This window comes from Macrosteles quadrilineatus, unplaced genomic scaffold, assembly GCF_028750875.1.
Source record: "Macrosteles quadrilineatus isolate MER2022 unplaced genomic scaffold, UCM_ALF_1.0 Scaffold_6__1_contigs__length_79288215, whole genome shotgun sequence".
In the NCBI taxonomy this organism is placed as follows: domain Eukaryota; kingdom Metazoa; phylum Arthropoda; class Insecta; order Hemiptera; family Cicadellidae; genus Macrosteles; species Macrosteles quadrilineatus.
The window spans coordinates 1,706,511-2,283,226 of record NW_026542599.1 but is presented as its reverse complement, the minus strand read 5'-3'; the positions used below and the strand labels follow the sequence as shown (position 1 = coordinate 2,283,226).

At 30.3% G+C, this 576,716-nt stretch overlaps 2 protein-coding genes and 1 non-coding gene across 3 annotated transcripts in view; 2 read left to right on the top strand and 1 right to left on the bottom strand.

Moving 5' to 3' along the window:
* The window catches only part of LOC128996521 (electron transfer flavoprotein beta subunit lysine methyltransferase-like), a 14,493-nt gene extending 11,419 nt beyond the window's left edge, over positions 1-3,074 (bottom strand). Inside the window, exon 1 of the mRNA XM_054421902.1 lies at positions 2,887-3,074. Within this exon, the coding sequence (XP_054277877.1) occupies positions 2,887-2,916 (30 nt within the window). The 5' untranslated portion in view covers positions 2,917-3,074. The remainder of the gene's footprint in view (positions 1-2,886) is intronic.
* A 115,280-nt stretch (positions 3,075-118,354) lies between these two features.
* On the top strand, positions 118,355-417,101 carry LOC128997151 (probable G-protein coupled receptor 158). The gene is made up of 14 exons (XM_054422735.1): positions 118,355-119,042; positions 399,682-399,855; positions 401,304-401,481; positions 403,351-403,534; positions 404,436-404,559; positions 407,058-407,201; positions 408,289-408,489; positions 409,526-409,594; positions 410,317-410,426; positions 411,581-411,795; positions 412,954-413,092; positions 413,653-413,758; positions 414,641-414,838; positions 415,858-417,101. The coding sequence occupies exons 1-14, from the start codon at positions 118,647-118,649 to the stop codon at positions 416,302-416,304; spliced, it is 2,685 nt and encodes an 894-aa protein (XP_054278710.1). The 5' UTR covers positions 118,355-118,646; the 3' UTR covers positions 416,305-417,101.
* LOC128997702 (U6 spliceosomal RNA) lies at positions 331,495-331,597 on the top strand. The gene has a single exon (XR_008491126.1). It is a non-coding gene; the product is annotated as a U6 spliceosomal RNA (small nuclear RNA).
* Positions 417,102-576,716: the final 159,615 nt, after the last annotated feature.

The following is a 576,716-nucleotide window of genomic DNA, read 5'->3' as shown; positions in this document are numbered from 1 at the left end:
GTGAGGGGGGCCCTAGACTAAGGTGTAATGCGATCCGTGCCAAGAGTCTTGTGGCACTGGGGGCCTAATATTCAGTGTCTTAACGGAGCCTTCTGGGAACCAGGGGTAACCCAGTCGTACACACCCCTTACCTCTCTAATCGGGTCACTGGGGAGGTGGACTTAAATACCTGGTATTCGTGAGAACAATGTAGACAGTCTGACCCAAATGGAGGAGGAAGGTCTACTGAAATCTGACGATGACGACAAGCTCGCAGAAACCGGAAAGGAACGAAAAACGACTTTCCAGGGGCGAGTTGCAAAGATGGAGGATAGCGGATGCTTTAGCCAAAGGCGAAAAGGTGCTATCCAGAAGTGAGAGGAGGCTGGTGTGGGCTGCCAAGCACCCTAACTCTGCTGCCTGCAAAGCCAGTTCCTCCGGGAACTAGGATGCTGGGAAAAAGCAGAGCAAGGGTGGTACCCCCAAAGCTGACTCTAATGAAGCCTCCAGGAAGAAAGGTGGAGGCTGTGCTGACGCAGCCACAAAGGATTGGCTGGTCAAGCAAGTTCAGGAGCTGAGACCTTTCAGGGAAATCTCGCTACGGCTTGCCCCAGCCAGAGACCTTGTGAAAGCTGTGAAGGTATATTTATGTGCCCAGCCCTACAAGGTCTGCGTATGAGATCCCTCGTACGAAAATCGACTTTCCAGGGGTGAGTTGCAAAGATGGAGGATAGCGGATGCTTTAGCCAAAGGCGAAAAGGTGCTATCCAGAAGTGAGAGGAGGCTGGTGTGGGCTGCCAAGCACCCTAACTCTGCTGCCTGTAAAGCCAGTTCCTCCGGGAACTAGGATGCTGGGAAAAAGCAGGTCAAGGGTGGTACCCCCAAAGCTGACTCTAATGAGGCCTCCAGGAAGAAAGGTGGAGGCTGTGCTGACGCAGCCACAAAGGATTGGCTGGTCAAGCAAGTTCAGGAGCTGAGTCCTTTCAGGGAAATCTCGCTACGGCTTGCCCCAGCCAGAGACCTTGTGAAAGCTGTGAAGGTATATTTAGTTGCCCAGCCCTACAAGGTCTGCGTATGAGATCCCTTGGCCTATTGATGGGAGACCAAAGGGAAGAACAGGTCACCATAGTCAAGAGGCTCTCACGGTTCACCAAGGACCTGGGATTTGACGGAGAATGAGGACCTGTGAACGAGGGTGCACAATAAGCTGTTCTAGCTGCGATGCAATCCCATGGTAACTTGTAAGCCTGGCCCTCTATTAAAAAAAAAAAAAAAAAAAAAAAAGTAGTAGAGGATGAAGTATTTCCAAATGCCGCTGGTCATAGAGTCTTATTTTTTGTGTAAGCTACATATTACTGAAATACTTTTCAATGAAATGGCGACCATACAAAGTAGGTATTTTCAATAAGGAGCAATAATGACATATTTTACGCTCGGCATAAAGATGCCGATATTTGAATAGCTTGGATACTTTTCAAAAGTATTTGAGTTTATCTCCTTACTTACTTGCATTAACACAACACTAAGTTGGATTTCCAACTTTGCTAACCATTCATACCTTAGGCCATATACAAGTAATATTACGTAACAAGTATTTCGTTACGTTTAAGGCCCCGTCCACCCCCTTTAACGCTGCATAACGCGAACCTAAACCAAACCACCACCACCCCTCCCCCCTCAATGTAACACTATCAGATATTTTCTTAAACAAGGTTGTGGGGTATGAAATCCAGGTTAAATTAAAGAGAGAGCCTACTGCAGCATCTTTGAGTTGATGGATGATAAGGAAATAGCAAACATGCGGTAGCCATCTTTTCCATCATCCCTGGAAGTCATTTTTAACTTGTATATATGTATATATATTGATTTTTATATCTAAACGGTTTTACACGTTGTGGACTTATTTTTCTTTTGTGCGTGTAAAAGAAATGTTTTATTTTTTTGTCGAGACGCAATCTATCCCTTTTTTGGGTAAAAGATGAAGAAGGAGTAAGTAAGTAAGTAAGTAAATTTTCTCCTGAGGTAAAAAAATAGTTTTTTTTAAAATGATACCTATATTTATTACAACAAACATTTCAAGAACAGACTTTGCAGTTTATTTTAACACGTAATATCTAAACCTACGTTATCAATAAACCCTTACATAAAAAATAAAAAAATCTGTAATTAATTATATTACTCGTGTGTTTAAGTTCAATAAATGTGAATGTTTTTTAAATAATTTTTATCATTTTGGTACTTTTAAAACAAGAAGATTTTCAGCAAGTTACCTTCTCCCTCCTCCTAATGTTAAGACGAGCCTCTCCCCCCACCCTTAAGCGTTACGGAATAGGAATATGTGGACGGCCCATAAATTTGTTACAACAATTTTCAACTTTTTAAAATTTGTTCTTATAAACTGGACTTTGGGCGGTATACTGATGTAGGTCCTACATTAAATATTTTGCCAGGTACATACAACAAATCAAAAAGATCAATGAGTACAAAAAAGTAAACATGGAAAACATATCCATATCATCACTCCCCACTAATTCTTTGTGTGATTGTTATACTCTTTTAAATTGTAAAAATAAAACTGTTTGGGTTAAAATTTTACCATCACCATTGAAATTTATACAATGATACTACTTACTTGAGGTATGGGTAAGTATAACAATTAATAAAGGTATCTTTTCCGTTAATTCACTAGCACTACTTTTTTATTTCAATTCTGATTTTCTAACAGTTAGCCTAGTCTATGAATATATCAATTATACAATTAAACTATTTTAAACTAACATAACCAACCAAGCTTGCTAATTATGAAAAAGTTCTTGTGGTGAATTGGAAAAGGACTTGATAGGGATTTGAAAGAGTTTTATAAACACTTTTGGATATAAATGAAAAATAAAAATGTTGATTACTTACCATAAGAATAAATAATACAATTGCTGACATGTTTACCTAAAAATTCAGTTAAAACTATATCTAAAAATGATTAACTACTAAGCTTTATCTTTCTTTCATTGACAATTTTTAACATTTTAAAAGCACATGTCAGTTAACAAGCTTACTGGAAATTCACATAGGGTATTTTCTTTACGATCAATATAAAACTAAACGTTTTAATCTGTATGACGGCTTGTGCTATCTTATCACTAGAATCAGCTGTTATGTTTACATCTAGCTGGCTGTTACAGTGTTTGCTGAACATAACCCAGTGTGGTTAATTTGATTTTTTATTGTTCTACAATAAATAGGTGAATTAATACTTATATTTTTCAAGCCTTAATTTGCTAGCTTACCATTTATGAAGAAATTTGATTCAAATGCATGAAATGTTAGAATATATTTTGTTTACCACAATCTAATTTCATTAAAAGGAGCTTATATAAAAGCCCATTTAAAGCGCAGCTTCAAAACCCTGATGTAAATTTCCAACCACGTAGATCCATTACGTTCAAACATGGCTGTTAATTGTAGTTCATCCCATGAATTCATAAACAACTCACTCAATACTGCTGCATCATGCTGTAGGCATATATTCCATGGTGATTGGTGATACAGTAGTTGCGGTTAACTGAAAATAATTTATTAGAATATATATACTAAATCACTGTAATAATTCGAGTTCATTATGTAGTTGGGTTTCATAAAAAAAGTTGTATTAGGTTTATGATTTACTACAGTATTTTTTTTTAATTCGAAATATATAGGATTGTTCTTGTGTATAATTTAAAGTCCTTTAGCTGGTTAGGTAGTTTTTTTAAGGAATGAGGTTCAGCAAGTGAAGTGGATGCTGAAGGTGTCACTATGTTGACAACATTAACAGCGAATAGAAACGTAAGAAGTTAAACATTGATATTTAGTTTTATTTGTTACAAGTACTGATGCAACATTTCTTTTATTGACTATTATTGTGTGATTTTCCCAGCCCCTAGTCATATGTGACAAGCAAATTCCATCGAATAAAGTCGACCAACTCTCAGAGCAGACTTTGTGAAGTCACCACTCTCTGAGAGATCATAAAGAAGAAAAATAGTCAATGTTACACGGAAAATGACAATAATAGAGAAGGCATTGGGAATTCATACATTTATCAAATTACTACATATCTACAGGCTGCTCCCTGGATTTGAGTAATATTGTCTGGATACAATCGTGTGAAGTTATTCACTACTGGAAATTAAGGCGCGCTCTGGTATAAAGAATAGGACTTACACGTTACTAAAAACCTATAAAGAATTTCTTGAGATATTCTGCAAGATAATAGCTAAGCGCAATCTTCACTGTACAAACCCACATTGTTATAAAGTAAAAAAAATATATTACGAATAATGTACCCTTAAACAAATTATTTACTGATATCATAGACTATTACACTAACCAAAACAAGGTATTTTTTTTATCTATGATGTCATTCAGCTGTAGTTCACACCTTACAGTGCTGTATTAAACGCAATAAATAAATAATTATTAATTTAGGAAACTCAATGGAGAAATCGATAAACAACTTTTATTTTGCATCAACTTTCACATTTCATGGTGTTTAATAAATTGCATAAATTAATTTTATAAATTTGATACATCAATGAAAATAAAAATTATTTAAGACAATTTGTATGTTAATTTACCGTGATTCATGGTAACCCAAAGTACTGAAATTGCTCAAATGCAATCAATTCTAACATCAGAAATATTTCAATCTTGGGATTTAGGGAGAGGTATGCGTTATTGAAAGCAAATATTTACTGTGTACACATTCGGTGGATTCAAGCCAAATATAATCAAAGTTTTGCATAATTTAACTTTACAACATGCTTGCCAATTATAAATTAATATTTGCATAGCATAGTTTAATGTGTACTCCCAATACTTATTTTGTATTGATAAATAGTGAAGATGGAGGAAACTTGTGTTTTCAACCGCATTCACTTTACCAAAAAATAAAAATAAACGTTAGCAGTAAAAATATTTATTTCATTAATTAGCTGCTACCCAAATATATATATATTTTTTTGTATACTAAAATTTAACTGAGCAATTACAAAAGGAATATGATCAGAATCTTAACATAATATTAAAATACTCCCGCTGCAGCAAACCTGCAGATGAAGCAAAACTCTATCAAGTTTATCCAGATATACAAATTCATACCAAATTTCATCAAAATCAGACAAAGATTACTTGGGTTATCGTGTTCACGGACGTATATTTGGCCTCTGGGGACATCAAAATTAAAAAGTATATCGGTCCCGGTTCTAGGTCTTACCGTGCCACCAAATGTTTAATCTATGGTAATTACCTTCTTCCTTATAGAAAAATGTGCTAAATAGAGCATTCTTCCCGACCTATTTGTAAAAATATCAGTCTAAAATAATTTAAATTTGGTGTAATTGTTAATAACATAGCAAATGTATTTAAAAGTTTTATCTAAATTAAAGTACGAGTACATTACTCACAATAATAGTATAGTACACACAAAATTAGAAACTGAATAAAATAAAATACATTGGATTTTAAGTTATGCTATTATTATTTCTGTATATTTTTTCGGTGATAGGACAATAGTCTCGATGAGTTATTTAATTATATGTATTATATCGATTAATATAGTATATTGTACAACAATCAAATGTATAAAGTTTATTGCTGAGTATAAACAATTTTGGCTTGTATGTAACCAAAAGCCGTTTTCTTACTAACCAAACAGCTGACTAGCAATTCATCTAATCACATGACATTAGTTTCTTGTTGGTTCATTGTTGTCTTGGATATGTTTTTGAACGGTACGATGTATTTTCATGTTTCTACGCGTAGTGTTCGTACGTGGTACGTACTTATCCATGTCGTGTTGTTTAGTGTTTGTGACTGTCTTTTATTAGAAATTTACGGATTAGTGTTAAGTGACTTTTTTAAGGAGATAGTTTTCCTGTGAAAACATGCATTTGTTTTAATTCTTTGCTGCAATATTCAGGTAAGTATATTAATTACTTTTCGTTGCTCACTGTTTAAAACATGTAAAACAATAGTTGATTATGCAATTCTAGTTGTTAACTTGTAATTTCCAAGTTCATCATACATTATGATTTCAAAATAATAGTTTAAATAATCATATAGCTTGGTCTCATCGATAAATTATTGTGTATTGGATTTATGTGGGTTTTCACTAAAATATTTTATCTTGTTAACGGTACTTCGAATCTAAAATTAGACATTTCATCTTTTGTAAGGTTAATTGTTACCTTTTACTCTTTTTCGGCGAAACATTATTTCTTTTGTGTTCTAATTTCGATAGTTTGATATTAAAAAATATAACAAACAACGAAATACAACAAATCATGCTAAATACCTCATACAATAAAACGATGCATAGGGATCGACTACCATGTGTATTTTGTTTTTAAATCCGTTTAATGTAATTATTATGGGAGAATATCGACGTTGAGGGCACCTCACACCCTAGGGAGTAAAAATTTTAAAATTGTAAAACATTGCAATACTAAAAATTAAGAGGAATTTTGTGACACCTCAAAGGATGAAATCGGGCCAAAATAAAGGGAGGAGTAGTGTTCACAGAAAAACTGCTTTACGTATTATAAATATTGATGATGATGATGATACTTTTGTCAATAAAATAATCATTAATAGTCACTGTTAGATGTGGGAGTGTTTATTTAATATATGGATAAATATTTGAAAATAACCAAGCAAAGGAACCTATTTTCAGCAGACCAGCATAGTGATATCAAATTGATTGCATGGGATCAGTCTACAAAATGTTAATACTTTAATGCTAAAATTGTTGGTACAATTTTTATATCAACGTTTTATCCGTGTATTACCTGATTCAACTGAAGTACAATGATAATTGAAATAAATGAGCAGAGCTACGGTTCTCCTAACCACGACAAACATTAATACTTCATACATATTTACGAAAGTAGGAAGACTGACTTTGTCATGCTCTTGATTGAACACACACTTATCTCAGCTGACGAAGCAAAAAGACTGTTGCGACCTGACTGTCAACAGATGATTGTTACGTCAGGCAGAGACTTGGCGGGCTGCAGCTGATTTTGTGCCGTGTTTGACATATCAAGGAACCGTTTCAAAAGATGAAATAGCTTCTTATTATTGATAGATATTATTTATTTGGTTTTCGAAATATTTTAAATTTGTTACGTAATCTTTTGTTGGTGAATAGGTATTTTTGTACGATATTCTCCTCCGTGCGTTCAAGTTACCACACAACCTACTATTTTTTAGGTATTATTTATTTTATTATTATTATTATTTTATTTTTAGCAATTAAGAACATGATTTGCACTTTAAGAATTCAGTTTTTGTTTAGAAAAAAACTATATTTATTAAACCGTTTAGGTCATAAATAATCATTTTCTGTTTGACTATGAAATAATAATGATTGATTGCCCCCCATAAAAAAAACATAGGACTGACATTGAGAGGACAAATTGTGTTTACCGACCATCCAAGGTGAACTAAAATTCATTTCACATTTATTCTGTTAGAAATCAATGGATACCAAACAATTGTCGTATAACTGTATTGAAAATTCGGAAATGCTTCAGGAATAAACGTCAATGCAACTATTTGAGCATGAACAAATTGAAAACATCTATGGTCCAACCCAAATAGATTGAAAGTAGTTCAACTATAGTTTACAGTATTATTTGTGTAATATTGAGAACAAAGTGTAATACAGTAAACAAAACCACGATTCGTTGGTTTGAAATTTTAAATTCATTCCCATACGTTTCATTAAAATTATACTGAATGCATATATCATGTAACATCAATATGATATAATGCTTTAAATGTTCCATAAATCGGATGGATTTTTAAATATTTTTATTAGAGTGATTTAATTATTAAAACAATCATTCTTGGAAAACAGAACATATATCGAACTTATTGGTTCGTTTAAGCAAGGATACATTTTTACAGACATGCCATTCAAAATCGATTACTGATTAATATTGATTAGGTAGATTTTTTTAAGAGGTTGGCGGCCTCTTTTAACCTGGCATTTTCCCAGTCCACATAGACTAACCGCTCGTCCGTGGATCGTATACAGCAAAGCAAGGGGTAAGCCGGTACAGTACAAAGGTTAACTGTACTGAAAAGAATGTTGTCGGAAGTGACCCTTGATATTATAAGTAATTAAACTTTACTATGATATTATTAACTAGTGTCAGAATACATTTTGAGACTTGATTTTCCCGTTTTAACATATACCTGCAAGTCATAGATAACTATAAAAAAAAAATATAGTGCCACTTGGTACCATGAGCTTTCCCTAAATGTAATAATAATATACATGGTGTCCCGAAACTCACTGGAACATTTGAGGCCTTCACATTTCACATTTTAAGCATGGTTTTCCGGTGACTAGTTTCCGTCTATTAGTCTGTATGTTTTTTATAAATTATTTTATAACTCAAGAATTATTGAAAAATAGAGACTTCACGTTAGATAGACTAAGAATGTGCACCTTAATAGGTGGAATAACATTTAGTTGCTGCAACTAAATCAATTTCTAAAAGTTAAATTCAACCTCTTATGTACCAAACATGTTTCATACATTTGTAGGAATAGTTAAATATAGGAATAACAAAAAAGTATGGACATAACAAAATAAACAAAAATAACAATTTTTGTGTAATAAAGATATAGAACAAGGAGGACTGTACTTTAGCTAAAGAGGAAAATGGTTAATATTGTTAATTGGTAGTTTCCCTTTGCTTTGGAAATCGCGATTTGTTAGTCCCAGTTACCTGAATATACTGAATTTCTATTAAATAAAGTATCAACATTTAATATCGACAAATTAATAAACTGAAATAAATGTTTTTTTATCGACTGATGGCGTTATCACCGTTGCGTTGCTTGTTAATTAGCAATTATTATAAGTGATTTTTGAAAAGAGATGCATTTGTAATTATGCACAAGTTGTTTAGTAAAAAACCATTTAATTTACTCTTGGGATTCAATAACATGGTCCGAACACGATTCTACAACTAAATGAATATAATATTTACTGTTGAATTATGATATGATTTTAAGAGTTTATTGGATATGTTTGGAAAATAAAATTTTTATGTTTGAGTAATTTATGTTACACATAAAATACTTATTAAAAATACCTACTATTTTAGGTATCTCAAAGTTCTAGCAAAGTTATAAAATGTAGAACACAGTATAGGCCTATCCAAATATTTATCTAATATATTGATTTGGAATTAATAGTAATAATAACAGCCAGATAATCAAACGACAAAAATGAGCATGAATCGTAATTGTTTGTGCATTATGTTGACTTAATGGGGAATGTGGTTCCTGTTCAAAAGTTTTTCTTTTGGAGCAATCACCGTTGTATTGTGTCTTAATGGTATTTGGCTCTCGAACTTATACTGTTTTAGTTGTTGTTTGTCAAATATAGTTAAGTAAGTAGAAAACAGAAATGAAGTAGAATATTATTAAGTGTTCCTTAAAATATTTATATAAAAATATCCTGTACTTTAATATTTTTCAATTTTAAAGTAACATTAAAGACGTCTTACAAAATTCCAAAACCATTTTGAGGCAGCTTTTTTGTCCTACGACGCTAGGCACGTGCCTGGGATTGTTTTTTTACGGAAAGTAAATAAAAGAAACGTCTTATAACACTTAGGGATTCGCCTATTGGGTCTGATGATGATTGGAGTGTCCAATCGAAATCGATCACCACTTAACATCTTTTTTGTATATTTACCGTCTTGTGAGTAACAGTATAAGCGTAAATATATGTTTTTAGTGTTATAAGACGTTTATTTTATTTTATTTCCGTATATATAATAAGAAGTACAATGCTGATCAAGAAGTTATTTATTGATTGTTTTTTGTTCAGAGAAACTTTTGTAGTATTATAAAAAACTCCCCTCCCTTATTTTGAGAGAGCTAGTTGTAGGCTGAAATAAAAACACAAATAACGCACGTATAAGGCTTCACTGTACTAAAAATACTATATGTATATGACTATATAATGTTTGAATATGAGATTGGGCGAAGAACCCACCGACACCGTACATTAGACACTATACGCGTTTTATTCCGTGAAGTTAGACAAGTCTTTATTGGTTAAAATATTCACAAATCGTGATGGAAGAAACGTGACACACTTCTCTCCCTCAGCTGTGATTACCTCCAGTTGGACCAGTAGGTAAAAACAACAGTTCAATATAAAAAATTATTTATTTGTTAAAGCTTTACAAAATGGTTAGAAAAATTATGAAATTTTGTGATATTAGTGTCAAAAATGGGAAAGATCTTTTTTACCCATGAGTAAAAGGTACCTAAACTATTTCTGTTTGAAAATGTTCAATCTAAGCCCGCCCCCGGGCCAATAGGATGCCGCGTTTGGTAATGGCGGCGTTTTTGGCGGCGGTGTCGGTGATGGTGACGTGCGCGCAGGTAATGCGATGGTGTTTTGTGATTTTATGCTTGATATGTTTGTAGATGAGTGTATGTTATGTTTTGTTAGTCTGAAATGTTTCGCACCCTTTAGGACAGGGTTTGGGACTGTCTGAGTGTCTGAAGGACACCCCCAGGTTAGAGTATTGTATAGTATAGATACTATCGTAGTATAGATAGTATAGTCCAGCGAAACTGGTTGTAGTATTATACCATGCAATACTCCCCTCCCTTATTTTGAGGGTGCGAGTTATAGGCTGAAATAAAAACAAAAAAATATGACACACACACTTTTACTTCACTAAAAACTATTTACAATCATCAGTATTTAAAAATCAACACATTAGGGGATGACCCTACTGACCCCGTACATTTTAGGCTGTACAGTTTGGACGTGTTTAGCTCACTTAAGTCTTTTGTATTTAGAATTTCCACAAATCGTGAAGGTAAAAATGTCACCCGCTTCTCTCCCTGCGCAGTGGTGATCTCTAGGAGAATAGCCGGCCGGTTGAATTTTGTCTGGACTTTACGTGCAGCGGTGTTTTGGCTGTATCTTGGATTTTTCTGGCGGCAATTTTTGGGATCTGTACTGCCACCTCACATGCGTTAAGCTTTGTTTGAAGATCCATCTGTAAGATACAGCGAAACTATAATTCATGGATAGGGTTTGTGGGTGTTGTGTAATATATGTAATGACATTGGGTGTTAACGTTTGTGTGTAATTGGTATGTAGTTTTTTTTCAATATGTGTTGGGAATCATGTTAGCCTAGTGGTTAGTGTCTTGGACTTTGGTGTGGGGGAGGCGGGTTCAATTCCCGGCATAGCCACCAAACATTATTCTCATGACTTGACCACATTAGAGAAAAATATTCCTTGTAAATGTGATCATGGGTGATGTCATTTTCGGATCATTTGACAAAATATGATTGATATTTATATTTTTAAAGGCAACAAAAAACATTATAATCAGGTTAATATGTTTTCAAATATTTTTTTTACCATGTGTGAATATAATTTTTTTTATAATGTGTGAATATTACGTGAGGTGTATAATACATTTTAGATGAGCATTGCGAGTAAGTTAACTTATTTTTAAAATGCTGTAAAAACATCAAGCTAACAATAATAGTTGTGTGCGTGTGTTTGTGTGTGTGTGTTGACAATCTGTTTTGAATAACATAGAACACTATTTTTTTCCAGTAGATTATCGATTGTAATATTTTTTTCCTTTTTGTACTAACAAGATGGTAGAGGTTAAAGCTAAATCAATTTAGGCGAACGAGCAGAAAATTATTCTAATAGCTTTGTGAATGGGTTAAACCCTATTCTAATGGGGTTTCTACTACGAGTTTAAACTAGATTATCAAGATAGTAGAGGTATAGTTTTACAAATAATAAATTCTCGTTTAATCAAAGGGAAGGGGAAAATAAATTATTTTCACTCAACTCAAAGTGCAGAAAATAATCTGATCATCAACTGGGTAAACACAAAATTAAAACATTATTAACTTTGTGTACAGGTTATATGAACACTATTCAAACGGGTTTTCTTGAGTTTAAACTAGATTAAATTTCAGCATTTCAGCATTTCAGCATTTAAAAAGATAGCTGAAGCCTAGTTAAAAAGAAATAAAATAAGGCAGTGAATACTAGGGGATTAACGATTATTAAAGCTGACCATCAATAAGATAAACAATGTGTGTGTGTTTGCTAAATTACTCAAATGTAAAGATAATTTACTATATTAACTGCTAAGGCCGGTATCCACAGTGCGAGGCTGCTCGCTGCAAATGTCTCGTGCCATCTGCCTCAGGGTGAGCTCTTCCACAAATGCTCACTGCGAGCACGCGAACCACCCGCATTGCTTTCCATTAACACTTCTCTAAATCTCTGATCATGTCATGACTATCCATGATGACGCACAGCTCAGAGTGAGGCACCTTTGAGCCTCAAAAACCAACAAGTACACGGCTCGCCTCACATTGTGCGACGCGAACGCCTCGTAGCGAGCAACCCCGGTATCTCCACAGTCCGAGGCAAAGCCAAGCATTCGCAACGAGACATTCGCAGCGAGCTGCCTCACACTGTGGATACCGGCCTCTAGACTGTACCTTGGTTTGAAGGAAGCGATGCTGCACAGTGCACAGTAGAGGGTGGATATAAGAGTGAGGTAAATCGGCTCCAAAGGTGCTCGCCCCACTCCAGCACGCGCCAAAAGTAGTGCGGCAGCTGTGGGTCAAGGCTCGTGCCAGTGGAGCTGAGGGGAAGGGATGGTTTTGCGCGCAAACACACACACACACACATATATATATATATATGTTGTATCCGCTAGTGGGTGGGGTGTCCAGAATAAATACTCGGGCGTGAACTTAATTGGGTTCATTTATTGAGCGGATAAGCAATGCATAAACATATTATAACATCTTACTAGCACATGATTACGCTAATATCACAGAGAAATTCCCCATTACTGAAGGGTAGAATTTAGAGGGCTACCTACTACTGAACCAAGGGTTGGGCAATGTAAATCTCCTAATAGCCTATCACATACCTGCCATAATGACCAGCTAGTTGTGATCTGGTGGAGTAGAAGATTGACTCTGAATGTAAGTTGGTGGTTCACAAGGACCGACCATATCTAACCTCAAGAGTGGTGGGGGCTTATGACGCAAATGCTGGTTTCCAGAATTACCTCAAACCATATTTGGTACTGGATATAATGTTACAAAATATCAAAATTGAAAACTATTAACTTTTGGCTGAGCTCCCTGCTCCAGATATAAACGGACTCAAACTGAAAACTAATAAATTAACCCACGTGAATACACAACATATATATATATATATATATATATATACATTAACACGCAAAATTTTTATGATAAATATTTCTTCTATCTAAAATTACTTTTCTACAAAACGGACATCTGATAACTCTTCGCGAACAATAGCCGCATAAAATATGCCCGCAGCATAATAATACTGTCGGCAAATTTTGTAAGCATACGCGACAATTGATCATTCTCTCCGGTGACAGCTCGTCATCACTACTCTCATTCCGTGGGACGTCCATCCGTTCCCCTGCTGAAATAAAAATCACCTCTAAAGTGCCTCTAATATCCTCCCAGACAGCTGGTACGATGTTGATGGAACTGGCCACGCCGACGGTTTCCAATAAGTAATTGGTTGGCCATAAAACACCCAGCAGAGTTCTAGTTTGCTGGACAACTGTCATAGCGTCCATCAAGTCGTACCCAGTCTGGTTACCCCTCCAACTCTGGCAAAAGAGAAATACTTTGACTATCGAAAAAGAGATTTGACAAATATTGTTATTGGAAATATTACAAAATCTTTAGGGGACAATCACAACTATTTTAACATCAATTTAAACTTTTTTAGGTACAGGGTGGAGCTACAGGGTTCGTACTGAGTTAAAAGACACAACTTTTTATGTTACCCAGGGTCTAAATTTTGAAATAATAAATTTAAGTAATCCAGTCTATAGTGATCGGCAATGCTTAATATAAGCAAAGCGGTTATTACCTGTAAAAACTCGTTGAGTCTATCTTCACGGATGCGTTGTCGGCTGGTCTCCAGATGACAAGGCACGCATCGTGTTGCAGATGTTTGACTCTGTAAAACACATTTGTATTAGAACCAGACTTACAGTTTCAAACGAAAATAAGAATATGTTTCCCATTTTATACATTACAAATTAATACTCAAACAATTGCAATAATTTAAAATGCTTCCCTATTAATACATTACAAGTTAGTACACAAATTATTATAAATATAAAAAGAACTGTGTTCGAATCCAAACGTCTCCAAAGACTATTTGTAAGAATTAATCTGTTTGGTCAATACACAGTATGTGAAAAAATTGTCTGTATGTTAGAAGATAAGTTCTCACCGTTACTCCAGATGTTGAGGGTTGGGGATGGGCTGAAAGCCACGCATCCGAGCTGGAGGGGGAGGGTGTTAGAGGAGTGACCTTTGAATGGTTCGGCACTCTGAACATCTGCGGATCTACGGTCGTCAATGTTGTAAAGTTGACAACCTCCTCGCCAAGTAAACTAGGTGATGTAGTAAAGTCCTCGTCGATGTCGGCATCAACCTACAAATGACGAGGTTTGAGCTTTAAGCTTCTTAAAAAAAAACTAGACTAAGAGTAATCAAAAGACAAACATTTATGGTTTAGTTTGTGAAGTCAAGCACTTTTCACGTGTTATTCCATATTTTTGATTATCCAACGGAAGTATATTGAGTAAATATGCTGACGATATTCTATCCCCAGAGTGTGTTGTGAGGGTTTGTGAAACCACTCTTTTGGTGGTCATTGTTCTAAGGGCAAAATCTTATCTGGAGTTGTTTATCTTGGAATTGTTATACTGAGTACAGCAATATTTACTGAAAATATTACTTTTTGTACCAGTGTACTAGTGCCTGAAGATGGAAACTTAGTTTCTGAAAGCACTGGTGAATGAAATAAAATTATTATATACTGGCCTTGTTGAATTTGTAAATTTAATTATACATTTCATTACTAAATGCCAATATTTCCAATATAAGTTATACTGAGTACACTCGAAGGAGGATACGAGCAGCAAAAGAAGAAAACTGCAAAACCTGAACTGAAAATTAATCGTTACACTGATGAAGTCGGGCGATGCACTTAATACTTATAAGATTCTGCATTCATTGGTTTTACTTTCAAGTGCTGGAGTGGCGTCATAAAATTGTGTTACAAGCTGGCAAAATACACCATAAGACCAATAGACGCAAGCTTTTTATAGAACAAAGAACGGAAACGAGAAAACACTTGGTATTGGGAATCATATAAAAGTACCGGGGGTTCTAGCCATGGCTCGGTATGTTTATTTCGATTTTAAAAGCAATAAAAGAAACTCGCGTTTTCTTTATAACTAATTTCGGCTTTTATTATTTAAGTTTCAGTGGAATATCAATAGTTTACCACGATGGAAATTATAACTTGGCAATCTAATACATTAATTTATTTAGATCTTACACATTTCTTAAGTTGTAAATTAATATTACAGTTTTAAAAGTATAAATGAAGTATTTTTTTATATCCGTTCCTATAGTAGGAATTGATATGCAATCACAGGTTAATACAGTAGCAATCAGCTACAATAGCATAGTACAGCGTATTTAAGGGATGTGATTTATTTCTTGGTACTAAAATAATTTTTTTTTTAGTATAAGTAAAACTTTAGCATGGACATACTCTATAAAATTATGACACTCTCGTATGATGGCTTAGCTGAAAACAGGTCAGATTCAAGCGTATATTGCTTACTATGAAGATGGTTGTAATACAACTAACTTTAATACTAATTCAACTGAATACAGCTGTCCAATTTATGTAAAAAATAAAAGAGTGAGTAAAAATCGTTAAATCTACCCTTAGGATGGCTTGTTGCAAACACATGTTACAAGTATTTTGTTTACTTTTTCCTGGTTATTTTGTTCAACAAACATAGTTACTTATCAACCCATAAGGCCAAAGTCAAGTTTTTAAAATTTCAAATGAGTTGTGTAGCGAAATACGAATTTTCCTGAGGTAGTGGCTGTCACCAATCACGTTTTTAGGACTATTAGTACCTAATTCCAAAATTAAGTCAAAATCCTTCCGTTGAATTTAGAGATATATATTACAGACAGACAAACAGACTTTTGTATTATAGTATAATAATAATATATATAATAAGTCAATAAGTCATTTATTGGGCCAAACTGACAATAACTTGCATTAGCCAAGTCAATACAAGAAAAAATATAGATAGATAGATAGATTTTGGAAGAATGTAAATAGTCAAATGTTAATTGAAGTCAGCTGTGAATACTTTTGACAGCTCAAAGAGCGAAGGTACAGGTTTAACTCCCGAGTTTCTAAAAGTTTTATATTAATTATCTATGGAATAATCTTTTTATATACATTTTCATGGAAACATAAGGCTCTTTAGAATGTATAGGATCCTACATGCTATGGAATAATTTTGATATGGTAGCATTTTGTTTGCAAATTTGAACTGATTAGTATATGTCTGAATTAGAATTTAAAATAGATATTTCTTTTTTTAATTTAGAGATAAATAAATATACATTTTTAAACATTTAAATGTCTCAATGTTAACATTATTATTTGCATTTGCATTCAATTTATTAAGTTTTAATTACTATACCACCATTTATTTTGGTCTGAGGTAGTTTATACTTATTTATTCTTACATTATTTACTTAGGATAGTAAAACTACTTGAGTCTACACTTTTTTTTCTTGAGTCTACATGTTTTTTTTATCTATAGCCTTTTTGAACTGTATTTCATGCGTTATTACGATAGAGTGCCCTGAAAATAAACTAATTATATTTCACATAACTTGTACATCACATTCAGCTTTGTTTACATTTAGAGAAAATGGACATGTTGGGTTTTCTACAAAACTGCTTTAATTTAACTATGGTTAACATCGAAAAACTAAGCTGTACGCAATTTAATTTTGCTTCTAAAATCAATTAACTGCAACTATGTTTCTTTACTCAATAATTATAGTGTACATTAATGTAAAATACATTGAACTATGAAACGAGTAAAAACGAGAACTGTTATGTATTATATGTTGTCGATTTCTTATTTAAATTGATGCAATTTGTATTCTATTAACAATAACAAATAAGGGTTGGCTTTCTAACAGAAGTTAATACAACTTTTCCATTATTTTATTTTTGTTTACTGTGATATTTAAATGATGAGCTGCAGGTTCAGTAGTTTGGGTAAAACAAAACATACTACCAATGTTATGTGAAATTAATATAAACAGTGTTTTACTTTACCAATTCACCCTATTTATGAGATTCATTTTTACCTATATGTAAGTTTCTTAACTAAATAAAAATGGAATTTTATGTGGGAATATAATTTGAAAATTAAATCTTATGAGTACTGTATTTTCATACATGCACCAGCACTTCATATAATTCGAACTAGGTAGCCTAGCTTTCGAGAAAGATATTTTTTTAAACTAAGAGGTCCAATTAAATTTTGTTTCTCAAACTAAAAATGTATGTGTAGCTATTTTATATAACAGATTTAAAAATCAAAATTTTCTCTTCAATGTCATTTCTGCTGTGAAGCACGGGTGTAGCAGTTAGTTAGCTAGTTTAAAATAAAATCCTGATATGCTATAACTACAGCTACTCTCCAAGAAATTATACACTTCTAAAGAATGCTTAGCTAAATATGAAAAAATTGTCATAAAATCATTTTATTCGCAGATTAAATGTACTATAGCTTTAATGACAACAAACTAGCTTTAAGCACTATATAAAATAAACGGTGAAAGCATTTTCTGACACATACTTTCTGTTAAGTGGTAAGCGGTGATATACTGTAGTCAAAAACCACAAAAGCTGCAATAACTTTTGAACCGTAATTGTTACAGCAATGGGGGTTGTACTATTGTTTTAGAATTATAAGGACCACAACCTATTAATTATGATCAAAACAGCTTTTCTCCAAAAATCCGCATTTTTTGTTATTTTATTGTTTTTATGGCAAAATAACAAAATTTACAATAACTTTTGAACAGTATTTTTTACGGAAATGGGATTTGTACCACTTTGTTAAGAATTTAAAGGAATATAACATACTAATTTTTTTTATCGTTCGGGCTATTTTCGAGAAAATCTGATTTTTCCGTTATTTTATGGGCTTTTATGAGAAAATCCCCATTAAAATCTAAATTTCGAAAAAATGAAAAAGAACGATCAAAATTTTAAGGACTTAAGTTTAAACAAAACAGGTTTTTCCCAAAATCCTATTTTTTATCATTATATGGGGTTTTTATTGGAAAATAAAATAATTTACAATAACTTTTGAACCGTAATTTTTACAGACATGGGAGTCATACTATTTTGTTCGGAAGTTAAAGGGCTACAATAACGTACTAAATTTTTATAAAAATCGTTTGGGCCTTTTTTGAGATAATCAGATTTTTCCTTATTTTATGACTTTTTATGAGAAAATCAACAATAAAAATCAAAATTTCAGTTTACCTTGTCGTTTAGATGTAGTATGTCTCTTGATAGCAGCATCAGCGGCAGGTAAAGTCGCAAGAGTAATAGAACTGAAAGTTTAAGTAGCACAACACAAATGAGACTACAAACTAGTCAACACAACAACACATCCGATATGTGAGTGGTGTAAGCTCATATGGGCTACAACCGGAGGAGAGTGACAAAAACTATGAGGGGCTGATGGGAACATTTCCGACACAGATCCTACACATGTTTAGATCTTTGTGTCTTCGGAAGTCATCAGTTACTGTCAGATGTCAGAAGATGTATTTTTTGCGTCCTCCTGCTTCCCCACATTGCATGCTGTTTATCTGGATTTGCTGTTTCAGAAGTGAAGCATAATCAAAGCCATATTCGTCTATGTTAGTTGAAATTAGATAATACTCCAGTATACTATGTTCGGTGAGCGAGCTCGGCTAGTGGTTAGAGCACGGGAGTTTGGTCCCTGACGTTCCGGGTTCAAATCCCACCAAATCACCAATGGATTTTATCTAAGTGATAATCCTACAACAGGTATATCTTGAAGTAATGTGAAAAACAATCCTGGGCTCGTGCCTAGCGTCTTAGGACAAAAAAAGAATAAAGTATACTACGTTTGGAGAGGTCCAAAAACTGGGCTATTATATTGCCATTTACGTTTTTAGGAATTTGTTTGTGTGGTGTTCAGAAATTCCACTAAAGCTCTAGTGTCCATAGCTTTAACACATTATAAAAAAATGTAGGTTTTAAACATTTTTAGCTAGAACCGTTAAACTATTTCATTTATCATGTGAACTAGGAATATGCAAACAATAATATGCAGTATTCATTTATGGTTTAGGGGTAACATGGTTATTATACTCATACCAACAAACTGTGGCTTTTTCGGTCCGTGTAAAATTAATAAGGTAATATCACGATACAGTACTTGATTTTCACAATGATCACCCAAAATGGTGTTTTAAGTGTTATTCTACACTATTCCAAAATGCATTAACACAACTAAATAATCTGTGGCCCAGATGTAGTCATTCATTAAGCAATGAGTCTTTCTAACAAAAGGTCAACGCCTTAACATTGGGCATGCCGTTAAATAGAAACGCCGGGAAATACTAATGACATTGATACACTTGCTTACTAACAATATTAAATTTTTTGTTCACAATCTTTAACAGAAAGTAAATAAAAGAAACATATTATAACTCTTAAACATAAATTTACGCTTATACTGTTACTCACAAGACGGTAAATATACATTTATTTACCGTCTTGTAAGTAACAGTATTCGTAAATATATGTTTAAAGTGTTATAAGACGTTTCTTTTATTTACTTTCCGTAAATTTAATAACACGAACAATGCGTATTCCTTAGACAGTTCAGTTTTTTTTTTTAAAAAACAGTCAAAACATTAGTTTAACAAGTTAACAGAAAATACTTACTTTGATTTTTACAAGTCCTAACATATTAGTGGTGGTGAACCCACAATATGACCCCACTTTCGGGTAACTCTAAATGTAACTCTAAATACATCACCATTAGCCCCAATCAATAGAATATCTTCCATTCTTTTAAATACATAGTTTTCTGGTATATATGGTCTATTATCTATATACTTAAATCCACTCAAAGATGTGGGGTCAGCAACTAATAAATCAGGATTATATTCCATCAAATTAAAATTTTTTTCTCCATATACAAATTTTGATCCATCAAATTGCATTTAGAAGTTTAGAGCTGCATGAACTTCCATCATATCCCAATACTACAAGACATACATGGTCAGTAAAGACATCTTCAAGTTTGGAGAAGCCTAGGTATATTATATTTGGTTTCCAAACAGCTAGGGATAATAGTGCACGAAAAAGAACTGATGAATTTGATCACTGTAAATTAAAAAATCTCAAAGTATTTCTAAACTCTGAATATTATCCTTATAGTGATTTAAATCTCGACTTTGAAAATGGAGATGTCTCTAAAGCGTATGAGATGTTTATGAGGTTTAGAGAGACTTACTATAATACTATCCCAGATCCTATGATTAGTAGGGCTGAGTTTATGAAGAAATATCCACTAATTGTAATAGACATTTCTAGACAGAACGAAACTGTGAAGGAAGGAATTGTTGATATTAAATTAGAGATTGAAACTGCAGAAAATGTACCAGCAAATACATCTGCATATTGTTTGATAATACATGATAAAGTGTTTGAGTACAATCCTTTGTCAAATGAGATAAATAAAATGTAAATAAAAGATGAAAAACATTCAACAAGAATTGGTTGACTCTGCAAATCAAATACGAGAGAAATATAGAGCTTTAAAACGTGGCAAGTTTCTAGAGGCTGAAGAGAGGTTTCAAACATTCCAACCTTTAATAGAGCCATTACAAGAATTAAAAAAAATTGCCAAAACAGAGAGGCCTCGAATGGAGATTCTCCCAATGACTCCATCTAGAATACCAATAATACCAAGATTGCAACCATTACAGCAATCCATCCCACAGAAATTAGATTTTGGTCTTTTAGCATCAGACTATTTAGGAAATTACCTCAGTAAAAGTAGTATGACAGACACTACATATGGTATTAGACGAGAAGCAAATAAATTTTTTATTGGAAATAAGGAAGTTGATATTGCCAATGATGATGTTACAATTGCAAATAAAACCTACAAGGGGACAAAAGGTTTGTGGCAATTGTTAACTTTAAAAGAACCTGAGGATTATACTCAGGCTGATTTGCAAAATTATAAAGAGATTTTGGAAGCTACAAATGGACATTTAAAGAGTTACAAAGATGGTGCACCAATTTCAAGTAATAGACATACTAAATATCTTAATATAATTAAACCTCTTTTTAAATCTGTTGGTGAAGGTTTGAGACAAGTGACTGGTAATAAAATAGACTATATTTATTGGGATGATCCTAATGAGCTTGTAGATAGGTTAAGACTTCTTTGGCTAAGTCGCCAAGCCGGTAACTCAGGAGTGGATAATGAAATAGATTCCATTATTGAGGAATTAAGAGAAAGTGGAATTATTTATTAAATAAAAATATGTTTATAGATAAATTTTATCGTTTATATAATCCATATAATAAGCCTGCAGAACCCAGGGCTAGTAGTGAACCTACTTTAAATTTACAAGACGATAGTTGGAATGGTTTAAACCGTAAAATTGGTAATGTTAAAGATGGGGAGTTTGTAGATGATGTATCAACTTTGGGACAGACATTAACTAGAAAAGGTGATGTCTTTTTACAAGGTAAAACTAAATATGAGTTTTTAGAATCTAAGAATAAAAATTGGAATGCTAAAAAACAGAAAATTACTAATGTGGGAAAGGGTGAAAGTTTAGATGATGTGCCCACTTTACAACAGACTTTAATACGAAAAAAAGATGGTACATTTGTACAAGACAATAATAATTATGAATTTTTAGAAACAGAGAATGGTGTTTGGAATGCTAAGAAACGGAAAATTACTAATGTAGAAAAGGGTGAAAGTTTAGATGATGTGCCCACTTTACAACAGACTTTAATACGAAAAGAAGATGGTAAATTTATACAAGACGATAATAATTATGAATTTTTAGAATCAGAGAATGGTGTTTGGAATGCAAAGAAACAGAAAATTAGTAATTTGATGGAAGGTACAGATAGTAAAGATGCTGTGAATGTTTCACAAGCTCCAAAAATGGAAGCAGGCTATTGGAATTTTAATAATAAAAGGTTAGTACGTGTTAAACCTGCCATTGATGACACTGACTGTGTTACAAAAGAACAGACTATAACTTATAATAAAAAACTATATTGTTGGGATGGCAAAAATCAATTTATAAGAAATCTACCAGAGGGGAAACATTTGGATGATATTTGTCTAATGTCACAAGCTATGCGTTATAATGGATCGAAATTTGTGTATGGAGAAAAAAATTTTAATTTGATGGAATACAATCCTGATTTATTAGTTGCTGACCCCACATCTTTGAGTGGATTTAAGTATATAGATAATAGACCATATATACCAGAAAACTATGTATTTAAAAGAATGGAAGATAATCTATTGATTGGGGCTAATGGTGATGTATTTAGAGTTACAGGAAAGGATGGTGTTATAAAAAATGAATGAAATTGCATACGAACTTCATAAACCTGCAAGAAAGAATTTCATAAGAAGGTCTTTCAAAGTATTAGGTATAAATGAAACCGTACAAATAGATTTAATTGATATGCAAAACTATGCTAGAGAAAATTCTGGCAATAAATATATTTTAACTTTAATAGATACATTTTCTAAAAAAGCTTATGCTGCTCCACTAAAGAATAAGACAGGGTTAGTGGTTACAGAAGCCATTAAAACCATTCTACCAAAGGGGTTTAAAAACATTCAATCTGACAATGGAAAAGAATTTTTTAATCAATATTTTAACAACCTAATGAAAAAATTAAATATTAATCACTATCACACATTTTCTACAACTAAGGCTGCAATTGTAGAGAGGTTTCAGAGAACTTTGAAGAATTGGTTATATAGGGAATTTAGTGCTCAGGGGAGTTATAAATGGTTAGATTTACTTCCAAAATTAATTCGAAAATATAATAATAAGGTGCATAGATCTATAGGAATGAAGCCTAACCAAGTGAATGTTAAGAATAGTAAATATGTGCATGAGAGGTTGACTTCTAAAGTAGAGCAAGTTAAAAAACCAAGATATAAGGTAGGCGATAGCATAAGGATTTCCAAGTATAAACATGTTTTTAGTAAAGGTTATACTCCGAATTGGACAGGGGAACTATTTACAATAGCAGAAGTTAAGAATACAAAGCCTGTGACTTATATCTTGAAAGATGAAAATGGCAATATAATCAGGGGAGGCTTCTATACAGAGGAGTTGTTAAAGACCAAGTATAAGGACATGTATTTGGTAGAGAAGGTAATTAGGAGAAAGGGTGATTCGTTGTATGTCAAATGGCTTGGGTTTCCAAGTAGCCAGAACTCATGGATTTCCACTAAGGATGTCCAAGGGAGCACATCATAAGCTGGGAGCACGCCCGAGTTCGCGTGCCGAGAGCCGGGTCTTTAAAAAAGTGGCCAAAAAAATGAGCCATATTCCAGACGTGTTTTTCAGTATTAAAAAAGTAGAAAATTTATATAGGGGTGTATAGGTCGAGAGCTGGGTCTTTAAAAAAGTAGCCAAAAAAAGCTTTTCCATTTTTTTCTCATTTTTCCCCTATAAAAAGTGCCCTAAAAGTGCCTCTAAAACGCCGAAAGTGAGGTCATATTGCTATATTATATCTACTCATATTAGAGCCATGACAACTGTTCAAAAGGATTATACAGTATATGTTGCTAATCTGGGTTTTTGATGTTTAGAGTTTCATAGAAATGTTTACATAGGCTACTGAAAATTTTTTTTTGGTTTGCAAAACATAGCAGGCTTCTATACCTTTCAAAAACTGCATAATATCTTGCCAATGATAATACCCACAATATGAACCATATAAACTATCATATGATCTTAGTTAGCCATGTAAAAACTAGACTTCAGATATTTAATAACTATAAATTCATATGATGTACATAACAAAGACAAATTAAAGCGGCAATGAAACAAGGAGCCCAATCTCATTATTTTCCAGCTGTATAATATTTACCTCAAGGTCTTTTTTCACCTTCAACGTCGTGCTGGTGAATATTTGTGACGAAATTTTCTCCGTATTCATACATTACATTCTTTTTTTATCTTTAACTTTACTCAACTCTAACTTTTCAGTTTATCAAAGTAAAACCAGAAAAGTGTTGTATTTCATAAGAATAATATTTATCTCTCAAATATCTCGCTTATCACTAAATTTGATATTTTCACTCACTTGATTTTACCTGATCATTTTGGTCGACTTATATTACTGAAACACATTATGTAACAGTTGAAACATAGCTCCATATACGTTTATTTTGAGTATACCAATAAACATTTCAATCCACTTAGATTTGGTTTAGTTGGTATTCATAAGAAAATCTGTTTGTGTACATTAATCTCAAAGTCAAGCACAAAGTCAAAGTGATAAAGGAACTAATTAAACAGCTAGATGAATCTTGTCATTTAATAAACGTCATTCTCATTTTAAGAACCTTTATACCTAAGTTACCAGTGTTGTCTAAAAAATGATTTTATCAACATAATACTAATTTAAGAAAAACGTAACTCCAATACAACCATTGTTTTCGAATAGTGGAGTAGACATCTAATCCAATAATTATTACAAGAAATAATTAAAAAAATAACATATAATCTTTAATTTTGTAAATAAAAAAGAAGATATTTGACAAAAATACTCTAACTAGCATTATTTGTAACAATAACTTATAAATCAAATTTGAAATTTTTATAATTGCTAGACCACATTGTCGTTAAATATCTAGTATCATTGTGCTCGGTACAAATAAAGTAGACTAAGAGAATATTGCAAAAATTGTGTATAAGATTTAATATAAACTTAAAATATATAAATGTACAGTAAATCGTAAATTAAATCTTACCAACATCCTGATAACTCATCAATTCTAACATCAAACAGGTTCAAATGTTGAGTTTGAGCGTGAAGCAGAAAGGTGACGATGCTTTATTGAAAGTCAACATTTACTCCGGAGAATATTGGATGGATTTAAGTCAAATATAATCAAAGCTTTGAATATTTCCAATTTAAAATTCATGAAACAGTTTAAGAAAGGCAATAAGGAAATGAGTTGCCTGATGTTTGTGGAAAGGAAATAAACATGCTTGTTCAATGTACACATGTGACTATGTACAATATATGTATTGGGTAGTATGTATTATGCAGTATGTATTATGCGGTATGTATTGTGATACTCCTGGATTTTTCAGACTTCTGGTTAGAAAAATTCCCACTCTGTTGGACAGAGATCTTGGATTGTTTGTCATGTTAATCTAATTCAAGTCAACGTGTGACCTACGCCCTTAGGGCTTACGCCGTTTTTGGCATTAAATTCTTTTAGTACCTAGGTCACATCCCGGTTTAAGGACTAACATTTTTGCGCGAAGAATGCCCTGAACGAACTGTGACACAGGTCCAACTGTCCTCACCGGTTCATCACCAGGATGACTGTGTCCACCAACAACAGTCCTACGTAGTGTTGAGCCTTCAGGCAGGGTCTTTCGCAACGCGGACAAAGGAAAAATGTTCCACGTCGTCGGGTGTACCCGGGTAGTAAACGCAATGTTTGACACGACTTTGACCAGTTAACCAAAGAGTCGATAACACCATAGTGTGTGTATGTTATTTATTTTTGTAGAAACTGATGATGACTCATTCACAAGAAAAAATTATGTGTTTAACATTTTGATTTGTGAAACAAGTTTTTTTGTTTTATTGTTTTGTTTTGTTTTAAGAGGTTGGCGGCCTCTTTTAACCTTGCATTTGCCCATCTAGAACGTATCCAGCAAAGCAAGGGGTGAGCCAGTACAGTACAAAGGTGAACTGTACTGATAAATGTTATCGGCAGAGACCAGTATCCGAACCCACGACATCGCTGCATTGGGCCCGAAGTCCCTGACGCTACTATACCGACTGAGCCACCGACTCACAAAAACAAATAGTTCAAAGTAATAAAATGTTTATAATATTTTAAACTGTCAATTTTAATTCAATATTTACTCAGTATATAGTGTGTTTCCAAGCGAAACCTTTAAAACCAAAATGTCTTTTGGTGGAAAACCTATAAGATCTGATTACATTAAAAAACAACCAGACAGTAAAAAAACATCTGCATACATTATTGGGCCACACTTTCAATTATAAATTCATCTATTCCTTTTGTTTGTCCCTGACACACACGAATGAAAACAAAGAGCTCTTTAACATTGCCATTCTCCTTAGTGCGGAACAGGATAAACCCTCTGAACACATGACGTCACAGCTTCAAACAGATGATGCCTATAAACACCTTCAATCATATCAACAGACTCATAGATCAATGGCTACTAAGTATAGATCATCTACCCAATAAACAACCAATATCAACCAATTACCGTGTTTACCACATACTAGCTAACTAATGCATAGAGGAAATATAATATAATACACCTTATTTATACAAGTTCTACAATAATAAAATGTAAACCATGATTTAATGGCAATGTATTCAGAAGTCGTCTTCTCTGGTTTGTTACTACTTGTAGCATCTATCATTAGTATCAGTAGTTCTGGGGAGTGAGCTGGTCTAGTGGTAGAGCGCGAAGCTTCGGTACCCGAGGTCTCAGGTTCAAATCCCTCCAATCACCAATGGATTTTATCTATGTGACGATGCTGTTACTTGTAGTTTTATTTGGAACCCCAATCAATGTATCCGCATTCATTTAATAAGTGACTAGTCAAAGTTCGATCTTAGGGTGCGTAGCGTACACAAAGAACGCCGGTTGCCGGCGCCGGCAAACCGGCAGCTTGCTCCTCGTGCTTATAAGCGCGGCAAAAGCTTGAAGCCGTACATAAAGAAAGCTGGTAACAAGCGCGACAAGTCAGTTCACTTTGAGCAGTGTCAAAGATGAGATGTCTTCGTCTAGTGATGATGTGTTTTTGGCGGAGAGTGTTCATGTAAAATTATTGCAAAGGAGGAAAGTCGGTGTTCATGTTATTAATAGACATAGGAAGAAACTTGGTGAATACCATCACTTGTTTCCGCAACTAAAAGGTGGCCCACAACGGTTCTACACATACACGAGAATTCAGTAGCTATCTCCATCCAACACTTATCTACATACACTCTGTTCGCGTGCAACTTCTCCCGTTCATCCCAAATCGCCTTCTTTAAATTAAATGATTTAAATTAAATCATCTGTATCAACCATCGCGCTATGACACCCACCAACTGCACAGTACAGAGACCACTCGCGGACTGAGCCGGTTGCCGGAACCGGCTTATAAGAATGTTCTCTTCATACTTGTTTGCCGGTTGACGCCGGCAGCTCGCGCTTGTTGCGCTTTTTGAGCCGGCACCGGCGTTTACTGTGTACGGGCACACTTGAAACCATGTTAAGTTCTTCTCGAGCCGGGACGCGCTTACAGCGGCCGGTTTGTCGGTGCCGGCAACCGGCGTTCTTTGTGTACGCACCCTCTGACTAAATTTTAGGATTTGGATCGAAACCATAACTCGAATAACCATGTATTACCATATTAATCAATATCTACCTAACTGGTTGCCTGTCCAAAGTTCTTAAGAGTGGATTACGATTGTGATTTGTTTAAACGCATTGTGATGTTCAAAATCAATTCCTGGAAAAAATCGGGAATGTTTTTACATTAACTTAATTAAATTATAAATACTGCAAATAGAAAGTACTTGTTAGTTACTAAAGAAACAAAAATACTAACAGGAGTGTTATGAAAATAGATATAATTTAGAGTCCCAGATTTAACTTTGGCTGGAGAAAAAAAACTGTTATTTATTGGTAATTTGTACTTTCTCTTTAACTAATAAATTATCAATTTCAAGATATAAGTTAAAAATATCTTGTAAATTATATGTTTATCAGTTTATGTATTTGTTCTGAATATTACTTTCCTTACAATAAGTTATCTGAATTAATGTGACTAGTAGTTATGTGAGTATTAGTTATCCTGGTTATTAGTTAACATTGTCTGTAAAGAAATCCGATAACTTTACTATGACAAAAAGATATTTTCCACTTAAAAATTATAGGCCTACCCAATAATACAGAAAATATACGTCATACCTATATGTATGACATTTTTTTATTTGTCCCATTTTAAAATAGTTTTGGGTAAAACTTGTTTCTTATTACATTATTATTATTTTGAATATATTTTTTTTAAATTTTCATTCTATGCGTTTATTAAGTTTTGTTTTAGAATTCACGCAAACACCCAATCATCTCGTATAATCTTTTTTTATACCCGGATAATTAGGTCAAAAGACAAAACAGTTGGTTTTAAAATTTAATTTTGGAGTTGCATTGCCAAACGAGTCTCTGTCGATAAAACGATTTTCATCTTCGAAGTAGGTCAATCATTTCGAATTGGCCGCAAGTTGATAGATGTTTTAATCTCACAGTGCTAACCACTTCAACAACTTTGGAGGTTAACTATTTTTATATCACAAGATTTAGTATCGTCGTATACTTAATAAAACTTCTTACTTAATGATTATAAATTAGTTGTTTGTAAAATAACAACGAACGATTATTGTGAGTTGGCAGTGCTCAAGTTGTAGATAGATGAAAAAATTAATATTTTCCTATCTTTTTTTTTACCCAGGGTAGTTGTATTAACTGTCTAATGCGAAAGATCTGGTAGATCCAGTTATGGGCCTTTAAATTGTTATTTTAAAATGATACGTTTACAGAAACGAAACAAATTCCTATATATGATTAGTTGAGCTCTGGGAATAGAACCCCACAGCTACCCTTGTTTGTATTTAACTATCACAAGCACATGAATTAGGGCTAAATATGTTTGAATGACTTAAATATAAAATTATAATTATGTATTGGAGGAATTTGGTTTCAAAATCCATACTTTTTAATTAGTCAGTGATCACTGTAATAGTAAGATAATATTAGTCTTAAATCCACTTATGCTCTAAATTCACTGATTCCATAAGTCTTAAGAAATTTAAATAAGTTGCCTTTTAGAAAAAAAATATGTTTAATTTCGTAACAGACTGGTTTGAACTATAAAGTTTTAAATGAATAAGTTTTGAATTTGACTAACTTATGGCCAAACCTTTTCCATTCGTTGCCAATCGTTTACCTTTTAAAATAACATATTGAACTACCACAAACTAATTATAATGGAAATTAAGTGGTTCATAAAACCACTCTAACCCATACGTCATATTTAAAATATATATATATATATCCTAGGCAAAGAGAGCCTTCTTTAAATGTGAGGACTTTCTTAGGAAACAACGAACAAAAAGTAATATTATAAAGGAATTTTTTTTTAAATATGAATATCCCCGATGAAAACGTGTTAACTGAAAACATCGGCCTACCATTGTAAAAAATACTGGTAGATTGAATTAAATGTCAAAAGCTTACTCTGCCTCAGTAATAAACCTTTTTACCGCTGAAGTATCACTATAATGTGGATATAATACATCCCTCTCCACAGGGTTGGAGTTTACCTCACTTTCTGTCATATCACATTAAGTAAATCTGGAAATTCAACACGTACACAAATATATCAAACTTCTCTATGGTATCAGACATTCTTTAAAGAGCTTTTTAGAAGATGAAAGGTAGGGATTAAAATAAAAAGTAGTCATATCCAATACACCTTTGTTGTTAGACAATATATAATGATTCAATATCATGAGTTTTCAATCAAATAAGGTTAAAAAGTTGATCAGGATGAAAATTGCCAACAAATATTTAATTTGAATTAGTAAGTTGTAAATTGTGCAGTGCTTGTTTAGGAAGTGAGGACATATGTTTATTAATAACCCTAATTCTAAAATATAATAGTGAACATTTACGGTATTACAACCCGATTTTATCTTAATGGCAATATGTTGTCTTATCACAGACAAAAATGGTTTCATGGTGCAAATTCTAGTAAAAAAACTTTACCATAAATGTGAGGATGTAGCCTTAGTCTAGCATATAGCCTGCATGAAATATTAACAACTTAATTATTCCTGTATTAACCAAATTGCCGTAACTTGCTTGTCCATTGTAGGTAATTCATCTTTACCCTAATTCCAGGAAAGTGAACAAAAATTATTAATCGGTCAACAGATACTCCTTTTGGTTTCGATATATTGTTATTAAACTTCTTGTCTTTTATTTTTTATCTAACGTGTATAGTAAAAACAAATTACATATTTTACTGTTCGTTGTTAACGGAAAAAAACTCTTCCAACTCTTTCTCCCCCTCGTACTATTAAATTTGTGGATGCCAAATCTTGTAGTTTTTTCACAATTTATACGTAACGAAGTGTAGGTTTGAAGAAAAGTTTTCTAAACTGTACCCTTATAAAACTCAATTAGTTACAAAATTTCAAAACCAGGAATAAACAACCACCAGAAATTCTTATCTAATATTGATCTTGATGACTTTTTTATATTAAAAGTGAAACGATCGTTCCCAACTTTACGTGACAGCTCAAATTACTCGATCTGTCTCAGTTGTCGTTCAGATCAAAGTTGGTTAATGCAATTTGTCTTAAAGCTCACCTCAATTTCCAATTTGTGCTTTAAGTTTTTCTTTAACTCTGTAGTTCTACTTGGTTTAACTGGAAACAAAATTAATTACTCATTAGAGGTTTTCTTATAGATGAAATGACAAACGACCAATTTATTTAGAAAACAACCAATAGCATTTTGGTTGCGTTGAAAAACACTCTGTATTACTTTATTCGATGTACATGCATTGCTCATAAAGGTAGTGCCACAGACATCGGGCCCAAGGCAGTGGTATTGTGGGTTCGGATCCTTGTCACTGCCGCTATACGTTATTTATCATTGCGCTAAGCTATACCACCAGTTCACCCTTGTACTGTACCAGCTCACCCCTTGCTTTACTGGATACGTCTCACTCATAGGCCTTATGTGGCCTATGTAGACGGGTGAATGCTAGATAAAAAGATGCCACCAACCCCTTTAATAAAAAAGAAAAAACTATTATGATTTTCAAGGGGTTTAAACTACCGTTCATCATATCAATGGACACTTTCCCTTTTTGTAGCACACAACTTTTGTCGGGACCACGTAAGTTTGCGGTTAAGGGAGGAGCCTATTTACCATTTGGTTTTGAATGAACCAATGAGAACCATGCGGTGTTGACAAATCTAATAATACCAGCTGATTTGAAAATACTGCTTAGTATATTTTAATTAGTGTTTTCAACGGGCAATGTGGCAACGTCGCACTAGCCTTGTCAAGACAAGGCATTGGCTGCAACCAACACAAGTGATTGGCTGCCACCAACTGCAAACTTACGTGGTCCCGACAAATTCCATTCTCATGTTAAAGTTGAAGCCAGGTTTTTAATAAAATTTGCCTTAGTTGATGGCACCTACAGATTGCGCTGATCTAAATTACTGATTTCTACCGATTACATTATGGTTTTTACCAAGTCAAACTGATGGAATAACTTATGAGCTATAGCAACTGTTGTGACCCAGCAACTATGTCAGTAACGAAAAATAACGTACAAAATAAAGTTTTAGACACTAGCGCAATCTGTGACTGGCTCACACAACTACATTCTTTTTTAGTAAAAAATTTGCGACAGCTGATCCATATAAATTGGATGATGGTAGCACGCAGTCATCACTATTATCACTGATATCATGTAAATAGAAGTTATTTTTGAAAAGCTTATATAATGCTAGTCTTGAGATATTTGTGTTTATTTTTGCTAAAGTCAATTTTGCTTTAAGTCCATTATTGATGCAGATTTATAACAACCTATTTTAAGTCTGCTAATTAGGTAAAATTACATAAGTTTACATTTTGTCATCTAACAAATATAACCAAGGATTGAAGCACTAGTCTACATTTATCCAAACAATAGCAAATATTAAATGTTGATTAATATTAAATTCAAAATTAATAATGATTTCCAAGACATTTCTCTCAGAGCAAAAGCCATTAATTCTAAAGTTAAGAAACCATTAGACTCAGAAATAGTTTAAGGTTTTTATGACAACATTCATCTCGCTTGAAGTTGTCAAACGTTTTTTTACTCAACGACCTCATTTAAAGTGGCCTAGTTTCTTTCTCCCCTCGTGTTTAAATGTGTTCATTTTTTACCGATTCCAATTTATGGTTTTGGATTACGTGTCTGAAAAATCACCTGCACAAGAATATTTTTAAACCTAAGCTAGGACCTTACGTGAATAAACGTAGCAGCTTTAAAATGTTTGTAATGAGTATGTTGTATTAGAAAATACAGCAAATATATTTCCTATACAATAAATTGGAGATATATGGGGAATAAATATGAATAGTTCCTAGATTTACCTAATGATCAAAACAAACCCCCCAGTGAGTGTTTTCGAAATAAATGTAGCAGTATTCAAATGCATAATCCACTATTTTAGCTAATCCACTATTTTTAGTGTAAAAGAAAAAAAAACAACTTTAGGCTTAGGAAAATATAATACATTTGATTTAACTTTCGTGAGAGCAATCTATGTTAGGAGTTAGTAAACTAGTAAACATCACGTATAAACTTCGTTGGTCAAACGGACAAGCTTAATCACTTTGGTCGAGAGGTAACAGTTCAGAATGACGTTTGAGGTTTTCACTTTCCAGAACTTTATCGAAAATTTTTTTAACATTTCAAAGTATACATATATTTTTTTCAAATTACATTAAATAAATATTTTCCCAATGTTTTTTTATCTTTTGGTTTTTCATAACTCTTGGAAAAATATTCGGGATTTAGTTTTTTACAGCCACACTATGCATTGGGGAAGAATGTAAAAACCATTGAAAATTTTTAGAAAAATAAAATCCTCTAGACTCTAGCACTTTATGTTTTCTTTTCAAATCTCAACCATCTGCTAAGGAACCCCTAAAGACGCTAAAATTCCATGTTAAATTTTAAACTATGAATTAACGTATTTATTTTAACTATATTTACTATTAATATCTTTGAAATACACGATTAACAGAAAGTTAAATGTTATTTAAAAATGTAAATGAATAATAAAACTACAATTGTTTGAAGTGTATCTTTTGTATGGATACAAGAAAAGCTGAAGTTGGGGAAATAAACATATGTAGGATCTGATATAAACAAATTGTTAGCTTTACGGTCTTATGCCATGTTAACATAGCGATTCATTCTTATTTGTAGCTCGAAATAGGGTTGAGAAAACGCACTTTTACTTCGTTCTTCTTCTTGTAGTAGAACACGCAAGCTGGATTCATGTTTAATGTGTTTTACCATGGTATTAAATTACGCAAATCTGCAAAAAAAAAAAAAAAAAAAAAAACTAAGTGGAATATTGCAAGTTGGTTAACTTGGATAGAAAGGGGAAAAAATGTGAATAACTATTTTAGTAAGTTTAGCAGTAAGAAATATAGTTTACTTTTATTTTATAATAGACAACAAATTATTAGCTATATACAAATAACAGGCTGTTGGGTGTTAAGAATCCATGCATTAAAACGATAAATTGTAGCATGTTTTGCTTTTAGATGTTAAAAGAAAGAGTTTATAGTTCGTAACAAATTAAATAAACCTTTTAACAATAACTCTCTTACAATGAACGCCAACCACCATATTTAACTGGCTTTCATCACCAATTTGAATGAATTTTAAGTAACAAATACATGAATACAAAAAGCATCAAAACGTCATGAGTAGAATGTGATAACTATGGAAGAGTTTAGCGATGATCCGTTTAATTAGAGTATCCACAGGTTTAATTAACGAATGAATATTCTATCTGGATAAACCGTTGACTGATTGAATCATTTCTGGTAGAATTGTTTGAAACTAAAAATGTTCATACACAGTTCCCTCTAATATGGCTCTAATAATGTTTGGTTGATAAAAATAAAATATTAAACGGTTTTAAACATCTGTGAAACACTGTCTAAAGTCAATTATTGAACCTACTGTGATTTTTGCACAAGTATAAAGAAATATTGAAGGTTTCAATTTATAATTTTTGGTTTAGTCACAACACGTGTTCCGTCCTGAATCTATTATCTATACTTGTTTAATACGGAAGCAGGTTTTTGTAACAATTACTCCTTAGATACTATTGAACCGATCGACATGTTTTTGGTGTCATTGGAAAGAGCGTAACGTGAAGTTGTGCAGGAAACTTTCTTTTTAGGGAAATAGTTAGAGAGTGAGGCCCTGTACTGAGGCCCTTTAAAATTTCGTATTTGTCCATAAGATTAACATGGGAAACAAACAGTGTTATGAAACTCTAGTTGTTGTCAGAAATTCTGTTCTGCTATTTAATTTTAATTTGTTTACAAGGAAACTAATTGTTTCTTGGTACCATGTGATCAATGAATTATACTTTTGCATATATTTTAAATGCAATACACTATATAAAATGATAGTGATACATTAAGTTATCTTCATTTAAATAATCAATAAACACGAATATTTTAAATGTAATACACTATATAAAATGATAGTGATACATTAAGAGATCTTCATTTAAATAATCAATAAGCACGATTGAGCCTATATGTTTCCTAGCCTAATGAGTGGAATATCTATTTTACAAGACACCTTCATAAGGGACCTTGTAAAAATTAATATAGTACAGCTAATATCAATATTATTAATTCAGTAAGCGAAAAAAAATCTAAATTGTGAGAGTTTGACAGCTTGCAGGTTGGTGGAAGAGGGCTCAAATTAAAGGTCTTGGTGGAAAAATAGCAGATATGTCAAAATGTACCAGAAAATAAGAAATACAGAAAAATATCTTGCATTTTAAAATGCATTGGGATAGAAAAATGTCTGCTTTGTTTACATTAAATATGTGATTACAAATGTATTATCATTTTTAGTCTACTTTAATTCTGTTGATAGATTGCGTGAAGTTTGCTTACTAATCTTTTACTAAAGTGATCTAAAAATAATTAGCTTACGGTTTTCAGAGCTGCTGCGTGAACGATCATTTGATTCTTAGTTTGTTTAAATAGAACAATAATTTGTCTACATTTGAGATTGTTAGGGACTTATGCCCTTACATTTCACTAGTTATTTTTTTAAACTTAATTTAAAAAAAAAATCTTATAACTAAATGACAATAAACTTTGACACCTTTCACAGTTGCCTTTCTTAAACTCGTTCAAGAATTTATTAATGCACTTTTTTCCATACGATACTTAGAAGTAAGGACTGCTTACTGCTTAACCCTTTGAGTATATACCCAAAAATGTAGAGTTAACAGTGCCTTTAAGTCATCGAGTCTCTTAACCACCGCGGTTCCGATCTGAAATTAATAACGACTAAATAGTTGATGAGTTTTAAACTGAAATAAATAAATTCTATTACTGTTAAATAATTCCTGGAAATACCTTCAAAAGGATGATTGAAATCGAAACATTCTTTTTGGAGGGGTTTTCAGACCCAAAGTTTTATTGAAAATTTTACTTTCCGGTAGCGGAAGTTTAATATTTCATCCTCGTTTCCCTAAGTGAGAAGAGTTCTGAAAACCCTTTGATCGAACGGTGTTGTTTCTGCATTCTTCTGTTTAAAAAAAAAAAAAAAAAAAAAAAAAAAAAAAAAAAAAAAAAAACAGCACTCCTCTCTCCAATTGGTTGTTGATCAATTTATATGGAGCAGTCAATTATATATTATCGACTCTTTGACTCAAACCTCACTTTAAAACAAACAACATTAAACAGATGATTATAAATCAGCTGATAGTATAAAAATGTACAGGCCTACATTATACAGCAGTCAGCTGGCATTATGAAACAACCACCTGATTATAGCTGGCCTCCGGGTATTAGACACTAATTGTTAACAAATTTGTATTTGCATTCTACTGAAACTAGGACGTATTGGATTAGAACTGATTATAATTTGAATGATAATTTACGGAATAAGACAGTTTAGTATTTATTTTGACAGTAAATAAGAAATAAATAAAGTCAATAAAATGTTGTGAAACATTTTTACGTTACATTTGTGTATGAGTTTATGGCAAGTTAGCAAACCGTTTATTCTATATAAAATAAATTAGAAAAAAGGTAAGAACTTCACTTGTATACGTGTGATTGTTTGATATGACTGACGGTTATAATTTAAACTAGAGATTATTTCATGCAATGTTGAATAATATGATAGAACTGTTTACTAATGCTTTTCAAACAATTGACAAATTGTAAAGATGTTGAAATTTTAATTTGAATTTTGCTGTATTATTTGCCTACTCAAAATTGTAAACTAGTTAGACAGAGTGTTGAAACTCCACACCGAGGGGATCTTAATAAATTGAGTTAGTTTATGCATTTAGTTTAAATGCAGTTAAATGAGTTAAATGTAGTTTATACATTTTTGTTTGTTTATGTTTAAAAATGACGCAATACAAATATTTTTCTGTTAGGTATAATATCTTTCTCTACTTAAATTTGATAGACGTCAACTAAATAGACCCCTCTGTAAGATACTTAAAAGTGTTACATCTCATACGAATATTTAAATATTATAAATTAATTGTTAGTAGTTTTCCCCTAAAATCCAGGAGATCAATATGTGTCTCGAGTTTTGAAACAAAATAGTTACCAAATGATTTAGGTTACATGTAAACTGTATTGGTCAAACGGACAGGTTTAATAACTTTAGTTGCCAGCTGAAAGTTTGGATTCTATCATGTGGTTTAGTATTTCCGTCTCATAATAGATGTGCTTCTTAAAAAGTTTTCTTACAAATATTTTTTTAATAAATAATTTACTCTCATAACGTGTAGTAATAAATATTAAAATGATTTGTTTTTTCCCTGGTATGCTATATGATATACAATGTGGTGAATTATGTGACAGTTAAATATGTATTAAAATTAAGAGAATCATTTCGTGATTATATACGTAAAAAATCCCACTGCAGAAAACCTGCAGACTAAATGAATTTCATTATATCTGATTGGATTTTAACTCAAATATTTCCATATACGAATCATCTTTATTTAAATTTTAAATAACATTTGGTGAGCGAGTACTTTAGTTTACTGCTACAGGGAAGGGGAACAGGTTATTTTATTACATGTTAATAGTAAAGCATGAAATAAATAGATTTGCCAAATTTGACAAATTACATTTACAAACAAGCAAACAACAATCATTTTCATTTTCTTCGCACACTTTACGTCAACTCAGCACACTTTGAGGGTGAATGTAAAAAAATTTAAAAAATCTTTTTTCTGACTAGAATTCAATTTTTAAGAGATGTACTTTTCAAAATAATCAATTATTCCAGTTTTTGACCATTAGGATTTAAACTATGTTAGTGACATTCGTTATGTTCTGAAAATAAAAACAATATTGATTAACTTCGTTTTATTAATTTTTTCAAATATTTTAAAGACTCAAGAATCGATAATTTAAAAGAGCGTTGATTGCGAATCAATTTCCATTTAAACCTCCTGATGCGTGGTTTCATTTCTGTGATCGAGATGAAATATCACAACATCAATTAGTAGGCCTACTCGTGTGTTTACCTTGTTAATAAAACTGATCGTACTCATTAAAAATACATTTTAATGGTGAACTAATAAGATCAACTCAAAATAGACTCTTCTATTGACATTGCCTTCCATTAACGAGGTTTTTATTTATAATAAAAGCTGTAAAAACGTGCATTGGAAAATATTTATTGAAAATAAAATAAGTCTTTTTTTCAATACATGGTACATATATTTGATACATTCTTGCAGTGTTTTACTTGTTTAAGATCATTGAATAAAGGTCTTGAACTATAAACATAGGCCACTGTGTGGGTCTTCTTATAGAAATAATCACAAAAAGTTAAAACGTTTGCAAAATAAAAGCATTGTTAATACTTTTTTATTAATTTGACGTCACGATAACATCATAAATTATTTCATAAAGCAGGGGAATGTTTAAAATCTGCTGAACATAAAATAATGAAAAACTGTACATAGCGTAAAGCATGCAAACAAAAGGAGAAAAATACTAACGGAAATTTATTAAAAGAGAAACCCTAGCTTAGGAGGAAAGCTGGTTTATTGATTTTTTAGTTATTTCGATTTGTAAATTGATATTGTCCACATTTCTCATCAACAAAAACAAATATTTGAACCATATTTATAAAAGTATTTTTTATCACTTTAGACACCCTAAATGAAATGTGTTGGCTTTATTTTTTGTAAATTATTAATTTTATTTAAGTATTCATTAAATATTGGTGATGTCTTTCTTTAAAATTGCTATAATTCCAATATTACCAGTTATTCTTGAATATTTATTTCTTGTTTTAAATATTTTCACGAGGCTAAGTGATATATTTAATTGTCGCGTTCTTGATACCTAATTTGAATAATTGATTGTAGTATAAAATGTTCAACCACAGTAATAGTTTGTCGCAAGTTCTCTAGTAAACAACCATCTCATCTAGTTTTGCAATACAATAAAATTGTCTCAAAACATGAACATGACCACTCTTTGCCATAGCTGTGATTACCATAATAGGTGCTTAAAAATTTTAAACCTATAAATATATAAGAAAATCAATCTTTGAAATGCTAAATTATTTATTTATGAGGCAAAAACCTCTAATTTCAACGAACTATTGTCAAAATGGAGCAACCTAGATGAAATTTAACCAGTATTTGACAAATTGAACTCTTTGCTCCCAATATTAATTATAGTTTAATTATCTTGAGCTGAAAAACGTGATCCTTTCCTCAAATAAATAACTAAAATGTTTTAATTCCACCATTCATATGCGTAGATTGTTCCCAAATCATGGGTTTACATTGTGTTATTACACTAAATGTATAGATATATCTAAGGTGTATAATACCACATACGTATTGTATTTGCTAAGCCATGTATTAGTAAGCTAGTGTATGGTCAACAAGGTATTATCTATGTGTTATCAGAGGCTGTGGGCGTAATGCCCCCGATCTAAACCACAATCTATTGATTTTAGACTCTGTTGATACAATAAATAAGTGTTAACTTAGGAATTATCTCTATTTTCATTAGTGCTGTCATGTGTTCATGAAGTTTTAATGTTACCAGTTTTAGACCTATAAGAGTGAACATAGCTTCAAAGACAAAACCTTTTATTTTTTTGTGTCAACAACGTTATTGACAGAAAGTTGGTTGGTTATACTGATAAGTGTTTGAATCTAGATGTAGATATTTAGCTTTTAGATTTTCTTAGTTTAAAATATATTATTAAAATACAAATTTTATATGGTAATCCCCTATAGGAATAAGAATCTACACCTGATGATCAAATAGTTATTTGTGCAACTAGTGAGAAAAGTGAGCAATTGACTCACTCGAGAGAAATCCTTACTCACGAGCCGTAGGCGAGTGACGAATGGTTTCTCGAGTGAGGCAATTGTACTTTGAACTCGAGTTGCACATTATTCTTTTCCTACAGTTACCATAAAACAAATAAATTTGTGAAGAAACATAACCTATTTTTACACAGAAGTGAACTTTTAATATAACATTTAATGTGAAGTGACAAATACAACAGTACAACAGCTGACCAGCTGATTTACAGCCAGTGCTGCCAACGTATTTCGCGTGCATACGACGTTGCCTGCATGTTACGCGTTCACTATTTCGTGCCTTCACGTTGCAAATCTGGAGTGAGACAAAGTAATTAGAGTGAGACAATGTTAACATTGTCTCACTGATGAGCGAATTGGCCACTTTGCTTTCTCAAATCAGTGAGAGAACATGTACATTGTTAGGTAACTGTAGGAAAACAGATTTTTCTACAGTATTTTTTTATGCAACCCAAAACCAATGCCTATTTAAAATATTCGAATTGTCAATACAACTGTCCATAAACTAAAACCATGGTGTATTGGAGTTTTTATAATCTTTTAACCTGGAATGGAAACGGGAAACAAATGAAACTCGTATTAATCCCTTCGCAGTTTGGCGTTATCATTTCTTTGTTAATCCCTATTAGACCATGCATGACCAGGCTTAAGGTTTATCAGTGTTAAAAAGAGAACGTGAACACAATTTTACAGTTAAATTCCGTCTCTGACTATTTTTGGCCAGTCATATCCGCTGGAGAACTTGAAAATAAGGTTTGTTTCAAAACCTATAGTAAAATTTCAAATAGTAGGTCGGATGAACGAGGAACGAGGAGGGAACTGGTCAATGAGTGGAACTCTTTTTGGCGTGGATCCAATGACCAGAGATCACCACCAGAAACGTAAAGATCGCCACTTCTTTTAGTGCATAAACGAGTTTCACCCTCTAAGATCTTCTTAAAAAAAAGAAGAAGGGAGTAGTGCAGATAATGGTAGCAAGATAGAGACAGATCTGGCTTTGCCAAAAACTACTTTGACGATCATGAATGATACAGAAAAAAGCTCCTTGTTTCCTAATCCTATATTGCAGTTTTTCGGTAGCAGTTTGGTGATGGGGGAAGGGGTTCCAAACAACATCGTTAACTGAATGAATTAGAGAATTTATATTAATTGCCAATACCTTTATATTTATCACGAATACACAATGGCAACAATCATTAAAACATCGATTAACACCAAGCAAATGAGGTGAACAAATACATTCATCAATCTGTTTATGTTTGATTTAATCCTAAAACACACTTAGGCTATTGGTTTTGCTAAGCATAATGTGTGATTTTTACAATTGTTTCCTTGGTTTTTGATGACACTGTGTATTGTAATAAAAATTTGGATAGTAACATTTACTAATGGTACGTACAAGCTTTTGAAAATACGGTGCGTTGCTGATGTGTATAACCATTTCGGATACTTCAGAACTAGACTGAATATATATTAGTAATTCAAACTCAAAATGGTAATGTACTGCAAAACTTGGTTCTAGAACTATACATAGATTAAATGCATTTTCATCGTAAATGTTATATGATGCAAAAACCTTCATTAATAATTGATTAGTGATCGATGATATAATTTTTTACCTTTTTGCAAGAACTCTTCAAAATATATAATTGATGGCCATTTAATTACGATTTAAACTCGTTAATGGCTTGGTTACAAGACTAATTTATAATCGATTATAAATGCCATAATGACTACCAATCAAACTCTAATTTCCAATGTGAACTTTGAATAAATATAAGAGCTAACTGAAAAATGATGGTAAGATAAAGTTATAAAACACTTTGATTGTATTTTACTAAGATTTATCCAATGTGAACAGTAAAAATATACGCTATTGATGAGCCTTTAGCGATTCTCTACTTATCAATGGTAAACTCTATTAATCAAAACAAATAAATTAAAATAAAAGTGAAAAATAAAATTTTTGTTTACCCTGAAAGTCAGTTATCGTTATAAATCGACAGCATAGTCACTTTTCGTTTTACTAGAGGTTTTTGAGCGCTATATATAATGGATGAGAATCATATTTACTGGGAAGATATTTGTAAAATGAATTCATTCCCATGAACGTCGTTAAAGTAATTGGTGACACAGTAAAACCGAACCAACGATGAGTTAATTTATAAATCTCCAGAAGCCCTGAATTTGAACCGGAATCAAATGAAATCTGAATAAATTATTTTTTACCTTGACTCTATAAGTATTTTTGCAGAATCTTAAAACCTCATATAACCGGTAGTAAATTTCTCATCTCGTAATGCATATACCATCTGTGAAATAAAGATTTATTGACATCTCACATTTATATTATTATATTTTCAGTCTAGAAAAATACAATGTATCTATAGTAAAATATTAAGCATTTTACAACATTGTAACATTTAACGCAATGTTGAAATATACATACGAACTTTCATACGACATATAATAAAGTAGTCTGATCATTTAACTAATTATGAAATTAAATAAGTTCTTAAGTGAAAGGTCTCTCTAAAATATTTAAGGTCTCAGGGCTGTTGATAAATAAGACGTTTATTAAAAGACTGCATCGACCACCCTTCCTCCAATCCGTCCAAATTAGTTCATCTATCACTTCGCCTTAGGGGTTGGCTTTGAGATTAAAGCAAACTGTCTTTTGATGAGTTTGAGCTGAAATTATTCCAAGTAGATTTCAATATGTATTGATAAACCTTAAATTGTGTGGATGAAGTGATAATTTTAATGTTTATTTAGTTATAACAGAAAGAAACTGTGTATCAAATCGTTATTTGCTATTAATCTAGAATATATTCCTGCTTCATGGACATGCTACAGATATAAGCATATTCACTTACGAGTAGGGAAGAAAGTATTGACTTTTTCACATAATGTTTCCGAAAAGCTGTAATATTTTCAATATAAATACGTTTACTTTAAATAAGTCCTAATTTGTCATATTATTCATAGCCATTTTTGCATCTGACATTTAAAAAATTTATAAATAATACAATTTTTAACAAACAACTTTCTGTAAAATATACAATGAACTTTAGAGATTTATGTTAAAAACTAAAATTAAATATGAATTTACGTCATTTAATGGTTTTGTAAATCGTAATGTTATTTAATAATCAACATATTAATGAACAGGGTGATTGATATAAGTGTGCCAGCCGTTTTATTCGAAAACCATAAGAGATTTTTTATTTAAAAAATTGTAGTCAAGTCGAAAAAAATATTTTAGTCGCCATTTTCCCAATATGGCCGCCAACTTTGATTTTTCATACAAAATACCCTGTATTTTATAATGTATTCCGGTAGAAAATGTAATTTTATTTTCGTAATTTTTTTCATAAACCTAACCGTTTTAAAGATAATAATGATTAGGTTTTGGAATTTCTGCATGAGAAAGAGTTTCGATGAAGGCCTAAGCAAGCATGCCAGCTGTTATATTAGAAAACTATTCGAAATTTCACAACTTAAACCATTATTATCATTGAAACGTCTAGGTTTATGAAAGAATTACAAGAATAAAATCGTCTTAAAATTACATTTTCTACCGGAATACATCATAAAATAAGTTCCATAAGAAAAATAAAAGTTGGTGGTCATATTGGAAAAATGGCAGCTAAAATAATTTTTTCGACTAGACTACAATTTTTTTAATAAAAACTCCAAGGCACTTACCATTTAACTTTTTTTTTTACATCTCTTATAGTTTTCGAATGAAACGGCTGGCACACTTATATCAATCACTCTGAATATAGGATGTTCAGTAGGGATGTGTCCTAAAGATGACTTCTAATAGTAACAAGTTTAATCGACTTTATTTAACTGAATAATATTATGAATGATATGATTTTAAACGATTTTTAGACCTTGTTTTGAGAAAGATTAAAACGCAGCTAAGATTTAAAATCAAACTATTTCATCCTGTATCCTATAGTAGAACAAGAAAGCTTTCAACTTGATGAAGTTTACTAGATATCTCTAGTTGTCAATGTTCATTTGTAGTTTGTCCAATAGTAGAGAGTATATCAATTACTATATTGTTTTGTACGAGTAAAGTAAGGTAGAAGGTACTTCACTTATAACTTCTGAGAAATATCGAAGTAAGCTAGAAGTTCAACTCTATAGGAATACAGATTAATGTAATTGAATAGAATCTCAGAAAATATAATAAATGAGGAGATAAATCAACAGTTTTAAAATAATTAAACCAATAATATTGTTTAATATTGTTTGAAACCTTTAAGCCCATTTAAAAAAATCTGTATTTTCTGGAAATTTGTATACGAAGCAGTTTATCATACAATATTTATATGGTAAAATATTAGTTGATGGAAACTGTGTTTTTAATATATAAACTGTATGAAAGTTTTGGTGATAATATATATATTATTGTTTTTGGTTTCCTTATCGCTATACTTTATGGTATGATCAAAAGTTTCAATATAGTTATTGAAGTCTAATACAAATATAGAAACCCAAAGATAAATTAAAACATACAATGAAAACAATGTATGCCTCTTAGATATCAGAAGTAACAATAACTCTTACAACTATCACCTAATAGGTTTTTATAAAAAAAAATAATTGTTCTTATTAATTAACCCTTACATAAATATCTTATTATGTTCCAAGCTACTTTGTTTCTTATATGAAGGCGTATAAAACCGAAAATTAATTATATGGCAAATAATAGTGGAAATCTCATGTTGCCATTACCTATATTTAAACAATCCATAGCATTCATAAAACACCAAAATACCGATTTAACGTACCGATAAACGGATGAAGTGGACAAACTAACATTCGTCAATTTGTTTACTGTTTTCATATCTCCTACATCAGATTTATGAGTTTGCAATGACATAAACCATGCAAGGGTTTGTAGATATACTGTAATGTATGCGTAGGCGTAAAAAGTTAATCACAGCAGTATTCATTGATGTTGATTCCAACTCGATAATTAACATCAAATAGTTGTTAAGTGTAAACAACTAAGTGTATTTGTGATTTGTCTTTTAGTATACATTATTTTAACCTTTATCATCGTGTAAAATATTAGTTATACTTTAAAACAATAACTAATTTATTGTAGTTTATAGTTAGGCCTATCTAGAATTTATTTTAATTCAATAGAACTATTCATAAATTGAAATCAAAGTAATCTAACTCAGTACTGAGTAAGGGGTTAATATTAGTGTATATTGTAATAGTATTGTAATGCTAAGATTATTGTTAAATGTTTTGCACAAAAAGGTGCATTAGAAGTTTATAAGAGCACATGTGCAAAAAACAACTAACTGCACCAAAAAAACATTTTATTTTAAATTTAATATTTTACTTTTTCCTTCTCAATGGCTCTCAAAATATGTTTTAGTCAAAATCGAGCTTCTACAGTTTACCAAATACAGTGCAGTTAGAAGAATAAGCATTAAAATAACTTTATTAACGTGTTCGTTATTCAGAATTTTAAAATAATAGTCAGTTAAATCCAAACTGTGATCGAAGATTAATTATTAAGCATCAATTATATAGCACTTATTAAGATTATTGCTTATTAGGGAACGCTAGCTAAAAAACAATTGAATTTAAATTACTATTTTATAATCACTTAGCTAATATTTCAGCAACACAAATAAATATTATTAAAATATCTAATTGTTATAAGATAAATAATCAAGAGACAAATACTTAAAAGTTGGTTTCAGAAGGTTGGTTTGTTTACTTATAAGAAATTGGCAAATGTTGGTTTAAAAATCAAAGGGACATGCCAATTAACAACATACAACTGTTTTCCGCTACAGTTCAGTTCAGTTAAGTGCGGTTCTCTGAATTTCACATTTTTCATTGAATTCCGGAGTTTGTTTTGCTTTTGTTACGCTCGTACCTTTACTCTTTGAGGAATTTTAATTTGATTTTTGTTTGTTATTGAAACATTTCTTTTAATTTTATTCAAATACCTCTAGACTTTGGAAGAGTTTGTTGATACTTTTTGTGCTTTTCACTTGCTGTTAATAGAGCGTATTTGTAGTGCTTTTATTTAATTAAATGTTATCATCAATCTTGCATGTACTTGTATTATTGTTAGTTGTTAGTATGAGTTACTAAACCAAAATCACAAATTAATTGTGGATATTTATAGCCATGCTCTGTGGCTGCGATGCTCCCTTGTGTGTATTAACGTCCGCACTAGTGAGTACTACGACTATTTGCAGTAGGCCTACAATCCTGATAATTAGACCAATTAATTAATTACGAGGAAAATGAGGTTTGGATTCCCTTATAAACTGTAGGTCCCATACAAAAATATAAAAATTATATAAAATAGCCCAATCAGTGTCTAAGCACGTCTAAGGCACATGTCGGCCTTAGACACTAACAAGAAAAGACTACAAGATCGTGCCACTCATCCTTTACTCATATTTGGGTTAAAATACGCACGTAGTGGCGTCCCCTTCTTAAATAATATATGATTCATATTGATTGATAATTGATATATATTTTGTAGGAAAAATTATAACTTGATGCAAAAACCTTTGAACCGAATATCTATACCACATTGGTGGTTGCACCATTAAGTTTAGAGTTAAAAAGACAATAACGCACTAAATGTCAATGAGGGACATTTTTGGTAATTTTTTGATCACCCGTTTTTGTGAAAATGTTATTCATATGTTTATTTTATGAGGTTTTAAGGAAAATCACGTTTAAAAAAAATACTTTTAAGAAATTATAAAATACCTAGAGACACCATTGATCAATGCCCACATACAAATTTTTATCAAAATCGGACCGCATGTGTAGTCTGTAGCTCTGTAAATATCCATACACATACAGACTTCACTTTGAATGCAACTTTTTTGGGTTCAGAGTTGCCAAAAACGGATAGTGCCACCCAAAACTCCAACTCAAAAGTTATTATGAAAACAATACTACTTCCATGTATTTCACACAGGAAGATAAAAAAAAACAAATGTAACTTTGAACACGTTAATCTCATCAGTAAATTTCAAATGTACCACTACATTATTGATTAGGCTTTAGTTGTTTACACAATATTTTCATTAGTTTGAAAATAAAATAAAATCATAAAAGGTTTTCCGCAAGTCATATAATGTGTGAAAAATTGGGGAAAGAAATTACTACTTTAAACGTAGAGGTGATGGTAGAATCAGTGCAAATAAAAATAAGCAAGATTTTGATTAAATTTAACTGCCCTCCATTCATTGAATAAATGTTTACTCTAAATAAGGCATCGTCACCTTTTCCCTTCGCGCTATATACAAATTTCAACATTTTTGATGATAATCAATAAAAAATCAGGACCTTGTGTAAATCAGAAGTTGCCATTTTATATAGTTAAATAATTGTGTGTTTTTTTTATGAAAATATTCACTATTGTCCCTTCCAATGTTGTCCGGCGTAGCTCATACACTAATGTTTTTATGTTTCCATTTGAATTGTACTTATAATTTATTATTTATTTATTATTTTTTATTACTCGATTGACTGATTGATTTTCGATTGACTGTCCTCACTTCACACAGAGTGAACATTTCATTTTCATTTCATTTTTCATTTCAATATCTTTATTCAATAATTGTACATTGTACATTGAATAGTGTCAAATTCCTAACCTAGTAAATAAAGTTATAAGCTAAAATTACAATTTATATAATACTAAGAAACTACCAATAAAATCAGGTTAATTGGGGAAACACATCTTTAATGGAGTAAAGAGCGATTTCTATGAGATAATTTTTTAATTTGTTTTTAAATTTTATTTTGCCAATGGGTTTTAAATGATTTGGAAGAAACCGTAAAAACCTTCTTCCGGCACAGGTGGGCTTTTTATTTGAAAATAAAAGATGGTTGCGACTATTTTCTCTTAGGGTTTTTCCTCTTGTATTGTAGCATAACTGTGCGTTATCTGATATACTTTCTTTCGCTATGAGAGCAAGTTAAAAAATATATTGGGCAAACACAATTAATATTTTAAAATTTGTGAAATTAATTTTAACACATTCATCATTTTTTAGTCCCATCATTTTTCTTAATGCCCTTTGCTGTAATTTTAAGATTCGATTAAGATTTTTCTTAGTTGTATCTACATATAAAGATATACCGTATGAAATGTGGCTATGGATAAGATAATGATATATTGTTTTCAAAGTATTGATATTACATAGATATGACATCTTTTTCAAAGCAAATATCCCTGAATTTAACAACTTTCATTAAGCCATTATTTGACTGTTAATTACGAATTGAAAACTTTTTATATATGTAAGAAAAAATTTGGTTATTTCAATCTTTCTTGTTATCATAAAACTATAACAAGATGATGATGATGTAATGAAAATGTAAAAGGTAAAGGTACAACCTTTTACATGAGAACGCATTTTTCATCATAGTTTAGTATTTGAATTTAAAACATACTATTACTACACTGTTAAGTCCTGATATTGAGACGAGTATATTCAGTTATTTTTAAGACTAAAAAAAATCGATGGCGACAAACTACAAAACGAGTTTTTGCGAGTTTCGTTGAATTCCGGCTTCCATTCCGAGGTTCAGGGATTAAAGGGTGAAATCCACGCACACTAGGATATTACTACGTGATCAATTTCTTTGTTTCATTTTGTTTTTAATCGTTTTCAGTTTTGTATGAAACTGAATATTAGTCAATAAAGCTCCTTACAGAAATAACATTAATCCTGATTGGATTTAGGTTGCCACTTTGAATTCCCACAAAACACTTAATGTAAGTCTATTGATTTGAAAATTAATTTACCTTCCCGTTTAATAATTGAGTACAAATTTAATGCAAGGTCAACTTATAATGTAGTTTGGATTAAATTAGTTTATTTCAAAATCTATTTTTAAACTTTGGAATACAATTTGTTGAACAACTCAAGATACAAGATATATCCAAGTCTATCTAACAAATATTTCCAAAAAATAACAAGTGTACAATGCATCACGTAGTTCTTTTAAGTAGACAATTACAAGAATTCCCATTTCTTTTGAGTTACCAAGGATCAAACACTCGTTAGCTCTAGCAATCTTATTTTTCTGTTTTAATCCTTTGCATATAATATCATTATAATATTATCACGATTTAACGTATCAATGTTTTCATAAAGACACATAAAAAGCGCAAATAGCTTTCAATGGCCTTTTCACTACAAAATGCATTTCCAAGCATTGCAGAGGGATGACAAATATATTTTACACAATGATGCTATAGGTTGATGGTAAAAGTTTGACCACCTACATATTTTCGTATTCACATGTGTTTTTAGAAAGCAATATCAAAATAAATTGAGGTAACATAAGGTTGAATAGTCACAAAAAGGCTTGCAGCAAAAGGTACTTTAGCAACACAAACAATATACAAAGTGCATTCAAAGTGTACATGCATTTGAACTTGTTCATTCTTTAGTATTCAATTTGTCAAAAACGTGTTTGACATCAGGTCAAAGGGAAATAATTATTAACAGTTTTCCTGTTCAGCCAAAGTTCACTTCTCTTTGTCCTTTTAATAATTTTCTGTTCTAGCGAATTTCCTTATAGGGAAGTAACTGTAGGTGAAATGGTAAGACCTAGGCCCGGGACCGATTTACTTTGATATCCTTAGAGGCCAACAACACAATTTGTTCAAATTTTATATATATGCGTCCTTGAACACGATAACTTGAGTAGTTTTTGTCCGATTTTGATGAAATTTAGTTTGAAGGTGTAAGGCAGGATAAACTTAAACTTGAATGAGTTCGCGAACCAGCATGATCTGACCATGGGAACGGGGTTTTATGGGGGGTTTAATGGGGTAAAAATATGGGTTTTCTCATTTTTGAACCTTAAAACATAAAATTTCCCAATTTCTCTTCGTAATTCTATAAGAGCTTGAAAACGAATGATTCAGTATATCAAAGTGTTTTTGTACGGTTACGGATAGAACTAAAAAAAATTAATAAAAAATTCCCATGTTATTCTTATGAAAAATATTGTAAAATGTTGTAGTTTGCTTGTTTGTGGAAATATTTTGATCAAACTTAGATAATATATTGATCTTATACTAAGCTATAATTATTTTCCTTAAAGCACACTTGATTAGTTTCCCAGTATAGTAGCAGCAAACCTAGGTACTCGTTAAACCTAATGTTATTTAAATAGATAATTGAAAATCATGTCAGGCAATTGGGAATTCGCTTATACGGCAGGTTTGCTGCGGCGGGGGTATTTTGTGCTAAGCTCATGCTTTTTCTGTACGTGCAATTTTTCGCTAAATTTTAACAGATTTTATACTACAACGTAAAAGAGAAAAAGTGAACTTAACTTGTCAACAAAGGATTAGATTAGTTTTCAGCTAATTGAAAACTTAATCTAATTACTTTTATAGGCTACAGACTTTATTTGCATTGTATGTAGAATGAAACTTGCATAATCGTGGCTTGGCGTCGAATTGTTGCCTTTTACAAATCTATGAGTTTGATTAATTCCTATATTGTTAACTCTACCACTTGTTTTGCTTAACATGTTCCACACAAAGGCCAGAAGCCAAAGTGGTCAGGTAATATAAAATCCCTAGTCTGATTTAAATTTGAAAACAATAATGACTCAGGAACAAATTTAGAAGATAATAAAATGCCTCAAAAAATGAAACCCCACAGAATGGTTTGGATTAAAATCACTCTGTGTTCATTGTTACCTAATTAGTGTATGTACAAGTATACATAATGCAAACACACCTCAATGATGTATCATATCATGTACATATTGTATTTGCTCTCAACTGCACTGTTTGGCTAGCTGATGGCCATCAAGAGATTATCTGTTGATTGTCAGAGCTTATAGATATACTCTGGGTAATATGTAACCATCTCTCACTGATACGTGAATCTGTTTATATCGCGGAACTTAATTTATATAAAATATCTCATTTTCCGCAATGTGTTCAAAGACTTTTTATTGTTTCCAATTACTTAGTGGGAACGTTAGAGGAATTACTAACATTTGTGTCAGAAAGATCCAAATGGGAATACGTGAGTGAGTTTATCGCATACTGGGCGACCCATATGTGATTATTTATTTACCTATCATGTGTTGTTACGTTATTAAATACTATAAGTTAACTACTAAACTACATTTTTTCAAGTTAAATTTTTTGCGTAGAATTTTATTATATCAAATCCCTCTTCATATCAAACCTGCCGACTAAGCGATTTTCCTTTGGCGAATTTTATTTACAGTAAAATATTTACTCTAAAATGTCTAATGTTTTTCCTCTTCCAAATAAAGTTAGTTTAATGAGTTATAAAGCTTGCTGCTATAGGTTGTGTAATAACATTTTTTCTTAGTAAAATATCATTGTATTAGTATGGAATTAATAAAATGCCCTATTTGATCAAAATAATATATCCATAAATAAGCAAAATACGACAGTTTACTTATTCTCCATAAGAATAACATAAAAACCTTTTCATATTTAAATTTGTTTGACATTTTTTCCGAAACCATTTAGCATACAACAGCGCTTCAATATACTAAATTTCTTTTGTTAAGATTTACAAAGTGATTTGAAAATTGCAATGCGTTACGTTTCAAAGATTAAAAATTGGAAACCCCCATTTTTATCCCATAAAACCCACTAAAACTCCCAGTTTCCATAGTCTGATCATGGCTTTTTCGCAAAATAATTTGATTAGACCTACAGAAATAACCTAATTGGGGAAATCACTGGTAAAAAGCTACTGGATGGTATTATTTTGAACTTTAACCTTCTTAATTTAATTTTGATTTTCAAGTATTTGTAGGGAAACGTTTACATTAATGACAAGTCTAAATTTTGTCTACGAAAGATTTTAGACAAACACGTGATTTAAAGATTTCGCTTATGCCTATGTCTGTTGTTGTTTTAATCTAAAAACTATGAACTGACATTCGTATAGTGTCATAGTGATTAATTTATCATGTGGTATACTATAACAAACAAAATGAAAAAGGTCCGAGGAAATCAGATTTTAAACTCACATTTTAGGTTTCGTTTTGATGTAAGTATGGAAAAAACAACAAAATTTACATACAATATCTACCAACGTATACTGTATGATATAACGTTTTAGATTTTATATTTAATTGTTACCTTTAAGTATAGACTTAATTTTATGTTTAGTGCTACCTATTGTTATTATTACCCAAAACTATGGCTAAATATGTGAAACCTCAACGTTTAATTTTATCAGAGGAAAAGAGAAACGATTAAACTTTGATTATATTGATCTTGAATTCATCCAATACGAACAGTAAACGTTTACTTTCAATAAGGCATTTTTACCTTTCTACTTTAAACCCAAACTCAACCTTTGAACATTTCTGATGTTAAAATTGATTAAAATACCAGGATCTTGGCTTGTCTTAATCTAACAGTGATCATAGTAGATTGTATAAAAATTGGTTTTCAATTGATTTTGTTTTTGGTACAAATAAATAAATTTTTGAAGCAAACAGTGCGGGAATCTAAAAAAAAATTAAATATATATTGGGAAATTATTATTGTATATATTAACATCTAATGCTTCTTCAAGACAAAGTCGTTGGTTGTTTTTAAAATATATTTATACTGGGTAGTAATACGCTGTGAAATTGGTATTAAATAAAATAAAAGTCATAGTTAAGACAAACTAGAAGAGAAAGCTGGTTCAGAATGTAAAACGACGTTGAAAAGTCTGTCACAATTATTCACTAGGACATTGAAGGGAATGTAATATTCTTTAGAATGATGAGCTCGAGATCATTCTTTCCTTCTTGCAGTGAAGTAGAAAATGGTTAACATTTTATAACGTTTAAATTGATACTGTATAGAGCAGCCCTATTTTATGACTATTGGATAGCAGGCTACACAAACAACGCACAAAACACTGCCGACTTCACACACACATACTTTACAGAAACACTGCATACTTTCTTCCAAAGCGCCCGATTTCACATCCGTTCACATTCAGCATTTCTGCGTTTAAGTGGATCGTTGTCGTCTTCAAAATGCAGAAATTTGTTGAATCTATGTAAAAAAATCTGGCAAAAATTACCATTATCTACCTTAAGTTCCATCGTGGGTGACCTAACCTAACCCTAGTGCCATAATTAATAGTTTCAGTCCAATGTAACGTGATAAACTGTTACCAATTGAAAAATCACTACAAAAACTAATGTAAATCTTGTCCATTATTGAATTAAATAAAGTCTGTAAAATAATGTTATTCTTAAAAAGTATGAACAAATTGTTTTATTAAACTTGAATATTTCAAAACTACCAATCGCATGCTCTAAATAACTTGAGTAATAAATATTTGAATGATTGCTTTAACTAACCATTTTGAAAGTGCACTACACTTTCAATAACCTTGATGGAATGGAAATCTAATTAATGTTTCAATTTCTTAGTCCAGGCTGTTGGATCTTCGTTATGAATAAAACAATCGAAATGTAGGCCTAGTCTAATATTTATGTTTTTAATTTTGATACATTACTAAGGTTTGATTGACTTTTCTTTTTTGTTTATATTCAATCAAATTTGTACGTTCCTAAAAATTCTGTATCGATGAAATATTAAAAAAAATATTGTTCCCCGAACCCTTTTTGTATTTTGAACTTGTGAAACACTCATAATTAAATATTTCCGAATTAAAAATCATAGGAATAATGTTTTAAGACGATAAAATTGTATTGCAGAACTATATGAGATATAATTTACTTGGTAACTTGTATGTGCAAAACTATAATTTTGATTTATGTTTCATAAAAAAATGAGTAACATTAATTATTGACAACACACGTTTGTCATTTAATCGTCTTGACAAAAATATAATGTAAGGCAAGTGCTTTATAAATAAGCTGTTTTATTTACAACGTTGTTTTAGAATAAGAATTGATCTGGTTACCTGAAACTGGCAAACATGAATTCCAAATCAAAGGAAATGCAACCAATGCACAATACACAAAAGTTTCCTCTCCAGCTAAAGTTCTTTGAAACATATTTTTCAATCCTATCATTGTACAGTCCAGTTAGTATTTTTGTCCCTTTTGTTTTACCTTTACTCTTTGAGAAATTTGCATCTGTTCGCCAGCTATTTCCACTCCACTTATGTTAAGCAACGTTTTTGAGTATAAACATTTTTTGACAAGAATAACAACTTATTTTCCTCCTCGGAAATAATTGTATTTAATTGCCATATATGGAATATTCTGGCAGTAAGCTATCTAAAATGAAGATGTTTAAAGCTAATAATTTAACACAAGACACTTCACAAAGTATTAGTGCATAGGGATTATCTTTAAATTGTATTGGTCCTTTATTGCTGCACAGAATCATTTGGATCACTGGTTCAAAGCCACTTTAAACTGTAGGTTGTTTAAAATAAGTTAAAATATCTATTAGGGACAAATATAACAACAACATTACCATACCATAAAATAGCCGTAAGATATTACTTCTTTATAACCCCATATCGTATGGTTTTTGGTGAAATTGCCTTAATTTACATAGCGTTCAAATATTGGCTCCCTTTATAATAGTCGATAGTAGAAAATGTATGCATTTATTAATGGTTTTAGCCTATATTGTATTAACACATATTATATTACATTGCACATGTGTTGCTTGGTTAGTCTACCAACAACTATGAATTAACTATGCATTATCACGGCCCTTAGGTATAGTATGATTAATATATACTTGGTGTTATCTAGTAAATATTGCAGTAAAGCAAAGCTATAAAAATCCTGAAGGAAAAATATTTATACTTTTCATTAATACATTGCAAACATGTTTTAATGTACATAATTTCCATTGGAACATTGTTCCCAAACCGTGGTTTACATTGTGTTATTATAGTACATGTATGCATGGTGTATCATACCATATACATATTGTAAGACATGTATTAGTTAGCAATGGTCAACAAGAGATTAACTATGTATTATCAGAGCCTGTAGGTATATTGTGGTTGATATTATCTTAGTAGCCATTGATCTATTGATACAACTAGTGGGTGTTATTATATTTGTGACATCGTTTATTTAGAGGATTTATCTTGTTATTGGATAACAGAATGTAAACGTTTTTCTCTAGTTTTTCTTCTTTGTTTCATAATATATATGATTCATTCGAGTGTCGTTTTAATACCAGTAAATAACACCCAATTATCTAGACATATTTTGGTTATAGCTTGTCCGGATTGATATCTGCCAGGGAATTTTTCAAATATGACAAATGAAACACAGATTTTTTTTTTTTAATAGATAAGTGCATTTTTTAGATGCACTTTTAAACCCTTTAATAGGTTTAAAACTCATTAACTAAAAACTACAATATACTTATAAATGTTTAGAAGATAGGCCCACATTTGTTTGAAATTTAAAGGTAGGGTTTTCGTGAGTACGAACACCTTCCAATAAAGAAATATACAATATTCCATCAAACAGCAAGATATTTGATTTCCATCAATGAAATAAATCTACACGCCAGATAATTGAAAAGCCTCGATACGCTGTTGTGCTTTTGAATGAATCTTACTCGAGTCCCAATGAATTGAAGCAAAACAATGAATTTTACCAGTTTTAATATGGTTAAAAGAAAGGTAAACTCATTAATTTTGGTATAATATATTTCAAAGAATTCCACTATTTTTTAAACATGGTTATTTAATTCGTGCCGAATTAATGTGCCACATTTTATACTGGAATGAACACAGTTATGTTTTATCTCAGCACACGGATATAATAATTATTTGAAAAATGTGTGGTGCATATTGGATTATTTGGTTAGTTTATAATAGTTTGAATGAGTTATTCCATAACCCCTTTTCTGGAAACCACTTCCTCTAAGCAACAAATGCCAAAACCGCATGACAGAAACTAAACTTTCACCTCTCGACTAAAGTGATTAAACCTGTTCGATTGACCAACAAAGTTTATATGTGACCTTTGACATGATCCTTAACTACGTAGCTTAAAACTCGTGAGAGATTGACCAGTTTTCGTTTGGGAACCCCATTTTCGATTTGTGAGGTTTAGAATTTAGGAAAACAATCCTTTATAGATTTGCCTGTGTTCTTAAGACATAACTCCATTGATATTACAGCTCTTTCGATTTGTGTACCGTACAGAATATTAGATTTTTACGTAAAAACTTATGAAAGTAAACCGACATATATTGATACAATAATATAATACATTAAATAAGCGTTGACTTTTTCATTATATATTTTATATATTTCTCATAAGCCCCATGCGTTTTCGTATACCACTGTCATGTAAATTTGTTTTATCATACTATCAGACTTCGAATCTTGGAAAATCTTAAAACAAAGAAAAAGTCAAAGGTTCAGTGAATTTTTCACGCTCATTCGGTCTTAGCATATTATTTTTTTGGCAATTTTTTTATAAATATTTTCTAAGTAAAACCAACATTTTTTACCAGTCTGAGCTGAAAGAGAATGTTGGATTATCCACTGAAGATCCTTCTTATCCCTTCCTAGTAACTTTTGGCTTTTTTGCCTTTTGTGTTTTTAAATATGATTTATATTTTTGCCTTAGCAACATATTTTATATTAATACTTGCCAAACATAATATACTTTTCAATGATATAAATAGTATGAATCAAACACAGAAAAGACAAACCTCAAAACCACACTTTGAACTGTTACCTCTCGACCAAAGTGATTAAACCTGTCCGTTTGACCAACAAACTTTATACGTGACGTTTACTAGTTCACGAACTCCTAAAATATATTGTTCTACTGTATTTCAAGGCAAATTTAACATATTTTACATGTTAATATTCATGTTGGGTCTGACCTTTTAAATGATAATTAATTTGTTGTATTAATTGTCTGCATATTATTTAATAATGCAGTTATAAATATTTAATTTTTCTATAAGCTTTGATGTGGGCTCTACACCACAATACCCACCCCACATAAAAACCACTTTATTAGGTTAATATCAATAGTCTATCTCGAATCAGCATACTTAGCAAAAATATGGTTATGAGCCATCGATTATAATATTAATTTCTTTCACAATTCACAACATAACTATTACCATAGATGAAGTAACTTCATCTACGCTATTACTACAAATTGGTTTCGGGTGACATAGAAAACTATTACAAATTAGGCCTATAAAACTAGGGATGGAAATCAGGCAATTTTAAATGAGGTCATAGAGTAGAAGAAACTTTTGACGACTTTTTGCGTGATTAATGTTGTCATAAAAACTGTTAACTATTTCTGAGGCTAATGGTTCCTTAACTTTTGATTAATGGTTTTCGTAGTAGGAGAAATGTCTCGGAAATAATTCACATTTAACCTAAATTAATCAGTATTAAACTATTTCATTTTAGAGACACATTTACAAAAAGGTCTGACATTATTTTACACCTGACGTGTTATCGTAAACATGTTATTTTCAGTCACAAAGTATTATAAACTGTAAAACCCTCAATAGTTCCATGGATTAATCGAAGTGAAAGAAATAATTCCTCTTAACATTAGACGTTTTATAGGTAATGCGAGTGTAAGAAAAAATTGCTATATTATAATGGGTAAGTTTCCCTATAAGTCTTTCTACCCCAGTATATTTCTAAACGTAAATAGATACGAAATACAAGAAACAAAAAGCCTGACAGCCTATTTTGTTAATCCTGTACTAATAAACATATATTAAACTGTAAGACGTAAGAGGCTTTAAGATATCTTATATAAAATTACCACATCTCAAAGAACGATTGGAAAACCACGCAGATGAATCAAAACCTTGCAAAGTAAAACTTTCATAAACCTGCAAATGAAGAAGTTGAGAGTTTTTAATACCATTAACGTTCATTCAACCTAGAACTGAAGTTCCATCAACTTAATTTTCTTTTCTGTTCAGACTTAAGTCTCAATAATCATACTTTAGTCTCATTCTGGTCAAGGGTTACTTATTAAGTTAATCATTACTAAACTAAACATACATACTTTAAAATCAGAAATAGTTTGTTTAAAGTACAGTTAAAATTGTATGATGAAATATTGCTAATTATAACAGAGTTTAAGATTGCATTAGTTACCACATATTACCATAATACGTAATGATTGAATTTGATTGGATTCAAAATTGTGCCTTTAAACCGAAGTCAACTGAGTCAAAACAAAAAACAAATACTAATTTCAACCAGATATTGTTTAACAAAACAAAGTATTTAGTATGTTTTTCCAATATAACTCTAAATTATTTTTCTGAATACTCGTAGTATACCAATATGTCATACAATCTTGAGGTACTATTTTAATCGTATTTTAATATTTTACTACTATTTTTTACTACTATTTTATAAACCACTTGGTTAAGTAGATATACATCGAATCCAAGAAATTCATAGTACAGCTAGCTTTAAACAGATTTATATATTATTGTTTGATTGAAAGAACTGATAAATGCAAGGCTGAGCTAACTCGTAAAATATGTAGACCAAACACATAATGGTTAGTTAATGTCACGTAGAATAATTTAACCTTGCCCTAAACATAAGGTTACTAAAAACTTAACTTGCTATGTAAAAGAAGTTCACGAGTTTTAGGCAAACTTTAGAGTGAGCATGCTTAAGTGATCTCGTCAATTTAAGTTGTTGAAAAATAATCTTTAATTCATTTATTGAAGTTGATTAGATACCACTGATAACAGTAATTTTTAAACAGGTCTTTTGAAGAATCTTTGTTTTTTTTTTTACCTCATGGTATTGCAGTGGAACCTTGATAAGAAGACCCTCGATAACAAGTCACCCTTGATAACAAGTGTCATTTTCAAATCCCCTTAAAATTATTTTAACCCTACTCACATGTTATTACAAACCTCATAAGAAGTCAACCTTGATAACAAGTCATATTTTATAATCCCCATGAGATTCTTGTTATCAAGGTTCTACTGTATATATTTCTGTACGTGCAATATTTCAAAATATTTTGAGCGCAAAGTGAAGCAAACTTTATATAACCCTGTAGAGAGGAGTGTATTATATCCAGATTTCCACGATATGTTAGCGGTAAAGTGGTTTATCACTGGGGAAAACTGATCCGCCTGTGGAACTTTGTTCATCCTACCGTATATTTTACAACCGCGGTATGCAACTGAATATTTTCATAGTTTACGATTTATTCTTAGAAATATGCAAAAAATCAATAGCAATTTCACCAATCTGTGAACATATTTTTATTTTCTACTCCTATACATTAAATTATTTCAAACAAATTTGTAAAAATATGCATAAGTTTGAGTCTGCCTGGCAATATATCTACTTTACCGGATATCTATAGCAGTGCATGCGAATTGTTAAAACAATTATGGTTTTAACAGTTAAAAGAGTAACCTTTTATGGAAACCATTGTATAATTTGTTGAAAGTGCTTCTTTGAAGAGGTTGAATAAGTGATTGTCACTTCGAAATTAACCATCCATCTCCATTACAGTAAATTGTAGCCAAAGTGGAAGGTTTGACTCGACCTGCTGAACTGATGAAACAATTATTCTTAACTACAACTCTTGCTGCAGTTTTACTTCACTCAGTTCCTAATCAGAGATCCTTGAAAAATCAATATTTATTTACACATGGTTGTAAAGCTACGAAAGTAACTATTCTTTTCGAACATTACGCGGAACTCTTGGTATGAAGGTGATAATTCAAATAATTAAAACAAGGAAAAAAAGTGTTATACAATTTGTGATGAAATAACTTGTTGTTAATGTTCGATAGGTATAGCACAGATTAACGAGAGTAGAGGTCTATCGCCTGTCATATCAGGTTATAGACAGATTTGTTTGTCCAAGTTGATTCCAAAAAAGCGATTTTCTACAACTCCCTTAGGCCTTAAGGTCTGAATATTTGCCCTGACGCAACGAAGAATAAATATGAGATCTTCAATATAAAACTACAAAAAAGTAAGGAGCTTATCATAAGTTAAAGGGTTAAGTATGTATGAGGCAAAGCCGAACACATAAATTTTTACTTGTCAGGTGATACCATGTATTTGAGAGTTATTTTCGCGTATGAGGAAAACCAAGGACATAAATAAGTAATTGGAGCAATTGACAGAAAATTACATTCGATTTAAGTAAGGAGATATAAGAAAAAAGCTTGTTGCAAAACTAGATAACGTTAAATATTGAAGTTCAAGTTCATGATTATGATTATTGTGCAGAAGACACACACTGCATGTCGTAAGCCTGTAGGACTAGCCTGAAGTAATGCATAAAGCAGTTCTGGGATAGAACTGTGTGAAGGTGGAAGATAAAAAATAATCAAAAAACTGTGTTAAAGGGTTAAGTACACGGATCACCACGGAGAATAGCTAATATTGAACATTAACGTGATATAATTATAGAGAAACTACGCAACAAACCGTAATCATGTATAATTCACGTGCACTTTAGAGTTATAAACGGTAGTTAGGCGCTGTGAATCATCAAGTATTGATTGCTAAACTTACTAATGCATTTCAACCTAGCTATGCATCTACTTCACTCGTGGCACCCAAGCATGTAGGAAACTTATAGTTTAACCCTTTGAATACTATTCATAAGGTGATGGAAGCTATTTGTGTATTAGGAGCGCAAAGTAGGCCTACGTCATTACTGCTCGAGAACTGAGGCTGGCTTGAAGCTTCAGCTGAGTGAGGCCATACATTTCCAGAGCGGCAATGTTTGTGCTCGTAATGCACAAAAGATTTTTTCCGCCCCACAATTAACTTATCCCACAAGAGATAAACTTTTTACATGTATCTAAAATTTCATTTAGCCTATGTTATTTGCTTACCGGTTGTACAAGTGTCTGATCTGCCAAAGTGATTGGTGAAGAAACATTGCGAATCAGCTGATTATTGAGTGGGAACGTTCCATTCCCACTATAAAGCGGGAATGAGCTATTTTGCGTACTGTTTACAGGTGTGGAAATGTGATCATCTCCATGCAGTGGTAGGAAAATAGATAACTAGTAATAAAAGTTTGTCCACCATTCTTTTATGAAATTGCTATTCCGTTCAAACCCACGAACGAACATTACCAACCACCAAAATCCACCTACTCGTTACAGCTGAGAATATGGTTTTGGTCTGTATGAGCTTATAACTTAAGTTATTGTTTTGAGTACAAGGTTTCTTTAAAAGATTAATACAATTTCATAATGCATTAATCATTACTTCTACTTTCAACCTATGGCGTTCCAGCTGTGCTTGTTGTAACAGACTCATTCTTAAATTTAATCTTACTCATAATTAATTGATGCCGAGTTAGTTCATGTAAATATTTATTGTAAACTAAAATTAAAGATTTTTATTAGTGATATTTCACTATACCTATTATAAAATGAGTGATTCATTAAGCAATAGATAATATCTATATAATATCTATACAGCAACAAAAATATTTTTAACCTAATAATCACTTATCAAGGTAGCACTAAATAAGTGATATTAACAATGTAGGATCACGAAAAACATTTAAAAAATATAAACCCTGTTAATAGACATGAATTGTATGACAATTTAAAGTATTCGTGCAACGTTATTCTCTAACCCTTCATTCTACTAACTACGTTCAGCAAAAATAATTGAACAATACACTTTACAAATTCAAACAATATATATCTTAAAGCTATTGTCAATTAATTAAGTTGTTTCCATCTAATAATGCTTCATCTAATACTTGAGATGGTACCTAAGCATTTACAAACTTCTCAATCATTCCGAATTATTCAAACTTTCCAAAACATTCTCGTAACCACGAGGAGGTTGAATTGCTCAAGAACATTGAGTTGTCATTTCGATCAAAGTTAGTAAATGCGATTTGTCTTTAAGTGTATCTTAACTTCAATGTTACATCAATATTTTGCCTTATCTTTACCTCGTCATTTTGCCTAAAGATGTATCTACTCAATGAATAAAATAAGCAACGACTTAAAGATGTCATACAAAATGATAAGTTGTACATTAAATTACATTTCATAAATATACTCTACATTGATAGCTCTGGAAAGAATTCAAAGTCTGTTCTATAATAGGCAAGTTCATAATTATTAAATAATCTACAGCTTGGATTTTGGTGTATAAAGTTTCTCAGTTTATTTATAAAAAAGCTGAACAATGAGAACTGTGAAATTTGGTATTCTAACTAAAATAATGTCAAACAATAATCTTCTAGTGCTTGTTGTATTTTTATTATAATGTACGACTTGGTGGAAATAAAAAAGTTTTTGCAAAAATGACTTGATTTTGTTGAAATTTTGTTTAATAAATAAAACGTAAACATAGATCTATCACTTCCCTTCACATACAAAGTATCAATCAAAAAGCCTAAACAAGCATCAACTAAAGTTTTACTTTAGAGTGTGCATATTTATGAAGCTGTAATTAACCCTCCGCTGTTATAACAAGGCTACAACACAAACCACTATAATGTATTTGAGCACTTAACTTTATTCCTATTGGGGTGGAACCCAGTGTCTTACCTTCATGTTGTAGTGAAACATGTTGTCAATGCTATTAAAGTTCAACTTACCAATTAAAGTACCTACATTCTAATAAAATATAGCAAAATGAGTTATAAAATAAAACTTAAAATCATCAAAGCCAGCATTAAATAATGTTATTAAAGCTACTGCTTCTTCTCGTAGTAGTATTCAGTTAACACCAAGTTTAACTGTGGAGTTATACTTTGAGTTAAAGCTGATTTAACCTGACAACCAACCATCCACAGTCACTAAACATCATGTAATTAATATTAGGCCTACATGTACGTAATAAACCACAACAATTTAAACCATAAGTTAAACAGCCTTCAGTAAAATCCTGTTCTAGTTGTGACCCTCAATCTCGCTAATAAACCTTAAATTATGTCTGTTTGAGTCATGATATATATGAAATGAGACATAACTCTAACAACTTCATCGACAGTGTCAATTGAGATACCAACTTTCTCAATTGATTGGAACACGTTATAAAAAATACGAGGGAATAATACATTTTTTCCACCAGCTCACCTTACTCTTTACCCTTTTACCTTTTAGTAAATTTATTAAACGTAACTGACAATAAAAGTATCCAACTTATGTAAAAAAGGAAATTAAATGAAATACGGAAGCGAATACCTCACGAGCAAAAGGTTAATATAGCACTTTCATATTGAAAACGATTGTCACTTTAGGGAAGAGAGGATGAAATATTCAAGTTTTCTTACTTTAAGATTGGAATTTTCGATCAAACTTTACAAAATTACAGATTGTAGATTTAAAACTTTTTCAAGTATTAAAGAAGTTGTAATAATATTAATTTAAATTTTAAAATTATTATTGTTTACATTATATAAAATATAGGTTATGCATAAAGTTTGTACCCATTTTTAACTTTTTTAACTGATTTGGTCTGAGCCAAAATTAGTTTTTATATTATATCGTATTTATTTAAATAATTTTTGATGACTTATTTGACATCTCACTGGTTATAGATGAATGCGGGTACGGATTCTATTGACTATTCTATAATCTTCACCGTTTGAGCACAACGGAGTACATATGGATTTTTTCAACAATTATTTCAAAGAATATTCATACTAAACTATATTTTAAGGTTAAAACGGCCTTTTTGAGAATAAGCCACAGTTTATAAATCCACCTTTCTTGTAGGGTATTTATTAGTTTGCGCCATGGTTATAAAGTACATTTTTATGAAACATGAAACGATTTCTAAAATAAATATTCCCATCAATGTCTGTTTAATGCTTTTTTATATCGCTATGAATATTTAAGGGTTGATTTTTTTAGACCTTACTTATCAAAATTTACTTATTTAATATTGATTAAGTTTTGCATTGCTAACATATTTAACACAAAATCTACTTCGTCTGTTATCCTAATTTTTGTAAGAATTATTTTTTTAGATATATTTTTTGTGGAAACAGTAATACAATACCCCCGCAGCAAAACTGCAGACTATGTGAATTTCCATTTGCCTGATTATATTTTAACAAAAATATCTCCTTATAAATGTTAGAAAATAAACATTCGACAGGTTTGGAACTATTGTGATAGATTTTCGTTTACAGTACAAACTACTCAACACGTTGTTTTGTTATGTACATTATATTAAAATCCACCATTGATTTTTAAGTCATTTAAAAGAACCAACATTGACTCGTTTGCACACTGACTCAGTTGCAAGGCATGGATATTGCTGCTAGTACACAATAGATTTCTAGTGCACACATGATGCACACGATGATGCATGTGAATCTTTCAGGTTTCGTTGCTCCAGCAACGTGTTGATCAGATGGAATATTCATAGGTTAATTAGCTCAGTTGATGCTATCACAAAGCGCATACTACCTTTTTTATACAATACCTATAAACAAGGGTGTTTAATATTCATTGGCAGTAATAAACATCATTGGTTCGAATAAGGAAGTGAACCTCCCATTGGCCTAGTTCGTTTAGCAGTTTGCGTTTGATTGGTAAGTAAATTAAAGTTTATTTTAGATAACGGTATATTCTTCTTTTGAAAGGGTCTGAGAGTGGAAAAAAAATATTTATATACAGTGTGTAAATTAAGTCTGGCCCACATTTTTTATCTTTTTTTCTATAGTAGATAGAAGCAATCAATTTGCGGGACTGATTATTAAAAAATGATAGGCACTTTTTACAAATTTTCAAAATAAAAATTCCCTTAAGACAAAGGGAGGTGGGGGGTAACTAAAAATGTTCAAATGACAACTCCCATATTGTGACCCCTCATTTTAAAGGTATTTGGAAGACAAATTTAACGATGTGTCCAAAAATGTTTTTAAGCACCCTGTCCAATATGGCGGCTTAAAATGTGCTTAGGGTTGAACAAGTAAATTAAGTCTGAAACACCCTTAGGGGGATTTTTTCAAATAAATAAAAAGGTGCCTAATTTTTGCTTAGTCCCACAAGTGGATAAGTCCTATCTATTAATGACAAAAAAGATAAAACTGTGTTCCAGACCCCACCCGTTTAACCCCAAGCACATTTAAAGCCGCCATCTTGGACAGGATGCAAAAAAAATTTCAGACACATCGTTAAATTTGTATTCCAAATACCTTTAAAATGAGGGGTCACAAGATTGGGGTTGTCATTTAAACATTTTTAGTTACCCAACCCCCACCTTATCCTTAAAGGATTTTTTTTTAATTATGAAAAAGTGCCAAACATTTGTTCTTACTCAGTCCCGCAAAATAATTCCTTCTATCTACAAAGAGTAAAAAAGAGAAGAAATGTGTGCCATACCTAATTTACCCGTTCAACCCTAAGTACATTTTAAACCGCCATCTTGGATAGGGTGCAAAAAAAAATTTCAGACACATCTTTAGATTTGTCTTCCAAATACCTTTAAAATGAGAGGTCACTAGATGGGGGTTGTCATTTGAAAATTTTTAGTTACCCCCCACCACCACTTGCTCTTAAGGGAATTTTTCTTTTCAAAATTTGTAAAAAGTGCCTAACATTTGTTATTAATTAGTCCCGCAAATAGATTTCTTCTATCTACTATAGAAAAAAAGATAAAAATGTGTGCCAGACTTAATTTACACACTGTATAATCTTTAAGCCTTAGATAAACACAACCTTCTTCGGTTTTTTCGATTATTTTCGTGACAAACACTTTTTTATAATTAAATCTTTGTTAACACAAAACAAATACGGGATTATTAAGTGAAATAATGTTAAGTGCTGTTGACAGAGAACTTTTAAAATGCGAATTTTCAAAAGTAAGTAATCAGGAACAGGGGAGAAGAATCAGTCGCTGCAACATAAATTGGAATGTCAAACGAAAATATGACGGAAGATTGCAGTCTATCTAGAATAATTTTACCTGACCTTCTTTGATCATTAATTCCATACATTTGATTATTTTAAACTGTATTTATTATTAGTCAACCGGAGTAAATAACATGTTTATCGTCATATTACAGGTAAAAAAGCATTCGCTTGTAATACATGCATGGCGGGTCTAATATTACTTTACTCCCTAGGGCTAACTGTTGTTCAGTGGTGTTGGGGATTCACCATTGAAAAAAATATTTTTTTTTGAAATACACAATAAAAATGTTTTAACTATTTTTATAGTGTCTAGTAAGCTAACCAAAAAATAAAAAAAAATTAAAACGGCCAATAATTTGTCACATGCAGGCTACAGCGAATAAAAACTGGTTTTTTCACGTTTTTAAGACCATATTTTAAAGTGATATATCTAAGAAACTATGGATCATATTGCACTGCTCATGGTCTAATTTAGAAAATAATGATGTAACCTAAATACTTAGGTAGAATTATCATGGTGGCATTAGTGGTTTATAAAAAATCGTAGTGTAAACTTTAGACTTTTTGTAAAAAAAGACATGTATATAATGTACAATTATGTTTCTAAGCAACATATTTACCTAAAAGTCTAATTCTACCTAATTATTTAGTAAAAGATCTACTAAATATGTGGTGAAAATATGAACTCGCTATCTCAATTGGTTCTCAAGATATATAGATCTTGTTGAAATTCAAACTTTCGGAAAACCCCGTTTGAAAGTAAAAATGTGAAATTTCGGACATTGGCGTGTATGCTAAAAATGTATTTTTTTTCATACTTAGGGTTAAGATATTAGGTCGTAGGGTACTATATTCTTGTTCAGTAGGTTCCAAATGAAATAATCAAGCAAAAAGACTTTTTAAAAATTTTATGATTTTTCACTTTTTTTAGGGGTGAATCCCCCGCATATACCGAAAAAAATTTATCACGATTAAATTACTTACGAAACAGCTGCATCGACAATATTAAAAACTAGTTGTATGTATTTTAATTTTGAAGAGGTTCTTAAAACTTTACACGACAAGTATTTTCTTTTTGTAACTAATTTGCTTGAATAATAGTAATGTATGGCGAAAAATATAGTTCATCACACGGGATAAAAAGGGAGTTTCAACCCTCGCTCATTTTCGTGGAACTTGGGTCGAAAAGAGTCACTTCATGCGTGAGTGATGAATACATTTCGAGTCACTGATTTGTTATTAATCCCAAAATATTGCAAAGTATTTTTTAAATCGTACCAATTTGTGAATTTTAAAATGTTAACAAGGTTCGCATTTTTATTTACAGATTAATACAACAACAGTTACATACCTTTAGTAAAGTATCTGTCGGATTCATATAAAATACAAATTATAACTATACTAAGTAAATTTTGAATTTAATTCTATACTCTTATAAAAAAGGTGATGGTGTCTGTTTGCGTGTGTTTAAAACTATTGTTGATACCTAACATTAATTTACGTGTGAAAAAAGTAATCCTTCTTAACAGGAATATTTTCACATTTATTTTTTTACCTGCGTAATTTTGCAAATAACATTTAGGTAATGAAAGTTTAATTTGAAAATCCAAGTGAAAGTTAAGACAAATCAGACAAACCATCTTTGATTTGAATGACAACTCTGAAAGATAATGTTACAACCTGTTCAGAGTTTTAATAATTATTGATAATTGAATTTTTTACTTATAAAATGGCAAACATTTCCATTAGGATTTACTGGTCGTTTTATAAAAATTGAAGTTTACCATTACTGTAAAACAAGTTGGCTTAGAAATCCTCTAAAGAACCTGTAGTTCGTTATAAAATAGTCTAAAAACACATTTCCTTGAAAACATTATTGTAGAAAGATTTATGGTTGCGATTCCACAAAAAACTTAGTTTAAATACAATTTTATTCGTTAGGGTTATTGCAAACATCCATAAAACCTTTAAACTATATGATTTTTATTTCATTTATGGCAATGAAAGTCTCTCAGTTCAGTAAGGTATGCTGTGTAACAACCAATGAGCAATTTTTTCCCGAGCAAAACTCGGTCCCCATGTACTGCCTATCGTTACTTTACTACGTTTGGCACAATCTGTGAATTTCACCGTAGGTTAATACAAACATAATTAATTACTAAACTAATTCTTGCATTCTGTACCAACATTAGTTGTAATTTATGTATTACATTCCTCCAAATTGTAATTGCTCTCTTCTTTAAATGACACATATGCATAGCAAGTTATAAGAAGTTGATACAATTTAGTTTGAATGTTCCTATATTTTCTACAAATTGTTAAGCTCATCTAGTAATATCAATTCGTCGGAAGGTAACTCAAAATTAATATATTTTTGAATCTATCTATAAGGGGTAAATATTGAAATACTTCTACTCACGTGAGAAAAATCACATGTTTAAGTTTTAATTGCCATAGTTATTTAAAATCGGGCTTAAACTTAATTTTCCAGAAACGTTTTTATAAAGCTAACAAGAAAAATGTGCAGAATGTAAACTGATTACTCAGTGTCACTTAGAATAATCTATTCTCGGAGCCTAAACAAGCCTTGGCTACCGTAAAGTTAGTGTATTAATCTTTTAAAACCGTAGAATAAGCAAATTTAAACACTTTTATAATTTTTGGAGACATTATTCTTTATTTTTTAAATATAGTTAATATAGTAAATATAGTTTTTTAATTAACATTTTTTTAATTTACATGGGTTGAAATACAAAGCCTTTTTTTAAGATTCCTTTTGAAAATTATTACTTGTATATGCGTGAGTCGTATTTCCAGATAAATTGAACGTAGGCTGACGTAGATTGAAGTTAACCTTATTTAATCCTGTAAAGGGGAGTGTATTATATCCAGATTGCAACGATGTGTCAGTGGTGAGGTGGCTTAACACTGGGTTAGGCTTATTCGACTGTGGAACTTCATCCTAAAGTATCTCCAACAATAGAATACTTCTATCCTAAAAAAAAAAAAAAAAAAAAAAAAAAACTGGACAGAGTACCATATATATTCGATTTAAAAAATAAATTATCTTTATATTAATAGGCAAGCATGTTTCTTTAAAACCTTTTTTCTCAGGTTGTGTGCATCGCAGGGAAAATATACATATACTGTTAGAAAGATATTTTCCTGTAGATTTGCAGAATACCTTTAAAAATTTAAATAGGCTAAAAAAAGCACAATTAATTAATAAAAATAAAATAACACTAATGAGAATAACACTTTTGTTCGGGTACTTCGTTAATTGAAGGTAACAGTTCAACTATTTTCATCACAATGATAATGTAATTCTTTTCCTAGAACGATAGGCACGAGCACGTCATTGTTTTTCACATTAATTCAGGCTAGACCTAGGGGTTGCGGCATTATCACATGGATAAAATCCATTGGTGATTTGGCGGGATTTTAACCCGGAACCTCTGGAACCGAAGTCCTGCGCTCTAACCAGTAGACTAGCTCGCTCCCCCCATGAAAATGTAATTTGAAGCAATGGCAATACATAGCTACAGAGCAATTAAACATACCTTTATTAGTTCCAAGGTCAACATTTCTTTTGGAAATAGAAATACTTGATGTAAAACATTTTTTTTTTTTTAGGAGAAGAAAGTTGAGAATAACGATTTTTTCGGGTACTTCGTTAAATAAAGTTGATAGCTCACCTAAGTTCATCACAAAACAATGACACTTAAGCTTTATTACCAGTCAACACATAAAGGTAAGGAAAAATAAAACTGGCAATAACACAAACATGACCTATTGCATCGAAAATATAAAAGAAAAATGTTTATTTCTGTTTTCTTTCAATTGTAATAGTCAGATGTTTTTATCACGACAAACGTTTTTTTAGTCCATCAGTTCAAAAGAAATGTTTGCTCTTCAGCTGTCAAGTTATGCCAAAATGAAACTGCTTGTTTTCCTCTCTTTGATCTTGTATGTATATTTTAAATGTTGGAATAAAACGGGATTCGAAAATCTTTTTAAAATACAGTCTTCTTCTGGTGTTTCAAACCAATTATATGTATTAAAATATCAACGTGAGTAGTATACTTAAACATTTAAAAAAGTACAGATAATAATCATACAAAAATAAAGAACAATGATGGTACAACGATTGTTAAGTAGTACAGCTATCGTTTTCTTATAATACACAAACATCAGAAGGCATCTTAATAGCACATTTTAAATCGCATACAATTACAGCTGGGATACGATTCATTAATAATAACAAAACGAAAACTATAGCAAAAACCAATAATTATTTTCTATGCAGCATACATTTAATTTATTTAAATTATATCCATTTTGAATATTAAGGTGCGCGTTTTAAGCTCATGTATCCTAAAATTACAAATACATATAATCCCTATATATGTAATTTATTTATAGAAGCAAAAGTGTAAAATTTACAAAAGTCCAAGACCAAACATTTCATAGAATGTAAACTAAATGAAAGTATCTCTTTCCAAGGATTCAACTGTATTTATTTGCCAGACATTTGTAAATAACACTGAATCTCGGCCCATCGTCATTAAATAATAATTTATTTACTTTTTGCGTCGATGTCAGTAAAAAAGTTCTCTGGTGATGCTGTATTGGCAGATAAATATATTTATAGACTAAAAATATAACTTTCAGAATACAAATAAACTTATAAATGGGAAACATTAAACTGCTTCTCAAGTCGTTCAGTTGGTTTACTTAACTTTTACTTTCGTCAGAACCGGAAGTTTAATTTACTCTTCTAAGAAACCCGTCTCAAATGCCATGTCACATTTTCACCTCAGAAAAGTTGGACTGTTTGATAAATGATTAAAAAACCTTTAAAAGTACTTTTCTATTATAAAACCGAATAATATAACCGGTATAATAATATATCTGTTGGTGTACTTTCAAAATTTGAAATTTTTTCCTAACTATTACTATGTGAAATGTATAATAAAGTACAAACTATATGAATTATATATTTTTTTATTCAATCATAACATCTTCTTGACAAATACTAAAAATCAAAGTAGTTTTAAACATATAAAATTCAAAAGTATTTCTAAAAAAAATACTATTTCCACTTGGACAACAAGATACTAGTTGGACACTATGACATGAAATGGACGCGCTAAATTATTTTCAAAATAACTTCACAACTGTTCTGATGTTACAAAGGTACTGACAAGAAAATATTCGATCTACAAAGTAGTTCAAGTCAAAATATCCAAATTCACTAAGATTCTCATAGACGTTATTGAATTAATCTACAAGTGACGACTTCAGTTTCATCAACTTGTTGCTGTGACCTCCTTATACAGCCATGACAGTGTAAAACTACCTAAAGATTCCCACTGAGAATAGTTTTGCTTTATTACATACAAAAAGTATAAATATTTTGGTTTGGTGGTTATTGTATTATGACCCAAGTAATTTAAATTAGATCCACGTTGAAAAAACGAGTTGTATACAAATTTGGGAACTATCCTGATTTTTTTCACGAAAATATAATTGACAGCCTCAATATTTCGATATCATTTTCAAGAATTTTAAAGCTTAAACATTATATAATAGTGAAAACTAAATATAAATCATAAAAAGCTGATCTTAAAATACAAATCATAGATGAAGGTGTAGTATAAAAATATTCAGTGGTAAAAGTTATGGAAGAATAAATCAAATTCCACAGGCGGATCAGTCTGTCCCCAGATAAACTACGTGTCCTCGGGCATAAGGTCGAGATCTGGTTATAATACATTCCCCTCTACAAGTTAGATAAATTCTAGTTCAACGTTTATCATTTAATATATCCTTATATAAAATTATCTGTTCAATTATTTACTAAAATAACCACCATGGAAAAAGGCTCTTTAAATTAGAGCCCATTAAAATGTAAATGTAAAATGTAAGCATTATCATTTAAATGGGGCAATTAAAACATGAATTAAAGCAGTGGTGATTGGTGGGATTTTAACCCGGGTCTTTGTTGATTGAAATCCCACTCTCTGTAGACTCCTTTGGTATACATGTAACTACCATTTGGTAAAGTGCCATACCGGAGCAAACCTGCATACTAAGCGAATTTGAATTCGTCAGATTTAATTTTTACTTAAATATTTCCAGAAACAAGACATATTTATTCTACATTCGAATAATATTTAGTTTAACGAGTACTTTGGTTAGCTGATATGGAAAATTGTTTTTTGACAAAGTGTTAATAGTACAGGATAAAATAAAAATAAAATGTTAAATTAGAACAACGTACATCCATAAACAAGCAAACTGAAACAGTTTTTCCCATAGGAATAATACAGATAAGAACATTTTTTAAATTTTCTTTGTAACCTTTAACTATACAAAAGTGGTTCAGTTTACAAAACCATCTGTTTTTAAAGCTCTAAACTTATAATTTAGAGCTTTAGAAACAGCTTAGAATGTAGTCACAGTGTAGTAAAGGAAAATCATTTTTCGCAAATTTTAAAACCACATAAGAAATTCTTTTACTACCCGATCCCTCTGGTTTGCGAAATTAAAGTTCCCGCTCTACCCCTTAAAGACAAGTTTAATTCAAATTAACAAATTTACTCAAGCTAACGGTAATTAATAAGCATCGAGTGTATTAATAACCGTACCAAATTCGGTAACAGCTAAATCAGGAAATAGTTATTTGTGCAACTATTGAGCAAAGTTTCTCGAGTGAGGCGATTGCACTTGGCACTCGAGTTGCACATTATATTTTTCCTACAGTTACCATAAAACAAATAAATTGGTAAAGAAACATGCCTTCACGTTGCAAATCTGGAGAGAGACAAAGTAATTAGAAAGAGACAATGTTAACATTGTCTCCCTGATGAGCGAATTGGCCACTTCTTTCTCAAATCAGTGAGAGAACATGTATATTGTTAGGTAACTGTAGGAAAAAGAACCTTTTTTACTTTAGGTCCGAAAATAAAATATCAAAAGGGAAAGATGTAAACTACATAGTTGCATGTTTTACATAATTTGACACGCGGAATATAAACCTTTCTGTTGAATTATTGAAATACTCGGAGACATTTTGACACAAACATTGAATATTAAAAATGCTGAAGACAAACAAATTTAAACATTCTTTAAAGTATAAATGTATTAAAGCATCCACAGTATTAATTTACTTACTTGTTTCAGCTTCAAACAATTTCTTTACTAGCATTTTTATCGTTCGCTGACTATTTGAAAATTGCTACTGCCCACTTACTAGAATCCTACGTCTTCGAAACAGCATTTATTGAAGTTGAGAACTTCTCAGAAATCTGTTCACCCGTAAGATGGAAAGCCGACTTAATACAGTCAGCAGTTCCGAAAATGCATCAGTAACTTTATTTAACGGATGAATATTTTAAACATTGATTAGTATCTTTCCATTACTTAATAATCTTTGTAGATAGATGATTGGAAGTTGAAGTAAATGTGATAATTAACATCTGCTGACTGTACTTTATGATTTCAAATTGTTATGTACTTTTAATATTTTGTTTATTTTTTTATACTTGTTAGTTGTACTACCGTTATATTTTCGTTGTAAGTTATTAATAATAAGTTTCTATTACTTACACCTACTTTTTGTTGCGCAATATTTCTTATTAGTAAGTCCATTTCAACATTTAGATTACCTAAATACATCATTTTGATTTCTATATAAATATACCTACAGTCATTCGAATGAAAATATCGATTGATAAATCGATTAATCGATTGTTTCATTAGATATATCGTTTGGTTACTTAGGTAAAGTTAACCTAACCTAACTAACAAAACGATATATCGAATGAAACAATCGAATAATCGATGTTTTTATTTGAATGAGTGTAGGACCTAAAGTAAAGTGCAGCCCATTCTCGATTTATTATAACGTATGGGTTCATATTGCGCACCAATGCGATATTAATTACATAAAATGCAGCCAAAATGAACTTATAAACTCCTTATAAACAATGTTTTACACTAACAATTTCTTAGTCAATGTTAGCAGTTTCGTTTGAAATTTTAAATACGTTCTTTACATTATATCTTAAGTTAACAATAACAACAACTAGTCATGCTCTGATAAACAATATAATTATTTATTCATAATTACGTTAAAACTTGAGCTAGTAATAATCATGAAAAATAATATAAATAAACAAAGCAAAAGTGTGTGTTTTTCTCAACATTCCTTGTGGAAACAAATAAGAACGAATAGCCTAGTTAAGATAAGCACGGTCCCCAAAAGCTGGCAATTTGTTTGTATTAGACTCCACATGTATTTGTATCTCCTTTGCTTATATTCAATCGATAACCTTATAAAGTAAAATCGACGTTGATAAATACCTCCGGTATACAGTTTTGGAATTCATTTTTTTTTAGATTCCACTATAATCTGTAGGTCCCTTAGTTGCCATTGACTGTTTGGGCTTAATTAATTAACTACTAATTAATTAACTTAATTAATTCAATTATTAATTAACAGTCCTTTCTAAGGAACATGTCGGTCTTAATCATTAACAAGACTACAAGATCATGCCACTCATTACTCATCCTACACTCATATCCATGCATACTTGGCTTACAATACCACCTTCGAATGGTCGCCATTTCAGTTGAAAGAAAAGAGAAAGGCATTGCAATTCACTGATAGTTTTGCATTGCATTTACTCTCTTTTGAATTTGAAAGTAATTGTATTGTAAATAGTTTCCATCCTCTTCTTTGAACGCTTCTTTAGCATAGTGAACCGATCTCTATTACTTACCTTTGTTCACGAATACGCGAGCAATTTAGTAAATTTCATTGCAAGAATGACAACGCTCTTCTTTGCATTTACATGCATTAGAGTAATGTATTTAATTTCTAAAATGACATTACCTATAAAACATTATATTTTATCAAATTTAATTAAAATTCAGAGTTATATTTCTATATTTCTAGCACCAAAAAGTTCTAATTTGGTTGGTAACGAAATAGTAAATAGATAGGGTTCTATTTCAATACCTTTATTAATAATGCTAGAAGACAAAGTGACTGAAAATTAATCTTGGTCACGGCAAAAATGTATTGACACTAGAACTGACACATCTATCTCGATGACAGTGAAATGCAGCCAATTAGAACGTTTCAATCGACCTACTTCTGAAATAAAAGTCATTCTCTTCACAATGACACATTTCCGATAATCTTTCTAAACTTATAACTTGTAACTATGGCTTCTTCTCGATGATTATCAATACTGTTTGTTTGTATTTATGTATCTATGAATTTATGAATACATATAAATATTAAAAATGTGTAAAATAGTTATTTGTGTAACTAGTGAGCAAAGTGAGCAAATGACTCACTCGAGAGAAATCCTTACTCACGAGCCATAGGCGAGTGAGGAATGGTTTCTTGAGTGAGGCAATTGCACTTTGCACTCGAGCTGCACATTATATTTTTCCTACAGTTACAATAAAACAAATAAATTAGTAAAGAAACGTGAAACATTTTTACACAGAAATGAACTTTTAATATGACATTTAATGATCAACAACAGTACAACAGCTGACCAGCTGATTTACAGCCAGTGCTGCCAACGTATTTCGCGCGCATACGACCTTGTCTGCATGTTACTCGCTCACTATTTCGTGCCTTCACGCTGCAAATCTGGAGTGAGACAAAGTAATTAGAGTGAGACAATGTTAACATTGTCTCACTGATGAGCGAATTGGTCACTTTGCTTTCTCAAATCAGTATGTACATTGTTAGGTAACTGTAGGAAAATTACGTTTTTAAATCATATTTTAGTTTTATTTCGTTAAAACCTCTAAATATAAACATATATTTTTATAGTTTTAAACACTACATATTTCTTAGGTTAATTAATTAAACCACAAATGCAAATTAAAGTTTTATAAATAAAGATAAAAAGTTATTAAAATAAACAAAGCAAATCGAACAATATACATCAATAATAAAAATATGAGTTAAGAATGGTGATTTATAATAGTAGAAACAAAATACAATATCAGTTATCTTTATGAAATGTCGTTCTTCTAAGAGTTTAAAGATCTTTAAGGTAGAATTTAGTAATCACTTCTAACTTTCAGCGGATTAAGTAACTTGAGGTCTTTGAGTTTGTCGTTTTGATCAAAGTTAGTTCATTTGTCTTTACGTTTACCTTAATATCTAAGTTTGGATTTTAGCTTTCCATTAAACTCATTTAGATGATTGCGTAAAGTAAATTTGAGTAGCCTAGAAATTTAAATAATTCACTTTCTAAAGAGTTGATCATAAGTTTTTACGTCATGTTATCGAATATTGCACATTAAATACACAAGACTTAAAGTACAAAAACAAGTAAAATAAAACTTGTATTTGTATATTTACATTTATACTGTTCACTTACAATAAATAAATACTTATACATCCATATAAATACATATAAAAGATGGTAACAGGTGATCGATTTTGATTGGACACTCCAATCATCATCAGACACAATAGGCGAATGACAAGAGTCTCAATGGCGTTCCTTGTATATTATTGGCTACCAGAACACCAATAGTATCCGGCTGGAAGTCATAAGTCATACGTCATTTATCAACCAAATCAACCAAATACAATTAGTGTTAGCCTTGTCAAAACAAACTAAAATAAACCGAAGTAGAACTAAAATACACAACTTCTTTGGTAGTAACATTTGTATGACTATTTATAGGTTGTGACTACTAGCAAACACATTCCGGACACTATTTTATACCTTATTTAAGAGCAACCTCTTCACTGCCCTTTTAAAAGTCTGGCGATCCTGCTCAGTCTTCAACCCCAGAGGGAGGCTGTTGTACATTGTACAGCTTTGTAGCGTTGTACTGAAAATTATGTTGGAAGAATGAAGTGGAGTGATTGGGGATGGGAATGTTGTAAGTGTTTCGGAGTGAATAATTGTGACAGATAGCAACATCAAACATGTCAAGATTCTTTTTAAGAAACGATAGTGTCTCCAAAATGTACAAAGAAGGAAAGGTTAAAATGTTGTTCTGCCTAAAGGATTTCCCTACACGATTTTTTTTTTTTTTTTTTTTTTTTTTTTTTTGAGGGAGAAGATTACTCTTAGTTCCAATTTTTGAGCCTAATAAAGGCTACTTTATCCCTATTATTATTCATTACGGAATAATACCTTGGCACATTTGGAGTATAAATCAAGTTACATGGACCGTTTTATGGATGCAAAAGTATCCTCAAGTAGGTGGTTCAATCTCGTAGATTATCCTGAATTTGAATCCTCAGTTGTCAGTATTTGAATAATTTTTCCTGTTCGATTAAATGTCGGAAAAAACATAAGTAACAAGTTCCAGACTGTATCATGTCAGAACAATAGTTTAATAATAAAATAGAAAAATATCCCTTCGAAAATAATTCTCTTAAACATTAGAAACGTAAACAGCTTGACGAGACGTGTAAGTCGGTGTACTTAACTTTCACTTTCGTCAAAACCGGAAGTTCAATTTACCCTTCTCTGAACCCATCTGGTGTGACGTTTTACTACGTTGCGAAACTTAACATTTTCAGATTTTACAGAACAACTGCGTTGTATATTACAAATTTTTTGTTGAAAATACGTTTTTGTAATTCGGTATTTAAAACCAAATTGAAGTATTTAAAAATGTTTTAAAACCTTTCGTAAAGGAAAAAAGTATGGTTTTTACTAATTTATAAAACCAATACCAGCTAAAATACTTTTTTCCTGAAATTTCTTTCATATTTCTGTTAAAAACCACAATTCAATTTTCTCATCAATGGATCAGGTTCTATATGTCTATTTGTTTACATTGTTGCCCAAATTAAGCTCAACTTAATTCGTCTAGTGAGATCTCCGAACGTAATGGAGTACTTAAATAAATAAACAATTATGTACAAGTACAAAAATACCAACAAGAAATGTAGAAAATGGTTTCGTGTACAGTATGTGTTGCTAATATATATTCCAATAATGTAAATGTGTTGTATAGGTAAATAATATACGAATATATATTCATTGTTGCCACAGTAACTTTAGAATCTTATTCTCAATTTATTCATGGAACAAATTAAGGAGAAGTATATTATTTAAGGGTAATTAGAAAATTTTACAAACTATTTCTAATTTTTTTGCCATAGAGTGCATTTCCACAGACAATACGTTTACAAATAATCAAAATGAATGAATTATAAACGTAAAAACTACGTTACTTACCTGAACCTAAAATAATAATAGCATTTTTTGGTTTGAATGTTTATTGACGGGTCCATTGTTTATAAATAAAAACATGTTTACATTCAGTTTATTAACGTAGCTATTACAAGATAACTATGAAATATAATTTGCTTATTAACTGCAAATATGTTTGGAGTAAACGCAGTCTCTCTTTAATCAAGTGAATGGAATCATGATTTCCACTGGCTTGAAGTAAGCCTTTGGGCACTAATTTGTCTGCATACAGTTCTTTAACCCTCATGTATACATCTCAATAAGGTGGAAATCAAGTTTTCGTCATACTGGAGCAAAAAAAGCCGTTTTAATGGATGCGCTGCGTGTCTAAAGTATCATTTTCACTCTTTAGGGAGTAAAAGTCGTTTTTAGCCCCTAGGGAATAAATATCAGCTGTTGTCAACTAAGTTGTAAATTTTGATTCTAAACCATGTCTTAAGTATGTAACGATTGTTTAAAAAATGTTAGTTAATTGTTGCCTTATTGAAAATCATTTCACAAATAACCAAATAAGTAGGTGTATAATCTACACCAACACAATCGTAATGGCCGAAAAAAATTAATAACGTACTTAACAAATTGAAAACAAATTAGACGTGGTTTTGAGAGATTATCTCCAAATAAAAATTATTTTATTTTTATAAAAAAATATTGAAATAATGGTGCAATATGTATAGTTCATTACACGAGAAAAACGTGTTTTTAACCCTAAATAATTTTCCGACCTATCGCCCCGATCCTGAAACTTTAGCTCGGATCGAAAAAAATTAGCATTAGGCCCAAGTGATAAAATATACTTTTTTGTAACAGAAAATAACACATCCAAATTAGCCACATTAGATGTTATCTCTAATTAATTTTGTAGTATTTTAGATTTATTTATGTGTCAAATTCATCCATAAAAGTGGTAATAGATTGCTTCTCTACACGGCATATTTGCTAAAACATATATGAAGTTTTGGTATCGAAACATTTAGTCGGTAAAAGACATGGTTGAATAAACTCCATCCCACAGGCGGATCAGCCTGAAAAACCACTTTACCACTCAAGTATCACTGAAATATGGATATTATGAAATTCTCCCCACATTGTTGGATATAATATATATGTAATTTATGTTAGGATATTTTAGTTATTTAATATGATTTTACGTTTTTATATTAGTCTATTAAGATGACATGTAATGCATACTTTTATTTGTTATCTAACCTTTCTTTATATGGAAATTGCAATGGAAATATCCTATTACTATTCATTTTTATGAATTTGAAAATATACATCCTGATTTGAAAGTACAGTAGTTTACTTACAACAATTAATTTTGATACATAAAAGGCTCGCAATAAGTTTGATTTGATACTTAAGTAAACATGAGAACACTTGATTAATACATTGTATTTTAGATTAAATTCAGCATGAATCAGTATTTGAAATAAGAGACCTTTTTTGTAGATTTTGGTGCAATCCTTTTAGCTTACTCATTTATGGTTTGCATTTTAAGAGGACCTTTGAATATGTGATCTGTAGTAGATCAAACTGTAGTGTTCAGAAAATGCCAGATTCACAAGGAGAAGTTCGTTTAACTCTACTCAAAGTCTTCAATAGTCATTTGAATTTTAGATTAGTTAGTCGCTTTTCATGGTCATTTTGCCATTTTAATAAGTTGGCTGGACACTCTAAAACGAAGGAAAACCCAATACTAATGATAAATAATAGTTCAATATAAAAATGTGTCATTGAAAGTAAGAACGTCACTCATTATTCCTAGCTAGGGAGAGTTCAAGTTACTTGAGCTCTTTAAGTCCTCATTCAGGTCAAAGTTTGTAAATGCGATTTGTCTTAACTTTCTCCTTGATTCTAAGGTACAACTTTTGCCTTAATTGTGTTTCAAAGATTATGTAGTAAAAGTAGCTGAAAATTTGTATTTACAAACTCACTTCGCAGATAAAATGATAACAATAAAAAAATAAATTAGTAAAGTTAAGAATCACGTTTATTTTGTGAGTGCAGTTAAACTCAATTCGTTTTGAAGGGAATTAACTAAATAATTAAACCATAATAAAATAAGTCATCAAATCCATATTTTTTCTAGGACGCTAGGCACGAGCCTGGGATTGTTTTTTACATTACTTCAGGCATCCTTAGTGGTTGCGGCATCATAACTTAGATAAAATCCATTGGTGACATGGCGGGGATCGAACCTGGGACCTCAGGGACTGAAGTCCCGCGCTCTAACCACTACGCCAGCTCACACCCCCAAATCCGTAACATAGGCTTCTAAAATATTACCATCTATTTACAAAAAAAATATTTTTGTTTTGAAATATTTTATTTGGAGACTTGTAAGTGCATTTGCGGCACTGTGATAAGAATTTAGGAAAACATGTTATTAGTCATCAAAAACAAAAATGTTCTTAATTATTTTTATATAAGAGAAGGTTCATACTATAAAATAGTAGATCTATTACATTCTAGTACCTGGAGTCTTCTAAAAACTAAAATATAAAATTATGTTGATATAATGAGTGAAATCGTACACTGTTCTTTATTAGTGCTTAGTGTTGATTAGTCCTTTACTAGGTGATACAATCGGAACCATTTAAAATATAAATGATTGATGAAAGAATAAAAATAATTATTTGCTAGTGGTTCTCTGACCCATAAACTTTCCTGAATAACAATTAGAACAGGTGGATCGCGATAGTCTTAATCAAAAATAAGAAAATACAAAATAGTTGTGAATAAAAGTGAAGGACGGTGAAATATGCAAAGTGTATTCTAAGTTTGTCAAACGACTGTAACAACAACTCAAAATATATTACGACATTTTCAAGGCACTGAATAATTCAAAAGATGGGTTTGCTTCTTCAGCTCTAGAATTACTACGAAATTCAATTGCATCTTTAGACAGCGGTACTTTCTTAAGTTACGAAAGATGTCTAATATTTATTTTTTGGATTAAATTGAAAAAGAAAAACCTTAAAGTTTGGAATACTATTAACTAGTAAAAGATTGTTTTTACTGCTAATAACAACGTATATCACAATCGCTTAGTTTTTCATATAGTTAAGGAATATGGAGCTATTTTCACATAAAAATTTTCATGATTTTATTTTAGCTGCTTAAATTATGTTGTCACTAACAGTCTATTGTGTTGTAAATATAGTAAAAAAACATCGCAGTCATTTTTAAATTCACACTTGCAAACTCCAAGGTTTTAAATAATTAAGGGTAAAATAAATAAAATAAATTATAATCAATATGTCTCAAATTAACTGCAGTCTTCCACCAGATGGATGTTTCAACACGGTTCGTTATTTTTTTTAGTTGTATTCATTGGCGTTTTTTACAACCCTATAAGAGTTTTAATTGGACAACTTACCCTAAATAGTAAGTTTAAAAAGTTTAATCACAGACACAGATAATGTATTAAAAATTACTAAACTCGCATGAAATACCTACTATTTTAAATTTATATTCTTCATATACATGACAAAGGGTTAATAAATATGCAATATAAAATTCACTGTTCTCTAATGGTGGCGGCCTCTTTTAACCTTGCATGTGCCTGTTCAAACAGGCCTCAGGCTGTGCGTGAAGCATATCAAGCAAACAGGGTTGATCCAAGGCTATAAAGAGCTCTGCTGATAAATTTTAATGTCGGTAACCGAGATTTTGCTGATATGAAAGCTACCGACTAAGCCCCTAACTCACCAAATGGTTTCTACGATATTTTCCAACTTTTCAACAGCTGCCCTAAGTGTTTGATAACGTGATAATAAAATAATAATGTTTTTACAACAACTAGAAACTGAACCAACTTTAGTATTATCCATTGCATAATTTATTCTTACTAAAAAGATCAGAATTTTTCATTACTAACGCTTTTCAATGAATAGTTCAATATACAGTTGGTGTTTCATGTTTTTAATGATTTAATATTTTAAATTTATAATTATGTTTTTTTACAGAAATCGTCAGATTAAGCCAACTTAAAATACACAACTTACTTCTTCAGTACACAAGTAAACAACTCTTATTTATTTATAAGAATTTTGTTTAGTTGGTAATTTGTAACGGAAATCTCTTATCAAGACTATATTTTAAATGAAACCCGATGGGAACAATCCTTAAGGCTCATCTGGCGATTTATACAGCCTATATTGACAGTATAATCAGCTTTCCTCCGTTGCTGGTGGTTCTCATCACATTTTTATAGTCACAGTGGTGGTAACCAATAAATAAATTGAAATCGTACTCAATTTCTATATAAATATTTGTTTGTTTTGAAAAATATAACACGCATACAAAATATATACACATAATAGTACAATACAACACATACAAAACAAATAATACAACATCCATCTCAATGAGCGGTTTTTAATAGACATAACAAAAGATTGTTGTTACTTTTTACTATCTTTTTTTATAAGTAAAATTTACCAATTCTGGTAGATTTCTCTCCGATTTAAATAGATTTTTAAAGTAAACCTAATAGAGAAAAGGAATTAGTGATTTCGTGTTCACTGTAGTGGTTATGATTCAAACCCATTCAATCTTTTTCCCCTACGTCAAAAGTATTATTAAAAACCACAACATTTTGAAAATATCATTTAAGGTTTTTTGTAACAAAACCTAAAGGTTTAGGCAAAATATAATAGTTGTATGACTAAAGACCATTTAAATTTGTGCATTAATAAAACTGCGCAATATCACTCCAAGGACTGAGGAGCAGGAAATATAACATGATAGATTTAGAAATTCAATTTTGAAATGACATCAACAGTAAACCACTGACAATGATGAGTTTGATCCGCAAAGTAGGTCGATTGAAATGTTCTAATTGGCTGCATTTCACTGTCTAGATAGATGACTTAATCTGTAGTGTCAGTTGCACTATCAACGTTTGTAGTTTCTTATACTACGTGAAAATCGATATTTTAAATAATATTGGTTTTTATTTCCCGAGTCGGTTTGGCTCTTCGACCCGACCAATTTTCATAATTTTGGTCTAAAATTATAGGCATGCACGCCTATAATCAAACGGATTTGCATATTTGCCATCAAACATCATCATTCATTTATATAATGTAGGCTACTACTCGACCAAAAAACATTAATTAGATTTTTTCAAATACATGCTACCGTGAAATATGTATTTCACCAGTTTTAAATACATTATCCTTTGTTTTGGTCTAAGAACCCTCAGTAATATACCAGCTTTCAGTTGAGCTATTGATTATTAAGCTATTACTGAATAACGCTGCTGAATCACGAATCAACAATAGTTATAATTATTGTAGGACTTATCTGCAGTCAATGATACGTTACTCTATTTTTTATTTTATATATATTGCTCATAAAATGGCCTTCATTTAATATTGATAGTTTGAATCAGTTAGTTGTTTGATACCGAACACCCTTTCTGACAAATTTAAGTCGTTTCCCTGTTCTTAATTTAAGGCCAAACTTAACTATTTACTTTAGAAATCGTATTTATTAACTTCATAGTTTTATTTATTGACTTAAATTCTCTTTTTAACCAGTTTTATCCGAAGAAAAAGGCATTTTAGGTATATTATGGTGTTTAGCTGTGGTCACATGTAGGTTATTGTTTAAGTTATTAGGATTTTATTATTGCGTTATTGAGTGTTGTATATTAATGAAATGAGTCAACGCTATTAAGCGTAAAAACATATTTTATGATTATTTTTTTTTAGTTTTTGTCAAAACTTGAAATATAACGGTAAATGTCGGAACCCTACCCTAAAAGAATAACATCTGACGCTCACATATTCTGTGGGTTAAACATAATAGCAAAGAGTTAATTAAAGTTTTTAAACGTACACACCCTAAAGTAAAACTTTAGATAGTGCTTGTTTAGGCAACTTGTTTAATCATTTCAACAGGGCAGTGAGTGATGGATCTATGTATATGTTTCCTTTTGTACAATATATTCATTAAATTACCTGATATTTTATCCAGAAATCTTGTCAGGGGAATAAGAAAGGTATATGTAAAAAGCTTTACATTCTAGATAAAAAACATTTACTTTAATCCAACGAAATGAATTCCGAGAACGAGTTTCAGAGATCTTTAGGTTGTTGAACTTTTCAAAAAGATCAGTATGTTTACGAAGAAATTATGTTTTAATCTTTAAAAGCTCAAAATAGTATCGATAAACGTTCATGATAATGCAATTAAGTCCTGAATTATTATTAAAATATACCAAGGCCCAAAAAAGTTAATACTGGTTATGCATATTAAGCAAATTTACTTTCATCATTATTCAGATTGTTTTTAGCCAAAAAAATAAATATCATACGATCCAACCCAAGATATAGAATTTTTAAATATTCAACTGTCATTTATAGAAGTTTATTTTAAATTTAATACTTTCCAGAGTTATCAATGTACAAATTACATAACTACATTCTATGAAAACTCTACGCTGATATTATTCAGATGAACCCATCTTGAGGCGAAATGATGAGGTAAAGATAAGTCAAAATACTATCGTAACTTGGAGGTTGAAATGAGCTGAAAGACAAATTTCATTAACTAACTTTGATCCAAATGACAACTCGAAGATGAGTAACTTAACTTCATCACTGTTAGGAAAATTATTTGGAAAGTTTTACATGAAAGATCTTAAGTTAAAGATAGAAAGTAAGCTTAAAAAAATATTGTTTCATTATTTTTGTAAAAACCATGAGTATTAGAATAAACTTTAGAAAAGAGTTAAGAATAATATTTTTTGTATTGGTTGATTTGTATAACTTCGAAACACTGTATTCTTCTTGAGTCCATCAACATGCAAAGGACTTCAAAGGCGTTTGATGACAAAGTACAAATAACAATATTCCCAGAACGTAATTCAAACTTAGCATGAGATTTTCTGGATTTTACACTGTGATTAACTGTCTTATAGGTGTGTTAGAACTAGTTACAATTATACTAGTAATGGATGAAGTAAGGAACACAACTTTGGTTTTAAATTCGAACTCGAGCTGTAAGAGCTCAATTAAGACTTTAATTTACGGATAACCTTCGTACTTATCCGTATATTTTAACGAAGCATTAAAACAGTAAAAACTGCTGTTGCTCACGGATCTTTACATACTTCCAACTAATGCTCGAAATTCACAGTTTGAGTAGTAAATTAATTGGTTTATCTCTAAGTTTCCTACATACTCGTATGCTACATTTGAAGTAGATGGGTTGAAATAGATTACAAAGTTCAGCGATCAATACTTCTTAATGATTCACAGCACTTAGGTACCGTTTATAGCACTAAAGTTCACCTGAATGATAAATTGTAACAGTTTGTTTCATAGTTCCTTTTAAACTGCTTAGTGTATGTATTTTTTATCTAAAGTTAATTGATGATTTAAAACAGTTTGACATTTTAAAATCAACATAGATATTGTTTGTAAGTTAAAGACGTTTTTGGGTTTATTCTTTGTGTTCTCGTGATGAGTTTGCAGCCTAATTTATATTGTTACAGCCTGAACTGCTGTAAACATGCTTTTCGTTCCAGCGATCTATACAAAGCCTAAATCAATGGACTGTTGTATAAGCAGAGTTAATTAACAGCAGTTTCATGACTAAATGGCTGTACAATCAGTGCTAACGCTAATATGAACGTTGGATATTAAGTGGTTACTAAAGTCGAATATTAAATAGAAGATACGACACTTCAAAGTAATTTTGTTGAATTGCATTGCACATGACAAAAACTTTACGTTATACAAAGCATATACAAAATACACTGAAAGAGAATACCATAAATGGTACCATAATATGTAACATTGATTATATTATATTCAAAGTGAATCATAGGCGAGAAATTCATTAATCAGAAAGCTGTTTTACATAAAAATTAATCAAATATTTATTTAAAAATGATTTTGAGCAGGTATTGTTTGGGATTTTGAATACACACCAAACATAAATAGTATCAGTTAATTTAGGGTACATGAAAAACAATACGCCTCAATAAAGAAGCCAACAATAAAGTCGAATTAATAGATTAACTATGCCTAATGATAAAAAACTTCAACCTTATTTACAAATTGTTCCCAGTAATTGTATGACAATTTATTTTAATCAAATTTAAAAATGTATTTAGACCAGCAAAAGGAAATCGACATTATTTTTAAACAAACATCAGTATTTCAAGGCGATGTAAGTGGAGGAATATATTTTGGTATGGTATTATTTGTTCACCATACAGTTCAGTTGAATTTCTACGCTTCAGGTTAACACGCAAGGAGCAAAACGCAAATTCCAATTGTTAGAGCGATACTTAATTTTTACCGCGAAACTTACGCACCAGGAGGCTTAGGCAGACATTGATTCACAAGCAAAGGATTTTGAACAATAGGTCATGAGCCTTTCAATAAATGGACATGGATAACACAGGTAACGCAATCAATGTGATTCGTATATTACAAAACATAAAGAATAATACGAACATATTTCATAAAAGAGGAAAAAGCTAAATTTATAATTTTGATAAATTGTTTTTTAAAATACATTTTTTTAGTAACCGTATTTTGCTAAAATATAATTTATAGTCATGCGTTCAACATACTTCTGAACACGTTTATGTTACTTAATACGCTTGTTTTGATTTATCGCATATGACATTTACATCATGCAGTTTTTATACAAATAATGATTGTAAATGCAAAGGTTGATGTTGATGGTTGATTGTTGATGTTAATGATTGTAAATGTTGATGTTGATGGTTGATTGTGGATTGTTGATTGTTGATGGTTGATGGTTGATGTTGATTGTTGATTGTTGATGGTTAATGTTGATTGTTGATTGTTTATGTTGATGGTTGATGTTGATTGTTGATTGTTGATTGTTGATGGTTGATGGTTGATGTTGATTGTTGATTGTTGATGGTTGATGTTGATTGTATATTATTGTGAGTGTTGATGGTTGATTGTTGATGTTGATGGTTGATGTTGATGTTGATGTTGATTGTTGATTGTTGATGTTGGTCGTTGATGTTGATTTTTGATGTTGATGTTGATGGTTGATTGTTAATGTTGATTGTTGATGGTTGATGTTGATTGTTTATTATTGTGAGCGTTGATGGTTGATTGTTGATTGTTGATGTTGATGGTTGAGTGTTGATTGTTGATGTTGATGGTTGAGTGTTGATTGTTGATGTTGATGGTTGAGTGTTGATTGTTGATGTTGATGGTTGAGTGTTGATTGTTGATGTTGATGGTTGAGTGTTGATTGTTGATGTTGATGGTTGAGTGTTGATTGTTGATGTTTGAGTGTTGATTGTTGATGTTGATGGTTGAGTGTTGATTGTTGATGTTGATGTTGATTTTTAATGTTCATTGTTGATTGTTGATTGTTGATGTTGATGGTTGATTGTTGATGTTGATGTTGATGGTTGATGTTGATTGTTGATGGTTGATTTTTGTTGTTTATTATTGTGAGTGTTGATGGTTGATGTTGATGGTCGATGTTGGTGGCTGATGTTGATTGTTGATTAGTTGATTGGGATTGTTGATGTTGATTGTTGATGTTGATTGTTGATTGTTGCTGTTGATTGTTGATAGTTGCTGTTGATTGTTGATGTTGATTGTTGATGTTGATGTTGATTGTTGATGTTGATGTTGATTGTTGATGTTGATTGTTAATGTTGATTGTTGATGTTGATGTCGATGTTGATGGTTGATGTTGATGGTGGATTGTTGATGTTGATTGTTGATGTTGATTGTTGATGTTGATTGTTGATGTTGATTGTTGATGTTGATTGTTTATGTTGATTGTTTATGTTGATGTTGATTGTTGATGGTTGCTGTTGATTGTTGATGGTTGATGTTGATTGTTGATGTTGATTGTTGATGGTTGATGTTGATTGTTGATGGTTGATGTTGGTTGTTTATTATTGTGAATGTTGATGGTTGATGTTGATGGATGATGTTGATGGTCGATGTTGGTGGCTGATGTTGATTGTTGATTAGTTGATTGTTGATTGGGATTGTTGATGTTGATTGTTGATGTTGATGTTGATGTTGATTGTTGATGGTTGCTGTTGATTGTTGATGTTGATTGTTGATGGTTGATGGTTGATGTTGAGTGTTTATTATTGTGAGTGTTGATGGTTGATGTTTGATTGTTGATTGTTGATAATGATGTTGATTGTTGATGGTTGCTCTTGATGGTTGATTGTTGATAGTTGATTGTTGATGTTGATTGTTGATGGTTGCTCTTGATTGTTGATGTTGATTGTTGATGGTTGCTGTTGATTGTTGATGTTGATTGTTTATTATTGTGAGCGTTGATGGTTGATGGTTGATTGTTAATGTTGATTGTTGATGTTGATTGTTGATGTTGATGGTTGATTGTTGATGTTTATGGTTGATTGTTGATGGTTGCTGTTGATTGTTGATGTTGATTGTTGATGGTTGCGGTTGGTTGTTGATGTTGATTGTTGATGGTTGCCGTCGGTTGTTGATGTTGATTGTTGATGTTGATGTTGATTGTTTATTGTTGATTGTTGATGTCGATTGTTGATGGTTGATTGTTGATGTCGATTGTTGATGGTTGATTGTTGATGGTTGATTGTTGATGTTGATTGATGATGGTTGATTGTTAATGTTGTTTTTTTATGGTTGCTGTTGATTGTTGATGTTGATCGTTTATTATTGTGAGTGTTGATGGTTGATTGTTGATGTTGATTGTTGATGTTGATTGTTGATGTTGATTGTTGATGTTGATGGTTGATGGTTGATTGTTGATTGTTTATTGTTGATGTTGATGTTGATGTTGATGGTTGATTGTTGATGTTTATGGTTGATTGTTGATGGTTGCTGTTGATTGTTGATGTTGATTGTTGATGGTTGCGGTTGGTTGTTGATGTTGATTGTTGATGGTTGCTGTCGGTTGTTGATGTTGATTGTTGATGTTGATGTTGATTGTTTATTGTTGATTGTTGATTGTTGATGTCGATTGTTGATGGTTGATTGTTGATGTCGATTGTTGATGGTTGATTGTTGATGTCGATTGTTGATGGTTGATTGTTGATGGTTGATTGTTGATGTTGATTGATGATGGTTGGTTGTTAATGTTGTTTTTTTATGGTTGCTGTTGATTGTTGATGTTGATCGTTTATTATTGTGAGTGTTGATGGTTGATTGTTGATGTTGATTGTTGATGTTGATTGTTGATGTTGATGGTTGATGGTTGATTGTTGATTGTTTATTGTTGATGTTGATGTTGATGTTGATGTTGATGTTGATTTTTGATGTTGGTGTTAATGTTGATTGTTGATGTTGATGGTTGATGTTGATTGTTGATGGTTGATTGTTGACGTTGATGTTGATTTTTGATGTTCATTGTTGATTGTTGATTGTTGATGTTGATTGTTGATTGTTTATTGTTGATGTTGATGTTGATGTTGATGTTGATGTTGATTTTTGATGTTGGTGTTAATGTTGATTGTTGATGTTGATGGTTGATTGTTGATGTTGATGGTTGATGTTGATTGTTGATGGTTGATTGTTGACGTTGATGTTGATTTTTGATGTTCATTGTTGATTGTTGATTGTTGATGTTGATGGTTGATTGTTGATGTTAATGGTTGCTGTTGATTGTTGATGTTTATTATTGTGAGCGTTGATGGTTGAGTGTTGATTGTTGATGTTGATGGTTGAGTGTTGATTGTTGATGTTGATGTTGATTTTTGATGTTCATTGTTGATTGTTGATTGTTGATGTTGATGGTTGATTGTTGATGTTGATGGTTGATGGTTGATTGTTGAATGTTGATGGTTGATGTTGATTGATGATGGTTGATTGTTAATGTTGTTTGTTTATGGTTGCTGTTGATTGTTGATGTTGATCGTTTATTATTGTGAGTGTTGATGGTTGATTGTTGATGTTGATGGTTGATGGTTGATTGTTGATTGTTGATGGTTGATGTTGATTGTTTATTATTATGAGCGTTGATGGTTGATTGTTTATTATTGTGAGCGTTGATGGTTGATTGTTGATTGTTGATGTTGATGGTTGATTGTTGATTGTTGATAATGATGGTTGAGTGTTGATTGTTGATGTTGATGGTTGAGTGTTGATTGTTGATGTTGATGTTGATTTTTGATGTTCATTGTTGATTGTTGATTGTTGATGTTGATTGTTGATGTTGATGTTGATTGTTGATGTTGATGGTTGATGTTGATTGTTGATGTTGATGTTGATGTTGATGTTGATTGTTAATGTTGATTGTTGATGGTTGATGTTGATGGTTGAGTGTTGATTGTTGATGTTGATGGTTGAGTGTTGATTGTTGATGTTGATGGTTGAGTGTTGATTGTTGATGTTGATGGTTGAGTGTTGATTGTTGATGTTGATGGTTGAGTGTTGATTGTTGATGTTGATGGTTGAGTGTTGATTGTTGATGTTGATGGTTGAGTGTTGATTGTTGATGTTGATGGTTGAGTGTTGATTGTTGATGTTGATGTTGATGTTGATTGTTGATGTTGATGTTGATGTTGATTGTTGATGTTGATTGTTGATGTTGATGTTGATTGTTGATGTTGATGTTGATGTTGATTGTTGATGGTTGATTGTTGATGTTGATTGTTGATGGTTGATGTTGATTGTTTTTTTATTGTGATTTTTGATGTTCATTGTTGATTGTTGATGTTGATGGTTGATAGTTGATGTTGATGGTTGATTGTTGATGTTGATTGTTGATGTTTATTGTTGATGTTGATTGTTGATGGTTGATAAAGATTGTTTATTATTGTGATTGTTGATTGTTGATGTCGATGGTTGAGTGTTGATTGTTGATGTTGATGTTGATTGTTTATGGTTGATTGTTGATTGTTGATGTTGATTGTTTATGGTTGATTGTTGATGTCGATTGTTGATGGTTGATTGTTGATGGTTGATTGTTGATGTTGATTTGATGATGGTTGATTGTTAATGTTGTTTGTTTATGGTTGCTGTTGATTGTTGATGTTGATCGTTTATTATTGTGAGTGTTGATGGTTGATTGTTGATGTTGATTGTTGATGTTGATGGTTGATGGTTGATTTTTGATTGTTAATGTTGATTGTTGATGGTTGATGTTGATGGTTGATTGTTGATGTTGATGGTTGAGTGTTGATTGTTTATGTTGATTGTTGATTGTTGATGATGATGGTTGAGTGTTGATTGTTGATGTTGATGGTTGAGTGTTGATTGTTGATGTTGATGTTGATTTTTGATGTTCATTGTTGATTGTTGATTGTTGATGTTGATGGTTGATTGTTGATGTTGATTGTTGATGTTGATAGTTGATTGTTGATGTTGATGGTTGATTGTTGATGTTGATGGTTGATGTTGATTGTTGATGGTTGATTGTTGACGTTGATTGTTGATGTTAATGGTTGCTGTTGATTGTTGATGTTGATTGTTTATTATTGTGAGTGTTGATTGTTGATGGTTGATGGTTGATTGTTGATGTTGATTTTTGATGTTGATGTTGATGTTGATGTTGATTGTTAATGTTGATTGTTGATGGTTGATGTTGATTTTTGATGTTGGTGTTAATGTTGATTGTTGATGGTTTATGTTGATTGTTTATTATTGTGAGCGTTGATGGTTGAGTGTTGATTGTTGATGTTGATGGTTGAGTGTTGATTGTTGATGTTGATGTTGATTTTTGATGTTCATTGTTGATTGTTGATTGTTGATGTTGATGGTTGATAGTTGATGTTGATGGTTGATCTCCCTAGAGTGGATGTGCTGCACATACACACCCACGGATAGGATGGGGTTGTGGCTTCAAGTGGTTGATCGGTCGAATTTACCGCTTGTTATTGGTTTTATCGATTGATTATCTAATTGATTACTGATTAATAGATTGACTGATAAGATATGGTACTAAAACTATTTAAAAGATGCTGAGTTTCCCTTTGTTTTAAACCTTTGTTCCTAACAAGTCTACTAAGATAAGGTTTATAATCTTAATCCAAGGTTATTTGTTCTACAAACTAAAGATAAATCATGAATACAGATAACTAGCAGCTATTTAAGTAGATGGAACATAAGTTCCAAATAGTGTTGAGTAATACGCAGAGTGTTATGTATAGAATTTCTTTAGTGAATAGGTTTTGGTTTTCCTAACATAATAATGTCACTTCACAAATCCGTACATTGTTTACATATAATGGCATTGTTACCAAGAGATTACGATCGTAGTGTTATTCCGGGTTACAGTGATACTGTTGATGGTATGCGTTTAGGATGTGGTTTTTCACTAAAAACATCGTCTGAGAAAACTTCTGCTTTGGAAGAAACATCCAAGAAATCCAAGAAAATGAGGATTGACTGCTACTTCAAGAAAGAAGACATCTATACACCAACCCAATCTACATCATCAAGAAATGATACTTCATCAACATCACAACAGGATGAAATGGATTCCAGTGAAAAGGACTTCTATACACCATGGAAGATAGTTGTCCTACATAAAGGTACTACAAATGATCATTGGCATTTTTTATATATAGCTTCACATCGAAAGTTTAAGACCAATTCCAAATTAGGTATTGATATTTCACATGTACAACATAAAATAAAGAATGTTGGTTGTATTCAATGTTTACAAAACTACCTTCATAGTGGAAATGGTAGAGAAGTCGTTACAGATTTTCTAACAGAAAAAGATAAATCATTAGTTTGTTGTAGTAAGCATAGTAAAAATAATCAATTTAGTTTTGAAGATTTTGATGAATGTGATAGTGATTTTGAAGGATCAACAAACAATGGAATTGTCATCACTAATGCTTACTTGATTGAGTTGTTTTTGAAAAATAAATGCTTTACCGAATCAACAGCAAAGATTTTGTTAACTGCTGAACCTAATGGACAAGAATTTTTGTTTAAAAAGTTTTCAAATGATAGAATCAAAATCGCTATTCAAACCAGTAAGATGATATCATTTGGGGAAACATCATTCCAGAGGTTACAAAGAGCCAAGCAATATTACGAAAAAATATCCAATGACATTAATTTTTCAGAGCAAATGGCCAAATTAACAAAATGGTTAGAAATGAATTCTATTGATGTTCATGAATTCGCTAACATAACCTACGACCATTTTCACAAAAAATCTGGTAAGAAAAATAATTTATTTTTTAAAGGACCACCGTCTACTGGTAAAAGCATGATCATTGAAAGCTTAATAAGTTGTCATTTCAATTATACCCGGTTGACAGGAATAAATGAAAATTCATCCTTCAATTTCTCCTCATTAGTACATTCTAATGCTTGTTTAATGGATGAAATAAAATTAACAGAGCCTTTATTTGAAGTATGTAAACTTCTAGCTGCAGGTCAGAACTTCTTAACTGATGTAAAATATCAAGAGAAGTGTGAGATTACAAATTGTGTATTATATACAGCTTCTAACTATGATATCGAATTATACTGCAAGGTTCCTTCAGCAAAAAGTGCTATAAAAGCTAGAACCTACACTTACTATATTAAACAGCCATGTTCTGAATACTTTAATGTTGCTCCCCATACTTGGGAAATGTTTTGGAATACATATAAATAGTACTGTATAACAACTTATCATATTGTAAATTCCTACAAATAAATAAAAATATTGATCCCTATTTTAATGTGTTATCTATTTCCTTTGTATTTGAATGACAACTAGTTTTTTAATTCTATATTAGAGACTATGGTTTTATGACATATGCTCAAGAGTATTGACTATACAAGTATTTGTTATTCCTTTAGGTTATTATCACATATTAAAAGTTATACTTGTAGCTAAGATGTCTTTGACACAAACCAGGACAAAAGAACCTGATTACATGCCTAAATGGATCAATTAACAATCTAAATGAACTAGGGCAACAGATATCACTTATCAGTTAATCAATCAATCGATACAACCAATAATAAACTAATCAGATAAAACCAATAATAAACGGTAAATTCGACCGATCAACCACCTAAGGCCACAACCCCATCCTATCCGTGGGTGTGTATGTGCAGCACATCCACTCTAGGGAGAAGAAGTTTATTGTTGATGTTGATTGTTGATGTTGATTGTTGATGGTTGATAAAGATTGTTTATTATTGTGATTGTTGATTGTTGATGTCGATGGTTGAGTGTTGATTGTTGATGTTGAGTGTTGATGTTGATGTTGATTGTTGATGTTGATGTTGATTGTTGATGTTGATTGTTGATGTTGATGTTGATTGTTGATGGTTGATTGTTGATGTTGATGTTGATGGTTGATGTTGATTGTTGATGTTGATTTTTGATGTTGATGTTGATGTTGATTGTTAATGTTGATTGTTGATGGTTGATGTTGATGGTTGATGGTTGATTGTTGATGTTGATGGTTGAGTGTTGATTGTTGATGTTGATGGTTGAGTGTTGATTGTTGATGTTGATGGTTGAGTGTTGATTGTTGATGTTGATGGTTGAGTGTTGATTGTTGATGTTGATGGTTGATAGTTGATGTTGATGGTTGATTGTTGATGTTGATTGTTGATGTTTATTGTTGATGTTGATTGTTGATGTTGATTGTTGATGGTTGATAAAGATTGTTTATTATTGTGATTGTTGATTGTTGATGTTGATGGTTGAGTGTTGATTGTTGATGTTGATGTTGATTTTTGATGTTCATTGTTGATTGTTGATTGTTGATGTTGATTGTTGATGTTGATGGTTGATTGTTGATGTTGATGGTTGATGTTGATTGTTGATGTTGATTTTTGATGTTGATTGATGATGGTTGATTGTTAATGTTGTTTTTTTATGGTTGCTGTTGATTGTTGATGTTGATCGTTTATTATTGTGAGTGTTGATGGTTGATTGTTGATGTTGATTGTTGATGTTGATTGTTGATGTTGATGGTTGATGGTTGATTGTTGATTGTTTATTGTTGATGTTGATGTTGATGTTGATTTTTGATGTTGGTGTTAATGTTGATTGTTGATGTTGATGGTTGATGTTGATTGTTGATGGTTGATTGTTGACGTTGATGTTGATTTTTGATGTTCATTGTTGATTGTTGATTGTTGATGTTGATTGTTGATTGTTGATGTTGATGTTGATGTTGATGTTGATGTTGATGTTGATTTTTGATGTTGGTGTTAATGTTGATTGTTGATGTTGATGGTTGATTGTTGATGTTGATGGTTGATGTTGATTGTTGATGGTTGATTGTTGACGTTGATGTTGATTTTTGATGTTCATTGTTGATTGTTGATTGTTGATGTTGATGGTTGATTGTTGACGTTGATGGTTGATGTTGATTGATGATGGTTGATTGTTAATGTTGTTTGTTTATGGTTGCTGTTGATTGTTGATGTTGATCGTTTATTATTGTGAGTGTTGATGGTTGATTGTTGATGTTGATGGTTGATGGTTGATTGTTGATTTATGATGGTTGATGTTGATTGTTTATTATTATGAGCGTTGATGGTTGATTGTTTATTATTGTGAGCGTTGATGGTTGATTGTTGATTGTTGATGTTGATGGTTGATTGTTGATTGTTGATAATGATGGTTGAGTGTTGATTTTTGATGTTCATTGTTGATTGTTGATTGTTGATGTTGATTGTTGATGTTGATGTTGATTGTTGATGTTGATGGTTGATGTTGATTGTTGATGTTGATTGTTGATGTTGATTGTTGATGTTGATGTTGATTGTTGATGTTGATGGTTGATGTTGATTTTTGATGTTGATGTTGATGTTGATTGTTAATGTTGATTGTTGATGGTTGATGTTGATGGTTGAGTGTTGATTGTTGATGTTGATGGTTGAGTGTTGATTGTTGATGTTGATGGTTGAGTGTTGATTGTTGATGTTGATGGTTGAGTGTTGATTGTTGATGTTGATGGTTGAGTGTTGATTGTTGATGTTGATTGTTGATGTTGATGGTTGAGTGTTGATTGTTGATGTTGATTGTTGATGTTGATTGTTGATGTTGATGTTGATTGTTGATGTTGATGTTGATTGTTGATGTTGATGTTGATTGTTGATGGTTGATTGTTGATGTTGATTGTTGATGGTTGATGTTGATTGTTTTTTTATTGTGATTTTTGATGTTCATTGTTGATTGTTGATGTTGATGGTTGATTGTTGATGTTGATGTTGATTGTTGATGGTTGATTGTTGATGTTGATTGTTGATGGTTGATGTTGATTGTTTTTTTATTGTGATTTTTGATGTTCATTGTTGATTGTTGATGTTGATGGTTGATTGTTGATGTTGATTGTTGATGTTTATTGTTGATGTTTATTGTTGATGGTTGATAAAGATTGTTTATTATTGTGATTGTTGATTGTTGATGTCGATGGTTGAGTGTTGATTGTTGATGTTGATGTTGATTGTTTATGGTTGATTGTTGATTGTTGATGTTGATTGTTTATGGTTGATTGTTGATGTCGATTGTTAATGGTTGATTGTTGATGGTTGATTGTTGATGTTGATTTGATGATGGTTGATTGTTAATGTTGTTTGTTTATGGTTGCTGTTGATTGTTGATGTTGATCGTTTATTATTGTGAGTGTTGATGGTTGATTGTTGATGTTGATTGTTGATGTTGATGCTTGATGGTTGATTGTTGATTGTTAATGTTGATTGTTGATGGTTGATGTTGATGGTTGATTGTTGATGTTGATGGTTGAGTGTTGATTGTTTATGTTGATTGTTGATTGTTGATGATGATGGTTGAGTGTTGATTGTTGATGTTGATGGTTGAGTGTTGATTGTTGATGTTGATGTTGATTTTTGATGTTCATTGTTGATTGTTGATTGTTGATGTTGATGGTTGATTGTTGATGTTGATTGTTGATGTTGATAGTTGATTGTTGATGTTGATGGTTGATTGTTGATGTTGATGGTTGATGTTGATTGTTGATGGTTGATTGTTGACGTTGATTGTTGATGTTAATGGTTGCTGTTGATTGTTGATGTTGATTGTTTATTATTGTGAGTGTTGATTGTTGATGGTTGATGGTTGATTGTTGATGTTGATTTTTGATGTTGATGTTGATGTTGATGTTGATTGTTAATGTTGATTGTTGATGGTTGATGTTGATTTTTGATGTTGGTGTTAATGTTGATTGTTGATGGTTTATGTTGATTGTTTATTATTGTGAGCGTTGATGGTTGAGTGTTGATTGTTGATGTTGATGGTTGAGTGTTGATTGTTGATGTTGATGTTGATTTTTGATGTTCATTGTTGATTGTTGATTGTTGATGTTGATGGTTGATAGTTGATGTTGATGGTTGATGTTGATTGTTGATGGTTGATTGTTGATGTTGATTGTTTATTATTGTGAGTGTTGATGGTTGATTGTTGATTGTTGATGTTGATTGTTGATGGTTGATAAAGATTGTTTATTATTGTGATTGTTGATTGTTGATGTCGATTGTTGATGGTTGATTGTTGATGGTTGATTGTTGATGTTGATTTGATGATGGTTGATTGTTAATGTTGTTTGTTTATGGTTGCTGTTGATTGTTGATGTTGATCGTTTATTATTGTGAGTGTTGATGGTTGATTGTTGATGTTGATTGTTGATGTTGATTGTTGATGTTGATGGTTGATGGTTGATTGTTGATTGTTAATGTTGATTGTTGATGGTTGATGTTGATGGTTGATTGTTGATGTTGATGGTTGAGTGTTGATTGTTTATGTTGATTGTTGATTGTTGATGATGATGGTTGAGTGTCGATTGTTGATGTTGATGGTTGAGTGTTGATTGTTGATGTTGATGTTGATTTTTGATGTTCATTGTTGATTGTTGATTGTTGATGTTGATGGTTGATTGTTGATGTTGATTGTTGATGTTGATAGTTGGATGTTGATGTTGATGGTTGATTGTTGATGTTGATGGTTGATGTTGATTGTTGATGGTTGATTGTTGACGTTGATTGTTGATGTTAATGGTTGCTGTTGATTGTTGATGTTGATTGTTTATTATTGTGAGTGTTGATTGTTGATGGTTGATGGTTGATTGTTGATGTTGATTTTTGATGTTGATGTTGATGTTGATGTTGATTGTTAATGTTGATTGTTGATGGTTGATGTTGATGGTTGATTGTTGATGTTGATGGTTGAGTGTTGATTGTTGATGTTGATTGTTGATTGTTGATGTTGATTGTTGATGTTGATGGTTGAGTGTTGATTTTTGATGTTCATTGTTGATTGTTGATGTTGATGGTTGATAGTTGATGTTGATAGTTGATGTTGATGGTTGATGTTGATTGTTGATGGTTGATTGTTGATGTTGATTGTTGATGTTTATGGTTGCTGTTGATTGTTGATGTTGATTGTTTATTATTGTGAGCGTTGATGGTTGATTGTTGATTGTTGATTGTTGATGTTGATTGTTGATGGTTGATGTTGATTGTTGATGTTGATGGTTGATTGTTGATGTTGATAGTTGATGTTGATTGTTGATGTTGATGGTTGATGTTGATAGTTGATGTTGATTGTTTATGTTGATTGTTGATTGTTTATGTTGATGTTGATGGTTGATGTTGATGGTTGATGTTGATGGTCGATGTTGGTGGCTGATGTTGATTGTTGATTAGTTGATTGTTGATGGTGATTGTTGATGATGATTGTTGATGTTGATGTTGATTGTTGATGGTTGATGTTGATTGTTGATGTTGATTGTTGATGGTTGATGTTGAGTGTTTATTATTGTGAGTGTTGATGGTTGATTGTTGATTTTTGATTTTTGATTGTTGCTGTTGATTGTTGATGTTGATTGTTTATTATTGTGAGTGTTGATGGTTGATTGTTGATTGTTGATGTTGATTGTTGATGGTTGATGGTTGCTGTTGATTGTTGATGGTTGATGTTGATGTTGATGTTGATGGTTGCTGTTGATTGTTGATTTTGATTGTTTATTATTGTGAGTGTTGATGGTTGATGGTTGATTGTTGATGTTGATGGTTGATTGTTGATGTTGATTGTTGATGGTTGCTGTTGGTTGTTGATGTTGATTGTTGATGGTTGCTGTTGGTTGTTGATGTTGATTGTTGATGGTTGCTGTTGGTTGTTGATGTGTATTGTTGATGGTTGATAATGATTGTTTATTATGGTTGAGTGTTGATTGTTGATGTTGATGGTTGAGTGTTGATTGTTGATGTTGATGTTGATTGTTGATGGTTGCTGTTGATTGTTGATGTTGATTGTTGGTGGTTGAGTGTTGATTGTTTATGTTGGTTGTTGATGTTGTTTGTTGATGTTTATTGTTGATGTTGATTGTTGATGTTGATTGTTGATGTTGATTGTTGATTGTTTATTATTGTGAGTGTTGATGGTTGATTGTTGATTGTTGATGTTGATTGTTTATAATTGTGAGTTTTGATGGTTGATGTTGATGGTTGATTTTTGATGTTGATTGTTGATTAGTTAATTGTTGATGTTGATTGTTTATAATTGTGAGTTTTGATGGTTGATGTTGATGGTTGATTTTTGATGTTGATTGTTGATTAGTTAATTGTTGATGTTGATTGTTGATGGTTGATGTTGATTGTTGATGAGTTAATTGTTGATGTTGATTATTGATGTTGGTTGTTGATGTTGATTGTTGATGGTTGGTTGTTGATGTTGATTGTTGATGGTTGGTTGTTGATGTTGATTATTGATTGTTTATTATTGTGAGTGTTGATGGTTGATGTTGATTGTTGATGTTGATTGTTGATGGTTGATTGTTGATGTTAATTGTTGATGTTGATTGTCAATGTTAATGTTAAAGTTGATGTTAATGTTAACGTGAACGTTAATGTGAATGTTAATGTTATTGTTAGTGTTAATGTAATTCTGATGATTATGTTGATGTTGATGTTGCTGTAGATACAGATGTAAATCGTTTATACCATTTACATCATGCCGTTTTTTCTATGCAAATAACCAAACAAATTTTACACGTGAATAAATTATGTGTCAAAACCATCGATCTCTATTACTACAACAAACACATATTTAAAGGAAACGTTTCTGAGACCCAGGTAAAACATCTATCAACATCATCTGCATCAATAATCCACACTAACATCAACAATCAATACGAACATCATCAATCCACATAAACCTTTAAAATCATCATTAATATCAACATCAATAATCAACAAACGACAGCAATATTAGCAAGCACAATCAACAATCCACAATCAACATATAAAATCAACATCAACATATGCAATCAATATTAAAATTAACAATCAACATAAGAATCGACATAACCAATCAACCACCAAAATCAAACATCAACATCAACCATCAACATCAACAATCAACAATAAACTATCAACTACAACAATCAACCATCAACCCTCAACCATCAACATAAGCCAACAACATAAATAATCAACATCAACAATCAACATCAACAATCAACCATAAACAAACAACATCAACAAACAACATCAACAATCAACCATCAACACTCACAATAATAAACAATCAACATCAACCATCAACAATCAACCATCAACATCAACAACAACAATCAACAATCAAAATCAACTACAACAATCCACAATCAACAATCAAAAATCAACATTAACAATCAACCATCAACACTCACAATAATAAACAATCAATATCAACATCAACCATCAACAATCAGCCATCAACACTCACAATAATAAACAATCAACATCAAGCATCAATAATCAACTATCAACATCAATATTCAACAATAAACATCAACAATCCACAATCAACATCTACAATCAACCATCAACATCAACAATCAACCTTCAACATCAACAATCAACCATCACCATCAACATCAACAATTAACCATCAACATCAAGCATCAACTAATCAACAATCAACAATCAACATCAACCATTAACATCAACAATCAACATCAACATCAACAATCAACCATCAACATCAACAATCAACCATCAACATCAAAAATCAACAATCAACATCAACATCAACAATCAAAAATCAACGACAACAACCAACAATCAACATCAACCATCACCATCAACCATCAACAATCAACTAATCAACAATCAACATCAACAATCAACTAATCGACATCCACCATCAACATCAACAAGCAACATCAACAATAAACCATCAACCATGAACATCAACCATCAACACTCACAATAATAAACAATCAACATCAACCATCAACAATCAACATCAACAATCAACAATCAACATCAACAATCAACCATCAACAATCAACATCAGCCACCAACATCAACCATTTTGTTGTTGATGGTTGATGTTCATTGTTGATGATTGATTGTTCATGGTTGATTGTTGATTGTGGATGTTGGTTGTTGATGTTGATGTTGGTGGTTGATGTTGATGGTTGGCTTGATGTTGATGTTTGATGTTAATGTTCATGTAGTTTGTTGATGTTGATATTAATGATGATTTTAAAGGTTTATGTGGATTGATGATGTTCGTGTTGATTGTTGATGTTAGTGTGGATTGTTGATGCAGATGATGTTGATAGATGTTTTACCTGGGTCTCAGAAACGTTTCCTTTAAATATGTGTTTGTTGTAGTAATAGAGATCGATGGTTTCGACACATAATTTATTCACGTGTAAAATTTGTTTGGTTATTTGCATAGAAAAAACGGCATGATGTAAATGGTATAAACGATTTACATCTGTATCTACAGCAACATCAACATCAACATCAGCATTACATTAACATTAACTTTAACATTAACATTGATCGTAAACATTTATCTTTGATTCACTAGCAAAATTTAAACTAAAAACTAAAACCCTCATCTTATTGGCTAACCCATGTATGTTTTTGGTAAGTGAAAACATGTTTACTTTGCTTAACAGTAAATTCATATAATTATGTTTGTTTCTTGTGAATTAACGATTAGAGTTGGTTTGAGATGTACATACGATTCATTAATTATATAACGATAAAATGGCGTAATTAATATTACGTTTATTGTACATACAATGTCCAATAACGGTTAAGTTGATACGATTATATGGTAAATAGGCTAAAAAAGTAAACAATGTATACAAATTATACATATCTTATTGAAAACTCCTGTTAGGCATTTTATTAAGAAGAAAATCTTGAAAATATGTTTATAATGAATATAATTTGTAATAAAAAAGCTGTATAGATATTCCGGAATAGTTAAACATGCCAAATGTGATTAGACTGCGGTTTATATAAGTGGAAAACTAATCATACATGGATAGGCAAAATACATTTAATACCTTTTAGATATCAGCTAATGAAATAACAACAATGTAAGCTTTCATTAAAACAATAGTGGAAACTTATTTTAAAGCTAACTTAAACAATGCTTAAACGATGTATTAAGCATATAATAAGAAGGAACTCTCCTTGTACTGTGTACAGTCAACTTAGTGCCCAAAGGCTTACTTTGAGTCTGATTCCTTTCAGCTGATTAAAGTGACTGCATCCCTCTAAGTGACTAGAGGTTTAAAACAAATAAGAAATTAAGTCTCCGATTCTATCTTCAAAAGCGTACGTTTTCTTGTATTGGCAAATGACAATGATCATAATGTATTTAGTTAATTATACATGCATTTAAATACCTTTAATGCATTGGTAAACTTTAATGTTTTCACTGAACATTTTATTAACTTACAAGCTGTAATGCAGATTTGAATTTAATTATCAGTTCTGATCACAAAACCAAATGATATTCATTTGGAATAGCAATACAAAGAATTCCGTACTCTATGGCTGCACACTAAGCAGTTTTCTAAGCAGTTTTCTATCTACTTTGAATGAAAACAACTATTGAACATTTACATTGTTTAACTTTGACTAGTTGAGTTTTCTAAAATTTTTTTGAGTAACGCTAATATAAATCTATTTGCAATTAAATACGAAAAAAGGTGTATGCAACTATGAACTGTTCTCTATTTTGACATAGCTAACGCTAATTGTATTCGGTTGATTTGGCTGAATAAATTACTTATAACCGGTCGTAAAAATTTTCTTTCGCCTAGGCTTCACAAAAATTGTAAAAGTCATTTCTTTAATAAATCTTTTTTTTATAACTATACCACATTCACTCCTATTTATTTTTTATAAAAATAAAAGATAGGGTATGACTGACAAATATATACTTTTATTTTCCCTACAAAAATATGTATATATATTTTTCGAAAATATGGAAAATAACAACACTTTCCAAAAATGCAAATTGACTATTTAAACATTGAATTCAAATGCGTGCGAAGTTAAGGTTAGAATTACCAGATGAAAGATATACCGGACAAGATATATAAAATTGTTCAAGTCACCAGCATGGAAAATGACACCCAACTACGGATGGTGTAGGGAAGAAGCTGGAGTAAATTAAACTTCCGGTCTGGGCGAAAGTGAAAGTTAAGTACGCAAATTTGCACGTCTCGTCAGGCATTCAACTTTTTCCATACTTCAAAAAGATTGTAACTTCAAGCCTTTATAAATTTATTGAATAAGAAATGCAAATTTAAATTTATCGTTTTCAGGCTACAAAACTTTGGTTTGCTCTTGTTATAGCACATTACAACTTTATGAATCAATTTCATATTTTTAATTATTCATTGTTGAGGATTTTAAACTATTCAAAGTATTGTAAAATTATCGTGTAGTATATCACCGCCCACCATTTTAATGGTTGATATAAATTAATATTGTGAGCAACAGACAAAAAAGTTGAGTGATTTAAAACTGAGTAAGTAAAATAAAAAAACAAAACAAAACATCAGTATATGGATCAATATACTTCACGGTAATATAACAATGCGGTAATATGTTTTTGATTAGACAATTAATGAGGCTAATACAGTAAATATTATAAAAATCTATTTATGTTGGTTAAATCAGAAGATTGTTTTAATGTAATACAATTTAAAATCACAAAGTCAAGTTTGTTTCAATGTCTTGCTTGATGTGAAAACATATTTTATTTGTTTGTATGACATTATGAATTCGTTCGAAATTCTAAATAGATTTAGATACCAAGGATACCTAGTTAGTGACATGTTGCCACAAGCCTCTACTTAAGACAAAATTTATAAAAAACACATATCTTTGAAACTTTTCATCAAATAAAATAATTTTAAAAGAGTATCTGAATGAATTCAACTATTTTAAAATGCTTGACAAATCATAATGTCAGCAGTTTTAGGTAAACTTTTATCAGTTATTATTATATACCAGTTTATATAACACGAGCAACATTTTAAATTCTTATACGAAATCTTTAAGGGCACTGGATGGGGTTACCACTATGGGGATATTTATTATATGGGAGTACGCAGAACCCCATTATCATCATTTTACTTTGGTTACTGAGTTTGATGCAACTGCATCAAACTCAGTAAAAAAGTTATCAAATGGATGAGATCTGTGTTTAAAGTAGGTCAGGTAAAATCATACTTGATTGACTACAATCTTCTTCATATTGACAAATAGCATGCCAAATTGAAGTTGTATTGACTAACTTAATATGATTGTGTTATTGTAGCTGCATATTTTTATGGTGCTTTAATTCAGGAACAACATTATTTTAACAAAATTTTCATAAATTGATTTTAGTATTTGTTTTCGCGTTACTAAAAGTTTGCATTGTGACAAAAAGGTTCAATGTAATATAATTGAGGTTTTTAAGAGCAAATAAATATAATTGAGGGTCATCTTTTAAACTTGTGTTAGCCCTCTCCTTAACTTTAACTTTAACTTGTGTTATAAAGGCCTAGGGCTAGAAATCTTGTAACACTTATCTTGCAAAGGGGAGCAGGTACAGTACAAGAATTAACTTTAATACATAATATCTGGTGCCCGTACCACGAAGACAATTGTATAGGATAGTCCATAGCTTAGGTACCCACTTAACTTAAGTTTTCCACGATACAATTATACTCCGACTATAGCTTAAAGTAGAATAAGTATATTCAGTTTAGTTACATTACTAAGTAAATAATCCAAAACACACTTTAATTAATTTGCCAACAAAAAGCAATCAACAAAACAAACAGGACTAATAGATGGACCACTTAAATATTTGTTTAAGCTTTGGATGTTCCTAAATAATGAAAAAATATTGTGTTGAACAATGTGATAGCATCCACACAGGTACTTAACCTATGCATTCTATTTGGTGCGATCGATTGTCATGTTGCTGTAGTACGGTGCAATTAGACCTAAACCGGGACATCCAAAAAAAAAGTTTCAAACCAGTGCCAAATTGTTGAGTACACTTCCCTCAATATGTAAAAAAAAGTTACACTGATTTGAGTGTCGGGTTTGGGGGGGAGGGGGTGAAAATGGGGTGAAAATAGGACTTTTTTTACTTTTTCGCAAATACCTCAAAAACGGTGCGTTTTTCATAGAATATAATGAATTACAAAAATAATCTACATTAAATTTCGAACAAAATGATACCATACAATACCTATCTAATATGAACGGTTCAGGTAATATTGAGGGGTAAATGTGATTTTATTCTTAAAATTCTAAGAAAAGTTGTTTTTTAAATGGAGGAAACCCATGGACACCCATAAAAAAAGTTTCTAACAAGTGCCAAATCGTTCAATAACCCTCCCTTAACATGTGTAAAAAAGTTACACTGATTTTCGTGCCGGTCTTGGGTAGGAGGGTGTGAAAACGGGGTTGGGAATTTTATTCATAAGTAATTTTGTAAATTTTGTTAAGTAACACTTTTTATTTTCCATTTTATCACAAATATAACTACAATATAAATAAATATGACTTACCTACCTAAAAAAGACAAACCTACCTAGATACGGGAACACGGTGAACTTTCTACCGTTTGAATTCTTAAGAAGATGGAATAAAAAATAACTGAAGTTACAACGATTTTTAGTTGTAAAATTATTGTGATTAAGGCTACGCTATTCAGGGTTGCCTCATTTTACAAATAAAAATCGTAATATTTATTTATTTTTTATTATTTTAAAAGCTAAATAAAAGTGTTACAGACATTTTTTCATAAAATTAGCCATTTCTAGCAATTTCAATTTTAAAAAATTAAATGGCCGCCATTTTAAAATTTTTATTGGATTAAGATATTTTTTTTCTAACGTGGGTCTATTTTACCTCAACATACATACCAAGTTTGTTAATGATCGGTTAAAAAATTCAGAGATGAAATAATGTTTTTGTGAAAAAACAAAATGGCAAATATTTTTGGAAAAAAATACTCTTGATTTTCTTTTTATTTTCACCCATAGAACCATTTCCTGGGGTTTGGCTGTTTACTTACAGGACTCCCTGTATACAGGATGTCTCACCTAAAGTGAACCGATAGCTAACTTTTTTATCATGGGTTATACAGTTAGTTGACTTCTTATGAGACACTCCCCTTTATTTTTTAGATGATTTGGAATGGTTCCCAATTTTAAAAATATGTTCGCCATTTTCCAATATGGCCGACAACTTTGTTATTTCTTATGGAACACCTTGTAGTTTATGATTTTTTTAGTATATAAATCCAATTTAAAAACATTTTTAATTTTGACATTTTCCCTTAAAAGCTACTCGTTTAGGAGTTACAGCATGTTACACTTATGGAAAAAAGGCTTGTTGTGTGTACATTCCGCATCCTGTAGCTCATAAACGAGTAAGTTAATAGAGAAAATGCAAAGAACAAAAACTTTTTTATGGGTATCCATGGTTTTCCTGCATTTAAAAAACAACTTTTTAGAATTAAAAAGAAAAATCACATTTACCCCTCAATATCTCCTAACACGTTCATGGTAGATAGGTATTGTATGGCATCATCTTGTTTGAAATTTAATATAGATTATTTTTGTAATCATTATATTTTAAGAAAAACGCACCGTTTTCGAGATATTTGGAAAATAGCAAAAAAAGTCCCATCCCCCCCCCCTTTCTTTTAACCCTCCTTCCCAAATCCGACACTCAAATCCGTGTAACTTTTTTATACATATTAAGGGAGGTTAATTGAACAATTTGGCACTCATTAGAAACTTTTTTTATGGGTGTCCATGGGTTTCCTCCATTTAATAAACAACTTTTTTTAGAATTTTAAGAAAAAAATCACATTTACCCCTCAATATTACCTGAACCGTTCATAGTAGATAGGTATTGTATGGTATCATTTTGTTCGAAATTTAATGTAGATTATATTTGTAATTTGTTATATTTAAAAAAAACGCACCGTTTTTGAGGTATTTGCAAAAAAGTAAAAAAAAGTCCCATCCACCCCCCCTTTTATTTTAACCCTCCTTCCCAAATCCGACACTCAAATCCGTGTAACCTTTTTATACATATTAAGGGAGGTTTATTGAACAATTTGGCACTCATTAGAAACTTTTTTATAGGTGTCCATGGGTTTCCTCCATTTAAAAAACAATTTTTTTAGAATTTTAAGAAAAAAATCACATTTACCCCTCAATATTACCTGAACCGTTCATAGTAGATAGGTATTGTATGGTATCATTTTGTTCGAAATTTAATGTAGATTATCTTTGTAATTCATTATATTTTAAGAAAAACGCACCGTTTTTGAGGTATTTGCGAAAAAGTAAAAAAAGTGCTATTTTCACCCCATTTTCACCCCCTCCCCCCCAAACCCGACACTCAAATCAGTGTAACTTTTTTTTACATATTGAGGGAAGTGTATTCAACAATTTGGCACTGGTTTGAAACTTTTTTTTTGGATGTCCCGGTTTGCTCTTTTTTTAAGCTAATTGCACTGTACTACTGGGACAATACTGCAAATCTAAAAGGTAATTTTCCTATGCCCACGTATGGTTTATTTAAATGATAGTAAAAATTAATTTAGACTATGAAAAAAATCACATGAATACAACTTATGTAAACGGTATGGATTATAAATTTCGAGAACTTAGGCTATAAAAAAATACATATTAAAACGACATTGTATATAATTCATATCAACTGAGGGGTTCACAGTGCAAAAAATATATCATTTTTTTAATACATGATCTTTATCTTTTCCTAATAGGCTTTTTTATCCATTAACCATAAATAACACTTAAAATATTTACAAAATAATGTTTTTTTTTACTGAGCTTAAAATAAAATGTTACCTTTGATGTAATGAACATAACAAACATATACATTTATTTGATGAAGCTTTTGATATTTCATCGTAATTTACAAAGCTTGGCCGAAAAGTATACACCTTACAGGAAAACTGTATATTAACACTGATAAATTAGTTAACAACTTTTACACTAAAACTGTAGTTTACAATGATCAAACCGAAAATGGGTGCGATAAAGAATGAAATCTCTTCTAGTTATATGTAAAGTTTATACATGTTAAATAGACAGGAACAATGAGTAATAACAACAATAACAATGACAATAACATAACAATAAGAACAATGGTTTTACACATTCATATACAGTATTAAGTTACTATTTATTTAATGATCAAAGTAACAATTTACATCTTATATTATCATTTAGAACAACGTGAATACATTTGAAATCTACCGTCTGAGTATTTTTATAAAGTTTGAATGAAAATTCCAATCTTCAGTAACGGAAGTCGAATATTTCATTCTCGCTTCCCTAAAGTGACAATCGCTTTCAATATGAAAGTGCTATATTGACCTTTTGCAGGCACAGTGTACGTTTCTGTATTTTATTTATTTCCATTTTATAAACCATCCAATAATGAAATACATGTTTGCCCTTCTACTTCTACTGTTTGACCCAATTCTTCTGCTCAAAATGTTTTTAGCTTAGTAAAAATACGAGAAAACTACTGTATGTGTTATTCAAATGGTTGGATAATTTATTTTTCACTCTGATAGTAGTTTTGGATTTGATACAACTGAACATGTTATTTTTAATGATGCACTACTATAGCTAATCTTTAAATGTATAAGTTATTTAATGTTTCTGGTGCGTTTACCTATATTGTTGTTGCATATAACAACAGTTATGTTTTCCATAACTATTGTAGCTAGAATAATAAACCTTGCAATAGAAAATGTGTTCAATTGTATACACAGATAACTCTCTTAATAATACCAACACATTACTAACATAAGTGATATGGTACTAGTTTAATAAGAATTGGGGATAACACCACTCCAATTAAAAATTGACATCGTTTTAGAAAAACTATGTTGATTTTTATTTACATACAATTACCAATAGCATTAAATGCCGCAGATAATAATACAAAAATGCATATCAGTTATAAAATAAAAATCAGGCCTGTCACCTTCCTTTTGAGCTTGCTTTGTTTGTACACAGTCTTAAGATAAACTTTTGCAAATTTATTGAAGAAAAGTATTTATTATTCATATTTAGGTACATTATAACTTGCAGTTTATTTTGAATAAAAAGTTGTATTCAAATAAAATAATAATAAAATAATGCAAATTATTTTGACAAAAAACAAATAATTTACATGTTTCTACAATACATATTTAAGTCTATCTATTTAAGTTTTAGAAAACACTGGTGAGTCTTACTGACAATAAATTCCTAATAACACTAAACCCTAAGTAGTTTAACAATGCAAATCAGCTGTTGTGAAGAACAGGAAGCAGTGCTGCCAACTTATGAGTTTGTTTTACCCAGCGACTGTCTATTCCGTTAATTTGATTTATAAAAAGAAAACTTATATAATCTGTCATAAAATAAATGGAGTAAAGTAAATGAAATTCACTAAGGAAAAGAATTTAAGAAAATGTGCGTTTTAAGTAATTAAGAATATTGTGGCAGTACACAAAGTAATACATTAAGCTAGGTTTCTAATCAATATATTTATTATGAAAGCATGGGGTTTTAATTGCACTTAGAATAATAAAAACATAAAATTTGATATTATCTTTTTCACCATGCCGTATAGAGAGATGCCTTTGAGCAATGTTGTAGATAGAGTGAAATATTTTTTATAATACAAAATTGTACATTCTCTCCTAAGTTGAAACATCCATTAAATTTATATACAACGATTTTTTTTTATGTAAAAAGCTGAGCGATAAAGAAGGTCGAAACATTTCTTTTCGTCGTCTTCTTGATAAAGGTTGCAATCAAGAAAGTTGTAGTCTCAATTGATTCTGTTGATGAAATCGCTGAAGTGATGTCTAATTTTCATGTATGTCTTGACTAGTCGTGCTATTAAGTTTACTAACAAGGTTGTTGATGGTTGATTGTTGATGGTTGATGTTGGTGGTTGATGTTGATTGTTGATTAGTTGATGGTTGATTGTTGATGGTTGATGGTTGATGTTAATGGTTGATGGTTGATGTTGATTGTTGTTGATTTTTGATTGTTTATGTTGATTGTTGATGTTGATTGTTAATGTTGATTAGTTGATTGTTGATGTTGATTGTTGATTAGTTGATGGTTGATTGTTGATGGTTGATGGTTGATGCTGATGGTTGATGGTTGATTGTTGATGGTTGATTGTTGATAGTTGATAGTTGATGTTAATTGTTGATTGTTGGTTGTTGTTGTTGATTGTTGATTTTTGATTGTTGATGTTGATTTTTGATGTTGATTGTTAATGTTGATTTTTGATGTTGATGGTTGATGTTGATTAGTTAGTTGTTGATTGTTGATTAGTTGATTGTTGATGTTGATGGTTGATTGTTGATGTTGATGGTGATGGTTAATTGTTGATGTTGATGGTGATGGTTGATTAGTTTATCGTTGATGTTGATGGTTGATGTTGATGTTGATGGTTGATTGTTGATGTTGATTGTTGATGGTTGATGTTGAGGGTTTATCATTGTGAGTGTTGATTAGTTGATTGTTGATGTTGATTGTTGATGGTTGATTGTTGATGGTTGATTGTTGATGGTTGATTTTTGATGTTTATGTTGATGTTGATGTTGATTGTTGATGGCTGATGGTTGATGTTGATGGATGATGGTTGATTGTTTATGTTTATGTTGATGGTTGATGTTGATGTTTGATGTTGGTGGCTGATGTTGATTGTTGATAGTTGATTGTTGATGTTGATTGTTTATTATTGTGAGTTTTGATGGTTGATGTTGATGGTTGATGGTTGATTAGTTGATTGTTGATGTTGATTGTTGATTAGTTGATTGTTGATTAGTTGATTTTGGATGTTGATGTTGATGGTTGATGTTGATTGTTGATATTGATTGGTGATGTTGATGTTGATTGTTTATTATTGTGATTGTTGATGGTTGATGTTGATGGTTGATTGTTGATGGTTGATGTTGATGGTTGATTGTTGATGTCGATGTTGATGGTTGATTGTTGATGTTGATGTTGATTGTTGATGGCTGATGGTTGATGTTGATGGTTGATGGTTGATTGTTAATGTTTATGTTGATGGTTGATGTTGATGTTTGATGTTGATTGTTGATGTTGATTGTTGATGGTTGATGTTGATTGTTTATTATTGTGAGTTTTGATGGTTGATGTTGATGGTTGATGAATGATTAGTTGATTGTTGATGTTGATTGTTGATTAGTTGATTGTTGATGTTGATGTTGATGGTTGATGTTGATGGTTGATTGTTGATTTGTTGATGGTTAATGTTGATTGTTGATTAGTTGATGGTTGATTGTTGATTGTTGATGGCTGATGGTTGATTGTTGATGGCTGATGGTTGATTGTTGATTGTTGATGGTTGATTGTTGATGTTGATGGTTGATTGTTGATGTTGATTGTTGATGGTTGATGTTGATTGTTTATCATTGTGAGTGTTGATTAGTTGATTGTTGATGGTTGATTGTTGATGTTCATTGTTGATGGTTGATTGTTGATGGTTGATTGTTGATGTTTATGTTGATGGTTGATGTTGATGTTGATTGTTGATGTTTATGTTGATGGTTGATGTTGATGTTGATTGTTGATATTGATTGTTGATGTTGATATTGATTGTTTATTATTGTGATTGTTGATGGTTGATGTTGATGGTTGATTGTTGATGGTTGATATTGATGGTTGATTGTTGATGTCGATGTTGATGGTTGATTGTTGATGTTGATGTTGATTGTTGATGGCTGATAGTTGATGTTGATGGTTGATGGTTGATTGTTTATGTTTATGGTTGATGTTGATGTTGATGGTTGATTGTTGATGTTGATGGTGATGGTTAATTGTTGATTTTGATGGTGATGGTTGATTAGTTAATTGTTGATGTTGATGGTTGATTAGTTGATGGTTGATGCTGATGGTTGATAGTTGATTGTTGATGGTTAATGTTGATTGTTTGTTATTGTGAGTTTTGATGTTTGATGTTGATGGTTGATGGTTGATTAGTTGATTGTTGATGTTGATTGTTGATGGTTGATGGTTGATGGTTGATGTTGATTGTTGTTGATTTTGATTGTTTATGTTGATTGTTGATGTTGATTGTTAATGTTGATTAGTTGATTGTTGATTAGTTGATGGTTGATGCTGATGGTTGATGGTTGATTGTTGATGGTTGATTGTTGATAGTTGATAGTTGATGTTGATTGTTGATTGTTGATTTTTGATGTTGATGGTTGATGTTGATTAGTTAATTGTTGATTGTTGATTAGTTGATTGTTGATGTTGATGGTGATGGTTAATTGTTGATGTTGATGGTGATGGTTGATTAGTTAATCGTTGATGTTGATGGTTGATTGTTGATGGTTGATTGTTGATGTTGATGTTGATGGTTGATTGTCAATGTTGATTGTTGATGGTTGATGTTGAGTGTTTATCATTGTGAGTGTTGATTAGTTGATTGTTGATGTTGATTGTTGATGGTTGATTGTTGATGTTAATGTTGATGGTTGATTGTTAATGTTGATTGTTGATGGTTGATGTTGAGTGTTTATCATTGTGAGTGTTGATTAGTTGATTGTTGATGTTGATTGTTGATGGTTGATTGTTGATGTTGATGTTGATGGTTGATTGTTGATGTTGATTGTTGATGGTTGATGTTGAGTGTTTATCATTGTGAGTGTTGGTTAGTTGATTGTTGATGGTTGATTGTTGATGGTTGATTGTTGATGTTGATTTTTGATGTTGATTGTTGATGTTGATTGTTGATTAATTGATGGTTGATTGTTGATTGTTGATGGTTGATGGTTGATTGTTGATTGTTGATGGTTGATGGTTGATGTTGATTGTTGATGGTTGATGTTGATGTTGATGGTTGATTGTTGATGTTGATGTTGATTGTTGATGGCTGATGGTTGATTGTTGATGGTTGATGGTTGATGTTGATGGTTGATGGTTGATGTTGATTGTTGATTGTTGTTGATTTTTGATTGTTTATGTTGATTGTTGATGTTGGTTGTTAATGTTGATTGTTGATTTTTGATGTTGATGTCGAATTGTTGATTGTTGATTAGTTGATCGTTGATGTTGATGTTGATTGTTGATGGTTGGTTGTTGATGGTTGATGTTGGTGGCTGATGTTGATTGTTGATTAGTTTATTGTTGTTGTTGATGGTTGATTAGTTGATGGTTGATTGTTGATTTTTGATGTTGATGGTTGTTTGTTGATGTTGATTGTTGATGTTGATGGTTGATGTTGATTAGTTAATTGTTGATTGTTAATTAGTTGATTGTTGATGTTGATGGTTGATTGTTGATGTTGATGGTGATGGTTAATTGTTGATGTTGATGGTGATGGTTGATGGTTCATTGTTGATGTTGATTGTTGATAATACATTAAGCTAGGTTTCTAATCAATATATTTATTATGAAAGCATGTGGTTTTAATTGCGCTAAGAATAATAAAAACATTAAATTTGATATTATCTTTTTCACCATGCCGTATAGAGAGATGCCTTTGAGCAATGTTGTAGATAGAGTGAAATATTTTTTATAATACAAAATTGTACATTCTCTCCTAAGTTGAAACATCCATTAAATTTATATACAACGATTTTTTTTATGTAAAAAGCTGAGCGATAAAGAAGGTCGAAACATTTCTTTTCGTCGTCTTCTTGATAAAGGTTGCAATCAAGAAAGTTGGAGCCTCAATTGATTCTGTTGATGAAATCGCTGAAGTGATGTCTAATTTTCATGTATGTCTTGACTAGTCGTGCTTTTAAGTTTACTAACAAGGTTAAGGTTATTATCTTTGAATTTAGTACTCTTTATTATTCTCTTAACTTTAACTTGTATATTAAAGTTAATGTTACTAATCTATTTCAATTTACCAACCACTTTAGAGTGAATAGCATTTGCATTTCAGTTATCTTATATTTTAGTAGGCTAATGTCCAAGAATGAAAAACGTAAAACCCATACTTATAATAAACTTTAAAAAAACTTTTAAATCCAACAACTTGATAGGAAAACTTAATAGTAACTTTTATTCCATATTCATAATAAAGATTTGGTGCTGTACTATAAATAGTTTTTACTTAAAAATAAACTGAAGTGAAATTTGAGGTAATAGATAGATTTCAAACATGAATTATGCGATTTGCTATTAGTCAAAATCTACAACAAATAGTCGAAAAAGTGATTTCAAATTTCGCTGATGTAGAGAAATGTATATGCACGTGACAGTTATTCGGCAGATACTACTTTTTTATTTTATAAGTGACCTTCAAGCAAATGGGTTTGAATATATATATATAAAAACTAGGTTTTAACTAAACACCAATGCATGTTATTTAATTGTTGAATTGTTGGTTCTATCTAGATCACCTTACTAATGAATATACAACAAACTATACATATGATCCAGAGAGTAAACGAATCACAAAGTTAAGAACCAAAATACTAATACAACCACCACAGTAAACCTGCAGACTAAGAGAATACTATCAAGTATAAAAGGGTTTTAAATCAAATATTTCCATAAACAAGTATATTTTTCCCGATTTAAGTAACATTAGATTTATCAAGTACTTAGGTTTGCTGCGATGGGAAAGGGGAATTAAATTTTAATACTAAATATTAATCACCAAATTATTAAAATACATCCACGACCTGAATAAATTCATATTTATAAAATATATCCATAAATACTAGGTTATTATGAAACCTAAAGTAAATTAGAACAGTCCCTCGTGGGACAGGGAGCATGAGGTGAAGTGAATAGGTAGATTACTGAAATCCCGTTACAGTATAAACCTAACAGTTTTGGAAGAAATTAAACCATGTAATAGTAAATAATACTTATTTATATTCAAACTACTTACTAATACAGAACTGATGTTCTGTTACTGTATATTAATTTTAATGTGTAATAATATTTAACCATACGAACATTAAGCAAGTACAACTAAATGTACAACTCAATACAGTAATATCCTCTTTTCTCTAGGGAGATTCACCAAAACAGACCCACCTTGGTTCACCAAAATCAAGAAACTGTGTACAGTAAACTTAGTGCTTAAAAGCTTACTTTGAGTCTCTTGAACCACAGATTCCTTTTACTTGATTAAATTGACTTTCACTTTAAGTACTTGAGGTCTCAAAATAAATAAGAAATCAACTCTTAAGGATGCCAACAATTGGCGAATGGGTCTGATGATGATTGGAGTGTCCAATCGAAATCGATCACCACTTACCATATTTTTTGTATATTTACCGTCTTTTGAGTAATAGTATAAGCATAAATATATGTTTTAAGTGTTATAAGACGTATCTTTCATTTACTTTCTGTAAATTTAATAACATGTACAATGCTGATCAAGAAGTTATTTGATGTCGAAAAGACAACTTTGAAATCAGATGATTTAGTGAGTGAAAATCATCCATTCCTTCTCTAGAGCGTCAATGAGCTGTTTTGCGTGCTGTGTACAGGTAAAGCAATGTGATTATTTCCATGCAGTGGTAGGAAGCATAAGAAAGCTTATATTAAAGTGTCGATTTCATACATTACGATTGCACAATAGAACCTCTAGTTGACCTTGTAACTGTATTATAAATATTTCATTTATTGCTTTGCAATGTAACCTTTCTATATATACCATAGGAAAATTTTTAACTACCTACATTTTCTCCATTTAATTTGTTTAATAATAGTGTTTAGTAATAGACTGATTATACTAAAGTAAAAGAAATTTTGTTTATTGATAGAGTTGTACAGGGTGTTTTCTTTAAACACACAACTTTGCATACAAGTTACTTTTTGCATTAAATGCGAAATCTTACCATGTTAAATTGAACATGGTCTAATGAAAGACGTACCGGAAAATATGTCTGAAATTGTTTAAGTCGCAAGCATGGGAAATAGCACCCAACTACAGCTGATGCAGGGAAGAAGCTGGAGAAAATTAAACTTCCGGCTTGGGAAAAAGTTAAAGTTAAGTAAGCAAATGTACTTAGGAATTCAACTTTTCAAATATTTCAAAACGATTCAATCTTTTCATTTATAATTAATTGAGGAATACTTATTAGAATAATAATTAGTCTTCCTGGCAATATGTCCAGAGAAACCAATTTACCTCGCCTTACAGCTTCCTAAATCAACAGATACCATTTGATAACAGATTTCATGAGTTCTGAAAGAAATATATGTATTTTAACTAAATAATGACACATGCTCCTAATTATTTTATGATATACCGTAAAATATGTAGAGGAATGAATAATTACAAGTAACTTGAATATCGTTGACTTTTGGACCTATTATTTTTTGAATATCTATACACGAGTAAATGGTATTGTAATACGTGAAAAAAATAGCTATGTGTTATAATGAAACATAAAATCAATAGAACTGTACTCTATATGGTAAAGAATACTCAAAATTAAAAAAAAACTAAAAAATAAAGTTAAATCTATACAGTTGACCTCTGTATTTTTTTTCATTTAATCATTTAAAAACCTTGATATAAACCTAAAATGAGCATTTGTTTTTGGCAACAAACTTTTTTATTTGGGGTATACTGAAATAGTTCAAATGGGATCCCTAGTATTTATTTGTGAAAACCATTAAAAAAATACTCCGTATAATGAACTTGACGAGAGAAAACCCACAAAAATCTTCGTGAATAAATAACAACTCGCCTAAAAGCATGTCGTTCAGAAACAGAGAGAAAACCTGTTATGAAACAATATTCTAAAAGTACATAATCCGTCCGTGTATAACGTTATGACAAAGTCAATTGTTTGACTGTGGCTAAAATGTAACAATGTAGGTTATTCCCTATCAGCCGCGGGAAACAAACTCTACTATGCTAATTATAATCAGTCTGCTGCATTAAGCATGTCCTAAGCTAGTTGAGGCAAAATATTCATTTAGTTGTATTGATTTTAACTTATAGTTGTTGAAATTGAATACTGATACAATACACATACTTAGCCTAAATGCCATTACATAAATGAAAAGAAAATTATTAACAATTACCAAGTAACACGAATCCATTTATAAATCCCGAAGTACTCATGAACTTTTGAGAAAGTACAAGTCACACCTCCATAAACCATATACTTAAAATGTTCGTCATGGCGAGAAACCTTGCGCAAAACTATCCATTATTTCATAGATTGTCCTTTAAGGTTGTTATTCCTATCTATAGGGAACTTTCCAAATAACTAATGTTAAAAATACCTCAGCTGTACTTATTTGTTTGTTATTATTTCAATTTATTACCTTATTCAGGTGTGATTATTTGTTTGTATTACTGTATTCTGTTTAGTTTATTTCAGCTTAACGTAACCAACCGATACTTATTAATGAATATGAATTCAAACGGGCTGAAGCCCGTGGGTAATATCTAGTTTCTTTTAAACAGTTAGTTACCAAATTAAATGAACTGCAAGAAGGTTGCAAGGATTATAAAAATGGAAAATGGCGTTAATAAACTGAAACCATACAAAATAACCTGTATTTAAATCTTACACAAATCATTTTTCATCTGACATATTTTATCAGAAGCAAGTCTCTTTCGTTGAATAACCGGCAAGCAAGTGTATTTCAAAGCCTTCAGTTCAGCAAATCCATTTCAATGGATGTATTTTATTCCTTATAACCGTCTTCTATACCACATGCAGAACAATACTTCGTACTTCCTTTGAAAGCTCAACTTATTTTTTCGTTTCTTGCTTTAGCAAGGAATTAGATTTTTTTATCACAAAGAAAAATTATAAATATGAAATCTCAACATAATGTAAATGTAAATACATTAATTAAACATTATATTTGAACATGGGTGCGAATTCTGTACATTATTTTTTTTTATAATGTTGCGTTATTTACATAGATGTTTCGATAATGACATTGTTTAATTCTAACTAAGAAAATGTATAAAATTCATCAAAACTACTTCATAAAAGAAAAGTATTCAAATGAAGGAATTTCATAACCCAAATAGATTCTCAAGTATTCCTTCTTAGGACGGGTATTTCAATAACGCCTCTGAAGGCTTTTACTCCAGATGTTTTTCACAAAGACTCATCCTTGTTGGATCTTAAAGTGCATTTTAACCGGAGAAATATAATGCACCAAGTATTCATTAATTAGAGATGTTATTGAATGGAGTGTAGTGCGTGTGCTTGTGCGTGCGCCAGGGTGGGTGTTGGGAGGGGGTGGCTAGGAGGGTTGGTGCTACGATCTGTAGGACGGCGAGGGAAGTTTAGTGTGTCCGCGTTATCCGGTGAGAGAGTGTGTCGGATAAACGTACTGAGTACGTAGTAAAACTTGTTATCACTAAGACATATCAGGATATAACAAACTTAGTTTTGGTTGTACAAAAAAGAAGTGCGATGATGAGTGATCGTGAGGAAATGGAAAAGTATTTCGAGTGAAATATATATAGTTTACGAATGTATAAATTACTATTTTTAGTTATATAAAGCGTGAGGTATTAATTATGTAATAAATAAATGTGTTGTTGACTAGATAAAGATTTTCCAAGATACAAAGTGTGCTGTTTAAAAGTGTGCTGACGACGCGCCATGAAGTGGTGATCGCTTATACCGATAGAGCACGGAGTTCTGACGAAGCTTTTCTCCAGTGTTACGCGATTGTGTAATCTCTGGGATCAAAGTGTAAAATGTAACGTTGACTACTATGACGTAATCACAATGATTTTGTCCATATTGACCCCATTGTTACTATGGGGGTTGGCACGCGGGGAGATGGTTAACATCAGGCATATACGTTCTCGGAGTCATTTGACCAGAGCGAACCACTTGGGGTTGAGTCACTTGGAGTTCGTTACCCTAGGAACTACATGGGATCCTCCGGAAGCTACCGAGGGAGTCATTCTAGGACTCCAGGGGGAGGACTCCAGACATCATCCGAAGGACGACGCCGAGGACCTCCTAGAACCCAGTGTTCCCCCGGAGTCCGTCGGGCCCATGGTGGACGTGGTGACTAGGTTCCTGAGGATCGTGGAGTCGCAACAACAGCTGGGAGAGAATTGCACCGCGGGCACAGGACTTAACCTCGGGGAGGGAGTCGTTGACCGATATGCACAGGTAAATGTGATAATTGGTCTACAAATTTGCTAGAGTTAGTTTGTAATGAATGCACTAGGTTACTTTATAGGTTGTAGTAAATGCTCTTTCCGATCAATATGAAATATTTAGTATTAGTTAATACACATTAATTTTATAGATTATACTACAAAAATGCATAACCTTGTTTTGACAAAATGAAAAACATTACATTTTTAATAGAACAATAAATCCAATCACGTATTTGCATTTGTATTTTATGTTTTTTTTAGTTCCCACAATATTTACTTATCATGACTTTCGTGTCCAAAAACGTAGATAAATATGGTACTATTTTATTGTAATGTTAATACTACTTATGGTAACCCTACATAACAAAGTTTGCTCCTAAGGTATTGCAAATATGGTTTCCATCAATACAGTGACAATGACCTTACCAGTAAACAAAAAGGATATAAATAGTAATAGTTGTTAATGTCTTAATTGATGATACCTTTTACCTGAGGTGTTTGATTGCCTGCTTAAATCATTGCGACATTATATTTATTAAGATGACTTAGATGTAATAAACATTATGTTAAAGGGAACTGGTATTCTTTTTTGATAACCCAAATCACGTATTTTAATTACACAACTAACCTTTGAAGAACTAACTATAATATACTTAAAAGTGTACTGCAATAATTTACCCCATGTATTTAATTTTCAAGATGCATATATTTCACCATACCTTGCTTGTTTTGGGTATTGGTTTATTGCCGAAGATCATCACGATTGTTGGCTACTACGTAATACCTAACAGAAAGATATGGCAAATATTGCATGCGACGCAAACGTATCCCATTAAATACAAGTAAATTAAACATTTACCTTAGTTGGACCTTGGCTTATTCACCGTAGCAATCATTCTTTCCAACCCAACTGTTTAGCACACAATTCTTTAGTACCTTCTTATTGATATTACAAATGAATGATTTCATTTCAAAAACAGGGGTAACTAAATAGCATGTATTTAATCAGATCTCTGCCATAAAAATTGTTAAAAACTGGATTAAAAAAGTTTTTTTTAATACTTATTTTTCCAAGTTAATTGCTTGCGCGAGTAAAGGAAAAAACGAAAAAAAATGCGGACATGGTTTACGGTTTAAAAGGGGCGTTTTCAAATTATTGGTTAGTTAAATAAAATACCATCAGTGAATGAAAGTAATTATGTTAGACGGGGGAAAGTTAATGAATTTACGTAATTAGGTTGTGGTAATGGATATTAATACAGTGACGTGAACGATGTATAGATAAATTACAATTACACTTGTAACATATTACCACTGCATATCGTGATCATTTAGAATGTAGTTTCACTCTTTCCATTAAATGATAAACTATATATTACGAAGTATATTTGGTACATCATCAAAATTTATTGTATTTATAGTTTTGATTTTACAGTTTGCCTGCTTATACAATTTTACATTTATATACATGGGAAGAAATTGTTAAAGTTGACAATGTACATATCCTTTTACCTTCACTTAGATTATGTTTTAAATGTTTGTATTCCATAGTCATAGCAAAAATTGTACGTAAGTGATATTTTACGAAAGTTCCGGTTATATATTTGTATACATTTATACAAATAGAACAAATAATAGGGCCAATGTTAGGCATAGCTTGGAACCATATATTATTTTTATAACATATGATACAATTTATCAGATTACGGTTTACAAGGTGAGTGAATTTTCTAACAATGTCTTTTCCAAATTTATATGGCGAACTTTTTTATTTACATTATTATCAATATAGCCATATTTACAAAACACTGTTAGTCGCGTTAAAAAAATTACGGTTTCGTACGTACGTAACGTAACATAGGCCAACTTTTGAAAGATTTTCTGACAACGATTTAAGTGATTTGTCGTTCGGTCCTCTAAACTTAGGATTCTTCATAAACCTGTCAAACTTGACTTTTGCTCTTGACAGCTTATTGGTAACAACTCGAGACTTAGAATTTAGGTCGACTTATAGCTATTTTCATCAAGTTTCTAGACATTTTGGTAATTCTCACTGTCATAAAGATGTTATTATCTTTGTATGATATATTTGATTTATCAATTATTAACAACTCTAAATATAGATTTATGGAATGATTTCAGTGGCTTAACTATCGCTTTGATTGTATCGTACTAAGTTCTAAGCCATGTTTTTATAACAAATGACCATGATACTGTACGTTGCAAAATTATTTATGCAAACGAAACATTCATTGTCGACACCATTGTCATTCATCATGTTTTTAATTAACAACAATCTAATCAAAGTCAAATAGCTGCTGTTCAAATTACACAGGGCTGCATTTAATGACAGTGCCATTACTTATTTATGTTGAGTTAATCTAACTTACAGTACATATTTGTTTTTAAATATATTATTATGTTTTTCTAAACAAACGATTGTTTACATTATTTTTCTCCCACTAAACGTTTTTACAAAAACATTTTTGCGCTTAAAAAATACATTGATGAAGCGTTAAAAATAACTACCAAACTTGCTATTAATTGTTCACTATACCAAATTTTTAAATGTCAATGTAAATCATTTAAATCACATAACTGTTTATATTGTTGAGAACAACTGATTGGGGGTCACGAGTAAACTAATTGTAGACCTAGTAATTTAAATCAATGATACCACACGTGCATCATATTAGTAGGCTTGTGGAATGTATGATTTAAATATACCAGCGGTTATTTATCATATAATCATAACAGAAAATGTTGACAAAACCTATTAAAAACTATTTTGGAGCATGCAATACATATTTAGTATAATTTTCCTTATTTTGGTTAAATAATTAATCTCCCTATTATTACCATTTAAATTACTGTAAAGTGATCTTTTTAAACGCAAATATTGGTTCAAATGTGTTCAATTGTAATTAAAATTAAAATTATAAGAATATAATTTTAGGCTCATGTGATTCAAATTTCAACCAGAGGTAATATTTTATCACGGGTAAAAGATTGATAATATTTGGTAAACATTTTAAGAGTTGAATAGTATTTAGGTAAAGATAAATGCTAAAAAAACCATCAGAGTATTTATAAGAAAAACAAAATTTTAAAAATAGCTATGAAAGAAATATAAAAAGTGTTTGAAACGTCTAAACTGCAGTAGAACAATCCGTTTAATCCGAATCTAATTCGCGGTGTTTATTTTGCCGTACAAATCCACAATCCACGCCAAACAAACCGAACGAGTATTTACGGAGATTAGGTCCGTTCTCAAATGGTTATTATTGCATTAAATTATCATATCTGTCGAACGATTTTGATATTAATGTTTCAAAATTGCTATGGACTGGAACGGTTTATGTTTACGCTTATTGGATAAATTGAAACGGATAGCTTTTGATAACAATATAAAATAGAAAACGTTTATAGTTTTCAAAGTTTGTTTATGTAAAACAATAAATATTCTTTTTCTAAAACAAAAACAACAACGAGTAAAGTGCAATCTTAAAAAAAAGGGAATTGAGGTAAACAAATTGTATCAATTTTATTTATACTTATTATAGGTCTACTCGTACGTTAGTACTTTTTCTCAACTTAAGTAATTGAAAATCATTGTTCATTTTTTACTCTTACTATTAACTATTGGCTACTGAAGTATTGATGAATGAATTGTATTAATAGTCAAAGCTCTTACCGAATACAGTCGAATAATTAAATTAGACAAAAATATTTACAAAATGGCTTTCTTTAGTAAAAAAAAAATCTTGTAGAACTTTTGCAATCTTATGCCAATTTAAAAACCCCGAATTTGAACATCAATTTACTTACTAAGTACTATTTTTCTGAACACTATACCTTTCTTCATTCCACAAAGTTTTAGTATACTTTTTCCGCTGTAAATTTCTGATCAAAACTCCATTAGTCTTTAAACGTAAGTTTTTTTGCCGAATAAGTTTTCTTTTTCAAATTCAAAAGTTCTCTGTGGCATTGGTCCACAAATCATTTTGTTCATTTCGTTATTCATTTTCATAACATTTCTTCCCAATTCTTTTGTAAGACTTTTTGATAGATTAATTTAGGATATCCTAAAAATGTGATATTTTTCATATCAAAGCACCAGGAAGTATATACATACCTGAGAATCTAAATTTAGTGCGTGCTAAAACCAAACTATTATGTCTAGCTTTATGAAAATCAAAGATAAATTAAAGCTTTTTATGATGAACTTAAAGCTATTTCTTCGGAAAGAGCGATTAAAATTGCGATTTAATCTTAAGTGTGCGGTTTATGATTCGAAATAAACTAAATATTTTTCAAGTAAAATTTAAAATTTAGTTACCAAAATGTAAATATCATTAATTTAAACTATCACTTGTCCATTGGTACTTTTAAATTAGAGAGAAACATTTAGTAAACACCAGTGCACTCAAACGTCAGCAACACGAAACACGCATAAAAAGAGTCTCCACATGTTACAACAATTATAGTATGTCTCTTTTCTCTATTTACAGTCAACGGTAAACCACATGTTTATAATATCCTATCACCACACAAACATCGATTTAGTAAAAAAAAAAATTGTGGATTTGATTATGTATTAAAAAGATGTATGTTTTTCATTTAATATATCAATGTAGAATTGCATGTTATGTTTTTTTTTTGTAATATAATGTTTTAGTATATATCAAGTTGTTACGTTGTAAATATGCCATTGATAACCGTTATCCATTTAGTTTATATAATTTTTATAATGGTTGATTCCACAGAAAGACCGTTAAGAAAGTAAACAATACACGCATTACGTAATTATTTCGCTTAAAGATATTCAAAAATATAATCATTAATGAATAAAAGGGTAATTTTGTGGAAACAACTAGTTATTCAAAACAAAACAATAATATAATAATATTAACCAATTAAAACACAATAATAAATAAATTAAAAAATAAATGATATTTAATGATACATTGCAGTACAATAATTAATAATTTGTTAAAACGGAATGTTAATATTTAATTGTTAAATATACTAAAAAAGAATACTTTTAATTTACAAGTTGAATTAAAATATTGCTAAATATTTATAAATAAATAATGATTAATTAAAATAACACGTTTATAATAGGTATTAATGACTTAAGTACACCATCATATGTTGCACATTTCAATACCAACTATTATCACAACAGTACGTATATGACCGTTGGTGTAAGTGAAAGCTCCACAGCTGTTAGTATAGGTATGACGATGCGTAGTGAGTGTAGAAGGCTGTGCGCCAACAGCTGATCGGTTCGCATTGTTGACTGTTTACATGACTTAGTTGCATGTTTCAACTGGAGTTCGAATGTTCGGGCGGTTTATTATAAATTACGCGTTAATATGTTCTTATTACTATCGCAGTTGTTATATATTGCATATATCTTTGATAAGTGTTCGCAAATCGCGAGTGATATTAAATATTAATACAATGTTTTCATCGCAATTTTACGTAAATTTCTGTGTTAAAGTGTTTGACGTATGTTGTATTATTACTCGGATAATTTAAGGAAAGAATCAAGGTAGGAAATAATTATTTTTACCACACAACATGTTTAAAGTCATTCTCCTTAATTTTAACGCTATATTTGTAGGATTTTAACCTTAACCTTTAGGTTGTTTAGTATTAGCCTAATCGATTGTAATGACTCTATATTCGCATAAGGTGTTTCACGAAGAGAACTAAATTGATAGGTAATTTCATAGCTTCCAGTTTTAACTTAATAGTGAAATACTTGTATAATAGTGTCGTTATAATTCATCATTATAATGATGTTAAACTCTTTTCAAACACTGTACAGTAGGTTCTTTAAAACATGAAACAGCACGATGATCATTTTAACTTCAGCTTATTAATTTTGTTTTATTATTTCGAGGATTAAGTAAAATTGCTCCTCTTTAGTATCAAATTACGTCTTACGATATTTAAGTTATTGTTAACCATTTCACAAGTACACACACATTTTGCAGAGCTCGAAAAAGGTAATAAATTTCGTATAATTAAAACGGTAACCTAAGCGTATGTAAGTTTTGGTATAGACATGCAAATTCTTTTATATTTAAAGTTTTTATGACGACCCATTGCCATTAACATATCTTTTTGGTTCTAAAACTGATTCAGGGTTATCCCATCCTACTCAATTATATCAACATTTGAACGAATAGTTTTTTTGCCAAGTCTAGGTCGTACCGTGCCGAATAAGAAATAATTTGTCCAATTGAGTATTAATTTTTTGACAGTTCACAATTTACATGAGGACAACGGTATTAAAAATAACTTTAACAATTTCAACTAGGATATTTTCCGTATGTATTGATCAAAATAATAAGAAAATAAAAATAAATGCACGAACTTAAATCAGCCTCTGAAATACCAGTTTATAAAACATTAACGCAGTAAAAGCTTCTTAGGTACAGATGCTGGTCTTAACGTCAGTTCTTAAGTCTTCAGCGTCTTAAGTAAAGCAACACGTTAATATACCTTTCACGCAAAGCTTTCAGGAAATACTAAACATCACATGAGGTCATGTTTGAGGTTTTATTTTTATTTTTAACTCTATAGTTTATATTTCAAATTTGTATAACGCCCCATTGTCATTGCCCTATTTTGTTGGTTCAAAACTCATTCAGGGATACCCCTTCCTAGACATTTTGCTGAATGTACACAATTACCTTATATAATATTTCTGCTACAATAACCGTTGATTTAAATTTGTTTTGTAGGTAGTTTTTTTTGTAAAATATTTTATGTGAAAGGTTTTGTTTAATATATTTTCATACGCATTACATAACTCGTTTAGTAGGACTGTTATGAAAGTATTTAACACCATTTTTGTAAAATTTTTAGTATTTATTTGCAGAACATCTTGGCATAGGTTAAATTCAAGGCACTATTAAAATACATCTTCTGTAAGGACAAAAAAATAAATATAAATTTTACTAGAAGGTCCGTCTTTAATTTTTTTTTATTATGTAGGAATCGTTATAATTATACCCTTAATCAAGGTAGCAGGTATATATAGGCCTACATTAAAGCACAGAAAACATTACAGTTAGTTAGCTTTTAAATGGATTAACACTGAAAATATGTCCAGTTTATGTCACTTGGCATAGTAATATTTTGGTGATTGTATGCGTAAAACATATTTTTTTCGTTGTATTTACTTTGTTGCTCAACAAAATAAGACTAGGAAACGAGCTGGTAATTAGGTAGAGTGGATAATGGTAGACTTAGGTCTCTAGTGACCCGGGTTCTAATCCCCCCGATCACCAATGAATTTTATCCAACTGATAATGCCACGAGTCCTTCTAGACTTAGTTTTAAGTAATGTGGAAAACGATTCTGGGCTAAGATCTAGTAGAAAATAATACTGTAGTGGAGTTACAAAGGCTAATATGTATAATCATGTCAGTGGAAATGTATTGGATAATAATACACATATTAGAGGCTGAAGAGCTCTCCATCATAATCAAAGTAGGTATTACTGTCTTTGAGATACAATGTTGATGTAGAATATACCGAAGTACCTGTAACTGTATGAAGGTAAATGTGTTTTTATTTTATGTAAAACGCTTTTGAAATCCCGAAAAAATATATAACTGAATCTGATACTGATAGAAATATATTTTTGCAATAAATTACCCTCTTAGTTAAAAAGCATATTAAAATATAAATAGCATATGTATATTTCAGCACACGTGAATCTTACAAGTCTAACAATGAATAAGTCAACCGTATGGAACATTAGATTTAAATCGTAACGTTAAAGTTATAGCTCTAAGTGTAGAAGACTCAACTTTGATAGCGTGTTATCTTTAACCCAAGCAATATACTGGTTTAATGAGATGTGAATGTTTAACACCGCACTAATACGGTATGATAATGTTCAATTATTATGAGCTGGTTAGTGTTTACAAATAAGATTTGTTTGACAATATACTGTATGAGGATAATCTTAAATATAAATATGAGTGGAGAAAATACTTTAAAGATCTTAAGCTACGGAATATAAAAAGGGATGCTCCTTAAAACTTTGCTTAACATTTTTATATAACAGAGGAGGATTTTGTATTGAGCAATGGCAACGTTCTTGAATTTACCAAACAAATTATTTTAGCTATTTTAAAGTGATAAAAAACATTTATGATATATTTTGCTATTTAAAAATATTAGCTAAATGAGTAAAATTTTGGTAGTGTTTTTCCCCAGTGGTGTCGCTATTTTAACGCTGGTACCGTAAAGTATGCGGTACAAATAATATTTAGCACCATAGAATCCTAAAATTTTTGAAATATTTTGGATTATTTAGGAAAGGGGGCTTGTGGCATTGAAAAATTTTGAATTTAATTCGAGCAAATTGCAGTACTAAGTAACTAACATTTACGTGACAAGGTTTTTGTGATTTTCTTCTAAAATTTGCCACCATCACGCGAGTCACGCAAGGTCACGTAAAATATCAAGTAACAGTCACGAATGTCGTAAGTAGATTTGATTACATTTCCAATAAAACTAAAGTATAAATGCAACTACAATTATAAACGTAAGGTCTTACTTTTGGCGTGACTTGAAGAAATGTTTGAAAGCATAGTTACAACACTAATTAAAACGATAACGAAAATACTTAGTCTAAGCAATAAAAGGTCACAATTTGTTTACAATTAGGAATGGTTTCCAATTATATACTTCCCTGTACTTGGTGTTGAATTAATAATTGTATGTATCTTAATTTAACGAGTCAAATGCAGCACTGAAACTTTAAATTATGTTTAAAATGCATTTTGGATGATCCTAGTATTATACTACATTTTCTTGGATTCCCATAATGTATTCTAGTATTTTTGTTAAAAATATGTTAATTATTAGACCGTGTAATAATTTCCAATGTTTTCTGTTTCTTTATTTTATCTACCACGATACCAAAAGTAGGAAGTCTATAATGAAGGTACGGAAGCAACATAATTGATGGCGGAAGGAGAACGAGGTTGGATACAAATCACATTAACAAGGCCTGATGAGGTTTTCGTCATACCCACTCTGTCTCTTTCATGTACACTGTTATGTAATACAGCTGTGTCTAATTAGTGGAGATAAAATATGTGTATGGAGTATCTTACGATGGATATTATTTTTAAATGTAACATAGTTTATTGTAAAATGTTAGTATTTAATTAATTTATGTATTTTATTTCTTTATTTTATTTTATTTCACTTCTAGCTCTTTAAAAGTTCCACTTTTGTTAAACAGTCCACCATCTTGTATGTATATAATCAAAATGTAAATAAAAATGCATGTACATGTACGTGAGCTACCGACAAAATGCGTTGATATAACTCACTGATATATGATGAACAAATAGGAGGGGTCAACAAAGTCAAACTGATAAGATGAAATTTTGTAAGCCACAGCATACAAAATTTATTATTATTATTATTATTATTATTTGTTGTCATGAGAGCCGAAGCCCCCTGACTGCTTACCCGGTACCTATCCTTCAGGACATACCCGGGCCCCATGATGTAGGCCGAAGATTACGCATCAACCTTTAGCACATCATGGGCGGATGACTTAAGGTCATCAGGCTCGCCGGCTGCCGAAGCAGACCCTTCGGAAAGAGGGTTGCCCCTCAATCCTAACCAGGGATTCCGGCTGCTTGTTTAAGCGTCACTCCACCTGGGTTCCACTAGGTCGGAACCTAGAGGTCCATAGTAGAGCGCCCCGACGCATTTAGTGCAAGCAACACTCGGGACCTATCTCATCCCTGACAGGCAGAACCCGCCATCAATAGCCAGGAGGAAGGGGACCATCAGCACGCTGACGGGGGCAACCCCAACCTCCCATTTACACCGCTGCCCGATCGAGGCCTTACCCATTGCTGGGAAACCAGAGATAACCAGAGCGATAGATCCCCAGATACCCCTGGCGGGCTCGGACCCAGCACCCGATCTACTTCGTTTGCCCGTCAGACCCAACATCACTGCCAGGCCATCAGGGTTTCCCAAAAGGAGGCAGGTATAGAAGTGGGACCCACCCGGATGAACCTATCCACCAGAGGTGGCGACACCCTTGACTCAATTGAGGTTCCGGGAAGAACCCCCCACACTCAAGATAACCATACCGTCCGTGCTCAGAGACAGGGATAGGTTTGCATAAGTACCTACAAACCGTTGCCCTCACACTGCGGAAAGTTACGTTGCCCTTGAGTGTCCCCGTGAGCTGCGGGTACTTGCCCGTTTTCACCTCCAGGAAAGGTTACTTCCAAAGTCGAGGATTTGCCCACTGAATGCTGGTCGCACACAACAAGCAGGCCGAAGCCCAAAAAACCACAGACACAGGTAGGTTAGAGATTATGATGTACTTCCATCTCTCCTAGAGCTAAACACCCCTCCATCCTGGATAAAGGAATGTCACTGGGACCCGATGCCCAGTCGACCATGTCTGTGGCCAACTTGAAAATGCCGATACCAACACGGAGCATTTACCTCCCCTCTGGGGGCTAGGTATTTCACCTCCCAGGACGAGGCTACTTCCAAAGTCGAGGATATGCCTCACAAAATGTCAGTCGAACACAACAGGTAGGACTCAGTCACAACCACAGTTACAGGTAGATGAGGAGAGGCGGAATTAACGGCGTCACTGAGAGCTAAACACCCCCCCCACCCTGAATGGAGGGAATGTCACTGGAGGCTCCCCCTAAGGGGCTGGCGCTTACCAGTCGTCCATAACTGTGGTCTACCTGAAGTGCCGGGTCTGACACCGGGCAGTTACCTCCCCTCTGGGAGAGCTAGGGTCCGCGTGGTCGCCCAGGCCACGAACCCACGCAAGCGTGAGCCCCCTGCGGTTAAGCATACAAAATGCTAGAAGTGGAAGAAGTAGAGAGAAAAAGTGTGTCTCGATACTGTAGGTTTAGAGTTAACAAAATGCACAAACTCTAATATAATGCCAAACAATTATTAACGTATAGATACACTGTACTAGGTATTTAGTATACAAGGGTTAATGTATATTAAAAGTTTGAATTTAATAAATGAATAAACACGAGAATAAAACTGGTGTTTAAACGTCTAAACCACACTGCATCAATCCGTATTAGTCTCCATTTAATTCGCAGTGTTTATTTTGTCGTTTAAATCCATCATCCCGGTCATATAACACCGAGTATTTGCAGTGATTGGATTAACAATAATAGTGATTATCATGTTGAATTATTATAGTTGTCAATTGATTTTAAGATTGATATTTTACAATAAATCAAACCGGAAGGTTTACATTTGCGCTTTTTGGGTTACAGATATTAAAATATTTATCCATCGTTGTCTCCAGGTTACATAACTACATTGGGTACTAACGAACGTAATGCTTATAACGTTTTTGAAGATTTTTTTCCTCATATTGATATAAACCTTTTATTTATCATTGAGAAAGTAGTAATAATTCCACGTAGGCGTCTTAAAAGATAATGTTAAAATAAAAGTTATCAATTAATCTATCAAATCAAATACATTAATTATAAATATGCCTGAATAACACTTTCCGTTTTTTTTACATTGCTAAACCTTACAGTGTAATAAAAGTAGGTTTTGAAGGTTAATGGTTTGTTACTTAGTAATTTAATTTTAAATAAGGTAAACATTTAATACGAAGAAAACTATGACATTTTAAATATGATATCATTGTCAACTACACAAGTTTATTATTTAAACTTATTACATATTATTTTAAGAGTTAGCATTTAAATTGACTCTAGCACGTTATGGACAAAGTAAACCTTACATACTAGTTTATAAAACATTAACGAAGTTAAAAGCTTCTTAGGTATAAAACAGATGCTGGTCTTAACGTCAGTTCTACTTAGTCTTAAGCGTCTTAAGTATAGCAACACGTTATAAAATCTTTCACGCCAAGCTTTCAGGTAATACTACATTTCTCATGAGAGGCTTTTAGTGGTTTTAACAAGTTTAATCATCCTTGAAACAAAGTTTTTTATTTAGTTACTAATCCATTGTTGTATTTTGAGCACCGATTGGACATTTTTTATCTACTACTTGTTCGTTAAACGAGGTGTAAATTGTAATTTTTCAACAGATATTTTTCTTACATTAACTGCACTATGACATTTTATTTTACGAATTATAGTCTTTCTTCAAATATTATGCTAATACAACTTTGAAACCCGTTCATCTAAATTTTAATGTAGAAATTGAATAGTCCAACTTTGATTCAGGCGACTAGTACATCATGTAGTTACGTTGCGAATATATTTGTATGGTAGGAAAGGGTGAAATATATTTAATATAATAGCATATTTTATGATCTTGAGATATTCCATGTAATTATTAGTCATGACTAAAAGACTAACTGATTTCTCACCCTGAATATAGTTTTTATATCTCTGCAATAAATTAATAATGTGTCTAGTATTTTCAATATTATATAAGGTCTCTTATAAACTCAATAATAAATTAGCTAGACACATATTTGAAACACGCATCACCATTTGAGTTGAAACTGCAATAGACACAACAATGAAAATATATGGCCCCTATAGTCCAGTCAAGATATGAAAAAACACCCCTTAACCTTAAAAAAATTGCTCTAAAAGGTTTTTTGATGGTTTTCATTTCCAAAAAGTATGTTAAATTACATACTAAAAGTCTAATAAAATCGGAGTCTCGGAAATTGGATTTTTCCAATATGGCGTCCAAAAATTTGAAAAAATAATAAACCTTACTATTTTCCCTGTAAATTTTCTTCTGAACCTCCAATTTAGACCGAATTTGGTACAAACCTTTGAAACTGTATTATCTATAAACTATTCATGATTTAAGATAAATAATATACAGTAAACGTGTTGTATGAGGTTGAAAATAGGTAAAAATCTGTCTTAAGTTGTTAGTAGTAAATAACTTATTTCATATTGGTCACTATAGGGAACAAAACTTTTTATCTCTAGTCTGTGCTATACCCATGTTGTAAATCCTAAAAAAATATATGCAATTTAGCATTTTTAATCATTAAATTATTTTACGTGGTGGTGGGATAGTTATAAAAAAACTATGTAATTCTTATGGAAATTCTGAAAATTACCATATCTTGATTGTTAATTGGTACGCTTGGATAACAATTCATCGTGGCCTGTATCGTCTCCACAGATACAAACACACACATATTTGTCATAAGCGAATTCTGTGTTGGGTCAAGTAATAGAATTTGTTTCAGTACTTATTTTTACGCTCATTCAATTCTTTTATTTTGTAATAGTTCACAAGTATTTTATAAAAGAAATTATATGTTTCATGTGTACAGGTTTATTTTGGCAATTCTGCTGTTAATCAGATGTTTTTTTGACTTCATATGATTCCAATCGTATTGTTGTTCATGTTTACAGTTATTTAGATCAAATTTAGTCCAGTCAAGATATGAAATAAAACCCCTTAACCTTAAAAAAATTGATTTAAAAGATTTTTTGATGGTTTACATTTCCAATAAGTATGTGAAACAATATACTAAAAGTCTAATAAAATCGGAGTATCGGAAATCGGGTTTTTCAATATGGCCAAAATTTCCAAATTTCACTAAAATATTTCCATAGACAAGCAAGTTTTTACACTTTATTTATTCTCCATAAGAATAACATGGTCATTTTAAATGTACACTTTTTTATTTTCTCCGTGACCGTTAGGCATACAACAACGATTCTGAATACGAAATTATTTGTTTTTATGATCTCTTCAAAATGGTTTGGAAATGAATTGCAACTTTTTACAGTGAAAAATGGGAAAATCCCATTTTTACCCCGTAAAAAATAGATCTTAAGCATACTCAATTTTTGGGCTTAACCTAGACACAAATCTTAAATATACACAAATCATAATACAACAACTTTCTTCAGGGTTATATGCTTTTAGGCCAGTGTCACTAATGTAACCTGGACATTCTAAAATAAAAATATTTTGTCTTATGGTCTGGCAATCTATGGAGGAACGCCCAAAAAATTTAGATTCAGTTCTGAAACTCTAAAAATGCTATAAGAATCATGCTATATTTACTTAGACAAACGATAACTGTCAAAAATCAATTTTCAAAACTACACATTTTGACTGTCTTATCAATAAATATGTACTATAACTAGTGGCCTGTAGGGGCCATAGCCCCTAATTTAGACTACAATAAAAAACCATATATAAAAAGACAAATATTCGAAATATGTTTTTAAAATTATCAATTTTATGTTACTTAAAATTAACAGTGTTTCTTTTTTATATCTTGGTTTTCCTTCCGTTGGAGTCGTATATTACTTGCTCCTGATGTGTCAATGAAATACAATTGTAAAATAAAGATTTAATCAATAACACAACATAACAAATGGAAACGTGCACACGGTTTGTCCATTCATATGAAACTAGAAATAACATTTATATAAATTTATCAATCTCAGCTTCTATGAAAAACTAAAAAAAGGAAACCTTCATGAGATCAAAATTTTTGAATCATTTTCCTACCAAATTAAAAAGTAAAATAAACCAAAATTATTTCATAAATCTAGTGAATCAACTGCTAAAAAAAGAAAAGAACTATTATTCATTTGAAGAGTTTTTCAATTAATGTAAAAAAATCATGTTGAGATGCTCTGCTGGAAAAAATAAACAATAAAAACGATTCGATGACCCAAAGTGCCGCACCAGAGATTCTTTTAAGATTTGTTCACTGCAACTACTCTACTAGCTGCAAGAATTTGCAATGCTCCTGCAACAAAGTATGGGTTACCTTGTACTACAGTTTGTGGACTTTACCAGCTTGGAGAACAATGTGACAGTTCGTAAAGTGATCAAAACAGTGTACAACATGATGAAAATTATGAATTATTATTTGTATGATGCTCTACTACTAACCACAAGAAAGTGTTACTATATTATACTCTTACTAATATTATAAATGTGACAGTTTGTTTATTTGAAGTTCAATCACGCATTAACTACTGGTCCGATTGGGCTGAAATGTGGCTTTATGATAGCTCAGATTCCCTATTAATACAAGCCTATTCTTATCTCAAAAAATCCTTTCGGGCTAAAAATTTATAGATATTTATTTAAGTAAATAAAATATGTATGTTGAATTTTAGCAAGCTTGTGATCTTTATTTTTAGACCTATTATTGCATTTTTCAAGCAAAAAATAGTCATAAATTAAAATACCCCCGCCGCAGCAAACCTGCACCCTAAGCGAATTTCAGTTTGCCTGATTGAATTTACACTCAAATATCACATTAAAAATATCACATTTATTCCCTATTTAAATATCACTACTTTAACTAGTACTTCGGTTTGCTGTGACAGGGAAGGGTAAAAAAGAGTTTTTAGTAAAATGTTAAATAGTTTAGTATAAAACAAATGCATTTTCCAAATTTGATAAAAATATATTCATATGCAGGCTAACTACAACAAGTTTTCTTATTCTCCGTAAAAATAACATAGGAATTTTAAATTTAATTTTTTTTTTAATTTTCTCCGTAACTAGGTATTTGGCCCATGACAACGCTTCATTGTACTAAATTGTTTTTTTTCTGAGCCCTAAAATGGTTTCAAAATAAATTGCTAAATTTTACGATTTTAGGGTCAAAATGGGGAAAACCAATTTTTACCCCATAAAACCCCCCATAAACCCCTGTTCCCATGGTCCGATCATGCTGGTTCGCGAACTCGTTCAAATAAATGTATGTTTACATGTTTGTACCAAATTTCATCGAATTCGGATCATTTTTGCTTGAGTTATTGTGCTAACGGACACATTTGACCAAAATATTGGACGCCATCTTGAATTTTGGACTTCCGAGACTCCGATTTCATTAGACTTTTTTTCCTGGAAAATACACATAATTCTAAGTCAAAATAACCAATAAAACAATTTAAAGCAATTTTTTTAGGGTTCTCGTACGGATTGACTCGACTACTAACAATAATCCGTATGTCAGTTTAAGTAACTCACTTAGTAATGGAACAAAATGATGAGTGGCCATCCAACAAAATATTTGGAAAAATTTGTAGTTTAATTTTATTTAGTTGCCTATTAGTCTTGTGTATGGATTAAACCTACAGATAATGAGTTGAACCCAGCAAATAAGTTGCATTTAGTCTAGTTTGTGTGATTCTTCATCTATTGTAAAACTGGCCGAATGTGACTGTCGTGCTCGTGGTCAAGCTAGGACAATTTTTATTTTTATTTTTTTTTGTGGTTGGCGGTTTTTTTGGACTTTGCATTTGCCCCTCCACATATACTACAGATCTGTGCGTGGAACGTATCCAGCAAAACAAGGGGTGAGCCGGTACAGTACGAAGGTGAACTGTACTGATAAATTTTAGTGGCATTGACCAGGATCCGAACCAATGACATCGCTGCCTTGGGCCTGAAGTCCGTGACGCTACTAACTGAACCACGGACTCACAAAAAATATATAATAATAATAAAATAATATTGGTCTTACATTCAAATTAATCATGAAAATAATCACCCTCAACGCTGTTTCTCACCTGTTTAATTTCCATGACCAATCTTGATAAAGTTCTGATTTTAATTTTGTTCCGTGCTTGCATGTCATTGTGGACTAATCAGAAAATTGCTTACATTAACGCAATTTCCCAAACATGAACCCCCTAGAAACGGAACATGCAATTGTTGCAACTTGGACAAAGGGGTTTTATACGTGTTTTTTATAGAAGAATAAATGTGCACTCTTTATTTAATCCAGTATATTTTCTTCACGCTACAATAATTCATGTATAATTTTAATTAGTAAATATTTTATTTAAGTAGAATAACTTTACATTATTAGAAAAAACAGCACAACGCCGCATATTGTCTTTAAAAAATACTTTCTTAAAACGAGCTTTAATACGCTTAGGACCCAGGTTAATTAGATATTCTCTAAGATAGCCATTTTTTTAGATATATGGCATTGACCCCAATTGGCATATATTAATGAATAGTTTTTTCTTCGACTTCTGGCGTGTTATATATCGCCCCGATACTTAAAACGCAACGTTGAATCTGCATTTTAAATAAGTAATATTCAAAATTATACATACAACTTTTTACTGTTCCAATAATTATAAAATTGCAAATATCGCTACGAAGATAAAGTAAAAGCATAACGTTGATTAAATTCTATAAAAGAATATTGAGTCATAAATACGAATGAGCAGATATATCAATTTAATGACACTACAAAATGAAATTGGTCAGTCTGTATTTGATATAAGATTTTGAATCATACCTTTGACTATTATTCCAATAGTAAATGATAAAATTACAATATACGTTTTTATTAAAAACCTTTTACGTATGCTGCGATGTTACAAGTTTATTTAGGTTTTATGAGGTAATCTTTTTGTATTATACGGAACAAGTTTGCATATAATAAAAATTGTTAAGCATTTTATAAAATTATTTGAAACAAACCGTTACTGTTTTAAACCACATTCCTACAAATGTATACGCTTTAAAATGCAAATTCATGATTGGCCTACGTTTCCTAGAATAATACCGATGGAATTAGTATCTCAGTACAATTAGCCAAACTTACTTATGCATGCCGATCTAAATTGGTAGCTGTAATTCTGCGAAAGACTCAATCTACAGTTAATTACTGATTTGAAGCTCTAGTGATTTAGTTTTGGTTGAATCAATCAAAACATGAAACATATAGTTTATACTGTATAAAATATTCAAGTCAGCATCATGGATTAATGTTGGAACATCACGGCTCAATATTTGAAAACCAATGTTCCACTGTTTGTATTAGTTAATTGCAATACTTTGGAAGTGAAATCATTTTACATTCATTAATGTACTGTAAATTGTTAGCGACATTTTGGACTACATTGAACTTAATAAGTCTTTATGTATATCAGGTCACAATATAGACTTATTAAATACGAAGCTTGTTTCCCAAAGGTAAATATGAGTGTGCAGAGGTATTTTGTTTGGTTTGTTTTGTTAACTGTTTTACCTATGACCGTTATTCGTTGAAGTTTTAAAAGCACTCGCCAAGGCTCGTACCTTAAACTTTCAACTCGTGTCGTAAAGTGCACCCTTACGCGATCGTTGCGTAAACTACTAGTATTTTCATGTAGTAACCTGTATTCGTTTTCGATATTTATGATTTGTATACAGTAGAATCTCGATAACAGGACTCTTCTTAGGATAGTAAATACGAATTATTATACAGGGTGACTTCCTATCGAGGTTTGTGACATGTGATTAAGGGTCAAATGAATTCAAGAGGATTTGAAAATGACTCTTGTTGTCAAAGGTAAATGTTTCACATTTTACTGTATTTGAAACATTTCAAAAGAGGGTTAGATACCTTTTAATTCAAAATTAAACATTTTATAGGCACTGTGTTTATTATAATCATAACGTTTTAATATTGGTGTTCTCTGTTTGACATGGTATACCTAACTTAATTTCACCAAATCAGATAAATAAACATTATAAATTGAAAATATATCATCACATAAAAACCAGGACGTACGGAATATTTATCTACATATTAATTTGCCTAATTGAAATCTACTAGTGTACCTGTTGCTCGAATTCGAGCAATGTTGTAGTATTACAGGCGTTATTTAAAAACGAATAACAGTCATAATTTCCGACGACTTAAAAGAGTCAAGCTCAAAGATAATGTTTATTTAATCACTTCACTCAAGTTATCAAAACTGAAAACAAACGTTCTTGTATTGTGTATTGTATATTGTGTTTACTAAGAACAGCTGTAATTCTTACAAATTATTCGTTTGTTTAAGTAAACTAAATCTTTTCTTCATAAGTAATACATTGGGAATTTTATGGCCTGTGGGACAAAGCCCGAAGACTTTTATTACAGAAATTGGTGAAAGGGGGCGTCTAAAAAATACTAAATTTTGACACATCGTTTTTAAAAATCCGTCCATTATTAACGGAGGAGTAGTGTTTCGTAGAAATTTCCTTCACGTATAGATAAGATAAAATATAAATATGCAGAACATATTTGACAATTCTCTATTGACACGTTACATCGTATGCATTTTTTTAAATCATTATTTACCACGAGACAAAAGGTAGGAAGTCTACAACGGTACGAGAGCACATAATGGATGACAGAAGCAAAATGAGGTTGGGAATGAATCACATTACAACGAGCTGATGAGGATTCCGTCATACTCAGGGCGTACTTTGTCTCTTTGACACACAATGTTGATGTGAAATACACTGTATTATCTATTTATAGTTGAGGTTATGATGTGTTTGTTATATTTTTCAACGTGAATTATTTTAGAATGTATTGCGTAAAGGTTCAGGTTAATGTATTTGTCATTTAAACCCATTCATCTGTGACTTAAGTTTTAAACTTATACAAGTACGGTACACATTTATATCAAAGCGTTCGGTGAAACTAAGAGATTACGATTCAATTAGAAATATTCAAACTAAAACGCAACCATTATAGTTGGAACTGTAGTAAACACAGCAATGATAACGTATCAGTTGTTACTACAAGCAATTTACTGGCTTAATGGGTTGTGGCTTTTAAGGTGCATTTTTATGATAGTAAAATAAAAAAAAATATATATTAGGTAAAACTGTTGTATACACGGGGTGGAAAAAAGGCACACACCATTTCAAGGCAATTAATTATTATTTATTAGTTGTAAAAATCCTTCTTAATCTTGAAACTAAGTGCTGTACATGTTTTCGACAATTTTTTATGAAATATTTCATTCGCATTTGCAAGTTTTCGAACGTTCCTGAACATAATTTTGGAGTGATGTTTATTAAAACGGAAGTTACAGAAGGCCATTACCACAAAGTATTCATGATCTTAAGAAGAACTTCAGTTTTAATGGACATCACTTCACAGCAATGTTCAGGAATGGTACAAACTTGCAAGGACGAATGGAATATGTAATAAACAATAGTGGAAACACGTAGAGCACTTAGTTTTAAGGTAAAGTTTGTGCACCTAAAAAAATAATAATTAGTTGCCTTGAAATGATGAGTACCTTTTTATAGGCCACTCTGTGTATTTAATATTTAATAATAAAATAATATAATATAGCCCTATTTATTACAGTACAGTACACACACAATTATGCTTAATCACTTAAAAAGGTAAACGTTAACCAACAAAGGTTATAAAATGGTTGAAAACAGAACGGTTAGTTTAAGACATAAAATTTATTTCCCAAAAATCTGTAATAATACTTATAATGTAGATACAGTATTGGGGCAGAATTGCCCCATATTTGTGTATTTAGCTGTAATCTTAATAGACAAAATGATATTTTTTTAATTTCCGTGGTGTGCGTGCATGGTAATGCTATGGCTATTTTTCGTTCTTTATATTTCCATTGCATTAATAAAACAGCGCTGTAAGAATAGGTACGAAAACTAATAAACCAACGGTGTTGGTAAAGCAGTAGAGGATAATACACATAATAGTGGCTGATGAGCTTTCCACGTACTCAAAAGATTACATTGTCTTTGAGATACGATGTTGATGTGGAACACACTGCTGAAACTGTGACTGGATGAACAAAACTATTTTACTCGTTTTTAAAGTAAGAAGCCTTTTACTGTCAAACAAATAGTTTTTAACCAGTAAAAATTGTTGTGTGGCTTTCATTTTAATTGTTCAAAAGATGTAGATGCTTAATCAGAAAACTAAAAGCTAATTGTATTTTTTGAAGTATTTCAAAACTATAAAACTGTGACGTTGAGGAAGAAATACCACGAAAACATAAATTATATTGAATATTATTTGTTTGGAGTTAACGGAAATCTTTATTCATTAAATGGCATTAGGTTACGATATGAATCGATTGTTAAATGTAAATATTGAAATGTTTGTAGTTTATTTAAATGTTATATAAAACACCAAGTGATATTTAATTACAAAAATAAAACCCTTTTACTTCAATGCTATAAGTAGAATAGTCAACTATCGTTTCAAAAAATGCATCAGCTAGGAAAGCAGAAATCATTTTCCTATTCAACAGCTAAAAAAATATGCCTAATCTATTAAAAAATGTAAACGTACGTGTATTTTTGTTGTAAGATTTGTCTTGTGGTGTTTTTATTTTACGAATACGATTTTATTATACAGTTTTAATAAATAGAGTTATATTAAATATTATTTTTAACAAAGAAAAACATTCTATTAAATATTATTTAATTATAGAGCTTTAAAAATAATTGTTATATATTCTTTACATTTTGGTGGTTAAAACTATGTTTAACCATTCAATTCAACCATAGAGATAACCTATGTTTGAAAAAAATTTCATAATATTTTTAGCAGAGAAAACTGATATTATGAAGGTTAAGACAATTAAAGTCGGAAAGAATTCAAATCACGTCTATCCTCTAGAGAATTACAGTCAATTATTAGACTTTAACTTTGTACGTGATCTACATGGTAAGTATAGACGAAAAAGAACCTACGTTGTTATATACGTTAAAATCACCGTTTGTTTTATAGAACTTTTTAATTTTAAATTTTTTTTTGTCTTAAAAATTTAATTCTGAAAAGAAAAATTATTTACTGTGATAGAAACAAACGAGTTTCAAGCTTTAGTAAAAAAAATCAATTAGTATCTTAAGAAAGCCCTCTAAAAATTTAAATTAAATTAACATTTTTTTACTTACGTGTAAACGTATATTTTATTTTTAAAGACATTAGTATAAAGTTCAAGAAGGTAAATATAGACATTTCCTTGTAATAAATAACTCATGACATAATCTTTCTTGTGACATACAAACTTTGCATAATATTTTATAATCTTGTATTATCCCTAGATTTTATCTCGTGTGTTTATATCATAAATCAAAATAACAAGTGAACCTAAATGTGGTTAAACCACTAAATGGGCTGAAAAATATAACTACTTTGAAAGAACTGTAGCTTCATCAATTATTAATTAGTAAAACATTTGTCCAAATGTGTAGTCTATTTTTGTCACAACATGCAATATGTGACGTGACGAGATTATAACGCAATTAATGTGGTAGTTACTAGCCTTGTATACATGGTGGGAGAGTAGTAATTATGATTTATTTTTTAAAAGTTACTTGTTTTTAAGTTGATGGTAATATCAAATCACATAGTTTGCTATTATATTTACAGCGATCCAACAAATTGTTAAGTTTCTTAAGTGGTTTACCGCCAATTACGGAAGCTATTTTTAACATTTAGTGCGCAGGGAAAATGACAACTATAATACGACAATTTTATAAAATAATGTTATAATGTTTTATATACTAAGAAATTTGTTTCCCATTCTGTTAAAAAAACCTTGACAATTCCTAAGTTAAGAAAATGTTATAAAAACATGCTGCGGAAAGGTTTCAGGATGTTCTTGTCAACCGCATCATGTAAAACTTTGTCCTCCTTTGACTTTTAAAATTATTTAGAAATTATATTTCTTTACTTTTTATGCAGCCTATCCAGATACTTTCATGCTATATGAGCCCACTTTATAGGTTCTATTTTTAGTTTTCAATTTGTGTTAGATATTAGCAATTTATATACAGGGTGTATTGCAACCAAACATTATCTTGTTATTCAGCATGCCAAAAGAAACAAAAAGGTATATAACATGTGTCCAATCTCATATGATTTTTACAAAAACATTCATCTCTATAACTCTTTGAGCTAAAGCGTTGAAATCATGTAAACATGTTTATCTTATTGACCACTATGCTTGTGCAAAAAATGAATAAGATTCTTGAACCATTAAAAGATTTCGGCTTTTATAATTTGTGTCACCAAATTCCATGAAAACCATCAATTTTACAACGTATTTGTAAAACATGTAGATATTAGTTAATTTCATACAGATTACAATATCTTTCAAGATTGGTTTGGACAAAGAATAAATGAGCAATTAACTTTTTTCTTGCCATACCTTAACTTTTTTTCATTTTAACAAAATTTTAAAATAGTTTGAGTAATTAAACATGTATAGGGATTAAAATATGTATACATTACTTTATGACAGCCTAATACAACCCTAGGGTATTCACACGATGATACAAAAAGTCTAATGTAAAGATACGAGAGCTAACATAATGATAGAAGGATAATGATATTGAGAAAGTATCACATTACAGGAGCGTGATGAGTTTTCCGTTATACTCCAGGTTTACTTTTCTCTAAACACAATGAGCTGGGAATTTCATTATAACTACGTATCACTAAAGATTTAACGTGTTTGTCATACCAACGTGAAGTCCTTTGAAATGTAAAACAACACATTACGGTGGCATAGGCAATATGCTTACGCTTACCTATGTAACTATTTGTAGCTAACGTGATTATTGACCTTTTTACTATTGCACTCTTTACTATACATAGTTTTATATAACGTACGAAAAATTCAGCTATAAATAATTAAAACAATTGTAAATATTGTTGTTAGAACTGCAATAAACACAGCACTGATAAAGCGTGGTCACCAACTGCAAGCACTAAACAAGTTTAATGAGCTGTGAGTGGTTGACACAGTGATTAAAATTGAATACAACTTAAAAATTATATTTGTTTGGTAACAAACATTTGTTTAGCTTTGTTCAATAGCACTTTAAAATGATAGTTTTGCATGTTAAAAACAGATATCGTCAAAATATATGTTACATTTTTTTATTACGATTACTAAATTATAATATTAAATGCTGAGGTCAACAATACTAATTTTTGGACAACACTAGAAAAAAAATTAAACACCAAAGAGGCGACGCACATGAAGAAAGTTGTCAAAAGTTAGACGTCAAAGACCAAGAAATGTAAGAGGATTAACGTTTGACAGAAGGCAATATTACTTCGGCAGCGTCATCAGCGTGGATTATGCGTTTCGAAAGATCTTTAATGATTTATCAAGTTAGGCTTTTGTACCATCTCTATTAGGATTTATTTTTGGCGGAGTTTATAAATAAGGACAATCAGAATCGTAGAATCAACCAGATCAACAATTGACATGATTAAGCATAAATTGTATGTTATCAATCACAACTTCTCTAGTTTTAAGAAAACTTTTGGATCCTTATTATGTTTTCTCTTTGTTTTGGATTTCTTTTAATTTTTGATTAAGGAAAATTAACCCAATGGATTTTATTGACATTCAATCCTTTTATGCACCACTACTCAAAACCCCGTTTGGGTTATTATAAGTGTCATTTTATTTCGTTGATATGGCCCTGTTCAATACTTTTATGGTGTTTTCCAGCTTAACATCTCAAATGATACCACCTATGTCTAAGTATCTATTCTTCATATATGTTATTCTAAATTATATAAATATACCCAACTATCACCTGAAGTTTTCGTTTAAAAAAAATATATGGAAAGGGGCGCATGTTTAATTAGTTGAATTTCTTCATCATATGTTAGCATAACTAGTTTATTACATGAATACTCATAGTCATTATCGTTATTTACATTACATCCATTTCAATGAGAAAATTTATATTTTTTGCTGCTCTCTTCTTGAAAAGACCCATCACGATAAGTAAATAATGTTTTATTTCATTTACTATCGAATGATATTAATGTGAAACAGTGGAACGATGGAGTTATAATGGAGCTGTAACTGATCAATTCCGTTCCAAATAACAGTTCGTTGTGATATTGTTATTGTTGCGATATTGGACAATAACAACACCAGTTTATTATCACTCCCGGTCGGTTACACTGCGCTTCAGTAACTGTAATGGAAAATGGTGCGTATAGTGTTCAGCAGATTAACGTTGTTGGGAATATAATAGATAGGGAAAACAACTTTTGCCACATTTCATTGAATGTGTAACTATTTAATGTACTATTTTATATTGATGCAATATTAAAAAAACTGTTTGGGTTATAATGCATTTTTCGATCTATTTCATTCAATTTCATTGACTACTTTTAACGCACGGCAAAAATAGATAAAATATATCACCGTACAGAGTTTCAAGAAATGCAGGAGGCACTGTTTTACAACTTTCGATATAATTTTTAGATTTCCCTCTAGTTTAGCCATAATCTTAGTTGGTAATTTTACAAAATTAAATAATAACTTAAATATCTTTGATTCTATTTTCATAAGACTTAGTATGCATTCAATTTTTGATGAAACTTGTAACAAAAAGTAATAAAACATATTTTCATTAAACTTTCAAAATGGCAAGTTATTAAAATATTCAAAGTAAAATTTTGTGGAAACTATCCAGTATATGATATTATACTACGTGTTAAATAAAAAAAATCACCATTTTAACACTTTATATACATTATCTGCATATTACTAAGAAAAACATAATATTAGTATAAAATTGAATCAGACTATCATTCATTTCATACATATTACACCTATAGTTTGTTATATAGAAAGTATGATTATTTATCGTGTTTAAGTATATGTTTTTGAACTTAATATATTTTGAATTCAAATGTTTTTGAATGTAGCTAAATAAATAAAGGTTATAGATTTAAATTATGCTTTTGTAGTTACCAACCGTAAACCAATTTAATTTGGGGCCGCAAACCTATTAAAGTAATCTCGGGGATTTTTAGTGTTGTTTTGGTTGTAATTATGGAATTAACGACAACTTTGATAGACACATAATATCTTGTTCATTTTTGTCCGTGTCTCATTAGGGTTTAATCACTTAGAAGCTCTTAGCTCAAAGTAGACACGTGGGATTAATGTCACTTTTACTCCGTCCTAAAACGCTTACGAGTCTTAAGTAAAGGAACCTGTTTCGTAAACCTGAAACGCAAAGTTTCCATCACTTCTTTCTAAACAATACAGAGAGAAGTAAAATAATATCAAACCAAATCAGAAATAACCTTTTGTTTGGGTAGCTAACATTTGGCAATGAATAGGGTCTATATTTTAAGCCTGTAATTATGTTTGAAAAGAGCTATTGTTGTATTCAGACATGATAGATTGATAAAACACCTCCCTGGTGATTATTGACGAACTGTTCACACTTTCACAAATGATTGAACATCTTTTATTCAAAAGCATTATTGTAGTCAAACATTTAGAGCCCGGTTACGTATCTTTTGTTTTGAGAAGTTTTATGAACTTTACTTCTATTTCTTTGAGTAATAAGTATTATACTAATAAAGCACTCCCACTGCAGAAAACCTTCAGTTTAAGTGGATTTTAATTTGCCTAATCGGAAAATATTTCCATTAACAAGCGATATTTGTTTTCTGTTTAAATAACATTAGATTTATCAAGTAACTTATGTTTGCTGTTATTGATGCTGTTATACATAGTAAAGGGGGTTTCTACCAAATGCTAATTAATATTTTAGGGTGAAATAAACAAACTGGCTAAGTGTTGAACAATAAATATCCATAAACAAACAAACTACAACAGTTACTCAAATTCCATATGACAACCATGGATGTTTTAAAATTAGATTTATTTTCTTCTTGACCAATAACCGTGCAAAAAAATTCCCCCAAAAAACCATGTTTCTTCGGCCATATCATGAAGGTTCACGAACTCATTCACGTTTAACCCAGATTTCAAGATAATCTGACCAAAACTAATTGAATTATCGTGCTAACGAAAACATATATATACATTTATATACATGAAAACAATTTTAACGAATAGTGTTTTTAGCCTCGGGGGACATCAAAATGAGAAAGGAAATCGGTCCTGTGCCTAAGTCTTACTATGACACCTACAGTAATAACTACTTCCCTGTAGGGAAATTCGCTAAAAGTGATTCACCCTTCTATTGCACAGACAAAGTATTTTTAAGACTGTCGGTTTCAAATTCAAATTCTGAGCTGAGATGATTTCATATTAATGTACAAATAGTGATTTGAAGCACACACTTTAAGTAGAGAAACATTTACAAGCACATTTTGTGAAAGATGTTAATAAAGCGATGCTAACATTGTGATAAACTACGTCTGGAAGATGAATGGGTAAACATAATCACATGAAACATAAAACTGTATGTTTAAACCAAAACTAAAGTTAAGCACAGACTATGCGGTCTTGCGGAGAACTCATTCATCTTATTTGCGTATGTTTTTTATATCCCCTTTTGTCACAGCTTAATGCTCAGTGTGAGTTATGAGAAGCCTTATAGTAGAAAAAAATTTAAAAAAATAGTTCTGTAAAATCGATCTTTTTTTAGATAAATAAATGTCAATAATAAAAATCACTTATGTGTAAAAAAAAACAAACATTTTATAATACTCAAAAGATAGTTATTGGAAACTAGAACGAGCAAATATGTTTTCAATTACTTTTAGTTAAAAACGATTTACACTATTTTGCAATTGTTTAACTGTAGTTGTTATGTGACAAATAAATAAAAAGCTGCTTTTGCACGCTATACGTATTTGCACACTGCTTTGACCTATCTGTTGTTATAGTTAAATAAAAATAGTTCATCTTGCAGCTTTAGTACGTAAAGTTTGAATATAATAAAAAATTACAATGAAAAGAAATATTAACCAGGTAAAACATTAATGGTTAAAAGGCTATATTTAAATTCCTTAAAACGAAAAATCCAACCTCTTAAGGCAAAAGGATCTTAACACAAGAAATAATTTAACAGTTTTTTATATGAATAATAATAATTGAAAGTTTGAATATATTAAATAAAAAATTACAATGAAGAGAAATATTAACCAAGTAAAACTGTAATGGTTAAATGGCTATCTTTAAATTCCTTAAAACGAAAAATCCAACCTCTTAAGGCCAAAGGATCTTAACACACGAAATAATTTAACAGTTTTTCATATGAATAATAATAACCTAAAGTTTAAATATATTAAATAAAAAATTACAATGAAGAGAAATATTAACCAAGTAAAACTGTAATGGTTAAATGGCTATCTTTAAATTCCTTAAAACGAAAAATCCAACCTCTTAAGGCCAAAGGATCTTAACACACGAAATAATTTAACAGTTTTTCATATGAATAATAATAACCTAAAGTTTGAATGTATTAAATAAAAAATGACGATGAAGAGAAATATTAACCAAGTACAACTGTAATGGTTAAATGGCTATCTTTAAATTCCTTAAAACGAAAAATCCAACCTCTTAAGGCAAAAGGATTTTAACACACGAAATAATTTAACAGTTTTTCATATGAATAATAATAACCTAAAGTTTAAATATATTAAATTAAAAAATTACAATGAAGAGAAATATTAACCAAGTAAAATTGTAATGGTTAAATGGCTATCTTTAAATTCCAAAACGAAAAATCCAACCTCTTAAGGCAAAAGGATCTTAACACACGAAATAATCTAACAGTTTTTCATATGAATAACAACAATTTATTCAACAATTCAATTTCATAATTGCATAGCTAAAACATCGACATATTTTTAGAAATAACATGAAGATGATATTTCTTAAAGTCTTAACATTAGGAGATTGCACTTTATAGCAACGCGAACGAAAAATTTATATAATATCTCAACCCGTAGGTACAAACCTAAGATGTGTGTATCACTAACAAACGGTAAAATATTAACAACACAGGCAATACAGTTATTCTGAATTATAGATTATAATGGTTATAAACATGTGCTCATGTTGATATTATTATACCTCCAAAAGCCAGGTGAATAACTCTAAGGATGGTAGCCTACATAAGGGAATTTTATCACCACAAAATTGGCTTATAGTGCAACATTATAGTGACGTTGCCTCGCAGTATTCCTTACTATATCATTGCACTAGAGTTAAACATAACACTTTTTCATTTGATGGAAATTCTAAATACCGTTCATTACGAATATTATATGTTAATGGATGTAAAGTGAAATTGCAATTGCAGCTAAATCAGAAATTACATGAGGACTGTTAAGTTTAGCTAAACTAATGACAAATGATTTCTTGGGGGTCAAAAAGTAGCTTTATTTCCAACAGAGAAGTGTCCGAAACATGTTTGTTAACAACCAAATCTGCCAGCTTTAGAATTTAAAAACACATTCGCCAATTCCTATTTTATTTTGTATCACTTCGAAAATCAATATAAACTTACATCATGTATGAAATCAAGCTACGTCACATTTAAACATCTTAATTTAGATTGGAAAATTCCAATTACAAGTCTTAAGCGATCTCTGTTTAATTTTCCCCTTGGAAAACTGAAAAGATTTCACCGAGATTGCGTTTCAGATATTAATTGAATACCTTGGTTAAAGAATCTGAAAGGTTAGTCAATAAGCCAACTAATAACTTTCAGCGAATAATTTAAAAAAAATACAATACAATAGGTACTATTCTTTTTTATCCTTGTGTGTTTGTAAAACCTTAAACTATGAAAATAGTTTTTTTCTATGGTTTTGTTTACTTATAAATAAAAGTTCATGAAAATCATCGATTATTAAGTTAATTCATTAACCTTTAGCCCATTATAGTTTTCAAAGGGGAAAATTAAACAGAGATCACTTAAGACGTGTATTTGGATTTTTAAATCTAAATTAAGATTTTTTTAAATTTGTCCTACAATTCAGCTATGTGGTAGATTAAAATAGAATATCTTTATTGACGTGTTAAGTTAATGATTTTTTTTGCAAATGTTGTGAATTCATTTAGTAGTACGGGCACCAACAATTATTTTTTGATTTGAGCTTTGATTAAAAACCTTGATGGTCTGTTATTTTTATGAAAGATCATTAGAGTCAGTGGGGTACGTAATTTATTTACTATTAATTCAGCAGTATTTGTATTTCCCAAAAGCACACGTGGTAATTATAGAGACATGTTCCAACGTGTAGGTGAAAACAGTTTTTAACATTTTCCATACTTCGGTCTCTATTGTTTCTATGTTTTGGCTCACCTTTACAGGATGCTATTTTACCATTTCTTTCGAGACCATTTTCTAGAGCTTAAAAAAACAAATAATTTTGTATATTAAAGCATTTTTGTAAAGAATACAGAGATAATAAAGAAAACATAATAATTCCCATGTTATTCTTAAGTATAGTAAATAAACAGTAGTTGTAGTTTGCTTGTTTATGGATTTATTTGAATCACATTTGGGAATTTCGTTTATTTCATCTTAACCTATCAACACAAAAAAAATCTAATTTCAATACCTTCCCTGAAGCATCAAACCTAAGTACTCATTAAAATTACTTGTATATAAATAGGAAAAAAATAATTACAAATTTGAAAATTTTAAGGGAATATGTTTGTAGAATTCCAGCCAGGTAATGGATGTTCGCTTAGTCTGCAGGTTTGCTTCGGCGGTGGTATTTTGACTCTACGTCATATTTAGATTATTTAATTTTTTTATCTTGTTATACCTTTAACAATTTTGAATCAAAAAAACCTTAGCCTATTAAACAATTTTCAACCGTCATGAAATGCTTAGTGATAAGTTTAAGTACAAGAGTAAACACGTTCTAGGGATGTTTCGAGATTCACAATGTCCCATTACGTAATCCTATAAAATCTCCTACAACATCCTCCGTATCCTGTCATGACGCTATAGAGAAATTTAGATCTTTTCATGCTTATTTATAAATTTCTTACTTTTTTCAGGTATGATCATAAATGGTCGGAGAGACAGAAGTCGTCTTTCAGATAGTAAGTATGGACTTCATTTTACCAGCACTCTTCAAAAGATAGTTGTTGGTAATGGGCGTTTCATAAGTATTAAATGTAGGATCCTTAATGACGTAATTACTTAATGGAGCATCAAAGGCCTTATGTCCTTAGCCTTATTTAGTGTTTTACAAAAGCTTTGCGCAATAATATTTTATGTAGTTTGACATAAATTTAGCATTTTTAAACCATATTACTTACCCCTAAACACGTTATAATCATTCAAAAAATTTATGACCAATTGTAAAACAACTAAAAAAACAGTTAATTATAGAGCTGTGATGAACAATACAAAGCATAATGCAAAGAATGTACAATATTTTCTGTACACAACGAATAATGAATTAAAAACTATTGACCAATTTGACTCGAAATTAATTAAATCACTCTTAATCTATTTAATTATTGAAAACCTCTCAAGCTTAAAGTAAAAAGAGGATCAACATCAGTTAAACTTCGTCCTAAACCGCTTAGGAGTCTTAAGTAAAGAAACGTGCTGTACAACCTGACACATAAAGTTGCCAGGGATTTCTATCAGGCTATTTCATGAATACGAGGTTTCTCGTTCTCAATTGAATATCAAACAGTTTTACTCCCCTTCGGCTTATAAAAAAAACAAAAAAAAAAAAAACAGTTGTATCTTAGAATCTAAATATAGTATTAGGTGTTGGAAGGTATAAAAGCTACAACGGAAATAGCGTTTGTTATTTTTCTCACTTTTATAAAACACAGTTATATTCCCTTTTGGCTTATTTATAATCAGGGATTACTAAAATATATTCTATAGGCTACTTACAAAAGAAAAACAAATACTACTGACTGACAGATGATAATGATATATCACCAAAAATATGACCTAGTGTTTTATCAAATTTGAAATGAGTAATGTAAATGTAAGTAAATTTGGCACTGTATGGTGCAGATGTGCAATAAGACGGGGTTTTACAAAATTCAAATTTTGAGGGTGGTTTAGGTGGAGGTGGTCTTTATATCAGGTGAAATTCAAATGAGTATGGCTTTATATTTTGATCTGTATAAGCCAAACCATTTTTGTCCTAGTACGCTAGGAATGAGCCCAACCGTTTTTCAAATTACTTAAGGCTAGACCTAGGGGTTACGGCATTGTGACTTAGATAAAATCCATTGGTGATTTAGTGAAATTTGAACCCGGGACCCCAGGAATCGAAGTCCTGCGCTCTAACCACTAGACCAGCTTGCTCCCCTAAATAAGCCAAACCAATGCTTTTATTTTCAATTTAATAAAAATCGTTAGGGCAAAATCAAATTATCTACAATGTTGTATTTATACTTATTTCCCATACCAAAATAATATCGAGTGAAGTCAGTTGGAAGTCAAAACTGTGAAAATTGAGCTTATCCTCGTGTTTGCGCCTCAAAACAAGACGTTCCCGTTTAAGCACGATTAAAAGACTTTCTTTTTTATACAAAAACAGTCTATTTAATAAAAAAAAAATACTCACTTTAATAAAAAGTGGTTATAAGTTTATTTTACATGTACAAGTGCTTAAAGTAAGCACTTTATTACATTTTTGGATTTATTGTCTCAAAAATACATTGGAAATTTTCTATTTTCTAAAACTTTGTAAAAAGTGATAGTTTTTGACAAACAAATATACAGGCCCACATATGAACAACAGGAAAGTGTCAGTTGAAGGATGCAATTTTTACAATTTTGTATATTATTTTGATTTTGGTTTATTTTGTTTAAAATGTACCAAAGATTGTTAAGTATTACAATATGATCCGTAATTCCATTTAGAAAACTCTACACTATTTCCCTAATAATCTAACGGTAAACCTGCAAACATATTATTTTCACTATAAACGAGTAGTCCAAATGTTGGAAAAGATGTCATCCATGGTCCCTAAATGGTGAAAAAATATTAACTTTAGTTGTTTTCTAGAGATTTATTAATCGAACTGGAATATTTTGCAAAATGTTTCATGTATACAATCATAAAAATAACGGGAGGGTTTCTACTCTGATGTCGTGAGAAAAGGTAGTTTGCCACTTGCATTTATAGTCTAATGGCTACTTTAGAGGTTAAATTGAATTCTAAATGATATTAAGTAATGTTAAAAAAGTAAATAAAAACCATAAAATGTAGTTTTTTTACAAATTTTCCATAATAATGATTGTTTATACAGGGGTGTATTTCATTTGAATCTACTTACCCTTTTTGAAATTCGTGACAAATTTATATTTTCTTATTTTCAACGGTTTACATACTATAGTGCAAATCATCAGTTAGTCATCCTTATTTTTACGGTGTTTCATGATGCGAAATGCAACATATTAGGTAACTCTTGTACCTTTTCAAAATATGAGGAAAGATTTGTGGATATATTCTTGACGTAAATGTGGCAATTTTCCCACAATAAAACGAGTAATGGTACCGTAGCCATAAATGTTGCTCGCCACTTAGTAAGTTTACTGAGGAAAAGCCGGCTCGTTGGTGTTTGAAAGAATAATGCATGTTTGTAGAGACAGGTATTACTAGTAGGTCTATCATCTTTTCCTTATGGCTGTGTGTTTTCTCAGAACAATATGATAAATATTACACTTTGTAATATGCAGCAAGCCATAAAAACATGGAACAGCAAATTGTTTATCAACCCTTAAAACTCGGTTATGAACCATGAACTTACTGGCGGGCCTTAAAAGCACATTTCATAACAACAATTCTTTCTTTCAAGATTCATATAGCAGTCTCAATTTTTCTGTGTAAAGATTTGTAAATAAATTTACAACCAACGTATGATAAAAGAGAACTTTTTTTACTGAGGCCAAGGAATTGGACGAAAAATGGCTACACCAGAGAACCAAATTAACTTCATTAACTTTTCGGTTGTATTGAATGTTTACTTTGTATTTATATAAGTTTACACAACGAAAAACATATTATGTGGTATGTGTATAACTTTCTTATATAAGATTTTCATATAACTGTAACAAATAAACATTCTACATAATTTAACAACAATTCAACACAGTGATATTTGATTATGTACCTATATTCATTTTTATTGTATAGCGTTGAGATTTAAGTAATAGAGTTGGGTTGTGTGCTGATATTGTAAAGAATAGCATAATATACTAATGTTTATATCAACCAAGTTTCAAATGCAATGATTTTTTTTTAATTTGAAATTAATTTCGACACTCGTTTAGTTTCTTGGTAGGATTTTATTCTATATGACGAATATTCGTGACAAGTTGTAGTTGAAATGTCAGGTAAATTAATCCCATCTTGCGTGTTGATATAATGAACTATAGAGCGCGAACCACAACATAAGCAATTTGCATGAAAGGGTTAAAGGTAAGCAGAGCATGAAAATCATGATGATAGGGAACATGACGTTGGTTGAACCATAACAAAACATGCGTTCATATTATAGTAAAGTTATAAATAGTATATTACGTTACTAGTCCTGAAAATAAGTGTTTACCAGACGAGTGTGATCGTTCCATACGAGCCCGGTAGACACATTTTGGACGAGCTTCGTACGATAGTTTACGCCATTCTACTAAATCTGTACAAATCCTTATATATTACCACCAACTAAAGGATTTGATATGGAGATTACCAATTTTTCTTCCTTATTAAGTGCGAAGAAAGTCAAGAGAGAATATATATTTCATTTTTCATCGAAAAGGACATCTATGATTCAGATGATTTTGTAATCAACGGGGTGGTAAGTAAAACTAAAAACAGTTACGGGTGTTCATATGTCAAGGATATTGTCATTGTTTTATTTTTGATTCTAAAGGAATGGTACATTATCTTAATATTTATAAACTGCATCAGTAGCTACAAATTTTCACGTATTATTTAACTGCCATATGGTTGAATTGCTGTTTACCTGAATCACCTCAACTCTTTTGTTAGATAACCTTTTAATAAGGCGTAAAAAGTAGTCAAAGTTGGTGAGAAACGATGTTTAGTTTTATAATTCACTTCAACCAGCTTTTTTTGCCAGGGTAATTTATTAATGCCCAAAGGTAACAACAGATAAAAGTCAGGAGGTTGTTCCGTTAAACAATTAACAATTCTATTAGCATACTTCAGGACCACATGGAAAAAAGCTTAGATTGTTATGCGAACAACTCAACCAATTAGCGATCCATATGTTTATTGTTACCTCGAACATAGTAATTGATTTTTAAATGTATGGTTCACTGGCTAAACGGGTTCTGAAAATATTTTATAATTACACTTTCTTACAAAGCTACTGTATCTATTTATTCAGGCAAAGCAATATTGGATTCTATATTAAGGTTAGGTAAATATAATAATTACATTTCCAACTCCAGATGTTGTTTACTAACTCCAGTATTAGAAAGTTTCAAAGCTTTCAGCGAGATTGCGTTTTACAGACTAATTAATTACCTTGAAAGATGAAACTTAGCGGTTGGTCAAACCAATATAATCAACGTCAATATCATGATTGCATTCAGTTAGACCAAGTATTTCAAGTACTGTTCTATTAGTTCATCTTGGCAAACAAATTAATTATAATATTATTGTATAGTTAAACATTCTTATTTTGTGACAATTATCTCACCTCTCCTGAACTTCAATTATTGCAAACCATTAAAACGTCTTTTGACGATGTGTTATGTTCTTGTTTTCTTTTTCGAAAAAGAATCCTAATGCTAGCCACAAGAAAAGAATAACTGGGTTTAATTTTACCATGGTTGTGTAATATTACATTTAGTGTATTCTATAACTATTACATAAAATACAGTTTAGGCTATACACGGAATGTAGAGAAGAGAGTAAACTACATTGTTTAGTTGACGAATTAAATGTAACTAAAATAAGTCTTATTGGTTTTTAGCCTACAGTGCACAAAATCTGCTGTTGACTCCTAGTGATCGGGTTTGAAATTTACTTCCCATTTTGAGAATATTAAATATGATATTTTTCCCCGTTCATACATAAAACAACCACATTTATCGATTCAAATCCTGTAAAATGTATAAACAAAGCAATACTAATGAACTATTGGTATTGTCATGTATTTATTTTTAAATATTTACCTGTAACGCTGAACTGTAGGTTGGTAATTATTTTAATTTTTTTACAAACATAGCCATTTAATACGGAATAAAAAAAAGTTTCTAAAACATCCATCATCAATTACTTAGAGTTATTTTATGGATGAATGGATAATAATTTTCATTAAACTTCCATTTACGGCTCTTATTGGCCCATAACCAATGGTTTGTAAATGGGAAGCACGGAATTATAACGGTTACGGATATGGGCGATTATGTGGTCTATTTATTTCTCTTTCCGCTTTGTCACACGATTTTATTTTAGGAAAATGGCAACTCGATATCATAATGCTGAACTATAAGTATTCAGTAACATATGAATGAAAAACTGTTGTATATTTAACGCTTGCAAAAATAATTGAATTTACAATTTATACGTTTAATGAATATAATGACGTTTGGCAATTTGTTTATGAAAATGTTGATTAAAATAATAACGTGTCCATATACAGGGGGTCCCACGAAGAGGTTTTCAACGGTTTATTTTATTTTTATTCCCCATTTATAGACTGAACATTTAGGAAATTTACACGATTGATATATTGTGTACTAACCTATATATAGTAGTAGGTATTAAACATTTTCTGGGAAAATGTCAGCTTCCTTACCCTTGTTGAAAAAAATGGTGGCATTTATCAATTTGCTGCGTATAACAATCTCTTGAGGTATTATCTGATTTGTTTACTTCGTTGCAGTTCTGACGTTCATAGTTGAAAAAACGGGTTGGTTGAAGAACATCGCTTGAGCCTTAAAAACTTAGCCTATCTTACAGTTTTACTACAACTGAAGAGTAAATGGCTTTTAACGTTGAATAAAACAAAATTTTTAATGATTTTAAAACATGATTTTTAAATGTGCCACAATTTTGTTTCTACAAGGGTAGGAGAGCTAAAATTTTCCTAGAATATTTTTAAAATCTACTAAAATAAATGCTGTATTGTTTCAAAATTTTCAGTGCATAAATGACCAAGTAATATAAAAATCAAACGATTAAACCTCTTTGTCACACCCTGTATATTAAACAAATATTTTTTATAATCTTACAATGATAAATCTCTTTTAATGTATGTTAAGCAACTTTAAACGACCAGTCGTCAGCTCTTTGCCAGATGTAGGGTTAACATAAGTAAGGATAGATTTATAATATAAAAACAGAATTTCAACTGTGAAATTTGTAACAAAATCAATAAACTGTAATTATATATTATATTTATGCTTAAAGAACCAAATGCCATCCATCTCTTGTGGTAACGAATAACAATAAACTATTTTACGACGTTTGCTCATCATTCACAGCGCTTCGGAACATAAAGGTAGGTTTACTTGATGTGTTTTCTTCACCTCAACAGAATGGCAATAATAAACTTAAATAATTTAATACATTTAGTACGATATTTCCCGTTACATATACCATTTTTATGTACTTAAACATCTTTACTGCTTATCTTTTTTATGTAGGGTCACAATATTTAACCGTAGACATGTTATATGGATTTTTTTAACCGGCAGAAATGTTTATAATTTTTAAGTGAACCCCAAAAGGTTTCTACAGAATAAGTTTTGATATTGTCTACTCTAAAACAACGTTGTGCTGATATACACACATTGAAACAATTACATTGAGAGTTTGTTATTTTATATAAGTTACATGTGCTGTATTTTGAATGAATGATATACAATTAGAAACTACTATTAAAAAAGCATATACGAATATTATATATACGTCTATTTCACCACCTTTAACCGGTTTTACAGATAAACCCCCTTAATTATAACATGACATTTTTTATACAGAGAATAAATCATTCAAATGTAAAGCGTTGAATAGCTTAAACCATAACACATTCATCAGTATTCAATGTCCGCCATAAAATGTATAAAATAATAATTGTTATAATCTACTTGCTCTTAATCAAAATACAAAACCGATGGACCATATGGTAATCCCACCCATGATGGACTTAAGCATCCTCAATAGTAAATTAATCTATTCTTATAATGAGTTGTGGGAACTTGAATATTACCATTGACTACTAATCAATAGTCAATGATATTGCATATTAGCTCATGTGCACGTGTACTACTCCTACCGCAGCAAACCTGCTAAGCGAAATTTCATTTACATGGTTGGAACTTTACAAAAATATTTCCTCAAAATTATCAGAATTTTATTTTCTATATGAACAAAATTAATTGTAATGAACACTTAGGTTTGCTGCTACAGGGAAGGTGTCAAAGTTTTCAACGATAAACTTTGTACAAAATAAACAAATTTTCCGAATGCAATCAAATTGTATCCTTAAACAAGGATACTACAATGGTTTAGTTTTTCTTCAATAGCTTGAAAATTTAAAATTTACGGTTTTTAAATTTTCACCAAATGTCCAAAAACGCTTATAGACAGAATTTTCCCTTACTGCTCTACAAACATATTTTAGGAAGACATTACAAAATATTATATTTTGGGATGCTTGAAATGGAGAAAATAATTTTAATATGGTGCTGCTGATCTCTGAAAGTTGATTTTCGTAAATCTCATGACGTTACTGTTGAAGGATTCTCCAGCAAATGAACAGATGAGTCTCAAGAGAGAACAAGCCAAACTGTGATTCACGTCACACGCCTTGAAGTGAGAAGGAGGCTTAAAAGAGGGATTGAATTGAAGGACTATATTTTTGGCAACAGTATTACTGTTAACGACGTACATTTAGTATGTATGTTTGGGACAAATATGACTGCGTTGATAAAGAAATTAACTTATCCGGTTATAGAATTCAAATAGTAAAATTAGAAATTTAGGTAGTTATTTAAAATAGGTTTTGGACGTTAGCTGGGAGAAATAATGGTGGAAAAGGGCGATATATTTAAACGTGCTATTGGTCGATATGTGACACTGGCACATAGTGTTTGGTAAAGTGTAGTTTGTGTGTTGGGTTGTTCCTATTTTTGAAGTCAGGAATATATATGTATTATATATGGCCCACTTGTGAAAATTACTGTAATTAGCTGTTATGGTACATTAAATAAAAAAAAAGAATAGTTTTAAGGGCTAAAAACGGTTTTAAACCGATTTATCTAAATTTATCACATGAAAATATGAAGTAAAATCAATATTTTAGCCCCTGAGCTGATCTTGTGACTAAATCAATAAATAAGTCAAAAACCCCCGTTTATGTTTATGTATGTGTACGTCGCGTGTGACAGTTTGTGTTTTTGTATATTAACGACGCCACTAAGGCTGAACGTCTGATGATGGCATGGATATGCTGAAACGGCCGTAACAATGTTTCAACTTCTATGAGCTGATTGACGAAGGTAACCTTATTTATTGATTTAGTTAAATATGAAGTCTACAACAGTTTCAGTGATTAAATGTTGATCCTATTCTAAAATGCAATATTACTAAGTATTTTGATATATTTCTGTAGCCAGTGAGGGGTATTTTTTTATCAGTGGGATCTTTTGTGTGCTTCAATATTGTTTGATATAAGGGAACAGGAACTCTTGGCGATAACATCTTTTATTAAATAATAACAGCTTGTTTGTGTTTACAAGGCTTGTTCGGAGCTTTCCAAATATTTCGTTGGGAGCTGATAATGTTAATCCAGGGATTAAATTTATTTTTAAAAGAATATTTTACAAAATAAATGGTTGAAAAAGTTATAAGAGCTTTAATCACACTTCCCTTTGAGTAAACGATATTAATATTACATAAATTAAAATCGTATCAAGTTTTTTTTAATATTGAGGGAAAAACATTAAATACTTGAAGTAAATTTTGTTTAAAAACAAAATATACCCGAAAGATATTTTTATACGATTTAGTTAGTGTTATGGAAACTGGTTAAAGTTTATGTAAAAGCAATATTGCTGTACAGCAATTAAACTCTCTCTGAATGTTCAGTCAGTCTTGGTGATTATTATGATTTTAAGGGAGCTTCAACATATATAGAGACTGACTCAGCATCCCATGATAGGTTTAGGTGGCTTCTTCCCCGGCTAGTGGACCTAGTAACTTAATGGGGTTTTCTCAGCTATAGGCCTGTTAAATATACGGATATATTATTACACCCCCAGTGCCCTGGTTTATTACAAGCTGAGGATCAAAATTAAATTATAGTCGTTGGTGTACTGAACACGATAGCGTCATGGAGTGAGAAGTCAAGCATGTTTGGACTAAGACACGAATGGGTTCTTTTAATTTATGCTTACTCTCAGTAGATTTCTTAGCTGCTTGTATATGGTGGCAAAAAGTTGAGTTTTTAAAGAAATAAATCTTGTTGCTAAAATTTTAAAAATGTAGCTTTAAACATCCTTAAATAACGTAGATGTAGGTATTAAAAACTACGGTTATAGCATTTAAAGTTGCTCTTCTCTTAAACTTCTAAAATATGCAAAAATATGCATCTTGCTTGAAAGATCTTTCCTTCTTTTTAGGATTGATTAGGCTTACGCTGAACTCAGAACCACCTTGTCCCAGCATTACTACATTCTTAAAAGTTTTTTTTAACCTAGTTGAACCCTGTTTGGCTGTAAATACATGCTCTATTAACGTTAAAATATGCAGCTGAGCGAGAAAAATACTACAAATAGTAATGTTGAATCAATATTCACGTTTAAATATACACTTTAAGGTTTTTCGTGTATATTAATTATTATATCGCTCGTTGCTATGACTGAAAGTATGGTTACCAAAAAGATAATACCTTGTCCTGTTGAAACAAAGAAAAAAAGTCTTTTTAAGCGTTATAGACTGGTCAGGGTGATGTTAACTGTAAGAATTGCCATCCCTTAAAATAAAAGGGCTTTTTCACTTTCTTGTAACCAGGGCTTTTGGAGAATACCTTTAGAGTACTTTCGAGAAAAAATTATATGTTTTTTTTATTTACATTACACAATATTTAATGAAGATCAACTTTATTGAAATTTAATTGTACTCACATTATCTGTTTCGTAAACAGTCAATCCAACGTTTGTTGTTAAAATCGATTTCATATAGAGGCAACAAAACAATTTTAAAGGGATGGTGGAAAAGTTTGACAGAATTGCCCGGAATATTTGTCAGTTGAGGTGAGTCCTACAACAGCGCTATTTGATTGTTTCAGTGGTCTGGGACATGAGTCGTGTCCAGTTTTATTTTACATATATTGAACTGTCAATCCCGGTTTGTAGCAAAATAAAAATAGCTTTACACAATCAATCATCCACCGTCACACCTAAAGGACTTAGTTATATTATAGTTTGATCCAAAACTTAAAATATTTAGGGTGTGGATTTATAAGGTTCTAATCTAGGAGTTAATCTAGAAGTGGCAATTATTGGGTCACATGAGTTGCTGTACTTAAATACGCTATATGCAAAACAATATCTAATTATAAATTAAAACTAGATTCGCTTTATTTAAAGACGGTTTGTTAACATTATACTATACTCTTTCATATACAGTTTAGTTTTTGATATGTTCAATAGTGTTATTTTGGGAGCTTAAAACAATAAACAATCTATAATAAATTTACTACGATGAATACCAAAAGAAAGTTGAAATTTAAATAAGATAAAACTGTATCAAGAATAAATATTCAAATGACCTGGAAAATAATGGACGTCTCGTAGTAAATAATGTGTTTCTGTAACCAATTTTATGTAAAGCTAAGTCTTGTTTAACCATTCGAATCTATGACCATACACTTTGAAACTCTATGCTCTGATTCCGCTACATAAGCAATTATTGATGCCTTAAATAATTAAATTTCTTTGACGTTTACAATAAAGTGTCTTGCTCAATTACGTTTGTAATAATATTTTTAAGAGTAGCTGTATTGTTAGGGTATTGTTGAGATGACCAACTCTAGTCCAGTACCTTTCAGCAATCAAATATACCGCAATATGACATGGTTACCGTACATTTTATTTTTCACGTTCAAGTAACCTAACATTTGTGACACCATGAGATATTTGTCAAGTAGGAAGGTTGGTGTTTATTTTCTCTTTTACATGAAATGTCACATACACGTCCCTTGAAAGAAGTGACGAGTTTTATAAATACTTCTTTGTATCCTTAAATATTTCATAATGACCCAGTAAACAAGAATAGTTTATTTTCGGGCAGCTAAGTTTAAAAGGAAACCTCGAAATTTAATCAATCTCAACATATTAGTTTGCCTATCTCAAACAATACTATTAATGTTTTCTAATGTTGTTTGCAAAATGGTGGACGTGGCTATCACATATCTAACAGGTCACTGAGTTGCATTTAATTAACATAATCAATTACAGGCTGCATGTACAGATTTTAATCTAAACCCCTTATACCATTGGCATCATTATAATTGCTCAAAGCTTCATAAGCTTTATTCGGTATTTCCTTTTGTACTTTTTTCACATCAAAATGTATTTCTCATTTTACTATTGTAAAGAGAAGATTTAATTATAAATAAAAGATTGCAATTAAAACATAGTATTTATTTATTATATTGAATGTTTTTTTCTATTTATAGACTACAACTGAAACATTGACCCATCTATAATCAATCCGTCTTAAAATTGAGTGTTAAACACACTTTACATCTCTGAGAGTTTTCATAGGATAACTATGACTAGCTTTAAAAGTTGTTGTTTGAAGATACATTTTGCTTACATTGGTGAGATATAAAGAACATTTTGTTTGTAAGAAGCTGGAAAGAGGATAAGAGATAGGAATTAGTCTCACGAACAAATCTGGACAAAGACACTCTTAGAAGATTTAAGGGATTTAGAAGTTTTCGCCTTACTTCTTATTGGCCCTGTCCTGAAACTATTGCAAGTATCTTTAAATATGTCAATACCCTGAAGCGCATGTTAAATTTATTTATTTTACAACTCATCCTAATGTAACACTTTGAGCTTTTAACTGATTTAAACTTGCAACTGGAAAACAATATTTACGCTCACTTAGGCTACCATTTTATGATAAAATTTCCTCTAATCAAGTGGGCTAATGCATTATAGGTTAAAGCACCGTTTATAAGATAATAGGTCTGTGTTCCCTATTAAAACTTATTTTATATGTGTTCGCGTCTACTGTAAATACATTTATCTCACTCTCTTGTATTAAAAAAGTTTGAAATGTGTATAAAATATATGTAAAAAAAAAAATAATTTTCGTATATATATTATTTATAATTGAAAACCCAGAAACTTTTTTGCACCTGACATGCCACAACCACCTACATCAGGTGTGTATGCAATTGATTGATTGTTTGACAACTTTTCTTGATTGAATAATCCAGAGCTATCAATCATAAAAGGCCTCACACCGTATTGTTAAAGCATGTTCGAAATATACTGTTGGGGTTTCCATCAATACTCTAAGGGGTTTTATATTGCCTACCTTAAATATAATATACTATTGTTACACTTGTGGGTTATTTCTATTCATAAGATATGACATGTATGTAATAAAAAAACTAGAATCATAATTGACACTAAAATACGCATACACATTGTAATATATTGATCAGGTTAACTATAAATTGTATATTACCAATGGTATTTTGCTAGACTTGTTTGTAGCTTCATGAAATTTTGTTAATCAGTTTTAAAATTCACATCATATGCAAACCAAATGTAATAATATGACTTAGTTAAGCAAAATACTTGTAAACCACTTATTACTTACAATTAATGTATATCTATTATACTTGTAAATCACTCTTAAAAATGTTGTTTAACTTTTACTTAATCTTCTAGGGAATAAAATCTAAGGACAATATTAATACCTTTAGAAAAGATTAATATTTGATTTCATAGTCTCTATAGTGTAATATAAGGTTTGTGACATATTAGGTGTAGCAATAAATCACAATTACCAACAAATACCAAATGTAGCAACAAATACCAGTTTATAATAATGATCTCGTTCAATTCTTTACGACATTCATGGACATTAACAATTATGTCACAATGGTTAGTGAGGTTGTTAAATAGCATCACTTCATATTTAAAACGAAAAAGTGTAATGGTTAATTTCTTCAATTGTCAAGTAACATATCATAGAAAATACGAATAAATTATGTCGTATTGATTTTCTTTCTTTAAATCTCTTTTAGGAATATTTAAATATTATTAAAACTTGTATCAGTTGAATAAGTAAAGGTATGTTGATGCATAATGCGTGTATAGTAACGTAAAGTTGAGATAACATGCTATTTAATTTAATTATTTTAGTCTTTTAAAGCAGTTCGATTCTATTTTTTTATATTTTTTTCAAAGAATTGTGTCATATTGAGAAGTCTTTTTCGTTTTAAAGTCTGAACACGTAAAAGTTTAACGTCGTTATAGCCTCTAATTTAATTCGCTAACGGAAGATGTCCTTTTTTCGCATTCTAAATTTAATATTTGCATTTATTCATTTTGATTAATAACTTAACACAATTATGAACTTATGAAACCTTTATAGAATAGAATAGAATAGAAAAGTGCTTTATTGACTACATACTACGTACAGTAGCAGTAGGCTACATGAAATGTGTGCGATACATGCACATACAACAATGTTCATACGACCGTCTGCTGGGTTGGCATTTAACCTTTATATTTATTATGTTATAAATTGGTTTTAAATTCAAACATAAATGACTTTTACGTGTATTTCTAAAAAAAAACTTAAAATGCACTTGTTGAATTTTGTATATGGCCGTAGAAATATATATTTTGTATGTAATTTAATCTATTTATTATAATTAAGAGTATTTTGAATTTATTAGTATTTTGTATAGTATATAGAATATATAAATAGTATAGAATTGAATATATTGAATATATATAGTATTTTGGTTGTGGAGTAAAAACGTAAGCGTTTAGTTATTTTTACAAGGGGAAAACTCCATTAGTGCACGAATTTAAATAGTAATAATTTGTAAATAAATAGTCCAAATAAATGCCTATACTTAGATATTAAAGCATGGGTTGTGTAGTATAACAGTTAATTTGGATAAAATATTTTGATGGAACATAATAATATAACACGGTTAGATTATGTAAATTTTAAAATTAACAGTTTCTCAAATCTTCGGTTTTATTTTGAAAACTACAAACAAACACCTAATTCGTGTATAAATGAAGAAGAAATCACATTATATTGTTACAATACAAGTACTACGGTGGTGGGAAATTATTGATTCTACCATTAGTGTCATTAAAAAGTAACAGACGATGTAATTTTCTAAAGCTATAATGCTTTATTAAGCTTAGAGCTTTATTAAATGACCTGGGCTGTTCTGCAGTACAATTCATGTATACAATTATAGAAATAGTGGACTGGCTTAAGCTTCGATGTCGTGAGAAAAGGTAGTTTGCCGCTCCCATTTAGAGTAAATCAGCTACTCGACTTGTCAAATTGAACTCGTAGTAATATTCACTAATGGAAAGTAAAACACATTAATTATTGTATAGCTATAAATAAAGTTTTTTTTTGTTACAATTACTCAGTACTAATAGAAGTTGTTAAAATGTAATGCCACAATAGTACAATGCAAATAATCCTCTTTATTCGCTAGGGAAATCTTATATTATAAATTTATTCCTTTAATAAGTTCTTACTTTACACAGGTTTATAACTAGGGTGCAAGGCATCAATTTTAACTTGCATATTTTTATGGTGATAAATATGAAAGTAGTGGAAGCCGGAGTATAGCAGAAACCAATCAGAATCGAGTATTTGATAAGCCACGCCCCTTTTAATGTATTGTATGTATTCAGGTGTATTTCCTCTATCCATAGAGACCGCCCCCGGGCCAATAGGAGGCCGCGTTTGGTAATGGCGGCGTTTTTGGTGGCGGTGTCGGTGATGGTGATGTGCGTGCAGGTAATGCGATGGTGTTTTGTGATTTTATGTTTGATATGTTTTTAGATGAGTGTATGTTACGTTTTGTTAGTCTGAAATGTTTCGCGCCCTTTAGGACAGGGTTTGGGACTGTCCGAGTGTCTGAAGGACACCCCCAGGTTAGAGTATTGTATAGTATAGATACTATAGTCCAGCGAAACTGGTTGTAGTATTATACTATGCAATACTCCCCTCCCTTATTTTGAGGGTGCGAGTTATAGGCTGAAATAAAAACACAAAAATATGACACACACACACACTTTTACTTTGATAAAATTATGTACAATGATTACTGTTTGAAAATTAACACATTAGGGGATGACCCTATAGATCCTGTACATTTTAAGCTATACATTTGAGATGAATTTAGTTCACTAATGTCTTTGGTGTTCAAAATTTCGACGAAACGAGAGGGTAGAAATGTTACCCGCTGCTCCCCCTGCGCAGTTGTGACTTCTAGCAGAATAGCCGGTCGATTGAATTTCGTCTGAACTTTTCTAGCAGCGGTGATTTTAGCCGGCTCTTTGATGTCTTTGACGGGGATTTTCGGGATTTGTACAGCGACCTCACAGGCATTGAGCTTAGTTTGTAGATCCATCTGCAAGATACAGCGAAACTATAATTCATAGATAGGGTTTGTGGGTGTTGTGTAATATATGTAATGGCATTTGGAATTTTTGGGATCTGTACTGCCACCTCACATGCGTTAAGCTTGGTTTCAAGATCTATCTGTAAGATACAGCAAAACTATAATTCATAGGTAGGGTTTGTGGGTGTTGTGTAATATATGTAATGACATTAGGTGTTAACGTTTGTGTGTAATTGGTATGTAGTTTTTTTCAATGTGTGTTGGGAATTATGTTAGCCTAGTGGTTAGTGTCTTGAACTTTGGTGCGTGAGAGACGGGTTCAATTCTCCGCATATCCACTAAACATTTATTCTTATGATCACATGTGTGAAAAATATTAGCTTTGTGAATGGGCACTATTCTAACAGAGTTTATATAACGAGATTAAAACTAGATTAACAAGATAGTGTAGGTGGAGTTAAAAAATGCTTGTTTAATCAGGGTGAAGAGAAAAATAAATTAATTTCACTAAACACTAAGTGTAGAACATCATCTGAGCATTAACCGGATAAAAACAAAATGCAAAAACTATTGACTTTGTGGTACAGGTTATACTATTCCAACAGTATTTCTTGAGTTTAAAGTAGATTAAAAAAACAGAAGTCTAGTTAAGAATAAAAAATAAATTAAATAGATCGGTAAATATTAGATGAAAAATGATTATTAAAGCTGACCATCAATAAGATAAACACTGTGTATGTGTGTGTGTGTGTGTGTGTGTGTGTGTGTGTGTGTGCAAGTGTGTGTTTGCTAAATTTCTCAAGTGTAAAGATAATTTACTACTGTATAGTAACTGCTAGACTGTACCTTGGTTTGAAGTAAGAAGTGGTGTTGCTTGTAGGAGGGTAGATACAAGAGTGAGGTAGATGGGTAGATCGGCTCCAAAGGTGCTCTCCCCACTCCAGCACGCGCCAAAAGTAGCGGCGCAGCTGTGGGTCGAAGCTCGTGCCAGAGGAGCTGAGGGGAAGGGATGGTTTTCGCGCGCAAACACACACACACACACACACACACACACACATATATATACATTGACACGCAAATTTTAATAATAAATATTTCGTCTTTCTAAAATTACTTTCCTGCAAAAAGGACATCTAACAACTCTTTCCGAACAATGGCCACATAAAACATGACCGCAGCCTAATAATACGGTCGGTAAATTTTCCAAACAAACGCGACAGTTAACCATTCTTCCAGGTGACAGCTCGGCATCACCACCCCCATTCCGTGGGACGCCCATCCGTTCCCCTGCTGCGACCAAAATCGCCTCTAAAGTCCCTCTTATATCTTCCCAGACAGCAGGTACGAGGTCAACAGAACTGGAGGTCACGCTGACGTCTTCCAATAAATAATTGGACAGCCACAAGACGTCCCGCAGCTCAGTTCTTGTCTGTTGGACAACTGTTAAGGTGTCCACCAGATCGTACCCGGTCTGGTTACCCCTCCAATGCTAGCAAAAAGAATAAATACTTTAACAAGGCAGAAATTGTACAAATATTTTGTCCTGAAAATATTAAGAAAATCTACAGAGAAAATTAATAAGGTTGTGTTAATTCTAAACTTTGTTAGGTATAGAAGCTACAGTGTTTGGTAGAAATCTCTATATTGAGGAGTGTTAAAACAATCTAGTCTACAGTGGTTAACAATATAAGATCAAAATCGATTATTACCTGTAAAAACTCGTCTAATCTAACTTCACGAATGCGTTGTCGATTAGCCTCTAGCTGACAATTGACACACCGTGATGTAGACGTTTGCCTCTGTAAAACACCTTTGTATTAGAACCCCGAATAACAGAAAAAACAATATTTTCGCCCATATATGTTAAAAATACACAAATGCAATCATTTATAATGTTTTCCCATACTCAATAAGTTACACACAGTTGCAAAAACAAATTCCAACCTCAATGAGTGTTTTTTGCTCCAGCTGACAAGCCGCACATCTTGATGCAGATGTTTGACTCTGTAAAACACTCCTGTACACGATTTCAGAGAATTATTTTTCTTACACAAAAGAATATAATTATTTAAATACAAACGTTTTAAATATTTTTAAGAATCAACCTTTTCTTTTTTACTGATCAGAATATATGAATAATTGCCCTTGTGAAATTCTCACCGTTACTCCAGATGATGTTGAGGGTTGGGGGTGAGCCGAAAGCCATTCGCTGGAGGGTGGTAGAGGTGTTACCCCCGAATAGTCCGGCACCCCATACACCTCTGGATCTGCAGTTGTTAAAGTTGTTAAATTGACTACTTCTTCGAAATTTACGACCTCCTCGCAAAGCAGACTTGGCGATGGAGTTGATCTGTCATCATTGATTTCTGGATCAACCTATAAATGACGACAAGGATTGAGCTGACGTTATTTTTTTTAAATAATTACATTGAGAGTGATCCAAAGATGAACATTTGTGTATATGGTTTAGTTTGTTAAGTAAAACACTTTTAACGGTTTCTTCTGTTTTTATAATTCTCCGACGGAAGTGTAATGAATCAATATATGTCAGCGATAGTCTATCTTCAAAATCTGAAAAGTAAAATGTAGTTGCGGGAGGGTTTGTGAAGCAAACCTTCTTGATGGAGGTCATTATTCTACTGACACTTACCTGGGGTTGTTCAGGTGGGGTACACTCGAAGGTGGATGCGAGGAGCAAAATCACAAAACTGCACACTCTGATTGAAGCCATGGCAAACTGATGATTGTGATACTATGTTGCACCCCACGTGCAGCACGTGTCTTAAATACGGATCTTGACGGTGGTCCACATGTGTTTTGCACTACTGTACTCTTTGTCTGACCCTCAGGCTATTTTAGCCTCCTTTGATTTGATCCAGTTTCCACACCACGTTAAGCCGTTAGGCTAGGACGTAGGATCACGGCGCGTTTTTTTTGTTAACCCAGAGTTTCACCAAGAGTCATAGTCTCTGGAAAAAACAGCCCCAAACCATCGCTGCTTTTGGTGATAGCCATTCCATAACAAATATGCTATCTCCCATATTTTTTAGTCCTTTGATAAATGTAAAGGGTTATTTACTCGGTGAAGCCTTTCAATTAACCCTTTTTGCCACTGACAAAGGATATTTTACTTTTATATGTTTTTTGTGTCGATCTGTTCATTGTAAAAGTCATCAGGCCATTTACTAGGCGTACCGTTCATTTTAGCCTACGACATTTTATTTACTAAGATCGACATTTTATTTATTTATTTTTTTTTTCAAATTAAGACCCCGAGGTGGAGTTGGGAGGACAACGCAATGTTTTACAATTTTTAGGTTAACCTCCTGCTAAGAGTATGAAAAGCAGCTCTTGCGGCCACCAATCAGAGAGCAGCATTTCACCCAAAGCACACACACACACACACAGGGAGGATTACGCAGTGTTTTAAGATTTTTAGGTCAACCTCCGTGCCAACCCCTGGACTTATGGGTTTTAAACCAGCCTGTTGGGCGAGCACATACTTACCCCAACAAACACACACATACACATCCTACCTCGAGGCCGTAATCTGTTTTTTTTTAATAAGGGACATTTTGGTCCAAATACATTACATGTCTATCTACAAAATCACTACTTACATCTTGATATAATATTACATTGTCCCAATCCACCTTCCCTGCATAGTCGTGGATGAAGGATTCGGACAACTTTTGATATTTACATACGATACCCCAACATCCTTCAAAGCTATCAGCCATTTCCCGAAGAAAATATTCGGGGAATTTTTGACGCTTTAAAATCGGAGCCCAATTCACTCTGTGAAAGTAAATTCTGAGCATATCAATTGAAAATTCATAATGGGATGATAAAATATTCCAGTCTAAAAATTTACTAAACTTTGTGACAAACTTGTCTGTTAGAACGCCTTCAGGCTCCTTGCTCTCCTGAGACAACAACGACCAAGCGTTCTCCATCTTCCAACTCATACTGACCATTTTTATGAAGTGATGAGTCTAAGTAGCTTTGTAGAGTGCAGGCTGCACGCAAAGCACACTTTTTATGGTAACCCATTATGCAATCTGCACTGGTTATATACAAATCAGAAATAGACGGTCCTGCTATCTCACGTACATTAGGATGGAATCCTCGTAAAAACTCTGCCTTTTCTCTCCCTTTGGTATAAATAACTTTAAACGGGATACAGAGTGCGGTAATTAAACTTTCGTTATATGGTATACAACCATCATCCCAACGGATACCGTGATGACGTGTTAGCCACCGGGCAGTTCTCCGCATTTTATCGTTTAAACTCGCTACACCATAAGGTGGTTTGAAAATAATTTGACAATTTAAAGAACCACCGACAACAGCCAACTCTTTAATTATAAATCTATTATCGTTATCTTGAAAAGCTTGAAATTCAACCACTGCAAACGCCATTAGGCCACCGTTTGTATAGCGCAATTTCCCCGGACAATCGTTCGGCTACTAGCGAAGGTAGCTGATCAGTACACTCTTCTACATCAGATAGGACTTGATCAATATACAATCGAATTAAATCTTCGCGGCAAAACAGTTCCCTCAGAGAAATGTAAATCAGAGGGAGGTTATTAATAAACATACACCATTCGTGTCGGTTAAGAGTGATAGAGTGTTCACCATCAGAGACGTAAGTGTACTGATGACCAAAAACCATGTTTACTCGTATATCCTCTCCTGTATCCACTTTGAACGAGTATTGAGTTTTACCATCGAGTGCTAGGGTGACGTCATTAAATTGTGTCGCAATCTGACAAAATGCGTCATAAGACCAATAGACGCAACCTTTTCTACCTTTAAATAGAATACCGAGTCTATTGTCTCTATTTTTAAATATACCCGTCACTACACATTTTGTTAGATCACTATCCAAATGATAGTCTGTTTTCAAAAACACACCGGTAAGTAGGTTTAGAGGTTCTTTACCCTTAGGTATAGGAGTAGCACTTACGTCTGCTTCCTGTGATGACATCGTGTAGACTAACACAAAACTCCCACTTCTTCGGTTACCTTTCCCCCTCTACACAGTTACTTTATTAACGGTACCGGTGAGCAATGAATATGTCATGTGGCTGTCATGTAGGAGTAAACAATATGCCGATGTATTTGCTGGAAAGGCTGAACCAGCTTCAAATTCCACCCGCACATCGACTGGACCGGCTTTTATAGAATCATTTTGTTTTGAACAGTCAATTACGTATAAGGGTGTTTTTTCTTTGTAGTTTATTTTGTCAACTGCCGGATAGCTATGTTTCCCATAGTATGAAGAATAGAAACGAAAAAACATTTCATAAAATATAGCTAAATCACCGTGAATATTATCGTATGGATAGTATTGCGAGTTTAAATAAACTTTAATATTTTTCAGATCGCAGTCATCAAAACAAGACATGTCTTTCTTTACATTGTTTTTACGACCCGTCTGAAAGCCCACTATTACGTAACGCGGCTTCTCCAGCTGGCTGGATGTTTTTACAGTCCAGGATTGTAAAGTAGTCTGAGGTAGAGCTGGATACTCGTGTAATTCCCAGGTTCTAAATGGTAAATGAACTTTTGTATCTTTTTCAATCATTTTCAGTAGTTTTAATCGATAAGGGTCAGATACGGTAACATGTGGTACTCTCCAGTACAGACCTGTAATTTCCAAAGTGTATTGCGTAGCATCTGTGCTATATATTGCGTTTGCGTCAGTCGAAGCCCGCAAGAGAATTAATTCTTGTCTGACATTAGCGACTACACGTTTGTAATCCTCAACAAACCCTAATAACATGTGCAGAGGAACACTAAATGAAAACTCTGTAGTTTTCTCTGTTTTCCCAGAACCTAACCAACAAGCATTCTTCAAAACGTCTAATTCACTTTGTTGTATCGATAATAGATTTTTAATCGTAGTTGTGATTCCCACATTTTTTATTCTATCAACTTCCACACCGCCAATCTCGTATCTAATATCATCAAAAAGAAATGCTGCCGCGTTATTTATAAGCTGAACCTCTGCGGGAGACCCATCCTGTTTTTTTCCGCTAAGCTTGCCGATTATGTGCAACGTACTGTCAAATGGTGCGGTAATGATATCCTGCTGACTAATAGGTATACGTATTTCATCGTTATTTTTAAACGTCGATGAAGCATACGGCTTGTGAGTGTGAAATTCAATACCTGTGATTACATCACTATATTCTGCACTATTTTCTATATCCAACATCTTGAACTTTAAAACCGAATGAGCGTAAAAACTTCTTATTGGTTGATGTTAACCGTACAGTGTCTTGACGCTTACTGACCGGCATAGATTTTGTGATCTCTCTAAATACGAGACCCATTTTTCTCTCTGATGTGTAACCTAATGGATATGTTTTCGTTCCTTAGGTTAATTTTTTCACCGTGTTGGTCCTGAAGAGTGACTGTTATGTTGTTTATCCTCTTAACGTTCAAAGGTAAATAGATGATTGTGTTTGGTGTTTCTACTATTTTATACCCTGGACCTACATTCGGGTAGAACTCATGAATGATATGATCTTCAGAACCGTTACTGTATGATCCTCGAACTATACTGCATACTATCCTTATTACGTTCACATTAATAATGCTTACCGTTCTATCCGATATATGTTTGACGCCCGGCTCTAAGATTCTATTGTCAAACCCAAGTAATGAAGCGAGTGTTTTGTCTTTTGTAAAATCAATAATACGACTACACTTGATTTCAGATTTTAGCGTATTATTATTGGCTTTTAACTCAAATTCCACATCTTTTCCTAGTTTTGTTTTTAAAGCAGTTTCTAGATCTTCAATCTCATAAGCTCCTTCGTCAATTTCAATCATTTTCCCTTGACCATAGTAAAACTTGTTATTTTTATTAGCTTCAATATTTGGAATAGAGTGAAATGTCATCAAATCAATTAAACCGATTTCCCACTCACCTTCGCTTATGTCAATGGGTGGGAAATAGTCTCTAGAAATATAAGAACCTCTACCACTCAAGCTAAGCATTGCTGAGAAACTGTAAGCACAAGTGCCCACAAACAACTGAATCGAAATTTTGCTTTCTCTCGTAGTTATAGTAGATGTTGCAACCGTCAAAATACTGTAAAAGTTCACGCGGGGGTTTTAGGTTTCCAAAACTATCAAAATAGTATACATTGTCTTTTATTTTTCTGAAGCATACCCAGTGAGTACCGTTGCCAAAACTAGTATCCAAGTTTACAATTGCTGACTCGTTTTGTTTTGGTGATCTAGGTAGATCGTCTCTCATATAAACTCCTCTAAAGTGCGGTATACGAAGTTCTTTAGCATAATACAGTAAATCATAATTAGTCAACGGCTTTATTGGGATCGAGCTTTTTTTTTACCACATCTTTTCTTTGTTTTCTTCTTACCACCCCCATGTTTTGGGTACGGTCTTAGATACAACCCCTTGCCCTTGGTAGACACTCTACGTTTCACCACTCGTCTCTTCTTTTTACCTCCCCCTAATTTGGTTTTAGCTCGCATGGCCGTTGTAACCGTCCAAGCCGCAGCTTTTTCACCTAAAGACGCGTCTGATGATTTAAATCTACGCCAAGCCCGTTCTGCCAACTCCTTATCAGCTTGGTGTCGATGCTCGTTGTCTTTATACTGTGAATACACAATGTCGTGCTGCTTGCACGCTTCGTCTAAACCGTTGATACCTTTATCACCTCTAGCAAGTCTTTTTTTAAGATTTGAACCAATGCCGCAGTAGTTATAACCGGGTAAATGTGCCTCAAAAGGTACCAAATCAATAGCTTTGTTCAAAATGGTTGATATCAAACCTCTTCCTTTGACGGACCGTCTACGTTTGAGGGATGTTTTCCTCTTAACTGCCATTTTACGACTGACCACTAACACTTGTTAGGTTGTTCTAAATAGATCATCCCAGCTGGATGTCCCGTGGACAATCCGTGTATTCCAATCTTCTAAATTAGGGAAACTAGCCCTTCCCTTATTCAATTGTTTGAACAGTGTATATGCTAATTCTGCGACAACTTCTTTGACATATTGTTTAGTCGCAGCATCGCTCAGTCCCTGTGGATTCCCTACATTGGTTAACCGTTTACCTCTAACATCCCAGTTTTTATCTTTGAATAAAATAGAATTATCCTGTAGATATTGTAAAGTAATTACATCGTGAACGTGAGATGGATCAGCAACCTGTCCTAACCGTTTATGCTTAAAATTCCATGCAAGTGTACCCTGTATTGGTAAACGATTGTCCATATATTGTTTGTTTACAGCATCTCCGCCTTTGATTGGAGGTGCTAAGTTTTGGATTACCGTGTTTTTAACGTCAAAAGCCCCGTTTTTATTTTTTTGTAAGGCGTTCTTATTGAAGTACTCGAGATTTACAGCATCGTTGTCACTTACCGGAGAAGCTACATTATGTATAACCTTCTGTTTTGCATCAAACAATCTATTTTCACCTAAAACTATCGCGTTTTCCTTAAGAAATGATAAATTAATAGCATCTCCGTCTCCTTTCGGCGAAGCAACATCCTGCAGTCTGTATTGATGGATTGAATATGCTGTTGCGTCAGAAAGTTTTAACGGAGTGTGCAGATCTACGTATTGTTTCGATACAGCATCATGAATGTCAATTGGTGCAGCCATATTGCATACACGTGAGTTTTGAGCATCAAAATGACCACTCTGCTTGGTCATACAATTCAAAAACGAATTTGAATGAGTTTTAAAGTTGATCGCATCTAGGCTATCGTATGGGTCTTCAACATTGCATAATCTTTTACCCTGAATATTAAAGTCCCCCGTTTCCGTTAATTCAAAGCCGATCCCTTTTGGCCCAGGGAGAGCCTTTTCCTTTTTTGTGTAACGTCCGAACTTGTCTATACCCATTGTGAAAGTGACTTAAATCTACTATTACCTGCTCCCCTTATATATCCGGCTTCGTGTAGCTCCTCTACAATATTAAGAATCTCATTACCATGTGAGGTGTTACCAGTTTCAGCTGATGCCACCAACAGTTTAAGTCTATCTACTAATTCGTTGGGATTATCCCAATGCACTATATCGCGAGACTTTGTACTTTTCCACGATATTCCTCTACCCTGTTTATTAATGGGAAACAGATCTTTGATCACGTGTCTATATTTTAAATTGTTGTCTCGTCTTATTTGATTGTGAAAGTCATAACCTTTTTTGTGAGCATTTGTCGCGATTAAAATACTCTTATATGTAGTTAGGTCGTCTTGTGTATACACATCACTGTTTGGTAGTCTTTTAAATAACAGTTCGTATATTCCCTCAGTAGGTGGATATCGTGTGTTGTTAATAATAATAGTGCCGTCAGTATCAAACTCTACCACCTTATCCCCAACCAACAACGTTTTTCCATTTTCACCCAACCGTGGACCATAGTCATGGTCTATAGTTCTATTTTTTCCGCCGACGTCTTTTATAAACTGTGTCATATACTTTTTAGTCAATGAGTTATGAAATTGTTCCTCGATGTATTTAGATGCGGTTTGAAATCCTGATGGAGACGAAACAACCTCTTCCAACTGACTAGTTTCAGCTCTAGGCGTTGATATGGCTTCTGGTTTAAATGGTCGACCAATATAATCATCGTCATCACTCTCATAATCCATCGGTTCATCTGTAGAAAGCTGTTCAACTTTGACTTCGGTTTTGGGTTCTACATTCTTTAGCTCTCTTATTAATGGTTTGTATTGCTTTTCTAATAATCTTTCACTCTCTACACTACCATCTTTAAACTGTCTAAACTTACGTCTAACAGCTTCTTTTAACTCTGCTATTTGCAGGGTCAGATGTTTATTCTTCCGCGTCATCTTTGATAATGAGCTCTACACACTGCGACTCTTAAGGTAATTCAACCTGTCGAAAAAATAATGCACGTTTTTTATAGTTACGCAAGTAGCGCACCACTTTTCTCAAAGATATACCAGAATTAATATCGATATCTCGGTAGTATCTTTTTGACACTGTATCAAATTGTGGAATAATATAATTTTTCGACCAATCACAAAAAACACATGTCCTTTTCCATCCGTCTCTCCATTGTGGTATTTCCGCAACGGTATACCGCTCAGTGTTGTCACTTTTTTCCATATATCTCTGTAAAAATGATATTGGTCGTTTCATCTTGTTGTGATGTAACAAAAACGAATTTAATAGCCAAAATTCACTAGGATTTGCACCTGTGAACTCGCGCCATTGATCAAACAGCTGACGGTTGGTTATCGTATATACACCGTTATTAAAGCTTATTCCAAAGTGTTTGCTATATTGTTGTAAAGTTGGTAACGCAGCCTTTGAAAATTCCGTTGTAAATAGTCCTTGACACAGATTATTTACACCAGCATAGGGCTTACCACGAGAGCCCGAAGGTATAGGTGGTACTGGACCATACGCAACATTATAACTCACATCAATATGGCATTTTGATACAATTGCAGTTCTGTATATTGTTAGAGGGGATCGTATAGGTAGAGACCGTTCAGTTAATACTATACATCTAGCTGCATGTGGAATGTTGCAACCATACTCAAGCATTCTTAGGTATATCTGTGTAAAGTTTATGCTACCGTGACGGTTGCGCAATGGTAAAACATTGCCAAACATATCAGGAAACGGGCGATATCTTGAAATCATATTATGAGATTCTCTAACCGTACAGTTAGTCATATCTTCGTGATAGATTACCAGTTCAAGGGGGACTTTTTTCTCTTCACATTTATTCAAAAACTTAATCCACATTTCACGGTTATACATACGTTCACTAGCAGATATCATTAGCAAGATAACTGGGGGTAATAATGCGCTTTGTGTGGGTACTTTGTGTCTCCAACACCTCCTATTGAATTTGTGTCCATGACGCCCTTTTCTACTACAATAATTCCCGCAAAACTTTTTCTTATTCGAATAGTAGTAGGTACACAAATTTGATTTGACATTATGCAGCTTTGTATTATAACCCCTGAGGTCGTTGTAAACATAGATGTTAACCATTATAACTCCTCAATAAAACTGTCAAATCCTATACGATATCTACCTTTATCGGGATCTCGAGTCTTGTCAATCACTAAGAACCCGTGGCTATCTTTCCACGCTAGCGCACACAACTGTTTAAACCTATCAAATGACATGTCGGTGGTAATGTGATCGTTATATATATGTCGCAAGTTCATATCATCCTGTTTGAAAAGTATTACAAAATTCGCATTGTCCCTGATCAACTGTTTGGGTATTGCACTATAAGTTTGACCTAAATAAAAAGTATCAATTTCGTTATGTCGACCCATTGTGAAATAATTTTTGATATTACCGTGTTTCTCGCACGAGATATCATCAAATATCATAATTGAATGTGGTTCAGCTTTGCTTGGGTGTAATACTAGCCCATTGTCATCATATGCAAAATATCCAATCTCCTTCGGTAATGCTTTGGGTAAAAACTTGTACTTTGGTTGGTAAAGAGATTTAGAAAATATATAAATGTTTTTATAAACTAGACCGTTTGGATCAAATAATAAATTAAACACTATATTCGTTTTGCCTGAGTTGCTAGGTCCTGAAAGAATAGCCCGGATTGATGGGGGGAATAACGGTCCGTGTTTAATTTTAGAACATGACCCCTCACCGAGATACTCATCATAGTTTCTTATTGCCAGAGGCGGTTTCTGTACTGCCACGCGCATTGCTGAAGAAAGACTAATTATGTTGCACATATGTTAACATTTATACATACCTCAGGCGGGAGACCACTGCTGATCTTGTTTCTTTTTCATCAACTCCAATTTGGTTTTCTGTTGATTGTAATACGTTTTACAGCAACATCTGCAATAGCCAAACGACCCACACGTGTGGCAGGCTAATCCATCAACATGGCATACTGGTGTTATAAAACATTTTAAGTCACAACAATATCTAATGTATTTGGGAAAAACCAGATTTTGCGACATGTTGCTTGAATGACGTCCAAAAGAAGACTGAGACCGTGTGTCTACAGTAAAATATCATTTTTACTGAGCCACGTGTCATTTTTTTATCAAAACCAAGCCAACGGACTTTTACTTTATCACCCTTACGTTGCAACACCTTTTCGACTAAATATACATCCCCAGTCTTTGATTTATTCAATTCTTGCGTATAAAAACCCCCCTTTAATATTTCACCATTGTGGTCTTGAAGGATATATGTTATAGGTTTCGTTGGTTTAATTGCGTAAATTTTAAAAACTTCGTTTGTCCAGTTTGGTAGATAACCTTTGGTAAAGACTTTTTTATGCTTACTTATCCGTACACTATCACCTAATTTAAACTTTTGTTTATTCGATACTGGCTTATTTTTATAAATTCGTTGTAATATAGTTTTCACGTGTTTTTGCCTAACATCTTTTGGCTTCATTCCGATTATACTATGCACTGTGTTGTTATAATTAGATACGATTTTTGGGAGTATATTTAACCATTCATATGTCCCTCTCGCGGTGAATTCCCGCCACATTCGTTCTTTTAAACTACGGTTCAATCTTTCAACAAAAACGCTTTTTAGCTCAGAAAACGTGTAATAGTGATTGATATTGTATTTTTTCATCAACGCACTAACATGCTTATTAAAAAATTCAGTTCCTTGATCGGTTTGAAAGTTTTTCATCTTATGTTTCATCAATATTGGATCAAGTGCTTTAGCAACTTCAGGACCTGACTTGTCTTTCAGTGGAACAGCAAACGCAAATTTTGATAAACAATTAATCATAGTCATTATATAACGGTGACCTTTGTTTAATTTTGCATATGGTTGCATCTCTACCAGATCTGCCTGATACAGATCATTTAACCCTTTAAGAGTGACTTTACGTCTAGGGAATTTTTTTCTAGCTGGCTTATGTAGCTCCTCAGCTATTGCACGTCTAACATCCATTGTTATAATGACACAAATAATACGCCGTCTTTTGATTTACCCCAAAGAAATGCTGCAGCCCCTCCACCGCTGCAGCTACGTGGCGGCCTCCGCAAAGCTAGTTGCCGCCTCCGTCCCCCTGGTATTGAGCTGAACAACTCAATACCCATACAGCCCCAACCTCGCTGTATGCTGTGGTAAGCAGACTGAAGGTCTCTTACCTCCCTTCCGACCCGGCTGTCGGGAATTACCTACAACACGCGTGTCCCCTGGTATGACGCGCAGAGAGAGACTTCCCTCACAATCACACTATCACACTATTATCTCACTAATAACGGTTTACGAGCTTTTTTTTCGGCTGCGCCAGGGACCTCATACACAGTGACACATGGGAGTACCTATAGGATTTAGCTCATTTTTCCTACAAGGTCTTACTCAATCAGCCTTAGTAGGTGGCGACCATGTGGTAACCGAGTACCTATAGGATTTATCTCAACCAACCTACCAGAGCTTACTAATGCTGCCTAATAGTGGGCCACTGTATCTCAAACACACACACACACACTCAATTTTGTGAGAGAAGAAACCTATGCAACGTCTATTTTAAAACGTATTTTGCTCGTGTGTTTGATAAAATATTTTGGATTTAAAAGTTACAAACCACAAGTGTACAGCCCCGGTTTAAACTTTTTTCACGACACTCAAGTAGCTAAAGAGTGGGGATAACATGTGCTAAACAGAAACGCTCCAGGGGACATGTGCGCGTCAGTTGCTAAAATGATCGCGTTCACATTAGTGCTAACTGAATTAATTAAAGATTATATATTATATCCTATATTTAATTATTTCGGAGATAGTGATTCGGATAGTGAGTTTGGGGATATTGATTGGTGGGGAGATGAATGGGAGATATTTCTAGTGGATGATGCGTCTACTGATTCTGGCATAGGAGGAGAATACTAGGTGAGTCTTTGTTTTTTGTACCCATATGGAAGAGTATCATAGTTGTCAGCATGTTTCCTTTTTGGACCTGTGATTTTAAATTTTTTGATTTCGCTAATGGTGATGATATCTCTGTCTTTTGTACGTCGTATTCTGTTTTCTTCAATCTCAATAGTTTTGGTAGCCTCACTAAGAACCATTTCTTTTAAACTCTCAAACCCCATCTTTTTTGACGTTTTCATATTTAATGTTAAACCTTTGATTTTGCAAACAGACACAAGAGCTTGTTTATTTGTAGACCAAACTAGATAAGCATATGTTTTTGGTCCTCCTGACACAAATTCGACGATATAAGAACCAGGTCCGTATTCAACCAACTCATTGGTCATTTCGCCGAGATAGTCACCTGTTGGCACACTATACAATCCACGTCGATATACAAAAAGCACAGAATCGGTGTCATAATATAAAACTTGTGTTCCCAGAGCTTCTAAATATTCATACAACTTAAGTCGGGCTTGCGCAGTCGTGAATCCCGCGATAATTACGTTTGTGTTTCTCATAGCTTCGCCAATCTCCTCAATATACTCCCAGCCGACCAAAACAACTTCCTCGCTTACTATCTGTATTCTAATTACATATATCTCTGGACTCGTTAACATTTGAAAAAGACGTTTGGCGTCCCTAACAATCATAGCTTTTGTCTGGTTTTCGCGTTGACCAAACTTTCCCCAGAATGAGTTTAACATCAATTTGGCCAGCGATCTAAGCCCTGCATTCTTTAAAATTTTATCCTTATCAAGTTGGACACCCTCCTTCTTGAAATATTCGTCGATATATTTTTGCTTATCCTCGTCTGTCTCACACCATTCTGGGTATCCCGAAGCTTCCTGCTTCATCTTGAGAAATTTATTTATAAAATCTGTAAATAAGCCCCCTTTTTCATATGTGGCCACCTCGTACTCCCAGAGCTCATACATATCGAGGATAGTATAACCTTTTTCTACTGCCTTTCTTATTTCATCCATCGTCCAAGTTCCGGTCAACGCCCTATCTCCGCTCTCGTGATTACACTCGCCTTGGTTTTGCGTTTCCCCACAAGTCGCACATAAAACAAACATTAGTTTACTATTCATTTTTGTAGGGAGCACTGGATGATAGAGTTCACGAGGCGGTAGAACTTTACATTTCAATAGTCCTTCGACATCAATACCTCTCTGTCTACACTCCCGATCTCCTACATATATAGTGGGGTGTCCAACTGGATATTTACCGTACTTGCACACATACGGGTAGAGAGAACAAACATCAACATACTGTATGGTCTCTCCCTCGCTGCACTTGTGGTAGGTTTTAACATTTCCAGTCCTCCCGCCAAAAAATGCCTGTCTCGGATTAAGCGGGAGATGATCGAGTATCGGTAACCTGTCGAGGTGTTTCAGATTTTCCGTCTTTTTAATTTTCCTAAATTCACATTCCCACATTTCCACTGTATTGTCTCCGAGTTTCTCCATTTTTGCTTTTGTACGTTCATAACGTAAGTTGAGATTATCTGACGGGTCATCCTTTAGCGGAACATCACGATCATACGGAAAGCATCGTAAACACCCATGCCAGAAACAACCATGGAATTCATAAATCTGTTCTCCGTCATACCCGTCTACCTTCATTCCTTTGACCACAATCTCTTTACCTCTACCCGCATGTTCTATTCTAATGCCACGTTTCTCTTCTTCCCACGATAGCCATTGAATTGCCACCATTGATTGGACATTCCTTAGTCTATACCCGTTCTTAGGAATAAGACCTATTTTGTTGGGTTGTAAAAACATTCGACGATAAGCTAGGTTACACGCACTAGCTATTGTGACAGCTTCAAAAAAAGGATCAACGTTGCATTCTTGTAGAAAAATCGATCTAAATTTTAAGCAGGCTTGTGCTAAAATTTCCACATCTGAGATACAATACTCGAGGATTTCTTTTCGAAAATCAAACAAATAGTTGCTTTCCACCTGCTCACCATACCAAATGTCAAAATCCCTGTACGATTTGGCAAACATCGTTTCGGGACAGTAAAACTCTCTGGGGGGCATAGGTCCTACATAATTTTGATTGTTCACAGTGTTGAAAAGATGTGGAAAATAACCCTTCTTTTTTTCCGGCGGGAGGTCAAATGCTTTTGGGAGTGCGGCCAAAGGCATAGGGAAATAGCTCAAAGAATCGACAAATCTAACATTGTCCATTTCCATTAGGATGATTTTTGTACCTCTCATAACCAATTTTGGTGTGAACCTAGTCTCTTCCAAAATGTATTTGAGCAAAAATTGAAAATCAAAACCTTGCCCATTATGAGCAATCACACATACATTTTTAAAGTTTTTACGAATGTTCATAACATAATCCATAAAATGCTCAACTGGGTTGGTGTTAAACACTTTTGTACGATAGTTACAAGTAACACAGCTTTCCCCATTGACACACTGATGACAAAACTGTTGCGAAACACACAAAGTTACTTTATGCACTTTTGAATCTGTGTTGGGAAGCGTTTCATCTTGGCGCGTTTCAAAATCAAAAAATATCAAAAGATAATCTGACGTTTTTGGCTTCCTAGTATCTGGTCTCATATAGCACTTGTGGTTAGGATCTTTATAACAATCACAAGTATTACAATACACTTCACCACACACATGCGGTACACTTCGTTCTCTAAGACGAACAAGTTTTCCACAATCTATACATTTTTTTACCAATTTACAATAGTCAACTTTGTGAGCGATGAAGCAGCCATGATTTTTTAATTTTAAATTGCATTCCGGACATACAATCCCTCCCTGTTCCTCAGTGCATGGTGGCGAGACTGTCCGACAGCTAGGACAGATGTTGCTACAGCTGTGTGCGCCCTTGTGATCATATGGAGAATGACAACCTTCACAATAATACGTACACACAAACGCCGCAGTTAAGCTTGTTATAACGTTATAATGTCCATTTAAAAACAATAAGTTTATTTTGAATTTTGGGTTTTCCACATTACCTTCAAAATACACATCCCGCCCTTTGCCACCATAATTGTAGACTGTGATTTTAAAATCTTTTAACAAATCTTGAAATTTCTCCAATTCGGGGATACCAGCCCCATCCTCAGACATGACGACTCTCGCTCGACGAACCAGTTCTTGAGCTCTTACAGTTTGTCTTTTTCCATCATCCTGTCTTATCGCCTTGTACATGGGATCTTTTGTCGCGTGAGCAATGCCAACCACTAACGATCGGGGTAGACACAAGTTGTCTTTATTTTTTATGACAACTATACCTCGACGCATCTTACATTCCTCTTCAAATGTATTAAAAAATCCAGAACGGACCCGTCCAGACCCTACAGGCAAATTAATTCTAGTGCACTCAACTGTAAACGTATCTGTGGACTTTACAGATTCCGAGTTTGACTGAACAATACCCCCAAATATCTCCCAGAGTATGTCCTCAGTGACTTCGTTGGCAGGACGAAAATTTACATAACCTGGTTCTTTAGATTTTAGGTTTAAGCTTTGCAGTGTAAATCCAAGCCGGTCGTTTTCAAAAGCCTGATCTTTCATATCTCTAACAATATTTGCCAATCCTTGTCTAATCCATTCGATTTCATTTGTGCCAGAAGGAGGGTTTGAAAATTTAAAAACAGTTTTAGTCCCGTAAATTCTAAACTTATTTACATACGTTTGGTCTGTGCTTATTAAGGTTACAGGTTCCAGACCATCATTTACATTAGATTCAGGACCGTTTACAAGCTCATCTTCGTTTTCAAAATCAAAGGCACTATCTACAAGTGAACATTCAGACAAATCATCAGAATCAAAAACACTATCTACATACGAACCCTCAGACAAATCATCTGAATCATATTCCATAGCACTTACAATTGATTACACAAAAAAACGCTCAATACTCTACAACCCTACAATATCCCACACCCTACAACTAAACACACAAAAAACTATAAAAATCACTGAAATCCCGATAAAGACACTGAAAAATATCCTACAATAATAAAAACAAAATGTATATTCTATATACACAATACAGCTCACACTACAATACTCTCCAATATAGTATCCAACAATAACCAACAATTTATGAGGCTAACAAAGACCCAGTGCTCACCAACCTACAGCAGAAACACGACTAACTCAACTAGTTACCTACCAATACACTTTACGCATGCGCACCTAACCGCAACTTTAATTAAACACATAATAATTACCTCCTACTCTCCTAACCCATTAACCGTCAAAACCACCACCCGCCATCATCAATAATAGCCAGCCACACGCGTCTCTAGAAAAACAGTCGTTATTCACTGTCGCCTTAATTACCGCGCGCGCCACCATCAACGACACCGCCGCCAAAAACGCCGCCATTACCAAACGCGGCCTCCTATTGGCCCGGGGGCGGTCTCTATGGATAGAGGAAATACACCTGAATACATACAATACATTAAAAGGGGCGTGGCTTATCAAATACTCGATTCTGATTGGTTTCTGCTATACTCCGGCTTCCACTACTTATGAATAACCGCACATTTTAGTGCATTCGTGCTCCTTCCTGAGCTACGAGAATAATGTTCTGAGGGTAAATGTGGCAATTTTCTCACAATAAAAAGAGTAATGATGCCGCAACCTCAAATATTTCTCACTATGTTTTGGACTTCGAAGTTTACTGAGCTAAAGTTTGTTTCGTTGGTGTGTGAAATATTAATGTATGTTTACAGTGAAAGTTATTATTAGTATGACTGTTTACCTTCCTTTGTCCATTAATTGTACGGTATAATATCGTAAATCTTTTTTTTTCTTATTTGACTTAGAACATCCAACATGAAAGCTTTGTTGAACTCCTAAAATATGGAAATTAAACACAACTAAAACTTGACATGAAATAGACTTGTGCCTCGAATATACATTAGTTACAGAAAATTTTTATTTTGAAACCTGTTGATTATTCTTACTGATTGATATGACGTTCTTTTTAATTTTTGTAATAGTAAGTAAATAAACCGAAAACCATTTGTTGTATACAGTAGTACCCCAAATCCTGATGTTTAGTACTAAGTCACAAGAATATAAATTAAAAATGGCTTAGCTACATTATAATTGTTTATGGATAGTAGCCTCCGAAAAGATATTCTAACTTAACTTTAAATAAATATCACCTTACATGTCTTTCAAAACATGAAAGTATGTGTAAAATAAAACAGTTTTACTTAAAAAAATTATAATAAACAAAATGCGTTTAGTAAAGATTTTACGCATTGCCATGATCATATATTAACATAAAATTAACTGATTAATATAACACTAGCATACAAGTAAAAAAAGATCGATGAATATTACTGTAGCTGTGTCGTAAATAATAGCCAACGAATCATGTATTCATTGCGAATTTCCATAGAATAGAATAAGTACGAATTTCGTATTTATATTATTACGCTTTATGGTAGTTTTAGAGTGAAATTAATTCTATTTGACAAATTTTCGTGACGGCGTGTAGTTGAAATGTCATGTAAATGAACATTGCCAGATTGCTTGTTGATTAAATGAACGATAGGGCGCAAAACTCCACATTAGCAAAGGTTACGAATGTGTAAAATGTAAGCTGAACATCAAAATTATGAGGCTATCGAACATAACATTGTTTAAATCTCAACAAATTATGAAATAAAATTATTTTTGTTTAATATTCAATTCGAAGTAATAAAAAACATTGCCTTTCTTCGTTTATGCATAAATACTAAAATTATTGCAATTTTGTTCTTCATAAAATGCCGAAAGAGAAAATTATAAATTCTCTATAAAGTTTAGTTGGGACTAATATTGTTAGTGGCGGGAGAGAAAGGCACAAATAATATTAATAATCATAACTACTATAACACATCACTGTTTCACTGCGTTACTCTGTTATTTTTATGTGATAACAACACTAAAAAGTAGGCACAGAGAATTTATTAACAGCTGTTTAAAAAATATAACAATTTTCACTTGCCATCGTCAACCGCACCTTCTCTCCATCATAGTTCATTTAAATGTATTCTTTTAGCACATCACCGCATATGACTTCATGAGAGGATAAAATGTTGAAATGTTCTATTTTTCCTGACGTCCATCCCAAACTGGTTCTCGATATTATAACACCTCAACGATCACATCAAATAAATTTTGGGAGTTGGGTAGATTCATTTTCAATCCTAATTGTTTTTTTTTTAGAATCGGAAACCAGTAGATTGTCAGGAAATCATTATAACACACTGATTTCAAGATTAATTATAATATCACGTTATAGTCATATAAAAAAAAATATAACTATATTCTGGCATATGTTGTTTTTTAAAGGTAAATCAAACCAAACCGCATTTTATATATTGTAGTTAGCTAGAGCTAATAAACAAATGCCCAACTCCAGAGCTTATTTGCCAACTCCAATATTTAGAAAGTTACAAAGCTTTCAGCGGGATTGCGTTTTACAGACTAATTAATTACCTTGAAAGATGAAACTTAGCGGTTGGTCAAACCAATATAATCAACGTCAATATCATGATTGCATTCCGTTAGACCAAGTGTTTCAAGTACAATTCCATTAGTTAGTTTTGAGTGGTGTTAAAAAAGGGTTGAACACTAAGGTGATTAAAGGTCAAGCCCCCCTCATTAACTCAAACAATCCACCTTTGAGATATTAATGTACCTTTACCAGACACAACTCATACTATACAACCCTAAAAATATTAGGCCCGATTTTGCTTTTAAGTTTTTTTTATGTCAAAGCCAAAAAATAAAAAATGACGTGAGAAATATTTTAACGACCGTGAAATTCGGAAAAATAAAACTGGATATAATTTATTTTCATAATATAGCCTTTTAGTTTTCCTAAATCAAGTTTTTATATCTAATAAGTGTAAAAGACCAAAATTAATTCTACAGACCAACCTCGTCCCTTGCTCTATATTCTATACTCTTAATCTTAAACGTAGATCCAGCCTTAACCCTATGAATCTGAACTTTGTAGGTCATGATAGACATTTTAAGCAGATATTTCACAAACTTAATGCTGTATTGGGTATTCATGAAAAATTACAAAATGTTTAGCAGCTATAGGAGAGGGTAGACGTTCCTGTTTAATTATTAAATTTAATGTTTAAACAGATATTTATTGTTGATACTCACACAAAATATACACAGTTAGCCACCGATCTCTATCCTTTCAGTTTTTTATTTCCGTTTTATTATTAAACCAGCCTATTGATCAATAAAGTTTCTAAGAGGTTAAATTTCAGAGTAAACATTTTTATGTTTATTCAACTTCTATATAATCCATATAAAAAGTATTAATAATCATATTTTAACAAATACTGTTTTTGACTTAAACGCATCACTGTATACAAATTCATTTGTGTTGGTATACATAAAGCACACTTCAGGTACCACTTCAGGTAGGGTTGTTAATGTTAGGCACTTTGCTACTACCAACAAATAAGTCACCTCATATAAGTCTTCTATAACAAAAATAGCCATTTAAATTGGAATATAAAAACATTATTTCCAAAACACCTACAGTAAATTAGTGTTTGTAATTTTATGCAAGAATGGATAATACGTCTCATTACATTTCCATTTACTGCTATTAGTGGTTTGTAAATAGCGGTTTCCACCGACAAAGCGAGGAATTATCGCGATTATTGGTATTACCCTTTCTGTGGATTATTTAGTCCAGGGTTGACGTAAACCGGCGTCATTTGAGATAGACAACTTCATTACATAATGTTTGACTAGACATGTTTAGTAACATAAAATGTTAACAATTCGATATTTGACAGTTTTTTTCTTGCACAAATGATATTTACATTAAATTGTAAATCATTTCAATAAAATGCGGACTTAAAACGTATGCTGAGTTTTAAACATAAGTTTTTAAGTCCAAATGCAGTAGATTAAAACTAATTCATCAATTTAATTATGTTTAGAAAATTTGTATTTTTTCGAAACAAATCGTAATTTGTTAGATTAAATCAATTATTCACTATATTGTATATTGTAGAAACAAAATTGAGTTTTACCCTCTAACTTTTACACTAAAAGCTACCAGATATTTGTTAAATAAATTACACAAATTTATAAATATGTGTATATTTTTGATTAGTCTTAAAAATTCAGTGTTTCACAGCAACTCGTTTTACATTAATTGAGGAAATAATCAGTTGTTAAAAGGGATAATATAAAAATGGATTATTATATGAAAGACGAATCCTCTAAAACATTTCCAACCCCTGAAGCCAAACCTAGTTTTGTTGATAATGTGTGAACAAATCAGATAAAATAAATCTTTCATATATATGCTTCTTTATATGAATAAAACATAACGCTCTGAACGCTTTCCATCTCGTGGTAAACGAATAACAATAAAATGTTCTATGACTGCCACATATACATGGGAATATGATTTACGCTGCCTTAGACCATAAAGGTTAAGTTTTCTTGACATTGTCTCTTCACTAAAAAAAGGTAATTTAAAACGTATAAATACATAGATCAATTATTAAACTTGTGTTACACCATTACAGAATTTTTTTTACAAAGCTATTTTAGTAGACGCATCAGGTCAAGGCCCCACTATAAAAACCGGTGGGGCACACGGAAGATTTGTCAGGTGCCGTTTGACGTCACTAACTACTACGTCTGAAGAAACAGAATTTTATAATTTTTCTATTATTAAATTAAACTGTCATAACCTAACCAAACTAACCAAACGTGCTGATAATGAAAAAATCTAATGAACTAATCTAAAAAATAGTTTTGTTTATAAAATAAAATCATAAATGCCTAAAATTCAATTTTATATACCAACCAAACTTGCTGATATGGAAAAAAATGTTTACAACAAGTTAATGCTACCAGCGGGATTCGAACCCGGTACATTGGGATTATCAGCCCGACACGCTGTCAGCTACACCACCTCGGCCGATGGTTCAATAACATATCGTTGCGGTAATGGTGTTCCCTCAAAGTGACGTCAGCAGTTAGTGCCGTCAAACGGCACCTGAGAAATCTTCCGTGTACCGTTTCGCTATAAAAAAAAACAGTCCATGATGCAGTAATAATGCCGTCACACTAGTTGATAAATTTACTGCCATATCACATCTGTTTTAGGTAATTAAAAATGGCTGTTTGTCAGGTTTTTACGGTAAGATTTTAGTACAACTATCCACTAATTTGACGTAGTGTTGCGCTGCCCGCGCAGCAGCATGGGTTGTTTTTCTAGTGGGGCCTTGATCAGATGCACTAATCTTTTTTACACACTGGATATTTTTTATTTGTAGTTAAATCCCAAAAATTACTCTATGTCATTTACTCTAAATACTATAGGGAGTACTCATGACATGGAACAACAAATGGTTGTATAAGTAGGAGTTCGTAGCTTTACACATAAACTACATGGAGAAAAGGTATGCAGTTAACATTTTAACCCTAAATTATTTTCTTTTTTACACTAATACTGTATAAAATAATATATTAACTATTGAACCATGTAGTTCTAGTATACTATAGTTTTTTATTTCTTTGATTCGCCTAATTAACATGGGAATATCTAGATTATAACACATTTTAATACAGAGATTAAGATTGTTTTAAAATAAAAAACTTTGTAGCTAATGCTGTAGCGAATAATCAATAATTGAGGTTTTATATTCGTATCGAGACATTCATTATACCCAGACTCCACGTCCTAACACTTACTTAAATATTACAGATGAATAAATCATATGGAAAGTAAAAATATAACTGATATCCAACTTATCATAAGAATTAGTGGTAGTTCTATTATTGGACAAAATATTACGTAGACATAGAGCAAGATTAAATGCCATTATGTATATTAGATGTTGGATGTGTTCAGATAGTATGGTCTTTTAACCCTGAGTCATCCTGTTAATTTCTAAAAGTTGTTTTTCATAAATCTCATGACGTCACTGTTGAAGGATTCTCCAGCAAATGAACAGATGAGTCTCAAGAGAGAACAAGACAAACTGTGATTGACGTCACACGCCTTCAAGTGAGAGAGAGGTTTAAAAGGAGGATTTAGTTGAAGGAAAGCATTTTCGGAAACAGTATTACTGTTAACAGCCTGTTGTTACTGTTATAAAGGACATCCTTGTTGGCTCATTTTTGGACATATTACATATAGGGATAAATCGTTTAACTGTTATAGAAAACTTAGTGGATGATTTGGTGATGATTTGGAAATTGGCTTTTTGGGGTTTAAGCTGGAGGATAGAATGATGGTATAATGTATAATGAATGTGGTATAATGTGTATAATGATAGTATATTATAAGGATACGAGCCTTATATTTACATTTTCTATCATTATATAAATATAAAAAAAACTTGTTTGTTGTGTATCATGTGCTTTTACAGTAATAAATTATTATAAATGTCCACTTATGAAAAGTACTGTATTGTGAAAAGCTATTATGTCATTGCCTTTTTTTTACTGATGGCATTATTTATTATTTTATTGGTTTTAGATTTAACAAAATGTTTCGCATTTAATGACTATCAAAAAAATGTTCAATGTAACTAACTGGATGTTAATCCTGTTATATAGTACAAAACTACGAAGTAGTTTTATATAATTTTATATTACAGCCAGTGGTGTTAGTAATAATGAATAATACAAATAATAGCTGCATAGTCTCTTTGAAATGTATGATATATTACAGTAATAAGATAATGGAAACATCAATTAATCATCCTACAAAAACCAGCTACCATATGATTTCCTGACGGCTGTCTTGACCTTAAATACCAAATAAAATTATAAATCTGTATACATTATACGGAGAAGGTTTTAATTTAAGATTTAACAACTATAATTTTTTTTGTTATACAGCAAATATACTACAACTTAAATGTATATTTTAAAATAAGATGCTAAAAATGCCTAGACATTAGATAATAATTAATTGTTATCTACGGTTGACAGACATATTACCTACAAATTTGTAGAGTGTTTGTTAGTAATCGATGAACATCATGATAGAAAATGAATAAACTATGTTGACAAGAAGAACTAAAAATGAATGCTTCGTATTACAACTTTATCAATTGTTATACAACGATCGGCTGTTGTTTATATTACTTATATGCAGGAAAAGGGAAAAATACCTTAACCACAAAAAAACTAGCAGCGTAATTTTCATTAGCCTCATTAGACCTTTACTTAAATGTTTTTTGTTAACTTTAGGTTCAATGAGTAACTAGGTTTGCTGCTACTAGAAGGGTATTAAAGTGTGTTTTTAGTAGCTAAATTTTAGCTAATTTGCTCGGGGAGCGAGCTGGTCCAGTGGTTATTGCGCGGGACTCCGGTTCCTGGGGTCCCGGGTTCAAATACCGCCAATTCACCAATGGATTTTATCTAAGTTATATTGCCGTAACCCCTAGGTCTAGCCTGAAGTAATGTGAAAAACTATTCCGGGCTCGTGCCTAGCGTCCTAGGAAAAAAATTCTAATTGGCTGCAAATAACTTTCATTTGATCACCTCGTTTAGCTTGCCTCGTATGGTGGCTTACTTGTTAGCTCCAAAATGTTGTATAAAAAGAACAATACAGACATAGAAAGCTTGAATATAGATTTACAATAAAATCATCATCAAACGCTTGGTGGAGGACAGGTCCTAAACAACACCAATATCTAAAACTTATCGGTAAGCTCTGCGTATATGATTGTAGTTTGCTCTAACTACTTAACGTGCACCCCAGTGAGAACAAATAACTAACTGATAATATTATTTTAATGCAAAAATATACATACTACAAGTTTTCAAACCCTAGGGGGCATGTCGCAAATAAAACTTGGACTAGTAATGATAGTTAAAAATTAAATAAAAATAGCTTGTCGTGTTGAAAAGAAAGAACTGTTCAAAGCGTAATAGATTGGTAAGAGTGACGTGGACTGAAGCAACACTATCCTTCAAAGTAATTGGCCCTTTCCGCCATCTTATTACTAGGGCTCGAAAGACTTTTGGAGGGTTGCCTTAAAGTCCTTAATTTACAGAAAAATTTGACGATTTTTATAATACATGATATCACACAGTGACAAATTTAGGCAATCGTTTTAAACGTTTTGATATAGTATTGTAAAATTCCAAATCTTTTGAACTGCATTATTCTCAAAACCTAAACATTCTTTATAGTTTTTATTTAAAATTCCATGCAAAAATAAGTATAAGCATTTACGTAGCATAAGGATTTAAACCTTTCCTGATAAAAAATTAAAATCGAAACGTTATGTTGTTTTTAAATAAATATTTTTACACATTTTATAAGTATTTTTGTATAAAACACATTTTATAATGGAAATATGTATAATGTGTTGAGTAAAATTACAATAATATTGTTCTATTTTACAACTATTGAGTGATTTATTGTAAAACGCATGTGATAAAAATATGTTTTGGAACTTCAGGGCAATATCTTAATATTAATTGCAATAAAATTAGACCGGTGTATCCTAATTTAACATATTATAAATTAAATGTAGAGGCGATGATCCGAATAAAATAAATAGTGGATGAATGTGACAGAATTGCCTGGAATATTCGTCAATTGAGGTGAGGCCTACAACAGCGCTATTTGATTGTTTCAGTGGTCTGGAACATGAGTCGTGTCGAGCATTTTACATATATTGTACTGTCAATCTCGGTTTTCCGAAAATATAATAAACTTACACAAATAATTTGTTTACCGTCATACCTGGCGCACGCACTGCTATTTAGGTTTATTATTTTTATATTAATTTTTTTCTTTCACCTAACTTTAGTATATGAATTTTTGATATATAGATATTGGAAGGTTCACACGGATGATTATCTTTATTCTTTAGATCTTTTTGGGATGCAACATCACACCGTAATGAGCTAATTACGTTCGGCTCATGTGAATGTAATACATGTTAAGTACTAGGCCTTGTTACCTGTTCAAATGTTTATCTTACTATAATATTATAGATGTGAAAGTTTGTGTGTTTGTTTGTTTGAAGTTCAATCACGCATTTATTACTGAACAGATTGGGCTGAAATTTGGCATGATGATAGCTCACATTCCCAATTAACATATAGGCATATTCTTATCTCAAAAATCCTTTCGGGCTCCGCCTCAGTGGCTCTAGAGTTTCCCATATTAACCTAATGATTACTTATAATTAAATGGAATTAAAGAATTTAGTCAACTGTTTCAACTGAAAAGGTTTGTTCTATGATATGCAAAAGCATAAAAGGTATAAGTTTTATTAACAGAGAGCAGTACTCAACTTTTAACAGCGACAGCTAATTTGAACCAAGCAGCAAAAAAAACTGTGATACACAATGAAAACTGTCTGTTTACAGTTATGTTTATGTTTTTAATTTCACGAATATTTTGTGAATCTGTAATATCTTTTTTATTGTTTTGGGTAAAGTGGTAGAACATTATGGCTATGGTAGATGTGTAATACTATAGTATACCATAAATTTAAAGAAGCAAATTTTATCATTCAGTGTCCACCCCATTGCAAACGCAAAGCTTGAGTATCACTGTACAAGCATTTTATACTTATATGCCAATCCCGTACGAAGGACGGGTAATCTGCTAGAGATACAATGTTTTCCAAATTTATTGTCGTTTTGATAGCTTTAAACAGTACAATATCTGCAATCTCATTGCTTTTTTGGATTAATTTGGATCAATTAGTCAGAAGAAACTGATGTCACCAAAAATTAGATATTTAACGAAACACACATATTGTAAACTATTTTGCGTTCAAATCTACGATTGTTAATTTAAAAACATCAGTGAACGGATCCTGCAAAGAATCTGCTCATTATCTTGTAGTGGTTGGAAAACAAAATAGTTTGTACCACCAAATTAAACTATATTGGACTATCTTTCTTGTGCGTGTAGTTCTTGAGTAAAAAAGATGTTTGATTAAAGTTCATTTAATATAATTCAAGTCCTTAGAACTGGGTTAAAAATCAAATCTTTGGTTGGTGTATATGCTAGATATTAATAAAATGATTTATGAATACACTTCTTCTATAATGTGTGCAATAAAATGTTATGCTTGGTTAAAGCAGCAATGGTATTTCTAAGCGTAGATTTACTGTTTATTACTTACCCAAAAACATCATCGTTTAGATCATTATAAGTAAGCTGTAAACTACAACTTCAAGAAGAAACGGTCACTGTTATGTTTTACTTGTCTCTTTCAAGTCACGTGCCATACCCAACGTATGTGACATCGCAAGACACGTTGTTACAACTGGGAGGGAAACTGTTATCGTTTTTCCTCCAAAATGGAGCAATCTTTACAATTTGTTCCTTACAATAGTTTCACTATTTAAATACACTTTTTACCGAATTATAATTTCAATACAGTAATTATGGCTGATACAATAAACTTATTAAACATTTATTATATATTTAGCATGGGGGTGTGAGCTGGTCTAGTGGTTAGAGCGAAGTACTTTGGTCTCTGAGGTCCCGGGTTCAAATCCCGCAAAACCACCAATGAATTTTATCTAGGTAATATTGCTATAACCGCTAGGTATAGCCAGTTGTGTGAAAAAACAGTCCATATTTGAGAGCTTTTTATAAACATAATTTGCTCTGAAAGGCTTTTTTTGTACAAAACCAATTTAAGCTTAAAAAATTAGTAATTATTATTACTATATCCTGATAATCCCATTTTATAGTAATACAATATTTTTGGAAATAAAATACTTTAAATCTTTTTCCAAAAAAATCACTGTCATGACAATATATACTTATACTTTATTTAAAAAAAAGGCGACGCCCTTTAACAAAATAGATTATCCAAAATACTACAGTTTTGTTCAAAACATATTTTAAAACAGGTACGAAACTAAAATCATTCCTCGTATGTCCATTTTTATTATACTCCACGTTAAAAGTACTTTATTTAAGGGGAAAATATCTTTCAATTAATTGGCCGTTGTCTAAAACATTGTGTTTAACAATAAAAAATCTAACAGGTCGTTGAGGTGCATTGAATTACAGGTTCCATATGCAAATTCAAATAAAAAAATCTTGTAAAATAGAGAAAAAAATATTTTAATTTTCTAATAATAGGCTACATTAGGTCCTGGGTAAATGCAGTTACGTCTCAAAACAAAAAAAAAATAATTTTTATATCTTCGACAATCGACATCTCTCTCGGTTGAAAAAAGTATACAAAAACCCTTGAAGGAAATTGGATTTTCAGGAAACACGATATTAACAAGCTCTTTGTTTAAAAGCACTTCATGGAAGACTGACGAAGCGTAAGAATTTAATATCCGTACGTGTGTTGGATATAACGGTTTACGAGTAAACGGTTTAAACGGCTGTAATTCAGTTAGCTACGTCTTCAAGCGTCAGAGATATAACATTTTCGTAACGAAAGAATTAAAGAATATGTGACAGTTTTTTTTTTTTTTACATTTTGTAGTTTTTTTGCCCAGAACTATTTAAATCTAAATTAGATTTATAGTAGAATATTTATATGGTTGTATATTTTCAAAATCACAATCTAAAATCTATATATTCAATTCTTATTTCTTCTAGACTTATATTTTGAATATAATTCTGACGAATGTAATAGCATGATATTCAGCAGGGTTTTCAGTTAAACAAATAATCTTGGCTTATGTGCTGACCAAATAAATGACAATAAACAATCTGTGACTCGTGCAAATATCCTAAAAATAAAATATTTCTGCATAAAAAGAAATAATGAACAAATATAGGGTGTCCCACGAAGGGGTTTAAACGTTTGATTTTATATTACGTGCCCATTCATGCACCGAACTTTTTGAAACTTTACACAGTTTACAAAGTAGGTTCTAAAAATATTCTGGAAAAAATTCAACTCCCTAACCTTAGTAGAAACAAAATGGTGGCATATTGAAAAACGATACTTTAAAAACATTAAAAAGGGTTTTTTTTTGTTTTATAAAACATTTTTATTGTTACTTTCCAGGGCAATATGACTTTTAAATAGAAAACTAGAACATAGCCTAATGGAAAACTAAAAATGAATCAAATATCTAATAAATAATAATAATAAATAAATAACTAATAATAAATAATGAAAGTAGTTTTTATAGAAAGCACATTGGTAAATTTGTCAATATTCCACCATTTTGTTTCTACTAAGGTAAGGGAGTTGAAATTTTTCCAGAATATTTTTAGAACCTACTTTGTAAACTGTGTAAAGTTTGAAAAAGTTCGGTGCATGAATGGGCACGTAATATAAAATCAAACGTTTAAACCCCTTCGTGGGACACCCCGTATAAAAAAATATTGGCATTACAATTTAAATTCAGGTAAAATAAAAACATACTACAGGTGTCGTGGTGTACACGAATATCCAAAATTGCTCCTTCTTTTTCATCAACATAAACATACCCTATATTAGATCTTAGTGACGTTTGCAGTATGTGCCGTACTTATCATTAAGGAGGAAATTGCCTCTTGTGATGACAAGGGTATATTAATTGTGATATGATGAGAACCTGTTGAAACTAATACGGTAGTTATCAACCTCGAGCTTGCATCAGATGTTAGTGACAGAATAAGGATAAAATAATTGCACAGTTGAGAACATTACAAACACTATTATGCTTAAAACACAACATTTATAAATCTACTGAAGTTTATCTATTTAAATAAAATCCAACGTATGTTTGTTTGTATGTTTGTTTGTATGTTTGTTTGTTTTTCCTTTATGAACTACGAAACCGCTCGACATATTGTAATGAAACTTTCAGGCATTATTGAGCATTATTCAAGGATGGTTGGCGTGGAGTTTGGTGCAGATCCGTCAAAAGGGCTCCGTCCCAGTGGCTCTGGAGTTTCCCATGTTAACCTTATGAGTACTCATATTTAAATGGAATAAAAGAATCTTAACAGCTGGTTCAAATAAACAATTTGATTCTGTGATGTTCAATAGCATTAAAAAGAGGTTTACCAACAGGGTGTAGTACTATTATTTTTGAAATTCAAGACAACAGCTAATTTGCAACCAAAAGGTGAGTGAGCGTAGCGAACGAACTTCAACCTGGAGGCGAGTTAGCGTAGCGAACGAGCTAACCTGAAGGCAAGTGAGCGCAGCGAACGAGCTCCAACCTAAAAGTGAATGAGCGCAGCAAACAAACTTCAACCAGGACGTGATTGAGCCCATCTTGAAAATGAACGAGCATTTTACCACAACATAAAACCATATTAGGACAGGACGACGTCCGTCGGGCCAGCTAGTAGTTTTATAAAAATAGAGTAACTTCATTCTTCGTTTCATCATGTACGTTTGGTTGTCACGTGCTTCAGAATGAATACGTGTTTCTAGAACAAGGAAACCTACATATTAGTTTACGTTTGTTAGTAGTTGTTTGTCTAGTCATACACTGTATGGAAACTACATTAGGAATAACAATGTACCTCGTTTGAGTTCTGCTTTTACTTCTAGACAATATTAGCAAAGTTTACAAACCTTAAATAAACTAACGTTTTATATTTTACAGGGTGTCCTGGAACTCTACTAATAGTTTAGGGCATTTTTCATCGCAAAGAAACATATCTAAATATCATATTTAAATATTCCGGAACTCCTTAGTTACTCACACGGTTTCCATTTTGTGTTTTTTACTTATATTTTTTTTCCTGGAAAGGGGCTTAAACATATGAAATTAAAACTTTGCACAAACATTTATGACAAATAGACAAAGCGACAAACAATTCCGAATTTGTAAAACAAAATGGTGGCCTTTTACAATTTTGTTTCTTAAATAGCTACCCGTTGATTTTACAAGATTAACTATTTAAGATATTTTTTTTTATCTATTGACAGCTTTTTTAAGATCGAACGAAAATTAACTGAGATATGGTAGATTTAATTATACGGAACCGCTGAGGGTTAGTTGCAGTGCAGGCTGAGTTTTGCGGTCACATATCACTAAAGCTGCCATATCTCAGTTACTATTCGTCCAGTCTTGAAAAATTAGGTATCAATCAATTTGTTATTAAACCGTCTTTAAAGATGCAATCATGAAAACTTTTGTAAAATTAATAATTTTTAAATTATATAATTTAGGCGCCGCCATTTTGTTTTTTAAATTTAGAAAATTGTCATAACTTTTTTGTAGCTTTGTCTAGTTGTCTTACATGTAAAGCAAAGGTGCAAAGGTTTAATTTCGTATGTTTAACCACCTTTTATAAACACGTGAATAAGTGAATAAAACAAAATTACAGCTTTGTAAGTAACTAAGGACTTCCGGACAGTTTAAGCATGATATTTAGATATGTTTCCTATCCAGAAGAATGCCCTAAACCGTTGGTAGAGAGTTCTCAGACAGCCTGTATATTATGTAAAATATTTACTTTAATATTTAAACAGGTTCACTGTACACAATAGCGTGTCATATAATCACTAAACTAAAATGTAGCTTAGATGCATTGAAAATTACCATAGGCAATAATAGGTTGCATGTACAAAATACAATCTAAATCTCATTATCGTTTACATGCTAAAGACTGCTGACGTTTAAGAGCTTTGTTTTGTATATTTTTATGCTTTGGTTTGTATTGATTTGCGTTTCTAGGTAGCCTATGAGTTTGCTTAAGAGAACTTTAACATTATTTTATCTCACATTACAAGTTATTACTGTAGTTAAAAAATAGCTTCAAAATCTAAAGAATCCGATTTGTCAATTTGATTTAATGATAATTAATTCTTTAGAAACCCGTGGACAGCTACTCCACAATGCTAACAAATCATTTTTGCTCTAAACGTTGAGCATTTCTATTTACTAAATTAATGTTTTAGGGTGTGTTAATTGGAATTAATTTCTTACTTCGCTATAATACTACATATATTTTTAAAAACTGTCCATTCTGTTAAAATGTTTTAATCTCACACGAAATAAAAAAAAAAACAGTTTCTACACATACTTTTACAAAAGATACTAAACAAAAGTTGTACAGTTAAGCAATACAAATATACTAGTGTACGTGTATTGAGAAACTAAAAGTGTAAAATTTACGTAAAAATTAAATGTCAAAATTAAATAATCGTTTTTACTATATTAAAAAATACAAAAATAACGAAGGTTATTTATTAGTGTGGTTACATTAATGGTTTGGGGTGTATGATTGAATAGTACTTAAAAATGAAAAACATCTTCTGAAAAACAAGTGTGATGAAAATTTCCCGAAATCTACCGATTCAGTTTATAAGTATTGGATTTAGATTTCCATTCATCGAAGAGGTACTTTGGCACTGCAAATTTTAACTGTAAATACAAGTTTTTGCCAAAGTTTTACCAAGAAATGTTAAGGTATTTCTTCGTGGTTGAAAGCGATTGTTTGAGTTAATATAGCGAAAATACAGTAAATAAGCATTATTGTCAATTATTTCAAAGATGAATCACAGGTAAATTCAAATAGTTAATTACCAAGATTTCACAATGATCATTTGATCCCTCGTTGTACTAACTAAAACCAAATAACATTGGGAAAAAAATTTATTCTTAAATTTTATAAGGGTCAATAGAACTTATGAAAATATAAATTGATTTTTAATGATTAAAACATATTTCGTTTAGCGTAAAAGTTTTTTGCAGCTCAGATTATAAAATAAAAGAAATATGTTTATTATATTTTTCAAACTTTTTTAGAATCTACTTCTTTAACCACACAGGGTAATTTTTAATTTAGTAAATGAGTCAGACTGAATACGGATGTGTTGGTTTTTATGTTAATCTAAAGACATAACATTTAAAAGTAGGTTTTTGTAAAAGAAAATTGGCTCTAGACACTCGCATATAGCTTATCCAACCTATTAAATAAGATTAGTCAAAAAAGAAAATAGGCATTGAGCTGAACAAATATTTCCGAGAGCTTTTAAAAATAATGTTTGTTTAAAACTAAAAAACATCCTTGTGTTGATTGTGTTTGGAAAGAACCCACACGTGTCCATAAGTGAATTATCTAAGAGTTCCTCAAACTCGCTTTTTTAGTAAAACTTCCTTTTCGCCTGGTGGAGTTGCATAAGTCTGTCAGCTGATTTCCATTATACACCATTATGAACTCGTATAAACGTCCCTTTCCTCATTGTTAATTTATTTATTTTATATACTTGTACTTAAATTGATTTCATATATTCTTTTATGTACGTACTAAATAAACAAAATATAAAATAAATACTGAACTAGCTGTAGTTTTATTTTTTTAGGTTAATATCTTTGACTGTTAATAAAACTATATTTTATCCCCATCTTAAAGTTGCCGAAGGTTTCAAATTCTTCTTAGTTGATGTGAATTATTACCAGATTGCACTGATTTGAATTACTGATTTATATGGAATACAAGAACTTTTTTACCAAGTTAAACTGATGGATCGATTTATTGTGGGATATGACCCATAAGCTATGTCGGAAAAAAATATAAGGTACGAAATATAATTTTAGACACTAGCATTTTCTGAGACTGGCTCAAACAAAAATATCTGTATTCAATCAAAAATTGGCATCAGCTGGTCCAACATGGTATGTCTACTTCAGTATCCAATAGTGAATGGTAATTTATTAAAGCAAAGTCGTAATAAAATTGCAAAATTGCTGATTACGTCATATTTAAAACTGTCCCCAACAGAATTCGCACATCATTAACATAGGTAATGCATCAACGTCATGACAATGATATATATACGGACTTGGTGCTCGTTACAATAATGTGTCATATGATAATCAGCTGTTTGCAATGTAAATGCTGGACATGCATAATCCTAGTGTATCTGATTTTATGCTTTTATGTGTTAACAATACCAATTTGTAGATGTGGGGGAATAATAATTTTTCTTAACCACCTATACACTACAGTTGTTTCTTTCTTTTTATTTTACTGGTAATAAGAAGTGTAAAAAAGTTAGGCTTAATTGTCTCGTAATATTTATTTTTACTAATTCATTGAATATAAATAAATAACGTATAATAATCTTTTGTTAACCATTAGCTAATGAGGTATATAATCTATTTGGAAACCTACACATTAATTGAGTAAAAATTGTAAAATGATCACAAAGAGTTGTATTTTTTTTAATTTTAATAATTTTTTTTAATAATTATCGTTTCTTGTCTGCTTCATTCCATTAAATACTATATATATGTGTTTTTTTGTTATTTGTATAGTTCTGTGTGTCAGCTAATAAAATGAATAACAGCCCTTTTTTGTTTAATTAAAATAAGATCTTGGATTTATTGGATGTCATGATAAATATTTAAGTGTGCAAATTATTTTAAAGTTAGAGCAAAAACTATTAAAATAAATACAAGAAGAACATTTTGGTTAACATGTATTGATAACTCAGTTTGCTTAGAAGAAAAAAAAAATTTAATTTAAATACAAGGTTATTAAAAAGGTTAAACATTAATTTTAAATCGAATAAAGTAATGTTCACGAGTGAAGGGGCTTTTTTTATACGTATCCAGAGAATTCCGAGAACTTGAAAACACAATCCTTTCATTAAAATGTTATTTCCATCTTCATTAATATGTTGTTTTTACCAGCCTTTGTAGAATCTCAGGAATCCTTTTAATTAACATCCGTATATTTTTATAACTAGTAAAAGTTTTGTTAAGAAAATATCTATAATGAAAAGTGTCATACTTTGTAGTTGGCTGACCAGGATTTGCTTTTAAATATTATAATACTTAAGTATTTCCGTCTTACCGTATAATCCAAATCCAGTATTGTACCTAGTGTAGAGCTGTTTCGGCTTTATAAAGCCATCTTCAGCACTTCTTCATAGATGTTATTTCGTAATAAATATACGAGGATGTTAGATATTTTATTACGAAATAGCCAAATTCAGGCAAGGCACCAGAATATATTTTATTAGACAACATATTCTACCATCACTCGATCTTCTGGAAAATTGGTAATGCTATATTCCTCTTATACTATAGTACTATTTTAAACGTGTTTTGCCAAAAAACAGAAAAACATTAATTTTCTTTTAAAAATCATAGTACACTCGTCATATAATAAAATTGGAATCTTACATTCCAGTGGACATAAAAAAAACCCAGAAAATATCCTTTTAAATCTTCAATTTATTGTTATAAACAAATAATAAACACTATACATCTACACACTAAACCTATTTATTCACTCGAGGGCTTCAAAGACCCGTAATAATCGACAAGGGTAATAGAGTAAACCTTCATCAATCACTCTCAAACGGGACGAAGATTATTAAACTTGAAAGTGATAAAACGATTGGCCAGAAGTTCCTTATACTCGATCTTCGTTGCCTACGTTTGTGACCATTCAAAGTTTATAGTCCATATACGAATTCAGTCTGGAAATTGCCATTAGTCTTATATAAAAAATTCTATACATTCGTTGTGTGTATTTCTATTTGTTCTGTTAGTATTAACTGAATAATACTATGAAATGTTTTTGAATAAAGCAGTTTTTAGTAAATACCATAACTTGCAGACTTTTAAAGACATTTCATTAGTAGTTTGAATTTACAAATTGTTGTGAATACCCTATACAAATGAAGCTTATAACACATTTCACGTATTTAATGAAGTTGATAGTTTTTTTCAGAACAAATTATTTCATTTTCTTCTTTAGAAAATACTTCTACAGGTAGCTTTTGTAGTCACGCACGTCAGAATGACATTTGTTCAACAGACAACGAAACTTGTATATTCTAATTCTAATTCTCATTTGAATATATATATATGTTTTCTTTGTTTTATTAATTGAATGTTTAGTTACAAAAATATGAAAAGTGAATTATAAGAAAATAAATTAAATTTCGATTGATATCTACTATTTCTTAAGTTATAAATTGCTGTGCACATTTAAAAATGAAGTTTTTATAATATTAGGTAAAACAATAATAATACCAAACATTGGACTGTTATAAAATATAAACTAACCCAATTCAATACACAGCAACCAAAAGTTTAAATTGTGTTTACTTAAATGTATTGCACAAAATAGCTTAAATTAGTATAAAAATTAACAAGTCATTCGCTGAATTGAACTACCATGGATATAACAGGTTGCATGTGCAAATTCCTATCTAAAGCTCTTTATCTTTATCATAGCTATGTCTGCTTAGGTTTTTGTGTATTAAATTTTTAATCCTCGTTTTTTATGTTTCCAAACCGTTTTTATGTGAAATAGATATTTTTAATAGGTTTTTTAATCGCGTTCATACTCTCAGACAATTTTACATAAGAAATTGAATATGTTAGCTACTAAAATAGTTTATGTCTTCGCACAGACATAACACGTCTTAGAGTAAAGGCGTAAAAGACCTGACTATGTAAGTAATAAAGTGAACTGACATCAATCACCTGGACCTTGGACGAAGATTAATAAACTTCAAAGCGGTAAAACGTTTGGCCTATAGGAAATCGTTGCTGTTAAATTTACATTTGTATGTTTTCCACCATTAACTCATAAAAACTAACCATTAATATTAATAATTATCTAAAATAGAGATTTAATGTTAATAATAATCTGCAAATAATCTAGATTTAATACTTTCGTAAATCAATCCAATGTGACCAATATATGAAAATAAAACAAATACAAGTAGGTGATTTAAGTTAACCTCATTTTTTTTCAATACATACTTATGCATATTGTGTGGTTTTCCAATTAATTAAAAGGTAAAATATTACCAAACAGCTGAGTAATAGTATATGTAAAAAATTAAAATAACAGTAATAGGAAGTTTATAAGATATTGTTTTAATTATTTTTACGTAAAGATTAGGTTTAGTGTATTACCTGATAAAAAAATACAATTTAACCGGTGGGCTATTAATTTAAACGTAAACATAAATAAAAAAAAGTATTATCACTGATGCTTAGTAAAAATTTACCATAAAAAATGGATACAACAATATAAATAAAAAACCTCCATCAATAAAATTTCAGGAAAACCTTATAAAGGAGTATTTCCTACAAGAAAAATTGTATAAGACAAGACATAACATTGTGTTGACAAGGAAATCTGTGACCAAGGAGAGATTCTAAGGTGATTAATGTGGTAGTAACTACCCTTGAGCTGCTACCCTAGCTCTCTTGTTATAGGTTGTAAGACCAACCCTAATTTACAGATAATGGTGGCGATAACGAGTACAAGATCATTTAACAGCTAGGGGTGTAATGTATCTTAAAAATACGTGTAATTAAATTCAATTGTATTTGAAAAATGAACATGGTGTGAACTAGTGTGAATAGTGTGAATTAGCTATGTACTGGTTAGTTGTTATTTGCAGTTTGGATAAGCAGTTTTTTTTTTGCCGAATTTGTCAAAACAAATTTTTTGCGTATAGTTCTGAAATAGTTTATCCAGATTTTAACTACTAAACGGTCACTATTATCACGAAATCGAACTGTCAACTTCCTATTTCAACAACTAAATACAACTCTGCTTCCTAGTTGCTTGGTAAAAATATTGTTTAACAATATAAATTTAATGTAAATTGTATTGTTTTGTGTTAAACACAGTTAAACATAACTGAAAACACCTATAAACAAACGTAAATATAAACATTATACCTATTTCGTCAGGATAAGTGATAACACAAGACTTAGGGTAAAACAAAATCAAAACCCCAAAATTCCAACTCCGCATTATTTGCCAACTAATATATTTAACTAGTATCGAATTTTCAGTGAGAACGTGTTTCAGGACATAATTGATTACCTTAAACGATAAAAATTATTGATTAGTTGACCAATATAATCAATAAGTTTCATTGTTAATATAATAGTGACTGAAAATAACTTTTTATATTATGTCTTCAGTTTCTCTGGATATGAAGAAAAAATGTATACAGTAGATACTCGTATATTATCCTTCTTTACTAGATTATACTTCTATTCACCCATAATGTTATACTGTAAGCAGCATGAAATTATATGATCGTTTTATTTTACAATAAAATAATTATCTTAATGCAGGTTTTACAGTTGTTCAACTTAAAAATTAATTATATTATTTAAACTGGTGTTTACATCTATACTACCAATGTGTATCTTGTTATGTGGAGTTTAATATACATACTCTAACTTTTAAAATGTATTTTACATAGGTATTTTAAATTTGTTTAATTTTGAATTGGGACAAGTACTAATCTTTATTGTAATAAAACATTATTGAATAGAATATAATATTTTGCTCAATAATACCACTGGCTCGTTTAGGATGTAAAGAAATAAGTTAGTTAAATAAAATAAAATGCATTATACCTAAATCCTATTTATTTCAGGTATGTCGTTTGGAGCACAACAGCGTAAAATTTGTAAGGTATGAACTTAAGTATAATTATTACGTAAAAATAAGTGTAAATGTCAATGATTCATGATTACAAGATATGAAAGTAATTAGTACAACCTAATTAGAGCCCAACTAGTATGTGGTAGACAAATTACGATGTGTTAGTAACTATCTTTATATTTAGAGAGTATTTAGTATTTAATGAGGTCTGTTCACACAAACATCTAAGGTAACCAATCTTTAGGTTAAAACATCAAATCTATTATGATTTTTCAATTTATTAGAAGTAGTAAGGTGAATTATTTTTCGTACTAAAGAACAAATATTATTCGTCATTCCGTTAGAAAATAAGCTGTATTAGTTACTACATTTCTTCTAACATTTTTATTTTTGTAACAAATCTTGACTGTAACACTATTTGTCCATGTTTCACGCTTGCGTGACGTCACGAACAACTAATGGGAAAATCTGCGTGTCTTTAGTTAATATCATTTGCTGGCCTTGGACCCTTTTGAAATAAACCCTACATTTAGTGTGATAACGTAATATGACTTACAATTACGTAAAATATTGCGGTTTTACTGATATTAAAATATGTTTGTGATTATTATTAGCCTATGCATAACGTACTCTTGTTTATGTTCACACTTGATTTAAGTTATATTAAACAGTTACATGTATATGTTAATTTTCTTTAATGGTAGACGTACGTTTAATCATAGACTAACCAACACAAGTACACTTCTCAACCCATTGTAAATTTTGAAGCTCGTTTTTCATGTCTAGTTCATGTACGCCACACTGGGCGCTTGTGTCGACGACATTTTGTTTCTATTATTTTAGGGTTAATTTCTTGATTTGTGCTTTACTGTTTGGTTATATAACTAGGGGACAATTTATCGTTTATGATTAGATCGTATTATTTGGTTAAACGAGGTTTTAAATGACTGTATTAACGGGAAACAAATTGTAAACAAAACACGACCTCTACATAAACCGTACAGAACTAACAATAAAATTGGCTTCAGCTGTTCCATTAGGATGAGAAATCTTCTAAGGGAGTATGTTTTATCTATGGTTTAATCTTATCATGGTAGTAAATAAGCAACCTAAGTAGATGAAGTGGTACTTTGCTGCACAAGAGGTAAATGTTTACGCACGAGCCGTAGGCGAGTGTGGAAAGTCTCTCGTGTGCAGCAAAGGCCTTTTTCACTCGTGTTACACATTATATTTTTCCTACAGTCATTATTAAGCATATAAATAATTAGTCTTTCAAACACTATACAACACGTTTTTAGGTTCAGCTGGCAACACAAATGGTGCCCTAGAGAAAGTAGTACCCGCGGTCCGTATCACTCCGCTATTTTTCCTCGGAAAGAAATGTGCAATGCGTTTTGAGAATATAGTTCCGTATGTTTTTTTTAATTTGAAGTGGTTTCCGCGCCTAAAAAAATGCTTTAAAGGTATTTTCTTGTTTATTAAGATCGTAGGAATGTTTTAAAAACATTTAAAAGAAAAGTCCAGAAAGTTCAGAAATACCGAAACTATAAACACGAAATGACAGGTTAAATCGTAGTTATAATAGTCAATCAGCTGCTCATAGTATTATGATCTTTGTGTTGCCAACCTATTTCCAAGCGTACACGAATTACGTGCATAATAGAACCACTCTGTTTTGTGTTGTTTCGTTGGAATCCTGATGTGCGGCAAAGTATAAACCGTACGACAAAGTATAAACCGTGCGGCAAAGTATAAATATGCAGCTTTCTGTACTATAAACAGTACAAGGAATCCATCTTTGTCGGGTGACTGTAGGAAAAAGTAAGTAAATTCAGCAGTTAGCTAATTTCTATAATATAATCAGTGCGAGGAAACCCGCTTTGTCAGGTGACTGTAGGAAAAATAATTTTTAATATAATATTTTATTGAATGAGAATATCTTGAGATTTACGAGCTACCCTGTATTTTTTTACAAATTCCTTGAGTTTAACACAACTCAATGAGCTTTCAAATAAAACTCTACCTTACAACCCTTATGAACAAATCCTAAAACTAAGCTTTGTTTAAGGATGTAACTAGCTTTCTAGGTTTAACAGTGGGGAATGAGTTTCAAAAAACCGTTAATTATGCAGTTACATTTCAACCCACTTTAATTACAAACCTAAATGCATGTCATAAAAACTCATAAAAATCAAAGTGTTCTGTTAACGGTACCGGCTAACAATGTCGTTTTATGGTTAACGAGGACCGTGAATGTAATCAATCCACCAGACCTCACCCTGCTATTGTTCCTACTAAGTCAGGTATAATGGCTAAAGTAGACAATTGTGAACCATTCATTGGTTACAATTGAATCTGGCTTTATTGGAACCAATGATAGTCGTTAAAGTTAAATTATTTATTGGTCATAGTAGCTTTACGGTAATTATTTTCTTTCATATTCAATCGTGCTTTAATTATGAAGAATAAATTACATTTGATAGTCAGGAATATTGAGTAAATATTTCATTACCTTTGATGACCTTTGTTTTAACCTGAAATTAAACACTTCTTATTGTTATATTTATTTTGAATACCATGGCTCGGGAAATGTACTGTACAGTAAATAATTTGCAATATATTTTTTTCTTGGTATTATTTAGTAAAATGTAAAATTTGAAAACCACTACAACACGTTCTTAAACAATACATTTAGTTACAATACTATTTACTCAAAGAAGTCTGCTATAAGAACGTATGTTTGCCCTCTTTAGCAATTAATTATAAAAAAGCTTAATTATTTACATTCTTACATTAAATTTTGGAAATATCTGTTAAGTTATATTTTATATGCCATTTATGGGTACGTACATTTAGTAACTTATACTCTACATTTTAGGTTGTTTTAACGGAAGAAAATGTGCTAAAACATTACCAAACGATAATATTCAACATTTTAATTTTTATGTACGAACAAAAATCTGATCCATTTCTTACATAGAAGGGTCTTACAATCTCATTTAGAGTAAATAGAGAGCTAAATGCAGGGATTTTTAAACTAATTATGGATGCAATTAAATAAATGAGCCTAAAGAAAAGTTTAACGTAAGGAAACTAATGTTTTGCATGTTAACACTTCTTTACATTGATGAGGCATAGGTGTATTTTTCATGTTTAGAATCACTTGAACACCGCCCTCCTTTGAAAACAAAACACTACTGTTTATCTTCCGTAAATTGTAATAGCAATGCTAAATTGTCCTTACTAATAATGTGTTTGACATTTGAGAGAAGAAAATGTTTAGTGTCGTAAACATGATACTTTTAGTCCTCCATAGCGGAATTCCTTTATAAAAGGCTAACAGAAAATCTGTGTTTTATTACTTTTTGATGGTTGTTACTTGCCCTAATAATAATTTATACGAGGAGTGTTTTTGAAGTGCTTCTGGTCGTCCATATGTCCACTTTTATTGTGTCATGGAAAGTTTTAATTACACGATATAACATGACAGAGCTTAATTGTTTCTACTTGATGGTTCCGATTGTGGTTTGAGGAATAAAACCACAATTACGTGCTTTAAGCTTAATAAAGTTTAACAAACTTTTCAAAAAAAATACCAATGTTAATATTTTATGTTAATATTTATGTTAATATTAATCTACAAACCAAAATTATTTGTTTTTACTAGTTAATTAGTATGAAAATCATAACTGAAAAAAACTAAGTTCAAAATAAGTTAAATTTATTGGAAATCCTCTTTATAAATTCTATGCATTGTCTATTCTGTAAATAATACTCTTAAACACACGTCAATTAGAGTGCAATTATTATCCGTACTATTAGTATAATTATGTCTTCCTTTAAAGAATTGTATTAACAAGATTCTAATAACAATAGAGTTACAAGTGGACTCTAACAATACAGTTTTATGATTACCGAGAACCACAAGCAGATAATCAATCCAATGAACCTCACCCTGCTATTTTCGTTACCAAGCGAGGCATAATGGCCAAGGTAGGCCATTGTGAACTATTGAATGCAAATAATTGAATTTGGTTGCAGTGTAACTTATTAAGTGTTACCGTCTAAACTAGTAACAATGATGTAACTTACCCATAATTACCATGCTATAACATTAGATACATAATAGAGCTTAGAATAGTTTTGTCCTCTTACTCGTCTCTAGGAATTCATTGTTTAGCTGTAATAATATGGAACGTCAAATCCAGCTTTTATATTTTACATTTATTAAATTAATGGGCAACGTATTTTGTGTGAAAGGGAGAGATATTTCTTTCTTTTAGGGGAGCACAAAATCACAAAAAATTGTACGTACTATAATTTCATTCTTTTTCAAATACCTTTTGTCATGTTGTATTTTTTCTTCTGTAATCATCCCAGAAATATTATATTTCACCAAATATATTTAAAGCAAATATGAAGTTTTCGCCGTTATTCAGTTTCTTATGCTTGTTATTGCAAGTATATTGCCGAAATCGTGTTATCTTGTTTACCATCCATGATAATGATTGAAAGTCATCTATTTTTGGCTTCATTACACACGTTACTCGTGTTATCATAATCCTCCGTATTCAAATTTCTCTCCACACTGATATATCCTGTAGGTCCACCTCATTTGTTTTTTTATATAATTTTAACACTACTAAACATGTACCAAGGCAAAAAAATACTATTTAAACTTGACATCTTAAGTGTATTTTGACTTATTAATCAATCAACCTCCATACATAAGATATCCCACGGGATATTCTTTAACAACTCGACTGCCTGTGCATCTCTAGGGAAGTCTCTTGTCGTTGACAGATCTGCTGAATATTAAAACATCTCGAATGTACCAGTCAGACTATCTAACTATCTTATTAACAGGATGTGTTCAACAATACTTCCATCGAATTATATTAAATTATGATATTATTTATGCTAACACAACTTTTTTTTGTTTAAATGATGATTATCGGTGATTGCACTAATTTTGAAATAGGGGTGCCATCCCTGAAGTTTCGTGTTTAAAACCCTCAAATCGGCCATGGAGTTTAACAATTAAGCTAAGCAAAATTCGAATAAGAAAATTATGACCAAATCCTTAGAGCTGACAGAAATAAAAAGAAGTTGTAGGCTTTGTTAAATACTAATAATCATATTGGGATAAAAGAAACTCCTTATTTAACATTCTACCCCAACAAAGATACAAATATAAACTCGTTCAGAGATGGTTCAAGTAATTCACCTGCGATACAGACTGCTCGACAGACGCATCAAATTTGAGTGGTTCTAATTAATTGCTGTTCCCCAAGATGGGGCAATATTCCTGGAGAGCTTCTGCAATAACGAAGATACTAAGTGATTTCTAATCAATTAGAAACTTCCACCGAGCCTCCTTTTAAGCTTAAATATTCAGTTTTTACAGGAATAAATATGTATAATGGTTAGTGTCCTTGAGCCCTTTCAAAATAAATCCTACGTTCGTTCAAAATAAATCCTACAACGTTCGGAATTGCGACAAAATGCGATTGAAATTCCTTATGTGATTGACCCCTATGAGCCACGTACATTTACGTTTTTACCTTTTAAATGTTACCAAACAAATACATGTAAAGAATACACGCGTTTTCAGTTTCCCCAAATTGATGGTGAATAACAATTCAATTTCAAGGGTTTTTGGTTCAAGCACTGTTAGTCATGTGATAATGCCACAGCCATTTAGTCCAAGTCTGTAGTGGTAGATAATAAGGTTTTAAGCTAAAACCACGGTCATATGATGTGAAGGTAGGATACACAAAATAATTGTACCAGGTAATCTCATGTTTGCATGAAACGTCCTACACATATGCCAGAGACCCACATGGACAAGCAGATGCATTGCTAAAAGAGACCGCTTAAAAATATCTCTGACTTCAGTTTATTTCGACCAAAATTAAACGTTTGAAAGTATTTATTTATCTTAGTGACAATGAAAAAATAAAGGAAAGAGCCTGATCGATAGCAATTTAACTGTAAACGATGTCTTTTGTCTTCTCATGGCGTTGGCGTCTGTTAAAAGACATTTCCTATTCTTTTATTCAATGAATTCATTAGACTACAGACAAATTTCATTAAGTCCACATGATTAATGTACATACTTTTTATTGCAGACTTTAAATATTTAATATTTATAATACTTCAATATTTCCTGTTTCATCGGTTGCTAATTATTACTATTTAACGTGGTTAAGTTTTTGGAAATCATTTTACATTTTAAAATGAACTCAAATCTCAGAATTTATAAATTTAGTTTTTGTTTCTCTGGTGACATTTTTATGCAATGAAGAATTATATTTGTCCATTTACTTTAAGCTTTTACGTTGGAGCATTTACTGTGCGTTTAAAGATGGTGCACATTGACATTATAAGATACAAAAAATTTTAATCTTTTAACGTTCTTGGCAATTTTTAATTTTGTCGCTGCACATTGTACATTTATTCTATTTGTCAATGATTATAGTGATTATTCATACACAATATTAGTATGCTGCAAATTATAGAATTGGCATTTTTGTTAAAAAATAACTTTTATTTAAAAATTATTATTTCACAATTAGACAAATATAACATGCTACTGTATCTTGCTTGAAACTCCTATAATCCGTCTTGATTGTGTAAAATCCAATAACAATGTTTTTGAAAGCCCACCTCAAACCCAAAACTAAATTTATTACAAAATTTTACTTTCCTTGAAACGTAAACATTATTCGCCTTCAGATTACTATAAATATTTACCGTAAACGAGTAAACGATTTATATAACTACAACCTTACCTTATGTTGCTATAGTAGAAGAGTATGTAACAAAAGTACTTAAAATGGTTTACAATACCTGCATATAGTAATCCTTTGTTGCTGTTTCAATTGTAAACCATTTTAAGTATAATACAGTAATCCGGAGGCTAAACAACTATTTTTATAACAAAAGTACCTTTGTCGGAGTAATAGTTTCGTGGTTTGTGTTCTGGATTTGGAATTGCTTAGTATGCAGTGCATGTATAAAGGACCATTTGATATTTTCATATAGAAGTGCACCAATGGTTAGACCAGTATATATTATTGATTGAAGTCAACATTACATATTCCTTTAGTGTCCAAACGTGTGAATGTTCGGGCTGCTCTAAAGTTCTATCATCTCTATACAGACATTGTCACAAAGATTTCAGTTAAAATATATTGAGATACTTGAGAAAATGAATAAATATAATTTTTAATTGATATCTTTATAGTTATCTTAAAACCTAATTTATAAACGTTTAAATAATTTCCTACAAAGCATTTTAATTTTTTGTATTTCTTACAGCCATACCACACGTTTTTCTAATTCACATTTGACCAGTTCAAATTTGACTAACGTATTATACACCTTTATTTATATTATTTTTCATGTAAATTACAGCTGTTTGCATTTCCTAACTAAACAAGACTCTAAGATAGTTGATTACATTACAGACTGCTGCCTCTTGAAGTTTCGGATACGTCAAAAGGATCAGCAAATGGAGAATTCCATTGAGTAAATACATCCCGTGTCATTGACTGTGATATTTTTTAAATTACTTGAGAAGTCAGTCAAATGCTTCGAGAAATAAGTATTTTTGATTCGAAAACAATCAAATGTATAGCGGGAATAAAGTATATTTGATCTTTGTTTTGAATTTATAAACTCAACATGTACATACTAATAATTGTGTTTAACGTTAGGAATGGGTTAAGGCTCAAACTCCATTTATGTTAACAGTGTTTTTAAAGTTTTCTACTAAGAGTATAAAAGCATTTTCTATACTGCACAAATATAATTGCTCCTCATTTATCATAAAAATTATGTTTATATCCAATTGTTACCACATCTGCTGTCACAAAGAACGTATTCTGTTTAACACATGGAGGACAACGAAAATTAAACGCCTAAAGATCAGTTGGTTTAAGGTAAACACTAGTGTATAACATAAGCATTTAATGTAAAATTGGATAACATTTTTAAAATAAATATAAGATTCAAAAATTCATAAAAAGGGTTAATAAGTAAATAATTTATGTAATGCACCCAAAATACTTAATAAACATTACAAAAAATACCCCCACCGCAGCAAACCTGCCGACTAAGCGAATTTGTGTTTTGAGGGTCAAAAGTGAGAAAACCCAATTTTTACCCCATAAAACCCCCCGTTAAGCCCAGTTCCCATGATCCGATCATGCTGGTTCGCGAACTCATTCAAGTTTATCCCGCTTTACACCTTTAAACAAAATTTCATCAAAATCGGACAAACATTACTCAAGTAATCGCGTTCACGGACGTGTATATATTATATATATATATATGTCTATATATATATATATATAAATTTGAACGAATCGTGTTTTTGGCCTCTGGGAACATCAAAATGAAAAAGTAAATCGGTCCCGGGTCTAGGTCTTACCGTGCCACCTACGGTAATAGCTACTTCCCTATAGGGAAATTCGCTAAACAATATAAAATAAAAATAATATGACCAATTAAGTTCTCTTTATCAAATACTGAGATTACCAGACCCACATAGTTACAAAAATCATTAATAACACCAATCGAACCCCGCTTAAGGGTCAAAACAAGCCAAACATGTTTTAAATTGCAGGTTTTCGTCATTATTTCACAATTTTTTTACAAAATCAAATATATTTTTTACAAAATCAAATATCTAACTACAAAAAATATAAGTGGAAAATGGAGACAGTTTAAATTTGATATCGGTTAAGGTGTTTTGTAAAAAAACTTTACGAAATTACTAAGCAATGTACTGATAACCATACGTAGCTCTGATTTAGGAATTAGATTAAAGTTTATTGACGATAAAAGAAATGCACCAAACAATATTTTAACCAACTAACATCCAATGCCAATATAATTTCTCAACTACTAAATATAAACAGCATCAAACAAACCAGAGCTAAAGCTAACAAGGAAAACCCGCTTCGAATTTCAGTCCCTGATCTGTAGGGATTGGTTGGATGTTACATGTAATGTATAAGCTAGTTTGGTAGTCTAACTGATACAGTCAAGATGTTTTAATATTCAGGAGATCTGTCTTTGGCAGGAGTCTTCCCTAGATATACTCAAGCAGTCGAGTTGCTGAAGAATCCCTCATGGGACAAACTATGCGTTAATGTTTGATTTCAACAGTTTGTGTGTTGAAACACGATTGAAAATTCAAGTAAAACAGCGCAGGGCTTCAATGCATTTCCCTTGTTAACAATTAGTTTGTACGAAGAAAAACAGTGGTAGACTTAAGAGACTTGGGACTTGTAATAGCCTAAAAAAACGTTGCGAAGAAATAAAAATGCGTTACTAAAAGTAAATTCCTCATATGATTTAACTTGTTTAAAGTGGATTAGAGTTTAGAAACATTATGTATACATGTATCTTTTTAATTTAGTTCAATAATGTAGTTTATTATTGTTATTTTTGGAGAGTTCAATTTATTTGATTATAAGTAAAGAGTTGTACTACTTACTGAACAAAAGAGGAAATCTTGATGGAATACATTATTTACCGAAGTAGGCTTTACCAAGATTGATGAGGCCTTTTCACAAACACTTTCGGCGTATTACATCGTTTGATTCAATGATTGAGATTCTCTGAATTTCCACTAAGTGAACAACCCATTTTACCACAATCCAATCTATTAAGCCTCAATGGCCTGAACAATATAAAATACAATTCGTAGGAATAAACGCATGTACAAGTGATATCCTGTATATCTATACATTCACTGTTATTTAGAAATTTAAATTCATTATATAGGTATATTTATATGAGTATATTTTTTTATAATTGATTTTTTACATTATACCATACGTACTTAAAGATTAAGCAATGTCCGTCTTACAAAGTCTTTTAGCCGATTTTATATATAGGGAATAACCTATTATGGCAGGTCTCAATACCTGGACCCATGAACGATTTTCTTTTTCGTTTTGATATCCACAGAGGCAAAAAAAAACTATCTGTTCAAACTCATTAGAAGCCCTGTATACAGTGATTCACAAGGCCTTAATCACACTCACTGTAAACCTAAATGATAGCGTTTCAATATGTATTTCTTCAAGCCAATAATGGTTGGTGGGTTTAGAACCAGAGACATGGGATCGTAGCTCCCAGCTCTACTAGCACAAGACTACGACATCTTATAAATTTTAGACCACTGTCTGTATCTCAATTACGTCGTTAAAGCATCGATGCGTGAAAATATGATTTCCGTTTCTGTATGTGAAATAAGTAACGGTAACATTACTTGACATTTGTAGCATTCAATTAATGTTTGATTGTGACTAAACAAAAACCATATGATTAAAGCATATACCATCTTTCACTATTTCTCATAATCAAAAATATTACAACACATGTTGTATTGAACGATAAAATAATATATTTCATAACCAAGGCAAAGTTAGATTTCCGACCCGAGTTAAAGTTTTAAGGAAAATAAGCATGGATTGAAATGTCACTTTTTTGCCCTGTGATGAAATATATTATTCGTCATACTGCATCATTGTTTTACAAACCAAGGTAGGAAATAAAAATACTATTCATGTAAATGTACCGTACTAAACCAACTTTAAACTTGTAATAGACAATATAATCAAGCCATTTACTAAACAGCTGCTTGGTGCTTATTTTCATGAACGAAAGTTCATGAAAATAAGCACCAAGCAGCTGTTTAGTAAATGGATTGATTATTTTGTCTATTACGGTTGCGTAAAAATTCGTTTATACTCCATGTGGAGAAATAACCTACTTAAGACCCGCAACGCATTCATTTTTTGCCACAGTATAACGAAAAGATGATTTTACTAATGGAAGCTTTACACATTTCAATAAACGCATAAAAGCTCGTAAGTATTCATAAAATAAAATAAATTAATCATTACTTGCATAACATGTATCTCTGTTTATATACAATAATACAAATTGGGTTTAGTTTGGATTTACAGACAACATAAGGCTTTAAATATACGACTAAACAAATATTAGCTTTCAAGAGAAATTAATTAAATTTAAATTACGGAATTTCGAGAATTATCTGAATAATGCATTAGTGGGTTACCACTATGAGTGTCCCAATTGGATTCAATGACGTGGCGTTTAATCATGATATTGAACAGATATCAATGGAAATGAAATTGGATCTGACATAAACATAAACAGTGTATTGATTAATGTTATCCAACATTTGCCTTTTAGCATTAACCTAATTGTTTGAGTTTATAATTTAGATGCCTACTTAACGGGAAATTTTAAAATAAAATATAGTAAAAGAAGTGGTTTTAATTTTATAGTTAAATATTCACACGAGTGAAATATTAATGGACCTACAAAAACAGTTTTAGTGGCACAAACCCTTCTGTTTTTGCTGGGTCCAGCATAGGTTTGAAATCAACAATCAACATTACAATGTACATTAAAACATTAGTTTACTAACATATTTTAAATCCATGAACAACACAACATAAAGGCAATTTGAGCTGTGCACTATATTAAGTACTTACCGGACTAGGGGCTTATCAACTATGTTTTTTATAACCTAGCTTGAAACGGTCCTGCTTAATGTATTTTAATAAATTTAATATTAAACAAAATAATGAAATATTGTGTATTTTTTTCTTCAATTCTTGGTGCAAACGTAATATATGAACCCTGAAACAAGCCAGAGAACGTCCAAACATTGTGCAATGAAGCACAAAAGAACCGCGTAACATTTCAATTGGAATCAATATAACCTATTGTCCTCTCTGAACCCAAGTGGTATTTTACGTTTGCTTTTACTTTATTCATGAATTATTACTATGAGCAGTAAATAAATATGTTTGTTTTAGTAGATTGTTTTTATATACAGTAAAACTGATATAATTGATTCATTTTTATTCTGTTTGACATAAAATATGTATTATCTTGGGTTTAACAGTATAAAAGAATTTTAAAATTATTACATCTATTTTAATACGATTCTAAACAGCACCAGATAAGGAAACATAGAAATGTCTCAATGGTTAGACAAAGTTCTGCTATTTTAGTTTACAAAGTCAATTATTCCTTTGGTATCAAATCGTATGACCACGGTATGCTAAAATATAATCACGCCATTCTTTGAAGAAATAAGCCAATATAAATTGATCTTTTGATCACAGATAGTTGAGTTAAAATAGTGGTTAGTATTATAACTAAAAAAATTGGAAAGTATTTTTTGGTATTTATTTATTTTACACAACAACATTCTTGACAACCATAGTAAATAATAAATATAGTAAAAGATCATCTTCCTGAAGAAATTGTAACGTTTAGTGAATACACTTACAACAATACAATAGATGACAATAATCAAATAAATATTGATGATAAATTTTAAGTATTTTGTTTTTGCTGTACTTATACTAAAAATTGTTTATTCTTGATCACACGTTGAATATTAAAAGAAATTTTTCTAATTGGCAAGGTTACATTAGTATGTGGCATTATGGGTGTATTGTACCTAAAACATAAACTTATGAGAATCGAATAGTCGAACTTAGATAGTTTACTATTTTAAAGGATGTTGGAGAAAAATGAATCTGTGGCATCTAACCAAAACTGGTATTTAAAAAGGCTTTCATTAATATTTCAAGGAAACTAACCCTTGATAAACTCTAATTTCCCTTGTATTAAAAGAGCAGTGATTTTAATGAATTTTCTTAATCGTGTGGTTACGAAACAATTTTATTAAATAGTAGATTTTAATTACGTAAATATCAACTCTATAAATTTCATTTACTTTCCAATTTCAATCCTTTTTATTTTTAATTACAAATTCCGTTGGTTTAAGAGCTTTGATATATAATTACAGATTTTTAAATCGGTGACATCTCTAATTGCTATGCAGGAAGTCCGATTGAACCAATCAAAACTTAAGCCCAACTTCAAATGTCCAATCAAAATGTTACCTAACGTTTGTGAAGCTACCATTAAATTACATGAATCGTTAGCTTTGTCAATTAAAATAGTGATTTTAATTACCTTTTTTATGTCTTAAACTAGACAAAAAGCATTGTGTTAACTATGTAAAATAACTGTGCTCTGAAAATAGAAACTATTATTTACGTTTAGACTAGAAATAAACTTCGACAGTAAAAGCTGTTTCCGATTTTGGATATCAAAGAAAATTTCAAAAATACGATTTGGATTTACGATAAGAAGAGGGACTTATCTAAACCAAGTTTAGTTTTTGATCGTTTACAAGGAACAATATTCCTAAAACAATATTTACCTTGAAACTACAGTCCATCCAGGATGGCATACTATTAAAACATACTTTTCGCACTTATAAAACAATTTTAAAATATTAATGCGAGGTAAAATTTACCGAAACCAAAAATTATTAGTTTTTTTTATATTAAAGATGAATAAAAATTATGTAATTTCAAAATTTGTAAATAATATTAAAGTCTAACTCTGGGTTGTTTAAATATAGTTTCCCTTAGTATAGTTAACAAAATAAATGAAATGTTATTTAAAGTTTTATCGAATTGTTATTGAAATTGAAATTTAAATTTCAATTTTATTGAAACAAAAATCAAATTACAACCATTTTATTAAAACATAAATCACCTCAAGCCGGATCACTGTTCCAAACATATTTCACGAAATAAATTAACTTTTTACATTGAGTAGTAATCTCTAGATTGACGTTAATACCCCTTAGGGTTTATTATAAAATAATTACCGACATAAACAAGAAACATTGCTCATGTTAATTTAGAACCAATACACTATAATTACACCCGTTTCATTAACATTATCCTAGATATTAAAGATAATGGAGAAAAGGCATGTTCCTACAGTTACCTGACAAAGTGGGCTTCCTTGCACTGATTATAGTACGCCAAGTAGCTAATTGATACATTTACTTAATTTTGCTGCACTAATTTTACTTTTTCCTCCCTTATTTTTTCCGCACTCTAGTATTCCAACCAAACAACACAAAACAGTTTACTTTTATTAGGCACGTAATACGTGTACGCTTAAAAAAAAGTTGGCAGCACTTAAAGATCCTACGACTGTGATCATCTGATGATAGATTAACCTAACCTATAAACGTGTTGTATAAGGTTTGAAAGAATGTCAAATTATTTATATGCTATATAGTAACTGTAGGAATAATATAATGTGTAACACGAGCGGAAATTGCCTTTGCTGCACTTTTCCACACTCGCCTGCGGCTCGTGCGTAAACAATTCTCTCATTTGCAGCAAAGTTCCAATTCGCACACTAGGTACCAATAAATAACTATTTTCCTCTCTTACCAAGAAACTTAACGTACAACTATTTTGTTTGGCAAATAAAATACTTTTCTTACATTGTTGATGTGTATTTCGTAAACCGCATTTTACCAATGTGTCTTTATAATAGCAAATCCATTAAACTAAAAAAATATTTACGACAAACACTCCTTCACACAAACAAATGATAAAATTATTTACTAGTGTTGTTTTTATAAGGCTACACGTCATATATGCAAATGGCTGCGTTGTTAATCTTGACGGGGATGTATTGTATTATTCCTCACACCCAAGGGGGTCTAGAGACAGCCTTCGGCCATCAGGATAAGGATCTGAACAAGCCTATGTTGTTAGTTTTGATGGTCCCAAGACACACAACCCTTGGACACACAAATTTCTAATCTTAATCAAATACCATAATATATTGAATATAAGTAAATTAAGCTAAGTAAATATAGCATAAAATAATTTCAATCTAGATTCAGCAGAGTGAAATATTGACATGGATTTTAGAGTTTGTCTATATTTAGGACTGTAGCAATACAATTTTGTCATTTAAGTGATGTAAGTAAATTCATTTAGTGAAATTTTTAGAGATTTTAAAATTAGGTTTGTGCAGATTTTTTTTACTGAATAATGCGTTGTGTTTCCCTATGTATATTTTATATTACAATAAATTGTGAACCATTGTAATTTTTTCTATGTACAGAGGTACCGTTAAGACTCTATACCTATGTTTCTACTGTTTAGTAACTTTTCAAAAAAGCTAGTTCATAATGAGATGCATTGTCATAATATAATATTATGCAATCGTAGAATCAACCCTTAAACAAACCAGGAAACGTCTAACCATTGTGCAATGAAGCACAAAAGAACCGCGTAACATTTCAATTGGAATCAATATAACCTATTGTCCTCTCTGAACCCAAGTGATATTTTACGTTCAATGCTTTCACTTTCACCATGAAATGTTATCATCCCCCTTTAAATAAAGTTATTGTTTGAATCAGAAACAATCAGATATCAATCTAGGAATAGCATGTGGAATGGACAAGATTTCCAGAGTAATAACTTAGGGGTTTATGGTCAAGGGGGATTATACATGCTTACATATGCAATACATGTATAAAGGATCGGTTTAAGTGTTCACATTAAGGTGTCCCAAAGGTTAGACAAGTCTATATTATTAAAGTCAACATAATATATTCCTTCAGTGTTCAATCGTATAAATGTTCTCTTCTCTAATATTCTAGCCACACTACCACTATTCTCACACTACCATTCTAGCAACATACAATCAAGTATAAAGGGTTTTTAATATTATCGTAATTAAGTAAGAATTAATACGGAAGTGTAATTAGATTTATCAAACATTCGCTAAATTGAATTAAAAAGGTCTTCTATACTTGAATAACTATTTTGATCACTTGTACTTTAAGTGCAAAGGAAAAATATTTGTGTATGTAAGAATATTTTAGAAAAATGTTATTCTGTATTAAAAAAATAGATAAACAAAATTTTCAATGATGACTAGTTCTAATATGTATTTATTTAAACACTTCTATTGACCGTGCAAGGAAAAGTAAACCTTCAAATGATAATAATAATTATACAGTTTTTTTATAACTGGAAAAGGGAAAAGATGATCACCTATTTTAACGTATTTAGGGTTACCAACATTTGTAAGATTGGCATTTTTATATTCTGATAAAAAAAGTTTAGTTATTGTTTTGATTTGATTAAGGCAATTATAATGATGACAATTATGATGATTTGAATGATGATGTTTACTATATGGCAACTATATCTATATTATTTCATCCCTATAATCCTGAAAGCGTAGATTCGTAACATTCGGAGATCAATGCCTCTAATTCAATGACGTCGTTTAAGCAGCTTAATGATGCATGGTAATTTAATTTCCGTGTATGTTCTGAGTGACGATAGGATGGTTTGACATTTAATTAACGTTGAACAGAGTTGTTTCCATATCAATTCTTGGGGATTATGTCAGCAGTAATTTTTTTACTTTGGTATGATTGGAAATTTAGCAAGGTTAGTTTGATAACATGTTGAAAAGTTAATCTGAGAGATACAATTATTTAATATTCAAAGTGAAATAAATGCATGTCAAATAAACAATTGGTACTTAGACAGGGATATACATTTTGTAGTGAATTATTCCAATCAGTTGTCAGTTCGTTTTATTGTGTATTTTATATTGACTTAGAGTAAAATCCGATTTAGATTCATTCCATTCAAATATCTAGCTTTATACAAAGAATATATTTAAACTTATATATGAACGTTTGAAATTTGTTCGCCTTTGTAAAGTACTTATAAAATAATATACAATTTAAAGTTTTACAAATTGTTTTTGTTACATTTTACTAAAACGTGTTATTAGCTTAATTTAATAAAAATAAATATAAATTAACATCAGTTAATTTTTTATATAACTATTTTAATAACCTTTTTTAATGAACAAAAAGTTTTACTGGTTTGTTTTTCTAATAGGTAAAGATAAGTTTCAATTGTACAAGGTGTAAGGAAGCCCACTTTGTTGGGTGACTGTAGGAAAAAAATGAAGTGTTAAAGAAATACACATATGCCCGGATTATTAAATATTAATAAAGTATTCAACTTATTATGATTTTGGATAGCATTTACATTATTTGGTTATATTCAAGCAAAAATAAATAAAGATGAATTAAATTTGGTAAATTTACATATATTAGATTATGCTTTTAAAATCTTTTATGTATTACATAATGTATATTACTGTCTTCTCTCTAACATAACAACTTCTAGTTGGCACGAAAAAAGAAAGTCCTTAATAATTTGCCAAAGAGAAAACCCACGAAAACCTACTAATATCGACTTGTTCAAAGGTGAGTGAAGTGAATTAATTGCGATACCAATTGCTCTACAGATTCACTGTATTTGAGTGGTTTTAATTAATTTATGTGCTCTAAGACGAGGCAATATTCTAGGAGAGTTTCTCAAATGAAGAAGTTTATGAGTGATTTTTAATCAATTACGAAGGGTTTTCTAGCTTCTTACGTAATAGGCTATGTTTTGCATAGATTAAATAGTTTTAATAGTTTACGCAGATTTTATTTGTAAAATAGCTTAAAGTTATTTTTAATTCAATAGTACCCAATAATACTCCTACTACCGATGATGAAACTACGAATACATGTTGTTTGATGGAATAGCGTGTTAATATTACGGCCAGAAAACAATACCCAATGTATGTCATACATTTTTTTCTTCATACTTTTACGTAACAGAGAAAAATATATTCCGTACATCTTGAAAAATAGATTAACAGAACAAAAAAGATACAGTGAAATCTTCATAAGCTAAAAAGACGCGTACATTAAAAATGTTTATACCAATGGAAATTTCTAAATTTATTATTTGCTTCAAACTCCAATTTTACTGTATATAGTTCATCGTTAACAGCACTGGTTACACCGTAATAGGCAATATCAAATAACATGTTATAAAGTTACGTTGTATTATGTTAATAATATAATATTCTGTTAATAATATAGTATTCTGTTTTGCCAAACCATTGTCGACATTAACTTTTGAAACCCAACTATGATTCAAATTCCTAAAACTATTTGGATTCTTATTATTTACGAGGAGTAAATAAAAATACGTCTGATAACACATGAAACATATATTTAAACTTATCCTGTTTGACCCTAAATGGTAAATATATACTGAATATCCCAAAAGTCCCGGACCGATTTAATGTTTAATTTAATTTAATTTACGAAGGGTTTTCTAGCTCCTTACGTAATAGGCTATGTTTTGAATTTTTTTGAATTTTTATTTATTTAATTAATTTTTTTTTCTGTACTTTTTCTTTTCAAAGAGTCAGATTCTTGAGCTACCTGACATTCGAGCAAATGTGAGTATATAAGCCTTTTTTGCGTGCTGTGTTTGCTTGGTTTTTCTTAGGTTAAGTTTTTGCATAATGATTGTATATATTGACAATTGTATTTTTTGTTGACGATGCCCATTGCATTTTGTACAATGCTTAAAGGAAAAAAAATTAAATTCATTTCATTTCAATGTTTTTTGAAATAATAAACATAGAGCTGCAAAACCTATCACAAAGTTACTGGACATAAAAACCTATTTTATCTCATATTAGTGATCCACTAGTTCCTCAGGGGGACAGCCCGCTAGGTAAGAATCTTCAGAAGAAAATCTTAAATGTAAGCGTAAAAGGTAGTAAATTTTGACTCCCATTGCACTTATAGAAATGTATTGGTCCGTTCGTTCGGTAGCCAATAGGATATAAGTAGGGACGCCATTCAATATTCTTGTCATTGACCTATTGGGTCTGATGATATTTGACTGTCCAATCGAAATCGATCACCATTACCATCTTTTATATTATTTAACGTCTTGTTTAAAACATCGTAAGTGTAAACATATGTTACAAGTGTTATTAGATGTATGTATATGCACTCTCCTTAAAATTAACACGTAATATTCTGATTAAGAAGTTATCTTACTAAAAATATCCTAAAATTTACCTTCTACGACACCAAAAAATCTTGTCATAATTTCACAAAATTAAAATTAAACAATTTGAAAGTTTGTTGAGGTAAGCAATAAGGCAACAGAGATGTCATCTAGTTGAAACAAACGGTATTAGAAATCCAATAAAGCTCCATTGTAACTCTTATTCCGGGTGTGTGTGGGGGGGGGGGTCCTTTGGGTCAGCGAATCTTTTTGATCCTAACCTTTGAAATCCATGTAGCTTACGCTTTTATTTGCCACTCAACTAAAGTTAAAACTGTAAAATCTTTTAACGTAAGCAGTAATACAAGTACAACTACGCTACCAATGGTGAAATTTAACGAGATTTCTTTTTATCGGTTCTTTGAAGGATGTTTGAATGCGAGGATTCCGTTGTAGCTAATCAAAACTCGAGGTAAGTCTAAAATGCTTAATTAATATTTGATTCAATAGAAACATTGCCTACGGTAAAGTTTCCCTGTTACGGAAAGGTGGTGATTTTAATTACTTTTCTCAATCGTGTTATTTCATAACTAGTATATAAATGGAAAAATCTGTTCAGTTTTAATAAAAAAAAAAAAAAACTCCCGATTGCTTTAGAGTTCTTAGGTTTTCGAATACAACAATTGTATATCAGGGGCGGATCTGGTTAGTATGCAGTGTGTCTGTTTGAACCAATCATAAGTTAAGCCTATATTCTGTGTCTAATCTAAACGTTACCAAATGTGTGTGTCTGTGCATGTTATGTGTGTGTGTGTGTGTGTGTGTATTAGTGTAAGAATTATCACTCTTTTGTTTCCATATTTAATAGCATCAGGCATGACATTTTATCAAAGGAGAATTCTACCCATAAATGTATAGTTTTAATTAATTTATATAATTGGTCTCTTATACACGTTGTGTATGTTTGGAGGAATAAAATCAAATAATATCGATATTTAAATTAAAAAAATTAGTATTATGGTTTGATGCTATCGTATTTCGGTGAAGATATTTGATAAACCTACCTTATTACCTCCTCCTTGGCTTGATACCAGCATAAGCTGGTTAGGCTGCGTCAACTATTTACAATTATAAAAATAAAAACTAATATTTACAATATTTACAGACTTAACCATGCACTTAACACCAGACTTAAACACGCATTAATATTTAGGTCTATTAAGATTAAGAGACAATTAGGCTAAACTACTTATTAACATACTATACAAGCACTGGCTAAACGTTATCACATGGAGTACGGAACCTTCAAACTTAAACAAATATGACATAATAATCTAGAAAAAAAAATGTGATAGCGAAACCAATCTCAATTAACTTCTTTCCATTTTAGGACTAGTTTGCGTTAAACGAACACTTTGCTTATAGGAATGCTTGGTACCTGATAATAAATGCCAGTAATAAATACCAAGGCTTCTTGATTTTTTCCAATATTAACTACAATTGGCACCGGAGGCATTTTCGCTCATGTTGAACGTGTTGTTTGCTGAAGGAACAGAATTCAATTACTGTACTGCAAACTTCATACAGATAGTTTTATTTCTGTTTTAACTCCACATCAGTAATTAACTTTTAACCTGTTTTTATAAAATGTTTCATTTATTATAATAGTTTTCGTCTTTTTCATATCTGTTATTGACTTCGTGGATGCATGGTTAAGGTTGATACAAGAAACACATTAATACTTGAATCAGCAGGTAAATTAAAATACTAAACATGTTCAGCTAATGAATAGAACTCGATTTCGTTAAAAGCTCAACTTGAAATAACATTCTGTTCAGAAACTCTCAGCAAATATAATCTTCTTTAAATGAACGGATATCTGAAGAAAATTTTACTTACAAATAAAAAATAACTAAACAAAATATAAATAGTTGTATACAGTATTAGTATTAGAATAAATACGCAAAAAAGTTGAATAAAAGACTATACAATTTAGGTACTAAGGGGTTTCAATTATTTAAATATGTTACACTATCTCAAATTATTTGGTTTTTTTTATAACATGGTCCGATTTTGAATACATATTTGAATATTTTTCTTATGAATAAAAACCATAACAAGATTTTAAAATCGTTAGATCTTAATCATTAACTAGAAAATTTATTATCACCTATTTAACCTTTATTCTTGGAAGAACTTCAAACATGAACTGTTTAGACAATTAAATTATTTGTTTTGTCACACAAACTAGTGAAACTAAAAAAGTTAAAAAACATATAAATCCACTATAACTGTTTTATCTTAGCGTGTTTATTAAATTAAGAATTTTTTTCAGTTACAGTTGAAATTAATTTTATTCCTACTTACATTGAACTAAACTATTCTGTTTTACAATAGTCTCTACAATTTTTGGGTATTTATTGTCATAATTACAGTCCTTTCGAGGTTATCTAAATTGCTTTTGTGATTGGTGTTACTGACAAAGGCTTTCAAACACTATTCAACTTCCTCATCGGTTTTGATTGCTTTTAATGTGTATTGGGCGACAATTTCCGATTATTTCCTGAAAAATGACGTTTAAGGGTCACATGACTTAATACATACGTTAACGATACAACTGGATTGTTTTCCTCCTTCATTGGATTCCAAAAACCTGCTTTACAACTTCCATATCAAGCCAGCATAAAGGAAATAAATATTTTACTTTATACCCTAATATTATTCTATCTTATTGTTATTAATATAATTTACTTAGAACAGTCAAACATAACCGGTTTATTTTAATAGTAAAAACTACTAAATTTGTATTAGTAACATATTAATTACTAATACAAATATATAAATTTGAATAAGTAAAATAACCAGTTAATTTTAATAGTGAAAATTACTAAATTTGTACTAGTATTGCAGAGCCAAAAATTAATTTCGTATTTTAAATACATACATACAACACAAACATACTTTAACTATCGAACTTTTAGATTAAACCCAAATCATTCTCGTTTTTTACGGTAAGCAAAAATTTTTATTTTAAGAATAAAATAACTTAATTTTACATATTCAAAATATAAGTTTTATCAGCATAAATTATTTAAGTATATATAATATTTCCTAGTATTTAAATCAACATAATTAGATCCAAAGTAAACATTTAAACAAATAAAACATTAACTTTATCTATAATTAATTATAAGAACACTTATGGACATTTTTGCACACGAATCAGAAGAACAACTAAATATATAGGAAAAAATATAGCTTTGTTAAATTATGTGTTCAGAGTAAACTTATAGGCCAACATAACATTTTATGAATGTTAAAAGTTTATTATGTTATAGAACTTCAACTTGAATAGCATATTTTGGACTTAACAAGTTAATGTTTTTAGGCATTGTGAATTATATTTTATATTCACTTGCGGCAGTTATAAAACACTTTATTGTTCAGTGCTACATGAGCTCGATGGTGTTGAAGGATATATTTTGTCACTCATGCCTTTATTAAAATATGGGATTTTACTTTTAAAAATTAAAAATTGACTTTGGTAACATCTTCTAATAACATTTTCAAATTTTTCCCCCATGACAATGTTCCAGAATAAGCAAATATTTTGAAAATTATTCATATGCAAAATTACTAATACGTATAAGACAGAAATTGAGAGTTCTCAAAAAAATGGATAATTGTTTGGCGTGTAAAATTTGGTATTATAAAATACGAGATGTCAATGTAAATGTATCTGTATCTTAAATGGTATTTTGTAACTTTATTTAGTTTTTTACGGAACTTTTGTAGTTGTAATGGTATAGTAAGATTGGTTGTTTTACTAGTATAGCCAACATATTTTATTACTATTTTCATGTTTAAATCAAACCAGAGCCTGAAAACAACAACCAGGGGCAACGAACGTAGTTGTCAGATACAGCAGGAGAATTCCATTAATTACATTTAAAATTTAAATTACTCTGCATATTCATGGTTTAGGTCTTGAATACTATTAATTTCGGTAAAAAAAACTGTATGATTTTTTTGAAAAGCATACGTAGGTACCTAATCTGAGATTTAGTAGTCCCCCTCTTTTATGGGATTCTTAACTCGGTACAATAGTCTGATACATGAGATAGAATCATTTGTATGTAATGTATTGTACGCTTTATAAATTATAAGGTAAATTTATTCCTTAAAAGGCCTTATTCCATGGTTGTGGACAGTTATATTTTATTTCTGTCACTCGCTTCAGACTGACGGAAGTTGAGTCACTTAGAAATCAGTCACCTCAACTCAATTAAGAAGCTCGCGCGGAATATTGAATCGTCTTAGAGTAAAGGGACTGATTATAACCACTCAAAAATAAAGCGTCACCGAAGACGGCATGAATGTTGCCACACTTTAATACGCATTTGAGGTGCTCAATACAAAAAGCTAATTTCAATTAGTTATTCATTTTCTATTTCTTTGTAAAAAGAAAATTCGTTGTCAGAATATAAGTTATGTGATCCATTTCGTATGTAAAATAGTACAAAAAAGTGTCAAAAGTATTATTCTGAGATAAAGTGATTCTTATGTGTAATGGAAAAAAACATCAATTCCAGTTAATGTGATTGTTTGATAAATTAACCCGTCATTATTTTTAAATCGATTACTTCGCTTGTGAAATCTAGTGAATAAAACAAAAAAGGGCGAATATCGCTTTATTATTAATCATTTACGAACCATCATTGTGTATCTATTTGACTCAAAATATTTTGTACTGAAAAACGTGTTAATAACTTAAACTTATTGTTATATCCGTATATCGGGTATCCATAAAGCCGGGTTTTCCTAGGCGCGGAGTCGGCCAGCGGAGAGAGGAACGCGGAGAGCGGAATTGAAATTAACATGGCATTCCGCTCCGCTTCTAGGAAAACAGTAACATTAAATTGCCTAAGACAAGTGGAGTCCGCTCTCCGCGTTCCTCTCTCCACTGGCCGACTCCGCGCCTAGGAAAACCCAGCTTAATGGTTTTAAAAAATCTTTAATTTATTTTACTTTTTAAGCTGCGAGTATTCATGTAACATAACTATGACGAACTTGAAGCCATAGTGCGAAGCATTTATCGTTTATAGCTTGTTGTTTGTTTAATAGCTGAATTATTAGGTTTTTCACTGTACGAGAAATGTATTTTTTGTACAAAAACCTGCACTACACAATTGTGAACTTTGATTGGTTATGTTACGCCTCTTTAGCAAAAACGATTTGGGCTTTGGATACTAATAGGCCCATGATACAAAAATTAAAATCAAGAACGAAATTTCCCGGATCAATAATTATTAATGGGTATAAGTTTCATAATTATAACTTACTTATTGTCAGACAAAAGAAAAAAAATTCCACATTTTGTTTAGAATCAATACGACAATGAATTCGAATAAAATTAGATGACTCGCTTTGAAATTGTTATTTGAGCTAAATGTTTCATTAAAATATAATGTCTTTGTTGTTTTCAGGTAAATTTGATAGCCATTATTGAGGCAGTGGCCAACACAAGTACAGTGAGTTTATGAAACCATTTATATATACAAGCGAATATAGTTTTGTTTAAGAGATATATGCTTTTTAAGTTAGTTAGATTGTCATTTTGTTATAAGTTAAAAAGAGAGTTGGTAAATTAATGTTAACTGTGAATTGATTGAAAAGTATTTCTTAATAGTTGGAGGGAAATGTAAAAAAAACCTTGATAAAAAAATAAAATAAACTATATTTTTAGATACATTTTGAGCTCAATATAATCATTATATCACTTTAATGGCCAGTTTTTATAACAGTTCGAAATTTTTTTTGTATATTAGTACGCATTATATTCAATTAGGGGACTTAAAGTCAATAAAAAAGGTAAATTCAACAGTAGATAAAAAAATTTAAGATATTATTTTAAAACATATATGTTATTACAAAATATGGAATAGTGCATAGTAAATTTTAAATATGAACCACTCTATGTATGTAACATAACTTGCTATACAAACTTAATAGAATAAAATACATTTTGTTGTTATTATAATCTTGGTCTTAACACAAAAGTTTTGTTGAAACACTTAGGGATTTTTAAATCACTATATAAAAGAAGGAATTTAATATTACCTCCAAGTGCAATATGTTCTCTAAAACGTTCTGATGCTCGTTTTAACAAGATTCTTGTAAGCGGAATTTGCTTAACCTAGAAAAATAATTAACGGCTTAGGCAAGTTTAGTTTTAATTATGTTTCAAGCTGTATTACTTCTTCGTAATTAAAATGTATACACATTTTTCACCTAGATAGTATAAAGTTGGTCGGATTTTTACAAGAAAATGAGGAAATATGATCAAATGTATTGCCTATAAAAACACACTCACTTCGATTAAAAAACCTAGTTAGAATTAAAATTAATTGTTGGCATTTCGTGAAAATCTCTCTATAAATCTAATGAGATGATTTTTTATATTTTTCTAATACTCACTTAATATTTAGAGCCACTTACACTGATGTCTCTGTAAATACTTAGTGAAAACCAAATACCAAATAACGCCAAATGCCGTCTTTAAAGTATTAAATTGAAATAAAAACAATCCAAATTTTATCGTACGTAGAACTTAAATAATAGAATAGTAGTTTAAGGTTGGAAACCTTTTACAACTAAATGTTCATTTGTACTAAAATAACAGGGAATGGCTTTCACTTGATTTCGTTTAACAGGACAAAAGACGTCGATTACAGTTAAGTTGGCGTTTGTTTGGCTTTTCATTCAATTCCTACTATCACCACCAAGATAATGTATTTTCAAATATTTAGCCACGTTGAATTTTTATAGAATAAATCTTAATCATTTCAATAAGATTGTTATGCTGGTTTTACTACACCACAAAAATTTTTTTTTAATCAGCCTGTTATTATTGTACTATCTTGTAATCATAGAGAATCAAGTATAAAAACAAACGTAATGGTAACTTGATTTATTTACGTAATTAACGTAACTAAACTATAAATTTGCGAGCATTTTACTATTATTTCAACTTAAAACACGATCAGAAGACAAAATCTAGCGCATGTTATTACAGAGGTTATTGGATTGTATACAAACCATTCAAATAAATACGATGTTTATATTGGCATAAATAGTGCAAGAGGTCGTTGGAAGCCTATCTGTATAAACTATATATTATACCTTAAACACTTGGTAGACCATTTAAGTTTTTTTTTTATTATTTATTTAACAAATTTAGGTCAAACAATAATTGTGGTTGGTTCTAAAATTTAGTTTTCAAGGATGTCTTTAGAGATAATGTAATTAAAATATTATTTACAATATTATAAATATTACTTACATGTAAAACGAATTGTTGGTTTGACATTCTATTTATATCCGTCCAACTTAGCTAGGCCGATTAAATATTTCAATTCAAACATATTTGTTTATCATGCAATGACATTTTCAACCATAATGTAAATTTGAAACACAAAAACAAATAATCAAGCCAGCAAACTGCATGCGAACTGCAAACAAACCTACTTGTATTTTAGTAGGGCTTCCTGAAACTTTTGGAATTGGTTGGATGATGCTGAAATGTAATGTATTAGCTGGTTAGATAGTCTGACTGGTATAGTCAAGATGTTTCGATATTCATGAGATCTGTCTTTGGCAGGAGTTCCCACTAGAGATACACAAGCAGTCGACTAGTTGAAAATCTCATGGGACAATCTATGTTTTGAGGTTGATTTGTATGTTGCAACTTAATAAACAAAATACGCAGAGAAATACTTATCAAGAACACTTTTGAACCCTGATTTTTCTGATAATTATTGTTAAGACAAAATTTGATGAAAAGATAAGGGGAAGTAGATTTGGGCCAAGAAGGATTTATTGACATTTTTATAAACAAGGTTTAACTAACGTAACCAACGTATTTGATTTTACTATAATATGCTAAAGTCATTTTAACTCTAAACATAATTATTTATGCTCATTACTGTAAAAATTATAGTCCAAAAGAAAATGATTTTCTCACTAAACACTAAAACATTTTAAAATTAAACAGCTCGTCGATATTTACTAAGTAGTAATATGTTATAATTATTTTAACTCTAAAAAATGGCTGAACTCTCATTGCTGTAAAAATAACAGTTCAAACGTTAATGCAACTTTTGTTATTTTTCCCTTAATAATTTTATAATTCATCGATTGAATTCATTCTTAATTCATTGATGATTTATTTAAGTCAAATATATCATAATTGCTTCCATTAAAACCCTAGCGCTGCTAGCGCACGTTGCACGATGAACGTTGCTCGTTGCAACGCGCGGTGGCCTAAGCACTGGCACTGCATGTGTACGCACTCATTTGGTTGCTGTGTTTCTACGACGCGCGTTGCAACGCTCCCATGTGTACAGGGTCTATGGAACTAAATACACAAATGACATGGATCTTTTTGTATAATATTTGTTCCTACAGTTACCTAACAATGTACATGTTCTCTCGCTGATTTGAGAAAGCAAAGTGGCCAATTCGCTCATCAGTGAGACAATGTTAACATTGTCTCACTCTAATTACTTTGTCTCACTCCAGATTTGCAACGTGAAGGCACGAAATAGTGAGCGCGTAACATGCAGGGCAACGTTGGCAGCACTGGCTGTAAATCAGCTGGTCAGCTGTTGTACTGTTGTATTTGTCACTTCACATTAAATGTTATATTAAAAGTTCACTTCTGTGTAAAAATAGGTTATGTTTTTTCACAAATTTATTTGTTTTATGGTAACTGTAGGAAAAGTATAATGTGCAACTCGAGTTTAAAGTACAATTGCCTCATTCGAGAAACCATTTCGTAAGGATTTCTCTCGAGTGAGTCAATTGCTCACTTTTCTCACTAGTTGCACAAATAACTATTGTTCTTTACTTTAATAAGGGTTGTTGACAAGCTATAGGGGGATTGTATTTGTCAGATTGTTGATGTAGTTTTTAATTAGCATACTTAATACACACAAGTATCAATAACCAATATGGATCGAACCTTATTAATTAAAACTTTAACTAAATACCACCCTTTTTTACATAATTGGTCATATATCTACATTAGTACTAGCTAATGATTGTCAGGGTATTTATGACACGGACGGGAAATATTTATCTATCGTCAATGTGTGAAAAGAACATGTCAAATAAACACTTTTATGTTCTGAAGCGCTGAGAATGATATTTGGTATTCTTACTCTGCAAACATAAAATAGTTTATTGCTTTTCAATACCACAGGAGTTTAAGGGCTTTTGCTGATCTATGCTTCGTTCTTAAGGAAAGTGTAGGTCATTGTAAAAATATATATATACAATTTGTTTTCTAATTACTTTAACCTAAAGGGGGTACTGTTACAAAATGGTGGTTTTTATAGTCAAATTGTATCAAAAGATTTTAGTGCAAACCAGAAAAATTCCGTTAATTTTTATCGAAACGATTGTAGATTATGAGCCCAATAATGTTTTGGGTTATCAATACATATACTCTACTTCACAACTTGGCAACTCAACTGTTTTTATATCTTAATAAATCAAAATAATACTATGTAGTATAAACACATACCACGTACACCCTTTTTGCTGTTAAAATATAACACGATTCGCAGTCAAATACTTCTTTTAATAATCTAAATGCTGATAAAGCAGATACATTTATAATTAATATTTAATGAAAACTCTGACCTTTATACGTAGGACAACTAAAGAACTACAGAATGGCAAATTATGGTTAAAGCAATATTTATTGTGCTACAGTGGTTTGAATAATCGTTATTTGGATTATAATTTATTTTATAACTATTATTAAAAAGATAACTAAAAATAAATCGTTAAACACCTTAATTTAAACTCAACCAAATCTTGGCAACTCCTAAAACCATGAAAGTTTCTTGATTTTTATTTGTAAAATACAAAAAATTCACCAGTTTTATGTATTCAAATTTAACGATGCTTAGTTTTATTGTGCTTATTTCAATAATAAATTTACGATTTGAAAACTACCATTGAAACAATTATGAGAAAGAAACAGTATCATTAAATTGGTCCAAGACTGTAGTAAGGTAGCCTCGACAACAGACTCACGAGGCTCTAATTAAAATGGGATATGAAAATGTAATTAGCATAAATAAAGAAAAAAAACTTAAGCTAAATGTTCCGTCTACTTTAAGCCAAATACTTATTGTTTAAACCAACTATTTTTAGGTTAAATATGTAGGTAAAATTTCAGTTTGAAACAGACAAATAAGCCACTTTGATATCTTAGTTAACCAACTGGGTACTATAAAACTTTTTTTTTTTATTAAATATTGTGTAGGATATTTGTATGTTAAATGTCGTATGAAATGCAATTTTATGTTTGAAATTTAATTAAGTTGCAGGTTTAGAACCATATAACATGCTTCTATGAAGACCTTGTCGCATAGCACTGTTGTTAATAATAACTGTAAAAATACACTGTAAAATATTCTATGAATACATTTTTACCACCGAATTAGATTTATTAGTAAACATTGGGCTGCACAATTGACACTATTATAAAGTTTTCAAAAAATAATTTCAATGTCAGCTGTAAATAGTATTTCCGAAAGGTAATACGTAATGCCTACTGTAAAAGCTGGGTTGTCTTACATTGTAATTTCTTGTTGGATTGGGGTGCACAATAGGGACTATAAATCAAAACCAAGTATTTCTTTGTAATAATACAATTTTATATTATTCGTTACACACAGCTTTATGGGACATTTTTGTTTCAGGAAAAGTAAAAAGGGTTAGAGCTTGACACTTTATACTAAATTATTCAAATATATTAAAACTGACGCGGATTAATTCCAGATTAATTTAATGTCAGAAATGCCAATTTACTCAGTTCACAGCCGTAAATGAAATTATCATGCGCCTTTAATTTGGGTGGTATAATTGGAATAAAACGTGGTTCTTCTTCTGATAAAAATAATTTTCTTATATTCCTATACCAACTACTCTATTCAACCTAGAACTTGTATGAAATAATTATACGAATACGTTCATTTCAATCAGTCAAAACAACTGCTTACTAAAATAATTTATGCATCACATTTAAAAATGCATAAGATTTTATAGATATAATCTACATATCATACTTATTTAATACGCAAGCAGGTTTTTTTGTGACAATTACTTCTCCGAAACTACTGCACCAATTGACACGTTTTTTGGTGTCATTTGAAAGAGAGTAACGTGAAGTTGTGCAGGGAACTTTCTTTTTAGGAAAATAATTAGAGAGTGAGGCCCTTTAAAGTTTCGTATTTCTCCATAAGATTAACATAGGAAACAAAAATTGTTATGGAACTCCAGCTGTTTTCAGAAATTAAAAGTGAGAAGCAGAACATATGTTAATTGTAAGCAGTCAATAAGTTTGCTACAACCATTTACTGACTTGGTTGAAATAAAATATTTACTGTCTGAATTTGGGTCGGCGTAAATATTACAATGGAAAAAAGCGAGAGAGCCTAGACGAATTGATATAATCTGTTATGTACATAATCTTGAGTAGTTCCATAATCTTTGAATCGAATCTTTTAAAGTCATCAGAAATTATGACTGTTATTCGTTTTAAAATAACGCATGTAATACTTCGAATTCGAGCAACAGAGACACTAGCACGAATACTAGAAAAATACCGGTATGGATCATAAACAAAAACAAATGACGTTTGTGGCCCAAAAATAAACATTATTTAACATTGCTTAAATGGAACTGCCGAAACATATGTTCAATGCTAATAGTATAGGATTCGGGCCAACAACATCATTTGTTTATGTTTCTGATCCATACCGGTATTTTTATAGTATTCGTGGACACTAGTAATCTTTAAATATCCTTTAGCCTTACCGGTACTTCATTTACCAATTTAGCTACATACATTTAAGTATGAACAATAATTTTAAACTTTTATTAGTCACTATTTTTTTAGTTGTTAAAAATATAATGAAACAGAAAGAGAGGAAGCCGAAATACTTTCTAGTTTGTAAAGGACAATAGGTTTATTGATTGGAGTTGAACTTCAGTCTGGTTCTTTTGTGTTCCCGTAATTGTTAGCGAACCAATGAATCGATCGAAAGCCAGCGTTTCATTATGTAAAACGAGTTTTTCTTTTTATCTACTTGTCTTCACTTAAAACTAAAACTATCGAAACTAGCCAGTTGTAGTGTGAGAAACTGTTAATAAATACAAAATTTAAGTGTTTTTTTAGTATTATTATTGTAAAGACAAATTGGTGTTCACATTGGTGTTGACAAATTTGGTGGTTGGACAAATTGGTGTTCTCAATAATTATTTTTTAAAGTATTTTTAATTCGTTTTGTACTTTATATATTTTATTTAACAAAGTATAATGCATAACATTAGGATGTCAATTATTTATTTTATATATTTTTAGAATTACAATTGTCTATAAAATGTAATTTGAACACTTCCGTACGTTAAACGTTAGATAATAACAATGTAGTGTTTGTTTAGGGATTGCGTCTTGAGACATTCAAAACTATCAACGCAGGCTTTTTTGTTCATTTATTCTGATGGTCTAAGGCACCTATAGAACCTCCCTTGGATAGGTGGTGGTGTAATATAAAAAAATGTTAAACAATAAAAGTATGACGAAGTGACAGACTTTGTATGGTTTTAGCAGCTGACCGATACTCATGACCAACCTTAAAAACCAAAACTTCAAAGACGACAAGGTCCAGCAGATAGTTTGAGTTTTAAGTTAAGCAACGAATACATCTGTTCAAAGTTTGCTATATTTTCAGTTCTGGTTCACCTATTGTTATTGTATGTCTACATTTAATCAAAGAGGCTTGCAATTCCAAACCAAACTAAGCTTAGCAATTGCTAATTAAACCACAGTCTTTCGAGTATCAGATATGTCAAAGAGATCCACAAAAGGTGATCCGTTTTCTAAAGTATCCTTTCGCAATGATTTAGTAGGGTTTTGTTGTTTATCTTGAAATAACTAAGCTTTTATGGTTTCAGACTGGTTATATTTTGGTGCAAAAAAAATTTTCATAAGCTGCAAATGTTTTCCTAATTTTTTTTATAAATAATTAGCTGAACGTAAAAAAAAAATCATTTAGGAGTCATTGACTCAGACATTTGCGTGATGGACATTAAAACCAAGGCAGCAATGCCGTATGTTTGCATTCAGTTTCCAGCTATAGTAATAAATCATTTGTAATGATAGAGTGATGATGTAATGATAGAGTTCTAAACTGTTTGAGAGAGCATTCATCGATTCTCCAAAAGTTGGTCAAACTAACCCCTTCTTCAAAATTAATTATAAGTTAGCTGATTGAAAAAAAAATTGGTATTTTTGTCTATATTATAGATGTCTTTTTCTAAATGACTTTCAAAGATAAGTTATAAACTACTAATAGCCGGATAATATTTTTACAGCAGTATTTATAAAGGAAGAGTTCGGAAAACTGTAAGTCGAGCATGTTACGTTATTATTATTTTTGGTAATTGTATTTTTTAATTATTTATGACCTGTAGAAGAGGTTATATCATGTACAAGCAGCCTTTGCAAGTTATTTGACAATCCGCGGACGTATTTCATTACAGAAAGAAGAAAAAATCATACTAAATTTTGAAAATTATAAAAGTGTAATTGCAGTTATTTTATGTATTTGGTGGGGTCATCAAAGTTTTAAATTGGTTTATTTAAACGTTAGTTTCCTTAATATTATAATGCTTTGCAATTATTAGCATAAATAATATTATAGTTATGCAATTGGCGGCAAGACTTTCTTATTATAAACGGCATAATAAAACCTTATAGACCTTAAAATACACATTTTTTCATTTTTGTTCTTTATACATTCAATATATAAGAAACATTTCTAATCAATAGGTATAGTGCAATCTTGGTAAAAGCACCAGATCGAATAGCATTTTGCTCAGAAGCTCTTGGCAAATATAATCTTCTTAGATAAACCGAATATGGTTTTTATCGTTCATTTACTTATAAAAATTCAAATGAATTAATCAGCTAAGTTATATACAACAATCAAACTGTTTATTAATTGGATATCAAAAAATAATAGTGCATTTTATTTGAATTCAAAGCTTTGTTTAAATCTATGACAAATATCGTTAGTAATAAAAATAAATAATTAATCGTTTGCCAAATTTAAGTTTTTTTATATAGTTAATTACCTTAGCTCTTAGTCAAGTAAAGATCAAAAGTAGTCTACATACAAAGACAGTAAGATATAACAAGGTGGTTACTCAGGAATCAATGCAAACCGCACCCCATCATTATAGTTTCCTAGGAATTGTGCTAACCTCGTTTATAGATAGAATTTTGTTAAACAGCTTAAGCTTGAGAGGTTCTCATTCCGTCAAGGTCATTAGTAACCAAATTTTTTTATGGACTAATATCACGATAATGTAGAAATAAATCGTATACGTATTTTTGGAACAGTAAAGGTTTATTGTTACACTTCTTATACATTCTCTGTTATTTTTATTTTTTAATTTATTTCTAATATAGAATCGTTAAATAAGTAAATTAATTTATTTTTGGGAGTTATTAAAAAAGGGCAATTATCGTTGCGTTAATTTCCTTTGCAAAAAAAAGTATTTTTTTATTACTGGTATTTGTTCCTCTGCTCATTCCTGTTAATTTGAGACATAAAACATTAAAATATATTCAAAAGAAATTGAGTTATTATTTTTTTTTTTTTATTTGATAACAAGTATGTTTCGCAGAAAATTTGGGCTTAAACGATGATTACCGAAAAACGGGGATTTTTCATATAAGGTACATTTTCTCAGCAACCAAAAGATATATCTTGTTATTTTTTGTATTGTTCCTTTTTTAAGTGCACATTAACAGACGGAGAGATATTTTAGGTTTTATTACCGCATAATAACAAATAAAATTATTTCATAAAAACATAGATTTAGTGATCGTATAAAAAAAAATAAAAACATAAAGGAATTTTAAAATCTTTCCGTTAAAGTTTTCCCAGCAAGTACCTTTTAAGTAAAACAGAAAAGAATTATTACAATATCTATAATTGTTTTTGAAAAATTTACATTGGATTTGCTTAATTTGACATAAAGAAGATAGGACCAACCAACTCAATTAGATTAACAATAATAGTACCTATTAGTAGTTAACAATAGTAGAAGTATTAGTGCAAAAACATTTTACTCCCACACATTTTAAACATACTAAATAAAATGATAGGTAAAGTTACAATGAATTAGTTATAAGAAATTAACGTTAATTAAAATAACACTTATGACTTGATTGTTTTACAAGTTTTTCAATTTTATCACTTTTTTAACATACTGTTATTACAATATCTACCAATACATTGAACTTATTATTTTATGCATGGTGCTTATTATCCACTAAAATTCAAGAATATAAACGCATAATATTTTAGGTCTAAACGCTTGATACTTTCCTTTTCTAATGCTCTTAGCGTCTTGAGTTAAGTAAAACACAAGATGCTGTGGGATCCAGACGTTGAGATTTAACTGGATTTGCCATTTGACGCATTACAAGCACAGTCATCTGATAATGACATTCTTGTATATGTTACCGGAAATGTATATAATCTATGCATCCTACACTGACTATGCATTCTATACAAATGGTTTCGCTCATTTATGGATGGACGTCGTCAGACCGTTGAACTCGTGATTGAAAAAAGTGGAATACTGAGAAAATGTGGCTCTGGTGTCAAATTGGTTATCGCAGGTGTACCCCAAGTCTCAGTTCTAGGCTCTTTATATTGGTATGCATAAATTATATTCCAAAACGTCTAAAGCTGGGATATTTTTGCTATTGCTTGAAAATGATGGCGAAAGTACATGGAGATTCAAGCGATTCTTCAGTCCAATGCCGTTCTTTTACGAGTACCTAGGTTAGCTGCTACAGGGACGGAAAGACATTGTTTTTTGACCAAAGGTTAATAGTCTAGAATTAAATAAATATATTTACCAAATTCGATCAACATACATGCATAATGAAGCAAACTAAAACAGTTTCTTTTTTTCCTTACGAACGTATTTCTTCTAGCGTCTTGTACAGTAAAATGTACAGTTTTTTGGTCATTTTCTCCTTAACGTTTAATTTTTACAACAACGCTTTATTACATTGTACTATTTTGTTTTTAAGCTGTACAAGATGGCTGCAATAAAAATTGGAAAATTTTCATTTTCAAGGATACAAATTTTAAAACCCTAATTTTAGAACATTTCAAACTCCCTATCTTGCTGGTAATTTAGGTTTATCCTAGTTAAAGTTAATATTTACCCATTGTATCTTGATATTACAACTAATAAGAAAATATATGTGACTTTTGAGATATCATTATATTTTGATACGCGCAAACGCTATGCATTTTTGATGGTAAATGGTTTTTTTTTAATTTTAATTTATAATATTTATAAATAGTTCGGGTGGATATCAATAAACATCCTTGGTTACATTCCAGCAATAATTATAGTTCAATATTAAAAATGACTCTTTTTTTAAATTAAGTATGATAAAACACTGAGTGTTAGAATATAAATCAAGAAGTATGTAGGTTAAGAATATTTTATATTTCGCTACACATAACAGCTATGAAACAATTGGCCAACCTTTAATGGCCAAGAGAGAACAATAAACCTCTAATGATATATTCAGTCATAAAAACTCTCCATGGTAAAATAAAAGCGGATGTACGGGCTGTTCAAAGCGCTTTTACGACTATCAATTTTTAAATATTCTGTCATCGTTTGCACTATTCAATTCAGATTCTAAAAAATACCAATAAAATAAAACAATAACCCTGCTTATGTAATAATATTATATCTTGGAGGACTGCCACTAACAAATGTATGAATTTATAATTTCTAAACAAGAACATCATTAGTTCGCAGGAAAGTTTGAATTTATGCTTAGTCTTGTAGCGTAAAATGTTTGATCTGCCTTTACGATTTGGTTGCTTACTACGAATCAAGTAAATTCAGATGCTTAATAATAATATAATAACTTTGCTACTTAAATCAGCTTTTTACCGGTCCATTTGCTTAAGTCAAAGTTCAATGTTTCTTAACAATACACTTTTTAACAGCGGGTTCGAATTAATTTAAATTATTTTACACCTTTTATTCAACATACAGCATGTCTTACAGAAGAGGTTCCTTGTTCTACAATTATTATAAGAAGCCGTAATTATTCAGAATTAATTTTCAAAAATCCATATGTCCAATTGAAACGTCACGTCGCGTTGTAAATGATTTTTCTTACTTTAATATTAAACATTCACACTTATTAGAAGCGTTTGAATTATTTTTATTTATTATAATTTGTGTGCACAACAATTTCATTAAAAATAACCACAATAAAAAAAAAATCTTTGAATACAAAGTGCAAGTTTATTGTGCTTCTGTATCTTATTATTAGGCAGTTTTTAGTTTTTTATAAATCGGTGTAAACTTATAACTGTAGGTATAGTTCAAGTGAAAGAAAAACATAATAACTTAGGTTTAAACTATTAAATACCTTATTTAACAGCATAGTACATGTTATTAAATTACCTGAAAGCACAAAAAATACGTCAAACAACACTTATAATAAACTATTTACACTTATAGTGTTTACTCACAAGATGGAAAATACATATAAATTACACATTGCATCTTATATATGTAGGTCTGTCACTGTCTTGTGAGTAAACAGAATAAGTGTAAATATATTATTTATAAGTGTTATTTGACGTATTGTTTGTGCTTCCAGGTTTAAGTTATTGTTACATAGTAAATGCCGTCATGGATTATTTCTATTGAAACTGAAATACAAGCATTAAAGCATTAGACTGTAAAAATCTTGTAAACTTTGCTTTAAGTTAATACAAGTTTGGAAGGAATGAATTATTTAACGGATGGCTAGCAATAATATTCAGCATCCTAAGCTAACTCAACTGTCATATCTACATAAACCAACATCTAGTTTGTTTAAAGAACAACAACTTATTTAGACATTTTGATTTTTTGTTTATTTATATAATACCCTACAATTATGTATTTCGAGGGGGTCTGGTTGCGAAAATTACGCATTTAAATAGGGTGCAAAATTTGTTCCCAAAGCAAAAATAATCTGGTGCTATACCATTTACTTTTTACATATTATATTTGTTGAGAACTGTTATTAATTTACAACAAAGGCTACTATTTTACAATAAAGTTGTTTATTTTAAATCCACATTATAGCGAGTTATTTACCTAACTCAATTAGGATACATTTGTCAAAACTGTAGCCTATTTGAAATTAATTGTATCTTATATTATATTTGGAATCCTGATTGGCAAATATATCAAACACTATGGATGTATTACTGTAGTTTACGAATCAGTTTTTAACGTTCACTACCATATTCGTAACCAGTCTACGTTTTAAACAAAGAACTACTAACCTATTGCAATACGAAAGTTAAAATAACCATATACAAGTAAACATCAAGTGATAAGTGATATGTTCAAAATATTAATATAATTTCAAAAAGCTTAATACTTTTCGTTTAAAAATTCAAAACGACACATAAAATAAATATAGTTTTTTTATGAGGTGCAAAAGATAATGTGGAGTATTCTTACATGGCAGTCATAAACACTTTATTACTTTTCAATACGGCAGTATACTCCTGTCTAGAAGTTTTACCTCTATGCATAATTCCTACCTGAAGAAATACGTGGTTAAAACTTGTGGGATATTATAAAATTTCACTTTTTTGTGTATATAAATAACTTATTTTTTTATCTTACATTTAGAATATTCTAAAACATTATTGTTTGTGTCCTATGTTTGTATTTTAACCAACACAAGACAACATTAGTGGATTAAATGGTAAATTTATTTTAAACATAAATGTGATGAACCATAAAATATGCTAGGAACTTTTATCAAAGAGAAATGGAAGTTCACGAGCTATGAATAATGTATACGGTTGTTAATAACAATATTCGTCATCACAAACCATCTTGACTATAATCTACATAATTGTACAAAATATACTGCACAAGAACAGTCGGAAAATTGTGTATTTTTTTTTTTTTTTACTGTATGATATATTAATTATTACTACTGTTATCAATATATCAGACACGTTATGATTATTGTAATTTCAAATATTTCTATATCAATTTAATTTCTTACTTCTTTTAAGTTGACGATCCAACATGTTCGTGTTGGAATCTAAATCTTACATTTTGTTAAGTAGCATAATGAATTAAAGTCAAATGATAAATAGTATCTGGTTCCACTTTCCAGTCTATCTACATCAAAACAGCAGTATTTAGATTTTTTAAGAAGGCGCTTTTGCTATTTTACTAACAATATAATATAAATCTTTTGATCCAATAGCGTACTAGATAACATTCTATCACATTACTTATAAACTAACTGTCCGTTGCTGTCGTATTCACACCAAAGGTAGGCTACTACATAAATTACTTTTGTAACATTTCTTCGGTGGAGTTCATAGCTAGTGTTCTAAAATTCAAATTGCTCTGAAATGACTGCAACTGCTGATCCCAGGTTAAGTTATCCCCAAATCGGTATCTAGGACTATTTACAAGAATGATGTAATAATTTATTTTGCTTTTTGTTATGTAAACTTACCAAAGGTAATCATTTATTGATACATCTTATCAATACCTTTGATTACCCTAAACTTATAGACATAACACGGAAAAGATTATAAAGTAAAAGAAACCTTATACATTAATCGAGACACAAACAAGTTGAACAAAATAATATTAATTCTCTTATTGTTATATTAAATTTATACAATAAGCATTTGTGTTGAAATAATAAAGCTATGAACAGATTATCTGAGCTTTAATCGACTCACCCAAAGTTGGTCAAACTCAACCCAAATTCGTCGTTCTGTGATTAATTATTAGTGGTTCGGTATTTAAAATGATAATAACCTGGAACTTGTTCAAGTTAAAATGATTTTAATTTATTGACTTTCAGACTTCTTTGACACGGGACTTTTTATCGTATACGCTTTCCTGTATTAATTTCTTAGGGAATAAAACATAATACCTAAGTAAATATTTAAGTAAATACTTGAGTATTTATATATAAAAAAAAAAAAGTTAATACTTATAATGGATATAGCAGTAAATATATTGTTGTGTACACGATATAAGATATCAAATCTTATTATTTCATTGTATATACTTTTAACTAGCTTTTTCATTAAGGAACAAGATGTTGTATGTCCGACCTTTACATCCTAGGACGCTATTTCGAGTCCGGGACTGTTTTTCAAATTACTACAGGCTTGTCCTAAATGCTTGTGGCATTACCAAATAAATAAAATTCATTGGTGTTTGGCAGGATATGATCCCGGAAGCTCAGGCAGCGGAGCCCGCTTTCCAACACTGGACCAACTCTGAAAAAACATGAATTGAAATTAGAAAATTATAGTTTTTAGATATATTGAGGGAAGATAAACCAACCAATCTTGTTTTTTTCAATACACAGGACATGTTCAAGCTCGTTTTTGAAGATGTTTTGCTTTACATATTTTACAAGCTACTATAAAAAAAAAAAATATATATATATATATATATACATACATATATTTCATCAAATTAAGGGACCATTGCTACCTCTGTGAATATTCAGGATTATACTGCGAAATCTTTTGATTATTTTATGTAGACCTATTATATAGAAGAGTATTTATAGTTTCACAAGCCTTGTCCGCTATCCTAATTATTATTTCGATTGTCATTCAATATATTTGACTGATAAAATATGCGTAGTGTAAAGCTATGTTCGGTTTAGGTTTATGTAAGTACATACCTGTACAGTCTAACTGTAACAAGCAAACTTTACAATACTACATATACAATAGAAGTAAAACAGAGCCTTGCAATTCAATATCACTAAAACAAGCAAATAAGCACCTTAGCGTGAGACGGTAAAATGCCACTGTTATTGGACATTAAGTTTGCATGTTGCCTTGAATTTGTAATGAAAGTGACTTGGAATATTGGAATACAAACAGTTTTGAAGTGAAAATATTTATGACTTCCTAACAACTACTTTTTTTTAACGAAATTATACGTAGTAAAGTGTGGAATGTAAAAGTGGGTTTTGACTAAATTATGAATAAACATATTATAGTTCAATAACTATAACGACTTTAATACATATTATATTGCATAATATTTTTCACAATTATGTATATTTTTCTCAAAAAGATTGAATTTTCCCTGATTTTGTGTAATACAGTCTTAGAACTTCCGTTGACATTCCGTATGTATGGTATGTACAGTACTGTACAGTATGGTACAGTTTTATTCTGGAACCCACTCGTACATTCACTATATTTTCGACTTCAAAAGAGTCTTTTATTATCGCAAATAATTTGATCCACCTGGTTCGCACTATTTTGATGATAAAATACAAGATGAACAAGATGGAGCAATTTACAACCACTTGCAATTTACTAGCAGTTTGAATTACACTGATTGAATTACATTAGTAACACAGTTAGTTGACGAATACATAATTATTAATACTTACGTATAAGTATTGACCTTTAACCAATATTAATGAGATCTTTACGCTTATTATGAACGATAGTATAATTTAGTAGACGCTCATTATTTATGCTGTTGTTTCATGTAATAGTACATACTGTATATTTTTGGATAGCTTCTATTGTAGCTATAATTTAAGTGTATGAAAAACATATTTTAATTTAATCTCAAATAAATAAGGTTTTAAGACATCAGAAACAATGAAATTTGAAATTCATATAATAATTAAGACTGCTGCTAGAAAACCTAAAAAAATCAACTATACGTAGGATAAACTATGCACACAACAACTATACTTACAACAAACAGCTACTATAGTGATTTGTTTTCTATAAAATATAATTAACTATTTATGATAATAATTGAGTGGATAACTTTTAACGTAATAGGTAGTAGTTTCAGTCATAGACAAGCAAAAATCTGTAAAACTTCCAGCAAAATGTTTACATTAAAATATGTAATGAATGAGTCAGGAATCATCAAAATATTACCTGATTTAACATCACAACAAAATTAATATTAACAAAAAATTATATTACGTTAAAAATTAATAAGTAAATCAATTTGAATATAAGTATTTGGAGACAACTTTCCAAAGTTTTTAGATAATGTGTTCATTTTTCGCTAAATGAAAGATATATTGAATCACCAAAAATAAAAATTACAAAACTAAATGATTTTTATATTTTTTAATCCATTGTGAGTCAGCTCAGGTTATAATTACTAACAATTGCATTATAAATGACCAGACATTTAGCCTTAGCAAAAATAATGAAGGAAATATTTTTTTTTACTTGAGTGAAATTTTTATTAATTATTCAAGCCAAAACTGAGAGTGTGAGTAATATTAAATCAGCCATCGGATTACAAACCCTAATACACAGTATGATCATTCGTTATTGCTTTAGATTAGGAATAGGTGACGTACTTATTCCATATGTTACTAAACTTTAGGGGTCACAGTTCTTTGTCAACACTTATAAAATATAAATCAACAAGTAGTTAAGTCGGAAAATTTCCTTCCAACAAAAGGGATTTTACCACCCAAAACTCAAACTCAATAATTTGGATGAAAACAATATTTTCTCCATATACCATGTAGGCTATAGGAGGAGAAAATTAAAATAAGTTCGTTGTCACATTTTGTCAATGTTATACAATATTGAAGTATTTTTGGAAGTATGTGATGTTAGATGCAGTGAAGCACTTCTTCTTCTTAAGCTATTTACCTATTGCTAACAAGTAAAGATAAAATGTCAAATAAACGTACATTTTATGTTTCCAGGCGCTGAGAGAGGTAATACATGTTCTTTCTCAGGAGTCATAAAATGTCTTATTGCTTTTCACAACCATAAGATGTCAGAACGTTCATTGGTATGCGTTTATTTCCTAAATAATTAAAAATATTGATTCTAAGATATCAAAACCATTTTAGATCAACCCTGTTACATAATTACCTACAATAATTTTTTTTCAAATACTCTTATTAGAAAAATTTATAAACCTTACAGTCATTTTATAGCGTCTTATAGATATATGAAGAATTATTTATTACTAAATTTACCAAAAACAAATCCAAAAGATTTTTGGGTGCCATTTTTAAACATACGAATGTGTTACATTTTTAAACGTTAATTCAAGATGAAAACGTTTAAAACTGTTGTGTTAATTCTGACGCTATGTTACAGTGAATTATGTGCTCATATTTTTGTACTATTTTTCCACAGAATAAAAATCTTTGTAAAAAGGTTTTTCCATGTTTTATAATACTAAATACAAAGTAAAATAGGCTAATCAAAAACTACAATCTTGAACAAACGATTGCTAGTATTATGATTGTAAAAAAGTGAAGTCGTATATGTCATTGCTACATTTAACATCTCTAAAGTTTAAATTTTTACGTAAAATTAAATCCAATTTTGAAGGCTGTAAAAATTCAGCAAATTTATTCAATGATAAATACATGTTCAGGAGCTATGAATAATGTATTGCTTGTTATTACAATATTCAGGTTCGCAAGCAAACTTGACTTTAAGAGTCTATAGAAACCAACAGCTATTTTTATCTCCTTAAAAAGAATAATTTGTTTAAATAAGGCGAGGCAACCCATGTGCAAATTGTGCCTTTAGGGTTCAAATCTCATTTTCATGGTAAAAAATAATAATGCAATGCCTTTTTACATTTTTAACCTAAATAAACACCATGAAGGTTTTATAGTAATGTATCTACCTCAATCATTTAGCGAAAATGTAATAATAATAAAAAATAAACAGTTTTTTTTTATTTTAAACTTTATTTTTATCAACTGTTTCGTATGTCTATTTTTTTCAATCTCACTGTGGTCAAACATTAAACTAAAGAATCAGTCGTGGGATTTCAATTCATATTTAAACGATTATAAGGAAGGTTGGTCAGAAACCCTGGATCTTTTACAGAGAACTCTAGAAATAGCATGTTAAAATTAAATAAATATATAATACCTTTGTTAGAAGTGGTCTTTAGACTGTTTTAAAGACAACTCAAGTCATAAGCAATACAGTTATATACAAAGCAAACTGTACAATATGTGGTAAGTAAAAAGATTTTGTCAAAAGATAAACTTACAATAACATTCTGTTTGACGACTCGGCAACTCCAAGCAAATATAATCTTCTCGAAATATACGAAAATGATATTGATCTTCCAATAATCAAAATAAATAATTAAAACAACACTTGTCATACATCGGTCCCAAATCCTTTTATTAAGTAAAATATGAAATTCAATGATATTGGGAAAATGTTATAGTGTATTAAATTTGTCAATTCATCTCTTATGAATGGTGGTGTTTTAAACTGTTCATCGATTTGTATTTACATTTCTCTCACATTATTTCACACTTTTAAACATTTTATCTATTGCCAAATAAAACCTAATTTTTAAAGGATATATAAGCCAGCTGTAATCTTTGTTAAGGATAACACTATATAATTGAATGAGATTATGGTGAACCAAGCAATTATATTGATGTTGATATTGTGTAAAGCCCCTTTATTATCTATATTTAGATACGCCACTGTTATTGAATTATCCCTAATTGATAGTTAATTCACGTTAAAACCATTATCAATCACAAATCTTTTTAAAATATTTAGTACGTTTACTTGATAAATGTTTAATAGTAATGTATTAATTTGTAAAATACCTTTGGTTGATTTAGAGTAATTTTTATTTAATAGGCCTACATTATTACGTCATACAAAATTTTCTACACAGTGTCATACTATTTTCCTTTGTTATGTTTTCTAATATTTTTTTATTTCTTTACCGTACAGCAGTTTAGAGCAAGCTATTACTAGTTTCAAACTTTTTTTTTTTGAGTTGAAATGCTAATCAACTAATCAATTAATAATCTAACTAATTAAAAAAAAAGTTTTTTTTTATTCCACTTTAAAACATAGAAACCTAGGCTTTTTAGCCCCAATGAGTACCACGAATTCGAAATTTTGACGGAAACTTATACCAACTGTTACACAATTTCTTTGTTTAGGATAGCGTAAATTAAAGCTATAAACATTGGAAAAATAAACATCTCTATCTTACTTACTACAGAAAATAGTATAAATGCTAGTTTTTGTGTGAAAACTACATATGCTATTTAAAAAACAACCATGATTGATTTGTAGCAAATGGATTGATGTTTGCCGCCGCAGTCCCGAGCCCGTTCAGCCGTGAGCACGGTGATAGTTGTATTTTAATGTTTTCGTCTTCGTCAGTGTCATGTTTTTGTGTTTTTATGTTTATGTGATCTGACTATGTTTCTCAATTTAAATTATTTGACGTGGTTGCTACACCAACAATGCAACTAAGTATGTAACAACCTAGTGCAACAGCGGAGCAGAAGATGACCTAAAGGTCGAAACGTGCGTCCTCCATTAATTTACTGAATTGATTGACGTAAGTTGTAATTATTAAAAAACTACGTCAGTTTCCCTTTTCCGAAAGTATCTAGTATGTCATAGGTTTTAATTGTAATACACTAAATTTTAATGCAAAGAGTATTTTTTCTTTGAATTCATTTTCTACTATTTTGTATTTGTAAAATTTGATTATTAAAACATATATGAATTTTAAACTTTATAAAACAATGAAACATTATCCACAATAATACACAGTGACCCTGAACTTAGATTGAACAATGATAACTGTAAAAACGTACTTTTCCGTTAGAATATTCCATAAAAAAGAAGTTTTATCACTGCTAAACCAATACACAAAGAGAGAAAACCTGTTTAGACTTTGCGTGTGGACAAGATTACTCAATTACAGCAACTTTGCATGAGACATGCACCCCTTGCACCCTTTAGGTGTTTAAGAATAGTTGAGTTTTGGTCAGCGCGTGCATAAAATAGAAAATTAAATTAAATGCTTAAACTTACAAACTATTCTATGCAGTTTATAAATTTTAACACGGTTTTGATACTATGGAAATATCCATATGTAGTTATGTCCAATTTGTTTAACATTCTTTAATAGCATGTTAAACTGTAAATGTTTTTCTTCCTCAATGATAAATTTGGTTGCTAAAGGAACAATTGTCTTTCTTTCATAAGTATCTTTCTTTTAATAACATCTATAAAATAATGAAAAAATGCATACCTTATTACTATGAAAAGCAAAATGTACGTTGGAAGCTTTTCTGCTTGATACTATTTGGAATGTGTAAAATAATTTACAAAGCTCAACCGCTCTCGTCGCATTGCGTTGTTGTACATTATACATTGGATGATTCCTTGATTTTCATTTTCACTGACCAATTAAAGTGACATTGGACCAGTGCAATGTCAAAGGCAATTACTAGGATTAAAAGAAGATTTCTTATTCAGCATGACGTTGTTCGAGCTATAATTGGCTTAGTGTTATTAGTTTATATGATTTGTTGCTTATTTAGTTTTTAGCATACAATTTTTTATATTGTAGAAATATAACATTACAGTGTATATCAATCAGCTATAGGTAGATTTATGCAAATAATTTAGGTAAAAATATGCATAGAAAGTTAATTTCATTCAATAAATGCATTGCGTTGCTTCTAAAAACCTCTGCAATATGTCCCCTGTATGTCCCCTGTTTTAATCGAACACAATTATCTAATGTGTTTAGTGTTTTAATTAGTCTAAACTTACTTAGTTTTCATGTTTCAAATAGAGAAAAATATTTTCCCAGTAAAAAAAATATTTTACCATGTTCCTACACTCAATAAAGGACAAAAATTAACTTAGATTTTTCCAAAGAGCAATATTATTTTATTACATATTTTTGGAAACAGCGTCCTATTAATAATTACATTTCCCCATATAATTGTCGATCTAAAGGGTGTGAATTAAACGTGACACATGTGGCCTGTAAAATGTTTAACTCTTAATAAGCATATTGTTTTAATTTTGTACAAAAAGGGGGAACATATAATTAATCAAAAATTATGCATTGGTTTTTAAAGTTACGTAACAAAATATTATTATTTATAGATTATACAGATTATACAGCAGTTTCTAAAATAAAAAAGTCAAAAGGTCATAATTCCTGATAAAGTACTTAGCACTTAGTTGATTATAGAATCCTCTGGAATATTCCTTCATCTCAGGAGAAGCATTTAATTAGAACAACTCAAATATGATGCGTCTCTCAAGTTATCGTGGTTGGGTAACTTAATATATGTTCAAGTTGATCATGTAAATGCATTTCCTATACTCTAAATTGTTGATTAAGTCTTTTAATTATCTAGCAAATTGGTTTAGTTTACAAGACTGTTGATAAACGCACTTTCATATTGAAAGTATAAGGATTTAATAAAAATAATAAGGTTGTTGAAAACTCTTTCTACTGCACTACAATGTAACATATTTTCTGGTTTGCAGGTATATAACGCAGTGATGTTAGATGCAGTCACAAAACACAATAACCGTAAGTAGGCCTTAATAGTACTTAAACCGTAAACTATAACTACTTAAAAACCATGATAGTACTTAGTATTTTAACGTATAAAAGCGTGACTTACTCTTTCCTCTTGAGTAAAAAAAAGAAAAGGTAACACAGATTCACTGAAACCTAAATACAAGAGATAGATAATTTTTTAAAATCCAATATTGGTTACATCAGGACTTTTGTGTAAATGTGTAAATATAATACATGGGAACCTAAAGAGAAAGGGAGCAAGAAAGAAAATAGAAATTTTAAAATAAATTAATTATTACACTTTATGAATAATTATAGAATAATCTTTAGATAAAATATATATGTATAACAACGACTATATTATGTTTTTAACAAATAACTTATCATCGTTAAGGGTTTACGCTGAACCATTTCTCTTTATAATATCTTTCTTCGGGGAATCTTAACATTAAAAAAGGCTGTTTTTAGAATGTTTGGGTATTTCAGAAAACTTAAAACAGTTTTTCTGTAGGTATTAAAGCAGTTATCAACAAATTATAAAATCAGTGCCCCTTGATATATCTGCATTAAAAACATAACACCAGAGGTGACTTAAAAGAGCTTTTAAACTAAAATACCCCCGCCGCAGCAAACCTGCAGACTAAGCGAATTTCCATTTCACTGATTGGATTTACACTGAAATGTCTACTTAAAAATATAACATTTATTCTTGATTTAAATAGAATTAGTTTAACAAGTACTTAGGTTTACTGCATCAGGGAGGGTAAAACTGTTTTTTTTTGTAAAATGTGAATAGTTAGTAAGAAATAAAAACATTTTCCAAATTTGGTCAAAATATGTTCACAAATAAGCAAACTACAACAGTTTACTTATTCTCCATAAGAATAACATGGGAATTTTAAATTTACAATTTTTTGGAGTTTTCTCCGTAACCATTAGGCGCATAATAACGCTTCAATATACTAAATTATTTGTTTTTTTAAGCTCTACAAAATGGTTCGGAAAGAAATTGCTAAATTTTATGTTTTATGGGTCAAAAATGGGAAAAACCTATTTTTACCCCATAAAACCCCCCGTAAACCCCCGTTCCCATGGTCCGATCATGCTGGATCGCGAACTCGTTCGAATAAACGTACGTTTACATGTTTGTACCAAATTTCATCAAAATCGGATCATTTTTGCTTGAGTTATCGTGCTGACGGACACATATATATATATATATATATATAAATATATAAATATATAAATATATAAATATATATATATATATATATGAATTTGAACGGATGGTGTTTTTGGCCTCTAGGGACCTCAAAACGAAAAAAAAAATCGGTCCCGCGTCCAGGTCTTACCATGAGTACTACGGTAATAGCTTATTCCCTATATGGGAAATTCGCTAATAAATTAAGAAAACGAATTAACATTACAAATACATATGTAATTTTATAATCCCTACATATTAGAAAAAATAAAAAAAACACTAAATAATAAGGGGTGGTGTTATGTTCTAATAATGAAAAGGACAAAAGATTTCTCGACTTTAATTAAATGTCAGAAATGTCAAACCGTCCTACCGTTACCGTTATTCAGTTAACATACGGAAATTCGATTTCACTCATCGTTAGGCCCATGTAATTACTTTATTAATTAATGTAAGGATATTACTTTAGATGCAATTCATATGACATATGTGCTTATTTCTCTGGATATTACGCATACAAATATATATTTTGTATTTAATATTGAATTTCACAGCTTTTGATTACTTTTAAATAATCATAATTCTGACTTTAATGAGAGTTAGAAATAAATTGTATTTCCAAATTGTTTAAGTCTATTGGTTTTATTAGTAAACTCAAAGTTAGAAACGTATGCATTTTATAACTATCTTGTAATTGTAGCTAGACAACAAAATAATTTTAAGTATATCCTATACACATTACTCTGTTTTATTGGCAAACTATTTGGGTAACAGCCTTCTTATTTATTAAAAAAATATTTAGACAAGTGTATTGCCTCAAGTTTATAAACATTTATGGAAATACAACCCTAATATTGTAAGTATAAAGGCTCAGTAGCCAGAAATGAAATTCAGTCTCGCTAACAGATTGTGAGGCTCTTCAGGGGACAGTGGGATGATTGTTTTTATAAAATTAATTATGATCATGTCATAAGTGCATCATATTTTTTCATCATAGATACCCTCATAATCTGAACACAGTGATAGCAAATTAACAATGATAGTGTAAGATAATATGATGACACGCCATTTTTAGACTTCTAGTGCAAGAGGTGCACCTCATCCCCTTGAACCTAAAAATGTTCAACATTTGAAGCTATAATGTTTTATAAATAATGTTTGTTTGTGTAAAGGTTGGTATGTTGTCTAAGTCTTTTTCAATGTTTTAGCGTGATTTGACTACCACGTTTCCAAATCATAAATCAATCAACCTCCCTACATTGGATGTCCCACGTGGTCTTACGACAACTCAACTGCTTGTATATCTCTAGGGAGACTCTTGTCACTGACAGATCTCCTGAATAATAACACATCTTGACTCTAACAGTAAGACTATCTAATCAGCTAACACATTTCATATCAGTAACATCAAACTAGTCCCAGAATCAATCTGGAATCAACTAGCAGTAATCGTGTGCTACAAGAGGATCATTTGCTAGCAGCTGTAATCATTAGTTATTTTTTTGCTATTATTATAGTCACTGTTTGAGATGGGGACGTCCCCATGTGCGTATTTCAACCCAACCATGGGTGATGGATGAGTATATAATGAAGTGTGATGATATGTGTAGCTTTGTTACTGGCTAAAATCAGCTGTTTCTTTAAGAACAGCTGGGTCTAGTTTCAAACTATCAAAAAGCTAATCAATTTTCCCAGGAGCAAACCAGTAACCTTTTGATTACAAGGGGAGCATTACTTATGTTACAACACCTGAGTTATAGTGTAATTTTTTAGGATAATAGTTAGACATATTTCTGGTAGTTGCCATGAAAATAAAATACCAACCACTCCGTTTCCATCACTAAATTATTGCACTGTTCCAAAAACTACAGATGCTCCAAAATTATAATGTTAAAGACGACAATAAAGGTTAAGACTGCCGATTTTGGATATGCACATACTTACGAGTAAATATATTATGTTCGCTAATTGATACCGTTTAGTGTAAACTATTTTTTGTTATCACACAGATACAAATTGAACACCTGAACCCAAAACGGGTTCACTCCTGAATAATGACACATCTTGACTCTAACAGTCAGACTATCTAACCAGCTAACACATTTCATATCAGTAACATCAAACTAGTCCCAGAATCAATCTGGAATCAACTAGCAGTAATCGTGTGCTACAAGAGGATCATTTGCTAGCAGCTGTAATCATTAGTTATTTTTTTGCTATTATTATAGTCACTGTTTGAGATGGGGACGTCCCCATGTGCGTATTTCAACCCAACCATGGGTGATGGATGAGTATATAATGAAGTGTGATGATATGTGTAGCTTTGTTACTGGCTAAAATCAGCTGTTTCTTTAAGAACAGCTGGGTCTAGTTTCAAACTATCAAAAAGCTAATCAATTTTCCCAGGAGCAAACCAGTAACCTTTTGATTACAAGGGGAGCATTACTTATGTTACAACACCTGAGTTATAGTGTAATTTTTTAGGATAATAGTTAGACATATTTCTGGTAGTTGCCATGAAAATAAAATACCAACCACTCCGTTTCCATCACTAAATTATTGCACTGTTCCAAAAACTACAGATGCTCCAAAATTATAATGTTAAAGACGACAATAAAGGTTAAGACTGCCGATTTTGGATATGCACATACTTACGAGTAAATATATTATGTTCGCTAATTGATACCGTTTAGTGTAAACTATTTTTTGTTATCACACAGATACAAATTGAACACCTGAACCCAAAACGGAGCAATCTAAACAGTTTATTGATTTACTATACTTCCACCCAAAGGCATTTATCATTTGTCAACCCCTTTGACCTATCAGACACCCGCTAGAGACCCTAGTCAGTGGTTTAATTAATTCTACTCCAGTGTGTTTGGTTTGGAAGTGTTAAACATGTGATTGACTTTGGTTCCTTGCACTCCTGTATCAGTAAAAGGTGACCCTAAAACCAGAAGTTTTAAAAAATAAGCTAACTTAATTTGTTTTTGTGTTAATTATTTATGTATAAAACTAGCGTGATTCTTTAAAACCTTTTTTCAGCTCGTGTGCATTGCAGGAAAAACCTTCGCATACTGTTGGAAAAATACTTTCCTTCAGATGTGCAGAACCCCTTTATAAATTAAAATAGAACAATAATTTACATAAAAATAAGCACAAAACATTATTTTAAAAATTTAATAAAAATATCAGAGGTATTACGGGTTGCCATGCAGGTGACAAAATTACAAAATGTTAACATAAAATGAGAAAATCTAAACAAATGGAAGAAATTCCAATCACACGTTGTATTTACAGCGTGGGGTGAAAATAAGAAGTCCATCCATATTTTTGGTCGAGTTTTTGACCATTAGACGATCTCAAGTAGTATTATTACATTAAAATGTCCACTACTTCTAGCCCTTTAAGAACACCATATTTACAAACACAGTTGGCTACTCTTTTCAGATGCCCTTCATATACTATACAAAATTATGTTTATTTTTAAAGTGAAAAACTAGAAACCACTGCGAAAAGTTCTATATAAGAGTTATACAGGTAAGTTTCCTAATATGTATTAAAATGAGCTAATTTTTATTCTACAAAATAATTTGGTGTAAAATAGTTTTGATTGTTATTGGGTTAAGACGTTTACGCTTTTATGCGTACGGTTCCTTGATTTAATTTAGTTAGTTAGTTGATTTGATTTAATTTGATTTGTTACTTTTCATACGTTTATGAATAGTTATTGTTACGAAATATTTAAATGGCTTGGTAACTAAAACAGGTTATTTACAATCAGCTAGTTTCCGGGGAAAATCATATAGGACAGTAGTACGTAAAAAAATCCTTTTCTATTACAGTGTATTGTTGTGAAAACATTTATTCAGAAAGAAAACGGGGTTTATTTATTAAAGTTAAATGTCTGACAGAATTTAATTCTGGTAGTTTTATAAAAAGTATCAGGAGAGAAAAGACAAAAGTTAATTTAAGTGAAAACTATATCTTTTGTTTTACTCGACGACTAATGAAAGTACTTGTTTATTCATTTTTTACAAACGAGTTAACTTAAATGTAAAATGCAATTAAAATATAAAATTTATTTTCAAATTGTATCAAATAGAGGGAGTCCGATTATGATATGTTATGTATCATGTATGTTTAAAATATTTTGTTCACATAGTTATTGTATGTAGAGTATTTGCAACAATAATCGTAATAAAACCCACTTTAAAAGCAACTAAAAAAAGGTAATATGCCACTTTTACGGATTTTTTTATAAACATAAATATTCTTCAATAATTTAAACTGATATAAATAAAATTAAGTTAAAATAAGGAATTAAATTTAATTCGCAAAATAAACAATACATATTTTAGAGTTCCATTCAAATACCTTTTTATTGCTACGACTGACCAAACCTGCCCTGCATTTACTGCGTATTTTGTAAAATTATAAGGCTGACTTATTTTACTGATAACAATGAAAACCGAAAACAGATGCTTCTATTTATTTTTGGTGAAAACCCCCATTCATATTGATACCACGTTATGATAATATTTTATAACGGAGAAAATATTTTAAAGTTCACCCTCAACGTTCCGCTATTTTTAAATGACGTGATTACTAAAAAGAAACTGCTTCTATAGCCAATGATTTTCTTTCTTTCTTTTTTTTTTGTAAATATATCAAATTGATTTCAGGCGATATATATAGGAAGGTTGCATTATTCAACAGCTCATATCTATTGCTGTCTTCACACTGAACAAGACACGCCTCTTAAATGTCGACAAGCAATGCTTTAAAATAGATATACAGTATCTTGCATGTAATGTAAAATCATTCAAATGAGAAAATATGCTTTAGCTTATCATTTCACGTAATAATGTATATAGTTTTTTTTACAATGACCAGAAACCTAATACTATCATTAGTAACTTTTCACAAGAAAAAAGAGACTTGAATATCATAGTATACAAAGATTACATACACTTTTTTTCAATCTTTCACTGACATATTTTTGAATAGGTAATAAAAAGGTATAAAAGCGTGAAAATTGCATGCATAATTGCATGCTCTGTTGATTTTGTTGGGGATGTGTTGTATTATTTCTCATCCCTATGTGGTTTCGATCTGGCCTTAGGCCAATAGGATAAGAGCAAACAAGCGTATGCTGTTAGTTGTGAAGGTCCCTAAACAATCAATTTATATAAACATTATGTTTTTATCGTAAAACATAATGCTGTTAATATTATTCAACTTATTTTCTTATGTAACCTGGTTACTGTGGCTGGAGTATTTTTTATTACCTTTTTCACCCTAGAGCGTATGAAGGTGATCATGATTTTATAATCTTAGTATAACCGATAACACCACAAATCACCTAATGGAAATGTAAGACTTTAATTTCTAACCAAAACTGGTTTATAAGCGCTGTAATATTCAATTTGAATATGTAAAACTCACGAAAGTTACAGCAGAAATGACACTAATTGGTAAAAGTTAACACTATTGACTTAATAACGAAGATAAATTACTTCGTTCTTTTGTTATTTTAATGTTACAGTTAATAGAAGTCTATTGATGATATCTTTATTGTCTCAAATATTTATAGACTTGCTATAAAAATAATTCGCACCTAATTTTACTAAATAATTATAAAATATGAGCTAACGTTCAAAATTTGTCCAAACCTTTTGCTTGACTTCTTGGTTAACAGTAGAGGCCCATAACATTATTTAGACTAAAATTATAATTTCCAATGGAGATAAACTAGTAAGAAAAATAAAGGAGAAACTGTTCTTAATCGTATCTTTTTTACCTCGTACATAATTAGGATTCAAAGTATATCATCTTTGTAAGGATACTGAGTTTTTCACACACATTAATTCAATATATTACAACATTTCATATTTAAATTCTGTAAAATAACAACTATTTAATATAAATATTTACATTCGTGTACCGAGTAAGAAATTATACCTAGCATTATACAATAATAACACACTTTAATACAGGGTAAGTAAGTTTTGTATATGTAAAACCGATAAACATCTTCGAAGAACACGTATAAAGAAATCGTATCAAAAATAAATATAAACTCTCTGAAAGGATTACTGACAAATAACTCACATGTCATGACATCAGTAGCATTTCGTTTTGCTTTGCTTTTCACATGTCATACAAAACATTTCTTAATCTCGATTCTACGAATTTCATGTAATATTACGTTCCGTATTTGAAATAGCTTGTGGAAAATCTTTATGACTTATAAGAAAATGTTATATAAATAACGCTTTCATTTCTTGGTAACCAAACGAACCTACCCTTTCTGAGGTTTAAAGGGTATTTGGAGAAAAAAATTGAAATAAACTCCTAGCCGAACGTAAAATGGAAAAAACATACCTCGATATAACAAAATAAAAGGAAAGTAAACATTTAAAACGTTATATCTACCCCACGTATGGATATTATATTCTCACGCTTCGTTAATCTTTTATAAAGAGCTTTTAGACAAAGCGCTTGTATATTTTGTGTTTTCTGAAACTTAAATATAAGTGATAGCATATTATATATATGAAATTAAATTAAAAGTGTTTTAATGGTTTCCGATAGGGTAACATAGTAAATAACCAATTAATAGTTGTGTTAAATAATCAACTAATCCTAAACGAACCCCTTTAAATGATTGGAATTTAATTACTTTATACTAAATTTTTATAAATAGTTTATTACTTTTAAATTTATAAAAACTGGATACTAAATTTCACTTAAAAAAACTATTTCAATTGTATAGATTCAACTTGTAATAAATATTTTTTAATTTATAATGCAACATTTTTTTACCAAGCATGGACCTGTTTATATACTTGGGCTGGTTATTATGTATGAAATCTCAATAAGTTTTTAATACATTTTGATTCAACCGCCATGGTACGATTAGAAAAATCCAAAAGGAAATAATTTTACTAAAATATTTGCTAGTATGCGTAAAAAATAAAAGTTTTATATCCAAATTCAAATAAATTTTTACCGTAATATACATGTACACTCTGAAAAAAGCCTTGTGACTGAATAATTCAGCAGCTAAAGTCCATTACGGTCCTCAGGCTGAACCAAGCACGCCTCTTCGCGGTCGACTAACAAGGCCTTGCATGAGATATTCAATCTCTTTGTATAATGTAAACACATGTCTCACGAACCGTTCTGGTAGTTTATGTTAGCCGGTTATTGGTATTTTGAAGTAATTTTAGGGTATTTTTAAGGGTTTCAAACTTATATTAATTACGTAAAATAAACATCATTTACTCGATTTTAACATCTAAAAAGTTTAGGTAAATACGTTAGTTTTGATTTTGACAAGACATAATGCGTTTAGAGTACGTGGCTATATTTTGAGTGGGGTGTAACAAAATAATATGGTATATAGTGTTTATATTTATTCATTTTAATTCCTTTATATCTAGATATTTAGAAATATATTTTTTTTAGATTTGCGGCCTCTTTTAACCATGCATTGGCTGGTCCACATAGGCTATGAGTGTGTGCGTGAAACGTATCCGGCAAAGCAAGGGGTGAGTCGTTACAGTACAAGGGTGAACTGTACTGATAAAAAGTTGCAGCAGTGACCAGGATCCGAACCCACGACATCGCTGCCTTGGGCCCGAAGTCCGTGACACTACCAACTGAGCCACCGACTTTTTGGACTGATCTGTAAAAAGAACTCTAACATTAAATTGAAATATAACTCACAACGTATGGCTTTTTAATCATATTAGAAAATAAAACATTTCTACATTCAACAAATTAAGCTCCCACTACACGATCCAATTGCTTTTTCAAAGATTCTTACGTACCAATTTACATTTTAATAACACTTCAATTCTATGAGTAACTGAATCTGGACCCAATTGTAATAAACGAGCATATAAACGGTAGTTCAATGCGTATACTACTTTACACTTCTGACGACCATTAGCATACGATACATCAATGTAACGACCACTACGTCAGCATACGTCATTGTTATGACGTAGACAAACTACCTGTGATAATGACCTGCATAGCTGGTGCTACAAATGTATAATGGCACATAAAAGAGCAGTTTTCTAAAAGCTTGGTGGTCTATATTAAGGTCCACATGGGTCCAATACCTGCGAATAGAAAGTATCCAGAAGGAGAGTATCAGAATCCGAACTATGACATTGCTGCCTTGGACCCGTAGTCTAGTGCGAACCTACTTCGCCGACTTTCCAACTCTTGTTGAACGTCGAATATAAGATTTAATTTTGGTTATAGCTACACACAAAAAGAAAGTTATGCTAAAACTCATGAATATAAAAGAAGTTTGGAGATGTATGACGTGCGAAATATAACAAACTAAATCGTGATATTTGGTATTGCTAAAGGCATAAGTAAAAAATGGCAATACCTTTTTTTACCTAAATCAACAAAACATGTTTGCCTTTATTTATATCGTTTACTTAATCACGAATAAACTTTGAAAATGTTATTTCGCACTAAAATTCATTAATACATATTTAAAAATGAGTTTTGAGTAACTTTTTCGATAAGGAAAAAGGGTAGATTTGTAAGTTCCACAACTAAAAGAGCAAAACATTGAAATTCATTAGATGTTTAAGAGGCTTTTAGTCCAATTTACTTAAGAGCACGTGTTATCTTTCCAAACTCAATCACCAACTTTTTTCTCGAGTTTAGAACAAACATAACATTTTAATCCAGGTAAATAAGGAAAAGGTTTAACGCTTAATTCTTTTAATTGCTTTAACATCTATTTGGTCATGATTATTTACGATGGTGCCGTTGTACTAAGCGATTTTAGTACAATTGCCCAACCGCGTTTAATATATGTTGGGGGGCGTTTATGTATTGGATTTAATACACCCTATTTCGGTAATAAACAAACACCCACACATTTTTAAGGAGATTATTTGATATTTGATTTACAACCAACTAAATTTTTAAGATGAGTAGCCTCCGGATAACCAAGATATACTATAAATGGTTTAGAATACCTGTATTATAATAGGTATTCCAATCATTGGTTGCTGTAGAAACTAGTTTCGGTTCACAATGGAGCTATCATCAGGAGTTACTTGGACAGGACACTTCTTCAGGAGATCGTCGTTTTTCACAAAAAAACCATGACAAGAGTATTTATTTTTTTGACGTGACCGGCGGGATTTTACGTCTAGACTGATGTCTGTTTGGTATTTTAAGTCACTTATAGTACGAATAACAATCTCATATGGATCCTTAGCGAAGATTTGCATTTAATATTACCATAAAATTGTAATTCAGCTCGTTCAGTTCTTAATTAAAAAAGAAAACAGAAGAATTTTTGTTAGAAGTATTAATAAAATGAAATGTTTATTGACGTATACGTATTGCAAAACTTATTGGCTAAATACAGACAATTGGTTACTTAAATAACCTAAAACAATCTAAAATAACTAAAAAAATAAATGATCAAAAAATAGTACAGAAATAGTAAAGTAAATCCAGTTTTACCTGTAAATATAGGCACATTTAAATAGTGAACACTTTCAGTTACCGTTTAGACACAATTTCGTTAAAAGCCCGACGTAAAACAACGTTTTGTTCGGGAACTCCGCAACTCCGGGCAAATATAATCTTCTCAAAATACACGGAAAATGTTTGTGTTCTGTTACATTCCTGTGCAACGTAAATTAAACGTATTTGATACGTAAAACTCAAATCCTTTTATTACGTAACCATTCATATTATTACGAGTAAAACAGTTTAAGGTGTTTGTATACATTTGTATTACAATTACCTTGTATCTAGTAAATAGATTAAAACTATTCCTTAGAAATGTAAACTTAGATATAATTATGTTTATTAATAATAGTTACTAGTTAAAAACCTACAGTTTAAAACAGTTATTAAATTGTAGATTTGTTATAATAGTAACTATTATTAATAGTCATAATTATATCAAAGTTTTTTTTTTCTAAGTGATAATTTGTATCTTTCACAGGAAAATATAAATTTATGTCCATAGCTAAAATTATACATACTGTATATGATATGGTCAATTTGTAGGATATTTAACAATGTGATTAGATAAGATTATGGAAAGCCGTACAATCCTATGGTTACCAATATTCTGTCGATTTGCTTTACTATTAATATTTAGATAATCTGCAGTAATTGGAGTGATTCGTGATATTAAGTGCTAATAAGTATAGCAACGAAATTGCAAAGTAAACTATGATGAAGAATATTGGAGTGTACACTTATCTTTCTAATAATATTAAATCAAATTTGTAGTTTTTTTTCGGAATGCATTTATTAACGGTGGTTTAATAATGACACGAAAATGATAATTGATTAATCACATAAAATTACCATACTGTAATATAATAGTCTTGCTTAGTATTTTTTTTTATCTTCTGTGAGTTACTTTTAATACTGTTAAGTCTTTTAATCAACGAACGACATAATGTTGATTAACCCTGTAGCCTAATGTTGTATTTCTTAAAAAATTGATTTCATTAAACTGTCTGCTTACATAACACCCAAAAAATCTCAGTGATATAATTTTTAACACTGTTAACAGACCTTTGTTGTTTTTTTGTTGTTGTTTTTTTTGTTGTTTTTCTTTAAGTAATTTTAATTTAAACATAAACGGAAATTTGCAAACCAATATTACTGAAGCTAGGAAATGATTGCTTTGGCGTCAGGTGGTTAAGTGGTACTGTTATTGAATGTTAAATTTGCATTTAACATTAATTTCTAATGCAAGCCGTAAGATACTTGGATGTAACGTTGTCTGTTTTTAACAGTTTGAGTTCTCAATAACTAAATCTAGAATACATACAGAAATTTAGTCATCTTAAATAAATATATTTATTTTGTAGCCGTTGCCTTCCGGATTTCTTAATATTACCAACGTAATCTTTAGCCTGTTGAATGTAAATCGGTTCCAAACGCCTTAAGTTATTATTGCCAAGCAATACTTGGGGTTGCCACTGTTAAGAGGTTATCGAAAAATGTCCAGAATATATACGAGACACGAACAAAAACCAACATTTTACTAATAACTCTGTATGACCATAAAACTGATGATCTTGGCACGGCTGTGGGTTCAGGGTGTAGGTCTGGACTAAAGGTGTAGGGTTCTATTTTTATTTATATAAGAATTAATTAATAAAAGCTTACGTAAAATGTATTAAAGTTAGCAGTAGGCTATCGTTAAAAAAATAAACTTAATCTTTTGTAATCTCACGAGAAAACATCAAGTATTCTGTCGAAAAATATGATTTTTTTTAAATGTGCAAAAAAGTTTATAGTTGAACATTTAAGAGGATTTTTGTCAATAAAAATGTATGAACATTATTTAAGACAATTGACATTTACGTTCCGTGACACGACAATATAATGGAACACGCTTCACTTAGCAGTGCAGGCTATGCGTGTCACATGCATAAGAAATTCAGTTGACAGCCCCGTCGCCTCGTACTGCATGATGACTTTGCTCCTGGTGTTATATTTAACTCGTTCTATTTTTACCTTCCCTCTAAAAATAGTATAATTGGTGACACTTGGTTATCAAAGTGAGAAAAAGAATATACTAACATTCAAATAAAACGCCATCGAAATTTTAAAATTGATTTTTTTTATTAAATCATTGATACGAACAAAAATACAATTGTGAAATCCCTACAATATAGACATAAATTAATACGAAGTTGTCAATGGTGTCGTTAAGGTATGATTGGAAAAGGACAAACAAGCTTCTAGACGTTAAATAAATGGCAGATGTGTCAAATCATTATACCACGATTCAGTTCACATATCGAAATTAATTCATCACTTTTTGTTAATCCACTTTTAATACTTAATTAATATAAGTATATTACTTTTAAGGTGATTCAGAATTGACGGTCCTCTAAAATATAACGGTAATGAAACTAAGTTCTTCTTTAGTTCCTATTCCATTCCTCATTATTTAATTATTTGAATGTAAACAGTAGGACAATTATATCAATAAGATAATCTTTTTAACTTACGGTTAAAGAAAATTTCATTTGGGGAAATGAACCAGAAAACATAACTTTAAAAAAATGCCTACTAATTTTACAAATAAAAAAATATAAAATCCATCGTATTATTAAATTCAGAAAACCCATCAGATATAATATAAAAAATTCAGTAATTTCACTAACTAATTTTTGTGCGTACAACAAATCATTTTAATATACAATTATTCTTATATTTTGTAAATTACAGTGCACTTTACGTAAGAGTTGTGTCATGAAAATATTGTAGGACTTCAGATTCAGTAGCTAGGAAGGAAATTTAATTTTGCTACCAGCTTTTGAGACATTCCCTAGAACAGTGGGAGGCTTGTTTTAACAAGATTGTTTTAAGTGGATTTTACTCAACCGAGGAAAATTATTAAAGTTAACACAAAGTGAAATTATTATTATGCTCAAAATGACATAATACTCTTACAATGGAGAATGAGCTTCTGCTTTATCTATTTAATTAAAAATTAAATTAGGCTGTGTTAAAAAACTAAAACAAAGTGCAATATAACAAAATGGCCTGGCATTTTCAACCTTCCAGAAAACGCATTAAATTGGCTTGAATGCTTAACTCCATTAATCAATCGAAGCTTATTTTTTTCAATTATGAAATTTCTAACTCTTTTCAATTCAAACACTTGTTTTTTTCTATTTCATATGCAGAGATTAAAGTCGCTTTATGTATATTATTTCCCAGGCTATAAGAACAAAGTCTATCCTGTTAAAAAACCCTAAGAATGTAGCAGATAACGTCATATCAAAACCTTTTATAACAACGCATAAAACCGTGAAAAACGTGAACGTTATTTGAGTTTCTAACTGTAATGAGTGTATTAGAAAGCAAGATGGTGTACTGGTAGAGTGTGGAACTCCGGCCCTGATGTCTCGGGTTCAAATCCGACAAATAACCAAGTAATTTAATCCAACTGATAGTGCCACGACTTTAGGAATAGCATGAAATAATGTGTAAAGCAATTCCGGGATCTATCCCGGAATAGATTCTAATCTATCTAACAAGGATTGGACAAAAAAATCTATAAAATTATATATACGTACATTGATATTTTTTATGGTTTTATTATGAACATTTGCTTAATGCTTACACCCAACAGATGAATGAGTCTACTGAGCTTACAAAATGTATCAATTATGACCAAAAAAAATCTAGGCAACAAAACCTTCTTCTTCTGATGCTTGATGATAAAAGTACAGCTTGATGCTTTGAAAATAAAATGTTTAGTACAAAGAAAAACTGGAAAATAGCACATAAACTACGTAATATGAAATTTGCAAACGTCTATTAAAAAAAAAAAAAAAACATTACAAAAACAGTACTATTTTTTGTTATTTCTACATGATCTAAAAAAAGTCATAATATAAAATCACAGTATGGTTTCACTTAAAAGTGTATTTAACCTATTTCAGATTTTTAAGATAACCGTTGCACGTTAGATAAGTGTTTTCAGCAAAGTTTAGAGCTTTAATGACAGGTTTCTTACAAGTTGTTCAAACTTCTTGATTGACGTTTAGATTAGTTCCACCGATACTTAAGCTAGTAATCTAGAGACTAAATATTTTGTTAGCTGAAATCTTATATCGTCTTCATAGCTATTATATCAGGTACTTTTGTTGCATTTGTGCACGTTGAAAGTCTAATTATCTCATGATTAGTAAATAAAAGGTCAATGGTTATGAAAATTCAAATGAGAGCAGCCTTGGTATTTCTTTCAGTCATATAGTGCGATATGGTGAGTGATTTAATTTTTTGCTGTTCCCCTTCAGATCGTTGCATGTTTTTGGCGCTATAAGATTGCAAATACCCCAGTGTCAAGGCATTATAATTTTGCTCTATATTATTTTGGTTTTTATCAACTAACCAAAACAAACTTAATAACAGTGCATACGAAAAATCCAAATATTTAAGTTGTCCATAAAAAATCTAAAACATTGATTAAAGGTTACCTTACGTATAAAATCTATCCTTTTACAAAAACGAGTGTTGTTAACAGTTGGTTTTGAATTTATTCGGTCCTTTAATGCCAAGCATAAAGCTATTTAAATTTTAAGCCCAAATAATTTTAATGTATATTTTAACATAGAATACAACAATTATGCATACGTAGACTGTATTCAATAACATATGAACTTGACTTATTGTGATTAAGATTGCAACCGGAGCATAATAGAACAAAAAATTGCAGAAAAGTGTAAAAACAATAGAAGTTCGAAGGCATCTGTTCATGCATCCGCTTTTATTACACCTTGGATAGTTTTAATGACTGATAGTTTTAATGATATCATTAAAAACTTCAATTGTTTTTCCCTGGCCGATCAAGGTTAGCTGATTGTTTCAATAAGAGAATAGTTTTTATTATGGATGAAGGTTTTTACTTTTGTGGACTTGTATGTCACTAAAATGTTTACATTTATTTTAAAAGATGTTAACATATCTGTAACGAAAAATAAGGAGAACTGCTCAATTTGCGTGCTATCTACCCTTAATGTACTTTAAGGTGGATGGAAGTTATTCTTTAGCCACCCTGTACAGGACTACACTGAAAAGCAGACTCACGACTGCATAATTTAGCAACTCAAGTCTATTATTGTCCTCAGGCTGAACCAAGCACACCCCTTCGCGGTCGACTAACATGGCTACGTGATATATTCAATACCTCTGTATAATATAAACTCATGTGACACGCACCAAAACATTGATGTAGGTTAGCTTTATTCATAGTAACATAAAGGGGATAATGTTTTTCATTCGTTTAAACTATAACATGAGTGTACTTTAAAAAAAAATATCAGACGAGTGGCAACATTTATAAAAAGTAAAGGCTTATAATAGAAATTGTATTACTCATTAACCATTGGGCTTACATTAACGTTTCAATCTAATTAGTTATTTGTTTCAAAATTTCAAAATATTGTAAAAAAATTGCCAATTTTCAGTTTTGGGGACCAAAGTAAAGCTTATAAAATATATATTATGTATTCCCTGAAATGAAAATTTAACGATTACATCTCACCGAAACAAGTAATACGATAGTTACTTTTTGAACTGCATGACAGGTTTCGTAATAACCACATTTATATTAAGGTAGAGTAAAATAGTATCGATGTGACTTGGGATCTGGGTGGTATTTGTAGTTTAAACGAATAAGAAGCTTAAATAAAACTTCTAAATCCGCTAAATCGTCTGAATCCCTTTGTCCAGCTTGGACTGTGAAACTAATTTTTATCTCTGTAACTTCTCTGCACCCACAAAATTATTTCAGATAAAGATTTTCAGATTTAGGCCTACCCAATACATTCAATATCCTTTGATATATAAAACAACTTGTATTTCTAGGAAATGAATAGTTTTGAGCACGACTTCTTAACTTTTTAATAGTATAATTTTTTACACACTTAAACCTTTCGGCAACTTCAGTTATAGTGTGTAAGGGTGGAAATGTGTTAACATTTCGTGATGTTTAATCGTCTGAGGTATCTAATTCTAAGTATGACATTTGTATGATTTAAATTAATAAAAAAAAATAATTGTCTTAAAAATATTCTTTTAAAGATAAAGGCAAGTACATGAGCATCTGCTGAAAATGGGAGAAATTTATATCAAAACATTTTTTTCTGTTCAGTAACCACCACACATTTGTTATTGTTATTTGCGTCCATTAATGTGTTCTTTGGTTGCTCACTACTCAAAAATCTTAATAACAATTAATGATGCAATAAAAACTATTCCAATTGACAATTGGCGTATAAAATAAATTGATACAATGGGTGACAGGGACACGTTTTTAGCAAATAAATAAAATAAATATTTACTTTTCCCGCACAATAGTAAACAAGTCTAATAAAATATTCTGTTTTTTTATTGGCAATAAACTAAAGCTTAAAAGTATGAATGAAAGCGGCACATTGAAGATTAAAAAATATACATGAATAATTATATTTCCTTCTGTTTAATGCATGTTTAAGGTTCACTTTACATGCTGATCTCTCGTTTTGTAAACATTACAAGTTTTTAAGTCAATATGACATTTTTATGACTCCTATTTTTACACTGATTCTGATAATTGTTGTGTAATTAACAAAGCGGACCAAAAACAGTGACTTGACCAACTTCTGGACCAAGTAGGAGAGCGACAAATAAGGATGTATACTTTAAAATATGTTATAAATATCAAAATATATCGTATATTACGTTTCTTGTTATTTAAACAGCATGAGTAAATAGCAAAGCAAAAACGTAACAAAGCTTAATCCGTTTAAACCAGTTCTTTTGCTGGTATTTGCTTTGAAATCCTCCCAGTTGCTTACTATCTTGATTGTAATATAATTAATAAAATAGCAGATATAAAATTACATCGGTCAGGAGAGGTGCGGCATTTGTGTGATTCACTTTCAGCGTTGCTTTGTTTTTCATACGGACAGAACTTCCTTATGAAGTAAAACCCGTGACTGAATAATTCAAAAGCTCAAGTCCATTACTGTCCTCAGGCTGAACCAAGCACGCCTCTTCGCGGTCGACTAACAAGGTCATACATATTTACTATCTTCTGTTTAATGTATACCTTTCAGTACTAAATTTTCTCATCAAATTATTGCAATTTGTGTAAAAAAAGAATTTTACTGGTAAAAAAGCATCACATTTTTTCTCATATCTATTCGTTTAAATGAACGCACACTATCATTGAATAAAACGTAAAATATTACATTCTTATAATATAAATATATATATTAAATAAATATAATTAAATATACTATAGTAAACGTTATTATTAAACAGTTTGCTTTATTTAATAATATGGAAAACATGAATCTTACAAATAAATAACAAATTAGAGTTAGTCTAGGTAGGAATATTATCTTGGAATGCAAATAGAGGGTACTACTTATAAATGATGCACATGCATAACTAGGAACAAATAAAATCGAATAAAAAATATATAATAAGTTAAATAATGTGATTACAAATTGTGTGCTAAAAGTTAATAATTTAGAAGCAAAGAATATTAAATCATGCATCATTAAAAAAAGACTGATAAAATGAATCATTAAAACACTTAATAATATGTAAAAATAAACAAAAACTTTTCGTATGGGTAATGTCTGCACGGTATTGGCATACGTAATACTTGGGGAAATTTTGTTTATGAATATAAAAAGTACACAAACCCTTAAAGGCACGTTTAATAACTGCTCCAAAATGTATTTAAGCTCGTTGTCCATCTTACTGACTCTAGCTTAGCATTTTGATAGTCTTATGGTAGAGTAAAGTTATATGACCATCTTAGGATGTTAAAAACATTACTTCAATAAGTACTTAACAATAATTATTTTCTATAAACATACAACGATTCTCTGATTAATTATCTAACACCATAGTTTTGGTATGCAAAAATAAAATACATATCAAACAACCCCATTTTAACGTCAACTCGTTTAATTTTAATTTAATAACGTAAAAATCTCTAGAATAAAATTATGTAATATTGTTTGCAAGTAAGCTACCAATATTCTTACAAAACAAACTATTTAAAGACGCACTGGGTTACCTACGATTCAAGAACATTGATATAATGAATCTTACCATAGTGGAAGTTTAATTTATACATGAGGAGTAAGAGAAAAACATACATAAGAAGATTGATGATTTACTTTAAAAATATATAGAAAACATAACAGATTTTCATCATGCTACAACAATACAAACAATAAATACAACGCAAGTCTTATTATTTATTAAACAAATGGTAATTATCTTAAAAATATAGACGATAAAAAATTAATTAAAGTATGGTAACGAACAATATTAAATAGGTATTGCTTTGCTGGCTATAATACATTATCTAGAATTAGAATGTCCCATTGTCTAATAGGAAAGTATATATTTATATAGCATTAGTTAAACATATTTACCTTTTTTATGACGCCATTATAAATTTGAACGCAATTGTTCAAGTAGTATGTATTTACTGCCGTTTACATACATTAATAATATAAAAAAACACATAATTTGTTTAACAAAAATATTCATTAATAATGCCGCTTTCAAATGGTTCCGTTGCGGCCTCTTTTGGTTGAAAACCCCCTCAATCTATATTGTTAACGAAAACAATGCCCTACAATTCAACACCCTATTTTGGTTATTATCTCTGACTTAGTAACAATAGCAGGCCGAGGTCTGGTAGATTGATTACATTTACGCGGCCCTTGTTAACTGTGAAACAGAATTGTTGGGCGGAATATTGTATAGCTTTTTATTTTTGCATTATTATTTTAAGATTTTGTGGGGAAAACAGTTGAAATTGGCATAACTGTTAATCAAAACAGTCAGGGATAGATTTACAGTAAAGAAATGCAATACTAAAGGAATTCACGTGTATATGGATGCAGAATTATAAAATTTTCTCTTTATTAAATATAATATTTTTTTAACAGGTTTGGTGGCAAATGATACCTTAACCTTAAAATATACAAATAGTAAGTAAATAGTAGTAAATAAAAAAATAACAGTACGATCTACTTAGATGTAACGGAATTCCAAACGTAATGGATTTAGTGTCTTGTATGAGATGCTTTTATATATGGTATGGTAAAACTCATCACTAAAGTACTTATTTAATTTGAAAATGGAACTTTTATATATTTTTCAGTTCTTGTTATGGTGCTTATTTATAAAAATTGTCGTTATACACAGCATGATGTTAAAAATAAGCGTATTTTACCATCTATATATGTAATCAGGAAACCTATTCTTGTTGTGAAATAGGGTGTTGAATTGTAGGGCATTGTTTTCATAAACAATATAGTTCGAGGGGAGTTTTCAACCAAAAGAGGCCGCTACGGAACCATTTGATAGCGCCATTATTAATGAATATATTTGTTAAACAAATTATGTGTTTTTTTTTAATATTATAAATGTATGTAAACGGCAATAATAACGGTAAGGTCTCATTCAATTTTTAATATTCAGTGAGACAGTTTAAATTATAAAATAATATAAATCTGATTATTGATCACTGAAATATCTCAACAAATTGATGGCAAACATTTAGGTTGTTGCAAAAACCGAAAGCGAATGTCCATCAAGGTCTGCATTTGTCGCATTGTTATCATCTGGTGATTTATTACAACCCTGATTGTTACTGAGCTCTGCGCTTGAGATCTGTATACATTGTTGTTGTTAATCTGAACTTACAATTTCATTGCGTTACAATTGAAAAAAAAAAATCCTATATTAAGTATTTTATAAGTTGATGGTGGGGAACAATACGAATTTTAATGTTTAACGTTTTTAAATATTCTGTTGTGAAATCGAGTCTTAGCTATGTTTTTATCTTAAAACTGTTAAGAAGTTTATTTTAGTTATTTTTGCTTCTTAAAAAACTAATTATTGGTGTCCACTCAAATTTTCAGTTATTTGCTGTGGATTACTTTCTATAATTTTGATATTCTTTTAAATTATGATAAAACTGTTGGAAATTTCGTAATGAGATCTTAAAGGATTGACTTGCTCTTCAGTCGGTGGACAGTTAAGGATATGAGTGACCTAAATATTTATTTGTTTGCTTTGCAAGGCACCTTTGACGATACAATATACAGACATATTGAAAAATTACGACTCTAAATTGTTATATTGAGTTATAAAAATATGAATCATAAAGTAAATTGTTACGTATGAGTGTATTTATTTAAAAATTGAATATTAAAAGTGATTATTCATAGGTAAGTTACGAAGGACCACCGCAAATTACATTGCGGAAAATAATAAGAAACTTGAAAACATGTACCTTTACAAACTCTAGTGCAGACGTAGGGGGAAGTGGGAAAGATGGCGTATTTGAACTTCAGATTAGTGTCGGCGCTGTGACGAACCCTTGGTAGTTGGATGTAGGATGAGACGATTTTCGCTCTTCTTTCTGCTTGAAGGCTTGATGTTCTCACGTAACGCTAAGTCTTTTATTGTTCGTGGCCACTTTAATTACACGGAAGTCGAGACACCGCACAGGACACTTTGATTACTTGATGGTGCATGATTCGTGAGTTAATAAAACGCAAATAAAAATACTACTTGTCACTAAAACAACAAAAATAACTTCAGAATAATATTGGGCAATATTAATTGCAATAAAAATGAAAACTGAGACAACTTGATGAAATAATGTAAATGGAAATGAGATTAAAAGAGGTGGCCGGTACTAGACCATATTAATAGGGCCGTGGACAGAGAGAGAATGACCAGGATACCTGTCTGAGGCGAACGACAAGCGATAAGGACAATGACATGAATAGAGCGATAAGATTGTTGTCTGAAGATAAAATGGACTTGGGTTCTGTGGCTTTGGTGTTTGGCATTACCATTTGTTTTTAATATAAAATAAATATTCTTCTTTTGAATTAATATAAAGTTAATAGTTCCTTTTTCCTTCTAAATACTTAACAGTAAATAATAACAATATTATATACCATATTTTTTTAGTATGGCATAATTTCCAAAGACAATGCTTGTAGTTTGAAACTTGTATCACATGATTGACGAAGAGAATAAAAAGATGGAATTTAACTATAATACTGCTTATGCCTATTTAATAATTATTAAATTTACCTTTTTTTTGTAAATATAGTTAGTTTTTTACACTAGTTTTTTTTTTTTTTTTAACCAAGCATAAGCCCTTACATAGCCTAATTTCTAAATATATATATGTAACATATAATTTCGTACCATAAATAGGGTTTTATTTATCTTTTGAAATAGTTAATATATTTATAAAAATATTTTACTATGTTTGTTTACATCGTGTTACATTCAACAGTTTATTTTAATACATAGAATTCGCTTTAAAACCATATTTACTTATATTATTAAGTCGACAAAAAATATTTTCAAAAAGAACAAAAAACATTTTAAGTTTTCTGATCAAAGAACAACAGATATAAATTAATCAAATTATGAGTTTGAAACCACTCATGTGAACTGGTCTGTGGAAGATAAAGCTTTATTTAGTCAACTTGGCTGAGAGCCTACATAAATAAAAATTATACTCAAAAGTTAAAACCAGAGTATTTCTGTTATGGGCAACATAATAAATATATTCAGTTAATATTATAATACCTCAATTTACACATAGTACATTAGAACATATACGTTTTGGAGGATAAAATACAGTTTATCCAGAAGAAATGATTTTTTTCATTCTTAGCAATCACCGACTACATTAAGGAATTTACTTTTTGAACAATATTAGCTACCATAATTTTTTTAGCTGTATATATATATTTGTTACACAAGCGTACTTATACAAATATATCTAGTAAAGTATATGAAGATAAGTAATAACATTTAAGGTAAGTTGGTGGCTAAGTCGGTAGCGTTACTTTAAACGAAGTCGTGCGTTCGGATCCGGGTTCCTGTCATTAAGGCACTTCACCCTTGTACTGTACTGGCTCACCCCTTGCTTTGCCAGATACTTTCAACACACAAGTCATTAGTATTTGGGACAGTTAAAAGACGAAACAAACCTCTTAAAATAACTGATTAAATTAAACTATGAATATACTTAAAAGGTAAGATGTGGGGAGCGTGCTGGTCTAGTGGTTAGAGCAAAGGACTCCGGTTCCTGGGGTCCCGGGTTCAAATCCCGCCAAATCACCAATGGATTTTACCTTAGTGATGATTCCGTAACCCCTAGGTCTAGCCTGTAATAATGTGAAAACAATTCCTGGCTCGTGCCTAGCGTCCTAGGACAAAAAAATGAAAAAATAGGTAAGCTGTAAATAGTAGCCCTATGAGTAACATTCACTTTTAAACAGAAATTAAAGAAAAAAAATTAAAACAGGCTGAATTGATTATTAATGAACAGTTGTCTTAGTTATCTTAAATGTGGTTGATACTTTATACATGGTTAGGATTTTTATTAGTAAAGGAAAGTACAAACACTTAATACGATTAAATTGATCTAATACTGCTTCTTTATCACGAAACTGTTAATAGTAAAATCCAGATTGGGTATTGAAAATAAAAATATTTTGCAGTCATAAACAGAAAACATGAATACCATGTTGATTCTGTGAAGAGTTGTAAGGTATGTTGTACTGGCGTCAATGTTATTTCCCTAAACAAAGCCAGAGAATTCTGCCAAGATGAAACACAATCCCTTCATTAAAATGCCGTTTTCACCTCCATTTTATACTTTTTGCCATAATTCGTTACTTTACACCAGTAAATTATATTAAAGTTTGTCTATTTGTTTGTGTGATAATGGTTGATGATATCAAAGATTAAAGTGTAAACACTTATTTAATTTATGGTGATTTTTAGTTCTTAGAATAATATAATTCTAAATTACTGTAAAATAAAATTTTTCAGAATTCAATGTTTACCTTTTTTATAATTTTTAACGTTTCAAATTTTCACATATTCTTTGATGATTTTTATAAAAGGTCAAAGTCTTTTCAGCTCCGTTGAACGTTCTAACTACATAGAAAAAGTAATATCTACAGACTGTGTCTTATGCAATAAATAATAAATAAACGCAAAAACTAATATTATTCCACTTAATTTAACTTAACTATTTTGGAGTGTATTAGGTGCCTTTTTAGTATTTTTAGAATAATAAGGCGATTACTACATTAATATATATATTTTAATATACAGTACTAAAGCATCATTATCGTAATCAAAATCTTGTTGTTTCTTTATGTTGAAACATAATTAAATAGCTTTTTTAATGAAATTATGAACTGTTTAAAACCAATTAAAATATATATTTTTAGATGTAAATAAACAAATTAATAACTATATTTTTAGGTTTTCTTTGGTAAAATAGAGAGAGAAAAATCGAGTGTTTTAAGCTAAAAGGAAAAATATAGGAATACATTACAAGTCCAAGCCCCTTTTAGCTCAATTTACTTAAGAGCACGTGTTATTTCTTTTCACAGAATTAACTGAGAAAGTTCCTTTTCGAGTTCAGAACGAAAATAAGCTTTTTCATTCGGTTACGTAAATAAAATAAATACATATTTTTAGTTCACGGAGTTCTGGAAAACACTTACGTGTTTGATAATCAACATTAATTATCACATTATTTTAACATTTCTTTTTATAAATTTTATTTTTAAAACTTTTTAAACTAATTATTTTCAGTATATTATTTCACTATCACTTTCATTCTTTATTGAATTTTGTATGAATATTACAAGGACTTACATAATTATACTCTTGTAGCAAGTCTAGTCAGCTGTTCTAAAATGTATTGCTAATTGGTAATAGCCACTGTTTACTTACAAGGTGAAAAATACATATAAAATATGGTAAGTGATTATTTATTCCAAACGGCGATACACCAATACAAATATGATAGCGTTGAAAACAATGTCCAGTTTCACGGTTTGATTTCGAATTGGAGCTTTTTTGAAGTGTTGATCGATTTCGATTGGAAACACCAATCATTATCTGACCTAATGGGCGAATGACAAGAATCTAAATGGCGTCCCTTATATACTTTTTTTTTACAGGAAGTATCTGAAAACAAGTAAAAAAAGTAATCCAACAACTATATACTTCGTTTAATTGCACCTCAGACAATTAACATTTTTTAATATTCTGTGTAACAACTGATAAAAGGTTGTGAGCTAAAAATGATTTTATCGCGTTCAATAAAACATAAAATTTGAATTTAAAACAAATTAAACAGCAAAGATTATTTGAATTCTGTAATGAATGGCAAGGTACAATCCTGGTGCGACTGTGTTTTTTTTTTGTAAACAAAGCAAGAGAATTCTCTGGAGATGAAAACCAACCCTTTCAATGAAATGCCGATTTCATTTCCACTTTGTAATTTTGGTCATTGTTTACTACTTTGCGTCAGAAAACTTATTATTGACTGTCTTTTGCTTGCAGTACAATCGCAGTTCTTGAGATAATGTAATAAAATATTATAATTTACGTGATTTTTGTGATTTTAAAATTTTTTACATGAGAAAGTTGCAGTTTGTGATGCTAGAGAAAATAATATATAGTATACGGATTCGTTATTAAATATTTCTTAGTTAGTTGTGTTACACTTTGATTCATGTTATATAGTAAAACACGAACAAAACTTTTATTTTGTAAACACATAATACAACAAAGTAACGAAGATTTAGTTACAATACAACGTTGTTGTAATGATTATAATCTGATGTATAGCTAAAATAAAAACGGAATACCTATCTATATAATCATGTTATCAAGCACGACATTTTTTTATATCATAGAACTAATCCACTAAATTAGCAAACGATCGCAGTAAGAGTAAATACGAAAATATAAATTATTGTACCATTGTGTTCACTATAAAACTAATCAAGCTTGCATAATCTGCATACACCCCACATGCATACGCTATCAACAAATATTATTCAACAATAACAATATAATATTCATTGAACACTGAGCAATGTTTTATATAAAACAATTATCTATAGTGTTCAATAAGAGACTCTATTAGTTTTGAATACAATTTATATTATGAATGGAGCTTTGGAAGGAACAATCGTCTAAGTGTTTAGTATTCTCTGATCATCGGTTCCATTGTAGCTCCTTTAATGAGTTCTTCGAAGAAGTTATCTGATAAGTTTCGTGACTTAATGTTATTGATATCGATTTGGTTTTGGTTGTAGTTAATCTACTCCCATTGATTGTACTTCCAAGACATTAGTGTCTTATAAGAAAAACAAAATGTTGAAACATTAAATTAATCCACGCTCTAAGTCGTGTATTGATTTACTATCTCCTTCTTTCAATAATGATACGTAAGGTTTGTTTGAGGGAAAGCAAGGTGGTAGGTGATTACGTTTCTTAACCGTAAAATAGTATATTACGTTACTAGTCCTGAAAATAAGTGTTTACCGGACGAGTGTGGTTCCCGTGCTAGACGAAGTCGAGTACGGGATTACCATACGAGTCCGGTACACACATTTTGGACGAGTTACGTACGATAGTTTACGCCATACTACTAAATCCGTACAAATCCTTATTTCCACCAACTAAAGGACTATTAGAGAGGTTATGTTTTTGTTTATAACTACTCACTGCCACCTAAATACAGTATAATCAGCTGATTGGTGTCCGGCAAAACTCATTGCAGCACAGTAGTACGCAATGAAACCCCATTTGAATAAGCTGGTGGCAAACAGCTGTTTTCTGGACTAATTCCTTGCGTGGGAAGTTCGTCAAAATAATGTAGTGTGGCGTAAAAATTGTTTTCTTTAAATTTATTCTAAAGTAGCTGGTCAAGTGGTAGAGCGTGGGACGTTGGTAACTGAAGTCCCGGGTTCTAATCCCACCAAATCACCAACGGATGTTGTCTTAGATTTAATGCCGCAACTCCTAGGTCTGTCCTTAAGAAATGCGAAAAACTATAAAGGGCTAGGGCTTGAGCGTAGCGTTATAGGATAGAAAACCTTATCTTTAGCTAGTTTACAACTACTTTCCCCTAACTGGTTCAATACAAAGCAACTTTACTCTTCTAAAAATTCATACAGAATATATATATATATTACTGTGTTATATTGATGGATCAAGGATTTCTTTGTGGTAATTACGTTGGGTGCCATTCAACATTTTTTTAATAATCAAATTATGCCACTTTTTCATTTTATATGGCATATGGTTTAATGCGTTCAACTCATTAACTAAACCCTTAAGAACTACACTTTCGTAAAGACAAACGTATATTAGGAATATTGAGAATATATGATGTAATATTTTGCAAATATTATAAATAAGCCTATATCTGCAATGGTTTAAATAATTAAAATACTCGATTTACCATAATGTATTACATGATTTAGCATAACATGATAAAGATAAGGTTTTATTTGCCAGGTCGTAAAATTCTATAAGTCAGACGACACTAAAAAATCTAAATTCTAAAAATAACGTTAATTACAGTTTTTTTTTTATTGAATTTAAAGGGAAGAATGTTCTTATTCAGCTAGAGAGAAATAGGAATAGAGGAGCTAAATATCATAGAAATACGATTTAGCTTAGTTTACTTCAGAGCACGTTAGATATCTCTTCAGTTTTATTAAAACTAAAAAGTATGTTTTAGTTCAGAAAAAACACAATTAACATCTTTTTTCTTGAATAAATAAATTTTACTTCTTACGCCAGTAATTTTCGTAAATACTAAATTAATAACATTAGTTAAAATTTACATAACAATTTACCTATTTTACTAGACCCTTAACCATGCGTATTTAATATTTAAACGTTTTAAGCCAAAAAATTTTTATCTTATTTATATTTTATTTTTATACACATTTTACCAGCTTTTAGTTTTTTTGTTTAGTCAGCTTTTCACATTTAGAAGTATTTTGGACTTGTATTGCATCCTGTGTTATGATGGTAATGAAATTATGACCGGTATCCCAGATATTAAAGAGAAAATCATTATGATATTAAATAACTGTGTATTATAGATACTGCCATACCGTACGTAATTGTAAAACTATACTAGGTGCAACGAAAATGTTTACTTAAATAATAATAACCAAACTATGATACTGTGATAACTATGATACTGTGTATAAACTAGTTATCTGTAAACAGATCAAGCATTTAAGCCTTTTAAGTGTTTTGGTCGAAATTATACTATGAAAATATAATAGAAGTTTCAAGACGTATAAACTTTTGTCATACAAAGGTCCTACATGCGGGAATGGAATTTCACTTACGATACGAAAGTTTTCCAACTCTCACAACCTAGAACTTTGCTTTAAATGAATTTTACTATGTCGTAAAGGCTTTGTGATAAAGTTAGAGCTTTTGAGGTAAAATTATAGAAAACCACACATCCTAACAAAAGTGTTTTGGTTGATGAATGAAATAAAATGTTTAGACATATGTTCTCTTTTATATGGGACAATACCAAAATTTATGACTGGAGAAAGGATTTTAATCGAAAATCTTATAAGATTTTAGGCTTTGTTTAGATATATATTTATATTTCAATAGAACATAACCGAATTTTTAGAAAAAACAAGATCCAAACGCTTTAGAAATTATAAATCCTGATTCCGCAATCTAACACAACAGTTACCTAACGTTTAAAGAAATGCATTTTATATAATTTTAGTCTATATGATTGGCACTGAGTAATACACTCAATCGCGAATGTATGGCAATTTTTGCTTAGATAGTTAGTATTTTATTATTTTAATAAAGTTACAAATGTTATAAATGTATTTAAAACTTACAACACTTTTTGAATGGCTTAGAAGTTATGTCCTATTATTTCTGCAACAACACAAGTTTAGTAAAAATTTACGTTTAATAATTTACAACTATGTTAGAATAAATGAGGCCCTGCAAACCGCCTGTTGTTATAACTAAGGATTTGATTATAATATTATTTTTATATCTTGGACTAGGAAAAAGGTAAAAAATCTCCTAAAAAAAGTTCTCTTAGTATATTGTCTGAGTATCTTTTCCCATCCCATATTGCTAACAAAATTCTTACCCCTGAATAATAAAATAATAAATGTGTTCTAACCGAATCCAGAGTATGAATATATAATGTTGGTAAGTCATGTACATACTTTGTTCATTACGTTAAGTATATAGATATATAAACAATGAATTTTTGCTTAATACATTTAAGTAACTATACGTTTTGTAACGTTAAGGGCCAAGAAGATTTTAATGACATTAAATTCGCAACTTGAGATTTCATTCATATGAATTACGTATCCTATGAAATAGTTATTCGTGTAACTAGTGGGCAAAGTGAATTTAAAAAGTATTTATTACAAATAAATTTAGAAATTAATTTATTGTAAATCCATTTTGACTAATTTATTGATTTTTGATCAATATAATTTAGGCATAGTTAAATGTCATTATGGTAAATGTACAAACGTTATTTGGTTTTCAGGGACATTTACGATTGCTATTTACATTCTGGGTGTATTTCTTCTCGAAAATATCCGAATTGAAAACAAAATGCTGGGTCTGTAAAAACCCGTCACAACGGATAAAGTTGTTGGGAGTCCATATTTTTATTCTGCTATTTGCCCTGCCAAGTTGAGTAAAGGAAAGTTTTATCTATTACAAACCAGTTCACTTGAGTGGTTTTAACTCATAATGTGATGGACTTTCGTAGTTTATTTGTTCACTATCTATCGACTGTTTTCTTTTAGCATAGCCTAATTTGTAGCTTCTCAGTATTATATGAAGATGCTTAGTGGAAAACGATTGCGGATGAATTTTACATGTAAAATTACTAATTTCAAAGTTCATCAGCAGTAAATATCCGTAAAGCTGTTTTATCCAAACTACGTTTTGACCAATAATGAACGTCAAAAAATTATAATTATTTTAATAAATAAAGATCTGAAAGGTTAAGGAGACCTAACGGGTAGGACCTTATTCGAATAGGATTTTATCATAAAATAATCAAGTGAGTTCTCAGTGTGTATATCTGAGGAGTTTTTGTTTAAAAGAATCAGATACGTTCAGGGGAAAGCGTCCAAAGTCATTTGTATTATTTTTATGCCAGTGATAAGATCTAGCCCTCTCATTCTACCACACAAGAAGCATACCACAAGGATTGCAAAACACCCCACCCCCTTCAAAATTAACTTAATTTGTTGCAAAAGATTTAAGTTATATCTTTAGTCTTAGAAATAGTTAGTTGGTGAATCCTCTTGAATAGTTAACAATGAAATTTAATCGGAAGAAATTAATCCCAAATATAACGTACTCCTATGGATTATATTGCAGATATTGCAGCTATCCTGTACTAATGATCTAGTTTGTGTACAACAAACAAAAGCCTATGTTACCCTGACGGCACTGATCATTGTGTCCCGTTGTGTAAAGAACAAAGCGAGGCCCTGAACTGTTGTAAAATCAGATATTTGATACTGTAAACAAGGCTGTACATAATATTGTTTACAAGTTACAATCATGATGGAAAAGGTCTGCTACAGTGTCCGTGATTTTGATGAACGTCTTGTATAAACAGTGGGTTGTGTGATACATCAAGTAAATAATTGTATTATGCTTATTTTATTTTTAATTTCGTTTTTAAGAAATGTAATTTTAGTTCAGAATTGGCCAATGCACATTTCTCAATCTTGCTTACTAAATGACTTTGACTTAACTTTATAATTACAAGTAAATATAGCTCATTTTTAAATCTTGCCTACCAAATTAATACAGAGTAAATAACTAAACATACGAAATAACAGTCGTGTACATATTTTGTAATGAATACCTTTAGCAATCTAAATTGTTTTGTGCTTTGTCATGTTCATCGTAAAATATAATTTTAAAATTGTATCGATGCAAATCTCATAATCATACTCTTGTGTCAAAAATAATGTATGCTAGGTTGCGTACTACATTCATTTGAGTAAAATTGTTTTAAAATGTAGTTTTCAGTGTTATGAACAATTGTAAACTTTTGTGTATAATTTTAATACAACACAATGTTTAAGTAAATAAAACTTGTATTTTAGAAGTATATCACAAAATCTAAGAGCGATAAGCAATCAATATTAATTACTTTTAATATTCTAATTCCCTAAGGATTTTAAATTGTTCTACCTCGTTAGTGTTTAATAAAAATGTTTAATACAAAGAGATGAATATTGCGTAACCAAAAATATGCGATCGCCTATTTATATTTTAAGGCATTTTGTTTTGATCCAATAAAAACAAACCATCGCTGTGCGTTGCAGTTTAATTTGTTAAATCAAGAGGTTTCATAATTTTTTTTCCGTACATTCCACATTTAAAAAGTATTTATTCTGTTGCCTGGTTCAGTTTATAGTTCATATCTTAATATAAGGGGTTTTTATCCTACAAAACGATCAACGAAACACCATTATGAAAAGCCACATGGAAATGGTGTATTGCCGTTTTAGAGCTAAGATTTTTTTGCTATATGGTAGCACAGCATTTTTTTCATTTACTGTATAGCAAGTAAATGCGAATTTATATGAAAAATTCGTAATAACATATTTATTGAACTGGATTTTTTCTGGAAATGGAAGTCTTTTAAGGTATTTCCAAAGGTTTGTTAAATCTATCTGTAATGACTCATATATCCTGGTTATATGTAGGCTTGAAATATTTAACAATAATTAAATAATCTGTAAAAGTGATAAAGCGTAGTTATTATTTGTATTTTACTTTAGTAAGTATGGAGGTATGCAATCACATCGTTACTACACAGTACACACTGATACAGTTATTATTTATAAAATGTTTCATTAAATCATTCATTAAAGAAATAATGTACCCAATATATTCTTTACTTTGCTCATTTACAGCATAACACTATACATCAAAGCAACAACCTCCATGTCTGCATACATCATGTTAACATCGTTGACAAACTGCAAATTCCGCTGCCAATGTGAATTTTATACATTTGTAGATTATTTAATATGTATTCTAGATGATAAGCTTCCACGGTCACTGCAGATTGTCAAATCTTGGTCTTCGGGTGTTGACCGCGTCGTTGAATAAGTTAAACTAGAGGCCGACGTTTCGGATGCATAGCAGCTATCCATCTTCGGGGCGAACTACTATTCAACTATGTTGAATAGTAGTTGAATAGTAGTTGGCCCCGAAGATGGATAGCTGCTACGCATCCGAAACGTCGGCCTCTAGTTTGACTTATTCAACGACGCGGTCAACACCTGAAGACCAAGATTTGACTATTTAATATGTAGTTTGCTTCAGTTTTTTTTCTTGATATTTATAAAGCCTTCAATGCAGTATCGTTTTCTGTTTGTATAACACAGAAATTTTAAAATTTAGAAATTTTAAAATTCCCCCCCCTTATCCAATAAGCCTACAACGACGCTATAACATACTAAAATATTTTTTAGGCTCCACTAAATGTTATTATGTGTCAGTAATTGAATAAATTTATTTACTAAGGGGGTAAAATTAGAGAACAAAATTACCACCCCATTAATCCTCATCCAAACAGCTCGATTATCCTGGGTTGTAAATTCGTTTAAATTAATAATATGCGTAATCGTTTGTACAATACCAACGATATTTACTTATTAATAATAAAGGAGATTCTTCAAAAAGGCAAATAATGTATGCTAAAAAAGTTTTCAACAAAGTTACCTACATAAATTTTAATAGACTAAAAATATACGCAAGTTCGTATACGTAAGTAAAAAACTTATTATTTTGCTGGAATATCTTTTACAATACCATTTTTTGCTATTTGAACGAATAAGTTACAAACTATGTTAGTGTGCTACCGTTTACTACGAATTGTGGAACTGTAGCCATTTGATAAAATTTTTAAGAATGACATTGCCTGTTAGTAGAATGTTTTTGTATAAATTTTCCGTTTAATCATTACATTTCCCAGCTTCTGATAAGATTTAACCTGAAACCGATTTAAATAAAGTTGAAGTGAAGTTCAAGAAATAGCGCCGAGGAATTTCTAAACTTTCAAGGCTTTGAAACTTTAGACATGTGCAAGGATCTTACCCGTTAAGACCCATTTCGCTCAAAAACTAAGGCGTTGTAAGGTTTAGTAGTTCCTAAGATGTTTCAAATTAAATTTTCAACCATAGGGTTTTTATATAGTTTTTATAAGATAATACATTAGCATACTAATTTTGCTTCCCTAATAAATAATACAACGCTTAACAGTTTTCAATGTCTTATCAAATAAAATAAAAAATTGTATATCCTAGAGTAATTTAAAAATTGGCTTGGCTCTATAACTCATGATATATTGTTATGAATAGCAATTTAACTGCTTTCTTGAGGTAGAAAATTTATAAAAACATCAGAACTCATAATTCTACTAACTAATGTAATGATATACAAACATTTGTCATAATAACAATTATTCTGGATTAATAAATTAGAAGAAACATTTTCTTGTTTTTATCTTTTGGATTAAACTTGTTATGCTTATTTTTTTACCAAATATAACCGAGGTGATAAATTTGAACACGGAAATTAAGGATCACTTTTTAAGAAATAAAATCCGATTTACTGTGTAAAATTAAACAATATAGTGAAACAAACTTTGTTACAACCTTATTCTTATCTTAGAGTTGGGAACTGTCGCCTTAAGAGCTCCCAAGATGCACTTTAAAATGTGCTTAATATGGTATGGTATCATTCTATAAAGGTATCGTTATGCAGTAATAACATTTATCGTAAGTAAAATGTTTTAGTAAAACGAAACTTTTATTACTTTATTTCAAGATAATAAACAAAACATTTTGTAAAGAAAAGTAGTTTATTTCCAACAAATTTCGGTAAAAAAACTTATATTTTAATAAGAAAAATTTTCTTAAATGTTTATTCTAGGATAACAGATTAGAAAGATAACCAGAGTCATGATTACAGTTAAGTTAAGTTTTCATTTTTCTGTTATATTTTAACAATGACAAATTAATCGAAACATTAAATTATAAACTTTCAATTTGAACTATACTTTAAAAGGAGGCTATTTGTAATTGCATATGGAGAGGACGTTTTAAAATGACTTCATTAAATTAGGATTTGGTGAAGGCTATTGATACGACTGTTCTAAACACTTAAGACTTTTGTGAACAGCTTCTACTTCGGACCAAGATGAAGCTTGAAGAAAACTTTCATGGTACTTAATCGGCCGACTGTCTTTTCTCAGCTTAGACTATGAAACTGATTCTTATGTTTTTATCTCTTCTTTTTCTTTTTTTCTTTTTTTTTTCTTTTCTTTAATTAGAATATAGTTTAAAATTATGATTTTATAAATTTAAGTAATTGTGTGTATATTTCAATTTGGTTATTTGACGGTGTCTTGAAAAAGGCATTGAATATTAACAAATTTAAGAACATTTAAGCGTGATGATAATATATATTTTAAAAAGATTACACAATTTAAAGAAAAAAAAAGAAATTTCATATCCTCTTTTATACATCCTATAAGTAATTGCATAACAATTATACAAGCAACTCACTTATCACATTCTTTACCACGATATAACATCCTTCAAGGCTCTAATATTTGTCCTAAATTTCACACTATTTTACACCAGCATCATATACATTAGACAGAACATTTACTAGATATTAATACCATGTTGATAGAGAGATATAAAGACGAATGTTATTTTGGTAAAAATTATGATAACTATTTCCATTGCATAACATTACCAAGACAGATACAGTAACGTTAAAGTATATTGTTTATTTAATTTTAAAGTTACGGGATTCTATTTCACAGTTTTAGAGGAGAATAAGGAGCTCCCGAACTTTCATAAGGGAGGATGTAACCCATAAAAAAAATATTAGTGATCCATTTCTGTTTTTAAAGCGATTTTTATTCTTTTTATTCTAGGCAAATAAATCATTCTAAACTGAGTTTTACTTTATCTGTTCCAGGTAAGCAATGGACATGAGTATTTAAATTGAGTGGTAAGTTTATTATATTTAGAAAAAATAACCAAAATCATATGTTTTTGTAAAATAACAATATTTAGCAGCTTAAAAAAAATGTATATAAAAATAAACTAAAGTTCTGAAATTCTAAGATATAAATGCAATATTTCATATTATTTTAATTTTGTTTAACTAAAAACAGTTCAGCTTGTACATAAAAATTTCAAATTTAAGGGATAGGTTAGTAAGTTTAAGGATAAAAAAGCATTAAATAATTTAAATATTGCTCCGATATCTAGGTAAATTTTTAGTAATCCACGATTTCGTTTGATCTATTAAATTAAAATCATGCTACAGGGATGCATTTGCTCTAGGGTGGTAATTTAGCATACAAATAAAACTGTGGTATTGATAAAAAAAATAATAAAGTCTTTATCGTAAGAAATAAATAATCCCCTATATTAAAAATAATAGATGTAGATAACAAATTTAAAATAATTAATTAATGGTGATTATGAAGTATTTTTAATAGTTCACCATTGTATGGCACTTTATCATTATTATTACAGTAAGCTGTTTGGTGCTGTTCAATCTTAATTCTAAACATTTGTCATACTTGTATGCTTACATAATACAGTCAGCTAACGTGATGTTTATCAAACAAATTAAATTGTTTTCCTGGTGCAGTATTTGTATTGTTCTCTACACAAGCAAACACTAACGACATACGTAGATTTATATGCAAGTTTCGTCGTATGCAGAATATATATTCTGGATCACGTGACTAATGAAATTTCTCCCTGAACTAAATGTGTATTTGTTTGAATGAGGATTTTGCTAAACCTTTATATTTCTAATAAAACTTGAACCTTTTTTTGACTAAACTACATTTAAACTAAAGTACAGTACTTGCAAAAGTAATTGTTCTAATCCTCATAAAAAAATGTTTGGACGTTTGTTTGAAAAAAAAGTCTATGTTTGACTAACTAGGCAAAGAAAATGTGTTATCGTAATTTAAGTTTTATGTGAGTGAAACTAGTAGTGACGTGTTATAGCGGAAAAACAAATTTTGAAGCCGCATGGCAATACAATTCTACAATATATAGCACCAAAATCTGAATTAATTAATTAGAGAATAACTTCAAAGAGCACGAAATCATACATGTTATCCAACACATGCTTATACCACAAATTAGTTGAAATAAATATAATTGAAAAGGTTGAAGAACATTGACATTCCGTGAGCAGTAGAAATTAATGTTTCAAGCGTGACAGTGTTCATTTGAAGCAAGAGAATTCTGGAAAGATGAAATACATTCCCTTCATTAAAATGCCGTTTTATTTCTACTTTGTACTTTTCGCATTTTTTTACATCCCAACAGGAAGTTTAATTAAAGCTGGTATTTACTTTGTATACCTTCAACTGACGCTATATTTATTTAGTTTAGGTACGCTTTGCATAATTGCACCTAAACATCGTCTGAAAATGAATATTTTTAAAAATCAAAAGAATTTAAAAATATTCTTAAAAAGAAAAGAAAATAAAAGTAAAAAGAAATATTCTTAAGAATTTAAAATCAATTAATTAGCATTTAAGGGTGAACTGTTTAATTAGCATTTTAACTGTTACTCAAAACAAAATGAATTTCTTAACTGCTACCACGTATATTCTATAAATGTAATTAACACTTAAAAACATTATATTTACATATATTCAATTTAATGAGATGGGAAATACATATAGCATATGGTATAAGTGGTCGATTTCGATTGGGCACTCCGATCATCATCATAGGCGAATGGCGACGTACATATTTTGTTTATGAAATAAATTGGATTGATCTTCACAGGAAACTTTCGTGGCTTTGGGCAGTAATGTACCATAAAAACGTAAAACTATATAAAAAAACACTCTTAAAATATTATCGATCAGGAATACCGCTCTATAAATAAATACTCTCAATGTAAATTCAAGGTTGTACATTGGTCACGTATTTTAGAATCAATCCATATTGGTTTGTTCCGCGGACTACAAGACTTGCATATTAATTTACTTGCTTTTGTTGTAAGAGTAGGAACGCTTCACTAACAAACAATAACCTTGATTCACATGGTTTTAAATGGTAGCCAAGCAATTTAATAACATAAAGGAATACAGGAAATAAGCTATACTTTAATGTAGTTAAGTAGGAGTGGTTTCGGTTATCAAAATAAAATATTCACTTATTCGCCGAATTGCTCAAATGAAATTCGTTCGTTTTATAGAAAAACTGTTGCGAAACATTTTGTGATTCTGATATCAATCATAGATAAATTGTATCGGCGAAATAACACAGGAATATATATCATTAGCCTGTCAACAATCCTTACGATGTGTAAATGTTGGGGTAACAAATACTTTACGGGTAAAATCTAAAAGGTTTCAATAACTTTTAAACTGTCTTTTACAGCGTCAGAAGATTGTTGGCAACTATACACAACTTTCATTATAATTGAAAAGTTCGCTTTGTATATTGCAACAATATGTTATGCAAATGCTTGGTGAAATCTATTTTAAATTATAAGTATTATTACTTTAAATAACAAAAACCATATGGGACCAATTTAAATCACAATAAATCATTTTTAAAGATAAATATTTCGTCCAATATCTGTAAAATACAAAGTTCGTAGAATAAATTCATACAGATATTCTAAATATAAAGTATGGAATGCAAAATGTAATTTAAAAGTATTTATAAAGGCCGTGAACCAGTTCATACAGCTGAGCTATTGGAGTAGCCCTTTTTAAACAATTTTACGCACAGTAAATAACCTAAGCTAATTAGAAGGTAAGATCGTTGAACGAATAAACATGGTTTATTTATTCTCCCCAGTTAAATTTCTCAGAACTTCTGTTGACTTTCAAAATACCGAGTCATAAAGATGAAAGTAAAAACCAACTCCGTTCCGTATTATTTATTTATCTTTGTTAATTAAGGTTTATTACGACATTGTAAAATGTTTTAATTTCTTTATAATAATACTAATGTCATAAATTGAAGTTAAATTAAAATACGTTAAATAATTAATAACGTTGTACATGATAAGATATAGTCTTCGTTAACCATCCATGTGAGTTAGCGTTTTTATACAAACATAATTTAAATACGGCCTCCTGGCCCAGTGACAATTAACGTTGGGCGTTGTATTATCTTCATACACAGTTTATTTAAGCTGTTATACGTGTCTAGAGTAAAATGGTAGATATGTCATAAATTGATAGAAGATTTTATCATTTCCTGTATGTTTATTGCAAGTGTATAATTTCTTAGTTTTTGACACGCTTTTAAAGTTTATTCTTCCGTTTTGATGTGTTTTTATTGAGTATAAGTAACCATTTCTTTTGTCCTAGGACGCTAGGCACGAGCCTGGGATTGGTTTTCACATTACTTCAGGCTAGACCTAGGGGTTGGGGCATTATCGCTTAAATAAAATCCATTGGCGACTTGGTGGGGGTCGAACCCGGGACCTCAGGGACTGAAGTCCTGCGCTCTAACCACTACACCAGCTCGCTCCCCTGAGTATAAGTAACAATGAAGGACGCAGAAATACACTGTGAAAATCTTCCCTTTCATAGTTCTGAACTGTTCGTTTCGATTTTTTTTGTGGAATTGGTTGTTTTATCGTACGATTGTTTGATAATAATATTCAATTTCGTAATTAATCTGCATTGGTTACAATGTAATATGGAACCCTTTTCGGTGCAATGTACATAGTTATGTACATGGGTGTCTACGTAAGGTGTCTTAAATTTATTACGAAAAATTGCCATACGTACAACGATGAGATAAAATAATTTTCTGGCTAAATTGACCGCAAGAAATAACGTAAACATATTTTTAACTTTTCGTTATACAGGGTGTGCCAATACTCAGGGTCACTAGTTTGAATCGCGGAATTTACAAATGTAAACATATGTCATATTGTACATAATTTTAAAGGTATTTAATTGACAAACATTTTGGTGGAAACAGAAATAAATTATTTTTTTAGTTTCAAAATGTTGGTTGAATTTTTGGAATAAATCAATACGTTTTTAATACCTACTCTGTGTTTCCTAGAAAAATTCACTTTGCCTTTTTAAGGTTGAATTATCTTACTCCGTTATGAAATTTTTAAATTGCATAACGAATGAACTGTGATATGCTACAAGTAAAGATTTTTTGAAATAATAAAAATTCCAAACAAATATATTTTTTAAAATTTGCAAATAGCAACATATATCAAGTGAGACATCATTTTATAGGATTTTTAAAATTTAACAGCTTTGTAATTTACACTTAGTTTGTACCTCTTTTAGTTATTGTGTAAATAACAAAAGAACTAATTTTCCTATATCAAATACATGTTATTTGGGTTTAACACTAACAGCACCATTTCATTTAGTGTTAAACCAAAACACCATGCATATGATATATTGATCAAATAAATAATTAAATTTAAATAATTAAATTTTTATCGCTCATTTGTTGTACGTGTTTGCTTACGACGTCCATTCAGCTAACATAATATTTCACTAACGAAGTACACTGTTTACCCTGATGTAGTTTTCATTGTTTAACACTACACAAGCGAACGCTAACAACATACGTTGGCCAATATGCAAGTTTCGCCGTCTCCAATGTACGTACATGTTTTGAAGCACGTGCCTAACCCACTTGCGGGAAGGTATGAATTTATTTAGTTAATGAATAATTTGTTTTATTTGTTAAAAAAATTATATATAAAGGGAAAATATTTTAAATAAAACTTGCATCGTACTTCTTTTAATCAAACTATATTTCGATCATGCTGTATTTGCTAACACAACCCTTCAAATACACGTAAAAAAAAAAAAAATTGAAATGGGATATTCTTTAAAAATTTGTTTTTTTTTATATTGATCCTCCAATGTCAGGAAATGAATTTTTCCCATGTATTGGTACGAAAATACTCTGCAGGTGTCGTAATTATCATTATGAGATGAGGACACATCCTAGGTGCGTATTTTAAGCCAAATATGAGTGTAGACTGGTGTAAAATTACCTATGTAGCTTTGTTAATTACTAAGATCAGACGTTTCATCAATCACGATCATTTGTTTAAAGCCTACTCTGGTGAGGGACAGTTGGGCCCAGTTTCAATCTTTCAAAAAGCTATGGATTTTTTCACAGGATCGAAAAATCTACCTTTTGATTGCTGAGCTAGCACTAAAACCACTCAGCTATTTGAACTGATGAATCAGTATTAAAGTATAGTTTTGAAGCTAAATGACAAAATATAAAAATACATATAAACTTAGGCTCGCTCTGGAGATACTAACTCTGGAGGTGAGCCGGTGGCTCAGTTGGTAGCGTGGATTCGGATCCTAGTCACTGCCACAAACATATTTATCAGCACAGTTCACCTGTGTACTGTACCTGCTCCCCCTTGCTTTGCTGGATACGTTCCACGCACAGATCTGTAGTCTATGTGGACGGACAAATGCAAGGTTAAAACAGGCTGCCAACTTCGTTTATAAAGAAAATCTGAATTCATTGGGAAAAGCTCCAACAAAGCACAGTAACACGCGTATTGAATAACGTGGTTTAAATTAAGAAAATATTGCAGACCAAAAAAAAAGGTTTCAATTCCGCCAGCAGTACTGAGATACGTGGTGTTACTGTGTTTGTATTGTATACAAAGCCAGAAAACTGTGGATGGATGAAATGCATTCCCTTAATTAAAATGCCGTTTACATCTCTCCTTGTAAATTTTCTCATTCTTTGTTGCATCGCACTTGCAAATTTAATTAAATTCTTTTTCTTTGCAAACCACTTTGGTAATGTTGTATTTCGTTTTTAAGTTATTAAGAACATATTTAACTCTACAAATGTCTGTAAATATATATATTCACTGACAAAGGGTGTCCCTATTTGAATTTTTATAAGTTTGAAATCAATTGAAACATTTTTTTCCGTTAGAAGGTAGAGAGTTTTATTTTAAAAATTTTTATGGAATAATTAACCAATTGAACTAAGAAACTTCAAAAGTTTTTTTATCTTAACAACGTTTATTAAATACGAAGATTATAGATGCGAGGGAGAAATTTTGATTAATCACCTTAAACGATGACCACAAATTTGACTTTGCCACTCATAAAGTAGTTTGAAAACGCAATAAATGTCTCATACTGTAAAGAATGTTTTATTATAAAATTAATTATCCCTAGCAATGTCATATTTGCATTGAAGAGTAAAAAATGTATTTGGAAGAATGCGGTCTTAGATAATTTAAGTCTGTAGATATGCTGGAGGCCAAATTAAGATCTATGTTGTTTTTTCGTGCTATTTAGATTACTATTTTCTCTAATAGGGAAGAGTTTTTACGGGGTGTATAATATTGATAAAATGAGATATTCCAGCTGTAGGCCGGTTATAGTGAAAAAAAACCCACTCAGTGTTTTTGTATCTTAAAAATTCTAAATCCTATTTCTTTAAAGCTTTTATGAGCCTTTCCCTATATGCATGCATAATAGTATTATACATTATCATTTTATCTTATGGTAAAGCGAATTAGTCTCAATAATAATCATATCATCAAAGATCGTTGTAAGATTAAATATTAGCATGTTAAATAATAAATATTCAATTCCCTATTATATTTTATTACTATAAACTGTTTAAAACATATAACATAAAATATAACAAAAGCAAACATTTAATGTTTCTCGTGTTAATATTCCTCACATCGATTAATTATTCGTAAGCTAAAGTAATGCGATTGTACACCTATATACAAGCTTCTCTAAAGGTTGGAAAACTACGATCATCAGGCATGTTTAAATAACCTTAATAAGCTATGTTTCTTATTAAAAAAAAAAATGCATGTATTTTAAACAAAGAATCTAATGCAGTAAATAATGAAAATCTTAAGAATGTTTAGACTTTGTAAGGCAATGAATGTTACCTCTCTAAAGGACTGTGTCATTTATCTAAACAAAGCCAAGGTATTCCGAGAAAATTTAATAGATTCTCTCATTAAAATTCCGTTTTATAACTTACCCTTTCTGTGTATTTCACTCTAAGTTAAATAAACATTGGTTAATTTAATTGCAGATAAAGGTTATTTTTGAAAATTGCTTCATTTAATTGTTTGTTTATTTAATAAACATTTAAACTTGTTTACCTAGTTGATACCGTCTTGTTTATACTGCTATTAATCAGTGCTTTTAACGAAATATGTATACTGTATATATTATATATAAACGTATTTTTTACTTATTTATATTAGTGTTAAACAAATTACCATAACGACCAGGAGAATAATTTTTCATTACAAATCTTAAACAAATTAAAAACACAATTTGTATAAAAGTCAAATTTAAGCATATCGTTTCTGAACACATAATGATTTAATTTGTCACTAAGCTATCGTATATTTATGCATTTATATAAAATAAATGTTGAAGTAAGATTGTAACTGGGTGTTTGACCCTTCCCATTCAAAATACTATAAAATAAAAATGGGATAAAAAACATTTTGTGCATACCGATAACTCCACGAAAAATTACAAACTAATTAATTGTTGTAAAAATATAATATAAAAAATGATTGCAAATCATTTTACTTTCTAGATAAAATATCTTAGTAATTCAGCACTTACCTATGATAAGTGTTGTAAACAAACTAATGGGACAAAGTATATGTCAGATTGCTAATACAGTTTATATTCTACTTATTTTAAGTTAACAACATACAGCTTTTAAATGGGGGATCGTAAGAGTTTTAGAAAAAACAAAAATTGTACTTTGATTACACGTCATAAACAAATAGTACCCATCATAATGAAAATAAATCACACCCATAGTCTAGTGGGGAAAAAACTATTAGAAATTACGGTCGTCAAAGGCTGAAAGAAAAATCAAAGGCTGGCGAAGTTGATTACACAGTTTTCTCATCCCACAGACACACTAATTACATGTTTCTTTGAACGTGGTCATTTTTACTTTAAGTCCGAAAGCTACTCACATGTAAGAATTCAGACCGTGTTTTATTTACAAGGAAAAATATTTTCTAAAATATGATAATACATTTTCTTGTACTGCTTTATTTAACATTGGACCTTGTAACTAGAAAAAAGTTTAATTAGATTTATAAGTCATATGTAAGTAATTATTTACACTTAAACAAGGTTGCAAAATTTACTTACATAAGACATGTAAAACGGTTGTCACTTCCTATAAGTCCCACTAGTTATCATTATGTTCAAAATTAAAAAGAAATAATTCAATTTTGGTTTTTGCTCAAACGACGTTGTATACTTGAAATTTGTAATTTAAAGACAGTCATTAAACAGAGATGTTTAAAATTCTCAAGATTTTTACAAGGTAAAAGGAATTGATTTAAATGTGTAACGCAAAACTGATTTGAATCACAAAGGTCGATACAGGTCGATACATATTTCTATTTCAATAAATTCGGTAGAAGGATTCCTATACGAATAATACATTAACATAAACGTTTTAAAGGCTGACCGGGAAATCTCGTGATGAAAATTTCTTAGACACTTAAATTGGCTATCTTTGATCAGCCTAACCTGTAAAACTAATGCTTTCAACATTACTTTTCACACATATTAAAGTGATATTACAAATAAATGCATGTTATTGTGCATAAGACTAAACTCAAGCAACTTTAAACTTTAATAAAAAGTTGGTTTTTAGTAAAGGAATACTATTAAAAAAATATAAATTTTATTTTTCATGTTTCAGCTAATCAGTGATTAAATATTGACACACATTTCTTACCCATTTGTTGTTAATCCTTCTCTTATTTGTTAGTGAGTATATAGCTTTAAGAACAATTGCATGTCATGTATTAAATTTTTTGTAAAAAATTATAGCAGTCAAACAAGATTAATTATATGTTAATCTTAAATACCCTGTGTATAACTATTATTGCTTTGTATATGTATGTTTAATATGGACTAATAACAATACCATTTTTTATTAAATGTAAAAGAATGCATGCATAACATACATGCATACATTCATTGGATATTGTATCGACTAGAAATTTGAATTGATTGTTTAGAGCATGATTGATCTTGTAGACTAATATGGTACTTTCAATATCTAAATATAAAATAATTGAGGCCTACACGAAGAGTAACTGCCTCGATTTATTTCAAAGCTCCAGTAACAGGGGGTCGGAAGATCCCTATTATTCTAAAGAATAGGATTACTTTAGCTGGGTTAACCCTAACCAACCCATCACTCTTCTTTAAGCCACGTCTTCCTTATAAAACCGGAAGATATTTTTATTTAATTTTTTATTCATCATTGCACAAAATATATATTTTTTTGTATTTAAAAATAAACTAGTCAATATTTTGTTTGCAAATATTCTAGTCGGAAACCATTAACGTAGTATAAATGAAGTAAGCCTATATCAATCATAGCGAAATCAAGTAAAAAGTAAATACACAGTTTTAAAAGGCTTAACAAAATACTGCCATATTGTTTTCTATTTAATGAGTCATATTCATACTGATAGTACTAACTATTTGTATTTTAACTATGATAAACTAAGAACCTGCGTTAAAGATGGTCGTATCGGATCATTACATTTATTTAATAAATTGTTTTAATAGAAGAAAATATCTATTTTGGAAATACATCGTTTAGTTAACTGTATTTTTTATATATCATGGAGAAATGCTCGATAATACTTTTATATGATTAGAAATAGTATTTGCTAAGTTACCTAATTGAAACTTAACAATTAAATTGTAAAAATTTGTACTCACTAGCTACATTGTATTACGTGAGTACATTTATATATTTTATTTTAAGGGCTGCGTAGGGTCAATTACAGTTTAATAGGTTGGTAATGTCCAAACCAAAAGGAACTGCAAAATTTATGTCCTTGGAAGCATGTTATTGCTGTAACATATTTCTTAATGTTTTCTACCTATCGCAAGAATAATTGGGGAGTTTAAATTATAGCTGAAAGTATATGGTATACTACATAGTTTTCCCTTGTAAATGTAGCTACCACAAAGAAATTCTATATTATTCAGAGCTTTATAAATTTAATAGATCATTGCAAAATTTGACAGATGGATTGTGTTTACTAAAATTATGAAATAATAATAAACTTCAATAAATTAGGTTATGTTTACGTTTCTCAAATTTATTTGATCTATAATTATATTTATTATAAATAAGTAATTGATATTAAAATAAATGTTAATGTTTTTGCTTACTGCTGGTAGCACTAAACATTTATTTCACAGGAAAGAATAACAGCATCGTTAAAAATTTCTTTTAAACCTTTATTAAAGCCCCTTTCTAGAGAGTTAAATGCTTTACTTCTTTGGTATCAGGACAATGTTTTCTTCTTAATTTGTTTTTAACATATTATAATTGCTTAAAATTGTTAAGACATAAACATAGCCTCTAAGCTTTATTTTAATTCATCCCTACACACATCTCCATACCACGTTAACCTCATAAATACACAGTTATTTATCGCAGGTGGGAATGACAACTAATCTAAATGAATTACAGCCTAAGCACGTTTGTCAATGTCGCCAAGGCTACGCATTACAAAAATGTACTACATTAGTGTTTTCCCCTCTTTTCCATGTCCCTCTGACCTTCATGTGACATGCCAAGTGTATTTACCTCACGTGATTGCAGTATAGTTATATGGCATTAGTCATATTGTAATAAATACAGAGCTTGAAATGATTACATCACATGTCAGTGTTTAGTCGTTAAGTGTAGACTAACTTTAATCAACGAAGTGGAATAACCCTTCATAATCCATCTTGCCTTAGATACTGGTTTTTGTTCAATCGAGTTTTGTTTATTTTGTACCACAATACAAACCTATTTGAAAACGTACGTTTAATAGTGGCTATTTAATCTATAACTGGTATGGTAAAATTTCTGTTGAATGCGTAAAATGTATATGATCCAAGCAATTATGTGTTTTTAAGCACTTGCGCAAATATTTACTATACCTGCTCAATTGCATTAGTAAACGTTTCAAATGATGTTATACTCCGTTCCGTCGGAGAAAATCCATGTTTGTACACGTACAAAAGCTAAGGCTATATTGTGTAGTTTCATATCAATAGATAAACCAAATGGTAATGATACAAACCTAAAACTGAATGTATGTATGAATGCATATCTTGTTCTTTTGTTAAGTCGTGCTACCAAACGGATTCAAATATGATGCAGTTTATGCAAACAAAATGTAAACAACTACCAAGCAAGCTGTTCCTTGTAGGACACACCTTGTCATTTTCATTATTTTATTTACTAAAACTAATTAAGGGAGAAAATGCATTTTCCAAAATGCAATTGAAGATCAATAAACGTATATCATTGACGTAAAACTTTTTGAAATTGCATTTCTTATCACATAAACGTTTAGTTTCAATTCCTCACTTAGATAGTGATAACTCATTATATTTATGTTAGTTTTCGTTTCAGTTTTTGCAATATTAAATACTGCGAACTAAATAGCTTTTTTCGGATGGATTATGCTTGAATCGAAAATGTTGTTGAGTTTACTTTTAATTTTAAACAAATTTAATAGAAAAACTCTTTCTAAATATGCAAATTAGTTGCATGGAATCAGCTTGAATGAAATCTTGTGTATCCAACATACGAAAAATGATTATATTAACATCCAGTTAATGTTATTGATAGAAATGTACTTACTTCTAGTATGTTTTCATTATCACTTGTTATTGTGCAATTTTCAAATACCAGTTTCAAAATAATCTTAGTATAGTTATTAGATGAAATAGTAATTTTTTTATCATTAAATACGTAAATTAATGTTATAATCATCGGAAATCATAATTTGAATTTAGGATCTATAATACAGTTTTATAAACTCGTACTAACCATGGCGTTTTACCTATCTTAAAATGCTATTCAATAGTTATTAATTTTAAAACATATTCCGATTAATAAAGGGCTATTTTATTGTTTTTTTTTATTAGAATGTAAAAAATAAATCTCCGCAAAAGATTTTGATACTGCTTGAGACTTTGGGAACATTTCAAGTTCTGATCAAGAGGAAGTTGGGAGAAAACTTGAGCCGAAGCCGTTTAATCTGCCCACTGTCTTTCCTCAGTTCCTTTACTGTTACTTTTGTACATTGTAATATTTATTATCTAAAAAAAATTCAAACCATTAATATTTTTAACTACAAAATATTTTAAGCCTATTACAGATCTTTTGTGAAACAATATTGAATAAAATGGTATTATTGTAAAGTTTCTTTTATTTATTATAAATATATATATATTGCCTAACACAAATAGGTATCATGTATACAATTACGGCAGGTGATATATATATCAAACACGAAATACCACTTGAAGAACATAGAAGGTAATAAAAATACAACCAACATTAGTCATGCTGACGATAAGGAGCTATGGGTAATACTTTGCCACATGCAAAGAGTGATTTAGTATGTAAATGATAAAAAGGAATGATTTGTTGGTTTTGTGAATTTCAGTCACGCCACATTTGACGGCAAGCATAATAAATATTTTCATTATTATTATTACAGTAAGACTGGTGTACTCTGTAGAAAACTCTTGATGCCATGAGAGCTACAACAAACCTGAAGAAATGTGATCTCCTACAATATAATATAAGTTTTAACTTTAAGTATTTTCAGTTATATCTTCTGATTTTAGTGTTAAAATAACTAATTTATATACTATAATATACCTACTCTACATATTGGATACCAGGATCGCCTAGAATTTATGTACCATAGTACTTTAAATTTAAAATACGATATTTTAAATAAAATAAACCGGCATTTTCTATCACATTACGACGTATAGATTATAAAAATTTTGGTACTTTAAGTTCGTTTGTATGTTTTTGTTTCTAGGATGTGCTGTGCACGTTGATTGGAATATTTTAATAACATATAACTGAAACTAGCATAAAGATTATACGTGTTCCAAAGAGCTTAGGAATAAAAAAATAAGTTAAAATATACCATCCTTGCTTAATTTAAAATACATGACTATGCTAGAATTTGTGTTCACAATTGTATTAAAATGGGAAAATACTAAGAAACCATTGAAAGAGTGTAATTGTGTTACATAACAAACAATGTGAAATTGGTAAACTGGTAAAAAAACACGACTATACCATATTTTTTATTAAAGGAAGAAAAATAAATAACTATTTACTGTGTATAGACTAACTTGAAACAACGAAGTGCCAGTAATATATGCTATTAGTTTATAAATAAATGCTATAAATAATAATAAATAATAACATAATATAATAAATAATAACACAATAAATGCTAGTGCTTCATAATTTTATTTTTCTATACAAAATTATTGTTAGTAGTCTTAGATATTTTTTTATAAACGGCTTCATCTACTGCATTTCCTGTTTAAAACACAAACTACAATTTAATCATAATATGGTAGTTTTTCGGATATTTCTTTTTCAGTTAATATTTCATGAAAAGCCACGACGTAAATTATCTTTAAAAAAATACTCCCTTACCTATCTATTTAGGACAAGTATACACTATATGAACATTTAATCAAACTATTCCAATACAATAGAACAAAGAATCACTTCAATCAAATATTTATAAAACTGTTTTCAACCCGATATTCTAAAATGGGGACGTAAAACTAAGTTTTCCTTTGCTGATCTATTTTAAGCACCTTATTCTACTATAACATTGTTCTACTACATAACACCTCAATATAATGCCAATCCTGTGACCCTATTCAGTTTACGAGATTAGGTGCCTGAAACGAGCTGACATCATTGCCGACAGTGATCATTTAGCTTTATAACACAACAGTAACATCACATGTAAAAGCCATCCTACAACGAATCCACATTATTTGGCAAAACACTCAAATATTTATTTTTTTTATTTTTTTACGTATTATTTTTTTATAATAATCTCATCATGTCTTAAAATTAAAGGGTGTTCGTATTTCCTTATCACATAAAGATATTTTGTTTGTTTAGTTCGTCAATAACTATTAAAAGACCAAGGTGGCGTATAATTTGTTTTATTTGTTTTTACATAAAAGTAGTTTAAAACATTTTGAGTTTAGGAATGCATTGCTTATGTAGATGCAGTGTCTAATTGTTTATATTATTCTTACCATTCAAATATATAAAGAAATCTTTAGTGCTGAGTATTTCAAGCGAAATGTATTTCTTCCCTTATAAAATTGTGTATAAAATAGAAATTGTGTGTTAGAAATTGTGTATAATTGTGTTTCTATCATAGACCATGAAAATAATTTATTTAAATTTATAAAGATTTAGCGGGATCCTACAAGCTTCTGATATTAATTGAAATAATAAAATATTTTTGGATTAACATCTTTGTTGCTCGAATACAAGTTGAGAAGGCTCTACTATATGATCTAATGTTTAACATGGTCCAAACAAAAACTATATTATGAGTGAGTTTTAAATTTGTTCAAACATCATTTGGATCACCCTGAATTCTATTAATATTTACGTAAAATACGTACCGAAAACGCAAATTGTATTCAATATTTATACTTATACACTCTGTGTATAGTTATCTTTTACATACTGCATTAAACTCAATTATTATTCTTTTTAGCTCTACCAAATGGTTTGGGGAAAAAGCAATATTTTTGGTTTTGGGGGTCAACAATAAAAACAAAACCTAATTTTTACCTAATAAACATCCTCCAAAAAAACGTCTATAATCCAATCATGGCACTTCTTTATCTCGTTGAAACTAATATAGGTTTGACTTAATAACATTGTTGTAACGTGTTTTAAAACAAAATCTTATTATTACAGACCTAATATACAGAGACATGTATGAGTACGTATAACAAACCAGGTGGTTCGTTAATATGAAGTACTTAGCTGTTTAAATTTAAGCTTTTTCAACACGACGCAGCACCACATTAACGTTAGAACTAGCACATAATGAAGACAATAAGTTTAATGATGACACCGAGATCGTTGTGTTTTAATGCTGACACCATGACGTTTATTTAGGCAGTTAGCAATCTTGATGACATGTAGCAGAACAGCTGTTTTGAGAAGTGCGCTGTCATCTACGTTATCCTCTGACAAATATTTTATGTTACACTTACATAGTAATTCTGCCATTGACTTAGATTACTGCTACTCTTTGTAAAATAAAAGCCGAGGTGTTTAACTGATTTTCCCTTAACTTTTAAGTTTGTTGTAGATAAATCCTATGTCAATTTCAGTGTTAATATTATATTTCGTACCTAGTGCCGAAAATGAGGTTTTGATCTTTCAGCCGTTTTAACCAAGAAACCAGGTTTGAAAAGTCGTAAAAAATAACAAAGTACCATAAATTACAGATTTTTGGGTAAATCAAATTAAATATAATCAAACATAACTTAAGATCTAACCTGAACTAACTTAACCTAACCTAATCTAACAGATGCTTAGGTTAGCAAAGTGAGAGAATTACAAATTTTGGGTAAACCAAGGTTAGGTTAGGTTAGGTTAGTAGGCTTTTAAGTTATTGACACTTATCGGTCAATTGGTCCGATGAATTATGTGATTTATAACCCTTTTCACGATTTTCAGGATGAATTAGGCGTTTTTCCCCAAAAGTGCCCAAAGGAAATTTTTTTAAAATAGCCTTATTTTGGTAGATGATGTAGAAAAATTGCAATATAAGTCGTATTACTCTTACATATTTCATGTTTGTTCATAAAGAGATTCTTTTATGTACATAATTAGTTAAATACTCTGTCCGTCTTTAATCTTTAAATTGTTATCTAGGTATTACTAGGTTTGTGTCATAAGACTCATTGTCAAATTTACATAAAATTAACTTTATATTAATCCACCATCAATCCTAACTAGTAATACATAGACTATTATTTAAGTACGAACAGAGGTACTTAACCTATCAAATTATTCGTACGATCAGTCTTGTTGTGATATTTCTATAATATTATTATCCAATTTGTTTAAACTTAAGATATGTTCCCTGTATGATATAAGATATGTTTTCATCATAACGCACCGCATAGGGGAAAGTAATAACGACAAAACATCCAGAAAATACCTCCCAAGTGAACACAATAGAGGTACGAATTTTATTTGACAAGATTAAATAAAGGTTCTGTATTTTAGTTTTTAGAAAATATAAAGGGGATAAATTTTGACCCTATGCCTCACAGCATGATCTGACCCAGAACTACTTAATTTTTTTATGTCTCTAGAGGAAAAAACATCAATTTGAATGCGTATAGCCGATATAATAAAAATATTATTCTATTCATTTGTGTGTGCCCGTTAGGCACCCCAACTCGAGTTACAAACATTTAATTTTGATACGATTTGATACCAATGCAATAAAGTACTTTTATTTGTACTAGTTTCGAACTTTACAACTTTGTTCACTTATATTTGTTCAAGTTCGCTTGTTTCAAAACTAGTTTTAGGGGAGAAGGGTTAGGGCCATGCACTTTAGAGCTAATTAATATTAATGATTTTATAAATTAAAGCTCTATTCTACACCAAATGTTTAGGGAGAAAATTCAGTTGAATGCGGGATTACCATACGAGATGCAAAATTTTAATTATCCTGTTATTTTTACAGAGTACATGTATACTGTTATATTTGGCTTGTTTATGGATGTATTTTGAGAGATTCATGAAAATTTTAGTTGAAGTTGAAATCAATTTAAGAACACTGCTAAGAGTTCGAAATTTTTTGCAAACGATATAACCTAAAATTGAGTTGTTTACAGCTTTTGCTGGGAAAGAGGTTCTCAACTTGAAAAGACCCTTGCGTAACCAGGGACATGGTATTGCTTTTTACGGCCAATATAATCTATTAGGTATATATATTCTACCACAGTGGGGTATGATGTAAAGCAAACTAAATAAACTGTTATAATATTTATAATATAATTTGTTTAGTAAATATTTATTTCTTTGCAATGGATACAGTGTTTAATTTTATCAAGAAATCCTTATTTGGTTGTTAGTTATAACACTTTACAAAAAAAATGGGATTTTATGAACTTATGCACTTTGTTTACGGCTTAAAAGCTGCAGATTTAATACCGTTTTTGCTAGGGTAAAATAGTATTTGTCGTCAAATCTTTATAATATCAAGGGTTTAGACTTTATTCATTTTTATTTAGAAAAAGTAATAGTATTTTTTTTGAAGGATTGAAAATAATAGACGCAGACATAGTTATTAGAAACGACTTTTTTATGTAACCTAACAAACTTTCAGGTTAAACATGGAACAGAACACAGTCCTGAAATAACACATCACCTAAGTACAAAGAAATGTGTAATTAGTGTGCTTGAAGAGAATGAGTGCAATCTACTTCTTCAATCCTTTTAATTTTTTTGCTCAAACGCTGCAAACAGTAATTTTACACGGACTGCTTTCCTTTCTTTTCAAAAAGTGAAATAACATTACCTTACAAGTTATGTTAGAGAAGTAGTTAATTACTATTCAAAAATTGAACTTACAGGTTAATTAATTTAAAGAAGATAAGCAGAGTAAATTTTAAGTATTTTATTTAACGATATTTTCGGGAGTTAGTGAATACTGTGTAGACCTTTTCTTAAATGTACATTATGCAATAATATTTCTCTGATAATAAAAACTATTGAAATGTAGTGATTGCATTTTTTTGTCTTAAGAAGTTTTTTTGATCATGATTTATTTAAATCATTGTTATTAGGGAGCCTGAATTAATAAAGCCTCTTTTAACAGTAAATTTCTTTCGCATTCTTGACATTAATCTGTTTTTTTATTTTAAAGTAACTACTTGCAAGACGAATAGACCTTTTCGTTACAAAAGTGTTCAAACGAGAACGTATTGTATTGAAACGAGCCGTGATTTGGAGAACAAATCGTCTGACACTAGCAATATCTTATGTTTATCTGTTTTATATTGAGCAATAATACTGAGTAATGCCTACATGTGTAACAATAGGCTTGTGAGACCCATCGATGGAGATTTATGTTAGGCTAACAAAAATTGTAAGTGTCATTCAAATTTGCCTTTCTTGAAATTGACTAATTTCCAAGATGGCTAAACATATCACTTTAATTTAAACAGAATAATAGTTAAAATTATGGGAAAGATTTCAAACAAAATATGTATGGGAAGAACGTAAAAACCTAACACCAATTGTTTAGGTTCATACAGAAATTTACAAAAAGCACCGTGTAGAGTATAGTTAAAATAATATTTGTGAGAAAACCTGGCTTAACCAAAAGTAGCTAGCTTTTTCAAGGTCGATCAGTATAACTAAACAAACATTCACGTTTTCATTGCATCTAAATAAAAAATGGTTCTAATATATTGAATCCTCTGAGCAGCCAAGGGGTTGCGATGCTTTCCTTAAAGAATGAAGGTCGATGGTTCGATTCCATGCGAGAACCAATTTGGCAATTACTTTTAATGTAATACTATCTATCAATATTTTACTAACAAACACGACTTAATATATTCACTGTAAACATTAGTCATCAAAAATTTAAATATGAAAATTTGAACATTTTAAGTATAAATCATGCTAGATAAATCCACTTTTCTTCAGGTTTTCTGCGACGGCGATGGTTTTTAAAATGTGGCATCTCCTTTTAACTTGTGTATGTTTTGTTTCAGGTAAATTAAGCGATCCAGGTTTACGGGTAAGTTTGTTAGATTATAAACAGTTTTTATTACCCATACCTATAGTGTAAGGAGAAATTAGTAGAAAACGGTATTAGGTATACATATAAATAACTTAATACTACTGCTTTCTACCAAAGTATATTAAAATATCAAAACAATATAACATTATTGAAAGGTTATAGGCTGCAGACATTTCCGTAAAAAATTAGATGGGGCAGATCTAATTGTACAAAATACAGCACCAGTTTTTGGAGTCCAATCAGTTTCCTGTATTAGGTGTAGTAAAAGGCCAATCAGAGATATTTCGCCTTATTGCTAACACTCCCAACCGGTATTATCTTGTAAGATTCCAACTAGAATGTATTTTTTCATTGCTATCACATAGTTTTTTTTTCTGTTTATGATGAGTTTTTTTTGCAATATCTTTATATTACCTTTGCACATTATTTTTACATTGGCTTTATACAATGTCTTTACATTTCCTTTGGGCAATGGCTTTTTGAAATATCCTTACATTAGCTTTGTAAACTTTCATTATTTAAACAAGTCATAGCTATTCTAGAGGCGTTTCTAGAGGTTCTAGAGCGTGACTTATTTCCTCTAGATCTCCTCTAATACATCAGCCAGTTTAAAAATTCTGACGTTGTTATAAATAAATTACTCCCCCTTCCTTTGACTATATACTGTACCATTGACTATTAAATACCAGGCTGTACATTTACACATAGTTTATAAAATGTCATCGATTGCGAAATTAGCAACTTTAGTTGTTGTCGTTGTATGAAACTAAAATTAAGTAAAGTCTAAAATCAATAAGTTCTAACACAAATGATTAGCTACAGATTCATCCATTGATTTTATGTTCTTTGATGTATGCTCCGCAATATACCAAGTTGCCACACAAATATTAAACATAAATTAGTATTTGTTAGCTAAACAGGAGTTTTTGTTTGTATATATAACGTGTCTATAACACAATTGACCTGGACAACCTGCAAATATACATTCTTCTAAATTGTAGTCAATAATAACACTAATTGACTTGTTTAGTTTTTTATATTGTATATTTTACCAATTATTTCTTCCAGTTCAATCCAGGAGGTTATAAATATATGAGGACCGTTTAAAAACCAAACGAATTTATAAGAAGGAACTTATAAAAATATGCCAACCATGCTTATTTTGAGTATTACGTTCCATTGCTCGCAAACCATATCCAATTTCACATAATAATTCCAATGAATATTGGAAACTCAATATTAATTTATAACTGAATAAGGTACTTAATTTTGATATTCGGCTCACTTCGTTTTATAAATGTGTTTAGGTTCTCAGATATGTGTTTGAACCAATGCCCAAAAACTAAAACTGAACATAAGTGAACTGTATTGAGGTTCATGTTATTCGAGAGTTCAACGTGAAAGAAGAGATTGTTCCATGGTTAATGCATTTATTTTACATTACATTGCATTTACTTTACTTATTAACATTTTGCCAGATCTACATAGCTTTACTGATATTTTTTTTAATTAATAACCAATAATGTATTTTGAGTGATTATTGATTTTTTATCATTTTACCAATTATTTTTATGTTCAGGGCTTTTGGAAAGGAAAGGAATCGGAATAAATCAGAAGATATTACGATTTATATGGCAGTAAAAAAAAAAAAAAAAAAAAAAAAAAAAAAAACGCTGACTCGTTAACTTGAGAATAAAAACTAAAGTGGTCTTCCATTAAAACTTGGTTTGTAAAAAATTAGTATATTACAAAATAACACTCAATAACGTGTATCAACAAATAATGAGGACTGCGGTAAATGTATTTATCTTGTTTACAATCTGCATCACATCTGTGACGTTTTTCATCCAGTAAACTGATGTGACGTGTCTTCAGAACAGCTGTATAAGCATTACATTACATTGGTTCTATAACGTTGGCAGCTCTACCCTCATGTAAGCAGTTGGCAGCACTGATGTGATGTGTCATCAGAACAGCTGTATAAGCATTACATTGGTTCTATAACGTTGGCAGCTCTACGCTGATGTAAGCAGTTGGCAGCAGTGATGTGACGTGTTATCAGAACAGCTGTTTAGGGAAGGCTGCCAGCTTAAACCAACATAACCATTATCCTCTCGCAAATATTGTCACCTAACCTAACCATTGTGAATTCACTAAAAATTTTTTCCAATAAATTACCGCAAAAACGTTCACTACTGTGCACTAACAGATTGTTTTTTTTTTTTTTTTTTTACTTACTTAAACGCCATTACAATGAAACATTTCTTTGTACTTTTTTTATTTAAATCTGCTTCTTGTACGTTATAGAGTAAAGTTTTGTGTTTGCCATCAGATTCTTCAGCTACTAAAACAAAAATACTAGTCTTTGTATATAAGAAAAAATATGAAAAATTTCGTCCATTCTGTTATCTAATAATGGATTTGTTATCGAAAAAGCAACAAATAAATAAACTGTATAAAAAAATGTTCCAGTCTATAAATACTTGGTTAGTTAAAATTAGTATAAAAATACAAAATAATACCCAATAAGGTGTATCCACAAATAATGAGGACTGCGGTAAATGTATTTATCTTGTTTACAATCTGCATCATATATATTTTTGAACGGTCCTTCAAATTGCTTTCGTAGTTGAGGTCGAAACAGACGGAAGCAATGACGACAAAACATTCACACAATGCCTTCCAGTGGAACACAATAGAGGTTGCGAAGCCTAGTGATGAGATTGAATAAATCCAATTAAATTTTTATTATCGCATGCTTACAACCCTGCAAAAGTCTGTTGTAGTTTTAGCTGACATCAATTTGTATGCAACTTAGCTGGGTAGATCAATGACTTTAGTTCTGGCCTGGTAATCAAAAGGACACCGGTTCGATTCTAAAAAGAGTGTTTAACTTTTTGACGGTTCAAAAATGGACTCAGCTGATCTTGATAAATGGGCTTTTAATAAATGGTCATGGCTCATAAAACAGCTGTTCACAGTCAGAAGAAAGCTACACAAGGCATCATACTGAATTCTATACATATTCTTCACTATTATTTGGGTTAGAATACGCATAACAATCTTACCAAATTGAATACAAAATATTGGCTCTCAAATTAAATTTAATATGTTAACTCAACCTGTAAAAGACAAGAGGATTTTACATTTTCATAAAAGAATATTTGCATAAAAATATATATTATTTTAAAGATCCTGTTTATTGTGATACAGTTTGTGTCTTTTTAAATGTATAACTCGTCTCAAAAGGAGAGTCTTAGCAATGCTCGTCTTTTCCTTGTCAAATTATCTCTAATGATCTCTTTGTATTAGCCACGCCAAGTCTGAAAGTCTTGGTAAATATAAATTAAGATTGTGAAATAAAGCTGAATTTTGTTTTCTCACTTATCTTCGTCGTTAATCGTAGTTGTTTAGTTGATACAAAAAATGATTATATGATTAAATCACAACATTGCTCTTATTTAATTCTTTAAGATTTGGTATGTATTAATTAAAAATTGCAAATAATAAAAAAATTAATTAGTATTTTTATCAACTGCAGTAAAATCTTAGTAGTAATTTAGTCAATAGACATTAATACAGTTTATTGAGAAAAAATACAGCAACAAAGATCTATTACGGCCTTTCATGCTTATTGCTATTTTACCTGCAATTTAGAAATTTAAAAATGCACTGGAAAAATATAAATACAAAAGTTGATTATATTAATGTATTGATTGTAGTATAAAGTTAAAAACGGGCGATACTATAACAGGTTTCTACAATTTTACAGTATGATTAAAAACGAAATAACTATGCCTAAACAAAAAACAGAAAGCCGTAAAATGTACTCCTTTTTGGCCATGTTATTAAATGAAATAAACATTTTATAGTAGGTCCTAAGTCATGTGATACCTTAATGCATTAGAAGTGCATAAGAAGTTCTATGCAAAAAAAAAAATCGTGCTTTAAAGAATAGATTTTAAGCTAATGGAACCCTACACAAACATAAACGTAATATTAGCTTTTAAGAATACATATTGAGTCAAAGCACTCAGCAAGTATCAAAACATGTTTGTTCTATATGTAATATTTATGTTTGTTGTTGAATAGTTACCTACCGTAGTTGGGATAAAAAATATATACTACAAAATGCCATAATATTATTATTAAGGTCAGTTTGGAAAAACATTTTGTTGACTAAAAAACATATTACCACCCCTATTAGGCCTAACCAATAGCAATGCCACCTTAAGAACGTATATCAACGAATAAAAAGAAATTATTATAGTCTGTACGATAATGTTGGTGATAATTTTATTGAAGTGGGTTTAAGAAAAGATTTAGCATCTAGCTTTTTACCTTAGGATCTCATATTTGTTTCATTTGCAAAAGAGTTAAAATGCATTCATTTTACAATAGTAGTTCACGAAACGATTGCGTATAGATAGTGTTAACAACATGAGTACCTTGGCGTGTGCCTTAAGACCTTCTACAAGTGCCGTAAATTCTATTTAAGCAAGTTGCGTACATTACTTTGCCTACCACAGTTTTAAATACAAACAATATTACCACTCGTAACTTCTAAGAGAGTTTATGTTTTAGTTTATAACCTCTCATTGCTACTGACAGTAATGCTATGAATCGATTTACCAAACACTAATTAATTGCACCACTCACTAACAATTAAATATGTCTGAACAGCTGATTAGTTGTCGAAGCATTACAATTTAACTTCTTCTCTCTCAATCCTTGAACTTCATTGGTCCGTTACCCGTGCTGTCAAGCAAAACAACAATGTTGTTAAGTAAGTTAACAATGGATCTATTCAATTCCAAGAAAATGAACAAAAATGGCTGGCTTAAAAAACGGTCGTAGGTAAACATGTTAAGCATTTCGTAGATTTGATATAAAGAGTCATACAGCCAGAATAAAACAAAGTCACTGGACTGTTAAATCATACACATTTTCCGTAAAAGGTAAAATAGAATATATTATTACGTATAAGAAAATACTGGCAACAAACTTACATGAAATCATAGCTCAGTCTAGTAAAGAATAATTTTATAAGTACCAAGAAAATTGTATTAGGTCGTCTGTTTCGTGTAGCGAAAAGTAATCTACTTATACAGATTATTAATCCCGAGAAAGGTATTATTTTATGTCCGTAAATTTATATGAAATTCGTTTGGGTATATTAAGGTAACACAAAATACGTCTATTAAAGTAAATTATGTATTTTAATCCAATTACAGAGTATCCAATAAACACTTCTAATCGTACGAAGCTGTACAAGAAATATGCAGTAATAAAAGTCACTTATTATTAAGTTTTTTTTATTTACATTTTGAATACTATCATAAATTCCAATTATAGAACACTCTAGCTGCATGTAAACCAACTATTATTTAATGAAGCTTCAATATTGAGTATACAAATAAAAACATAAAATTATGTTAGAAAGAGATGGATAGGATGCTGCAGTTCATCAAACAACTCAGGTTTGACGGGCTCTGACGCACCAAGTGGGCAGCACAAAAAAACATCTGCGGTTGACGTACATCAGGGCAAAGTCCGCCTAACTCAATAAACTAATCAATCAATATTATAAATAGTTTAAAATTATATTTCAATGTTTCTAAAATATGACGGGAGAAATTTTCAATTTTATAGCACTCGTTTTTGTAGTATATATTTCTGTAAACTTGCTTTACTAAACTAATTATAATTTATTCTAGTTAAACATTTTAATTACCTTAAACGTGCTGTGGTTTGACTAGCCAAGTAATTAAATTCTTATATATTCCTATTTTCGTAAAAAATACGTTGGGTGTCGTAAAATTATCAGAACTACACGGAACAAAATTTAAATTCAATATAACTATTGTTATCACTGTATTGTATCTACAAATGAAAAAAAATTAACATCCCACGCTGGGCAAAATAGATAAAACAATAGGATCTAAAAGTCACTCAACAAGATTATCTGTTCTAATATCCAAAAATCTAAGTAGGTGAAGTAGGTAGCCTTGGTAATATTACCATGTTATAAAAGATTTGAATGTTACTAAATTCTATTGTATTAAGTTTTACAGGTACTATGCAATAATGTTTCATCTAAACGATCAATAAGTGTATACAAGAGATGGAATCTTATATTTATTAAATTTAAAGGTTACCTATGTTTTTAATATAATGTTAAGCAAGTTTTTTGTGAGTGTTTCCTAGGAAAAGTTACTATGCAACATGTTACGAGCAACACATTGCATGCTGCTTAGCTACAAAGAATATCTAACAAGTCTCATGAAATATTGAAACATCCTCGTCAGCTTGTATTCTTGAGTGATTCTGGATGTTATAATTTTACACATTTGTTGTACTCGTGATTTACATAAGTCTATTCTGTAAATGAACATGTTTTTCATCATCAAAATAACCTATAAGTTCAATTTGTTTAACTAATTAGACGAAAAAAGAGAGCCAAAAGGGGTGTATAGAAGTAATAATGTGTAGCTGAAGTTTGTAACGTATAAACATTTGATTCGTGTAATTAAATTAAAACTTTAAGCCTAAATACTTTTTACGTGATGGCTTTTTAGATTCATAGCCAATCAATTTTATCCATTTAATTGATTAAAATCGAAAATGAACTATTATCACAACACGTATCAACAAGAGAAAAGGTATCACCACGAATTCCAGTAGTTAGTATTCTTGGGATTTACATAGTTTAGATTATAAAGAAAAAATACAGTAAACACAAATACAGGTTTAACAAAATTCTAAGTAACTTGTTATAAAACTGGGCGACATTCCAATCACTAATCGTCTTAACACTTACAACAATATATAAAATTACTTGAAACAAATATTAAAATATCGTACTTTTAAATAACAAATAATGTATTTCTAAATCAACAATCCTATGCGAAAATTACATCCTGGCAAATATTTCTTTCTCTGCTTGTTGTTCCTTACTTGATATAATTTGAAATAAATAGAAAATTATAATAAAAACAGATTTAATATAGTATTATTTTTTATTAAATTATAAAAATGGAGTATTATAACCAATAAATACATACACGTTAAAAGGCGAAACGAATAGATCATACAGCTTACATTAATAAAATTTCAAAACTTATTAACATATTTTACCCGAACATGCAATCAAAAGTTAAATAAACTAAGAGAACAACCGCTATAGAAGGCTCAGGCTACTCAAGTTTGACTTTAGGTGATTACTGAGTAACTGTCAACGATCACTAGGCCTATGTCAATGCTTACAGTTGGCAAGCTTGTCTTGGAAAGTGTCATTCAAACAGCTGTTGGACAGAAGCCAGCTGAGCCCTTTACTTTGTTGTCATTCATATTTAGGATCATATCGCAATGGATATCTATATTGTCAATAGATATTTTGGATTATATTGCAATGGATACATCTTTTGCTATTGCTATCGTTTCGGCGAATACAAAATCAATGGATTTAAAATGTATTTCTCAAATATACGTAATCTTATGACATATGTGTGTGGCAATATGAGCTACTACACTGTTCCCTATGTATTTTTTAATTTTTTTTGCCATACTCTCTACTATCGATTATTTTTTATTATGCTTGCATTGAGGGTTATTTCATATTTTGATGTTCGAAATATCAATAATATTCTTCCAGTAATACGATTTCTCGTGCAGCATATATTTAAATACAAGAAAGCGTACAATAAATAAGCATTATCTAAAACCTGTTTTAACTGTACAGAATGATTACTTTAATATTTTTATCAAATAAGATATTTTACCTCACTCTAAAAACAAAAGGTAATCTCCCTCGCATTGCCATTGAAGGAATTCACTTGTTAAAATTCAACCTATAACCAAATAAGGTATAAACTATTTGCAATTTTTATGCTAGTTTTATCATCCTTAGCGATATGTGCTTGCAGGGTAACTCAAGTCAAAGCGTTTTATACCTTCGTGCTTTTGGGAAATTACTTTTAAAATCTTTAATTTTTTTAGGTATTACAGTTTTAATTTACATATTTTAACCATGTTATTCCTATTAATGATTTTTTTACGTTTTATTTACTTTTTTGTATAGGATCCAGCTTCATAAACATCTTGATTCCTCATGTTTCCTGCGTACTATCATATAGCTATACATATGATCATTAATGATAAAACCAACAATTTCGAAGCAAGTATTTCGTTAAAGAGAGTGATACTGCGTTAAAACATTTTAAAATATAATTAAATACTCTGTCGCATGTATCTAATCAGCTGAATTTATCTAAATTATTATCTTAAATATAGTACTTGTTCGTTAAAGACTTAAATTATTTTAACTATCATTAACATTACTTTCTAGGTTACAATTTATTTGTTTATAGATAACATTTTATGGTTGGGGTTCTTTCAATAGCAAAGCAGGGGAGATTACGATTTGTTCAGGCTTTCATGAAAAGGCCAAGAGATTGGATGGTTTTGTTCGCTTCAACTTCCAATTGTTTCCAATTGAAAAAGCTCTACAGCTTCTATAAATCAGAAGTAAATGCCTTTTTATCCCACTTATATATAAATATATACTTGTATTTTTATGGGGATCTTCTTCACTTTTCATTAACTATTTATAACTCAAAATCGTTAAAAACACACATTAGTACTCAGCGTTACATATATCTACGTAACGTTTATGTTTTAGGTTTAACTTATTGAGTTTCTCATAAAGGGTAGAAAAAGGCTAGCTAATAGCATTGAGTATAAACCTACTCAATGCTAATAGGCTAGCTAGGTTCGCCCAATTTTACAACTAAAAATCGTAATATTTTATTTATTTCTTGATCGATCTTTTGAAACTTGGTATTGTTTGATAGGAAATTAAAAATAGTAAATAGAACTGTTGTTAGAATGTTTTCATAAAATCAGAAATTTTTTTTAAAATGTAAGTTCAAAAAATTAAAACTGCCACCATTTTGAAATCTTAAGATGAATCAAGAGAATTTGTTTACTAACATAGGCTTCCTCTACCTTATCATACATATGAAGTTTCATAAAGATCGGTTGAAAAAATTCAGAATGCAAATTAATGTTTATGTAAACAATAAAAATGGTGTATATCTGGTTAACAAAGCGATTTTGAAAAAAAATAAATATTCCTGATTTACTGTTTATTTTAACCCAAGAAATTGCTCCGTAAATTGTTTCCCCATCTTTTTTAATATCCAGTATGATTAAAAATACTTAGTCTAAATATATATCACGTAGATTCGACTGTTTTAAGCTTATTTTTACACATATGTTCATGGTTAATACGTATCATAAACAAGTGTCAAAAATAATATTTATGTATGGTTAATGCTTGGTTTTACACGAACCATTGAAAGAAGCAAACTGTAAATCTTTGGACAAACAGTTGGATTAAGAGACATGTCTGATACCGACAGACTGTAAGCGGTCGAGTAGATGTCTCTACTTTTAAGTTGTTTTTCGTCCCCAAAGCAACCTTTAGTACGGGTACATGTATTTGTACCTGCCCAGCCTTTAAATTACAGCTCGATATTTTATGATTGTATGTGTTTACTACTCAGGCATCAAAGAAACAAATTGTAAACCTAATTAATTTACAGATTGAGATGGATTGTTTATAAAGCAACACATATTCCTATCATGTATTTTTGCATTGTGACGACTCATGTTTTAAGTCCAAACAAGTTAATAGTCTAGGAAAGCCATATTTTTTTAAACAGATAAAATTTACTTTCAAAAATGGCTAACAATTGTTCTAGTTGAACTTTCTAAATTATTTATGAAAGTTATATCAGAGTTTTATGTTAATAATTTTATAGTTGTTTTTTTCGTCATACTGCAGCAAAGACCACCGTTTTAATATCTACGTCGTGGGTCTAAAGTAGCATTTTTTTCTTCAAAGGGAATAACAGTCAGCTGTTGTAAACTCTTAATTTCAAATCTCAATATTTATACAGCCGCATGGATCAAAACTATTGTTATATTCTAGCGTATTGTTGAATTCTTGTCAATGATTCGACATATTGGAATTATAATGTGCAGTAATACAATCGTAAGTGACGAAATAATAATCGAATCACAGCTGCTTATATACAGTGGCAGAATTGAAATGAGCTTTGAAAGTCGTTTTGAGAGGATATATGTACATGAAAAGTATTTTCGTTTCCTAGATTCGTTCGTAAGTAAATGATAAATATGACCAAAAATATAGGTCACCATGGTGTCTTTTCCACCCTCGCTAATAAAATAACTAAGCTAACTTGAGCTTGCATTGAATTCTTAACGCTTGAACCAATAAAGACAATTTTATTTATTTACTATTTATTAAAAGTACTACTTTATGCCCTAGTGGGATTACAATATTATTTTTTGGATATTTGTTTGCGTACGTGCATACAAGAAAAATACAACGTTTATTTAATAATAGAAAGAGTTTAAGCAAGGCTGCAGTAAAATCTTATACAAACTGTTTGTAGTGTTAATTGGTATAAAACCAAACGGTTTTAAATGTTTGGATTAACGTTTAGCATTAGCAAGTAATGAGACAACAGAGCTACGTTGCTTATTAAGGGAGAGAAGACAGCTGTGCGGAGGAATTTCCTTTTCACTGCTGCCTCCGGTTTTGCTCTTTATTGCAAACACATTTTATTCCATATACACACAACACATCTAAGAATAAGACATGTAATAACAAATTCTAAATATAATAATACAATTAAAGAACTGCATGAAGCCTGTAATTTAAGCTGGAAATGTATTTGTGTTAAGGGGGAAATAATAAATATTAGAAATTTCCTTTACCTAATCTCGTTGGTTCCCGGACTCAATCATGTTTATTTAGCTCAACATATTAGTGCCAAATTTCATCAAATACGTACTTATTTTATTTTATTTAGATTGCTATTGCTCGAAGATTTAAGTTGAATTCATAGACATTTTCATGTACTACCCTATTCGCTAGGTGACAGCCTTTTTTTCATAAAATACAATAATGGATTTCTCATACAGAGTAACAACGTGCGACATTTACTGCAGAGGTTATATCTCGTTTTTTGAAGTATATAAATGGTATTTGAGAGCAGTAAAGTTTACTTTAAATACTTATTTGTGCTAAAAAGTAAATTATCACTGTTACTTAAGCTATTAAAAGTAAGTCGGGTCAACTCTTAAAATGTATAGAGGGGAATTAGTATCATTTAGAGCTACGGGCACCAAGGCAGTTAGGTTAATTCCAATAATTTACACTCGTCTTTTAAAACTGACATTTGTATTCATTCAACATTTGTATTCATATTTACGTTTTACCAATGCAATAAACCATAGTTACCTTTTTAATACAACTTTTTACAATGCAATATCTGGCCCATATAATAATCAGATTGATTATATTATTATACACAAACAAATTATGCACATATTTAACAGCCAACACCCATGCCTCATTTTCACCTACGAACTTGAAGAAAGCGAAAAAATCTATTTCCAGGACCTAACACTGAAGAGAAAAAATGACAAGGTAGAATTTGAAAACTACAGGAAAAACGCAATTGGACACAAAGATTAGCAGAAATTCTATTCATCCAACAATCCACAAGACTGCAGCCTTCAGATCCATGTTTTATTGAGCATACGAAATCCCACTCAAGATACCAAAAGAATAAAGGTATTGAATGCCCTAAAGAGGATAGCACAAGTTAATGGGTATAAACTTCAAACAATGGAAGACATTGCAAGAATTACGAAACGAATAAAATAACCAGAAATATGTACTACATAACAGGACAACGTTGGAAAAAAATCAAAGTAGAATACACCAGATATGCTACATTTTGCTACACGGGAACCAAGACACAAATGATTGATAACAAATTCAAGAAATATGGAGGATCAATAGCCTTCAGGACTCAGAACAACTTGAGTAAAATACCACATCCACATATAGAACATTGTATCAAATGGTACTCTAAGGCATTTTCAAAATAAATAGTAACGATTGTGATCGTGCATTATTGGACAAACTTTAAACTTTGTAAAACGTTTGAAAAACTACACATCTACACGGAGAAACAACAAACCGGAAAGATCAAATTCCGCACAACACTTGTAACCAAACATCCACCCAGGGAAAATGGAAGACAATGTATGTATTGGAGAGAAATGTGAGAATGTAAATGTGATGAACGCTTGGGAAGAATTGTATATTTACAAGGAAAATTTTAAAAAGAGCATAAGGGACAAGTAAGCTTTGACTCTAGTTGTGCCTATTAAGGTTTTTAGTTAACCTCTTGGCCGTTATTTATATGGTAGCAAATGGTATAGAAGGGACCCCATATTGAGATTCATGCCATTCGCCTGCTGATGATGATTGGAAAGTCCCATCAATTTCGATCACCACTTGCTAGCTTTTATATAAATTTACCGACATGTGAGTCGACAGTATAAGTGTAAGTATTATACAGATATAAATATATAAGTGAATGACAAACCAAGAATAACATTGATAATAAATTATATCACGAAAAATACATACCGGAATGAATATATTATAACATGTGTTATTTTAGACGTATATTTTTCGGATGTTTTTCGAATTAAAATGTATTTAAATTTTTAACAAACCTGTTTTTTCCTCAACTAGACGTCCAAACATCTCAAAACGAGAAATCATTTATTTGTTGTATTAATAAAAATATAAATTGAGTTAAAAGATCATGGTAACTAAATATATATGATATGATTAAAACTAAATTGTAGTTGAAGTGTTCATAAAGTTTTATAGTCCTAATGGTATTGGAAATATTGCCTAAAGAATAATAGCGATCTTTAAAACTTTAACGAAAGACTAATGATGTTTTAGAGGAACGGAGTGTCTTAATGAGAGCAGAATAATGAATGGATATTTTTAATGAAGGTTAATTCTTACTTTTGTCTTTTTAACTTAAAACTTTACTCTGAAAATTTTCCTCAAAAGAGACAAAACCAAGTACTTTCGAATATATCATAAAATGGATTTCTTAGTTAGAAATACGCAATAATTGAGTGAATGAGTTCGTATATATCCGTAGTATCACTTGTGTTACCAAATTGTTGTTTATGATGTTTAGTGGAAAATATAATTTGAAAAAAAAATATTAGCCGTGTGTGTATATGAATCAAACTACGTACGTCAAAATTTACGTTATCACTAAGTAACAGCATGACATTATTATGAAAGTTTATTTTTATGAAACATATCCCGACCGAAGTAAAATCTGTGTAAGGATGTTGTTTGTTTTGAGCACTACAATTCTACCATCAAACATTATCGTCTAAGCCTTACTTTCTGTATATTTTAAGCTTAATAAATGCATATGATGCATATAATTAGTTAAAGTTTTTATTAAGTATTCGTATGTGATGTTTGGAGTGGATAAAACCTGTCACTAGTTATCTTTCCAGTGCAAAAAAATTCTTTTTATTTGACAAAACGCCTATCAAACCTTTATTCATGTATGTGTCTTTATATTGTAAAGTTTAAGTTACTTTTATCCTGGTCCATTCTTACGACGTAAGAATATTATCTGGTAAGTTAAATGGAATTAAATATAAATCCGTACGGTTCATCCCTTGAATTCTTGTGTTGTTTTATTGGCTGTATTCCAATAAGGCTTTCTTTACAGTTAATCTGGTATAAAATAATATATATAATAAAAACACTTTATATAAAAGCCTTAATATTAAGCCAAATAATGAATTAATGAATTATACAAACAATTACGATATAAAAGTATAGATAAGGTGTGTTGCTACAATCAATAAATGTTTGTGTATCAACAAAATGCAAGTTTCCAAAGTATAACACCAAGAAACAACTTCCGAATCAATAAAGAATAAACACCTTTAATCAAAATCTTAAATGAACTAATATAATTCTGAGCTACCTTATGTGAATATATAACCTAGTGTACACCACGCCATGTAAACTTACTACTGTAAAACCTATAATTTGCGCAAACTGCAACATTTACTTATAAATGAAACTCTACTTATGTTTGTATGACATGTGTCAAGCGTAGTCGTTTTTCATGCTGAAAAAAAATATCATAGATACCTTCTGGCATACCTTTGTAAGTAGATTTTCATCTATAATTGAATAGTAAAGGTTTCAAGGCTGTTCAATAAAAAATAAAAACATTTACATTTTGGGTCTTTTTGTTGAAGGGCATAATTGACAGGCAAAAGTGCCAAGGCAGCAACGCTCTAACGATGCTTGAGATCTTAAGAACACTTTTCATAAATTTCCCTGGAGATGGGTCTATTGGAGTAGGACTAATGTAAATTTGACTTATGTTTTAGAATGATTAGTTATGTAAATTTTGGGTGAAAGTGATTTAAATAAATAATACAATACACATTAATTAAACTTTAAATTTTAATTGAGTAAATTAGCCAGTATTACGTTGATAAGTAATTTTAGCCACAAAATGTTTAAAGATAAATCTTAGTTTTTCCCACGAGCCTGCAAGACCAGGAAATATCCAATCTGTTCATTCAAAACACCGAATGAACAAAAAATATTGTCACGAACATTATTTTATCGATTAAACTGTTAGCATGATAAATTTTATGGTAGGATTTTAGGGGGAAATGTCTTCTTGGTAGTCAGATGGCAGCACTTGCTAGGTGCCATAAAATAGTCAACAAAATAAAAATTTTATAAGCCACAACCTTTAACAAGCCAGGAAGTAAAAGAAAATATGTAAACTTTTTTCAATTTTTATAACCCAACAGATTCTACGCAAATTAAAAAGCTGAAAAAGCGATGTCTGAACTTAAAGTTTTAAATGTAATCAAAAGAATCAGTTTGCACACATAAATGAATATAATGAAGATCTTGTTCAGCAATCGTGTGGAGTTTCGTGATTAAGCAACAAAAAAGCGTGTTGTTTTAGTATCTAGCTAATTGCGTAGCTTTTTACGTGTTAAAATATACCATAAAACACAAGGGTGGTCCTGAAATAACACATCACCCGCGTACAAAGAAATATGTAATTAGTGTGTCCCCTTGGAGGCTAATGAGTATATTATAGTTCCTTAAACCTTACATTCTTTATTCTGTACCCATTGCAAAAATATCATGTTTTCACTGGCGTATCCATTATAATTTATATCCAGGGCAATTGATCTTCAATACCTGTAAAGAAATACTTGTGATACCAAAATAAATGTGTGCGATACATTTATTATGTGTGGTTTGCTGTAAAGAAGTTACATAAACTAACAAAGATAAAGCAATATTATCTTAATATGTAAACACAATATTATATTATAAATATTTAATTTTTGCTGTCTTACAAATAAAATAATCTGTACACAAAGAAAGTATGATAATTAGATTTAACAGTTGTGATACTCGTAATATACAATTTAAAAGTATTGTAATTTTGGTAGGCCCTAAAATATCATATATATATTTATGTTTTAGTTGGTTTGGGAATAAAAGCTGAAAGTATTTTAATTGATTACGTAACACCGAAAAGACTTACATGCACAAATAGATAAAAATTCAAATATAAGAAAATACTCGTATGCAATTTAAAAATAAGAATTTTTCGACTATTTTTTAGGTCTGTTTCCAGTCGATATCTAAAAAAATACCAATGACGTTAATAGACAAAACCAAATTATAACCATACATATCATAGCAGAGTTACCAACAATTTACGGAGCAAATAATAACTATCGTACTTAGTGAACCGACGGTGCACACCCTTACCATTGATATTCTCAATGTCCTTACTTAAAACACTAAAATCTACCTGTATACTTTAAATTTAAGACTTATTAGTGATACATTCTTGCTGAAAGAATCGACCTTTTCGTAACAAAGTGTTTAAACGAGAACGTATTGTATTGAAACGAGCCGTGATTTGGAGAACAAATCGTCTGACACTAGCAATATCTTATGTTCATCTGTTTTATATTGGGCAATAATACTGAGTAATGTCTACATGTGTACAACAATAGGCCTGTAAGAGATATTAATGGGGATTAACATTTAACAATAAAGCGGTTTTGTTATAATTATTTTTGTTGTGCTAAAATATTATAGAAAGAAAAATGATTATTGTTTAAAGTTAAATTCTAAGTAAGATAACCAAAATCAGCGGTTTTTCAAGCAAAAACTTCAAGTAAATCTTTTTGTCCCAGCTGACTGATTTGGTGACTGATTTATTTATCTCAACAATGTTACTAATTGGTGGAGATGGGTAAAGGTTTAAGGCCCTATGTCCTATTATGATTGATCCTAGTTTTATTTCAATATGTGTTTTAAACACTACACTGTTTATAAAAAATGTTTCGTTTATGATTAAATGACAAAATTAACCTTTTGATTTTTTTTCGGAGGAGACCTTAAACTTTTCCCACCAAACACTTGAAATATAACATTTCCTAGCCTAATAAAAATTGTATTGTTAGTACTGATGTTATTAAATATTTTATATTATTTATTGTTGTTCATTATACTATTGATAATTGTTCATTATAATATTGATATTCTAGAACGGCATGAAAATGTTAGTTGAAAAAATGACTTGTTTATAGTACTAAAAGTATTTTATGTGTTTTGGACAGAACAAAATTAACCTCCTTCTCGTCAACTCCTTTGCAACCAACATGTTTATTTTATTTTTATGATTACATTGGTCAAATGACTTCTCCAGGAAAGTGAAGGATTATAACGTGAAATCATTAGCAGTGAACCTAGAGAGCTTACAACAATTACGATGTTAATGTGCGTAGTTGGCAAGCCTGTTCTAGAAAGTGTCGCTCAAACAGCTGTTGGACTAATGCCAGCTGAGTCTTCATTGCTTGTTCGCGATAATCTAGGTAATTTTGTGAACTTTAAGCTCTAGTTTAGACTGCATTAACTGTTGCGTTAGCAAATTTAATTATCTACTGTATAACTAGTAGAACATAAAATTATATCAAAGTAAGCATTAAATAATCACACAATTAACTATGTCTACTTAACTGACTCAACTGAGGTTGATGGTACAATGTTATGTTTATAGAAATCTCAATAGTTTTGAAACAGTTGAACTGCAAACATAGTGGGTTCTAAACTAATCAATTAGGTTTTGTATGCTTTAGTGCAGAGAAAACTATTCTAGGCTATTAGATTGTATATAAATCAATATTTTATATGTCAAAGTCTCCAAGGCAACCGTGACGACATAATACACTAGCCTACATACATTTTTTCCCACCTTTTCCGTGTCACTCTGACCTTCATGTGACCTCTACTCGTACTCATGTGGCGTGATTGAAGAATAATTCTATGGAATTAGCTACAATGCAATAAATACAGAATACGGTCTGATGTTAGTTTATTATTAAATCAATGGGACACCGAACTGTTCTTTAACACTTTCTGTACTATATTTTGTAAAGAGGAATTGATTAGTGCAACTAATTGATGGTATCCCGTTTTATAATATTTGTTTTAGTGCTAGTTATGAATGTGTATTAAAAAAAAGTTTATTTCGTTTTCTATTTGATTTTTGTAAGTATAAGTATATTTAAAGTTGTCGTTTACCTATATTCAATAGAATTTAAAATAGTATATATATATAATTGTAATTTAAAGGTTTTAAATATTTTTATAGGTTTTTTTTAGTATGCTAGTTGTAAACCAAACTTATTTGTTCGAAGCCATAATTGTTATTTTCATTTCAATTATTTTCAATACAATTTAAATATTTAAGAAAACGTCTTATACTTATTCTAAGAGCTGTTTTGTTTTAAACGAGTTGTATAGTTATGGTGCGGAGGCTGAATTATTTATTTCAAACTAATACAATTTTTTTTTATCGTAGTACAAGATAAATATTACGGACACAGATGTTGTATACCTTCATATTAAGCCGTACAGTATCATGGGGGGCCAAGCCTTGCTCACTGAGAGGTTGATCGGCTTAAGTTGAAACTATATGATACAGGGTTTAAAACTCACACTTTAGACTAGATCAATTGATTAGGATTTCAATTTATTATATCATAATTTTATACAACATAGTTAAACTTTGCAGTAAAATTGGTATGAAACACGTCGATACGTTATTTGTTTAATAGAATTCTCCATCGAGAATATTTTAAGCATTACGATATTGGTTTCTATTACGTTGGCAGCTCTACGGTTATGTAAGCAGTTGGCAGCAGTGATGTGACGTGTCATCAGAACAGCTGTTTAGGGAAGGTTGCCAGCTGGATCCAGCATAACCATTATCCTCCCACAAACATTGTCACCTAACCTAACCCTTGTGAACCATGCAATATCTTTGCAACCTATATTTTATTAAAATTTAACTGTTTCAAAAACAGCTTAGCATGTATTAATAGTTCAATAATAAATGTTAAGGAAGATAATATATTGATTTATTATGTTTTTATTTAGTATAAATACCTATCCAAAATTTTCAATGTTTATTTTCTATATAAATTGTTGACGTATATATCAATATATGAAACATAAAATCATCAATAAATAGTATTATAAAAAAATTAGTAAGTTGTATTCGTAATTTATCAGACCTACTCAAGTTTCCACATTTTCCAATAAAAGCTTTTGTGAGGTAGCAGGTATAATGTGAAAGCGTACTAACTTGTAAAAAGAATACCTCCTGCTAAGTAAACAGATATTTTTTTACAAACGTGATGTTACGTTCTTTATTAGTAAATATTTTTTTCAGATTTACTATTTTGACTAAAAGCGGTGTAAAGTTTTTGTTGCTATAACATACACAGGTACTAAAACAAACCTACAAACTAAATTAAATTATTTTACGTCTAAAAGTCTTGATGTAAGTACGTACCTATATAAGTTTTAGTGTTCATTTAATTCGTACTTAAGCATACTAACGCAAACGTCTACGTTCAATCTCTGAAATCAAATTAAGCTATACCCTTTGCTAAAACTGTTTTATAATAAATCCACACAGCAGGAGCCGTTGTTTCACTTTGCACCGTATTAAATACCCTACGGATGGAAGCAACAACAAAACATTCACAAAATGCCTTCCAGTGTATCGCAATAGAGGTTGAGTTCTCCAGTGATGAAATTCAGCAAACACAATTATATTTTTATGATGTAACGGCTTTGTTACCTTGTTGTAATTTTAAGATATTTTAGCTGTCAGCAATATATTTGGTACAATATAACAATATACGGTAAAACCAACTTCCATCATATTGAATTTCATGAAAAAGAAACAAAAACTAGATATATTTCTACATTCATAACAATTAATTAGCAGAGTTTGTAAATTGTGAGTTCTACGTATTCTAGGTATATACATAATTAATTTCGTTAAACCATCAATATAATAATATTGTTACATTCCTCTAACACCTTAGACTGTAACAGTATTACTCGAATATTACTCTATATTACTCGAATTAAAGATAGGTTTACAGTTAATGCCTTAGAAACTTTAAGTATTAGAGCACCAAACCCACATCGGGACTCTAACAAGTCAAGGCTTGTTTAATTCCCCAATTAATAAACAATACCTACATGAAATAATTTGCAGCTGCCAATTTAACATTATTCTTTAAGCAGAAAACAATTCCGGACATCATTCTGTTCCCGAAAGCAATTTTTCATGTTGGCAAAAAAAGGGCCTGGGGCGGAGCCCCATGCGAACCTAAGGCGTAGAGTGATTATACTTACGGTTTTAGGCAATTTATTTTTATTAGATTGTAAGAATTAACACTTTATGAACAGTTTTATCATCAAACGTTGCAATTGTCAAACTGTATTATTTATCGTGTACTATATAGTTTAGAGAGTAACTATAAGTAAGGTATTTGTGGTTTTATTTGTTACAATATACAAGCATTTGCATTTCTTTTTGCTATTCGTGAGCCTCTTAATTATTTAGGTTGAAATGGTACGTAAATTCATTTTATTGAAAATATTAAGGGGCTTTAGTACAACCCATCAATGTAATTATTGATTCAGACACTGTAAAACAACTCTTGTAATATAATGTCGTGCAAATTTAACAGTAAATCGTAAAGTAAAATTATAAAGTTTTCGTTTCTTTTTGTATCAAAGGTATAAAAGTATTTACCATTCATGAAGGTAGAAAGACTAGTAATAACTAATGTACACGTAGAGTACAAAGAATTAGAAATTAGTGCGTGTGCTTTCTGTTGAAATTTTAATCTACTTCTTTTGCATTTTATCTCCAAAACTTTCATAAAACTGGTTATTCTAATAGATTTGCGATACGTATTGTATATTTGGATCAGGCTAATGGACTAAATGGCACTTATATGTCTTAATTTTTTTTCAAATAATATGCACCCAAACAGTTTTAAAATGGTCAAATAAAATTCTAGACATTATTTTTGTCTCTTTTCGGACACGGTTGTACGAGGTATGTTTTTGTTAATGTTTCACTTTAAATAAACGTATAACCAACTAAATAAAGCAATTATATCACAATCAAACGAGTGAATTACTTATTGTTTAATATATCTGTATTTTTGTTTCAACAGATTTTCTGTATGTCTTGTGAAAGAAAATAAATCTGTACAGTATAAACATTCGTTAATAAGTATGCAATTTTATGCAATTTTGCTTTGTTATCCATATTCAGTTATACTATAGGAAAAATTGTATACTTTCAAGCCAAAAATTTAAAAATATTCATCCAGGAGTTAAATTAAATTATTATACCTAATTTATTTAGATTTTCTTGAAAAGTCTGTTATTCTAAATCTTGTTACGGCCAACACATCGCATGCTGCTTAGCTACAAAGAATATCTAACAAGTCTCATGAAATATTAAAACATCCTCGTCAGCTTGTATTCTACCTTAATGCCTATGAAATGTTATAATCTACATAACTTCTTATACAAATGATTTTCATAAGGTTATTCTGATCGAGAAAAAATTGATATAAGAACAACTAACAAGAAATAATGCATTAGTATAAACACCTAATGATTTTAGAGTTTAGCTATTTAATTGAAGTGCACGTATGTAGTGAAATGTAAAAGTAATATTTAACGACTTAATATTAAATATATTCTAAAAACGTAATTGTTTGTATTCTAGGACTTAAGATTTTTAACGTGTTAACAATATTTTGATATTACAACAGAATTTATACGGTAAAATAAATGTCCAAATATCTGACCTTTGTTCGTTGCTTGGTAACCGTCAACGATAACAATGTTCGTGCTTACTTTATGCATCACATTCTAGGAATAGTTATGGAAACACATGTACAAGTCATACCAGTTGAAACCCCAGTTTTGTTTATTAATTTTTATTGAGAAATAATGGTTTCTTTCATAGTGGAGGCTAAATTAGATGACATATAGTTTAGCATGTTTAACGTACGTACTTTAAAGACAGTTATGTCACTTAACGACTTGTTTAAGCAATCACATGTCAAACAGCTATAATAAAATTAGCTATTGCCTTTGATCTTGAGTTATAGTTAGGATAATACCAATAACGCATTTAGCCAGCTTGCATGGCACCTCCAGGTCGTCGTTTAATGTTTTACGTGACCATCTCGGTCAGATCGAGTTTTAAAAGCAAACCTTAGATATTTAAATATATCCCGAATATTTAAAGTTTAAGATGATGATTGCTAACATGTATTGTAGGTGCTTTTAATGATTCAAATGTAACTGAATAATGTATGGTCGTTGGTGGAGGAAAAACTACATCTCATGAAATAGTCATTCATCTTATATACCGTTGCGAAGACTCGGTAATTCTTTATGTACAGGGTATTTTTTATCCATCCATTTCAACGAAACCCAACTATCACAAATATTTTAAAGTAGGCCTACGGTTTAGTGACCAGATAAACGTATTTTACGTTGATACTCCTGATTTGCCTACCTTATTGCTGATCAGTGAAATGTATTGTTGCATTTTCATCCATCACTGTACTTATAAATTGGGTGCGGTGAAAAACATACACTGTATATAAGCTAATTTAGCTAATTATCAATTCATCATTTCCTCAAATGATAAATACGATGATTTGAATAATTAAATATAGTTTTCTGAGATATACATACAAACTTTACATTTTCAGATATCAAAAGAAAATTTAATAGAATTGAAATAAATTGAAACAGTCATATGGTAGAAATAAGTTAGTAGAATTTTTAGGATTTAATTCACATCTTTATTTGTTTATTTTAATCTTAAATTTATATTACAAGGAAACCACTTAGTGTTAAAGTACTAAACAAATTAATAAAACAACATACTTCAAAAAAATACTTGCAATTTATTTATTTTAAATCTATAAATTCTGATAGTAAACTTAAACTTACTATATACTTAACGTATTTACAAAATTAAACGTGATCGCAGTAAAATAATTGAAAACCTTATTTTTATAATACAAATTTTAAGTTGTCAGCCTAAAAGAAATGAGGAATGTTATTTTTTTTATTTGATAAATAAAACTTTTGATTTGTACATTGCACACACGCTATCTCAAAAATTGAAATAAGGAAAAGGTCGGATGGATATTTTTAGAATGTTGCAAACGTATATTGCGTAAGATAACAGATATTTTACGAAGCAACAAAGTAAGAGCCATGCAGACTAACAACATCATATCTGATGTAAGGGGATGTTTGTAATAAATTGAGTTACATTTTTGTCGCTACAGCAAGTAATAGCAATATATTTGCAACATCAGTAAATCGTTTGTTATTTTACTTTTAGCGAATTCCCTACATAGGGCTATTACAGTAGATCTTATGGTTAGACCTAGAACCAGGACCCCTTTACTTTTTCGTGTAGATGTGCCCAGATACCATACACATCATCCGTTTGTGTGTCTATGTCCGTTAATTAAAAATAGTTATTTCATACCAAGCTCTTAACATTTAAATAAATAAACACAGTTTGTGACATTAACAATAACAGAAAACTTAAGTATATACTATTAATACTATTTAATAAAATATTATATTTTGTAGGAGGCATTTAATGATTTATACGAAGCTTTCGTTTGTAATAAAATATATGTTTCAATTAAACAACTTATCTTATTTACGTCAATTTTCTATGTAACATGTTTTATGAATAAGGATACCAGTATTTAATTATGTTTCAAAAGTTATTATAGTTTTCATAATATTTATTTCCTGAATGGTTTTATTAATTGGCCAGCGTTATGATACCAGAGTACATAGAAATGCAATTGCCATTCTAATTTCTTATTTTTTTATTATATTATTTACTAACCCTATATAATTCCTTCTATATTCTTGACACTACAAAATATTGCAATAGTTTTAAAAGGTTCATGAAGTAAATTGTATTCAAATGTATTCGAAAATAATGAAATACGTGTGCTAACTTTAAAATAACCATCATGTTTGTTAAGTTTACGATTAATTTTGCTTCAAACAAAAATACGACATTTATGATTTAACAGCATTGTAATTTTTTTCCACTTTCTTTCTCGTGGAATGATCTTTTAGTTGTTGTTAATTTAGTTTATAATAAAAAAATGTGTACCGGTATTTCAAAATATTGATTCGTAACTCAGCTACAGAAACTATCAATTTCATAAGAACCAGCTGTCTAAAGTCGAATAATGATACACATTATTAGATCTAGGTTACTATAGAATTCTAGAGTATTTTAAGATTGACCAATATAAAAGGTAGCTTTTAAAAATTGAAGTTAGCATTGTAGGAGTCACAGCCTAAGTTTTTCCTTGATAAATCCGATTTTCAAAGAAATATCTTCTAGCCTTAGACTTAAGACGTAAAAGAAATAAGGTTTATTGGGCAATCTTGCCTAAACCAATAATCTCTTGTGAGTTGACGTCCAAAGAATCACGTCAGTGACGTTATATTTTACTTTTGGATCGCAAGTATTAAACAAGAGTTGAAATATAGGTGCATTTTCAAAAAAAATGTTTTATAGTTTGACTTAATTATTACGGAACTTTTTAGTAGGCTGGCTATTGATGTTTTATAATTCAAGCAAATTAATAATTAATTATAACCAAAAACAACAAAAATATCAAAGGTACATGTATTTTATTTAGCCTACATTTAAGTAATTATCAATCAAAGAAAATAGTTTATATAACGTGCAACGACCACAGTGTTGGGAAATTATCATTTTGCATGCTTTTATCTATGTTTTAGTACATTCAACGACATTTATCAACTACCATAGTAAGTCTTTGTATTTTTATTTGTGTGTGTGATTATAATATCCATTGAGGAATTTCTGCACTTTGGCATTACAATGTTAGGCTATTTTTATTTCCACTAATATAACTCATAATAACTTATTTCTAGTTAGTGTTCAACGTGTTTTACAGCAAGATATCATTTTACATGTAAATTTAGAAACAATTACATAAATTCGTAATACATTTAATACCAACTACAAGTATTAAACTACGCATTTAATATGTATTATAAAGTATATATATAAAGTGTATATATTTCTGTATATATAAAGTGGGCCTCATTACTGCTAATTACGCCTCCCATATGGTAAAAGCTAGAATACAGGTCTAATATATTTTACTATAACCAAGAATAGTTACTAGTTTTAGGAATATCCACTTTCAAGTGTGTGTACGCGTCTTAATACACGGATCTTATGTTTCAGGTAAATTTTGACCATGGCAACCCGATATTGTAAGTACTCTTTTTTATTGAGGTAATTTATATATATTTTAGAGGCTGTAACAGTACTCACAAAACAATATACACTAAGATAGCATGAAATGAACTTACATACATCGTCACGTAATTTATTTATGCGTTAGGTATACACATCGTATTATGTACAATGTGTTGTTTATATCTTCTATACAGCAAAAACATGAATAACTTAGTTATACAACAACTTAAGTAAAATAGACAAAATAGATTAAAAACGTTTAAAGGGTAGTCAGAAAATGTTCACAAAAACTTGTTAGTGCTGTATTTAAAATCATGTAGTCAACTATGCAAACAATTCCAGATTTTGAAATAACCTCTCTAGTTTCTAACCTTGAGATTTTCCCTGTATTAAACATGTTTAGCGTATTATGCTTAAAGACTTGTGAAAAATACTGCAAATTAAAATACAAAACATTATTAGGATAATTATATACACGATAAGAAAAATAAGCCGGTTAATTATATATTTTAGAGTTAAAAAATATTTCATTAGAGCTTTTAAATGTGTTAGGTTGGCAATTCTTTATAAGATTACGATGCATCAAAAATTATCTTTTGCGTTTTTTTCTACAGATTCTTCGAACACCTATAACGATATGTAATATAACGGTCGACTACACTATGAAAAAAGAGTGTAATTTTCCTATGATTGTTTTATAAAATAAATCTGTTTTATTACTATTAGTAATTATGAAGGTTGTAAATGTTTATCAAAGTTTCTGGACCGTTCATCCAGTAAAGTACAAACACAGGTTTTCTCTATAATCTGTAGTACAAACAATAACTATTGCTTGTATTTCCTTTTAAATTATAAAGTTGTTTAACACAGATTGTGGAATTTAATATTTATATCACAAATAACAGTACAAACGAAATAATACAACTTAGTAACATATAGGTTTAGACTAAATATTAGATTACAGTAGAATATGTATGTACGTGTATAATAATTTGTAAATTATCATCTTTGCCACCTAATAAAGAAATACTTCTCGTGAGGGTGTTTTTAATAAATGAACTGCTAAGTACGTCAGGACAGTGACCGACGTATCAGTAGCATTACATTTTACTTTGTGAACAGTAATCTTCTAAAATTATACAAGGCCTTTTGTTCGTTTTATAATATTTTTACAGTTTACAATATGTTTTAACTTGATTTACTATTCACCAAATTATGACACATAATACAAATGGATAATAATATTACAATATAATAATATCACATAGTATCATAGTCGATATTTAATCCTTATAACAATAATTTACATGTCGAAACCAGGTTTTTATACTTATTATTATGATTGTTTTGTTTATTTTGGGTTCCATGCCATTTACCTGTAAATTTAGTTTTCAGGTTAATTTATGCGATCAACAAGTTGTTAAATAATAGTAATTTATAGCCTTATAAAAAATCTCAAGTCGCTAAATAACTATGCTTGCAATTAAACCAGAATTCGGATTTATATGCAAGCACTATAATAACCCGGGTATCAAAACTACTGTTCTATGCAATAATAAAAAAATCACATGTTAACTTCATATTACTGATTTATCCTCTCAAATTCCATATAGTGCCACTTTTATCCTGTTACTGTAATATAAGCTTGTATAAAATATATTTGTATGCAAAGGTGCATAGATTAGGATTTGTTTTAGGATTTATTATTTATGGTGCAACCATTGGATTAATCCTCCATTTTACAATAACCATTGGATGGATACTGATTTGTATATGGAGCGTTTGACGATAAGACAGTTTAAGAGACATGTCAGAGACTATCCGACTGTTAATTGACACGTAGGTATTTCTGATTTAAATTTTGTTCTCATCTCTACAGCAACTGTACGTAAGATGTTGGGTATTTTTATTATTATTAACTGTCAAAAGGGCTTTGAAATAATCCAAAGGTTTTTAAGCTTTACAAAAAAGAAAACTTCCAACTCAACGATGAATGGAAATGGTACTGCTTCTCCTTTGATCATATTAGATACTTGACACGTTAGTATATGTAATGTACAATTGATTTTTTGTTTAAAATGGTTTAGAAATGTTATGTTAACTAAAGTAAAAAGGTTCAGAAATGGCATACTTTTATATTTTTACAAATTGGTTTAAAAATATATTCCTCTCTGTATATTTTAAACTATTGATATGTTTTACTTTACTTTAACGGACGTAGCTGGACCCTTCTTAGTCTCTTTTTTGTATTGTGTATAGAAAAGAACAAAAAAAAAACTAGTAATACTAAAATACTACTATTAAAAATAGTTTCAAAACTTGTCTTGTTGATGTAATTAAATAGATTTGTTTATAACTTTATCAAAGCTAAGTACAATCGGGTAATAAGACGACAAAGCAACATTGCTTATTAAGGCACAGAAGGCAGCTGCGTTAATTAACTAAGAATTTCCGTGGAGTTTTGTTTTGGTGAAGAACCGAACAAAAAAACATCAAAGAACAAGTATCTTACAATTTGTTTGTGATTTATTCCTTTTCCAAGAACTTGGATCATATTAATCACCTTTTATTTGCTTTATGTACACTACAAGTACATGTTAAGACAGTATATTGGAACAATACAGGGCAGATTAGCATTGTTCATGTGCAAAGAAGACACTCAAAATCATAAAGCTATCAAACTGTTTTGGTGAATACAAACCTTCACCTCAAGAACGAATGCAAACAAAGTCATCAATATTTGACCATAATATTCCGTCTGTAGTAGCATAACATTCTAAATAACGAATCACTCGTGTCTTGAAACATAGTCAATTATGTAGGCTTTTCATAATAATTAATTAATACCAAAAACATAGTAAAACTGTTCAGTGTAGCCTACTTGTGGGTTGCATTGGATACAATTTTTTTTAATTTTTGGGTTTTTATTCGGTTGTCACTTTATTCGTTAGGTATAGGTTATCCAGACACATACTATCCAATTATAAAGTAGTACTAAATTTTGATGAAAGTTAAAACAAATTAAACGACAATTTACAGTTATTATTTTATTAATATTGTTATCATCAAAATTGTTATAGTATGAACGTGGGAAACCTTTTTTAACAAAGTTGCACTGAAGTTAGTACTGTACCAATTATTATTGTTGGGATCTTAGTATAACAAAAACTCACAGGTTAACAAACACTTCTAACTTTATTATATTTCATTTTGAACAGAATTGTGTCTATAAAAACTAAACCAAAACATTGGCTGATGACTGATTTAAATCATTTAAATAATCAGCTGACAAACACAAGTAAATACTATTTGAAATAAAGTCATTTAACCAACAATTTATATTCAACAAATATATTATAAAAATCCCATTCTAGGAATCTATAAACATGTTATTAAGTAAAAATTTCAAAAATTGTAAAAATCTGGAGAGTTAAGAGTTTACAAATACAAGACAAAATTTTAATATATTTTATATAAACCCGTTTATTATGTAATATTAATTGCAATATGTTTCTTTTCAAACAATTTGAATATAAACAATATTATATTGCTGATAATCTTAAGATTTCTTGTCAACACCATATAAAAAAAATATAATAAGATCCAAATGTTAGTATTTACACATGGACTTAATTATTTATGACAATAATGGGGTACAAAGTGTTTTATGAAAATTATAATATTGTTAGTTTTGTATTGAGTGCAGAAACCGATATAGTTTTAAGCCCGTATTATATTTTTACACAATTAATTATCTTATAGTTAAAAACAATCTCTAAGGTTTGGTTCAAAAAATGTGATCAGACATTTTCCAAACGGAAATTAATGACCATCAATACTTTAACGAAAGACTAATTGTGTTTAAGAGAAAAGGGACGTCTTAATGAGGTCAGAATAACAGATGGGATTTTTAATGAAAGGAGATAATTACTTTTTTCTTTTAACGAAGTTTTTGTACCATGAATAAATGAAAGCCTGTCAAAATCGAGAGCCATTAATATACCAGTACTAAAACCATAACAGCAACTATTGTATACATTTGTTTTTAAACCTGAACAGTTGGAAGAACAAAATTAGTTTTAGAAATCTAACATATAAATTCACTACACTATTTTAATCCCTCCCTGTCTCTATGCTGAAGCAGTGTTCTTTGAAACAAGATTATGGTAATGATATCTACAGAGTCAAGGAGCTTATCATTTTGTACCTGGACATTACAGTGTTTTACCTGTTTGTAACGAAACCACACGAAGAAAACAAATATTTAATTTAGAATATTTGTACTCTAAGAATGTTTAATTAGTTTTTAATCTTTCAATTTGATTGTGAAAGTTTGAAATTTTGTAAGTAGTGGTGTAAACACAACTGGATCGATTGCGCTGATTAAGCTTTGCAGTAATAGAACCATTATATTACTCTTATATAGGAATATTTTATTTTTAAACCTACCTCGGTCATTGTTTACCTAGCTTCCGAAGATACCATTCTTATTCATAATGCTTATATTAGAACTGTCTTAATATACCAGTTGTTTGGATATGTTTTGTTAATGTTTCATTCAAATTTTTCAAATTTTTGTGTTATTTCATTAGATGGTTATATTTGATAATACAAATGTAGAGAAACTTTTGTAGAATTATTTTTAAAAAATTTCTTATAAACTCATATAACCAGCTACAGGTGAAAATGATTAGCAAACATTAAAAGTTAAGGTAAGCATTGTTAAGTGACATCAATATCAAGATTTTATTGCTATCTCACAGTTTGTTAGAATTTTTTTATTATCAAATGACTTCAAATAAGCTATAATTAGACTTTGAAAAGTAGTAACCACTTATATTCAAGCGTATGATTTTAAATTAGATTTGTTCTTCTAATCTTTATCATAATCACTATTAAAGTAAAGTTACAATAACTTGCATTCGATCAACTTGTTATTATAATATTGAACCGCGTACCTGTAGTTTGTTAATGCTATTTTTCGAGAGGGGGATTTTCCCAATTTATGCAACTATTATTAGGGTATTTAACATACCTAAATCCACCATTAAGTCACTATGAGTTTACTTTGGATAAATTCATAATTAGTGAAGTTACGTTATGAATGAGGGCTCATTTCAAACCGGTATAAACTATATGAATTCGGTGATTTCAATAGAACTTTTGATAAGTTTATATATTCTTATCCTCAAGTGCCAATAGGTTTTATAGCTAAAGTCATGCTCTAGCAAAGTTAATTTTGGTAGTATAATCGTGAAACTTCATCCTCTTAACTTATAGTTTGGGTCATGAGTGATATGACTTCCAACCAAGACCACATTGTTGAGATTCATTATTTCAAGTGACATTTGAGAAATATATTTTATGAGAATTAAGCTGCAAATGAATACCTCATTCAACTTGATAGCCTTATTCAGCTTAGTAATTAGGGTTGTGCTTTGTTTCAATTTACTTTGTTACAATCCGCTCTCACAGATTAAAGTGTTGACGTTTGAGAGTAATTTGCACAAAGCTTGGCTTAACGTTTGTGATAACATTGGTGTTCTTTGAAAATCTATAGCATTGCTACAACTATAAATTTAAATTAATTAAAGTATACATTTAGAATAAAAACACCACAGTTCATGTTTCCTAGTTCATTTACACAATATTTACATTTCCATAACTTAAATAGTTAAAGTTACATGTCCAAAATGGTATATTTCTTTTATGGTTTTTTTTCAATGAAAGTACTGTAAAAAAATTGGTTTGCTATAAATTTTAATGTTTTTTTTTTACATTCAACGGTTAAAATTTCACAAAATATATGACAGTTTAAAAGCATACATACCCTAAAAAGCAATAATAAACTTTCTCTTTTGCTTCACATAGAGTTTTAAAAACTAATAAAAGCGTACACATAGACCATATCTACTAAAACACAAGTTATGTTTAAACTTAAAACCCATTTGACAAAGTGATATTAGTCTATATAATAGTAAATAATAACCAAGCTTTAAAAGTAATAAATCATGCATATTTATCTTGAATTTTCGTTTTTCTACAAGTAGTTCATTTCTTCTTAGTTAATATTTACTTACCATTTATAAATTATGTGGAATATCATCCGCCTTATAAACATTTTTGTTTATGATTATAATCAGGTTTATGAGAGCTCTAGACAATATCTGAAGGATTTTAGAGGGATATTGGCAAAGACTAAGATAAATGAAAGTAATTTTGGCCGTCCAAATGATCACGTGCTCAATCCATTATGCTGATCCTCTGAAATGAAAATCCAAAGAGAAAAAAAATATTAGTCATAACTGTAAAACATATATTTGTATTATTCTTTAAATAAATGAAAATTGTTTTCAAATGACACAGAAGCATCTGATAATTTTGATACTATAATAATACCTTTTTATGCGTTATCTAATGGTCAACATTCTATTAATTAATAATTGATGTTTTAATTCAAATATTTGTTAATCGTTTAGTGGTACGAATTACTATGTAAATAATCGGAATTGGCACTGCCTAACCAATTTTTATTGGAGTTTTGAGATTTAGGAAGATCTTAAATAAGATGCAAAGCTAATGGATGACAAATTTGCATGACCATGATTATATTCTAATTTGAAGACTAGGAGGAAAACTTAAAAATAAAAATAAAACAGTATATAGGTTAAATAGAGAATTATATTTGTGGAACTTGCATTTTTCTTCCCGTTCCACAATGTATGTCAAGGAGAAAGTTTCTACGGATACAAGGGTATTCAATACAAACTTTGCTATTGGCAAGGAAAGTTTTACATTGAGGGGTCCTCTGAGAACTGAGCTAAGATTGTGGAAATAATATATTCTTTGTAATCTTTCAGGATACCTTTACATATTGCCTCCTCTAGCTGTTCAAACATTAAACCTTCGAAACTCATTGTTTTACTTCTTTCGGCATTTAGTACTTATACGCTTTAGTACATATATGTGCTGTTCTTATCTATAGTAGATAACAAAGTGAACGCGTTTTAATTATATTTCTCAAGGGTTTCATGCTATGTTTAGCCTATTATTGTTAACAATGCATACGTATATGACGAGTCATTTAATCTTAATCTTTATACTTCGATTCAATTTTGAATTACGAATTCCCTAGGTTAATTTATATTCAAAAGAAGTAAACGAAATGTTAAGTCTAACGATTGGAAATTATATATTTGTTGTTTATATAAGGGAATAGCACTACCTTGCACTTTCAATGTAGTGTACCTTCATAATACTAACATTCATGTATGTATGATAGAAAATAATTATTCTAAGGTAAGACCCGAGTAACTCATTATACCAAGTGATAATAGGAAACAGAAGTCACATGAACTTTGTTTTGCAGTTGGTTAAAATTTTTGCATTAATTTGGCAAGTACAGCCCTTACAAAGATTTAATTCGTAAAATTGTATCACGTATCAAACGAATCAACGCATCAAATGATATATTTGTCGCTTGATTACCCCCATTCATTCACCATGTCTTTTTTTAACATACTGCATCGAAATTAGATCTTCAAGCTGTACAGGGTGTCCATAAAAACTTTTTCAGGACTGTAAGCAATAAACCCTCATACTAAAAGGAAGAAAACTGTTTAGGTGAGGGTATGTCCGAAAATGCATATTTACCCAGATATCCGCCATTTTGTTTTTATACAAAAATATTTTTTTCTGTTAGGTTTTTAATTCGATGATAATGAAATTTACTATGCATGAAAACATACTATTGAAAAAAAGAATTAAGTTGGTCCAATTTTAAATTTCAAAATGGTGGCCTTTTGAATTTTTATAACTTAACTAAAAAAAGTAAATAAATAAAAATAAAACATTCTAACCGTTAACATGCATTTACCTTTACATACACTTTTTTTCTTCTTTTTAGTGTAAGGATTCATATCCCAAATTCCTGAAAAGTCTTATACGGACACCCTGTTTAAAGTTCGAATTTAAACCATACAAAGTAGTCTTTACAAAGTACATTTGGACTGCTAATTTGCATGCAGAGCAACTACGGGAAATATTAAGAAATCTAAAAAATAATTCTGTCAACAAAAATACTTATTTTAAATATGAACAATTTAAACTCAAACAATTTAAACAAAAAAAAAACTGTCAAAAAATACTTATTTAAATATTAACAATTAAAGGTAGGCATATTATACAAAAAGGATTATGATATTACTGATGTTGCACAGCAGCTATACAAAGTACTTAGACATTACAAAATTAATATGCTATGGACATAGTTCTCACATACTCATTCACACCAATACTATTGAGTGCTAACAAGATTTTTTTCGAAATCATATTTTCACGTCTATTGCACAACATTATCCAAGGAAACTGTCGAGTATAATAACTTTACTGTGTTCAACCAACTTAAACCCCTATTTGAACCTAAAACTTAAAAGTATTATTTGAGTTTTAAACAAGGTGGTAAAAGCTTCCGCTGCGGGCAAAACTTTTAAGAATAAACTTTCAAGCTAATCATTGTCTCTTTACTGTTAGGGTCAACTTACTTCAGAGAAGAGAACAAGTTTTTGTTATGAAGATAAATTTTAGCAATTTAGATGTTGAACAAGTACTTATTATTTATGCAAAAGTGTTTTAGAAGATTATATACTTTGTACAACAAACTATGATAGTTTGATAATATTATGTCAATATTTAAGCTACGTAAAGGACATTTACACGTGTGAGGAAGCATTTAAGGTGTACTTTTTAAAGGTGAATTATTATTAGTCTATGCCTTATTAGTTTAACAGCCTGGAAAAGCTTTCCGTCACAACGGAATAAACTTGTCACAGTGGTTTCCAACTCATTCATCTTTTTAAAAGCTTACAAAACAACTGTTTTATTATTATATGTATTTCTCTAGAATATTTATATGTTGGTTCCTTTTTTTCATATGCTTATATTTCACTTAACATATAATATTGAGCACAAAAACGTAAAGTAAAATCAAAGTATTTTATAATTGATAAAATAAATGTAAAAGAGTTTGCAGTGTTAAGAAATGTGTACACAACTTTTGCCATTGTTTATTTCGAACTATTAAGTTATCCAATGCTACAAAGGTTATTGTTTACTAAAAAAATGTATGTATACAACAAAGTATAACATCGCTAAACTAGATATTTTAATTTACATTCTTGAGCAGCTGCAAATTCCTAAGGACACCCTAAAGTACAGTGAGCATATTTTAACTTATTCTTTTGTTGTGACAAAAAAATTCCCACCATCCAAAAATTTGTACGGTACTTTAAAAAATGTAAGTCATTAACTTCCTTGGAATACTTTTGCTGAACTCCAGTAAGGAAGGGAACTTCTATGAGTAGTTAGAATTGGCCAAAGTCTGGTGAGTTGAAAGAGGTCAAATTAAGTTAGCTGATCGGAATTAAGAAGTTGTTCAGCTTAACTTTTAGCCTTTTCTCTTATACAGTACTAATTACACTGTTGTTTAAACTAAATATACTAGAATAATCTATCATTATTAATACGCCATGAGATAATAATACTTATAACAAATAGTATTATTCGCTTTGTAACGAATTTGTCCATGTTTCGTGTTTAGCAGATTTATACAGTTTAGATGTCAATTTAATGCTCATTTTAATCCCAGGGATGAATTATTTAATTATTAAGTCCAGGAAAAAAAGTTACAGGAAATATGGTCTATGTAAGAAAATCACTTAAAGAAAACAAACTTTTTAAAACAGTTAAACCTATCATTATACATATTTTTGAGGAATTTTGAATGATAAAAGCACATTGCATTATATGCTGCAATGCATTGCTTTGTGAAAAAAAAATACAAATTTTAACAACTTATATAAAGTATTTAAGTACCTTTGTAAAGTGAAAAAGTGTGTATTAAACTTTTACTTTTTTTTTGTTATGTTATAGTATTCAATATTAAATAGTTTTTAAGGATACGTCAAAATGTGTATATTTTTTTTTGTCTAATATATGTTATTAATAATATAATATGTATAAGCAAAAAATAAATAATGCAACACAATACCATCAGAACAAAATGAAAACCCAAGGGGAGGCTGACAGTGTTTCGAGCTATGGTTATTCATTCAACCGGGTCAGACGACTGCGGTATTTTATTGTATTAGTGACCTGGGACATGGGTTGTTTTTGGTTTTATTTTGGTTTTATTAACCTGTCAATCTCAGTCTGTGTGGGAATAATACATGTTGTTGCACTCTTGGGAGAATCAATCTCAGTCAATATTGGTATTTGATAAACTTTTTTACTTCATTAATATGGTAGAATCTTAATAAGGTAGATAATCAAATATGAATTGTTATAAATGTTAAGGCCTTATTGATTGCACAAATATGCAACTAAATGTAATATATAAATCAAGTAAATTAAGGAATTTGTGCGTAATTTTAAATGACCAAAGTTCTTTATTAGAAATGATAAAACTACGTTCCCAATACTTAATAAAGAAAAACACATCTATCTATATATTAATAGGCAAGCATGTTTCTTTAAAACCTTTTTTCTCAGCTCGTGTGTATCGTAGGGAAAATCTACGCATACCGTTAGAAAGCTATTTTCCTGTAGGTGTGCAGAATCCCTTTATAAATTAAAATAGGCTCAAAAATAAGCACAAAAAATGAATTTGAAATTTTAAAAAATTAACATGGGTCATATGGGTTGCTATGGTGATGACAAAATAACAACAAAATATAAACAGAAAATCAAAACAAATGGAAGACATTTCAATCACATGTTTTATTTACAGTGTGGGGTGAAAATAGAGAAGTTTGCACAAAACATACTTTTGGTCGATTTTTCGACCACGGGGCGTACTCTCGTCTATATATTAATAGGCAAGCATGTTTCTTTAAAACCTTTTTTCTCAGCTCGTGTGCATCGCAGGGAAAATCTACGCATACTGTTGGAAAGATATTTTCCTGTAGATGTGCAGAATGCTTTTAAAAATTAAAATAGGCTAACAAATAAGAACAAAAAATGAATTTGAAAACTTCAAAAAATTAACATGGACCATATGGGTTGCCATGATGGTGACGAAATAACAACAAAATGTAAACAGAAAATCAAAACAAATGGAAGAAATTCCAATCACATGTTTTATTTACAGTGTGGGGAGAAAATAGAGAAGTCTGTACATTAATTATTTTTGGTCGAGTTTCGACCACGGGACGACCACTAGTTTTTATTATTTACCAGAATAATGTTTAGACTTGCATGTAGATAAATATTTGGTCAGCAAAATAAAATATAAGTTTCATAATTTTGCATGCGTTATTGTTAAGTTTGTATAAATATTCTATACCTTTTAAAAACTAATTCCTTAAAAGTGCTTTAGCAAAATGAGTTTCGTTTAGAGAACTTTAAATTTTTTTAATGATTTTTATTAAAGTCTCAAATTACATTTGGGAATATTTGCTACATTTTTACATGATCGAAAAGCTAACATACCCCACCTCTCTATAATTCAAAAATGCTTAGTTTAACATGCATAGTGTCAAATCGTCTTTCAACACAATCATTTTTAGGACGAAGATTTTTCTTAGGAATTTACAATAGACATACATTTTATCTACAAAGGTTTATCTTTTTTTACGAATTATAGAATGAAGTTCACTGCAAAGCTTCTAAAGATAGTTTAAAAGAGATGTCTGATACTGACATGCTGTTTCCGGTCGAGTAGATGTTTCCACTCTAGAGTTGCTTCTCGTTCCCGAAGCAATCTTCTGTGCGATTTTGAGGATTTTATTCTGCAAAAAAGAGCTTTGGATCACTAAACATGGTTTTAAGTTAATATTTTTTTTTTAATATAAACTTTAAACTCTTTACTATTGTATGATTGTTTGTTAATTATACTATAGGTACCTCAATTGCAATGTTTATAGTTTTTGTCCCAATGTAGCGATTACATTTTGCATGACCAAATGAGTAAAAGATTGTAACGGGTGGTCCATAATAACCGCTAACATTTTGTTTTGTGACAGTTAAGCTAATTCATGGGTTAGAGAGGTGATTTTTTCATTGCATGGTTCCTTAATTAATAGTATTTTTTTTATTATCAGTTGTTCAAACCATTCAATTTTTCTAATGGAGGTAGCGTGAAAATAAATAATGTATAGAAATCTATACAATGACGAATTATCGTCATCTCGCTATCACCCAGTTGCAGATCCCCAGCCTGATTTCAGGTTGTGGGGCAACTTTTAAGAGCAAGGTTTTCACCACAAGATCCCAAACTATTGCTAATCTGAAGAACAGCTTTAAAAAAAAAAATAATAAATAAATAAAAATAGAAATGATGAAATGAGGATGGTATTTGGATGTCAGTGGACATGAGGCATGTCATATTTCCAAAGTAACAATGGTTTAGCTGTGCAAAAATTTTGTATATATTTTTTTTAATTTAATAAACTGTAACTGCAATTTTACACGGCGTTGTTATTTTTATAACTTCACTTCCGCAAAGCAAACATTGCTTCGATTTCACACATTATTAAATGTTTATGCCCCCTGCATTAAAAAACGGATTAATAAAAAACGTTATAATTACAAAAATTGTATTAGTTAAGGGACCTTTCAACGAAAAAATCATCCATCTAACCCGTAAACTAGCTGAGCTGTCACATAACAAAATGTTAGCGGTTATTATATACCACCCTTTATTACAGCTTATATCATATTACAGTTTATTGTCATGGTTTACGAATAAAAAAAAACTTGAAATATTTTTGTGTATCTTTTTTTCATTTTCTTGTCAGTTGGTACGTATAAAATTATGAGTTACTTTCACAGGTTTTGCTTATCATAGTTATTTTTCATTATACTAATAAAAGTGTTGTACTTCGTAAACCTTAAAATGAAAACTATGAAAAAATATTGCTCAATGTAAATGGGGTTTTAATGGTGACTCTAATTAAAACAGGGTTATACTTGCATTAAAGTTAAGTATAAGCAGCTAATGAGACGACAAAGCCGCGTTGGTTATTAAAGAACTTAAGGCAGCTGCGTTAATTAACTAAGAATTTCCGTGTCGTTGTTTTCAGCTGGTTATAAGATCAAAAATAAGAACCATGCAATATTTCCATCCTACGATTAATTCAACTTCTTCATTAGAGATTAAGTCTGTAAAATACTTTTGATTTTTTTTTACCTATGCACACATTCATGTATTATTATAACCATAAATATGGAGTTACAAGACCATAGGATTAAATATGGAGATCGTATTTAATGTGGGGAGTTGTTGAAAAGGTCCTGATATTAAAAGTTTCTTGTTCTTTCAATATATATTACTTATTGCCTTTCAATATATATTTATACACAACCGAAAATATGAAAAGGATATTGCATGAAGAATTGGGTTAATTTGTTTGAACAAAGAAGTAATGGATAAATGTGATGAACTATTGGATTTCCAGAAAACTTGGACATAAAATATAGCGTAACGTTACATTCATAGTGAACAGATTGTTTAACATGCATTTTTCAATCATTTAGTGGTGAGAATAAATTATATTAGGATTTGTTTTGTCGTATATGAATATTATCTTACAGTATTAGGCTACTCTTTACTAATCATACAGTCATTACGAGACCATATAGCTTTTGTATAGTAGGCTTTGTTATTTAAAAGCTTTGATACTGTGTAGATTTAATACTGATGGTTAACACCTTTAAACTAAAACATACTCAATGTACAAATATGTATATTTGCACACTTAAATAACTAATATTTAACGATCATCTCTGGGTAGATCTGATTCATAAATCCTAAAATGTGATTCAGTTAAAATAAACAACGTTCCCGAATGCTCTGGAGAGGAAGCGCTGATGTAATTTTGATTTACGAGCAGCGTTATCGTTAGCTTAACACCATACTTTTATACCATTCTCTCACAGGCAAAGTCAGTGATGATTTCCTACTATATTCCAAAATCCAACATTAAACTTCATCAGCTTATTGATTAAAGTAAAATTTAATAATTTTTCTTTTTTATTGTAATGCACTATTTACTCCAACAATTGTAAAATTTCAAAAAATATATTTAAACATAACTTAATTTTTTTAAACCTTATTGAATTGAAACATATGGGTGAAAGCTATGATTAGGAAAATTACTAACGTAATAAAGAAAGAATCAACGTAAATCAAGAATAAAGAAGAAAAAATTTTAAGTTAAATAAATAATAGTAAAGTATTTTGATTTTAAAATATAATTGGAAATGTTGCCAAATCAAAAATAATGACTGTAGACTTTATAAAAAGATCAATTGGGTTTCAGAAAAAAATACAGGTGACAGAATTATTGATGGATATTTTTAATGAATGGCAATTCTTCCGATCGTCTTAAAAAAATACTTTCGGTTTAATTTTTTTTTTACAAAACCTAACCAAAGAAAGACTTTAATATAATCGAAACGCGAATGTTTCACTATAAACATAACGATAACTATTTTATCACATTTTAAATGTTTTAATATGATAGCTGAATTGTGTATTCTATACACATCGTATACATAGTGTAAACACAATATTGTGGGTAATATGAAATTGTGAATTTGTAATTTAATTAAACACTTAGTAAATTAAATATTTGCACTATTCCAAGATTATTTTTTTAAACGAATAGTTGGTTTCTTCTTAATAGTGGTAGCAGGATTTAATTGGAAATCAATATTAGTTACGCTCGTTGTTTTTAATTTACCAAGATTTTTGTGGTTTATGAAAGAGGAGTTATGTTGCTATTTCAAGTTTTGCAGTTTTTTATGCTTTGATGTTATTTATTAGGTGATTGATAATATTTATTATATGAAGTGTAAATCCATGATAATGATTGTTTTTGTGATATATTGCATAAACTGATGCTACAATATTCATGGATTTAAATTATTCGATGATATTCTAACAGGTTGACTGGAATTTATGTTCAGAAAGTATGTGAGCTCACCCCCCCCCCCCCTCCCCTTCGTGATATTATCACATGGAGGTTTTATCCAGCTCAGTAATTAGGATTGTGCTTTGTTTCAATTTACTTCGTTACAATCTGAGCGCAATCAGCTTTTGCGGATTAATGGGTTGACATTTAAAGTTAATTTGTACAAAGCTGGCTTCTACAAACAATTGTTTTTGAATTCCTTTATTTTCAAACCCCCTTTAAATAACTAAGAAATTTTTTTACTTAAATGTGGTATCGATGTTTTATGGAAAACCAATTCTGAACATCGTATTGTATTATTCATAATAACTATAACTGACCAACTAAATATTTCCTAAGTAAAGTACTATATTTGCCATAAAAAAGGGTCCCATAATTTTCCTTTTTTGCATGTATTAATTACAAATTCACTATTGCAACCAATAGTGGTCCAATTTGCTTTTTAATAGCTCCTTTTCTTCAGAAAAGCTTGCATTTGCTTTACCTTATAACCATTTGGTATGTGCTTGGAACGTTTACCCGAACAAGAGATGAGCGGGAATAGCTTAAGCTGGAACTAGATTAATAAATATTGGTAGCAGTACCAAGGCATGATACATCACTAACCATGATTGGTATTGCTTTACGTTAAAAGTGTCATAAAGTCTTTTTTCATATGTCAGTATGGAGTTTGTTGTTACCCTTAAAAATATGTTAATAAGATTAGTTGTTTTTTATTTTGTTATCTTTGGGACCTGCAATATATTATATTTGATTCACAGTAAATAGGTTAAGTAGATTATAGTATCATTGTATGATGAACAAACTACAAACCAACAATACTTATTTGAACAGCCGCAACTATTTACTGGATCACAGTTCCGGGTATATCCGGTGAATACATGTTCCGGTCATTAACGAGATTTTAATCATTTTCCCTCGTGAATTTTTGTGATGTTTTTTGCTGATAGATTAATTGCATAATACTATAATCCTATTAGAAATCATAAGTATATAAAGACATACTATAAGAAGAATTTAACTCTAAGTTAAAAAAAGAATGCGGCATTTTACTAAAGAAAAGATGTCCAATCTCTATTTTTTTTTTACGATTTTAGAATGTTTTTTTTTTATGTACTAGGGTGAACAACTTTGATGTGATAATATTAAACGAAGGATTTTGTGAAAAGGAATGAGGCTAATATAGTATTCAAATGTTAAATTATATGCGATCTTTACTGGTGCAATGACACGACACTTTACTGGTGTGATAACAGAAATCTTTCATTGCTTTGTTTAGGTATATTAAATTACGTTTTATTTTCAGTAACTACTAGAGAAAACGGAAAATATTTCGAAACTATTCATTACACTGTAGCTTACGAGCCTAATTCCCTTCTCGGGAAAAGCAGAAACTAAAGCTTAAACAGTCATTTACTGGTGCTTTGACCCTACTGCCAATCATAAATTATATAATATTCAGTACAGCCTATCTTAAATAGAATCCGTTTTTTTTTTTTTTAATATTCTTCTGATCAACTATTTCCAATATAAAAATGACCCTTACAATTAGGTAGTTTTAGCAACTAAGCAATTTAGCAAGCAATTTTAAAATTTTATGCTTAACAATATGTTATGGATAATGTAAATTACTACATCCTAGATTCGTAAGAAATCAAAATGTATTCTGTAATTGTTCACAGAGCAATAACCAATTAAAATTGCATTTGCATTGTCAATTATTTAATTATACCACTCTTTTGAACAAGCTAACAAGCCTCTGTGTTTGGAAGTCTGGAAATAACTTGTCACTGTGACCACAGACAGTAACCGCTTATTGTTTGTTGTACCGAGTTTGATATTACGAGATCTGATGTTGGTCCGTGTGTGCCAACTAGGTTTAATTAAATTACTGATACAGTTATATAAATGTAATAAATAATTACTATACAACTTAATAACATTAGTGATTTAAGAATAATCAATATCCCAACATATTGTTTGTTGAAACATTAAATAAACAACTATTCATTTATTTATTATTAGATCAATCCAGGTTTTGGTATAAAGGTTCTACATATATTTAATATTAGTTTATTAACCTTCTCATCAGCAGATTTGTGTTTTAATGACATTATGTACTCGTTTTAAAGGATATTCCTTTTGTGTGTTTTTTTTTTTACGTATGTTGACTAGTTTATTTTGTATTTTTACTTTCTCCCCCTGGCAGTAGGCTATATGAAGGAAGTATCGTTTAAGTACAAACAATTGTTCCATTTTGTTTTGTAAGAAATTTCTAATCTTTGTTTTTCTTAATCCAAAATGTGTTTTGTCTTTATGTGATTGGTAGGTTTTTTTCTTTATGCAGCTTAATGTATGTGGTTATTTATGTGTATGTGAGGTTAACCTAAAGACTTTAACTGTGACATAATTTTTACAATTTAGTACAAAGGTACTAATCCATAATATCACCAGGATTTTTAAATTCCTAATTGTAGTGTTAGTTCTTTTATAAAAAGAGGTTTTTTTTCCAAAACGACTCGAACGTTTTTCATTATATTTTAGTACTTAGTGATCATTTAGCCCCCAAAAATAGTAAATCCCTCAAAACTCTCAAAGCTGTTTGATTTCCATTTCATAAAACATTTAATTTTTTTAATTTTACCCATTAAATCTCATAGTTACTCCTACCACCCCATTATAAGGGTTGCTGAGAAACAAATTGGAGAAAGTAGGCGTCCGTTTGCCAAAATAGTTTATTTGGCAAATGCTATAATGGAGATATAATGGCAAAAGCTAATCTTGACGATTTATTTTCCAAGGATTATATTCATACATGCGTTTTTATAAACGAAAAGTACAACTCGAAGAATATCAAAGTTACATTGTTTGCAATAACATTCAGGGAAATAATGCTAAATAGTTACATTTAAAGTATTAACCATACACTGGTGCTTGCTTTTGTACGCAAATGAGAAATTAAGTGCACTTTACAATACCAAGTCTTAGTATTCTCCTACTAAATAATGTATGTAAAAATGTTGTTGTTCATGAAGTAAATTCCCTTTATACGTGCAAAATTATAAAAAAATCTTTAATAAGATTATTTTTGAAATAAAATATCTAATCCAATTATCTTTTAGCGAATTTCCCTATAGGGAAGTAGCTATTACCGTAGGTCTCATGGTAAGACTTAGGCCCGGGACCGATTTACTTTTTCATTTTAATATCCCCAGAGGCCAAAAACACCATTCGTTCAAATTTTTATATATGATATATATATATATATATATATATATATATATATATATATATATATATGTGTGTGTGTGTGTGTGTGTCCGTTAACACGATAACTTGAGTGATTTTTATCCGATATTGATGAAATTTGGCTTGAAGGTGTAAGGCGGGATAAACTTGAATGAGTTCGCGATCCAGCATGATCGGACCATGTGAACAGGGGTTTTATGGGGTAAAATATTGTTTTTCTCACTTCTTACCTTCAAAACACAAAATTTCCCAATTTTTCTCTAAACCTTCTTAAAGAGCTTAAAAAACAAACAATTCAGTATATCAAAGTGTTTTTGTACGGTTATTGGTTACGGAGGAAACTAAAAAAATGGTAAATTTAAAATTCCCATGTTATTCTTATGGAGAATATTGTAAAATGTTGTAGTTTGCTTGTTTATGGATACATTTTGATCAAACTTGGCAAATTTATTTATTTTATAGTAAGCTATCAATATTTTACTAAAAACACACTACTTTATTAGTTTTCTTGTAGCAGCAAACCTAGGTACTCGTTAAACCTAATGTTAATTAAATAGATCAATTGAAAATCAATTCGGCCAAATGGAAATTCGCTTAGACGGCAGGTTTGCTGCGGCGGGGGTATTTTAGAATATTGAGTATAACAAATAATATTTTTTTTATTAAAACGAGTATTATAACATAAAAGGAACTCGGTACATTTTATCTGCACACAATAAATACAAAAAGCGAATATCTTACAGATACATGACTAGTCAATACAAACTTTGCTATTGGAAGAGAAAGTTTTATACTGAGAGGCCCTTGAGGAACGGAGCTAAGATTGTGGAAATAATACATTTCTTTGAAAACTTTCATGATACCTTTACATAATGCCTTGTCTATCTGCCTAAACTTGAAACTTAATGGTTCTTTGTTTTGCTTCTTTCGATCTACATCACTTATTGTGTTTTACTGTTAAGGTTTAGTGTGCGCATTTGTAATAATTATGAAAAAATCGACAACTGTTGTGTTATTATTTGCAAAACGGATCATAACTACATGCAATTCACAGCTTTAAGGAAACGTTCTTCATATTATCAATTGGGTCCTTAAGATCCAATTTCTCGCCATATTAAATTATTAATTGCTGCATGCAGATATTGTTAACATTTAAAAATATGTTTGAATTCAATGTTTTTACAAAAGTATTGATTTGAATTTGAATTGTTTTTCTTATAAATAGGTTTGTTTTAACAGTTCATTTCTAATAATGTATTTTTAGATTAAAAGTTAAAGTATAAATGATGAAATTAAGGTTTAAAGAATTATATAATGGTTTGAAGAGCAGGAAAGCTACGCTTTCTATGTTTTAATAAATATAACTAATTTAAAATATAAGACTAAAATATAAGACATAAATAAGTTAATAAGTTAAGATAAAATTAAGAAGTTAAAGGGTAATCTTTGATTGATTATTGCATTTGTCAAGGGGACATAGATGTTTGTTACTAAGTGAGAAGTGGCGTGATAGTCCTTGAATTCTACACCAGCGACACAAAATGGTGGACAAAAGTGTATGGCAAAGAAGGCTGCAGCCTCTTAACAAATCGTAGGCCATATACTTACTTACATCCAGACCATTTATATTGGATGTATTTTGCCGCACTGAATGTGTATTGAATAATATATTGAGGACCAGAAGGCCACAAACAGCTAACATTATAATTAAGAACTGATTTGGCCAAAATGATAAGGAAACTGAAAAAGAATTACATCTTTTAAAATCGTACATGTAATGAACGAGCTTCTGTATTTAGTCATTTTATGTCCACTAAAAATGCATAAAAATTATTGATAGGATTACACCAAGTCACTAGAGATTTAAAATCGGAAATGGTGTTTAGTCTAGACTCTAGAGAGTATGCGTTTGATTGACTTTGGAAACCACCACAACTTTGGATGATATTTATGATGTACTCGTTTTACATACATTTTCTATAAATTGTCGTATTTATTTGTAATTGTTGTTGATTAAAAAATTGACTAAAATGTTGCATTGTATAACGTTTTTTTTCTTAATGATAACAATTGTTTAACATTTATTATTAGAACCCTGGGTACGTTACAACTATCAATATGTTTCTAAATAAAACTCATACGGACTACTATTTTCTATTCAAAACAGATCCCATTGACTGTAAACAGCTAATTTACGGATTTAACATTAACTCTCGAGGATTATCAAGAATTAAATTGACAGTTTTTGTCAAAAAGTTTGTAGAAACCTATCATAAGGAATTGAACTTGAAGATATGAGGAATTTATTTTCCAGTTTCTTTGTTTATGTAGTATTTTTAGAATGGTAGAAATCGGGTTGTAAGTTAAATGCGTTGTAATAATGTGTATGAAATTAAATCCATTTTTCTTTAGTAAAAGTTAAAATGTTTCTCTGGGACTCATTTTATTTCTATGCTTTGTTTAGTGAAGCTTATACAGGTAATTAAAACACACACACAATTATTTACGATTACAGATAAACTGATGGTAGTGAGATAACATTTTGTTTGTAATTCTTTGTCCCTTTTAGTAAGTAGAATAATTGGAAAAACTTTACGCGCGTAAAGTATCATAATAGAAACTCCCCTGTAGATTACAGGCCTAAAATTAATAACATTACAAATGGAAATCACTACACTTAGCTTATAAAACAAAATTAATTCCCGAGAGGAAACAGGCAGTGTTTCGGGCAACAGTTATCCATTAATCCGCGTTGGACAACTGTGGTATCTGATTGTTTTATTGGCCTGGGACGTGTATCTGGCCTAGTTTCATTTAGGCTTTAATGACGTATACGTTTTTATGCAAGAAAAATATACATTTATACTCCTCTAAAGATACTATAATACTAGTATTTTAGTTTTATGACTTAGCCAATGTGTTTGAATAAAATATTTTCACTGAATGAATATTTCAAAGAAATATTTTAATTATTATTAATCTAATAAATTAATGTGTATGCCTTACGTATTTTAGTTTACCTATTTTATTACAAATAATAGTTTGAAATCAATATATAAATGTTTAAAAAGATGCAAAGAAAAAACTCTTCAATTTAGACATTAGGGTTGCATTGACATAAAATAAAGATAATGATTACATGGAGTACATACCCTTATAATCTCAAAGTTTATTACGGTCAGATAGCAAACAAGATGAAACTATGCCAAATCAACATGCACACTCTAGCTTTGGCAGGCCGGTCCTGTCATAATTGTGGTGAAACTACTATCAGAGATTCAATCAATTAATTGAAATATGGCATTTTATATATACCATCTTTGCATACATTTTATAATATTATTTATTAAAAAATCATGTTTATTTTAATATAAAAAATAAAACATACAATATAAGTATGTGATCCAGTTTTCTCACTTGTGTATAATGATGGTGGTGACAGCTTGTTTATTTCGCTTTAAAAATTAAATAATTATTTTCAAGGTTAAATGATTTTTAATATAAAATGTAATACTCAAAGACACTCAAAACACTCAGAGGTTATTAATCGTACAAAAAAAAAATAGTTAGTTTTATTTATGTATTATATCTGAAAAAGGTTTGAAATTAAGTTCTCCTGTAAAAATCCAGTACCTAAAATAAATATTCATACAATTATCAAACATGGAAACCAGTTCTGTAGAAAACTAAAAACTAGACCTTAATACATAGCCTACTCTATTTGAGCTTGCAAAACACCATAATGAGTCTTAGTTGCAGTAAATTATAATAACATCAAACTTCAAGTTACATTTCCAACAATGATTCGGCAATAAACTAAAGGAAACGGAGATGACCGATTTCTTCGTTAAAAAGTGTCCGATAGTAGTTGTTAGGGCTGTAAATAAAAACAAAAAAACAACCAATAACTACTGTAACTACAGTAACTAGATAACAAATTAGAGCCGCAAAAATGTAGTTTTCAAATAACTTTGCATGTGCAGGAAATAAAGTTATGTAACATTCAAAGTTTTAAATTACATATTACATTAGTTTAACAGCGTGGAAAAAGCTTTCCATCACAACGGAATAAACTTGTCACAGTGGTTTCAAACTGGTTCATATTTTTAAAAGCCTGAATAAAAACTTTAATAGCATATTATGTTTTGAAGAGATTTTTTTTTATAATGTATTTAAGATATTGAAAATTTAAAGTAAAAATTATCCACTATACAATAACAAATAGAAATATAAGCTATTTGTCTATACATTAAAATATATATAGACGCACAAAAGCTTTTTAAATTTATATTTAAATTTTGTTAATTTTCTTTAAAATGACTTAGTTATATAAAAATATATTTTCAACTAGATTTTATTGAAATTAATATAATTATAATGAGTCTCACAAATAATAATCACGTAAAGAAGTATACTTGGTTCAGCTCGTAAATTAAATGATCAAACTATGCTGAACCTATGTTTTTAATAAAATAGCTTTTATTAGACAATACTTTTAAAATTTTTGGTAAAATTACTATTTTAATCTGAATCAAATACTTATCGTTGCTATCATGTGTGAACGCGTGTGACAACCCTCTTTTAGCAGATGTAGTATTATTTTTTCACTTTAAAGCTAAATTAAGAAAGATAGACCTTTCGTCTACTATAACCTAGTGTAATCAGGAGTATGGAGCTCCCACTTTCAATAATGATCACCCATAAAATATCAATTATCAATTATTTGAGATGGGGACTACCTCTGGGTACGTATTTGAACCCAAATATGAGTAAGGGTGAGTGTAGGATTGTGTTAGCTTTGTTACTGACTAAGATCAGCTGGTTCATCAGTCATTTATTTTAAACCCAATTATCGGGAACAGCTGGGCCCAGTTTCGAACAATCAAAAAGCTACACTGCCTTTTCTCAGGATCGAACTGGCAACCTTTTGATTGTTAGGCGAGTACTATACCCACCCCGCTACACAGCAGTATCTAGTTTAAACTAGTTTTAGGCTAGAACAATCCATACAATTGAAGTTTTTAATTAATAATGAAACTTTCATTTTAATTTTTTTACAATTATAATCATATGCCTTCAAAAATGATGTGTTTTCAAAGGACATATTCTGTTTAAGATTATGCTTTTTTGACAAAGTTAGTAGGCATTATATTGACCAAACATCACCTGAATTACTTAGTTTATTAGTTTTTTGAATAAGGATTCAACATAGGCAAGATCTGTTCAATCTTATTTTACCTAACAATATTAGATATTCCAATCAAATGTTTCAGCGCTATATTTTACAAATCAAAAATCCGCAAAAGCCAACAAAAGGTTTATGTATAAAAGAAGTGGTATTTATTCTTGGAACATAATTACTGATTTACTCATAGTGTCTTGGTTTTTGGTAAATTTATTCATGAATAAATTATAAATTCAACTAATGGAACCCACCCAAGCCTTGTGTCATCAGTTTAACAGTCCGGAAACACTTTACATCTCAGCAGAATACCCTCGGTATGGTTTTTATAATTTTATATTCATACAGTGGCCGAAATAATGTACTGAGAGAGGCCTTTTAAAAATGAATCCATTTTAACAAATTTATCCTGAAACTATTCTTAGGAACTGTTATTAAAATAGCGTTATACGTCATAGAACAATAATATTAGCGGTTAATGCAAATTTTATCAAATAATTTAAATTTGTATTGTTTTTCAGGTATGGCGATGGTTAACCCTTGGATAAAATACAAAATGTAGGTGAGTGTCAAAGCCTCAACATATTTTGTGATTTAGAATTCAAAATGATTTACTTTTCAACTACATCAATAGGCGATAGTTTTAATAAAAACAATCTACATTTTCGCTATTTCAATAATAATGCTTTGGATTTAGTTTTTCTTATATTTTATTTTAAGATATGTAATAGTCTAGTAAAAATTTAATTGTAAATACAATCTTTTCGATTTTATTAAATGCATAACACTTGTTGAGCTATTCCAAATGTTTGTAAACTTTTAAATTTTCTGTTTTATTCTGAACTAGCTGGCCCGACAGACGTCGTCCTGTCCTAATGTGGTCTTATGTCAAATGCTTGTTCGTTTTCAAGATGAGCTCGTTCGCATGGCTCAATCACGTCCTGGTTGAAGTTCGTCCACTATGCTCACTCACCTTTAGGTTGGAGCTCGTTCGCTGCGCTCACTTGCCTTCAGGTTAGCTCGTTCGCTACGCTAACTCACCTCCAGGTTCAAGTTTGTTCGCTACGCTCACTCACCTTTTGGTTGCGAATTAGCTGTTGTCATAAATTTAAAAAAAATAATAGTGCAGCGCCCTGTTGGTAAACCTATTGAATTTTAATGCTATTTAACATCACTGAATCAACTTCTTTAGTTGAACCAGCTGTTAAGATTCTTTAATTCCATTTAAATAGGAACTAGCGTCCCTGTTGCTCGAATTCGAGCAATTTCCAAGTATTAGAGGTGTTATTTTAAAAGGAATAACGTTCATAATTTCTGATGACTTTAAAAGATTCGACCCAAAGATTATGGAAATATTCCAGATGTACATAACAGAATATATAAATTTATCCAGGCTCTCTCGCTTTTTTCCATTGTAATATTTACGCCAACCCGAATTCAAATAGTAAATTTTTCATTTCAACCAAGTCAATGTTTGTAGCAAACTTATTGACTGTTTACAATTAACATATGTTCTTCTTCTCACTTTTAATTTCTGACAACAGCTGGAGTTGCATAATAATTTTTGTTTCCCATGTTAATCTTATGGAGGAATACGAAACTTTAAAGGGTCCTAGGGCCTCACTCTCTGATTATTTCCCTAAAAAGAAAGTTTCCTGCACAACTTCACGTTACGCTCTTTCCAATGACACCAAAAACATGTAAATCGGTTCAGTAGTTTCGGAGGAGTAATTGTCACAAAAAACATGCTTGCGTATTAAATAAGTATAGATACTAATAAGGTTAACATGGGAAACTCCAGAGCCACTGTGGCGGAGCCCTTTTGACGGATCTGCACCAAACCTCACACAAACCATCCTTGAATAATGCTTAATAATACCTAAAAGTTTCATTACAATCTGTCGAGCGGGTTTGGAGTCCATAAAGGACAAACAAACAAACAAACAAACATACAAACAAATATTCATTGGATGTTATATATATAGGTAATACACTAACCATAGACATTGTTGTCTCTATATCTATGTGTATTGTGTATTTATTTTAATCCAATAACTGTTAAAGTTTCAATCATTTAATATAATTATAATGTCAACATTACCTAAAATCATAAATTTTATGAAGAAATATATTCAAAGAACGGTTTTTTTTATTTTGGCAACAAGTGTTGTAAATCATTCTAATACAAGGCATATTTATATAGCTTATAGAAGGAAAAGTCATAATGCGTATTTATTCCCCTTACTTTTTAATATTTTTTAGAATACATTGACAGAAATATTTCTTTTTTATTGAGGTTCAATTCAAGTGGTAAGACATATTATAAATTAATGTAAATAACTTTGTTTATGTGATCTTTGATGCTGCGTTATGGTGACTAGTTTTTACTCAACACTGGGGTCATCTTCAGGCTAGTACGGATGTAAAATTGTCTCTTCAAATGTCTCTACTACACAAATATGACTCTAGTATTCAGTCTAAACTAGTAGCCTTAAACCAACATACTGTTAATACTGTTCTATGAAATGGTGACCATACAAAGTTGGTATTTTAAGCCAAGTATGAATGGAGATGAGTGTAGGATGAGTGGCGCGATCTTGTAGTCTTGTTAGTGACTAAGGCCGACATTCCTTAGACACACCTGTTAATTAAAAGCCCATACAGCTAATGGCAACTAAGTGACCTACAATTTATAGTGGAATCCCAACCACATTTTTGCCTTGGTATATACGAATTGGTCTAATTATCAGGATAGTACTGCGGGTAGTCGTAGTACTCACCCGTGCGGACGTTAATCCACACCAGGGAGTATCACATCCACAGTGCAAGCCTATAAATATCCATAATTCATCAAATACATCAAAAATGACACAAATGCAGGTATTTACATCAACGTATAGTATTAAAGTGTAATCAGGAGGGTAAAACCAAAAAAAGCAAGACATTATAACAGGTTATTAAAAAATAAATTGATATTTACATAATAAAATTAATTTTTAAAGAGTACTAAGTTTTCAATAATGTATTTATATATCAAAATAGTTGCCATAATGAATATAATTTTCACAATTAATCCATACATATATATTACATATACTGCTTACCTTAAGTGGTATATCAGTGCATAGTATTGTCTTGAGACAAGAGATATACAATGTTGAACATAGCTGTCCTTAGAGACACATTAAGCATGATAAGATGATAAGAAAGGTCTGCTTGAAAGAGGAAATATGTTCTTAGAGAGGAACCTTGACAGCTTATGTCCTACAAGTAATTTATTACTTGAGTCCATAATGCTTATACATATTTCTCCCCAAATAAAGCATAATGGTTTGTTCACTGTATCACTTATTGTAAAACATAACTAAACAAAGCTAAAACAAAGGTATCCTATCTCACTATTTATTGTGGTATTGATAACTAAAATAAATGTAAACAAAGTAAATAGCCTATATGTTATTATGATGACGTCACATATTATTAGACGTTTTGCTGTATTTGCTTGATTTATTTTCTTCTTAAATATCCGTTAGACATTTAAAACGCAATTAGGAGTAGTGTTAATAATTGCGTCTTGGTTGCAGTACCGTTGAATATTGCTACATTAGGAATTTTATTGCGATGTTGCAATATTTAAGGTTGCAATAGTGCTGTAATACAGTTTTTGCGGTTTGAGGGAAATATCTCCTACCATCTTTTTTGATCAATATTGCTGCTGATTGACGTTTTGGCAAACCTCAGCTGTTTAGCTATTGTTTTAAAGTTGGGATAAACTTGAGAGACTAGATTTTTCTTCTAAAACTATTTTAAAATCTTTTTATCGTAGGGTAGAAAAGCATTCACCATTATTTTCACTACCACGGTAATGGCGTTTTTATCCCATTATTTGTTTATTTTAATTTTAATTTATAATATTTTTTTATATTTTTCACTTTATTTATTTATTTGTTAGTGTATATATATATATGCCTCTAAACGTGATGATTTATTGACAATTTAGAAGGTAACAGGGACATAATTTTACGAATTTACAAGAACATTTATTTCTATTGTATGTTCAAACTAGTTAAAGATTTTGAATATATTTACGTAAAATAATAAATAATAACAATAGTCTTCTGTGAAAAAAATAGTCGAGTAATTTTTATTCAGCTTTTTGAGAATCTCCTTTTTCTCAGACTCTCATTTAGTCACTTATAAAAAATATATATATTTGTATAAAACAGAAAATACCAAATCTTTTTGTCTTTTTTTATTACAACCAAAATAAAAAAGCTCGAAATTAAAAATGTTTTTGGGCTGAATCCTTGTATTAATTGGAGTTTTAAGGGGGGATATTGGCAAGGGGCGAGATAAATTACAGTAATTCTGCCTGTCGAAATGATCGCGTACCCAATTTTATAGGCTGAGCTACTTATATTTCAAGCCATAGAAAATATTGAAAATTAATGCAATTATTTGATCCTTACTATGTTTTATTTAAATAATTATTTATTTTTTTAATTTATCTAATTATTCACTTATTATTATTATGTTTTGTAATGACGAATAATCAATAACATAGTACTTATACTGCACATTTCTGGCGGTGACAACCAGCTGGTCGAGCTCCGCAAAGGTGACAGGTTTGGAACAAAACACCAGGCGGGAACGCTTTTCCGGGGCTATCCCGTCCAGAATGACCTGAACCACCTCCTCCTCACTGAGGTCCAAACGCAACACACGGCTGGCACTGCGAACCTCCGTGCAATAGGCAGCGAGGCTTTCACGAAGCCCTTGCGACCTATAAAACATTTGCATTTTGAGGTCCTCACGCCATTCCCACGATAAACAGGAAGAACAAAGTCCTCACTGATGCAAGAGTGTTCAATACAAACTTTGCTATTGGAAGAGAAAGTTTTACACTGAGAGGCCCTTAAGGAACAGAGCTAAGATTGTGGAAATAATACATTACTTTTAAAACCTTCGCAATACCTTTACATATTGCCTTGTCTTCCTGCCTAAACTTAGAACTTAGTCGCTCTTTGTTTTACTTCTTTCGCCAACATATTTTATGCTTTACACTAAAATTGTACAATGCATTTTTTTACGTGTTTGGCTTATTTACTTAGATTTAAGATATATCCTGTATGCATTTATCAATATGATGCTATTAATGCGCATTGCTTAAATAAATGTACGTATTAAACATACTGAGCTCCGGATTGGTGTAGCTTGTGAGACAGACACTTCATCCATTTGGTTGAGATACATCATTCATATCATACCGTTGTACCATTTTAATTTTTATTTGAATGTCACTCATTGTCAATGTACCTTTTTTATCGCAACAATGTTCATGTTGATGTTTGTGTTCGTATTTATTTGTTCAATATGTGTATCGATGACCTCCGATGAACCGATTATGACATCCTTTGAACACCTGAATATGACTTTGTAAAATGTTTAAGGGAGTTGCATCATTGTAACAATTTGAATTACTAGAAAGCAGGTATTTACAAAAATTTTTGTTATTATTTTCGGTTTACTAAGAAATTCATCAATTATTTTATCTTAAACATTACACTTTCTCATTGTTGTTATTGTTTTGTCATTTTTCAATCGGGGAAAAGGAATACAGTTATAAATATCTGCTAACAAACATGAAAAACTCGAATTAACTATTTAGTTTTTCCTGTCAAACTAGCTGTTTATACAAATGGTCGTAAAAGATTATCCAAACAATGATTGTACGGTACAATAAATACAAAATACCAACAAATACAGTACAATAATATTCAATTTATTATAGTTCTTATTTTTTGTCTGTAACTTAGTGTATATTTTATTGTTTCTTCAACTGAATGGGCAAAGTAAAAACTTAAATGTAACGTATTGTAAATTATTATGCCCTTTTAATAAAGATGTTTTTTTTTGTGTTTCCTCCTTACAGCACAGCATTTTGGACACTGAAAATTAAAAGCTTTAAAAAAAAACAAAAAAAAAACTGAGTTTTGCAGGGATAAAGACGTCTAAAAGGTTTAATAAAACTCTCTAATTAAAAAGAACCCTCTTTTGTCTGCAAGCTTGAGAAGTTAAAGTTCATGGTATACATATTTTTGTGGACAATATTTTACTATTTATTTTTTTACAAAATAAGGAATTATATTTGCGTTTATTATCAAACACAAATTGTATTTAATTAGTAGACCTAATGGTTTGATTAAGAATTGGCGGGTTTCATTAATACTGTTTAATATAGGATGTCGTATTCAAAAAGTCATAAAGACCAATTTTTACACATATCACGCATGCACGTAATAATTTTTCGATGAATTTAATTTTACAAATTTAAGTTTAATTTACAACAAACAAAATATTGCATTTAATTCTATTTTTTATAACAAAAAATACATTTCAGCCCTATAATGAACAAAACCAATGAATACAAATCACAGCTTTCAGCTTATAAAACAAAATTAATACCCTGGGCGATACGGACAGTATATCGAGCAATAGTTATTCATTGAACCGGGTCGGACAACTGCGATATTTGATTGTTTTAGTGACCTGGGACATGGGTATTGTCTCGTTTTTTTTCACTAACCTCAAATTACAGTTTGTGTGGAAACAAAACACATTTAATTTGAACTCTAAAATTAATTATTGGTATAACATTTTTTACATTTGTTAACAAAGAGTTAGACGTGAATCTCTTTGTATGATGAGAAATGGTGTAACCTAATACTAACTTACTTTTTAATATTCCTCGCAATTGTAACCAGTCTTCTCAGATTCATTATATCCTTTATTAATAAAACCAAATGAAAGTCTTTAATGCAAATGAAAATTATTTTTTAAAGCTCCTTTTTGTAGGTTGTTGAGTTTACATTTATTATAAAAAATGAATGCGGACATTTTTATAACGAGTAGGGACAAACAAAGCTTTCCCTAAACAATTGGCATTTTACCAACCATAATGGCAATTTTGTGGTAATGCATTTTACGTTGAATGGTTCTTTGGCTTAAAAATACACGTAAATTACTCATTGGCTTCAAAATTATGATTGGGATAGTATAAATAGTAAGGGTAGCTGGTTATACTAGCAGTATTAAACTAAGTGATCTCCAAGATTACTAGGGTCAGATCATAAAGAAGAAGATCAAATCTTGCCGAATATATAGCATCAATCCACCAGCCTTAGTATGTAATGTAATAATTATGTGTTCGTGATATGTGTTTTGCGTTAATGTTCAAGACGAAGCGATAGCGGATCACCTGATGATGTCACTGTGTTGACGAAACGCGTCGTATGACTACACCATTTTGGAACGTTAGAAGGTAACATTATATTATTATTAAAACATTTTCGACATTATAACAAAACTATGAAAAGTAAATAAATATAATCATTAGCCTTTATTGTTTTACACTGTTAAATGTAATTTTACATGTTTATTATTTAAAAACACAATATTTCTAGCTTTTTAAATCTGTATTTTATGTTTCAGTTTTTCGGATAATTAAAGCTAGTATTCAATGGGAAATCACGATATTTAACGAGGTCAAACAATTGGATTTGTATGGATCGTGGCGGTTGGTTTCTTATACTACAGTATAAGAAATAGCTAAGTGAAAGCGTATCTTTGTCCACCTAACATTTAGATCGTTTAGTATGTATGAAATTTTAAAGAACGAGTAATCAAAGACAATAAATATTATGATAATAGAGAATACTATGATTATAATTTTTTTTTACTACACATTTATCTTGCATGTGTAAAGCAATACTGTAAGAAAAAAAAATTACACTTATACTGAAAGCCTTTTTGGTAATTTGATACAAATGGCGTTGGTCATTATCTCTTGATCTTAAAGCCTTGTGGCTAAATCACCTTCTGGTGTTGAAAGCTTGATTAATTGCAGTTGTGCAAACTGTTTATTGACAAATGATCAAATCTTTCGTATACCAGGATAAAGAGGTTGATTTGCGTAGCTATGTATTGTTACATTTCTGAAAAGAAATTCATTTGGCCTTAAACATGTTTAGCCTCTGGATCACGTATTTTATAATTTGTTTTTTATGAATATTTTATAATATTTTTACCCTAAAATGCCTAAATAGCCAAAGTTTTTAAAGATATAAGAAAATAATACCCCCTGTACAAACTTTGCTATGAAAAGAAAAGTGTTTCCTTCAAAGACTCTTGCAGGGACGTCTTCGAAAAAATACCTTTCTTTGAAAAGTTTCTCAGTATATTGTCCAATATTTTCTTAGAAAAGGTTACTCTTTTCTTAACTTTTTATAAAACGTTTCAGCGTGGTATTCTTCATATATAAGCGTATGTAAAAAATACGTAAGTGTTAGTTCTGCACGAATAATATTTTTTCAATTATAGTATACAACTAAATAACATACATATATATTTTCTAATTTTAAGTATTATTATATTATTGATTAAATTTTATTATCTCAGGCCAAAAATTTATCTTGTGTAAAAAAAATTTAAAACAAAAAATTTCACGGAAAATGCTTAATAAAGTAATTAACACAGTTAAAATGGAAACTAGTTATACATTTATTCTAATAAACCACGGATAATTTGTTAATATAAGTCCAGATAGCAATTAAATGGGCCATTGTATATCGTAAAATATTACACGATCGGATAGTAATCTTTTCATGTATTAGATAATAAAAACACTCGTATGCAATGTTACATACAACAATGTTAAAACGGTACACTTATACAATGAATGTTTAATATTTAAAGTTTAATGTGTAATTAATGTTTAAATGTTTAAATATTTAACCCTTTCATCGCCTAAGGTGAATAAACACAGATATAAAAATACATTAAATATAAATACACATTTAAAATAGTTATAATAATTAAAAATACAACATCGATTTCATTTAAGCTTGTAAAAATAATGGTTGTTTCAAATAATTTCGCAAAAAACAGAGGTATAATTTTAAAAGCGTTAAATTATGTATCCGGGCTCCATTAGTTTAACAGCCTGGAAAAAAGCTTTCCATCACAACGGAATAAACTTGTCACAGTGGTTTCCAACTCATTCATCATTCTAAAAGCATGCGTACAAAACCTTTTTATCATATTATGTTTTCTAGAACTTAGATTTGTGTAATTATTACATTATGTAAACATAAAATAAAATTAAACAAAGAAATTGGGTTTGTATTCATGCTTAAGTTAAAAGTTAAAATGTTTTATACAGCATATATCTGAAATTACAAATATACGTCAAATAATACTGGCAATAATATATTTACACTTATACTGTTTGCATAGAAGACGGTAGGTACATACAATGGTTGTTAAGTGGTGATCAATTTTGATTGGACACTCCAGTCATCATCGGACCCAATAGGCGAATTATAAGAATTTTAATGGCGTTTCTTACATACTATTGGCCAGCGAAAGTACCATCCAACAAGTTTCCATAAGTACAACTTGAGTCAACATTTATTTGTCCATTAATTGGCTTATTTCTATTTTTAATTTTAAATATGCGTTTGTGTTCAATCAATTATCACGTTTCCTTTCTTACAATTCTTGAAATATGTACATTTTCTTCAATTTCCCCTAATCATTTTCCAGTTTGTAACAAGTATTGCGCGACAATTGATATTTCTGGGTTGTTCTTTCTCCATGCAAACACATGGGTTTTGAAACGTTTAACAAACTTTACAGTTTTTTCCTACATAAAAATCACAATAGTTACAACTTATTTTGTAGATCCCTGAAGCGTTTAATTTGTTCAATTCTTTTTAGAAATTAAGCTGACAAACTAAGAGGTAAATTGGCTTAACAATGTAAATTTTCATAATTGTTTTTATTTTTATTTTGCATGGTATTGTTAACTTTTGATAGTTTTCATCGGATGTTACCATTGTTTTTCTTTTCATGGTTTATTTCATCACTGCGAGACGTGAATGTATGCTTATTAATATATTAGCTTTTCTTGATCGTATTTATAGGAGCTTGATTTTTACACAATATTTTGTGTCGTGTGAGAATTTGAATAGTTAGTACATTTTATTCTAAGAATGTTAATGTGTATTGGTTTTTTAGGTATGGTGATATTTAACCTTTATAAGCTGTAATAAGTTTAGGTGTAATTTGTTTAAGATGAAAATGTTAAGATTAGGTTTATTTAAGCTTCATCAGCCCCATGAACACATTTCGTTTGACGTATTCCACCAGAAAACATGATAATACCAATAACAATAAACTGTGTTTAAAAACTTTGTCTTTATTTTTGTTGATTTTAAAACGCGCAATACTATATTATGAATCTTATAGAGTAATATATAGTCTATCTTATAGCCAGTAATATTGAATATAATATTTCCCAACATCAAAGAATCTCCCTTAAAACCAAAATCCAATAACTTTTTTAACAATAAACATACTCATATATACTTAATATGCCAAATACTTACATATCAAAGGCAACAAAATTAAGAAGTGATACAAGGGAGCAAAACCGTTACGAGAAAAAAAAAACAAATACAGTTACTATTGTGTACATTTTTATACGGGTTTCACGTTGAAGAACATGGACGAGAGCATTTGCATTGTTACGATGACGACACAATCTATTAATATTTACCGTAAATGTAAACGTTTGTTCTATGATTATCAAACAGAGCTTTGTTTTTCCTGGTAAATTTAATCAGCATTTTTTTGTGTCCAAATATTTACAGCAGAGATACAGCTTATGTTCCCGGGTTTTTGCCACAAGCCTAACGCACCAGGGAGTTTTCCACTTGGCTGATTCAATATATTGAGGTTGCTGAAAAAGTTTTGGTGTGGTTTACAAATAAAAGCGATAAAAAACTTTTTGGACATTTACCGTGTAAATAAAATAATGTTAATTTGTATATGAAGTTGGAAACCTTATTTCCAATACTAAAACCATGACAAATACAAAAATTGTCTAAACATTTTTATCAATTCATAAATTATATGCAGTTGTCTAACCAATTTAATCAATCAGGTATTACTTATAGCGGTGAAACTTTACTAAGGGGTATATTGGTGTAAACTATATTGTGGTAGCAAAATATTTTAAACATAATGGCCCTGTGAGACACATTAGGTGTGAGGAAATGATAAGAAAAGCCTGCTTAGAGGAGGAAATGTAGTTCTTTGAGGAGGATCTTGACAGGGGCTGTCCCAAAATAAGACATATAGTTCTTTGGTCCATCGTCTACAGGCATTAAATAAATATATACCTGTAGTCAAATTGTTTATAAATAATATTAACAATATATGAAACACTACAATACAGTATATATTTTATTAAACCTTAATTTATATTCAGTTACTTGTCATATAAAGTAAGTAAGACGGTATTAGATGAGCTATAATTGAATAATTTCTAATACGTGTCTTGTTTAGATGATGATAACCATGATTCCAAACTATTTGGATCCAGAATAAAACCTTGAATTTATCAGTGATAGTATAGATAGTTAAAAAAATAGGTTATAGTCTATGGACAAATTTCAATTTATTCACCAAAGAAACGTAACATCCTGTAAGTATTTTATCTCAAATAATATTCTGTAATAATATTAATAAATCGGACTTTTCCTTATGTTCTTTTAAGACATTGAAATAGTTTTTCACCATTTTTCTCATTCATGAATTGTCATTATTTTCATATTTTACGGATAAATTGCTAGCTCAATGGAGCTGAAATGTGACCAAGTAATTCCATATAAACGATACAACAAGTAACCTTCTATAACGATACACAATGCTGTAGTTTTTGTGTCAGGGATGCTGGAAAGTCAGTCATTTGTATGCAACCAGCTTGGCAATAACGTTTCTCATCTCTTGACTTGCTTCTGTAGGCAATAAGGGTTTGAGTTTAGAATATAGCTTCAGAAAACCCTAATTGTTCAACTGTTTTATAATGTATGGACCATAGTATTAGATATTTATACTTGCAAACATTGCATTCTATTTTCTTCAGCTCATATAAAATTATTTAATTTAAACTTCGATTATATTTTTAGTTTATATTTCTAAAACATTTAAATCAAATAAAATCAAATCATCTTTATTTTTGCACAGAAAAAAACTGTATAATAGCGTCACAAGAATAGATAATAAAACTAAATTATAAATGCTGTTAGAACTAAAACGCAACTGAACAGTATCTTAATTCGATCGGTAACTTAAAAAATATTTCACAGTGTAGGGAGCTTGTTCCAAGAGTATGCGTTTGACCGCTCTCCCAAATTTGTCTTTGTCTTGCTCCACTTTCAGGGGTTCAGGCAACACATTGAAAAACCTGATACTATTATAAAATAGGTGTCTCTCAAAGAAACTTGTCCTGTGCTTAGGTAGCTTAATATTGTTTTTTTGTCTGAGAGTGTACTGCATTGAATGGAACTACTCATATTGTTACTGCATAAACTTCACTATAATATGATTACTTGTTATGTCTTCTGAATATATTTTTGCAACCAATATTAAGTATATACATTTTTAACCGTACATACGTAGGGAAGTCTATAAAAAAGATAAATGTGAAAGTAAACACAACATGATTGTAATGCCAGATGTCCTGTAGGCAGATACGCACTCTGACGTTTGTCCCTTACGTAACCAAGTGTGTTTTAGGAACATGTGGTTTTTTTATACCTACATTTTAACCTTGACTATTTAAACTAATTGTCGAGTTGCTAGACTTGTGGTTATCGTCTCGGAATTCGGTGCGGGAGGGACGGTTATTACGACTTCTTTTTTGCTAAGAAAAATGATCAAAAATCAATTACATAGTCGTACATTAGAAAAACATAAGAGGATTTTCAGGTTTAACATTCACGAATCGTTGTCACTTTCACCACAAAATTTTTTCGTCAAAGTTAAGTATACATTTTTTTCATTCATTTATCAATGATAAATTAAACTTAGGACTTTCAGTGAAGTTTTTACTCATTGTGACCAAATAGTGAACATAAAGGAGTATACAAGCCTTGTATTTTCCATTCAACCCTACTGCTCCATTGGACAAGTTGATAAGCACTGTGATTGTAACTACGGAAATAACTTGTCACTGTGACCACTGACAGTAACCGCTCATTGTTGTCACAGTTTCAGATTGGAGTTGTGTTGTTGGTTCTTGTGCATCTAATGTGTTTTAGACTACCTCTGTAAACTAAATTGAACTATAAAAGCTCAAATTTCTTTTTTTTTGCTAAACATGATCAAAACCCAGTTTTATCTAATATTTGGACATTTAAATAGATAATTTATACTAAATGGTATAAATTCACCCCTCCACAGCAAATATGCAAAGAAAGTGATTTGTTTGTATGATTGTATATTTTTTTATTTGATTTTATTAAAGATTTCATAAAACTTTAGCATAAGAATCTGTTGCTAGAAAAAAATTCATTTACATTTAGTACATCTTTCTCATTATTATTTCTTATATCCTTGAAAATAGGATAAGCTACACAAGGATAAAGCATAAGAAAGGAATATATACATTTATAAACAAAAACTGAACTATTAGCGTTTTGACGTAGGGGACATTAAAATTAAAAAAAGTCAATCAGCCCGGGGTACAGGTACTACTGTGCCACCTCTTATAGGGAACAGCCGTTCCCTTATGGGAATTTGTAAACAATGCAAAGCGGGTCAACAGCAAAGGAATTACTTATTATAAGGGGAATATTTACTATGTCGGATATTTTATGAAGGATAAAAAATAATGAGACAGTATTAGACTGCTTGTTAGGATGTTTTCACCCGCTGTCGACAAATTATCTCATGAGGGGGTTAGAAAAATTACCTCGTAGCTTTCATTTCTCGTTTTTACCAATGTTTTAAAAATAATTCCTTGACTGAAAAAAAATTTCTGTTAATTTTAAAAATAACAGTTAGTCAACGCTTTTTTATAGCCAGGCAATAGAAATCAAGAGGAGGTTGGTAATTACCCTCTTCGTCATATTGTACTGTTAAAACTTTGTCCAATACAATCTTGAACTAATATAAATCGAAAATTTGTTATTCAATAATATACGATTTAATTCTACTTAAAATCAATAAACAACTTCTACATTTAAGTACGATGTATTTAAAAAGTCTCCTTAAGCCTGTATTACATATACTATGGTATATTTGTACTTAATACAAGACAAACTTTTAAAGTGTTATTTTAACTAACAGAGGAAACATAAAATATTGTATAGGTTTAAATTAGTATACAGTCTAACTTTTTTGAAAAGTTGTAAAAAGCTCTGTAAGTTTTTCTACATTCTCATTGCATACGAAAAACGTAATGTTGACTTATAAACTTATAAAAACTGAAAACTAATCCCTTAAATATCTTTTTTATTATTATTTGTATTAAGTAACGATATTTTTATAAATTAACATTTTTAAAGTTCAATATATAAATTTATTCGTCAATTGAAAGTTATTTTTCATTGTGGCAGATTGAGTGTAGATAATTTAAAGGTACTTTGGTAAATTATCAAATATAAATATTAGGTATTTTTTTAATTTTCCTTTCTTCGTAGTTCTTATTAGTTATAGCTCTCCTTATCTATCAGGGATACTATTCGGAGATTACTCCATCGTCCGATGCGTAGTCATACACTAAATCAAATTACTACTTACTTTTTACAGGATTTTTTATGTTCATTTTGTTTAAGTTTACATTACAACACAAGACACAACACAAAATTATTAAAGCACGTGTACGGCTTAAACACTGACGTTTTTTTTTCAAATGGGAAGAATAGTCGACTTTCATATTTTTTTACAGGTTTTAATTAATGTCCCAAAGTAAAGATAAGGAAAAAATATCATCATTTGCTAAAGCCTAAACTGCATCATAATACTAAACAATGAACTTAATCCCTCTCAGGCCATGACCACGACATTATCGCTTTATCTTATTGCAAATCCTTATCCTTATTACAACGGTTATTATTATTTTATCTTACATTCCTTTTTTATATATTTATCTTCTTGTTATGGCAAGGCCCGATCATAAAATTCCCTAGAGTTTGTTGTTAAATTTAATTTGAAATAAATGCAATTAAAAATATTTCAAATAAGTATTTTTGTACGGCTTCCTTGAACTAAAATACACGATTGAGTTTAGCTGCTAAACACCTTAGAGAAGTAGCTGCTATCTTTTTGAGTTACGGACACCGTTATCGTTAGCTTAACATCCGCTTTTTGCACCAGTCTCTTGCGACCGAGATTAGTTAATGCCAAGGGAAAATTATGTTTTGAAAACGTAACCTATGTATTCTCAGAAGATTTATCATCCTCCAAAACAATTTTATATAAAATGTACTGTCTTTAAAGAGCTGCACCATGTGTCGTGTTCGCTTTTACAGTTCCTTACAGTTCCTTTGTATCATACAACTATATTTTTTTTAAATCACAATAATTGATGACACAAGTACAGTTTTATATCAACAGTCAATAGGAAACGTAAGGATAAACTAGTCTTGTCCTGTCTTACAAATAACCTATAAAATTAGTAATTTTTGAAGCACTGAATGTCTGTCGCATTCAGGAATCAATACTGTATTTTTTAATATTATATCTTATGGTTAAAGATATTACACATTAGAAATAAAAACAGTTTTACCAACACAGAGTCTATAAAGTTAGTTTAAGTTATATGTTTAACTGATCAAAAAAATAATTCTTTAATACATAAACACTGGTCTTTACGTAAAAACGTGTTTATAAGACTTCGATTAGTATTCAAGCTAAATTTCCAATTGGGAAGAACACTATTTTTATGTATTTATAAGTTTATAGACACGATAACGTAGAGTAGTCTAATGTAGGATTTGCAACAGAGCAAAATATGGGAACTGGAGCAGTTCGATCAAATATATTCTAAAACTTGGTATGCCCCATTTTCAGTAATATATTATGATACAATTTGTCACATTTATACTGTATTTTCCCTACTATACTATTACAGTTTTCTACCATAGAAATAACTATTTAGTCCTTCAAGAAATTTGTTAAATGGGTGATTTTAATTAGTACATGTAGTAAGTGTAGCCTACGTAAGTGTAAGTGATCAAACTTACGTGATGTATCAGTGTTAGGAATGCTGTTGGGACAGAAGATATACAATGTTAAACATAGCTATCCTTAGAGACACATTACGCGGGGAAGGATGATAAGAACGGTCTGCTTGGAGAAAATATGTTCTTGGAGGGGAGTATTGACAGCACTTGTAAATATTTAATTTACTAGGCAAATTAAGTACAACACTCCTTTTAGCAAACATCCCTTTATTAAAGAATGTGGCACGACAATACTTAAACCCAAGACCGATTTAAATTTTCATTTTTCATTTTGATGTTCCCAGAGGTCAAAAACACTATCGGATTATGAGAACCAATTATGTTTCCTAGAAATTTTTTTTCATATTCACCCTTCAAGCATAAAGTGCTTAACTTACACACAAAACCCATCATTTAGAGCTTTAAAAAACAAATACCCAATACTAAACCGTCATTGTGGGATTTAAGGTTACAAAGATGATAAAAAAAAACTTTACAAGTAAACCCGTTACTTTTACGGAGAGAAAGAAAGATGTTTCAGTTTGCTTGTTTATCGATATATATACATTGATTATATTTACCTTTAATTTTTTATTTAATCATACTCTATTAATTACCATTTGGTAAAAATACTGTTAACCTTCCCCGTAGCAGCTAACACAAGTACTCGTTAAATGTTCGAGCAAATGCTTCGGTAAATCTAACTATTTTAGCAAATGGTTAAAATAGGGAACAAGATTATTGAGAATAACCTAACCTATCCTAACCCAACCTTACCTAACCTAGCTAACCTAACCTAGGAATTTCAACGTGGTAAATAACAAATAAAAATATATTTTCAATGTTTTGAAATGTATCAATAAAGACCGTGTATTGTAATAAAGGATCACTACTACTCCAATGCTAAAATATATTGGACACACCCACGTAACAACTCCAATCTCAAACTGTGTACAACAATAAGTGGTTACTGTCTGTGGTCACAGTGACAAGCTATTTCCAGACTTCCAATCACAGAGGTTTTCAACTTGTCCTAGGTAGTGGTAGAGTTAAATTGACAATACAAAAGCAATTGTAATTATATTTATTTATTACGTCGTCGTTACGTTTCACAAACACCCAATAACAAAAGTTACGTATTACAAAACTGTAGTAGAAAATTATATTTTGTTTCCAGATATTAAACTACAGCAGATGTATTTACTTTCTCAGCAGAAATGTTTTAAAAACATTTCAAAACTATTAGAAAACTTATAAAATTAGTCTCTACAAGCTTATTACGGCATCGTATTCGAGTTTTGTCATCCTACTCATCGACTCGGTCGTAGAAAAAATATTAAAGTTCACTATTTAATAAAAAAAAATGGACATTAATAGCTAAAGTCTTATACAAGTTTATACTTTGTTGTGTATTTCTTGAATCATTTGGTAAAGTTGATAAATATTTAAAATATTTTCTTAAAATAAAAGTTAATTGCATGAAGACAGTAAAGGTTTAGCATGAACAATTAAACCACTTCCTAATCTTGATAGTAAAAAAATATATTATTTCCATTCATAAATTAGTTTAATTAAATTTCATATTGCTAAATTACATAAAACCAACATAAAATACTCCGGTATTTGTTATATGTAAATTATAATGCAAATAACCTCTGAAAATAAATTTTATTGGTTCAAAATGATTTAACATTAAAAAATTACACGATTATATGATAGTGAATAACGATTTTTTCCCATTGAGAACTAACGCCTCCCCGCAAATTTATTCACACAGTTGAAACTTTTCCCTGACAACACACTGAAATCAGACCAAAATGGTGGTTGTAACTACTCCAACCCTCAAACTGAAAAATACAGAATAATTTTTTTTTTTTTTTTTTGCTTGACAAGGCCAGATTTTACATAATATATCAATTGCATTGTTAAGTGTAATGGTAACATATGTACATTTAATATTTCTATCAAACAACATTTATTTTTGAGGTTTAAATAATTTTTATTTTTAATCCATATCTATAACTTAAGTCACGTGGCCATTGCCGCTATATTAATTTTTTTCGTGAAGATTTGTTTGCGTGATATTTTATAAGCTTACTATAAAATCAAGGTAACAACAATCTGTATTAGTCATGTTGATCATTCGATAATCTAATAATCGATAATTTTTTTAGCATTTTTCTCATTATATTGTTTCATATTAGTACTTGTTTATTACGGATAACTGTAATTGAATATTAAAGTTGGTTTGAATCGGTTTAAATGCTATTTTAGAAAACAAATGGTTTTCTTTTTTACGTTTACAACAAAAATAAGAGAGTAAATTATTGAACATAGCATTGTATAGATCTATATCTATGTAATATAACACAATTATTTAAAAAAATGTTCACTTAACCAAGTGGTTAGTGCTCGCCTACAAATCTAAAGGTCATTATTTCGATTCCAGGCGAGATCATTTCTAGACCCAGATGTCATTAGCCTAGACTATGATTTAGACTTCCTTTTTAACCTTAACAAATAATTAAGACAGATTTAATCATCGTTTACTTCTATGTCCATTTATGCAACAACTATTCAAAGCAAACCAAGTTTTAAACATATGCATTAGAGTTGTATAATATTCATCTTATTTTTCCATTGCAAATACCAGTTCTTATTTTATCATAATTAATTTTTTAATTTTTTTATATAATAAAATAAAAAATAATTGAAAAAAAAACACTTTACTTTAATATAACATTGTCTATATGTATCTACACAATGAACCATACAATAAGGACTAAAGTATAACGGTACACAAGGCTGTCATTTTGTGTCAGGGTTGCTGGGAAGGCAGTCACATTTGTATTCAACCAGCTTGGCAATAACGTTTCTCAGTTTCTCATCCCTCTATTTGCATTTGTAGGCCACGAAGTTCATGAGATTAGATACGGGACTTAAATAAACTAAATGGGTATAAGCTTTATAGGAAATAACATTTATTAACTATCACAAAAATTATTTTTGTAAATGTCATAATCTTTTTCGTTATATTTTAGGAGTATAAATTGTTGTGATGTGTTTAAAAATATATGTTTAGGTTAAGTAAACCGGAGTTTCTTAAATTTATAAAAAAAGTTATCGAGTAAACACTTTAAAATTTAAGTTCTATGCAAACCGATGTGAAAATATTGTTTATTGGTTAAGTGTAGAAGTAATCATAATAAGTAATAATTTAGCTATGGGTGATAGAGTTTCATCACTTTTTAGTTTGTTTATTTAAATGGAAGTTGATAGTAAAATGTTTCTTTGTCAACAAAAAAAGAATATCTGAATGTAGTCATTATGTATCTAATATATTCCTTAATATTATATTATGGACATAAACACAGACTCCACGATCCTGTGTAAACATAGTTACTAAATCGTGTTTTCAAAATAAAGGGTTTAACTCTAAACATGAAAATATTACATCCTGTTTTTCAAATACAAAATTTAATCCAACTCAAACTTAAATGGACATATGCAAACCCATCATGCTTATCTTTGATAACGAACACCCTACAGGCAGATACGGTTAAATCAACACTCTAACGTAGGTTAAACCCTTACGTGACTAAACATATCTTCGATGATCAGAATTTGTGCTTGCCAGGAAGACCTTGGGAAAATCCAACCTGTACCTACTTACACGAAGTTAATTTTTTCTAAGACTACCTTGGATCAATGAACGTAGAAACAAATTATTAGCAGTTGCTTTTGCGTGAGTTTTTATCATTAAGTGAATTGTAATTGTTTGATTGTAACAAATTGCTCGGAAAAATAAACAAATACTAAATAATAAAGTAGTATATGGAATTTCAACAGATAATAATTATGTTTTTTAATCACTTCTTTGATAGTCTCTAGAGATTTCCGTTAATATTAAGAGGCCAGTTATATTAGGGATGTTATCCTGTAAATATATTGGAGTACATTTTTCTTATTCGTAAACAAATATGTACGTGAAGAAATAGAAGAAGTATATTTCGTGAAATACAGGATTTTTGCTAACTTTTAATCATACATATGGAACATTTATTTATATTTATCCATGATAAATAGTAGTACAATTGCTTTTGTATTGCCAATTTAACTCTACCACTACCTTGGACAAGTTGACGCCTCTGTGATTGGAAGTCTGGAAATAACTTGTCACTGTGACCACAGACAGTAACCACTTATTGTTGTACACAGTTGGATATTGGAGTTGTTACGTGGGTGTGTCCAATATGTGTTAGCATTAAAGTAATAGTGCATGTTTATTATCTAGACGTTCTTCATTTACACTTTTCAAAATTGCGCATACATTTGTTAAGAAAATGTTTTTGGTTACTTCAATCACAATCAAACATGAAAAAACTATCATATTCTAAAAAAAGTTAATAAAAAATATATAATTGTAAGACACATTAGGAAAAGTGTTTAAAATTTGTCGTCTAAAACACTCAATAAATACATTTACTTGTTTAACTGTAACCAATGAAGATATTAAAACATAGTTGTATGTTTAAATGTTGTAAAACAATGAATTTAGATTAAAAATATGATATGTAGCGAATAAATAAAAATGTTTGCTCGAGATACCGTACTAACGGATAAATATATACAGTATATATTATAAACGTTTTATAAATTGATTTTTACAAATTGTGTTTTTTTTTCTCTGGGGACCTTAAAGAAAAATATAAATCTTTCCCGAGTCCACAAGACCTATGGTAATTTCCCATTCCCTTTAGCGGAAGTTTGCTGATAAAAGAATCTTTTGGAATAAAGCACGATTATAATTTTCTACATTTTTATTATATCAGGACAATGTATATGTCTTTTTGTATTTATATTAATCTAATTTAAAATTTTTATTTCTTTAATAATAATATTCTAAACACCTTCTATTCAAAAAGCTACACCAAATCATTTACCTTAAATAAACTAAATGTGTATATTCTTTAACAGGAAATAACATAATTATATTAACTATCACATAAATTATTTTTGTAAATAACATAATCTTTTTGTGTTATATTTTAGGAGTATAAATTGTTGTGATGTGTTTAAAAAATATATTTTTAGGTTAAGTAAACACAAGTTTCTTGAACTTATAAAAAGGTTATCGAGTATACACCTGGCTTAAAATTTAAGTTCTATCCAAACCGATGTGAATATATTGTTCATTGGTTAGGTTTATAAATATTCATAATAAGTAATAATTTAGCAATGGGTGGTCTAAAAATTAATCACTTATAGATTTTATTAGATATTTAGTTTTGAATTGAAGCGGAAGTTATTAGTAAAACGTTTTTTTCTTACATAATTCGTTTTATGTGTTATGTTTATTTATCAACAAAGAAAGTATATCTAAATGTAGTCATTATGTATCGTGTAATATTATAGTGTGGACATAAACACAGACTCCACGTTCCTGTGTAAACATAGTTACCAAAGTTTGTTTTCAAAATAAAGGGTTCAAATTTAAACATGCAAATATTACATCCTATTTTTCAAATACAAACTTTAATCGTAACCAAACTTAAATGGACACATGCAAACCCACCATGCTTATCTTTGAAACCGAACACCCTGTAGGCAGATACAGGTTAAATCAACACACTAACGTAGGTTAAACCCTTACGTGACTAAACTTATCTTTGATGATCAGAATTTGTGCTTGTCAGGAAGACCTTGGGAAAATCCAACCTGTACCTACTTACACGAAGTTAATTTTTTTCAAAGAAGATTAACTTGGATCAATGAAATTCGCAAAAGCTTATTACCAGTTATTTTTGCGTGAGTTTTTATCATTAAGTGAATTGAAATTGTTTGATTGTAACAAACCGTTGGGAAAAATAAACAAATACTAAATAATAAAGTAGTACATGGAATTTTAGTACAGAGAAGAATTATGTTTTTTCCAATCCCTTCTTTGATAGTCCCTAGAGCTTTCCGTTAATACGAGGCATGTTTTTTAAGTAAGTACCGTTTTTAAATTCCTCCGTTCTAGCACTGCGATTGGCATTTCGGACATTTGCGCTGTATATGTGCATCTATTGGCTAGCTCTAGCCGGAAATTTGACAAAAATCGACCCTGTTTACGTCCGGTTTCGAGCAATTCAAAATGGTGCCGCCAAATGAGACTGCCGCCGACTGTGAAGTGCGCGCTGTAATTAGATTTTTAAGAGCTAAAGGTGTGAAATCTATTGAAATTTATCGACAGATTAGTGACGTGTATGGTGAGAACATTATGAGTGACGGAATGGTACGCAAGTGGGTAAGGGCATCTAAAGACGGCACCACCAACGTTCATGATGAGCAACGCACTGGGTACTGGGGACATTGACGCCGCCCAGTGCGTTGCTCATGATGGACATTGGTGGGGCTGTCTTTAGATGCCCTTACCCAAATGCGTACCATTCCGTCACTCATAATGTTCTCGCCATACACCTCACTAATCTGTCGATAAATTTCAATGGCTATCACACCTTTAGCACTTAAAAATCTAATTACAGCGCGCACTTCACAGTCGGCGGCAGTCTCATTTGGCGGCACCATTTTGAATTGCTCGAAACCGGACGTAAACAGGGTCGATCTTTGTCAAATTTCCGGCTAGAGCTGGCCAATAGGTGCACATATACAGCGCAAATGTCTGAAATGCCAATCGCAGTGCTAGAACGGAGGAATTTAAAAACGGTACTTACTTAAAAAACATGCCTCGTATTAAGAGGCCAGTTATATTAGGGATGTTACCCTGTAATTTATTAAAATACATTTTTCTTGTTCGTAAACAAATATGTAAGTGAAGAGATGGACGAAGTATATTTCGTGAAATACAGGATTTTTGCGAACTTTTAATCATACACATGGAACATTTATTTATATTTATCCACGATGAATAGTAGTAAAATTGCTTTTGTATTGCCAATTTAACTCTACCACTACCTAGGACAAGTTGAACGCCTCTGTGATTGGAAGTCTGGAAATAGCTTGTCAGTGTGACCACAGACAGTAACCACTTATTGTTGAGCACAGTTTGTGATTGGAGTTGTTAGGTGAGAGTGTTTAATATGTTTTAGTATTAAAGTAATAGTGCATGTTTATTACCTAGACGTTCTTCATTTATACTTTTCAAAATTAGGCATACATTTATTAAGAAAGTTTTTTTGTTCCTTCAATCACAATCAAACATTGAATAACTATCGTATTCTAAAACAAGTTAATAAAAATATATATATAATTGTAAGACACATTAGGAAAAGTGTTTGCAATTTGTCGTCTAAAACACTCAATAAATACATGTACTTGTTTAACTGTAACCAATGAGGATATTATAACATAGTTATATGTTTAAATGTTTGAAAAAAGTGAATTTAGATTAACAATATGTAGCAAATAAATAACCTTTTTTTCTCGAGATGCCGTACTAACGGATAAATCTATACAGTATGTATAGACTTTTATACATTGAATTTTAAAAATTGTGTTTTTGGCCTCTGGGGACCTTAAACAAAAACTTAAATCGTTCCCGGGTCCACAAGACCTATGGTAATTTTCTATTCCCTTTAGTGGAAATTTGCTGATTAAATAATCTTTTTAAATAACACACTATTATAATTTCCCACATTTTTATTATATTAGGACAATGTATTTTCTTTTTGTATTTATAGAAAAAAGATTTATAGTTCATATTTATTAAACAATAATATACCAAACAGATACTATTCAAAAAGCTTAAATGTTTACTACACCAAATCATTTACCACAAACATAAAAAAAAACATTGGATCCTTTATGAGTAACAACACTTTGATTAAAGTAATTCATTTAAAAGTTGCCTAAGGTAACTGAACCCAAAGCTTTGACATACAGCTTACTTTCACATTAATTGCTACAACATACAGTGTTTTATAAATTGCTCATGACAAAGTCCTTTTATTTAAATTGATCTTCATTTATATCAGTTAGTTTTACTGTAATTAATGTATTTTTTTCAATGGGATTGTAAGGGTCTACATACAACATCATGGAGACGGCAAAAGTTATTAAATAATTTTTTTGTTTTGTAAAATATACACTTCAAACCTTATTTTAAAGTACAATTTTGGATAAAAGAAGTTTAAATTTTCGTTTTTTAGGCTGTTAAACATAACATGAAATACCTTCACCGGTTTAATTTTTTTTCAAATAATTTATGCATTATTAGCCAAAGTTTAATTCAACACTAAAAAAGGGAGGAATGACGTATGGTAGATTACAGAGTACGAAATAGTGCCACCAAGATTATGTATTTCTTTTATATTTGCAAATACAATACTTCGAACACAACATGTGCAGTAACAAATGCATCATAACACGTCATACTGACATTTTAACACTCAATAGATTGTTGTTGTTCTTTATTTCCCTTGTGGCCAAGTGGTCCATACAAAATCCAACTAAATAACTTCTATTGTCCTTTTTATTTTCCAATCCCAGTGTTGTGTTTGTTTGTTTATACATTACTACGTTAGCAATCACCCTTTATGTGTTCTATTTTTTCCTGTCGTTTTTTCACAATGACGGGGTTTATGTAATTATAATACCAATTAGCATATTATACGTCCATGTTATATCCATAAATGTAATGAAGACATGGCTAATTTCTTTATATGAAATTAAATGTAGGCATACAAAAAATTTTGTCATAGGCACTCATTTATTCAAGAAGGTAGTGTATAAAACAAAATATGCATATACGTTTAGTTCACTTTGACTTTTTTCTGTTGCTTAAAGAAGTATTATGAAATATATTAGGGACTTAGCTAAACATACAGGTAGAGGTTTTATAGTGCTATCCTACTAATATTATAAATGAGAAAGTTTGGATGTATGGATGTATGGATGGATGTATGGATGTATGGATGTATGTGTGTGACAAGTGAACGCGAAAAATACTGGTCGGATTGGGCTGAAATTTGGCATGATGATAGCTCACATTCCCGATTAACATATAGGCATATTCTTATTTCATAAATCCTTTCGGGCTCCGCCCCAGTGGCTCTGGAGTTTCCCATGTTAACCTTATGAGAAATGGAATTATTGAATCTTAACAGCTGTTTCAATTAAACAAGTTGGTTCTGTTCTATGATGTTCAATAGCATTAAAGTTACAAGGATTACCAACAGGGTGCAACACTATTATTTCTTGTACATTTATGACAACAGCTAATTTGCAACCAAAAGGTGAGTGAGCGTAGCGAACGAACTTCAACCTGGAGGCGAGTTAGCGTAGCGAACGAGCTAACCTGAAGGCAAGTGAGCGCAGCGAACGAGCTCCAACCTAAAGGTGAGTGAGCGTAGCGAACGAGCTCCAACCTAAAGGTGAGTGAGCGTAGCGAACAAACTTCAACCAGGACGTGATTGAGCCATGCGAACGAGATAATCTTGAAAATTAAGAAGTTAAACGGGGCAAAGCCCGCGGGTTACAGCTAGTCTTGCATAAACCAATGGTAGCTTGTGAATTTTATGAGCATAGAATAACGAGATGGCTGTTACATTTATCATTCTCTTAGCTGTAAATCTATATCTAATAGCTAAATTGCGTCCGACTTAAACCCTGCTCGATACGTCCCACGCTCACGTCCATAGCACTTTTGGATGGGCAAATGCAAGATTAAAAGAGGCCACTAACCTCTTTTATAAAAAAATATAAAAAAACTGTTATATGTTTTTAAACCTATTTTTGTTAGGGATATTGCTAAACCCCTTGGAGAGGAAGTTGCTATCATTTTGAGTTACGGACACCGTTATCGTTGTCTTAACATTAGTGTTTTGCTCCAGTCGCTTACTGTCCAGATTAGTTAATGCTAAGATAATTCTGTGTCTTGATAAGTTTTAACATTCTAAATTGTAGCTAAATTGACGGTTTTCAGAAAGAAATATAAAACAAAGTGTGTTTTCGCATCAGAATTTCATCAAATTCTACAACAAATGTTACAACTAGATAATTCCCAACAATTAAGTAGTTTTTGATGTAACTGAATTATAGTCGTATGATTGGATTTTGAGTTTTTTCTAATAGAAGAGGAAACGTAACGCCTTATATGATAAAAAATTAAAAAAATAAATATAGAATATTGCATCTTAGAATAAAAATGAATTAGTTTTACCTGCTTATACAAAATAAACTGGAATAATTAAAATATTTTTTTTTATCTAAAATAATATATTTTTATGAAATTATTATGCAATCATCAAATACACGTAGAAGCATAACAAAAAGATAAATCGGATGTTTCAAAGATATTAAACAATATTAGGAACCTTTAATGATTTTATTATAATTTGAAGATATGCATGAAAAGAGATGCACTGAATGATTTGGGTATATTGTTTATTGGATTAAGGTAAAAGAATAAAACGTAAAAATTCATGAAAAATAAAACAATGGAGGTCTCTGCGTAAAGTAATAACTATGTAACTTGATTAAATATATTATTTAAGAAATTCAATTACTCAGTTAAAGTTATCTTTACTTTTTTTGGATTGTGATTTCTATTCCCAAACAAATATCTTAAAGAAATTATTTTAAAACATTTTGAATTTATAATCGTGCCATTTATTCACATCCAAGCAAATCTATCTTTCACAACAAAAATACCTGCTTTTTCACATCTGCAATAAACTCCAGGTATCCATTTAAAAATACTGGTATATCACGGTACGATTTATATTATTAGTTCTATGTTGATATTCTAAATATTATTGACGCAATTGCTTTATATATTGTACAAAATGAATAAACGATCATTCGATTTGATTTGTTTGATTATAAGAGTGATTTGTTGTGCATCTCGATGTATAAACGAAACATTTCACTTAAAATTTAACTATTGCTTTTATTTGAATAATAATTTTCAAATTAATATGCTTTAAACTCTAATTTAGTGCGATTGACCACACAAAGTGTGTTAGGGCGTCTGCACTCACATTCTTTAAGTTTCCTTTTTCACAAGTTCAGGGTGCGTATAGTTCAGTACATAAATTAGGTTAGATATATTTGAACAGAACATACTAGACTCCCTAAAGGTTCCAGGGAAAATGTATCTAACAGCAGAATATCTTATTCTGTGATAACAAAGGCTACTACAACAACAAGGTGCCGTTTTAGGCCTACATAACCGTATGAAAATTTAAAATGTATTTATAAAAATGTATTTGTGAAAGGAAAACCTATAATAAATTAAATAGCATAGATTTAGTGAAAACATCAATAGTCTCATCACTAAGCTACAACTTTAAACTTCGCAATTTAGAAAATACTTTAAGCCAGAAGCGTAGACGCAGCAAAGCCCTAATGAGGCTTAAGAACACTCTGCCTCAGTTTTCTTGGAGATGGATGTAACTGAAAAATGACATTTTACCAAGAGAAAATAAATAACAATATATAAGATGTATTTTTACTTATGTATTTGTTTCAAACATAATATGTAAAATTTTTCCTGAAGTTCACCAATGTCAAGATACAATTCAAATGTTTTTGTTTAGTTATTTTACGTAAAATTATTTAACGTTTTAATAAAATATACAAATCTATAACCAAATATTTAATAAAAGAGTCAATTGCGAAATATATTTAGGTAAGAAAACCTTCACCTTTCTATAATTCAGCTGCTAACATCGAACTTGTATTTCTTGAAAAAGGTAAGTGGAAATCTGTCTTGTATTTTTCATAAATTTCCTGGAAATTACCAATGGTATTTTTAAAATTTATTTAAAATTATTTAAAATAAAAAGACATGTTGATCCACTTCCAAACTTTCAAAGTATACATTAACAATCTTAAATCAGAATTTAGCCCATACGAGCAACTAATTATTTTTGTCGTTGCAGTTAGGAAAATATATTTACAAATATATATATATGATTAAAACATGCACTTAATTAATTAAAATATGCACAAGGTTATCGAAATTTTTTTAAAATCTATTTTTTACATGTTAAAGCTAGTTTTATCCTAAATCAAGTTTGTACAAACAAATTTCCCGATCGAAGGTCAGTATTGACGGCTATGTCAGATGCTATTGACAGTTAAATTAGCCCAGTAATATAGATTGCCAAGGGAAGACCGGTAAAAAAATCCATTATGAAAAGGACACTGAACATTTTTATCAACGATCTAACTGTAGCTTTAAACATATTTCAATATCTCTGACACATAAACAACATTTTAATTTTAGATTTTGTTTTATAAATACCAGATTGTGTGTTTTGTTATTTCGTTTTAAATTAAATACATTTTCAACATACATAATTGTTGTAAGAACGTTATTAGCGACGCGAAGTAGTTAAAGTTAAATGAAATTTAAAGCAAATTATAAGAAGTAAATTAATAATATTTTGAACTCAATGTAATCATAATTGCATCCTAAGACGTTTATAAATATGTTTTACAGCTTCTGTTTTCATTTTAAACATTCATAGTAACTAACTGAGCAATATTCATTCAAATGTTTGTGTTTTTAATTACTACGTTTATAGAATGTGATTTAAATCTTCCAAAGAGGTGCATTTTACTATAATTTGAGAAGAGAAATCACTACAGTTAACGCATTTCATCTCGATCAAGACGAGTTTATTTTAGATTTTTAATATTTAAGTATTATACTTACCATACACAACCACTCTGAATATTAAAGCTATATACCTCCAAAACGACCTTACATACTAATAGAATGACTAATTACAGTTTTATTTTGTCATTAAAGGGAAACAGTATGTAAGGATTATGATACTGTTCCACCAACCGTTAGTGTGTACGTTCAATGTTTTATTAACAATGCAAATTAGATATTTCTAACACTTTCTCATATTGATAAATGTACCTGTATATTACGTAGGCTATTTTTAAAGACAAGACACAATTTTAACGTTTATTACTGACGTATGTCAGTTCACCAAATTTAACTTACAATAAAAAAACGCTTTCACAAAGTTATTTAACCAGTATTTATAGTATAATGTTTAAAATTTAGTAACTGTAGTGATTTTAGATTGTTTATATAGCAAATCGCATATATTGTTTTGTATTTACAAGAAATATGAATCAGTTTATTTTTAATATACTAATTTTCTAGCAAAAAAACATAATTTATTTATGTGTGAACATAATTCTTTCCAAAATAATGGATCTAATTTAAAAATACTTATAATTTATAAATGGCAGTTACTTCATTTATACAGGGTGTTGAAAATGTCTGGAACCAACATTATATCTGGTGAGTGGTTAGAGAAAAACAACTGATATTTTGTGTACGGATATACTATGGTTTTACCTATCTTTTGGTGCCTTATGAAATTTTTTACCACTTATAGGGAACGTCCTGTGGAGGATGCAGTAAAAAGTCTTAATGGAAGCCTATGGTAAATGATACATCATTTTAAAGGCCACTTTTTTCTGAGTAAGGAGCCACAAGTTTCATCTCAAAAGGACCACCCTAGCAAAAATGGCGACTGTTTGAAATTTAAAAACCCACTTATAGGGAACGTCCTGTGGAGGATGCAGTAAAAAGTTTTAATGGAAGCCTATGGTAAATGATACATCATTTTAAAGGCCACTTTTTTCCGAGTAAGGAGCCACAAGTTTCATCTCAAAAGGACCACCCTAGCAAAAATGGTGACTGTTTGAAATTTAAAAACATTGCTATCCGAACAGTCACCATTTTTGCTAGGGTGGTCCTTTTGAGATAAAACTTGTGGATCCTTACTCCTTACAGAAAATGTTCCCTCTTAGGTCCTTGAGGAACAGGGATATTTTGTTGAAATAATGCATCCTTTTAAAACCCTAGACATGATCCTTTTAATTCCTTACTTAACATAACCAATACTACAACTCTTACTACAATTTTCCTACTCTAACTTTTAGCTACTTTTGTCAGAACGTAAATTATCACAATAGTATTCGTGTGAAAAATATTTATTGAAATATATCTCCTTACTAAAACCTCTCAATAAAATTATTTATAAAAATGTTGATTCATGATTTTTAAATGAAACTTAAACTATTAAAGATTATTAAAGCTTTAGTAAATACAATACAAAACAGTACAAATTATAAACATCGTTAAACTACGATTAAGTAATAATTTTTTTAATATTATACTGTAAAGTGTGTTCACAAATATACTATTAAAAATAGCTTATTAGTATTTCAAAACCGAAAAATGATTAAACTGTATGTTAGAAAAGTTTTGAACCAGTTGGATATATATTTTAACTATTGCATATAAAACTAAATAAATTTGTATAAAGACAATACTCATAAAATCCACTTTTTTTTATTTAAACTTATTTTCATATGAGGGACTACCCACAAGGAGTATTTAGAACAACTATTAATTTAAGCATAGTTTTATATGGATTAAACTTTATAGGCCATTAGTAGAAAATGACGCAATATTGACCTCTAAAGTCATATTCAAAAGTAACTATTCAAAATCGTAACATCCATTTTTTCTTAATTTACAACTAGAAAAATATTGTTGTAAAATAGTTGACTAAATAGGATTAAATAATAGAAATTTAAAGTATCACTAGGAACATGGAACATACAAGAAAATTCTTACTTTGAATGCTTCGACAAATTGAATAGAGCTTTAAATACTTGCATACTTGTCATGTCTTTTATGTACATTAAAATATTTAATTTTTTTACTGAAATAACTATAAAAACTTATATTTACAACATATGGTTTGCACAGCTTTGAACCATTAACAAATATGATTCAATAATTTTTAACATTGGCATGGATAAGTTGTTAAATTACGAAATTAGATCGAATCGATAATCAATGCACAGTATATTTAATGAAAATTAGTTTTCGTCAAATACAAATATTAGCACAACAGAAAAATAATAACTAGTCTAATATTTTGTAGCTATTGAAAATATGTTTATGGTATTTTACATTTTGAAAAATAAAATATTTTTTTTCAGGTAAGAAGAAAATAAAAGATCAGGTAATACCCCTGCAGAATCTATGTAAGTAAAACATTAAATAGCAGTTAATGCTCATTAGAATTATACTGGTTATCATTCACTCAGTTTAATAAGCACTCTTATGTTGGTTGTGTATAAATGTGTATATCTGTCTCGTAGAACAATAAGAAACAAAATTTATCAGCCATGGTATTTTTTCGTACCTTAGTCATTTATAAATAATATTTAACTGTTTATTCAATGGACACTACTTTAAACTTTAAAATTAGAATTAATACAAAGTAAACCACATCTAATATATATTAATGCGTCTTACACTTATTTAATTATATAAATACTTTATATACAAAATCATAATCATAATTCAAAATAATAATCATAATCAATAAATAATTTCTACATAACAGTTTAAAATATACTTTAATATACATAAATTATTAAAAATCCGTTTTTCCGGCACGAGGAAAAACGGGAGGCACGAGGAGGCAAAAACTTTGTAAACAAAAGGAACAAACACGATATCTTATACAGAGCCTCTTCAAAGTTTTCATTTGTGTTGTGTTTTGGACGGCTTCGAAACTGTAATCCCAAGTTAGACTCTGTGAACACCCAATACACAATAGTTATTGTAATATGCAAAACATAATATACCTAGAAGTATTATGAATAAATATATCAAGTTAATTTTGCATGCTTGTAACTATGCGTTGTATACAAAATTTATGTAATAAAGTATTTGACAAGACTTCCCTTGTAACAAAATATTAACTAGATTTACTACCGAAATTAACAATGGTTGCGAAATTCATTAGTAAAACGAATATTAAATTTACAATTAAAATTATCTGGTAAATTTAATTTAACCACCTAACCAACCTAAGAACCTAAACCTAGGAACCTAGGAACCTAAGAATGTTCCCGTTTTATGCAATAATGTTTGTAGCTATGACACAATTGCGTATAGGTAGAGAGCGTGAAATCCCTTTGGGCTTTAAAAGTTATTGTTGGCTTAAAAGGTTTTTCATGTACAAAATATGTATTTTAAGGGTTAACTTAGCCATACTTGTATTTTATAAGGCTACGTAACCCGAAGAAGTAAATTATAAGCAGTTTCTTTGACCATAATAATAATGAATTTAAAGGCAAAATAATTTTTTCGTTATTAATTATTTTATATCTTAAAAACACTTAAGTAGATTGTTTTAATTTATTATTAATGAATTATTATGTTGCTACAAAAATATTATAACAACTTGAAGAAAATTGTCGGCTTTCCTTTTAAATTCCTCATGTTGTAATACTATTCAATTACCTTTGTGGGTTTAATAACGAGCAGGTAATATGTATTTACTTAGTGTCAATAATGAAATAAATGCCCCTCCAGTACAGTTTGATACCCTTATTGAATAGGAAAAGCGGTTGAGGATTGTGATTATTTTTAGCGTAAATGTTATAGGTCTACCTCTAAATTTTTTTGATAAATATTTGGAGTAATGAAAATTATTATTTTTTATATTTATTCATATTACGTTTTTAACTTGGCCCGTAAATATTAAAATATAAACAAATTTATATATAAGTATTTAGAACAGTGTTGTACTGTAGTTTTAATACATTATGTGAATTTGAATAACATTTATATATATATATTGGTTTTGATAGTAATTACAAATCGTATATAGCAAAACGTGTACCTAAGTATGTAAATTTCCTTTAATTCTTCGTATTTTAATGATTATATTAACTTAAAGTATAGGTAATAACGTCAATTGTTTATCATTAAAGATCTTATTGTGTATGTTATACTTTACATAACTTTTTTAGAAATGTACAGAGAAAGAATTAGCATAATAAAATATCCAACTCAATAGCTATATTAAGGGCTGTAGAGTAATAGTTTTAAAAATGTCACTAGGCCTACACCAATTGTGCCGTTAAAAATTAAATTTAAAATACTATGGTGATGGTATGATATTTAATTGTATTCATTGTAACAAAAACACCCAATCCCGATTTATTGTATTCTTTGTTGTTTGTTTCTTTGTTTGAATTTAAAGCTAACATTATTTCTTATAATATTTCAATATTTTTTTTAATATATTTCTAAACGTATGAGCTTTAGTTGATTTCAAAACTTACAGCAACGTAGGTTCTAATGTCGTAGTTAACATAGTGCCGCAGTACATAGCTAACACATTCCGTGTAGACTAAATTGAGAACAGATAAGTTTCACAAGGGCTAAGTTAGAAGAGCTTTACTTAAGTTGTACCAAGAAGCTTTGTGCCAAGTGCAAGAGAGTTGGGAGGAGTATATATTTATATTTTGATAAATATATAGTATTTATTTTTTACAATTATATTTCCAGTCGTATTTATATCCAAGTTTTACACATACGTTCTTTTTATTTTAGTATCTATTTTTGTAAAAAGTTAAGTCTTATGTTTGATAGTATAATATTAGTCCATCTTAATATTCGAAAAGTCTTCCAATTCTTTTGGCAGTTTTATTTAAACTACCGAGACATTTATGGTTCTTGAATGCAAAGCTTACGCTCTCTAGAAATGTGTATAGTATTGACAAAGTGTACAATTTTTACGTTGAGTAGACTTCTTACCTTTCTTAAACGTATTTGCTAAGGCGTGTTTAAATTTAAAATTTAATGAGACATAACTATATTTGAAACGAAAGTAAAATGTGTAACACGTTCTATAGAACGTCAATAAACATGTTACAACTTTACAAAGTAATCGTGCTCTGCAGTAAAATAATATGGTAAATTAGTTTCAGAGCTTTATTTTAATTGAATCAACTCCTTTGCTTCCTAAGGCAAGTAAAGGGATAAAGAACGTTATTGCTAAGCTAGTTGAATACAAATGACTGCCTTTACAGCAACCCTGACACAAGAACGTCAACCTTCCATATGTTATAGGGTATAATGACGATAAACTTACGTTTTCTAAATAATAAGCAAATGCACAGTTTGAAAGATTCCGTGTTATCTTAATCTTATACGATAGTTCTTGGAGGCCTTATCTACACAGTAAACCGATAAAAATATACATTTGTCGTACAAATGCTTATAATAAAAAATAATTAATGCATATCTCTTATAATCACATTTTTAAGACCAAAAGATATTAAAGTAATATTTCTAATATTAAATTTAATTTCCAGGTTACAAATGTTGTGTTGATTGTTGATTTTTTGAAATATTACGTATATTTACAATAAATATTATCCTAACACTTCTAGCTTACGTATATCAGCTTAATGCATTTGATTGAATGAAATATAAGATATGGAAGTTTACAAACGAATAACCTGTGGATGGAAAGTTCTTATGGTCTTTAAAACCGATAAAACATGCCGAGTGCATTTTAGTTATTCATCTTTTTATAATCGACAGTGTACGCACTAAATAAAAAAAAAAGTATATGTACGTATGTAAAAAAAACAGAGAATATATATATATTTTTTTAAATTTCTAAATTACGTTAGTTTGAAAAGTAGTATTTTTATCAACCATAATGAACTAATCAACATTTTCTAACTCTAGGTAATTTAAATAAAATTGTCTTCCATCATGTTACTTTTGTTGTTAATTTTACCATATAAATAAATAAACTTTTTAGATTGAATTGTGTAAACATAATATTTTTGGTTTCTAACATTACCTAAGGTTGTTCACAAACCAGCAAATAAATAGTAATAGCTAGACTTTACAAATTTTAACTTGTTTTTACATATCCATTTTTACTACTTTTATACATTACATGTTATACATTTTTTTATTCCTTTTTTACTTACTAAACATTAAATTTAAAAGTACCATTTTTGATATTCGTCACTAAAACAAACTCTTAATTGATATGCTATGAGTATATATTTTAACTTTAAAATTATTCTGACTGAAATCAGATTCTAGTGTACACGTGGCCTTTGCGATTGTTTTCGAAATATTGCAATGAAACAACATACTTTATATTACCGTAAAACATGACATAAAAGTCCTAAATGGAGGATATTGCATGTTCAGAAGCACTTGTATGGTAACAGCATCCTATGTGAGACCTGAAGTAACAAAGTTATTACATTTGCATCGTAATATTACACTTTGGTAACTTTAAAAACCCCACTGAGGTAAACCTTTTTAATACAACGAAAAGGGCAAATCACGAAGTATTTCTGTACAAATAAATACAAAGTAATACATAGTACACACCTTTTTTAAGATATTCTATTGACATCAATAGGAGATATTATTTACAATATTTTTAATAAAGCAGCTTGAAATTTAATTTAAAACTATAAAAATGCACTTTTATTATTATGTTGAAATTATTGTGTGTAAATATGATTGTGTATTTAATATATACCAATAGTTTTTTTATTGTCTGATGAACATTTTTCCCCTTTTTACGAACAAATATTGTCGAGTTTTAGTTTGGAGTTTAAAATCCTATTGAGGTCTTTGATTCTTCATTGACTAAAAGAAAATCAGATATTTGTAGAATAGATTTTATTTTTTATTTAAGGAATATTTTTTACGAATTCAATAAAACCACAACACTATGTACATACATAACTTCCGAAAACCCTTCATAGAAACTAAGAGATTAAAATAGCAACAAAGCAACAAAAAAATTTAAGTAAATCCTCCAACTTTCTTACACTCAACACAAAGTTTCTGGTACAACTGAAGTAAAGTTCGTCCTAACTTAGACTTTGTGTAAGTTATCTGTTCTCAATTTAGACTACACAGAATGCCTTAGCTTGTACTGCGGCTCTGTAGCAACTACATCTGAACTTTGGTTCATTACAAACACACAAAGCTTATGTCTCAAGAAAATTAATTAAGCATATTTGGGTTATTATAAAATTTTTAAGAAAAAACTTTAGGTAAAAATCAAAATTTCATGCTTATATTCAAAATTCTTGCTAATTAATAAAACACATTTTGATCAAACTAAAAAAAAAAATCCAAACAAACAACTGAAAATCTACCGAAAGCTACATCAAGCTTCAAAAAATTAAAAAATTAAGAAAAAGAGAAGGTTGTGTAAAAAATTGTATACAGTGTGAGTACCAAAATATGAAATAATGAGTAATAGGATTTAATTTAATTTAATTGGTGATTAAAAAAAAGGTTCCAACACAAGTAAATGATTGTCATACAAAATACATTTTTTTATCTTACCCTATTTAGCCTTAATATTTCCCTACGTCAGTCATATTTATATATTAAATTTCCTCCAACACAAAAATTAAAATATAGTTATTTTGTCAACTATTTTTATCAGAGTATTTTTTTTGTCTCCAATATTTGAAATGTATTTTTTCAATCGGTGCCAAACCACTTCAAAATCACAGTGAAATGTTTTAAACCAATCTGTGAACGAAGTTAAGCCTCCAGGGTGTCATCAATACCGATCACAACTCTCTCGTGACTATCTGTAAATGTAACAATCAGATTGACAACTTTTCGCATTGGAAACATAAAATAAGATATAGTATTGTTATTGTTAATCGATAACTTCGTACCTTTATCGAAAGATTATTGTAACAAAACTAATATTTTTTTTGCTACTGAAATGTTGAAGGTAACTGTAATACTATGTATCTTTGTGGAATAGTAATCATGGTAAAGATAAATAGTCTTACCTCAGTAAGACTATTTATTAAACACTCATTTATTAATCACTTAGTAAACAGGTTTACCTCAATGCGACGCGCGGCAAACAGCGTCAGAGATAAGCTTGAGGAGTACGATGCTATCATAACTAAGGTCGACAAGGGCAACTCGTTAATTGTCTTACACAAAGATGATTATGTTAGCAAAGTCAAAGACTTTATTATGAATAATAACATAGAATTATTGAACAAAGATCCCACACAAACCAATGCTAAATTAATAAACAAAGCTTTGTCTGAGAGTAAACATTTACTAACTAACAATGAAATAAACACATTGAAGGTGACGAATCCCCAGGCCCCAATCCTTAGAGGCCTTCCTAAGATCCATAAAATAAATGTGCCAATAAGACCACTGGTCAATTTCATACCCTCGCCAGCCTACAAAATAGCCAAAAAAATAGATAGAATCATCAGAAAAGAAATTGTTTTGGAGAATAACCATAGCATAAAAAATAGCCTAGACCTAATTAATAAAATTAAGGATCAAGCAATAAGTACTAATTATAAGCTAGCTTCTTTCGATATTGTAAATTTGTACACAAATGTGCCTATTCAGGAAACAATAGAACTCTTACACCAAAACCTTATTAAGAACTCGAAACTATCTAGAGAGGCAATTGAGGAACTGATCTCTCTTATAACCATTATCCTCAAGCAAAACTATTTCCGATTTCAAAATGAATTCTACATGCAGAAAGATGGGCTAGCTATGGGCTCCCCCCTCTCTGGAATATTGGCTGAAATTTTCTTAAACCATCTTGAAAATAAATATTTGTTCTCAGAAGTGAACCGGCACAGAAATAAAATTCTGTTTTATTATAGGTATGTGGATGATACCATAGTTTTATTTAAGGGTAATGACAGGCAATTATGTATGTTAAACACATATTTATGTAACATGCATAAAAACATCAACTTTACATTAGAGAAGGAGGAAAACAATAGATTAAATTTTCTGGACCACCATAACAAAAAACACCACTATAACAACATCACCATAACAAAAAACAATGGTACCTTACAATTTAAAATATACCGTAAACCTACTTATACCGACCAAACAATCCATGCTGAATCACACCATCCTCACACACAAAAATTAGCAGCATACAATAGTTTTGTCCACAGGTTATTAACAGTCCCCATGAATCAGAGTGACTATGAAGATGAAGTTAACATATTAAAATATATAGCCATCGCTAATGGGTACAGAAGCTCAATTATTGATAATCTGATTTACAAACATAGAAATAAAAACTCGAATGGAAACGAAACAAAAGCTCCCAAAACATTCTTATCAGCTAAATATGGTTATTTTCTAAGCAATAAATTTAAGAACCTTTTAGCCAAAGATAATATCACAGTTTCGTTCAGGACTACTAACAATCTTGGAACTTTATTGAAAGAGCGACCCCAAACTTCAACTCCAGAATATGAGAAAACTGGAGTTTACCGTCTTTCATGCACCGATTGTAAAAAGTACTATATCGGTCAGACTTCTCGCTCCTTTAAAAAGAGATTCAAGGAACATTTGCCCAAGAAAACCATAACCCAGACATCTGCTTTTGCTGACCACCTCGTTTTAAATAACCATAATTATTCAGATATACACAGAAATATGCATATTTTACACTCCTCAAAAGACAGATCCCAGACAAGCACATTAGAAGAATTTGAAATATATAAAGCTGTAAAATCGGATCATCAGAACGTCCTGAACGACAAGCTGTCATTTTCGTCTAATTATATTTATGACACTGCAATCAAGGTATTGAAGGGTGTGGATGGAGGGGGTGGGTAGACCTCAATGAAACAGCTGATAAGGATTGTACGACTGGATTCCACTGACCACCGGCAGTCTAGACTATACCTTCGCCGGGGATGAGTCGTAGCAATAATTTCGACCGTGTCTTCAATGTTAAATGTCCGTGTTTTGTGTTTGTGACTATATGTGCATGTTTTTTACGCCTTTTGACGACCTTCGCAAGAAGAGAGAAAATGTTTTGACATCCTGATCGGCCTGATGATGATCCCTATTGTGGATTGAAACCGGTTGCCGTGAGCAACATTGTGGATAACTTTTATGCAGGTATTTAAACCACTTTATTGAAATAGTCTTAGTAAAAAGGTGTAATTTAAGAACATATAATAACTTAAAATTATAGATTAACTTTTACTTGATATTACGTAAGAAAGATTTCATGGTTTATTGATATTTTAATTATAAAATATTTTCAGTAAACATGGTATAATATAATTAGTATGCGAGTGTATTATCTATTGCCAAGTCCAGCCAGCTCTTTGTTGTTTAATTAACCTCAGGGTGTGACAGGATGTTGCTTGACAGTGAAAAGCAGAGTACATGTAACGGGATTTATGGTGTAACATAGGGTCAGTATAATGCTGAACATTATGTTTAAACTGGGTTGGGGTTGTTTATCAAGTAAATCGATGAAATTAAACTTTGTTTTCTCTGATTAACATATAAAAAGCTATTTAGAGCTGTGATAATGCAGCATTTGTTTTTATTTTATCATAAGTGTACAATTATTTTTTCCTAGAGTCACCCAACAAAGTGGCGATACATGCACTGATTATAGCACAGAAAATTGATGCATCTACTTACTTTTTTGCCGCACACCAGTATTATAACCTAACAGCACAAAACAGCGTGTTTTTATTATACGCACGTAATATGTGTACGCTTGAAAATAATTTTGTAACACTTAATGATATTACGGCTACGATCAGCTGGTGCAGTGTTTCCCATTTAGTTCAATGTTTCGATTTAACCTAACCTAAAACTTGTTGTACATTGTTTGAAAGACTAATTATGTGCTTTATACTAACTGTATGAAAAATAGATGTGTAAAGATTATTCTTTAAGACATTGTTTTTAAATACAGTATAAGTATAAGTTTTCAGATATACAAACCAATATAAAATACAATTATGGCATATTGTGATACTGGAAATTTTACAACGATGTGTCGTACATGAAAATACTTTTAGGCCAGCAATAACGCTTGTAAACCCACAGGGACATCAAGTCCTCGAACTGTATGCTAATGTAATGTCATGGAAACAAACTCTACTGCATGAAACCAAAACGTTTCTAGGTTATTTCATAAAACTAATATAAATTATTTTATTTGCATACATTTACTAACTTTAAGAACGAATTCCTACCTGCTATGTTTACGAATCACTCATTACTTAAACATTAATTAATTTATATGAATATTAATGATTATGAGGTACATAATTTCCATTGTAAAGTTTGATTTTAAATCATATTTTGCCACAAGAGAGTTTATAAGGCCTACATATTTCGTTTTACAACGATGCCATTTTGAACAAATAATTACAAGCGTATGCGAAAAACCTTTCTATATATATTTATTAATTTCACTTCCAAGTGTATTATTTTTTATCTAATAAAATAAAACTGTGGAACTTGGGCTAGCAGATTTAATCCCGTCGAAACACAGCACAAACGAAAACTTTTAATATACCTTGTAAAAGATATCATGTTTGTGTCCTTTTACTAATTAAGCCTGATTATGAAATGTACTTATGAAATATATATTTATTCTTGTTATGTATTATTTTAAATTTACCTTAGAAAAGAGAGTGTTTTATTTTAAAATTTGGGCACAAAATTGCTTGCATCAATTAATTATAAATAATAAACTGACTTAAAAAAAAAATAAAACACAATCATTTAGTATTGTTTTTTTTTTTTTGTCCTACAACGTCTATACAGAACTGTCACAAATTCATATTTAGAGCTGATTTAACTGCAACAATTGTAATACAAATGTTGAATAAGGTTTAAAACTGTTGTTCTACATACAACTTTGATTCCCAAACCCTATACTCCGATTGACCACTGCTGGAAAAAAAACAAATATTTAAGGTTTTTAAATTCTAAAATTGTTTATATATGATTTGTCTTGAAACAGCTGTAAAAGCTGAGTAAAAGTATTAGACAGTATTTGTTTATTCTTTTTGTGATCATTTGCAAAGGATAAAAAAATTAAAATTCAATCAATCATAATATATTTATTAAAATCCGAATGCAATTGTATGTATTATGCTAAAAACTGTTTTTAAATATCTATATTTTTTCTTGTTCAAATAAACTGAACGTTTATGTTTCACCAAGTATTGCTTTATTGTAAATTGTGGTAAACAAAATCAGAAAATTATTTATTCATTTTAAAATAATTATTTACTATTGTCTCTATAACTAAAATAACCTTGAGGAACACTGCCCTTTTTTCCGAACATAGGTGATAAAAAAAAACTCATATCTAATTCTTTAACTTACATTACATTAACGTGTTGTATGAATTGTGAAGTAGTATAACATAAAACAATCATTTGCAGGATTTCAATAGTTTAACATCATCTATACTCATGCTATTCAATAATACCTAGTAATTGCCTGATGTGAATATCTTTGTGATGTCTATAATAGGAGATATATAAATAGGAGTGACTTAAATATAGGCAAAATAATACATTATGGTACGTACAGCTTAGTCAAGAATGTAGAGTAGAATGTCCACCAAAGTTCTTAAAAGATGTGCATTGTTTCCGCCATCTTATCCCTGTTCCTCAAGGACATTTCAGGGAAACTTTTTCAGCCCACAGCAAAGTTTGTACAGAATACTCGAGTCTATCTTGGCTCTTTTATTTATTTTAGGTTTATATAAAGATACTCTTTGATAGATTATGATTTTGTTTGGACATGGATTTATTTTCTGTGACTTTAGTAAAATGTACATCTTTCATAAGTGTAAGTTACTATATTTACAAAAAAAACATGTTTCTTTTAAACACGGTCGATTTTATGGATATTATTTTGTTGGGAATGTTTCAATGTTTAAATTGTATTTATTAACATCATTATACACGTTAAGATAATCACACATAATAATAATTACAAGTATGAGTTTTTTTGGTCCAATAATTTGTTAAGTATGATTATTTACTTGAGCTACTAGACGAAGTTGTTAGTTAATTTTTTTTACAATAAGAAAAGATGAATAATAATGTTTTGTTAAAATATATAAATAGCACAGCTTGTGTTTGGTTATCAAGTATAACAACAAACCACAATTAAATCTTATCTAAAGCAGATATTGTTGATGTTTTTCAAGCTGTAACCCTTGAACAATTTTTCAGTGTCCTTTTTGGATATTTGTTTTCGTTAAGGGTCTCCCTTGGCAATCTATAATACTTGGCTAATTTAACCGTCACTAGCATCTGGTGGTTCCGTCAATATTGATTTTAGACCAGAGAGTTTGTTTAACGAACATTTGAATACATTTAGCTTTACCACACGTTTAGAGTAAACAATAAAACATATGTATATACTATTTTCGATGCGGATAAATTCTTTAAATATACCAACAAAACTAATTGTATGGTTTTAAAACATTTATCTCCAAATAGCATTTAGTTCTAACAAAAAAATAAAAGTTCGACTTACGTTAGGGTTAAACAATCAATCATTTAAGACACATTCGTACACCTTTTGCTATGTTTAAATAAATAAATAGCTATTAACATTTATTTATATCTAGTAATTGCCGAATAAGTTTATAATAATAAATTAACACGTAAGGTATTTAAAAACTATTAATCAATTACTAAAAGTAGATTGCTGCTAGTGGAATAAAAAAAAAATACTATAACAATTACAAATAATTCCCTATGATGACATTAAAAGCATGTTTCTCAACTTCTAGTTTTACAGTTTATCTTGAGGCATTACCATACATTAATTCTGTTAACATTGTATATACGTAATGAATCCCTTTTTACAAATTAAAATGTCCTTTTGCTGCAACCGTCTCCAAGAAAACTAAGGTAAAGGGTTCTCAAGATCTCAAGCGTCATTAGGCGATGCTGTTTCGGCGCTTTTGGCTTGAGTATTTACTAAATTGCGAACAAAGTAGCAGCTTAACTGTAAACCTAATATAGATCTTCTTCGACGTATGTAACCATATACTTAAAAAAAATACATTTCAATCATCTTACTTTTTTCATAGTTAATAAAAGCTAAAATATAATAAAAAATTAATATCTTGCCGTAACTTCGATTTTTGAACTTATTTTTAGAACCACGCTAATATATATCTCACCGTAAAAATTGCAAGAACGTTTAAAATGGGAACTTTTACAAGATATTTGCACAAAATACTATATATAATTGGTTTTTGGACATTTAAACATATTTTTTTTTTATATTGTTCTTTTTAAGATACACGAACACTGTACATATCAAAACCAATAAATAATTGTATTGAAAAAAGAAAACACTCTAGATTTCTTTCGAATTAGAAACGGTCTTCTTCATTTAGTTATGTTATCATCATTAATGTAACATAATCATTAGATGTGACATTAATCATTAGATATCTAAATTGAATATTAGTTTCGTATTGTTTTACTTCAATGCAATTTGGAGAACGAGCTTGTCTAGTGCTTAAAGCGCGAGACTTTGGTTCCCGGGTTCAAATGCCACCAATCACAGATGAATTTTATCAATGTGATAATGACGCAACCTCTAGGTCGAGCCTGAAGTAATGTGAAAAAAAATTCAGGGCTCGTGCCTAGCGTCCTAAGAAAAAAAACGACAATGAATTTCGTATTTTCTTGAGGCTATTTAAACATATGATATATAGAAAATTTTAAACACAGTCCAAAAAATAAAAAACAAACACAAACAAACACAGAAAAATAAAGATACACAGTCCAAATAAATAACAATTGTATTTGAAAACACATTTATATTGTTAACTTATGGCTATTTTATGTGAATAAACCATTTTTTTTTGTAAAGTTAGAACTTTCCACGACTGACCAAGCTTATGTATAAATGGTTCATTTCAAAAAGTAAACACTTTTTCTCCTCCTTCGTATACTCTACCGGCTCACCACTTTATTGGATGGACCTAATTATGCAGAAGGATACGCAAGACGAAGTACGAAGATGAAAGGAGCTACTAACCTCTTGAAAGTAGAGGGAAATCATCAAAGGAACGCTAATTTAAATACTCATTTCAATATTTACTAAACAATTAGTTTCAAATTGAATGTAAATTAGAGCTAATATAGCAGTACACTTCAGAGATTCAATATTTTATGGCAATACGCAAATAGTTCACTAGCAAAGTGAACTTTTAAAATCAAAATACACAAATACATTGTATTCATAATCTAGTTTTAAAAGACGATTTAGTACAACTATGTCACAGAAACACACCGTGATTTTTATTTTTTCCAATACACATTACATGCCAGGATTACAAAACATCAGCCTGTAATTCTAAAAAGGAAATCATTTACGAATAAAAACACTAAATAATCTTAAAGTGAAATCTCAGGGGTTGAAGACTGGTACAAAAAGCTGATGTTGAGTTAACGATAACTGTGTCCGTAACTCAAAATGATAGCTTACTCTCTCAAATCTTCAGTATTTAAACTGAATCATGCTTCTCTGGATTATGAAGACAATGCTAGGAGAAAAAGGTTCTAAATGCATACCTGTATACATCTCATATTTACATTCAATCAATATTTAACAAACCGCTGAGTGTACACATTTGTTAGATGATGTATATTATCGATTAACTTCCTGGACAATGTTTTACAAACTATTTAATGCTAGTCATTTTTTTGTTTGTTTTATTGATTAACCAGATATTACATTAATAATCAAAGATGGGAGTAAAACTACAAATAATGAGACATCTTACAAAATACCTAGCAAAAGAACGCCAATTTTCCACTTTTTAAGCGTTTGTTAAAGTTTATAAAATTCAAAACATGTAATATTATAAGTAAATTATTGCCAACAAGTAGTTTAAATTAAAGTAATATCTCCATTATGGCGCTGAAGCTTCTGACAATCCTCTAAACATTGTTGTGGAGCTCACCGTGCCCCCTTCCAGAGAAATGTTATTGCCGGCTTAAAAGGATTTTCGTGTAGTAATTTTAAGGGATTATAACCCTTGAAGCATGTGTTAGAGTTTTATTTTGATGCATGTTTTCCTTCCCAAAGTTTATAATGCTTTCGCTAAAAACGTATTCTATTATTGAGCCTTAATACAATAGAAAAATTGGTACTTAAAAAGTTCCAATCTCCAAAGAAGATTTTAAGTTAATTTAAGTTGTCACATGACGTAATTATATTAAGTTATTTATAAAAGTATCGTATAAGATATTATTAAGTTTAATGCAAAGCTTTGGTCCATTGCATAAGGAAGTACTGTACTTTTAAAATAAAATATCTACTTCAAATTTTTTATACATAAATGATTAGACTTTTTGCTCTATAAACACTTGACACTAAAGGTGAAAGAGGTTGATAAGTCACGTTTGTAATTTCAACCGCTATTGTTTCGTAAAAATGATAAAACAATAATTTAAAAGAGAATACTGTTGTTGTTTATTCAAACTTTGGTCAAAAGTACAAAACTATAGTCTAATATCAACCTAATAACAACCAATAATTGGTAACAAGCAGATGAATAATTTTATCAAGCATATTCACATTTTGGATGTTTATAAATCTTATTACACTACGAATATTAGAATGAGATGACAATATAAGTTTTTTTACAGTCATCGAAAATCAACATGATGATTTAAAGATGCAAATTATCTAAAAATGAATTGTTGTAAATTTATCTTCGGAAATATAACATAAGATAATATATACCCAGATAGTGAGAGTGTCTTTAGAAAGGGTTGGATATAGAATCTCATTTGTATTCAGTCTCTTATCCAATATTGTTCCCCATTCGCATCTCTTTTGTAAACTATAAATCTACTGTATTTACATTTTACGTTCGTGAAAGAATAACAACTAAATATACTAATACATTATCTTACATTTTAGTTGTTTAAATTTAAATATAACTAAACTCAATGACAAAAATTATTGTATTTTAAGCATTATTGGTGGATCTTTAACAAAATAAATGTGCATACATGCATAATTTAGCGACAATGATTAAAATAAAGTATATTACAGTAATGACCATTAGATGTTGAAACAAGGAGGAAATATATAACTGTACACCAACAAGAGTCTTACAAGAGTCTTGGTGTGTGACTTACAAACGACACCTCTGACTCATTGTTAGAACAAGTAGTACATACAGGGTGTTTGAAAAGTCTGGGCACGGTCTAATATTTTACAAACCATAGCAGAAAGCATCTGTTAACTTTGCTCAGAGTCTAATGACAATGTAAACTATTTTTCCTTGCTAGACAACCATGAGGACGGCCCAAGGAGGAAGTCATAGAGATCTTAAATGTAAAGCACGGGACGAGTGATCCATCATTTCAAAGAGCTCAGTTAGTAGAGTTGAATGCTGCAAACCGCATCTCAAAAGATGTATCTAATCAGAAATGGCGGGTTGTTTTAGGCGAACATTGTGAAGTATATAATGCGCTGCCATTTCTAACTGGATCGTCGTATACAGATGTGGTAGGCAGTGTTTCACTCTACTAAAACTTCTACCATTGTTTTTGTTGGTGAGATTAGTTAACTTACCAATTTATTTCGGAATATTTTTTTAGTTTTTTTTTATCCAGCAGCAAGGGAAAATAGTTTATATTATGGATGTTTTCTGCTATGGATTGTAAAATATTAAGCCATACCCAGACTGTTCAAACACCCTTTATATAACTGTCACATCACAAGTGAAGCCTTAGGTACGGTCACGTTTTGTGTGTTATAATACTAATGATACCTCTTACAGTTGCTTATGGGTCAGGCAGTGCATTTTGCATTACTCTCTACATTATACTTAGTCTCACTTCTTGGGTGTATCATCAGAAACGACTTCCTTTACAGCCATTGAAATAACAAGTACTATAAATATAAAAAAATAGGTACAGTAACGTTATGTTTGTTAAGAGTTAACAAGCACTCCATGGATGAAATACTGCAGTTAGTGATAGTTATCAAATACAGTGCAGGGACCTGGTTTTCCTCTTTTTTTGAGTATGTGGGAGTTCAACGGTGTCACTGCTTATCTTAATCAGTTAAAGTAATCAGATATGCTACAAATCGTGAAATATCTTTTATAATGTTTTGTTTTCCTAATATACACGGTTATTAAAAATAATGGTGCAAAATTAAAAGGTTGGTACGTCTGTTTCCGTGATTTAAAACAGCTGATTGTCCCAACAATGGAAACGGCGTGTTTATAAGTTTGTTTTGACAAGCTTGTGTTTTGTTTCAGTTAACGAAGCCATACTGTAGTCATATTCTATTAATACTGATCTCAGTATTTATCATAGGCTAGACCTTTCAATTTTGTCTTTGATCTTTTTACTCTGGTTTGTACATAGTTATATCCTACAATAAAACTAAATAAATTTGTTTACTACACTATCCCTTTTTTTGGTAGATTGAAACCTCTGACCCAGCTTCCATGGTGGCGGTACACACCCTTGAACGGCAGTGATAGCGTTAAGCTTTCTGATTTCATATTCCACGAGGAACTTAATTTTAGGCACTTAAGTTCAGTTTGTAACAAGACTGTAAAACCTGAGTGTAACAACAAAGTGTCATATTACAGGAGAGGTTCCGGGTGGAGGCTGATGTGGCTGTTAACCGAGCCAACATGTTGACGAGGCTGTGGAAGTACGCTACTCCCGAGGTGATGGACTCGGAGTACCTACTCCACGCAGGAGTGTTCTCTATGGTGGAGTTTGACGATGACATCTTTGCCGCTGGGAACTGTTACGACCAGGTTAGATTTATGTAATTTACATCTTTACATTCCCATATTTTTCTATTCCTATTCAGATTACAGTCCTAATTACAACCGGTGACAACAGTGTAAATGTATACTGGTTAGTCAGTGGCTTATTTGGGCCAAATGCAGCGATGTCATGGGTTCGGATCCTGGTACCTGACAACTTTATCAGTGTAATTCGACCTTTTACAGTACCGGCTCACCCATTTATTATACACTCATGTTCACGGTGGATGTTGACGGGCAAATGCGTGGTCAAAAAAGTTCTGCCAACCTCTTAAGATATAAATAAATAGCTTATGAAACCAAAATATGTTTCCCATCGTGTAAAACTTCACAAAAACATTTATTAGACTTGTTCAGAACGGATTGTTTTTTGTCGTACAACCTTTTCTGTTCATGCACAAATAAACACCAAACCTTACCAATGCTCCTGGTAAATAAAATAATAAAGGCAAATTTTGTTTTACAAAACAACCAAAATTGGGAATTCAACAAAACAATGAATGACAGAAAACAACAAAACGGCAGGAAAACACTTCTTTGTTTTCAAGAGCAGAAAATAACTCCAGGCAATACTTCATCAACTCCACTAATTGGTCGTTGAACTGCCTTTCCGTGAACGAGTAGCTCATCAGAGAACCGAGTATCGAGTTGTTGATACTATCTACTGATCTTACTGACTGCGTAATGAATTTCCTACAAAATAAACGTTGCATTTTCTTATCCTTATGGCCATGGATGTCTATCTTAAACCATCAAAAAGGATCTTAAGATATTTTCCTAAGATAATATTGAAATATTTGCGTTCATAACAATAATTGAAACTTTGTTCAATACAATGTTCTGCCATGCTAACTGGTTTTACTTGAAAGGGTACCTGACATTTGTTTTAGAAAACTCCAATTTTTACAGAGTTTTGATGCAATGTTAGTAATACAATTAAATTAACAACTATGTTTAAGATATAAGTCTTGCATACTAAACAATTGTAATAAAAGAAATATTAAAACCAACAACGTAGTAAAATATAAGACTTATTTAACTGAGGGTTTAATGTTAGCAAATCGAAGAATAATATAACCTTCTTTATCAAATAAACTACATATTTGTACGTAGTAAATTTGAATTAAAAGCACTTATAACCCCATAGTAAAACTTAAATCAGTACGCTATCCATAAATATTAACAAAAATCTATTACTGAAATGTTAAGTTAATTATTTTAAACATATTATACAATATGTTAAACAATACACACAATATGTTATGTTTAGCAATATGTTAAACATATTGCTGTACAAATTTATTACCTTCTGAGGTTCTGTTAACTTTAGATGGTAATGTTTGGTAAGCCTGCTTCATTTTTTCAATCACTTATGTACTTCTTTCATCTTTAGGCAAACTACTATTGACTATGTTTCTTATTTGTTTTTTTTCTAGTTTCAATACAAGGACTACTGGTTGTTCTGCCCGTACGCATACCGCCTCCCAGAGGGTCCCATACTGGTGAAGGATCTAGCTGTGGAGTACAAGTATCTGAGCAATACCAGCGAGTGGTTCTACATAGCGAGAAAGAATGCGGAGAACGTAATCAACAACTATAACCAGTTCAGCAGAGGTTGGTATAGTATAACGATCCAGCGACATGCTTAACATTTACCACAGAGAAGTAATAAACAGAGGATACACGCGTGGTGTCTAGCGCTAAGAGCTAGTGTCCACCAATAAGAGCTGGTGTCCAACACTAAGAGCTGGTGTCCAACACTAAGAGCTGGTGTCTAGCGCTAAGAGCTGGTGTCTAGCGCTAAGAGCTGGTGTCCAACACTAAGAGCTGGTGTCTAGCACTAAGAGATGGTGTCCAGCCTTAAGAGCTGGTTTCTAGCACTAAGAGCTGGTGTCCATCATTAAGAGATGGTGTCTAGCACTAAGAGCTGGTGTATAGCACTAAGAGCTGGTGTCTAGCACTAAGAGATGGTGTTCATCATTAAGAGCTGGTGTCTAGCACTAAGAGCTGGTGTATAGCACTAAGAGCTGGTGTCTAGCACTAAGAGATGGTGTTCATCATTAAGAGCTGGTGTCTAGCACTAAGAGACGTTGTTCATCATTAAGAGCTGGTGTCTAGCACTAAGAGCTGGTGTATAGCACTAAGAGCTGGTGTCCAGCCTTAAGAGCTGGTGTCCATCATTAAGAGATGGTGTCTAGCACTAAAAGCTGGTGTCTAGCACTAAGAGCTGGTGTCTAGGGCAAAGTCCAACACCACCCCCTACGCCAACATGCACTACAACGCTCACGGTGGAGGAAGGCCTTGTGAGGTAGTATTTCCACACAAGGCTCTTCCTTGCTCGTTAAAACTATATTTTCGGCAAAAGATATACCTACACCACAGCTGTAAGTTATGGTTGTCCCATAGGGGTGTTTCCTCTGTGCATATAACTCTCTCCTTAACTCTCTGTGCATATAAACAATACTTGATTGTAATGTAATACAGAGCAACGTAATTTATAAAAATGGTATGTTTGTTTGCACGTCACTGGATTTCCAATAAAAGTGTTATAACTCAATTTTTTTCGAATTATTGTTTAATTAAACATCTTACAAAGCCTATAAATTGGTTGGTATATTTAAAACAATTAGTTTTTTATTTGATCCATAATTTTTGGTAAATTCGTTTACCATGTACATGGTAAAAATAAATCAAACAAAATATTGTATTACATTATAGCATCAACAGTTAAACGTCAACTGTTTTTTCGTTAGCAATAATAAATGAAAAAACTACATAACTTTTGAACTGTTAAGGGCTATTTTTGTAAACAAAATAAATAGTTGTTATTCACCCATAACAGAGAAGACAGTATTATATTACACCACATGTGAACAAGAATAAATCAACGATTTTGACAGCAGGTGGCTTGTAATAGAATACAGATTTGTTTACTCGTATAGTCGTTTCCACTATTTCTTAACACCCCCTCTCAACATGTAATACTTCGTATGCTAGGTATTTTCACTGTAATATATTTATTTCCAACCTTTGAGGTTACAATAATATCTTCATTGGCTGCTCTGATAAACCCTTTTATGTAGGAATCACATATTTTGGTTTTTGTACCTCAGTTTCTTTGATGATAATTCAACACAACATTTTACTTGACTTCTTTGTTAAATAACTTATTGCTTAAACCGTTTGGTGTGATTTCTTATCTATACTTTGTAACGATTATCTACTTGCAAACCACAAAAAAATCTTAATGACCTTACTTGAGAATTCATAATTTTTTTTTTACTTCCTACCAAAAATATATATATAAAGCTTTAAAACTTTTCCATACAAGGAAACTACACTCCAATCGTAAAACAAATATTTCAGTCTTGATTATTGATGAGCAATTTTTATATTTAAAACTAGTTCAATTGTTCTATCTCTATTTTGGATACATCTGAACTAGCCACAATATACTATTATTTGCTCAAATTGTATGTTCAGGGTACAACACGTACACCTACAACGAAACAGCGCACACGGAGCGAGTACCTGATGACATCCTCAGTGTGAGGTATGAGGACGGCAAGTGGAGCAAACCCTACTACGACTGTGGAGGGGGAAACATCTGGATGCTTACCTACACTGTGCCTTTCTTTGGATTCGCCAACAACAGCTACTTCTTTAAGTAAGTTTATTTCGTGTCTATGTACGTGTTTACATTTACAAAACTGAATGAAAAAACTTCTAAAATTACTCTTGAAATAAACAGATTGTCCAAAAAAGAAGAACTTTAGAATCTCTTCTCATACCAAAAGAAAGACAAAATTCATATCAAGGATTTCCGAAAAATGTATAGAATTTACCCAGATACATACCATTTCGTGTTTTATACATAAAAATTTTAACTTAGAAATTTTTCAGACAACCTTTTTAAAATTTGAAACTTATTTTGTAATTTAAGAGGTAAATTTACGATACAGTTGTAGATGGGTGATACTAAAAAAACCGTATGCAAAAATACGTATACAATCGACATATAATAACTATGGCGTGTGAAGTTTGACATAAACTATTCTATAACTCTCAAACTTGCAAAACTTAAATAGAACATGTTGTATGACGCTTTCCCATGGCGCTTTATGGGGTTTTACCAAAATCCGTTACCCATTATGTAGAAACACGTGTTAGTTTCAGAATTCAATTTTCAAAACTTTTACTACTTAGAACGATGGGAAGCTACATGCCAAACATCAGTCTTTAGATACTCTACATATATGTTAGTTACGGGTAAAAATAAACTAATAAAATGTATTTGAAATACTACGGTCCGGTACGGGATCACTCAATAAATAATCATTGCTTGGATGATAATATAGTCTTGGATCCTCTCTTTTACTCTTTGCTTTAACTATAAATTTGTTAGTTCATTTGCATATCCACCTGTATTGGAGAAGGAAATAACAAAATATTCAGGTAAATACGTATTTAACTTATTGTTTTTAATGTTCTAGAAATAAGGGCTAATAATGTCTAAAATATTGTGAGGAATATAGTATATTTATTACCAAAAGTGTGATTTTTTTCAGAGGCACCAGTGGTATTGATATTGATTTGAGAAGAGTTGACATAGACCAATGTCCCTTACCACAAGGCAGCACTCAACTCAACATTTTCGCAGCTTCTGATAAGTGTAAAAACCGAACAACTGAGGTAAGTTTTTAGTTTACCTTGTGACTACCTTCTCCTTAAGTTTGAAGAAAAGCTGGATTTAAGTTTATTAGAAGAGAAAGAACTGTTCTTGACACATCTAGGGTCTTGCTTATTTGGTATATTTGGTATTTTTATGTAACAAAGAAATTAAATCAATTCGCTTGTGATGTAATAAAACGTGAGCAATGAGCTCTTAGGCCTACCCAGAAATAAATCAAAAGATTGTTTTATATTAAATGAGATAACAAATAGTTAAATTTTATAATGATTGACTTCAGCTTCTATTATATTTAAAATAGATTTCCACCGACCTTGTAGCTGTAGAAAGGTGTTCACGGCTGGGGTACCCCACCTGCTGGCGTCATGTCGTCCTGTCCGGGATTGCACTGCACACTTTTTAAAGTCTTTAGAAATAGTTAGTTTATGTACACGAAAAATTAACTTAAAATTCACTTCTTGTTATAAAGCAAAACAAAAACGATCTTTTATGGCCTAATGAGGTTTGAATTTGATTTGTAATGAGATATTATTATTATTATTATTATTATTATTATTTGTTGTCATGAGAGCCGAAGCCCCCTGACTGCTTACCCGGTACCTATCCTACAGGACATACCCGGGCCCCATGATGTAGGCCGAAGCTTACGCATCAACCTTTAGCACATCATGGGCGGATGACTTAAGGTCATCAGGCTCGCCGGCTGCCGAAGCAGACCCTTCGGAAAGAGGGTTGCCCCTCAATCCTAACCAGGGATTCCGGCTGCTTGTTTAAGCGTCACTCCACCTGGGTTCCACTAGGTCGGAACCTAGAGGTCCATAGTAGAGCGCCCCGACGCATTTAGTGCAAGCAACACTCGGGACCTATCTCATCCCTGACAGGCAGAACCCGCCATCAATAGCCAGGAGGAAGGGGACCATCAGCACGCTGACGGGGGGAACCCCAACCTCCCATTTACACCGCTGCCCGATCGAGGCCTGACCCATTGCTGGGAACCAGAGATATCCAGAGCGATAGATCCCCAGATACCCCTGGCGGGCTCGGACCCAGCACCCGATCTACTTCGTTTGCCCGTCAGACCCAACATCACTGCCAGGCCATCAGGGTTTCCCAAAAGGAGGCAGGTATAGAAGTGGGACCCACCCGGATGAACCTATCCACCAGAGGTGGCGACACCCTTGACTCAATTGAGGTTCCGGGAAGAACCCCCCACACTCAAGATAACCATACCGTCCGTGCTCAGAGACAGGGATAGGTTTGCATAAGTACCTACAAACCGTTGCCCTCACACTGCGGAAAGTTACGTTGCCCTTGAGTGTCCCCGTGAGCTGCGGGTACTTGCCCGTTTTCACCTCCAGGAAAGGTTACTTCCAAAGTCGAGGATTTGCCCACTGAATGCTGGTCGCACACCACAAGCAGGCCGAAGCCCAAAGTACCACAGACACAGGTAGGTTAGAGATTATGATGTACTTCCATCTCTCCTAGAGCTAAACACCCCTCCATCCTGGATAAAGGAATGTCACTGGGACCCGATGCCCAGTCGACCATGTCTGTGGCCAACTTGAAATGCCGATACCAACACGGAGCATTTACCTCCCCTCTGGGGGCTAGGTATTTCACCTCCCAGGACGAGGCTACTTCCAAAGTCGAGGATATGCCTCACAAAATGTCAGTCGAACACAACAGGTAGGACTCAGTCACAACCACAGTTACAGGTAGTTGAGGAGAGGCGGAATTAACGGCGTCACTGAGAGCTAAACACCCCCCCCCACCCTGAATGGAGGGAATGTCACTGGAGGCTCCCCCTAAGGGGCTGGCGCTTACCAGTCGTCCATAACTGTGGTCTACCTGAAGTGCCGGGTCTGACACCGGGCAGTTACCTCCCCTCTGGGAGAGCTAGGGTCCGCGTGGTCGCCCAGGCCACGAACCCACGCAAGCGTGAGCCCCCTGCGGTTCAAAAAAAGCCCCCTGTGGTAATGAGATATATGATGAAACTGTTATAGCGGTGAGCGTATTGCTGCATGAAAAAATGACTTAATGTCGAGAGGAATAGTAGCGGACTGTGCCGCGGCCGGGCATCGTACGATGGAAAAGTACAAAGGTCGGGAAATTCCATTCTTATCGGCCGGACATGGGTAGAAAGATAAACGGTGAAACCAAAGCTCAGGGCAATGGAAAAATATGAGTTGAAATAAAAATAATATGCTACACTAAATGAAATTGATATCTAACATCGCTAACTTTGCTTTGTACAAGAGATAATTGCACAGCACAGTGCAGTAGGTAGAATACACTCCACTTTTGATTGAATACTAATAGGGTGAGAATCTAGTGTGGGTTTCTTTTTGTTTGGTATCATTTCACAGCAACATGGTCCTTAAATCAAGGTCTTTCTTTCATCCAATGAATCACAAAAGCCAATTTTCATCACCCCGTCAAGTTTATGTTGACAAGCTATTTTCTCAAACCATATTCTTTATGCATATTATTCCTGTTCCAGTGTGTAGCTCTTCCAGGCCTCGGCTTCCGCAGGGGTAGTTACAAGTGCGTATGCAAGAGAGGGTTCTACTTCCCCGACACTAAGGCTGTGCATCGCTACTATAACGGGACAGTCATAGAAGAGGAGTACGAGAAGCTTATGATGGTTGGTGGAAAAATATCTTTTGCTAATTTCAATGCAATGAGCTTTATTATGTTTTATTATTCCGTGGCTCAATCAGTAGAGTAAAGGAGATAGTTTGGGCCCAAGGCAAGCGATGTCTTGGGTCTAGATCCTGCTACCACTACTTTTTATCAGTAAACTTTACCCTTGTAATATACGGATGCGTTTTACACAGAGGTGCGGTGCGAATTTCGGTTGACAGGCGAATTTAAGGTTAACATAGGCCGCAAACGTTCTAAAAAAGGCATTATCTTCAAATATTAGTTCTGAACTAAAAATCAAAGCTTGAGTTTAGATTACTTATGTTTTTTAGGGCCTGTGACATTAAAGTAGATAATTTTTCTGAACGTAGGAGGTTGGGAAAGGTGTGCTTCGGAAAATGAAATAGTAAATATAACCTAATGTGTATTAATATAAAGTATATTTTTTTTGTTTCTGGCTACTCAGTTAATAAGGTTATACGGGCATACATCTGGGGACGATATATATTTTTTTTTATTTTAAGGGTTGTATAAAGGACTTTAACTTTTTCAGATTTTTTTTTTTCAATATTACTTTATAGAGTATTTTCTAATAATATCCTATATTTTTGTAGTGTATTCTCTCTAGAGTCATAAGTCATTAATGACTCTAGCCATTGTTATTGAGTTGAAACAATGTATAGTTGTCATTTCAAACAACTTATGGATTATTTTTGATCCTAGCTAATGTCACTGTATCATCGGTAAAGATGTTTACCCATATTTTTTATTTCTTAGGGACGCGAAAATTCTGCAGAAGCTATCTAAATAATTTTGATGTACCTTGTTTACTTCTGAATTTTTTCTCTCCAGTGTAACACGTTTATATCCTAATGCCCTAAATATTTTAGTAAAATGTATGAGTACCTTATTTTATCCATGTAATAACTAAGGTTAACATTAAATTACAAAATGAGGTTGGATATTACTGGTCTAAAGTTTACCAGATCCGAGTAATACCTAAAGTTAAACAATATGGCAACAATATTATCCATTTTAAGAGATAATTTACCATAAAATATACCTAGACTAACTAAGTTCGTTTCCAGGGCGAAGACAACCAGTACAACATCAGTGATACGTTTGTATGTCTGCAATGCGCCGAAGGCTGCGAAGCTTGTATAGACGCGAGCCCTTGTGTCGTGTCCTTGAACTGGGTGATGAGGACAGCAATATTGATAATGTCCTGTGTCTTCATCTGCTGTTTGCCCGTCGTGGTTCTGTTCACTTGGAAATACGGGAATGTAAAGGTAAAGGCTCTTCAAATAAATAACTAGAAGTAAATGTATGTAAAAACTAGAGCGTATTGTGTTTTGTTTGGCTTTTGTGTTTGTTTTAGATTTGTTTTTATGTACCCTATGTTCAGTTTTTATCGAGATCGTTAAGAACTGTTGTAAAGGCTGATATTTGTGTTAATGATTTATTTCATTGAATTGGTTTACAACAGATAAGGCTAAATTAGTGTTTTTGATTTCATTGGTGTTGTATGACCTTTAAATTTATTACAAAATCTTGTTGTGTAGTTGTTCAAGAACGGGTTTGTTTAGTTACATAAATTGTTATTGAAATGTGACACATTTGATTAATATGCTTAGTATAGTGGCTTATTAGCAACAAAGACAATGTTAACCGAAAGATGAACTTAGCTCATTGACGACTGATTTTATATGATTAATTCTTTTTTTCATTTATATTACTAAGTTGAGAAGAAAAATTGACACAGTAATGACTCGTAATGTGACTCAGAATGTGTCGTAAGGCTTTAAAATATTTGTGTTATATGTTTTTTTTTTATTGGCTTAAATGATTAGACAAGAACTTAATGAAAGTCCATCATATTAAAGCTAGTAAAATGTATGTGTCTTACTGTATCCGTGTCATAACTAAGGTAATCATTAAATCAAAAATCAGGTTGGATATCTGCGGTCTAAAATTTGCCAGATCCGAGTAATACCTGAAGTCCATCATAGTAAAGCTAGAGATTGCAGCACTATATAATGGTTAACTCGCCTTATGTTTAGTTGACTTTACTTCCTAATCATTGTTATGTCTTAAATAAAAATTAAATATCGAAAGTGCGAATTAAATACAAAAGTGTTTTTATCCAAAAAAGCTACAAACATATAGCGTCATAAATCTGAATAAACAATGAAGAATCAGATTAAAAAGTTTAGAAGGTTTTAAGGGCAAATTTACAATTTAAACAGATACAAGTTGGTTTGGCTATGAAAGTTTGTCTAATACATCTAGTTTTGAATGCAAATTCTAATCAATGTTTTACCTCAGGTTGTGAGAGCTGCCAGTCCAGTCCTGCTCAGAGTGATTACATTGGGCGCATTTTTTATTTATTGCACGGTAAGTGTTTTATTGATTCCCTTAATGGTACTCGGCACTTTGACAAGTGCAATGGCAGGTTGCGACGTAGATGAAGTTCCTTTTTCAATAAGTTTCGCCAGATCAATATTATAGCAATTTGTGTGGTTTTAGAATAGTTTGTTGTGTGGTTATGTCTGTCCATGATTTCCTTCACTAACTGGATGCAATTATAATAGAAAATAAAATATTTAGATTCCAAATATCTTACTGAAACTGCCTGGAAAAAAAGTTTATCTAAAATACCGTTATTTATGCATACATTAACAATTATTAAAAACTGTTGTTTTATAAAGGATAAAATCGTTATTAAAATATTTTTTGCATTTGGAATAGATCAAGTTTTAATTGTGTTTTCGATAGTGTTGTTTTTTACCTTAATGATTGTTTAGAAGACCATATGCCTGAAATAATACTGGAGAACACACATTTATTTATATTCGAATGAAACCATTTAGAAATAATTTTAGAATTCTTTAAAATGTATAATCATGTTAATTAATTTTACACAAGACTTTATAATTTTCTTACTATTCATAAGATACAAAAGAGTTAGCCTATACAATGCATTTTTTTAATACCGAAATAAAACGGCTATTATTTTAAATAGAACAAACCACCGTATAAAAACACATGTTGTTAACTCTTCTAATCACTGTCATAATTTTAAAACTTTATAAGAGTATTTATTTATTTTATTTCAGACTATTGTGATGTATCCACGACCAAATATAATAACTTGTACAATGAGAGTCTGGCTGAGAGAAATAGGATTTTCTCTTACTTATGGCGCTCTTATGCTCAAAACATGGAGGTAAGTATTGTATTTTTTTTCCAAATTCTCTCCTATCGAAAAAAACTTTACACATCAATAATAAGGCATGCATCTAAAAACTAAAAAAAAAGTTTTATTTAATTGATCTTAATGTTCAATGTAATCAAATAATGTTGGGAATAAAAGAAATTTAGCCCTATTTACAGTTATGTCAACTCTTTTGTTATGAGACAACTGTTGAATAATTTACAAAGCAAGCTTAAGATTTACGACACTTTCTACAGCCTTACAAATCCTCTTGTGCGATAAAATGGCGTTTCCAAACACAATAACATTTTAGTTTAATTAAATTTTCTATATTACTTCTACAATATAAATTTAAATAAGGACTGAAAATGGTTATAAGGTTAAATAGGTTTATAGCTAATGCTGTAAAATAACTAATAATATCTTTGACTTATTTTTAATGTGAAAAAAGTTGAGAGTCAACTAACATAACGTTTTGTCTGACTTTTTTTGTATAGTCCATCTTATATTAGATAATATCAAGATTATTTGTGCACGTTTTTGAAACACAGTAACTTTCTCAAGGGCGTACATATAACTCAAACTATGTTTTACTTTGCACACGACCACATTTGTTTAGGTTGATTATCAAGCCGTTTTAGTAGGCAGATATTTACGGAAATAGTTATTCTTTTCTTAATATAATATGTAAATTAGTTTAAGCTACTAAATAAAGCATCTCAAAAGGTACCGTACATTCATTTTATTAACGTTGTATCGTTTCTTGGTAAGGTTATTATAACTCCTACATTATAAAAAATTACCCGAATGGATTTTTGATCATCACTCCATTTACAGAAGTAGTGACACTCAACCTTGTTTGGAAATAATTAACAGTTTAAACTCTTCCACATCAAGAGTAGGATTTGTTTATTTTTTCTCAGCTTAGAACAAACACCTAAAAGTTAGGTAGATGGATGCTAAATGAGTTGTGTTACTTTCAGCTCAAAACTCACTTGATGGGTTGCCAATTACCTTTTAAATAATGTATCACCAGGGTATTTTGTGTCTAAGTCTAGACCAGACATTCTTAAAAAGTTATGTGGTTATGTTAATCTTATAAATATTATAATAAGTTATGTGGTACAAAATATGCACTGTTTACAAAAACTAATATTTTTCCGCAGGATATCTGTTATTTTCCGAGTGAGATCGGCTAAGGCAGTCAAGATCACAGACCTAGACCTCCTGAAGAGACTTGGTGTGATCGTCGCCATCTTCTCTGTGTTCCTGGTGATCCGCACCCTCGTGGCACCTCCCCACGTCATCATCGGCAGAACAGCTGATGACCTGAAGGCATACCTGTGTCACACTGATTGGTGGGACCATTCATTCTCCATGAGTAAGTTGATTTGCGAAACACATATCTAGAATGATTGAGTACAAATACGCATATAACTTTGAATCAACCTTACACAAGATTGTATAAACTTTGTACGCGATCATACAAAACAATATACAATACAATAGGATATAAATTTGTAAATTCACCCACGGAAAAAAGAAAAGGTATTGATCATAAACCTTTTCAAAATCCATCACTGTCCTGAAAGTATACATGTTATTATAAATATTTAAATGGAGGTGTCAAAAACGGGTATACCAGCTGTTACTGGCTATAATTTTAAACGATCAAGTCAGTGAAGATATTTTTTGGACCAATACGGTTTCTTTCACAAAAATTCGTATATACGTCAATTAAAAATCTGAGATTCCCTTAAGGAAGTAGGTATTTATATGGGTAAGTTTTTTATCAATTTATCCGTGGTAAACATTTTTGGAAAGTTGTTTTTGCATTCCCTTTTTGTGTGCATCCAATTTTTGATGGAGCAAGTTCCAAAAGGGGAAAGACTAGTTTCATTTATGGTATTTTTGGCAACTGTTTAACTAGATTAGGTTCTGTAGTTCTTTGTAGTTGTTTAAGGGAAACACGTAAAGATATCAGGAAACGTTAAAGAAGACAAATAATTCAAAATGTTTATCGAGAAATAATGATGTAAAACCCCTATATTATATAATATATCAAATATATATTATTCATAAACACTTCTATTTAATTACATCAAATTATCCATCAATATTTTACTGGTTATGACTCAATTAGTATAAAAAACTTAAAAAACCCTGATAGTTAAAATTAAATTTTAAAGTATTTTTTTCTTTTGAAGGAGGCTAAAGTGATATCATTTATAATGTTGTGCTCATTTCTAACAAGTATTCATCAAAGTGAAGTAGATTTATGGATGTGTTGGAAGGAAGCAGTGACAGACTCCGGTGGAAGGTTGCTTCTCTGGTTATTGAGTTCTCAGCCTTATTTCCGCCAAATCAGAGCGATGACGACAAATCTCTTTTCGAGTAAATTTTTGTCAAGAAATGCTCTTTCCGGAGATTTGTTAAGCATTTCTCTACTTAGTATGACATTGTCTTTGAAAAAAATATATAATATAGTGATAATTTTAACTTTGGTTTTGATTTTGATGAATGCATGTACATGTTTCAGTGGAGGTCTTATTCCTGGTGTGGGGAATTCGTCTTTGTATCGTAGTCAGAAAAGCTCCCTCAGAGTTCAACGAGAGCAAATTTATTTCCATGGCAATATACAATGAATTCCTACTGTCGTGTTTTCTGAATGTCTCTATGTGAGTAGCAATTTAGATCAATCTAACATTTCTCATGGACGTATTTCTTGTATTGTTTAGTTTCTAATGATATTTAATATTGTATTTGTTTGCATTTCAATAGGAAATAGCAATAAGAAACTGCAAATTGTTTCTGTTCGTTCTATAAATATGAATTTTTTTTAAAATAAATTACCAACTGTCAGATATTTATATTTTGAACGAAAGCCTACTGTTTACTTTCGATTGAATACACAATTGAACGATAGTACTTAATAATAAATTTGCTGATAAATAATACTAGAAATGATGGTTTAATTATTTAATTTCATTCACATAACTATATATTTTTAAGTTAAAACAATTAATTAATTACATCTTACAAAACCTAATATTTACAGTAAAATACCTACAATTTATAAAAAAAGTAAATCGTCGGTAGTTTGTAGTAGTTGACTGTAAAGAAAATAATGTAGGCAATTATATACATAACTATTCCTGAACAATACTCCAAAATAATAGATATGCACCTTATAAGCTAATTTCGGTTTCTATTAATGATTTTCTCTTATTTATTTCAGGTTGTTTCTGCAGTCCCCCGCTAACCCTGATCTTCTTTACATAATATTCTTCGCTCACACACAACTCACTGTTACCCTCCTTCTTTGTCTAATCTTCGGAAGTAAGGTACGTAAACATTTAAACTATTTTTTCATACTATATGAATTGTATTCTCTTTTTTTGCTGTCGTTTACTTGTATTATTTCAAGGAGATTTGCTTAAAATATAGTGAAAATGTGTAAGCGTTTTTTGGGGGACGTTTAGACTTAAAGAATGTATTTATTTTTACTATCAATAATGCGATTTCATACATTATTGCGTGTAATCGGCTTGTCCAAACATAATTTTATGAATCACAAGATTTAAACCATCCCCATTTATATTGTCTTGTTTATCAATTCAGGGTAAACAACGATGCAGCATAATATTTGTTTCATAACAATGGCATACTACAACTGCATCATACAGTGTGGTGCAAGTGCATGTTTTGGTTTCCAGGTACAATGCGATAAACAGTTTGATGAAACAATTTTAGCAAACTGATATTTTAAATTAATATTTAAAAAAAAAACTAAATTTTCCTACTTGAATTGGGTTTATTTTTTAAGTTTCCAATGCAGTGTGGTAAGCGTATCACACGCTCAAAGAAAGCTTAAATGATAGTTCATTACGTATACAAAATTGCCTACTCAAATCTTACCAAAAACTTAGAGGAAGATTTCTTTTAATTGATTTTTACATAATTATCCTTAATAAGGTCGAATTGCATACCATTAATTGAGTTTTAGACTGAAAAAGTTGTCTAGGAAAAGCAACCATGTGTATTATTTGTTATAATTTATCTGTATGACCAAAGGAAATGTGGGAATAAAATGAAGATGTAACTTTTTTTGCAAATTAACAGAATTGCTTTAGGCATATCATAAAGATTTATGTTATAGATGGATTGCAGGACTTTGCTTCTAGTGTTTGACATAGTAGTTGAGTCATTTTTATTTGCTTTTGCAGGCTTACATGGTATTCAAGGGGCACGGTAAAGCGGAGGACTCTACCAACACGATGCCTAAGGCTCAGACGACCAAGTTCTTGACCAAACCGAGGTCTACCAACTCCCAGTATGCAGCCTCCACCAACAGCCAGTATGTCGCCAGCACCAACTCTTCAACTGGACACGAGTACGCGCGTCTGACGGAACAAGAAGTCCAGGTAGGACATAGATGTCACCTTTTGTGACTTAATCGCTATTGTACGATCATATCGTCAAGTAATGAGGAAAAATTTTTTACCGATTCGCAGTACGAAGTAAGATGGCCCTACAAAAATAATACATAAACGTTTTTAGCAAATTACCACTTATTTTCCTCCAACCCTACAATTGGTAGGAGTAAAAAAAATATTCATGGGGAAAGCCACAAAAGCGTATACCATTTTCGCTCAGTATTTTTTACAGCATTAGGAGCTGTAAAACATAAACCTTTTCTGTTTAACATAAAAAGGACCATAACATACTGAATTTTATTGAAAATAGTTTGAGTCGTTATTTTATAGGTTTTATGAAGAAATTACCATGTAAAATCACAAGCTTAGAGTTAACTTAGAGATTAACTGCAAGAAGGGACCATTGGGTCCTAAGTTAGCCTGAATAAAGATAGAGGAAAACATTTAAAAAAATGAAGGGAATGGCTAAATAATATAAATTAGTACGCAAAAACCAAATCTTATAGAGTCAGATACAAACACACACATACTTACAGAATTCAATTCCCCCTTTTTAGGGTTCAGCGGGTCAAAATATTTACAACACGATAAAGTTGTTAAAAAAAATTATAAAGTTGTAAAAATGCATATACCCATAGCTTAAAATTCAAAACTTTTGATAAAAATTATACTTTCTTTATACATTTTAAAACCTATAAGTGGAGAAAATAAAAACCACACATTTTCCATAAGCTATGCATACATTTTACTCACACGATGTTAACTTTATGCTAAAAATAAATTATTATTGTGATAATTAACTTTTTACGATTGGATTTTTAGAACTTTAGACATGAAAAAATTACTCAACGGTTGTCAAATGGTGATCTGTGATATGAAAAAACTGTTGCTAAGTCAATCAACACAAAATACTTGACTTCCTGGCAATGCCAACAGCCACACGGAATCAGTAATATATAGTATCTCGGTAATACACAATTTTTTCTAATAAAGACACTGCTTTGCAGGAGGAATTCAAGCGACTCTACACCCAACTGGAAATGCTGAAAGAGCACAACATGAGGCACGGCAACAGACACCTGGCCGCCAAGATATCTGCGATGCAAGAAGCTGCTAAAGAATACAGAGAGAACATCCCTGAGGAGGACAGCGACCATCTGGTCGTGCCAACCTTGCCTACCAAGACCAGTACAACTACCAACACAACCACCACGACCACAGACACGAACAGCAAACCACCAGACGAGCAGAACAATCACAAGTCCAAGAGGGACAAGCCTTGTGATGCACGGTGTAGCAAAAGCGAAAGGAAGGAGTATCCAAGTAAACACAGGGAGAAAAGCCCTCAACATACGGCCGAGGCCAACCAGTTGCGGTCCGGCCACGCACGCACGCACACGATCGTCATCAACTTGGACGACAAAAACCGGTTCACCGAAGAAGTCACTGTCTGATGTATCATGCTCACTTTTGTACCTCGTTTTCTTTGTTTGTAACATGTATCAAAGTATCTGTGATATTGTAAATATGAGGTATAGTTTTGTATTGTAATTTAGTACATGAATAGTAAAAGAGGACCTAGTAATAGCTTTAACATTATCTTATGATAGTTTTTCAACGATTGCCATTTTTATGGTGGACCTTCTACCGATTAGACTAGTAGGTAACATTTGAGTAAATCTTTGTATCCATAGTATGATCGGAAATATATTATTTACAGCAACTTTAAATATACTCATATATCTTTTAAAAAGTATGAACCAATTAAACGTATATCTTGGAACGCACAACTACCACATGAAATTATTTCAACCCTTAAAACATTACCGTTTTATCCTTACACAAGCATTTAATTAGTTTTCAATGTAAATACTCGTTCTGTAAATGTTTAAATACCTGTGATAATTGGACCATGCGGTTGTTCATACGATTCGTAGTCTAAGATTGTTTAGCTAGGCCATTCGACTATTTAATTTAGGAACATTTAATTTATTTCGGCTGTGCTATAGTAAATATATTGTATTGATTGTATATAAAAATAATATTATAGTGCTGGTACTTCGTTGCTTATTGTAAATTTCATCTAACGATTGACTTTGTTACTTCGATGAGTCGAGTTTCGAATAGTCGCATATAGACTGAGCCCTATCGACTACTCGAAGCTCACTGTCAGTTTGCTATGTTGCATGTATATTACATGAGATGTATATGGATCCGTTGTACTTTCACTTGGAAGAATATATTAATCTTAATGGAAATAAAGAACATTATTGAATGATCGGTATATTCAATTTACCCATTACCCATTCCATGGTGGTTGTTTTTATTTAATTAAATGTAAATAGTGTGCTTACATAAAAGTTAAACAAATAAAACTAACATTTACTAGATTTTTTGCATAGTTGAAGTTGTAATAAGTTGACCTTCGTTTCTAGTGAGAAGTCAACAGAAATGAAATATTTCCCATTTTCGGTAGATCATTTAGTGGTTTGCATCAATACTTAGTGCCTGCTCCAATGAAGTTGGTTGCTTTCCACTTTTTCTAATGGAGTTTTATTGATTATAATTAAAATATAACTAAAGATCTACGGATGTATTCTGGTTTATAAATTCAAAAAAGCTACCTGACCAATAAAAAAATTCTCACTCCCTCACACATTTTACCTGAGCTTACGATTTAAGAATATATTTATTATAAATACTCTGCTAATACAATATTAACAACATGTAATATAATGATAACTCTAATTTGAAAGAGTGACATATTCAATAAAGTAGCCTAGGTAAATACAGATTTCACGTAAGAAAATAAGTATAATATTGTTTAATTATAATACTGCTTTGAATACTTCGTAATGGAAGATAATAAATCAATAGTATAATCTCTTGTGATGAAATAATAAGTATAAGAACATAATCCACTATTATCATCGTATACAATACATTCAAATGCTGGCTTGTGTTCTAACGAAACCAAAGGCCAATGGTGAGGTGAATTGATAACAGCTGATGAGTAATAGTAGTAATACATTTACTCGCAAGATATGTTGGTTTCTTATTAGCTCATTGTTGTCTAGTTAGTCTCCAGCAGCTTCGGTCCAACCTTGATAACATTTTGCACGAATGTGTAGAATTGGATACATTTGATAGTGTTCTAAAACAGCAATATCAGGTTTTGTAAACTGGGTCTATGGGCTTTTAAATGTTTCAAAAACACTATTTTTAGTTTTCACCCTTAAAACATGCAAATGCCCGATATTCATTGCAACCTTTATGTAGAGTTTCGAAAAAAGATTATACCTTTTAACATTGATACTTTTTGCAGGGAAAAAAACTAGGGATTTACAATTCCCACGTTCGTTTTAGCAAGAACAAGAAAACTGTAATAGTATATTACGTTACTAGTCCTGAAAATAAGTGTTTACCGGACGAGTGTGGTCGTTCCCGTGCGAGACGAAGTCGAGTACGGGATTACCATACGAGTCCGGTACACACATTTTGGACAAGTTACGTACGATAGTTTACGCCATACTACTTAATTCGTACAAATCCTTATAAATTTCCACCAACTAAAGGACCAAACATCACTAGTCATAACCTCTAAGAGAGGTTATGTTTTTGTTTATAACTAAATCATTGCCACGCAAATACAGTATAATCAGCTGATTGGTGTCCGGCAAAACTCATTGCAGAACAGTATTACGCAATGAAACCCCATTTGATTAAGCTGGTGGCAAACAGCTGTTTTCTGGACTAAATCCTTGCATGGGAAGTTCGTCAAAATAGTGTAGTGTGGCGTAAAAGTATTTGCTTCTTTATGGCTGTGCTTTGTTTACATTTTGCAAATTTATTTATTTCAGCCTATACTACCAATAAATAGTAAAAAGCATTTTATATTATGAGTAGGTTTTTTCATGCATTGGGTTTTGCATAAATAAAACACACGAAATTTCATGAGTTTGGTCTGGTGTATTAAACATTTAATACAATTAAATTAATTAGATCAATTAATAGTAAAACACAACTAGGCCTACTGTAAACAGTAAGAAAAAAAAACAAGTATGTAGTTTTTGTGTCAGCATTGCGGAAAGGCGGGCATTTGCATGCAACCAGCTAGCGTATAACATTCATTATTGTTTTACTTTGCCTCTGCAGGCAATTAGGCGTATAAGATAAATTATAGCTCATGATAAACTAAATATGTCAAGACAAGTTTTATTTAAAGGGCCAAAGGGTTAAGGGCTCATAAACTTATAAAATGTTTCTTTGATGACGTTTAAAGCATATTTTATAATAACTTAAAGTATACTTTTTCCTATTTATATTTTGAGGAAAACTCATTTAAACCAAGAAGTATAACAAAATTAATGTAAACTACATAAAGTTTAATTGATGCAATGTTTAAATAATATTTCAAGAACGTAGATCTGAAAACAACAAGCATTCTTTAATATTTCATATGCCGCATTTTTACTCCATTTTTTTTTTGTTTGACTTCATATAAACAAGCTCACTGAAACCTAATGTATTATTGCAAACAAGACAAATAACGTTATAGTAGTTAAAATAGTATTAGTTATACAATTAATTCGGAACCTCTCAGACAATAGCTTAGACAATAGCAACGATACCTTAATTATCTGTAATTAAATATTATAGGCATAAGTCCTTTTACTTGGAATGTGCTTTCCATTTTGTAGTTACATAAGTGTATTGAGACCGGAGGCATTTTGACAAATAAAGAGAGGTTGATCGGGAAAAACACATTTGCAAACTTTTAAAACATTTCATGTGATCATTCACAGTTTTTGTAATACAATTAACACATAATAATGTTCTATTACATTATGTAATATTCCAATATAAAAATAATCTATCAAATGTATTTATAATGTAACAAAATAAATAGGTACATAACTAATCTAATGTTTACTGAAATGTCCTCTCCCACTGTGTAAAGCTGTCGGTTTGATTGATAAATTTACAAATAGTCACGAGGGAGTTGTGATCGGTGTTGATGACACCCTGGAGCCCTGGAGGTTTAAGTCCGTTGGTTTTAAAATATATACTGTGGTGGTTAATTTTTTAAGCTGTACCAAATGACCAAATGAAAAGTAGACTTTACACCAACTCTCAGCGAGTGCATCGCTGATTCCTCATAAATCAAGTAATGTTTGGAAAGTTGTTTTACTAAAAATTCATCAAATTATAATTTAATATACTTGTAACTTACTTATGAATTTATGAAACTGTTGGCATTGGTTGAAGGTAAAAATCTGAATTGATTTTTCTTAAGAGGTTAGCAGCCTCTTTTAAACTTGCATTTAGACATGGACCCATGCGTGGAACGTATACAGCAAAGCAAGAGGTGAGCCGGTACAGTACAAAGGTGAACTACTGAATGTAGTGGCAAGTACCAGGATCCGAACCCACGACATCAGTGGCGATGTCAGTGGCGCTACTAGGCTGAGCCACCGACCTGTATATATCATCATCACATTTTTATTATTTGTTTGATTAATTGTTTTTTGAGTTAAACTTAGTGTAGACACATATCCATTATATATCCATTAACATATATCCATTAAATTACCACTCGGTATTCATTTTCTTCATTTTTACGTTTAAAAACTTAGGGTAACCTTTAAACTTAACTCAAAGTTTATTATTAAGCCATTTTCAAATAATATTATTTATGAGAACAATTTATACTAAGTAACAACATAATATACTTAATACGATAGTTTTATTTGTTACCTATTTAATATCAGGTTTCTATTATTTTATGCTCTGAGGGCTCAAGCCACTCTGTTACTTATACGGCTTAAAATAACTAACTTTATAATGTTATAGTTACTATAGTTCTGCAATACATAGCTAAAACAGAATGTTGAAACTTTATAAAGTCCAAGTAAGGAAGAGCACACTATGTACTTACTTAAGTTGTACTAAGGGTTTTGTACTCATTGTAGAAGATTTTAAGGATCATCTTATTATTTTATTTCACATTTATTTCATGTGATTTAATACTTATGAAGAATTTTGTATTTACAATTTTGATGTTTTAATAGGAATTTGAGTGTTTCGGTATCACATTGCAGTATTTAATAAGTCACCGGTATTTTTCCCAACAGATAATTTGAAATGGCCTTCATATGTGTAATCTCGTATATTAAATTAAGAGTAAAAAAAATCTTAAAATCATCCCAAAATTATTTGTGGTTTATTTTTGGATCCATGCAGGAAAAATATTTGAATGAAGTGTTTAAGTAAAATAGAAATTATAATCTTGCCAGTTTAAGTTTAATTTCTAGCAATTGAACCTTCTTGCATATAAAAGTTTTGTAAATGCGATATTTTCAGTAAATCTTTATTGTTTCATGATATATATCATTATTGTTCGTTGCATGAACAACCATAATCCACCAAATCTTGATATCAGAAAGTTTCATGAAGTCACCAAAGTGCCACATTATCTAGTAAATGTAATAACTTTGTTACTTCGGGTCTTACAAAGGAAACTGTTACCATCCAAGTGCTCCAAAACATGCAATACCCTACATTTAGGGCGTATTTTAAGATAGTTGCAGAGTAATACCTGTTGTTTCTTAGCGATATTGTGGAAAATTGCCGTAATAGCTTCACGCTAGCTTATACTTGTATTTTATTATCCCCATGAAAAACTTTGCGTTAACAATAAATACCACAACAGCCTTAAGATATTTAACATCTAGTCTTGCAAACGTAGTGGCTAAGTTTTTTTTTTTCAATAAATCATCCACAAAATCTAATTCTGAAAAAAAAGAAAAAAAAATAATACTTTAATCATTATTATTGAAATAAAGACCATGCAAAGTGCATATTTTAAGCCAAGTATTAATGGAGGGGATTGTAGGATGAGTGGCACGATATTGTAGTCTTGTTAGTGACTTTAGACAGCTGTTAATTAATAGCCTATACAGCTAATTTAGGGACAGTACAGTTTTATGAGCATAAAATATATCAATTAATAACTAGTTATAATCCAGAGAATAGAAATCATTATTTATTATAATTTGCCACAAATGCTCGTATATACATCGTTTAGAAAAACAAGTAACGATTATTGTTATTGTAATTGTTAATACAACATTGTTTTTGAGTGGAAATGAATTTGCCTACCAGGTAAAGTGGAAAGAAATACAGTTGAACGATATTTTTCAATCAGTAAAACTCAAAAAGGTAAACCGCCACAGTGCTTGTGTCGAAACTAATGGTCAATGAAGTAGAACATCTGGGGTGTCCACCAAACCCGCCGTAACTTCCTATACACCATCTTCAATCTGTAAATTGGTCAGTCAAATTAAAACCTTATACATTAGACACTAAAATTTCAGAGAAAAGTAAATTAAACAAGGTTTTTTGTTGGTTGTCGTTATTTGAATAGTTGCTCATATTTTATTTAACATAGTTTCATAATGATTTTAGATTTTTCTATTAAATAACAAAATTGTGATGCTACAACACTGTGAAGAAGAGTTCTTTCAAAAATGTGATTTTACTATGCAACATTTTAGAACAAAAACATAAAGAGAATTCTACTGGAAAAAACAAATTAAAACGAGTAAATATTAAGTTCGTAAAATAAATTTAATAAGTAGTATGAGGCTTACAATTGGTTTCATTCTGTTTGAAATACAAATAGCTTTATTACTATAACATATTAAATAAATGGAGAAACTTGGGCTAGTGAATTTTCCATCTAAAATGCAAACAAGGACTTTGTTGTTAAATTAACCGCAGGGCTCGACAAGCGTATATAACAAGACATTGAACAGCATATTCTACGTTACGGCCATAAGCATAAAATATTGGGTTTATCATCCAAATATAAATTCTAAACTGTTAGAGTGTGCGTTGTTTTTCAGAATAAATACAATTTCAGCTTTATTTGTTCTCTTGTGTTATTCTTGGCCTTTAATCTACGCTTCGTCCACTTGTACTATAATACAACTTTTATAAGTATTAAGATACATACATTAATTATTTTCATATGCTCATTTATTTAAAAAAATTTTATTACTCGACCAATACTATCTGTTTGACATTCTACAATAATTATTTTACGTAAAGTTTAAACACTTCTATTCTTTATTCCACTTTTAATCTTCAATTTATTATAATTTATGTTAATCGTCTTCGTCTGTCTGTCAATGTCTCGTGTTTATTTATTTAAATGTTAGTGTTTTTGTGTGTTTGTAAAACTCGACGAGCTCGCAAGAGTGACAACAAGAGCCCGAAGATGTGGTTATAACCTTGAAACCGGTTGCTCTATACAACAAAAATGTAGGATCACAGACGGAAACAGGTAATATTATACAATTTTGCTATTCAATTTATTATGTTTAAATTAAGAAATATATATTCTCATGTAAATGTTCAAATAAAAATTGTAATACAGTCATGTTAGTTTGTAACAACTATATTGTAATTAAATGTAAGATTGACTTACTTCATCAAGTGCCACCAAGTGGTTTTGATGTAATTTGTGCGACACGAAAAGTGATAAAAAATAATGAAGAGTAAATAGTCAAGGATAAATGACCTATATTAGGCAAAAGTACATAAATAACTCCAATATAGCAGTCAATATTCTAACCATTACTAGCTTAATTGGAGCTCAACCCCCTTTTTTTCAGTAAAATTTCCGTGTACGTAATTAAGTTTTTAGAAGGATAGGCTACGTTATCAGAAAGTGAAATATAACATTAGATCATGTCCATCCAAAGAGTGCGTAGTGTCTTTAGAAAGGGTTGGGTAGCTCATTTGTTATCAGTCTGTTATCCAATATTGTTCCCCATTCATATATCTTTTTTAAACTATAAATCTACTCTACTTAAAGAGTATAAAATAAACCACAAACGTGAATATAACAATCTACTCATTTATTGCATAACACATTACAAAAGACACATTTAAGAGTCGTTGTTAGAGTAAGTAGTACATATATAAATGTCACCTAACAAGAGAAGCCTTAGGTACAGTCACGTTGTGTGTGACACATTACAAACGACACCTTCAAGAGTCATTGTTAGAGTAAGAAGTAGATATATAACTGTCACCTAACAAGAGAATCCTCAGGTATAATCACGTTTTACAGCAAATTAAACAGATTAAGTAAGTATACGAACCGTTAAACATTCACAAGGAATACCAGTTATTACTATAAAATGTCGGTTCACGGTGCAGCTTTGTAGACATATTATGTATATATAATATATATATATATATAGCAAACTTAAATAAAAAAAAGTGATTTAAGCTCTGTTATCCGATCTTTTGTAGCAAAATTTTAAATGAGACGAAATTTAGTATACTGGTTAATAATAAAGATACATCTTTTGGATAACATTTATAGCAGGTAAATGTAGGCCAGTGTATTTCTCATCTATAAGTAAATGTATCACTTTGTTGCTAAACGAACCCTAAAGCTTGTTACCAAAATATTTTCACATTACAATGCAAAAGCATTATTATTTGGCTTTGGAAAATAGTTTAATACTGGACTAACTATAAGCTACCTGAACGGCGGGTGTTTACTCAGGGGAGGTATAGATGAGCTTACGATGACAGCTGTCGGCTTCTCATTAGCTGAGGGAACACCATTACTGTAACAATACGAAATACCGCCATCGGCCTCGGTGGTCTAGTGGTTAGCGTGCCGGGCTGAAATGCTGAGAGTCCCGGGTTCATGTCTCGCTGGTGACACTAACTTTTTGACTAAGATTTTTTCATCATCGGCAAGTTTGGTTGGTTTGGTTCGGTTGTGACAGTTTAATTTTATTATTAAGTCATTATACAATTTTAATTGAGCAATTTTTATTTTATTTAATGAACTGAATTATTGTTTATGTTAATAAACTTTTTTTATATTAGTTCATTATCAGCAAGTATGGTTAGTTCGGTTAGTTTATGATAGTAATTTTAGAATGAAAAAAATATAAAATTGAATTTGAGGAATTTATAATTTTATTTTATGAACAGAACTATTTTTGCGATTAGTAAACCTTCATTGCCAAAATGCTCTCTACTACAGCGCTGTTCACGGAGGAATTTTGAACTCATGCCTCAATCGTACCTCCCCTAAGTCAGACCCTGAACAGCGTAATTTATCCTTTTCTTTTTATAGACTGAAAATAATACCAGGAGCTTACAAAAATTTGTTTTTAAAATATAAATATACAAAAACCAAAATAAATGGAAGGATAAAAATATTTGTAACTGATTTGTTATAGTAAAACTTTTTCGTTTTACATAAGTAAAAATACTTTTTTTAAACTACACATGGTTTTATTCTTGAATATAATAAACATAATAGTTATAAGATTTACCTGCTGCAAACATTCTTTAAACCTCTTGATACAATAAATGTATTGATTTAAAAAATTAATAATAATCTATATAAATAAAATTAGAGTTTTGTCTGTACTTTGCTCAGAATTATATACTTTTAGGTTATTTTTACGTTTTATACATTAAAGAAGCAGAAACGAGTCTTATCTCTATTTCTGTCTGTCTGTCTGTCTGTCTTTCCCTTTGTCTGTAACACTCAAGATGGCATTTTACGCAATCTTCTCCGTGAAAACCAGAGTACCTATCAAGATCCAAGTCATTTTAATGTATTCACTGGATTGGCGAGAGTGTCTTTAGTGATTTAAATATAGCCTCACTACTTTGTAAATAAAATTACGGATGTTCAAAAATGCAGTTTTGTGCGATTTTTGTCAAATTTTCGTTCAATTTTTATCACATAATCGTCTATGAAATAACGAACAGCTGTTCGGATCAAGATTATTTTTTCTAGCTGTCAATGATATGTTTACAAATGTTGTTTACAAATACCACAACCATTTCGAATCACGTTTTGAAAGCAAATCCCAACCAAGTGAGATTAAAAACGTTTTTCTTACATAACGGATTTAATTAATCGCAAGTGCAATAATATAGTCTAATAGTGTAACCGTAAATGAAATTAAATAACTAGACATCGTCCAAATCGGAACCAGAAATTCTTTGAGTATAAAATGTTTCTTGAGTTTTGACAACCAGAAAGAAGACCTTGAATCAGTGTTGTATAGGGCTGTGACACTGAAATAATCGTCGCCAATAGCTTACAAAAAAGGTTTCCACTCATTGACGGCGCTTCAATGGCGGTTGTGTAAAGTGTAAAGTAAAAAATCACAACTGCAGTGGGTGATTGTAACAGAGGTTTAACAGAGGAAGTGCTAAACTCGCTTTTCCAAAGTGTCACTTTCTTTCTACTCACCGTGTGATGCAATCGCTGGACCATACAGCCAATAGGCCCATAGCTCATATCTTGGGTACGTAAGCCTACATATTTATTCATAACAACCTTTTTGACGACGATCCTTGATACCGGTACTTTTCCATAGAATACATGGCCTACCTACTTAAGAAATATAATTACAAATGACCAAAACCCCAACATTTATTTAAATAACTTACGTAGGTAGGCTACTGGTTCTTTTCCTTAGAACCGTTGGTAGCTGCTAGAATCATTTTTACGTAGGTACCAACACATCACTGTAGTTTACAAATTAGTTATCGTTGGTGTTGCACCTTATTTATTAGAGCCATCCGTATTCAATTTAAGTGATGTCTTAACTCTGTATAAGTTTTGCTTTTTCTGTCTGGATTCCAAATCTTAGCTTACCCGGTATGCTAAGAAAATGATAACCTATTTGAGTAAAACATTTGTAGGGCAAACCATCATGAATTGTTTACGCCTTTATATTGTTTATGTATCAATAGTTCGTGGCCTTTTTTGGATTGTTGTGTGTATGTCTGTTGGTAACGCATTAATGTCCTTATTTCTCAGTGTTTCACGGAATGGACAAGAGCACCTTTGATACTGAAAATGTCAACCGGAATAAAGTGTTAAATGGTGAGGTTGAGGTAGTACTTTAAATACGTTTAAGTTAACCGATGTGGAAAGTAACTTTCAATTATAGGCCTACTTTAGGGCTACGCTTCATGGATCTATAAAACATTTTTTAGTTTAATCATTGGACATATGGACCATAACGATCCGGGTGACATTTAATTGCGAAGCATTTATTTTGGCTTGAACTGTCAGATACTGTATTTGTGAGTGTTTATATATATAATAGTTTTGCCAGCATATCTGCAAATATGCAAACTAACTGCTGTTCTTAATCTTAATATAAGAAGGTTTCAACTGACTACTATAAGATCCCCGTGCGTAGAACGGGCACACAGCTAGTTATTATATAAATATATACATCCATTTATAATTTATAAATTATACTCCAGTTTCCCTAACCTTTTGCCTACCAAGGCAAATAAAGGGATGAAAATTTTTTTTTTCCGAGCTAGTTGAATACAAATTGCCTTTGAAGCTACCCTGACACAAAAAAGACAGCATTTTAGAGATACATGTAAAGTTGTGGCTATTTGTTGTGACATTTATAATTAGAAAATAATGATTATAGCAATATGTTTTCTTAATGTCAATTTACCAAGGATTATACAGTGGCATGTTTTCATATTAAACTTGTCTTAAGACCTCACAAAATGGCCTTCGAGTTTGAAACCAAACAGTGTTCATCATTTTAGCTTTAAGAGGAATATTTCATATTTTTGTTTTTATTGACTTTAGCATAGGAAACATTTATGAAACCATATAAAAGAGTTTTATAATTAGGTTTACATAGTCAAGTTTGTGTTTTTTAAATATATTTGTATTGTAAATTTGAAATCATAGTTTTCAATAATCACAATAATCAATTTAAATTACAATATGGTCAGAGCTACTACCGTTACATAATGGTAAAAAGCCGTGGGTATATGCAAGTAAGCCGGCCCATTTGTATTCAGTTTGTTCCCCAATAAAATTCCTCATCCCTATCTCTCTCTTTGTAAGCAATATGTCTAGTTGATTATTTCACTGTATGAAGATACTTGTGGATCCAGCTTTACAGTTTTAAAGTACATAATTATATTAACGTATTGCATGTTTGTCGTTTGTGTATTGTGTTATTATAAAAGTATCAAAAAACATTATTTAAGCAGTGACTATCATAATTTACTTAGTATAATATTCATGTTCTAACTCAAATGAATGCAATTTTCTAACGAAATATCTTAAACTTATTTAGATTTGAAAAAATATTTTTTTAGCCTTCATTTTAACATGACTGTGTTAGTTGATTTGGAAACCTTCAATTATTTGATTATAAATTAAAATAAATTTTAGTTATCCACATGAAAGGAACAGAAAAACTCACGTGTCACTACAATATCACTAAATGTAACTAAACTGTAGTTTCGCTATTATAAATAGGAGTTTAAGCTTTGCATATTCAAATTCATATAAAACTTTAACCATAGACTACCTATATGAATACGTATTAGAGGATATTACTCCAGCGTTATTTAAGAATTCTATTAAATAAATAGTTGTATCAAACTACTTGGTTTAGAGAATTACGTTATAAATGCAATAGATTACAAATTCAACTCCACAGTTACACTAGGCTGAACTGAAACTTAACATTAGTTAGCAGAAATAATCTTGATAATGTTATAGGGATTTTTATTGGATTACAACTAAACTTATTTAATTCACCAATGTCAATATATCAGTTTTCTTTTTTAAGGATAAAGAATATTGGCAATGGATATAAAGGGTGGCAGGGGGTATCATATTTTTATTCTTTTTTTCATAAAACTGGATGAGAGGAATTAATGACTGTTAGACGTTTGAGGTTTCAAACAGAAGAAAACTTTATCGTATTATAACATTCATATAAATTTGTATAAGAAAATGTTTTAAAATGTTACTTATAGTTAATGTTGCTTAAACGATTCATATTGGGAAAATGTTTGAAAAAAGCAACAATATATAGTATATAGCCTATGTAAACATAAAAAAGTTACGCATTATTAGAGCGATTGATTTTTATATATGGTTTCAAAATTTTTTGATGCATTGACAAATTAATAAGTGTGCTAAAATGTTGTTATTTTAAAAAAATTTTTTGTAGATGTTTATTTTTAAACGTCAAAGTGTCGTTTTCAGAATAAATGGGTTTAAATGGGTTTCTGTGATAAATGAAAGAGCAAAAACCTACGTTTAAGTTTAATAGAATAATATAACAGAGTTAGCAAATAAATGACTCGTTAAGTTTAATCGTACTTATAAAATGCCACTTGTATAGTTCATAACCTTAATAATAATTGAGTTCCTAGAGGCTAATTATCTTACTTTCTCATTTAAATTAGTCTCTTCAGGTATAAACAATTATTTTACTAAATTAAAACCATAATTTACAAACTAATAAGGTTCTTGCTTTCCAAGGTCGAGTTAAATGTATTACGCAGTTAATGCAGTTTTAATAACAACTATGATCTTCTCTTCTTAATGTCATAACTTTTATTTTTAAACTTAAACTCGTTTTATTTAATTAAGTCTTTTACTCAACCAACCAACTACCCTCAAATTTCATGAATACCATATTTAAATATTAAACAAAGCTTCACGATTTATTACGCAATAAAATTCAGTAATTATAAGATTCCAGTCATAAAGGCCACCAGTTCCACTCCACTATAATAAACGGGCACAATAACGAGAACGCATGACCTATAAAATGGTATATGTTCCTGTTGGTTGTAGTGAAAATCCACGAGAGTGTAAATTCTTAAACCTATGTACATTGTCATGATGCATCAGCTAAACTAGATGCACAACAAAATACAAATAGTTGCATTATGATAGTTGGAATACTTTTAAACAATGTAATAATACATAGTTTCAAACAGTATTATGATAGATAACCGTTAAATTTGCATAGGTTTTTACGTAATAAAAAAAATAACAATACAACAAAGAATTTGAAAAATTGGTCACGTTAATATCCCCAATTTGTCAAGCGGTAAAGTTTTTGATTAAATCATATTTGTTTTTGTTATTGGGAACTTTGCCAAAAAAATACAATTCTTTTTTATTATTAAATGATTTATTTGTAACATTATGTGATACAAATGATTATGCCAGGTTACTTTCATATCATAAAGGTTGATTCGCATGATTATGTTTATTACTGTAGTCTATGTACTTTTCCTATGATAAATAAGTGTTAAACCTGTTTTAGGACACTTGTAAAAAAACTTAGCGTAAGAAAAGTAATAGAGTCTATCTTTGTGATACTTCTGTACTGTAGAACCCCTAATTTCACTATTTTCAATCAGCCTTTTAATAGTTTTAAAATTTGTTTCATGTTGTGCAATGCACAAAATTCGGGAAACGAAAAATACTCGAATTTACTCGAATAATGTAATTTGCCAAATATTTTATTAAGTTAATTACATTCACAATGATTTTAAATACAAGAGTTATAATAGTATTTGCGCTATTGTGTTGCTTGTTTTTAAAAAATCGCATTGAACACCATTCTCAGAGGATGAGCACTATTCTAACAGGAAAGTTATAAAATAAACAGGTTTAAAAAGTTCAAAGCTTGAGATTCAGTTACCCGACGTCTGCCGCATCCTGCTGATTATACCACCTCTGCAAGAAACTAATTTACGTTTTCACTCTGATGTTTGTTAGTCACTTTTTTAACGTTCTTTTTTATCATATGTACAGTTAAATTGCAAAAACTACACGATTTTAAACAATAGCTACAAAAAAATGCGTTTGTTCGTTGTGTGTTTTTTGTAATATATTTATGGAAAATATCTACTGTATTGTGAATGCATTATTATAAAACATAGTATTTTATTACTAAAGGCACTTTATCAAACTGTCATTATAAATAGAAGTAGGGACGCCACTTAGGTGCTTGTTTTAACCCATATGAATGGATTATGAGTGTAGAATGCTGTGAGATGATCCGTGTTACTTTGATAGTGACTAAGATCAGATGTTTTATCAGTAATGATTATTTATTTAAAGCCCTATAATCAGGGCCAGGTGGGTCCGGTTTCGAACCACCGAAAAGCTACAGACTATTCTCAGGAAACCGGCGAACTTTTGATTGTCAGGCGAGTAGCCTACTGTTACCGATCTGCCACCCAGCCAGTATAAGATATGGAAATGGCAATTATTTCAAACATGAAATTTTGTGTATATTTCTTTTATTGATGTTCATGTTTAATCATATTATACGTTATAGTATAACAAACTGAAATTAATATAATTTGAAATTTAGTATAAATAACAAAACATGTTCATTATTATACAAATGCATTTTAACATAACATTGTTCATTACACACGTCAAAAGAGTTAGACGTTATGTTTAGGATATTTGACGTCTTTTGTCTAATTTTATGTGGTCAATGATTTATAACTCTGGTTATAATAACATAAAACCATTTAATAAAGACTTGTAAAGTTGGAAAAAGAAGAAGAATAGCACATTAGTGGTGCACTAAATAGTTTTTGCCGCAGTCACTAAATCATGTTACTTGGGCCAGAAAAGCAGCTAATAAAACTTTAAACTCTGAGGAACCCAACTTTAAACTTCTAGTTTAGAGAATAAATTTTATTAAATATTTTTAACCTAACCCGAGACACATTAAATAAATGTATGTGTTGCTAATATGTAACAAAGTGTTTTGTATATATTGGTTCGAATATAAAGATTCTCATATTATAATAAAATTAACCGGATTAAAACTTTATACTTTAAAAGTAAAATATGTGTACAATAGATATTACAGTGAACAGTTCTTACGCTAACTTGGCAGGAATTCTAAAGAATCGTCAAAGAAAGGAACATGTATACAATTGGTGAATTAGATTTGACAACTGGAATTTAGAAACAGCATGCTTTCGTAAAATGACAGCTATATGGTTTATTTGAATAGATGTTTTAAACAACACGTCATTCATTTTCAAGGAGTTATTGCAAAGCGAAATAACCCTTATTGGCAACTCTTGTTTTGCAAACATCCAAATAAAAAAAAGGCATAAAAAAATACTTGGTATTTTTATTTATTCTAATTACCGTACCGTTAATATTATTTTCATAACGAATTTTCTCAATGAATTTGAGTCGGTAAAATTAGTTTATTAGAAATAACCAGTTACACTTACAGCTAATAAAGCTAAAGCAGACAATCAATGACCAATAAGAAAGTAGCAAACCATCACCAATAAGAATTAAATGATTCATTAAAACTTATTGGTGGCAAATTGTCAGAGCTTTGGGCAAGAAGTAGTATTTAGTATAATTTATGTAACCTGAGGCTAGGGAACATCACATACATTAAGTGGTAAATAACATTTTTACATGTTCCTTAAATAATAAATAAATCTAAGGAACTTAAAATTCTTGAACAGTTTGTTTTTAAGATACTAAATGCATTTTGTATATTTCTTAACTAACTATTCACTATGCTCTTATGAGCAAAATAATCTTTTCCTGAGGCAGTTTATCGAAAAAAAATCGTTGTTAAAACTTATTTTAAAATTTCCACATTCAAAATCATCGGTAAATATGTAGATTTCTAAATTATTAGTTGTCTGTTTCTCCTTGAAAATTGTTGCATATAACCTCTTGTATCAATGTTAAAGATTAATAGTGGGAAGGCGGACGAAAAAAATTAAAATTAGGGTATGATGTTGTAATTATCCTAATTTTAAACTCTAAATATCTTACACGTCCCTTTATCCTATACAATATAAAACGATATTATGTATATTAAGATATAAAACGTTATATTATACCTTATATATCCCTTATATCTTATACACTTAAATCGCATATCTCACTCTTGATATTAATGGCCCTCATACAAAAAGTGTATTAGATTTAAAAGTAGGCTATAAAAGCAGGGTTTATTAAATATTTATTGCTTATACACAAGGTAAACACACCTGTTATATTTTAAAATATAAAACTGTTGTTACGAATATATAATAAACAAATGAATACCAAGAAGTTCACAATAAAGTTACCTAGTATCACAACACAATGCTCCGAAGAGTTGTTATCAACAATAATGTTACAAGCACCAATATAAACCAGTTGTATTCCGGTTTTATTTATTTAACGTTCGGGTCAGCTGTTTCTCTAGGGAAATAAGACATAAAACTCTTCCTATTGTTGTCGTTACTAAACTTGACTACATTGAAAGGGTTTAAAGTTACCGAAAGATTCAGCAAAACCCCTGGATATATAAATTTTTAAGTGTTTTTTATGTATACATATATACATTTTTATACAATACGATTTATTTTCATTAAAGTATATTAGATAATATTCTTAAGTATTGTAGATAATACAGATTGAGCGTAAAAATTTAAGCTAATTATGACTAACTAAATGGATAGTGGTTTAAAATACAATATTAATTACACAATTAATTGGTAAATAAATGTTACCAAAATGAAAAACCTTGGTAAGCTTAATGCAACGTATTGTTAAAGGAAAGGTGCGACATAATAAGGAATTTATTACAAATAAAACATTTAAATAAAATGTTATTCCCGTAATTGTTCGTTTACATTTATCTTCTATGCAATTTTAAATTACATTAATTACGAAGTACTCGTGCTAAATTTAGAGGTTAGAGAATTTATTTTCAGCATAAAACTAAATGTTGTTGATTATAAAATCTATTTTTATCTATAAACAATTAACGTCACCGACTAAATATAACCTGTAACCTATAACCTGTAACCTGTAACTTTTTCTGTTAAAAGTTTATTAAACTTTTTTTTTTAGTTTCCCTTATGGAGAAAGAGCTATTTTAAATTCAAAGCAGTATGAACCTACAACAGTGTAATACATTTAAACAAAGTATTCTATAAATAAATATGATGTTTACAATAAATTAGTTGTTTATTAATAGTAAACGTTTTGTTTGCCAAAGACTTAATTGCTATGCACCTAAAACGTATTCTTTGTTGTAGCTAAAAGCTGTACACAACATTTTATAAAATCTTCATACTGTTTTCCATTCTAACATATCATTAACATTTTTCAAACTTAAGTAAAAAAACATTTAAATAACGAAAGTAATATTACTTTTTATACTTTGAAACAGTTTTCATGTTCGGAACGCTTCTACAGTCGCAACAGCTGCTATTGACAGTTAAATTAGCTAGGGAGTATAGATTGCAAATTGGAAAACGTTGAGGAAAACTTTAACGCTAAATTATTTACTTGTATATTTTCCAATGACCGATTTCAATCTTTCCAGTATTATCAGATAAATCATACAAAAAAAGGCAGTGCAATCGCCAATTAAAATCTTTTAAGCTTGGTTTTGTTAGGCTAATTTAGTAGGATATTTTTTTTATTATTTTGGCTAATGCCTAAATGAAATCAAAAATATAAAACAAATCTTTCATCATGACAAACATTTGTTTATATATGGTTAGATTATAGCTATCCTAGGTTAGATTGTTAATGCAAAACACGGAAACAAAAGAGTAAAAAGTCTTTTATACAGCGTATTTTATACTTTACCTATAGTACCAATGATTATTCTAAAAGAAGACTAGACAAAGTATATAATGAATTTTATTTTATACTTTGCCTGATCAATTTTAGGCCAAGTTTTAGGCAATGCCTGATTATTTACCTTTCCGGTAATGCATATATAGGCTATACGAACCGCATATATGCCTGCTCCGAAAGTCGAGTGTCTTTCAGTAAGCAATTTTTTTTTTGAACTAAAAGTTTCAACAACACTGCTTCCTCTAAGAGGTTAGATTTTTCATCCACATGGTGTTTGGCCTACATTTTTATTCTTTTTAAGCATTAGCTATAAGTAATCTCAAATAAACTAACATTAAATTACCTAACCAAACCATACAATAATATTGTTATATTGTAAGGTAAATAGTTTTTTCGAACAAACACAAGTATTTTATTTTTATTTTTTTATTCACCTATAGGCATTCTCCATAATGTCAATTCATAGTGCATAAAATACGATTGTTATTAATCTATTATATATTTTGCCTAGAACCCACAGGCAATGTAGAGTGACTAATCATTATATGCAGGTGAAAATCCTGCATTGTATTCTTTACTAGTATGCTGGCTTAGAGGAGCGAGCTGGCGTAGTGGTTAGAGCGCGGGACTTCAGTCCCCGAGGTCCCGGGTTCGATCCCCGCCAAGTCACCAATGGATTTTATCCAAGGGATAATGCCGCAACCCCTAGGTCTAGCCTGAAGTAATGTGAAAAACAATCCCAGGCTCGTGCCTAGCGTCCCAGGACAAAACAGTATGCTGGCATAAGGAGTTATTTCAATGTCCTGATTAGCATACACTATTATTGCTACAAATGATTGTAGAAGTAAGCCATTTAAATAACCTTGATTAACAACTTAGAATACTTCACCTTATTTGTGTTACTAATAAAATTAATATAATCACGAGATTACAACCTCATTAAAGCATGAAAGAAATTGAGGGAAACGATTTCTTTAATCTCCAGCCCAGTTTAGTTACACCTCCAGCCTGTTTAGTTATACACATTTAATTATATAATACAAATCCAAAAAGTACCTACATGACAATATAACTTACATAATTGCATACTTAATATTAAAAGAACAATATTTCATTAGTATCCATTTGATGTAGTTCTAACACTTTATGTATTAGTTCCATTGTTGAATCGTACGTTTCACATGTAATTTGCATTATAAATTGACCAAATATTAAAATTAAATTTAAATTTATCACGAATATGCCTCTATAATTAAAGAAGAATACATACAATGTGTGCATTTAATGCGTAGGTTTTGGTGTTTTTGTTCTTACTTGTAACTAATGATTTGGTCTGTTGTAACAAATGGTTTTGTCTTAGAAACATGTTATTTATGTTCTTCTCTATTGTTGGTGTTTTTCCTCTCATACGCCAAGATAATTCGAATATAACAAAACGTTTAAGCTCTCTATCCAGACATTTTTATATTTCAACCAACTGCATTGCAGTAGTGAGAAAATGGAGTATTTTTACCCACCACATTAATAAAGCGAGAATGAGTGAACTAATGTACAATTAAACTAATTGAAATGTATTTTTTTAGAAAAGAATGTAACCAGTGTATATGTATAGCACCAACAATCTAGTTTGTATATGAAATTAAATTGGCTAGGAAAAATTCTTTACTCGGACAAGAGCCTTATAGCCTTAAGACTAGAATATTTTAATCTGTCATATGTTGTTATACCTTAATACGTACAACGATAAATCAAGAGTTTAATCAACTGATGCAGTTAATGAATTAGGATGTAAACAATAATATTTTAAATAATAACCTGTTCCAATATTAACAAAGAAAAATTCTTTGAATTAAACAGGACCAAACTTGGCCTTATTGTTATTGTATGTAATGTGTATTGACAGTTTAGAATCAGCACAGCAATTCTGTATCAAAACGTTCTAGCTATTAGTCCTTATAGTTAAAAAAAAAAATATTTTAGTTGTACAATTATTTTGTTGACATAAATGTTGTGTTGATCCTATACAATTTATCAGACACAACTTGAAACCAACCTAGTGGGCTATGGATGGATAGGGGTAAAATAAAACATTTAACTGTTAGAAATTTCGTACAAAAGTTCACGATTTTTCAGATGTTTGTAACAAGCGTAAACGTCCAGAAAATGTTCCAGTCTACTGGTTGGAAACACTGCATTTGAAGCAAAAAGTGGCCAGCCTGTTTAGGTCGTTGTTGGAGAAAAACAATAAAACGTACAGATAATATATGGGAATCAGGTTAATTATTTTATATATTATTTAAGCATATTCTTGTATTGAAATGTTAAAGACATGTATTGAGTGCAAAACGTACTTGAAATTGCTTAAGAAGACATAGTTTTTACTGATCCTTGTTGTAAAAAAAAACAAAATGACTTCGCTCCAAAATATATCATTAACATTAAACGTACAAAAATTATTTGGTTTTTAAAGGTTTATCAGAGGATGGTTAGAAATTTGATATTAGTTCTCGGATTTAGTTAATTACTGAAACTCAGCTAAGTTGTTCAAAAGTCAGAAGGTTTCTTTCTTATAAATATTATGATTCTCATTATTGTACATGGCGATAAAGGTTAACTGCTTTAATGACCTTGATTAACTCAGATAAAGATTTTAAACTCATTAGTGTTACTTATGAAAGAAATCTTCCTGCGGCTTTATGGCCTCATTAAAGCAGCAAAGCATCTTAGGATTATGATTCTGTTAAGCTCCCAGGTTATATTGCTAAACTTCCCTTATTAAATATTTCTATAGGTAAAGACCAATTAAAAAAGAGTTTTTAAAGTGAAAGTAAACAAATGTAAAATATTCAAACACTTTTAATTGCCTTTCATATTTTTTATACTTGTGTTATAATGTGCATTAAAATCGTGTTGAGTTAATGATTAATTCTATACTCGTATTTTTTATATATACACTTCATAGAGCAGATACATTTTTTATTTACTTTATTGAATTACCTACTTCTACAAACTGTATTTCATAAAATGTAATCCCATTTCCTAAAAACTTAGTTTCAGAAAACCACGAAATGCAATACAACAACGATGAATATAGTTTTAAATTATAATTATGAAAGATTAGATTACGAATCGATTCTGAATAAATTCTGTAACAGCGTTTTACCTTTCCATGCTTAGAGACTAACACGTGAACAAGCCATTTGTATTGCATTCACAAGTCTTGTAATAAACGTTTCCACCCTTACTACTCTTTGAATAACAATACTCTTTGTGTTACTAGACCTAGCTTCTAACATAGGAACCAAGGTTAACACGTTTTAATGGCAAGTTGTATGGTTTCATGGTAAGCATCAAGGTGGTTTTGCATCTTTAAAAGTAATTGAAGTAGAATTAAATAATTGGTTAAATATTTGTTTTGTCAAATTTTGGTATAAAATTAATAATGTATTTTTATTTTTCGGTTACTATCTTACCTCTCTTATACTAACATAGCTAACTCTCGATCTTTTCTAAAATCACGTCATAAACATACTAAAAGGACTATATATTAATTTTAATACATTTATCTGAGTGTGCAAAATAAAGAGTAAATATCATCATGGACTTTTTCACTTAATATACAAGTTGAATATAAAACTTTTTAAATATAAATATAAAACTAAATATCAAACCAAATTTGTTTTATTAAAGTAAGAATATTTTTCCACATTAAACTTAATTAATATGCTTGACATTCAGATGAGACCTAAATGTTGCAATACATTCAGAAGAAACAAATTTGTGTCAAAATACAGGATTTTCATAATTACATATTCAGAAGCCAGTGTGTAAATCGAAATGTCAAATGATACTTACATATTTTCCGATGCATTTTCCATACAACAATGTCCATCTAAAAAATTCCATTGGCAAAAAAAAAGAAGTTGGATAAAGAAGCTCATTCGTATTCCGTCTGTTTCCCAATAACTTTGCTCATTCACATCTCTTTTGTAAGCAACGCATACACCATAATAGATTTCATAAAAATGTGTTAGAAACTATTTTATAATGTTTATAACTAACTTGTTTAGCAGTATACAAAAATTATGTAGGACTAGTAGTAATTGATAACTTACAGTATAGTATTAATATTAAGTAAAATAATATATCATAAAAAGCTAAAGACAACATTGTAACGTAGCGTTTCATACTACTCGAACCTTAAGATTACCCACAATAGTGATATTTTCAAGACATTTTAGAACATAATTTAAACACAACTGCCACGCCAACGAACATAGACTCTTAGAGTCAGAATATTCAGTACATTATATAGGCTAATAGATTTTTTTCTTCTAGGTAGTATGTACTACCAGGTGTTATCCAGGATCAATTCTATACTTCCTTCCAGGCTAAGCCTAAAGGGACGCAGCACTATCACATATATAACTACTACATCACATTATTGATTGGCGGGCTTTCAACCCTCTACCTCCGGAACCGTAACTCTTCATTTCACTACCTCATCAGCTATTTTTATAATGTCGCTAAGTGGGATGATGCTGGGGTACAGTCACAGTCTAAATGTTTAATTGGATACTCATGTTTAATTCGCCCTTTCTCATGACTCAAAATCATCCAAAATCCTTGCAAGTGATATCAAAACAAACCACTAAATTCCATAACAAAAATCTTACCAAAATTTTAACTTAAAGTTTTACTACTATTGACTTTGTAATTGATTTGATCTATTTTACATTGCAACGAGTTAACAATCTTATGTGATTAAACCCAGAAAAAAACTGTCTAATGGTTCCTATTACAACAACAGCTTAACATTGTACATTGTTTGCACAATTGAGACGGTTCAATTGTGACCACTACTTTTTCGTCGATGTTATAGGTGCTGATTGAATCCTGTACAAAAAAGTTTTTTACAATAGGGGACATTTGAAAACATATTGACAAACTGTATTAGTTATCACCATCAACTTCACTTTGAGTGTTCATTTGGATAAAATGTTTGGATTTATGCTTAGTCACGGAAGGCTTTTACCCATGTCAAACGGATAACGTCGGGCTGCTTACCTGCATGGGTTACAGTGTTACAGATAAGCAAACTGAGCAAGCGCAGCCGTAAACCTTTTATCAAATTTTTTTCCAGCAAGTTCTTGACAACAGTTTCTAATTTATCCTTTAGTAAGATAACTATTCAAATCAACCCTCCAATTAATATGGCCACTCCATACCTTTTGCAATTAGATTGCAATTTGAAAACCTACAGAACAAAATAAAATACATTATATAGCGTTAAATAACCGTTACATCTATGAGCTGTTGCTTGTTATAATAACATTTTTACCAGGTTAAAAAATATATAATCTAGTATATCTAAAATAGTAATTTGTTCAACATAATTGTAGTATAAGGATTCTTATTTTATAATCTCAAAAGGATTAAATATGTTGTTGAATATATTTTCTCAAAAACAATTTCGGTACAACAAAAATAATTAGCTTAGTTTCCTTACTCTTTTTTACAAGTCTTTGACTATCACTCATTATTATGTAATAAAGTGTTGGCTTATTAACATTTTCGCAGAGGGGGCGGGTTGGTCTAGTGGTTAGAGCAAGGGACTCCGGTTCCTGGGGTCCCGGGGTCAAATCCCGCCAAATCACCAATGGATTTTATCAAAGTGATAATGCCGAAACCCCTAGGTCAGCCTGAAGTAATGTGTAAAACAATTCTGGGCCTAGCGTCCTAGGACAAAAAATTAACATTTTCTCAAAATTTCATCATCAATCTCTTATTTTAAATCAACATTAAAAGTGTACTCTCAGTGAGGGTAAGTTGTCATGTTTTAACCTCAAATTCTGAAACTTAAAAAACGTAGTATGTATTTTATACGCTTAGGAAAAAAACAATTATTCAATAATTTCTCATGTTTAAAGAAGATCCGTTTATGTTTTTATTTTCCAGTATCACTCTGTACTCAGTCCGGACAGATTAAGTAGTAAGTAGGGTTGGATTCGGGACCATACTTAAGTAATAACAAATACTCGCACATTTACTACATGCCGCCTTGTAAAAAATATTGGGAAACATGATGAAATCTTGTGTGAGCACATCAATAGATTTATCAAGCTTGACGCTTCATTTAACTCTTAGAGATTAGCCGTTGAGCGGTCAACTTTTATTACTATCCCTCGGGATTAGAACTTTAACACTTCATGTTTGATTTTTAAAGAAAAATATATATTTTTGACAGCTGGTATATACACTAATATACACTACCTATAGAGGTAATTTTGCCATTTCCTTTTTTGATTAGAATGCAATAAAATAAACAATTTGTTAATTATCTTTCAGCCATAAAAACATAAAAAGTTGCAGAGTTACTCGTATTAGTGTATCAATGTTCAAGTGAAATGGTTTTTCGTGTTCAAAATATTTCAATTCGTATTTTAATACGTTTAATACGTTCATTAATACATTTATACAACCTATCTTAATATTGGTTTTAATAATAATTTAATCTATCCAAACATCATATATTAAAAAATATTCGTTATAATTGTTAATTATTAAATAATCACTTAAGTAGTGACTTTTACGTATAAAAAGATGATTTATCATACTTAATTCACTTTAATAACCTATAACTACCAAATTAAATACTAAACTATATGGTAGCAGTGCTTATGGAATATTATGATTTTTCAACTCGAAATCTTTATGAAATATAAATATTACATTTCCATATTACACAACATTAAAAAAAATCTACTATCATTTTATTTAGATGAACAATAGCTGATATGTAAAGTTACAGATAATGTTAACTATAGGTCGTATCCAATAGCTTTTAACAATAAACGTATTCAAAGGTCTCGTAAATCGCTCTATTGACATTTTCCATCAAAATGACAAACAACACGAGATTTTACTGTGGTTTATGTTAAGTCAACATTGTCAATTATTATGTAGAATATTTAGCCTGTTTGTTTGTGGTTTTACTATTTGGTTTTTGAAAAGTCTAATGCAAAGTGGCATAACGTATTTTCGTTAAAATAATTGTTTCTTTAATTTATCAGTCACTGTAATTGCATTTTATATCAAAACCCAGACAAAAGTTTTTTAAATATTTAATTAAAAACTGCTTTTAAAAAAGTAATGATTTTAACCTACCACCATTATTTTGGTTTTTATCACTTTCTACCACTAAAAATATTTTTTTATTAAACGAATCTTTCTTCACAAGTTTATATATACCCTAAACTGTAATAGGAATATTTCATATCATTACATAAATTATGTGTATCATATTAGAGATGATAATTTTCATAATATTACCTAGAGATTCCCACTACTCTGTTGGTTTGTTAAATCTAAGCTATTTTTTTGTGATTTGTGAGTGACTTGCCTCACGTCGGCTTGCCTCGCTTCGAATGCTGATGTCTGTAGCCGGCCAAACAGCTTTTAATAATCGTGTGTATCAGCTTTATACATGACTTTTTTCTATGAACACTGCCAGAGCATGTCATTGTTGTATAAAGCTTATTATGGAATTGTGTGACCCATTATTGGGGATAAGCTGACAATTACCATAGTAAAAAATTCAATTCCCCTTTAATTTTAGATCCTATTGTTTTCAAAGTTAATTTAAGTTAATTTGATTCCTCAGTCACAATTAGCGTAAAATATAAAAAAAAACGTTTGTTCAGAAACTACTTGCAATAAATTTAATTTTTGAATGCACTATGCTGTGATACTTTGTAATTAGAAACATCTTAACCAATTTAGGACGAAATGTAAAAAACGTAGATGAGAATTTAAAATGTAGGACGTATACCACTTGTGTAGGTGTATTTTTTTTATTGGGAAAACGGGTTCAATTGCATGTATTGCTTGTAAACTTTAATAAAAACCTAGTAAACGTAGGCTACTAATTACCTTTAAATATTTTATCAACTAGAGTGGCAAGAGAGTTATTAAAGGAGCAATTTTTTTTTTTTACTTAGTCGTATTTTGCACTTCAGGAATTGTGTGATTCAACGACCAAAAATGAACGGTGATATACTAAGTTGAATCTACATCATTCGTGATAAAATATGGTGTTATTTGTCACTTCTGGTCATCATACACCATGCAGTTGTTCCTGATCAGTCCCTTTGTGTTATTATATTTAAAATTACCTAAACTAAGCTACGCTAACAATACCCTTCTTATATCTTAACAATATATTAAGAAATTAAAGAATTTTTTAAATGTATTATTAAGTTGATATTATTTTAGAAAATTCCATCACAACATTACATAGAATGACTACATTTGAAAAAAAATTGTAATAAGTAGTGTATTTTTTAGTTTGTCAAGATGGTATGAATTTGCGTAGAATGAAATAATAGGGATAATGCAGTTGTATCAACGATTACATTTTTTACAGTTGTATCCTATATATTTTTTACTTCCCATTTAAATTAATCTTTTCGCAACTCAGTCTACGCACAGGCCCTGCCTATGTAGACTTTTTCCTTTCTTATAGAATGTATTTTTTTTAACACTTTTATTTACTTATTTCTACAGTATATAATTTTTGTTTGTTAGCTAGTTAGTAATATTTTGCTGTTTCATATTTAAGAAAAGAAAAAAAAAATACAATGTACTTGTCTGTAAATAATTAATGGGAAATAAAATATTATTTCATTTCATTTCATTTCATTTCATTTCATTTCATTTCATTTCATTAAGTATTACAAAAATTTAACAAATGTATAAACAACCTTTTGTTTATATATTCAAAATCCACAGCAATAGATGTTGTTTTACGAACATCAACAGAAACAGTTTTACTTTCGTTAATTAACAGTTAATCCAAACGCAAAATATAGCTTGGTTACGACTGATTAAGAGGGTTTTTTGTAATTGTATTGTATTGTACGCTATAAAATAAAAATAAAACACGATAAAAATAATGTACAAGGCTTTTAATGGAAACGGAGCGATGGAACTCTACCAAATGAAAATTAATGAACTTCAACATTAAAGAAAAGACTAATGGTGCTTTAGCGAAAAGGAACGTCTTAATGAAGACTTGTTTTCAATGCAAATTTACTAATCCTTTCTCAAAACAAAATACGAGTATTTAACGTTTTGTATTGGACTAATCACGTAATAAGAAGCAGTAAATCATTAATAAACATAAAAATCAACTACTGTAATTGGATTGACTTCCTCAATGTTAACGCAATTGATTTTCAATTTATATTAATATAGTTAGGTTTAGCAACCTATGATTACTATTTTGGTAGCGAGGATTAAAGACATAATACATTTTACTTAATCAATATAAATATTTCGGTGAACACGTTTTAAAAAAAATGTGAGTTAAAGACCTATTTAATTTTTTATTGTGATTAAGCGTAGTAAAAAAAAAATAGCTAAGAGAGGACCTAAAAAAAACTATATTACTGGTCACAAATACAAAAAAGATTTTTATAAATAGCCTACGTTATACAAATCTTTTCCTGTTAAGGGAGTCCCAACAGAGTGTTATGTTGATTAAGTTTCTCATACAATACTAATTAAAACCGTAGATAATTAATTCATGTATTGAAAATTAAATGCATTCTTAAAAACTCAGAATATTTAATCAGTTGTATTATTTATGATAGTTAGTGTATGAATAATCGCCGAAAAAAAAATTATGCTGTATTATGACATAAAAAAAATATTTACCATTCGACCTAATTTATTTTATTGAAACAACCTGTTGTTCATCAATGGGAAAAGTACTTAAGCATGTGTTCTAATGTTATGTAGATTATTAAATATTTTCAGTACTAATTTTATTTGTAACATGAGGTAGAGAATATAATATTTGAATATTTGTAATAAATAACAATTATTTTGTAGGTTTTACAATTCATACATTAATAAATAATGTTATTGTATAAATGAAAAATGAATCCACTCAATCTCATTCATGTAGTTCAAACCATTTAACTAAATTGAGGTTAACTAAGAAACATTAAGTTTTACTTCTGTTATTAAAGAGGAAAATACCCAATGGGGCTGCCTAGTCCCCTCATTTACCTAAAGAATAATCCCGGGATTAGGGCAACTTTAAGTAGCAGGCTCTGTTACTAACAACTATCTTGTATTAAATTGTAAATAATACTTGGTTTGAACTGAAAATATACTTTCATAAGAATCAATGATCAGGCCACTTTGTATTACAAACATGTTAACCGGTTTGTGTTCAATTGATTGCAATTAATTAATAAAAAATATGGTTATGTTATAGTTTATTTTTGTATAAAACTCACATGAGATCTAAAATTACAAAGTTGGTGTACTATCCCAAAGAACAAGAATTCTGTTCAAAATAGTGAGTGTTTGAGATAGACAAGTTTCTAATTTTAAACTTTAACTGATCAAAAGCTATTTACTTCTCGTGTATTTTCTGTCACAAAGATGCTTTATGTTTTCCTAGTATGTTTTGGGTATTTTTTTAACAATAGTGTGTAAATAATGCGCTGTATAGATAAAAAATACTTAAAATTATAGTATTCAGGGCGTTACATCTATCAAATAATTGATCTAGTGTTTCTTCATGAAACCTACTTATTACGCATACCATGATCAGTTTTTATTTATTCTAAAGCATTAATTTATTTCATTGAATATCCATTATCTATGATTACTCCTGTCCATGTTCCCTCCTATACACTAACAAAGTGTCATTAGGTACTGTATTTGACTGTTTAGGAATCTGTGAGTTTGCTTAAACCATACTGAAGCCCAACTTGTCTTATATTGAGCTAATCTTAGCCCATCACCAGAATGACCATATTTCTTGGACTAGATTTTGAAAATGAGAAATTTCTTAGAGAGCCTCCGGTCCGATAATGAATTAAGTGGATTAGGCACTTGTCCATCTAGTAAGATTCTTAGTCTCCTCATGTTACTGAATGAGCACCCTTTAGAGTGTTACAATGTTACACCTGTTCCCAAATACTTGAGTGGATCCCAAGATTTGAGCTCCAAAGGGTTAGTTCCTCCAACGCAGCATTGCTGTCTGTAAAAATGGATACGTATTTAGTCCTTAGGTGCCTCTGGATCTTTGTAGCAAATTCCATCATCACATTTCCCCAGAATTAAAGGCATTCAAAATATGTCTTTAGAATAATCTTTATCTTATAATCTTTAGAATATCAATTATTACTGCCACCTCACCTTCCCTGTTGCTTTGGAAAGATTTGGACTACTTTTCATATGCTTATAGCCAAATACTGAAGAAAATGTCTTGATCTGAATGTTCAAGGACTTCAAATTGAGACACACAGTTAAACTACACCTTAGAATGCATTCCAACGGAGAAAATAGTGCACTTAAAACTCTGTCCTTTGTCAGCTTTTTAGGTCACCATTTACATCAAAAGCTTAGGTAGACCATACAACTGCCAGGTGAAATACGGGTCCCTCCTAAAACGCAATACTTTTTGGAAGACTGAAAAATAGTAAACAGTTTACAGAAATATAACTGTACCGTAATTTTTTTCGATTGAATGTTCTATGAAATTTCCTCTTTCCAACTAAATGGTCTGAGAGTTAGTCGTCCTGTCTCCACCCAAAAGTTTTCAAAGTGTAGTTTTTAAGGCAGCTTTTCTCCCATGTCCTTGATAAGAAATCAATCCAAGCTAGGTTGAATGGGCAATCCACCTGCTCATTCTGTTTTCAAAGACAAGATACAACTTAAAATATTTTTTCTTGTTGAATTACATTGCATTTACTATACATGAGAAGGTAGGTACTACCCTAATCGAACTATTAGCATTCATACAAAAACTGATATGTATTCAAATAAATTAAAAGAGATCTGTAGCTTACATGAAAATATATATAATAGCTATGACTAAATTAATTTATTCTCCAGATCTAAGAAAAACTACCCCCAAAATTAAACGTGACCTTATATTATTTGTTTTGTTTTCTAATTCTTAGTGAATGTCATAGCAGAATAGTCATGCATTAAAAAAATACATAAGAACTGACATATACAACGTACTTGGTATACTACGAGGCACCTAAATTCATCTACATAACAAGAAGATAATAATTACTTATTGAGATAAAGTTAAGGATATCCTTAACATTGAATATTAGATTTTTAACAGAAAATTTGATGTTTTTGACAATAAGGAACATCTGAACGTCCAAACTAGGCTTATACATCAGAAGGATATTTATTCGCCCTCTTTCCAATTTGTCTCTTTAAATCCCTGCAGAGGCAGAGCTTAGTTTAAAAGGTATTTGATTTCGTCTTTTGTCTTGAGTGGCTTGAATGGAAAAGCTTGTTTGAGTCTTTTCAATTTCTAAGTATTTGTATCAAACAAAATTATAAACATATTCTCAATTTTGCAGACAATACCAATTTACAAACCAATATTACTTTTGGATATGTACATTAACTAAAAGAATTAGTTTGAATGATGCTTCATTGTCAATACTATTACATTACCACTAAATAATGTATTACACATAAAATAATGTCAACTTTTTATAAACGTGAAGGTAAACTTTCAGAAATATTTATCATTACAGTTTTGCATTTTTTTTATATTTGTTTTATTGAATATTTTTCACGATTTACAGTTAATCATAGTGACTAAAGCATCACCAAAATCTTATCAAAATACATCAGTTATTATGAATATTATTTTAATGGCTTTTTAATTGAAAGCATTACGAAAAACAATTCAGTATTTTACACCTACTAGACAATGATAGATTTTAGTTACATCAAAAAAGAAGTGTAGTTGATATTGGATAAAAAAGGTTGCCATTCTGTTATATGGGATCGTTAGGTTCATTTGCACTTGATATTTGATCCGACCGATACCTGATGAGTTAAACAATGCCGCTGTCCTACATTGCAACCATCGTTCATCAGAGGAAAATGATATGGTTACATTGTCAAACACAATGTACGGTATTCTACATTTTGAAATTCATATTTTATACTATTAGTTTAGTTAAAAGAATACAAATTCTTTTTAGATTTATATGATTTATATAATTTGGTTCCATATTGCCATAAAAAATTGGTAAAAATAAGTGTTTATAAGTGTGTAAAGTGAAGACAAAACACTTGTACGTATAATGTATAAACGTATTTAGTTATTGATAACAATATGTTGATAATTATTTATATACATTTGTTTCATATAAATAAAACTGTATATGAACTCTAACTAGCTTTTCTTAAAAGCTAAAAAAAAAAAAAAAAAAAAAACTACATGTGAAAGCGGATACTTGATTTCACATGGATGTTTCTAAATGAATAAAAGTATTCGTATGAAATACTCTCATACAGTTGAACGTTTAATATTTTGAAAAGCGTATTGCTCTTTATGAGGTATACTTACTCACAAGAAGTAAAACAATTCAATACATACTAAACGTTTCGTATGTATTCATAGTTTTACATTTGAAATACACTTAGGCCTAAGCCTTTCATGAGTTTAACTGCAATCTACCATTCGGTTTGAAAGCAGTATTTTTTTTTTACAAAATCGTTAAAATAATTAAACAGCATTAGCACTATGCATATTGAAAACTATGCACTTTAAAATTTCTCTAGTCGAATTTAGATTTTAAGCCAAGTAATACAACCTTACTAAGACTTAAAGTTTTCCGGTTTCTTTCACTTTCACTAAAACCTAACCCTCGTAATGGCAAGATGTGGTTTTATTTTTGCTAAGTGATGTTATTAATAACGATTTAATTAAATATCAAAGTTAATAACATGCCGAGTAATTATCGACTGGGGAATTTCAAATTAAAAAACAGTTTTAATCAGGTGAGTATCACACTCAACGATTGGGTTGGGTGTATCAATTAAAACCTGTTAAAGCAAATACTGCTTTTGTGTTTGACTTGTTAAAAAACTATAAACGCCTATGGGTCGGCTAAATTAGTTGCGACATTACTTTACATTGTGTAACAGATTATGGTCCCGTCCAGTTTCTTTTTACAGCAATATTATTAATTGGATGTCTTTGGATACTCAATAAAATACCATAAAAATAACAAATGAGTTGCTAATTTTTAGCTACTAGGCGTGTACCTCAATTGTAAACCACGGATTGAAGCAGTCTTTAATCGAGGTGTTATTGAGGTGAATTAATTTATCCAAAAAACCTAATGTTATATTTTATGATTTGCAATTATTATTTAAATTTACAATTATATTATAAGAAGCCTGAAATGTATTAGTTATGTATCATACTTGTTATGTTTGTTACTCAAAATTAAGAATTATTTTATTCTCAATCCTCATTTTCACAAGAGTTGAAAAAACAATGTAATGTATGGTTTTTAATGCGTTTTTGTTTTATATTGAAAGGTGTAAAAGATTAGGTGACTAATTTTATCCTCAGCAGTATGTAAAAACGACTATGCATTTAAAAGGTGTGGACATTTTTTGGCCATATTTGGTTGATACAATCGCTATTTTAACTGTACACATAGTGTTCATCGATATATTTTAAAAGTACTAACACATTAAATCAAACCAGCACTGCTATCATATGTTTTCCATTTAAATAAATTAAATCATAAATTCCATTATGATAAATGTTAAATATACACTCATAAATTACAGAAAACGTAGGCTAAGGAAAAAAAACAATTACTTACCTCATTGTCATTCAATAACAATAAAACACATTTATTAATAGCATCTATACTCACTATTTAAAGGCCAAGATCATTTGTTTATTAAGTAGCTAATAATACAAATTTGGCGTATTTACAAAATAGTTTTTGTAAAATTTTTACAACACCTTTACATCACGGATAATCTTCAGAAAGAAGGTGATGAAATATTGCAGTTGTCAGTGCTGAAACTTAGTGACATTTTTACAACGTGTGCAGTAATCCCTCAGAAACCTTCTACTTACATTTCCCATATTTTTTACTTCCTTATCGAGGATTAATATATTGTATGATCAGATGCTTTAACATATCAGTTAAAACATAAATACATATGTGCACATTCTTAAATGGTGTCTGAATTATATAAAAAAATATCAAAATGTAATTAAATTATTTGGTGACGTCAAAAACATGCGCGACCCACAGTAATAAAAATAAACATCAACCATCGCAAGTTTAAAAACAACACATAATTGTAAATTAATCTAAATAAAATATTTAAAAAATTAAAATATACCTGTAACATTCTTATTTGGTTTTTTGACAACAACTTGGTTTAACAGTACAAGAATTTTATATGAATTACGAAAGGTTTTTTGATGAGAATAAAATTTGTCAATTCCATAGATTGTCGCATTTTCAATTTTCTTTTTTAATATAATTAATAAAGTAGTCTAAATGTAATTTTAAAAACAACATTACTTGTAACCTTTTAACCTTTTTAACCCTAACCTTTTTTGTTACACTGATGATTCAAATAACAGTAATATTGGTGTTGTTTTTAGTGTATATGCTATTTGTGACTCCAAAGTAAGAACATTGTAGAGGTGATAGTAAAATATTGTTTAACGAAAATATCCATAAGGATACAATTTGATATGTTTAAATCAGTATCAATTGATTATTGCGTTATACTCAATAACTTTTCCATTTAACATTCTGGATTAACACTATTCAGCACATCACTATTCAATACATTTCCTAATTAATCATTCATCCCATTACAACATTGGGCAGTGGCCCGTTTTGAGTCTCTTTGAGTGTTCGGAAATCGATTTACGTAATCCCCAGTTGCACATAACACATGCGTGATTCAAACACGGCTGATTTGTTCTTTGGGTAACGCATTCGCTTAGGTATCCACTGTATAAATGAAACAGTATCCGGGTACTTCGTAAGGTTTATTTGACAGTGTAGTTTACGTATATTAGCTCTATACACTTATAAAGTCAATTTATTTATTTTTTTTTACTTTTCATAAGCCATTACTTTGAAGACTTTGAGAGCCCTGAGGGCTTAGGTCACATGTTGGCCTGACTTGAAGTAATGTGACAAACAATTCCAGGTCTGTGTCCAACAGAGTAGAGGGTTTTTTTGTGAGTAGTCTGTGATAGATTCAAGAGTCTCACACTTCAGGCTGGTTACCCGTGTGCATAAAAGCATTTTCCCTACTTTCGCAAAAAAAAAAAAAAAAAAACACTTTGAAGATAGAATATATTTTTCTGTTGTTGTTTTCGCAATTTTACGAATTAAAAGGTTTTGTTTTGTTCAGGAAATAATGTAGACGGTTTATGCTGTAAATATTTGTAATTGGTTTGACAACAGCAACAAACAATTTACCTTGGCCTAATCGATGTATCAATTACAATTTTTTTTAGAGGTTAACTATACCTTGAGAATATACCTTGAGGTTCTAAGTTAGATTTTGAAGAAGGCCTTTTCAAAGGCCTTTATAGAAGGCTTATTTATTTTAAGCCTCAATAAAGAAGGATTTTCATTTATTTTATTTCATATGATTATAATAAAAAAAATATTTTGTTGCATAACAATTTATATACCAATGATGTTGTTTTTAGTAATGTGTTCTACTAAAATCGTTTGTTTTGGATGTATATCCTACATTAACCCTATTCCACCCAAATAATATTATAATAAATCCCCATTGCTTGATAGGTCCAAATTCAATGAGATATTAAACGTTTTATATTTTACCTCCACCATAAATTAAGATAGCTGGCCTGTAGATTTGTATTTTAGAATCATAAATTGTATTATAAGAATAGTTGATATATTATACTTAAAGTGTAGCTTTTTAATCATAAATTTGGAATATAACTAGACCTCATCATTGTTTCTAGCTTAGCTATCTTAAAAAAACCTCTTTGAAGTTAAAAAACTACGACATCCTTTTTGGAAACACGTATGTTTTATACGGAACACAATCATTAAGAAACATTATTCATGCAATTAATGTTTAATCTCAAAAGCTCATTCCTAGTCCAATTTTGCCCTTTTGTAAACAACCGCAAGCATCGAATGATGAATAAGCGTGTTGTGACCGTACTATTAAAATACACGCACATTGTAACTTATATAACTTTATTTTTACAACATAGATGTTTTTTGTAATGTAATGTTTTTTAAAGTAACAATAACAAGTGTTTTCTATTTAATATTTATCAACAGCTGACTATATAGAATAAAGATTATGACACTCTCCCTCACTTATTGAGAAGAACATAAACTATTTTTGAACGATAAAGTCTCGTAACTAAGGTGGCTGTCGTCGTTGTCTTATTGGTCTTGGAGAGCGAACTGGAATGTTAACTTCTGTAGGGTGGTCTGGTTCTGGTTCAATATGGTCGGGTATTTGATCAGGATACGATGGAGTTTGGTTTGGAAGTCTTGGTACATCAAATGATTGTTCAGGTCCAAATGTTACCTTCTTTTCTTTCATGATAGTTGGTCTCAGCTGGTTAATGTGTCTCTTGACGTTTCTTCCACTATCGAGTGTTACTATGTAGTGCCTTTTTCCTAGCTTCTTCTTAATTACTGCGAACTGCCAAACTTGTCTGTTGTTAGAGAATATTTGAACTTGCACTCTCTCCCCCTCTTGAATCGATCTAACAGGTTTTAAAATAGGGTTTAATTTAGGGTGTTTTTCTGAGTCTGTAGAGAAGTTTTTCAGGGTTTGAAATATTCCATTCATTTCATGGTCTTTTTCGGTCTCTTCTTTGATTGTCATTGAAGATGTTTCATAGTTGGATACTTGAAAAAGTGATTGAGAACAAAGCTGGTTAACTTCAGCTCCGATTAGTTTCTCTTTTGAACTTGAATATGTTTTTAGTTTGGTTGATAAAGTGTTTATCGAGTTTACGCTGTCAATCGAAACATGGTTTGACGGTTTCTGAAACATTTCCTCATACACCTGTCGAAGCTCGATTTCTAACGCTCTAATCCACTGTCTACCTAACAAAGCGTCATGTCCTGCAGGTACGATGTGTAGTTCACCATCTATCTGTTTACCATTGTAAGATACAGTAACAGATACCTTCCCAACAGGTTTAATGATGTTACCTGTGTATGAACGAAAGCAAACATTAGAATTCTGTAGGGGAAGGCCAAGCTTGAGTTTCTTGAAATCACTTTCTGAAAGTAGGGAAAATTTTGCACCGGAATCGACTTCAAAACGTTGACGTTTGCCGTTTAATTCTACATCAATGAGGTATTTGTCAAGATCAGGAGTCATTTCAAAAAGGTCTACTACAGTACAATTCATGCTATGAATGCCGTATGTTGGGTCATGAAAAGGTTGATTGAACTGTTCACTATTAGTATCTGAATTTAAATACGGTTCAACTGAATCTACTTTTGAATTTTTGAGTAGTGATTGAATGCAAACTTTTGATACATGACCTTTCCTTTTGCAGTTATTACACGAGAGCGTCTTATAATCTACTCTACAGATACTTGCCTTGTGACTATTTCTACCACATCGCAAACATACGTTTTCAATTCCCAAGGCCTTGAAGTCGATGTACCTTTTTCGGGAGACAGATCTAGACGATCTAGACTTGTAGTTTTCAGGTGAAGATCTGTTGTTTGAATTTAATCTTCTGTTTCCTGGATCTTTCGAACGGTCTCTAGAAGTTCTGTAACTGCTGGAAATCACATTAGTAGATTCGGTAGAAGTAAAATTGTTAAAACTTGATGTCTGATTAGGTTTAGAAAGTTCTTTGCTGTCAAGTTTTGATGCCTCTAAAGCAATAGCCTTGTTGAGTATTTCGTCAAAACTAGAGAGATTTGATTGTAAAATCTGTTCTTTAAGCCAATCATCTCGAAGGCCACGGATGAACTGGGCTCGTAAAAATACATCAGAGATTGAATTTGTTTTCTCGCATTCACATTTAATTGTAAACTCACAATCGACCAAGTCTCGCTGAAGTGAGGCTACGAAATCTGATATTGATTGACCATTCTTTTGATAAATGTTCAAAAAGTAATGTTGAGAAACGACTACATTTTTCTTAGGAACAAGCAATTGAGTTAGAACTTTGATCATCGTAAGGTAAGTTTTTTATTGGTTTCTCTGGGCCTAGAAAAGCTGATAGGGCATTGTAATGTACTGACCCAATAGATACACATAAGAGTTGAGCAATACTTTCCTTTTGAGTCAGGCCTTTCAGAGTATAGTAATTCTCAAAACGTTCTAGATAATTACAAAACTTTTCACGTCTAGGTTCGAAATTTTCAAATGGAGCAATATTTGTAAGACTTACTGATACCTCCGACTTCTCATGCCTTGTGAAATGTGAGAATAATTGTTGAAACTGTTCTTGTTGTTGCTGTTGAAAAACTTGTAGGAATTCCTTGAATTGGTTAGCATCCATTGTGGTTCAGTCAAATGTGATGAAAGTAGTGTAGGTTGAATGATTGAAACAGATTGAATAATAATTACAGATTATTTGAACATGTAAAATGTCATTATTTCGGTTTTTACTCGTCGCCAAAAAGTGTTGTGACCGTACTATTAAAATACACGCACATTGTAACTTATATAACTTTATTTTTACAACATAGATGTTTTTTGTAATGTAATGTTTTTTAAAGTAACAATAACAAGTGTTTTCTATTTAATATTTATCAACAGCTGACTATATAGAATAAAGATTATGACAAAGCGAAAAATAGAACGTTTTATATTACAATATCATAAGAAACGTCTTTTTCGTAGCGGATATTGCTTTCAATGATAGAGACGTGAACGAGACGTTAACAAAAAGACAAGATTCTGTGGAATTGCTGATTTATATTGTAGTGCCAGTCGCTGTCCTGTATTTGCAACTGTTTACTGTGCTGTCTGTGAACTACGGTTTTATTGGTCATATGTCTTTGTTTCAGTAAGGAAAGGTTATCTTTACAAATACAGTCTACAACAAGTTTAGGGATCTATTGATTAGTATTTTTAATTTTATTGTCAATGTTTATTATTTCCATTGTTGTAGTAAATGCAAAATGTTTCAAGCAAATGCCTACTTGTTTGTTAGTATGTATCTGGAGAGACATATCGTAGAAATTATATTTAAGAGGTTGTTTCATTGATTATTTTAATAAAATTATGTTCGAAATACACATTGAATAAAAACATGTTTATGCGCAATGTTTTATAAACTTTAACGTACAATTTAGCCATGCTCTAAAGATAAACTCCGTGTTAACATAATAAAAACACAATAAAACAAAAACATTATAGTGAATAAATGAGTCCAAAAATGTGTACTAAAGTATCAAATAAAATATAATATTAATTTGTCGAAGGAACCTAACAAAATATCTTGATTACAATGTGCAATATTGAAAAAAAACAATACTCACTTAACTATTTGAACTTTTACATTAATGGGGGATAGCCTCCTTTATTAATCTTTATCAAACCTTTCCTAGATCAAACAAGGGGTCATTATAAGTTAAGTATTTTATTACTGACGTTAAACTAACACCTAGTCTTTTGTAGAACGGGGAATATAATCGTACAATAACGTGATTTGGATAATGCCATGAGCCTGTTACAATAATTTTATATAGACCAAATAAGTAAATAAATAACATAAAAACGACCAGCTAGTATTTTAGTGTAACGTAGTTATTTGAGTTCGGTTGACAGTTAAAATCACAACTTTTGGTGTTGGGGTTCGTGATATTACATTATTTAAGGCAATTACATTTTATAAATTTTATTAAGCTAATAAGGCCTATGCTTTTACAAGCGACTTTTTACTGGATCCATACATCTTACTGTGTAGTCTATAGTTTTCATCTGCAAATTTGCAAAACTCTGTATATTTAACATCTTCATGCTATTTTTTATGGATATTAAGTAAACCATTGTTATTGATTGCCTAGTAATATATTTTTACCAATGTTGCCAAATTTGATTATTTTGTGCAATATTAACATTTGAATAAAATAATACACTTCATTACTTTTCCTGTGGCAGCAAATCTAAATACTTATTAAAAATGAAGACATTGCTACATATATTTACCACTGCTGTTGTGTGTACATTTTTATTCCAACCTAATATAAAAAAAATAGTATTTTGTCATGCACGACAAAATATTAGTGCGTTCATCATTGGGCACACACAATGCATGATAAATCGCGGTTCTAAACTTTAACTTCACATTGTACTCCTGACAAACGGCAGTGGTTATAATTTATTCTCACATTCATATCTTTAACAGGCAAATTAGGTTAGATTAAATTAATAGTTCAAACTATCACAAGTGTTTGTGATATTCGAATTGTTGACATCTGACCAATAACTGTGTACTAGACAATAACCTAACATATATTATGAGACGATTATTTATCTGTCAGTTGCAAATTAGTCTAGTTGTAAAACAAGTTGTCACATACTTCAATTCACATAGTTATGTATCTTAAAACACAAAACGTAATTTTGAAATGTTCATATAACAATAGGCTTAAGTATAATATAACATTTATAGAAGAGGTATACGCAAATATTGTCACTAATCTCTTCATATTTGTAAATAAAAAATGTATATTTTTTGTTTTTAATATGTTTAAGTTTAGTTGCAATGTCAAAAACTAAAATTCTAGTTAACTTCAAAAACAAAACAAAACCTTTAGTTTTAGTTTTTTAGCCACATTTTTATATCAGACCTACTGTTAAATGTTGTGGGCATTTAATTATATTCATGTTTTCCTATCTGTCTTTTATTGTTGACTTTTTTATGAAAGATGTTTTTTTTTTATTATTATTAAAGCCTAAACATATTATAAAAAGTGATTCACACAATTTCACGTTAAAGAAGACGTTATATCATATAAAAAATTACACCTACATCACATAAACATTTCACTAGTTTATAGAACCGGGATTTTACAAAGTATACATTTTATATTACAGTCTAGGGAGTAAAGGGACATTTGGGAGTAAAAGGGTCCTTTGTTAATTAAGCAAAATTTGGGTTTATAGCCATAATTGTCTTTTAATTGAACTGAACTCTCGTTTGAGGAATATTACACAAAGTTATGAAACTTTTTGTTTAACTTGAAATATTTGTATTGCGCATCTTAACGCCAAAAAATCTTTGATGTTTAGTTGTTTGTTCTTAAGGCCTTATTTAATTGTAAAACAAAAAAATTAAAATATTTACGCATTAAAACATGTTGACTTGAGCTAATTTTTTTGCCAACCAACACAAATGACTGGATCACACGATCATTCTATGTAATGGTGCAGACAAAAAATCTCTAATTGGTGGAAATAAAAATAGATAAATTGTTTTGCTTAAACTTATTGGTCGAGCATTTGGTTTCAATTCTTTGTTTTAAACTACAGATAGCAAAAAGCTGTCATTAAACTTGAAATAATTAGTAACTAACTTAATAATTAGTTATAGTTTTTTTTCCATTTTCAATCTTACAATTTGAACGATAAATACCTACGCCACAGCAAACCTGCAGAATAAGCGAATTTCCATGTGCCTGATTGCATTTACAATAAAATGTCTCCTTAAAAAAATCACATTTGTTTCCTATTTAAATAGAATTAGTTTAACGAGTACTTACTTATGTTTGCTGCAACAGGGAGGGTAGAATATATATATATATATATATTTTTTGTAAAATGTTAATAGCTTAGTAAGTAATAAATGAATCTTCCAAATTTGATCAAAGATTGTTCACAGGTAAACTACAACAATTTACTTATTCTCCATGAGAATAACTTGGGAATTTTAAATTTACAGTTTTTGTAATTTTCTCCGTAACCATTGGGTTCATAATAACGCTTAAATATTCTACATTCTTTGTTATTTCAAGCACTACAAAATATTTTGGAAATACATCGCTAAATTTTAAGTTTTTTGTGTAAAATAAGGAAAACTAATTTTTACCCCAAAAAATCCCCACCATAAACCCCGTTTCCATAGTCTGATCATGCTGGTTCACGAACTTGTTCGAATAAATGTAGGTTTACACGTTTATGCAAATTTCATAAAATTCGGATCATTTTCGCTCAAGTTATGCTAACGGACATATATATATACACACATGACTTTGAACGGATGGTGTTTTTGACCTATATGGGAAATTCGCTAAAAAATAATAAAATAAAATAGTGACAGTTCAAAGTTTGTTTTGATCAATGCTTGCTTTAAAAAGATTTATAGAATGCGGAATATTGTCAATAGGGCATATTAACGAATTTCAATATTAACATAGATGAAGCACCTATCTGATCAAGTAAAGTAATTAAACGGCAAATAAATGAAAATATAATTAGTAAGTTTGCAAAACAAAAATAATTGTTGAGCAGGAATATGTTTCAGAAGTATGTTTAACGTAAATTATTTCATCTGATTGTATCCATGCAGGATAAACAAGCTTTCTTCCTAAAACCTTAAACCCAAATATACAAAAACAAATCTTTGCAACAAAAATACTATATTACCAAATTTTCATTTATTGCATTTATTGGAGAAAACAGACAATAATATTAGGAGTTCAAGAAGAAAGCAGTTATTTACAGAAAACAATATTGCAACGAGGAAACATCATTTAGTTTTCAAAAGTAGTTTACAACTTCAGGTAATACTTCATCATCTCCACTAATTGGTTGTTGAACTGCCTATCTGTTGACGAGTTGCTCCTCAGAAAGCAACGGTTGATGAGTTGGTTGTTCTATCCATGAAAATAACTGCTGTCTCCGTATTAACTTAACGCATGCTGTAGTTTTCTTGTTGTTAAATTATCAAGTGAAAAATTACAACAGGTAAGCAGAAAATCGGACAAAAACAATTAGTTTTTAACGCACAATGACAAGATGCCTCAACATTGTATAAATGTTACCGAAAATGAAATATTACACCAGCCCCACCTACCATGTAAAAACGATAAATAAGATTTTGACAGCAGGTGGCTTGCATATACAATACTTGTCTGTTTTCAGTCCCTTCGACTTAAAAGTATAACGTTTTTTCACGCAAAATACTTTGGTTAGGTACTACTGTTCTCAATACCCTACATTTACTACAAATCTACAACCAAATTATGGATAGAAACATAAAACGTTTTATCAATAATAAAACATTTAAAATGTGTATATTAGTAACGAACTCAGTTAAAACAATATAAGTCCATCCATGGTTAAATGTCTGTTTCTAATACAATATACAAATATATTACAAAATATAACTAAGGGAAACTAACTTCGCAAGAGGAAATAGTTTCAATGGTAATATATTGGATTATTCAAGGTGGTTTCTTCAATTTATAATAACAATAAAATGAATTGAGCGGGATAATTTATGTCTCCTATGATTCAACTGGAGTGTAAGTTAAATTACCACTTAATATGGTTGCTTTCAAAATTTACTGTTACAATACCTTGTTTATTACCCGTATCTAAGGAAATACGTTTAATAATCATTAATTAATAACATTCTGAAATGTATGGATGTGAAAACTATTAGTTTTAGAGAATATTGTAATAAAAAAAAACTTAGACAAATCTTTTAGTTGTTTATTTTAGTTGGCTTAAATAGAAAATATTTTGTTGTCTTTAGTATAGAAGTTGTCTTACTAGGGATTGCATTTTATGATAAACGCCATTAAATTAGTTTATGGACTTTATGTTAAAGCGTATTTTATTTATAGTGTAAGATTTCACTATTAATTGTATACGTACAGTTCTCCTTCATTGGTGAAATTAATAATTGTTATCAAAACCAATCCAAATTAACAATTAATAACATTCCAAACAGAACTTATTTATATTAATTTATAGTGTTGTGAACTCCCTGTTTATAGGACAGCTTTTGAATATATTACAAAACAAGCTTAAGATTTATGACACTTTAAAACGTCTTACAAATCCCCTTTGGAAATGAAATGGTCTTTTGCCAACCCAATAACGGTGTAATTTAATTTCCAAAGGCACATTTACATTATTAAATTTTCATTTTTAGAAAGGGTCTATGTATTATGATAGTATGAGCGTGCCAAGTTAAAAAGAACTATTAACAATATTGCTGTTTCTTGACCAAGGGAGATAACTAATTCTTCTTTTTTATGTTTTGCTTAAAATTAAATATATTAATGTTTATAAAAAAAAACTATTATAATAATTACGAATTTACATAATTGATGGTATGATTATTCACACCCGTCATATCACGTTGTGAACAACATTTCAATAGAATATCATACTATATTTGTAACTGCGTAGTAGAAAATAAATGTTATTAATATAGTATAACGTTTGCAAAGAATTACTGCATCAATATTTTTTTACGCATGAAACTAATTTAATCAATTTAAAGCCACAAATATGTTTTATTAGCTCTAAATAATGACGAAATATAAAAAAATACAGTTTCAATAGAAACACAACTGTTATATTGCAAAATACCGAACTGTTCAAGAACAATGTGATACACAAAGATAAAGTCCACAACTAGTGAACTAAAAAAGTCAAAATTGTATATTCTTAGAAACATGCTTTTAGGAAATAATTCATTTTGTGCTCATTTCCAACAAGTATTCATCACAGTGAAACAGATTTATAGAAGTGTTGGAAGGAAGCAGTGACAGACGCCGGTGGAAGGTTGCTTCTCTGGTTATTGAGTTCTCAGCCTTATTTCCGCCAAATCAGAGGGATGACGACAAATCTTTTTTTCACAGTAAATCTTTATGATGTGATGGATATTTAAATTTTCATTTTTACCACCTTCAAACTTTAAGACTTGCAAATTATTTTTCAAATATTCATTTTCTGTTTAAAATAATCACAATATTTTTTAAAGAACTAGAAAAACATTATAATACATAATACATTACATTAAATTTCATTATAGCATTACAACCTTTTGAAATAACCTTCCCTCAACGTTGGTAAAAATAGCCAAGTTCATAATGTAGCACTTAGAGAAAACCACTATCAAAACATTAAATAATTTTGTCCTTTAGTTCTTTTCCTCCTATGTTTTAAAAATTAGGTTATACAAACCTTATCACATCTTATAAAATGCATTATCTGTAATGGACCTTTAATAAACCCTGTATAATAACTGGAACCCTTGCATAATTCTTTATATACATATATGTGGATACATCTGTATATGAACTGGATTTATATTTTACTGAGAGTAAGACCCGATTCTTTCCGTTGAATTAACAGTTCAGTTCTATGTATGGGAAAATTTCAAAAACTTACTTTTACCTATTCTCGATGAATATTTCTATTCAATAGGACAAATTCAATCACAAAGACTTAACCACAGGTCTTATAACGGTTGAAAGATCATTTTCCGTTGGGTCAACCGTTGTATCTATATTAACAGAAATGTATAGGCTTAGTTATACTTCTATTTAGGAAAATACCATAATGATTGTTAAACTAAAACCATACTTTTATTTGTAGTGACATATATGGAAATGCATTTATGATGTTACGTGGGCTGTAAGGAATCATTATACAAGGAATTAGAATCTACGTTTCCTAAATTTTCTCATAGTTAAAAGTTCAACTGTCTAAACTTTGCTTATTTTAGGTAGATGATTTAATTTTCCACAACAACAGTTATTTCTTACTCCAATAAATATGAACACTTTCCAGACTTAGTAAAAACATTTAACTGCTCACTTTAGGGGCCAATTTCAGATCAAAGTATAATTCATCAATTTTATCATTAGCTTTGACTTCGTTTTCTTGGAACGTTTTCTGTTAAATATTTGGCATAATTGATATTGATGTTCAAAGTTTAGTCAAATCTTCCTTAACCATTAAAAGCGTAATAACTGATACTCTTTGGAACTAAGTATAAACATTGTGCCAATAATTTTGTTTGTAAGGTTAGCGGTAAAGAAGTGTCATGTTTGCTTAGAGATTCCTGGTAACTTCTAGACCTCTTATGCTTTATCACCAGAATTCTCTTTGACTACAATCACATTTCCTTTGCCAAGAATTCAATCATCCCTTGTAATTGGCCATTGAATTTGGCAGATCTGATTGGTGCCTAATTAAGAAATCACAGGGCTACCGGTTTCTGTATCCATAATTCGTTACTGATACATTAAACCTCATAGCTGAGTCCCTTCAACTGAATCGTTTTTTCATTATAAAGTCTTTAAACCACCTGTTCAAAGGCAGTTTTATACAAACTAAGAGTTGTCTACTGTGAAATAGTGGCACCTAATATATAATAATAATACGTGTTTTGTTAATACTTATATAAAATTACATATTAACACTATAACAATGTTTGATGAACTTAGCTTAATCCGTTCCACGAGACGTGATACCTGAAGGATTACGAGACCCTTACTCAAATAAATTAAACAAATAATAAACTCACTGTGGTCTCCTAATCAGTTTGGTGCCACGACTAGTGGAATGGACTACATGATGTAACAAGCTATATGTTTACATATTTTCCACAATATAAAAAGGAAACAGAAAAAATCTGAAATTTGAATAGTTTATTGGTCAGTTAACTACCTACTACCAACTATTACTTACTATTACCTATTTATTACTACTAACTATTGATCGTTTCGTTATGAAACATGTTGGTTCAACTAAAGATTCAGAAGAGTTCGTTATTTGAGAAATAAATACTTGACTAAAGGATTTTATTCATACGTTGACGGATACCAATATACTATTTAGCATTTAAAAATATAAACTCAGAACATATGACAAACTAATTATTTTCCTTGAAGAAAGGGTCAAACAAAAATTGCCTAATATGATTAAGTACAACTATTTTTAACATATGTTTTACTATAAGGACAACGACATGTTGAATCAATCAATTAAATAAATACATATAACATTTCAAATTATTCATGTGTTGTGATTACAGTGTTCAGATATTATTTGGTATATTCATGAGGAAGGTTTAATACGTAGATTCTCTTTTGCTAGAATAAGGAAACTTTGACTTCTAAGAATCAGAAGCTTTGAGATTTGTTGATTCAGAAGAGTATTTTCTTTATTATCATCCCTCTTACTTGAGTAGTAGATTTTAAACTTATCTATATAGTGAAATAGTATTCAAAAATAATTACAATTTTTAACCATTCGTATATGCGCATTACTAGTAATTATCATGGTTTATGCCTAATTAATTCATGATGTATTCATATTTTGATAAAAGCATGATAACAACAATAATATTAATTAAAGACACATCATTAAGTGACGTTCTTTGTTTAATTTACATTGATAATATTTACATAAAATATGTCATACAGTATTAGTGTCACCATTACGTTGAAAGTAACTGATTTGATTAATAAAGTAAAATTTGCACAATCGTAATGTCTATCAAATTGTATTAACTTTTAGTGCAAAATATTGTTTTATAACTTGTGTTGATAAGTCGGAAAAAAGGTAAAGTAAACATTATACGTTCGTAAAAATTAAAACTACCTTTCACGTTGAAAAATAATCTATCCGGCATTAATAATGGGTTCCAAATCATTGTTTTCCCATTTTTTTCATTTTTTAATTATGGTTACAAAATCATGGTTTAATATAATAATTTTTAAATTTTGTTTAATCGTAACTTTTAAATTAAGATAACAAACGCAACAAACACAATAAAAATTGTACCCTCAAAAATTCATATAACTTAAAAGAAAATGAAGATAATATATGATTAGTCAAAAAACTGAAAACCACCTTTGGTTTGAGTTACAAGTTAAATGATTAGTGCCACAATCTACCCCTATCTACCACTATCCACCCCTCTATGGCATTGTCTGCATTCCGACAATGTACAGCCTAAACTCTTTTTTAAGAAATAATCCAATCTAGTCTTTAATGGCTTAAATAATCATCAATAATTAATATAGTCGTAAAATGCTAGTAATATCAATAGAAGAGTTGTAAAAATAAATATGAAAGGAATGGATCTTTTAGCAGATGGAACCATTTGGTTAATGAGTGTAAAAATCTCATATCTTCAGAACGAAATCGATGACATCAAAGAATTTCTTAAAATATTACTTTCGAAAGAGACTGCACTTTAAGATGCAGTAGATGAATAGTCTTTTTCATTACTCATAGTTTTCAGATGATTAAATTAATATTAAAATTAATAAAAGCCTAGCTTCAATTTAGTCAGAATTTTTTTTATAATTTTTATCCCTGATGCAACTATTGTAAAGTAGTGTCATTTGTTACTACAATTAGGATTCACAGGTACATCAGCAACACATCAGGACATTTTAGCAACACATCTAGTTGAAGATTCAACTAAGCAGAACTCTTGTAAAAGTAAGTTTTTTTTTTAATTGGCAAGCTTTCAGGCAAGGTATTATTCATTTGTAAAGATTATTTGTAGTCTTCAATCACTTAGATTTGTGTTTATGATGTCCAGGACTCGTCAAAACACACATAACACAAGAAAAGCAATAATCTTGTCAATCTTTGTTTAAATGTATTTTTAATTATACTGACTATGAAACAATAAGAATGTTGAAATTAAACAACACTTTAATAAAAGATGTGGTATGTTTCGTTAATATGTCTTAAGTATAATTATATAGGCTTAGTTGTATGCTTGGGAAAGGCCAACATTCTGATGACAGATTACCAGTAATACAACGAAAAAGCTTTGGTAAATACAATTGTATTTAGGGCTTATGTCATATATATTTTTTATAATACTATTGCTATTTGAACGAAATATATATTTTTCTAGGTAAACAATTTACTGTTTTGTAAAAAAACTTGATACCCCTACTTCAGCAAACCTTCAGACAAATAAATTTACGATTGTTTCATTAGATTTTCACTAAAATATCTTCTAAAAATGTCATATTTATTCCCTAATTTATAACGTTATTATAAGGAGTACTTAGGTTTACTGCTGCAGGGAAGAATGAATTAAAATAATGAAGTGTTTTTGTTTTGTCAAATGTTAATAGTTTGGTATATTTAAAATTTTACAAATCTGATCAAGATATTATATTCATAAACAATAAAACAGTTTACTTAATCTCAATAATAATGACAAGGAATCTTCAATTAACAGTTATTTTGGAATTTTCTTCAAAACCATTAAGCGCAAGACAACACTTCAATATAAATTTTTTTGAAGTTATGCTATACAAAATGGTTTGGAAAGAAATTTGCAAAGTTCATGTTTTTAGAGTCTAGAACGTGATAACCCATATTTTACCCCATAAAGCGTCCAATAAACGATTATTCTCATTGTCCAGTCATGCTAGTTTGCACACTAGTATGAATAAATGTATGTGAATACCTACACGCGTAATAAAGTCTGAATCTGACAATTTTTGCTTGAGTAAGTGCTAACGGATGTATTTGAACGGGTGGTGTTTTTGTCTTCTGGGGACCTCAAAACGAACAAGTAATTTGGTAGTGGGTCAAGGTTTTGCCTTGAGAAATATGTCTTTCCCTACGTAGTCAATTCGCTAAAAACACTCGATTATATTCCAAATTTAAGAATGGACTGAAGGCGAAGTTTAAAAAAATGCCATTATCTTGCATTTATCTTGAAATATATGATTTGTCGTCATCGCCTTGATTTGGCGGAAATAAGTTTGAGAACTCAATAACCAGAGAAGCATACTTCCTAGCGGAATCTGTCACTGCTTCCTTTCAACACTTAGTTAAATCTACTTCACTTTGATGTTTTCTTATAGGAAATGGATTCGACCTTAAATATATTCCGACATTCTTATTTCTATAGAATGAATCGTTTCAGGATATGTAATGTCCTTCCTTGTTACAATGATTATTATTTCTCAATGTAATGTGATGTTTTTTTTAGTAAGAGTTTATTTGTGACATTGAAAACTATTCCTTTAACCTCGTGGTAAAAAAAAAACGGCCAGATAAAACAGTTTAGAGTCACGATTGTTTTTATTCCATTGAATTATTATTGGGTAGTGTTACTCCTATAGTAAAATGAACATTCCATTACAATACCCTACACAACAGTAAATTGTAATCTCAATAAAAATGGGAAGCAGATAAATAAGCTTACTTCATGTTCAATTACCCTAATGGTTTTTGTATGATAATAGTACAAAAATAAAACGCTTCTTGTATAATATTCTTAGAGTGCTCTTCCTACCTAAATTACAGTGTTATTTTGTCAGCAAACCCCTTTAAAATGCAAAATTGGTATTCATTAGAGTGAACAAACTGTCGTAAATCTTTAGCTTGGGTTGCCAATTATTTATTATTTGTCTTGTTATAAAAACTAATGAATTACAGCAAATGTATAAAAATTTGGCTAATTCTCAAACAGTATTCAGTTCACTCATAACTTATGTACAAAGACAATCCCAAAGGAAATCTGTGGTCTCTTCAAATTTCTTTAGGTATGGTGCCTTTTTGACTATCCTATAGTTTCGTTTATGAAACACCGTCAAGCAACTTCAATAAAAGTTAAGAAATCAATAATAAAGCAATTTACCATGGAAAAAATAGCAAATCTGCATAGAGTTAATAATTCAAAGTAGCACTTGCCTTCAAGCTCAGATAACTTAATAGTATTTAAATACTTTTACGACAGGTTAACTCAGATATATGAATTGTTAATTTGTGCTAAACCCCTTTTGGATAACAACAATATAATATGCATATAACATATAGCGGTTGAGTTTTGTGATGAAGTTTTTTATGAGTATAGTTTTTATATCTCTATACATGACAATATCTATGAAAATTCTCTTTTGCTCTAGATAGTCAATTTTTAAACATGTTCTTAAACGTATTAGAAAAATTAATACTGGTGTCAATTTGGTCAATAGGGGAAAGGTTTTAATTTGATTGTAGTTAACTCTGAAAGTGTACCAAAAATACTCTGTCTACAGAGACATGTTTAAATCCTTATTATTAGGTTTTAAAGAATTTGATACCAATAAATCTTATTTTAACCCTTATAAGGAACCGTTTTGACTAAATGTTTGGTTTGCTAGTGATTTGTTATGTTATTTGTGATGTTAGTTTGTGACTAATACTTTTTAATGATTAAAGTTTGCTAAGTAGCAATATGATAATATAACCGAATATGATATGAAATTTTCAATTTATTTTAAGTAAGCTTTTTTATACTTTTAAGTAAAACAAATTTAAGTTAGCTTAAGTCTCGCATTGAGTTCGATTTACGTATAGTACTGATAGTATAGCAAAGATAGAAAACATATTAAACGCGTTCACAAAACAAATAATCTGTCTGTAACAGTAATAAACTTAGAAAGATTTCCAGTGTAGTCGAAGGACCCAACACAAAGTATTTCATGTGAGAAGACGGCGGTAAATAACAGTTGAAAGGACTGAAAAAGGAACCCGTATTTCACTTCAAGCCACCTGCTGTCAAAATCGCGAATATATTCCAGTTCATATTCAGTGTGACATTTTTTATGCCTATTTTTTATTGCACTAAAATATCATCTACGTTTTAATATAAGAAAAGAGTTTTTATTTCAATACGTGATTACAGTTTTCACTCTCTAGAGTTAAATACTTTACAAATAACAATGAATTTATCTAACACAAATTCTTAAATACCCACCAGAAAGGTAATACGTTTTTGTAAATGTAGGACCGTTTTCAGCTCACTAAAAGGTATGGGAAAGGTGTTGTCAATTGAGATAGAAATTATTTTCGAGTACTTCGGATATAGTAAACATACTAATAATGTAATTTTATACCAAGTGAATATAAAACTGTTTCACATGTTATAATTCTTTGTTGTTACTGTTGTTGTTTCGTTTCAACCAACGTGGAATTATTTCTCTTAATACTTATTATTCCAACAAATAAAACGTTTACAGATAAAAAAATAATATTTGGTAAAAAAAATCAGTTGAAGTAAATTATACGAAATTAATAACGATTTCACTTTGAAACTGCTTTGTAGATTAAGGTTTTTTAATTATATTTTAAGGATTGAAGCATGATAACAATTTGATTTTAAGCTCAAAAGCAGAAACTATTTTTGTTGAGTTTAACTAAAGGGAGTGGAATTAATGGAATGTTTTGTGCAGTTTAGAAACAAACCCGCCAGCATGGCGTATGTTAGGAATAATACTGTTAATGGGTGATATGGATAATGTTTCACTAACGGACATACAAAAAGTAGAACAATGAAACAATGAATTGAAACAATGAATGTTGTTGAACAACCTAAATTAAAAAGTGAGTTGTTCACGTACTTGAAGGGAATTTGAGAAAGGTTAAAGTAATGAACCGATTGAAATAAACAGAAGAATAGTAAATATATAGGATATTGTCATTAATTGCCTGAAAATACTTAAATAAGCTATCTAAAAGAGCTATGAACATTCTTTATTCAAATTAGTTGCACGCTATCAATGTTAAGTTTAAAATAAACAAACAACAACAAAATGTTCTTTTACGGATTAAGAAAACTGTAAAAGGCTTAAAAATACTATTTACAACTATATGAATGTAACTTTATTGTTTATCTACGTGTGAGTTTTTATTTGCTTTAATATCTTACGCTCAAATATGTTTGCTAATTTAAGCTAAAGAGTATACATTCCGTGATTCTTTTAGATTTTGGAAAATAATTATTCATGCTTAAGTTACGAAAAAAGCGGCATGTATTGATTTTCTCAGTCACTCTACCATGTAAAGGTTGTGACAGATAACATATCTCTTATCAAACTCTAACGTGAGGAAATTGGTTTGCAATGGTCTGGCAATCGATACAAGATGTGGATATAAAACCAATATCAATCCGCCAGGGATCATTCTCAGTTAGATACTACCGTGATGGGAATTTATCGTTATAGCAGCCAATAAAACACCACAGCACAATATTTATTGGGTTTCGTGATATGCAGAGGGAAACATTATCGGAATTCATTTCATACAGTGAGAAATGCTCGTCTTAACCTATTGAATACAATCAAATTATTGCATACCATTAATGAAAAACAGTTAGATGAAACGCCATACAGTTTTTATTAAGTGGTTGATATTATTGACCAAGTATTTAAACACACACAATAAAAAACATTTTACATATTACGCAAATACTTAACAACTTCAATGTTATACATAGGCTGATCCTTTGATTTTCACTATTTGTTTATTTTAGAACGACAAGGTGTTTAAAACAATTTTGGTTATTGCATGTAATTTTTGTATTTGAATCCACTGACATTCAGAAAAAAATAAATTTTCCTATGGTTGACTGACAACGCAGGACATTATAGTTACAAATAACTATTTGTAACATTTTAACAACAATACTGTTTTATCAATGAAAAAAATATATATTAATAAAATTTAACAACTAATTATCAAAAAACTATTTATTTAACTCCTTATTTACTTCATTATTTAATGGGGTAGAATACCGAAAAGGATTTTAAAGTCTTGCCTGATATAAGGCCTTTTGTCATGGATTGCTGAAATTGCGGGAAACTGTTTTCTGACCGGTGAAAGCTCTGGTTCCACTCTCTACTTTTGAGCAACGACTAAACCCCTTAATCTTTATTTTACACATACTAAGAAATACAACCATATAGTTTAATATACACAAGAGTTTCAAAGTAATGAGATATCAAATAATAAAAAAAAATTGCATGATTGAACATGTTTTTTGTTTTGCAATATTACATGGCAATTGAATGTTAAGTTTAAGCTGAATATATGCTTAAACATAAGGCACACATATGCAAATATTGCCTGGTTATATTAAAGTCTAACTCGGATTATCAGGATAAGTTCTTTATTGGGGTCCATGCATGTACGGTACTGTCGTATTTTCTGGAATTACGCAAGATTCGTTTATTTACTGTTTATTTCTACCCATTAGGCTAAAATTTTAAAGAGAATCTATTTTCGCATTGTTTTAAGTGGTTAAAAGGTAATTTATTTTCCATTATAATAGAAATACCCATTAAGAACCTATTCTGTACCTAAGAAATTCTTTAAGCATGACCTTTATAAAATCAAATCTATGACAACCTCGTTCACTACAGAAAGTAGTCATTTTTTTTAATATTTCATTTTAAATGTGTCAACGAAAACCTTGCAAAACTAGAATAATTTACTTTACGTTATTGTGTGTTGTAATCAATCCACATGGAGTTGGACAGAATACTATTTTAAATCGCAATCTAATTTAAAAAAGTGTGATTAAATTGTTTAACTCATAGAAACTTAATTTAATACTACAAACATTGTACTTATAAAAGTATATTGATTAATACAAGAACAAACTTTCTACTACTCTCAATTAACATCCTTATATATACTAGAAACATGTAATACTACAGCAAGCTACTGTTGTAAAATAGAGGAATAAAATTACGAGCTTAAGTACTTGGAAGTAATTTGAATTATAACAAACGTAATCTTATTTGAATTTAGACACATGCAGACGGCTTTTCTAACAACTGAGAATCAACATTATGTTTGTAACGTGAAGCTTAATTGCCTGTTTCATTTCCTTGATTTACCAACAGGTTTGCAAACGAAGGAAGAACAAGTGGTGTTAGCACTTCAATATTGCTTCTGTTTTGCTTCGGTGTTGGGGAGGACATTGAAAATATGTATACAAAACTAGTAAATTATAAAGATTAATCTAATATAACTAAATTCAAACACAACAATGAATCATTAAACAGTTTAACAATTGAAAATTAAGCCTTTTACAAGTTTAAAATTTAAAATTGAAATTGCATTAATTTTTCCAATTAAAACCGTTAAAATCTTTCTAATCTTTGAACTTCATAAGACAGATTGGAGCATTGATTTAAGTACTATTTTTTTCAAAAGGATAAAGTAATATTAGTTTTAGTTTCATAAGTAAAGTCATTGCTTTTACTAAAATTAGGAGAAATACATAACTTAATGTGTCCATAAAAGGTGAAGATAAAAAAAAATAAAAATAATGTACCTGGATCGATAATGCTACAAAAAAAGTTGACGTCAATGGCTGATTTCTATTAAATATATCTGTTTTTTTTACCCTACCAAACCTAAAAGGTAAGTTAACCAAATGGTTAAGCTAACAAAAGCAAACTTTATGTCACACAAAATATAAAATTCCAAAATCCTGGGAGAAAACTCAATTTTAAAAGCACGCGGCTCACATATGATTTCAACAGTATCATTCGTTTTTTCTCTTTTAGTTTCATGGGCAATGTTATAACGTTCATTCTACTGATTTAAATAACTACTATACGGCGTATACAGATATACTTATATACATTGAAGTTCTTGAAATATTTGTGTATTCAACAGATGACGAGTTAAATACTTGTCTGCTAAAACGCACTCCGTCATGGAAGGTAGGAAGCTGTTTTCCGCTCTGTTAACAGCTGGTTCTACCTTCCACCCCAAGTACTTTCTTCAAATCGCATAATATATAATATGTATTTTATTAAGAAAATATTATAATACTGTTAATGTTTTATTTAAAGAATTATATAGTGAATCATTTTTATATTCGTAGATTAATATTTAACTAATTGCAAATTCTATTATTTAGGTATGATAAGCCTGAATGACATCCTTATTAAAATAGATCATTTATTTATAAATTCTAGTTAGAAAATATAACTTATACACTTGACAGATCCATAACACAACAGAATTCACTTATCTACGATACTTAAAAAAAATAGTGACAATAAAAATTAGTATTAAAAAATTATTGCAGTAAAGAAGTTACAAAAGTACCTTACTCATCTTTGGCGTACCCTAAATAGCCTTCCCAATAACTTACAAGACTTAGCCTACAGACATGAAGAACAATAAAATTAAAATTAAATAAATATGATTATATGAAAATAAAAGTATATGGCTGATGGCATTAAACCATTATAAACGATCAATACTAATGTAATAAATTAAAATTCCCAACCCTAATTGGTTTAAGATTAACACTAGATAGAGAGGAACATAACACTAGGCAATAAGGAAGTGCCGAAGCTACATTTTCCCCCTTTGACGCACAAACCTGATGGAAATTCACAGAAGTAAAGCTAGCAATCAACGTCATCGCCTCAGCACGAATGTTCGTTTTCGATTGTTGGAGGAACTATTTGCATTCATGCGTACGTCCTTACGCACCTCCATTGTCTGGGGCGGAAACGGCATCGAAAGTTACTTTGAAGCACGCCAAGGCATAAACTTAATCATACGTTTGTATATTTGATTGGTGCAAAAAGTTTTATTTTACCTATTCATAGCGTTAACAATGTGTAAAATTGGATTGCATGAATAAAGATAGTTTCTTCATTAAAAAAAAAATTGTCACAATTCTTGCATTTAAATTTGTTAGTTTTTATGGAGACTGCAAACTATATTTGAAAGTTACTTCAAATATCATTGGTAAGGTTTGCAGTTGTTTGTATTACAATTACAATGCACTAACGACAATGACAACATCAATATTTAGAGCAAAACACTGGTTAACTTCAAGACAAAACAGAGACGTTAGGGGACATTACTCCGTTATTTATGGTCGTTTTTGTGTAATTAGAAGATGAGTGTTTTCATATGTTAGGCCAAAGTGGTATCATCAAGCGTGTTAAATAATCAAGGATAGTGTACTTCAATTATAACTGAACAAAAAACCAAGTCCAGTTTCCATTTTGCAAACTGATGGAAATTATGATGTATTTCTTTAACATATGATACATCTTGTTATTTTACTAATTTAAATCAGTAGTTAATGTCAATGCTTTTATTAAATATTTCAAGGGGTTTGATACAGTTTAAAATATAAAAATAGCTCATTTTGTCCAATAAGAGTGTATGTTGCCTCTGTAAACCGGCAATGTAAAATATAATTTATAAACACAATATATTTTTCACGCCACACACTAAACTCTTCGCGATAGTTACTAAAAGCTTAAAAAATAACTAGATCACATTATGATTTCTAAATCTTGTAATACTTGGAATAATGAAGACGTTTAGTATAGTCAACATAAGCCATTTGTTTAAGCGAAACTATTAATCTCTTTTAATCCCTGAGTTTCAATAATAGCTGTTGTTGTTTTAGCCACGACCCTGATTTGGACAGATTACAAACAATTTGTGTTAATTATATTCACGCTTAACTTACGGGTAGTTAATTAAGCGTTTGTTATAATTTTGGGATTTTTACGAAAAGCAAAGATTGTTTACATTATTGAACAAAACTGTTTGAAAAGGATAAATATAAATGTCCAATTTAAATATCACGATCAAAATTATTATATACAAAGCATTTTTTGTTTTTAAACTATTATTTTACTGGTTTAAACCAGAAAACGGGACAATAGTTATGAAAGCTTCCAAAGGTAGAAACGTAATTCAGTTCCGCATTAATAAATGCTTATATAAATACGATGGTAAGGTAATTAGAAATGGATATTGAACATACTTTCTGGATCAATGAGGATTTATTTTTCAGTAGATATAAAATTATATCTCAATAGTAATACATTTCTTCGTAGTTTTAACCTTATATGACAGTGATTATTTATTTAATTTACAAAAAGACAATATAGTTAAACTATTAGTAGCCTAATGTAAATACAGTATCTTTCGGTTAAATCAGCCAGTCTATAAACACTCTACCTAAACACTAAACATTTACGAATACATAAATGTATATTCCAAGATTTGGTTGGGTAAAATGTTCCTGGTAAGAGCACAATGGTGCATTTGTCAAGCTTGACACTTCATTTGACACTGTGAGATCATCCGTTGTGAGGTCAGCTTACAGTAATATCTTGTAGCTTTGGGGCTTTTATATTACTCGTTGGAATAAACTCGGGGAAAAAGTAACTAATGTATAAAAAAAAAAAAACACCAAGTAAAACATTATAAAATTCACTGCCGTAGCCCAGTAACTGTAATATAAATCAATTGCTTTACATTAGGTAGTCTACATTTTACCAGTTCATTGCCAGTACATGAGTGGGAACAGACGCAAAATCTGGTTGAGAGTATATTCCTGCTCGTGTGTATATGGTATATTTTCGTGTTCATTGTTGATTGCCCGTGATATCCTTATCAAACTAAAAGTATTTATTTATATGTCGTGCGTTTCGTGTGTTAAATGTGTTTGACGTGAATTGAAAACGAAGCTATTCAAGCGGAATCAATGTATATTCCTAGAATGAAGTGTTATACTGTGGCAGATTGCCGAAACATGTTGTCCAACACTTTGTCGAAGGTTATACAAATTTTGAGAACTGTTGAGTAACGATCTGTGATTGGCAGAATCCCAACGAGACACGACACTCGACCACATCCAAGGAAATAATCACCAAATCAATTACTCGGTCGGCTCAAGATAAGTAGACAGAGTTTCTTAAAATATTATAATCTCAACTGTGTAAATGATTGTGAATCATTCCTAAGCGTTATATTTATTACAAGGCAGTTGATATTCCCAAAAGGCAGAAATATGTTTTCTTGTAATATTACTGGCCTTGGTAACAAAATCTATGAACTGAAATAATTATTTTGTGTGTTTATAAATAAACTTAAGGTATAACATGTAAATATGACCTAATAATGAAATTGTAATGATATAAAAGTATTTCTTAAAAATAATATGATATGTCCAAAGTATTGACTACTAAACCACTAAGTTAAATTTAGTTTATTATTTAGTTTATATTTTTAATAAGAAATTATAATTTTAATTATAGACATCTTATTATAAGGGTAGTTTTATAGAAAGATTGTAAACTGTAGATCTAAAAAAAACATATATTCCGTTTTTTTTTTAGAAAAAGATACTATTAAATACAACACTGAAAAAACTAAACCAAAAAGGAAATCCTGAAATATTACCCAATGATAAATAGGTGTTAAAGTCAATAAAAACAGCGCAGGAAAATATTTATAGCGAATGGAGATTCATGATTTCATTTAATTTCATTTCATATAACTTTATTCATTAAAGTACAATACATAGATACAGGAATGGCGTCAAGAGTAATTTAATAAAACTAACTAACTAAAATACTCATCATTATCATGCATGGCATAATAACATACCATCAATATTAATAGCTTTTCAGATCAAATAAATTAAAACAAGCAGTGCAATATGAAAGTTTATACATGAAAATATCAAAATTAAAAATATAGATAAAATTATTTTAAAACCAAAAGTTTCAATTGATATTAAACAGAGCAATTAATAACTTAAAGAACTAAAACTCTTCAAAGGAGTACATAGCCTTGTTGATAAGAAACATACAACATAGTTAAACATAGTTTAACTATGATGTAAATATATCTAAAGCTCTAAATAAAAATGGTGCTATTTCAGTTTTAAGTTATCGTTTAGAGAATGTGTTTCGATGTATTTAGTTAAACTTAAAGTAGTAAATATATATATGTTTTTTATTAGTATGAACTATACATCATCGCTTAAGTTACATAAGTTAAAATTGTTCAATAAAATTTAGGCGAGCAGACGTTCTGTAAGCTATGTGTTTCTCATCGTATTATAACTCTTTTGATAAAACATTACTAACCAACAAACGAAGGGAAGTTTTTGTATCATAACTCGTGGGTTTTTAAGATATTTTAAAACAAAAATTCCTGCCACAGCTAACCTGCAGACTTAGGTAATTTGTATTTCATAACTTAATTGTTATTTCAATATTTACTAATGCCAAATTTATTCCCCGTGCATACTTATTAAGTTATAATTTAGTGATAAATAATAGGTTTATCGAGTACCTAGTTTTCCAGTTACAAGTAAGAAACGAGTTTTAGTGTTACATTTTTATGGTAAAGTACATATCAAAAACATCTGTGGTAAGATGTCATGAAAAGATATTTGTGAAACAATAAATTAATAGTTTTTGACTCTTATCCTACTCATGTAAGTTATATTTTAACTATGTTAAAATGAAATAAAAATATGTATTCGTTATGAAATGTTAACGGAAAGAGCAATGTATGGATCTACCAAATGCACGAATACTTATACAGCTGAAATATGCAAGTATGACTGGGCCAGCAGGCAATATGAAATCCAGCTTGACTTATCAGAGTAAGGAGTTTATTAGGTCCACATACGTACGGTATTGGCATATTTCTCGGGACCCTGCCAGCTAGGTATTGTTGGCTCATCAGTATATTACAATCATGTTCAGATGGAGGCGATTTTTTTTAAATATAATTAGATAGTTTAAAGTTCCCTCAATATATATCCGCAATTAAAAAAAATAAACCATTTACATATTTTATTATTTTTTGTTATATCTATTTACTATTCAAGTTGTAGAATAAATAGATTTTACTGAATAAAACCTTATTTGCATTAGAACTCTTAAAATATATTACTTTCGTCACATGTGTATGTAAACTTTTGAATTCCATTTACATCCAAATTATTGTATGGCCTTTAGACCTGAATTTTTAAATATTTTCACATTAGAACATTTAACAGCATCTGTGTAAATAATTAATTTAATAGCTAATATATGTTAGTATTTTCGTTATTTAATAAATATTTTATACACAACAATCAATAAGTAAGGATGGCTACACAAATTGTAAGGCTTCCAAAAATTGTATTTACATTATAGCAAATAAACAAAAAAATTGTAAGCATTTATTTAATTAACTAGATACTGAATAGTTGAATATCAATAAAAGGAATGTATAAAACATGGTAAATGTGTTTGTAAAGTTTAAAACGTGTAAACATTTTATAGTATTTGATGCAGAATACAGTTGAGTATTGGTATTTAAAATTGTTTTGCAAAAAAAACACTTAAATATATGTTTATAAAATACAAAAAAGTCAAAATTAAGCTTATTTCTAAGTTTGACACGTTATGAAAATTAATGCACTTCTGCTTTGAGTAAATCCTTTTACTATTTTTATCTTAAGTTGAACTATATTTAAATGAATTAGAACCCGCAGCAATCCTTGCTATAAAACTTACTTAATAGTTAAAACCTTATAGTAAATTGTCTGCAATGTAAAACATTAAACAACTCACAGTGTGTAATGCATCTTAAATAGTAGTAAAAGGCATCAAACTTTTGTTAGCGTACTAATACCTACGAAATAAATTAAGCAAAGTAGACAGATAAAGACTCTTTAGCCTATATGGTAATTTCACTGACTGGAAATGAGAACACAGTTTCAGAGTAGCTAGTCTTTATTGCCTGATTCATTTCCGCATTGGAGGCTACAAAGTAAATTGTCTGTGGTAAACCATTTACTTCATATGTCGTGTTTTATTTGTCAGCTTCTAGTAACAAATGCTAAATTTCATATTTTCAGATATGATCTACGTTTCAAGAATAATTATAATCGCACCACTCTTAGTATACAGTATTTATAAATACAAACATACAAAACAAAGTAGCTGTTTTTGAGCTAAATTTATACATTAAACCCCTTAGGATTGTGTAAAAATAAATTGTATTACTAATAAACTCAGCTAAATTTTAAGTTGGCATTATAAATTTTTTTTTTTTTTTATATCAATTATAATGTATATGATAGTTAGTATTTGGGCTTTACTAGCAACAGTTTTGTAAAGATAGTACTGTGATCGGCTTAGAAATATAAAAACATAGATAACATAAGGAAATTAAAATAATTAGTTTTTTATATATGAGGCAAATATATTTCTTGTCCTTTATCCTACGGATGGTCCACAATGTGTTAAAGGGATGTTTTAAATGAAAGCTAATATCTAGTAGGAAAAACAATAAAAGTATTCTATAGGAAGAATACAGTGCTGCAATACTGGTCAGAAAAAGGGTAATACTAGCCAAAGCGAGGATGATTTTAAATTACAGATCCAATCTTGTAAAATAGGCCTAAACGTAAGTGTTCTTGTAAAAAAAGGTCCAGAGACAACATTATAGTTTTGAATCATTGAAGCGAATGAAAAATAATTCAAACAGAAGTACTGTTTATACTATTTTATTTCTTTATCAAATGTGTAATTGTTAATCACTTTAAGGAAAATGAGTTATAAAATCTATGATAAGATCATTGGTCAATTATAATACATCAGTAAATGAAATTAATAGAATTCGATATCAAAACCTAGCACCGCAAACCCAACATAAATGGGTCATCATACTAAATCAACAAACGTTTAAAATTACAATGAATATATATTATAACAAGTTAACTAACTTCGTATTCTCCCACCACAATTTCAGCTAAATTGTACAGAAAATGTGATTCTTTTTATAAAGACTTTACAATTTTAATAGTATATACAAGTTAATTGTGTACACTTAAAGAAATTTCGATAATTCTTTTGTATTTGTGTATTGCATAGATATTTTATTTAAATTATTGAAAAAAAATTGGAGTTTCAGTGAAATCGCTTCATTTCTCCTCTGTAAAAACGAATGAAGCTTCCATAAGCAGGTGCACCACATCCGATTGAATAGAAACTCCGGAATGACAATTCAATAATACGTCATTTTATTATGACACACACAGTCATTCGTTTCAAACTTTGTCGATCGACATTTTCAACCCATTTTTGTGTTTAATATTATTCTTCTTATAGATTTTCATAATTTAGATTTCATACGTATGACATTTAATCGAAACTACATATAATGACAACATTTTTGAAAAATGTTTGCTGTCCATGATTATTTTTTTTATTAGTGGTTTTTAACAGTTTTTAGTGTTTCACGAGATAAATGTTAGTATTGACAAAAACATTATCACAATAAAAAAGTAGAAATGTTATAGTTGCAATTTATTTCATCACAAGATAATCTTTACTACCAAACAAATAAAATATTACTTAAACCAATTGAAAATTTGCCTAGGCAACTTTTAGTTGAGTCTAATAACACTTTAATCACTCATAAAGCAATTTTCCCAAGGTCAACTCAAAAAATTTTACTAGACAAACATTTTGATGCTAAAGACTCTACGAGTTGCTTTAAACCTATCTGCCTATCCATTTTCACCTTTCTTCCAAATAATGTATGTTATTTGCCTTTATATCTATTGAACATTTTTAGGCAGTTTCTTTTTTCCTTTAATGATGAAATATTGCATGAATAGTATCGTAAATTTATTTGATTGAATATAACCATTTCATACTGAAATGGAGATTTCCAGTAAAAAAAAATATTTGAAGCAAAACGAATTTGTAAGCATGACTCAAAAAGCAGTGTTAAGAAAGAAGAATGGTTATAATTAAAGCGAAAAAAGGTTTTAACCTAAACAAAAGCTTAATTAACTTAGAGCTGTCGAGTCCCAGCTGGCCTTAATATAACACAGCATAATATAGAACTTCATTATAGAAATTCCCAGTCGGATGGGTAAGTAAAACCCTCTTCTGCAAACATATATTAATTAGTGTCACTTTATTTGTCAGTTATGTGGCATTGCAAAAAATTGCACAAACATAGCCAATAAAACCAGGAGTAATATGTACAAACCTGATACTGGAAAGTTTGTATGGAAATTCGTATGCCATGTTTTCTTTAAATTCAAATTGGCATAAATCTGTTTTGTTTCACGTCAGTTCTGTAGTCAAGTACTGAAAATATTCGTACAATTCATAACAATTGGAACGCAGAATATAAGACGGAAATCGCTATTCTAAACTTCAACCCCACATTGTGTTTGTAATAAACGACTGTTTCAAACCGTTTAAACTCTAATGAATTAAGTAGATGAGTTTTAAATGTTTAGATAATAATTTCAATACAATAGTATACAATTTCAATGTATCTTTTCCTAATTTGCCACAAAAACATTTACATGCCTGGTGTTTTTTACTGTTTTATTAGAAATTATTTCATAAATTTATAATGATTTCAATTAGGAATTTAGAGCGTTGGACAATTTTCTATTTTTATTCTGTTTCCCTTGAAAGCCACCCACCCTATTTTATGTTCCTAATTTAAAATTAACGCCTATTTGACAAGTTGATAAAATGTTGATCGTAGTTTAAATAAATTTACTATTTAATCATTTAAGAAAACATTGGTGTATTCACTTTAAGCTAAACCTTATGAAACATCTTTCTACACAGGGGTTATGACAAGTTTAGTAATTAGGATTGTGTTTTGTTCCAATTGCTTTGTTACAATCTGAGCGCAATTGGCTTTCTAAAATCAAAGCGTTGACATTTAGGAACAATTTGCAAAAAAGTTAGATTTAACGAAGGCAGATTTTAATTGAATGGTAAAATCTTTAAAAGATAAACAGTTGAACGTGTTACTATTGACGTTTCATTCCAACATTGACCAGATGTTAGGCTTACATATGTTTTTTAAAAAAATCCAGAAAAACTATCTAGGTAACAAATTAATAAAACTCTATTCAGCGATAATTTGTATTTCACTTCACGCAGATTGATAATTTATAGTGTTTTTTTTTTGTCCAAGGATGCTAGGCACGAGCTCGGGATAGTTTAATGCATAAAATCCATTATGATTTGGCGGGATTTGGACCCGGAACTTCAGGAACCGGTGTCCCGTGCTCTAACCACTAGACCAGCCCGCTCCCCAATTGTGTTTAAAACATACCGTAAAATATCGATGGAGATCTTTCATACAAAAAAAAAAAAAAAAAAAAATGCCACATTCAATAATAACCCTACAAAGCATATCGTTATTTGTATAAGTCAATAGCATTAGGCACGGGTTTGGTTAACTTATTAAAAATGAATTTAGTTGCTAACCAAATAGATTTATGATGAAAAAAAAAATAAAAATTTCGTGTTGATGTCTACAATATCTACATCTAAAAGTGGTCTACATCTGACTAAAAAACAAAACGTTTTTAAGGATTGCCTATTTGTTATAAATTTTTGCTATAAATTTCCAAATTATTTACATTCGTAACAAATATATAAATCCATTCAAAATGTTTAGATTTTAAAGTAAAGAATACTAAAACATCTTTGCCGTAAGCAAATTAGGGGAAATTCTTCTTAGCAATATTTGTACTAACATAATATTTCTACGCTACCAAAGCTACAAGTTCTAATTTATATGTATGTTCAAAGTTTTTCTAGAGTATAACAGAAAAATAAGTATTTTTTTGTTGCCTGGTGGCATATTTTTCACATTCTCAAGTACGCATTGTTACTTAATGTGATTTTTTATCAACGAAAAGTGTATATTACTGTTTAAAAAATGTTTGGTTAATATAGACATTTTATTAAATGCCTACCTGAATGTGACAACATGAGTTATAATTATAACTAAATAGTATCTAGCAATCCTTTTCATTTGAATTTCGGTTTAAGTTCGGTTTAAAGGAAAATGTAAGCTGTGCCTAAGAGTTTATGATAATCCCAAGATTATTCTTTGGGTGAATTGGAGGATTAAGCAGCCCCATTGAATCTTTTCCTCTTTAAGAAGAAAAGTAAAACCTAATGTGTCTTTAGCTACCTATTTTTATTCATACATTCAGAGTTTAATTCACTAGATAAATATTCTAAGCTACTAGTTTATGTAACGGCATCATACACGTCAGTTTTTGTATAGTGATTGTTTACTGGTGAGTTTTAAAGTGCTCAATAGTACGTAAAATTGATTTCCAAAGTTTACTTTACTTTATTTATTAAAAGACAATTCGTATTTTGTAGCTTGCTTATAAAACCTGAAGGTATTAGGTAGTATTAACTAAGGTATTAGGTATAGGTATGTTTAGAATTTTTTTGTATAATAAAACTATACAATGGAAATAAAAGCCTCTAGAGCCAATGCAAACCAATGCAACCTCGTCTTGGTTAAATTACATTTTTGAAAGGACAAATGCAGCATCTTTCCGTACAAAAAAGAAATTAATAATGAAATTTTGCATTTTAAACGAAAAAACACTCACTGAAAAGAATTAAAGAAATAAAGTTTTGGCATGATCTTAGCATAATTTCTCACTTATATTAGAATAATCATTCACATTGTATTGTTAAAAACCTAAAATATCAACCTATTTTTCAACTTTTTACTGATAACAAATTGCAATATGTAACATATGTTTAGGCTGTATTAAGAAAAAAATAATGTCCAAAAATCTGTTGTAGCCCAGGCAAATTAGACATATGCTCCCCAAAAAATTGTCTAAAGCTGGAAAGTGTTTTAATACCTTTTTTGGGTCCCAAATAAGAGTCCTGTGAGTTTGCGACGGATTCTGACGTCTGCTTAAGTTTTGGGAGTCGAAAAACTATGAAAATTTTGCACTTTTTTCAGTTTTTCGCTTATAACTCCTAAATAACGAATCCTACGGAAAATGTTGTTCAAAGGTCTCTTTTAGTACATTAAATTCTGCGTCGATTGGTGTTAAATACGTCAAAATCAGCCGAGCCGTTTAGCCGTTGTAGCTTTTTAAAGTTGGATCATTTTCATCAACATGGCCACCAAATTGATTATTTGACCAGTTTTCGGCTTACAACTCCTAATCGACGCTTGCTATACAAAAATGCACCTGTAGGTAGTTTGGAAAACCCAAAATTCTGCGTAATATGTTTTTTTACCAATCAATAATGGTCATTGATTGCTACCTTCTTTGTATGGTCGCCATTTCATGGAAAAAAATATTAAATTTAATTAAAGTTGGAAAATTTTACTAAAATTAATATTTAATATTAATATTTTTTTCAATGAAATGGTGACCATACAAAGTAAAGCAATCAATTGCCATTTGATTAGAAAAAAAAAACATATTACGCAGAATGTTGTCTTTTCCAAACTAACTACAGGTGCATTTTTGTATAGCAAGCGTCGATTAGGAGTTGTAAGCCGAAAACTGGTCAAATAATCAACTTTTTGGCCATGTTGATGAAAATGACCTAACTTTAAAAAGCTACAGCGGCTAAACAGCTCGGCCGATTTTGACGTATTTAACACCCATTGACGCAAAATTTATTGCACTAAAAGAGACCTTTGAACAACAATTTCCGTAGAATTCGTTATTTAGGAGTTATAAGCGAAAAACTGAAAAAAGTGCAAAATTTTCATAGTTTTTCGACTCCCAAAACTTAAGCAGACGTCAGAATCCGTCGCAAACTCACAGGACTCTTATTTGGGACCCCCAAAAGGTATTAAAACACTTTCCAGCTTTAGACGATTTTTTGGGGAGCACTCCCTATATTTGGTCTAATTTGCCTAGACTATTGGATGTTCCAAATAATTCAATTAATGTATTGAAACATTAGAGAGAAGATTTTCTTTTACTGGGGATCTAAAATCTTTTAAGGTATCGCATATATACACATATTCTTACTCTATTCAAACAAAAATCTAAACTAATCATATTTATTTCAGGTTTCACTACTTAGCCTAGTCATATGAGTATATTACCTGTTATGTAAATATAAAAAATACCTTAGTGAATTTATAATTTCTGTAAACGTTTCCTACAGTTTTATTAAAACTTTATTAACTGTTAAATAACATTCGTAAACTTGTTTATATAAGCGAGACATGATTTGAGGATATGAATAAGTCGTAAATTCTCAGTCTCATTTTGAACGAACCCGACGAATATTTTTATCATGAAAAGTTATGAGTTTGGCAAGACAGTACTACATTACAAAAAATGCATTTGTAGTTTCATTTGCATTGCTATAGTCTTAAATGGTGGGGAGCAGGCTGGTCTAATGGTAGAGCACCCATCTAAGCCCAAGGTCCCGGGTTAGATTCCTACTAATCACAACGGATTTTAAGTAAGTGATAATGCCTCAATTCTCTAAGACTAGCCTGAAGTAATGTGTAAAACAGGTTGGGGATAGAACTTAATGTCTTAGAATGTGAAGAGAGGTGTATAGTCAATGGTGAAGGTGACACAAGTAAGTCTAAAACGGTACATAGTGAGTTGGTTATAAAATACTGTATCTCAGATTCGTGAACCCACCATAATTGAAATGACTTTGAATACATTATATTTTACCGTCGTAATTTTCAGTTGCAGTCATTACTTAATATTAAACAACAATGTTAAATATGATAAACGTTCTAGTTATATACTATCACTTCATTTGATGTGGTAACAAATTCTTAAAACTCGTTCTGACCTTGACACACAATGCTATAAAAGATTAGATAGTTTAATACCACATTATTTTACCACCGTGCTTATTATGAACGTTATAAGCCTTGAGGGTAGATATGCAAACATTATCCATGTAATTTGTGTTAAGCCCTTACGTGACTAAGTACAAAACATGAGTGTTTTGATCCTAAACGGAAGTAAAATTCACACCAAATATTATCAAATAAACGGAACCAAACAATTCTTTATATTAGACAACACAATCTAATTTGCTACCAAGACACCAGCATAATTAGACACCAGCATATCTAATTTGTTTATGAGTCCTGTGCCAACGTGTTATAATGTACGAAAGTAAACAGATGTCTAAAAAACTTTAGATGCATTAAGAATCCTTTTAATAAAAATCCATTTAATACATTGATTGGATTTACCTACTCTACCTGAACTACGATGTTAAAATTTACCTGAAGATTAGCGTTTACTGGCAACGGTTGCTGTGATATATTATTTCCAGTATGTAAATCAAGTGGTATTGATGTACGAATGTTTTAGTACAATCGACAAGCTGTTGAACAAGCAGTATCGGTTACCACTAACAGTTCTTGAATCGGTTAAATCAATATTGACGTATGGACGTTGTAGTACAAGCTACAGGCTATAGCTGCATGGATGTTCATCAAGCAGTATCAGTTACCACTAACAGTTCTTGAATCGGTTAAATCAATATTGACGTATGGATGTTGTAGTACAAGCTACAGGCTATAGCTGCATGGATGTTCATCAAGCAGTATCGGTTACCACTAACAGTTCTTGAATCGGTTAAATCAATATTGACGTATGGACGTTGTAGTACAAGCTACAGGCTATAGCTGCATGGATGTTCATCAAGCAGTATCGGTTACCACTAACAGTTCTTGAATCGGTTAAATCAATATTGACGTATGGATGTTGTAGTACAAGCTACAGGTTATAGCTGCATGGATGTTCATCAAGCAGTATCGGTTACCACTAAGAGCTCTTGACCAGTTTAATCAATATTGACGTGTAGATGTTGTAATACAAGCCACAAGCTATAGCTTCATGGATGTTCATCAAGCAGTATCGGTTACCACTAACAGTTCTTGAATCGGTTAAATCAATATTGACGTATGGACGTTGTAGTACAAGCTACAGGCTATAGCTGCATGGATGTTCATCAAGCAGTATCGGTTACCACTAACAGTTCTTGAATCGGTTAAATCAATATTGACGTATGGATGTTGTAGTACAAGCTACAGGTTATAGCTGCATGGATGTTCATCAAGCAGTATCGGTTACCACTAAGAGCTCTTGACCAGTTTAATCAATATTGACGTGTAGATGTTGTAATACAAGCCACAAGCTATAGCTTCATGGATGTTCATCAAGCAGTATCGGTTACCACTAACAGTTCTTGATCCAGTTCGGTTCTTATATATTTAAAAAAAGTTAAGACAACAATATAAGTGGTAGTATTAACCATAACATTTCTCTCAAGCTATACAATATATATACTATATATTTCTCTCACACTGAGCTAACGACTTTCCAACTAGTGAAATATTCGTGGTAATTGTGTTCACAAAAATCTTTGCATAAAACTGTAAAAATTTCATGAAAACCCACCACAAAGCTATATAAGTGTTATAAGGGAAAATAGGGAATGGTAAGGAATAAAAATATCAAAAAAGATAATTCCTTAAAACAAATATTATCTATAGAAATAGTTCAAGTTTATTTTTTTATTTTTTTATAAGATGTTGGAAAACTTAGCAATTACTTTAAAATATAATATAGCAAATAATATGAATTTGTAATAATGTAGTTAATGGTGGGTAATACATGAACACATATATTTACATAAATGGATAATTAAAATGTAAGATCAGTCTTTTAAGGATGTTTAACTGTATTTTTAAGTAATATGATCGACAATTTACATCTTAGCTCACTTTTCTTGAGATCCGCCTCATGAATTCTACATTATTAAATGTTCCATTATATCAATAAAGTAAAGTAATAAAAACGTTAGTAATACAAACAATCAAATCTACTTATAATAATCCTTACACATTACAAAAATTGGCATATTAAAGTTCTCAGTAACAAAAATATTACATACTTACAATTAGGGATCTAAAACCCCTAATTGACAATGTAGATTCCTTTTTTCTTGTACTGTAATAATACTCATATCAAATTTCCACAGTAACATAAGATTTTTCATACCTTATAACTGAGAAAAGTTTTTGAGAGTATTTCATATTATATAGCTCAATTTAATTAAGTTTGTTTTAGAAATATATCCTAGCCTACTAAGATGATTTTAATTAAGCACTTACATTAGCTATTTTTAGAGAAGCCATATGTTGTATCTTTATTATCAAGTACTGTACAAACGAATATTGTATACCAGTGTGTCAGTCACAGTTCTTCTAGCTTGAGTGTATTTTGTGCAATTCAGTGGTAATCATCCCACACAGGTTTTGACTTTGGGATGCAGACTTTATTGTTCCAAAGTGTGAAGGTGTGTTTTTTTTTTTTATAAATTACAAACAGAATCAACAATTTAATTTGAAACATGTAATTTACAGTAGTTAGTATAGCGTGAATATTCTAAAATATTATGTAAAGACAACAATAAAGAGAGTTTCATGCATTCAAAACATGCTAGATGCCATCCCAAAAATGAAGAAAATGAATATCGTGACAATTATAAACCAGTGATTATAGGCGTATGTTTCATTTAATAAATGTGCGATTTGTTTAAAAACCATTAAAAATGGGTTATCGCAAAGATAAAATTTTCCAAACAATAAACAATTCATACGAAATCGGTTGAAGTTATTTTTTATATAATAAGATGTTCATAAGACAAAGTTTATTGTTCTACAAGGCGAGGTTAAGGTGGACACGTTTATTACAAGTCTTGTGAATGCAATACAAATGGTTGTTTCACGTGTTAGCTTCTAGCGTGAAAAGGTCAAAGACTGTTATAGAATCAATACAGGTTCCATAGTTTATCAACCATTGAGGAAAACCTCGAAATATATCTGTAAATGTGGGTATACCTTCCTTATTAATCAATAAATGATTTTAATGCCTTTATTTCATTTTAAGTACAGACAGTTACTTAAAATTGAGTCTTTAAAACTAAAATTAAATTGGCAAAAAGTACATAAAGGTAACATAACATGAACGTGATTATAATGTAAAAAATAATATGAGCCTTTAAATTAGTAAAGAGTTAAACTACTTTGATGGATGGGAAAGCAGAATAAATAGAATTTTCGCTGCAATATTTAAAACCCTTATTATTTATTTATTATATGATTAAAATATATTTTATTCCTTTTATATGGTATCGTTTCTTTATTTGTGCTGCTTAATCAATCAATGGAATATTGTTAAAGCTAGTATTACCAAATGTAGGTGTAATTGTAATGTTAAAAACTAAAAACTTTGGTACATTAAACTTTGTGGTACATTAAAAAATTAATGCAGTTTTTCTTGTTTTAGTAGCTTTTTTAAGTTTTAGTTAAGAGACAAGTTAAAACAAAAACATGCAGCTCTGAAATACAAAAATGCGGCATCATCCAACATTTTCGAATAAACCTTTTAAGTATAATAAATGACTTTTAATATTAAAAAGAAACTAAAATGGGTTTTTAAATGCATAATTGATTGAAGAACGTATCGACCTTTAACGAATTTTATTTATAACCACATTATTATTCCAATAAAACAACACACATGGTTTCAAGTGCTTATGAGTCATACAACTTCGAAATGATAAAACATTTTAATCTAGATTATCGTATAAGTGTTAAGTGTGTCGTAAGTGTTGTGTGTCGTATAAGCCTATCATTACCCTTCTTAAACTCCAATTTTAATACATCTTGATGTGTTAGGGGTATTCAATTATAAAACACTTTTCGTTATTTTAGCTAAGTAAAGTAACTTGTATTACAAAATCTGTGCTATTAGCAAAATGGAAAAGTTATACTTGGTGTCCGTAGCTGGATAATCATAATGAATTACAAACTTGTCTCAAACAACACACAAGCTTAGACTTAGTCTAGTTTAGTTTAACAGAGCATATCTCTCGTTTAGTAAAAACATACATTAAAACATACAACTACATTCATTAATCTTAAAAGATTTGTATTAAATGCTGTTGTTTCTTTTCAGTTCCCAAAGTGTTGGTTTTAAAACAGGTCATATTATCTATTGTTTCCTAAGTATCTTGAAAACAAATATTGTTTTGACTCTTTTCATAAAGTTTAAAAAACCAAGATATACATAGGCTACAAATTCTAATTTAAATACGAGAAAGCTACACCCTTACAATTACTTACTACGTACAACCATTGCAATACAATGTATACATAGTTTCTTTAGAATCGTAGGCAATATTTTGATGGCACAGTATTTATCAACCGAAAAAGAAATAAACCAACTGTATAACATCTTATTGAGAAAATACGTTTTACCAAATTGAAAGCTTTACCTTTGGTTAAAAAACAAAAATTAGTTTGTAGATATAAAGAAAGAAAACAGTTATGTTAATAAGAAAGTATTGTTGTTGGAATACCAAATTTTTTACCCAATCCTCATTTTTGTATAGGCTTACTAATTTTTTTTTTTTTTTTTTTTTTTTAGAAATAGACTAGGCTATGTTAATAAAACGAGGCACTAATTCAAGTATAGAAGAGTACCAGAATGTCAGAAACAAAATAACGAGCTCTTTGACATTGTCGCTGTCATAACCTTAATATTCATTCAAAGCGCGTTGCCTTGCCTTATTAACAAGCCTGCAGTAAAATAAAATCATTCATTTCGTATAATTCGTGAAATTAAAACAATGCTATTGAAACATGCTATTGAAATATTAATTATTTGAAATCTAGTTGTCTTGTATTGTTATTAGCTTTTATATAATAAAATGGTGGAAAGAATGACAAAAAGCTACAAAATAAATATATTTTATTGTTTCAAGAAGTATTTTTTTTAAGGAGTCTATTGCCACCACTAGTATCAGCTTATATGTTAATCCACAAGGAAAATTATTTTGTTAAGAAATAGGGTAATATAATAAAACCACAACCTTATATATTGCATACAATTGAAATACATCCCGTATTATTTATTTCATTATTTACAATTTACAGCACAAGGATGAATCTTTTTGCGTAAAAAAATATGTGATCTATATATATAAATTAAAATCAGAAGTGTATCGATTGAGAACAAACAATACAATGAAAATGTATAGTCTGAAAATGGGTTGTAGTAAAATAAAGTCAACACGTAAATCAGCTGATATTTGAATTATATTATCATTGAAATGTCTATTGGATGTAAGTAGCAATAAATAACAATCACTACACCGTTCGTATCTATTAACGACTTTCTTGATGGCTTACATTCTGTTTTCTTTACTTCTACGCAATAAGACACACTTTAGATCTTTAAACTCGCCAAGATTGCCTTATTTTGTGTAATTTTTTCAACCTTACACCATGAGCTTTTATATAATCATAGACTTAAACTTACTTATAACTAATTTGACATATTCAAGGGTATTTAGTTTTAAATATTTCAAGCAAAAAGTTAAAATACTACAAGGAAATGGTATAGTCATAATTTATCATTTTCGAAACCATTCCATGACAAAATATTTACTTTTTTATTTATCAAAGGGTGTCCACACAATCTATTAGTTTAAAAGGAATGTAGGCTTTGCTTTAAGCTCAAAATAAAAATACTAATAACGATCATTACAGGTTTTCCCAACTTCCAAAGGGTTAAAATAACTATTTTCCAAACATATACATACATATATGAATTTAAAGATGTTTACTGCTGTTTTCAATTAAACAACTTGTCCTCTATCATCTGCAAGAAAAGAGGTAAGATAAGGCATAGAAAATATCACCTTTTCCCTGAACATCCACAAATTGGCATGAATATTGCGCTGTGGTGTTATATTGACTTCTACAACGATAAATACCGATCAGACAGTAATATCTAACTGAAAATGGTTCTCTAGTGCATCGCTATCGGTTTCATTCACGTGCTGTATCTATTGCTAGATCACATAATTTACATTTCTTTAAGAGAGGGACTAAGGTTGTTTTCTGATACTTGGTAAACTTAGGATTTTCTGAAATGATAATTAAATATTTTATTTTATAAATATCACCGAAATTACTTGCTAGTTCTTATTTAATCATATATTAGTTATTAATATATTTGTAAAGATTTGTTTTCGAACCAGGTTAAAAGCAAAATAAAAGCATAATAACTCTAATCCATACGAAATAAAACAAAACGGAACAAAAGGAAACTATGCGCTAGTTTTTTTTTCCTTTTAAATTTGGCTATACCTACTGAATGCCTCTAGAAATGCCTGCTTGTTTGTCAATGAATTTGTTTTTCTAAACAAACTCGTTGACGCACAACTCTTTTTCTTAGTGAGAAACTTCTCCTATTGAATTAAGATAGTTTTTTTGTAAACGATGCACCTACACCTTTACTCATTTAAAGCCCCTGTCCAAACCTTTGTGTAAAATTAAACCGCCTTTATTCTTACATGTTTAGCTCAGATCCCTTGTACAACCTTAATATGCCTTTCAATCTCGTTCTAATAGTTCATGATTTGTATGGTCCCTTGCCTAGTAAAAATTCTCTTTCAAAGATCCAGTAAGGATTTTAGTCTTCCATTTACATTGTTCATACACTTGACTCCCTGTTTTCTTTCCAAATGACATGGAATATTCCACTTCCTTGGTTCTACTCGACCAAAATATTTTCTGTTTGTGTGTTCAAAATAGTATTTATTTCCATGCTGTAAAAAAAATAGTTGCTGTACTCAAGGTTTAAGAAACTTGCCATTTAAATAAGTTTTAACGATACACTAACCTCTTAATCTCTCAAAACATAACCAATAATAATAATAATGAAAGGGTCACCAAACTTGCATAAAATGGATCGTTGTTTGCTATTTAAAAAATGTTCCTTCGTTCCTGAAAGTATTTTTTGCGTATCAACAAGAAGGAACAAATTAAAAACATTCACGTTCAAATCTGTTAAATACTAAACATCATTAAAAATACACTTTAAAATACTCAATATCTTATTTTACTGAATGTTTTAACTCGAAATTATACGATATCAGGTGAACAAAATATTTATACAAGAAAAGCAAAGGATTTTTAGACGTAGAAAATACAAATCGCAATAATGCCATCCCAAACTTGAGCTTGGATATATATCAACAAATTTGAAAGCAGGTGGCTTGTAAATAAAATATGGTTCCGTTTTTAGTTCTTCCCACTGCTATTCATCTCCCTCTACATGAAATAAGATGTGGGTCCTTTAAATGTAGTTAACAAATAACACATTACATAAAACATAGCGAATTGAACAAGTAACCACACCTTACAATTACAATACGATACAACAGCTACAATTACCATATCATATTCTAAATACAACTATTCCTGTACTTTAATCTTATTTGAGGGATACTATGAGAAATAAGAATGCCTTTCACAAAACAATCGATCTGAAAGTAAGATCTGTAAGTTAACTACAGTTTTATATTTATTCTTCACAAATTTTAAACTGTAATTTTTCATATAATACCGGGTTTGTAATAAAGGATCGGGCAAAATAAATGCACAATCAACCAAACATAACTTGTCAAACCCTAGTTAAGCTAAACAATGTTTTTTAAAAACGTTTTATAAATCTAAAAATATGGGAAAATAAAATTCAACCCAATTAAATGTAGACGAAAAATTAAACCTATTTGAACCCAGATGAACACGTTTTTCTCAAATATATTGTTTAATGCTACCTAAGAAAGTTTCAAACAAAAGCAATTGTTTTCTTTTATAGCGATCTTACAACATGACAAAGCTGTTGAATAATTTACAAAGCAGAATTAGGATTTACAACACTTTCTACGGTGTTTCAAATCCCCTTGTGCAATCTAAAGTCTTTTGCTAAAATAAAATTGTATTTTGATTTACTTGAGCACTTATAACATATTAAATAAGCATTGTGTATTTCACCAACTAATGTTTTACTAACATCTTTAAAATGAGTAACAAGTTAAGATTACATACATGTTTTAATTTAGAAACTAATGTATTAATAATAAGTATCTTTTAAGTATTTAATATGAATTACTGTATGATCCATACTACACTTAGACTTTGGTAGCCGATAGTCATTTTACTTAGTAATTTTGGGAAATGTATTAGGTATAAGTATTATTTATAATATTGTTAAATAAGTATATGTTTTTTTTCGTATACAATTTTCCTATTACAGTAAGCAATACAATGATTCCATGGCGTTTAAGAACACGGAATTTGATTCTATACTTTCATTCACGTTAGTAGTATTCTTTAAACCTTAAAACCCCCAAGATCCAGTTTGCATAGTCCGATCATCCTGGCTCCCCACTTTGTTTAAAGATGTATAAGTTTACATTTATCGCCCTGTTATCATACGTTATGTATCTGTTTATTTTAGTTAACAAATCTCCAAAGTGTGATAGGGGCAAATACTCGTATATCACACACGTTTACAAAACCTAGGGATATACAGGGTTTTCATAAAATAAAGGTGGGGTTTAGATATGAAATAAAAAGATAACGAAAACAGATACAAAGAAAACTATTTTTTTAATTCCTGACAGCAAAAATATAAAAAGATTTTATACATAGCTAATTAACTTCAAAATTACAACCATTTCTTGCTAGACAGACGTCCAGACGATGATCTATTTCAGCGCAAACTTGCAACATTTCTCTTGTTACAATAGATAGCCGATTAGCCCAACAATCAATACAGCTGTTTCAATTATAGTAAACGAAACTGTTTGAGCTACTGGATCCAGGGGTGTCAATATGATATATTTAATTTGCCTTATAATAGTTTTACGGAGAGTTAAAACCCCACCATTTCTTCATGGAAACTTTGTATATCTGAACAATAATAGTTAACAATGATATTATTGTTCACCAAGTAGAATATTATCCTGCAGAAACATCGTTATACGACCTTATTTAATTATAACCTTATGCTTTCAATACATGTTCGACTAACAAGTAAACCACCATTTCTACCACACGCTCACTAGGGCTTCCAATACTATGTGATGCATAGTTTATATCTCGTATATTACTAAACTTCGAGCATGCACCTGTGCATGAATAAATTGTCTTAGTAATCTTTACTTTAAAATTGTTTACATTTATTTTAACGAATCACGATAATGTTTTATACTTATAAAAATAGTTCAACCCTTCTATATAACCCACAAAACGAAACAAAATAGTTATTTATTTTTGTTAATAAGATGCTATATCAATTAATTAAAAACAAAATAATCAAATAAGAAATACATTTCTTCAATATGAAAATTCATAAAAATACAGGTTTTTATCGAATAAAACATATTATGTCAGTTAAAAATAATATTTAATGATAATTAATTATGAATGTGGTATCTATTAGACCTATAGTAAAAAAAAAAAAAAAAAAAAAAACACGAAGGATTCAAAGATCCTAAGAAGGTTTCTCCACGGGTGATTTAGAAAACTTCCTCATTTCATATTTTGTATCTAGTCATATACTAACCAAGACAAGTAAACTTCTAATCCCATTGTAAATTGTAAAGCTCGTTTTACGAGTCTAGTTGATGTGCGGTAACAATGATCGCTAGTGTGGACGAAAATAATCCTTTAGAGTTAATTTCATGATTTGTGCTTTACTGTTTGGCTATACAGCTGGGGATGAAATATTGTTTATGATTAGATCGTTTTATTTGTTTAAATGACTAAAGTAACAGTTTTCAATGACTGAAATAACAATTAACCAATTATTAACTAAACACGACCTCTACAGTACACCGTACGGAACTAACAATAAAATTGTCTTCATCTGATCCATATGGATGGAAAATCTACGAAGGGAGAAAGTTTTATCTTTGATATAGTTTAGGATATAAACATTCTATAAACCTATGAAATAAGATAATTGTTCCAAACAAATTTGATAATAAACCTATTAATTAAACTAATGAATGTATAGGTTGCACAATATTTTAACGCCATGTCCAATCTTTAATATAAAGTAAATAACTTAATTAAAAAAGGTGGCAAAATCATATATTTAACAAAATGAAAGAGCTTGTATGGTCAGTTTGCAGACCAGATCCTAAATAAGCTTTTAACTATTTGTAAAATATGAAAGCCAGAACATAAAGTTGAGAGATATAAATGTAAGCTGACCACACAACAGGTAATCTGCGAGTGTCAAATGAAGTGTCAAGCTTGACAAATTTTCCATTGTGGCCTTACAAACATTATCTTATCTTTTACCACGTGCTTTCAAATTTATAACACGTTTTACTTGAAATAATAGCATAGACTAATTAAAAATTAGGCGTTGTCATTAGACAAATATCTCAACACCATTTTGATAATTGAAATGTATGATTATTCTTTAGGTTAATGTAAATTATACTATTTTATAAACTTAAAGGAGGAATGCAATCAAACTGTTGTGTTTAACATGGGAAAAAGTCAAATGTTTCCTATTTTTGAATTGCTAAAGTTGGATTCAATAATAAGGAAAATAAAATATATGCAAGTTACATAATACATGAATTTATTATTCAACAGTTATCAGCATGTTATGTTCTTTATCAGAATTCCGTGTAAAGGGTAAGAATCAAACCAAAGACAAGCCAATCTGCGTGTGTGAGATTAAGACCTATGCTTAGAGGAACTAATAATCGTTTGCTATTATTTTTAAAGATTAACAACAAATAACCAATAATTGAACTATTTTTACGTATTAAACTGTCTATAGTTTACTTATATGTAAAATCCTAGATATTTTCTATAAATAAGCATAGACAGTAAAGGGGAAAAACGTAACAGAGCAAACATAATACTTGTTTTTTTCTTTAAGATTACAAAATGAAATCTTAAGTTTAGAAAACTTTTTTAAAAAAGGTTTTCCAATGAATTTATTTTGTTCAAGTCAATTACCCGTACTTTTTTACATATCTCAGCAATACATTTAAACGGCAACGTTTTAAAGAGTGAATTATCATTTCTCATAATTAAATTTAAAGCTTGAGTTTTTAATAACTAAAATGTTTAACTCAGAAGAATCATTGCGTATGAGACATCCAATATTAAACTCCAGTTATATGTTAACAAGAGAGATTATTCATTTGTCACATGCAACTGATTTAAGCTTATAAATGATTTTTTTTCATTTCAGTGTTAATTATAATTAAATCGCTAATGAAATGTCAACAGCAGCATCCATTATTAATTTTCGTTTTAAAAGCGATGTCAGTATCAATACTGTAGCGTTTACATAAAATTCATATGTAATATAACTTTGTTGTAATAAATAAAGATTTTAAAAATTTATGAAAAACTTTTATTATTCATTTCAAAAAGATTACAAATAAAAACTGTACCAATATTTTCTAATTTTGTTTTGTATGTGGTTTAAAGCCCTATTAGGTGCAAAAGTTTTTATTGCAGTGCGTTATAAAATAGACTAACAATTATACTCGTAATAGTTTCTCTTTTTGCATAGTGTCAACTTTTCGTAATTAGTAAAAGCTGATTTTTATATTGTAAAAAAACATTTGTTCTATGTTGCCTTGGTTATTTGACATTAAGTTTGTTTTCAATCCAGTTTCTAATTGCCTATAACATAGAATTATACATAAATACAACTTTAATTATTGGACCTTAAGTTTATCTTTATCAAATCAACTTCTTAAAATGATGCGTTATAGTTGTTAAAAGCTTTATACAAGTCATAAAACAAAAAATACCTATGTTTAGCATTTTAATAAAACATTCCCCTCAATATATTTGACTATATTACGTTTTCCGATCTGGAATAAAAAAATACATTAAAGTATATATTTAATAAATCTAACTCACTTTAAAAGCCTAGCGTATTTTAAGCCATGATTAAAGGGAAAACGAGAATGCGGAAATAAACCACTAACGCCACCATTTGTAAAAGTTACAACAAGCTCCAATGTAGGGTCGTAATTTATCAGGAATTGTCTGCATTCCAATGATGAAAAGCGTGCATGTATGTGTATGGGAAACAAGGATTTAAAACCATTCTTTATGTGGGTTTTGTTGTGTTTAATGTAGTTTTGCTATAAACATCCTATTATTTGATTGATTTTAATTTTCGTATAAGCAAAAAAAAACTTGTCTTAATAGATGTATCAATATAATTATGACAAATGAAACACCAAAACCACGAACAATTTTGGACAAAAAAGAAAATACACTATTTACAATGATACCAAATTTTTAACGGTTTTTCATATTAGGTTTTATTTGTTCGCAAATCTGGAACTTCGTATTTAATGGAGTTTAATGTTTTGGTCATTATATATAGACGCTTTCGGGAGTATAAAGGTCATCGGTTAATTAATAACCCACTTGATCTGGTTAAAGGTTAAGGTTTGTATTTACTATAGGCTATATGTGTGTGTCCACTAGTAGATCAATATAAATGATTAACCTCCGAATTTACTGGTATTTCTTTAACGTAAATTCATTTTTAAAGCCATAAAACCCCGTTTTAATTTGAATTACATTTAAAAACTCTATCGGGTTCTAGAATTTTTAATGCAAACATAAAAATAAATACCTTAGTTATAACTATCGATCAACTTGTTTAACAAACTCTTATGCAATCCTGTGTATACGTACAGTTAATCATTGTTCCCAGTCACGTCCTAATTTATGTATTTACTTTAGGTTATATATACAATATAGAAAAGAAAAGACCATCATCAGACTTTTTTACACTACTTAATTGTATTTTTCTTTTTTTAAATACGTAGGATGCTTTATCAATAAACTTAAGCATAATAGTTTGTTCTCACAAAACAATATGTCATTAGTTAGAGGTTTTGCAACCCATATACAAAAATAAATAAACAAATGAATGGTTGTTTTTAATTTGTTCGTGGTACAATTTCAATGACATTAGTGTCCATTGCAAATCCAATATTAATCTACTTGACTACCAAATACCCTGCAAATGGAGCTCAGACTCGTCTTATCACGAAAGGAATGCAATCAACCCTTTGTGATTGACTTAGGAAACTGCCTTTGAAGTCATTGTCTTGAGATTACTGGAGTCAGATTCAATATTAAGGCAATCATTGGATTTGTAAGTGACAGTAGTGTATGTGTTTGTCAATTTGAAAATGGTTATAAAATAACCCTTATCTTATTGTTTTTTTTTTCATAAAGATAAAGTACATGCGTTTTTATTGTTAATCTATTTACAATGAGAAAGTTTTTCAATGAAACCTGCATCTCATATTGTAAACCCTTCCAACAATTGCTTACACAATCAAAACTAAAAATACTTATATTATTTTTAAGCTAAATAAAAGCAAGAAACCGTCACCACCGCCTATTATATATATTATAGGGGGGCCATTTTATGAAAAAAGCTCTTTTAACAATGAAGGAGATAGGAAAAATTAGTTTACCTTGAATATGCTCGGCCTAAACCTCTTGAGGTCTGTTAGATGAACTTTCCTAGCAAAACATTGGTGACCCAGGACAGCAAAATATTTGCAGTCCTCCTCCAAGCTCAGCTGATCCGGCAGTCGAGGTTAGACGTTTGACCCACGTGCGGGGAAAAATAGTGTTTTCCAACCCTGAGGAAGCGGAACGTTCTTTTGAGTTCCACAAAACGTCGTACTTTTGATGCCATGGACGATTTCGTGTTGTTTGTATATATGTTTACCTTCTAATCCTCACAGTTTATATTATATTCCTATTATGGACTCTCTTTACAAAATATATTACTTAAATAACCAAACAGTTTGCAAAAGCTAAGTAAGCTAACAAACATAATTCAAAAGGAAAACAATGATAAACGTTGCGCTTTCAATTCGTGGTTTCTGTACAGTTATAATGGATAAGCACATAGATAAATATACCATATGCAATCCTACAGTCCTGCAGAATATACAGATATATGCAATATCATACGTAAGCAGCTTCAATAAAGTCCTTACTATGATAAGCCCAGAAGGATTTCATATTGCTGGCAGACCAGGCTATATTTGCATACTTAGACCTTATTTGTATGCATACATTCACGTCATTCGTAGCTTTTTCTGGCCGTTGTTTTGAGCAAAATATTATAACAAAGGGATTTTAGTAAAATGAATAATCAATTACTGTTTGAATGAATATATGTTCATAATGAGCAAATTAATCGTTTAAGATTCATATGAATGCGTGTATTATTATAATCGCAATATTAAAGGTACTTTAAGAAACTACCCAACCCTTTAAACTTCCTATAAAGTTATAAATTTCACGGTAACCTATAAAAAACTCATACCATTGGTATGTGAAATTAAAATTCCACAATCTTTGTTAAAATATGATTTGACAACTTTAGAGAAACTTTAAATCACCACCATTTTTGAAAGAGTTTACCTTTTGAGGTCGGGTTTGCGGCTTTACTTTTTAGTAATAAAGACATTTAATTTTATACCCATACCTTCCCATGTGTATATGTAAGATTTTATACTAACTGCTCATGTGCCAGCATCATATGTATTGCAATTTATGTTGTTTTATTACGTAGTTTAAATATATTAATCCGTTACGGTACTTTTTTAATGCACCTTATATACAAAAAATGGATGCATTTTTTTATATACCTTAAAGAATAATTATGTATATGAAGACAACTTGTCCTGGACTTCACCCGGATGTGGAAGATTTAAGGGTAATATATTCTCTAATTCATTTATGTATAATTCCAGTAAAAAAAATTGTGTCGACTAATAGATATATTGAATGGATAAAACAGTTGAATAATACTACTATTCTACTGTCAGAAGTAAAAAATATCATTATAATAATGCTAAATGCTATTAATAATAATTCAAAATTCAAACTAAATCAAAATTCTAAATGCTAGGAGATATAAAATAATACAAGTTTAAAATGTTTGAATTATCAAAAATACCCTACAAAATCTAACGCTGCTCGTGTACTGGACCTTAAATATATCAACGAATTTGACAGCAGGTGGCTTGGAAGTAAAATACGGGTTGCTTTTCAGTCTTTTCTACTTTTATTTATCTTCCTCTTCTTACATGAAATACTTTGTGTTAGGTCTTTTGCTGTGCTTGAAATTTTCCTTAGCATATTACAACTGACTTTGATTTTATCTTTAAAATTTTTTTTATCTTATTCAAAACAACTAAAAACTACATTTTATAAAAGAATATATCTTTTAGCGAATTTCCCTATAGGGAAGTAGCTATTACCGTAGGTCTCATGGTAAGACTTAGGCCCGGGACCAATTTACTTTTTCATTTTAATGTCCCCAGAGGCCAAAAACACCATTCGTTCAAATTTTTATATATGTATATATATAGACTTATATATATATATATATATATATATACGTCCGTGAACGCGATAACTTGAGTAATTTTTGTCCGATTTTGATGAAATTTGGTTTAAAGGTGTAAAGCGGGATAAACTTGAATGAGTTCGCGAACCAGCACAATCGGACCATGGGAACGAGGCTTTACAGGGGGTTTTATGGGGTAAAAATTGGTTTTTCTCACTTTTGACCCTCAAAACACAAAATTTCCCGATTTCTCTTTAGACCTTTTTAAAGAGCTTAAAAAAACAAATAATTTAGTATATAAAAGTATTTTTGTTCGATTATTAGTAACGGAGAAAATTAAAAAAAATGTAAATTTAAAATTCCCATGTTATTCTTATGGAGAATATTGTCAAATGTTGTAGTTCGCTTGTTTATGGATATATTTTGATCAAACTTGGCAAATTTATTTATTTTGTACTAAGCTATCAGTATTTTACTCAAAAACACACTTTATTAGTTTCCTTGTAACAGCAAACCTAGGTACTCGTTAAACCTAATGTTATTAAAATATATTTAACTGAAAATCAATTCAGACAAATGGAAATTCGCTTAGTCGGCAGGTTTGCTGCGGCGGGGGTATTTTTTATTATTAGTAACGATAAAAATACCAATGTAACAATTGTAATTCAACCTTGAATATTAATGGTTGAACTTTATTTGTTTATAATAATGAAATTTAAGTAGACCTTAAATGTCTACTTAGTAACTATACAGTTTTTTTCGGGTTCCACGAAAAGTTAATCTTTTTTCCCTAGACGATACCTGGGCGCGTGGATTGTTCATGTTTGTTTAATAGTATAGGACAAGTCTAAGTAAGAGTTTATTATATAAGTAGGTGAAAATAAAGGTGAGTGAAGAATAGAAAAATGTTAAGTAATGTAATTGTTTCATATTAAAGTCTTAAAAGTAAACACACTTTAAAAAAAAGCTATTACTTTTCAATAGAGACTATTACAATCAGTACCTTAAATTCTCATAATTTATAACTGTATTCTTGAAGAAATAAGTTTCTATGACACAAATTAAATTCTCATGGCGTGTTACAAAAAAAATAATCAATAAACAACTACTTATAAATATGTTGTTCAAGTTTATATTTTAAACGACTGAGTGGATATGCTCTAACATTCTTTGTTCATTTCAAAGAAGTATTCATCAAAGTGAAGTAGATTTATGAAAGTGTTGGAAGGAAGCAGTGACAGACTCCGGTGGAAGGTTGCTTCTCTAGTTATTGAGTTCTCAGCCTTATTTCCGCAAAATCAGAGAGCGATGACGACAAATCTCTTATTTGAAATAAATCTCCTCAAGTTATGTTTTTTTTTAAGATTTGTCTTTATGATTCTCACGTGCATTTAAGGATGTTAAATATTAAAAGATTTAACTTTTTCGGTTCTTTCATATCAGTTTGTTACAAAATTTCATGTTTTAGGCTTAAAATAATTATTTGTGTAATATTTAAAATTAAAATATTATATAAGATAGTTCCTAAAGTTCCTATTTACAAGACCTTTCCTCTGTTTCATTTATTTTCCTCAATTTCAGTACTCCCTCGTCCTAATCCCAACCAACCCTTTACGATTAAACTTAAATTATATGTTAGGTAATGAAATAAAAAGAAAAGCACGATTGTTTAAGCTATAGGTTTACTTAAACATTGTTTTTGTTTTTTTAATGTGTATTTTTTGTGTAAGCACACTGCATAACTATAAAACGAATAATATAATCAATAAGTAAAAATCTGATACAACTGTTCTGTTTAGTTGAAGCTTTATCTAGTCAAAATTTGCTTCAGTGAACAGGAAACATCGACCAAACTGCTGCGAATTATAGATAGACCGTTTATTTTTTCACTTGATCAGTTATTTTTTCCCCTTACAATTTGATCGCTAATGGCTTCTGTGAGGGTGTTTCAAAGCACATTACTTATTTTTAGGTAACTGTTTGTTTTTCTACTTGAGAATAGTAAGTTTAATTTAATACACGACTTATAAAACCTTGTAACTGTTAAACTTCTTTTCTGCTTGTAGTTTTAATATATTTTCATGTCACGTTTAAAGCAATAAGCCATCCGTTCAAATTCATATACGTCTGTTAGCACGATGACTTGAGCAAAAATCATCTGATTGGTACAAAATGTGTAATCAGTCTTTACCCTCAACACATATAATTTCCCAATTTCTTTATACATAATTATTTGTGGAGTTTAAAAAACAAATTATGTTTTATTTTAAAGTCTAGTGTGTATTGTGTGTGTTCTCAGTATCGTTATTACATACGGATAAAATTTAAAAATTGGAAAATTAAATATTCATGTTATTTATTTTGAGTAATAAGTAAACTGTCAACAAGCTGACATGTTATAATATATAAGTGAAAATCCAATCAATCAATTTGAAATTCTTTAAGTAAGCAGGTTTTTTTTATCTACGAAATGCTAAAATATCAACCTATTTACTTGTGTTGCATCAACATTTTTATTAATATTACCATTACATTTACATTCAACTAGTGTGACTGTATATATCCATATATCACAACGCTTTTTGAAGCAAGAATATATTTGTTTGTCAAACCATAACTTTAATCACTAGTAATTTGTCTTATATTTTTTGTTATTATAATAAATATGTATATATCCATTATATATATATATAAAATCCAATATGTGTTTGACATAGTTTGTTATTATAATTTATATTTTTTATATATATTATAAAACAAATATCTAAATGTATATGAAGGTTGACTACGTGTGTCATTTATTTGCTATTTATTCATTTGAACAGCGTTTAGTAGACCTTGCTACTCAAAGCTTGTGTCCAATCATGATAAAATAAATGGGTAATTTTTATGTCCCTACCTGAAAGTGGACTAATATAATTGAATTTTAATTTTGTCTCTTGTATTGAGATCGCGCATCAGCAGCCGAGCCAGGAGGGTATCTTGTAACTACAACGTTACAGATAGTTTCCACAAGTAATATTTTAAGAAAGAAGCTGACGTCATCGTTCTGATTCAGAGGAAACAAGATTTCTAAACTCAATAACCTACAATTTCCGTCTGCAAGAGTATCTAGTCCTCGCATATTTATATTTAGATCCCTTATATTGGTATACATTATATTTATGTTGACTTTGTGTATAATGAGTAGAATTTAAACATAAGGTTTCAGTTTGACCAACAGGCTTTACTGTATGCAAAATAATAAACCAATAAAACTAAAACAAAATCTGTAAATCACTATTGTAAAATAATAAATATTTTTCGTGGTTAAAGTTTAGTGTATCATGTTATACTAAAATAATAGCTTTTTATAAGCAAGAATATTTGACAGTATAGAATGTTTGCAAAAGTGTTGAATCAATGTTGTGTAAGTGCCAAACGAATTATCACTTTACAAAGTTTTTTTATTTGTTTAGCAGGTGTTAGAATAATTTTGAACAATATTTCCTACATATTCTTTATTGTATGTACTCGTAAAAACAAATATATGACTAGTTTTAATATTTGTTGCTTTTTAAGTAGGCACAGCTAAGAAATATGTTCATTAATGATTCTACATCTAAGTAAGTGATGGTACATTTTCCAAAGCCTAAATGCAAAGTTATTTTCATACTGTGACAAAGAACATAGGGATGAAGGATGTAACATCCACATTATTAAGAACAAGCAGAACGATAGTCGATATAAAATTAAACTTCAAGTAAAGAAAGATATAGAACATTGGTTGTTACAAAGGCATGATTGTCTTATTATTGAATCAAACTCCAGTAATCTAAAGACAATGACTTCAAAGGCCGTTTCCTAAGTCAATCACAATGGCAGATTTCATCCCTGCCGTGACAAGATCAGATTGAGTCCTATTACCAAAGTACTTGGTAGTCAAGTAGATTAATATTAGATTATTATTAGAAACTCTTCGATTTAAAGTTTTATTTTAAGCAAATTTTACCAAAAAGTATAAACTAATTCGTAATAAAGAAGTATTGAAACTAAATACTAATTACAGATAATATAAATGGTTTTATAAAAGATTTAACTTGGCTGAAATGTACTGTTTGATATACTTATCTTAAATTGATAGGTAGTTATCGAGGCAGTTATAGTGCAAAACATTTTATTCTCAACAGAGTTCAAGGAGTTTAATGTAATCTTAAGAATGACTACGCAGAACTCGCGCAATTCGTCAAATGAAAAATCCTATAAAAGGTGTTCAACTAATTATTTTAAGTACCAGGGGGCCGAGCATTGCCGTGGTGTTTATTTTTTAGGAGACGTTAAAAAATAAACATAGATCTACGGATGTACAGTTTCTATGATATTATAAAAGACAGTCTAAAATATGTAATACAACAAAATTATATAATAACATTTTATCATGCTCACGCATTGGTGCGATTTGCACAACTTGTTGTACACGACCCTGTCGTCTCAAGTCACTGAAAACCTTTATTAGCCTAAATAAACTCGCATTACTGACATATTAAAAAAATACCATAATAAAAATTCTCCATTAACAGTTTCATAACGGTATTGTTTTTTTTTTTTTTTTTTTTTTTGCTGAACCACTCGATAAGGCTTGATGTTATCATAGTTAATCTAATATTTCAGTTTATTTATTGACCTAATTTGACACCAGGTGTCTTCTTTTAGTTAATTGACTTTAATTAATTATTATTAATTAAAATCGCATTGTAGTATGGATTGTTTTGAATACCCATGAGCATAATATTCAAAAAAATTGGTCATTAGATAACCAAAACATAGTCATACATACTTGTGAAAATTGTAATTTTATTTTGGAGAGTTCATTCAGATTTGAGTTTCTACTTTTGAAAACTTAGAAGGATTCGCTAAAAAACAAATGGGGAACTTTTAATATATGGACGTGTTATTGATTTATAAAACCATACAGTGTTATGACTATGGCCGATAAATAGCAGATGTACTTGTCAACTCGTTATAAATCGATATTATTGTAGTTTATTCAGGTCCCCACGCACATTCTTCACCTATGTGGGGAAGATCCATTATTTTTTTAATTACTGTTTTGTATTTTTGTTTTATGGAATAAATTATGTTTGATTTTAAGTTTGATTTGATTCATTTATTTTTTACTTCTCATCGTGTACTATTATGTTTATCATGCAAACTTGAAGGGACATTTATTTATAAAATAATTACGTTAAGTGAAAATAAAGTATTTATTTATATATTATCATTATTATAAAAACATTATATATGAATAGTAATTATATAAACAAAGTAAAAAAAAACGTTTTTCTAATATAAATTTATTATAATTTTAAAATTAAAGTATATGTATTTCAATCATGAGATAAGCAAGATAAAAATTGTTTGCAAAAACACAACGGAGTTTTTTTTTCTTTACACTTCACTGGTCAAATGCAAACCCAGCTTACAGTAAAATTTCAACACTCTGTGACTTATCAAACTATTCACAATTAATTAATAAGTAAATAAATTCCAAATGTGCCTAAGCGTAAAATACGGATCTACAGACTTTCAGTTACTTATGCAAACATTCCATTGATTAACGAATAAATTTATCAAATCCTCGATTTACGGTACAGTATTCAAAATAAAGTTCAGATACACTTATTTCACATTTGTTTACACAAAATGAAAATAATTCTGAATACCCTCTCAATGAACTGAGCAAGGATCTTTGATGTAGCCTGCCTTTAATTAAATCCTGTTCAAATAAAGGTCTATACCTAAATTCTATACCTATATGTATAGGTCTATAAAACCTCTAGGTCTTTACTTGGAGTTCTTTTTAATATTTATAGTTTTAATTATTTTTAGTATTTTAATACTTAACAACTTTCTATGTTTTGAATACAAATTAGTTTAGCTACAGTTTGTGTCTTTTGATTTCAAACACTGTTTTGAAGAGTTACATGTAGAATTTAAAATATGATAAGGTAAATAAATGTATTGTCAGTTAGAGGAAGGAGCAAATATAATACGGAAATATTTGAGTATTTATTGCACATGGGTATTTGTAAGGGAGGTTGTTAGTCTAATGATGTATGTTAATTAAATGAAATAAGGTAATTTTAGATAAATATTGTTTATCGAAAAACTTAGTTGATATCCAAACTATAATTTTCAAATAACATTTAAAAGCATTTTAATAAGTAAATTTTATTTATTATATTATCTTATAGGCTTTTTGTAAATATGTTAATACAATATTTGCTAATAAAGATTTGATGTTCATGTGATTATACACAATATCGCAATTTGGTGATATAGGAATAAGATGTATTTATAATGTTCTATTGTAAGTTCCTGGAAAGTAAGAAAATACTATAAGATAAAATAGATTATTTAAACTAATCGGGAGTACGTCACAACGAGACTAGATGAATTAAATATTTTTGACGATATATACGGTTCTGAAAAAAATCTCTGTATTCCAGTTTTTTACCTTGGTAGTCAGTCATTATTCTTAGATAATTTGCAGTATTTTCAGCAACTTAGAAGAATAAGTGAATGTTTCACTTTTGATCTAGTATTTTTTGCTAGTACAAATTTTACCCCTTTTCTGAGTATGGGGTTGAGTTTTTTAGTAGGAAATTTAGCCATGTTGTAACAAAGAAAATGATTTTATATCAATTGTATTTACTTTAATCCTGCCAAACTTATTCATTCATGAATCGTGTTACAATAAAAGACAAAAGGTGTTCCTACCTCTCAATATTTACAATATATATTTACTATTCATAAAAAAACTCCCTATTATTCAAATATCTGCACATTTCACAGTTAAAGAATTACACCTGCTTTATTAGTTTGACTATACACGTTTTTGAAAAATAAAAAAGAGAATTAGGTTTTAACAAAGTTTCCAACTGCGAGTGTTTGTTAGGTTTTGTTTTATCTTAGTGCCCCATGTAACAATACACCCCTCTCACTCAATTTCCTGTGGTCCGTCCCAGAGAGAATGAACATTTTGTTTTCAATTCAAGCAAGGATGCTTTATTTTTTCGAAATATCTCTGTTGGTTGAACGCTGAGGAAACGCCACTGTAAGAACGATCCGATCGTTGTATAACAATTGAAGATGGAAAACTTTTGCAGTAAGGATATTTAAATTTATAAAATTAATGTGTTTTTGCGTGATTACAAATAGGTAAAACTACGTAATTTGTCGTACATTTAATTTTTAATGATTACGAATTATGTTTTACGAACTGGTTGGACTTAGTTTATCTAGATCTTTGACATGAGAACAAATAAATTCAAGCAGATTGACACAAATGTGATGATAAATAATAAATAAATATGATAATCGTGACATCTTAGGTAATCACTTGGTAATCACCTGGTTATAGTTTAGGTTAGTATAGAAAATACAGTTATAATACAGTTTTGAGTTTTATTATACCTATGACTTAAGTTTCAAATAATTGGGCTAAATTACCCACATTCGAGTCTAATATCATTAGTAGCCAACATTTCAAATACAAATTTTCTTTACCGGAAAAACAAATATTCCTACTGATTGAAAGCACTTCATAACGAGTCATGTAAAACAAGGTGTGTTTTACAAATACGACTGTTTGAACCCTGCGATAGATCGATACGTTATGTAAGAAAAATCATGATAAGTAAACTTAAAATGTATTCTGTCTATACATAGCATTTTCAACATTCAGCAGCAGGTATACAGTGAATAATACATTACACAATATCGCCAACGTAGGCGAGTGTGGTGGGAGACGGTTGCTTATCGAAAACATGAAAGCATTTACCGGTCTGTGATGTTCAGCATGCAAATACGCATCACAATACCTTTGATAATACGTTGAGTAAAAGAAATTATAACGAAAATAAATGACTACTATAGTTTTATTGGTTGTGTACAAGAAGTACATGGTTTAGCCAAAGTTACGGGATCTATTATTTCACAGATTCAGATTTTGATTCTCATCACATCTTTTTGAAAGTTCATCATTTTGTATTTACCAAGCGGATGTTTAATTTTGAATTTTGAACACAACGTATTTTTTTTTATTTAATCCAGCACATAGTGTATGTATCTTTAATTCATAAAGATGTGTTAATTTTTAATAACATAAAACTTAATGAAGATATTTTTTAATTATCCGTAGAATCAGAAAATTACAACAACTAAAGGGGTTAATTTTATGTTTAATATTACCCCTTGATAAAAATAAATAATTATCTTTCCAGAAAATAATACTAATCAGTGAGTTATTGATGTTTCATCTGATGTGTTTACAAAGTGCTTAACCAAACTTAATAGCAGAGGGAAAAATTTTGATTTATTATTATAATTAATAGATAAGCAATAAATAATTTAAATGTAAGAGGCAAACAGTGGTAGGGTTCTGAGTAGGTAATTGTAAAATTATAATAAAACATGTATTATTAAGGTAAAAACTAACTTTAACTAAAGCTTGTAAGGACATGTATATCGGACCCTACCGATTTACACATTGAAATATTTGTTCACACATAAGTTGACTAAAACCCGAATAAATGGCAACAATTTATATATTAAACCGTAAAAAATGAAGAATAATATTTTACAAGTACTTTATTGGTATATTATGGACAATTAATGAGCCCTTATCTATATATATATATATATATATATATATATATTGTACAAAATGACTGATATATTTTACAAGGCTAATGTACGAGCGTTTTCAAACATTATGACTGTAGAAATGATTATTTAATTTGCGAGTTTCAGTAATTAATTAAAACTTTCTAAAATGTAATCAAATGCGACGCTGGCTGTTGGTGTTGATGTTTATTCGATATGCATGGATGCTGTTACATGTTACGTTAATGTGAAATCCGTGTTAATTCGTTAACATCTAGTTACGGTGAAATAATTTTTATTTTGAGGTTATTTACAATGTATTAAACAAATACGATTTTGTCAGTAACATACATCGGTAATTATGTATTTAGCTTTGCTATTAAGTATAGGAAAATCTTTTACTACACATAACAGACAAACTAAAGATTTACTTGAGAAATTAAGAATACAAATCTAAAGGTATGTTTCACATTAGAATCCTAATATTTATGGTTACTTGAAATATTCTTCTCTTTACAATGGCTTAATAAAATAATGCCTTAATGATAACAGTGAGACTATTATTTAATTTTTTAAATCCCAGTAAAATTATAAATAATGAAATAATCATCCTTATCCTTATAAATGTCACCTATATATTTTTCCAATTGTAACATTGGTTTTAGTCATTGCATTAGGCCAAACAGCTTAGCATTTGGTTATAAAAATCGGCTCTTAAAAATAATTTAAGCAGTTATGCATGGATGTAATTACCCACTACTATTAAATGTTGCTTATGATAAGTCTTATAGAAAAAACAACAACAACAAACTTCAACTGGTGCAAACCACTATGAACAATGTACAATTTACACAGTGTTTACCTCCCATCCTAATCTCTTGTGGCTAAACACTAGACAATTAGGAAGTACCAAAGCCACGTGTTCCTTTAACACACAAACCTGAAGTATATTCTCGGAAGTGAAGTTTGTAATCATGTTCACCCCAAAAGCACGATTGTTTATTTTCAACTGTTGTTGAGTCTATTTGCATAAATGTGTTTGTCATGAACGAACGCTATCTAACGTAATCTAGAAATCCAACAAAGTATTTTTTTTTTCATTTATTAAGTGTATAAAAATGTATATGGCATTTACAAGGTTTTTAAACTTCCTTTCAAAAATTTGATTTCGGTCTTATTCGTTTACCTTGCATTTGCCCGTCCAAATCGAAACTTTTAAAATGTAAATTAAATGGTAAAATGTACGAAAGTACTTTCCCACTCTCTGTCACTTTTGCTTTAGTCTGAATTTGTTATGGTGATTCCACTAGAGCAACGGCTTGCGGGGTGAACTAATTTGTTTCACATTGTCATAAATTGTTAAATATTTTGTTTAGTTATTAGATCACAGTACAAGTTTGGTCCGTTTTTGAATTGTGAAAATTTAAAATTAATACAGCTTGTACTTTACCTTTGATTGTAATGTGAATGTGTGTAAATTAAAGGTAATTGAAATTAATATATTAATAAACCTAAATAGAATAGTTGCAAATGATTCTTACAATTATAAAAACTCAAACCTGAAAGCCCGAATCTAACGTGCTAAAAATATTTTCCTGGCTTTTCAGAACACTTTGATAGCAATAGTTTTTTAGGGATTCTAGTTTCGGCATGTAGAAAATTAAACCTCATACGATATAAACAAGAAAAACAATTGATCAAACCTACCATACCAGTTAATCAATTTTGGCCATCAAAAAAATTTTAAACTCTAAAAATACCGTCAGTGACCACAGTTAATGGTTTTTCACAAATTAAAAATGTTTGTTAGAAAGTAAAATAAAAAAGGCCATCTTACATGATGGCAGTATTGTTGTGTTAAATTAATGAAAAGTAAAATTTTATATCATTTTTAGATGGACTTTATATTACGAGGCAAAAGGTATTTTTATTTAATTTTACCTAATAATGTAAATAATATTTGTTTCATAATCTACTTGGTTAATGAGATTTTATTGGATACAAAATGCAAAATAAAGTAGAAAAATCTATCATATGGATAAACAAGCTTAAAGCTAGAAAGTGCTTGTGGATTATCATGAATTCATCTAAGATTATATCAATGGTATTAAAAGGTGATATCAATTTAATAAACGTTTGTCTACGAAGTTTATTGCACTTGTTTATCATAAAAAATGTATACTTTGATACAAATAATTAAATAAAAGGAGTATAACATTTTTCTATATAATGTTAATGTTGTGGAAATAAACATGATATAAATAATTTATACATAAAGTGATTTCACTATAGTTTAAGAACAACTTTAAGTTTTGGGAAGTGGTCACATAAGAATAAACAATATAGTAATATAAAACATTAAGTAAAAATGTTCCTCATACTTTATACTATTTTTATAATAGTATGAAGTATGAGGACAAATACCTATTATAGGTAGTTGTCATTGTGTAACATTAGATCAAAATAAAAAAACACATTTCATCAAAATAAATTGTATTTATTATGCATAATACTGTGAGTTATTAAAATGCACTTGAATTAATTCACCTGGAAATAAATAATCTCCAAAGCGACAGCAATTGAAACCTATAAGCTGAATATATGCATGCAAATACGGCTCAAGTTTGCAAATTTAACGAAGTCTGCCAGCAATATGAAACCCAGATCAGCTTTCTAGAATACGGACTTTATTAGATTCACATATGTCCAGTTTTTCTTTATTTCCTAGGATTTGACCAGCTTGGTGTTTGAGGCTTATCGTTAAATAATTTGAAGAAATATCTCTTTGAAAATTAAATTAATTAGACTGCACAAATACGTAAATATATTTGGCCTATATACAAAGACATTTCAGAAGACATTTGAAGACATTTCCTACTACTGAAGGTCATGTATTATTTAATATTATTGTTGACCTTCTGGTGTTTAAATTAACTGCTAATTTGCCATGCTGTAATTCTATGTCATCGTCACACTAATGTTATTTAAATAGGGAATTAATAAAACATGAAGGAGATATTTTAGTGGAAATTCAATCAGGCAAATGGGAATTCGCTTAGTTTACAAGTCTACATGCGGCGGGGGTATTTTGTTCTAGGAATTCTCGTGTTTGCTGTTACGCCATCTTATTTTCTTTTTGAAAATACTTGTTATTTTAAAAGTTAAAACGAAGGGTAAAAATCGTAATTGAGCTTAGAAGTTATAGTTGTTGCAGAGTGGAGTTTCAAGAACTCGTTCAGCTGGGACTTTGTATAATGGAGTTCTATAAACACACTTAGTTATTATCAGGGTCATTTGGGAATGAAAGTACTCAAGTTAATGTTAGCTTTTGTTTTAGTTCAAAACCTCAGGTTTTTTATTTTAATTTTTTTATTTGTATTTAGACATTTTTAACTCATAGGTGAGACAAACGGCTACACACACAGAAAATATTAAAGTACCTATTATTTCAATATTATACTATATATCTTTACATTATAATATATTTACATAATAGGCTATATATTGTACTAAACTAAACTCGGAAAATAATCCGGAGCTGCAAAATTTGTTTTAGTGGTATAAATGAGAAACTGACAAAAAGCAACACTGAAATAATCGAAGAAGAGCATCACTTGGAAAAGATTTGCCTTCAATAAGAGATTTGTCGTCATCGCCTTGATTTGGCGGAAATAACATTGAAAACTCAACCAGAGAAGCAACCTTCCACCGGAGTCTGTCACTGCTTCCTTCCAACACTTCCATAAATCTGTTTTACTGTGATGATTTTTTATTGGAAATGAATGAGGAGTCGTAAAGAATGTTATATTTACCTAGTTTGAAAGGTATATAAATTTAAACTTAATCTACATTTCAATCAACATAGTATGCAGCTTAATTTAGTAATCACAAATTTTATTCATAACATACTAACATTCTGCATTACTTTGTGAAAAAATTCGTGATATATTTGATATTTAGTTGGTGAGGGCGAACAATATTATTTCTCATCATATCACTATTATTTTTGCGTGCGCGATATCTTCGATGTAGAATATCATAGACAAATTACACATGCGAATGAAACAAACAATGAAAACACAAAATCTAACTTAATTAATTTGATTCTATAAATCAAATAAAACTACGAAATTTTGCTTGAATTTCCTAAAACATAAGAAAAAACAGAATTTGCTATTACAACAAAAATCTAACTTAAGTCATTTTCTTCTTTACATTTTTACAAATAACATTTCAATATTTTACTTGATTTCATTTAAACATCATCACTCTGTAACTTATTACAACTATTCTCTGACAAGTTATTTGTTCACGAAAAAGCAGTTCAAAAACAAATTAGTAAGGCTGATTAAGTATTACCGGAGGTTTTTCTACATTTAAAGAGTTTTTTGTAGTTTTTTTCCCGTTTAAAAAGTTTGCTTTTTTGTATTTCTCATATTTATCAGTTATTAAAAATCATACAGAAAGCGTTGTGACAACTGGTTTTAAGCAATTTTGTATTTTAATAATAAAATTTACGTTAAAAGAGTAAAGAGTTGTTATAACCAGTTACCCCTATTTCTACCATTGACTACTTAATGAAATATATAAAACTGTCAATAAAATTAATCTTTTTGGCAAACTAATAAAACCAAAACAAAAAACTAAAATAAATAAACATAGGTTATAAGGCAATCTTTTTTATGCATTTAGAGTTAAATTTATCTATTTATGGTTTATGAACCCAAGTCGTGAAAAATATGGCCTCTTGGAAGAAAATCACAAATATGTACTCAGTAATAGACAGTAATAGACTAGCCCGGTGTGGGTTGTTGATATCACAACAACATATGGAGCATTTAGCAGTCCAAATACCAGAGTTACTGTACCTTCTGGTAGTGAAGAAGATTTTACTGAAAACTAGACTATTTTATCAGTAATAGTTTTATTTGATGCTCTTTCAATTGTTACTTAGAATGTATTTATTCTTGTTTGTGTTAATCGTCTTAATATAATAGTTAAGTCAAGTCAATTTGTAACCTGTCAAACACTGTTTAAAAACTGGTGCCAGCCACAAACCACCATGAATTATATTGATGAAGAACATGCACCTGTTGGGGCGCATTTACCTAGGTCTGATGATGATTGGAATATTCGATCGAAATCGATCACCACCATGTTTTATATATATTTACCATCATGGGAGTTGGCACCATGGGTTTAAATATATGTTTAAAGTGTTATAAGATGTATTTTTTTTTTTACTTACTGTAAATTTAATAACATGTACAACGCTGATAAAAAAATAATTTATCTACAACAGTCCATTTATTTGACATTTAATGATAATTTTCATAAACAAAAACTTATATAGCACTTTCATCTCTTCTAGGAGAAATTTAATGCTTCTTGCTAAATACACACAAACTGATAATACTTTGGCCGAGTGGAACAAAGGGCGTGGGATATACCATGTCATTTAGAAACAAAACAGTCCGCCTGGTGAATGCATAATGTAAATGGCTAACTAATACTGTTAATGGAAGGTACGTTTGAATAGCACAATAAACCATACATTAATATTACCTTACATACACGTGTCCAAATTATATGAAATTATTATGGTTTTACAGCTATATTCATGTAATATTTAAGCTTTAACGTAATTTCATTGTGAAACTAGCGATAGAATTACGTAATCAGGGATCTTGAAAAGATACTTGAGTTTTAATGCAATTGCAGTTGTTCCCATTCAGTCAATAAGTTTTTGGAGAATTCTTCCGATTTCGTTAAAAGAAAATTAACTTTCTAAACTTATTTACATATTTTAGTTACTCTGAATAAAAATTACTAATTTTCCATTATTCATATTTACAAATATATGTTATCTTTTTTTTGTCTACCTTTATGTAAAACGCGATTTCATGAATGTAGTTATTTATGGCAATAATGGCTTTTATTATTAAGCAGGGACACAGTTTGTAAATACATTTTATATTAATTTACCATAAAACACTATGACTGAAAGTTAATTCAGTTCATCTTGTTTATACTGTATATAACGGCAAAAATATTTTATATAAGAATAAATTCATTATATTTTAACGATGTTATGACAGTAAATATACAAATATATATTTTTTAACTCCTTACACGTAACAAACCTGTCTATTGAACCCAAATTATGCAACGATTTTACCCTGTTTTTGAAAATATTTATTTCTGTAATACGAGTAAAGTTTTGATTTTTTAGAAATTTGTAGGGATCATTTTGTTTTTTACACTGTACGAACTTCCTAGATTAAGTTTCAATATTTAAATAATAATACATTATAGTTTTGATGATCGTGTTTAGCACAGAATACGGGTAATACCACAAAAAACAAACAACGTTTATCCTTAAGAAAAGGAAATGCTGAAAGATTGGTAGGGATTAGGCTGGTCTCTAAGGAGGAAAACTTGCAACCCGAAGATAATTTTTCGTTAGGTGGTAAAAAAGTTGAATTTCGTCTCGTTGTGTTTTTTTCTGTCTATTCAGCAATTACACTTTTTACAGTAAAACCTCGATAAGAAGACTCTTAAAAGGATTATTAAATAAGACTTGTTATCAAGGTTGACTTCTTATTGAGGTTGGCAATAACATTTCATAAAGGGTAAAAAAAATTCAAGGGAATTTGAAAATTACACTTGTTATACAGGGTCTTCTTATCGAGGTTGCACTGTATTATAATCCCTAGAAACTCTTTTACAACACTTAAATTTTGACAAAGTATATATGGGGTCAATTTTACATCACAATCAAATACAAACAAAAAATTAAAAACATTCACATTCAAATCGGTTACGTACTGAACAACATAAAAATACACTTTAAAATATTCAATATCTTACTTTACTGAATGTCTTAACTCGAAATTATACGATATCAGTTGAACAATTAAATGTCAACAAAATATTTATACAATAAAAGTAAGGATTTTTAGACGTAGAAAATACAAATAACGATAAAATAACGCCAAACTTGAGCTAAGATATATATCAACAAATTTGAAAGCAGGTGGCTTGTAAATAAAATACGGTTCCGTTTTTAGTCCTTCTCACCGTTATTCATTTCCCTCTACATGAAATGTGGTTCTTTTATATGTTGTTAACAAATAACACATTACATAAAAAATAACGTATTTTAATAGTTAAATACAGCATAATACTTTTATAAACCCTTTTTGTGAGTTTAATTGTAATAACAACACCCTACAATAACAATACAACTACATTACAGCTACAATTACTATATAATATTCTATATACAACTATTCCTGTACTTTAATGTTATTATAGGGATTCTATGAGAAATAAGAACGCCTTTCATTAAACAATTGATGTGAAAGGTTATAAGTTAACTACAGTTTTATATTTATTCTTCACAAATTTTAAACTGTCATTTTAAGCTAAACAATGTTTTTTAACAACGTTTTATAAATCTAAAAAAATATAGGATAATAAAATTCAACCCAATTATAAGTAGACGAAAAAATTTTAACTATTTGAACACAGTTACTAATGTTTCTTAAATATATTGTTTAATGATACCTAAGAAAGATTCAAACAAAAGCAATTGTTTTCTTTTATAGCGATCTTAGAACATGACAAAGTTGTTGAATAATTTACAAAGCAGAATTAGGATTTACAACACTTTCAACGGTGTTTCAAATCCCCTTGTGCAATCTAAAGTCTTTTGCTAAAATAAAATTGTATTTTGATTTACTTGAGCACTTATAACATATTAAATAAGCATTGTGTATTTCACCAACTCATGTTGTACTAACATCTTTTAAAATTACATACATGTTTTAATTTAGAAATCAATGTATTAATAATACGTATCTTTAAAGTATTTAATACGAATTACTGTATGATCGATACTACATTTGGACTTTGGTAGCCGATAGTCATTTTACTTAGTAATTTTTGTAAATGTAATTAGTATAAGTATTATTTATAATATTGTTAGATAAGTATATGTGTTATTTCTGGAATTTGTATACCATTTTTATATTGCAGTAAGCAATACAATGATTCCATGGCGTTTAAGAACAGGGAATTTGATTCTATACTTTTATTCACGTGAGAAGTCTTTAAACCTTAAAACCCCCAAGATCCAGTTTGCATAGTCCGATCATCCTGGTTCCCCCCTTTGTTTAAAGATGTGTAAGTTTACATGTTATCGACCCGTTATCATACGTTATGTATCTGTTTATTTTAGTTAACAAAACTCCAAAGTGTGTTCGGGGAAAATACTCGTATATCACACACACTTTCAAAACCAGGGATATACAGGGTTTTCATAAAATAAAGGTGGTGTTAAGTTATGAAATAAAAAGATAACGAAAACAGATACAAAGAAAACAATTTTTTTTTTATTTCTGACACAAAAAAGATTTTATACATAGCTAATAAACTGCAACGTTACAACCATTTCTCGCTCTACAGACGTCCAGACGATGATCTATTTCAGCTCACACGTGCAAAATTTCTCTTGTTACAACGGATACTGCATCTCTGGTTTTTTCTAGTTGATAGGCAGAATTTCGAGTTTTTTTTTTACAATAAACTATGATTTTGATATCCTAAATGACCGTTATTCTAGAGTCACTGACTTGAGTTCGATTAGTTACACACTTAGCCTTTTCTTGACGGAAAACATGTTTATAAGAAAGTACAACTTGAAGTTTATTTAAAAGAATAAGTAGGTTGTCGATTAGCACAAAAATCAATACAGCTGTTCAATTATAGTTAACGAAACCGTTTGAGTTACCGGATCCAGGGGTATCAATATGACGTATTTAATTTGCCTTATAAATATTTTTACGGTCAGTTAAAACCCCACCATTTCTTCATGGAAATCCTGTACATCTAAACAATAATAGTTAACAATGATATTATTGTTCTCCAAGTAGAAGAATATTATCCTGCAGGATCATCATTATATAGCCTTATTTAATTATAACCTTATGCTTTCAATACATGTTCGACTAACAAGTAAACCACCATTCCCACCACAAGCTCACTGGGGCTTCTAATACTATGTGACATAGTTTTCACCTCGTGTATTACTAAACTTCGAGCATGCACCTGTGCATGAATAAATTGTCTTAGTTATCTTTACTTTAAAATTGTTTACATTTATTTTAACTAATCACGATAATGTTTTATACTTATAGAAATAGCTCAACCCGTCTATATAACCCACAAAACAAAACAAAATAGTTATTTATTTTTGTTAATAAGATGCTAAATCAATTAATTTTAAAAAAATAATCAAATAAGAAATATATTTCTTTAATATGAAAATTCATAAAATTACTTCTATCGAAGAAAAAATATCATGTCAGTTAATAATGATATTTTAATGATAAGAAATTAGGAAAGTTGTGTCTCTTATACCTACTTGTACTTAATTGAAATTCATGAATAACCATTATAGAAAAAAAAAGAAAAAAAAACACGAAGGGTTTAAAGATCCCTCTCATCCCATTGTAAATTCTGAAGCTCGAGTTTATTGTTTATGATTATATCGTTTTATTTGGTTAAATGACTATAGTAACAATTTTCAATTACTGAAATAACAACTAACCAATTATTAAAAAAACACGACATCTAAGTTACAATACACCGTACGGAACTAACAAGAAAATTGTCTTCATCTGATCCACATGGATAGAAAATCTACTAAGGGAAAAGGTCTTATCTCTGATATAGTTTAGAATATAAAAATTCTATAACTTTATGAAATGAGAAAATTGTTCCAAACAAATTTGATAATAAACCTATTAATTAAATTAATGAATGTAAAAAGGTTGCAAAATATTTTAATGCTATGTCCAATTTTAAATATAAAGTAAATAACTTCATTTAAAAAGGTGAAAAATCGTAAATTTAACAAAATGAAAGAGCTTGTATGGTTAGTTTGCAGACCAGATACTAAATAAGCTTTTAACTCTTTGTAAAATATGAGAGCCTGACATAAAGTTGAGAGATATAAATGTAAGCTGACCATACAACAGGTAATCTGCGAGTGTCAAATGAAGTGTCAAGCTTGACAAATTTGCCATTGTGACCTTAAAAACATGATCGTATCTTTTTCCACGTGCTTTCAAATTTATAACACGTTTTACTTGGAATAATAGCATAGACTAATTAAAAATTAGGCGTTGTCATTAGACAAATATCTCAACACCATTTTGATAATTGAAATGTATGATTATTCTTTAGTTTAATGTAAATTATACTATTTTATAAACTAAAAGGGGGATTGCAATCAAACTGTTGTGTTTAACATAGGAACATAAGTGCGTTTTATGTACTTTATCAGAATTCCGTGTAAAGGGGAAGAATCAAACCAAAAAAAAGCCAATCTGCGTGTGTGAGATTAAGACTTATGCTTAGAGGAACTAATAATCGTTTGCTATTATTTATAAACATTAACAACAGATAACCAATAATTAAACTATTTTACGTGTTAAACTGTCTATAGTTTACTTATATGTGAAATCCTAGATATTTTATATAAATAAGCATAGGCAGTAAAGGGGGAAAACGTAACAGAGCAAACATAATCCTTGTTTTAGCGAATTTCCCTATAGGGAAGTAGCTATTACCGTAGGTGGCACGGTAAGACCTAGACCCGGGACCGATTTACTTTTTCATTTTGATGTCCCCAGAGGCCAAAAACACTATTCGTTCAAATTTTTATATATGCATATATATATATAGACTTATATATATATATATATATATATATACGTCCGTGAACGCGATAACTTGAGTAATTTTTGTCCGATTTTGATGAAATTTGGTTTAAAGGTGTAAAGCGGGATAAACTTGAATGAGTTCGCGAACCAGCACGATCGGTCCATGGGAACGGGGCTTTACGGGGTGTTTTATGGGGTAAAAATTGGTTTTTCTCACTTTTGACCCTCAAAACACAAAATTTCCCAATTTCTCTTTAGACCTTTTTAAAGAGCTTAAAAAACAAATAATTTAGTATATAAAAGTATTTTTGTTTGATTATTAGTAACGGAGAAAATTAAAAAAAATTGTAAATTTAAAATTCCCATGTTATTCTTATGGAGAATATTGTCAAATGTTGTAGTTTGCTTGTTTATGAATATATTTTGATCAAACTTGGCAAATTTATTTATTTTGTACTAAGCTATCAATATTTTACTCAAAAACACACTTTATTAGTTTCCTTGTAGCAGCAAACCTAGGTACTCGTTAAACCTAATGTTATTAAAATATATTTAACTGAAAATCAATTCAGACAAATGGAAATTCGCTTAGTCGGCAGGTTTGCTGCGGCGGGGGTATTTTTTCTTTAGGATTATATAATGAAATCTTAAATTTAGAAAACTTATTTAAAAAGGTTATCCAATGAATTGAGTTGTTCAAATAAATTAACCATACTTGTTTTACATATCACAGCAATACATTTAAACAACAACGTTTAAAAGGGTGGATTCTCATTTCTCATAATTAAATTTAACGCTTGAGTTTTTAATAACTAAAATGTTTAACTCAGAAGAATCATTGCGTATGACACATCCAATATTAAACGCGAGTTATATGTTAACAGAGAGATTATTCATTTGTCACATGCAACTGATTTAAGCTTATAAATGATTTTTTTTCATTTCAGTGTTAATTATAATTAAATCGCTAATGAAATGTCAAGAGCAGCATCCATTATTTATTTTCGTTTTAAAAGCGATTTCAGTTTCAATACTGTAGCGTTTACATAAAATTTATATGTAATATGATGTTGTTGTAATAACTAAAGATTCTAAATTTTTATGGAAAACTGTTATTATTTATTTAAAAAAGATTAAAGATAAAAACTTTACCAATGTTTCATTAATTTGGTTTTGTATGTGGTTTAAAGTCTTATTAGGTGCAAAAGTTTTTATTGCAGTGCGTTATAAATTGACTAACAATTATAATAGTTTCTCTTTTTGCATAATGTCAACTTTTCGTAATTAGTAAAAGCTGATTTTTATATTGTAAAAAAAACAATTATTCCATGTTGCCTTGGTTATTTGATATTCAGTTTGTATTCAATCCGGTTTTACAATTGCATATAAAATAGAATTGTACATAATTACAACTTAAATTATTGGACCTTTAGTTTATCTTTATAAAATAAGCTTCTTAAAATGATGCGTTATAGTTGTTAAAAGCTTTATACAAGTTATAAAACAAAAAATACCTATGTTTAGCATTTTACATTAAACATATTAAACATTCCCCTCAATATATTTTACTATATTACGTTTTCTGGTCTGGAATAAAAGAATACATTAAAGTATATATTTAATAAATCTAACTCACTTTAAAAGCCTAGCGTATTTTTAAGCCATGATTAAAGGGAAAACGAGAATGCGGAAATAAACCACTAACGCCAACATTTGTAAAAGTTACAACAAGCCCCAATGTAGGGCCGTAATTTATCAGGAATTGTCTGCATTCCAATGATGAGGAGCATGCATGTATGTGTATGGGAAACAAGGATTTAAAACCATTCTTTATGTGAGTTTTGTGTGTTGAATGTAGTTTTGCAATAAGCGTCCTATTTCATTGATTTAAATTTTGGTATAAGCAAAAACAGAACTTGTCTTAATAGATGTATGAATATAATTATGAAAAATGAGACACCAAAACCACGAACAATTTCGTCCGAAAAATAAAATACGCTATTTACAATGATACTTAAATTTTTTACGGTTTTTCATATTAGGTTTTACTTGTTCGCAAATCTGGAACTTTGTATTTAATGGAGTTTAATGTTTAGGTCATTATATAAAGACCCTTTCGGGAGAATAAAGGTCATTGGTTAATTAATAACCTACTTGTTCTGGTTAAAGGTTTAGGTTTGCATTTACTATATATGGGTGTGTCCACTAGTTGATCAATATAAACTTGTAAACACCGAATTTACTGGTATTTCTTTAACGTAAATTAATTCTTAAAGCCATAAAAACCTGTTATAATTTGAATTAGATTTAAAAACTCTGTTGGGTTCTAGAATTTTTAATGCAAACATAAAAAATGAATACCTTAATTATAACTATTGATCAACTTGTTTAACAAACTCTTAGCAATCCTGTGTACACGTACATTTAATCATTGCTCCCAGTCATGTTCTAATTTATGTATTTACTTTAGGTTATACATACAGTATAGAAAAGAAAAGACCATCATAAGACATTTTACAGTACTTATTTGTATTTTTCTTTTTTTTTACGTAGGATGCTGTATAAATAAATAAACTCAATCGTAATAGTTTGTTCTCACAAAAAAAATATGTCATTGGTTAGAGGTTTTTCAACACACATGCAAAAATAAATAAACAAATGAATAGTTGTTTTTAATTTGTTCGTGATATAATTTCAATGCCATTAGTGTCCATTACAAATCCAATATTAATCTACTTGACTACCAAATACCCTGCAAATGGAGCCCAGACTCGTCTTATCACGAAAGGAATGCAATCAACCCTTTGTGATTGACTTAGGAAACTGCCTTTGAAGTCGTTGTCTTGAGATTACTGGAGTCAGATTCAATATCAAGGCAATCATTGTATTTGTAAGTGACAGTAGTGTATGTGTTTGTCAATTTGAACATAGTTATAAAGTAACCCTTATCTCATTGTTTTTTTTTTTTTTTTCATAAAGATAAAGTACATGCGCTTTTGTAGTAAATCTATTCACAATGAAAACGTTTTTCTATGAATTTGCGTCTTATATTTTAAACCCTTCCAACAGTTCTTTACAAAATCAAAGCTAAAACCCCTTAGATTATTTTAAATCTTAATTAAAGCAAGAAACCGTCAACTCCGTAAATTATATATATTATAGGGGGGGTCATTTTATGAAAAAAACATTTTTAACAATGGAGGGGGTAGGAGAAATTAGTTTACCTTGAATATTCTCGGCCTAAACCTCTTGAGATGAACTTTCCGAGCAAAACATTGGTGACCTAGTACAGCGCCGTCCTCCTCCAAGCTCAGCTGATCCGGCAGTCGTGGTTAGACGGTCGACCCGCGTGCGGGAAAAAAGTGTGTTCCAACCCCGAGGAAGCAGAACGTTCTTTTGAGTTCCGCGAAACGTCGGACTTTTGATATGGACGATTTTGTGTTATTTGTATATATGTATTAAACCTTCAAATCCTCACAGATTTTATAATATTCTTATTATGGACTCTTTCTACAAAATATATTTCTTTAAGGACCAAACAGTTTGCAAAAGCTAAGTAAGCTAACAAACATGAAAACATGATTCAAAAGGAAAAACAATGATAAACATTGTGCTTTCAATTGGTGGTTTCTGTACAGTCATAATGGATAAGCACATACCATATGCAATCCTACAGTCCTGCAGAATCTACAGATATATGCAATATCATACGTAAGCAGCTTCAATAAAGTCCTTACTATGATAAGCCCAGAAGGATTTCATATTGCTGGCAGACCAGGCTATATTTGCATACTTAGACCTTATGTGTATGCATACATTCACCCCATTCGTAACTTTTTCTGACTGTTCTCTTGGGCAAAAAGTGGTTTAACAAAGGTGGTTTTAAACCAATAATAATTAACTGTTTGTAGTGAATAAATATCTGTTAATTATGAGCAAATTAATCGTTTGAGTATCATAAAAATGCGTGTTTAATTATAACCGCTATGTTAGTGGTACTTTAAGAAACTACCCGACCCTTTAAACTTACTATAAAACTATACAGTTTTACCCTTACCTATAAAAAGGATCATACCATTGGTATATGACATTAATATTTGTCAACATTGGGATTCGAGAAATTTAAAGAAACTTTAAATCGCCACCATCTTTGTAAGAGTTGAAATTTTTAACTCGGGTTTGCGGCTTCACTGACAGTAATTATGACTTTTAATTTGACATCCTTACCTTCCCATGTGCATATGTAAGATTTTCGACTAACTGCTCATGGGCCAGCATCATATGTATTGCAATTTATGCTGTTTTATTACGTAGTTTAATATATTAATCCGTTACGGTACTTTTTTAATGCACTTAATATACAAAAAATGGATGTATTTTTTATATACCTTAGAGAATAATTATGTATATGAAGACAACTTGTCCTGGACTTCACCCGGACGTTGGAAGATATAAGGGTAATATATTCTCTAATTCATTTATGTATAATTCCAGTAAAAAAATTGATATCGACTAACAGATATATTGAATGGATAAAACATTTGAATAATACTATTATTGTACTCTCAGAAGTAAAAAATATCATTATAATAATGCTAAATGCTATTATTAATAATTCAAAATTCAGAATAAATCAAAATTCTAAATGCTAGGAGATAATTAAAAATTATTTTCCGTAACGAATAAAAGATTAAAATGTTTTAATTATAAAAAATACACTGCAAAATTTTACGCTGTTCGTGTACTGGACCTTAAATATATCAACGAATTTGACAGCAGGTGGCTTGGAAGTAAAATACGGGTTGATTTTCAGTCTTTTCCACTGTTATTTATCGTCCTCTCCTTAAATGAAATACTTTGTGTGTTGGGTCTTTTGCTGTGCTTGAAATTCTTCTTAGCTTATTTTAACTGACTTTAATGTTCTTATTAAAAATAATCTAATTAAAAAAAAGCTAAAAACCACATTTTACAAAAGATATGAAAATGTTTTTTCTTATTTAGAAAATAATTAGTAACGATGAAAATTTAAATCCTTGAATATTATGGTTGAACTTTATGTGTTTATTGAAGTAGACCTTAAATGTCTACTTAGTAACTATAACGGTTTTTTTTGGTTCCGCGAAAAGTTCATCTTTATTCCCTAGACGATCCCTGGGTGCGTGTTTAAAAGTACGAGAAAAGCCGTAGTGAGATTTTTGAAAATAAAGGTGAAAATAAAGTTCAGTGAAGAATAGAAAAAAAGTTTACAAACTCTCATTTAGTAATGTACTTGTTTCATATTAAAGTCTCAAAAGTAAAAAGACTTTCAAAAAAAATTCTATTACTTTTCAATAGAGACTATTACAATCAGTACCTTGAATTCTCATGATTTATAACTATGTACTTGAAGATATAAGTTACAATGTCACAAATAAAATTCTCATGACCTGTTACAGAAAAGTAATCGTACAAACAACTACTTATAAATATTAGCTGACAATTTTTTTCTTAAATGATTGAGTTGATATGCTCTCTCATTCTTAGTTCATTTCCAACAAGTATTCATCAAAGTGAAGTAGATTTATGGAAGTGTTGGAAGGAAGCAGTGACAGACTCCGGTGGAAGGTTGCTTCTCTGGTTATTGAGTTCTCAACCTTATTTCCGCCAAATCAGAGCGATGACTACAAATCTTTTATTTAAAGATGAATATCCTCAAATTATGTTTTTTTAAGATTTGTCTTTAAGATTCTCAAGTACATTAAAAGATGTCAACTATTAAAAGATTACACTTTCTTCACTTATTTCATGTCGGTTTGTTACAAAATTTCATGTTTTAGGCTTAAAATAATTTTTTGTGTAATATTTAAAATTAAAATATTATGTAAGATAGTTCCTAAAGTTCCTATTTACAAAACCTTTCCCCTGTTTCATTTATTCCCCTCAATTTCAGTACTCCTTCGTCCTAATCCCAACCAACCCTTTACGAGTATATTTATAAAATAATTTTGTCAGGTACTTAAATAAAAAGATATACACATTTTTAACTGTAGGTTTATAAAAAAAAATATTTTCTAATGTGTATTTTTTTGAGCACACTGCATAACTACAAAACAAATAATATGTTCAATAAGTAAAAATCTGTTACAACTGTTTTGTATAGTTGAAGCTTTATCTAGTCAAAATTTGCTTCAGTGAACAGGAAACATCAACCAAACTGCTGCGAATTATAGATAGACCGTTTATTTTTTCACTTGATCAGTTATTTTTTCTCCTTACAACTTGATCACTAATGGCTTCTGTGAGGGTGTTTCAAAGCACATTACTTATTTTTAGGTAACTGTTTGTTTTTCTCCTTGAGAATAGTAAGTTTAATTTAATACATAACTTATAAAACCTTGTAACTTTTAAACTTCTTTTCTACTTGTATTTTAAACATATTTTCATGTCACGTTTAAAGCAATAAGCCATCCTTCAAATTCATATTCGTCTGTTAGCACGATGACTTGAGCAAAAATCATCTGATTGGTACAAAATGTGTAGATCAGTGTTCACCCTCAAAACATATAATTTCCCAATTTCTTTATACATAATTATTGGTGGAGCTTAAAAAACAAATTATGTTTTATTTTAAAGTCTAGTGTGTATTGTGTGTTCTCAGTATGGTTATTACATAAGGAGAAAATTTTAAAATTGGAAAATTAAAAAGTTCATGTTATTAATTTTGAGTAATAAGTAAACTGTCAGCAAGCTGACATGTTATAATATATAAGTGAAAATCCAATCAAGCAATTTGAAATTCTTTTAGTAAGCAGGTTTTCTGCAGCAAGTTTTTTTTATCAACGGAATGCTAATGAACCCATTTCCTTGTGTTGCATCAAAATTTTTATTAATATTACCATTACATTTACATTCAACTAGTGTGTCTGTATATATCCATATATCACTACTCTTTTTGAAGCAAGAATATATTTGTTTGTCAAACCATAACTTTAATCACTAGTAATTTGTCTTAAGTTTTTTTGTTATGGTCATAAATATTTATACACTTTTTTATATAAAATCAAATGCATGTTTGTTTGTTGTTTTTTATTATTATTAATAATTATATATTTTATTTCATAAAACGAAAGTCTCTAAATATAAAGGTTGAAAACAATTGTCATTTATTTGCTATTTATTCATTTGAACAGCGTTTAGTAAACCTTGCTACTCATAGCTTGTGTCCAATCATGATAAAATAAATGGGTAATTTTTTTGTTCCTACCTGAAAGTGGACTAATATAAATGAATTTTAATTTGATCTCTTGTATTGAGATCGCGCACCAGCAGCCACGCCAGGAGGGATTCTTGTAACTATAACGTTACAGATAGTTTTCCACAAGTAATATTTTAAGAAAGAAGCTTACGTCATCGCTCTGATTCAGAGGAAATAAGATTTCTAAACTCAATAACCTACAATTTCCGTCTGCAAGAGTATCTAGTCCTCGCATATTTATATTTAGATCCCTTATATTGGTATGCATTATATTTGTTGACCTTTCAAGGTTTCAGTTTCACCAACAGGCTTTACTGTATGCAAAATAATAAACCAATAGAACTAAAACAAAATCTTTAAATCACTATTGTAAAATAATAAATATTTTATGTGGGTAAAGTTTAGTGCATCATGTTATACTAAAGTAATAGCTTTTTTATAAGCAAGAATATTTGACAGTATAGAATCTTTGTGAGAGTGTTGAATCAATGTTGTTAGTAAAAAAATTGGGTTTTAAGTGGGTACAGCTGAGAAATAAGCACTTTAATGATTCTACATCTAAGTAAGTTATGAGGCATTTTCCAAAGCCTAAATGCAAAGTTATTTTCATACTGTGATAAAGAACATAAGGATTAAGAACATTACATCCATATTACTAATAAACAAACAGAACGATAGTCAATATAAAATTAAACTTGAAATAAAGAAAGATATAGAACATTGGTTGTTACAAAGGCATGATTGTCTTATTATTGAATCAAACTCCAGTAATCTAAAGCCAATGACTTCAAAGGCCGTTTCCTAAGTCAATCACAATGGCAGATTTCATCCCTGCCGTGACAAGATCAGATTGAGTCCTATTACCAAAGTACTTGGTAGTCAAGTAGATTAATATTGGATTATTATTAGGAACTCTTCGATTTAAAGTTTTATTTTAAGCAAATTTTACCAAATGAGTCCTATTACCAAAGTACTTGGTAGTCAAGTAGATTAATATTGGATTATTATTAGGAACTCTTCGATTTAAAGTTTTATTTTAAGCAAATTTTACCAAAAAGTATAAACTAATTCTAAATAAAACAAAATATTTAAACTAAATACTAGTTACAGATAATATAAATAGTGTTATAAAAGATGTAACTTGGCTAAAATGTACTGTTTGATATACTTATCTTAACTTGATAGGTAGCTATCAATGCAGTTTTAGTGTAAACATTTCATTCTTAACCGAATTCAAGGAGTTCAATTTAATTTTATGAATGACTATGCGGAACACGCGTATTTCGTCCAATAAAAAATTCCATAAAATGTATTCCACAAATTATTTTAAGTACCAGGGGGCCGAGCATTGCCGTAGTGTTTAATTTTTAGGAGACGTTAAAAAATAAACATAGATCTACATATGTACAGTGTCCATGATATTATAAAATTCAGCATAAAATATGTAGTAAAATAATTATTCTGTATAATAATAGTCTATTATATCATGTTCATGCATTTGTGCAATTTGCACAACTTGATGTGCACGACCCTGTCGTATCTAATAACTGATACCATTGTTAGCCTAAATAAACTCGCATAATTGATACAATGCTTTTTAGTATTTTAATACTTAACAACTTTCTATGTTTTGAATAAAAATTAGTTTAGCTACAGTTTGTGTATTTTGATTTCAAACATTGTTTTGAAGAGCTACATGTATAAAATAAAATATGGTAAGGTCAATAAATGTATTGTCAGTTAGAGGAAGGAGCAAATACAATACAGAAATATTTGAGTATATATTGCACATGGGTATTTGTTAGAGGCCTACTGAAGGTTGTTAATCTAGTGATGTCTGTTAATTAAATGCGTATCCAAAGTAAATATTATTTATAATATTATTTATAAGGTTTTTTACAAATCTCTTTCAATTCTAAAATCCTAATATCAAAGGTAAAGTATGCTAAAACATAGCGTAAAAAAAGGGTAGAAGTAATGTACAATAAAAATTTCAAAGGCATTTTCAAAGGAATTTTTCAAATAAAAGGATTTGTAAGTAAATCATTGGAAGCTAGAGACAAATTTAGGTAATTTTAGGTACAGCTTTTTTATCTAAAAACTTAGTTGATTACCAAACTATAATTTTTTAATAACATCTAAACGTATTTTAATTTAGGATTGCACGCTTTACATCATGTTAAAAATTTTTTAAAATGTAATTCACACAATATTATTTGCTAATAAAAATTGAAGTTTTCATGTGATTATACACATTTGTGCAATTTGATGATATAGGAATAAGATGTATTTATGATATTCCATTGTAAGTTCCTGTAAAGTAAGATAGGAAATTAGATGGTAAAATAGTTTATCTCAACTAATCGGGAGTACGTCACAACGAGAGTAGATGCATTAAAAATTTTTGACGATATATACGGTAAAAAAAAAACTCTACATGACTCGCTTTTGATCTAGTATTTTTGTCAGTAAAGATTTTACCCCTTTTCTGAGTATGAGTTTGAGTTTTTATGTAACAAATGCAACCATGTTTTTTTAACCTACAAAAATATATTTTTTTTATTTGATTTCGTTTCATCCTGCCAACCTTATACATTCATGAATCGTTTTATCATAAAAGACAAAATAAGGTGTTCTTACCTCTCAATATTTACAATATATATTTACTATTCATTAAAACAAAACTCCCTATCATTCAAATATCTGCACATTTCACAGTTAAAGAAATGAACACCTGCTTTATTAGTTTGACTATACACGTATTTGAAAAATAAAAAAGAGAATTAGGTTTTAACAAAGTTTTCAACTGCGAGCAGTGTTTGTTTGGTTTTGTTTTATCTTAGTGCCCCATGTAACAATACACCTCTCTCACTCAATTTCCTGGTCCATCCCAGAGAGAATGAACATTTTGCTTTCAATTTAAGCAAGGATGCTTTATTTTTTCGAAATATCTGTGTTGGTTGAACGCTGTGGAAACACCATTGTAAGAGCGATCTGATCGTTGTATAACAATTGAAGATGGCAGATTTTTGCAGTAAGGATATTTAAACTTATAAAATTTATGTTTTTTGCGTAATTAAAAATAGTTTAAACTACCTAATTTTTCGTTCTTTTTAATTTTTAATGGTCACGAATTATGTTTTACGAACTGGTTGCACTTTATCTAGATCCTTTGACATGAGAACAAATAAATTTAAGCAGATTGACACAAATGTGATAATAAATAATAAATAAATATGATAATCATGACAGCTTAGGTAATAGGTAATCACCTGGTTATAGTTTAGGTTAGTATAGAAAATACAGTTATAATAAAGTTTTGAGTTTTATTATACCTATGACTTAAGTTTAAAATAATTTGGCTAAATTACCTACATTCAAGCCTAATATCATTGGTAGCCAACATTTCAAAAAACAATTTTCTTTACCGGCGGAAACTAATATTCCTACTGATTGAATGCACTATTAAATCATTTATTTAATCTCAGTATAGGATCTTCATAACGAGTCGTGTAAAACAAGGTGTGTTTTACAAAATGACTGTTTAAACCCCTGTGGTAGATCGATACGTTATGTAAGAAAAATAATGTTAAGTAAACTTAAAATGTGTTTTGTCTATACATAGCATTATCAACATTCAGCAGCAGGTATACAGTGAATAATACATTACACAATATCGCCAACGTAGGCGAGTGGTGGGAGACGGTTGCTTATCGAATAGTTGAAACTTGTAACGTGGCATGAAAGCATTTACCGGTATGTGATGTTCAGCATGCAAATACGCATCATAATACACTTATATAAAGAAAATAGTATAATGAAAATAACTAAAAAAATTTTATTAGTTGTACACAAGTAGTACACAGCACCCAAAGTTACGGAAAATAATGTTTTTTTAATATAGATTTTGATTCTCATTACATCTTACAGTTTAATCATTTTGTATTTTAAAAGCAGGTACTGTACTTAATTATACATTTTGAACACTAATATTTTCTTTATTATTTAATGCAGCACATAGTGTATGTATTTTTGATCCATAAAGATGTCTTAATTTTGAATAACATAAAACTTTTTGAAAATATTTTTGATTTATCCGTAGAATCAGAAAATTACAACATCTAAAGGGATTAAATTTATGTTTAATATTACCACTTGATAAAAATAAATAATTATCTTCCCAGAAAATAATACTAATCAGTGAGTTATTTGTGTTTCATCTGATGTGTTTACAAAGTGCTTAATCAAACTTAATAGCATAGGTAAAAATGTATGACTCATTATTATAATTAATAGTTAAGCAATAAATAGTTTAAATATAAGAGGCAAACAGTGGTAAGGTTCTGAGTAGGTAAATGTAAAATTCTAATAAAACATGTATTATTAAAGAGAAAACTAACTTTAACTAAAGCTTGTAAGAACTTGTATATCGGTCCCTACCAATTTACATATTGAAATATTTGTTCACTCGTAAGTTTAGCTAAAACCTGGAGAAAATACCAACAAACTAAATATTAAACTGTAAAAAAGGATTTTGAGTATGTTCGTAACATTTTGGCATATAACTTTCTTAAGAAAATATATGAACCCTAATGTATACCTATTTCAAAAATATGTTATAAAAAATTGCTGATATATTTTACAAGGCTAATGGATGAGCGTTTTCAAACATTATGACTGTTGAAATGATTATTTAATTTGCGAGTTTCAGTAATTAATTAAAACTTTCTAAAATGTAATCAAATCTGACGCTGGCTGTTGGTGTTGATGTTTATTCGATATGCATGGGTGCTGCTACATGTTGCGTTAATGTGAAATCCGTGTTAATTTGATAACAGTTTCTAATTCCGGTGAAATAATATGTATTTTAGAGGTTATTTACTATGTATTAAACAAATACGATTTGTTAAGTAACATACATCAGTAATTATATATTTAGTTTTTATTTTGAGTTTCGGAAAATATTTTACTACACATACCAGGCAAGGTAACAATTTTGTTGGGAAATTAAAAATACAACTCTTACATTTTTTTACTTTAGAATCCTAATATTTATGGTTCCTTTAAATGTTTTCTCTTTACAATTTCTTAACAAATGTATATGCATTAATGTTAACAGTGAGATTACCATTTCAATTTTTAAATCACAGTTTAAATAATTAATAATGAAATAATCATCCTTATCCTAATAGATGTGACCTATACATTTTCAATTATGTTATCCATTTAAGTCATTGCATTTGACCAAACAGCTTCACATTTGGTTATAAAAAATCCACTCGTCAAAATAATTAAAGCAATTATGCATGGATGTAATTACCCACTACTACCAAAAGTTGCTTATGATAAGTCTTATAGAAGAGGAAGAAGGAAAACAACAACAACTCAACTGGTGCAAACCACAATGAACAATGTACAATTTACTCACTGTTTACCTCCCATCCTAATCTCTTGTGGCTAAACACTGGACAATTAGGAAGTACCAAAGCCACGTGTTCCTTTAACACACAAACCTGAAGTATATTCTCGGAAGTGAAGCTTGTAATCATGTTACAAAAGCACGATTGTTTATGTTGTTTGTGTTTTTGAGTCTATTTGCATAAATGTGTTTATCATGAACGAACGCTATTCGGACTCCAACGTCATCTAGAAATACGCTAACGCTACAAAGTAAATGTTTTATTTTTTATATTAGTTAAATGTATGGAAATGTATATGGCATCTTATACAGTTTTTCAACTTTCTTTAAACATTTATTATACCTTCCATTTGTTCGTCCAAATGAAATTTTTTTTATGTAAATTAAATGGTGAAATGTACAAAAGTACTTTCCCACTCTGTCAATTTTGCTTTAGTCTGAATTTGTTATGGTGATTCCACACGATTAACTGTTTTCGGGGTGAACTAATTTGTTTCAAATTGTCATATATTGTTAAATATTTTGTGTTAGTTATTAGATCACAGAACAAGTTTGGTCCGTTTTTGAGTTGTGAAAATCTAAAATTAATACAGCTTGTACTTTACCTTTGATTGTAATGTGAATGTGTGTAAATTAAAGGTGAATGAATTTAATATATTAATAAACCTAAATAGAATAGTTGCAATGATACAAATTTAAAATATCAAACCTGAAAGCCCGAATCTAACGTGCGAAAAATATTTTCCTGGCTTTTCCAAGTGCTAGTGGATTATCATGAATTCATCTAAGATGATATCAATGGTATTAAAAAGTGATATCAATTTAATAAACGTTTGTCTACGAAGTTTATTGCACATGTTTTTCATAAAAAAATTATACTTTGATTCAAATAATTAAATAAAAGGACAATCAAATATTTCTATATATACATGATATAACTAATTTATACAAGTGATTTCACCATCGTTCAAGAACAACTCGAAGTGGTCACATAAGAATATACAATATAGTAATATAAAACATTAGGTAAAAATGTTCCTCATACTTCATACTATTATAGGTAGTTATCATTGTGTAACATTGGATCAAAATAAAAAAAAACATTTCATCAAAATAAATTGTATTTAATATGCATAATACTGTGCGTTATTACGATGCACTTGAATTAATTCACCTGGAAATAAATAATCTCCAAAGCGACAGCAATTGAAACATATAAGCTGAATATATGCATGCAAATACGGCTCAAGTTTGCAAATTTAACGAAGTCTGCTAGCAATATAAAACCCAGATCAGCTTTCTAGAATACGGACTTTATTAGATTCACATATGTCCAGTTTTTCTTTATTTCCTAGGATTTCACCAGCTCTGTGTTTGAGGCTTATCGTTAAATAATTTGAAGAAATATCTCTTTGAAAATTAAACTAATTTGACTGCACAAATACGTAAATATATTTGGCCTATATCGTTTATACTGATGCAAATACATGTGTAAACAGAAGACATTTGAAGACATTTCCTACTACTGAACGTCATGTATTATTTAATATTATTGTTGACCTTCTGGTGTTTACATTAACTGCTAATTTGCCATGCTGCGATTCTATGTACTCGTTAAACTAATGTTATTTAAATGAGGGAATTAATGTTACAAGAAGGAGATATTTTAGTGGAAATTCAATCAGGCGAATGGGAATTCGCTTTGTCTACAATTAAGTCTTGCTGCGGTGGGGGTATATTTTGTTCTAGGAATTCTTGTGTTTGCTGTTACGCCATCTTTGTTTCTTTTTGAGAATATTTGTTAATTTTTTAGTTAAAACTAAGAGTAAGACTCTCCTAATTGAGCTTGGAATTTATAGTTGTTGTAGAGTGGAGTTTCAAGAACTCGTTCAGCTGGGACTTTGTATTATGGAGTTCTATAAACACGCTTAGTTATTATCAGGGTCATTTGGGAATGAAAGTACTCAACTTAATATTAGCTTTATTTGTGTTTACACATTTTTAAGCCAAACTTGGAGCAATTGGCCACACGCACAGAAAATATTAAAGAATCCGTTATTTTAATATACTACTATATATCGTTACACTATAATATATATATACATAATATATATTTTACTAAACTAACCTTTGAAATTATTTTAAGTTTCAAAATATATTTTAGTGGTATGTATGAGAAACTCACAAAAATCAACACCGAAATAATCTAAGAAGAGCATCACTTGGAAAAGATTTGCCTTCAATAAGGGATTTGTCGTCATCGCCTTGATTTGGCGGAAATAACATTGAAAACTCAACCAGAGAAGCAACCTTCCACCGGCGTCTGTATAAGCTTTCTTCCAACACTTCCATAAATCTGTTTTACTGTGATGATTTTTTATAAGAAATGAATGAGGAGTCAAAAAGCATGTTTTATTTACCTAGTTTGAAAGGTATATAAATTTAAACTTAATCTACATTTCAATCAACAAAGTATGCAGCTTAATTTGGTAATCACAAATTTTATTCATAATATACTAGCATCCTGCGTCACTTCGTGACTTCAAAATCCGTGATTTGATTTGATTTGTGTTGATGAGGTAGAACAATATTATTTTTTTTTGTTTTAAAAAAGAGGTTGGTGGCCTCTCTTAACCTAGCATTTGCCCGTCCACATAGACTAACTGTCCGTGCGTGGAACTTTTACAGCAAAGCAAGGAGTGAGCCGGTACAGTACAAAGGTGAACTGTACTGATAAAATGTTATCGGCAGTGACCAGGATGCGAACCCACGACATCGCTGCCTTGGGCCCGCTACCGACTGAGCCACCGACTCACTAAACATTTCGCATCATTTCCCTATTATTTTCATTTTGTGCGCGATCTCTTAAATGTTGACTACATTAGAAAAATTACAAATGCTAATGAAACAAACTAATAAGACACAAAATCTAACGTAAGTCATTTTCTTCTTTGCATTTTAAACAAATAAAAATACAATATTTTACTTGAATTTGCTAAAAAATTAATAAAACATACAATGAAAACACAATATCCTATCCCATACAAAATCTTACGTAAGTAATTTTCTTCTTTACATTTTATACAAATAACAATACAAGGTTTTTCTTGAATTCACTAAAACATTACAAGCTATTCGTTCACAGAAAAGCAGTTCAACAACATTGTGCAATACTTTATATTGTGTTTTTTTTTCTACATTTGAAGAGTTTTTTTGTAGTTTTTCCCGTTTAAAAAGTCAGCTTTTTCGTATTTCTCATATTTATCAGTTATTAATAATCATACAGAAAGCGTTGTGACAACTAGTATAAGCAATTTTGTATTTTAATAATAAAATTTGCGTTAAAAGAGTAAAGAGTTGTTATAACCAGTTTCCCCTACTTTTACCAGTGACTACTTAAAGAAATTTATAAAACTGACAGTAAAAAAATTTGGCAAACTAATAAGACTAAATCCAAAAAAAATAAGAAACGTAGGTTATAAGGCAATCATTTTTATGCATTTAGAGTTAAATTTATCTATTTTTGGTTTATGAACCCAAGTCGTGAAAAATATGGCCTCTTGGAAGAAAATCACAAATATGTACTCAGACAGTAAAAGACTAGGCCATTGCGGGATGTTGATATCACAACAACATATAGAGCATTTAGCAGTCAAAATACCAGAGTTACTGTACCTTCTGGTAGTGAAGAAGATTTTACTGAAAACTAGACTATTTTATCAGTAATAGTTTTATTTTATCATAACGCTCTTTTGATTGTTACTTAGAATGAATTTATTCTTGTTTGTGTTAATCGTCTTAATAAAATAGTTAAGTAAAGTCAATATGTAACCTGTCAAACACTGTTTAAAAATTAGTGCAGACCACAAGACACTATTAATTATATTGATGAAGAAAATAAACCTGTTGGGGTGCATTTACGTGAGTATAATAATGCGAACTTTTCATTGGTAACCTGAAAAGTTCTGATGATAATTGGAACAAAATCCTTCACTTCTTACCATATTTTATGTATATTTACTATCATGTGAGTTGACACCATGAGTTCAGATATATGTTTAAAGTGTTATTAGAAGTATTTTTATTTACTTACTGTAAATTTAATAACATGTACAACGCTGATAAAGAATTAATTTATTTACAACAGTCCATTCATTTGACATTTAATGATAATTTTCATAAACAAAAACTTTTATAGCACTTTCATCTCTTCCAGGATAAATTTAATCCTTGTTGCTAAATACGCATGAACTGAAAATACTTTGGCCAAGTTGAACAAAGGGAGTGGGATATTTCATGTCATTTGGAAACAAAACAATTCACCCGGTGAATGCATAATGTAAGTGGATTACTAATACTGTTAATGGAAGGTACGTTTGAATAGCACAATAAACCAAACATTAATATTACCTTACACGTGTCCAAATTATATGAATCTAATATGGTTTTACAGCTATATTCATGTAATATTTAAGCTTTAAACGTAAGTTGATTGTGAAACTAGCGATAGAATTACGTAATGAGGGGTCTTGAAAAGATACTTGAGTTTACATGCAATTGATTATAATACATTCGGGCACTACGTTTTTAGAGAATCCTTAGATTTCGTTAAAAGAAAATTAACTTTCTAAACTAATTTACACATTTTAGTTATTCTGAATAAAAGTAACTAATTTTCCAATATTCACATTTACAAATATATGTTACCTTATTTTTGTCTACCTTCATGTGAAACGCGATTTCATGAATGTAGTTTTTTATGGCAATAATGGCTTTTATTATTAAACAGGGACACTGTTTTTAAATACATTTTATATTAATTTACTATAAAACACTATGCCTGAAAGTTATTTCAATTCATCTTATTTTTACTGTATATAACAGCAAAAATATTTTATACAAAATAAATTCATTTTATTGAACGAGGTTACGACAGTTAATATAAAAATGTATATTTTTAAGTTCCTTACAATTAAAAAACCTCTATATTGAACCCAAATTATGCAACAAATGTGTTTTTTTTATACTTATTCCTATAATACGTGTATATTTGTGATTTTTTGGAAATGTGTACAGATCTTTTTGTTCCTCAGACTATGCAAACTTCCTAGATCAAGTTTTAATATTTCAAAATTAATACTTTTTAGTTTTGATGGTCGTGTTTAGCAGATGATACAGGCAATAACCCTAAAAACAAACAACGTTTATCCTTAAGAAAAGGAAATGCTGAAAGATTGGTAGGGATTAGGCTGGTCTCTAAGGAGGAAAACTTGCAACGCGAAGATAATTTTCGTTAGGTGGTAAAAAAGTTGAATTTCGTCTCGTTGTGTTTTTTCTGTCTATTCAGCAATTACACTTTTTACAGTAAAACCTCGATAAGAAGACTCTTATAAGGATTATTAAATTAGACTTGTTATAAGGGTTGACTTCTTATTGAGGTTGGCAATAACATTTCATAAAGGGTAAAATAAATTCAAGGGAATTTGAAAATTAAACTTGTTATTGAGGGTCTTCTTATCGAGGTTCCACTGTATTTCAATCCCTAGAAACTCTTTTACAAACACTTAAATTTTGACAAAGTATATATGGGGTCAATTTTACATCACAATGAAATACAAACAATAACACATACAAATGAACAAACAAATAACAGTAATAAATAAAATGCATGTGTTTTCTTTAACACGTACTAACCATTGTGTCAATACCACACTAAATCAATGTGAAAGCCTAAAGGTCAATTGTATCGTTGGTAGCGATCATTGCTAAAACAATTGTGGGTTTAAAGAGCCATTGTGTGTTTTATTGCTTAGAAATAAAGAAAATAGAATGAACGCTATCAGGGGAGTCGTTAACAGAAACGATCGTTGCACTGATTGTAATTTATTGCTACTTACTTCTACAAACCACATTGAATAGGATAGCATATTTCATTTGTTATTAGTACGGAAAGTAACAATTTCCCCACAAGTTTCACGGAAAAGCCGAGGATAGGAATAATTAGAATGCCAGAAAGTCACATTCTAAGTACAAGGGTTATCAAACCTACCTATCAAACTTAAACATAGTATTTTCAAGTGCAAAATATAATGTGCTTTGCTCTGTTAACACGTACTACCGCATGTTTCTCTGAGCGTTTGTATTGTTTAACAATAAAACAGCTGATTTCAAAAAGATAAATAAATAAAAACCAAACGCTCTCACACCTGGGGGCCGAATCGTGTACTGATTGAGAACAACGTAGACATTTCTTTTGTCCTAGGACTCTAGGCACGAGGCCGGGATTGTTTTTTACATTACTTCAGGCTAGACCTATGGAATGCGGGATTATCACTTGGATAATATCCGTTGGTGATTTTGCCGCATTTGAAACCTGGACCTCAGGAACTACGCTCTAACACTAGACCAGCTCGCTTCCCCGAGAGAAACGTACATGAAATTCATAAGAAATGAAAATTACCTAATAGTTTTTTCCTTACACTAAATAAGAGCTTGGAAAAAATGTTTTCTTTTATATCAACTGTTATTGATAATTTCTACTGCCTTTATAGAGTGTTTAAAAGATCATCTTGTTCCAATTTCGGATAGCTTTGAATGGTGAAATATTTATGTAACTTTTCTTTATTTTTTGTGTGTATTATTTTTAAGACATTTTTTTAATTTATGTTTTTTGTCATAAAGTAAATTTCTTTTGTAGTTATTAAGTCTAAATGGTCACAGTTTTCTGAAACTAATATTTTCTGCTAAAACCATTATTGATTAGCTGACATGCTATACATTTTGTATGATTACGAACAGTATATTTGAATATAAAAGATGTTATTTAACAAATTTTATCTATTATACTGTATAGGTGTATCATATTTCTAAAAGATTAATTTATGCATTTACAGTCAAAAATACGTCAAAATAATGACTAATATAAAAAAAGTGTAAACTTAACCTTTTATATGACGATACGACAGCAGTCATATTACTGAAATTGTATTCTGTATAAAAACCGTTGCAGCTTGTTGCTTCTGACATTTCATATGAGATTTAACTAATGGAATTCCTGCGAAATTGTTAAAACTCGTTTTACAGTTCGCAAAATAGTTTGCAAGTGACGGACGAATAATCCCTCCAGTAACAAAAGGATTTTGACAGTGAATGTGTCATATACGATTAGTGTTTGGAATTAGATATTTCAATTACAGTATCACAAAAACATTCGTGAAAATTGAATTACGTAAGAGGACTATTGAATTGTTTACGTGAAAATCAATCATGCTTATTTGTTATCTTGTACTCAACTTATTCTAACGAATCTTAATTTTTAAATAAGAATACATGCTTTATTACTATGAGTATTTTATTGATGTAATTGTTGAATATGTTCGAAATGTTTTCTTTCTAGTATGATCAGCTTATCGCTTTAATTGGTAAAATACATTTTGTTTAATACTTATTTGTAATACTTGATTTCCTTGACTAACGAAAGTTGGATGGATTGTGTTATAAGATATTAAGACTATAAAAAATAAACAATATATCCATTACTATATCCTTGCTTGGATATATATGGGTATAAGGTTTGTATCAACTATACACAACAACGTTTGTTTAATATCGAAGAAGTGCTATAAAAAATGTTATACCAACGGTAATGATGTGTTGGAAAAAAAAAACTTACACTTTACAGTGGAATTTGTAAGACTACATGAAGCGTCGTAAAGTTTTAGTCTGTTTTGTAAAATATTCAACAATTGATTCATAACAAAGTACTTCACCAATTATAAATAAAAATAAATTGGCTTCGGTGTTAAACCTTATCAGAAAACCTTAAACAATACAATTGGATAACGAGGTTATTATATATTTCATTGGGTTTATTTGTGATTCTTTTAACCTGTTCTAATCATAATACAGGTTTTCCCTAATGTGTTTAGTTTAAAAAAAACGCTATGTTTATTAATTTATTATGTTTTTCTTTGACTGTTATTGTTTTACGAGCTAGTGTGTTTAGTCAAGAATACATTAAAAAGTCTTAAACTCAAACAAATTGTAAATCTTTATCAACGTCAATGCCTAAATGAATGGTTAATTTTAATAAATTATACAACATGTGTATGAACCAAGCATAAAAGTTAAAACAACGCTTTTATGTCTCTGGTGCTACAATACGCCAAGGTCTTTAATATTATCAACTCTTAAAAGGATTCTATAAATTGTACTCATAAGGAATTTCATTTTGGGAATTTGAAAATTTTTAATATATTTTTTTTTCATTTGTTTAAGCACTTCACTAAGTTTTTCATGTATAGAGAAGACGGTAAATAACGGTGGTAAGGACTGAAAACGAACCCGTATTTTATTTCCAAGCCACCTGCTGTCAAAATCGTTTACCATATTTTAACTGTCGTGTGGTGTAACACTATTTAAACGTGAATTTTTACTTCTAATTTACTATTTTCTTTTTTATATTAGAATATTTATTGGGCTACAAAATTATAATCCAAAAATAGAATTACGTCACGTTTTAAAGTGTTTTAGCGATCCCAAAGCTTCTTTAAAATTATTTAATAATGGTTTGCAAATTTGTTATTTAACAAACTTAGAAATTTGACGATGTAATTCGAAAAGGAAAAGTTCTTACTGCATTACGCCCTTCATTGGTAAAAATCTGGTAAAGAAAACAGCTATTAAAAGAAAATTACCTTCGTAATTGATTTTTAACCTATACTGAACGTGATTAAGTCCATGATGTAATGTTCTAAATAGTGTTGTTTAGATCCTTATCATCTAGAGAATAGGAAACAACGGGTTAGCTCGAGTTTAAGCCTAATAATCTTTCAGTGTTTATAGAATACAGTAAATTTTTTTCATAGCAGAATATGTTTCTTTTAATATCAATCGACATCTTAAAAATAACTACCATGGTTTTCAATGTTTAGAAATCAATTCAGAATGTGGATATACAACCCATATCAATCCACCAGTGAACCATCAACTGTTATATATTATCGTCTGATGGGTATTTATCGTTATAGCAGTCAATAAAGCACCACGTTGTAATTTATGCCACACCGTGGATATTCAGAGTGTATTTTTTTCCTTTACTTATCTTACCTGATATAAAGAAACGTGTCATCACATTATTTTTAAATTGTAAACCAATAATTGTTTTTTTTAGAGGCTGCTGTAAAAATGTGTAAATCCGTATAAAAATATTTAGCAATATAATATAATGAGTAATTATGAAATATTTAATAATTGTTATAATAGTTACTAGATTTTATAATTTAATTCTTAAATATATAAATAAGCCATCACTTTTCTTCGAATGCTTTCAAAGCTGCGGGGTATTTCTTTCGCAACCCAAATTACAAGTTAGTACCGAAAGACACTTAAGGCCAAAACAAGGTTACATTTCGGCATCCCTTATTTGGTTACTTCATTACCAATCAGCTGGTATGCATTGTTGATTAGTAGTTATACAGTAAACTAGTGGCTTGTAGGGGCAATAGCCCCTATATATATATGTAATTGAATTTATAAACTCGATTGGTATGTTCAACCTCTCTGTAGGGTCTTCTGAAACTACTTCATCATTACTGTAGTATTCCTTATAGTCTCCTTCGATGATTTTTAATACTTCTTCATTTAAATAATCACATTGTTCATTTAAAAGACATACAATTATTTTTTATTGGAGAAGTTTTAAATCTTTTCTGGATTTATTGAGTTGCCATAAACAATTGGACAATCAGAGGGAAAAAAGTTATCTGGAATGTCAATTGCCGGTGTTGCCCTATTGCTCTCTAAGGTTCCATTACCTAAGCGTAGAAGCCAATCACAAAATGCTGATTCATTTTCATTTGCACGCATGTTTACTTTCAATCAAATGTACTATAGTTACATACAGTACATATACATACTACCTTTGACTATTAATACAACTTCTGTAGCCAATAGTCAATGATATGACCATATGCTTTAAATAAAGTTAAACCACGTGTTTTAAAGTAAACAAAGCAGACATGACCTAGATTCCCATATTATTTAAATGTGAATTATTTTACTCTGTAATAACCTTTTGGTGCATAATTAAGAAAAATGAATATTTTTCCCCAAAATTTCATGCCCAGACCTTTAAAATGAGACCCCTCCCTGCTTTCTACGGCCTCAAGTTCGCTCACAATTTCATTGTAAAATTTTGTGCTTACGGAATTAGATATATAGATGAGTATTAGTGTTAGTATGAATATATAGCGAATATAGTTAAGTATGTACTTTTTATGAAATTGAAAAAAATAACATGTTGAGTCTTATTTACAATAAATAATCAATGACACTAAACCTCGGAGATGCAACAATGAAGTAAATAAACAAGAGATACCAACATAAATGCTGTGTTTTCACCTTAAAATGTGTCTAGTTGTAATTATGTGGGTTGTGTTAAAACACCCCTTATCGTTCCAGTATTACAGTTTAGGTTTAGTATAGTTACCTAATGTTTTCCCCCTCATATATGATGAGATTTTTTTATAAATGACAAAACATCAAATTGGTAGTGAACAAAAAATTCTCCTAAAATCGGAGTTTCGTTTTTTACCCATTAGCTTCTAAAGAGGAACCAATTATATTTATTTGAGGAGTAAGTATGTCATCACTTGAATTTTTTTGCAAGAAAAAAAAATTATATGAGTTTAACTTAAATTAAAACCTAAAAAAATACTAATTGGACACAATTAAGATTTAGATTGGGCCTAACATAAATAGCACACTGATAAGAGATGAAAGTAAGAAGGGGGGTTGCTGTTTTTTTTTTCAGGCAACAAATACTAAGGAAACTTGGTTTCAGTAGGGTTAACGTGAATTGAGTGCAGATAAATAAATTTTAAACATAAGCATAAAAATAAAATCTGTTTTAATTCTAATGTAAATTTTGGACGAGAAATGCAATTGTGTGCATGCAAGCCAATAAATTATTTCCCCCTTGATTTGTGACTAATATTACAAATTAATTACACATTTATATTGCAGCGTATATAAAAGCCGAAAGTAAATTGTTGAAGATAATTATTAAAGCAATCTTGGCCGGTTTATAGATAAAATGTGTGACTTATTGCGTAGAAGTAAAGAACTGAGCGAAACCCAACAAGAAAGTCGTTAACAGACGAACGGTCCACTGATTGATATTTATTGCTACTTACATCCAATAGACATTTTGATAGCAATAATATTCCAATCTCAGCCGATTTACAATGGTTTACTCAAATATTTGTTTACCAAAAACTCATTTATATTATATAAATAATTAAGAATTTTTAGGTCAATGATATACCATCTTTTTATAACTGACACTAATATGGTGAGTTAGAAAATTCATATATTAAAAAAAATTAATATTTTGTACTTTTTTCGATGTAAAAGGACTGCAGTTTGATTTCAGTATTTTTGAAAACTTAAATATTCGTCATATTGTGTGTTTATCGTTTCTTTAAACCAACAAATTTTAAATAAAAGGTTACGAGTATCATTAAATCAAATAAAACCAACTCTTTGCCAAAGTTAAACACTGCGGTTTGAATGGTACAAATATAATTCATAAATCTTTTTTATATGGATACTTTTAATAGTAATACTACGTATAGATTACATATACAATATAAAACTGTAGCATGTATCAATTTTACGCCGTATGAATGTTTTAATATAAAAAAATCTAAATTATGCCCTTTAGGCAAACTTACTTATTATATATATTCAGGAAATACATACTTAAAACTTGTTTTACTAGTCAAAATGTATTTGAAATAACGTTTTCCTAGTTATATTATTTAAAACAATCCCAACTAAATTCGTATTATTATACATAAATAAAATGCATCTATATTTAATTATTCTAAATACCTTTTGTCCACTTACTACATGTTAATTACCATTTTACCATTTGTAAACACTTTTCTCCCTCAGAGATAAACTTTAATGTTTCTGGTGTTTGCTACATGCCCAACGCACCAGGGAGTTTTCCGCTCTGCTGATTCAACATATTGTGGTCGCTGCAAAAAATGTTGGGCTGCAGGATTTGTATCAAATAAAAAAATCATGTATGTTACTTATAAAACAATTATTTTCGGTTTTTGTCTTTGTAAATTTAAAATTTGTGATTCAAATTACCAAATACGTTTATAAGTTGGTTTGAAATTGCCTAGGCAAATGTTTTAATAGCGTATTCATCATTAACATTTCTTTTTTTTAAGCTTTGTTCATGGTTTTAATAATATATCCAAAAAAGGTATTTATATATTTAAAAAAAGGTATTTATCATTTTCTACAGCTCACGAGTTACGGCCTTGTCGGCGTTATCATGACATCGTCAGACGTAGAAAATTCCGCTGAAGTAGCGTCGTCATAGTCAAAACACACAACAAGAACAATGTTTTACGTATAACGAAAATACAATGAATAAATTAAACAGTCCTTTTGCTCTCAAGGTTGACATTGATCTGAACTGGATGAGATATTAAACTTATCTAATAACTTACATATAAGTTATCATTTATTAGAATAAATATTAACTTTACATGCTTGCTAAATTTATATGGATATTGATATAAATAAATTTGTTTAATAAATACTTAATAGTGTGTTTTATTTAAATAAAAGCTTAGAAACTATTTTAGTGATATGGTTGCAATATACATAAGAATGTAGTATATAAAATACTGTATATTTCCTAAGTTATAAAGTCACTATTGATAAAGCTTAAATATAACTATTTTTTGCTGCAACAAGAGTTAGAACATTCCAAACTAGGGAGAGAATTGTAATAACTGTAAAGCATATTTGCAAGTCCAAGCTTGTGTTTTGTTTTGGACAAGTTTGTAATCATAATACCAAGCAATGGACACTAAGTCTAACTTTTCCATTTACTAATGTCTAACATAGTTTGAGCTATCGTGGATGCATTACTTATCCAAAACAACAAGAAGTAATTTTCATAGTTACAATCTTCTATACTCCTAATAAATGTTGAAATATATTTATATTGGACTTAGTGAGGATATAAAATAGTTTCCTTACTTAATATAATAATCAATCCTATGTGTGTTATTATAAGGATATCTGCATTATAAGTAAGTGAAATAATTAGTATACGATTTTTGATTAGAATGAGATAAGCTATGATAGAAAGCTAGAGAGCATAGATTACTATTCTATGCATAATACATATGCGTAGTAGCTATGCTTTAAAAAAACGTATCACAGCTTTCCTTTTCTTTAAAACATATTAATGCTATTAACAAAAATGCAACTGTAATTAAAATCGGCATTTTGAAACATCAAGGAACGTAATGTTTTAGTTTCATGTGGGTTTTAAAATTATTTTACTTTTTTATAAGAAACTTTCAAAAGGATAATGAGTAATATGCCATTAAAAAACACAAAAATACTTCAAGACAAAAATACTTCAAGAATATTCTGAAGACGCTATGGGTATTTTTTGGAATGGCCACCTTGAAGTTTGTAGCATTTAAATTATTTCCTGCCGAGGTTTTCATTTTTTCATAAAATAGGTTTACCATCAAAAAGTTTAATTGTTTAAATGTAGTATGATTTATAAAGGCGAATTAGTATTTTTCTTTTGTAAAACACTCAACTAACTGTTCCACCATTGCATGACAGAAACTATTCGATTTTGAGAAAACACTAAATGATGAACTTTAGTCATTGTCTTATGAAATTTAAAACGTGAACTATACTTTTTTTTACTGGCTGCAATTTTTTATATTTCATGAAATATTTTTAGATTTTGTCTGTTTTTAAGGTAGATTGGTGGCACTGTTTAGCTGTATACCCGGTATATATTCTCTGCTGGTTCAAAAGCTATACCAACTGAACAAGTTTGAGTTAAGCCTCCAAATCACTGATCAATACGTGTACTAGTGAAATTACCTGCTGTCAAGAATCACTTGACAGCAGGTATTTTCACCAGTACACAACTTAACAAGGTGGTTTTGAGCATAATTTTAACCCTACGCTATTACTACTCTCTGTTATGTTTCTTTAACTGGCTTAAACCACATAAGAGCTAAACAGTACAGTTTAGAGCGCAATTTACGGCCGTAGCTCTACTAAGTCTTGTTGATTTAACCGTATCGAGAACTGTTAGTGGTTACTGAACTGATACAACTTGATGAACAGCTTGTGGATTACAGGATCCATTCGTCAATATTGATCAAGTCCAAAAACACAATTTAATGTACAGTTTTCTATTAACGCTACGTATCAATCGTTTTATCGTTCTTTTGGGGATTTTAATCTGCTAATAATGTCATATTGTTTTGGGAAATTGTGAGACTACGATATTATGCAATATATTATGCATAATGTTACACTATAAACATCATTTTCTCCAATTGTTAAATAATTTCCTAAATGTTGTATCGTAGCAATTGAATCCTTGATGTTCTTCTTGAATTAATTATATAGATTATATTAAGTATATAGATAGTAGTCTATGTGCGCTCTTAATCCAAACCATGTATTAATTAGCTGTATAACCTATGAACAACATTGTAACTATAATACATATTTCGTCAACAAATTATCCTATGTCTTAAAAAATTTTGCACACTCAAAGAAAAACATATTAAACTACTCTTGTAAAATTTTCAAAATATATCCGTGTAATTGTTTAAACAATAAATTTGCTTCAAAAAGATAAAGGACATCCCCATTTCGGATCAAAACACTCCTGTTTTGTGTTTAGTCACGTAAGGGTTTAACACGTCACATAGATAATGTGTGTCCATCTACCTTCAAGGCTTATAGCGTTAAAGATAAGCATGGTGGTCAAACGTAGGATTTAACTATCTGCTCTTGTATGGCACAATCAGTCAAGGCGTACCTGACTTCAGAGAGTTACTTACTATATACAATTAATCACTTAAAACATAAGCACATATTAATCCACATATTAAGCACATATTAAGTGTTTAAACACTTTAAACTTAGCACACATTAGTGTTAATTTGGCGTTTTGGGAGTTGCCAAAAGTTCTGATGTTAATCAAAAATATACAATTAATTAATGTTTAAACAAAGGAAAGCCCTCAAAAAAAAATCTTGCAATTAATGCAAACTGACATAACATAGGGAAGTATTGTTACATAAGAGAAACGACAATATATTTTGAAATGGGTAAATATAGAGATGGACTCATAACTTTGATGATACAAACATTTGTCGGGTTCCTCAAAATTGAGACTGAGAATTTACGACTAAACTCATTCACAGCCTGACGAATCATGTCTCGCTTATAAAACCAAGTTTACGAAACTCTAGTTAGGAGTTGTTATAGTTTAATAAATACTTACCAAAAGGTAGAGGTGAGCCAGTAATAATACAATTCGCCAAGGAAAGCCCCTATTGTGATGACGAAAGGTCGAAGATGACTGTAATCCAATTGGATTAAAATTTTAGGTTTGTCGCTACGGTATGTTTAAAACTAATACTTTAAACGTACCATGGATCTTGCCTTAATACAAATTAATTAAACCTAGCTTTTAAATACATAAAAGGTTATTACGTCGTAAAGCATCTTGTGAATGGCATTAAGTTCCTTTCTTGTCCCGGTATTTAGCGGAAAACGTTTCACTTTTCCTATCCCAAGTGCAAACCTATTCAAGGCATTTATTTCGATATGACTCAACCCATGTGCGTGTGGGAACATACGTTGTTCCCATCATAGCATCCTTTAAAGCTTAAAAAACACAAAAAAGTTAGGTAGAACAACAAATGTAAAAAAACTGACTCGGCCTGTTTCTCCTTAGATTCTTCAAGTAGTTCTGCCCTTAACATGAGTTATTGTTCATCAAGTTAAGGTCCAAAGTGCAAATCGTTTACTTATTTCCACCATTTATGACGAATCATCGGCTTAACATGCGTGCTGTCTTATCTCCTTCGATTTTAGTGTATAACAATTCGATGGATTAATTGTTAGTAGTTTACCAACATTTGCAGTCTGTTAATTGCGTTATTTGCTACCACTACTAATGCCACTTGAGCTACCGTGAGCAGGGAGCCGCTGTGAGTTGTGTAATAGTATGACGATCATTTATAGTTTATCATTTAATGTAAAATTTAGTTTTGTTAAATGTTTTGAATCCCCAAGACCCTGAGTTAGAATCCCAAAAACCTTGACCCGCTTTGAGTAGCCTCTAGTAAAATGTAAACGACTTTCGGGCGAGAGCCTGCCAAAGATTCCAGTGAACCTAGAATGTAAAGGTGTGGCATAAAAAATATATATTTGTGTATTATAAATATACCGATATTCTTAGTTAGTACTTAGTTCTTCTAAGTTATGTTTTAATGTAATATTATGAGTTATATAAAATAAAAGAGAAATTGAGACTTTTTAGGGTGCTTGAAAGTAGATTACCAATATGTACTGCTTATTTTGTGTCTATTATTGATTGTAAAGAACAAATATAACAAACATTTAAGAAAAATAACTAACCTCAGTGTTAATAGTAGTAATATTGTATACTTTCATTGGTATGAATACATAACGATATTACTATAACAATCACCCTTAGTTAGAGCAAGCTTTGTGCAAATTAATCTAAAATGTCAACGCTTTAATCCGCGAAAGCTGATTGCGCACAGATTGTAACGAAGTAAATTGAAACAAAGCACAATCCTAATTACTGAGCTGGATAAAACCTCCATGTGGAATGACTTTTTATGGGTCTTTGGTCAAAGTAAATGATTTTTGTTTTAGCCTGAGTAATGAACAAAAGTTATTCTCTTGAGTTTGACTATGATAATCTTTATGTATACCTTATGAAATTGACTACTGTAATGAAGGTCATTGAAAATAGCAAAAACCTATCTTTGATTTTTTTGTATTCATAAATAACCCCACCACAGCAAACCTGCAGGCTGCTCCTACAGTTGGAAACGGATATGGTCAGGTCAGCCAACTAAAACAGATCCGGTGCTCCCGTACACTGTAGATAAATATTATTGTCTTAGGATTCAATGAGAAATGTCTACCAATACTGTAATAGCTCTGGAAGTGATCTTTGGCGAAATTAAATGTTGATAAATAAACATGTGTTTGTAGCCGTGTTTCAATTTACAGTCGTATAATTTACAGGAACTAATAATGAATCTCAACTAATTTGCCTTAGGCAATATTAAGTACATTTTATATTTTTATTTTACTTATTAAGTTGTAATGTAGGAATAAAAATAAAACCGATAAATTATGAATTTACAGTATAAGTTGGAAGTATTCTAACTCGCCATCAAAAATATGATGTTGAAAGGTTTCATTGCAGTCACATTAAGCGGACATCTGTAAAACGTGCATACGAAATAAGCCATACACACAAACTTTAGCCAAAGATTCGAAATTACTAGGACTGACTAGTTTTCTTTATTGTCAGACTCATGGAGATATGTCCTTATTCTTAGAACTACAACTACCCCAGTGAAGGAGGGTATTCGATGTGAAACAAGAATTAAAAGGGTAAAATAATAGTTTTAGGATCAAGGGAATTACATAAACTATTTAGTCCTCATTTAGACTACCCTTTCCGGAACTGCACCATTAGTATTTCCCTAAGTGCTAAAGATCATTAATTTCTGTTTAGTCCGGTTCCAATGTTCAATTTTTTCATTTAGTGGACTAAGTGTTGCTTTGTTAACGGGTAAACGTATTTAATTACAACTGCATTAATCTTTCGGTAATTATGAATATTAATTAAATAATCATCTAACAATTATTGAATGACTAAATACTCACGATACAAATAAACATATTTATTTTGTCTAGTTTAATGTGTTTTATTACTCTACTATTCCTGCAAGATAGCGTTGTTTCTATACATCAATTATAACCAAAGTAAACCAACTGTTCTCCCAAAACTCTTATTACCGTGCCCTAAAATTGTTATACAAATGTTTTCAAAATCGATGAAGAACTTAATATTAGACTAAACAGTTTTGATTCACTGTTGAACCGTATGTTGCTTTATTTCAGATAACGGGTTATGTTTATCTAATCTCTCTTTGACCACATAAAACACAATCAATATAACAATGGCACTGATCCGATACATCAGTTTATAACAATATAGACCAGAGGTGACAAATAACACGATCTGTTATCATGAATAATGTCAGGTCAACGTTGTATATCACTATTTGTTGGTTTGTTTGAACTTTGTATATCGTCTTAATTTTTTATTTTTTTATAAAAAGCTTTAAATCCCAAGACGCTAGCCCAGAACAGTTTTATACATTCCTTCATCTAGTCATAGAGGGTTGTGGCATTATCACTTAGATCAAATTAATTAGTGGTTGGCGGTATTTGAACCTGGGACCTCGGGGACCAAAGCCCGCTCTCTATATACTATATATCATATATCTTGGCTTTAACAACAGTGAAATTATCTGCACTACTACGTAGATTTGATTACCTTCACCTAATAAAATACCATCGAATACACAAGATAGCGTCAACAGATTTGAACAAAAAATTTTTAAAAGCTTTAAATTTAAATGTGTCACTAGGCGTTGAGCATTCTTTTAATAATTTATTAAATAACATATAAACCTAGACCGAAACTGTGAAACAACCCGATTTACAAAATTAAATTAAAATAAAAACATGACAACGTATATTTTTTTATCCATTATATATGTGTCAAAAATATTTTGAAACATATTTAAATTATATAAAACTTAAAATGAATTGTTTTTACCATACAAATAAGATTCCAGTGTATTATTTCTTTTCGTACATATACTAACCATCTTAATCCTCTTCTCAAACTACAGCATATATTATACATATTGAGTCCGTTGCATGCAATAATCTTACTAATATTATACACGTGAAAGTTTGTGTGTTTGTTTGTTTGTTTGTTTGAAGTTCAATCACGCACTAACTACTGGACGAATTAGGCTGAAATTTGGCATGATGATAGCTCACATTCCCGATTGACATATAGGCATATTCTTATCTCAAATTTCCTTCCGGGCTCCGCCCCAGTGGCTCTGTAGTTCCCCCTGTTAACCTTTCCTATTTAAAGGGAATTAAGGAATTTAGTAGGCTGTTTCAACTTAAAAAGTTGGTTCTATGATATGCAAAAGCTTTAAAAAGTAATAAGATTTACCAACAGGTTGCGTCACTATTATTATTTTTTGCATTTCATTTATGAAAACAGTTAATTTGAACTAATCAGCAACAAAAAACTGTGATACGCAATGAGAACTGTCAAAGTAGGATTGTTTACGGTTGTGTTTTTAATTTCATGAATAATTTGTGATATTTTACGAATTTTTAATAATTATTTATTCTTAATTGTTTAGGTGAAATGGTAAAACATTATGGCTATGGTAGATGTTTAATACTTATAGTATACCCTAAACTTAAAGGAGCAAATTTCATTATACAGTGTCCTCTCATATTGCTAAATCAATGTTTGAGTATAACTGCAAGAAGCATTTTATACTTATATGCCGGCCCCGTACGAAGGACGAGTACTCTGCTAGTATTTTAATATTTAAAACATTCTAAATATAAATATATATGTAACATTAAATTTAAGAGAGTTACTTTTATCCTGATTAATATTAAATGTAGTTTTAATACATCGTTAACTAAGCACAAGTTTTTTGTTAATGTTATTCTTCGCATAGAACGCTACACAATTAAAAACTACTTAATTACAATAAGTAATTTATGCTTGCAGCAGCATAGGGTTTTACTTGCCCATCCAACTGGGAATTTCTATAATGAAGTTCTATATTACACTCTGTTATATTAAGGCCGGCTGGGACTCGACAGCTCTAAGTTAATTAAGCTTTTGTTAAGTTTAAAAACCTTCATTCCCATTTCATAGTTCTTAGATATGCTATACCTTTTTGTAAAGTCCAATCAACAAATTCTTATTACTAAAAACATTTAATTTTTATATGATGTTTTTGAAGAGGTTGTAATTACGTTTGATTTAAGTTCAAAACAATACAAAATTACACTTACAACTTATGTTATATTTGAGTATACATAAAATAAAATCAAATTTACCAAAGTAAATTAAAATTTTCAAACATAAAATCCAATAATTTTTAAACTGAATCCAACCAATGATCAGTTGTTAGGAGTAAACAATAACAAGGATAAGCATTTTAGTGTTACGAAATTAATATTTACAATGAGTAACATTCTTTAGATTGTTATTAGTTTTAGTAAAATCAAATTGCTGTTCGGCTAAAACGTATTTTACGAAACGTGCGAGGTAAAGGTCCCTGAAAGCGATTTAATATTTGATAAACAAGGGCTTTATCAGGGATTAGTGACCAGGCTCAAAGTTCATTCATGTGTCATATGTTTGCACAAATACTATCATAAACAATTGCAAATTCAGTCTAGTCGTCCCGGTTTTGCCCCTCTGTGTTTGTGAAACTACCCTTAACGCTTTTGTAAAAGAGTTTAGGGTTGTACAGATTTCAATGTGTTTATGATATGATTTTAACTTGACGCAAACTTTTTAGTAAATCAGTAAAAACTACAAATGTGTTTTATTTTGTAAAAAAGAAATAGTATTTTGCTATTATATATAAACATGTTGCAAAAAAATTTCGCAACATATTATTTAAAACAATATAATATTTATATAGACACTCAGGTTTATAAAATATTTTACTGTTTTATAAATAATTGGAATTGAAAGTAATTTTTTTATATTACAACTTATTATTATTCGCCCAATTATGTTGGCCTAATTAGTTAAAGTTAATATTTTAGTCTACTAATGAAAAATAAATGGTAAATAAAACGAATCATAGGTCGTAAAAAGGAGACAAATAATCTCATCGTATGTATATTGAATAAAATGTAACTCCTATAACATTTATATCGTAAAACCCTGGACACAGGAAAAACATATTGGAAACAAAATGGGCTAGAGGCTGTCAATTGGAAACGTTTGAAACGAAACGACTGTGTGTGTTATAGTAAAATGACGTTTTATTTTATTGTCATTTTAGTTTTCCTATTAGACTAAAAACAGTACACCTGCGTACAATAGATTTTTTCGTTTCCGCAGAAATATATTTGAAAATTTGCTATAAGTCCTATCTGTTTAAATAACTTTTATCAAATAAACGTGCATATTCTACGTGTAACAGCCCTTCAAAGTGCATTCTAAATTAATCGTTTACCGAAAAAAAGCTTATACCAATTAAAATGATCATGTGGCTATAGAAGGTTTGTAGATTCGCTGCGGACACAATTTTAGCTCTATTAAAAAAACATTTTTATGTTCCTTATATTTTTAAGTTACTGCGTAATTTTTTTTACTCGTATAGTAGGAACGTTCTTTGTATAATATTATTAGAGAGTTATTAAGTTTTCAAGCAAAATTAAACAACCGGAGCAAATAGTTTACAACGTATAATTTCCTTTGCCCGTGTAGCCTACAATGCGGAAATGAACCAGACAATAAAGCCTAGCAAACCCTGAAACTATGTTCTCATTTCCAGTCAGAGGACCTGCTATATTAGCCAAAGAGTATTTATATGTTCACTGCACTGGTTTAACATTGTATACTTCAGTGTGTTTAGGCAAAACGAGTAAATTTCACATCCTTAATTATTTTAATATACAGTTTGTTACATCACACATTCATCAGTTCAACACATCATAGTGGTTCGTTGATCACATTGAAGCATATTAATTAAAATTATCAACGACCATTTTAGTCGTTAATGCACATTAAGAACGTCTCTATTAAGTTAATATAAATAACAATTTATCTCTAATGTGAGGAAAAAACTAAGCCAATATTATTAATATAATTTTATTGATATTTTGTCATTCTTATGTTATCGCTGTTTTGTTAATTGTATTGTTGTAACTATACATATTTTACTGTTGTTAACCAACTATTATGAATGATATTTTATGGCTTGTGTTGATTTCTGATCAAGTTTGTAGAGATTTTCTTTTGGAATTAGGTAAAAAAGGTTTACCTAATGTAGTCCCAATTTTAGACTCTTTATTAGAGTAAACTTAAGGATTTTAGTAATTAAAATTGACTACAATTATTAAAGTCACTTAACCCTAGATTTGTTTAGTTGGATAATCAAAATTTCCAACTTATATGGTTATATTACTTTCACTAATATTGGTATTAATTTAAAGATATTCAGAAACACTTTGCCAGCTTCATACACTAAAAATATCCTAGTCTATAATAGCTAACGTACAAGCTTAAAAGCTAAATAAAACGACGATATGTAAACCAAGATTTAAATTTAATTCTTATTATTACAAACCGTGTAGTAACAAGTTAGCCAATTGAGGATGTGTTGAAATAAATTTGTTTTTTAGAACAATTACATAACCTTCCACATTGTTGAAATGATTATTTAGAGCATTGTGTTATGCCAAATATTTGATCCACAATTATTCTCATTTCCTGCTTGCTTCTGTCATTAATACTTTAATTACGACTTGTCACAGTTGACTAAACGTTGATTTTTTAACGTTTTATTACGAGGAACAACTGCACATGTGTCACTTGCAAACTAATTCAGCTCGGAAAAAGTTATACGGAATGCATTACGCTAAACAATATATCGCATATGAAATATCAGAAACATAAGCTCCTTTAATCTTGTCAATTGTAAAACAATTTATTCGTGAGTTGCAGTTTAATTAATAAGTTCAATTTATTAATGCTATAGAATGATTTAAAATGCCAAATGGTAAACACAATGATTTAAAATCATACTTTTATAGTTTGGTGAGACTTAAAATATGATATCCTTTGTAATAATTAACTGAAAGTCGTACTTTTATGCAGAATTGATATTTTACTGATATATATGTATTCAAAGATACAATATTTTCTGAAACTATAACTCTCATAACCATTCGTACTTCGTCACTGAATTTATATGGTAGAGATTTGTCCATTATTACAATCATAGTATGAATAGATTTTATGTGTTTGCATAAATTCCTTATATTGATATCGTTAATAACCATTTATAAATAAAAATACAAGTTTTTCATTATTACAACCATAGTATGAATAGATTTTATGTGTTTGCATAAATTCCTTATATTGCTATTGTTAATAGCCATTTATATATACAAAAAAGAAAATAAATCCTTTACTTTTTCATATGATATAACTTATATTTTTTTGTTTTCTTTTTCATCGCTTTTAAAGGAGATTTGTACTGTACGATTATTAGTTGCGAATAAATAAATAATACCTTAGAGGAAAATTAACAATGACATTTTTGTTGTAACTGTCAGAAATAAACCAAATGCTAATGAAGATTATTTATTAGAACTCTGATTACACTATTTCAGATCTCTAGTCAAATATATCGAAGTATAATTTAGAGCATAAACTGCCGTCATTTGAAATGTTCTATAAAACTTATGATAATAAATAATTAAATTTTTAATAAAAAAAAATTGCTTCATCCAGCAACAGATTTGAGAGATATGTTACTAAACAGAGTAACATGTTTTCAATCGAGAGGTTAAAAACCTAAATTTAAACAGTTTTTCGTATTGTAAAATTAATCCAATCGCAGCACGTTTGAAATATACTGTCACGGCTGGACAATATCTAGCTTGAAGAATTCTAGGAAAAATTCCAATAACGTGTGAATTCGGCCCTAATAAAGTCCTTACCCTGATAAGCTAGGCTGGATTTCATATTGCCAGCTGGCCAGGTCATATTTTCTCTCTTAGAGTATGCGTATATTTGGTAGATCCATCCATTTCGTTTGCTTCTGTCATGCATTAACGAACTTAAACCTAACTTTATTGCGAAAAAATTGTCTTGAAAATTTTATTTTGTGCGAAAAAAATTTTAATCGTAATTTTTCGGATTATTGTTGTAATATTATTTTATGACATTTTACCACACAAACGGAAGTCGTAATGATGTTTTGTACAATCGGTCTACATATTTGATATGTATGAATTAATTTGTAATAGTGTCAATTGGTTTTACTACAATTAAAATAAGGATTTAAATTAATATTTGCTATTTTATTTAAAAGATCAACCTTAGTTATATTAAATGACTGCAAAAAAGAGTTATAGATTTACTTGCTAACTTATTTCAATATGTTTTACTGAAATTAAAGCTGAATTTTAAATATCGATTCAGAATTTTATTGACTATTTTATATATAAATGCAATATGCATATTTATAATAAATATTCGAATATAATTCGTTCTACAAACATAACATCGTTTGCAAAATAATTAGGAGTTTAAGTAATTTTTACAATAAAATAAAACAAATGCAAAACGAAAGAAGTTGTGCTATTTTTTATATAAAGTATTATAAAATTAAATTACGATGAATTACAGGCGTGGATAGCTAACAAATAGTCTACTGAATTATACAGTACCATTACACACTTCCAAGTAATTAATAACACAATGGAATGAAATAACAAAAGTTTTATTTTTATATAGACAATTTTGGTCATACTAATAATACTTAATTGGCTTACAAGACATAAAGATTCCACGATATGTCTATATTCAAAGTTCTAAATTACATCGGATCATATCTCTATTAGGTTTTAAAAGAAATTTTTTGGGGTTTCCTTAAGCCTACGTATGCCTCCATTGAACTCAGTAGATAGATTCATCAACGTTATTATAAATTTGAGTTGTAGTTGATCCCAACGTGTAAAAACCCCTAAAGGTTCAAGATATTACTGTAAGCTGACCTCACAACGGATGATCTCACAGTGCCAAATGAAGTGTCAAGCTTGACAAATGCATTGTGCTCTTACCAGGAACATTTTATCCAAACAAATAGTTGTAATTATTTGAAAACAGATTGTTTTTCTTTACATAAGAATGCCTAAATGCTTAGTCAATGTGTGTGGTCAAATATTTATGTAACTGTAAGTTTGACTTATCAATTAATATTGTAAACTCGATTTACATCAAAGGGCCATGTTAATCCAATACCCTATAAACAGCTATTACCGTAAGTTTCGTGGTAAGACCAAAGACTACCTAAAACAAGGGAGTATGTTTGATCTATGTGACTATATAAGACTTTGATCCGGGACCGATTTACTATTTCGTTTTGATCTCTAAATTCCAAAAGGCCCAAAATGCCTTCCGTTCAAATTCGTGTTATATTTGTGTTTGTGTCCTTCAGCAATACAATCCAAACAAATATGATGAAATTTAACTATAAAACGCAGACGTCTTGAAATAAATGAAATTATTTTAATGACATTTTTCATCAACGTGTAAGGTTAGATACACTTGCACAAGTTTGGAAAATTATCGAGTTGTAGGAATGGGGTGCTATGGAATTTTGAAAATAACATTTTTTTTACGTATTGCCCTGAAAATGTTTAGTAATTTTTATTACCTCCATCGAGTTGAATATAACATTGTTTTACTTAAATGCAATAATTATTGTTAGAAGCATTTAATCGAATGTCTTTAACCTTGATGAATGACATATTCTTGATTATTAACTCAAAGTATACGGAAATACAAAAATTCTATGATTCACGTAAAGCAGGATTTTGACTGACATTTAATAATGTTAAATTATTAATATTTTGGATTTCCAAATGAAAATAGGAATTTGGAGCAACTAAACTGGAAATATTCTGGTCCAGTGAATTCCGGAATAACTTTGGCTAGGGAATTGAATATTTTAAAAAGCTTGGTATCAACGCAACTGATGTCGTAAACATTTAATATTAATTATCACAGGCGATTCCCAAAAATGATAAAAAATCTGAACAATATTAAAAATGCTACACACATCACTTACTGTTTTCCTTGACAATTAGACTAACTAGGATATTTATATTTACAAAAGTATTTATTTACAATAATCATTTATTTTTTTAATCTCACTCTTACAAGTTATTGTTTTCAGAGTTAAAATACCGTCATTGACACTTACTTTAACGGAAAATCTGTATCAAAATTAATATTATTACAAGTAATTGAACAAACTATTAATTATTTACCATACTCTTAAATAAATTGTAATATATAATAAGAAACGAATTGTTTAATAACTTTAACAACGATTAAACGAAACCTTTTTATTTACATCACAATTACAAGAGGTTTTAATTAAGCCAACACTGGTTAAACATAAAACTTAAAGGGTTAGCCATATGCACAGATATCCAATATACATGAAAACCAGATGATATCTTGTTATTTAGTTATATTCATATAGGTTTAATTAGGCTACCACAGAATTAAAATGTTGTCATTGAAACTTAGGTGTAATTTTGATAACCTGCGCATTTCTCAATAGCGACAAATACATACACATACATATTGTTTTTTTAGGAACAAAAACTTAATATTACTTAATAGTACTTAACATATTACTTGTTGAACCAGCTCATTACTGTCGTTTCAGATGACTTGGTTCAACAGTTTGACAGGATGGTTAAATAAACCACAGATTCACCATTATTGCTTTGTTTACTGAATTTCTAAAAATTTTAAAGTCCTTTTTTATTTTTTCTAGATTTTTTATTTTTTTGACATTTTTTGTTTTTTGAATTTTTTTGTTTTTTGAATGTACTGGTGGCCACTTTTCTTGAAGAGGGTATTAAAAAGCTGGTGCACAGATATAGCAAATGTCTCAATCTCTTTGGTGATTATGTCAAAAAGTAACGATAAATGGACCAAACTTTTGGTGATAAATTTAATGTTTTATATGAACTTGTCTTTTGTTCATAGCCTATCGGAGGTTGAAAAAAAACCCCCTCGTATATATATATATTTTAAAAAAAATTGGCGACCTCTCATTACCTTGCAAAAAAATACTTTGCATTTGCCCGTCAACATAGACTACAGATCTGTGCGTGGAACGTATCCAGCAAAGCAAGGGGTGAGCCGGTACAGTACAAATGTGAACTGTACTGATAAAAGTTAGTGGCAGTGACCAGGATCCGAACCCACGACACTTCTGCCTTGGGCCCGAAGTCCGCGACGCTACCGACTGAGCCACCGACTCACCAATGACGAAAAACTGGGTAGCGGGGCTACGAGGGTAGCGTGGGTATGCGATGGTTGTGGGGTATAAGAGTGTTGCTGGGGTATGCGATGGGTAGGAATGAATGTCGCTATTCAGGCACGAAAAACATTACTTCTACCAGTAAATATTATTTTGTTTTAGTATTTTAACTAAACATATTTTACATGACTAACACACTAAATAAACGAATAAAAAAATAAATAGATCTTTGTATTTGGTAATAACAATTAATTCTATTTTATTTTGATAATAACACCTGCGCAATCATATGATTCAAGTATTATTTTTATGTTATTACAATCGAACGATTTCGATTGTAAATTTCGATTGTAAATTGTAAATTTAGTACTTCGTAATCATTACGTATTATAATGCTTATTTGGATTTCCATGGAAGATACCAACGCGTAATCCTGGCCCTTTTCATTCCATGTCCACAATCCACGTTTCAACTATCCGATAAGCTACAGTTTCTACCACAGGCTCACTTCATACAGACTGTCCCAAAAGTCCCGGACCGGTTTAATATTTTCTAAACGACAACAGATGAATCAATAAGATTTTGCACATCAACACCACACTTAAAAATCTACTTTTTTAAGGAACTATAAATTTTCTGTCATATCATGGGGACGTCCTACGAGGAGTCAGAAGGAAATCTTAAATAGGAGCATAGGTCAATATGCACATCAGTTTAAAGGGCTTAGCTAGCAGAGTTCAATGCCGGAAACCGCGCCTCGAAAGGATCACCCGTTACAAAATGGCGGCCGTTCAAAGATTTCTTGAACCTGCCATTTTGAATCTTTGAACGACTGCCATTTTTTACTCAGGCGTTCTTTTGAGCTTGAATTTACGGCATTGTAATCTATTAGTGAAGACCTTTAATTTGATGTGCATATCGACCTATGCTTACGTTAAAATATTTTTTCCGATTCCTAGGGCTGTGCCCCCAAATGCAAATTAAATGAATCTTTGAACCACTGTCATTCTTGACTTGGTTGTCCGTTTGAGTTCAAATTTGCAGCATTATATTCTGCTAGTAAAGACCTTTAATTTGATGTACCTATGCTTCTATTTAAGATTTCCTTCTGACTCCTTGCGGGACGTCCCCATGATGTGACAGACAATTTATATTTCTATAAAAAAGTAGGTTTTTAGGTGTGGTGTTGATGTACCAAATCTTATTGATTTATCTGTTGTCGTTTAGAAAATATTAAACCGGTCCGGGACTTTTGGGACAGTCTGTATGTCGGTACTACGTGACGTACTGTTTTAGATTACCGCACACCTCCTGTAGAGCTTAAAATATTTCTTCTAAAACGTTCAGCCTTAATTAAGTCAATTCTATAACTTCCTTTGAGTTGCAAGTCATTCTAAGGCGTTATAAAAATATATTTGTAAAAGCTGTAGAAAACACATAGCTAATCTTATTGTTTAAACTTGTAATATACAAGGCCACTGTGCAAAGAAAGGGGTCGAGAACTTGTTATTTTCTTCGTAAGCACATAATCCTTATAATCCTGTTATTTTCTGTCTTAAGAGTTGTAAGGTTTGTATATTTCGAGAAAACACACAATCCTTAGAAAATAGCTGTAATATTTTCTGAGTCCATGCAAATATTCTAGTCATACAAATTGCTAAAACAACTATTGATTTTTTGTGCTAATCCTAGATTAGTCGTATCTTTGCTAGTTGTTTATTTATTTTTTTATATTGAGTGTTAGGCCTATAAAATGTGTACATAATGAACTGACCATGTTACTTAATTATTATGATTACCTAGTTAATTCAACTTTCACTCTTCAATTGTTATCACAACTGCATGTCATTTTCATTGAACATGTTTTTCATCTTTTCATTTTAATCTTTGCATGTATCACTGATGTATCTGTACAACATTTATCAGCATGTAAGAAGCATCTTGTAAAAATTATGTTTGTCGTAAAAAAAAACAAAAATAAATAAACTGAGACAATTATTTGAAACCGTTGCATCACCAGTTATATAAAACTAAGTTTAGATCAATGTATCAGTTCAAAATACAAATATTTGGACGATATAAAAACTGAGTATTACATGTTGAAATCTCTGAGTATTAAGGGATGTTAATAGATTTTAGCAAAGGTTTTGCTTTAACCGCACTGATGTCTTCAAATTGGACTTATGTAGTGGACAGACAACGACGCTTATGCTAATATGGTCAATTCACTGACTGGAAATGAGAACACTGTTTCAGGCTTGCTAAACTTTATTGCTTTGTTCATTTCCGCAAAGTACTTGGGTAGGTTATTTTATGTTTGGTAACATCTTTATCCTGCAATAAGGCTTTGTTATTTTGCAATACGTATACGTGTTGTTTATTTTTCACTAATTACGTGTTTGTCCCTCATGGTCTCTGTTGTTCTTAGTACAGTTCGTTGTTTTCTCCACGTAGATATGTGGTTTTTTTAAACGGTTAATAAAGTTCAGATCAAACGTCGCACTAATGAATGCTTGGAAAAAATTTTATATTTTAGTGAAAGTTTTTTAAATAGAAATAAGCAGATTTATACAAAAGTAAATGTTTACTCCAGTTGTACTTGTAATCCGTTGGTCGGTACTTCTAGTAGCTAAAAGTAGAGCTATGGTCCGTAGCCAATAGGATATAAGTAGGGACGCCATTCAAGATTCTTGTCATTCGGCTATTTGGTCTGATGATGATTGGAGTGTTAAATCGGGATGATCGCAATTACTATCTTTTATATATATTAAAGTTTTTTTATTTAAATACGAGTGAAAATATATGTTTCAAATGTTATTATACGTATTTTATTTACTCTTCGTAAAATTAATAACACTTATTATGCGATTCAGTTAATTTTATTCTTTTTTTAGTTTTAAATATTTGTTTACAGTATACAAACTTGATTATTTTAAGTAGTTAAAGTTGTTTATTAATTTATCTTAATGCTACAACATAACACATACTTTGGGAGACACATTTAAGAATGCCTTATCCTCAACATGCAGGCAACAACTTAATATTACATAAATAACACTCTGCATAAACAAAAGTAACAGCAAATCAGCTAAATTGAAACACGAAAAATCTAATGGAATTAATACAACAGCAATACTAGATAATTATTCTTTAAACAAAATATTATTACATATTTTCTATAACAGGCTAGGATCGAGTTGAACAAATCAATGCCCTAGTGTAATGCATTATTGTATTGTTAGAAAGGTTTTACATAAAATTACATTGTTTCAAGAAACATTAACGCTATTTGTAATCTATGCCAAAAAATCTGTCATAGTTTCCCTTTTAAATACAATTTCTAAGACTTAACCAATACAATATAAAGAAGTGCAGCCTACATGTTGGTAACATGCAAAATGTGACACAGTTACATCAACTGGACTTGTAACTGTGGTCAGGTTTGGTTTCAACATTCGTTTTTGGGTATGTTCCAACTGCATTTGAGGGTTTTCACTTTATCTTAATTCAGATTTTTTTCTATCCACTGCCTCTTTGATCTGTAAAATCCAAATTCCTAAATAAAAAAGAAAGTAGCATTTTACCAAAAGACGAATACACTCTAAATTTTTAATAAGTAAAATAAATAGCCTCCTTATTTCGAAAAAAACATAGCTGTTAATAGTTGTTGTTTATTGTTATAGGATCATAATTAATTGCTATTGATCAATAGTTTTGCTTACATAACCCTGTATAAATTACTGTACAAAATTAATTAACAACAACTCGTGTACAAACTAACTTGAAAAACACGTAAAATTTTTGTTTAATAAAATGTTTATCTGAAACATATTGTAAAATATAAATGAGCAAATGATACAATTTGAATAATATAGTATCAATGCACTAACAGTGTAACAATGTTTTGTGAAATTGATATTAAGGTTTTCCTGTTGGAAATATAGTTCAAGTATTTTAAACTGCTTACATTGTTTTATACATAATAAAATTACCGTAAAAGTGAGTGATATTTTCGTATGAAATGTGTTGCGAGATATCTAAGAGAAATAAAACGGCTCTAACGTATTACTGGGGGTCGTAAACTTCAAAGGGGATTATTGGTTTAGGCAACATCTTTGCTATAAAACTTCCATGTGTCTTTTAGCAAAGAAACGACGATATTTTATACAACTGTCTCCTTCCCTGTGAAAATTAGAGCCTTGTTGAAACAATTATAATTGTATTTTATTTCTGAAAATTATCTACAGTGTTCATAAAAAATAAAGTAATTTTTAATTGAATAATGTCACTACATTATATCACCTTATTTATTACCTGAACATTTATTATCACTAATCTCCCATTGGTTTACTTATACAAATCACATATATGTCCATCCTAATTCTTTTAGAAAAATATGAAAAAATAATTTTAATTGCATTCTCCACTACATACTCTTATTCGTCATACTGCAGCAAAAACAACCGTTTTAATGCATGTGTTGTGGGTCTAAAGTAGCATTTTTACTCTAAATAGAGTAAAATGCGTTTTTAGCTCCTAAAGAGTAAAAATATCAGTTGTTGTCAACTCAGTTGTTTCATTCGATTGGAAACAATCGCATGCATCGAAAGTATGTATTGATTTTTAATCGATTTTAGTTTATTGTTGTCAATTGTAAATGGTTTGTCATATCGTTAGTAAAATAATGTAAAATAACCCATAACAGCTGCTATTTCCATTGACAAATGAAATTGAAAACGAGTTTAGAAGCATAAGTTTGAAGTAGTTTTGAGAGGTTGTTTTTAATGAAAACGATTAAAGTTTTGTGACATAGTTTACTCAAATAATATATCAATATGATCACTAATTTTCCAACCTCGGCTTCGCCTCGATCATTAAACTTGAACTCGTGTCGAAAAGAGTAACTTTGGGCCCTAGTGATGGAATTTACTAATAAACATGTTGTATAATTATACATTTCTGCAAAATACAAACTTAAAAAGCAAACGTGAGTTTTGTTATGTTTAAAATTAAATTCTCGGAGCTTTTGAAAGATTGATTTGCTCTTGATAAGTATATGTCTTTAAATGTTTCCTCTAACAAGCATGTAGCGACGAAGCAATTGTGAATATACATTTATATAACATTTTTAGGCCTAATATATAATGGGTGAGGTAAAATTTTAAATGTAAATAGGATTTCTGGAACCCCAAAAAATGTATTCGTAACTAAGTAATCATAGAATTATCATAGTTTGAATTTAAAACTGTCAATAAACTTACACTCCAAAATATTTTTAGCAAACAGTATTTTCTTAAATAGCTGTTTTGTAAATTACGTTATATCAGCTACTCGTTGAAAGTAGACGGCATGTATTTTTTTATTAGACGTATATATTCCTCGTAAATACATGGCCTGCCCTCTAGTCTTCAACTCTCATCTTCTCCTACTATATGTGGGGAATGAAACATTTATCTGATTTCTTGGTTGTTACTTATTTTCCATTGTCAAAATTATATTTTCAAATGTAACCAACTTCTTTTCTTTTCCATAATGCAACATCAAAAAGCTGACTAATCTACGTACCATGAAGAAGGATTGGTCTTATAATAAGTCTTGTATTCTCTTAATTTTGTTATATGTGACAGTAATGTTGATTTGAAAATGTCATTGAATGCATTCGTGCTATTATTTTTATTTATTTTCCATTTTGAATTTCTATCAATTTATTATTTTTGAATTTACCACTGCAATCAGGTATTTGATCTCTTTATCTCGTCCTTATTTTTATTTTAAAACTTCAAAACTTTCCAACCATTGCTTACGATGTATACCCTTAGATTTATTGAATTTCATTCCTCTAGGGACTATCTATTATGTTACTACTATAAGGCGTTATCTTTATTTTTTAATTCTTTGTTGATAATGATAATTAACAAACAAAAGTTTAATAATGTTAATCATGTAAGAAATGTTGTTGGAGCCTCAAATTGTGTTAATCACTTTTAAGCCTCTCATAAGTCCTTGTTACTAAGGTTTACAATTTTAAACATGTAGGTCTGGTTTGATATAAATTATAAGTTAATGAGGTACAATTGAAATCTAAAAATAATTGGTAGCAATCGAATCAGAGCAAATAAGAAGTATCCTGACTGAAAGTCAAACACTCTTTACAAGTAAATATAAAATAATTTAATATTTATTACAAGCATGGTTTCCTTATTTGGCAGTACACGTTTTATCTCAAGAGTTAAAAGCTAAATTGGCTTCTTCGCTGACCTGGGCAAGATGATGTATTGACTGCGGTGAAAAGTCTGTAATGGGCCGCTAATTTGACCCCATTTTTCATCGTTTCTGACTTGATTTCACCGAAGATTTTCTTTACAAGGAAACAATACCTCAATTTAAATACACAATAGCTGACATACATTTATTTTAGTATCTAGAACTTAAGTAAAAAAAACATAAAATAATGAATAGATAATTTATTTCAATACTTATCCCACATTTGACTTTGTGATTTATAAAAAAAATTTGTGCCCTATGGTATTGCAAGTTTAACTCCTTTTTTATATTCCACTAACACAGTAAAAGGGTTTATCGTTTATCTAACGCCCCATAAATATTTAATAAACTCAGAATATCTGTTAACGTAGCGCTCGTAAGCTTGATTTTATAAGCGAAACAAGATTTGGAAGGCTATAAATGAATTCAATCGTAAATGTTTTTTATCTTATACAAGACTAATACACAGTTACTGTTAGTTGCGTACGTACAATATATATATTTAGTACCTGTATTTTCATTCTATTTTTATATGTGTTATAAAGAAAAACAGAACATGGCAATAGCTTTATTAAGTTATTTGTTTTTACGCAACATAAAAAAAAACTAATGTCTATGCTCACTAATAAGTAATATGGTATTCTCTCTATGACAGATGATACAACAATAAGTTTATGACAATGATGACTCATTAGTGCGTCATCGCATTGTATTGACACACAATATCATGTGACGTATCTTTGAGTTATGTTGATGACAATACTATATTATTTTCTGTGAGAACAATGCTAGCTATAATTTATTGAACCATGTTTATAATTATAATAAATGTTTACACATTTGAATTCTCGTACAAACTAGTTGGAGAATGGTTAATGAATTCTTACTTATGGTTTGTAATAGATTTAGGTACCATAAAAATCAAAAATCATATATATATATATATATATCATATTTGTGTTATTGCAGGGAACAGTGCTTAAAAATTAACAAAATACAGGATGATTGTTATTCCTGCGAAACTCTGTAAATGAAAAACTATAAATAATATCATCACGGGGATGACAATCAATTGAAAGAGAAGATTTTAAAGTTTTGATGACACTACTTTGGTAAACATTGTTGCAAAATTAGCCTCTACAGGCATTTAATGTTACCTATGGTTTAAAATTATGGAAAAATGTAAAACCTATTTAAATCTAAACTTCCAGCGTAAAAAGCAATTACACAATAGAAGGTTTAGTAGAAACAAAATTACAAAATAATGGCTAAATACTATACATGTTCTATATACCCTCAAATTCTCCATTCCATGATTCGTATTAAATTCGTACCAAACTCTAAAAAATAGAACACGTTTTGCTTTTGATCCCTCGCATTACAATACTGGTGCACAACAATAAAAAAACAGTTTTTTTTATTTATTCACCACATGGACGGTAAATTATAGATCGAATTGACCCTTATTAATAAAAACTTTTGACAATTCAACGTAGAGTAATAAGTTTTGAGATTTAGAAAGGTTAAAGTGTGCAATTTATTAGAAGTTGTAGTTAAAATGTAAACATGTCTGTAGAGGGTAATTTTGCAAGTATATTTAACAAAGTAGTGTGAAACTCAACTTTAAAATTTTCTCTTTCAATAAATCATCACTCTGTGATGATAGGAAGTATGGTTTGTCAGGTTTGACAATTTATTAAGGTCATGACAACTTTTACGGACTGATCTACTCTAGGCAAATTTAGTATACTTTATTTATTTACATTACTTTATAACCTCTATAGGTTCTGACGTTTTTTGAATATTTTCTCTTTAACACAAAATCGTTTGTGTCTTCCTGATAAATTTTAAGGTTTTTATCATACCGATAAAATTAGTTTATAATTCTCAAAAGTTATTTTTGAAGCTGTTTCAGCAATGTTAGTTAGTGGTAGTTTATTTTTTGTTTATTTTATGTTGTGACGTATTGTATGTTCAAATGTAAAATGTCTTATTTGCCAATCACTATGATTATGATGAAAAATCATTATGTCAACATGATTTTGTTTGTAGGCTAATTAGAATTTTCAAAGTAAAGTTATTTAACATTTGTAATTACTTTGCTTGGAATAGTATCAAAAATGTGCCATAAGAGATTATACCTTTAATCAGGAAAAATGTTTATTGGCATCATCAAAACATAACTACATTTACTCTACGTATCACCATTACTGAATTTTTTACTATTATATATATATATTTTTATATATTATATATAAGGATAATGATCGCCATTCAACAGCAATTAAAATATGTATATGTAACGTTACTTAATACGATAAATAATTAATAATTTAATAAATTAATCAATAATGCTTTCCTTAAGTTTATAAATTTTAATTAGGTACCTAACAAAATAACCACTGCTGATGTTATTATGTATACAACGTCATATAAAAATGTCATGCAGGGATGATGATAATAAACTATAAACCTTTGTGAGAGTAACATTCTTTTGTCCTGTGAACCTAGTCTTTTACTGCGTTAAGGCACTTAACAAAGATGACCAAAAGCTCTCAAAAGTTCCTTTTACGTTTGCGGCAAAGTACGATCGTAAAACCAAAATGCCTTGATTTCAAGAATCAAACGGAAATCTTTTTTGCCTTAGGGAATAATCAGTTTGTACAAGTTAAAGAAAGTTATAATTTGTGTAAAGGTAGATTCAAAAAATTCTAGCAATCTCATTACTTTAAGCCTAGTAATGTAGTGAGTGCAAAACACCATTATTTTATTTATCAAATTGCACCTAAAATTTGGGAAAATCTCTCATCTTTCTCATCCTTAACATTATATTTTATAAGATTATTTTATTATTATGGTTATAAGTACTGTTATTACACATTTTTAATGATTATGGTAGTATTCTACATTACATGTAACGTAATAAACTAGATCTTAACCTAGCTAGCTTGCTTGGGTTAAATAAGATAAATATTACTATGTGATTTATATACAATATATGAATGAGTTATTCATTTTACAACAATAAATCAAGCAATTGTATTAGTCTTTAGGTAAATAATGTTACACTTAACTGTAAGGCCGATGGCTATCGTTATTTAACCGAAAGCTGAATGTTTATTTCTAAATTTGTATAGCTGTCACGTATTTAATACCCGATAATTTTTAAATAGGTTATCTACAACGATAAATTGGCCTTTATGGTTTCAAACATGTAATCAATGTTCTATGCATAATGTTAAATATAATATTTTACTTTAATTATTATCAAAGACGATTTAAAAATGTATTTTACCACTTGTAGTTATCGAGTTAGTTTTAACTACCCTATTACTATTTTTACAACATTTTCTTAAGATTATAGAAGTGACGCTATATTTTACAAGCAAATATAATTTTTTTTTTATTTAGGTACACTATAGTCAAACAAACATTTTGTATTGAAGCCTCGTCACTATCTGACAGTCCATCACTCATAGTTATTGTTGCCTCTTGTTTGTCTACAAACACGATGAGATCGTAATCGTATGGACAGTTACATGTCATTACATGATCACAAACATAGTCCTGCCTACTAAATGCAGTGTTTGTAGCTATAATTATGTTTTGATGCTAGAAATAATTCTCAGTATTGTTTTTTTTTTGTATAGTGCACCGACGAGTAAGTATTAAATGAATTAATATTATGTTAACAAATTCTGAGGTAATAGTAATAGCTAACAGTAGTTTGGACTCACTTATTACAAAGTGTAGATCACTACTAGATAAACTTATATCCTTTTAGAACTTCATTAATAATGTTTTTTTATTTTTTATTATTTAACAGAGGATGTTTTATGACTGTTAGTCAAGCAGCCGGTGTTGAGAATCTACCATTGTGGTCCTGAACTAATAAGATATAAACGATATATCAATAGCCTACATAGGACACCAATAAGTTTTTAATTATTTAAATTAGTACTGTACAGGAAATCCTACATAAAAATTTTTGACGGATAATATTTGCAAAAGTTACGATTATTTACGGCATTCATATTGGGCAAAAATCAATTTTTTTTTTAACTTAATAAGTAAATTATTAATTAGTTGTATGATATAATTAAATATTTCGGTTCTTTCCATGAAGTTAATTAAAAGAACTTTGTTTGAATGGCGTCTAAGTTAATTAACAACTTTCTCGGATTTATAAGGTATTCTTGATTTCGTTCGTGTTTTCCTTGTTTAACATTTTTCCAGTTATTAGTTGTATTAAAGCGTTTTTTTTTCATTTATTTATAATTTAAATATCTAATCATGAGCCTATACGCGTTTGGTAACATACTGTATTTTAGCAATTAAATAGTCTCCTTTTCAGTCTTAATTTAGTTCAAAGCTTGTGTAGGTTAATTTTTTTTAGATTTTCTAAATAAATTTTTATTTTACAATATGATACACAACTTGAATGAACTGTTTCCTCCTAAAAACGTATAATAGTTTCTAAAGATATAATACATTCTACCATACTGTATTTTCATAGAAACTGCTCCATAGTTATAAAAGTCTAGTTATAAAGGAATGTGATATGATGTAATAAAGTGATGTGATTTGATCGGAATTGAACCCGGGGCCTCGGGTACCCAAGCCCCGCGCTCTAACCACTAGACCAGCTCACTCCCCACTCCTCACCATTATTTTTATGAGTGATATATTTAAATATAATTTGCCAATTGCGATACAAAATACCTAGGGAATATACAAAATAATTGTCATGTTTTTGTTTCTTTACATCGGAGCACAATTAGAGAGATTAGTAAAATCAGATGATATATCGAAATAAGGATATATACAAATATTATGCGCGTTTACAGACATATACACGAATATATAATACATGCACGCATATGAAAAAGGTAAATTTCAGAGTTGCAATAAAATGTTGAAACGGCCACACACAGTGGTGACAAAATAAAATATTTGGGCATAAAATCTGTCACCACAAAACACAAAGGGAATACTTAAGGTAGCCTTGAAAAAAGAGAATAGTACAGATCACGAATACTATAACAGACTTGGAATTGATCATTAATATAATCAAATAATGTTATTGGCTCGAAATTAAACATGATTCAACAAATTAATTGATATTTTATACTCTTTCCTTACTAATCGTAATTGTCTATTCTATATTAATTTCGGACCCGAAGGTCCATCTTCAGTCGAAGTCCAGGTTATGACATGCGTTAAAAGTTATTATACTTTCTACGAAAACCATCAGGAGGATTCTAATATAGACATTTGGTCAATCTAGACTCCAACTGAAGATGAACCTTTGGGTTCGAAATTAATATTGGTTGGACAGTAATAGAACTGCTATGGTAAGACCTTACAATATCAAATTATTATATAAACTGTACAAGCAATCTAGAGGCTAAAATTATTAATAACATCATTTAACATTGCTTGGAACTGTATAAACCATGTTAATGTTATTTACATCGTTTGTTTATGTTTATGATCCATAGCAGTTTCTTTTTTAATATTTGTGCTTTACATTATTGACATTTAGAGTGTCTGAACTCTCTTGAGGTTATTCACAACTATATTATTTTATATTCTTAGTCGTAATTGTTATATGAACGCGTTTGGGCGAAAATAAGTCCTAAAACAAATTATATTTTTTGCAATACGTCAGCTAAAAATTGTTCTTTAAATATTATTAAGAAAATATATTTATACATGAAATTTGATAGCTATTTCACACCTTACTAAAAAAGAAAATTCTAATTAAATGTATCATTTATGCTTAAAGTTATGTTCCTGTTCTTTAGATTATATCCCCATCCGAGAACATCAATTTTCCATCAACACTAATGCATGATCCACAGGCTCGTATATTCACCTTAAACACTTTAGCTCCTGTGAAGAATATGGGATATGTTAAAACAAGGTTCTCAAGTAATGAGTTTTTTTATCAATTACTGCTAAATACAGTATAATGCATCACTGTATAGATGCACCATTAAAAAATAGCTACTATTAATAAAGTAGAATAAACAACTTTTTTTAATTGATCTTCTTAAAATGTAACGTAGTTTATTTTTAATCAAAACTAATGCTAAGAAAAACTGAAAAATGGCAAAAGACATAAACATTTTTAATTTTTTTGTTGGTAATGTTTTTTTATCTGATAGCTATAATGCGACGACTACATACTTTGCTATATTTATCAAAGGCTAGCTAAAGTTTTTGTTTTACGTCCAAGAAATTAGTTTGGTATCCAAGCTTAATTACGTCCCTTCCAAGTTTCCTTTGTCGTAGGCTAAGTTTCCCTTTTACACGCCTACACTATACCCTTTGTTGTAAGTAACTGCATACAATAGAGAACAAAAATTTTCATTGTTTAAAAACGGCCATACTTAATGCTATGTAATATAATTTTGTTTGAATACGACAATTTAACTAAAACGTCAATCCCACATTAGTTTGTGCTGAAATAATTCTTAAGTAATGCAAATTTTCCTTGGCAAGTTTGAAGTAAGTTTTGAGAATTATTGTATACAAATTATAGTTAGTTAATTCGTTACTTATTAATATTGTGGTGAGTCGGGTTAGCGTCACGGATTTTCCGTTCTGGTATCTGCTGCTACTTTTTTAAGTACACTTCAACCTTGGCTGTACTGGCTCGCCTCTGCTTTTTCTGATATGTTCCACTTACAGGGTGTTATGATATGTTCATAACATTTGCGTACAATCACTAATTGGGATGTTATAAAAGGCCAACAATCTCTTCAAAATCTGAATGGCTACCTTAAACTATATTTTTGATATAGTTCGGTCTGATGTTGCCGAAGAGCTCTTCAGATCCCAATATAGGTCATGAAAAAAGTCTATAGCAAATTTGTAATCTCTTAGTATAATTACTTGTAAATCACTTCAGTACTGGCACCCTCATTCAACTTATCTTTTTTTTAATTTTCTTAAATGTTAGTTCTATTTTTTTTTTATCAGTTATTGTTATTTTTTTTTTATTGTGTTGTTAGTAAAGTGGCGAGTGACAACTACCCTTTCCACGCGCAAACGGACAGACTTTGCGGGGATATTTTCTTTTTACTTTTATTCTTAAGCCACTGTGTATGTATCAATTTTAGAGTTTTTTTAGGAATTTAAACTAACTTATCTTATGTACTACAACTGTTGAATTCCTAAAGTAATTACAATATTTCCCAACACTATTTATTTTAAACGGCTTAGTAAGGTATTGTTTATACATAAACCTGAAGAAAGTTTCACAGCTTGACCAAGAAACATTTTATGGCCCAGATTACTAACAAGTAAAGTAATCTAACTTAGTTAACAAGTTCTTGAGGCTAGTAACCGACTTTTCACGGCCAATGAACATGATGACTGACTGGTCTACAGACTGGATTGAAACACTGGCTTAAAAAAGCAAACTAATATATCGTAAATGCATAAATACACATTACATAAAAAAATAAACTACTAAATAGTTAAAAGGTTTTTTTTTTCTTTGAGTTATAACTTTAGTTAAACTACTTTTTAATGTATGCCCAATTTTAGTTCATTTTACATTGTAATTTGTTTTTAACACCTAGCCATTACTATTTCTGTCCTAAAAAAAAGTATCTTCCTCACAGACAGTGGAAAAATGTGTTATTGTATTATTACTTAAAATTAGGAAACCATGCATGGTTATTTGCACCTTGGATAAGCCTATTGTTCACTACTCGATAAAAAAATTCAATTTCGGGTTCAATGTTTGAATCCACTCTCGGCTTTGCCTCACTCGTAATTTACTATCTTGTCCCAAAATGGGTTGTTTTATACCAGTCTAGTGTTATTCTATTCTATTTTTATACATTCTATTTATATATTCTTCTTTTTTATACTTTTAGTTTGGCTTGGTTTATAAGAAATAAGTAATTTTACGTGAATTATTATTTCAGATCAGCGCACTCTGTCAGTGGGTTATGTAAATTGCTTATATCCATGTTTAAAACAAAACTGGCTACATCAAACTTCAAGAATATAGTAACATGGTGGTAACGATTATCAATCTGCTAAATGAGCCTTCTGCGTAGGCAAGTTGTGAACTAAAGTGTGATTGTAAACTTCAAACTGTGTGTCGATTGTAGCTAAACACTGGTCATCAGTTCTATGCTTACTGTTTGTCTGTAAACATGGCATTTGGCTGATGCTTACAGCTGAAAACAGTGAATATGTGCAGACACTTCCTTTAACTTCTCAGTAACTTCCAATGCTGATACTGTAATAGGATGTCTAAGTACTAATCATTATTTTATTGATAAGACGCTCTCTATAAACAACTTTTCTCAATTTTAAAGATTAAGCAAAATTAGTTCAATGAAATGGATTTAAATATTGTATGTATTTGATAAATAGTTTTGAGTTTAGTAACATTATTTTACGTTAGCTACTAATATCTGCCTAAGTTTAACCTAATTTACCTACAGGGAATTTTGTATTGCTTTGATCTATGGAGTACGTTTTGGTCCCACAACTTTTTTAAATTTAGTTTCCACGCTTCGTTAAGTTTTAAAAACAACAGTTTGCAATAATATTGATTTGGATACATGACTCAAGGAGCACCTTAGAGATAACTTTAAGAGACATATTCTGTCTCCAAACTTGAATAGAGTCAAAACCTAAATTACGTTGTATAACCATTATATATATATTTTTTTTTTAATAATAAACACTGTATTAAAATATAGTAATAGAAAAGCAAATACAAATAGAAAAATCAATACAATTAATCCAGAAAACAGTGCAAGTAATATTGTTTAACTAATATGTACTTTATAACAATTATGCTTACAAAAGAAAAATTACAAATTGAAGAATTTGTGACTGTTTCAAAAATGTACATTATTTGAAATAAAAATTTTAGAATTTCAGCCATTTCCCTCATTTGCACACATTACACTGAAGCAACATCTGCTTGGCCACAGGTGGGACGGTAATTAATGTAATTGGGACAATTAACTGTATACCTTACCTGCATACATTCCAAACGGGGTTAAACCTTTCCGTTATGAATGACAATTTCCAGTGGTTTCAAAGACGTTTTGCTACAAATTATTACGTATGGTTATATTCTTTTAGAAGATAACATAATATCGTATCTTTCGTGCTACCGAAGGAAGCAGTTGAAAGAGATTTAAGTAGTAGTTATTGTTGCCACGACTAAAACTTTTATTTTTGAATACCGTATTTTATATATATATATTTTTTTTTTATTAAAGAATAAAACAATACTGTATGAGGATTACAATTGGGTCAATTCGTTTAGGGGAACTTGGAAATTTCATTTGGATTGGCTTGTTAAAATCCCACAAAGGTTTGATTGATGAAGGGATCAAACTGTCAAAAAGCTTCAGACTGATATTAAGCTTAGGAGTCGTAATGATTAGTTGACGGTAAAACCCTAAAAATTTTATATTATAAAATTATGTAGTTTTATGCAAAACCATACGAATGATTAGCTTTGATTTTAACTTTTAATAAAGGTATATCTCTAATTATAATTTAAAGTCGTGCAGTTATGTTATTAGCCTCATAAAATTGGTTTCATAATGGGTTTAGTGAGACAGTTAGAATCCTAAAAAGAAACTAGAAGTGATGTAATTGGATGTTAAGCCACATTTATTATAGTTTCTGTTAGACTGGAACAAGGAGAGCCCCGGTAAGATTTTTGTCACGTTTTCCTGGTTTGAGATGTTTGGAGGGAAACAATTATCGACTTGGAAGTGTCCCAAGTGACGTGATCTGTTTGCTGGTTTAATGTTGTTGAGATTGTTTTTGCAATCTGGAAACAAAATTAGAATGTAAATCGGGTTCGGGTCTAGATCTTACCGTGCAACCGCTAATAGCTTATTCCCTGTAAATTTACCTTTATTGCTCAATTTTTACCTTACACGCTTCAAATTATTGTTTTATTGACATGACATATACATTATCTAACATATTGAAATACCATTACTTAAACATTGCCTAACATTAACTAACACCCAAGATAAGATTTTTTTATTATGTATTTTCTTCCTTTTTGATTTTTTAAATGTATATTCTCCCTTTTTGATGTTTTAAATGTATATTTTATCCATTCCGTTGAAAACAGATCTAAAATCTTCTTCAGAACAAATAAAGACATAAGAAGATTTGCACAGTCTCGAACGTCTAATTAAGGAAAGTTAATGGCAGTGTGACATTCCTTCTATCAAAAAGAGCTTCGATTTCTTACCTTTTTGTAGGTATATTTCGTTATTAAACAAGTATAATCGTTTAAAAATGCTTAAAAAATACTTAAAAGCATTAATATATATTTTTCTAAAACTTATATTAACGTTAATTTCAGTGAAATAACTACATGCATTTTTGCACAGAATGAAGATGTTGTTAAGGTCCAGGGAGCTATGCAATGTCTAGGAAACAATAAAAATTAAATATCTCATATTCTATCAGTTCTTCCTTACAATAGATTAGTATTCAAAAATATTAAACATAACGTACACGTTATCATCATCATTCCTTATAGAATTTTCCCTGAAAGTATCCATAAAACAATATCGATTCTCAAACAGAATTGTGAAAAATATAAGCGATGTAAATTAGTAAAACTAAAAACATATACAGTAACAATAATGTTCCTTTTTGTGTAGAAACATTATGTAGAAAACATGATCATGTTGTTCAAATTGCGGACATTTTCCATCACGATGGTAAACAAACAATACACGACGTTTCGGGATCTGGAATCTGATCCCGTCCTCGGTTAAAACTTAACAACAAACAACGAACAACAAACAAATGGTATATGATCATATTTACAAAATATTTTCTAATAAGCAAAAATGTTGCATGGTAAAACAGCATTTTGTGCACTTTCTACACAATTGTAATATTCTTTATGCATATGTTGTCTATGAATAAAACGGTGAAGCATTTCCATAACCATGAGAGTGAATTTCAGTAGCCTTCTATAAATTCTTTGGTAAAACAAATAACAGCAGTTAGTTACCATCCTAAAAGGTGAAATTAAAATTCATTAAATATAATATTATTTCATTACGATATGTCACTTTTCAGTGGTATAAGCTACATATCTTCAAATTAATAGACCGAACAACACAATATTTTATTGCCAAAATCAATGGTTATTTATTTATCTATTTTTAATTAATTGCGTTCTTTACTTCATCCTACGTCTTAAATTTATCTAAATCCTTTAGTGACCTTTATCACACCAAACATATTGTTACCATTTCAACTTTTTAACTAGGTAAACTTCTCCAGTTCAGAGCGAAGCATTATTGTTAACTAAACACGCAGTTGCAAGGCTACTGCCTTATTATCTGACAGTCCGTCAGTCAAAGCTATTGTTGATTATTGTTTGTTTACAAACAGGACAAAGCCATAACCATTGTTTGAACAGTGGATGTCATTACATGGAAACGTGCTGTGAGGCAAGCCTACTATCGACTGTGTTAATAGCTTTAATCCTGTTCTGTTGTTTTTAGGAACACAAGTTTATATTCTATAAACCGAATTATATAAATAAATCGTCTGCCTTTATATTCCTTTAAATATAAATTAACACTACCGTCTGGGTTTGGAAAAGGTTGTGTGTTATCGTTATTTTATGAGCCCAATAAATGCTTGAAGAATATTACATTTTCAATCGGTTTAACTTAAAAGTGTATTATTTGTGATTTCATATTTTCATTATTATGTAAAATCAATTGATAGATGTGGTGTTTGGTAAATTAACATTGACAGCTTTTACAATAGCTTTGGTTTCTATCTCAAAAAAGGTAAATCAATACTGCAACGTAAGTAAAATGCCTATCACTATATAATATACATAATAAATATATTTTAAAGCCATGCTATTTACATAGAAATAAAAAGTTGGTAAAACATAACAAAAATGCTATTATATGATGTAACAGAAGTCATCAACATTATATATCACCAATATACTGTATTTATAACGTGCTTTATGTTTCTTATCTGTAAAAAAAATAAATAAACGTTAGGAATTTGTCATTCCTATTAATATACATCTACAGACACCCAAGGTTAAGCGAATACAGATTTATTTCATTAGGTGCTTGAAAGATGGTTGTCTGTTTCTCTGAAAACACTCAAAAGCAAACATTTTAAATAAAAACAATTTTCAAACATTATAGAATAGTTAAAACTTGTTCATCGTTAATTTAGTGTCATTACTTTTTCCTTTCCTTAGAATTAAAAATGTCTTGCATTGTAAATCGTTGATTGAATTCAAGCACATTCATTATATAAATATTTCTAAGTAACACGTTGAATTCTAATTATAGATCAGTTCTATGTACTAAGTTTCCTGATCTAACTTTGGAACATGATCTGTCTAGGTATTAAGTTAGTTACTCTACATTGATGTTCTACAATGTACCCCATTCAATTTAGAAGGTATTGTATTTGAAAACAATGTTAAGTAGAATGAT

Bases quoted from the DNA above. Each gene is read 5' to 3' on its own strand.
- LOC128997151 (XM_054422735.1), top strand. From the start codon at position 118,647: ATGATTTTGTCCATATTGACCCCATTGTTACTATGGGGGTTGGCACGC. The intron at 413,093-413,652 runs GTGAGTAGCAAT...TATTTATTTCAG, and splicing joins TGTTTTCTGAATGTCTCTAT to GTTGTTTCTGCAGTCCCCCG. The intron at 413,759-414,640 runs GTACGTAAACAT...TTGCTTTTGCAG, and splicing joins GTCTAATCTTCGGAAGTAAG to GCTTACATGGTATTCAAGGG.